At 37.7% G+C, this 576,716-nt stretch overlaps 4 protein-coding genes and 1 pseudogene across 8 annotated transcripts; 1 reads left to right on the top strand and 4 right to left on the bottom strand.

The window, feature by feature from the left end:
* Positions 1–19,894: 19,894 nt before the first annotated feature.
* Positions 19,895–20,895, bottom strand: LOC138385712 (actin-related protein 3 pseudogene; annotated as a pseudogene).
* Positions 20,896–165,693: 144,798 nt separating this feature from the next.
* ABI3BP (ABI family member 3 binding protein) lies at positions 165,694–384,719 on the top strand. Its single transcript, XM_069472549.1, has 68 exons — positions 165,694–165,787; positions 220,140–220,319; positions 239,817–239,885; positions 242,403–242,535; positions 254,129–254,310; positions 254,865–254,908; positions 262,938–262,986; positions 263,969–264,040; positions 264,649–264,741; positions 271,046–271,123; positions 273,055–273,129; positions 273,915–273,989; positions 274,709–274,780; positions 275,265–275,339; positions 284,628–284,693; positions 285,846–285,920; positions 286,464–286,541; positions 287,429–287,509; positions 288,413–288,484; positions 289,286–289,360; positions 293,497–293,538; positions 294,365–294,406; positions 295,045–295,125; positions 295,590–295,637; positions 296,733–296,795; positions 296,912–296,986; positions 297,602–297,649; positions 299,084–299,143; positions 299,964–300,053; positions 301,393–301,425; positions 302,224–302,307; positions 304,064–304,120; positions 304,921–305,004; positions 306,151–306,210; positions 309,001–309,060; positions 309,897–309,980; positions 311,223–311,282; positions 312,071–312,154; positions 313,251–313,310; positions 314,065–314,148; positions 315,492–315,548; positions 316,588–316,647; positions 316,834–316,914; positions 317,645–317,704; positions 319,880–319,954; positions 320,813–320,869; positions 321,537–321,608; positions 322,072–322,119; positions 322,873–322,938; positions 325,100–325,174; positions 328,949–329,023; positions 336,749–336,808; positions 337,377–337,424; positions 338,224–338,304; positions 340,151–340,228; positions 343,473–343,538; positions 345,255–345,329; positions 350,905–350,982; positions 353,601–353,693; positions 356,613–356,741; positions 357,269–357,337; positions 364,042–364,251; positions 369,372–369,480; positions 380,379–380,458; positions 381,252–381,281; positions 381,909–382,070; positions 383,347–383,469; positions 384,418–384,719. The coding sequence occupies exons 1-68, from the start codon at positions 165,709–165,711 to the stop codon at positions 384,531–384,533; spliced, it is 5,355 nt and encodes a 1,784-aa protein (XP_069328650.1). The 5' UTR covers positions 165,694–165,708; the 3' UTR covers positions 384,534–384,719.
* A 1,200-nt stretch (positions 384,720–385,919) lies between these two features.
* Positions 385,920–424,282, bottom strand: TFG (trafficking from ER to golgi regulator). Of its 4 annotated transcripts, none has more exons than XM_069472547.1 (8): positions 424,143–424,282; positions 419,575–419,801; positions 416,433–416,516; positions 408,589–408,735; positions 403,407–403,574; positions 399,196–399,336; positions 390,192–390,290; positions 385,920–386,726 (listed from the first exon to the last, which is right to left on the bottom strand). In XM_069472547.1, the coding sequence occupies exons 2-8, from the start codon at positions 419,756–419,758 to the stop codon at positions 386,344–386,346; spliced, it is 1,206 nt and encodes a 401-aa protein (XP_069328648.1). In that variant the 5' UTR covers positions 419,759–419,801; positions 424,143–424,282; the 3' UTR covers positions 385,920–386,343. The 4 variants fall into 4 exon arrangements, with proteins under 4 accessions (XP_069328648.1, XP_069328647.1, XP_069328646.1 ...); XM_069472546.1 differs by lacking the exon at positions 424,143–424,282 and adding an exon at positions 423,978–424,070; XM_069472545.1 differs by lacking the exon at positions 424,143–424,282 and adding an exon at positions 423,825–424,053.
* A 13,380-nt stretch (positions 424,283–437,662) lies between these two features.
* On the bottom strand, positions 437,663–510,192 carry ADGRG7 (adhesion G protein-coupled receptor G7). 2 transcript variants are annotated; one of them, XM_069472543.1, is made up of 16 exons: positions 510,078–510,192; positions 493,494–493,607; positions 492,399–492,503; positions 486,655–486,767; positions 484,212–484,361; positions 482,827–482,930; positions 478,463–478,602; positions 478,237–478,344; positions 473,751–473,914; positions 473,278–473,433; positions 470,607–470,719; positions 457,019–457,365; positions 456,210–456,306; positions 448,406–448,561; positions 445,743–445,899; positions 437,663–437,905 (listed from the first exon to the last, which is right to left on the bottom strand). In XM_069472543.1, exons 1-16 carry the CDS (start codon positions 510,190–510,192, stop codon positions 437,663–437,665), a joined length of 2,382 nt encoding a protein of 793 aa, XP_069328644.1. The 2 variants fall into 2 exon arrangements, with proteins under 2 accessions (XP_069328644.1, XP_069328645.1); XM_069472544.1 differs by lacking the exons at positions 478,237–478,344; positions 478,463–478,602; positions 484,212–484,361; ... (2 more) ...; positions 493,494–493,607; positions 510,078–510,192 and having other exon boundaries at positions 482,827–482,890.
* A 21,038-nt stretch (positions 510,193–531,230) lies between these two features.
* On the bottom strand, positions 531,231–564,966 carry LOC138385711 (transmembrane protein 45A-like). Its single transcript, XM_069471960.1, has 7 exons — positions 564,825–564,966; positions 563,888–564,510; positions 545,721–545,913; positions 544,258–544,464; positions 542,766–542,950; positions 536,098–536,243; positions 531,231–531,324 (listed from the first exon to the last, which is right to left on the bottom strand). Exons 1-7 carry the CDS (start codon positions 564,964–564,966, stop codon positions 531,231–531,233), a joined length of 1,590 nt encoding a protein of 529 aa, XP_069328061.1.
* Between the last annotated feature and the right edge of the window lie 11,750 nt (positions 564,967–576,716).

Below are 576,716 nucleotides of genomic sequence, written 5' to 3'. Positions count from 1 at the left end.
GAGCTTCACCTATTGTTCATACTCTCACATGTAGCAGGGATGTCTGGAGGATAGCAAACTTTCTGAATTTACAGATTTTATCATCAGGTGGAGCCAAACCCAATGTCCTGGTGCTGTTTCTCTCACACTGTACCTGTACCCCAAGGGGAACATCAAGCCTCAGGATAAATATGTCATCTCTTGTGGGAGTATCAACTTTACTAAGATGTTTGAGAAATAATATAATTTTTATATTAAAACACACCCAGATTTATTGTGGGATAGACTCTACAATCCATATGATTTTTAAACACAGAACACAACTGTATGTGGTTACTCTTTGCAAGATGTAAGCAACATAATGTAATATCTAGAGCGGAATCTCTGGACTCAGGCAAACCACTTAAAACCTCGCTTAACCTTTGGCAGGCTTCTTAACCTCTTTACCCCTTAGTTTCTTCTTTTATAAAATGGGGCTGATGGTCATATGTAACTTAATAGAGTTGACATGAACACTGAAGTACTCAGCTCAAGGTATGGCACATGGTAAACACACAAATGTCAGCTATGCTGCTAATGGCAATATGATCAGAACCTTGAAGGTAAAAATTAATGCTCCTGGGTTACTAGGGGTGGAGATGTTTGCACAGCACTGCTCTGGAGAAATTACGTCCTACCTGTGCCATCTCCCTTTTGGGTCTGGGTATTCAGAACATGGTGAGGAACTGGCCCTAAGCACACTGTGAAGGAGCAATTGTTAAACTTGACCTTGGAGCCAGTGGTTCTTGCTGGCTGTTACATAGTTTCTGGTTCACTAAGAGCCAAACATTATCACCAAAAGGGAAACTTGGGCAGGAAGACTGGATTGGCCGGAGAGTGGGGCAAGGATGAAGAGTCACAGTCTTTGGTTTCAGGGTTTATAGGTGGTTCAGCCCCTTCCTTGGGCCTGAGGTTAAAGGATTAGGTCAGGATGAGGACTAGGAGGCACAGATGCTGCTAATATCTTCTCCCACAGCCTTCCTAATGCATTGCCACGCTTTCTCACAGAGTACAGGTGTGGCTTCCGAATCCTCAGTATGATGCTCCAGGCAGACACTATTAAATGATTATCACTTTGAGAAGTTTCTTTCTGCGTAGCTCTTGAGAAATTCCAGGATCTTTGGACATGATTAGTAAGAAAAGTTAGCAAGAGAAGTGGCTTCAAAGACTCACCTGCTTGAATGAGAAGGCTTCCATGACTCACCATATTTTAATTTCTCAAACTCCTGGCCTCAAGGGATCCTCCACCTTGGCCTCCCAACATGCTGGGTGGGATTACAGTTGTGAGCCACTGTGCTCAGCCCTCTATTTCCCACAAACAACTGTTTTAATCCAGCTTTCAGGATGAAAAGCAGTAAGATAAAACTAATGACCGAAGCTTGAGTGACAGATACCAATACATTAATTTTCCTGGTATTTTGCATTTTAAGAAGAGTTTTTTGATCAAAATGATGGGTGTCATGTTGTAATTTCATCCCATGTGGTTTTGCCTACACTCCTGCCTGATTCCCTAGACTAGTTGGTATTTTCTGTCCTTAGGTGGAGGGGTATGTGCAGGCTGTACCAGTCAATGCACCGTCACTCACAAAGCCAGTGCCAGCAGAGGCGCAGGGAGGGAAGTTTAGGTCGTGGGGAAGAAGCATAAAAGCCACATCCCTGTGGTTGGTGGGTGGAGCACAAACATGAAATTGTTTTACTTTTTGCCAGTCATTGCCACGAGCTTCATTTAGTTGAATCTACCTTCCCCCGCCACGTAGTAAAGAATTTAATTTTGCCTGAAGAGAAGTCTGACCTTTGCCCTGACTCCTGAGAGGTAATTGCTGAACTCTTAGAATATCCTGTCTGATGAAAGTGTCTTTGTCTACCTGGGGGCCTTGGGCCACACCAGATAGTCTAACAGTGTGATTGAAGGTGAGGGCTTTGGGTCATGTGGCATCAGCTCAGTCTCCAGAAAACCTGGAGACTGAGGTCAGCCGTGTGAACAGTCAAGCATGTACAGGTGAGAGCCTCGGGAAAGACTCTGCACACCAAGGCTTGGGTGAGCCTCCTGGGTTGGCAGTACTCAGTGTGCATTTTCCCCCATTGTTGCTGGGAAAGTTAATACTGTCTGCAACTCTACTGGGAGAAGACAACTGGAAGCTCCATGCATGGAATGTTCTTGGACTCTGCGCTATGCCTCTCTTCTCTTGGCTGATTTTAATCTGTATCACGTCACTATAATAAACCACAATCATGTGTATAATAGCTTTCAGTGGGTTCTGGGAGTCCCTCTAGTGAATCAAATCTGAGGATGGTCTTTTAAATGGGATTATTTGGTTCTGTTTTTGTTGCTGAGTTCCTTGTAAATTCTGGATATTAGTCCGCTGTTGGATGAATAGTTTGCACATATTTTCTTTCTTTCAACACTTTAACTCTTCACTCTGTTGATTATTTCTGTTTTTGTGCAGAAGCTTTTTAGTTTAGTTAAGTCCCATTTGTCTATTTTTTGGTGTGTGTTGACTGTGCTTTTGAGGTCTTAGTCATAAATTCTTTACCTCAACCAACGTCCAGAAGTTTCCCCTAGATTTTCTTCTAGTATTTTTATAGTTTTGGGTCTTACATTTAAGTCTTAATCCATCTTGAGTTGATTTTTGTATATGGTGAGAGATGGGGGTCCAGTTTCGTCTTTCCACATATGGAAACCCAATTTTCCTAGCACTGTTTATTGAAAAGAGTGTCCTTTCCCCAATGTATGTTCTTGTCGCCTATGTCCAAGATCAGATCACTATAAATATGTGGCTTTATTTCCTGGTTCTCTATTCTGTTCCATTGATCTATGTGTATATTTTTATACCAGTACCATGCTGTTTTGGTATTTCAGACCCACCATGTTTTATTTCAGACCTGCTGAAATAAAATTGTCTAATGTTTATTATGATCCTTGTGTTGTAATTTGAAGTCAGGTAATGTGATGCCTCCAGCTTTGTTCTTTTTGATTAGAATCGCTTTGGTGATTTAGTCTCTTTTTTGGTTCTATATAAATTTTAGGATTGTTTTCTACTTCTATGAAAAATGACATTGGTATTTTTATAGGGATTATATTGAATCTGTTGATTGCTTTGGGCAGTATGGTCATTTTTACTCTATTAATTCTTCTGATCAATGAGCATGGGATGGTTTTCCATTTGTTTGTGTCATCTACAATTTCTTTCATAAGTATTTTGTAGTCTTCCTTGTAGAAATCTTTTGCCCAAACATGCCTAATCTTATTTGGTTCTGCTTTTAGCATGAGTTAAATATTACTCTGTATTAGTTTGCTAGGGCTGCTATACCAAAATACCACAGACTAGGTACCTTAAACAACAGACATTTATTTTCTTACACTTCTGGAGGCTGGAAGTCCATGATCAAGGTGCTGGCAAATTTGGTTTCTGGTGAGGCCTCCCTCCCTAGCTTGTAGACTGCTGCCTTTTCATTCTTTCTTTATATGACCTTTCCTCTGTGCACTGTTGGGGGGGGAGTGTATTTGGTCTGTTTTCCTCTTTTATAAAGACACCAGTCTTATCAGATTAGGGCTCCCCCCTTATGACCCTATTGAAGCTTAATTATTTGTCTTGAGGTCCCATCTCCAAATACAGCAGCATTGGGATTAGGGCTTCAACATATAAATTTGGGGAGGGGCACAATTCACCCCATAACTTACTCTAAACCATGTTGTTCTATGGGAAAATCTGAATATAACTCAGAAGCAATTTTGAGAATGTTTTCTTATGACCCCTGTTAACTCTGTTCAGAAGGCCAGATGTGCTCCTGAAAAAGTGAAGAAGCAAAGTGGTGCAAGTGAAAAGTACTCTGAGGCCTGAGAACTCCCAGAGCTGCCAGAGAGCAATTGTGGGCCTTCTGTTTAGTTCCTGGTTTTGACCTTCTGCACACAGTGGGTGCCAAACAAGTCACTGACCACTTAATGGAAGGCCTAGAAGAGAAATTGGAGGTATTTGATGGCAGAAAAAGTTTCAAGTAGGAAAAACTAAGCCATTAACTTGCATCCCTCAGGAAGGTAGTAGGGTTATGTGCCTACAGTGTGGGTTTGCATATGACTCTTATACTTTCTAGCTGTGTGATTTTGGACAGTTAACTATAGTCACATTTCAATCTTTTCTGAAATAAAGGTAATAAAATTGTCTAATGTTTATATGAGGATCTAATAATCTATGTATTCTTGATCTCACACTGCTATCCAAATTTTAATTACAATATAATCATTAATTTAGAGGTCTTCCCAAACGAGTGTGAGAGCAGCCTGACAGTGAGGAGCAGCAGGTCACAGGAAGGAGAGTCAGGCTCAAGGGCAGTGATGCCTTGCACCACCTCTGCCTTCCTTGGAACACACCTGCCTTTGTTGTTCCCCATCTGCCTTCCTGGCACCTCATCTGCCTTCCTGGCACCTCATCTGCCTTCCTGGCACCTCATCTGCCTTGTTGCCCGCCACTTGCCTTCCTTGTACCTCACCTGCCTTGCTTGCATTGCACCTGGCTTCCTGGCCCCCCACCTACCTTCTTCAGATCTTACCTGCCTTCCTTGTGCCTCATCTCAGTGCTGAAAGTCTTACCTGACACTTCTGTTCCTGTCTGTGGGATCCCAGGGATGGTTTCATTATATTTTCACAAAGCATTCTGGACACCACTTGCATTAGAGTCACCTGGGATGATTGTTAAATACGCAGGTTTATAAATATCCTGCTGGATGTAGATTCCTGGCCTTCTTCCTCCAGATCTACTGAAAAGAATCTCTGATGCTGGTGTCAAGGGGTTTCAGAAGTATTTTGTAGTCTTCCTTGTAGAGATCTTTCACCCAAAAGTGCCCGATCTTGTTTAGGTTCTGCTTTTGTCCACACATTTCCTAAGTGATTCTGATGCACATTCAAGTTTGAGAAGCACTGTCTTAAGCTCTTTGTGACTCAAGTTCCTCATCTATAAAAGAGCATGTTTTAGGAGATATTGTCAGATCTCCTATATAGGAGAATGATAAATGATAAATGATAAAAATGATACATTTCAATTATATCATAATTTACCCTCAGCCAAAAGTTATGAGGGTCATACTTTTACCCTTAACCAAGAAATCAACTTGCTTATTTATTTATTTACTTATTTATTATTTTTTATTTCTACAGATTTAGGGGGTACAGTGTTTTTTTTGTAATGTAGATGAATTGTACAGTGGTGAAGTCAGGGTTTTTAGTGGACCTGTCACCTGAATAGTGTACACTGTACCTCATAGATAATTTTTGATCCCTCACCCTCACACTCTCCCCGCCTAAGTCTCCACAGTCCGTTATACCACTCTGTATGACCATGTATAGCCATCACCTTATTTATTCTTTATTTTAAAAATTAAATGCATAGGTACCTAGTGGAGAGTCATCAATGAATGGAAATAACATTTATTTTCTGTAATGATTCCCTGCTCTTTAGAAATGGAAATATTCACCATCTTACTCTGGCCAAAATGTTCATCTGCTGATGAATTAATTTGAGATGTAAAGGACAAGATGTAACTAACAGAATCGGCAAAAATGCAGAAAAGGTTGTTCATGGTTAGGTCTGTTGGAAAGAAACCTCCTACATCCATGGAACAGCACAGTGTGCTGAGGACAGAAAGGGGCACATAGGCAACTGCTGACAGCCAATCATGGACTGCGCTAATGCAGTTGAAGGAAATTGGATCCTAGTAAATGCCTTGCTTCAGCCTGTGGAATCGTTCTCTCCTCATTATCATTGCCAGATGACAATTAGGTCTTCATTGGCACACGATGCCGAGCTTGACCTTGCACTCACAGAACAATCAATTTTCCTGGAGCAAATTTCTGTGCTGCCAAAAGCAAGCGACAGCTTCCAGATGACTGCTGCTTCCTCCTCTACAAAGCCCAGTTTTCCTTGTGTGACGACCATATGTCCTGAATTTTCTAGCCTAGACCCAATTTTGTGTAATTTTATTCTTTTCAGTAGAATGAATAAATCTCTAATAAAATCTGACAAAATTGATCCTCATTTATAAGCCTACAAATATGATATAAGTATATTCACAAATCAGAAAAAAAAAATCTCCTTTGTCAGACCAGACATTCCAAATTTTGATTTAGAAATCATGGTCGTCTAAAAAGTCAGAAATACTCAATGGCGCTAAAATGGGTAGGTAATTTCTTGTTGATTTTCTTAAGTTCTATATAGATTCCTGTTATCAGCCCTTTATTGGATGTGTAGAGAGCAAATATTTTCTACCATTCCGTAGGTTGTCTATTCGCTCTAAGGACAGTTTCCTTGGCTTGAGCGAGACAAATGCATTTCATGTAACCAAAATGTTTGTACCCCCATAATATCTTGAATTAAATAAAAAAATACAAAAATTAAAAAATTAAAATGGGTAGGTACAACTACTTAAACAACGAACAGATCAAATGAATACAGGCTAGTCCTGACTATTACGATGGTATCAATTTATATAAGTGTGTTTAAATGTGTCTGCTTTCAATCAATGTTCTTCTGAAAGTGGTTTTGTTAGGACAGTACATTTGTAAAGCTGGGGAGCCACTCACAGTTAAGTAATGTTAGCAGATAGATTTAAGAGAAACAGCAAGACCTGCCCTGCTACCCACCGGAATTCCTTTCGTGGCATCTCTCTTTGCATCTCATTTGTTACTTTCTTCTTTAGTATGGATTTTCGTGGGCAAGACTTGACCAGCCATTGTCAGTTTGAGTTCCTTTCATGGTTTTGTATCCTGAACAGCACACCAAATACTTTTTGTTCGTTCTTCTTTAGATCTGCACTGAGCAGTTGATAAAAGCTAAATTGTAGGTTCCTGCTTCCAGCTGTAATCCAGTTTTAGTTCCTGTCCCTCTTGGTGCTCTTAGAACCATTACATATTTTTCCTTTTCGTTGGATTTTTTTAGATGGCCATGCTGTCTGAACCAAAAATTTGGATGTCTGATCTGAAATAAGGGATGTATTTTTATGATTTGTGCATTTATTTATTTGAAATACCTCATAAGTGGGGACAAACTATGTCAGATTTAGTTCTCAATTTGATGAACCATTTTTTTTGCTTGTGTGTTAAGGGGCCCATCTGGGGGCCCCTCAGTTTTTGTAGATCTCTGTTAAGGTAACCCTTGGCTGTGCACATGGCCCCATGGGCCCTGAAGTCTGTCTGCTGATGCGGTGCCACACTTGGCACAGAGGAGTATCTGTCAGGCCGTCCACAGCCCTTCTGCTGCGGTTATTCCCTCTTTGGCATCGAATGCGCGCACCCCGCCCCCTAGTGGTCCTACTAGGAATCAGAAATCAGCCCCCTCCCCTTCTCCTTCCAGCCCAAGGCTGAAAGAATCCTTCTCACATCTAAAGAATAGAGATAGGATTCTTCCTCCAAATTTTTGCCCAAGACATTGTGTCTACACTACTAATTTTCTCCCCATTCTGGAGCACAACATCCAGAGAGGCTCATTCTCTACTTCTGTTTCCTGCCTTGCCAAAGCTTCTTTTGAGGCAGCCAACTGGCTGGACACTGGTAAAACAACAAGCGTAACATATCTTAATGTCTCAGAAATACTGCACAGCATCGCTATTTAAGTGAGCTATCTCTTAATATCTGAAAATTTCCCTTGTATAATTTTTTTCCTAGTATCTTTCTTCTTTCTTGATACATACTTTGGAAACTAAGAACAAATCTGTAGTCCTTGAAAATAGAGCCCATTCACTACTGACTCTGATATAAACCCTTCCAGACACCAATTTCTTTCTTTTTTTAAAATTTTATTTCAGGATATTATGAGGGTACAAACGTTTTGGTTACATTTTATGTCTGCCTCACCCAAGCGAGGATTAGAGGCATGCCCTTCCCCTCTACAATGCTCACCGCGTTCATTAGTTGTGAGTTTACCACCCCCTCCCAAGCCCCTAATCCCTGGAGGATATTACTACCATATCAGCACCATAGTGTTGATCAGTTAGTGCCAATTTGACAGTGAGTACACGTGGAGGCTATTCCTCCAATCTTGTGATACCTCACTGCGGATAATGGGCTCAAGCTCAATCCAGGAAAAAATAAGAGGTGCTAGATCATTGTTGTTTCTTATTGAGTAACGTTCCATTGTATACATATACCAAATTTTAATAATCCACTCATGAATTCAGGGGCACTTCGGTTGTTTTCACATCCTTGCAATAGTGAATTGTGCTGCCATAAACATTTGGGTGCAGATGTCTTAATATGGAATGTCTTTTGCTCTTTTGGGTAGATGCCTAATAGCAGACACCATTTTCTTGCTTTTGGTTCCTTTCACAGAACTCAAACTTTTGAGAGAAAGTTTATAAACAAGATTGTAAAGTACTAGGAATTGAATTGTGTCCCCCCTCCGCCCCAAATATATGTTGAAGTGCTAACTCCTAGTTCCTCAGAATGTGATCTTATTTGGAAATAGAGTTATTGCAGATGTAATTAGATGAGGTCATACAGGATTGGGCCAGCAGCTAATCCAATCTAACTGGTGCCCTTCTGAGGAGACAGCCATGTGTAGATGGAGGAGTAGAGTGGTGCATCCACAAGCCAAGGATGCCAAACACTGTTGACAAACCACCCAAAGGTAGGAAGAGGCACGAAGGATTCCCCTACAGGTTTCAGAGGGAGTATGGCCCTGCTGACACCTTGATTTTGGACTTGTAGCCTCCAGATGAATTTCTGTTGTTTTAAACCATCCACTGTGAAAGTACTTTGTTATGGCAGCCCTAGGAAACTAGTACTTAAGCCATTTACGCCTTAGACTTTTTTGGTTTAAAAAAAAATGAGGGCCTGGTGCAGTGGCTCACACCTGTAATCCCAGTGTTTTGGGAAGCTGAAGTGAGAGGATCACTTGAGATCAGGAGTTCCAGACCAGCCTGGGCAACATAGCGAGACCCCTTCTCTATGGAAAAAAAGAAAAAGAAAAAAAAAACAGCCAAGCATGGTGGCATGCACCTGTAGCCCTAGCTGCTCAGGAGGCTGAGGCTGGAGGATCGCTTGAGCCCAGGAGTTCAAGGTTACAGTGAATTATGATTGCATCACTGCACTCTAGCCTGGGCAACAGGGATAGACCCTGTCTCTAAAAAAACAATAAATAAATAAAAAATTAAGCTGTAACATACAACAGTAAAGTCCATAAAGTGAAAATACACATATTTTAAATGTATTGTTCAATTTTTTATATATGTACTTCAATAGTTTTTACATATACTATGTAACTGTCATCCAGATCAATAGATAAAATATCTCCAGGACCCCAGAAGGCTCCCTTGGGCTGCTTCCCAGTAAATATCATCTTCTCTTCTCCCAAGAGGTAAACACTATTCTCATTTCTATCTCTCTCTATGAGTTCTGCTTATTCTTGAACTTTACATAAATGGAATCATAAATATGTGCTATTAGTGTCTGGCTTCTTCTGCTCTGCATAATGCCTGAGATATTCATCCATGTTGTTGTGTGTACATGTAGTTGATTGGCTTGAGATTTAAGAATGACAGTTCTCTATACTGCTTTTAACAGAGATTAGCTCCCTCTTGGGTTTGCTATGTAAATTGCTTCCATGAATTGATTTAATTTTGTGATATAATATTTATGAAGTGGGAATGACAGAAGCTATCAGCATGAGACAATTGCGGTGACTCTGATTTTTAAAGAATAATTAAAAATATACATGTGCTTGATATATACTACATGGTAGAATGAAATTAGGTATTGTAAACTAGAGGAGACAGTCATGTAAATTGCATACATCACTGAAAAGGCTGTGTGGAGCTTTTACTTAATTCTAGAAAATTTCAGGAGAAAAACATTTCTTGTTTCTCATTTGGCTTAAAAAGCATAGAAAATTCTCTTTGACCCAGCAATCACACTTCTAGGAATTTATCTAAAGGAAATAACTAAATATGCAAAAAGATTTAGTTAGGAGGATGTTACATTTAGCATAGCTTATGGAATGATGGGAGGTGGGAGAGAGAGGAAGAGAGAGAGAGAAAAGAAGTAGTAGGAGGAGAATTGGTTAAATAAATTAAGTTGGTTAAATTAAATTTAAATTAAATTGGTTAAATAAATTAAATAAATGAATAATATATATTCATAAAACAAAACCAATTTATTGTTCTCATCTGTCCTCAAATTTAGTGCATTTCCACTTAAGGTCAACGATGAAATATTTTATAGTGCTTAAAAATTACCTATATGTTTTAGAAGAATATTTAATGATGTGAAAATGTTGCCTGTATATTGTTTATTGGTAAAGTTGTTACTAAAGAATAACACAGGATGATCTCATCTTTAGATTAACATTATGTAAACATAGTACAAAGACTAGGAGGCTAAATATCAACATGTTAATTAATGGTTACTTCTAAGTGGTAGGATTATGGGTGATGTAAATTTCCTTCTTTGTGCTTTTGGCCTCCCAAAGTTTTTTTTTTTTCAGGAAATTATGGGGGTCAAACATTTTGATCACATATAATGCCGTTGTCTCACCCAAGCCAATGATACAAGCTTGCCCTTCCCCCATACAGTGAGCACTGCATCCGTTAGTTGTGAGTGTACCCATCCCCACCCCCCCCCCCCACCTGACTGGTGCTCAGTGAAAATTACTTCCATGTGAGCACCTTAGTGTTGATCAGTTAATACCAATTTGATGGTGAGTACATGTGGTGCCTGTTTTTCCATTCTTGCGATAACCTCATTTTGAAGGATGGGCTCAAGCTCTTGGATGGGCTCCAGGATAATACAAGAGGTACTAGATCACCATTGTTTTTTGTGGCTGAGTAGAACTCCATGGTATACATATACCACATTTTATTAATCCACTCATGTATCAAAGGGCACTTGGGTTGTTTCCACATTTTTGCAATTGTGAATTGTGCTGCCATAATTGTTTTTAAAATAAGAAAACTATTTCTTAAGAAAATACAGGAAATAACTACCTGTTTTAAAGGCCATATTCACTTTTCAACAGATAATTGATCTGAAAGCACAGCAGCTTTAGGTCATTAAATCATTCCATTGTATCATCCATCTGAGGTCATTTTGAACATGGCCCACCTCTATTGCACTTTATTTTATATAAGCAAAGCTTAACTTTCCTTTTTCTTAATTACATTTTTTAATGTCTCCAGAAAAATCCTACTTTTTCATTGTAAAAAAATGTAATTTATAGTCAAGTCTATAAAAATACACATCCTAGTGCACATATGAGCCTCATGAGCAAAACCTATGTTTTATTTTAAGACAATGTAAAGAACTGGGTGGGAAGATCAACCTGCGTGGACCCCGCTGCTCTGCTTGCTCTTGGAAAGAAGGGGCCATCTCTATCTTGGAACCAGGAATGAATACACTTGGGTTTATTGGGGGAATGGTGGATTGAAGGAGGTAAGGAATTGGAAGGGGGGGTGCTATAGTCTGAGTGTTTGTATTCTCTCCAATTCATATGTTAATACCTAATCCCCACTGCGATAGTGTTAAGAGGTAGGGCCTTTGGGAGGTGGTTAGGGCATGAGGGTGGAGCCCTCATGAATGGGATTAGTGCCCTCATAAAAGAGGCTGAGGCAGTGAGTGTGTTTGTTCCTTCAGCCATGAGGACACATAGTGCCTTCTGTGAGAAATGAGCCCTCACCAAACATGAATCTGCTGCCAGCTTGATCTTGGACTTCCCAGGCTCCAGAACTGTGAGCAATGCATTTCTGTTGTTTATAAATTACCCAGTCTCAGGTATTTTGTTGTAGAAGCCCAAAAAAACTAAGACAGGGGATTTCTAGGCATTTCATTTTTGAATGGCTTAAAGATGGCTCCCAAACCATAATTTCAGATTAGAATTGAACATGAAGCGCTGAGATTAGGGGGTCTTGTGGAAGCACACGGATGGGGGCAGAAGGCTGGGGCGTGAGGAGTGAATGGACAGTGGCCCCCGAAGTGCCTCCTGACTGGAAATCTGGAGCTCTGCTTTTCACTTTGTCATCTCTCATGCTTCTTGTTTTTGGGATTTTTTGAGTATTTTTTATATCTCTCTTGTCTCCTAGAGATGAAAGCAGATGTCTGGTTTAGTAAGACTTTCTTTCAACATCTGGTGTTCACTGCAGCCCTGTGAAAGTTGGTTTTGTTCTCATCCGTCCTCAAATTTGGTTCATTTTCACTGAAGCTCAACAATTTTATGGAACTTTGCAACAGTATAAAATTTCTTTCCTCAATTTCTCTTCTTGTTCATCATATTCTCTCTTAAGCTTTTCTTCCCTCTCCCCCATCTCTCCCTCTCTCTTTCACATACATCCCCCCAATAAGCATACCTAAAGCCAGCCCTACAGAGACATGAAAGGCCCAGATTTGCTATAACCTTATCTAGGAAATTTTTATTATGGCTCTCCTGCTTCCCATTTAATTTCTTCATTAACACTACTGTTCTCACATCAAGACTAAGAAAGCAGCACGCCTGTCTCCTCCCCACTTGTGGTCTGTTTTGTTTCTTGCTGCTGTGAACTTTCCTCTTCCTGGTGGATGTGCTGATTCTCGTCTACTTCCTCAGAGGCAGAAGTAGGGCCTACGTACAGAGACTGGCCCCCAAAACACAGGCACAGGGCTGTGTAACAGTGACACGCCAGAAGACAAACATGCATGCATTTAGACATGCTTCCACCCCACAGAGCTCGTAAGGACCCAAAGCAGACACCACCTCGGCTGTGTGTGACCCCGAGTTCAGGAATGGCTGGCCCTTTTCGATGACTGCAGGGCTTTTTTCTGTCAGTCCCAGGTTCCTTGCCCAAGCAGATGGTTACTAGTGACTGGGGGACTCAGTCTAAGGGGTTCTTCTGCAATCCTGCTCTTTAGAAGTGCTTCTGGCAGTGAACCCTCCATTTGCTATTGTAGAGCATTCTCCATGGATTTTAGTTATTTAGAATTCAGACAGGGAACTTGGCTTGGCCTGTTGTAGTCTTTTTGTGTGTGTGTTTGAGTTGCATTTTTATGTTTTTACCATTGATGTCTGCTCTTGTAATCTTATCTTTTCTTTTTCCAATTGATTTTCCAGTGAGAGTGACAAAGTTTGTGGTCATATTCATGATTTAGGGTTGCCAGATTTAGCAAATAAAAATACAGTATACACAGTTAAATTAGAATTCCAGATAAACAGCAAATAATTTGTAGTATAAGTATATTGCATGCAATATTTGAGACATATTTATACTACAGAATTATCAAAAGTTTATCTAAAATTTATCTTTAATTGGGCATTCTGTATTTTATTTGGCAATCTTACTTTCATCGGACTTTTGCCTTCAGGACCTGTCCCTACTGAATTAACTAACATCTTCTCAAAGAAAAACTCAGGAGATCAAGCTCAATAAGTCACATTGTCCCCTTTGTGGTTACAAGTTGTTGGTGCAGAAAGTTAAAACTTCTGATGAAAGTGAATCTTCTGGGGTTATCTTTGGAGTTTGATGTGCTCTACCTATCTGGGGCTTTGTTCCTGATGTTCTTTATGCGTAGAATTGCCCCTCTACCCACCCTCCCATCCACTCTGTGCCTGGCCTACTTAGCTTTTGATCCTTCTTCAAGTTTCAGTTTAAAGACCATTTCTTTCCTTTGAGAACATTTCCTCAACTACACGAATACGAGGAGGAAGTGTTCAACCTCTGCATGCTCACAGCATCTTCAACTTCCCACTCAGGAATTTGCTCATTGCACTTGGTCTGTGAAGAGAAGATTGTATCTGTCTAGGTCATTGTTGTGTCCTCAGTGTCCAGCATAGTCTCTGAATGAATGAAGTCGTCCAGTGGACTGGTGAACTTGAAGAGTCTCCAATAAAAAATTTCATAAAAGAAAATGAAGACACACATGCTTGATTCTGGGAGAATGAACCAAAACCAGAGGAGAGGGATGATTTGAAATAGAAAAAATGCCTTTCAACCTTTCTCTGGCCCAGACTCCATGGAGCTGCTTAAGTCTCAGGGTAAGGGGACTCCAAGAAAGAGTCAAATGAGGGACAGCCCTTCTGCTATAACCTCCCTGGATGTTGACCGTGTAAGTCATCATCAACTCTGTAATAGCAGCTGACGCAGGAGTGAAGACTGTGCTTTAGGAGTGTGGCCATGGCACTCCTAGAGGGGGCAGCTGTGCCGTCACCTTTAGTGGGTGGTGATGGTGTGGCTCATAACTCTGGATTCCACTGAGACAGGCACCATCACCTCCAGGAGCTTGAGCAGGACAAATGAAAAGGGCAGACATCCATGAAAGATAGAATCATTAGTTCCTGTACCCCCAGAAGCCTCCTTGAATTCTTTGTATGTTATCTAAGAGGGGACTGGAGTTTTGGCAGAGTAGCAGGAGAGCAAAGCCAGCAAATCCTGCTTGTAACATATGGTGACCCTATTTTTACCCCCTGGTTGGTGTGGACTGGGAGACATCGACTGTATTCGTATTTGCCAGCTACTTTGTTTAGAATACTCATAAATAAAGATGATGGCTCATTCTTCCTCCTGCACTCTACAGGGTAGAGTTTATAGTTTCTCTCTGTAATTAAATTGCAGGCTTCGAAGGAGTGGAGAATTTTATGGGACAGAGGAAAATCTGATAAACTGGTCTTGTCCTCACTTGGAGCAGGGTTATGACAATATGTCATGTAAGGGTGTTATTTACTAGTATTTTTAGGAGAAATTATTTGCTTCTTTTTTGTAATAGAATAAGATTTTTTTTCCAGATAATTATCTACACTTTCGTCTAATGAAATAGCCTATGGTTGGACAAAATAGGCAAGGTAGGACCCTTCCTCCTGCTTTGGATTTGGAGGAAAATGAGTGAATGAAGTAAGATTATATAATGAACACATTCTGATGTCCCTTAGGGTGGTATCTTTTTTCTCCTTATTATCTAATGCAATGGCAACATTTACATCTTCCTGCTGAGATGGTAAATGGAAGAAGAAACAATGTTGTTTACCACAAAATTTTTTATATTGTTTTGGGCTGTGATTAAAATGGAAATAGTTGTAATAAGGAGCAGAAACAGGATTAAGATACTTATTGTGAGAGACATTAGTCAACATCTCACTTTTCTCCCAAATCTATTTGTAAATACGAATTTACACAAAGGCTGTGCCATTTGGGAAAGGAGGCTGGAGCTCTGACCCACTTTCTATCACCCCCACTCCCAGGCTTACTTAATCTAGGTCACACATTAGAGCCGCCTGAGAAACTTCTAATCCCCTGATCCCAGAGAACCGTCCCTGGCTAATTAAACCAGAGTCTTAGGTTGAGGCCCAGGCATCAGCTTTTAATAAAACTTCCCAGGTGATTCTAATGTCTCGCTCAGGCTGAGAACTATTCTTCTGGAATGTACAAAACTATTTGCAGATCCAGAGTGTTGACAATAGAGACCAGACTTCAGAAAAAGACTGTAGGTCTTCGAGAGATGGCTCACCGCGAAGCCCTGGAAGCCCCCTGACTGCGCCAGTCAGCTGTCCCGCCACCTCTGCGCGTGAGAGCACCACACGACCCCCAGACCCAGCAACAGGGCCTTGCATATCACAGTCATCTACACACAAAGAGACCAACGCTTTGGTTTATTTCCCTCCACCCCAGTGTATCAGGAAGGTTTTTTGATGCTTGGTAACCTACTGAATAGATGTGAATTATGGAAAAGGTTAAAATGAGCCAAATCTGGTTTCCCAAATGCATGCACGTTGTGTGTGTGTGTGTGTGAGAGAGAGAGATAGAGGGAGAGAGAGAGAGAGAGAGTGTGTGTGTGTCAAGGAAGGAGAAAGAGAAGGAGGGGTAGGAAGGGAAACTGAGGGAGAGAGGGGGAGAATGTGAGAGTCTCTTGAGGCTTCATTTTTCTGACCAAATGTAAAACAGAGAGGGAAAATTCGCACTTTGCAGAAGTGCTGTCACCCAGGCGAATCAGGTGAGGTCACTGTGGCAGTTCTCTCATGCCAGTGGTTGTGGCTGGTGGTGGGGTGGGCAGCGGGAGTGGATGAATGAATTGTAGTGTCCTTTCTGTGGGACATGTGAAGCCTGGGTGTGACATCTTTGCTTAGCTAGTCTTGGTGGTAAGTGAAATAGTATCCCCAGTTACCCTCACCAGGACCTAGTCCTAGTGTCTGTTCTCCTTGGGATCCTGGGATAACGTGGGGAAGGCAGTGGCTTGCTGGCTTGGAGAATTGTAGAAGATTTTATTGACCACATGGATTCCATTCCACCACGGAAGGTTGGCAATGTCCTGGCCCGAGGCTGACTCAGAGAGGGAAACTTCCATGGTGATTTTGTTTCTCAATATGGTGTTTTCGAGAGTGTGTTCCCAATCCCACCCACCTAAACAGTTCACAACTCATATTCTATTAACCAGAGAGGCCAGAGGGAGCAGCGTCTGCTGTGTGTTGTGGCCATTTCTGACAGTTTGTCCATAACGCCATTCCAGCTCAGCTTTGCCCCTGAAAGTCTCAGGCCACCAGCCTTGTACAAGGAGCTGGGTCATGGATGCCTACCTGAGAGTCTTGGAAATATATAGGCAAGAAAGTATGGAAATAACAAGGTTTTCATAAAACCATTGGTTGGAAAGAAAGAAGAAAAGGAAAGAGAGATAATTTGTAAATATCTTTTTAGGGCCATTCCACTCAGAGAAAATGTTTTATTCATGCTTGGGTCACAAAGGAAGATTTGAACATTTCTCTTGAGGTCATTTTCATTCATTTTGTTTTACTGTTAGTTTTCTTTTTAATTCATAATCCAGCCTCAGACCTGTGTGACTGAAATGTATCAATGACCTTCCATATTACTAATTGCTGTAACACTGTTTATGGAGTCTTGCTATCAGAACCTCTGTAGGTCCCCTTTAATCTTACAAAGACAAAGACAGGGTGACAATAATAGCTTTTGTGGTGCAGTTTCAGCCTTGAACAGCACCTCAGGGGGAATGCCATGGGGTCTTGTTCATCCCATTCCAATTGAGCCGTAGTAGGTTTAGTCCAGATGATTCTCTGGGGAGTGAATTTGCAAGAAGATCACTGAGAGCTGGTAATTAACATCAGTGGTGCTGCCGCTGTTATTTATCTGCCTGTGAAGCCCATTTTCTTGTGCTATGCAGTGATGCACAGTAATTACCTACCTGTCTTCATCAAGCACTTACTAGTTTAATAGATGCAGCATAAGAATCAATACTCATGGAACTTTCAATTTCTATAAGGAAACATAAGTAGTAAGGGAAGACAGTAGATGATATATATCAAGATGAATAGTTAAGAACCTAAGTGGTTAGGATTGGCTGAGGAAAACTGCTTGGAATGTGTAGGATTTGAGAGAGTTCCCAACAGCTAAGAAGGTTAAGAGAAAGGTGAAGGATACAGCATTCTGCATGGGGAAATAGTTAAGCAAAGGTAGGGGGATGGGAAAGAGGATGGTATTTCAAGGACAATGATGAGAGCTAGTGCGTTTGTTTCCAAAGACTGCTGTAACAAATTACTATAAACTTGGTGGTAAAACAAGTGAAATTTATCCTCTCACAGTTCTGTGGGCTAGAAGTCACAGAATCAAGATGTCGGCACGGTTAGTTCCTCTCGGAGGCTCCGAGGGAGAAACCGTTCTGTGCGTCTCTCCTAGTTTTGGGTGTTTGTCTGCAATCCTTGGTGTTCCTTGGCTTGTCGAGCATCACTCCAATCTCTGCCTCTGTCTTCACGTGGCCTTCTCCCCTGTGTCTCTGTATCCTTAAAACTTCCTTCCTTTTTCTTCTAGGGACTGATCATTGCATTTATGGCTCACCTTAAATCCAGGATAATCTTACCCAGAGATCCTTAATTACATCTGTAAAGACCCTATTTCCAAATAAGATCACGGTCTTGAATTTTTATCTTGCAGTCAGGATTCCAATATAAATATCTCAGCTATCAGTTAAAAATGAGCATGCTTGGGGGGAAAATCTGGGTGAGCTCATGTGGTGTCATTTTCATTGAGGACTGGGGAGAAATCAGTCTGAAGCAAAGAAGAGTCAAGGCGCGTAAGCATGCTGTGAGGACTGTAGGTCATCGCCAGTAGTAAGGGGTGATTTGCATACAGCATGGGGTGATTTACTTAGATTTGCCTCTAGCTTAATACTCCTTGGCTCCTTCCAGAGCCTTCACTGAGGGCCAATGTGAAATCTGAAAGGAACTGAGGTCTCAAGGCAGCACTATGTTGCATCCTAGCATAATGTAGGTGGAGATGGAGGACACGAGTCGGAGGTATTTGGCACACCCAGTGGAGGAGCACGATGCTTTGAAAGCAGCAGAGACAGAAGATTTCTGTTCAGTCAGCTGAGATTTAGGATCAAGGAGGACCTGGAGTCAATGCAGCTAATATCAGGAGCAAACAAATTCGACTGAGACAAAGATACACAACTGTACAATATGCTAAGTCAGAAACAGCTCACCTTGTTTATCCTGATGCCTACTACTTTCCTGTTTAAAAGTTTTTGGGTGCATATGCTGCCTTTCCAGCTGTGTGACAGTCTTCTTGAGGATGGTGGCCATCTTTTAGGCATATATCCCTTTAGCATAATGCTGGGCACACAGCACATAGTCAATGCTTGCTTGATGGAAACAGGCCACTGATTTGTCATGCCACCTGCAAGCCTCCTTATTCTTTTCAGTACTATAAACAAACAAATGCACAAAATCAATGACAGTGATGAAAGTTTTGCTCTAAAGTGGAAGAATGACTCATATCCACTGTAGGTTTTTTTATGCACCATAAATTTCTGGGCATAGACTACTCACCACACACATTGTGGTTGGCTTGATGGAGTCAGGAGACTGGGTAGGAAGGTGAGACTCAATGAGATGAAGACTCCCTCACTAGAGGGCATCACCCAGCCACACTTCCATTCTCTTCAAAAGCAACTGGAGAATGAAGGGCATACAAATTATGAGAGATGTGACTCTAAATTTATTAGAGCTGAGACTTAACATGAGGTCCCTCAACATTTGCATTTATTTAATGTTTCAGTCTCTTTCTTGGGGAAAAAAGTAGAAATAACAAATTGTTTTGGGAACTAATATTTTCATGAAAGTCCCACCAAAATCTGCATGAATCTTTCTCAAAAAAGATAAATTACATACTCTTGCAACAATGGACCAATGCAAATAATCCTTTCAGAATTATTAGAAAAATATTTGCCCATAAATTGTTCCAGCTTGGTGTTTTATATTACCATTAAAAAGCAGAGGGGAACAAGCCCATTAAAATCCATAGAGGTTTGGTGGGTCTCAGCACTGCCAGTCATTTCTGCCACAGGAGAGATGATAAGAGAGGATAACAACTCCTGCCTTAGAAGCAGACAGCTCTGCACACACAGCCCTGCTCTCTGTGTCTGCCCCTCATGTTTGGGTCTGTGACACCTGCTTAGATGTGTGATCCAGAAGAACTCTCAATATGCAGAGGCTGAAAATCCCATGTGGTAATACCTGCATGTGGTGAACATTGCTTTTTGTTTTTTGTTTTTTTTTAACCGATCCAACAGTCCTGTACTTACTTCCCCCCCCCCCCCAACAAGGAAAAGAATCTGAGTAGACCTTATCCAAGATACTAGTTTCTTAGTTCCAAAAGCATTTGCAACAAAACCAAACTTTTTTGGCGAGGATGATAGTAGCAATTCATAATCACCAGAATCCCACGTCCCATGAATGGGTAATGCTAAGTGTCATGAAGCTACTTTAAAAAACTGTATTTATTTATTTATTTTTGTTGTTGTAACAAATATATTGCATAAAGTTTACCATTTTAACTATTTTTAAATGTACAGTTCAGTGGCATTAAATATATTCACATAGTTGTGTATGAGCTACTTTTAAAAATTTGTCTTTTACTTCGTCACTTTTTCCTACAAAATATAAAAATGATGCTCAAATTCCCTGCATATCCAGTTCAGTGAGGTCAATGTTCTTGTAGCAAGAACTCTGATATTAATAAGGTAATTCTGAATTACTTCCTCTACTACTTCTTAGGTAGGTTGTGTGAAGTCAGGATTAGCAAATTCTGGATGAAAAAATATTTCAGGTCCCAAAGATCTCTCATAACCAACGTCAATGGAAAATTCTTTCTTCGAGATTGCCTTGATTCGAGTATACTGTTTAATCCACTTGGCCCATCTGTGTCATACTTGTTAAATTCTTTTACTAAATCTGGGCAGACATGACTATAGCACTCCTTTACTGCCATAGCTGTTTCCAGGGATTGCTCTGAGGAATTCCTACTTCTCAGCCTCCGCGCAGTTGCTGGATGAAATAAGTGGTAGCTCGTCCTGTGATTGGAATGGGCTTGATGCAGTTGCCGCCACATATCTTTCAGTCCCAGGTGGGACAGGAGTGCCACCATCTTTCCTGTCTGTTCCCGTACCCATCGAGGTCTGTTTTCCTACTTGTTCTGACGCTCAGGTTGCTGCTAATGCAAGAACAGCCTGCATGGCTGTCTACAAGCCTGGAATATTGAAGGACTCCAAATTTTTTCAGCAGCATGTTCTATTTTCTGGAGCATTTAGTGGAGGTTTAGTCAAAAGAAAATAATGACCTTCAGGTTCTGCTTTGAGTATTTACAGATCATTTGCTCTGCAAATGTTTCCATCAACAGTCTTCAGCTAAACCATGGCATGTTGGCCACTTCATGGTACATGTGACTTTTTCTATTACTTCATCCCTGAGTGAAGAAATCTAGGATATTGGCACTTTTCCTCACCCTCTTTTGAGCTTGATTGCCCACTTTTGCTGACTCCTTGATAGAAATACATAAAGGAATAATAAACTGTGGCTCTGTATCTGTGGCATGTTTTGATTCTGTACACCCAGTGCCACAATCTACCATCTAAGGTGGCAGCTGTCCTGCCATCTCCCTTCTCTCCTGTTTCTGCTGCTATCACTGTCTGGTTGGTACTGGCTTGGTCCTGAGATTGATGGCAGGAGATGGGGACTATCTAACCCTGCATGGCTGGGTAACCATCTCCTATCACTTCTTCCTCTGACATCATCTTTCCTTAGGAAGCCAAGATGGTCCATTGGTGCCCATGCCCCAGTTCAGCCCAGGCCAGGTACACATCTTGAGTAATTGTTTTGAATAAGGGTTACGGGGCAGCAGAATAACATTTTGATTTCTAGGTTATTGTTTGCCTCAGTGCTTATTTTTTTTTATTTTTTAATTTTTTTGAGACAGAGTCTCGCTTTGTTGCCCAGGCTAGAGTGAGTGCCGTGGCGTCAGCCTAGCTCACAGCAACCTCAAACTCCTGGGCTTAAGCGATCCTACCGCCTCAGCCTCTCAAGTAGCTGGGACTACAGGTATGTGCCACCATGCCCGGCTAATTTTTTTCTATATATATTTTAGTTGGTCAGATAATTTCTTTCTATTTTTTAGTAGAGATGGGGTCTCGCTCTTGCTCAGGCTGGTCTCGCACTCCTGACCTCAACTGATCCTCCTGCTTTGGCTTCCCACAGTGCTAGGATTACAGGCGTGAGCCACCACGCCCAGCCATCAGTGCTTATTTTAAAAGACCTAAAAATCAAGCCTAGTCTAGACCAGGGTGTTACCTTTAATGTTGGCAAGAATTGAATATAGAGAGATGGGAAACAAAGTATGAAAAGAGCTAAATAGAAGTAGAGCCTAGGCTAAGGTCACTTAGGATTAGAAAAGGGATGGCAATGGGAAGTTCTTGAATGATGCAATCAAATGTGATCACAAATACAAATGTTTAGGGTGATATATGGGTAGAAGGTGACATATCTGGATAGACACTGGGGAAGTGAGCAGTTGGGTGCATGTGAGGGAAAGCTGAATTGTGCTGAGGTCACTGCATTAAGTGTAGTTTAACTGATTAGCTCTCTGGGCAATGCTCACAAACCTGGATATACATCCAAATGGACCCATGTTGTTAAAAAAGAAAAAAAGATGCAGCTGTCTGGGTCCTGCCTGAGACATATTGAATCAGAATCTCTGGGGGTGGCATTTGTACTTTTAGAAAGCTGTGTTGAGGAAGCGATATTTGAGCCAGAGGAATCATTTTGCAATGCTTCAGAAACTAGTTTCTACCTCTGAATAACAGAGAGGTGGCCTGAAGAGTTAATAGTACTACCCACAAAAAGACTGGAATTGCTTTTCACTCATCGATGAAGACAGATTGTGAACTCAAGAAGGTAGTTCTGCATGGCAAGGGATATTTAAGACCATGCAAGTCAAAGAAGCCATGTGATGGAATGGGGCAGGAGAGGAAGGCTTTCAAGACACCAAGCACATCAGAGGTGGCTGGTGGGCACCTGCTACTGGCCCGTTGTGGAGGTAGCTCCTCTGTGGAGGAGAAGAGCTCTCCAGAGCAGGGGAATGGGAATTGGTGAAATGACAGGCAGTTCAAATACAGAGTAAGACTGAATAGAAGAAGCCAAAACAGGCACAGGAATTGGCTCAAGTCTTTGATGTTGTAACTGAAGATGTCATCTTGGCTCAATCTCTAGGAAAGGAGAGTTGGTGACCAAAATGAAGATCACAGCTGTGTCCTGAGTGTTTCTATTGAATTGTAGGTGCACATAGGGTGACTGCTTTATAAATTTGAATATCAGCATATCTCTAGCATTTAATTTTAATAATATTAAAATTATAGCACAGTGAAATCTCCATAAAGTTAGAGGCTTTGCCTATTTTTTTTTTTTTGCTGCTGTATCCCCAGCATCTAGAACAGTGCCTGAAACATAGTAGGTACTTACAAATCGTCGATAAATGTTAGGCAAATGAATGAATACACTGTTTTAAAGATGAAGAAGAACACTAGAGACACCTGAACCCACATGGACCCTACCATCAAACAGGTTGGGACCACACATCATTGTCTCCACAGGGATGCACATAAAATTGATGTTGAAGCTTGGCCTTAAGCTAGTTATTTATTCTCCTGTTTTTTCTTGGGAAGAGTTAGTATCTTTATTCTCTCTTCCTCTTCTTAATTAAAATCAATTTTCAGAACTTCAATTCATATTAAGTATAAATAATGTCATATACTTTATGGTATACTCTTCCAAAGGCATTATCTTTTTTAAATTGAAGGGATGATGTCTTAGTATTGAATTTGAATCATCATTTTCATAATGGGGAAAGATTTCTTTTTCAATGGTAGAATTTTTTACTTTGAGATTCTTACTGATGTTCAAAATTTAGAGAAATATAGTGCAAAATGATTTTTTTTTTTGAGACAGAGCTTCACTCTGTCACCCTGGGTAGAGTGCCATAATGTCAGCCTAGCTCACAGCAACCTCAAACTCTTGGGCTCAAGCAATCCTCCTGCCTCAGCCTCCCAAGTAGCTGGGACTACCGGCGTGTGCCACCACATCCGGCTGATTTTTCTATTTTTAGTAGAGACGGGGTCTCGCTCTTGCTCAGGCTGGTCTTGAACTCCTGAGCTCAAATGATCCTCCTACCTTGGCCTCCCAGAGTGCTAGGATTACAGGCATGAGCCACTGCGCCCAGGCAAAATGATTTAACGTATATTAGAACCCTGAACAGAGAATGACAGTCTCAGCAGTAAAGAGAAGGTATCTTTAGGCGTACACAGGATAGAATCTATGTTTCTCCCTTCCTGTTGTTTTTTTTAAGTGGCAAAGGATGATTTCTTTCTTGTCCTGAATCTGAAGGATATGTTGTATGTGTTGGTGATTCCTTCCCTTGCTCGTGAAGGAGTCATGCTAATAGTAACCAGGATCTCATAGCATCCTCCACGTTTTTGTTTTGTTTTGTTTTGTTTGTTTTTGATTTTTTTTTCACCAGCCAAAGTGAAGCATCCTTCATGTTTGATTTGATTTTGGAGTGACTAAACCAGGTACCACTCCACAATCAGGCAGCCAGCAATAGCATTTGGAATGTTTGCCTGACTGTCTGCGGGAAAGGCCCAGCCATAAATTCCATATATTCCACAGTCCATCCAGAGGAGTCTGATGGGGTACAATACACACAGGAAACCACCACGAAGAGACAACCTCTCAGGATTAGACTAGTGATGGCCACCAGCTGCTGGCAAGCTTTGGCAAAAACATCAGTTGTCATTTCCAACTTTGGGGGTTTGCCTTATGTCCAGAACCCACATCAAATACATTGCTGTAATTCAGTAGATTTCTGCCACAGTAAATTGTGTGGAAATGTTTTCTTGCACTGCTCTGATGTATATAAATGAAATGAAAATCTTATTTTGCTTTCTTCAGAGCCTGAAATATAAAAATTATGAAGAAAGGTTTTCATCATAACATAGCAGCTCTTGAAAACAGTCTGTAATTTAAAACGAATCATTTTCTTCCTGTGAACGAGTTATCTAGCATCTTGAATTTCTGCAAAGCCTGTACAACCAGGCTTATGTCTTCTTATGTTGTTTTTAGATTGGAGATACTGTGACATTTACTTACTATTTTCCTTTCAAATGGGAATGTTGGTGGAAATTCTTTGTAAGCTGTAAAATGCCATTCATATTTAAACTGCCATGTTTTTGAAAGTTTTGAAAATTGCATTTGGCACTATTTACAACGAGGTTTTTTTTCTAAGTGCCTATTTATTATGTTTCTGGCTGTATTTCACTCAGAAGATGTCTCTTGTCCAGGGTACATATCTATAAGAAACAAATTATTCCTTCTGCTTGCATTGCCGCATTGCTTTGAAGAAAGGGCTCTGTAGTTACCAGCAGAAGCCAGGGCTAATTCTGTGATTCAAATAATGCCAAAGGCACTTCTGCTTAAATAATCGTATGCAGCCAGGTGGGATTAATTAGGGACACTGTATACGCACGACTGAGGCACCAGCTTTGGTTCCATTCCCACGGCTCCCTGGCGCCACTGTTAATCTCCAAATGGAGATTAACAGGGCACTTTGAGGAAAGTTTGAAGACACTAGGGCCTAGGTGTCTCCCTATTACTGTTCTTTTGCCCATGTTAGCCAAGACTTCACTTGGGTAGGAGGAACAGGGCAGAGGAACCCTGTCCTCTGGGTGAGTGATGGTGAAAGTGCCAAGTCTTCTGCATGGGGTGGCTCCTAGAGCTGCCACCAGTCCTGGGGATTTGGGGTTCTTTTCCAGCTTTTCCTCCTGGATCTGTGAAGACCTGGCTCTCTGACTTGGCTTCAGGTCTGGAGAGCTGGGATGGGATGGAATTGACTGAGGCCAAACCAAGGATTTGGGGCCAAGAGAAATTTATGTTTCCATCAAAGGCAAGGTTGACCTGGGATCCAATGAACTCTCTGAATCTTGTAGTCCACAAAAGGCGGTAGAGAACAAGAATTCTGATAGGAAAGGTTAGCAACAGAGAATGTGAAAGATGGAGTAAGCTGGGTGGATTCTGGGAAGCCCTTCTAAGGCAATGGTGCATCGATCTCTTCAATTTCCTTTTGGCCTGAAATACTATTGTGAAAGCAATTTTCATTTTACTTTAGGTTTTTATTGCTTATAGTTCCTTACATCTGAGTCGTTTGGATTTGAGACCTTGCTGAGCTATACGAGGACTTGGGGAACCATCCAAAGGGAGCTTTGCCATTTCATCCTTACCTGCACAAGATCATTTTGATGCACTTGTTTGAGGAGTATTACAAGTACGGAGGTCTAGACGTTTAACTTCAGTAGTAGAAAACGCCCATGGAAATATCACAGGTTGTATATTAAATGATTATTTCTTTAAAATTTTTTTTTTTTTAGATTTCAAAATATTAAGGGGGTACAAATGTTTTTGGTTACATGAATTGCTTTGTAATGCTTGAGTCATGGCTACACGTGTGCCCATTACCCCAGTAGTGTTCATTGTACCTGTTAGGTAGGTTTTTGCCCCTCCTCTTCTCCCTCCTCTCTGCTGCTTGATTTCCACTGAGTTTTACTTCCCTCTGTGCACATGTGTGCTCATCAGTTAGTTCTAATTTAATAGTGAGTATATGTAGTGTTTGTTTTTCCACCCTTTAGATACTTCACTTAGGAAAATGGTCTCCAGTTCCATCCAAATTATTGCAAAAGGTATTAATTCATCATTTTTTATGCCTGAGTAGTACTCCATGGTATATATGTGTATATACACATATATATACATACACTACATTTTGTTAATCCACTCACGAATTGATGGGCACTGGGTTGATTCCACATCTTTGCGATTGTGAATTGTGCTGCAATAAATATTTGAGTGCAGATGTCTTTTTGATGAAATGACTTCTATTCTTTTGGGTAGATACCCAGTAGTGGGATTGGTGGATCGAATGGTAGGTCTACTTTTAATTCTTTGAGAAATCTCCATACTGTTTTCCACAGAGGTTGTACTAATTTGCAGTCTCACCAACAGTGCATAAGCATTCCTTTCTCTCCACATCCATGCCATCATCTATTGTCTTTGGATTTTTTTTAATAGAAGCCATTCTAACAGAGGTAAGGTGATATCTCATTGTGGTTTTAATTTGCATTTCCCTGATGATTAGTGACATTGAGCTTTCTTTCATATGTTTATTGGCCATTTGTGTATCTTGTTTTGAAAAACTTCTGTTTATGTCTTTTGCCCATTTTTTAATGGGCTTGTTTAGTTTTTTCTTGCTGCATAAAAGACTTAAATAAAAGACTTAAGGCATGAAACCATAAGAATTCTAGAAGTAAATGATTCCTTCTAAAGACAAGCTCTTATATAGTAGCTTACTTACATAATCAGAATAATTACTCGTTGAGGAGTCAGTTTGAGGTGCTGTAACAAAATATTGTAGACTGAGTGGCTTAAACAGCAGACATTTATTTCTCACAGTTCTGGAGGCAGAGAATTCCATGATCATAGTGCCAGCAAATTCAGTGCTTGGTGAGGGCTTCTTCCCAGCTCACAGATGGATGCCTTCTTGCTGTATCCTCACATCACAGAGAGAGCTCACTGTGTCTCTTCCTCTTCTTATAAGGACATCAATCTCATCCTGGTGGCCCCACCCTCATGACTTCATTTAAACCTAAGTACTTCTCAAAGGCCTTACTTCGAAATACCATCATAGTAGGGGGTAGGGCTTCAACATATGAATTTTGGGAGGACACAAGCATCTAGTCCATAACAAGGAGGAAAGAGTTAATGCAGTTTGACTGTGACTTGGTTTTTCCCTGACTATCAGGAAATGCTGCAAGTGGGCTGAGGGGAAGAAGGCAGGTGCCTTTATCAAACCCCCTAGTCAATATAATCCTGGACCTCAAGGTAAATACACTAATGATATATGCTAGCAGAAGCGTCTTTTCTATGGAATGCTCCTAGCAGGATGTCCTGAAAAACAGGTACTGTGAACACCATTTGGGTGACGGGCACACCTATAGCCAAGACTCAACCATTACAAAAGCAATCTATGTAACCTAAAACATTTGTACCCCCTTAGTATTTTGAAATAAATTAAACAAAAGAAAAATGACATGAAACCTGGTGTATAACACAGAGAATGTTTCATAAACAAAATGTTTCCTTATCGTGTGAGATCACACCATAAAAACTCCATTGGAGACCTCATCTGTCACTCTGGGCCAGAGAGTGTATGTTTGTCATGAACAGAAAGGACCCCAGGAGCTTGCTAAATGTCTCAGACTCTTCTCTGGTTTGTTTGAGTCTCTGGATTACCTGAATCTTTTACATCATTATGAAAGCTTGATATTGGGTAAGATTTTGATTTGTGTCAGTCTGATCCTTTGTATTTTTTCAGCCAATAACCAAATAGAGCAAACAAAACAAACAAACAAAATGGTTCCAAGTACATATGCTTGTCTGGACCTTTCTATTCTTAGTCTTTTTTTTTTTTTTTTTTTTTTGGCAATTGTCCACAATTTATGTATAAGAATAAAAGAGAAAATTTTAATCAGGTCCTTTAAGTATACAATAGATTAATTTTTTATTGTGGTAAAATACATATAACATAACATTTACCATTTTAACCATTTTAAGTGTATAATTCAGTGACACTAAGTACATTCACATTCTTGTGCAATCGTTACCACTATCCATCTACAGAATGTTTTCATCATCCCAGAAAGAAACACAGTACTCGTCATATAATAACTCCCATCTCTCCTCTCCCTAGCCACTGGTAACCACCATTCTATCTTCTATCTTTATGAATTTGCCTATTCTAGGTACCTCACAAAAATAGAATCATACAATATTTGTCCTTTTATAGCTGGCTTTTTTCACTTAGCGTAATGTTTTCAAGGTTCACCCATGTTGTAGCATGTATCAGAATGTCATTTCTTTTAAAGGCTCATTAATATTCCATTATGTGTATATGCCACATTTTGTCTATCCATTTATCTGTTGATAGACATTTGGGTCATTTCTAGGCTTTGGCTATTGTGATAATGCTGCTATGAACATTGGTGTACACATATCTATTTCAGTCCTTGCTTTCAATTCTTTTGGGTATTCAGAAGTGGAATTGCTGGATAATATGATAATTCTATGTTTAACTGTTTCAGGAACCATCATAAAATATACCATTTTATATTCCCACCATAAAAACTCCACAAGGATTTCAATTTCTCCACTTTCTCGCCAACACTTATTATTTTTCATTTTTTTAAAAAAAATTGTCATGCTAATGGAGGTCTATTTTTTAGTGTCTCATTATTAAATAACAAAAAGGTTAATATTTTACTACACACTAGCTTTTCCCTCTGAGCAACTGGTTGCATCTTGCTGGACCAGCTTTGACTCTGAACAATCTTGTGCCTGGGGTGAAACTGCCAAGGCTGAGCTGTAGCTCTTTGGAGAACTTTGCTGATGTCATTTCCCTCTTGTCATCCCTAGCCAAACTTTTTGGGTAACTGATAGGTGTTAACAGAGAAATTGTTGGACAATTTGAAAACACTAGCATAAATTCATTCAACACGAACAGTTAAAGAACAATGATAAGTTTGCATCACCTTTCTTTACATGGCTCTGTCCTAATCAGCTTTGACTAGGAACGCAGGTAAAGAGGGATATGCCATTGCTATGTTAATTATTTTATTCTTTTTGATATGATTTGCCTTCTAGACAGTTGAAAGGTATATTTGTTTAATGAATGTTATTTTTTTATTTGCCAATGTGATTATTGATATTTTCAATACAATCTACAGCAAATATCACTGATGAATTTAAATTACTCACTGCTTATGCTTACACATTCTGGTTGTAACAGCTTGCTTTTCACTTATTTAATTATTTTTGTTGTTGTTGTTAGTAAAAATAATATCTGTTCACTTTAGATTTTTAAGGCCTGCCTGTAGGCCGGGCGCGGTGGCTCACGCCTGTAATCCTAGCACTCTGGGAGGCCGAGGTGGGCGGATCGTTTGAGCTCAGGAGTTCGAGACCAGCCTGAGCAAGAGCGAGACCCCATCTCTACTAAAAATAGAAAGAAATTATATGGACAGCTAAAAATATATATAGAAAAAATTAGCCGGGCATGGTGGTGCATGCCTGTAGTCCCAGCTACTCGGGAGGCTGAGGCAGTAGGATCGCTTGAGCTCAGGAGTTTGAGGTTGCTGTGAGCTAGGCTGACACCACGGCACTCACTCTAGCCTGGGCAACAGAGTGAGACTTTGTCTCAAAAAAAAAAAAAAAAAAAAAAAAAAATTAAGGCCTGCCTGCTTCTGTTTACCATGGAAGCCCGAACATTCAGGCTGCCATTGGCACTACAGGTATGGGAGGGCAGACTGAGGACTGTTCTCTCTCCCGGGTTGTTGATAAAGCTGTCAGCCGGACTGTGAGGGTAGAATTCTGGCATGAATTGTGTTCAGAATTTCTGAAGCTTGGCCAACTGGCAGGGGATACCATCAAAGGGGATGAATATGACACCCGAACTCCCTGCTATGTAAACACACACACACACACACACACACACACACACAATAACATTCATTTTGATTTTTTGGTAATATACTGTGAGCTGTAGAAATCTCTAAATATGTTCAATTAAAACAAGCTGAATAAAATATGTCCTTTGCTTAACTTGTTTATTTTTTTAAAATAGAAAACCCGCTAAAGGTCTTATGTGTGTCTTTCTGCCACTTTATATAAGCAGCCAGTTTTGTAAAAATAAATCTGATGGCATTAGAAATAAAATTTTATATTCCTAAATTACATTCATCGTATCTTAGTTGATGTAGTATTTCCAAGGGCCTACTAAGTTTTTCTATAATTTGCTTTATGTCAGTTGTAACCTTAAAGTGAGTTTTCAGGGGTAAGGACTATTCGTGAAGGTTGGGGTAGATTTCAAATTGGTATTCCTTTTTGGATTGTAACTTGGCAGTACTTATAAAAGGCATTTGGAGTTTGTATAACCATTAACCCAAACATTCTTCCACTGTTTTTTTTTTTTTTTTTTTTTGGTGAGGAAATGATTATATGTGGAAAGATACAGTGACAAAGATATAAGGATGTTCAATGCAGTGTTGTTTCTAGTAATGAAACATGTTAGGCTGGTTAAATAAAGATGATACTGTCTATGTAATGAGATATCATGTAAGTATTTAAAAAGACCATGGAAGAATGTTTGATGGTTAACTTTAGTTGTCAACTTGACTGGATTAAGGAATACCTAGACAACTGGTAAAGCATTACTTTTGGGTGTGTCTGTGCGGGTATTTCCAGGGGAGATTGGTGTGTGAGTTGGTGGACTGAGTGGGGAAGATTTGCCCTCAGTGTGGACAGGCACCATTTAATTGGTTGGGGGCCCAGAGAGAATAAAAAGGCAGAGGAAAGGTGAATTCCTCCTCTCTCTCTCCTGGAGCTGAGATACTCTTATTCTCCTGCCCTTGGACATCAGAACTCCAGGACCTTTGGCCTTGGGACTTCAGGACTTACACCAGCCTACCAGGTTTCTGGTCTTTGGTCTCAGACTAAGAGTTACACCATTAGCTCACTGGTTCTGAGGCTTCAGGACTTGAACTGAGCCATGGGCCATGGTACTGGAATCTCAGAGTCTTCATCTTGTACATGGTGTGTAGTGGGACTTCTCAGCCTCCATAATTGTATGAGACAATTTCCCTAATAGATCTCTTCTCATATGTCTCTGTGTATCTATATATCTCCTATTGGATCTGTCTCTCTGGAGAACCCTGACTAATATAAATATTTAATGATAGAAAAACAGATATTTTAAATTTTTTTAAAGTACGCTTTTAAATAAAAACTATGATATCTACTTAGAAAAAAATAGAAGTTCTTCAAAGTATTGAGATGTATATCTAAACCTTGAGATTATGAATTATTTTTGGTTTTTGGTTATTTGTTCTTTTGAAAACTTATATAATCAAATTACTTAAGCAATACACAAAGTGCCTGTAAACAATCTTTCAAATGTGCCTAGCATATATATAGTTCTTAGTAACCCAAGTTAATTTGCTATTAACCCAACTGTAGCCATCTGTTCATGGATAAAGTTCTTCATAAAAAAGCCTTTATTGGGTGTTTATAACTATGAAATATTTTTACAATCTTGAGATTATCAGGTCTGCAGAAGCAAGGGTAAGAGGAACCAGAGAGGAGTTTGGGAAGGAGAGGGAGAGGAAGAGAGAAAAGCAAATATGAGATGAAATTATTAATAAATTTTGGTTTCATTTTCAAATGACCTATAATGAACTTATGAATAAATTACTCTGAAAAAAGTTCTAAATATTATATTGAACTTGGAATTAGTGTCCTGAGGCATGTTAGAATAGGAATTTAAAAATATGCCTAAAAAGAACTTGGTCTTAAGATTTGTTCCCTTTAGGTGTGCATTTTGCTGATGTCATGAAACACTTTTCAAGGTGGTAAATTATATGAAATGGTCAGACTATCAAGCAACATTCATACATTGTTCAAAGCTCTTATAGGGTCTTTTTTTTTTTTTTTTTTTTTTTTTTAGGGTAGCTTAGTTGTTTCTACAATCGAACCATGACTGGGTGGGGTGAACAAACCACCATGGACGTGATCAGAAGACAGATGGAAAATTGCAATTCCTGGAAGGGATGTTTGTGGCCAGTGGTCCAGCCAGTGCTTGGTCTGATATTTCCACTTAGAGTCCTCCAACCAGCTTGTGCTACTGAGCTTCCCTTTATGGTGAAAAGACACAGTATGGTGTAGAGGATATGAGAAAAGATGAGGATGACAATACCTTTGGTCATGTGGAAATGTTGACTACAGTATAAGTGTACCTGAACAGGTTGTGGACAGACAAGGACAGATGCATAACTACCAATTTGTGGGGGCCAATCTCCATTTCTTGTTGTATAGATGAACATGAAATAACAGTGGTTATTATGGAAAGAGCAGTGAACAGGGTCTCGAGATAGGGTTCTAGTCTTAGCTTTCTTCTGACCAGCCTCTCTGAATGTCAGTGCATTTATATGTTAAATTAACAGTTGAAGTATAAGACTTCTAAAATTCCTTCTAGAATGATGTGCTATTGTTCAGTTACTGGAAGCAGTAATACATTATGGGTTATTACAAAAATTCCTAACTCATTGTTTTCCCTTTATGGGCAGCTAAGTTTCCAACCCAAATCCTCCAGGTATAATGAATCAAGACTGCTCATCCTGAAATCTCTAGCAATTCTAGAGTTATTCCAGATTCTAGACTCCAGAGTTATTCCAGATTCTAATACAGTATCTATTTCTGGTCCTTGGTTTGGAGAACTTTCTCAGACTCCACACTCTGGCTTCCTGGACTTGGTTCTCCCCTGCCTCCTGCCTCTGTGTGTGTCCATGTTTCCTGATTTCAGCTCTTCCACAGCCTTTGTAGGGAGGCTGAGGAAAGTTACAAGACATTTAATAGGTTATTGCAACATCTGCTTTCTTAACTAGTCTAACAAATATAAAGATGCTATGTATTTTTAAGTTTCAGGTTTTATTTTTTTTTTAGGTTTTGTGTTTTAGATTTTATTTATTCATTTATTTATTCACAAAATGTTTATTACAAGGTAGAAGATTTTCTTTTCCTGAAAGATTTTTTTCCCTACTGAAAATATGGTGCCCATTCTAGAAGTATTTTAGAATTCAATACAAATACAATTTGAGTAAAATAAAAAAAATTAGAAAATTCATTGAGGATAGTATATATGTATTTTATTTTTCATCTAATCTATTACTACTCAGTACTTTTGTTTTATAGAGAATTGCTGTATGAAATGATTATACATTAAAGCACACATCATACAAGGAAGTTTTAAGTGTACCTCTTTTAAATTTTGGATGGGATTTGCATTTCTCAATATTTAGAATTTTCGCCATTAGGTACATGTACATGATTCATTGCATATTTAATATGAAAGATGTTTCATTTTCATTCCACAGCTTCAATAAATAGTTCTGACATTAGAACAAAGGTTTAAGTCCATGTGTAAAGTTTGGCAATACAGAGGCTTGACTTTTCCAATTATTTTTCCTACTAGCAGTGTCTAAGGATGTTGAATTATTGAAATACTTTTACTACTTTGCCTTGGAAAGTTTTAGAGTATGCTTTGTAGAGCAATTGCCACATCTTAGAAAGAGATTGTTAGCTCATGAGGGAACTTAAAGTTCTAATACAGAGTCGCTTTGCTGTTTAACCATGTCAATGGTAAAACTAAATACTATGTTCTTGGCCTCATTTTTCTTCTAAATGATCAGTGATGATTTTAGCAAAATTAAGAAATCTCAGACTGTTTCATGTACTGACAGTACTGTGTTGTGGCCCCAAACACATCCATACACATGTGTTCCTAGAAATAGAAGAGAGGATATGAAGTCACTTGTGATGAACATTCTGATCCCAGATTGTTCTGAAGTGTTTGCTGACAAAATTCACAATGACAAGATCATTTGGCCACCATTACAGTTGTGGCTGAGCAGCTTGTTTTTAAGAAAAATATTTACAGATATTAAATTGTTAGTAATTTCAAAATATTTTCCCTTGTTCAATGCAACACAGCAAGTAGAGTCTTTTGTGATAAAGTTTTTGTGTTTATAGAGGGATGGTTCATAAACATTCCCAAGTGGTGTATCATGATTTTATGAGCTCTCACAACCTTTCCTAATATTTTCCTCCAGGAAAAATTAAAGTACCCAGACAAGCATAAATAAATTGCTCAGTTTCATATTGTTTAGGCATTAGAAACTTAGGAAACAAATTAATGAACTTTCAGTTCTCACTGGTTTTAAACTATTTAATGTTAAACATGTTCGAGACTCTGGAATCTGGCTCCTTCTCACACAGTGGGGTCCAGTGTAGGGAGTATGAGGAAGTCCCAAAAATGAGGATGTCAAGCAAGTAGCATCTTTTGCCTGTTTCCAGAAGTAGAAGTCCAGCACCTCTGCCCATTGCACCTTAGTATTGGCGTTGCCAAGGAAAACACAATGCAGTCAAGTACTGGTTGGAACTTGACTCCCATAGAGAAGAGGGAGAGCAAGATCAGTTTTGGGAGTGGGTACTTGTTGCCTGTGGTCAGCAGGTCCCTTCTGTAGCTGGAACAGGGCATTGGCCTACACACACCCCTCTTGTGCTGCAGAATGAATGACCTTGTCTCTGCTGCACAGGGAACAGATACAGCAGTGGGGTTGGCCAGGTGCCATATGACAGGCACTTAAGCAGAACAAAGGAGTGTGAAACAGGGAAAGATATTGCCACACAAGGCAACGGGCCCAGCACACGCTGTGAGGTCTTTTTATCTTTTTTGGTAAGGAGGTGTTCCAGGCCCTAGGCCCATTTTTATGCAGCCAAGCAGGGATCAAAAGACTTTGTGTACAAGACTGCCTTTCCCAACAGAGGAGGCATGGAGAAAATCTACGTCTAGTACATACCTCCATACTTACAAGGATGAAATATAATTAATACCTACTTGAGTAATAATGAAATTATTGAACAAAACTTCCTTTTTTTGATAAGTAGCTTGATGTAATCATTCTATATTGCATACATGTATCAAAACATCACATTGTACCTCACAAATATATACAATTATTATTTGTCAATTAAAGTAAAATACATGGCAAAACTAAACTAACCAAACTGCCACAGAAGCCCAATCATTGAACACAACTTCCTTGACTCTTCCTATTCCTATGGTTTTTGGAGCAGAGGTTATAGAGGCCTGACAGTGCATCAAAAATGAGGCTATCAGCTTTCAAGTGTTCTTCCTGATGAATGTTTATTCCTCTGGCATGTGGATATTATCACCACACTGAATTACTGTATGGCCCCAAACAAGGTTACTTTACTGTTCATGTCACTGCGTAACATGAGTGTGAGACATCTAAAGAATTAATAGGCATTTTCTTGGGTCGGGGTTGGGGGAATGGAGAGAGATTGGTCAACAGGCACAAAGTTACAATTAGACAGGGAGTGTAAGTTCTGGTGTTATTGTACAGTAGGGTGACTATGGTTAACAATATTGTATTGCATATTTCAAAATCACTAGAGAGAGGATTTTGAATGTTCTCACCACAAAGAAATGATAAATGTATGAGGTTATGGATATGCTAAATACCCTTATTTGATTTTTAAGCAATGTATACATGTATCCAAACATCCCAATGAACCCCATAAATATGTACAATTTTTAATGTGCCAATTTAAAAAAATAAAAAACTTTAAAAAATGGTTTTCTTAAGAAGATAAATCTCTGATATGAATTCTAGAAGCGGAAAAACAATAGCTCTGGATGTCAAACATGCAAAGACAATCAATAAAATCTGATAGTTTCTCTTGTCCCTTTAGGAACACTACCACCTTCCCCTCAAGTCCAACTCTTTAAAGTTACTGTAGTTTAGAAGTTAAATTGGGGGAAGGTACTTGATAGGCGGTACTTGATAGTTAAATATATATAATGAAGCAGGAAAAAACCCAAGAAAGACAATCACATTGCTCTATTTCATGGAATAACAGCTGGGATGTTCATTTACTGTCTTTTTCAGGCTAATAAAATTTATTCTAAAACAGCCTTCCAAATACCAATGTGAAAGCCAAGGCTTTTTTTTTTTTTTTTTTGCTAGAAATCAAATGACTTCTTGTAATACTATTTTATAGAATCTGCTGATTATTTTACCATTCAGGCATAGATATATAGTCTCAAGAGCTGTAAGAATTTAACTATTACCGAATTCATATCACCACTTATGTTGTGCTGCTGAAAACATATAATTTTAAATGCATCTTCATTTTGTTGTTCACTAAAATCAATGCATAATTATTCAGAAACTGATTGTTGAGTGACAGCCTCGTGTTTTTGCCTGATTTTGGGTGTTCATCTTCTGCCCATATTCACCACTACTTGTGAGCCCCAATCTTCCCCCTCTGACATTTGCACTTTTCCTGAAAAGACTGTTGGTGGAGGGAGGAGAATGTGCCAGGCCAACAACTGGTGTTATATTAACCCACCTAGAGTTTGATGGAGAAAAGGGTGAAAATACTAGACCAATTAAATTTTAAGAGCTCTCCTTGGGGGTGAGATGAAAAGACACAGGTTAACTTTCATAAATAAAGATATTTGGGGCCGGGCGCGGTGTCTCACGCCTGTAATCCTAGCACTTGGGAGGCCAGGGCAGGCGGATCATTTGAGCTCAGGAGTTCGAAACCAGCCTGAGCAAGAGCGAGACCCCATCTCTACTAAAAAATAGAAAGCAATTAGGTGGACAACTAAAAATATGTATGTAAAAAAATTAGCCGGGCATGATGGCACATGCCTATAGTCCCAGCTACTCGGGAGGATGAGGCTAAAGGATTGCTTGAGCCCAGGAGTTTGAGATTGCTATGGGCTAGGCTGACGCCATGGTACTCTAGCCCAGACAACAGGGCGAGACTCTATTTCAAAAAAATAAAAAATAAAGATATTTGGAACTTTTGCTAGATGAAACTGGTGAGTACAGATTCAGATTTTATTACATTTTTTTTTTGGCCTTTATGATTATGTGTGCAGATGTTACTAATGAAAATATGAGTTATGCCATCTTTTCCTTTATAGTGTTGCTTCTAGCCATACTCTCTTTTATATGTCTCTCCAGTAATTAAAACAATAATAATGATAATAATGAAAACTGATATTTATTGAGTGCTTACTCTGGCCAGTAATGATCATATTTTACATATGTAAATTAGGTCATATACATATGATATTTATAATAGTGGAGAAAGCAAAGGTAGGGACTACTATCATCCTCATTTAAGAGATGAGGAAATTGAGACACAAATTGGTGATGTAATCTTCCTCAGCTAGTGAGAGGCACACAGTAAAGATCTAAATCCAGAACCTGGTCTCTTCACCTGTATGTCATATAGTCATTCACTCATGGGCAGAGCACATGCTATTTCTTATGTCTGCCTGGTGTGGGTATTGTCTGCTATCATACTGGGGTGGTTCACAGTGGGTGTCAGCAGAGGGATATGAATAAATAGAATCAATTTCCTGCATGATATTCTTGGAATGGAGGTGTTATGAAACCATCAATATCATTACATGGTGTCCTCAGCTTCTCCTAACACTTCCCCTGCCACAGTGGGTGGGTCACAGGTAGGGTCTCTGTGGCTAATAGCAAGTGCATGGATAATTCTGGCCAAATACTACCTTGGAGAATGTGCTGAAGATAAAGCATGTGGACAGCATTGCTCAGTTCCAGCCAGTCTTTCAGCTTTTGCTTAGAACTAAGTCCCAGAAGAGGCCGGCGTGGTGGCTCACGCCTGTACTCCTAGCACTCTGGGAGGCCAAGAGTTAAGGATGCTTGAGGTGAGGAGTTTGAGAAAAGTCCCAGAAAACGAGAACAAATGCTTTGAAATAAAAATTATGAAAAGAATAGAATTGGTTTTGTTATGAATCTTTTTGCTTAGAGATTTTTTCCTTTGGCTTAATCAGTTGCTATAGGGTAGACTCTTTGTGGCATAAATGAATTTTTATAGAATTTGTCAAATTAAAAATGAGAACCTTTCATTTCAATAGAATGTCCCCCCCGCCCCCCTGCACACTCCAACTCCCTTTTTTTCCCTGTAGCTTGGTTCTTTTAAGTTCAATTCAGCAAAAGTTTATTGGCCAAAGTTCAACATAAGCAAAGCTCTATGTTATGGAGATGAGGCACAATCCTTGTCCACAGGTGCACAAATGAGGGTACGGTAGGACAGTCTATCATGAGGGTGTGGTAGACATAAAAATGAAGTAGCACAAACATAGGTGTGGGAGAGATTATTTCTTACTTGGGGGGAGGTGTCAAAGTGTCATGGAGAGGGCAGAATTTGAAAACATTGAGGTGAAGAAGAAAGGTATTCTATGTAGAGAAAATGGTGTAAGCAAAGGCAAAACATTGCAGTGTATGTTTAGGTAGTGCAGGGGTGAGGCTAGAGATGAGAAGGAGGAGGAGTTGGAGAGTGAGATGGGAATTGCGACAGGAGATGCTGAGCCTAAATTATGGAGCCTTGCCTATTATGGAGAATTTGAGTTTTATTCTGTGGGCAATAGATGCCATTGTAAGAAGGGAGCTAGGGATAGGTTTTAGTAATCTAACTCTACCCTCAAGACTGGATTTGAAGGCTCTAACTTTGTGTGAAGGATGGCTTGTAGAAGGTAGAGATTAGAGGCAGAGTCTAGTTAAGAGGCTTTTAAGATATTTCAAGGAGGCTGGGTGCGATGGCTCACACTTATAATCCTAGCACTTTGGGAGGCTTAGGTGGGAGGATCACTTGAGGCCATGAGTTTGAGACCAGCCTGGGCAATATAGTGAGACCCTGTCTCTACAAAAAATATAAAAAATTAACCGGGCATTGTGGTACATGGCCATAGTCCCAGCTATTCAAGAGGCTGAGGCAGAAGGATCACTTGAGCCCAGAAGTTCAAGACTGCAGTGAGCTATGATTGTGCCACTGCACTCCAGCCTGGGTGACAGAGCAAGATCTCATCTCAAACAAACAAACAAACAACAAAAAAAAAAAAACAAAAAACTCCCACATGTTTCAAGGGAGAGAAAACAAGGACCTGAAATCTAGAGTACAATGGGAATGGAAAAAACAGCTTGGAGAGGAAGGTTGACTGAATATGAGCAATTGACTGTTCTTCGAAGTGGGAGGAGGGTAAAGGAAGGAGAAAAACCAGTGTCTTTTGCCTCTGAGACTTTCAGTTTAATAAGATTATTTTATGCAGTTAATAGAAATAGAAAGGAAGAGGAACCAACTTATTTTGCCTTTTTAATTATTTTTGGAAGTGGTTGGTCATAGGGAAGGAATTATTTTTTGAAATGATCTGATGATATATTTTCAAGTCTCTATATAATATTTTTTAAAGGACTAAAATGGAAAAGCAATCTGTAAAACATTTATTATTAGAGTAATAAAGCTAGAGGGTATAAAATTGATGAAGAGATTCTTGGATTGTATTTATTTTTCCTCCGAAAGTAAAAAAATCAAGTTCAACTGTGTACTTCAAGTGAATTTATAAAGTTTGGACTTCTTTATCTTCTTGGATTACCTAGGGGTGATATGATATCTCATTGTAGTTTTGATTTGCATTTCTATAGTGACTAATAATGTTGACCATTTTTTCAGACACCTGTTGGCCATTTGTATATCTTCTTTTGAGAAACATCTATTTAGGTCTTTTGCCCATTTTTAAATGAGATTATTTGTTTTTTTGCTATCAAGTTGTTGGAGTTCCTTATATATTCTAGTTATTAATCCCTTGTCAGATTGATAATTTGCAAATATTTTCTCCCTTTTGTGGGTTGTATCTTCACTTTGTTGATTGTTTTCTTTTCTGTGCAGTAGCTTTTTAGCTTGATGTGATCTCATTTGTCCAATTTTGCTTTGGTTGCCTGTGCTTCAGGGGCTATACTCAAGAAGTCCTTGCCCAGACCAATGTCTTGAAGCATTTCTTCAATGTTTTCTTTTAGAAGTTTCATAGTTTCAGGTCTTAGATTTAAGTCTTTAATCCATTTTGGTTTGATGTTTGTATATATTGTGAGAGATAGGGGTCTAGTTTCATTCTTCTGCATATGGATATGCAGTTTTCCCAGCACCATTTATTGAAGAGATGGACCTTTCCCCAGTGTATGTTCTTGGCACCTTTGTAAAAAATGAGTTTATCACAGATGTGTGGATTTATTTCTGGGTTCATAGAGAATTTATTCATCAGTTCTAATAGCATTTGTTCTTTAGGTTTCTCTGAATATAAGATCATATCATATGCAAACAAAGGTAATTTGACTTATTCCTTTCCGATTTGGATGCCATTTATTTCTTTCTCTTGTCTGATTACTATAGCTAGAAATTCCAGTACTATATGCTGAATAACAGTGGTAAAAGTGGACATCCTTGTCTTTCTCCAGATCTTAGAGGAAAGCTTTCAATTTTTCCCCATTCAGTATGATATTTGCTGTGGGTCTGTCATATATGGGTTTTATTGTGTTGAGGTATGTTCCTTCGATACCCATTTTTAAAAAAATTTCAAAGTATTAATATTATGGCGGTACAAATGTTTTTGGTTACAAGGATTGCTTTAATAATGTTTAAGTCAGGGTTATAAGTGTGCTTGTCATCACAATAGTGTTCATTGTGCCTGTTAGGTAGGGTTTCACCCACTCCCTCTTCCCCTCTCCTCCCTGATTGATTTCCATTGAGTTTTACTTCCCTTTATGCACATGAATGCTGATTGGTCACTTCCAATTTAATAGTGAGTACATGTGGTGTTTGTTTTCCACTCTTGTGATACTTCACTTAGGATAATGGTCTCAAGTTCCAACCATATTGTTGCAAAAGGCATTAAGTCATTCTTCTCTGTGGCTGAGTGGTATTCCATGGTATACATATACCACATTTTATTAATCCACTCATGAATTGATGGACATTTGGGTTGATTCTCATTGTAGTCTCTAATGATCCTTTGAATTTCTGTGGTATCAGTTGTAATTTTTCCTTTTTCTCTCTGATTTTATTTATTTAGCTCTTCTCTCTTTTTTTCTTAGTTTGTCTGGCTAAAGGTGTGTCAATTTTATCTTTCCAGAAAAATCAGGTTTTTGTTTTATTGTTATTTTGTATATTTTTGTTTCAATTAATGTATTTCTACTCCTATCTTTATTATGTCTTTTCTTTTACTAAGTTTGTGTTTGGTTTGTTTTTGGTTTTCTAATTCTTTAAGATGCATCATTAGGTTGTTTATTTGAAGTTTTTCTACTTTTTTGATGTAGGCATTTATTGCTATAAACTTTCCTCTTATTACTGCTTTTACTGTATCCTCTAGGTTTTGGTATGTTATATTTCTATTTTCATTTGTTTAGACAAATTTTTAAATTTCCTTCTTAATCTCTTCGTTGACCCACTGATCATTCAGGAGCATATTGTTTAATTTCCATGTGTTTATATAATTCCCAAAGTTCCTCTTGTTATTTATTCCCTTGTGGTCAGAAAAAAATACTTGATATTATTTCAATTTTTTGAATTTTTATAAGACCTGTTTTTTGGCTTAACATTGGTCTATCCTTGAGAATGATCCATGTGCTGAGGAGAAGAATGTTATTTTCCAGCTGTTGGATGAAATGTTCTGTAACTATCTATTAGGTCTATTTGGTGTATAGTGCAGATTAAATCCAATGTTTTCGTTGATTTTTTTGTCTGAATGATCTGTCCAATGCTGAAAGTGGGGTGTTGAGGTCTCAAGATATTATTGTACTGGGGTCTCTCTCTCTCTCTTTAGTTCCAGTAATATTTGCTTTATATTTCTGGGTGTTCCAGTGTTGAGTGCATATATATTTACAATTGTTATAGCCTCTTGCTGAATTGATGTTTTAATCATTATGTAATGACTTTCTTTGTCTCTTTTTACAGTTCTTGTCTTGATCTATTTGATCTAATAGCAGTAGAGCTACTCCTGCCCTTTTTTGGTTTCCATTTGCATGGCATATCTTTTTCTATTCCTTTATTTCAAGTCTGTATGCATCTTTATAGGTGAAATGAGTTTCTTGTAGCCAGCATATCAATAGGTCTTTAAAAAAAAATCCATTCAGCCACTCTGTGTCTTTTGATTGGAGAATGGAGTCCATTTACATTCAATGTTATTATTGACACATAAGGACTTACTATTGTCATGTTGTTATTTGATTTCTGGTTGTTTTGTAGTCCTCTATTTGTTTCTTCTTTCCTTTCTCTCTTCCTTTGTGTAAAAGTGATTTTCTCTGATAGTGTGTTTTAATTTCTTACTTTTTATTTTTTGGGTATCTCTTACAGGTTTTTTGATTTGAGGTTACCATGAGTCTTGCAGAAAACATCTTTTAATCAATTATTTTAAAATGATGATAACTTAACTGTGTTTGCAAAAGACAAACAAACAAGCAAAATAAAAAACAAAAACAAAAACTCTAACTCCATTTCCCCTAATTTTTGGTATATTGTTATTTTCATTCATATCTTTTTATACTATCTCTTAATGAGTTGTTGTAATTATTATTTTTGATAGATTTGTCTTTTATTCTTCCTATTCAAGATATGAGTGGTTCACACACGCCAATTACACACTGCAATTACAGTGTTCTGTATTTGTCTGTGTACTTACTGTTACCAGTGAGTTTTATCCTTTTAGATGATTTCTTATTACTCATTAACGTCTTTTCTTTAAGATTGTAAAACTCCTTTTACCATTTCTAGTAGGACAGGTCTGGTGTTCATGAAATCCCTCAGCTTTTGTTTGTCTGGGAAAGTCTTTATTTCTCCTTTGTGTTTGAGGATATTTTTGCAGGATATGATATACTCAGATTAAAGTTTTTTTTCTTCATCATTTTGAATATATCATGCCACTTACTCCTGGCCTGTAAGGTTTCCACTGGGAAGTAGCTGCTAAATGTATTAGAGTTTCTTTCTATATCATTTGTTTCTTTTTTCTTGCTGCTCTTAGGATTTTTTTCTTTATGTGTGACCTCTGAGAATCTGATTATTAAATGCCTTGAGGTAGTCTTTCTTGGGTTAAATCTGCTTGATGTTCTATAACCTTCTTGTATCTGAATATTGATATCTTTCTCTAGGTTTGGAAAGTTCTTTGTTATTATTTGAATAAACTTTCTACTCCAATCTCTCTCCCTGTCTCCTCTTTAAGGCCAATAACACTTAGATTTGCCCTTTCAAGGTTATTTTCTAGATTTTGGAGGTGTGCTTCATTCTCTTTTATTCTTTTTCTTTTCTCTCTTCATTGTCTTTATTCTTTTTTGTTTCTCTCTTCTTTCTGTGTTGTCATAGCTCATCTTCAAGCTCACTAACTCTTTCTTCTGCTTGATCAGTTCTGCTTTTGAAAGACTCTGACACATTTTTAGTTTGTCAGTTGAATTTTTCAGCTCCAGAATTTCTGCTTGATTTTTAAAAATTGTTTCAATATCTTTGTTAAATTTCTCTGATAAAATTTCAAGTTCTTTCTCTGTATGTCTTAAAGTTCACTGGGCTTCCTCAAAACAGCTATTTTGAATTCTCTGTCTAAAACATCATGTATCTCTATCACTCCAGGATTGATCACTGGTGACTTATTTAGTTTATTTGGTGAGGTCATGTTTTACAAGATGTTTTTGATGCTTGTGGATGTTCATTGATGTCTGGGCATTGAAGGGTCAGGTATTTATTCTAATCTTCAGAGTCTGAGCTTGTTTGTACCCATCCTTCTTGAGAAGGTTTTTCAGGTATTCAAGGGGAATTGAGTGCTGTGATCTAAGTCTTTGGTCACTGCAGCCACATTAGCACTAGGGGGCACCCCAAGTCCAGTAATGCTGTGACTCTTGCAGACTCCTGGTGGTACCACTGTAGTAGACTTGGGTAAGATATGGGAGAATTCCCTGGATTACCAGGCAAAATCTCTCATTCTCTTCCCTCACTTTCCCCGGAATAGAATAGAAGGAGTCTTACTCCTCATGCTCAGCTGCCTAGAGTTGGAAGAGGGGTAATGTGAGTACTCCCATGGCCACCACAGGTGGGACTGTGCTGGGTCACGCTTAAAGCCAGTATAATACTGGATAGATCTCACCCAAGACCTGTGGTGACTACTGCCTGGCTGCTGCTGCTGTTTATCCAAGGCCCAAGGGCTCCTCAGTCAGCAGGTGGTGAATCCTGCCCTGACCAGGTCCTTCCCTTCAGGGTAGCGAGTTCTGTTCTGGACCAGGGTGCATCTAGAAATGCCATCCAGGAGCAAAGGCCTGGAATTAGGGTACTTTCAGGAATGTGCATAGTACTTTATTTTACTGTGGCTGAGCTGGTACCGAAGTTGCAAGACAAGGTCCTTTGTACTCTGACCTTTCCTTTCCCCAAGCAGAAGACTTTTCCTGAGCTGCATTGCCTGGAATTGGGGAAGGAGTGACATAGGTACTGGCTGGGCCAAGACAGCTCATGTGCACCCCAAGTCTGCTGACTCCAAGCCCAGTGCAGCACTGGGACTTGCCCAAGGATTGTAGTCCATGTGGCCTGACTGCGTTTCAAATTTTTATGGGGCCCAAGTGCACTTTAGTCAGCCGGTGGTGCAGTTACCAGAACTCAGGTTCCTACTCCTGGAACAGAGGATTCTCCTGTGGCTGGGGCTAGTCTACATGCTCTCTCCACGGGTACTGGCAGAATTATGCTCTGCGTTGTGTTCTGCTGTGACAGGACAGCACTGAGTTCCAATTCAAAGTCTCATAATCTCTTTGCTCTCTCTTTTCCAAGCACACAGATTCTCTCTCCATGTGGCCCTGCCATGGGATGTGGGAGGGGTGGTGTAGGCAATGCAAGACCATCTTTTCTACCCTCCTTGGTGCCACTTTCCTTGATATGATGTTAAAACTAGATGCTGCCATCACTCACCTGAATTTTGGTTCTTCTGAAGATGCTTTCTTGCCTGGATAGTTGTTTAACTTGGTGTTCCTTCCAGGGGACAATCACTGGAGGGTTCTATTTGGCCATATTGCTCTCTTTGCTGTACATTTTTAAATGAAATAATGTTTTCACTACTTTATACCAAAAATTTATAAGTTATTCACTTATAAATTGAAATGCATGTGTACTGCCCAACACTGATACTTGCCCAAAAGGCATGTTGTAATACTCTCTCAAAGAAGGTAAATGATGAGGGAAGGTAAATGAGGATTTTATGATTCTTAACTATATTGATTACTAGAATAAATGATTACACCAATATCCATTTGTGAGTTATTACATAAATAGGACAAACGTGGAGGAAAGGAGGGTATGGGCTGTGGGTATCGGTAGTTTGCATCTTAGCTCTGCTACTTGCTAGCTCTGTAATCTTGGACAAATGACATTATCTCTAAATCTCAGTTTCCTCCTCTGTAAAATGAGGTTAGTAATACCTATCTTGCTAGATAGTTTATTAAGATCAAAGATGACTTTTTATCAAGAGCAGTATAATTGAGTGAGGACTGCACTCAAAAAGGCTTAAGTTTGAATTTAGCTCTTCATTTAGGAAAACCATATTTAATTTTTATTTTCTTTTTTAAAGAAAATTCCTAAGATTTTCTTAACCTCTCTGTGTTAGGGTGGACTACACTATGCTTTAATGGCAGGCAATCCTCAAATTGGCAGGCAAATCTCAGAAATTTAACATAACAAAGTTTAGTTCTCACTCATATTACAAGCCAGGGAGGGGCGGAGGGGCTGGCTCTCTTCATACAGCCATTCCATCTGATAAAGGCTCCACCCCCTGCGTCTGCAGAGTGGAGGTTCTGCACTTGAGCTACTGGGGAAAAAAGAAACTAGAGAATTGTGTGTGGGCTTTTTGCTGCCTCAGCCTGGAAGTGATGCGTGTCATTTTCACTTATATTTTGTTGTCCAATACTGGTGGTATTAGTTAGTCAAATGATATTCACAGTTAATTATAATAGATAATATGAAATTGTGCTCACCTGGAAACCTGAGGGAAGGGAGCCTGTTGATACAGTTCATACAGGTCAGTGTCCAAGGCCAGAAAGCGGGATGGAGAAAGATGGAGCATGGATCTGAAGGGACAATAAAAGACGTGCAGCACAAGATAGTAGGCAAGGGACTGAATCTGAAGTGGGGATGAAGATGGTTGTTGGCCAGATTAGAGTGATATGGGAAAGGGAGTTATTGTAACAGCTTACCATATTATATTGCAGCATCGCAAACAGCCCCCAAATCTAAGAGCTGTACCACAATGAGCATTTGTTTCACTTACATATCTGGGGGTTTTCTCGGTGGAAGCTGTCTGGCTGGAGCAGATTGCTCCATGTTTGTCTCTTCCTTCTGGGATCATGAGGCTCACCCACAGATGCTATTCTCACAGAAATGGCAGAAGTGAAAGGGAGCAATGCCAGTTGTGCAAGTGATTTTCATGTTTTTGGTCATGTCACACCTGCTAATGATCTATTGGCCAAAACAAGTACCATGGCAAAGTGTGACTTTCTCTGAACAATAAGCTATCATACCCAACAAACATACTCCTGCCTCTTTCCTCTTACTCTGTTTTGACTATTGGTTTAGGGAAATGCTCACAAATGTCAGAGGGTTCTCTGATGGGACTTATGGAATCCTTTCCAGCACTACCCCTCATCAAAGTTATAGTTATCTACCAGAAAAAAAAAAGAATTTGGAATGTAATATTAGCAGCAGATTTTGCTGTTAATTTCTGCACATCCAGCATCTCCAGAGAGCCTAAATTAAAATACAATTCAACACTAGGGAGGGAATGTAATGTTTTTCTAAGATATCCTTGGAAATGTGTCCAGGAAATGTCTATACCACATGATTGCATATAATATTCTATAGCTGGCAAAGAAGTCTACTAGCACTAATGTTAAGGAAAATAAGTATTACTTTTAGTAAGGTACGTAACATTTTTGAGATGCATATATGGCTTGATGTCAAATAAAACTTGGCAAATCCACTGGCTTTCTTATTTTTTCTTTTACTGAGTGGAGCAGTATTAAATTTATGCATCAGTTCAGAAAAACAGATTTTTATTATTTAATTATTACTTTCCTATACTCTGGTTTCTCTTCAGATCGTATAAATCTTTCGCCTTTTAATTATTACTTTCCAGAGACATGGTATATCTTTCTACTGATTTAGATATAGTTTTATGCTCTTTAATAAAATGTAATAGTTATGTTTTCTTTCAAGTTGGTGCTATACCCTTCTTGGTAAGTTTATTCTCAAATATTTTACAATTTTGTAGCTACTGTGAATGAGATTGTTTCCGCCTCATTTCTGACTAGATGTGGCTGGGAAAGAGAAAAGCTGCTACTTATTGTATATTAAACTACATCTATCAGATGGCTTTTAAAAACATGGAAATGAATAACTTTGAATTCCTTGTTGAGAATGAAACACAAAAGTGAAAATATTTGAAGTTTCCTTGCCATTAAAGGCTAGAATATAATGATATAGTAAGTTGGCACGTAAAGATGAATTATTCCATTTATTTATTCATTTACTTTTATCATTCAATCAGTTGACTTTTGTTGAGCAACTACTAAATTCAAAACACCATTACTACATCCATGGAGGTTAAAGAGGTTAGTGAGACATGTTTTCTACCATCAAGAAATGTATCATCTTGCTGGGGAAATAAAAATGTAAACAACAAATATAGGCAAGAATAACATAAAGGCTACAATATGTTTTCTTTATGGCTCACCATAAGCTTTCTGAAAATAGGACCTGTGACTTGGTACTCAACACATAGTATTAGGCATTTAATAACAGTTGGGTATGAACAAGAAATGATTCATTCCAATGGGAAGGCTTGTGGTGAGTTTCAGGGAGGAGATGATATTGGGGATGAACTATAAAAGATGGGTACAATTCCAACACATGAAAAGGATGGGGAAGATAAAGAGTATCCTGGTTGAGGGGAGAGTATATTTCCATGCACAGACTTGTAAAATGTTCCAGCATGTTTGGGGAATGGTGAGTAGTGTGATATGGCAAAGCAGAAGTACCTAACGGGATGTAGAGGAAGGTAGGGGTAAGAGGGGAGTTTTGGAAAGATTGTGTGGGAACATAAAATTGAGACTCAGGAGCTTGGACTTTGATCGGTGAACACTGGGGAGCCACTAAAGGCATTTAAGGAGGGAGTATAAGCTTGTAACTCAGGTGGCTGTTTGAAAGTTGGAGTGGAAATCAGGAGAGTGAAAGCTGAGACCAGTTAGGAAGCTGTAGCAACATACCAAACAAAAGATGGATGTTAAGAGCTGAATTAGAACAGAGGCAAAGACAACAGGGAGGAGGAGACGGATGTGGCAAGTATCCCTGAGGGGCTTTGGCAACCAGACTGGTGTGGCTTGAGGAGAATTTCTTTGACTCCAACAGTTCTAGGGTGGCTGTGAGGATGCTAGTGCCATACTGAGAAAGAGAACTTAGGGGGAAAAACATGTTTGATCTGTCTTCAATTTTGCAATTGTGGAGCTTGAAGTCCAGGGAGCACATTTCTGGCACTCCGGAGAGGGGTGGTATAATGGGTTACAGCCTGAAAATCTTTATTGGCCTAAATTTGGAGTGACCAGATTATTTTCAAGTGGCAAAGTTGTGAACATTACAAAGAGTTTCTAAACAAGTCGTAAAAATTTTACGGTACAATGACACTCGATATTTTTCTTTGATTCTTTTTTGTCACGTCATTTTAATCCTTTCCTTCTCCTCCTTCTACTTCCTGGAGTCCATTACCCAAGGAAGGAATGCTTTTTTTTTCTGAGGCTCCTGCTCAATTTGGAGAGGGCCAAAGGAACAATATGCCAAGTACAATTTGAAGAGTTTTTCTCTGTTCTGAAGTTGGACCTAAAGGTTCAAACCATGTATCTCTGAGGCATGTGCCTCTTCTCTTTAGTGCAGACTAAAGGCCTTTGCTACTGTCTAATATGTTCACCGTGATGGTGCCTCTAACCCAGGGCGTCCAGATGGTATTGCACAATAGCTCCCAAGAAGGGCATATTTTGAAAACATAAAACCCTGATTTTGAAAACAGTCCTGGGCACTGTCTCTTCTCTGTAGCCCCTGCTCCCATCCAACGCCTGCCCTGATTCTGACTTTTGGGGCTTTGATTTCCAATTTTTTCCTCACAAAAGCATTTTTGATCTACCATTATACTTGCCTCTCCTGTTTTTTTTTTTGTTTGTTTTTTAATTGTAGTAAAATATACATAACATAAAATTTATCATCCTACCCATTGTTAAGTGTACAGTTCAGTATTAAGTATATTCACATTGTTGTACAACCAATCTCCAAAACTCTTTTTATCTTGCAAAACTGAAACTCTGTACCCATTAGACAACTCCCCATTCCCCCCTACCTCCAGCTCCTGACAACCACCATTCTACTTTCTGCCTCTACAAATTTGCTACTCTAGGTACCTCATATAAGTGGGGAATCATACAGTATTTGTCTTTTTGTGATACTTTCCTGGTTTCGATCCATTTCTTTGGGTGGAAGTTGAACTCACCTTAGGCTTTGTCACTTTCTGTACCCCTTTGCCTGGGCTCCAGAAGCCCACTGGCATCATGCTGGGTCTGTGCTGCTCCCCCAAAGGCAAATGAGATATCATGAAACAATATTTTCGCTCAGTGTGATTTCCCGTATTTATTCTGCCCTTCTTCAAATCACAGAACTGGAAGGAATCCTGAAGCTCAGAGCATTCAGGCTGCTGTCTTACGGCAAAGTGTGCCACCACCTCCATGCCCACCCTTCCCCTGCCCATCTCTGCATAGAGATTAAATACCAATGGGAAGAATGCAGGATCCTGCAAATCAAAGGACTCTAAGAAGAGCAATTCAAGGAGTTAGAATATAGACAATGAAGAAACAACCACACCAGAAGTTTAGTATTTATATTGTACTCTTCCTCTGAAGACAGTGACATGCTCACCAAATATTATCTGAACAGTGAGGCAAGTCCTTAAGAAAATTGCAGTCTGACAAATTAATGTCCCCTAGGAAATGTCCCACCAGATGGCCTTGTTTGATTTGAAACTGAAGATGTCACCTTTGAAAACTCAAAAACGGGCCTTGGTTGGTGAGATTGATCCATAGTCTGAGAGGAGTCCTTTCAACCAGTGCCATGGTGGATCTGGGAATAGGGGTGAGTGGGCACTTAGAATCATAGAACCAGCAAGAATCTGAAGTACTGCTAGTGAGCTTACGCAGCTCAAGCCCACAGTGAGAGAGGGAGAGCATATTCTGTTTTTAGAACTCTCTAGGTTAAACCTTTCCTATTAACACATGGGCAAACTCATCATATGTCAGACTAGTTCTCTGTTGTACCCCCAGCTCTTAGCACAATGCCTAACACACAGCAGGAATTCAGTAAATATTTGATGAATGATTAAAAGAAAGAATACATACGAGATCCTTGTTATTTTTTAGTCTCCAAATCTCTCATTTCTCAGCCTGTAATTTGAGTTCATATCTGTCATTGTTAATGCTCTGGAAAGCAGCTTAGTACATTTAAATAGCATTTCCAAGATTCCAAGGAGATTAAGGAGGTGCAACAGGGTCTGGGACCTGCATCCCCCACCCAAATAACTCAGGCTACTGGGGCACTGGGATTTTTTTGTGATATCCCACCAATTTAACAGTTTGTTCCTGTTGCTCCATAAGATGTACTATTGGGAAAGCTAGCATAAAGTATTTTACTTGTTAAAAGAAGGGGGAAAAAAAAAAGACTTGGCTTCAAGAGTCTGTTTTTTTCCACTTAATGGAAATACCAGGAACTTAAAATATGCCGGAGCTGAAATTGTACTGGATTCAAGGAACTGGTTAATATGGATAGCGATGCCTTTGCAGGGAGCCAGGGCTCAGTTTCACTTTCAGCTATGATACTCTCAATACAGTCTAATCCCCAACATGTGGGCAAAGCAGTTCCCAATGGAGACTTGGAATGTGGTTAAAAACTCTTAAGGAGAGAGGCAGAAGTTTGAATGCGTTAACCTGTTAACCTGACTCCCTGGACCACTAGCCTGGAGCCAGATGCTCCACTCCTTTCTAAAGATGGAAATGAAGCAGAGTAGAATTCACAAAGAGAAAAAGAATCTTCTGGGTTTTTGTTGCTGTTACTGTTTTTCTTTTGTTGTTGTTGTTGGTTGGTGGCTTTTGGGGAGAAGTAGTGCTGCTAGATATTATCCAAGCAATCATAGATTAAATAATGCAGAATCAATATGCAGGGTTTACAGCAGGCTAACTCTGCTTACCACATATCTAACTAACTTTTTGCCATAGTCAAGTCCCTATCCCTGCAGGGTATTTGGGGCCACTTTCTACATCTATATTATCGGTCTTCATCTTGCCAGTTTTGTGGCATGTTATTCCAAGACATACAAGAGAAAAATCTTCTTGGGGAAGTAGGTGTAGGTAACAAGTAATAATGCTTTTTCAAAAATCGACCTCTTCTTGTTTCAGCTTGATGTTTTTAAATTTGATACTATATTTCTCCACTGTGACTGGTTTTGGATTGTGGGATTTTAAGGAGCTGAACCTTTAAATTCTCAAGATACAGTTCCTAGTACAACGTTAATTATTTATTGAATGCCAACAAGAAAAGAATGCAAAAGGAGAACTGCCATGATCTTTGCCCAGAAGGAGCTTTCAATGTAGTTAGAGAAATAAAACAGGTACTCAGATGTAAGTTAGTGGATATATTTTTATGATGTGAGTGCATTGTTTGGTATTAACAGTAAGTGAAAAAAAAAAAAAACCCAGAAAACCATTTCGGATTGGAACTGCTCTGTGGAGGGAAAAAGTAGCCAGGCCCCAAAAGATATGTAGGTGTGGAGAGAATCTCTGTTGCTGCTCCCAACACTCACTCTCCCTCTTTGTGATAATAGTCTTCTAATTTTGCTCTGGGAAACTAACTGCCCCTTTGTCACTTTCAGCCCAGGTGTTTCAGATGAACCTGACTCCACTCTTGGCTCCATGGCATCATACGGTCAAATGCTAAGCCATCCCATGAATCCATTCCTATGGCCACAGTTGGTTCAGGGTTGCAATCGTGACCCAATTTAGGTCAATCAGAGCTAATAAGGTTCAATATAAGGACTTTTTGAGTTATTCGGGATGAGCCTCTCTTTTAAACTGCAACCATTTGCCTTCATGAGGGGAAGCATGGCTGAAAATGGAGTCAACTCAGTGTTGACTGAGGTGAGAGATGAGAGGGAAGAGGTGAGAGATGGAGAGAAACTGGATCTGGTCATATCATTTGAGCTGCTGGATCCAGCTATGCCTGAAACAGTATTACTCTGTACATTTTCGTTATGTAAGCCAATGCATTCTTGCTTTTACTTAACACATTTGGGTTAGATTTCTGTCACTTGCAATTCAAAGAGTCCCAACTCATGCAATAGGACCAGAAGAGGCAGAGGGGAAAAAGTAGTTTAGTAAAGGGAATGGCTTGAGTGAAGGTGAAGATGAACAGATAACGTAACGTACTTGGACAATAATGGGGAGGCTTTCATGCCTGGGACAGAGGCTGAGGCTAGGAAATAAATAGACATTTAAAGTAGGGTCAGGTCATGGTCTAGGAAGTTGGGCATAGAAATTTAGAGTCAGTGTGAAGGAGTGGGAGTGATGTTTGGGTATAATGTATATAACTACTCTTTAGGTTGAAATAATTTCTTTTTAATGCTGGGAATATCTGAAATATGGTGTGGACACTCATCAAAGATTTATGCTAATAAATATAAATGTGATAAAACCAAATTAATTAGCATTTACACTAACTAAACTCTGCAACTAACAAGGCCACTTGAGTTCCATGGACTTATTTGTTATTTTGTGTGAGTGATAGGCCCAGTTTATAATATATAAATACACAATTTAGATTTCAATAGGGGTTTCTTAATACCAAGGCATGATTTTTCATTCGTACCCTTTGAGTTGAAATGCAAGGATCCAGAAGCATCACTGTAATTTATGGCGATTACAGGGCAATATATACATGTATGTATATGTATATGTGTATATAAATAGAGTATATGTTATAAGGACTTGGCTCACACAATCAAATAGGCTGAAAACTCTCAGGATCTGCTGTCCATAAGCTGGAGACCCAGGAAAGCCAGTGGTGCAGTTCTGAGAATGAGAGGGCTAAGAGTGTAAGTCCCAGTCAAGGGCAGGAGAAGACCAGTGTTCCAGCTCAAGCAGTTGGGCAAAGAGAGTGAATTCCCCCTTCCTCCAGCTCTGCACTATTCAGCCCCTTGATGGATTGGATTATGCCCACTCACACCAGGGAGGGCGATCTGCTTTACTGAGTTCACTGATTCAAATGTTAATCTCACCTGGAAACACCCTCACAGATATATCCGGAAATAATGTTTAATCTGGGCACCCCATGTCCCAGTCAAGTTGACACATAAAATTAACCACCATAATTCTTAAAAGTGAAGTTAATGCCTGTGTTAACTTCAATACATTTCCAGTTAATTGTCATCCAGCAAAATGGCATTGGTTGCACCACACCTTTCCAGAAATGAAGGGGAAGACTGAGGTGGGAGAAGCGAAGGTAGGGTACAGGGTGGACTCTGGTGTGGCCTTCTGGTGTGTGAGACTTTCTCCCCGTCAGAGAGGAGCACCCAGTGGAGGTCGGAAATATGAATGACACAGCAGGCACCACACACATCCTGCTCTTGTCCCACCCATTTTGGAGCTCCGAGTCTCTGCTTATAAGTATTTCAGTTCCCTGCTTCTGGGAAGCACAGACTCCTTCACTCTTCCCTTATTAACTATGCTTGTAGCCCAAGCTCTTTCTACACCGAGAGCTCAATGTAATAGCAATCAATTTTAGCCTTGTGACATCTCTTTCTCTTTCTAGGATTTAACTAAGGAGAGTGGATGGCATCATATTTGTAGAAACATAAGAAACATTTGAAGAGTATAAGTTGGTCTGGGTTCAGTGAGATGTGATCTAGTTGGCCAGAGCCAGAAGTCAACTCTTTTTTTTTTTTTTTGGCTAGCTTTTGCTTTCGAGAGACTTTAATCATCAATCTGGCTTCTCTTAGTGAAAAGAATGAAGCAGTCATTTCTTACACCTGTTCATTAGGGAGTAGATGTCTTTGTTCTAGATGAGTGTTTTGAACAACAGCACCAACCCTTTCAGACACACCTGGGCAGTGTATAAACAAGCACATTGCCCACCCCGGGTCCCACAGAGGCTCTGATTGAGAAGAGCTGGGATGAAGCACTCCAGGTAATTCTTATTACACTCCAGTTTGAGAACCTGTGCCTTTAAGGGATTTCAAAATTTGCTTAGATCAGGTTGGTCTTCACACAGATGAATTAAGCTCTGAAAACGTGTTAGGGAAATGGTGAAGCAGCTCCTAAGGGGAGGCTGACTTGACTGTGCTGCTGTGGGGTGAAGTGTGGGATACTACTGTGCCGGCTACGGTCATCTTATCCCAGTCATTTCCTGAAGTTGAACAGTTTTAATGGCTTTCTGTAAGGGTTCGTGTAGAGGCAGGAAACCATTCCAAACTCACACGTTCCCAACATCGTCTGAGTCATCGCTCTATGTCCTGAGCTTTCCAATAACCTTATTGGCAGAGCAAGTCAAAGCCAGGACACAGGTAAGCAATCTGCCTTCCTAAACTGCGAACACATATATTTTGATAAAGCTATTGGCAGGTTTAATAGAGTGTAATTAACTATTCAAACTCCATTTCATTCACTGGGGCTTAAAAGTTGCTTGTGGAATGGCAAAAAGATTTTGGGGGTTTCTTCTTGCCTTGAGCTTTGTTTGGGGTTGGTTTTAATTAAAGACTTCAAGAGGCCAGGTGCAGTGGCTCACGCCTGTAATCCTAGCACTTTGGGAGGCCAAGGCAGGAGGATTGCTTGAGGTCAGGAGTTTGAGGTTGCAGTGAGCTATCATGACACCACTGCACTCTAGCCCAGGCAAAAGAGTGAGACGCTGTCTCAAAAAAAAAAAAAAAAAAAAAAAGACTTCAGTAGACATCCATTCTAAAAGGAAATCAGTGTTGTCTGGTGCAGGAGCTAATCCGTATTTGCTTAAAAGTGAATTCATCTCATGGGTTTAGATTTAAAATGTGACCATTAATTTAAAGAATATATCTACTGCTTAACATCACAAGGAATTGCATTTCATATAAAACCATGAGATGTGAAAGGTACGTTTTGAAATATAAAAAGCTACAACTCACTAAATGTTAAACATATGGATCCCTCAGGAAGAATTAGTGCCTGGCACATAGTAGGTGCTCATAAATGATTATCTTTGAAGGAGGAGTGGGATTAAAAGTATGAACTGTGTATCTACGGACTGAGAAAGAGCTTTGCACTTAGTGAGAACAATAAAAATGTCCTCTTTATCAGCTGATGTTTGTGATGTAAAATATTTCCTGTTGGTGCTTAGGCAGTAAGTAGTGGGTGTTTATTAGCTGACCCATTTTAAACACTGTATATTTTCTTTTGCTTTAGTAACTGAATATAATAAATAATACTGTTGCCTGGACAGCAGCTGTGATTTTTATTACCAAAAAGGGTGCTTTGCTCAGACTGCTATCTTTTGTAGTATCGGCTGGCACTATTCATAGATAACAAACACAAGCAATACTGCTTTTAATGAGTTGGAAGGTGTTATGGGTTTGGGAATAAAAGTTTAAAGTTGTTGATTAGGCAAATTAAGCTGTCTGCCTACTTTCTAACAGTTGTGTGTAAATGGCTGATTTCCCAAAGGCTAATTTACAACAGAGATCCTGGAAGCTGCTAAAGCTCTTTTATTTAAACAACAACAAAACCAACAAAACCTCCTATGATTTAAAGAAAGTTATGCCTGGGCAGTATGATATTTGTGGTTTTATGAAGTTGAAATGACAGACTTGTAATAAGTTAACTGTAGTTGTTTTCTGTAAAACTTTAAATTGAAGTTTCAACACAGTGAAATCTTTGAATGAGACATTAATATTTTTCTACTTATTTTTTGGAATAATATGATGAGGGGAAATAGGGCTTAACATAATATTATTTTAAGCAAATAAAGTGCATGTGGTTGTTGAAATGCAAAAGGAATCTCTAGGAATTGTGGACAAAATGACCCAGAGTGCATGAAGAAGTCAATGTCAAACTTCCCAGTATTTTAGTCCTTTTAAGCATTGTGGGGGTGAGGGAGAAACTTCCCCTTTACCCCCAAAGTTCACAGAAAGATCAACTCATAATTAAGGCAGATTAATAAGAGGAAGAGGTTTATTTACTGTGCACACGGGGAGAATCAGAGTGATTACCCAATATCACAATGAGGTCCTGAAATTTTTGTACCCTCCTTTTAGAGGGGAGAGGGAGATAAATAATATAGGTAATTCTGTTTAGGGGCAAAAAGTGGTTGTTAGGGAGGATGAATGGATGGGGGAAACAGATCGACTTGTAAATAATTCTCTTTGTAAATTAAATTAACCTGAGAGGCAGGTATTAATCTTAAAATGGTTTGGGCCAGGTCTGGATGCATTCTTGATCTTCTTTCCTGCAATATAGTGAGATTACAGGGAGGGGAAGGGAAGTCAGTTGTTCTTTTGATGGGTCCATCTGGTTATGCAGATAGAGGAAAGCCCTTCCCAATGCCTGTTGATCTCTAAGGGCCTTTAATTCAAAACTCTCTTTATACCAAGGAGCCATATTTTAGGGTGAACTTTCCTGAGCTCTTTCATTCCCCCTGTCTGGAACTTTCCTAGAAGTTTCACCCTTTAGAAACTGAGTTGGTGGCTGTGGAGAGAGAGAGAGAGAGAGAGAGAGCTGGTTGGTAGTCAAGTAACAAGGGATCTGAAAAGGGAGACAAGAACATAGATTAGAGTGAGAATAAATAAGAAGAAAAGAACAGATCTAAGCACATTTCCCCAGATCCCATTAAACCTGTTTCCCTTTCTTGGGAACTTGTCTTCATTAATCTGATGGAGAATATTTAGCTTGTGTTTTAAAAGGTGTAGATCAGTCTCTATTTGCCCTGAGTGGCTTATGTAGAATCAGCATTTTTTTGCCAATGATCACGCAAGCTCCTCTCTGTTGGGCTGTGAGGGCATCCAGAACTTGGTGGTTTGCAAATGCAACAGAGGTGAGGCTGTGGACTTCTGACGGAAGTGCTCCAAATGCTTGCACAGTGAAATTGAACTCTTGTTCTCCTACCATGGAGAGATTCAAAACTGCCTTTTCAATGTAAGATCCAAATGCTGGGAAGAGTCCTGAGCACCAAAAGGAACTTAGAAATTGTGATATACAAGTAGTTCTTTTTTTTTTTTTTAATAATATCACATCTATTATGTTTGCGTGGTACCTCTTTATGTACGAAAGAGCCCAAGTTTGCAGTTTGGCATTCAAAGTAGAGTACCTGGTAACAAAGGGTGTCAGGTCATAATGTCCTGATTATCTAGGTGAGAACCACCTGTATGCTTTATCCCCACACAAGATAAAAAGACCAGTGCAATTTACAGATAGGGTCACGTTGGAACCTGTGACCTCCCAGTCTGGATTAGCTGTCCCTCTTCTTCCTCATTGGCTCCTCCACATCTCCAGTGTCCATGTGTCCCTGCCAGTCTGTGGGAACAGAACAGGTTGGGAAATGTTTGCTATAAAAGGCATTTGGCCTGGTTCTAGCAGTTATAGGGCTTTATCACCTAACCAACTCAGTCCAGACTTTTGGTCTGGCCATGTACAATCTTTAGTGTCTGACAACTTAACAAGGGGAGCAATTGAACTATCCCAAGTTGCACAGGCCTGGCTTGTGAGCTGTTCCTAACATCTGGTGATTTGACAATTATTGACATCATGAGGGTTAATATCAGCACCATCTGTGATCTTTGTAGCAGGTGCAAGAATGGCCTCTGTGGAATCAAACCGTAGAATGTGATCACAATATTGCCCTAGTATGTCACCCAGAAAAGATCCAGTAGCATCCTTGTTTTCAATGCAGAGGGAAAAATTCCTTTCTAGTGACTTTACCTGAACAAAAGGTAGTTTTTCCTTTTTCTTTTGTGCTTGGGAGCCTATTCTCTGGCCCTCAGAGGCATTAGGCTCCTTTAAATCCCTAAAATTAGCATTAAGAAAAATCATTGCCTAAGTTGACCATGGAGATCTGAGAACCAAAGCCAAGATTCAAGGTAAAAATAGCATTCTTCATTTCTGGAGAACTGAGTAGTCTACTTTCTGGCTACACCTACCTATACATGCATAAATACCAGGCCCTGGAAGTGGCAAATCCTTACAGAAATGGCAAAATCTTACTAAAGGCAAATTGTTACCTAGCTAGTAATTGCTTAAAATAATAAAATAGGTAATTAAAAGATTGATAGTCTGAATAAAATAATAATATTTAAGAGCCAGCAAATAATTCTTTATAAGAGTTATTAGGTCTGCTTCTGTCTGTGTCTATGTCTGTGTCTATAGGTGTCATGTATATGTGATATTTTACTACCAAAATATATGCAATAACTCGAATTAGCTTAAAACGTAAGTACTTAAATATTTTCTTAAGAAAATAGAAACTAACTCAAATGCCCTTTAGTTCACATGACTTTGATAACACAGTAATTAACCTCTGCTCAGCTTCCTTTTTAATTCTGTTGCACCCCAATTCACAATTTTGCTTTACATTCACTTTCAGAGGGCTATAGTTAACATAGACCTGCATAAGAGATACTCTGAGTCTCATTCAATAGTCTCTAAAATTCTCAAAGCTGATTTAGACTGTATAACCTTTACCCAAGGATCTACTCTCATTCAGTGCACTGATGATCTTTCGCTCTGTAAACAAGGTGCCTCGTTAGACACCCTCATTCTTTTAAAGGCTCTAGCTGAGAGAGGCCATAAAGCCTCTAGGTCTAGACTCCAGGGGTACAGATAACTCTTACTTAGGACATGAAATATCTCAGGGCATTCAAAAGCTCACCCAGGCACCTTGAGTCAATTTGTCCATCCCTCTTCTTCCCCAAACTAAGAAACAACTATGTAAATTTCTAGGAGCAGCTGGCTACTGCTGCCAAAGGATTTCTAATTTTGCGGCTCTTGCTAAATCATTATATTCCCCCCTCCCAGTCAGCATTCAAGAGCCTATTCTCTGGCCTTCAGAGTCATTAGACTTGTTTAAATCCCCCAAACTAGCATTATCCACACCTCCTGCTCTGGCTTACCTAATTTTGATAAACATTTCCACCTGTATTGCCATGAAAATAATGGGATTGTGGCTGCTATTTTGGGATAGCCCTTTTCCTTTTAGATCCATGCTACGGCATATTTTTCATGCCAGTCGGATCCTGTGGCAGCAGGCGTGCCCCCATGCCTGAGTGCAGTGGCAGCAGCTGCCACCCTGATTGACAAAGCCAGCACCTTACATGAGGTTCCCCTGTTCACCTCTATGGTCCCCATGCTGTGTCTGCTCTCCAAGTCCATAAGACAAGCACCTCTCTAGCAGATGGCAGACCACCTATGGGCAAGCCCAGTTAACCAACCTTTCCATTGTTTTACATCACTGTAACACTTTAAATCCAGCTACCCTGTTACCTCTACCTGATGATGGAGACCCCCACTCCATTTAACATGATTGCCTTACAGCTGTCGGTATGGTTTCAAAACCATGAGAAGATCCCTGGGACATTCCTTTAGACAATGCAGACTTACTCTTCTTTCGTGGCAGCTCTTGTAAATGAGATTTCAAAGGAAGTATAGTATCTGGCTATGCCATAGTCTCCCCACACGAAACCCTTGAGGCACATTCTCTGCCTACCATAAAGTCAGCATAAGCTGCTGAACTTACAGCCCTCACTAGAGCTTGCACATTGGCAAAAGGAAAGGCTGCCACTATTTACACTATTTATAGATTCCAAATATGCCTTTATAGTCTGCCATGCAGTTGGCACAATTTGGAAATCTCATAGTTTCTTAACTTCTGCTGACACTCCTATTGCCAATGGGCCTGTAATTGCTACCCTATTACAAGTTATTCACCTTCCTTATAAGATTGCTATTGTTTGCCTTTCCAAACTAAGTGTTGAATCTTGGCTCTGCAAACTTCCCCCTTACCCATGTATGGTTTGTGTGGTTGGAGAAGGGGGTTGGGGAATCTGGGAGGGGTAGAAAAGATAGACTTAGGGCTTGAGAGCATGAGGAGAAAGCACTCTGGTACATCTCTGGCATTTCCATATGGTCACAACTCAACATGACCATATTGCACCAGCCTGAGGGTACAAATGGAATCACAGTGACAGCAGCAAGCCAGAATTCCTGTTTTGGCCTCCAGTTGCCTATGTAGGACTTTCCATATCCTTTCAAAGAGACCCTCTCCCCTAGTATTCCTGGGTTTCCCTCAAAGGGGGGCCCAGGTGACCACAAATCTCAGTATGACAGCCATAGTTTCCCAAACCTCTTCTCCTTCTGGGGCTGGGGCTTCTTCCTTGGTTGTATTTGCTGCTTCTGGTGCCATCTGATGTCTCTCATGACAATGGAGGATGTTGGAGAATGGAGAAAGCAAGGGAGCTTTCTTCTGATGCTCCCAAAACTAATAAGCTGCCCTTTCTATCACTTCTAGCTGCCCCTCTATTTTCTCCTGTAACTGGGCATCTTAACAGGGCAGATTCCTCTGACAGAGTTTGAGGAGACTGTTATTTAGGTTTATATGCATGTGAGCTCTTGCTTTAGGGAAAAGAAGGAGAAGATTTTAAGCAACTGTTATTCAGTTACTATTTGAGTGCTAATGGGTAGTAGTTGCTATGGGATAAAGATACCAGGGGACATTCCTGGCACTTAAGGGGCTAGTTCAAACTGTCTAGTTTAGGTAGGATAAACATAGCAAAAGCTCAAAGAATTTTGCAAAAATTTAGAAATTGAACAAAACTCTGTAGGATATAAACCCTAGCCCAAGGCGTTTGTTGTGAGGCTTTTGTTGGTGATTAGAGATCACATTCCTAAGTCATTAGAGAAGTAACACTGAAATGGAAGGATGTTTTTCTCTTCAGAGAGAGAGAGTTCTACTAGAGTTTATGTACTCAGTGTGAGATGTTTTTGTGCTTATGTACGAAATGTCTAGGAGCTCATGCTGAAATATTACTGCCTTCCTGGCAGGTTTTTTTTTTTTTTCTTTTGCCTGGCAAACATATTGACTTGGAAAAACAATTCAAGAGCTCTTGTTCCAACGTGAATGTGTGCCATGTGCCCTGTCTGATCTTGTAAGTCCTTTACTTCTGTCTTCAAATATACAAATTTGAAGTTTTTTTCTTTTTCTTTCTTTTTTTTTTTTTTAGCTAATTAGTCATTGCTTTGCCCTCTTTCAAGATAACAATAGTTGTACAATTATAAAGATTAGGTGTGGCGTTGTGGGGAGATAAAGATGTTGAAGTGTAAGAGGCTTCTAGAGTGCAGGGGGATTACAAAGTGTAGCTTTTGAAGTAAGTGCATAACCAGAAACCAGATCTGTCCTGAAGGAAAGTGTTTCTGTCAGGTTTCAGTGTGAAAATGTTGGTTCTTAACACGCTTGTGGCTGAAGAATGACCATACAGGCCAAAGCAAGGCAAGCACGAAAATGAGGTTTCTTGAGGAGAGAAAGATAAGATTATAGAGCAAGAGCAAGAGAAAGATACAGGTTTACAGAGCATGACACATACGCCACAGAAGATGACGGGACCCATTATCGAAGCAAAGAGAGAGCAAACAGAAGGGCGCAAGAAAGGGACTTGGTTATGGTCTGTCTTGTTTTATAGTGCCTGGATTGGACCTCCCGAGTGGCTCAGACATCACCGTGGAGCGACTGTGATTGGACAGTTGGGAGTTGAACCACCTGAGTCTTACCATGCATGCAAGTTGTTCTAGATCCATTTCTGAACTCTGTAGTACCTGTGCTGCTTGGCTTGTGGGCTAGTCCTCTGCATTCTTTTGCAGCTGGTGTGCTAAGTTCTGACTGGCTGATTTGTAGGGTGTTCCCTCCTCCCCCAGGTATGGCAGTTGCTCAGGAGAGGATTAAGGTGGAACAGGACCAAGATGGGAGTCTAGGGCCCACCCTCATTCTTCTCCCCAGGTGGGGCTATTGCACCAAGGCAACAGCACCCACTTTTGTTCCTAGAAGACCCAGAATCCCTCGCTATCTACCTTTCTTCACTTTCAGAATTATTGAGTAGGATTCTTCAGGTTATAAGATTGTGTATCTTTGATGAGAGAATAAATCACCATTATTTTTTTAAAGTTTTCCTATACCACATCTTTGATGCTGCTACGGAATAAATTACATCCCCTTTGTTTTATGATGAAATACAGTTGACCCTTGAGCAACATGAGTTTGAACGGTGCAGGTCCTCTTATGTGTGAGTTTTCTCCCACCTCTGCCACGCTTGAGACAGAGTAAGACCAACGCCTTCTCCTCCTCCTCCTCAGCCTACTCAATATGAAGTTGGTGAGATTGAAAGCCTTTCTAACGATCCACTTCCACTTAGTAAATATTAATAGTAAATATATTTTCTTTTCCTTATGGTTTTGTTAATGTCATTTCTCTAGCTTATTTTATTGTGAGAATACAGTATATAATACATATAACACAAACATATGTGTTAATCAACTGTTTATGTTATCAGTAAGGCCACCAGTCCATAGTAGGCTATTAGTAGTTAAGTTTTTGAAGTCAAAAGTTAGACACAGGGGTATAACTACATGATGAGTGCAATGTGCTCTGTCTGGGGAATGGACACGCTTGAAGTTCTGACTCGGGGGGATGGGGGGGCATGGGCAATATATATAACCTAAACTTTTGTACCCCCATAATAAGCTGGAAAAAAAAGACACGAATTTTTGACTGCACAGGGGGTTGGTGCCCTGAACCCCTGTGTTGTTCAAGGGTCAATTGTATTATATAACCCCAAAACTGAAAAAAAAAAAATTAAGGCTTTGGCCTCACTTTAGGTGAATTGAATCAGAATCTCTGAGGTGGGTTTTTAAAACATACTGATATGGGAACATACTTCCCATATCAGTATGTTTTAAAAGTCTGCCAGGTGATTTTAATGTGCAGCTAGGGTAGATAATCACAGCCCTACCCTAACTACACCATGAGTTGACACTGCATTTACTTAATTATCTTGGAAGTAATTAGGGTATTGTGTTGGCAGCTCTTTATCAGAGCATCTCGTGGTTGTGTAACCTAGACAGTAGTCCCACATCATGGGTGGGTGGTATAGTATAGTCAGGTAGCAAAACATCTGGCCAGGTTCACATGCAGAATTCTGATGGAAGTCCAATCTGAGAAGATCCTTATCACATGAATCTTATTCATTTTCTGAGATTTTTTTAAAAATAAGTAATGATTTTATACATTTTATGATCATTTTGTTTTTCTCCTTTGAATGATGAATTATATATTAATAACACCCTAGTATAATACTCTTCTTACATTTTCGGGATAAAACCAACTATATCATCAGGTATCATTCCTCTAACATGGGGCTAGATTTGATTTTTCTGAAAGAGTTTACATTTTAATGGGATTTTTTTTAAGTTATTTGTCATAAACCACCAATAACTTGTATTGGCAATTTCTATAGAAAATGAGTTTCAAGGCCAAAGGAGTAAGTAGGTAGTAAGGAAGCAGAGGCAGTTGGTTTTAAAAAGTAATGAGGAATAGAAATAAATTTCTAGTTATTCCTTCTCAAGGGTTATAAGTTTAACTTGTATGTCGAAGGAGCAAAAACATTGAAGGTGTAAACAAAATTTCTTTTATTCATGTACCATCTCTCATTCAAATCCATTCTCTGAGGATAATTTTTTCTTTGACCTTGGCTAAAATCTCATCCTCAGGTATTGTCTTCTACTCCTAGTTGAGGAGTCTTGTTTCAGTGAATAAAATGTCAAGAATCATGAAATAGTCAAAACTAAGTTAAAACTTCTCCTCTACCTCAGCTCCAGGCTTCTGCCAAAGGGGTGGCATCTGGTTAGGTTACCCTGCTCTTTTCCATGCCATCTCCTTTTCTTTTCCCTCCTCCTCATTTTCTATCCTAGGCTTTTGATCACTCCAGGCTTGAAATATGGGGAAAAGAGAAAAGGGCAAGAAGCAGAGAGGTTTTTTTCATCTTTTTGTTTGTTTGTTTTGTTTTTTAAATTTCAGAACATTATGGGGGTACAAACATTTTGGTTACATGCCTTTGCCTCACCCAAGTCAGGGCTACAAGCATGCCCTTCCCCCATACAGTGTGCTCCACGTCCATTATTTGTGAGTTTACCCACCCACACCACCCCCCTCCTACTGGACTGGCATCCAACGAATATTATTTCTGTGTGAGCACCTTAGGGTTGATCAGTTAGTACAAGTTTGATGGTGAGTACATTTGGTGCTTGTTTTTCCATTCTCATGATACCTCACTTTGAAGGATGGGCTCAGGCTCCATCCAGGATAACACAAGACGTGGTAGATCACCATTGTTTTTTGTGGCTCAGTAGAACTGCATGGTATACATATGCCACATTTTATTTAATCCACTCATGTATTGATGGGCACTTGGGATGTTTCCACATCTTCACAACTGTAAATTGTGCTGCTATAAACATTCTAGTGCAGATGTCTTTTTTATAGAATGTCTTTTTATCCTTTGGGTAGATGCCCAGCAGTGGATTGCTGGAGCAAATGGTAGTTCTACTTTTAGCTCTTTGAGGTATCTCCATATTGCTTTCCACAGAGGTTGTAGTAGTTTGCAGTCCCACCAGCAGTATATGAGTGTTCCTATCTTTCTGCATCCACATCAGCATTTGTTTTGGGACTTTTTGATAAAAGCCATTCTCACTGGAGTTAAGTGATATCTCATTGTGGTTTTGATTTGCATTTCCGTAATGATTAGAGATGTTGAGTACTTTTTCATATGTTTCTTGGCCATTAGTCTATCTTATTTTGAAAAATTTCTGTTCATGTCCTTTGCCCACTTTTTAATGGGGTTGTTTGAATTTTTTCTTTCTGATTTTCCTGAGTTCTATATAGATTCTAGTTATCACCCCTTTATCGGATATATAACATGTGCATATTTTCTCCCATTCTGTAGGTTGTCTGTTTGCTTTCATGGTAGTTTCTTTGGCTATGCAGAAGCTTTTTAGTTTGATCAGGTCCCATTTATTTATTTTTGTTTATGCTGTGATTGCTTTTGGCATCATCTTCATAAATTCTTTGCCTAGGCCAATGTTTATAAGAGTTTTTCCAATGTTTTCTTCTAGAATTCTTATGGTTTCATGCCTTAGATTTAAGTCTGGTATCCATTGTGAGTTGATTTTTGTGAGAGGTACAGATCCTGTTTCAGTCTTTTACGTGTGGCTATCCAATTCTCCCAGCACCATTTATTGAATAGGGATTCTTTTTCCCAGTGTATATTTTTGTTTGCTTTGTCAAAGATCAGATGGCTATCTGGTTTTATATTTGGGTTCTCAGTTCTGTTTCATTGGTTTAAGTGTCTGTTCTTATGCTAGTACCATGCTGTTTTGGTTACTATAGCCTTGTAGTATAGCTTGAAGTCTGATAGATTCATACATCCCAATTTGTTCTTTTTGCTTAAGGTTGCTTTTGCTATATGAGCTCTTCTCTGGTTCCTTACAAAGCGTAGAATTATTTTTTCTAAATCTGCAAAAAATGATGGAGATAGGAGCAAACTATTGCTCTTTGCTGGCAATATGATCCTGTATCTAGAAAACCCCAAAGATTCTGCCATGAGACTACTGAAATTGATAAACAAATTCAGCAAAGTCTCAGGTTACAAAGTCAATGTACAGAAATCAGTAGCATTCCTATACGCCAACAACAGTCAAACTGAGAATCAAATCAAAGACTCAATACCCTTCACAATAGCAACAAACAAAATAAAATACCTAGGGATATGTTTAAGGAGGTGAAAGACCTCTATAGGGAGAATTACAAAACACTGAGGAAAGAAATAGCAGGGGATACAAACAGATGGAAAACCATGCCATGCTGATGGGTCGGCAGAATCAACATTGTTAAAATGTCTGTACTACCCAAAGTGATCTACAGATTCAATGTAATCCCTATAAAATACCATCATCATTTTTTTTGGATTAGGCTTTGGCACAAAGGCAATGTTGTACGTGGTTTGATCTTCTATTCAACCACTAAAACTTTCTCGGTATCAGCAATAATGCTGTTTAATTTTTTTATCATTCATGTGTTCACTTGAATAGTACTTTTAATTTTCTTCAAGAACTTTTCCTTTGAATTCACAGCTTGGCTGTTTGGTGCAAGAGGCCAAGCTTTTGGCCTATCTCAGCTTTTGACATGCCTTCTTTAACAAGCATAATCATTTCTAGCTTTTGATTTTAAAGTGAGAGATGTATGACTCTTCCTTTGATTTTAACACTTACAGGCCATTGTAGAGTTACTCATTGGCTTAATTTCAATATTGTTGTATCTCAGGGAATAGGGAGGCCTGAGGAGAGAAAGACAGAGACGAGGGAACGGCTGTTGGCAGAGCAGTCAGAACACAGAACATTTATCCATTAAGTGCACTGTCTTATATGGCACAGTTTGTGGTGCCCCAAAACAATTCTAATAGGTCATGATTACATATCACCGTAAAGATATAATAACATGAAAAAGTTGAAATATTGGGACAGTCACTGAAATGTGACACAGAGATGTGAAGTGAGCATATGCAGTTGGAACAATTATGCTGATAGACTTGTTTGACACAGGGTTGCCACATACCTTTAATTTGTGAAGAACACAGTATCTGTGACACGTAATGAAGCAAAGCACAATAAAATGAGGTATATTTCTGTATCTGGAAGGGGTCTGGATTGTGAGTTAATACGTGTTTAATTTTTTGAGGAACTGCCAAACTGCTTTTCCAAAGCTGCTATACCATTTTACATTCTCACCAACAATACACAATAGTTTCAATTTCTCCACATTTTTGCCAACACTGATTTTCTGTTTGGGGGGACTTTTTGTTTGGGTGCATCTCAATGGGTGTGAAATGGTATTTTATAGTGGTTTTGATTTGCATTTGCTTAATGATTAGTATGTTGAGCACCTTTTTATGTGCTTATTGGCCATTAGTTTCTTTGGAGAAATGTCTATTTAATTCCTTTGCCCATTTTTATTTTTTAAATGATACATTTTATTTTATTTTTTATTTCAGCACATTGTGAGGGTACAAATGTTTAGGTTACATATATTGCCTTTGCCCCACCTGAGTCAGAGCTTCAAGAGTGTCCATCCCCCAGATGGTGTGCACTGCACCCATTAGGTGTGAATATACCCAGTCCCTCCCCCCCACCTGCCTGATATGTGATGAATGTTATTACTGTATATGCTCATAAGTGTTGATTAGTTAATACCAATTTGATGGTGAGTACATGTGGTGCTTGTTTTTCCATTCTTGTGATACTTAGTAGGAATGCCTTTGCCCATTTTTAAATTGGGTTGTTTTTTGCTGTAGAGTGTCATTTTTTTTTCAGTGCTATAAGTCATTTTTTAAAAAGTAATACAATTGAACACAAAGTATCTTTGTAGACAAAGCTCCCAGTTTCCACATAAGACTGATTTTCTGGAATTTTCTTGCTATGCCTAAATTGCATTTTTCCCTCTTAGGATTTTGTCACAGGACTTTTATGGTTACTAAGATATTGGGATTTTCTTCTATGCATCTGTGTTATGAAATGCTGATGACTATAGTTTCTGGAATGTATTGTAATTTATTTGCTAGTTGGACAACGCACTTTGGCTAGCTTGGCTAGTCCAAACTATATTTTAAAACATTAACATTTTAGTGTGTAAAATTCATTTCTCTTACCTAATTTTTCAAATTCTTTAAATAGTAATATCCTACAAGTTCTTACAACACAGCAAAACTGTTTCTTACCAAATTGGATGTAAGAAGAGTAATAAAATATTATAACCCATAACTGAGAAATATTTCACAATCACTTCAAGTTTTTATTTTTTGTCTAAGAGCAGATGCCTTAATACAGTAAATTTAATTTATTGCCCAGATACAGTTGAAACTTGACCTATGTATTAGTTTCCTGTGGTTGTTTTAACAAGTTACCACAACCTTAATAGCTTAAAGCCACAAAAATTTATCCTCTTAAAGTTCTCGAACCTGAGATTTCTGAAAACAGTTTCACTGTGCTGAAAGGGAGAATCTGTTCTTGTCTTTTCCAGCTTCCAGAACAGCATTCCTTTCATTCCTTGTTGTGTGGCCCCTTCATCTTCAAAGCTAGCAGCATAGCATCTCTCTTGAGCTGTCACAGTGATTTTTTTTTTTTTTTTATTGCGGGTGTGTGAAACCTCCCTCTGCCTCCCACTTATAAAAATACCTGTGATTGCATTTTAGGACACACCTGGATAATCCAGGCTACACTCCCTATCTCATTTCCCCCACACTCCCAAACTAGGTCCTGGAAACTACCATTCTACTGTCTGCTTCTGTGAGTTTAACTTTTTTCAGTTCTTCATGTAAGTGAGATCATGCAGGGTCGGTTGATACCTGGCTTATTTCACTTAGCACAAAAACCTCTAGGTTCACCCATGTTGTCAGAAATGGCAGAGTTTTGTTCTTTTTTTTTTTTTTTTTAAGGCTGAATAATATTCCATTTTGTGTGTGCATGTGTATACACACACACACACACACACACACACACCCCACATGTTCTTTATCCATCATTCATCCTTTGATAGTCACCAAGGTTGCTTCCACATCTTAGTTATTGTGAATGATGCTATAATGAATATGGGCATGCAGATATCTCTTAAGCATACTGATTTCAATTCCTTTGTATATATACCCAGAAGTGGGATTGCTGGATCATATGGTAGTTCTATTTTTAATTTTTTGAGAAACTTCCATGATGTTTTCCATAATGGTTATATGAATACACATTCCCCCAAACAGTGTACAAGGATTCCCTTTACAGCCTCTTCAATATTGGTTGTCTTTGTCATTTTGATAATTGCCATTCTAACAGGTGTTAGGTGATGTCTCATACTTTTAATTTGTATTTCCTTGATGATTAGTGATGTTGAACATTTTTTCATATACCTGTTGGAAATCCTGTATGTATTCTTTTAAGAAATGTTTATTCAAGTTCTTTGCACATTTTAAAATTAGGCTAGTATTTTTCTTGCTGAGTTGTTTCAATTCCTTACATATTTTAGTTATTAATCTCTTATCAGGTGTATAATTTGCAGATATTTATCCCATTCCTTAGGTTGTCTCTTCACTCTATTATTTCCTTTGTTCTGCAGAAGATTTTGTTTTTTTGGTTTGATATAATCTTATATGTTTATTTTTGCTTTTGTAGCTTGTGATTTTGGGTTCATATCCAAAAAATCATTGACCAAACCAATGTCAAGAAAGCTTTTTCTATGTTTTCTTCTAGTAGTTTTACAATTATAGATCTTACATGTAAGTCTTTGATCGATTTTGAGTTGATTTTTGTATGTTGTGTGAGATAAGGGTCCAATTTCATTCTCCTGCATGTGGATATCAGTTTTCCCAGAATCACTTTTTACTGAACAGACTGCCTTTTCCCCATTGTGTGTGTACTTGGCACTTTTGTTAAAGATTGTTTAGCCATAAATATGGGAATTTATTTCTAGGCTATCTCTTCTGTTCCATTGGTTTACATGACTATTTCTATGCCAGTGTCATACTATTTTGTTTACTGTAACTGTGTAGTATTTTATTATTATTATTTTATTTAAATAGCTTTAGGGGGTTCTACCCTAAATTCTGCATGTAAGTGAGAGCATGCAATGTTTGTCTGGGTACATACTAGGAATTGAAGCCACTTACACGTGTTTTTTAATACATGGATGAATTATACAGTGGTAAAGTCTGGGCTTTTAGTGTACCTGTCACCTGGATAGTATACATTGTACCCAACAGGTAATTTTTGACCCCTCGACACCCTTCCACCCTCCCCCCTTTGGTGTCTCAAAAGTCCCTTATACCACTCTGTATGACCATGTATACCCATCATTTAGCTCCCACTTATAAGTGAAAATTTGCAGTATTTGTATCACCTCATGTATTTGGAGTTCTTTGCATTTCATAGATTTGAATATTTATTTCTCTCTCCAGATTTGGGAGAGTTTTCTGTCACTGTTTCTTTAAATGAGCTTTCTGCCACTTTCCCTTTTTTTTTTTTTCCTGTGACTTGCATAATGCATATATTAGTTTGCTTGTTGATATCTGATAATTCCCATAGACTTTCTTCACTCTTTTCCATTCTTCTTTCTTTTTGTTCCTCTGACTGGGTAATTTTACCAGAGTCCAGAGTGCTCACCATTATACCATGGAACCACCCGACCAGGTAATTTTAAATAACCTCTCTTTAAGCTCACCGATTCTTCCTTCTGCTTGATTGAGTCTGCTATTAAAGCTTTCTGTGACATGTTTTCAGTTCATTCATTGTTTTCTTTAGCTATAGAATTTCTGGGTTTTTTTTTATGGTTTCTATCTTTTTAATAAACTTCATATTTTATTCATGTATTATTTTCCTGATTTTGTTTAGTTATATATCTGTGTTCTCTTATAGTTCACTGGCTTCAAGTTGATTATTTTGAATTATTTGTCAGATAGTTTGTAGATTTCCATTTCTTTAGGGTTAGTTATGTCATGTTTTGCAAATTATTCATGATCATTATGGCTTTGTATTGGCATCTATGTATTTGAGGAAGTACTCACCTCTTCAAGTCTTTATAGACTGGCTTTGTCAGGGAAAGCCTTATATCAGTCAGCCTGTCCAGAGATTCTACATGGGCTTGCTGCTGTAGTCTTTGATAGTCTGTTCGGTTTCTGGGTCAGTGGGCGGGCAAGCCTGGCATCTGGGTCTGTGGGGATTAACCTGGGACCCAAGTCCACAGGGGCAGGGCTGGCACTGGTTCTGTGGGTACTGGCCTGGAAGCTGGGTCTACCTTGGACCTTGGGGCCATGGGAGCCAGCATAATTTGGGGGTTTACTGGGGCTGCCATGGTGCTGAGGTATGTGGCAAAGTTGGGTACTTGCATCATTCTCCTTCCTCACATGGAGGGTATCTTCATGATGTTCTGGGTCCTTGGAGGGCTGCCTAGTGTTTGGGTCAGCCTAGAGCCTAGAGCTGCTGGGGTAGGCCTGGAACTTGGGTAGCCTGAAGACCTAGTCCACCAGGCAGGCCTGGAGCCTGGGGCTGTAGGATCCCACCTGGTGCCTGGGTTGGCCTCCATTCTGGGTTGTGGGGGCCTTCCTGCTGCTGGGTTTTACTGGGACGACCCAGTGTTGGAGTTCAAGGAAAAACCTGGTGCTCACTTCCCTCCCTTTCCCAAATGTAAGGTATCTTTTCTCATGCTGTACTGGGGTTGAGGGAGGGGTGACATGGGTGTTGTAAAACTGTCCTTCCAACCTTCTTGAATCTTTTCTGTGCTCCAGCCAGGTGCTACACTCTTTCACTTGAATTCTTTAGCCCTTATGGAAGTATTTTTGTCTGTAGATGGTGGTTCAGATTAATGTTTCTGTGAGAGGACAAGCTTTGGAAACTCCTATTCCATCATCTTGCTGATGCCACTCCAATTATTTTACTTTATAATTCCTATACTTTCTGTCAATCTTATTTCATATCTTATAACATTATTTTTTCCATATTTTATGCTTCTGAGAAATAGCTTTCCCCCAAAAAAGTTATATATGAATATTCACAATTATGTAGAAACTAGTCTGGAGGTCATGTTTAAAGTAAATAGACATCCAGGATTGATTCATGCACTTCTAGTTTTTTATTTTAAGTGACATGTTGTACCTGTTTTTCCCCCTTCTCTTCTTTTTTTAATGCCTCCAGCTTACTGGGCTTAGTTTCATCAACAGCAAACTTCAAAACAGAAGTCCTGCTCTATCTAGCAAAATTGGTGACAGAGAGGATAGGGAGAGGACTGACATCCAAAAGCTAAATTTAGATTGCAAATCGGAGTGGGAATTTTAGCACTGGACGCATTCTTGAAGTTTGTCATGTATTAGCAGTTCTCTTTTTAAGGAAAATAATTTAAATAAATGTTCATAGGCTTTAGAAAAGAAGTACTATCTCTACTTAGCTTTCTTCATGTAGCTGGAATTCATGGTAGTGGTTTATTTGAGATAATCTCTTTTTCTGTTTTCAACATTAGTTAAGGCCAGGGATACAAGACGGGTGTCCTTTTGTTGGATTACTGGCATTTGGAAAGAATTTAGAAAGATGAGAGTCTACAAATGAACTACACACTTAGTATCTATCCCACCACTCCTGAATATATTGGTTTAACTAAAATTTAGTATTCTATGAGCATTTTTTAAAAAATGAATTGAACATTTGTCAGTGTTGAGATTTGTGCTGGAAATAGATGTAATGATGATTAAGAGGGACCCTTTCATATTGCTCATAGTTTAATGTAGGAGACAGACTAGTAAACAGGCACTTAAAATATAGCCCACATTGATGTAATTGGCCTGAGCCCCCTCTGCTATAAGGATGTCAAACTAATTCTGCCACACACATGTGAGAGGCTGAGCAGTGTAAAGTCTGTCCTCTGAGTGGCATGCTACGATACTCTGGAAGCAATAGCAGCAGAACCATTTGTTTTGGGAAAATGGCAGAGTCAAAAGTCCTGTGAGATTGTTTTAAGGTATAAACCTTATTGACTTACTCTAGTAGAAAAAATAGAAGTAGTGCTCTTATCAAATCATGCCTGTTTAGTTCCCCATGATTGAAAAGTAAATTTAATTTTTTTTTTTTTTTTTTTTAGCAATGTGTCCAAGGTAAGGGAGTTGAAATGGTAGATCAAGGTTTTCATTTGTATGGTAATTTAAGATTCACTCTGAACCAAGAGAAAGATACTGAAGGATGTGCTGAGGTGGCTTACATCTTTGACCATATTTGATTCAAAAGCTATTTAAATTTGTGAACTTTCCTGGAGATTTCTTGATGAATTACACTGATGATTCACTTTTTTTCCCACAAAAGCTGGAAAGGTAACAAGAGCCAAAGAAAATCATATATTCAGAGGTTTCATACCTTAACGCAGTGGTCCCCAACCTTTTTAGCACAAGGGACCGTTTTCATAGAAGACAATTTTTCCACAGATCGGGGGAGGTGGGGGGTGGGTGAGATGGTTTTGGGATGATTCAAGCATATTACATTTATTGTACACTTTATTTGTATTATTATTACATTATAACATATAATGAAATAATTATACAATTCACCATAGGTTGGGGACCTCTGCCTTAATGTATAAAACTGTTGATTTCACAGTTGTCTATTTGGCAACCCATAAAAATTTTGTAGTTTATCCTCCATTTATTACAAAACCATAAATAAGAAAGAAACAAAAGAATGAAGAACAGTAATGAAACAAAACATGATCTAAAGAATACAAAATATTCTTTAAATAGTTCAAAATTGATTTCTCCTTCCTTCTTTCCTTTATCCTTTCTTTCGTATTGTTAAATTGGAAGAGCAAAGATTATCCTTTATAAATTTCTGATAAATATAGCTTGTGTAAGCATTAGTCCACCTTAAATCTTTCTTGGCCATTTACAGGAAAATACAGTATAAGGCCAACTTATATCACATTTTGGCATTAATGCAATTTAATCCAAATGACAGGAATGAGGCCACATGTGTAAAATTATCTCATGTATATATTATTAGAATCACATTTCCAATGTATGTCCCATTGATTTTAGTTATAATATTTATAAACCAATCATTAACATTTCCTTAAGGAACCAATACAGAACACAATGGTAGGCATAGTGTACATGATTGCAAAACATTCTTTCCCTTAAATTTACAGAAATTTTTCTTGAGAAATATAAACTGATATGCAAAACTATGGAGAAGATAAGTTGCTGCCCAAAAGTAGAAACATTAAATGGACAGTCTGCTAAATAAGTACGAAAATGAACAAAGTTATCCTTAATTGTGAAGGCTTAAAAATAGCCCTTTGCTAGTTTGCTCTGCTGAATATCCACTGGATCTGTACAGGTTGGTGGAGTTCCAGACTGATGTTTATATGAAGTTGTGTTTATATGACTTTTAGGAACCATTGGCACATTTCTCTTTGAAGTTTATTGTAAGCAACATAAATCAAACCATGTGAAATGAATAAGTTGTGGCAGCTTTCTACTTCTGCTGAATATTTTCAAAGCTCCACTTGCCTGTCTCAATATAGACCCTCAGGGAATCTGAGGGTGGTGACATCTTAGTTTCATTTCACACTTTCAACTCTATTTAATCTCATTCTCAATCCCACTTCATAACAGTGATCTGTCTTGTCATATCCTCTTGGAATTTTTTCGAGTATATTAATCTTTTGAAGGAAAAGTTAGTTTCTGCTAAGATAGTATTTATATCCTCATTTAACCTTTGTCCCATTATGATAAATCTCATGTCCTCCTTTAATGTTATTTGAAATTTTAAAATATTGTGACAGTCACCATTAGTAAAAACCAAACATTCTTTGCACTTCTCTACATTTCTCAGTCTCTATTGCAGTTAGGTTGGGGCCATGTGACTAGTTCTGGCAAGAAAAAAAAATATATGTATATAAAAAATATATATGTATGTAGTGATGGTTTCTGGGCAATGTCAGTTAAGGGCCAAAATACCTCTACCATTTCTTTCTTTCTTTTATCTGTGTAACTGAAAATGATGAAGTCTAAGTTGAGGGAGTTGCAAGATTGAGGATCCTGGGTCCTGAGTTACTGTTTGGCTACCTGATTTATACTGGATTGATACAAGTGAAAAATAAACCCTTATATTTAAGGCACTGAGACTTCAGGATTTATTTGTTACTAAAAATTACTTAACTAACTCCAATGTCTTAAATAAAATATGAATCAGAGAACACTCATATGCTTATTTCACAACTACTGGATGGGATTTGGATTTAAATCATTGAATTTCTGAGTGGCACTTCAGGAGTTTCTTTAAGCAATGCGATATGTTCTGCCTGGTGATGAAGATTGAAACTGCCTAAGGAAGCTGTTTCCCACATGTTGCTTTTTAAAAAAATATATTGAGATTCCATAATATTTTTTTTATTTCAGCATATTATGGGGGTACAAAAGTTTAGGTTACGTATATTGCCCTTACCCCCCCCCCCCCGAATCAGAGCTTCAAGCGTGTCCATCACCTAGATGGTGCACATTGCACTCATTATGTATGTATAAACCCATTCCCTCCCCCCCCACATCTGCCCGACACCCGATCAGTGTTATTCCTAAATGTGCTCTTAGGTGACGCTCAGTGAAACCAATTTGATGGTGAGTATATGTGGTGCTTATTTTTCCATTCTTGGGATACTTCACCTAATAGAATGGGTTCCAGCTCTATCCAGGAAAATACAAAAGGTGCTATATCACCATTATTTCTTATAGCTGAGTAGTACTCCATGGTATACATATACCACATTTTATTAATCTACTCATGTATTGATGGGCACTTGGGTTGTTTCCACATCTTTGCAATTATGAATTGTGCTGCTATAAACATTCGAGTGCAGATGTCTTTTTTATAGAATGACTTTTGTTCTTTTGGGTAGATGCCCAATAATGGGATTGCTGGATCAAATGGTACGTCTGCTTGTATCTGTTTAAAGTGAGATTCCATAATATTGATGCCAAAAAGACTTTGTTACTAAGATATAATTTCACCTATTGGTTTAAATGACTGAAAGTTATTCTTTCCAAAGTTTGTTTTTCATAATTTTATTTCTGATTATAAAAGCAGCATATGCTCATTGTGGGAGAAAAATTTTAATATATACACAAAATAAACGAAAAAACCAACAATCCCTCATAATCTTATACACCAAGAGATAAATACTAATAATGTTGGATAATGTTTCCTTCCAGTCTTTTTACTTTGTGTATGTAAGTACATGTTATTTTGGTGACTTGCAATATTATAATTTCCTCTTGGTTTTCATTTAATTATTTAATAAGTTCTACTTTGTGTTATTAAATATTCTTTGTAAATATCATTTTAGCTTTTTGCATTTTAACTAGGACTTCCTTTTGATTAAGGTGATAACTTTGAGGAAATTTCAATTTGCTTATTTGTAGGATTGGTTCTGATAGCCACCTTGAACTTCTGAGAAGACACGTGTAGAATTTAAACTGTGTGTGTATGTGTGTGTACACATACATACACCAAATAGGTTGACATTTTTAAAGATTCTACCATCCAATTAAAAAAAGTTGACTTTTATTTTAGGAATAAAGTAATCAGAAGAGGAATACAGAGTCTATTATTTTAACTCAAGAAACATTTATTAATATCAACTTATGCAAGGTACTATTAATTGCTAGAGATAGATGATTATTCCTGCCCTAAGCAAGCATATGCTCTAGATTAATACTTAAAAAAACAGGTTCTAGACTGCCTGTCTGCTGGATTTGAGGAAACACCAGGCACTAACAACACTTGGAGACATGACATGAGATGTACTTATATACTTATTTTTAAACCAAATATGCCATTTATTCATGTGTTAATTCATTCATCAAAAATGTATTGAATACATTATATGCCAGGAGCTTTGTTAGGAGCTAGAGATAAAATAGCAAGAAAAAAAAGATGTGGCTCCTAACATCATGAAGTTTCAGAGTATAGGCAAGAAGGACATTCATAAAATAACCACATAATTGAATGTGATTGAATGTGAACAAAGTGAGTAAGTGCTCTGAAGGAAAGGAGCAGCCTATAGGAGCAGATAACAAAGGAACCTAACTTAGCCTAGGAAGCCATGAAAGGTTTCCCTCTAAAGGTAGTTTTTGAACAAAAGCTGAAGAATCAGTAGGCAACTAGGTGAACAGGGCTGGAGTGGGGCAAGCATGTGCAAAGGCACTGTGGTGATGGGAGAGTGTAGCTTGACCCATTTGAAGAATTAGAATGTCATTGTGGCAGAGTTCAGAAAATGAGAGGAGAGTTCTAAGAAAAGAGCCTGAGGAGTAGGCAGGGACCAGACCATGTAGGACATGATAGACCAGGTTAAGAATTTTTGTCTATAGCCTAAAAACAATGGGAAGACACTGAAGGAGTTTAAGCAAAAGCTTAGAAGAGCTAGGGTTGTTTGCAAGTTCAAATTTATGCTTTGAAAAATATTACTCTGGCTACAATGGAGAGACTAGATTGGAGAGTCCAAGATGAATGTAGAAAGACCTTTTAGGAGGCTAGTGCAGTAGCTCAGGTAAAAGATCGTCGCAGCCTGACTAACAGGTGATAGTGGAGACAGACAGTTGTATGGATTTAAGAGACGTTTAGTTAGCACAGTCAATAATGAGTTGAATAGAGGAGGGGAATGGAGGAGAGTTCAAAGACAATTTCAAGGTTTTTGTCTTGTATACATTGTAGGTCCATTCACTGAAACAGGAAACACAAAGAAAATCAGGTTTAGAGGTCAGTATCATGAGATCAGTTTTGAGATACCCCAGTCCTCCAAGTATAAGTGTTAAGAAGATACTTGTACATATGGATGAGCGCTGTGCTTTATAGTATGGGTGTTACAGATGGGGAATTGAAATCTGGTAGATGAGAATGTTCCTACAAGGGAGACAGTCAGAGTGCCCTATCTTAAAAACAAAGGGAAAAATCGTTTCAAGTATGAGAGACTGATTTAAGGTGTTGAATGTAGCCTACTACATAGGAAGAGCACTGATAACGCTGGTATAGACTCAACTTTTGAGTAAATTATAAATTTTTCTGGTGTTAAAATTTTTTTTCCCTATACTTTGGACTATTTGTTTTTACCAAGGACTTTTGTTATTTTTTGTTTTTTGTTTTTGCTTTTTTTTGGTGGAGAGAGTGTCTTTCACTTTTATAATATTGGCTCTCCTCATATACCTAGTGGCTCTTGGTTGTTCATTTATGATTAAAGAATAGGGTAATTGACATGTGCCTCCTTTATTATTTTATACACAGTTTTATTTTCCTGTTAAATGTCTTCCCTGAATGAAAATTCTTACCGAGATTTTATGTGGAGTGAGTAGTTTTCCTCAATGGGCTTGCTTTACATTAGGGGAGGAGGTAAGGAAATTGCTATAGGACAAAATAGCCTCCACCCCCTAAAATGTGCTAGAAAGAAAACAAGACATGAAAAAATCCTTGGCTTTCATTGAGTATTTATTTCAATTTCTTCAGAAAAGAAGCACTTGCTATTTTGTCTGGGTGGTAAATGCCTACACTGTGAGCTGTGGGTGGACAGTGTTGACTGGTGCAGAAGTCTCATATGTACCCTTTAATGGATCTCCTTGTTTTTAGCCCCATTGTATACCCATGCCCTCTGCTTTATCTGTGGAGTCCAGCCAGAGTCTCTCTTTAAGAGTTTTATTGGACAAAATTGGTGAGCATGTCCTCCATGGCTCAGTTGTAGCTGGGGTTGGGGCAGGGGGTTCTCTACATCTGTTTCGTCTGCCAACTCATTTCATAGTTAACAAAAGTTTGTTGAAATATTTATTTTATTAAATATTAAATTCCATTTTCTTGAACTTTAAAAAAATTATTTATGGGGTTATTTCTTTTTAAACTTAATGCTTTTGTTTCCACGTGTGTAGGAGAAAATGGAGGCAAATGCACATGTTGGCTCACTGCATTAAACCCAAGACCTTTCAGGAATCTTATCAAGTCATTTTGATTGCCCCCCAGTCCCCCCCCCCCCCAGTCTTGTGTTTGTTCCTTCCTTTCCAGTCTCACTTCCACTACCATAGCCACATTTTTTTTGTTTACCATACTCCAGTAGATCCTGCCTATGTTCTATGTGAATCCTGTTCTATGTGAATCAATTTGTGTGCACATTCAGATGAATCTCCTGTAATGCTGCTGCCTCTCCTGTGTTGAAGACTGCTCTCTCAGGACTCACGTTAGCATTCAAGGTCTTCCACCATTGTACTTGACCTGCTCTCCCCTCTCAACAATCTGTCTGCTTCAGCAAGGCTGGCTTACTCATTTTTCCTAAATATACCTTGAATTTTTCTACTTCCCTGATTTTATTTTTGCTGTGTGCCTTACCTGGTATGCTCTTTTCTTAATTTCTGCTTTTTTGAATTGAACCTGTACTTCAAGGTTGGGTTCAAGTTTTTCAGGAAGATTTCTCAGGTTACTCAAGCACAAGGGAAACTTTTATCTCGTCTTGCACATTTAGACACTTTGTAGAGTCAAGTCTTCCTGTCTCTCAGATCTTTAACTGGAATACAAAGTAGCAACCCTGATATATATATATATATATATATATATATATATATGCACACACATATGTATATATTTGACCTCACAGAGTCCTGCTTTGCAGAAGACAATTGCTTCACAAAATTTGTTAATTAACCTGTTTTCAGAAGACTCATTAATTTAAGCAAGCTTCCATTTTTGGCAAGAAAACATGTTTCTAATCTTGGTTAAAATAAAAGGGCTCACTTCCAGTTTGCTCTAAATTATTTTCCTTAGTAGAATCACTCTAATTAGTTTGGAAACTTTCCGTTTCAATACTGAATTTATTTTGTAGCTACAGAGTTTCCTGGGATTTCCAATACAGTCATAGATATTTGTAGGATAATCTGGGAAAAATTTTGAAATGAAGTAGCAGTAGGAGTACATGAGCATCTGCTGAAATTCTCATATTTTTAACTGTACTTAGCCTATTGATGTCCTTTTAATTAGACATTGATTTTAAGAGAAAGTAGAAATTGAAATTTATCAGTAAAAATTAAATTTGAACCTCTATAAAATATATACCCTTGGAAGTCTTAAAATTAGTATCTTGTAAGTTTCTTTATTGTTTCTCTTTGTAAAATTTATTTTGGAAAATTTCAATAATATACAAATGTAGGGAATATTACATTAACTCATATCCATCACCCAGATTTTGTGTTGTCAACAGTTGCCAATTTTGACTCATCTACTTTTTTTCTTATTGAGTATCTTAAATGAAATTTAGTCATCATTTCATTTCTCCTATAACTATTTCAGACAGCATATATAACAAATAAGAACAGGTAAGTGGGGTTTTTTTAATCACTACACCATTATCATACCTAACAAGCTTAAAATTCCTTAATGTCATCTAATAGTACTTAGTACATAATTAAATTTTCATGATATTTCAAAATTCCCCTTTAATAATTGATTTTTAAAAATTAAGACCTATCACCATACAATATGCACAATTATCGAAATTCAATTTGTACCCCCTAAATCTATTAAAATAAGAAATACATAAAATTAGGACCCAAAAGAGACACATTCATTACATTTGGTTATTATATAAAGTTTCTTTTATAATTCTTCTTCCCCCTTTTATTCCTTGCCATGTTGTGTTAGAGAAATAGTTCTCTTTCTTTCTCTCTCTCTCTTTTTTTTGGCCTCAGGACTCCTTACACTCTTAAAAATTATGGAGGACTCTAAAGAGCTTTAATTTATGTGAGTTATTTATTAATTTAATTTGCATTTAATTTATGTGGGTTATATCTATTGCTCTTTACCATATTAGAAAATAAAACAAATTTAAAAAATACTTATTCATTAAAATTATTTTAAAGTAAAAAAATCTATTAATCATTAAAAGTAATAGCAATAAACCCATTACATGTTAACATAAATAAAATATTTTTGTGAAAAATAATTACTTCCCAAAACATAAACAATTTAGTGAGAATTGTGGCATTGTTTTACATTTTTCAAATCTTCAGTGTCTGGCTTAATAGAAGGCAGCTAGATTCTATATATGCTCTTTCAAACTATCAAATTAGGCTACTTCGTTTAAAGAAAATCCAGCTTCATACAGTTATGAAGTCCTGGAGCTTTTGGAAAACTCCTCAGTATACTCATGAAATGATAAAAGTGCAAAAGGCAAGTAACCTTAGAGTTATTCTGAAAATAGTTTGAACCTTGCACATCACGTGAACAGGTCTCAGGGTTCCTCGGTGGCTTCTGCTCCCACACTGGGCCCCCAGATGGCTTCTTGCTGTGCCCCACCAAATGGCTTCAGGACTGAGTTGTCTGTGAATGAGCTGTAACCGGGCAGTATGGAAATCTTGAACTTATATGTACTGAGGTTAGTTTTGGTATTGAGTTAATTTTAAAACGGTTTCATGTGTATTATATGATAGCGTGTATATGTATAAATATTGATATTGGGAATGAGGGTCCTCATTGTAGGAAAAAGGAAAAACAAATATGGAATAGGGAAAGTGAGGAAGACTCTTGTAAATGAATTTGAACTGGAGATATTAGTATGAAGTAATAAATATGAATTTATGATCTGTTAAAAATATATTTCTTAATTCTGTCCACTAGAAGAGCACAGAAGCAACGGCACCACAGCAGCAATGACATAGTTGGTGCCCAGGTCTTACTTCCTTAATTCCTTCTTTGGAGAAATGCCTGATTAGAGTCCTGGGAAAGGAAGGCGCAGGTGGGCCTGGAACACTGTGTGCTGCCAACGATGAAGGATGTGCTCAGTGACTGGTGGGACCAGGACACGGGAGCTGTCTCGTGGGGCTCCCACTGGACTTAAACTATTTTATTTTATTATTACTTAGATATTTTATATTTATACATATTTATCAACTCCCTGTATCTGTAGTTCTTATGCAACTATAAAATTAAAGCAAATTTACAAATAAGCAAATAATACAAAATCAGATACAATTCAAATGAACTGTTCCAATATGCACAATTTGTTGTAACTAAATTACCTTTTGTTAGATGTAACATATTTACTTTGATTCTGTATTTGAACTTCAATTCTAAAAATGCAGAGAATGCCTGCTTGTGTAAGTATGCTGCACATATCATTAATAATTTCAAGGCTTTGTTTGCTGGTTTGCCATAATCAGACTTCATCCTTAACCAAAACTCTGCCAAGGAACAATCCTAGAATGCCATTCTAGGTAAGCTATCATTGTAACTCCAAAGGTTCCATGTCTATTCAGGATATGGTTATCATTGTGTTATTATTGAATTCTAAATTAAAGTGGCACCTAATCTAATTACTGTAGGAAAAAATATCTAAAGTTTTTGATTTTTGCATATGTTGAAACATAGTAATAAATACTTCCCCTGCTCTCAGACTGAGGTCAATATAAATACTGAAGAGATTTTTGCACCCCATTTAAAAATGACATGATTGAAACTCAGATTTCTTTATTCCTTCTCTTCATCTTTAACTAGAAATTTTGAACTATTGAACTCTTGTTTTATATTAATAGTAAACCAGGTATGATTTTCCCTTCACTTGAAGTGAGTATATTTATATATAAAGTCTACATTTATGATATTCTTTATTAAATCATGACAAATAAGTGTATTTCTCTACTGTATCATGTTGTTTTTATCTTCAGTTGGCTTCAATATTAATATCATAAACTGAAGTCTATTTTTTTTAATGAAAGACGGGTCTTTCAACTACAGAGTCTCTTGGCAAAGGGAAATTGTCTTTATAATAGTAAAAATAAATCAATACAAATACGGTACAGAACGATTAGCTTGATTTGAATGGTAGCAACCTAACAGCGGTTAGTCATGCTTATCAACACAAAGTTAAATTCTGTGACATGAGAGCAATATTTGGGGAGGCAGCATTCAGTTTGGAGGTGGTTTTCTAGATGACACAAAATATATTCACATAAATTTCTTAAATTATAAAATGAAAAAAGTTTAAAAACATCCCCGGAGCACTCATAGACAGTCCCCACATCCTTCACTAGCTACACACACACACACACACACACACACACACACACATACACAGAAATAAGACAATTTTGAAGATCCTCAAGTGATGTGGATTTGCTAATATGTTTGGGAAAGGTGTTAATTAGGCCTGTTTTTCTCCTGGCCATAATCCAGTTTCCCCCAATTAGTTTTATAGAAGCACCTTTGTTTATCAACCTTGTGCTGAAATTTTCCTTTCCCTCTTAAGGTCTGTTTCCAATACTCACAGCACGCTAAACCTGTAGTTCACACAGCTGTAAGCTACTTTTTGGCACATCCATGAACACCCGCTAAAACCAGTTAAATTGTTTCAAAATCTGTTGATCCGGTTGTCTTTTATTATAATCTAATACATGTTTATTATAATTATGTCATCTAATTAGGCACTCTATAAATCAATGCAATAAATGTTTGCATGAGAATTATTTCTATAAAAACTAAGGCAAACGCTTCAAGGTGTTGATAAAAGCGTGGCATCATGTTTTGCTGTCTAATTAGGTGTGAATGAGACAACTGAGATTGGAGGGAGGGATCACACTACTTGAGAAAGTGTTTGCACTTAATATACTTGACAAGGGACCCTGTGCTTATTTCTGCTCTGAGACTAATTGGAAATTTGAATGTGATACTGTGAAAATTTGCCCTATCTCTGAAGATTGGTAAATAAATGTATATTTACATATTTTAGTTAAAATGTTTAATGTAGTAATCAATATTTGATTGTCCACATTAACTAACTTTTACTTTAAACAGTCATCTGCTGGTCCTGAGTCTATCATATAAGAGGGAATCAATCTATTATACCTTCAACCTGTCCCATTACCCTTTTAATCCTAGCTGGAAAATAAACAATGTTACTAAGAGAGCTATTCAGTTTTCTCAGATGAGCTTTCATAAAACAAGTCCTAGCGTTTGCTTTTGTGTTTTTTAAAGAAGATAACATTTAACCATTTTAGTCCTCGAGGAAGAAAAGGAAGAAATTAGACTACACAGCAGTTATCCAAATATGTTGTAGATACGTCCTTGTTCTTTACTCACAGTAGATGTACAGTGAAGATTAGATTTGCTCCAAATGATTAGAGCCGAGTCATTTGTTTTAAAATTTGTAAATGTTTGGCAGTTTTTCATATCTCTTTGTGAGGCTGGGTTTTGAATATTTGTATTTCTGTTCCTTCCTATTTTCTGACTTGTGCCAGAGTGACCTGTTGGAATGGAGGATCATCTGTTTACATGCTATTGGCTGCAGAGAGATTGAAGCTGCTCTTGGCTAAGGTCTTGGACTTGAAAGAAATGCTTCTGTGATGTGTAGGATTCCATAATCATGGGGCCATAGAAGAATTCTATAATTCCTCGATAGCACCATGCATTTTTAACACCTGCGATGATATTTAAAGAAGTACTGGCCTGTGACCTGCTTATTAATGAAAAGAAAGTTCTGCAGACTCATAGCTAACACCTTTTAAGAATTTCAAAACAATACTGGAGAGATTTTATTTCTGAAAAAGAAATATGTACATGACTCACCATGTGCAAAAGCAAGGTACTTTCTGCTCATGTTGGAACTTGGTGGAGTTTCTCCAACTCTTTAATTTACTTTTCAAAGGCTATAATATCACAGTTTTGAGAATTTCCAATAACCCAAATTACAGCACAGCTGCACATTTCCGAAAGCAGCTGCCAGAGTAGGGTGGATCTTGTCATGCTTATTTGAAAGGATGTTTGTGGTTATTTGACAAAATAAAGAGCTTAATCAAAGATAAAGCTTTTTATTCTGTCATTCTCTTCTCTGTATGCCATCTAATATTTTTTATTAGATGACTTATCTGATAACTACAAAGACTTGATAAATGTTAAAAATATTTTAGTACTTAGTTGAACAAATCCAATTTTTCTTTTCCACTTCACCCTTCACTCCTTGTAAGTGAATTGAAGCAGCTTGAAATATATCCCTTTGCAATCAACACAGTTATTTTGTTGAATGCATTTTTGTTAAGTCATTATATTCACTTCTGAAAAGAGCTTGAGTTAGAATTTTTAAAGCCCCCTTTGTGTGATATATTTTTTGAAAAAGTAGATTTTATTTTTTTTTTTAGAGCAGTTTTAGCTTCACAGTAAAATTGAGCAGCAAGTAGAGTGCAGAGATTTCCCTCTGCTCCCACACAGGCACAGCCTCCCCCCTATCAGCTGCCTTCCACCCTGCACCAGGATGGTATGGTTGTTACAGTCAATGAACCTGCGTTGACACATCATTATCACCTAAAGTTCCTGGTTTACATTAGGGTTCACTCTTGGTGTTGTATATACTGTAGGCTTTGACAGATGTATAATGACATCTATCTACCATTGGAGTATCACAGAATGGTTTCACTACTTTAATAGGCTCTGCCTATTCCACCCTTCCTCCCTGCAACCACTGGCAGCCACTGATCTTTTTAGAATGTCATGGAGTTGGAATCATACAGTATGTAGCCTTTTCATTGTGGCTTCTTTCACTTAATAATATGCATTTAAGGTTCAGTGGTGCCTTTTAGTGGCATGATAGCTCATTTCTTTTTAGTCCTGTATAATATTCCATTGTCCATAGTCCTGTATCATATTCCGATGTACCACAGATTATTCATTCCCCTACTAAAGAACATCTTGGTTGCTTCAAGTTTTGGCAATTATGAAATCGCTATAAACATCAATATACAGGTTTTTGTGTGGGCATAAGTTTTCAATTCATTTGGGTAAATACCAAAACATGTGATTGATGGATTGCATGGTAAAAGTTGGTAGAGTTTTATGAAAAAGTGCCAAACTGTCTTCCAAAGTGGCTGTACCATTTTACATTCCCACCAGCAAAGAATGAAAGTTCTTGATGTGATGTATTTTAAAATGTATTTACTTTAAATTTTATAACAACCTTATAAAATGGGTACTGATAAAGTTTATATGCAAAAGTGATCAGACTCACTTACCCTGAGACTAAAAAACCAGTCTGAAGTCGATCCTTGGTCAGAAGTTTACACTATTACTTCTGTGCCATGTTGTCTCCCCGAAATATAAACTACAATGGAACAATTGAAACATTTATAAATCTATTACATTGAACCATTTATAAGACAATCTTTCAAAAATTTTTTAATTATTACGGATATGTAATAATTATGTCTCTACATGGGATGTTACAATATGAATTAATCAAATTAGGGTAATTGGGGTATCCATCACCTCAGGCATTTATCATTTCTTTGTGTTAGTAACATTCCAATTCTACTCTGTTAGTTATTTTTAAGTATACCCTAACTTGTTGATTGTGGTCACTTTGTTGTGCTATCAAATGTTGTTCATTTTATCTAACTACATAACTATATTTTTATAGCCATTAACCATTCCCGCTTTATCCTCCCCTTGCTACTACCCTTGCCAGCCTATGGTAACCATCATTCTACTCTCTGTCTCCATGAGATCAATTGTTTTTAATATTTAATGAGTGAGAACATGTGAGATTTATCTTTCTGTATTTGGCTTATTTCACTTAATAATGTTCTCCAGTTCCATCCATGTTGTTGCAAATGGCTCACCTGCTTTTGGGTTCTTCTGAAGGCGCTTGCTTGTGTGGATAGTTGTTGAACTTTGTATTCTTGTGGAGGGACAATTGCTGGAGGTTTCTCTTTGGCCATCGTGCTCTGACTCCTCTAGCAAATTATCTTGAAATATAATCAGAAATACCATGCACTGGCTCTATATGTGTTAAAGCTGAGGTCTTCATTAAATGATATGTTCAAATAACACAGCTAATGATAGAGCCAGTTTTGTCCCAAGGTCTCTCAACTTCAGATTTTAGGAGTGGTAAAATTTAATTTCATATGTTGCTTATGTCTTGCTACATTATATTGGCTTTTATTTCTGAGAAGTTTTATTCAATTTGCGTTTTGTTTTTTAAAAAGTTTTGCTCTATTTGGTCATATATTAATATATTATTAAATTAGCAGACAAATTCAGGCATGAGTAACTTGGAAAACTCGAATGTTTTACAATGAGAACTCACACAGAGAGGTTTTTAGTGTATGTGTCATAAAAATGAAGGGAATTTATTACCGTTGCCACAATAGATCATTCCATTTATCTGGAATTCCTCCAGTGCAACTAGTGCTTAAATAACAACCAAACTCTCATCTTCCCACTTCAACTTTCCTACTGCTCTCTGCTCCTCACATTCAGGTTCAAGAAATGTTTATTGAGCATCTACTTGTGCCAGACTTCATGTGGGTGAAAAATATATGGCACGGGGTATATCTTACTCAGCCTTCATTGTGACACTGCAGAATGGACATTAAACACACAGGAAAATAATGTGGCCTCTCTTTTGTTCCTTCATTGCTAATTATTCCCTGGATGTTTCTTTTCTTGTTACTGGACTTGGCTTCAATGGTTTCTTTAATTTCATGCTTCATATCCTCAACTAAATACAGCATCATTATTCTCCCATAAAATACATCCTACCTTGATGGATCCCTTGGATTACTGAACTTCCAAAATATCCTACATTAACTTTTTTCTCAATCTCTGTGTTTCTCTTAACCTCCAAGCAAGCATACTTCTACCACATAGCATTTGATGAGCACATTAGGATTATGAATTGTGGGAAAACTTTAATAATGATGATGGTCAGCATCACTTAAAAATGACTTTTAGAGAAAAACTGAAAAATAAAACTTGATGATTATAGTTACATATTAAGGAATCTTTAAGTATAAAAGATTGTCTATTGGAAGAATGAGCTGGAAGGGGAAGTTTAATACTCATACCTACTCTTTTCTCAAAGAACAAGATATCCCAAGATAGGTGAGTTCTGCAATAGATTGAGTGCCAGTTAGGAGGCAAGCAGTGGTGCCTGAAGCTCTTGTCTTTTCTAACCTCAGCTCCTTGATCGATGTCCTTGGAAACAAGTTCTTACTGTCCTGTGTCCCTCTCTCCCTTCAGTCCAAGTGTTGCTTGGCTGTTATGCTGTCGAAGTCCAGGGACTTTAGGTTCTCAGCCTGGCCATGAGTACAGTTGAGGCAAACCTGTAATGTGTCTAAACTTGGTGGGGTTGGGGTGGAGGAGACCTATATTTCTTAGACCAGTGGTCTCCCTACAACTTACTTTTTACACTGTTACAAACGAAAGAAGTGTGGCTATTGTTTCACAATCTAAGTAGATGATCCTGAAAGCACAATTACATTTCTATGAGTTAAGTTTTTTAAGTTAGAAAAATGGAAAAAATGATGTGTATTTGTGCACGGATGAATGACAGCATCTGTCCCAACCCTTTGCCTTATCCCAACTAAGGTTGCACTCTTTGTCACCTTGGCCTATGATCTTATTGTCCCTTTTAAGTAGGTGTCTTGTAAGGGGATTTATAGGTCTTGAATCTCCACAGCCTCATACAAAGGTTTGTAAACAACCTCCCAACACTGGTGTCTCCCCCTCTTCCCCATCCTCATACCTTCCTCCAAGAATCAACTCCTTTCTACTACGTATTCTATTAGTTATGTTATATCATGGCTGTTGATTTAGCTGTCCAGCCTAAATGGGCCTCAGAAGAAGAGACCCTCTACCTCCCTATTCCTTCTATCTTCAGTGGTTGGCACAATATCTTACCCAGAAACAGAGTAGTGGCCAAAATGTTAGCATGGAGAATGCTTCCTGTGAGAGCAGAATCCTCACTATCTACAGATGTGTGTGTGTACTCTGAGGGTTTGCTCACATGTGTGTGCACACATGGTTCTTATTAATGCTAATGCCTTCCGTGACCATAGGAAAAATGTTAAATTTCTTCCTAATTATTTGAAATACATAAAACATCACAGCTAATCAAAATCTATACAATCACATCTTACAGGCTCGTTTGTTATGCTTGCTCTTTTGAGGTATAAAAAAAGTGTGGTGCATTGCATTTATAGAGTCTTGAATCAGTAGAATTGAAGCACCAAGTTAATTCAGATTTAGTGCCTATATTTCCATTTTAGAAATAGGAGAGCATCCCAGTAGTATAGCAGAGTGTTCTAGGTTTAAGGGTGATGCAGGAGATCCCATAGTATGTGATTACTGAATTGAAGACAGTATACTAGGTTGATACTGAACATTAAATTAAAACCTGTCATGAAGCCCCTAGTTAACCCATAGACTATTCACTTGGCTCAGTGGCTCACACCATTGGCTCTGGAAACCTCCATATTCTCCCTGTGGGTCACAACACAGAGCCTGAGCACATGAAGCACCTACTCTTGGCAGTGTTTCACAGTGTTCTAGCTGGGTAGCATTTTACAGGGAGTTCTTTGGCTATAACATAATTTGAGAAAAAATTATGGCATAGGAGAGGATTCTTAATATTTATAATCTCAGATTTAATAAATATATTTATTTGTAAATTAATTAGTTGAATTTTCTCAAGTGTCTTGTTTATTCTCAGAAGCAAAGGGAAGAGGCTGGTGACCTTTCTGTATTTTCACATCAACAGCCTTGAGGCATTTTAATTTAAGGGGAAACAAAATCTGTGACCCAGTGTTAAACAACTGAGACTGATTAACCTTTGTTAAAATTCAACTAACTTAGACAATCTGGAAATAAGTTCTTAGATATTTTTTGGTAGGAAGTGAAGAAAGTGGTAGTGTAAAAACACAAAGTGAGAAGGCATGTTAACTGCATAGATGCTGGTATGAATTGTGGGAGAGTTTCATTTAAAAAAATTCTCCTTGGCTTTTTTATATAGAGATCAGATCCTCATTTGTACTGGTTTCAACAATGGATTATTTTTACACATGTTTAAAATAAAAAAGGACATTAGCAAGTGTCTATATGTCACATATGTCTAACTTTACAAGGAAAATATGTATTTGTTCTCTGTGGAACAAGGTAGGGATATGTCTCACTTCCTTCTCCAAAGTATAGTGGATCAGTCACAGTGCTAAATACAGACTAGCTGGGCAGGACTGATCTGAGAATCTGTTAACCTGGACATCCAGGGATCTGAATTCTCTTATAGGAGGTGCAGTTTGGTAGGATGTGGCATTCTTCATAGTGTTCTAGCTTGCACAGTTTCTGGCTATGGTGGTATGTAAAGTGTCCTAGATTAGGAGTCAGCAGGCTTGACCAAGCTATTAACTAGTTGTATGACTTGGGCAAGCTATTTAACCTTTCCTGCCTGTTTCTGTTAGAAAGTAAAGAAAAAACAAACTGCCTTTGGGGCAAAAACTGGATATGAGAAAAACATGTTTTAAGTAATATACTTCTATAAAAGTGAAATTAAGATACCAACATTGAAAAAGTTGGCTTAGTTGATGATACTATTATGAAATTCCATAGCAACACAAACATCCTAAGCTTTATCTTCAAAAACTATAGGTCCCTAAATTGAATGGCCATAAAGAGAAAAGAATTATGCATTTTGTTGATAGAACATACTGCATTTATAATTCTTTGAGAGTCTTTTAATTATTATGTATGTATATTTAGTACTTATCAAAGATCTAATTAATCTATATTATGATTAGAATTTTATATCACTAATATGATTGTTTTTCTATTCCAGTTAAGATTAGTTTCCGTTTGGAAAGAACTGAGACAGTTGTGTATCAACTGTTTTTTTGGTCTTAACTTACACACTCTAATTTTCCTTGGATGAATGTCATTTTAACCAAGGCTTTTCTTTATGACCACTTCAAAATGTAGTTTTTGTTTTAAATCTGTTTGAAAATATCAAAGACTTTTGAAATATAACTCAACAGCATATAATTACTTGTTAGCACTCCTTTATAAGAGAACCAATAATAGATTGATCAAGGAAACCAATAACAGATTGACTTAATTTATTGGAAAAAATGAGGTTTATATAAGAGAGAGTGGAAAAGATGAGAAGAGAACTATAGATCCTTCAGAAACAACAAGTTGTTCTACTTTCCTTGGGAAAGATACACGTGAGCTGGCAGGGAGCAAAGAGGCCTTTCTATCCACTGCTCATGGTGTCTCCAGAAGACCTTGGATATTTCCCTGTAACATCTTGCCCGTATTGGTCTGTTTGTGTCCCTTATTAGTATCGCCATCTTAGCTTTGCTAGGTATGCTCATTCCACTTACCCTTTTTCATGACCACTTTTCTAATGTATCCCCAATATATAACTGTATTAGTTTCCTATTGCTGCTGTAACATATTACCAAAAAATTAATAGCTTAAAACCATACAAATTTATTACTTTATAGTTCTGGAAGTCAGGATCTAAAATAAGTCTGCAGGGCTGTGTTCCTTCTGGAGGCTCTCGGGACAATTCATTTCCTTGTCTCCTCCAGTTTCTAGAGGTTGCCTGCATTCCTTGGCTCAGGGCTACATTACTCTGAACTCCACTTCTGTTGTCACATTGCCTTCTCTGACTCTGACTCTTCGACCTTCTTCTTATAGGGATCCTTGTGATTCCATTGGGCTTACCCAAGGCTATGGTTTGAATGTTTGTGTCTCTTTAAAAATTCACGCTGAAACTTGATCTCCGATGCAATCACATTAAGAAATGGACCTTTAGGATGTGTTTAGGCCATGAGACCTCCTCTCTCACAGATGGAATTAGTGCCTTATAAAACAGCTGGGAGGAAATATAACAGGTAGGCCGGTTTGGCCCTTCTGTTAATATCCCTTCCACTACACGAGGACTCAGCATTTGTCCCCTCTGGATGCAGCAGCAAGATGCCATCTTGAAAGCAGACAGCAGCCCTCATTAGACTCTGTCCTGCCAGCACCTTGATCCTGGACTTCCCAGGCTCTAGAACTGTAAGGTTATAAATTTTTGTTCTTATAAATTGCCCAGTGTCAGGTTTTGTTATAGCAGCAAAATGGACTAAGACACCATAATAATCTAGGTAATTTTCCCATCTAAAAAGCCTTAACTTAATCACATTGCAAAGTCCCTTTACCATGTAGGGTGACATATTTAAAAGTTTCAGAGATTAGGATGTGGACATTTTAGAGCACAGACATTATTGTGCTTGGCACCATAGCATATTACAAGATCTGTAGTAGATACAAGGAGCTATAGTAGTTATAATAATGCTCATAATTAGCCAGGAGTGAAAACAAAAGTGAAAAAATGCTGTTATGACATATCAGTAATTGATGACTATGTCTCTTATGATTCATAGTTTCAGGGCCTCTTGACGATGTAGTCTAAACTTTACATGTAATGTAAACTTTGCATCACAGTTCCAGTGAAATCCATCAATGGGATTTTAATGTGCCTTTACTTTCTGCATGGGGATTAATTTATTCTCACACATATATTTATTGATTAATAATTACAACAAACTATGTGCCAGAGCCTGCTCTCATAGAGGCTTACAATACAAGGTAGAAGATAGATGTTGGTGAAGTTATTGCCTGTGTTGATGGATACGATTACAGATACCAGTGCTAGGAATGAGGGGTCCAGAGAGCGTGGTGAGAGTGTAAACGGAATTCCTAACCTGGTTTGGGGATCAGGGTAGATTTCAGAATGCAGAGAGATAAATGGCCAAAAGTTCCTGGAAAAGAACAAGTTCATCTTTAGGCACCCATGTTCTAGACATTTGTACCATGAGAACAGTAACTATGAAAACTGTGAATAGGTATTTCTCCTTATTCTAACCACCCAGGACATTTTCTATAAAAAACTTTTATTGAAAGAATTTTTCCTGGCTTTCAGAAGTCCACCTGGAATGCCATTTTTAGACAATGGTCTGGTGATCGTAAGAGAAGGAAGAACTCCTATCCTGTCAATGAGGATCAAGTGGTCTAGTGAGAGGAGAAACATAAAGTTGAAACTATGTCGTCATTTTCCAGGTCACTGCCTCAGCGATGCTAGTGACTGCCTGACCATCTTGTTAAGAAAAAAGAAAAGGAAAAAAAAAAAAAAGAGAGAGAAAAAAAAAAAAGAGAGAGGGAAAAAAAGAAAGAAAAAAAAAGAAAAAAAAGAGCTTTCTGTGTGAGTCATATCTACTCTGGAGATGATGTAAGAAATTCTGGGCTTTGGGGGGCAAGATTTTCTAATGGAGCTTTTGCTCTGTTGAAAGCAGCCATTGACTGGCACAAGGGTGCCTGCCTTAATGCCCAGGAACTATTGAATCCTGACCATGGCTACATTTTGAGGAATGCAGACCATTCAGTAATCATTCTCTTTTTCTTTATGATATTTGGACTGTCCTTGGCCATGGAATAGTATTTAGATCTCGGGCAACAATTATAGCACAACATGCCACCTGTAGATTTGCATATAAATTAATGTCATAGTTATTACCTGAAATCTCAGCTATCTGTAGAGCCATGTCTTAAACTGTGCTGATTACAAATTCTTTAAGCATTATTTTTTTTCTTTCAGGGTATACCTATAATTTTATTCTTTCCATTGTACTACAGCTCTTGAAGCTTTTGTTCTAGGCTTCAGTTTTGTGCTGTCACTGGATTATAGATTTGGTGTCACTGCCCCAGCAGTTCCACCATTACAGAATCTATCTAACTACCACTTCGGGTGATTGCATTATTAGGGTTAGTTGTACTAGACTACTGGCTCAAAGAGAAAAATAATAGATGACTAACAAGAAAACTTCCAGAAGAATCTAAGCTTTTATAGACTATAGAGTCTCATAAAAATTATATTTTGTGGGAAACAGTCTTTATAATTCCAAAGGTGACTCCACATTGACCTTAGGTGTTATTTCCATAGGCTTCATTGTTAAATGTCTTTTTTTTCTTTAATCTGTCTTTAGTCTCTGTGGTTGCATAAAAGATTTTGGTTTTGATTATTCCAGAATAGATTTTGTTCTATTAAGGAACTACTGTTAAGGCATACCTATGTTCTGTTTAAGCTTAGCAACCATCTTTATTATAGCCTTTTTTTATTTTGAGAGGAAAACATTGTTTCTTCATTCTTTATTTTTAGCACAGTACTCTTAGATGTATATCTCCATGAAGCTAAAACAAATAATAATTTGGGAGAAGAATTTAGAAGTTTCTAAAAAGGTTATTTAAGGTTTTATAAACTTTCATACAAGTTACTTGCTATTAGATAAACATTCTAGGGGATTATTTTTCTTAGATTATTTTGAGCTCTACCATGCTGCTTTCTGGCAATCTCTTAGTCATTTGAATTTGACATATCAGACTAAGTTATTTGAGTAAGTGGTAAAATTAATAAATCTCTTATTTAAAATGGAAAACATTTTATTCTCTATGGTTTGAAATTTCTTATAATAAAGCAATTGACACATGTAATTTTATCCACAAACTTATTTAGGTTAAACACAGAAAGTTAATTTCTAGCAACCTATGTTATTATTTTTTATAAAACCATTGTTTCATACAGCATAAAAATAAGCAATTATACTATACAGACTTTTTTTTTGTCTTTTAAACAACAATCTGAGTTATAGCCAATTTGGTTATTATTAATACTCTCTCCTGTTTTGTCCTGTTCTCTTTCTCTAATTCTGGAATATTAAATAAAAAGGGATTCTTATCTTGAGGTTTAAAATGAAAGTATTTATGTCCTACTGATATTAAGAAGCAATATTGAGTAGTACTTTGTTTTATCAACTTGGTGGCAGGTCTTAGTGAAACCAAGAATAACAATTCCTTTTAGTCGTGATTTGTTTGTTTGTTTTGTAATGCTTTGTTTAGGATACCTATACATACCAGCATGGAGTAGTGATGGTGGAGATTTTGTCAATAATTTCCAAAATTAAAAGCCACACAGTGAAATTAAATAAGTGAAGTGGATTGGCTGATGACTTTTGCATATGAGAAGATATACCCCATATAATTGTGAGCAATGGGGCCAGATGTTCTAATTCTTTAAGAAGAAGTGAAAAGTCTGGATTTTTTATATGATGTGTATTATTTAATATTATCAACGAATTAAATCAAAACACTGCAGACCAAAGAACTTAAAACTGCAAAATAGGCTGCCAGATTGAGACCTCTGGAGTAAATGACATCTAGGTGCCTTCTAGCTATAAAAAAATGTCTAGTCCATGAATGATGCTTCCTATTCCACTCCCTGTTCTTATTGGATCAATACAGTTCATTAAATAAGATACCAGGGTATGTTATATAAATAACTTGGTTATGTTTTTCTACTGTAGTGACCCCACATTGATAGTTTAGTAGAATGATGCTTATAAATGGCTTTAGATTTTTATCTAAATTATGCTAATTAGAGCAATGGGGTTCCTTTTGATAAGATAATTTATTTCATTATCAGAATAGGTCCAAATATGAACATGAACTTGTACTTTTAAGTATGCTATTGTATCAGGTCAGGGAATCAGACTGACTGTCAGCCATCACAGACTTAACTGATAAAATTAGCCACAAAGCACAGTGACTTTTGTTCCAGACTATTTGGTCAAAGAAAACTTGGTGTCTAACTCTTGTAGGGACTGGTAACTCTTTGGGGAAAGTTGTGGAACAACAACAACAACAAAAAAGATGGCAGACCAGAAGTAGCCCAAGAGCTTGCCTCGCTCAAGGAAAGAAGAGTAAATGGCAAGCAGATGCCTACCTATGGACAGCTCTTCTCAGAAGGAACATTGTGAAATCACAGAGAAACAATGCAAGACACTCAGTGCGGGGGGAAAAAGGGTAATGGGGTGATACATTTGACAAGATCAAAGTACATGTGTGGAAGAATAGGAGGATAGAGAGCATAACTGGGGGAAAAAGTAAATCAGAATTTCAGTATCAGAAATGGCATTATAGATTTACTTCAAAATATCTGGTTTGGTGTTCAACTCTTATATTGAACCCTCTATTAGAAATAAAATAAGTTTTAGAAACTTACTATGAAAAAGGGAACAAAGGGCTCCTTGATCAGTTTTAAATATGCACTGTTGGATGGAAAATACTTTTCAGAGAAGCCCTGAAGCACCTGGGCAGTTTCAAGGACAGATTTCTTTTAGTATCAGTCATTTACATGTTATTGTGATTTGAGTTCCAATGTGATTCTTTTTGGAGAGTGCTAAGGAAGTGGGGGGGGGCCGCTGAGGGGGGGAGCATACTAGATGTGGGAGGAAAGCAGGTGGTTTGGAAGACACTAGGAAGGACTCAGATGTACTTCAACTATTTTCTAGATTTAACCAATGCCATTGCTGCTTACTTTATGAAGTGTTAGACTTTATTTTAGGTGGTTTCTCCTTATTTGGTGACTCTATCTGCATGTAACATCATGGCTATTCAGAAATAGTACTCAAGGAAAGGAAAACTGACTGAGGAAGGAAGACTCAAAGTACACTAGACATGGCTCTTGGGCCATCAAAGGAAGGAAAGAAGAAAATGGTTTCTCACACAGTAGTGAAACCTAGCATATCTTTGTTCTGAGCTAGATTTCAGAATAATTCAGGAGGTTGAGTGTGAAGCGGAGGACATGTCATAGTGGATAGTGTTGTGTGGGAAAAAAATCACCCAGAAAACTATTCTGCCCTTTCAGCCTTGGGTGAGGTAGAAAACTTCCAGAGAGTGACATTTGGGTAACAGGAAGTTTTGACTCCCATATGAAATTAGACATGCTACTTCCTTATGAATGGCCATAAAAATCTGCTTCTGTTAGAGTATCAGGAGGGAGAATATGTCCACAAGACATTTTCTGAAAGAATTACCTGAGAAATTTGTGGAAAAGTGCTTGTTTGTCACTATTTTTAAAAAAAGCTCAAGTGGAGAGCCCGGAGATGGCTGACTAGAGACATCAGTCACCAAATTGTCTCAGAAAGAAGGAAAAATTTTAGTTGAAAAAAAACTTAGTTCAGATATAATTCTGAGGGGAAAATGCCAGAACCTACTGGATCCACTAGAAGAAGTTGCGGAGCGGAACAAGAAGGAACAAGATATTGCTAGAAATTAACCCCTGAGAGGCCTGGAGCCCAGCAGAAAGGCTGCCGCCAGTATCTTGGGGGCTCCAGCCTGTGGGGCGGCTTCAGCTCGGAGCCCACGGTGGAGCCATGAGAGGCTGCCTGTGCCCGAGCCCTGGCCCCAGGGCTGAGCCCCAAGCAAATGCTGTCACCACCGCCTCACGTGGCCGCTTCCAGGACACACTGCCACCACCAGGAAGGCAGCGGGTGCCAAGCAAATCGCCAGCACTCCTCTTCACCAGGGGGCAATCTCCCCAGCGACGGTCGGGCAGGAGTTGGCACAGGTCCCGCCACCACCGCTGGAAGAGTGTACCCTGAAGCCGCCATCAGAAGGAGACCTCAAGAGAAGCTTGGCACCCGTGGGCTCAAAGGGAAAGAGGCCAGTTGAAGGAGAGTTGTTTTAGGTTTACAAAAAAAAAAAAAAAAAAAAATTGATTCAAAAAGTCAATCAGAGGAAGATGGTGGACTAGAATCAGCCTGTGAGCACACCGCTCTCAAGGAAAGCGGCGTAAATCGCAGGCAGACGCCTACCTGTAGGTAGTTTTTCTCAGAAAGAAAACTGTGAAATCACAGAGAACTGACACAGGACACTCGGAGTGAAGTAGAAGGTGACCAGGTGATACATTTGACAAGATTGAAGGTAACTGTGGGGAGGTGTCCGCGTACGGGGAAGAGCGGGCGGAGAGAGCGCTGGGTGCTATGCCCCTGGGAGGGCTCCGTCCTCTGCCACATGCCTCCGCCTGGACAGACCGGGACCTGCCGGGAGCCTGTGCGGAGTGATTGTACCACACGACAGGCACGGCAGGGATTGGCCGGCAGCTGATCCCGGGTTTCTGTAGCTGAAGCCATCCTGTGCTCTCAGGTGCACGGTGCCAGGTCTGCATGAAACTCAGCTTTGCGGTGGCAGCCTGCACGTCACCCCCACTGGGGTGTGGAGGGAGTGGGCTAAGTAGAGGCTCCTCTGAGCCATACTCTGTGACTGGGAGCCAAGCACCCCACCCCTATGGTGTAAAGGGATCTGAGCACAGGCGTTGACTGCAGGATCTGTTCTGGGAAGCTTTGGGCGACTGCTTCAGTGGGTCCTGGCAGGGACAAGGAGAACTCCGCGGTCCATGGGCTGCTGGAATCGACCTCCACCCACATTACCTGGCATCCATGTGGTCCCCGAGCCTGTGGAACAGCCCAGCACCTGCTCCGCCCTGACTCTGCCCTTCAGGTTGGAACAGCCCACTGCCTGCAGGGCCCCACTTCCAGCTCTGAGGACTTGCTCAGAAGCTCAGCTTCTGGCTCCTTCCTAGTCCCAGCTCTGAGGCTCTCTTGCCAAGCCCGAGGCTGTGCCCCTGTGGCTCCAGAGCCTCTGCCAGGTCTGGGACAATGCCCCCGAGATTACAGTGCTGCACCTGGACCCCAAGACCCCACTCCTGAGCCTCCACCACTGCTGCAGGGCCAGAAGAACTGCTCCAAGGTTCAATATCCCACCAGAGACCCCTCCACCTCAAGCCACCAGTACACTGGGACCTGGTTTGAGCAAACGCTCACAGCCCAGGAAGCCACAATTACTGTCTAGATAGCTTTACCCAGCAGCCACTGTCACCTTTGCAGGGAGACCCTGGGCAGAGCAATCCCTACAATGCCAGCCTCTGTAGCGAGGGTCTTGCCCAGATCCCAACCTGAACTTCCTATAACTGGTGAACAACCGAACACCGAGCACAAAGATCATCTAGCACAGGTTTAAATAGTCACAATCACAGGGGAATATGACAAAGCAGAGCAGCTGAATTACAGGCTTCTAGTGCACACACCCCTCTGCCACATCAACATTCCAGAGTAGGAGGAAAATAGTGCCAACTAGGGACCTCCCCTTCTAATTAAGCAGGAGAGTTCCCAACAAAAAACAGTGGCCCTGTGAATCTGTTAGCCCTGAATTGAGAAAAGAGGTTTCAAGTGGAAAGAAATCAACAAAAGAACTCTGGCAACATGAAAAAACGAAACAGTTTGACACCCCCAAAAGATCACAATGGAACTACAGTAGTGAACTCCAACACAAGGAAATTGCCCAAATGGCAGAAATGGAATTCAGCATATGAATGGAAAATAAGATGAATGAAATTGAAGAGAAAGTTGAAAGACAACAACAACAACAAAAAGCCAAAAATTTATTTTAGGAAATTAACAAAAAGTCACTAAAGAACTAGACAATATAAGAAAGGATGTAATAGAACTAAAAGAAATGAAAGAGTCATTTAGGGAATTTCAAAACAGCAGAAAGCTTCAGCAAGAGACTAAATTAGAAGAAAGAATCTCAGAGCTTGAAGACAAGGTTTTCAAGCTAACTTAGTTATTTAAAGAGGCAGGGAAGAGAAGAAGAAAAGTGGAGGAATGACTTAGATATGGGACTATGTGAAGCAAACTAACCTGTGAATTATAGATATCCTCGAGAGAGAAGAAGACAGACCTAGAAGCAGGGAAAATCTATTCATAGGAATTATTGAGGAAAACTTTCCTGGTATCACCAGAGATCCAGACAGCCAGATACAAGATGGTCATCAAACACTGGGAAGATTCATAGCAAATAGGACATCTCCAAGGCACACAGTAATCAGCCTGACCAAAGTCAAAACAAAGGAGAAAGTTCTACAAGCAGTAAGAGAAAAGCAACAGCTAACATACAAAAGAAAACCCATCAGGCTAACAGCAGAATTCTCAGTGGAGACCTTAAAAGCCAGAAGGGATTGGGCCATCATCTTCAGTCTTCTTAAACAGAACAATAGCCAGCCAAGAATCTTGTATCCTGCAAAACTAAGTTTCATAAATCATGGAGAAATAAAGACTGTTCCAGACAAGCAAACACTGAGGGAATTTGTCACAAAAAAATCTGCCCCACAGGAAATAGAACAGCATATTATATGTGGATAGGCACAATAAATACTCACCAGTATACAATCACCCAAAAGCTAAACCTCACAGCTCATATAAAACAGTAGCAAAAAAAGAGAAAACAAAGCAATAAGATATACTGAACATGATGAACAGGACAGCATCCCACATATCAATTCTATCACTCAATGTTGACAGTCTGAATGCTCCACTCAAAAGACAGGCTGAGTGAATGGATGAAAGAATACAACCCAAGTATCTGTAGTCTCCAGGAGACACAGATAACACACTAGATCTCACACAAAGTGAAGGGATGGAAAAAAATATTCCATGCAAATGAAAACCAAAAGAGAGCAGGTGTAGCCATTCTCCTATCAGTCAATTTATGGTAAAGACAGACAAAGATGGTCATTATATAATGGTAAAGGGAGCAATTCAACAAGACATAACAATCCTAAAAATACATGGACGTAATACAGGAGCTCTCAGAGTTTTAAAACAAATTCTACTAGATTTAAGCAAAGAAGTAAACAGTAGCATCATAATTTCCAAGGACTTCAACACCCCACTGACAGAGCTGGACAGATCACCAAAGTAGAAAATAAGTAAAGAAATGCTGGACTTAAATGAGACTCCAGAACAAATGGACCTAACAGACATTTACAGAACACTCTACTCTAAAAATACTGAATACACATTTTTCTCATCAGGACATGGAACATTCTTCAAGGCTGATCATATCTTAGGCCATGAAACAAGTCTCAACAAGTTAAAAGTATCAAAATCATACCATGTATCTTCTCAGACTACAGTGGAATAAAACTAGAAATCAATTTCTATAGTAACAATCAAATCTATACAAAGTCATGGAAATCAAATAACCTGCTGCTGAATGATCCTTGGATCAATGATGAAATTAAGATGGAAACCAAAAGATTCCTTGAACTGAATGACAAAGGCGTCACAAGCTATCAAAATCTGTGGGATTCAGCAAAAGTAGTTGCTGGAGGAAAGTTCATAGCTTTCAATGCCTACATCATAAAGACAGAAAGATAAATAAATCAAAAACCTAATGTCTTATGTTAAAGAACTAGAAAAGGAAAAGCAAACCAAGCCCAAAGCGAGCACGAGAAAAGAAATGACTAAGCTCAGAGCATACCTAAATGAAATGGAAACCAAAAACAAGCAAAAAAACAAAGGATCAACAAAACAAAAAGTTGGTTCTTTGAAAAGATAAACATAATTGATAGACTGCTTGCTGGATTAACCAGAAATAGAAGAGAAAGGACACAAATAAGCTCAATCCGAAATGAAAAGGGAGATATTACAACTGTTACCATAGAAATACAAACTATCATCCATGAATACTATGAAAGTCTGTATGCACAGAAACTACAAAACATAGTGGAAATGGACAAATTCCTGGAAACACACAACCTCCCTAGGCTCAATAAAGAAGAAATAGAAATCCTGAATTGACCAAAAACAAGCAGCAATATTGAAGCAGTAATAAAAATGTCTCCCAACAAAAAAGAGCCATGGACCAGAAGGATTCACAGCAGAACTCTACAAGACCTACAGAGAAGAACTGGTACTCATTCTGCAGAAGTTATTCTATAACGTTGAGAAGGAGGAAATCCTCCCTAACTCATTGTTTGATGCCAATAACACCTTGATACCAAGCCAGGAAAGGACACAAGAAGAAAATAAAACTACAGATCAATAGCCCTTATGAATACAGGTGTAAAAATCCTCAAGAAAATACTAGCAAACCAAATTCAATAGCACATTAAAAAAAATTAATTCACCATGACCAAGTGGGCTTCCTCCCAGGGAGGCAAGGATGGTTCAACATACTTAAATCAATAAATGTGATTCACCGTGTAAACAAAAGAAAAAAGAAAGATTATATGATAATCTCAATAGATGCAGAAAAAGCATTCAGTAAAATCCAGCACCGTTTCATGATAAAAAACTTCAACCACCTAGGTATAGAAGGAACATACTCAAATTTCTAAAAGCCATATATAACAAACCCACAGCCACCAACATACTGAATGGTGAAAAGTTGAAAGCATTCCTCCTGAGAACTGGAACAAGACAAGGGAGCCCACTGTCACCACTTCTATTCGACATAGTACTAGAAATCCTAGCCAGAGCAATCAGGCAAGAGAAAGAAATAAAGGGTATCCAAATCTGGAAAGAGGAGGTCAAACTATCACTTACTGCTGATGTTGTGGTCTCATATCTAGAAAATCCCAAAGACTCCATCAAAAGACTGCTAGAATTGATAAATAAATTCAGTGAAGTCTCAGTTTACAAAATCAATGTACACAAATCAGTAGCATTTCTATATACCAATAATAGTCAAGCTGAGAGTCAAATTAAAGACTCAATAGCATTCACAATAGCTACAAAGAAAATAAAATACTTAGGAATATACTTAACCAAGGAGGTGAAAGATCTCTACAAGGAGAACCATGAAACACTGATTAAAGAAATCACAGATGACACAGACAAATGGAAAAACATCTCATGCTCATGGATTGGTAGAATCAACATTGTTAAAATGTCCACACTGCCCAAAGTGATTTATAGATTCAATGCAAACCCCATCAAAATACCAATGTCTTAGTTCACAGATCTAGAAAAAATAATTCTATGCTTTGCTTGGAACTGAAAAAGAGCCCAACTAGCCAAAGCAACCTTAAGCAAAAAGAACAAATCTGGAGGCATCAGTTACCTGACTTCAAATTATACTACAAGGCTATAGTAACCAAAATAGCATGGTACTGGTATAAAAGTAGACATAGACCAATGGAACAGAACAGAGGACCAAGATATAAAACCATCTACCTACATCCAACTGATCTTTGATAAGGCAGATAACCATCTACACTGAGAAACGGAAGCCCTCTTCAATAAACAGTGCTGGGAAAACTGGATAGTCACATGCAGAAGAATGAATCAGGACCCCTATCTCTTGTCATATACAAAAATTAATTCAAGACGAATAAAATACTTAAATGTAAGGCATGAAACCATAAAAATTCTAGAAGTAAATGTAGGAAAAACTCTTCTAGACATGGGCGTGGACAAAGAATTTATGACTAAGACTCCAAAGATAATTGCAACAACAACAAAAATTAATGAATGGAATTTGATTAAACCAAAAAACTTCTGCACAGCTAAGGAAACAATCAACAGAACAAATAAACAACCTACAGAATGGTAGAAAATATGTGTAAGCTATACTTCTGATAAAGGACTAATAACCAGAATCTACAAAGAACTCAAGCAAATCAGCAAGAAAAAAACCAAACAACCCTATTAAAAAGTAGGCAAAAGACATGAACAGAAGCTTCTCAAAGGAAGAAAGACAAATGACAAACATACGAAGAAATGCTCAATGTCATTAATTATCAGGGAAATTCAAATTAAAACCAGAATGAGATATCACCTTACCTGAGTTAGAATGAATTTCATTAAAAAATCCAAAAGCAATAGATGCTGGCATGGATGTAGAGAGAAAGGTACGCTTATACACTGTTGGTGAGACTGCAAATTAGGACAACCTCTATGGAAGACAGTATGGAGACTCCTCAAAGAAATAAATGGAGACCTACCATGCAATCCAGCAATCCCTCTCTGGGTATCTACCCAAAGTAAAAGAAATGATTTTATCAAAATGACACCTACACTCAAATATTTATTGTACCACAATTCATAATTGCAAAGATGTGGAATCAGCCTCAGTGCTCTTTGATTCATGAGTGTATAAAGAAAATGTGGTATATATATATATATACACACCATGGAGTACTACTCAGCCATAAAAAGGAATGAATTAATGTCTTTTGCAGCAATTTGTATGGGACTGAGACCATTATCCTAAGTGAAATATCTCAGGAATGGAAAAACAACCACCACATGGACTCCCTAGTAATTTGTAACTAATTGATGGGCACACATGGGCACAGAGAGAAGTAGAAGTCATTGGAAATCAAGCGGGGAGGAGGGGAGGAGTGGAAGGGTAAAAACCTACCTAACAGGTACAATGAACACTATTCTCGTGGTGTATACACTAGTAGGCCTGACTTAAACATTATAAAAGCTATCAATGTAATAAAAACATTTGTACCCCCTTAATATTTTGAAATTAAAAAAAAAAAAGGTCTGCAGCATTTTACCTCTTTTCCTATATTTTGGAAATTTCCTACCATAAAGGTCTCGGTGGGAAGCATAGTCTACCCAGAAAATTCCTTTCCACCATAGAAACAGAAAATTCTCAGAAATTGCTTTTCTAGCTTCTGTGGAACCAGGTTAATTGAATATAGTGGCTGGAATTTTCAATCTGGAGTTAGTGAAGTGAAGCCAGAGGCATCGGTAGGCAGGAGCTTCCTGAGGGCAGCAGGAGGAGTGTCCTCGGGTGGTGGGTCCAATGCTAGGTGGGGGCATCAGTAGGGGCAGCATGTCACCAGGAGGTTCTGGTGTAGCTGCGGCTGTGGCTGCAGAACTTTCTTTTGTTCCTGCCTATTTGTGCCCAATGTTCCAGCCTTCCTAATGAATATGAGATTCCAATATCCTTTAATATTAATTTTTCTACTTAAATCAGGTAGAATTTGTTTCCATTCTTTGCAATTAACCAATACACAAGGGAATCACAAAACCTTCTTCAATTCAGGCCCCAAAGAAGAGAATGTGATGGTGGTTAAAGAACTAGAAATTAAATTGAACTTTTAACTATAGAGCTTTTAACACCAAGTAACATGCTGGGAAGGGGAGGAGGAGGGAAAGAGGGAGAACATAATTCTGTGTGATAACTCAGGAGCTCAGGAACAGGGCAAAATGCAATGCAATTTGGATAAATAAGATTGCTTAATGACTTCTTTTTACACATAAAGTCATTTATATCTTCTCTTGTTTACTTTGTGGCTTTATGGTTCATTATGGTAGGTTTTTCCTTCTCTCATATTCACTGTATTGTAAACTCTGATTCTAACTTGGGGCCTGGCAGAGAGTGGTTGCTGTAAGATTTGTTGAATCAATTTTCATGGTTCTGTAGTTTTTTTGACTCTTAGAAATAAGTAGGGAAAATAAAGTTTCAAAGAATGATGTATGCTTTGTTGATTTCTTTCTAAATGCTGTAAAATCACTCCCTAATTAGAAAGTAGACTATGACTTTTCATGGAGCCATAAGGAATTCCTTCATGGGTCTTCTGCTTTGGAGAGAATCCTTTTGCTATTGCAAACTTGTTCCTTGTGGTTTGATTTTTGAGTGATTAACATGGGATAAGGGAGTCTTTTTGAAGGATTTACTTGTGTGTTCAGAATGTAAATGTATCATTGCAAGAATTGTCGCTGTGGGGAGAGTCCTAAAGTAAAATAAAGCTTAGAAACTTGAGAGCAAAATGGCAGGACTTCATTTTATCCAAAGGGGAAAAAAAAAATAGAAAGAAAAGAAAAATTTTATGGCACCATAATTGGAGCTCAGTGTGCTTGGAGCCAGATGGCTTGCCCTTCACTTTAGAGTCCAGAAGGCCAATTTCCAGACTTCACAGCCTAAGATGGCCTTGTAATCAAAAAGGAAAATAACTGAGGAAAACTTTGGAAAACCCCTAGTCTCTGTTTATGTTTTTCCTTTGCCTATCTGGTAAGAAGACTTTTTCCATTCTTTTTCCAGTGTTTAGAATGGTTCTCTGAATCCTTGTCCATGGCCATATTAGATAAACTCTATAACATAAAAAGGATTGCAGGATCAGTTTAGCATTTTGCTTTAGGACTGGAGCAATCTGTAATTATAGGGGAGTTTGGCACTTACCTTCCCTGATGCCAAACTCAAACGTGTGACTCTTGTTTAGCTTCACGTGTAATTAGATTGAAGTTTGAAGCATGGAGTTATATAATAGCCAAAATAAGTATTAAACAATTTCCTTCCTATTTTCTTGACATTACTATCTGAAATGGCCATTTTACATTCCAGCTACTTAGTTCAGGGTATATGCCCACCCTCAAATTTTGTACTTGGTAATAATTATAATGAAGCATAAATGTTTTCTGTGACTAAGAGGGCATTTGAATTAAAAGGTCCTTAGATATTAGATATGATGGAAAATATGTTTACAAATTAATATAAAATAAATTACAAACATAGAGTAAACTTCCCCCTAAATTGGTGATTCTCACTTTGGCTGCACGTTGGAATCGCTTGAGGAGATTGAAATAATGTTGATGCCTGGGTCCCACCCCTAAGTCTGACTTATCTGGTCTTGGGTGTGTCCTAAACATCAGGATTTTAAAAAGCTGCCTTAAATTTAAACTGCTCGACAGACTAAAATGTATCAGAATTTATTGATTTCCCCAGGTGTTTCATAAAGTTAAACAATATCATAATCAAATATAGTAAACAGTTGGTAAGAAGCAGCATAGTGTTTAATCCTGATTCTTCCCTTAAATTCAATTACAGATTGTGTACGTTATTTAATGTCTGTCCTACCCTCCAAGCTGTAAGCTCTCTGAACACAGGGAACATCCCTGTGTTATTCTCTATTGTTTATTCCCAATGCTCTACACAGTGTTGGGCACATGTTAGGCCCTGAAATAGTGTGGAATGAATAAAGAAATATGTATAAAGATATCTGGGTTATAAATACACACTGGAAAGCATCAGTTCATGCCAAAATTTCTTCTGTGGGCATTAATTGTCTTTACTTGTTTTCAATTCAAAGCCCTAATTGTCTATTAACTAAATTTCCTCTTAAGAAAGTGATCTAAGCAATTGATTTTTCACCCTTCACTGCCACGTGAGAATGTAAGCTCCAGGAAAATAAGGGTTTTGCTTGTTCGTTGCTGTATTTTCTATGCCCCTAACAGAAAGGTCTCAAATATTTGAAAAGAGTGAATTATATATCGGTATATTTTAAACTGCATTCCCAGGAGATCCAGGATTCTGTGGATGTGCACCAGACTTGGGCGCTAGGAGTGGTAGATAAGCGGGGGTGGGGGGGGGTGGAAGGCTAAGCAATTGGGGCTAAACTCCGTTCTGTGTTCACTTCAATTAGAATAGTGCTTTAATTCATCAGGTCTCCTTTTGTTTTTAAAACCTTGAAAGTCACTGACGTGTACTATTTCAGAGGATCATTTCTATAAGAAACTATGTCCCTGTAAGTTTCTTTTAAAGAATAAAACAAATATGTTTAAACTTGTAAATTACATAGTATAACACATATGCACAAAAAATGTGCAAAACAAATGTAGTGTATTTATAACAAAAAGCAAATACCAAAATAAACGGCAATTTCAAAAAATAGAAGATTGTCAGCATCCCAGAAGACTCTTTTGTGTCCTCTCTCAAATGTTTTCTCCTTCTCCCAAAGGAAATCATTATCCTGACTTCTAACATTCTGGTTTTCCTGCTTAAAAAATGTTATATGAAAAAAGCCAATACTCTATATGTCCTTTTATATACACTTCTTTTTCTCAATATTGTTTTTGAAATGACTTCACATGGTTTAACTCAACTCATTTTTAGTACTGTGTATTATTCTATCGCATTAAAATACCACAATTTATCCATTCTACTGATTGATCATTTGGATTGCTTCCAGTTTGGGCTATTATGAATAATGTTGCTGTTGTGAATATTTTTATTCCTATTTTTGATGTACATGTGCATGCATTTCATTGGGTTCATAATTAGGAGTGAAACTGGCACTGGCAATTAGGATATGGATATATATATCAATAGGATAGTATAGGATGTGGATATATATATCAATTTTATCTCATACTACCAATTTTCTAAAGTGATTATTCTAATATCCAATCTCATCAGCAGTATGTGAACATTCTCTTCCCATTATCCCTTCTTTACACCAATATTTGGTATTTTCAATCTCCTTAAGTTTATTCATCTTGGTGGATGTGTAATAGTATCTCAATATGGTTTAAACTTCACTTCCTTGGCTACTGAAGAGTAGTCCACTTGGGTATCCGCTTTTTGAAGTGCCCATTCCATCTCTTGTGTATTTTACCATTGGGTTGTCTCTTTACTGATTTGTAGGAGTTCACTGCATATTTTGGAGATAAGCCTTTTGTTGATTATGCATAATATCTGCTTCCATTTGCAGCTTGCTTTTTCATGCTCTTCATGGTGTCTTTTGATGAATAGAACTTCTTGTATTTAATATAGTCCAATTGATCACTCTTTTTCTTTATGGTTAGTTTTTTTGTGTGTGTTCAGTTTAAATAATCTTTCCAGCACTGATATCATAAACACCCCTAGGAACTTTCTATAATGATGGAAATGTTCTGTATCTGTGCTGTCAAATGCTATTTCCAAGTGCTATTGAGCATTTGAAATGTGGCTAGTATGACTAAGAAACTTAAACGTAAATTAAATTTTAAATTAAATTAAAATTATACTTAAACTGTCCTATATGGCTAGTGGCTATTGTGTCAAACAGAGAAATGCTAATTTATTGGTTTGTATTTTACATTTAGATCTATGATCCAGCTGGGATAGATTTGTGTGTGTTTGTATGATATAGATAAGTCAGGTTAACATGTTTTCTCACATGGATATGCAATTGTCCCAGGACAATTTGATGAAAACACTGCTCTGCAGAGCCACTTTTTAAAACTCTTGTCTATTTGCATAGCTTTGTGTTGATTCCACATGATATTAATTATGTAGCTCTATTAAGTCTTCATTTGATAGAGTAAGTCCTTCTACTTTGTTAAGAGCATATAGCCTATTCCTAGCCCTTTGTATTTCTATATGAATTTTAGAATCAGCTAGTTAAGTCACACATACACATATACACACACAATTCTATTGGTTTGCTATTAGAATTTTATTGACTGTATAGGCTTATTTGGAGAGAGTTAACATCTTCACACTATTGAATTTTCTATCTAAGAAGTGGCATACTACTTTCTTTGAAACATGGTGGCATTTTGTTATATCTTTCAAACATGGTGACAATTTTATATATCTTTTGTTAGATTTTATTTTTATTTTCTTTCAAACATGGTGGCAATTTTTTATATCTTTTGTTAGATTTATTCCTGGGGATTTGATATTTTTGATGCTATTACAGATAGCATCTCTAAAAATTTCATTTTCTGTTTGCTGTTGGTATAGGAATGCAATTGATTTTTGTCGTGTTAGCGACACCCTCCTTAGGCATTAGCAAAGAGTTGAAAACTACTAAAAAAAGAAATGAAGGATGTTATTGGAAACTCTGGTATAAGAAATATAAGCAAATTCTATGTGATTTAAATCATATTTTCTTCAATTTCCTTTCACAATTTCTTGGTAGTAACTACTTTTTGAGTCTCTATACAATTTAAGGACACTCAATACTTATTTATTTTAAACAGTTTTTTTCCTGATCATATCCTTATGGTGGAAAATTTCAAAGAAAGCATAAAAAAGGAAATAGCATAACCCACAATCCTGCCACCCAGAAAAAACACCACAGTTACCATTTTAGAATATGTTTTATAGTCTTTTCCATGCACATATATTTAAAAATATATATGGTAGCACCTTTTGTAAACTATTTTCTAAACTATTTTAAACTGTCTTTCCTGATCATTAAATCATAATAGAATTCCATAAACATTTTAATAATTTCATGCTATTTTATTAACTATATACATTGTATATCTAAGATCAGTGGAAGGATTGTTTCTAAGATTTTGCTATTTTAAACAATGTTGACATGAAGATCTTTATAAATCTTTATTTGTTCGAGTAGCCTCAAGAATGGGTCAACATGTTTGAGCACGGATTACATCGATTTATCATTTACCAGCAGTATGTGTGAGGGCTCAACTCATCATAACTCACCAGCATTGGTTCTAACCAATGTGTTGTAAACAGAAATGAGTGTCTCTTATTTGTAAGTTGAGTGTTTAAATACCAGTGTAGGACCCTCCACAGTTCTTTCTCTTTCCCCTGGCACAACAATTAATACTGTTTAGGATGGTGGCTGTTCTGTTAGCTGTGGATCTCTGAGTGACAGCCCTTTTGCTGGGGCGTGAAGGACAAGTGGCATAAACAAGAAAAATAGACACTTTGAGAATTGGGGGTTGTTGGTTATTAATATTTAAGCAAAACTTAGCTTTGCTGACTGAATATTTTTCCCAGTCTTTATTGTCTTAATCATATATTTCTCATATACTATAATCTCTATATTCTCTTCAGTCTGTTCTTAGGTGGCATAATACTATTTATTATATAGTATTATTTATAACATAATAGTATTAAAACAGCATTATTATCAAAGTAGGTCTTTGATTAAAATGTATTCTAATATTTGGCTGGGTTGGTATCCTTTTTTAATATTACTACTTTGTTCAAAATTTCCTTTGTTTTTCTGACTGGTTTTTTCCTCCCAAATGAACTTTTGAATTAGTAATTCAATTTAAAAATCCTCTTGTTTATATTCTAGACATTTGTTTATTTTATAGGATTTTCAGAAGAATGAATTCTTTAGTTTGTCAATTAGATATGCCCATTCTACTTTTTGTTTTGTGTTTCATTGCTTTCTGCCTTTTTTCTCTGTCTTTATAAATTTATGTTTTTAATCTAGTTATAATATTATATTTTAATGCTTAATTCATTTATTCTCATTCTTCAAGGTAAATATTTATTTTTAATTTCAATAGATTTAGAGGGTGTAAGTGTTTTTTGTTACATGGATGAATTATATAATGCTATAGCCCATAAGTTTTGGCATATTGGGATCTGACCTGAATTTTATTTTGTCTAACTAATCTTTTGTATATTTGACTGTAATTATTGATATTTTAACTATATGGGGAGGTTTTTTTTTTTTTTTTTTTTTTTTTTTTTAATATAGCTTCTATTTTATGTCTCAACTGAAAGCCTGAGGTTTTTACTGAGGTCCTCCCCACTCCATCCTCATGAATTCCAATTTCTGTCTCAGGCACTGAGAGACTGCTGAAATCTTGGCTTCACACTTTGGCATCTCAGCTGGGTTTTTTACTTGTTTTTTCTCACTCTGTGTGGGTAAAGTTTAGGAGTGGTAAATGCCTTAGGGCAAATCGCTGTAACAGTTTGGGATAACCTTTCTGTGTTCTCTCCTCCCTGTTATGTTCTGGCCTCTTTGGTCTGTGTCTCCTGAGCCTGGTGAAACTGCTGCCAGCCCCAGTCCACCATTCTCTGCTTAGAAATGATCCAAATCACCAGCACCTCTGGGGGAAAAAACGATGATAAAATTGAGTTCATCTTACTCTACCCCTCTTCTGTATGGGACCTTTGCCCCTCAACTTCTGATAGTCTTGGTTGCTCTCTGATGCCTTCAAACATTTTTTCTTTGTCTTTTATTTAGCATTTTATAATCGTTTTTGGCAAGAGAATTGGTAATGAACAGAGTACAACATTTCCCTCTCAATTTAATGCATTATTTTCTTATATTGGTTAATGTCTTTTTTATTTTATTCTTAGCTTTCATTCTAGTTTATAAAATAAATTCATCCCATGTTTCAAAATAGGCTACATTAATTTATTAAAATACAAGGTAGATAATTTCTAAAAATATCTTCAGTTTCTTAAGGTTAATCATTTTATGTGCATACTCTGTATCCCTAATGCAGTACTTCTCTTTTCTTTGTGTTACTTAATATTGCTTTACTCATCCTTGAAAAAGAGAAAAATCTGCCTAGGTTCTGTGTTTAGAAAAAAAACAAACAATTTAAAATTTCTCTAAGTCTCCTGTTTTGTTCACTAGGGTGTGGAGTAAATCTCTCATCTCTTAAACTGAAAGGAATTATTTTTATTAGACATCTACTAGCCAGATTTCCAAGGTCAATGAATCATTGGTTCAGAATGGCTCTTCTAGATTTTCTCTTGCCTTTCAGCCGAATTTACTGACTCAGAAGGTAGTTTGTTCCTGAATAGTTTGAGAACAACTGCAGTTCTTTCACCAGGACAATACTTAACAGTAACAATCCCAAAGGCATTGATTTCCTTGTCTCTTCCTCTGCTTTTTAAAGACTTCACACGAGAAGGTAGTACCTTATGTGTTTTTATAAGCCCCAGCTACCTTGGGTTATGGAGGGTTATGTTCAATGAGAGTTTGGGAAGGAGAATGCCTTGAAAGTTGTTCTTGTATTGTAGGAGAATGGCTGCCAAGTGTGGGATGAGAAGAGAGCAGGGTTTCTATATCAGGCAGTCCTGAGCTTTAATACTGGTTACCCTACTTTTAAGCTACTCAATAGTGGAAAGATCACTTAAACCTTTCCCAGTGATAAAATTGGTATGATAGAAGTACCCTCCTCAAAGGATTATTGTAAAGCCAGGCGTGGTGGCACGTACCTGTAATCCCAGCTACTTGGGAGGCTAAGGCAAGAGGATCACTTGAGCTCAGGAATTTGAGGCCACAGTGAGCTATGATTATACCACTGAACTCCAGCCTGGGTGACAGAGTGAGATCCTGTCTCTAAAGGAGAAAAATAATTTTTTTTTCAAGTTAGGTCTGTGTTTATTTATGGGACTATTGAATTAGAAGAAAATTGGAATATATATATAATTTTGTTGAATGATTTCTTTCCAATTTTTTTTATTTATATTTCAAGATATCGTAAGGGTACAAACATTTTGGTTACATTTTATGTCTTTGCCTCACCCAAGTGAGGTTTAGAGGCTTGCTCTTCCCCTCTACAATGCTCACCATGTCCATTAGTTGTGAGTTTACCCCCTACAACCCCCTAATCCCTGGAGAATATTACTACCATGTGAGCACCATAGTGTTTATCAGTTAGTGCCAATTTGACGGCGAGTACATGTGGAGGCTAGTCCTCCAATCTTGTGATACCTCACTGTGGATAATGGGCTCAAGCTCAATCCAGGAAAATATAAGAGGTGCTAGATCACTGTCATTTCTTATAATTGAGTAATAATCCATTGTGTACACATACCAAATTTTAGTAATCCACTCATGGATTGACAGGCACTTGGTTTGTTTCTACATCCTTTCAATAGTGAGTTGTGCTGCCATAAACATTCGGGTTCAGATAGATGTCTTTATTATAGAATGTCTTTTGCTCTTTTGAGTAGATGCCTAATAGTGCTATTACTGGATCGAATGGTATTTCTATTTTTAACTCTTTGAGGTATCTCCAAATTCTTTTCCACAGAGGTTGTACCCATTTGCAGTCCCACCAGCAGTGAGAAAAATAATCCAAAAAATTAATTTTTTTGAAAAAGGATTATCATAAGGACAAACAAACATAATGCAATCAGTGTATGTATATATATATATATATATATATATTTTAATTTCAGCTCATTATGGGGGTACAAAAGTTCAGGTTATATATATTGCCTATGCCCTCCCAAACCCTCCAAGTCTGAGCTTCAAGCGTGTCCATTCCCTAGACAGTGCACATCACACTCATCATGTGGGTATGCACCCATCCCCTCCCCCACCCCATCCCCCCCAGTCAGAACTTCAAGCGTGTCCATTCCCCAGGCAGTGCGCATCGCACTCATCAAGTAGGTATACACCCATCCCTTCCCCCCAGCCCCCACCTCTGTCCGATACCCAATTGGTGTTATTCCCAAATGTGCACTTAGGTGATGATCAGGGAAACCAGTTTGCTGGTGAGTACATGTGGTGCTTATTTTTCCATTCTTGGGATACTTCACTTAGTAGAATGGGTTCCAACTCTCTCCAGGAGAACCAAAGAGATGCCATATCGCCATTATTTCTAATAGCTGAGTAATACTCCATGGTATACATATACCACATTTTGCTAATCCATTCATGAATTGATGGGCATTTGGGTTGTTTCCACATCTTTGCAATTGTGAATTGTGCTGCTATAAACATTTGGGCGCAGGTGTCTTTCTTATAGAATGACTTTTGTTCTTTTGGGTAGATGCCCAATAATGGGATTGCTGGATTGAATGGTAGGCCTACTTGAATCTGTTTAAGGTACCTCCATATTGTTTTCCAGAGGGGTTGCACTAGTTTGCAGTCCCACCAGCAGTGTATGAGTGTACCTGTCTCTCCGCATCCACACCAACATGTGTTGTTTTGGGACTTTTTGATAAAGGCCATTCTCACTGGAGTTAAGTGATATCTCATTGTGGTTTTGATTTGCATTTCCCTGATGATTAGAGATGTTGAACACTTTTTCATATGTTTGTTAGCCATTTTTATATCTTCTTTTGAAAAATTTCTATTCATGTCCTTTGCCCACTTTTTGCCTATTAAATTACCAACATCATTTTTCACAGATATAGAAAAAATAATTTTACGCTTTGTATGGAACCAGAGAAGACTCTGTTTAGCAAAAGCAATTTTAAGCAACAAAAACAAAATAGGAGATATTAATTTGCCAGACTTCAAACTATACTACAAGGCTGTGATTATAAAAACTGCTTGGTATTGGCACAAGTGCAGGGACACAGACCAGTGGAACAGAACAGAAAATCCAAATATAAAACCATCCTCATATAGCCATCTAATCTTTGACAAAGCAGACAAAAACATACTCTGGGGAAAAAATTCCTTATTTAATAAATGCTGGGAAAACTGGGTAGCCACATGTAGAAGACTAAAACAGGACACACAGCTTTCACCTCTCACAAAAATCAAATCACGGTAGATAATAGACTTAAACCTTAGGTCGGAAACTGTTAGAATTCTAGAAGAAAACGTAGGAAAGACTCTTACAGACATTGGCCTACGCAAAGAATTTATGAAGAAGACCCCTAAGGCAATCACAGCAACAACAAAAATAAATAAATGGAACCTGATCAAATTAAAAAGCTTCTGCGCAGCCAAAGAAACAGTCACGAGAGTAAACAGATAACCTACAGAATGGGAAAAAATTTCTGCATACTACACATCAGATAAAGGACTGATAACAAGAATCTATTTAGAACTCAGGAAAATCAGTAAGAAAAAATCAAACAACCCCATCAAAAAGTGGGCAAAGGACATGAGTATATTCTTGATATAAATAAAGTGTTCCTAAATATTTATTATTACTTTTACTTTTATCCTCACTTTAAATAAACATTTGTAATGTTCATTCCATTTTGGGGACCAGATTACTTTGGGCATCCAGGTATCTTGTGCATTAAGCAAGGTTTTACAATATTTCTATCTTGGTGAAGTAGGGAACAGGGCCAAGTGGAAACTAGGGTGTAGCAATGAAAAACAGAAGTCAGGTGGGAGGTTCCTTATGAGAGAGGAACCTCCTTAGAGAACCTTAGGAACCTTAGAGAATCACCCTAAAGAGAAAAGCTGCTGTATCAAGTTATGGGAAATGTGAATAATTCCAAGTGAATTAGAATGTTCTTTCCAAAGCCAGTTGATAGCAACGATCAGGGTCAAAACTTAACTATTGAAACAATTGTGTTCTTGTTTGCTTCTTCTTCCTATTATAAATCTGAGGGAAATGTGACACAGTTTATTTTTAATATGCTTACATTAGTTTTTGCAATACAAGTGATCCTGCCCAGTCGGTCAGGGGGTTGGTGAGAGCTTCCACATTAGAGCCTGGGCAAAGCTCTATTTTAATTAACTGTCTTGTTTGCTTTTCTTAACTCTGGATTTAAAATTTCAGTACCATGTTTAAGAGTGTAATGAGAAGAACCCCAGAGGCAAGTTAGGAGACCTCTGCTCTAGTGCTGGGTCAGTTACTATCAAACTGAACAACCCTGGGTGCATCACATCATCTCTCTGTGCTTTGGTTTCCTCATCTGTAAAGTGAGGAGGTTGGACTAGATGCTTGTCCAGTTCTAAAAGATGACAGTTCTAGGGGGAGAGGCTTGTATATTGACTTGAGTGGATCTGCCAATGTAACGTCCTAGGGAAGATTCTTAATTTATTGCTATTCATTTCCGCCTCTTCTTCTGCCTTTATTTCAACCACCCACTCATTCTGATTTAGGGAACGTGATTTCAGAGTGAGACATTAATGGTTCACAGTGTCACAGTTTAGATATGTGATCTTGGAAACACATGAGGTCTTTACTACACACAGCGCACACAAAAAGCCTTTAATTAAACATGCGAAATGTATTAATCACATGCTCTTGAGAAAACTATAAAAAGGACCCATCCCAGGCCCAGATGTGCCCTTGGAAAGAATTGGGCCAGCAAAAGAGGAGGAGTGGGAGGTTTAGCTGTGATTACTCCCATCTGTTGTCCTTTTAAAAAAAATTTCCTAAATGAACACTAGATGTGGGAAAAATTGTAAGAAGCCAATAACAAAGCTGGACCAAATATGTAAAGTTAATAGGTTAATGTCTCTAAAATTTGAAATAGGATTGAAATCTAAAATTCTCACTACTTGTTGCTTTTTTCCCCCTTAACTTCATTCTTCTTCAACTTGGATACTTCTGTCATGAGCCCAGAGCATACCATATATAATGGCAGATAAATCCACTCCATGGGGCTTAACATGATCAAAATTTTCCACACAAATTTTGGACACTTACTGTAGTCATCCAAACATGTTTGGAGAAAAATGATATCAGTTTTCCTAATTCATTTAAAGAGTGGAGGCCATCCCAGTCTGTAAGGGGGAGTAGAACTCAGTTAAAGGTATATTAATCTAACTTTAATATGCCATCTTTTAATTTAACAAAAGGAAACATGCTACAACACAGGATAGATTTTACATATTAGCTGTTCTATTACTTTTTCTAGATGACAGCAGAATTTGATAGCGTTGACCCTTTGTAACTGTTAGTGTTAATAAATAATCAAATGAACTGACTAAAATCTCATAGATATGTTAATGACATATATAGTTGTTGATGTCTAGAGATTGTGAAGGACTGAGGTACTAAGGATATTTTTACTCTTCTATTTAATTTCTACTTTGTTGCTGTCAAATATAACTTGAGATCCTGCTATACATTTATATGTATTAAGATGATAGCTTTATAGTTGTGCTTCATCATTTTAGTGTACTTTCAAGGCAGTTAATGAAAAGTTTTAATTTATTTGTTCTACACAGTTGAAAAAAATCGCTAAATTTAAAAGCAAGTAATAATTCTCCTGAGATACTCTGAACTCTGAGTTAATGAGGAATCTCTGAACACTTTTTACATGTGAAACTTTTAAAGATAAATACTGTTTTTTTTTAATTCATGTGATCAGAAAATAATAAACCAGAGTACAATACGTTTCCTTCTCTGCTATTTTCACTATGCAGTCAAACTTAGAGGCTTCATTCATTACAGCTCTAGAGAATCACCCTAAAGAGAAAAGCTGCTGCATCAAGTTATGGGAAATGTGAATAATTCCAAGTGAATTAGAATGTTCTTTCCAAAGCCAGTTGATAGCAAGGATCAGGGTCAAAACTTAACTATTGAAACAATTGTGTTCTTGTTTATTTCTTCTTCCTATTATAAATCTGAGGGAAATGTGACACAATTTATTTTTAATATGCTTACATGTGTGCCTACTGGGTATCTTAAACCAAGAGAAAAACCCTTGCATTTCTGGAGACAAAAAGTATCATGACAGCTGGTACTCACACAATTTGCTGAGTGAATCAATAAATGAACCAATGATTCCAGTATTTTCTACTGTGCTGGACCAATGATACCTTTCCAAATGCCATCTTAAAGACGTTTGACATCTGACAAACTGAGCTGAGAGGGAAACATGCCTCCCCCAGCTCCCAACCATAGAATATTTGGGAAAAATGGAAACAAAAGCAAGTTGTAAATGAATACTTCAAAAAAACAGAAGGAAGCCCCCAGGGAGCAAATTAAAGGAAAACAACCTCAAATGAGAAAGATGAGCAAAGCTAAACTAAATTGTCCCTGGGTGTAATCTGAGCTGAATGGTCAGATGTGAGAGCTAGAAGGAGACTTAGCTCTGCAGATACCGTGTGTGGGGGAGCTGGAATTGGCTTCCCCATATGAAGCCAGGAACCTAAAGTGGCTGTCTTGCTCCTAAAACTGGTTTTAGAGAAACAGGCTGAGGCAATTAGAATAAGAGTAACCACCATGGTCACTGGCCAGAAAGTGTCATTCTTGTGAATTCAAAATATCAAGCTCATGTTGGGAATCTACCATGGCATAGGGATTGTGATGGTCGATTTTATGTGACAACTTGACTGGGCCAAAGGGTGCCCAGCTATTTGGGTATTCCTGATATGTCTGAATGAAACCAACATTTGAATAGGTAGACCGAGAAAAGTAGATTGCCCTCCCCAATGTAGGTGAACCTCATCTAATCTGTTGAAGGCCTGAATAGAGCAAAAATGGTTGAGTTATAGAAAATTCTCTTTCTATTTCTACCTGTCTGTCTGAACTGGTACATCAGTTTTCTCCTGCCTCTGGACTCAGACTGGAACCATTGGGTCTCCTGGGTCTCCAGCTTGCCAACTGCAGACCTTAGGACTCCTCAGCCTCCATAATCATGTAATTTAATTCCTTATAATAAATTCTCTTCCTCTCTCTCCCTCTTTCTCTCTCTTTCCAGACAGATAGATAGACAGGTAGATATGGATATATAGATATATAAATGGATAGATTTTATTCCTTTGGAGAACCCAGACTAATTCAGGGATGAATCAATGATCTTCTCCATTTTCCTTTCTTTCTTGGAACGGGTCAGAATCAGAGTGACATTAAATTTCTTACCAGCAGCAATGGAAACTAGTAGTAAACAATAGAGGAATGCTTTTGAAGTTGAGGGGAAATACTTTTTAGCCTGGAATTCTATGCCCAGCCAGCTGTCAAATGTGAGGATAGAATAAAAACCTCTGACAGGCAAGCTCTCAAATATTTTGTCCCCGACATCCTCTTTCTCATGAATTTACTGGAGGATGTGTTTCGTCAAATTAGGAAAAAAAGAAGTTAGAAGCCAAAATACCCCCCAAATAGAGAATTCTATAGAGAAGAGAAAGGGAATTCCTAGGATGGTAACAAAGGGAAACTTCAGAGTAATTGCTCTTTCTAGAGAGAAGACAGTCATGTTTTGGAGTAAGGGAACTACAGGATCCTGGCAGGATGTTTCTAAGGAAAACAAAATGCAGTGGGTAGATTACCCAATGAGTTGAGGGAGGTTTCGTGGCTCTGGTGGAATGTTTAGGTCTAAACTTGTAATAACCACTAGAGAACTAAGGGAGAAAAAAAGTCAGGTATCAATATCCCTGAAAAAAAGAATTATACAAAAAAGATGAGTTTTTAAAAAAGTTTCTGCACAGCAATGGAAACAAAAATTAAAAGGCAACCTACAGAATGGAGAAAATATTTGCAAACCATAAATGCAATAAGGTGCTGATATCCAAAATATATAAGAAACTCATATAATGCAATAGCAAAAAACAAATAACTTGATTAAAAAATGGGTAAAGGGCCTGACCAGACATTTTTCCAAAGACAGCATTCAAATGGCCAACAGAATATAAAAGAGTGCCCAATATGACTAATCGTCAGGGAAATGCAAATCAAAACCACAGTGAGATATATCATTGTATTAGTATGACTATTTTATTTTATTTTTTTTTATTTCAGCTTACTATGGGGGTACAAAAGTTCAGGTTACATGCGTTGCCCATGTACCGCCTATCCCCCAGAGTCAGAGCTCCAAGCGTGTCCATTCCCCAGACAGTGCTCATTGCACTCATGATGTAGGTATACACCCATCCCCTCCCCCTACCCCCCACCTCCCCGAGTCAGCACCTTCAAGCGTGACCATTCCCCAGACGGTGTGCAATGCACTCATCATGTAGGCATACACCCATCCCCTCCCCATATTTTTAAACAGACAAATGATAACTAGCATTGGCAAAAATGTGGAGAAAAGAGAATGCTTATGCACTGTTGGTGGGATTGTAAATTGGTATAGCCATTATGGAAAACATTATGGAACTTCCTCAGAAAAACTAAAAATAGAACTATCATGCAAACAAGCAGGCCCACTTCTGGATATATATCTAAAGGAATTAAAATGAGAATCACATGCAGAGAGACAGGAACACTCATACACCGCTGGTGGGACTGCAAACTAGTGCAACCCCTCTGGAAAACAATATGGAGGTACCTTAAACAGATTCAAGTAGACCTACCATTCGATCCAGCAATCCCATTATTGGGCATCTACCCAAAAGAACAAAAGTCATTCTATAAAAAAGACACCTGCACCTGAATGTTTATAGCAGCACAATTCACAATTGCAAAGATGTGGAAACAACCCAAATGCCCATCAATACATGAGTGGATTAGTAAAATGTGATATATGTATACCATGGAGTATTACTCAGCTATAAGAAATAATGGTGATACAGAATCTCTTGTGTTCTCCTGGAGAGAGTTGGAACCCATTCTACTAAGTGAAGTATCCCAAGAATGGAAAAATAAGTACCACATGTATTCACCAGAAAATTGGTTTCCCTGATCATCACCTAAGTGCACATTTGGGAATAACATCAATTGGGTGTTGGGCAGATGTGGGGGGGGGGAGGGGATGGGTGTATACATACATAATGAGTGCTATGCGCACGGTCTGGGGAATGGACACGCTTGAAGCTCTCACTGGGGGGGGGCGGGGCATGGACAATATACATAACCTAAACTTTTGTACCCCCATAATATGCTGAAATAAAAAAAAAGACAAAAAAAAAATCAGAATTATGAAGAGATAACTGCACTTCACGTTCTTTGCAGCATTATTCACAATAGCCAAGATAAGGAAAAAACCTAAGTGTCCATAGAGAGATGAATAAAGAAAATGTGGGGCATCTATAAATGGAATTATTAAGCCATACAAAAGAAGAAAATCTTGCCATTTGTGACACCATGGATGAAACTGGAGAATGTTATGCTGAGTAGAACAAGCCAGACACAGAAAGACAAATACTGCATGATCTCACTCATATGTGGGATCTAAGGAAGCTGAACTCTTAGAAACAGTAGAATGGTGGTTTCCAGGGTCTAGCAGGTGGGAGAAATGGGAAGATTTTGGTCAAACTTTGGTCAAACTTTATACCAAAGATTTTGGTATAAACTTTCAGTTATAAGACGAATAAGTTCTGGAAACCCAATGTATAGCATGGTGATTACAGTTAGTAATAATATATTGTACATTTGAAATTTGCTAAGTGGGTAGACCATCAGTATTTTTACCATACATATAAAATAAGGGTAACCATGTATGTACTAGATCTGTTACTTAGCTTAAGTGTAATCACTTCGCAATGTATATGCATATCAAAATATAACATTGCATATGTTAAATATATATAATTTTTATTTGTTAATTATTTGTCTACAAAACTAGGGGAAAGAAAGAAAGGTGAGTTTTATTAAGTCCTTAAGAATAAATAGCCTCTAACTTGTACCAATTGTTTCAGAAAAAGAAAATATCTCAACTAATTTTAATGCTATTACATTTGTGATGCCCATCATAGGCAAAATAATGGCCTCTCAAATATATCTATGTCCTAATCCCTGGAACCTGTGGATGTGTTATAATATATGTCAAAGGACAATTAAGGTAGTAGCTGGAATTAATTATTGCCTCAAGTGGAAAAGGACAATGCAAAAAAAAGTACAGATTAATCTCATTTATAAACATAAATATAAACATACTAAATCAAATACTGGAATGAAATCCATCCAGCAGTATATGTTAGGGTTTCTCCTAGAAGGTAGAGTTAGCTCTGTTTCAGAGTTTATTTATATAAGGTACTATATCAGCAAATTAAAGGAAATACATAAAAATTATAGGTATAAAATTTATATATCTGAATTATATAAAACAATATAATTGATATATTATCTCAGTAGATACAGAAAAAACATTTGTGATGAATCAATATTCAATGCTTGGTATAAAGTCTTAGAAAACTAAAAATTATTAGGAGCATCCTATTTCTTTCAATGCTCTGAAGAAAATGTCATTATGTGAACATAAATGTAGTAATGTTAGCAGCATTCCAATTAATGTGAGAAAGATAAGGATGCCCACTGTTACTGCTTCTAATCAAAGAAAGGAAATAAGACATGTAAAAATTGGAAAGAAAGAGACAAACGTTTTTGTTATTTTACTAATATGAGTATATATGTAAAATATCAAATCCAAACTACGAAAGTTTTAATGTTTCAGCATGGTAACTAGATCTTTAAATATTAGGATTTCTATACTAGTAATAATCAATTTGAAAATATAAAAAAAATCTCATTTTACAACGTACCTAGCAATAAAGCTACTAAACAATGCAAGAAGATAATTTGTGAAGAAAATTTTTAAATGTTAAAGAAAACTTGAATAAATTAGGAGTTGAACTATGCCACTGTAGGGAAGGACTCACTATTGTAAAAATGTTTATTCTCCCATAAATTAATTTATAAGGATAATACAATTTCACTCAAAAATTCCAGCAGGATTTTTCATGGAATGTGATAATTAGATTCTAAAATTCAAATGGAAAAATAAGTGGCCAACTACAAAGGACATTGTTGACATTATATTCAATGGAATCATTGTTGACATTATATTCAATGGAGTATAGGGTCAAAAAAAATCCAGGACATTTGGAGAACAGCAAGGTAGAGGCATCTGTCTTGCTAGATGTTGTGACTTTTAGAGACATGCTGTAGAATTGGTGTGGAGTATGAAGGAGTAGAATAGAGTGCCTAGGGAAGACCCACACATATGCAAAACACTTATGATAGAGGCAGCATTCGAATCACTGGGGAAATAGTAGATTATCTACTAAATGGATTAGCTCTTCATATTGAGAAATATAAAGTAAGATCTTTATGTTAATGCTGCATATCAGAATGTAAAAAAAGAGAATCTTTAAAACATTTAGAAGTAAAGATAAAGAATATTTTTGTGAACTTGGAATAGGGAAAATTACCTAACAAAGATACAAAATCTTCTTTAAAAGAAGCTGTGAAAATAAAAGACAGATAAATTTTTCTAAATTAAAACAAACTCCTTTTTGAAAAAAAGACATTATAAACAAGTTTGATAGTCAAGAGATTGATGAGAAAAAGATTTGTAACACAAGTAGGAGAGGATTAGGATTCAGAATACTGTGTATGATGAAATACAAGGTGATATGTTTTCCCCTGAAATGATCGCTCAGAAGAAGGGCTCATTAGAGTCTTTCAAGTTTCTGAAACATATAGGTAGTCTGAAACCACCTAATCAGTGTTGCTTCTGCATATTTATAGAAGACCCAAGTTGGAGTCAATAAAACAACAAAAAAACTGTAAAAGGTTGCAAAGAAAGTTGATATAGATTATTTATTCCTGGGATATGACCTTAAATTGCAAGGGTTGTATGGTTTGACAAGCCTTTTAAAGATGACTTTAAAAATATCAGAATGAGTCAGGTTCCCAATGGTAAATTAATGGCATGTTCACAGGATAATTCAAAGAGGGTTTATTAATCAGAACACTAATTATCAGTGTGTGGTTGGGCTGTAGTAGAAGTGCAGGGATAGTGCAAGAACCCAGGGCTAATAGGCTCAGGACCCTGACTACTTCTAGGTCTGCAAGGATAAGGTGAGGGGATGAAGATGTTTCTGGATGTGGCAAGAGAGAGTCATGAAGTGCAGTGACCTTGAGAGCATCAATGACCTTCTGCCTATGATGCAGGCAGATGGAGGTGACCTTCAAGAGTGGGATCCAGAGGAATAAATACCCCAGCTAAATTCTCCTACCTCCCTCTTATCTCCTGGCAGATGGCATTGGCTGACTGTAGCAGGAAGCCAGACTTAAGGGATCCTAGTGATAAAGTCCATGAAGTTCAGCCTTCCAGGGCAGAATGTAGAGTGTAGAAGAAGGGGAGTGGATCTGAAGGTGCCAATGGTAGATAACTGGCACAAAAAGCAATATACTATGTGACCCTATTGTGAAGATTGTGGATAACAAATGGTACTTGGTAGCTTAGAACAAAGTTTGTGAGTGTATCAAGCAGATATTCTACACTTATCTGAGCAGAAATAAAGGTGATCTGCTCTAGAAAAGTGTAAAGTGATGGAAGTGGCACAATCATGACACATCTTGATGTTGGATATGCTCATTAGAAGTTTGAATAAAAGCATTTAATGGAATGTGGGGGGAAAGGCAATGTTTCTAAAATAATTTATTATATAATACATGATTTAAAATGTGCATGTGAAATGATGTTAACATAAAATGTGATCACAAACATTTAATTATTTTATTTTTGTATTCAAGTTATACCAAACTTTTTGTATGTTCTCATTTGGACACTGCGAGATAGCCTTACAGTTGAGGCCAGCTTACATCCAAACACACATAATATAGAAAGAACTCTGTTCTTTTGGGTAGATGCCCAATAATGGGATTGCTGGATCAAATGGTAGGTCTATTTGTATCTGTTTAAATTATCTCCGTATTGCTTTCCACAGAGGTTGCACTAGTTTGCAGTCCCACCAGCAGTGTATGAGTGTTCCTATCTCTCTGCATCGACGGTAACATTTATTGTGTTGGAACTTTTTGATAAAGGCCATTCTCACTGGAAATAAGTGATATCTCATTGTGGTTTTGAGTTGCATTTCCTGGATGATTATAGATGTTGAGCATTTCTTCATATGTTTGTTGGCCATAGTTCTGTCTTCTTTTGAAACATTTCTATTCATGTATTTTGTCCACTTTTTGATAGGGTTGTTTGATTTTTTCTTGCTGATTTTCCTGAGTTCTAAATAGATTCTAGTTATCAGCTCTGTATCGGATGTGTAGCATGCAGAAATTTTTTTCCCATTCTGTAGATTGTCTGTTTGCTCTTGTGACAGTTTCTTTGGCTGTGCAGAAGCCTTTTAATTTAATCAGGGCCCATTTATTTATTTTTGTTGTTGCTGCGATTGTCTTCAGGGTCTTCTTCATAAATTCTTTGCCTAAGCCAATGTCCATAAGAGTTTTTCCCACATTTTCTTCTAGAATTCTAATAGTTTCACACCTTAGGTTTAAGTCTGTTATCCACTGTGATTTGATTTTTGTGAGAGGTGAAAGGTGTGTGTCCTGTTTCAGTCTTCTACATGTGGCTATCCAGTTTTCCTAGTACCATTTATTGAATAAGGAATCTTTTCCCCAGTGTATGTTGTTGTCTGCTTTGTCAAAGATTAGATGGCTATATGAGGATGGTTTTATATCTGGATTCTCGGTTCTGTTCCACTGGTCTGTGTCTCTGTTTTTGTGCCAATATCAAGATGATTTACTAACCACAGCCTTGTAGTAAAGTTTGAAGTCTGGTAAATTAATACCTCCCATTTTGTTCTTATTGCTTAAAATTGCTTTTGCTAAACGGGGTCTTCTCTGGTTCCATACAAAGCGTAAAATTATTTTTTCCATATCTGTGAAAAATTATGTTGGTAATTTAGTAGGGATTGTATTGTATCTGTAGATCACTTTGGGTAGTATAGACATTTTAACAATGTTGATTCTTCCGATCCATGAGCATGGTATGTATGGTTTCACCTGTTTACGTGCTCTGCTATCTCTTTCCTCAGTGTTTCATAGTTCTCCCTGTAGAAGTCTTTTATCTCCTTAGTTAAATATATTCCTAGGTACTTTATTTTCTTTGTTGCTATTGCAAAGGGTATTGAGTCTTTGATTTGGTTCTCAGTTTGACTGTTACTGGCATATATGAATGCCTCTCATTTGTGTGTATTGATTTTGTAACCTGAGACTTTACTGAATTCATTTATCAATTCCAGGGGTCTCTTGGTTGAATCCTTGGGGTTTTCTAGATATAATATCATATCATCTGCAAAGAGTGAGAGTTTGCTCTCTTCTGTCCCCATTTGGACACCCTTGATTCTGCTCTCTTGCCTGATTGCTCTCACAAGGACTTTCAGCACTATGTTGAATAGCAGTACATCTGCACTCGAATGTTTATAGCAGCACAATTCACAATTGCAAAGATGTGGAAACAACCCAAGTGCCCATCAATATATGAATGGATTAATAAAATGTGGTATCTGTATACCATGGAGTACTACTCAGCTATAAGAAACAATGGTGATATAGCACCTCTTGTATTTTTCTGGATAGAGTTGGAACCCATTCTACTAAGTGAAGTATCCCAAGAATGCAAAAATAAGCATCACATGTACTCACCATCAAATTAGTTTCACTGATCATCACCTAAGAGCACGTTTAGGGATGACATTAATCAGGTGTAGGGAAGATGTGGGGGGTGGGAGGGGATGGGTGTATACATACATAATGAGTGCGATGTGCACCATCTGGGGGATGGACAGGCTTGAAGCTCTGATTCGGGGAGGCAGGGGGGGCAAGGGCAATATACGTAACCTAAACTTTTGTATCCCCATAATATGCTGAAATACATAAAAAAAAGAACTCTGGAGAAAATGACAGGTCACTATAAAAATGGATTAATCATACCCATTTTCTATATCTTATTGCTCCACTAGTCCAGTAGCGGGGATTTTTAAGTGGAAGAATTTGATCTCCAGATAATGGAGGGGTAGGAAGACAAATGCAGTCATGCATATGGCCATCTGGGAGCAGATTTTTTTAAATTAATGAGGCTTTTTCTCACCATTTTGAAGGTGACATGCTTCTAAGATGGAAACAATATATGGGGAGAGAATGAAAAACTTGAGCAACTTTCCTTTGAGCTACCTATTCAAAGAAGAGGTAAACAAAACAAACAGTAAACACAAGAAGGACATTTATCTAGTAATCAGGGAAAAAGTTAAAATGAGATACCATTTTGTACCCATTTGACTGACAAACATCAAAAAGTTGGAAGACATTTTCAAGTATGCATGTAAAAAAGATCTTATCCACTGTTGCTAAGAGTGTTGAAGGTTCCCACCATTTGCCGAGACATTTGCCAGTATCTAGTGAAGTATTTAATAACAGCTTAAGACCTGCTTGCTTGCTTTATTCATTTATGAATGAGATAGAGCCTCGCTTTGTCACCCTGGGTAGAGTGCAGAGGCATCATCATAGCTCACTGCAACCTCAAATTCCTGGGTTCGAGTGATCCTTCTTCCTCAGCCTCCCGAGTAGCTGGAACTACAGGCAGTGACACAATACCTGGCTAATTTTTCTATTTTTAGTATAGATGGGGTCTCGCTCTTGCTCAGGGGTCTTACTCTTGCTCCTTGGCCTCCTAGAGTGCTAGGATTACAGGCATGGGCCACCGCACCCAGCCAGGATCCACTTGCTCTAGATCTAGGTTGATGTAAGTTGATCTGTAACCTCTTGCACATGTACACAGGAAGATATGTAAAATGTGTTTCATTGCTGTATTTTTGTAATAGTGAAAAACTCGAAGTAATCTGATATCAATCAATAGGAGAATGGATAAGATGTGGTTTATTCATATGTTGGAAAACTAACAGCAATTAAAACAAATCAAAGCAATATATATCAGGATGGAGAAATGTTAAAGGTAAAAGAAAAAGCAAGCTTCAGAATGGTTCATATTATAGAATAGCATTTACATAAATTAAATCCAAAGCCATACTATATATTGTTTTTGTATTCATAAATGTAGGAAAAGTATAAGAGCTTAACTGGAAGGGACATATCAAATTCCTCTGAGTAGCTGCCTCTGGATTGGAGGGGAGGGGACTGGGACTGGATGAGTGTCGGTAGCATTAACAAGTACAATGCCTTGGCTTGAAATACTTGAGTGTTTGTTTATATTTTGGTTAGATTTAGACTCAGTTCCTTTTATGTCTGAATATATTTCTAAGAATTTCAACTACAGCCAACATAGTTGTTTATTATTTGGGGGGCAAATGGAGATTTGTGTTCTTAGTGTTACGATTTTCAGGGCAAGTTATAAAATGGTTGATTGGATTAAGCATACCCATTTTCTATATCCTATTGCTCCACTAGTCCAGTAGGGGGGATTTTAAGAGGAAGAATTTGATCTCCAGATAATGGAGGGGTAGGAAGACAAATGCAGTCATGCATATGGCCATCTGGGAGCAGATTCTTTTTAAATTAATGAGGTTTTTTCCCCACCAACTTGAAGGTGACATGCTTCTAAGATGGAAACAATATATGGGAAGAGAATGAAAAACTTGAGCAACTTTCCAATTTGTATTATCAGTTTTATTGTGGCATGATTTTTGATTAAATACTGAGCCTATCTGTTTTCCAATATAATCACCACTTATAAGCAGAAACCAAACAAATTAATTTTAAAATTAATGCCCACTGCTCTTAATTATCTGTGTTGCTCACTCTTGTCCCTATTCTTCATAGATTAATTTCTCTGTTATACCTGAGCTACATTGTTCTCTTCTAGTTCAGTTTGGTTCTCTGAGACCTCAGCTTGAATTGAATCCTTTCTATCTCTCCTATTCCTCTCTAATTGCATTGAGCATTCACTGTGTGCAAATTTCTTATGCCCTGTTTCCTCTCTCTTTAGGAAGTTTCATTTCTTATGAAAATTTTACAAATTAACCCCGCCAGTGTTCTTTCTCCATCTGAATACTTCCTGATCTCCTCCCATTTAAACTACTGTTGTAATCATTGCATTGCCTTGTATGTATTCCATTTGTATATACTGCCTTGTCTGCATTAACAAACATTTATAGAAACTTTCCAAGAATACCTTATATTATCAAGGGGACAAAAGTACTAATAGACTATTTACTAATGACCTAACAATTTCTATTCCCCCCATACCTCTCCCCTAAGCTTCTGCCTATTCAATAGGCCATTTGGGTATCTCTGAGCACCTAAAACTCAACATGTTGACGACTTGACTAACATCCCCCCAAACCTGCTCTTCCTTCTGTGTTTTCTATATAGTCAGTGGCACCTCCATCTACCAGGATATGCAAGTTAGAGTGTCATCCTTGAAACTGGATCTACTTTCCTTATTTCTTATACCCCATTTTCTTCCAATGTTTGTCATTTTTGCTTTCTGCACATCCCATACATCTGTCTGGACTCGAGCCACATACCATCATCTATCATCTGGACCACTGCAGCAGACAGCTTACTGGTCTCCTCTGCTTCCTATGGCCATCCTTTAGCATGTTCTATACACTGCAGCCAAGGGGAGCTTTTAAAAATGTGTATGCAGTCATGTCACACAAACACCCAAACCCTCAATCCTTCCCAATTTTAAGGTGAGCTTAAAACCCTATCCTTAAGCTAAACACCAAAATTCCTTACATGGCCTGTAATGCCCTATAAGGTCTGTTCCCTGTTCCCTCTAACACCCTCTCCTTTAGCCACACTAATATTACAAATCATTTCCCCTTTGTTGATGCCTGGATTGCCTTTCGTGACACCCCACTCCATCCAGTTGACTCCTACTCTTCTTTCAGATTTTTCCTCCCTTGCCACTCCCATTATTAATTCTCAAAGCACTCAATACCTAATATCCTTCTTAGTAAAAGCATAGGAATAATATTACATTTATTTGATTCAATTACTTCTCCCTCTATACCTGCACTGTCTAATGTAGTAGCTAGTAGCTACAGGTAGCTATTTAAATTTAATTAAAATTAAAGGAAATAAAAAATTCAATTGTCTAGTCACACCAGATACATTTCAAGTGCTCAAGAGCCACATGTGGCTAGTGGCTACCATACTGGGCATCAGAGAATAAAGAATATTTCCATCATCAAAGGAAGTTCTGTTGGATAGCATGCACCAGAAGATAAGCTCTTCAAGGGCAGATGATCATTCTTTTTTTTTTTTCTGTCATCTTTCTGTCTGTCTTTTTGTCTTTGCCTTGCCATTGTAGTCCCAGTGCCCACCAACATATCTGGCCCAAAGATGATCCTCCAAAACATTTGTTAAACAACAATAACAACAAAAAAAACGAGTTAATGAGTGAGCACCTCAGAACCTTGTGAGGACAATGTAGAACAGTTGAGTGTCCCAAACTGTGGAACTTTCGCCAGGGCTGGTATTTGCAAACCATTACTCCCAGAGGAGTCAGCACTATGTGCTTTTCACAAGCTCAGGTATTGACAGCCCGCACAACGCTTTGTTCTGCTGTCTCAAAACTGTACTTGGCAACACATGGGCTGGAGATCCTTTGTGAACATTTTGTAAGAGAGGGCACTTTGTGGAAATAAAAGTACCTGAAGAAAGCACTATATGTACTAGCAGATATTTATCAGTTTTTGACAGTGAATGATGGTCATGTCTGAGATGTGTTCTTATGCCTAAGGGAATATGCCAAATTATATGAGGGATCATGTTTCTTATTTTACTTTATTTTAGTTTAATTTTATTTTGAATGGAGTGAAGAGTCAATGAACTATAATCCAAGAAATAAGAGAGGCTCTGATTTAATGGAAACCCATGTTAAAGCTAGAAAACTCTACAAAGGGTTCTCCTACTTTAACAGAGGGGCCTACAAATTATGGCCCATGGACCAAATGCAGCCCAAAATGTTTTTGAAAATAAAATTTTATTGGAAAAAGCTACATGCATTTATTTTTTCATCAATGGCTACTTTTACCCCATAATGGCAGAGTTAAATAGCTGGGACAGAGACTGTATAGCCCACAAAGCCTAAAATATTTTCTACCTGGTCCTTTATAGAAGAAGTTTTCCAACCCCTAATGGGTTTAGTGGGTTTAGTACCAATCCACTGAATTATAGTGGCTTCTTTCTCTCTCAACCTCTGAAATGCCCTTGCTCAGAAGATGAGCTACACATGAAAATTGGATATGACCTGAAAAGTTTGATTCATGTAGAAATTCATCTCCAGTGGACTTATGTAAATGCTGTCAAAGAATTTGTGTCCTTTAAATAGATGGCTGTTTAATGTAGTGGAAGAATATCCTTATTTTTAGAATTTTGTTTTTCTTTGAACAGACTGTAAAGTAGAGTAACATGTCTGTGTGGAAGCTTTATGTCACTGATCACAATTCCTGCCTTGCAAAATCACATAATACAATACTGGGCAGGAAAGAAAGTGAAAGGATTGGTAACAGTGAGGAAAATTTAGGCAAGTGTTTTTTTAAATTGTGGTAAAGTATACATAACACAAAATTACCATCTTTTAAAAAAAATTTTTTATACATTTTCTATTTATTCAATAGTTCTGGGGACTATGTCACTCTAGATGATCAATTTTTACAGTGAATGATTAATGTTCATCAAATGCATAGATTCCCCCTTTTAAATCAGTTAGAATGCAAGAGAATAAACCAAAATATACAGGGTGGTTTATAAAATGATTTTGAAAATATAATACATGTCACAGAATCATTTTTATGACTGTCATTAAGATAGTCATGCAATATACAATGGAAAAATTTTATTTGTTAAAACTTTTCAGTTTCTATTGTAGATAAATTACAATTTTATTATATGTTAAGACATCTTAAAAATATCATCAAACCAGGGGGGGGATAAAAGTAATCTTTATTGAGTTTTAAGTTGTGCCAAAATTACCATCTTAATCATTTTTAAATGTGCTGTTCAGTAGTGCTAAGTATATTCGCATCGTTGTGCAACCAATCTCCAGAAGTCCTTTCATCTGGTACAACTGAAATTCTATATCCCTTAGACATTAACGTCCCACTTCCCCCTCCCCCAGCCCCTGGTAAGCACTATTTTAATTTCTGTTTATGATTTTGACTATTCTAGGTACCTCATATAAGTGGAATCATACAATCAATATTTATCATTTTGACTGGTTTATTTTACTTTCTATAGTGTTTTCAAAGTTCATCCATGTTGTAGCATGTGTCAGAATTTTCTTTCTTTTAAAGGCTAATATTCTATTTTATTATTTATTTATATTCTATTTTATATACATGATCCATTTTGTTTATCCATTTATCTGTCAATGAACACGTAAGTTGCTTTCTCCTTTTGGCTTTTGTGAATGTGCTGCTGTGAACATGGGTGTGAAGCAGGCAGGTGTCTACGAAGTTCTTCTGTGACATGCCCTCTTTGCCCCTGTGCTCCCCAGAATAGTAGCATAAGCTTGGGCTCTGGACTAAGTAGACCTGGGTTGCAACTCATGGTTTTTTCCCTTAAGGGCTGTGCAATCTTGCACAAGCTACTCCTCTGAGCTCATTTTATTCTCTGTAATAAAAGAATAGTGATATTTACACCAAGTTATTTTAGGAGTTAAAAGAGACTTCGTGTGAAGCCTTTGCACAGTGTTTGATGATACATAGTAAGAACTCAATAAATTCATGTCCGTGTTTTCCCCTCAAATATATCATCTCTTCTTCTCTGATCACTTACGCATATCTCCTTAATTCTCGATTTATTACAACAAGAGTCTCAAACATATCCATGAGACCTGAAGTTGGCTTGCACTGTTAACACTAAAAAAAATTTCCTCCTAATAGAAGGTCCCAGTAGAATTGATCCAACATTGCTTAACTAAACTAATATTACTTAGAATTTCAGGGTTCTTTTGAAAGAGTAGTGACATATCCAAGAAGTCTTATGATCCTATCTTTCAGTTCCCTTTCTTAAAAGCAAGAAATAGTGTTTTTTTCAAAGCCAGTTTCTAATTTTTGAATTCAATTCAACAAAAACTTTGAGGGAGTGCCAAATTTCACCCAAATATGTTCCCTAATGTATAATTCAATTGGGCCCACTTGCTTGATCTTGATCATAATATGGGAAACAGGACATTTACATGTTCATATTGGCAGCTAACATTTGGTATCATTTCCTTTGAATGGTGTCATTGAGATAAATGCTTCTTTGTGGTCCATTCTAAATATTATAGTATAGTGGCTTTAGTAGTAATAGTCTATTTACTGAAACTCAATTTAGTGGTATAAATATTTTAAATATCAGCAAAATGTATTTTTAAATATTTGGAAAAGTATACAGAAAGACTTTGTAATTTTAGATGTTGGGAAAACACTATAAAGAAAAAAGATGTGGGATTTGGTCTGCTTGAAAAATTAAATTTAATGATTATTTTGAGAAAAAAGAGAATAGTTTGAACTTTGGTTAAGAAAAATAATGTAAAGTAAAAGAAAATTTGGTAGAGATGACATAAAAATTGGACAGATACTATAAATACTTGTTTTTAAAATTCTGCACATCAGCTTGGGGACTGACCCACCCAGTCACTGGCCACAACCACTGCTGCTGCCCATGCATGCTGCTCAGGGGTCTGAGGGTTGGCATACCATGGCTACTGCCACCACCAACATCATGTATGCTCCCCAGGGACCTGAGGATCTGCTCACCTGCCCAGTCTACCACTGCTACTGTTGGCACCTGAGCAAGACACCTGGAAGCCCAACGATTGGCCTTCTCAGACCTGCTATCACCAGTGCCCACATACACCACCTGGAGATCCAAGGACTGGTGCACCTGGCTCACTACTGCCACCATTGGTACTCAAGGACTTCTGTCCCCAACAAAGCCTCACTACAGCCTCTGTAACAACTACAGCTTAAGCCACTTGCACTGATTACAGCTAAAGAAATCATACAAAGACTACACTACTGCGCCCACCCAGAATCAAAGCCAAAATGCCTACCCAACCAATACCATAGGAACATATTTAGGAAAAAGTCTTTCCCTACAAAAACCAATCCATAAAGTTGGTAGAAGTAACTGTTACACCAGATGTGCAAATATCAGCATAATACCAAAAGAATCATTAAAAGCAAGAAAACATGACATCTACCAAAAAGCACAATAATTTTCAAACAACAGATTCTAACAAAGAATCTATAAAATGCCTAAAAAAACTTCAAAATTAATGATATTAAAGAAACTCAGCGAACTACAGGAGAATACAGATATACAATAAAAATAAATCAGGAAAATCATGACCTGAATGAGAAATTCAATGAAGAGGTAGATATAAAAAAAAAACAGAAATTATGGAAGTAAGATTCAATAAATGAAATTAAGAAATACAATCAAGAGCTTCAATAACCTTGATTAAGCAGAAAAAAGAATTTCAGAACTTGAAGGCAGATCTTTTGAAATAATCTAGACAAAAAGGAAAAAAGAAAACAAAGAAAAAAGGCTACATGACATATGGGACACCATAAAGTGACCAAATATTAGAAAATTGGGAGTTCCAGAAGGAAAACAGATGGGGAAAAGCATAGAAAACTATATAACAAAATAATAGCTAAAAACTTCTGAGGACTTGTAGGAAGCAGAGACAGCCAGAAAGAGGAAGCTCAAATATCCCCAAATAGATTCAACCCAAAAAGATATTCTCCAAGGAGCACTATAGTCAAACTTTCAAAAGTCAAAGAAAAATAAAGAATTCTAAAAACAGCAAGAGAAAAATATCAAATCACATAAAAGAGAATTTCCATAAGACTAACAGCAGATTTCTCTGTAGAAACCTTACAAGCCAGGAGAGAATGGATCATGTATATAAAATGCTGAAAGAGAACAAAACTTTCAGACAAGAATATTATACTTAGCAAAGCTATCTATCAAAAGTGAAGAAGAAATAAAGTCTTCCTCATATAAGCAAAAACTGAGGGAATTTGTCACCACTAGACTGGCCCTACAAGAAACGCTAAAGGGAATCCTACATCTGGAAGTGAAGGGACAGTATATACCGCCATGAAAAAAACATGAAAATATAAAACTCACTGGTACAGCAAACACACAAATGGGAAAGGGAAAGGAGTCAAACATTATCACTATAGAAAACCATGAAACTGCAATGTTAAATAATAAGAGAGGAAGAAAAAAACAAAGACTATACAAACAACAAGAAAACAATTTAAAAAATGACAGGAATTAGTCCTCACTGACGAATAACAAGCTTGAATGTAAATGGATTAAATTCCATTAAAAGATAGAAACTAGCTGAATGAATAAAAAAATTATGACCCAACTATATGTTGCGTATAAGAAACTCACTTCACCTGTAAAGACACATATAAACTGGAAGTACAGGAATGGAAAAAGATACTATATGCAAATCAAGCAGCAGGATAGCTATAATTATATCAGATAAAACAGAATTTAAGTCAAAAACAGTGAAAAGAGATGAAGGTCATTATATAATGATAAAGGGATCAATTCAGTAATAGGATATAACAACATATTTGTACCCAACACCAGAGTACCCAGATACATAAAGCAATTATTATTAGATCTAAAGAGAGAGAGATAGACTCCAATACAATGATAATTGTGAACTTCAACAACATACTGTTGTTTTTTATTATTTCAGAAAATTGGTCTGGGATAATTGTTTGAAATGGTTTTTAAACTTATGTGAAATTAAATATGTAGATATGTCTTCATTCTGTGCTTGGGTTTTCTTAAGCTGGAAGTGCATTCCCTTGAAAACCGGTCAAATCCTTGTGCATGTTAGATAGGTTTGGTTTCAAAGGCTGTGGAATTGGTACTTGGGAATACCTCTTGAGAACACTTCTAACCCCTCAAAAAATCCTTAGCCAAACAGTGTTAGTCATGGTCTGATGAGTGAGAAGGGAAAATGACTGATTTTTCCTATGAAAGTGTGAATGTGATGTCTTTGATATAGAAAGAGAATGAATTTTGGCTTCAGATCTGTGTCAGAATCTCAAATCTTTAACTTTGGCTAAGTTTTTTTTTTTTTTTTTAACTACCCCAAGTTTCAGTTTCTTCATGTATGTAATTGAATCTATTTGACCTTCATGTGAAGATTTCCAGAGGTACCATAGATTTACTGAGATAACATTGATCATGCTCTTAGCACAGTGCTTTTTGCTGGTGGAGACTTGATGAATTCTAGTTCTTTTCACTTTTCTTTCTATCAGTATACATAAACTGTTTAGTTGTCTTTGAATTGGGATTCAGGGCCCCAGGCAATTGAAAGTAAATTTTTGACACTCTAAAACTTCCCTTTCCTAGAGCTTATTCTTAGAAATTATTTTGGTAGACTTACTGAATTAAAGATTGTATAATGTTAGTACACATCAATCAGACATACCTTTATGCATCTGGGCAAAATTGATAGCAAGGCAAGAAAAAAAGAGGAAATTTTATATGTAGATGATTACTAGCAATATACTACCTCATTATAAGGAGGGAATGAAGCAAAGCCTGTCCTATCAGGGTTGGATGCAATTTAGTCATGACTTTCCTAGAATATGTCAGTAGATGTGTTCTGAAGAGTAGCTGGGAGAAGGACCAACATTTATTTCCCTGCATTAGAGAATGGTTTATCCATCCCTCAGCCTATTCATGCCACAGATGTTTTAAGTGCTTAGGTAGTGTCAGGCACTGTCATATCTCCCCAAATCCAACAACAAACAAGACACATCTCTGCCCTGGTGGAAGGATTGGGGGTTAGGGAAGCAAGAGATACTGGTTGAGTATCTCTTATCCGAAATGTTTGGGAGCAGAACTGTTTCAAATTTTGGATCTTTTTTGATTTTGGAATATTTGCATTATATTTACTAGTTCATCATTACTCCAAAAAGCCAAAATCCAAAATGCCCCAATGAGCAATTTCTTTGAGCATCATAATGGCACTCAGGAAGTTTCAAATTTTGGATTTTTGGGTAAATCCTGTAATAAGCAAATACATATGATGTCAGGTAGCAAAAAATGCAATAACAAATAAAAACCAGTCAGGAGAAAGAGGGTATGAGTGTGTATGGTACACTCTTTTACATAAGATGGTCTGCACAAGTCTCTAGAAAAGAGATTAGAATAGAAGATTGAATGTTGTGAGGGCACAAGACTTGTGAGTCCCTGAGGAATGGGTTTCCAAGCAGAGGTGACAGAAAGCATGACGGTCCTAAGAAGCATGTTTGGTGCAACTGAGGGATGGCAAGGGGGCTGGTGCGGGCGGAACAGAGTGAGCAAAGGGGAGTCGGGGGAGGGGGGCGGTGAGGTCAGAGACATGGTGGGGCCAGCACACAGGCTGAGCACACTCATGGATGAGATTTTGGCTTTGAATCCAAGAGAAATGGGAAGCCATGGGGGAGTTTTGAACATGATCTTCTTCACCTTCTAACAGGATCACTCTGGCTTGCATCAGAAAATAGTCTTCAGGGGGTGGGGAGGATTGGCGGAAACAGGGAGATAGGTTAGGAGGCCATTACCAAGGCTAGTGAGAAGCATGTTCCCCTCAGTGCTGGCTGTTAAATTGTTAATAAAATATACCTCCATATGGCATTCTTTCTCAAAACCCAAATTCTTTCTAGTGTCTACAGACTATTTCATTAATCCCAGCTTGTTTCTCTTGGTGCACCCTTTTATTTCCCTGTATATACTACCCCTAAAATGTAAAGAACTAGACTAGAATAATATCTTCACTAGTGGTGAAGATAGTTGGATGTTGGATCTACTTCAAAGGTAGAGTGGACAGGATTTGATGTTGGACTAGATGAGGGGTATGAAAGAAAGAGGAAGAAGAGGAGCAAAGGGTGACATGAATTAGGTCTGAACAACTAGGAAGGGTGAAAGGCTGAGAGAGGCAGGTGCTTGGGAATACTGTCAGATCTCTTTCATTCTCTAAGAATCTTCTATTCCAACACAGTTTCTGGATGGAATCCTACCTTAGGCTTATCAGCCCTCTACTTCCTATGATTTAGTTGACTGCTGAAGGTTGACTCTGTGGGATATAAGAGAATTTCCGGGCACGAATGGTATTCTGAAAGAGAAATTGGGAGGAGTGTAAAACACAAATTTCACCTATTTGACTGCTTAGCCAAGGGCTTGCCCTGTTTATTAAGAACTGGTCTTGACTGTCTCCCTAGGGGCCCAAACAGCTGTAGGTGATTCCCAACTTGGCAGAGGTTGCAATGGCCATTAAGCCTCCAAAAATGAATCTTGTACTTTTCCAAGTTTGAGTTAGTTAAAGCGTAGTTGTGCAAGAGGGAAGGACCCAGAGAAGGTCACAGCTGGAAGAGACTTTAGCTAAAACATAGATTGAAACTCAGAGAGAGACATGAGACTTGGAGAGCTTATATGATTTCTGCAAGGGATGTGAAGTATAGCAGAGACAGGACTAGAACCTCGGTCTTTGACTCCCAGTATAGGACTCTTTTGGCTGTACCATGATGGAGGGAATATGAGAGTCCCAAGTTTGCACGGTTTTGGAGCAAATCGTTTACTCTCCGAAGAGTAGATTTCAATGAAGCCTTCATCATATACTACTTTGAGTCCATATTCACAGATCTCTTGCTTTACTCTGAGGAGGAAACTGGTGTTTGGCTGGGTTTTCTGGTCCAAGCAAACAAAGAATGGCAAAAATGTTAATAGTACTTACTTTCCTCTGGGGATAGAATATTACTTTCACATTGAGGAAATGATGGATTGCGAGTATAATGGTTGAAAAAGGACAGTGTTGTAATGAGCAGATGTTACCATCACGAGTGAGGGGATAATTAAAATTCATCTACAGATAACTTCTATGAAATTAAATTTGTGATATTTCCCTTTCCTTGCTTTATCAAGCTGGCAGTTTAAGGCAAAATGGCTTGGCTTGAATTTCAGCCATCTTTTTCAGAATGCTGAGGGAGGTGCTAAGAGGTAGTAAAAGATCCAGCGTAGACTGCTGGAAAGAGAGAGAAAGAAATGTGATGCAAGGAGTCAGCCCTGAAAGATTCAGATTCAGTCGTTTATTTCCATTGAAATATTTTAAAAATGCAGGTGGAAGTTTATGAACAGCCTCACACTGGGACCAGGATCATCTCTGATTACTACATAGTTATCACACTCACATGTCAACAATAGTTACTGTTACACAAACTGTAGTCATGCTCTTAGCTTCTTTCTCTCTCTCTTCACCCCTCCATGTTTTCTCTCACTCTCTCTGTAAAAATCACATAGAACGGAACAGTCCCAACTTTTAGTGAAAGTTGTATTGTCTTAGTTATATGCTTGATATTAAAGCATAATATCCAACTTGATTTCCAAGTTCATTGAATCTAAACCTTATTAAGATTTTAGGACTCGCTCAGTTTTGTACCAGTTGATTAGTAGCAGATGCTTCTTTTTTGTTTTAATAGGGAAAAGTTTTTCATATCTCTGGATTTCTTACCCTTAGGTTTCTCCAGAGAAACAGAACAACTATGTGTGTGTATATATAGATATAGATAGATAGATATGAGAGATTTCTTAAGGGAATTGACTCATGTAATTATGGAGGCTGACAATCTTCCGATTTGCTATTTGCAAGGTAGAGAACCAGGAAAACTGGAAGTGTAATTCAGTCCAAGTCGAAAGGCCTGAGAACCAGGATCATAGATATCTGAGGGCAGGAGAGGTTGGATGAACCAGCTCAAACAAACAAAGCAAATTTGCCCTTTCTCCACCTTTTTGTTCTATCTGGGACTTCAACAAATTGGATATGCTCACTCACCTTGGTGAAACCAATCTTTTTACTCAGTATACTCATTCAAATGCTAATTTCTTCCAAAAACATGCTCACAGACAGACCCAGAAATAATGTTTTGCCAGCTTTCTGGGTATCCTTATCTCAGTCAAGTTGACACATAAAATTAACCATCACAAATCCACCCCTTGTCAACTTAGCATCCGTATGCATCTCCTTAAGTCATACTTAATCTCCAAAAGAAGATGAAAACAAAGCCATAATTTCACCCAATATGATACAAGTATCCTGTGTAAAACCAAAAATGTGCTAATCCCTTCCCTAGGAGAAAAGGTAAAGTCCTTGAGTGATGTTTCTTCTTTTCCTGATATTTTGTAACTTAAATACAATGATGTAAAATTAACAATACTTAAATACTGATATAAAGTTAATACATATTATGTTATATAATAAGGAAATAAGAGAGGAAGGATCAATAACAAAGATATTTGCATAATATATATACACACATGAATGTATTCATAACAAAATAAGAAAATATTCATGACAATTACAGTTCTTGTTTCTATAACATGTGATCATACCTGGTATTTATCTACTACCCATTCTGTATTCTCTTTGCCTTCAGCAAGAAACCACCTCAGCTGGTTGTGGTTCTTTACCTGGTGTAGTGACCCCAACCTTCATTCCTAAAGGGTCTGGGACATTCATAGTCCTGTCTGCATTGGGTTGTTACAGTTTTCCATTGACCTTAATCACAGGGTATGGTAATGCTAAGAAATGCCTGAGGGATCTCCTGTATTCCAGACAGATTCCTCCTTACTTCCATTTTGCAGTAGTAGTCATCCTATTTCCCCTTGGTATTCAGGATCAATCACCTCAGTCAACATTGTTAACTGTCTTGCCTGTTTACTCAGAGACATAAGGAGCCCAAAGTGTCTGGGTGGTAGTCTTTAGTTCAATGGAATCATTGTTGTATCTCCTGGTGGAAGCATTCTTCCTTCTGGGACCAAGACCTCTAAGCCAGCAGAATGTAAAGTCTCAGGAACAGGAAGCAAAAATTGAACTAGAAGGACCCTTGAATCCTGGCTATGAGAGAAACAGCACCATATACTAGGTGCTGATTCTGAGCGTATGTAGCTTCCTGGAGAGCCTTATACCAGCTTTGCAAGGTATTGCAACCTGCTGGTGCTATAACTGGGCCTTCAAAAGGCCATTCCACCATTCTATCAAACCAGCTGCTTCAGGATGGTGGGGAACATACTTAGACCAGTGAATTCCATGAGCCCATTGCCATACTTCTTTTGTGTTCTAGAATGGAATATTTAAAAAATTTAATCCTGGCCCATTGCTCTAGCTCTTCTGTGTAAGGTTTCTAAGATACCAATCCCCAAGGATTCAGCAAGAGTCAATACTTCCTTGGAAGCTGAATGTTAGATTTCTGGTGATTAAAAACACTGAGCTATTTTTGTAGGAAGTGATCTGACTGTTTTTTCCCTCCTTGATCTGGCAGTATCTACGGTGTAAGTTGTATAAAACAACTCACAGTTTAAAATTTCAGTGATTTTCTTCCCTGTTAGGTCTAGCTATACTTTTTTCTTTCTCTTTTCACATTTGTCTATTGTGCTAATTGATTTTGCTCTTACCCTCTGCCGGGGAATATACAAAACTACATATAAGTATGACATATTTTCCCAATGCTTTGGTTTTATCCTGAGATATGGGGGCAGGGGTTTGTTGAAATTTCACATTGCTAAAAAGTTTTGTTACTTATGTGTGGAGGCAAAATCAGAATTCTGCTTTCCTATGGATGTGCTATAGACCAAATAAAAAATTCATTTAGGTTTTTAAGATAAAATAAAAGACTCTAGAAAATGCTGAGTATGTGGCAAGTGCTTCCAGCTAACGGCAGGCTCCCAGCTCATCGTGCTGGGGCTTTGGAGTCCTTCGGTGGAAAAGGAGAGCTTTATCATGTCTCTCGATTGCAGCAACCTGCCATCTGGATGAAGGATACTATAATCCCAAATTTTGGCTGAAGTGTTTCTTGTTTTACTTTGAAGTCTGTTTGCCCTTCTGACCTTGCTCTTGCTCTCCCCCCATTTATAACTAGTTACGTGCATTTGGTTGGGAGTGAAACAAAACATGAATATCAATTTTTAGAGCATTTAGAAAGTTATCCCCTCAATTAATTATCCAAATGGGTGAGCTGTACTGTTTGTTGCATTGTAAAATAATTTCTCCTCTTGTAATTTTAAAATTCTTGGCCAGGTGCAGTGGCTCATGTCTGTAATCCTAGCACTCTGGGAGGCCGAGGTGGGTGGATGGTTTGAGCTCAGGAGTTCGAGTCCAGCCTGAGCAAGACCGAGACCCTGTCTCTACTAAAAATAGAAAGAAATTATCTGGACAACTAAAAATATAAATAGAAAAAATTACCAGGGCATGATGGCGCATGCCTGTAGTCCCAGCTACTTGGGAGCCTGAGGCAGGAGGATTGCTTGAGCCCAGGAGTTTGAGGTTACTGTGAGCTAGGCTGATGCCATGGCACTCTAGCCCAGGCAAAAGAGTGAGACTCTGTCTCAAAAAAAAAAAAAATTCTCTATGTTCTAGAATCAACTATTAATATAGTGACCACAGTGTTCAATAATCACTCAGATTTGGCAGTTCTGTCCCTAGGTGAGATTGATCCTGTGCCAGCTGAATGATTGTTTTAAGAAAGGCAATATTGACATGGTTACAGGGTGTAGAATGTGATGAGATTTAGGGAGCAGCTGATAGCTGAAGCCAACCCTCTCCCCAGATTATTCCATATCAAATCTTTGTTTCCATGGCCATAGCCTCAATATCAGCTAGATAGAGAGAGAGGCTTGCGCAGGTGACAGTTTCCTCTCAGTCAAATAGATATTTTAATGCCCAAACTAACTTCCTTATCTGTACTCAGTCACAGGGAAGTTGTGGAAGGCATTGTGATGGATTATCTACAGATCCTTTTGTCATTATGTGGAATGCATTGCATGCATGGTCTTCATATAGTTTATTGGGCTATGGGGTGTTGGTGTCCAGAGACAGCTGTCTCATGCTGTCAGACTCACACAGGACTGGCTTTTGTTACTCTGCGTGTGTGTATGTGTGTGTGTGTGTGTGTGTGTGTTTTCTGCTAGGCTTAGGTTCTCTGACTTATTTTTCTGAGCTTTCTCCACAACAATCACTTTTGTATTAAAAGATTTATTATATAACATTTTTTACATACAAAACAATATGTAGCATGTAAGTTCTGAAGCAAAATAATAAAAAAAATTCATGAATCTATTATCAAATTTGTGCTAGAACATTAGCAATACAGGTAAATACATGTTGTGTATACATGTGTGTTCTCTTTCTGTTTGTCCCTTTGCCTCCAATAAGTGATGACCACTATCTTTGAAGTTTATGTTTATCAATCCCATCCTTTTTAAAAATTTATTTTAGATTTCTTTATTGATTGATGATAGATGTACATATTTTTGGAGTACATGTAATATTTTGATATATAATGTGTAATGATCAAATTAGAGCAATTGGGTTATCCATAATCTTCAACATTTTATGCTGGGAATGTGAATTATTTTCTTCTACCTATTTTGAAATATATAATAGATTCTTGTCAATTATGGTTACCCCACTGATCTATTGAACACTAGGTCTTATTTCTTCTATCTAAGTGTATTTTTGTACCCATTAATCAATCTCTCTTCATGCCTTCCCCTTCTCTTTCTGGCCTCTGGTAACCACCAATCTATTCTCTGTCTTTGTGAGATCTATGTTTGTTTTTTTTTTTTTTTTTAGCTCCAACATATGAGTGAGAACATGCAACATTTGTCTTTCCATGCCTAGTTTATTTAACTTAACATAATGACTTCCAGTTCTATCCATGTTGCTACAAATGACAAGATTTTATTTTTTAATGGCTGAATAATATTCCATTGTTTATATATTCCACATTTTCTTTACCTATTCATCTATTGATAAACAGGAGATTCTATATCTTGGCTGCTGTGAATAGTGCTGCAATAAACATGGGAGTGCAGCTATCTCTTTGATACATTGATTTTCTTTCTTTTAGGAATATACCTAGTAGTTAGATTGCTAGATCACATGGTAGTTCTATATTTAGTTTTTGAGGAAGATCCATACAGTTTTCCACAGTGGCTATTGTAAGAAGAAAATCACAGCCTCAGGTACCTGTGAGGAGCTGGCCCCACAGATCATTCATTAAGAAAATTTCTTGTTAACCTCCCATAATAAGGACAGGCAATTGTTCCTATGTCTAGCACCTAAAATTAAAGCCTACCCGATTTCACACTATGAATTAATGAATTACAAGTTTATCTTACAGGTAACAGAACTGGAGACAACACAGAATCAGACATTCTGCCACCTACCCAGGGACATCTACATAATTGATGCTTTCTTCATTCCCTTATTTTATGTAAAATGTAGATTTCTTGGGCCTCACAAGAATGTAGCTACTACCTCATCAGCCCCTCCCTTTCCTTCTCTTTATCTGCCTTTAAAATGCTGAAGGTTCCAACTCTCCTTCAGAAAAATAGCCACAGCTTGTCTGCAGTTTGTGTTTTTCCCTGGAATGTCCTCAAAATCTCAGCTTAATAAACCTCCGTTGATTGAGATTTTTGTCCCAGTCATCTATTTGGGTTGGTACTATATGAATTTACATTCCCACCAATAATGTGTGAAGGTTACCCTTTCTCCATCCCTTCCCTAGCATCTGTTATTCTCTGAATTTTTGGTAAAAGCCATTTTAACCTGAGTGAAATGATACCTAATGGTTTAGATTTAGATATCTAGTGGTTTTGATTTGCATTTCTCTGATCATTAGTGAAACTGAGCATTTTTTCATATACCTGTTGGCCATTTGTATGTCTTCTTTGAGAACTGTCTATTCAGATCTTTTGCCCATTTTTAAACCAGATGATTTATTTTTTTTTTGCAATTGAGTTATTTGAGTTCCTTATATATTCTGGTTATTAATCCCTTGTCAGCTGGAGAATTTGCAAATATTTTCTCTCAGTCTGTGAGTTGTCTTTTCACTTTGTTCGTTGTTTCCTTTGTTGTATGGAAGCTTTTAAGTTTGATGTAATCCCAGTTGTCTATTTGTCCTTTCATTGACAGTGCCTCTGAGGTCTTACCCAAATAATTTTTGCCCAGACTAATGTCCTAGAGTGTTTCTCTAATGTTTTCTTCTAGTACTTTCATAGTTTTAGGTCTTAGATCTCATCCTTTTTTTATATTATATATCCCTAAAAATATTTTTTGAGCTTTGTTGTTTTAGCTTTGTTGAGATGCTGTATTCTCAGTATAGCCTTTTTCAACCTGCTTTTGTCATTCAACTTTGAAGTTCCTCTGTGTTGTCGCATGTCATTGTAGTTCATTCACATTCACTGTTGTATAATATTGCTTTGTGAGACTATACAAAAATGTTTCAGTTTCCTGTTGATAAACTTTTGGGTTGTTCCCATTTTTTAAAGCTACAAGCTTAGCTACTCTTATACGTGCCTTTGGGGGTGGATGTGGAATTGCTAGGTCACAGTGTATGCTAATACTTAACATTAAGGGATAAGGCCCAGTTGTTTTCCAAAGTGATTGTTCCAGTTGACATATGTATGAGCACATATGTAATGGCTCCTTTAGATCCACATCCTTGCCAATACTTGTATTGCTTGGTTTCATAGTTTTTGCCAATCTAATGGGTATAGATGGCATTTTATTAGTAACCAAGAAAATGCAAATTAAGATAGCAGTGAGGTTAGGCATTTGTTGTATGTTATTGGTCATTTCTCATTTCTTTTCTGAGAAATAACTAGTCAAATCTGTTGTCATTTTTTTCCTAATGGGTTGTCTTTTCCTTATTGAGTTGTAAGACTTTTTATGTATTTTAGTCACTCTGGCTTTGTCAATTGTATGTGTAACAGTTAACTTCTAGTTGGTGACTTTTTATCTTGTTCATGGTATCTGTTAATGAGCAGACATTCTTAATTTTAACATGGGTGAATGTGTTAATATTTTTCATGATTAGTGCTTTTTATGCCTTAATAAAACCTCTTTTATCCTGAGGTTATAAATTCTCCTATGTTTTCTTCTAAAAGTGTTAAAATTTTGCCATTTATAATGATATCCTAAATCCATCTAGGATTGACTTTTGTATACGGTATGAGGTAAGAGGTTCCAGTTTCCTTTTGTTTTCCATAGAGAGAATTAGTTTTCTCAGCACCATGATCTGCACAGTTAACATTTATGGCATGTCAAATTTCTGTTTGTGTCTGTCTGCCACAGGGCTTTTTTCTGTTTTGAGAAAAATGCTTCATTTCAAACAAAAATCTCATATTTTGAATTGATATTGAATATTATCAAGTGATTTTTCTCCCTGCGAAGTTGAAATCATGTTTTTTCTCCATTAATCTGTTAATATGGTAAAAGACATTTATAGACTATTAAACCACCCTTGAATTCCTGAGATAATCCCAACTCAGTCATGATGTTATCTATATTTTTTGAACTGTTGGGTTTGGCTTACTAATATTTTGTTTAGGGTTTTTCTATATGGGTTTCTCAGTAAACCTTCCCTGTTATTTTCCTTTTTCAACTGTCCTTTTCTGATTTTGGTATCGATATTATATTTGCCTTATAGAAGGCACTGGGAAATATTCCTCTTTTCCTCTTCTCTGGAAAAGCTTGAGATGGTCAGTTCTTTGGGAGTTTCATATAATTCACCTTAAAAGAATTTTTTTTTTTGACTGGAGAAAATTTTAAACTACTGATTGGATTTCCTTCATGGTTATAGTATACTTAGGCTTCCTAATATTATTTGATATAGTGTTGTTTGAGTTGTATTTTTTTTCTTAGAAAAAGCTTCCTTTAGGATTCCCAGATTTGTTTCTAGGCAAAGGCTTCATCTCCTGTTTTCAGGGCTACATCCTTCAAGGAAAACACTTTTTAAAATGATGTGCACAAAGGTATTGCTTGGTGCTTTTGCAGTATATTTGCCTTGTCCTTGTAGATCACACAGCTGATATTGTCATTTAACCTCATCTCTATTTTATCTTAAAATCCTTAGCTCTCTGGCTGCTTATACACATGGTTTTCAGAGATATCTGGGAAGATTCTGATTATGGTTTATATGATTTGTGGATGTCTCAATTATAGGAGCAGCACTCTCCTGTGTTGTATCCCCAGGGGGAAAATGCTCCACTTGGGCAGCTGCAAAAACTCTTCTCCCTCTTGTATAGCTCCTGGATGCCACCCAAATGATAAATATCTCATCTCACTAGTTAAGAAGCACTGTGTGGTATATATGAGTCTGTGGGTATTCAGTAGGTATAAGGAACCCATTTCCTTCACCATAAACATAATAAATTCATGGTTACCATTTTTAAAAAGAACTTATATACTGAATTGGTATGTTGTGCATCTGAAAGATATCTGTGTTGCTCAACTGCTGCATTTGCTAACAGTAACCATGTGGGGAAACCATAGCAGACATTTCCAGTGTCACATATCTGTTGCAGCCTCTGCATGCTTCTCATTTTATTAACAATCTGCTAACATTAGAGGAAGATTCAACAAGAAAGAAAGTTCACATTTTTGAGGAGCTAGAGCTAGGCTGACAAGAGTTTGACTGGTTAGTTATTTCCTTCCTAAAGGCCATTTGCCTGGCTGTCCCTTACGGTCCCTTATTGCAAATTTTAGCAAGTGCCTGAAACTGAGGAATAACAGGATCAGGTTGCCTCGGAAAAGGCATGACAGGCCGTATTCATAATATGTTCAGCAGAAAGACTTCTAGGGAGGAAAGAGTAAGATCTGACTGCTGAGCTTTTCTTATCCCACCCCACCCCTGCCTGCATCTGTTCCTTCCAAGCCCTGAACTCCTTTTTTCATGGTATCTTGCCAGCAAAACTCATTATTTGTTCCCAGGAAATGCTTCTCCTAGAAGACTAAATGGAAAACCCAGAAAACTTCTAAGTTATCCTATATCTTTGTTTTCTGTTCTAAACCAGAAATAGTGTGTCAGTTGGGAAATATACTTTCTTCCCTGTGTAAAAGTCATAACTGTATATATTTTCTGAAATCTTAGGATCAGGGGAATAGTAGGGGTATTTTACAGCAGGATTGACAACTTTTTCTGTAAACAGCCCGATAGAAAATATTTCAGGGCTTATGGGCCAGATGGTGTCTTTTGCAACTACTTATCTGCTGCAAAAGCAGCCATTGACAAAGTGGCAATGCATAAACAAATGAGTATGGCCATATTCCAATACAATTTTATTTACAAAAATAACCAGTGGGCCAGATTTCCTCCTGGGCCATAGTTTGCCAAATTTGTTTTAGAGGCACTGTTTTAAAGGGATTTCCCTCAGGGTTTGCTGCATATAGATTGCTATCATTCATTTATTTAAAGCAAAACTTCTCAACTATAAGACTATTGACACTTGGGCTAATTAATTCTTTGATATGAGGGGTACCCTGTGTATTATAGGATGTTTAGCAGCATCCAGCCTCTACCTACTAGATGCCAGTAGCATCTTCTGAGTTATGATAACCAAAAATGTCTCTAGACATTGCCAAATATCTTCTGGGGGGAAAATTGCTCACCGTGGAGAATCATTGATCTAAAGTGATGGGGATGACAGAGCACATATCACAACTGGGAACTGTAAATTGTTCAGTGTCTAAACATAGACCAAAGGAAGGGATATCAGGGATTGAGGTGAAGAGGTAGTTAAGGAGAAGATCATTCTGGGCAATTTAGACTTTCTTCTGAAGGCACTTGGATGACACCAAAGGGTCTTACGGAGTGGGATGTGGGGGCATGTTTCATTTTGTGTTTTAGAATGGTCATTCTTGCATTTGAGAAAAAAATGGGCCAGGCAGAACAAGAGTAGAGGCAGAGAGTCAAATAAGAAGACCCAGATTCCAACATTTTGACTGTTAAATCTTGAACAATGCTGGTCTGGTTGCTGGTTATTAATAAATACTTCATGTAATGCTGGCCAAATCTACAAATGACTGATTAGTGCCATACAGACAATCTACAAATTATTAAAGATATACATGACCTTAAAATCAAACTCAATTACTTTAGAACACTTATTTCCTTCTTGCTGGAAATACCACCTTAGAAAACAAAACCCATCAAGGATACTTCTCAGGTGTGACTATAGAGCCAGGGCAAGGATGCTGTCACTATGGGATGTGTTCAACAAGCTATCATACATAGCCAAATAAATAAGCAAACTTTGTTTTAGAGACGAACTGACTCTTGAATTGAACATTGGACTGTAGGTTCAGTTGAAGAGTCAGTTCTTCCCTAAAACATTGGACTGTAGGTCCAATGTTCATTTAATACATTTACAATATCATATACAATTTATTATGTCACCCCTGCTTGAAAAACTCTGTCACTTAGCTACCAAGAAAACTCATGATATTTTTCAGGCTGTAATCATTCTATAGCTCTTTTGTTTCTTTTCTTTTCTTTTTTTTTTTTTTTTTAATTCTGCAAGATATTAGCTATTTGATCATTCTTTCCAAAGACCTGGAATAGTTGCATTGAATCAATGCTTTCTTCCCTGAATGGTCTTGAGATTGTGGACAAATTCTCATCATCATGTTCCTTTGTTACATTTTGCCCTTAATTTCAATAATTCTTATGATTGTGATGTCCATACTATTTATCAAAGGTCTCTGCTCTCCAAGCACTATGGTAGGAAGTTGGGGATACAAGGATGAGTGTTTCTGCCCACAAGGGGCTCACAGTTCCATGGAAGATGGGGGAGGGAATTTGGACATTAAAATAACAAGTACAGTTGATATAATTCATATAATGTGATGTATTCTTTGTTAGTATTGAGGGAGGAATATGAAATCACTGTGTCAAATTGAACTTTTCTTGAAGCAAATTATCTAATGGTGCCTTTTAATGAGTATCTTTTGGGTCTTCTATTCCTCCTTCTGGCTGAAAATTGGTTCCAACTCTATTGCTTTAATCAACTCCTTATTGATTTCAATTCTACTTCCTTAATAGCCATTCTCTTGGGTAAGTTTATCTCTTATTGGCCAGAGTCCAAATTTGGACAAAATGGGCAAGGAACAGCAGTGCTCAAGGTGTTTATAGGGAGAGGTGGTCACTCCAGCCATCAGCCACCACCAGAGCAACATCATTTTCCTGATCACTTAAACTCATGAAAACCCTAAGTAGGGGAAACCTCAGGGCTGAAGGATTCCAGAATATATGATTCCCACTTTAGCAAAGTGGGAGATGAGCTTAAAAATTAAACAATGGCCTTAATTTTATATGTAATACAATCTGAAATCTGAAATGCCTAAAAATCCGAAACTTTTTGAGTGCTAAGAAGACACTCAAAGGAAATGCTCATTGGAGCATCTTGGATTTCATATTTATGGATAGGGAATGCTCGACTGGTATAATGCAAATATTAAAAAAGCCAAAAAATAAAAAACCACTTCTGATCCTAATAACTTCAGATAAGAGATATTCAATCTGTAGTTTAATTCCTTTTTGTATGTGCTCGAAATCATGCCCACCTTCTCATCCCCCATATTTTGATAATCCAATGAAGTAACAGAAACAGCCTCCTTTAGGAATACATTACACATTTAGGAATTTATTCAGTGCACATTTGCCTAAGCACTGAAGCACGCTGCTGTGCATCTTCCACTAAGAACAATAAGTAGAGTACTGTAAACTGGAAGACAGATAAGATTTGTGAGATTTTTTAAAATTTATTCCCCCCCCACCATCTCCCACATATCTTACCGATAGTGTAATGCTTTGGATAAAATTCACTGAATTTGGTAAACTTAAGGGAAACCAAGGTAATAATTTTCTCTTTTAAACCACTATATTTTTTCAGCAGTGTAGAACTATTATAACCAGGATTTAATAGAGGCATACCTTTGCTTCTAACGGCACATAAATATCATAAAATTTAGTTTTGGAAACTTAAGTACTCTAGATTTTTTTGAGTCTGAAAGAGTAGCAATTCGTATGCTAGAAGGCGTTTTGTTTGACCTTAATAAAACAGAAGGAATGGTATAAATAGGAAAAATCACTTAATTTCACACATATAAACATGCTCTTCATCTCTAAACTGAAAAATGGTATTTGTTGCACTAAGGAAAAAAACTGCATTTCTTTTTCTAGTAAGAATTCCAGGAAAAGCAAAAAAAAAAAAAATCGTTAAAATATTTAATCCTTCTTTTCTACGTGACTCACGGTTTCCTTTTTGCTTCTGACAAACATAAGTATCTTTGTACATGTGTATCAGCCTGCCTGAGGCTTCGCTCCCTCCATCTCCCAAAGACAGAGCCATGGGGACACTTTCAAGAGTCAGTTAAGGAGAAGGCAAACACTTAAAACCCACACCTGTTAATCCCCTATCTTTTCCAAAAGAGTTTCTTATTCAGTTTTAGACTGAGAGCCTTTGTGTAGGAGTCCAGAATATTTTAACATTTCCTGCTTCATCTGCAACTCAGAGCCAAAAGCATAGCCCCAGTTTCTTCCAAGATGTTTTATGAGCAAAGAATCATGTGCTCTGCAATTGTTCTTAGTTAAAGATGCTTCAGGTTTCACACTTTTGGGACAGAGAAGGAAAGTGCATTTTCTCCTGACACTTCAGTTCATGTAATATATATTCTGGAATGCTCATTTCTTGGGCTGGATTGTGCTTTTCTGAACAAGTTGAAAGGGCATGTTAAAATGCCCACGTCTTTATTTGGCAAATGACTGTGGACATAAGTATGTCTAAGAACAGTTACAAGCACAACAGTGTCGTCAGTTACATGTACCGTCATTGCCTCTGGTTCTGTTCCCTGTGCCATTTCCTATCTTGACGTGGCCTCCCCAGGCTTCAAAATGTCATCCTTACATACATTTCTTGGTTTTTCCCTCCTTTCAAAATGAATTACAAAGAAAGTATTTGTAGTCCACTCACACTGACTAAAAATAGCTAAAAACTCCCCCTTCCCAAGTAAATTAACATTTAAACAAGGCCTTAAACTAAATGCCTGTGTTTTTCAGTAGATTGAGGAGATGGAGGCCAGAACTCTTTGCTGTGTGGTTCTACTTCGATCCTAATTAGACCTTTTATGGTCATCACCAGGCTGATTCCACATTAAACATATTTCTCTCTTTTGATCCCAGCCTTCCTTTAGTGCATGAAGTAGAAGGGGAAAAAAATAATCTAAGGAAAATTCCTCTTTATTACTCCAAAAGTCATAACTGGTTACTTAAATATCTACATGCCTATTATGCAAAACAAATATTCAAAAATTAATAACGAATACTTAGAGTGACAAGATAAACTGGAAGAAAAACAGCAGGTACTAAATGCTAGTGAGTGGAGCAGACACCAAGACCTTGATCAGGGGAAGGAAACAGCAGATTAGGGCTTGGGGGTTAGGAAATTTTTATTAGATTGGAGATGGTAAAGTCCAGGTAATTGACAACAATTTAGAACATTGCTGTGGTGGTCCACGAGTGAGGGGGGCTACACACACACACAAACACACATGTGCATACACACACACACACACACACACACTCCAGAAGTAACTCTACAGATGACAGTGACTTTTTCCTCTCTCTGCTGCTTTTGCACATGACAGTTTGAAGTTGGTGACCACTGAGTCCCATTTCCCTGCAGTTGTTTTGTGGGTGCTGGAACATAACAAAGAGGAAGGGATGGTAGCTTCTCATTCAGCAGATAATTATTGAGCATCTGCAATGGACTGGATACTGGGCTTTTCTAGAACGGCTACTATCAACCTGTCTGTTCCAGTGAGGCCTGCTTGGGCACCCCTCTCACAATAGTGTCAGAAGCAGGTCCCTCTCACCTAAACCTGGGACAGCACATCAATTGTGCCTCAGCACATGTGATTGATGCAGACACCATTACTGGCTGGTGCTTTCTTTTATCTCGTTGTGTTGCACGTGTGAGCTTCCACTGTAGGTTGTGCTGTGGCCCACTTGGGATGTGAATAAGTCACTTGGGTGAGAAGAACTGGGGACTTGATTATCTACTGTGTTTATATCTAACCTTTCCTGGATCCACCTACTGCTGCCAGCTATTTATTAAGATAGTTAGGAATAAGAAAAAATTACTTCTAGAACACTTTTCTCTTGCACAAGAAGTACTCGCCTATCATAAATATTTGAAACTATAGAAAAATAGAAGAAAAAGCATCTTCATAGTTCTATCACATAGAGACAACTGGTTTTGCTTTATAACCTCTCAGTCTTTTAAATCTATATACATATATTTTAATATAATTATGCCTATACAATGTTTAATATTTTATCAATTGTATTGTTTTCTCTTAGCATTCTAGGATTTCTTACGTAGCCAATTTTGTGTGGCTTTTAGTGATAATATTATGCTTGCTTATTAGATTGTACTTCAGTTTGTATTACCAATCTCTTTTTAAAATGCTCTATTCTCTCCTGTGCTGTTGAGAATTTTTTATTTTTCATAAAACATATTTATATGACATTTATATTTTGAATTATTACTTTGGCATATATTTTCCAGTATGAATTATTGAGTCAAATGGTATGAATATTTCAAATGCTCTGATAGTTATTGGTAGAGGAGCATTAAGAATTATTTTTTAGTATGGATGAGTTGGTTCCATTGGTATAGGTGGAACCCAGTGACAATGACATGAGAGAAGCCATACATTCAAAACAGTATGTCTAACCCAGTAGTGAGGTCTTAACACACTCCATCCATTGATAATGCCCATATGTTACCTGATTCTTCCTGAGGTAGAATCAATGAGTAATGGGTTTGAAAATGGTTCAACAAAAACTCCATCATTTGTTTATCTTTACCACTGTCTCTTTTTAATCTTTCCCAGTCTAAAATATTTTTATTTAATATCCAAATACTCCTTAAGTTCTTTGAACTATCTTGTCATGGTGATTTTGGAGAAACTTCACATCTCTGGGGAAATTTTACAAAGATGGTAACATCCTAATCCTCCCTACCTTGAACATTAGGTTACATGGCAAAAGGGAATTAAAGTTGCAGATGGAATTAAGTTTGCTAATCAACTGACCATAGAAAAGAGAGAGTATCTTGATTATCCAGGTGGACCCAATGTAATCACAAGGTTCCTTAAAAATAGAAGAGAGAGCAGAAGAAAAGTCAGAGAGCCATGACGATGAAAGCCATGTTGGAGAGACACTATGTTGTTGACTTGGAAGGTGGAGGAAGGGTCCAAAGCCAGAATGCAGGCTCTAGAAGCTGAAAAAAAGGCAAGGAAATAGATTCTCTCCTAGAGCCTCCAGAAAGGCATGCAGCCTAGCTAATACCTTGATTTTAGTAAAGTGAGACTTGGGCTAGACTTCTGAACTGCAGAATTGCCAGATATTAAGTTTGTGTCATTTATATTAAATTTGTGTTTGTTTATATCTTCCAAGGAATGATAATATGGATAATATGATTGAGTGTCTAACTTATGGTGCCCTAGGTCAGAGGCTGGTGACCAGATTGGCTTAAGGGGCTTGGTTGATGCAATGCACCCTGTGTTGGCAGATGGGCTAAGTCATTTGGAATGAGAAATGGAAGTCTTCGGGGAGGAATTCGGAACCCTATCAGCATCACCTTATGTGGTTGGCATTCTTTGACCCAATTTAATGTCTTCCCTGAGCACTGGTGTTGAGAACAAGGCATTTCATAAGTCCAAGGCCACCAATTTTCAGTTCAGCCTGTGACAGCTGGTGATACATTGAGTGTGGAGTTGCCACATCTCATCTCATGGACTCCCTATTGCTTTCTACACATTTTTGTATTTTAAGCCTTGTTCCTGGAATTAATGTCAGATGTTTCTGGTGAATCATATAATTTCAAGGAAGGCTGTTCAGTTTCACTTTAGCATGGAGAAGTAGAGAAAAGTTTTTCCCAGCATTTGCCTGGGATAGTAATTGAGAAGAAATTCTCTGGAGGTTCTCATCCCTTCTTCCACTAGGTCTGAGATCCTGCTTGGTGATGAGGCCGTGTGGCCTCAGGGGAACATATTTCCTTCTGTAGAGTAGGACCAGGGCAAGTTGAGGAATCTCAGAAGCTTGTTTTGGTCCATAGGTGGTCATAAATTGGAGATAATTCAGGTGTGCTTAGGTGGTTTCTTGTTCCCTTAAGTTCTTATGGTTGTCAGGGTTGAGGCTAGAAGAATAAGGGACTGAAAACAAGCCATAAAGAATGGATAGTTAGATGAATGGATGGATTTTAAAAGAGAAGGGGGTGGGAAAGTAAAGCCCTCCATAGACTCTAAAGTCCATTAGAGTAAGCCCAGGCCTGGATTCCACTAAAGTCCTTAGGATGATCCTAGTTTCAGCTTCCTACATACCATTCCATCTTCTTCCCACTCCTCTCAAGAACCCAGTCTTCTCTTGCTCTATCTTCCAATCTGTCCTGAATGTCTTTACGAAGTTTAAGGTGTAATAATGGCTGGTTTATATACTTACTCACGATGTTACCCTTCTAAGGGATCTTTGCATTTTATCCACCAGAAAAAAGAGTTCTCTAAAATATAATTTCAAATATAAGATAGTGAATTAGGGGAGAAATTTTGTGCTTTAAGCCCTCAGGAGATTATGATGCACACTGTAGTTTGTGAGCTACACCATTGACTAACTGTAATCCTTGGACAAGTTTCTTAAATTGTCTGAGTCATGCCTTCTCCATCTGAAAACTTTCACAGGGTTGTTAATGAGGATCAGACAATGTGAAACGTATGGTTTGGGAAACAATTAAAAAATTGAGTACTACCAGGGGAATGCTAGAAGAAGAATAAATCATTTGGAATTTTTTTTCCTGAGTGGGTTTTGCAAGTATTGAAGAGAGGCAGACCAGCTCTTCTGGAAAAAACTGAAAAGAAAGGTTTTGGAAAAAAAGAAGAGAAAAAAAGGCAGATTTGAAAGTTGTTGTGAGGAAATGGAGTTTATATCTTCTTTTTAAAGTGGATATTTGGATGCTTTGCTCTGTGATTAGCTCCTCTTCTGCCCCAGGATGAAATCTTTGATACAATCCATGTTATCAGTGATTTTGAACTCAGAGTTGAGAGCAGGGAAGAGAGAATTAGATAGCAGACACTAGGCGAGAGCAAAGTTAGCTAAGGAGGCTCAGTTACATTTACATTACTTACAAAGCATCTAGTCAACTTGTGCATCATAAATCATTATGAGCCAGAGCCCTTAATTCACAGTCAGACCTACCTGTTTGACCTGGAGTAAAGTTACTTAGTTTATTGAGCTTCAGTATTTTTATCTGTTAAAAATAATAGTAGCTCTTTTATTAGATTATTTAAGGATTAAGTGAGATAATATATATGGTGTTTATAAGTGTTGGACGTTATACAGTATAAAAAATAGCTGCTATTTACCAAAATCACTACCATCATCAACACCATCACCATCATAATTCTAACTAGATAGCTGATAAATTCTTTGATCTCATTCTGTCCAATATTTTGCTACTAATTTCTGACTCTCATTATACCAGAAATCCTAATTATAGAGCACACCACTCAACAACAGCAGAATATATGTTCTTTCCAAGGGCATATGGAATATTTATTAAGATAGATTATATTTTGGATAAGTCTCAATAAATATAAAGGGATTAGAGTCACAAAAAGTACATTCCTCAACCATGATGGAATTAAATTAAAGTTAAAAACAGGAATATCTCTGGAAAATCACCCAAATATTTAGAAACAAAATAACACACTTATATATAACCCCTGGGCAAAGAAGAAATCAAAAGAATTATTAGATTTTGAACTGAATGAAACCAAATTACACTATATCTAAATCTGAGGTTCCTACTAATCGATATTTAAAGTGAAAGAGCACTAATCATATGTATTAGAAAAGAGAAAGGTCTTAGCTTTCCGTTGAAGTAACTAAAATAAGAAGAGCAACTTAAACCCAAATTAAGTATTAATAGAAGAAAGGAAATAGTAAAGATTGTAGCAGAGATCAGTGTAATAGAAAACAGAAAAATAGAGAAAATCAAGAAAACCAAAGTTGGATCTTTGAGAAGATAAATAACATGTTTATTTCAATAGATTTAGGGGGTACAAGTGGTCTTTTGATACATGGATGAATTGTATAGCAGTGAAGTCAGGGCTTTCAATGCATCTGTTACCTGAGTAGCATACAGTATATGCTATAGGTAATTTTTGATCCCTCATTCCCCTACAATCCCCTTCTGGGTCTCCAAAGTCCATTATACCACTCTGTATGACTGTGTGTACCCAACATTTATATCCCACTTACGAGTAAATACACACAGTATTTTTTTTCCATTCCAGAGATACTTCACTTAGGATCATGGCTTCCAGTTCCATCTAAGTTGCTGCAAAAGACATTATTTCATTATTTTTTATGTCTGAGTAGTATTGCATGGTGTGTGTGTATATATATACACACACCACATTTTTCTTTATCCACTCATCAGTTGATAGGCACTGAGGTTGATGCCATATCTTTGCAATTGTGAATTGTGTTGTGATAAACATACAAGCACGTGCATCTTTTTGATATAATGACTTCTTTTCCACTACCCAGTAGTGGGATTGCTGGATCGAATATTAGGGCTACTTTTAGTTCTTTGAGGAATCTCCATACTGTTTTCCATAGAGGTTATACTAATTTCACATGAAGATGAGTAAATTTGATAAACCTCTAGCCAGTCCAAATAGGAGAAAAGAGACACAAATCAATATTAGGAATGAGAGAGATGACATCACTGCAGATTCTACAGATAAGGGAATATTATGAAGAGCTTTATGTCAGCACTTTCGACCATGTATATGAAATGGTCAAATTCCTTAAAAAATACGAACTAACAAATCTCACTTAAGAAGAAATAATCTGAATATCCCAATATATATTAAAGGAATTAAATTTTTAGTAAAGACAAAAACAAAAATTTCCCCTAGAGAAAACTTCAGGCCCAGATGGCAAATTCTACCAAACATTTAGGGAAGAAATAGCACTAATTCAAGACACTCTTCCAGAATATTGACAAGGAGGTAATACTTCCAAATGCATTCTGTGAGGGCAGCATTGCATTAACATCAAAACTTGACAAAGACGTCACAAAAAAGAAAACTACAGATCATTATTGTTCATGAACATAGACACAAATATTCTAAACAAAATTTTAGCAAGTTGAATCTAACAATATATAAAAAGAATAACAAGTCATAACCAAATGGGATATAGCCCAAGAATGTAAGGTTGGTTTAACATTCAAATATTGATCGATATGTTTTATTAACAAACTGAAAAAGAAAAACCATCTGATCATTTCAATATAGCAGAAAAAAATTTGAAAAAATCCAACATCCATTTCTGATGAAAATTCTCAGCAAACTAGACTTAGATGGGAACTTTTTTAAATTATAAAGAGCATCTGCAAAAAACCTACAGCTAATGTGAGACTTAGTATTGAAAAACTGAATGCTTTCTTTCCTAAGATCAGGCACAAGACAAGAATCTCTGCTTTCACAATTTCTATTCAACATTGTACTGGAGATTCTGGCCAGTTCAATACAGCAAGAAAAATAAAAGGCATCCAGTTGGAAAGAAAAAGGTAAAACTGCCTTTATTTAAAGATGACATGATTGTTTTTCTAGAAAAATCTGGATGAAATGTATGAAAAAGCTATTAGAAGTAATAAGTGAGGTTAGCAAGGTTGCAGAATGTAAGCTCAATAAACAAAAATCATTGTACTTCTGTGTTCTAGTGGTCAAAAGCTGGCAAATGAAATTAGAAAAATACTATGTACAAATAGCTTTAAAATATAAGAAATAGTAGGAGATAAATCTGATAAGATACGTACAAGTTCTCAACATCATTTTGTTTAACGTGGTTTAATTATAACATTGATGAGGAAAAAACTGATTCCTACTGGGGGCCACTGTCTGTGTGGAGGTTGCATGTTCACTCCATGTCGGTGTGGGTTTTCTCTGGGTATTCCAGTTCCATCCCTTGTTCCAAAGATGTGCATGTTAGGTGAATTTGTGTGTCTGAACCGTCCCTGACTGAGGGTGGGTGTGTGTGTGAGCACATTCTGTGACAGAATGGCATCCTGACTAGGATCAGTTTCTGCCTGGTGCTCTGAGCTGCATGATACACTCCAGCCACCCATGATCCTGAACTGGAATAACTGGATAAATAATGATCTTATCTGTATTTATTCCTCTTTCTTAAATGTATGTATGACTCACATTTATTTCAATATTTAATATTAGAAGTGTTTTGGTCTTTATTTAGAAGTTTAGGTGTGGGGCAAGATAGCTGACTAGAGACATGGCTTACCAGACCATCCCAGAGGAAGGAAAGGTTTCAGATTAAGGAGTGGGGAGAAAGGGCACAGCTCAGGTAGAGGTTGGAGAAAGAAGCACTGGAGTCTACCAGGGAGAGCAGTTTGAGCCAAGAATTTGGCAAGTAACCACCTCTTTCCAGGAGGCACGTCGTCCTCAAGTCTGAGGTTTCCACAGAGAGTGGGGCCCACTTCTTTCCCCTTGAAGACCTGCGGGGGGCCCAGGGTGCCTCATCTGGAAGCTTCCTGCCCACTGGCATTAGCTGGAGATGCAAGCCAGCAGGTCAGACATGGAGGCTGGATCCTGTGACCCCAGGACTAGAGTGGGTTGCTAAGGGGACACAGGGGAGATTTGGGAGCTGGACTCAGCAGGTGAGGGAGCCCACGTGGGTGGAACAGACAGGAGACTACTGTGGGGGTCCAAGATGTGGTGATCTGGGGGAGCACCCATCTCCCCCACCCCCTGCAGGAAAGCCACGCTGTCAGACTAGAGAGGGTTCCCCAGCAGGGAAGATCCCAGCCTGTGGCATCATAGCAACTGAGTGCAGCACATTCAGGTGCCCGCTTGCAACCAGACACCAGAGGGCAGGGGTATGGCAAGAGGAGTGGAGCTTATTCCCAACAGCCAGTGTGAGAATTACCACCCCTTCCTGACCAGCAGTCATTCCGGTTTGGAGAGCCTGCCTTGACCATCCTCCCAGTGGCGCTCTCTCTCGCTGGTGGCTGGGAAAACAACCTTTGATTCCTGCTGGGGTTTTGCAAAGCCTTCCAGGCTCTCCCACCCTAACCATGTGCAGCCTCGCTCCTCCACCCACCTCTGCTGTGGTGGAGAATAAGCAACCTCTGGGAGCTACAGGGCCCCTCCAAATGCCTGGGGCATTCAAGTGCTCCTCCTAAGGGACTATAGCTTATTACATGTCCAAAAGAACATCTCTGTAGTTGACTCTTTCTCGCAAGCGTAAACCACTGACAGGGAGAACAACTCTATAGCTCATTACAGCATCTACCAACTCAATCAAATAGGGCATGGCTGATTCTTACTCACAAGCATCACCCACCATCTCAGAGGTTAAACTGGGGATCCCAATGCAGTCCACACTGCTGGGAAGTGGCGAAGACAGCGGGATAGAAGCAACCTGAGGGGACGATGCTTTTTAGGAAAGAAACAAAAGTTACAGGCAGCTTGATCTCTGAGGAGTCTCCCTCTTCTACTGCAGACCTCTGGGCTGACTGGGGTTGTGCTTAGAGTCAGCAGTGTAAAGGCCCTGGGTGAACTTTTTTTGCTGTTTTGGAGTTCTTTCGCTCATGGCCACAAGATGGCTACCATACCTCTAAGCATTCCTTACTCATACAATAATATTGAAAGCAGGAAAAGGGGGTGGGAAGGTGCTATCTTCTTATAAGTTTCTTTTTCATCAGAGAAATAAATCTTTGCTAGAAGCATGTCAGCAAATTCCCCTTAAATTTCATGGGTAGACCTGAGTCACATGGTCTTCTCAATGTATCCTCTGCCTTGGGAGGCAAATTATCTCAGAGAGGAGGAAGGACGGAGAGAATTGCTGTTCAGCTGGTAACTGACAATGGCCGGGCCACTTTGATATATCCTGCCAGCAACCTTAGATGCCTTTCCTAATGATGGCTGCCTGACACTTCATGAGCTGGAAATTTATAGGTGAAATTCCTTTATTCTCCTTCATTATTTTTTCAATTTGAGAACTTCCTATATCTATTGAAGTTTAACCAAGAAATATAATAACATTTATTTTGAAAGGAGTGAATGAGCCAAAAGAGGGTAATTCATGTATTCAATTTTCCATTCATTAATCAAATCATCATTCAAAATATCAATATTGGTCACTCTCCATTAGTGGAGCTTGATGTTAATTGGCACGGTCAAGATCAAAATCAACACTGTACAACAAAACTGAAATAATGGAAACGTTTTACATCTGTGCTCTCCAATATGGTAGCCACTCACTGCATATGACTATTGAGCACTTGAAATGTGGCTACTGTGATTGAAGAACTATATTTTTAATTTTAATTCATTTAAATTTAAATAGCCACAAGTGGCTAATGGCTATTATATTGGACAGAACAAGTGTTAATCAAGAAAATATTTTCTTTTCATTTTCTCATTTCTGCTTATTCTTCCAGTAGAGGCATTATTACACAACATAATTCTCAACCTCAGTTTTGCATTATCTTTAAAGCATTTAATTATATCAAATTATTATTTCTTCCTTATCTTCAAAACACAATTATTTTTAAGCTGTAGTAGAGACAGAGATTATAATAGAAAGTAGAGCATCACAAGGTCAAAACACAGAACATTACAAATTAAAATTTTCTGCACTTTTGTTCTTGTCAGTGGTTCTTCCTTAAAATTTTCAAATTATTCAACTATTGTAAACTGTCACTTTCTAAGGATTATTTATTCTTCTCAGTTTAGACCCATTTACTACATCTTTCCCCCTTGTATCAGGGTATATTTTTCAACTGGATTTAGAATGTGTCTTTCCCTTTGGAATCCCATTCCGTACTTATTTCAGTGGGTAACTATAGCCAAAAGGGCCCAAGATGCCTATCTTATCAGGAAGACATTCCCTCACTTTTGCTTGAAAGAGGTCCTTCCATTCCTAGAACTCTGCTTGGAGTCCTGGTTGTCACACTTGGCTCTGTAGTTTGGAAGGGCATGATCATGGCTATTCCATCTCAGCCTTTAAATGCATCAGCCGCCCCCCACCCCAAGCCCCCACACACCACAGTAGTAATGTGTAACAGTCAGTCTGCCGGCAAACACTTCTTCCAGGGGCTGTTCCCAGGACCACCATCCTCCTACATGCCCAGCCTGCTGCTGCCTACTTGCATTCCTCATGCCCTCAGACTCCCTGATGCTGTCGTCTATCTTTCAAGGTCCTTCTCTGACACATTCTCCTGTTCAGAGGCCCTTCTCTGGTTGACTAACTTATATTTCCCACTCAGCTCTTGACTCCATCCATTTTTACATCATTTGAAGCCTAGGTAAGAAATATTCCCTCCACTTGTACAAGTTCAGCTAGGTACTCAGCTCCTCCATGAAGAAAGCAAAATGTAGACAAAACAAGGAAGGCAAACTTCACAGCTTAGGTTGTAAAGAAGCTTGTGTCTAGACTAATAGAAAGGATTTTTACACTTTTTATAAGCACAAAGGTGTTATAAAGCCAAAAAATCTGGAGGTCAAGATGCCTTTAGATAGACTGAAGAATGACCTGCAAACATCAGGCATTTAAGGAGCAGACTTGCCTATGCTATTAATATAAAAGTATCGTGGAAGAGAACTTTGTGCCCTGGCCAAATGTATCCCCACTGGAGAAGGGTACTTATCCGGTTGGATCATGGCTCTAGTTGAGGACTGTAACTATAGAAACAAGATTTGGCCTGAAAACGTGGAACAGTGGGTTTCTCATTTCTAATGAGTTATATTAAAAATTATTTTACTATTAATAGCATCCCCTAAAAACCACAGCATGCCTTTGAATATTTTTAATTGCATACATATAAGCGTGTAGAAAAAAAATCTTAGCATGGTACCTTACATATGAGAGATTGAAAAATGTGAGCTGATAGGTAAAATGACTGCACAGAATTTACTTCCAAGATTTGAGAGATTTTGAGTTTTAATGGAAGTCTCATTTGAAATAATGGAATTAATGTTGTACCCTTAAAAAATCACATATGAAATGACTAAAAAATATGACCCTTAGAGCAGTGTTCTAGATGTCTTCTAATCTTATAGATTTCACCTACTTTCCCAAGGAGAAAATGGATATAAAGAAATGATGTCATGCAATCACTGAACCAAAATTCCATCAGGGTCTACTGTTGTGCAGAGAAGGAAAGCAGAGAACAGATTCCCAGATTCCCACTTCACATATTTTTTTTTTTTTTTTTTTTTGAGACAGAGTCTCACTCTGTTGCCCAGGCTAGAGTGCCGTGGCGTCAGCCTAGCTCACAGCAACCTCAAACTCCTGGGCTCAAGCAATTCTCCTGCCTCAGCCTCCCGAGTAGCTGGGACTACAGGCATGTGCCACCATGCCCAGCTAATTTTTCTATATATATTTTTAGTTGTCCATATAATTTCTTTCTATTTTTTTAGTAGAGACGGGGTCTTGCTCTTGCTCGGGCTGGTCTTGAACTCCTGAGCTCAAACGATCCACCCACCTCGGCCTCCCAGAGTGCTAGGATTACAGGCGTGAGCCACCGTGCCCGGCCTCACTTCACATATTTTGACACATGTTTTTGACACAACTTCTGTGTGTGGGGTTTGTTTGTTTTACCTCACCTTATTCCAGAAACAAATTAAGGCAACTTACAAAATAACATAAATTAGGGCTCCAAGTAAAATAAGCAAGAAATAAGGGCGGGTATGAAAAATAAAGCCAAGAATGATGTCAAAAAATGCACATCACAAAGACCTATACACTTAGCATGCGTGGGGAGTGCATTTGGCTCTGGTTTTCTAGCCGTCAACACAGAAATAGAAACCTGGTTACAATGTCACAAAATAAATAAAGAGGCTCAGAAAAAAGTCACAACTTTTTCTTGGCACAGAAAACAGAGGTTTTCTCCAAGTTTTTTTTTTAAGAAGATACTATATAATTTAGTTAGAAATGTCTAGCAGGACTCTTGCTATGCACAATAAAGGGTTTCTTGACTGATTCTTACAGTGGACCTCAATGTAGGTATTATAGCAAATGCATTAGAACATGATGTAATAAAATATTTTACAGTGGGCCAATACTATTGTCAAGAACTGTGAAAGGTCTGTAATTTTACCCTATGTGCAAGATAACATGCATGGTTAATGGACGTTGGCAGGCGACACAAAACTCCTGGGTCAAAGACAAAGGATGGTTTTTTACTCACAGAAATAGCAGTAGCCTGAATATCAGCGTTTGTACCAGTCCAAGAAGCTCCAGTTCTCACAGCACAACACAAAAAGGTACAGGTGATACCTGCCCATGCCATGTGTTGTATTACAGGAGAGGAATGACAAATTTAGGGGACTTGATCACTTCCTATTATAAAAGATTCATGCATTCCCTTTGCCTCAGAGGGAGACATTACTTTTATTATTAGGGAGAACAAATAAACTTCTATCTTCTAGGGCTGCTTGCTATACAAATATTTTTAAAAAGATAGTCTGGAGTTTAGGGAATTAGAGCCTTGCACATAAGACATGCAGAAACATAGAGACCCTTGGAGAATTGTTTCTTAATAACTGTTTATTGTGGGTCATACTCAAGCGTTCTCTGGTATAATCCAGAACTAACCTTTAGACTATTTGGAGGAATTGATGAATTGTGTTTCATTTGACACTTATTCATCATATACTTGTTGCATTCTTATATTCTAGGCACTAGGGAGAGTGACAAGCAAAAGAGACATGGTCCCTTTCCTTAGGCCATAACTCTTCCTCCCTGGTGTGGGGAGAACTCTAATACTTTCGCCATCTTCGCTGAGTGCTCTCGTTTGTCATACTAGCTAAAGTAATGCAAGCATCTTTTTCTGACAAAATAATCAGAGATTGACCTTTATTTAATTAGCCTCCAGTCAGTTCCAAATTGCAAATAACAACTGCTAATGCAAATTGGATTTTGCTTGCTGGCCAAGCACAGGCTGATTCCTGAATTCCATTACCTAACTCTTGCACCAGCCCCTCATACTGTTTTGAAGAACCAGCCTCCTTTTTGATATTTCTGCTAGGTTTGTTCCCCTCAGAAAACCTGTCATTTCCTACTAACACAGTGGCCTCACTGGCTTAATGTGATGGCAATGGCATATAGAGGCAGAACCGGCAGTGCCAGCTGGATAAATGTCATCACTCGGGATTGAGGGAGCTGCCTATTCAAGTGAAAAATCAGAGATGAAAAAGACCTGTTAAATAACCCAGTCCCTCCCATAGCCAGTGCCAGCGCATTCCGATGGTGGGAGCTTAGACCAAGCAGGCTCTAAATGACTTTAACAATGTGACTTCTCATGCTTTATTTGGAAGATGGGGCTGTCTCTTCAATTTTTTTTTTCTTTTGGTAAGTTTTCTAACTAGAATTTCATGTGGCTAGCATTCTTATTACATTTCTCTTTTACTGTTTTTGGTTCAGCTACAGCACCCCAATGAAAGAATCTATTTTCAAAGAGTTGGTATAAATAGACAAACAATATTTAAAGTACTTTATTAACACAGCCATTCCAGCAATGTGCCTATACATTTTGAGCAACGTGATATAGGAGACAGAGGGCGCACATGTGGACTTTAGAGATAAATACACTCAGGTTAGAATTATAGTTCTACTTAGTTGGGGATGATATTATTATTATTGTCATTATTGTTTGTAGCGACTGCCATTTAGTAAATGCTTCCTGTGTTTCAGGCACTATGGTAGGTACTTTCTAAAACTCCTGCCAGCAAACTGATGAAATTGGTACTGTCATCTCTGCTTTAGAATTTAGAGTTTAATAATTAAGAGTGGAACCATTGTGGTTAAATGGCTTGCTTAAAATATCAGCCCTGTGACCTTGGGTCTTCGCTTTACCTCTCTGTGTCCAGTTTCCCTATCTGTAAAATGGAGATGCTAGCAATGCCTGCCTCATTGCTTGTTTTGAAGAATAAATGTCTCAGTATGTGTAAATTGATTAGATCAGTGCCTGGCATGGGGTAAGTACTTAAATGTCAATATTGATAACATATAGATGAAGTTTGTCCAAGGACATCTCACTAATAAGTGGCATCCTAATTTAAACCCTGGTCAGTTCTATTCCAAAGCTCATCCAAATTATTAACCATTAGAATATACCAACTTAGTCAGAACATTTAACCTGTCTGAGCCCTTCACTGGTTTTTCTCGCTGGTAAAATGAGGATATCACCATATTTCCTATACAACCACTGTGGGGATTAAAATGCAATAAAGTAGTTAAAGAACCCAGAGCCACGGATCAAATAGTAATAGTGTTCTCTCCGTTTTTCTACACCTACATCCATAGAATAGATATATGCATATTTCTGAATGTGCATACATGTACATACCCATATACACATATGTATCCTACACAGCATATAGCTGCGTAGCCAAGGAATTACTCGTAAATGTTTCTCATAATATTAGAACTGCAGAATGGCTCAAAGTGTATTTTTATGTGTTTGTTTCCTTCAATTTAAAAAAATTGGGTTTACTCCCATTTCAAAGAACTGGATAATTAAAAACAGTTTCCTTCCTAATAAGGTTTTATTTTATATTTTTAACATTTTGATAGTTTTAAGTATGTCTTTTCTAGATTCCTTAAAGTAGTTCATCAAATGTTTCAAACTTGCCTAAATGCTTTTTCTTTCACAAATATAGATTGGCCATAATTTCAATGTTTAAATCACAGAGGGAAGGGAAGAGACAGACAGTTACAACCTAGCAGAGGGAAATGTGATGATATGTTTTTGCTCTTGTGCTTTTTTTTCCCCTTGGTGTGTGTGGGAAAGGGTGTGATGTCATCTTGTCTCCACCCCCTGTGAGTAAGCCCACAGCACAGCTAAGCGCAGCGCCCGCCTCTGTCACTGGGAGACAGTCCACTTAAATGCAGCTCCAGGGCTGCGAGGCACCCACCAGTATCATTCCCCGTGCGAGGTGGCAAATGCAACATGCTCTCCAGCCTGGGGTGTCTACTTCTCTGTGGAAGTATTGCACTAGTCCTGGGAAATGCACAGAAATTGCCAAAAGGCAAGTAGCCCTGATGTTTTATGTTTTAAAAATAATTTTAAGATATACTCGTTTTTAAATGTTGATATTAAATATGATCTGTTTTACCATATGGGGGGAATAGAGTTATTCTACAGAAAGTCAAAGTTTAAATGTGTGAAGGGGTCGCTTAAACTTTTATTTCCCCTTCTCTGTTATTTGCTTTTCAGCTGCAGCTCTTGATTGCAAAAATGACAACCAACTTCTTAGTAAGTTAAGCAGATGTTCACAGAAACTTGAATGGTATAGTTTCAAAGTATAGTTTTTGTATATTGAATCATAATATATAAATAGTTATTGTAGTCTGTCAAAAAGAGTTGTTTGGTGTTTTTATCACCCTCCCAGTACTAGCTTAAAGTTCAAAAGAAGCTAATTCTGAAGCCTTGAAGTTTTGGTGTAAACCTCAGACGTACCTGTTAGCTGTGAGGCTGAGGGAGTCTAGGCGGGTCAGCCCAAAGTGCAGTCATGTGCTAACTCGTAGACACTTCCTTCCAATGGAGTTTGGAAGAGGGTTTGATCTGCTGGACAAGACACTCCCCCTTTTCCTGGCTAAATTGTTCTCATTTTAGTGTTGGTATTTTGTTTACAAATGTTATCAAAAGAAAATTAAAATTTCTAAATTTAGACCCTGAAAAAAAAAAAAAATAAAAAAACCTTTGAGCCTACTGGAGCCCAAACAAGAGGCTCCTGCCCCTGTCTTCCGTCTTTGAACATAAATGTTGCATGTACTTTTGTTCCTTTGCAGAGGCACTTTTCTAAGCCAACTCTAGGTCTGGGAAGGCTTTTTATGGTTGCAGACTGCTGTAGTCAGCAGGATTATGAAAAACAGGCTGGAATTTACCGTACAGTTATGATGGAAAATATTGGAGATAGCGCTGAGCCACATGCTTGTCAAAAACCTGGTCTGCCTAGAGTCTGAAAGAAAGGTTGTTAGTGTCAGAATATCCAAAATATCATTCTTAGGTCCTCTTTCTGAATAATTTGGTCTAGGATCATCTTGACCCAAGTAAAAACTGTTCTTTCCTCAGTGGGTAAAGTGAAACTTGAATCCAGAATGTGAAGGCTGAGACATTTTGCTAGTTAATATTTCACATGATATGAAAAGCAATAAAAAATACTAAGTAAACTTTCTCAACTCTGATTGAATAATTATGCGAAAAAAAATAAAAACAGCACTATTAGATTTTTTTTCTTCTACCAAGGATTTTGTTGTTTGATCACAGTAAATCTGAGATTTAAATAAATCAATTATGAGCCACAAACATTCAGAATTAATTGTTCCTACTGATGAAATATTTAATTATGATACACCATTTGAGAAGATTCTGGGTTTTTTTCTCAGGGTCAGTGCCTACAGATGGCCTTATGTTACTTTATATTCACTGTGTAGAGATGATAGCCTTAATTTTGTTACTGCAAACTTCTGCAAATTCCAAGTGCTTTAATTATCGTGTTGCAATCATTGGATACAAATCTCTTGACATAATTTTCCTTTATTTGTAATGGCAAAGAAAAAAAAAACCTCACATAGTTGTAAAAAATGGCCACAAAACTTTTGTCCAGTGCATTGCACATTAATCTGAAGTGTTTTCATGCAGGTTTCTTTTGTAAATTTAAAAAACATTCATGGTTGTGGTAATTTGAAAATAAAACCCATTAAATTATAACTATAAAATAAATGGTAAACTCCCTTGATTTTAATGCTGTTTTTTTATTATGGAATCTATTGAGGAACTTTCTTGTTGCTAAAGTCACCTTTCTCAAACTGTGTTCCAGGCATGGGTGCACTGTCCTACAGTGGGTGGGGGTAGGGAGGAAAGGCAGCTGCTTCCTGTCAGTAACTTGGGGAGCCTTTGCTGCTTTGTCTTTTTGAGGGGAGTTACAATAGATGTTAGCATTTCACAAGTGCTCAGGGAAGAAACCTGTCCAACTTTTTTAACCCATTGTTTCTCTAATTCATTTAACAAAGTATCCTCTTTTTAGTAGAACAGCTATAATACCTTACCAGGGGCTTATCTGTCACATTTGAGGAAATGATGGGCTAAAAAAGAAAAAAAGGGATAAAAGGTTTTTTCTTTTCTTCTTCTTTCCTGCTTTAGAGTTAGTTAAATACTATTTGTGATTTAAGAAGAGATTGGAATTTTGGAGCCAGAAAGGACATTTATGATTACGTAGTCTAATCTAGACCTTTGGATTTATGGACCAGTAAAAATGCATACATATTTTAATATCAGGGTTCCATTGTAGAGAACATACTTGAATTTTGCTATATGAGATGCTCAGAGTTGGGGGGATCCTCATTGTTCATAAAAGCAAGCCATTTTAATAGATATAAAATAAATGAATTTAACTTCATGAATAAGTCCATTGTGCTTATTTTTCTCATTTCACCACAGACTGATGAAAACTTTATCACAGGCCAATATTTAGAAACCACTGAACTAGATAAACTATTTATTTTACAAATGAAGAAACCCAAGGGCAGGGAAGATTTAGTAACTTTCCCATGTTAATGGCAGAGCCAGGACTTGATATGGAGCTTCTGATTCAAAATCCATGTTCTATCCTGGTTACTGCCAGGTAGGCCGACCCCCTGACCCACACCTTAGGAATCATGTTCTGCAGTGCACATGTGAACACCGCCCATCCCTCAAATAAAATAGCTTCTTGTAAAGTTCTTAAACATCGTCTTAATTTTTATATTTTCTTAAGAACATATCCACATTTTATATACATATGATATATATACATATATATTTGATTACTTATAGGAAATCAGTTGTTACATGTCATATGCCTATTTGCATACCTAGCCAGGTACCTTGTTATTAAAAATAAGTTACTAGAAAATTCTTGCTCTTTAAAACCTTGAAGTTAGACACTATTAATGGACTTGTTCTCCTTTCTACCACTTAATGACTATATTTTTTGACAAGTTATTTACCTTTGTTAAGCCTCAGTTTCCTCATCTGTAAAATGGGACTAGTGATAACGGTCTTGTAGTATTTTATGATTAAATGAGATAAGAGATGCAAAACTTTCGGTAATGAGTCTGACACATAACAGGTATTCAATGAATGTTTATTGTATCATAGAAAATGGGATCAATATTGAAAAAAACATGCACACCAAATAGCATACGGTCTTGTGTTCAAACAGAGAAATCTCTTGTAGGGTAGCAAATGAGGTGGCATGTTCTTGGTGGAAAGGTGGGATACGGGAATGAAGTGTGGTTCTAGGTGACAACGAAGGAAGGGCTCTACTGCACTCTAGCCCGACCATTGTCTGCCCACATGGCCAAACGGTACTCCATGGAAAGCTGCACCTTTGCCTTAGGATCAGCTTTTCCATGGCGATTGGCAAGACCTCATGGACCCTGCAGGTGAGATCCCATTAAACTTCTTTTTCAGGAGGAGAATTAGACCGTAACACACAGGCGCTAGAGAAGAATCATCACATTGTTTTATACCTTTGGAAGCCCCTGTGCTCTAGCTACCTCTCAGAATATTTATTCTTGGCACCACAGGCTTTTTTTTCCCCCTGGCAAACAGACTGAAATAAAAACCACAGAGAAGAGTACGTAATGAAGGGGGCCAGCACAATCCTCTAATGGGACATCAGGGCCTTGACACGCCTCTGCGCTAAAACTCCCGTGTACTGAAGAGTGTAATTAGCCTGAAGGCAGAAGGCTACTATTGCTAGGCAGGTCTATCATACCTCCTGAGGTACGTGTGAGGAAAACTGCAGAGGGGTATCCAAGTGTAACTAGGTGGCCAGAGGACACGAGGATCCTGGGCGAGACTCGGCACATGGCAGAGGGAAGAGGCAGCTGGCTCTTTGCCTTGTGTCTTTGCCTGACAGGATAGAAATCTCTGGCTCCAGGAACACAAGACACAAGGGCAGATGGTAATCATACAGTAACCATCATAGTTAGTAAGAACGATTACCATTATTGCTATCATAGATAACATTATTTGAGCGTATGCTACATGTGATAATTTAGTGCTACGTACCTTTTAATGTAGAAAATCTAATTAAATTCTTGAAGCTCCCCTATCGTCTCAGTCCATTTTGTGCTGCCATAACAAAATACCCAAGACTGGGTAATGTACAAAGAACAGACATTTATTTCTCACAGTTCTGGAGGCTGGGAAGTCCAAGATCAAGGTGCCAGCATCTGGTGGGGGCCTTCTTACTGCCCGGTGGAAGGCAGAAGGCCAAGAGAGAGCCAACTCCCTCTGTCAAGCCCCTTCTGTAAGGGCACCTACTCCCATTCATGGGGGAAGAGCCCTTATGTCCTAACACCTTTTAAAGGTTCCACCTCCTAATATCACATTGGCAGCACCTGAAGTTTGGAGAGGGCTACATTCAAACTGTAGCGTCTATAAAGTAGGTATCTTATTATTCCTACTTTACAGAGCAGAAAATTGTGCCTCAGGGTGTTTAAATAATTTACCCCAAGGCACATAGCCAGCAAGCAGCAAAAGACCATACCTTCAATTTTGCAATATTAGTTCCCTGCTCTATGTAAAGATACATGAATTTGTTCAAGTCACAAATTATATTCCACGTTTATGCGGAGCACTGAGGCTTGGAGGACAAAGCTTGGCACTTGTCTGCAGGGAGCTGAACAGTTAATGGAGGAGATGGGTGGAAAGAAATAATGACAATAGAGTGAGGTCATCCTAAAATTTGGTTGAAGCACAAAGAGTTTTGAGAACAACCAGAAGGATCCAATCCAGACCAGAGGTGTCAAGAATTACGAGAGAATGGGGCACCCACGTAGAGGTCTGGAGTACAAACACACGTTGGGGCAAGGAGGCGGGTGGCCGAGAGGTGAGGGGCCTTCCCAGCAAAGGTAGCTGCTGGGCCAGAGCCCAGTGAGTGTTGCCAAGACTGAGAAATCACTCAGGATGCCACTGTGCTTTGTCTCTGTCTTCCCAGACTGCTCAAGATTGATTACAAAGAGGAAATAGAGAGCTGTCTTTGGAGAGGCAGACTCTTAGATCTGCTCTGTAAACTTTCCAGCCACTCACCTAGGGGCTGGCTCTCACTCTGCACAGAACCCTCCTAACCACACTGTGACAAAACAAGTGTGTGTCACTCCAAAAACTCCGTCCATTTCTCCAAAAGGTGGTTGATACTTGTGGGAGGATCTCTTTTGTCTGCGGGCTGGGAAGTTGGGAGGATAATAGTGGGGAGTGCAAAGCCCAGTGAGTGGGGTTCTGCTTATCAGTAATACATATTTATGTGTTGCTGGGATAGTATTAAAGAGTATATTAGAAAAAGTGGTTCTGCTGCTAGAAAAAAAGTTTGAAAACCACAGGAGAATTATTTTAGAATCTTTTACAGCTCTAAAGTTTCTTGGCAGTTTTATTGATGTGTTTTCTACTGAATATTAAGGATTAATAATAATTATTAACAATACTTATTAATCCTTAATAATTCTTAAAAATATAGCAACCATATTGCTATATATCAGGTATGATGTTTAATGCTAAGTGCTTATATACATTATTTCATTTTATCCTCACATTTGTGAACTATTTTCTCCATTTCACAAATGAGGAACTAAGCTTAAAGAGCATGTTAGTGATCTGTTGCTGCATAACAAATTTCCACAATAATCTAAATTTAGAATCCAAGGTTTACAAATATAGTTTCCCTGTGTTAATTATACATTCACTAGTTTAGTTTTATAGAGTACTATATTGGGCTATGAGATACTAAACATTAAGGGATTTTAGTCTCTCTTTCTTCAAGTTAATGGGGCAGGGAGGAACACTTGCAAATAGAATTCATCAATATTATAGGCAAAGACAGTTAAAATATTTTTATAGGTTAATGTGAGTTAACAGAAGGTTTGTCTAAGACAAAAGTGAGGTGTCTAACTAAGGGAGGGCCATTCAGGAGATGTGACCAACCATTCTATCTGTGTCACCATCCTTAGAATGATTTCCTTTTGCCTGTTCCCTCATTGCAATTTTTAAAAGTGGGTATAAAAGAGCGAGAGAATATTGAAAGTAAATAGGTGAACTTAATAAAAGTGATATCTAGGAATAAACAAAATTAAAAAATAAATAGGATAATCTAATGTGAGAGATTATTAGAATAGTAAAATAAAAATATATTTGTTAGTATAACCAAAAAAAGGTAAAAATAAATAGTATCAGCTAAAGAAGGAATATGCTAAACATAAAATACAAATGGTTTATATACTTTTATTCTATCAAAGTAATATTTAAAAATGTAACCATATTATTACATATCAGGCATGGTGTTTGATGATGTGTTTATAAATGTGAAATATATATACATAATCATCTCCATTTCACAAATGAGGAACTAACCTTAAAGAGTATGTATGTTATGTGTTGCTGCATTAGATATTTCCACAAAATTAATCAGCTTAAAATAACACACATTTACTATTTCACAGTTGCTGTGGGTTAGGAGTCTGAGCCTGGCTTAACTGTCCAGGCTCTCCTCTCCTTCAAGATTTCTCATGAGGCTGCAATGAAGGTATTGGCCAGAGTAGGGGGTCTCATCTGAAGGTTTGAATGGGGAGGACTCACTTCCAAGCTCATGTGGTTATTGGTAGAATTCAATACCTTGAGGATTGTTGGTCAAAGGGCCTCATTTCCTCAGTGGCTAACAGGAGGTCCTCAGCCAGAGGAATGACTGAGGTCACCTCAGTTCTTTGACACATGGGCCTTTTTATTATGGCCATTGGCTTCATCAAAGTGTATAAGCCCCAGAGAGTCTGCAGACAAGATGGAAATCACAATCTTGCATAGCCTAGTCCCAGAAGTAACAACCCATCACTTTTGCCATATTCTATTAGTTAGAAGCAACTCACAGGTCTACCATACAAGTTGATTACACACCTTAGGTATCTTAGAGTCTATCCACCACAAAATGCTCAATGGCTGCTTAAAGTCACACAGCTAGTAAGTGCTAGTGGAACTATAAACACAGGAAATCTAACTCCAGGGAATATACTCATTTGAGCATCAACAGTCCTTCAGCTTCCCACAGAATTCAGCTTTTTGTGGCAGATGCTTGTAGGCAAACTGATAATTTGTCTCCCTCCATGATTGAAGTTAATTCTAAGAAATCCCTGAGAATTGAGATAAATATCTTAAGAGTCCCAAGGTAAATATTCAGCACCCAATGCGGGCCTTGTTTTCCATATACAAGAGCCCAGTTGAGGTCTAGATTCCTTTGCTAATTTTCTCTGTGGTCCATGAAATGTGTTGATCCCATGTAGAGGGAGACACAAAGCAAATTCCTCCCAAATAGAAAAACTGCTTTCATTAATGCCAGCGTCTCTCAAAGGAAAAGAGAAAACATAAGGAAAAAAAGAGCAAATATTAAGCTGTTGACACTTAGGAATTTGATAATACAGTCCCCCAAAACATCAGGGCAGTGGCTTATAGAGTAAATGGAGGAGTTACTGTAAGTTCTAATTAAATTGTATTTGGAGAAAGAAAATATACTTTTATAGTGGATGTGATGGAGGCAACTAGAAAAACCAAAGGAGCTTTTCTCAGATCCTGTTTAGTGTTAATAAAACTATTCTTCCATATGCTCTCAGGAAACAAAATGAAATTAGGTTATACAAAGAAAATATTCTAAACATGACACCCAGAACTTCATAGAATGTTCTATACTAGAATACCCTTCAGGTCTTTTCTCTAGCCTACAGTCTCTTCTTGGGATGGTCCCCAAGGTGCAGGAGGCACACGGTAGGAAAGGTTGACTTTTCTGTATTTTCTTCTTTTAATATGTTTACATATGAGTTTAAATACTATAACATTTATCCCAATAGTGTTAATTCTGGCTGCATATGAGAATGACTGAAAGTTTTAAAAAATACTGACAATGTTCTGCCTCCCTATTCAATTATGATTTAAATTGATCTAGGGGCCAGGCGCAGTGGCTCAAGCCTGTAATCTTAGCACTTGGGGAGGGTCACTTGGGTCCAGGAGTTCAAGACCAGCCTGGGCAATAGTGAGACCCCATTTCTACAAAAAATAAAATATTTAGCAGGATATGGTGGTACGCTTGTGTAGTCCCAGCTACTCCAGAGACCGAGAAGGGAAGATCACTTGAACTAGGAGTTTGTGGTTGCAGTGAGCTATGATGATGCCACTGCACTCTAGCCAGACAACAAAGCAAGACCCTGGCTCAATGGTAAATAAGGCTAGGGTAAGATAGTTTAAAAAACTCCTCAGGTGATTCCAATATGGCAAGGGTGGAGAACTGATCTACAACTTTTGAACATTTGTATGTGTGAGTGCTGGATAAATCTTTCTGGACAAGTACAGAGTGAAATTTAAAAGTTGCAAATAAATTATTTTGATATCTAAATTTAATGTCTATCAATTTAAAAGTGATTTTAATTTTTTTTTTTTGCTGCTTCGTTCCAGGATTTTAAAACAATATTTGGAAAAGTTTTCAGACTACCTTCTGAAGCTACATAAAAAGAAAATGCTTAAGATTGACATGAACATTTGTTTTTAGTGTTAGAACATAAGTGCTACCCTCTACCTTTATAAAATATCAGAAGCTAGATCTGATCAGAAGCTATGATTGTGCTTTTCAAGACTAGACTTACATTTACACATTTTCTCATTCAATTAATATTTTTTAAGATTATCATATTAGAATTACAAAGAGGAGTAAGACATTTCTTGCCTCCAAGGAGTTTGAAATCAGTTCTATTTAAAAATATTTGGCCACACAAAAGTAATTTTCTTTTATATGAAACCATTGGTGTCTTAATTCTTTATCCTCACTTAACAACCAACATTTTTAGGAGTTAAGCTACCACACTATGTTGCCATGTACTGGCTTTAAGTGACATACATAAAGAAGAAAAAAATGAATTCCTATAATTCATTTAATATGTTGAGAAAAACAAAGCACTTCATGATCCCAGTCAGTGTGAAATACAGGAGTTAAGAAAATGTGTAATAAATTTTCCTACCCAGAAAGCCCAGGTTATGTGAATTCTGGAAACTTTGGAAACGGTTTCTTCAATTGTGCACATTACCATATACATTCCAGCTCATCTTTGTGTTTTCTGTTAAGAATAATTTTTCAGCATATAGCATGTCTTATCATCTGAAACATCTTTGAAATGCATTTCACTGTGTCTTCAATAAAATGAGGGTTCCCTCCTCTCTGAATGGTGAATGAACTCTTGCTAGGATGTCGAACAGTGGCGCTTTGCTTATGACATGATGCCAAGGTGGTTTCAGGTTTCCTTTCTCCTTAAATCCAATGCTTTGATTTTTCCATTCTATTAGCAGATAGGAAAACACTCTGGTTTTCCAAGGGTCCTGCTGAGAGGCCACTGTGCACATGTGTGTGTGGGTGTGCAGGGTCTAACGGGCCTTCCTTCTCTGAGAGCAGCGGATTCTGTCATTAAGGAGGGGTTGGGGTGGCTGCCAAAGTCACGCTGGCAGAGAGCACTGGAATCCAGTCCTGTTCCAGATATGCCGGCAGGAGGTGGAGGGCAGTTTCCTTCTCCTTTCCCTTTCCCAGAGGGACTTAAGGCATCTCTAGCCAGTTAGTTTGGAATAAAGTATCGGGTGACCTGGAGAACCGCCCTCCCTTCCTCTCCTGGCCCATCCTCTTCAAACGCTCCTAATGATCCTGCTGTCATGGAATTCTTCCCTAACTGCTCATATTTTTGGTAGAATTAAAAGGAAAATGATGCTGGGCATGCTCTCCCATTGAGGTTTACCCTAATCTGTAGTTTCATTATAAACTGGAAAGATAAATATTGAGAATGAGCAGTATGTGCTGGTGGGCGAAGTGCAGCGGTACACGTGAGCCCGGGCAAGCTGCTTAAACTTCCTGAACATCAGATTTCTTCCTTTGAAAAACAAGGATAATAAAAATATCAGTCCTCTGTTTAGCTTCCACTAATACTATCAGGGTGACTTTAATGGAGTTTTTGATAGTAGCTTTCCTAACCTAAGTAAAAGGAGATGTGAAGACCAGGTATGTTTTTGAAAACTCTTTACCTGCCGTGGCAGCGAGAGGGAGATCTCTTCCACACTCCAGTGGCCCGGACACTTCTCCAAAAGATGCTGAGTGTAAAGAATACTCTCTTGCTGGGTGTCAAAGTCCAGTGTGTCTGGGCCTGCGGTGTGGCAGCCACACAGTGGAACAGTACCTGAGGAGAGATGCTGAGGTGCTGTGGATGTTTTAAACATGACTGTTGCCATCAGCATCCCACTCCTGCTCCCTTGTCCCTCTCTCCCTGCAGGGGTTTGGGAGGTCCTGCTCAGAGCAGATTTATCTTTCACTGTGAAAGATTTGGAAGCACAAGTCATGATCCTTGGTCATTTTTTCCCCCCTCCTCTCCTTGGGATGCAGTTCTGTGTGACTTGGCCTTCCCTGCAGTCTCTCTGGTCGATTCTCAAGTACCGGGTTGGTTGGGTCAGGTGACTGATCACTCACCTGATAGGACTTTTTCTGCCCTCCTTCTCCCACGTCTCCTCTTCTCCCTCCTCTCACCACCCATAAGAGTCCTCAGAACATTCTGCTGGCTCCCACCCTCACCACTCCTGCTGTCCACTTTGGCCCGCGTTCTTGCCGCACAGCTGACACTTCATCTGTTTGGCTGCAGAAGGAATCATCCCTTTGGAAGACAATGCACACTTTATATTTTTCTCAAGGCAGGAGTGTTGTCTCTATGTTATGCTAAGTGTTCTACTTAGTTGGAAAATATCATGATTTCTTGCTCATTTATCTTGGTATCAGTAAGCTTGCAAAAAGCACACATTTACAAATCATCTGATAGGCTCCATGCATATCGGATTGGACAAACCATAACTATATATTCACACCACAGTTCATTCTTAAATGGCTTTGAATATAGACAGCATAAGTCACTATGTCCCTTGCAGGATGGCAACAACATATGCATGATCAAAGCCAGCTATTATAGTGTTGTTTTGTAAGGTTGGTTTTCTATTTGTTCCTGGATGTTTGACTCATTGTAGTTGTTGGAGTTTGATGTTTTGAAGAACTTGCAGACAATTTTGCTGTTTTCCGGTAACTCAAAGAGTCAGATCTTAAGTTCAAATCCCGTGTTTCTCTTTATTTGACTTGTAGCTGACATTTCCATGAAACCGGGTTTCTGTGTAAAGTATCCCTAGGAAATGTGATCCTCTAATTGACAACTATATCACGGTTGCAGGCATTTAATACCATTTTAACATACCAGTCTCTCTGTTTGATCTCCATTTCTCTGGTTCACCATTTTCTTTCTTACTCAACAGATGACTGCCAAATTTTCCTCTCTGTTTACAGCCCTGCTCTTCCCTGCTTCCATGTCTTTCAAGTTCTAATTCTTGTGCTTGGAAAACCCTCACCATCTCTGCCATAGTAACTTTATATATTCTATTGACTTTTAGAATTTTTAACCATAACCTATATTAATAATGAAAAAATGGGAAGTGGAAAAAATGTATACATAGATTAGCTTTTCAGATCCCAGGTGTGTGCCTTCTTGCACATGTGTGTGCCATGCTGCATTGTTTTGCTTGTTCTCCTTGTGATATAAATAAAAACCAAAGAAGAAATAGATGAAAGTCCTAGAAACTAAAATTCAGTGTGATGCACTATTGATTTTTTTGATTGATCAACATATTGGTAGTACTGTGGTTTATGATTTTGAGCTGATATACATCAATCTAGTTGCAAAATTCTTTATGAAAGAGTCTTTCACCAAAGCAAGTAATTTTTTTATTATCCTGTTTTGTGAACAACTCAAATTTTTAATATTGATATTATAACTGAATCACCAAAATGCCTAAGAAATATAATTGAATCACTTAGAGAATTAACAATACTTCATACTATAGGTTAGTCAAAATTCCTTCTCCACATATTCTTGACAAATCCCATTTTCACAAATTTTCATCAACATGTCACTGCCTTTTCAAATCCTTTCAGGTGCCTTTCTCAGCTGTTTATAAGGAACATGCATTTAGTCCTATAAGCCCCTGAATTTGTCAGCTGAATCGCATTATATAACACTTGTTCTTAACCGCCCATTCAATCCAAGCATCTGTTTTCACTTATGTCAGAAAATTAAGACAACAAGTATTTACTGTGGTGTTTTCCAAAGTCGTCACAACCCATAGCTCAAATGTCATCTGTAAGGTTTTTGTGGTGTCCCAGAAGCATCCATTCAAACATTCCTTTATATGGTTGGAGGTTGACAGGCCACAAAGGGACCACAGATGTTAACACTAAATAAACTTCCTGTAAATTATTAAATAATTTAAAAGACATTAAACCATAAGCATTAGCCGAGTAAAGATCCTTTTTGGAATATCTCTTTCCAGAGACTTTCCTATTTTGTGAGAGTGATTCTTTTTTCTTTTTCTTTTTCTTTTTCTTTTCTTTTCTTTTCTTTTCTTTTTTCTTTCAAAAAACGGGGAAGACACATTTACCTCTGTTTATCTTCTCTGACTCTAAAATCTCGCTCCCACCTGCCCTTTCTCCTTTATGGTACTGGCATCCTACATCCACAAGTCCTGGTTGTGGAAGACAATTTGATGGGAATAAGAAATGAAATCTTATAACTTTTGTTTTTATTGAAATACAGCTGTTTAACCAATGAGGAGATAATGATTCTCACACTATGCTGAGGAGCAAGGAATCACTGAGCGCCGTGGTCCTCCAGCTTGAGCAAGTATCAGGATCTCCCGGGGGGCTTGTTAAAACTCAGAACAGTGGGCTCCGTTTCCCCACAGTTTTGGATTCAGTAGATCTGAGGTGGGTGGTTCAGAGAATTTGCATTTCTCCAAGTTCGTATTGACTTTCAGACTTTTTCAGCTGAACCCATATTAATAATGAAGAGTGCATCTGGTCCTGGGACCACACCTGGAAAACCAGAGACTTAGTGAATCTGTTAAGTACACAGAGTCCTGCCTCCCCTGCCCTCACTGCACTCACCCCAGATTCTGCTTCAGTTGTCCTGGTAGCCCGCGTGTTAAACAGTTACCACTGATGATGCTGATGAGACACTCTGTACTGGGAAGCAATGCTGATGTTTTTATATAATCAGCACTAAGCACTGGGGTACCACTTTGAAGAAAGTGGTTGATATGAACTTGGCTAACTTACCATAGTTCTATAAATTTGGAGAATCTGTGCTTTCTGTTGTTTAATGTGTGATACGTGTCTATAGGAAAAAGTTTAGCTAGAGACAGTGAGACCCCCTAGTTCTTGTGATGAACTTGCTGGCTGCCTTTTATACTTAGAAACTGTCTTATACCATAGCTAGCTGGAGCTCTGGGCAGCATTCATTTAACATAACCTTCTTTGGTGGTGAGTAATGTTTAAAACTGAAGCTGAAAGGTTTTGGTGACATTATGAGCTATTAGTGGGAGCTACTTGTGTATATATGTTAAAGTTATTGCCTAATATTAGCTGGTGGCATGTGTTGTGCAACCCAAACTCAAGAAAACCTACCATAAAGTATGAGCAGTTTATTTAACCAGGTCTATGAAGAAAAATACAATTGTGACACTGAAGATGAATTCGGTACTTCACGTAAATGTTTTCTGTCATTCTGACTTACATAGACTCAGCCAGCCCTTCAGCTAACATTGGACATCAGCCTGTTGTTGAGCATTAGCTATGACATTTGTACTTGGCAGCCAGCTAAAAACATTGTGTGTGTAGCTTGCAGGTTAGGGTTTCTTTTCTTAGCTCAGGGGATCCATAAAACCCTTGAAGTTGTATGTAAAGTAGTGTGCTTGTGGGTCTGTGCATTTTTCAGGAGTGTTGGTCTTTGGATATTGAGCTTCTTAAAGACGTCTAAGAGCCAATAAAAGTTAAGGACTGTCTGGACAGATGCCTTTTGCTAGGATGGGTCAAGCGAATGGGTAGAAGAATTACTGCTTTATGCACAGGCCATGCAGAGAAGGCTTTGAGATGGCCCATGAAAACTCTTAATTTATCAACACTTAAGTGCACATATAGTAGTAACATTCATTGGGTGTCGGGCAGATGGGAGGGGAGAGGAGGGGATGGGTATATTCACACCTAATGGGTGCAGTGTGCACTGTCTGGGAGATGGACACGCTTATAGCTCTGACTCGGGCAGGGCAAAGGCAATATATGTAACTTAAACATTTGTACCCCTGTAATATGCTGAAATTTAAAAAAAAAACCTTAAACTTCATAAGATGTGAACACACAGTCTATTTTATGTAATTGATTTTGATGTGTTGCAAAAATTTTAAGTGTGGAAGTATAGTATCCAAGTTGACCCTCAATTCTTCTCACCTCCTTTTATTCGTGCTCTTGTATAGTCCCCTTGCACACTGAATCAAGGCTGGCCTGTGTACCCATTAGTATACAGAAGAAGTGAAGTAAAGATGTGTCACTTCTGAGGCGAGGTCATAAAGGACATTGCAGTTTATGTCTTGCTCATTCTCTTGGATCACCCAGTCTGAAGAAAGCCAGCTGCCATGTCATGAGACACCCAAGCAGTCCTGTGGAGAGGTCCACGTGGTGAGGGACTGAGACTTCCTGCCTATGTCCAGCACAAACTTGCCAGCCATAGGAGTGAACTATCTTGGAGTCATATCCTTCAAGCCCAGTCAAGCCTTCAGATGACTGCAACCCTGGCCAACATCTTAACAGCAACCTTATGAGAGATTCCAAGCCAGCACTGCCAAGCCCAGCTGCTCCCAAGTAACTGATCCACAAACTGTGTGTATAATGAATTCTTATTGTTATGTAGGCCACTAAGCTTTGGGTTAATTTATTATATAGCAATAGATAACTAATACAGGGAGTGTATTTGCTGCTTTTTTTTTTTTTAATCTTTTTTTTTTGTTGTTGTTGTTGTTGTTGTTGAGACAGAGTCTCACTTTGTTGCCTGGGCTAGAGTGAGTGCCGTGGCATCAGCTTAGCTCACAGTAACCTCAGACTCTTCGGCTTAAGCGATCCTACTGCCTCAGCCTCCCGAGTAGCTGGGACTACAGGCATGTGCCACTATGCCTGGCTAATTTTTTCTATATAGATTTTTAGTTGTCCATATAATGTCTTTCTATTTTTAGTAGAGACGGGGTCTCGCTCTTGCTCAGGCTGGTCTCGAACTCGTGACCTCGAGCGATCCACCCGCCTCGGCCTCCCAGAGTGCTAGGATTACAGGCGTGAGCCACCGTGCCCGGCCTTTTTTTTTAATCTTAAAGGACTATTTAAGTTGAGTAAAAACAGAATGAGAACTATAGATAATCTTATTTATTGGCATATGGCTTTGGAAATGTAGTTTTGTCTATGGACAAAAGACAGGTTGAAATAAATTCTGGAGGAATATTTTTGGATCAGTTACTTTTTCCAGGACCACAAAAAACTGGGCACAAATGCTAATTAAGAGTGATTGGAAAAATACATGAATAAATATCCATTTAATGAAAACACATAGAAGATGTTTGATAGTTTAGAGCAGCTTAAGATCATGTCCTTGTCCTTCATTCCAGAGGCATCTCAGAACTGGCCATAAGCCCAGGGCATGTGGCTTTATATTGGTCCTGCTATCCTTTGGGAGAGTTGACCTGTGCCCAAGGTAGCTTAAAGAAAGCCAGATCCAAAATCCACCCTGTAGCTGACCTACATCCCTGTATTCCCTGGAGGAACAAGTGGGCCTCCTGAAACAAACTTGGATCAGGCCAGGCTCTCAGCTCCTTGGCCTCAGCTTTGGCCCCATGGCGAAGTCTGTGCCATGGCATTCTAGTGTCATTTTGGCCTCGGCTTTGACCCCATGGCGAAGTCTGTGCCATGGCATTCTAGTGTCATTACATCTCCAAGGTAGGCATTGTGACATTTCTTATTTCGTATAAAAAATCATTTTGTCAGCACCTAACATTATAATAGGAAGAATAAAGAAGAAAAACATTTCTTGTCCCAGTGGAATTTATATCCTAAAAAAAGCATAGACAAACTAAACAGGATAATGCAATGCTATAATACAAGGGTATAACTGAGGAATGAATAAAGCTGAATTGGGCACAGAGAAAAAGAGGATTTGTTTTGCTTGTGAGAGTTGGGAAGGCTTCGAACAGGGCCTCCTCTGACATTCTGCAAATTTTTATGGCATTTCCATAAGTGTTTTATTTAAAAACATAAGCTTCATGTAGGGAATTTCTTTATATGTGTTATCTGTGGAGGGTAAGCAAATTTCTCTAACCCCAAACTGGAACCTATGGTAAATGTAAACATGAATATATTTTTGAAGACACAGGCAGTGTGTTTATAAACTAGGGCTCTCTCAAAACATTAAAGACACTCTAACTCTACACTTTACCTATAGTTTAACTTCATTAACAGATGTCATTATTGCTTTAAGCTGAACATATTTGCTCTCTTCGAAAATACCATTGCTTATAAAATGATTACAAAGAAAAATCGCAGATCCTTAACATCAGTTACTAAAACCTTATTAATAAAGCATATAATAAAACATAAAATTGGGTAAACAATTTCCATCCAATTGGCCAGTCCCTTGGCCAGTCAAGATCTGGGTCACTTGGATGACACAGGTCACAAGGGACAAGAAGTCTTCCTGCTTAGCTCCTCTTCCCAGACCAAATCTCAGTTTGGATCCTGAGTCTTTTTTAACAGTGTGTATCATCATTCAGGGAATCCAAGGCCCCATGTGGTCTCTTGCTCAGATTCAAGGCACTTTGGACTTGACTATCCCAGAGCGTCTTATCATGGTTGCCAGGGAAGAGCTGTTTTCTCAGTAAAAACAGCTCATTTCTTACCACTCCTTTTTTCACCCTCGATAAACACACATAATCAAGCAAGCAAAACACTCAGGCTTTTGAAGCAGACACTATTTATGAAGGATGCCATTGACAAAGAAAAAAGTCAGAGAAGGCAAAAAAAAAATCGAGTCAGGTCTGAAAACATCAGCCACACAGACAGAGTGCCACTAGAAAAGTCACAAATGTGACGAGATCAATTACTGCATCATCCTTTTCTCCTCCTGACCTTGGAAACAGTGGACCCCTTTGTCCTCGCCAGTCCTTCTCCCCCAAGGCAGCTAGATCACAGAGGGGCTCCCTCCTAAGTGATCTATATCCTCCTAGGACTCACTCATTAGAAGTGGGGACCTATTGCTTTCAGGTTCAATTTTGTTATTTAAAGTTGAATTGTAGTTTAAGAAAATGAGAAGATATCTTCCAAAGATTAAGAGCTTTTTATCTACATTCCAATGTAAACATTTTCAGCTTTTGTAATACAGCTTTTGTAATACTCTGTAATACTTTCATAAGACAAGGGAATTATAACAATGTTCTTTTAAAAATTCCCTATACTGTTATTATTATAATATATGGAATTATTAATTAATCTTCAGGTAAATATATTAAAAATGATTAACTTCTTATCAAACAGGAGAACTCTTTTGCCTAGACTGTCTATAAACAACTTGCCTCGTTTCTCTCAGAGAAGATCTCAAACAACATCTCAGGCAGGTTTGACTTTCTAGAGTGCCCCTCTCTTGGGCTACCTGTTACTCCCTGCTGTCTTCTACAGCTAAACTGATTTATTTTAACATTTCTTTCAGTTAATTAACAAATATTCTTCTGTAGTTGTAGCTTAAGCTAGGGAATAAACAACAAATGTCTTTTTAAATCTTTCTTTCTAATTGCACTGTTAAAGATACCTTCTCTATTTCCCATTTGTCTACCTGGTTGCTTCGTCTAATCCAGTAAATTTTTTTTTTTTTTTTTTGAGATAGGATCCCACTCTGTTGCCCTGGGTAGAGTGCAGCGGTGTCATCATAGCTCACTGCAACCTCAAACTCCTGGGCTCAAGCGATCCTCCTGCCTCAGCCTCCTGAGTATCTGGGACTACAGGTGTGTGCCACCATGTGCACCACCACGCCCAGCTAATTTTTTGATAGAGATGGGGTCTCGCTCTTGCCCAGGCTGGTTTTGAACTCCTGGCCTCAAGCGATACTCCTGCCTCGGCCTCCCAGATTGCTAGGATTACAGGTGTGAACCACTGCACCTGGCCTCAATCCAGTAAATTTTTACATTTTGTCAGTGTTAAGCAAAATGTGAAACATTTCCATCGACCTAGAACATTCCATCGTGCTTTGTAGTCAATCCCTTCACCAGTAGGATTCCATTACCTGGCTGTGCCATAATCTATACCCACTCACCAACTGATGGACATATGGGTTGTTTCTTATTTGGGGCAATTGTGAATAAAACTGCTATAAACATTTGCTTACAGGTCTTTGTGTGAGCACATATATTTATTTTTCTTGGGTAAATACCTAGGAGTGGGATTCTTTGTCATATATTAAGTATATGTTTTACTTTATAAGAAATGCCAAACTGGTTTGCCAAGTGGCTATATCATATTTCTATAGCAAAGTATGAAGGTTGCTCCACATCCTTGCCGCAACTTGATACTGTTGGGTTTTTTTTTTATTTTGTTTTTAATTTTAGCTGTGCTAAAAGAATTAAGTCAGATAAGTTTTGAATTCTTATGTCTATTTCTTAGAGATTTGCCTACACTTGTTAGGCACCTTAAAAAAAAATTATGAGATCCCCTTTCTTAGAAACCACATTTTTCCCTAAAAGGTAATAGGCAAACAAATTTGCTGAAACCCACACTGATTATCAGATGAGATAAAAATATGGACATTGGTACATTTGTCTGGCATAGAGGGAACATTCAAAAAAGTTTACTCTTATCTTCTTCTCTGCCTGTATCTTGCATTCATGAGTCATCATAACCCAAACATTAAAATTCTATAGCCTAAATTGAACTGTCATATAGTTTTTACCTCTTTTGGCTTTAACACTCTACTTAAGCCTGCTTTAAAAACTTTGAAAGATGGTGCTCTAGAGAGGAAAATGCTGGCTAAATCTGGGCATCTCATGTTATGCAGAAATTAAAACCCTTCTCTTTATCTATAAGATAAAGATGTTTGTTGAAAGGAGGCATGAGACAGAAAAGTGATCACTGGATTGGGAGAAAAATGCCTCTATTTTAATCTTTATTCTGCTTCAAACTGGATGGACAACCTTAGAAGAAATAATTTAATCCCCCGGTGTCTTAGTTTTCTCATTGAAAAAAGACAGAACATGATATGGTCAATTCTCATTATTCACAGTAGTAATGTTATATTGAAGTTGCTGCAAATACCAAATTAGCCAAACCATTTTTTCTAGGGGAAATACAAAGTTAGGTTCCTGTGAGCTTCTGGTCACAACATTTTCATCAGTGGATCAGTATATAACCTTGTTCTATGTGTTTCTGTTTAAAGACACCATGTTTAACGTATGTGGTTGATTCATTAACACAGAATTCATGGCTGATGGCACTGTAGCGCACACCTGAATGAAGCTTACCTAACTCACGTTTTTTTCCTCCACAAGGCCCATCATAGCCTTTTTGTGCATGAAAACACTAGACAGCCCTTCTGCACTCCACTTTAGGGACTGTGTTAAACAAAAAGCATAAAAATGGGAAAAGCATGGCACTAAATATTTCATGAAAAGGATACTTGTTTACAGTATGAGAGCTGAAAGAGAAGGCAGAGTGTCACTTTGTCCAACGTCAGCTGGGAACAGGCCCATTGGGTGACTGAGGTTTTTCTCCACTCTGTGCATCATGTCCACAGATAACTGTGAAAGTGCTTTGTGCATTGATCTTGGGGTTAAAAATAAATTTTAGCGAGTAGAAGAATTCTCCAATATGTAATCCGCTAATAATGAGGCTAGACTCTATTTGCTACTCCTGTTCCATGGGGTGAATCACACCTGTTGTTGATGTGAAAGGACATGGTGGTGCTGCTGTTATTGTTTAGCTTGGGCGTTTTCTCCAGCCAGGGGCTAAGAAATCTAGAATGTTCATAGGGCAAACAAAGAAATGTTATTACTTAAATATCTCATTCACTGAGCCTCTAACACCATAGGCAAATCAGGAAAACTGGAAGTGCCTAATGGAAGTGCTTATGTACCTTTAAAAATATGCATAAACATACAAAGATAACATCATGATGAAGAACCTGGCAAAAATAATAACTCCATTGTTTGATTTCTTTAAGGTGGGTAAGGGCTTGTTGGAACCTGGTTGTTTTTGTGCACCTTTGCAGATGCCTGTGGGACCATTTTTAAGCTAAATGGTCACCCATCACTTCTCTTCTTGGCCCAGAAAGTAATTTTCACATCTTAAAAGGTGTTCTATAAATATTTGCTGTTACAGGTTTGTTTGTAGATTCCTTTCAGTACACATAGTTTTTTCACATAAAGATATGATTTTGCTTTTCAGTTTAAAAAGCACTTTCACGTAACTGTCTCACTTACTTTAATTTCCATGGTGTAAGTTTTATTTTCTAAACTATAATCCAGATGTTGTTTTAATGGCAATGCTAGCTTTATTCAATTAAGGAGGCTCTAAATACATCTGTGCATTGAGCTATTGCGGTGAAGTTACCAGGTGGCAGAAATGTTTTTGTCAGACTCCAGTGCTTAAGGGAGGGATGAAATTCCATTCCCAGTTACCGGTTTCTGCCCCTTCTTTGGAAGGCACACCCTTCTCAGTCCGCATTTCTGTCATTCTTCCGCTGACAAAGTGCATGTTGATTTGGCTGGCAAGAACTCTCACACCTCCTTTCTGTTTTAATTTCCATTTTAAAGTCTATTTTTAATGACATTATTCCTGATCCATTTATTTCAAAAAGCTGTGTTTTGGTTGGGACAAGGAGGAAAGAACCCTGATAAGCGGATGAATGAAATTCAACTTTCATCAACATCTTTTGAACACCTACCACGTATCAAGCTCTGTACTGGCAGCTTCTGTCATTTCTGTTGTGTGATTTAATCCCGTGTAAGGCAGGTTTGATAATTAGGGAGAGATGTCCAGAACAAGTGGTAGGTATGAATGTAGAAGCACATTTTGCTTTTGTGGCCCACCTACCTTCTCAATGTTCTTCTGGAGCCGGTGTGCCTAATACCCAAAGCCCCATACTGCCACCTTCCAGACCTGCCTTCTCCTTGTAATGCTGTTGGGTCCAGACTGTCTCATTGCCATGCTTGGTCAAAATGTCCCTAGTCAGTGCCTCATTCCTGCTAGCCTACTCTTGAAAATAATCTTATACTTTCATTCATAGTGAGGCATTAATAGCTGATCACAGTTAAATGTCTTATTTCTTTAAGACACTTTTCTGGATAAGCCTTAATGCTAGAGAATCAGATCTACCTTCTCTAAGGGGAAAATTTCAACCACCAGGTAGCATTATAGGGGAAGAATTTGTTAAAGCATAAGATCCCCTCTTATGTTTCTTAAAAGTTACATCAAATAAGTGGTCGCCTATTCTGTTTACATGTCAGGTGTGTTCTGGCAAAGGTACCAAGCAATGTCTGCATTGCAGAAAGTCCTGACTGAAATACAAATGTTTGCCTGGCTTTTGGGAGGCATGTTGGGGTAAGGCTGAATATTTAATCTGGAAAGCGGTGTCAGCAGCTGACAAAATTTCTTGAAGTAGCTATAATTACCAAGAAAGCAGTTTTAAGATCTCTTTGCTAGATAGATGTCTTGGAATAATTCAGTTTTAGTTAGGATTTAAAGAAAAAACTCTTGGCAGGGAGCATGTGATGTGGGCCCCTGGGAGAGCCATTTCCAAATCATTTCATTTTGATACTGAGATGGAGTAACAGTTACTAACAGGTGGGAGCTCTCCCATTCCCCTTGGGCCACTTGAATGCTTCCACCTCCCCTGCCCTCTCAGGAGAGGGAGAACAGACACTGCAGATACAGAGGAGAGCTTTCTGCACAAACTCAAGAGCTGCTCTCCTGGGAACTGCCGTGGGAGGGGGAGGTAATGAGCCAGGAGCCCGTGGGCTCTGTGTCTTGAGGAGGAGAAGTGGGGGTTAGGTAGCAGCACCTGGATGGCGCAGGTGAGCAGGTCTAGTCATGTCACAGTCTGAGAACTCTCTCTAGGGTGGGTGAGAGCAAATAGATTTAATACAAGTTGGTGGGTTCCAAGTTCTTGGGTTCTTTTGAATATTTGAGCAGGGCGAGCGTAAGATCCGAAATCCTAGTCTGGTCTACGTGTCTCTAAATGTCACGTTGCTCTGCACCTGTATACCTAGGAGTTGGGCTTCATGTAAACTGTCATATCTTTTAGTGTGTTCCTTTTGGAAGGAACTATATAGTAAGTATCACTTCTTTCCCAGATGTCCAATTATGCATTCTGCTTTCTACAGAAGCAAAAATCAATACATTTCAAAGCCAGATGGATGCTTCTGATTTTACTGCTGAGTGTCCTTGTGGAATAAGAAGCCTAATTTCTGCTTCCAATCAAAATCAAAAGTCAGTAATTCATCCAACAAATATTTGTTAATTGCTTACTGTAGCTCAGGCCCTGTAGGAATATGTGTATGGATAAGAGTGCTCCTCTTTTTTTATTTTTATTTTTATTTTTTAATAACATAGACCTGAACAGCTACAGAGGCAGTTGGCCATCAGGCATGTGGCTGTAGTGGAGTCTGGGCTGCAGCAAGACTTTAGAGGAATGGCCAAGATTCGGCTAGATCTGTACATTTGAGAATACCCCCATGGAAATATCCTGTTGAAGGAAATGCTGTAACTCCTTATGTAATATGAAATGTTGTAAATAATGGCCATTTCATAATGATTTCCTTTGAAGAATGCTTATAATATAGCTTGTTGATTAAGGCTAACTTTATATGAACAGGAAAAAAGATATAGAATGTATTTTCCCCTAATCTTAAAAAAACGAAAGGAAAAAAAAAAAGAAAAACAACATTTCTCTGCTGAGATTATTGGGGATTTCCTCTGACTCTTGGCAGATGATTTACAAAAAATGAGTTAACACCCTCAGATGTGGACTCTTCCTACTCCACCCTGACTCTGTTCCAGCAAAATCCATTCTTCCTTTTCAAAAAAGCATGATTTTTTTTTTCTTCTTGATGACATAGATCTGCTTTTCCATCTGTTCAGAGCTATGCCTTGAGATTTGATTATCCTAGAGTTATTCTCCCCTTCTTTTCAAATGCCTTTTTGGGACAAGATGCTGTTCTGAGTATAGCATTTATTATTTATGTTTGCGATTGATGGAGAATTTTTTCAAGTTTATAATAAAATCCAGAGTCAAAGACCCGCTGCTGGCCGTGTTTATTGGGTGAGCCCATCCCTTTAGTACTTGGCTCTTGCTCTCTCTGCATGAGGCAGCAGGGGGTGCCTGGTATGGGGCTAGGTTGGTGGGCTGGAGTCCAGGGTTCCAATTCTGGCAATGCCACTAGTTAGCTCTAGCGTCCTATATAAGTCACCTAGCCTCACTTGGTCTCGGCTATCTCAGCTTTAAAATGAAGAGCTTGGTCTGTAATCTCCAAACTCCCCTCTGTCTCTAAAATTCAGGGTGGTACCCTCTATAAATAAGATCACTTTGGGAATTGCCTTGTGGCTCACTGCAGGCTGCGTGTGTGGACGCCTTGGCTCTGATTTGAGTCTGCAACTTTATTGCTTCATAGTTTGCATCACTTAGACCATGTCTGTGCCTCCCCACCCTTTTTGTCAAACAATGGATCTGCGTAAGATGACACAACAGTGACCCTATTGGTGAAGTGAGAATAGATTACTCGTCCTACAGGTTTGAAAAAGCTCAGCAAATCCCAAAGGCCCACGTTTGCAGGAGAAAGAGTCAAAGGATAATCTATTTTTTAGGACAGCAAATTATATTTGAGATATCTGAAATAGATCATTCAGGATTTATTTTTCTTAACAGGATTTGGGCTTTAAAACTGTATATAAGACTGGAAGTAACTTTAATCATAAACAGAACATGGGTCAGATGTGATCAGATTGTTCTATTAGAATTCCCCGAGCTCGCCCATGGCAGTCCTTGAGTGTGTCCTCTGTCACCACAGAGCCCCTATTTTGATGCCAGTCCCAACCATTGGATACTTAGCCCCTTCCGAATCTCATTCACTTTAGTCAGTTTTAAAAAGCTATGTAGCTACTGACCTAAAGAGCTACAGTTTTTTTCACATGTGAGTGTATATTTTTATGAAGATTAGGCTAAAATGAAAACTGTTGACTTTTTGCAGATTAAAATTTTACCTCTTATACAATTTCATTGAGGTATCTCTATTCCTAGACTAATACAGTAAAATTTAAATTTCAAGCTAGTTGCAATCATTCTACCCTATTGAACTGTTTTTACATTGATTGAAATTGGAAAATTACAAAGAAATGGGGGTAAATCATCATAAAATTGGAAGGATTTTTATTGCATATTCACAGGTTAAGTTGTTCTTTTTGATATTGGTACTCCTAGAGGTTGAGAGGCTCAACATGTCTGAAGCATCGTTAATCTCAAATAATTTTTGATTTTAACAAAATTTTAATACAACAAAACCTTGACCTGTCCCTTGAAATTGATGGGAATCACATGAGATTTACCTTTATTAATCAGAGTTCAGAGACAAAAACCCCAGAGAGTATACAGTTCAAGACTTTCCTTTCACAGATGAGAAAATTATGGTTTAGGAACAATGAGCTAATTAACCAGGATCATGCTGCTAATCAAGAACAGAACTGGATCTACCAAAATAAGTCTCTCATACCTGAGTAATATTCACTTTGTTAAGAAAAAAAAAAAACCTTACAAATTCTAGAGCTTTAAAATTTATTGTACATGTAATAACATTTGAATTAGTTAGTGCAAGGCTCATCATGGTGGGGATACAGAGATATAGCATATAGTCTCCTAGGGACATAATCATGATTACAAAGCCACTAAGCCTGACATCTAAAATAATACCTTATGTCTTGGAAGAAAAAGAACAGCATTCTCAGATCAATCTTTTTTATGTATGATGGACTAGGGGAGGTATATTTGAGTCATTACATTCATAAAATTCCTATAGCTTAATCCTATAACTACAGCACAGGCTGTACAGTTCATGGATTTAACTAAGTAAGAAACTGTATTTTAAAAATCATCTCAACTTCTCATTTGCAACACAACCTTGTGACAATGAATAATCTGCTTACATTTTTGTTATTGTTTAATTATTTTACTTTCAAGCAGGGGTCAGCAAATTTTTTTTCTGTAAAAGAGTGGATAATAAATACATTAGGCTTTGCGGGGCATATGGTATGTGTCATACTCAACTCTGCTGTTTTCACAAAAACAGGTGGTGAACTGGATTTGGCCCATGGGCCATAGTTTGCCCTTTAGAGCATGAAATTAAGAGACAGCATTGCCTCACTTGCTCCACTTCACCAGAAAAAAGTTGGCAAAAGCTAAGGTAACAATAGATAAAGGTCTTACCCAGCTTTCTAGATAATCGAGTTAGAGAGACTGGGTTTATTGATAACAGATCTCTTGCCTGCACTCATAGTCCACACATGAAGTCATGGTTCTCTATTTTCAACATAACAGCTGTGCACTATGGAAACAATTAGTATTGTGAGTCCAATATGAACATTTCAGGTTGGAGAACAGAGGCAATCTCAGGATTATGAAGTCGATCGTGCTTTCACGTAGCTCTCCTAGGATTAAATTAGAAGGAAAGCTAAGCTAGTCACAAAACTGGACCTGATTCATGGACTTTTTTCAGCACATCTTTGTCCTTGGTTGAAGTCCTCCCTTAACTTAGGGCCAGGACAGATGCATACACATTCATGCTTTTCAGATACCTCTACAATAATGATAGTGTTTATCATTTGTAAAAATCATCTAAGACACAAAATTGAGCATGCTGAGGACAGGGATTTTGTTTTATTTCCAGGTGGGGCATTTTGGCAAAGTCACTTCACCAAATTGGGCTATGGTCCATAAGGCTCTTCTACCACTAACACACCATGATTCCATTCTTCAGACACCCAGAATAATGCCCAGAAGTTTCTCAATATACCTTTTAAAAAAATTAATTATTTATAAACTCAGTCCTTGCCTCACTAAAACCTCTTTTTCTGATGGTGAATTGAGCACTTCCTCTGCTATTTTGTTTTATTTCATTCAGAGTAAAAGCTTCCCATGTTTTCATGCCGTTGCTGTAGCAACTCTAATAGGATGTACTTTGGTCCAGCAATAATTGCCCATTTTGAAGGACGTTTGCTAAAACTGCAGAGTGGAGTTTCTTTTATGAACCCTGCTGTTTAAATAAATTGGAATGTTTAATGGTTTGAATGACCCAGAATTCTGTCATAATATCCATAAGCTATCTGAATTTTCTTAGACCTTGAAGTAGATGGGACTTGAGAAGGATGGCACTTGAAGGAAATTAGGGTCACAAACCCCTCGGGTGGATTTTCCTTAGATTCACAATTCTTCTAGTTCTGGTGTCCAAGGTTTGGCTTTATATTCTTACTGAAAAGAGTTGGCTTATGTGTAGAAAGGGAGTCGGGCATGGAAAGAGAGTGGAAGCGACCACCAATAACCTCTGATCACTGCATATACACTGTTGGAACATAGATAATGCAGTTTGGTTTCCCTTAATGATATGAAATTAACCATGAGATAAGAGACTCCTTAATTCTTTATCAGTCTTTACACATGAATATGAATTGGCTCTTTTCCAGTGTGACAATTAACAAACCAAAGCTTTAAAGAAGAGAGGCTGGCACAACCAGTGAGGGCAGAGAGAAGCCAGGAGTTTCCCGGGCAGGGGAAAATGTGCAGAAATTAGAGACAGGAGGATGATGAAGTTTTTTGTTTATAGAATTCTTCCCCCAGGACCAACTTGTGGAAGCTTGCTGCAAACTATTGTTCTTTTACAATGGTTTAGATGTCTCAAGTTCTTTCTCATTAAAAATAAAGCAAATGGAAGGAAGAGAAAGGAGGGAGAGAGAAAGAAAGGAAGGAAGGAAGGAAGGAAGGATGGAAGGAAGGTTGGTTGGTTGGTTGGTTGATTCAGAGCCAGAAAGTTCTAGGGGATGGTATTTGGTTAATTGAGATTTCTGAGCTATTGAGTGCTTCTTGTGTAACAGGACTCATGCATTAGGAATACTAAAGTAAACAAAAACAGACAGTTGTGCCTTCATGTAGCTTACATTCTAGTGTGCCAAAAAGATGTTAATCATACAACAGTGTACTAAATGCATAATACAAACTAAGATGAATGTGTTTCATGAAGGTGAACCCAAAACAGAGAAACCAACTCTAGGCTGGGGTGTCAGGGGAGGCTTCCATAAGAAAGAGACTCTTGAGTCAAGTCTGAAGGATGAGTAGGCATTACCCAGGTGAGGAATGTGGGGGCTGGGTAGCGAATGGCTTTGTGGGAGAGGAAGCTCAGCACCTCCCTGGGAGAGGGACGAGCTTTGAGCAGACACCCTGCTGTGGATGGGGCAGGTGAGTGGGGGGAAATAAGAGCTGGCCAGTGTGACTGGAGCGCAGCAAGAAAGTGGAGAGGACTGAGAGGTGAAGCCGGAGATAGGCGGGGTCTCTTTTATCATGGGTTCAACTACATTGAAATTCTTGGTCATAATCCTGCAAGCAATGGAGACCGTTGAAATGTTCTAAGCATGAGTGATGTAATCAGAATTATATGTTTAAAAGATGTCTCTGATCACCCTTGTGGAGTCTATTACAGTAGTTGAAGTAAGAGATGATAGTAGTTTGGACTAGTAATGATTACTAGTGCTAATTTAGTGGTGTGAAAATATATAGATTTGATAATCAGGCATTTAGGGAGAAAAGAAGAAAGCACAAAGATGACTCCTAGGTTTCTAGCCTACACATATAATAAGCATCAGAAAAATATAGCAATTGAGAATGTGTACCATAACCTTGCCTTTGCTTAAATCCCAACTCTGTCACTTACTAATGGTGTGGTCTTGGGCTGATCACTTAACTACTCTCTGCCTCTCTTTCTCATTTGTGAAATTGAAGTGATGCTAGTAGCCTCAAGTTGCAAGGAAGATTAAATTATATTTAAACAGTGCCTGACCCAAAATCTGTGTTATCAGTAGGTAGTTATCAACATCAGAGTGTGGGTGATGGTTATTCCCTGAGTAAGGAAGTACTGGAAAAGAGTCAGGTGTAGGGCTAAAGAACATGGGTCCAGTATTAGACTTGTGGCTGCTGAGGTGACTTTGAGACTTCTTAGTGAACAGTCTTGAGTAGGCTGGTTAATAATACATATAAGAGCGTAGAACTCAGGGATGAGGTCTGCACTAGAGTTATAAAAATTTAGGAATCATCGGTGTGTAAATGATAGTTCAAGTCATGGAAATGAATACAATAACCATGAAAAGGTTTCAGAATGAGCCCCAGGGGCCTCCAGAATTTAATGACCAGGTAGAGGAGTTTGTGCTCACAGGGAGACGAAGAGGACCAGCCAGAAATGGAGGAGAACATTTGAAGAAGGAGGGTGTGGCCAACAGTGTGGGATGCTAAAGTTCAAGCAAGATGAAGGGTCTACTGGATCTGGTGAAATCACTGCTGACCTTACAGAGTGCCAGTCAATTTGTGTAATTGACACACAAGCTGTTTCACAGTGGGCTGAGGGGAGAGAGAAATAGAAATGGTGAGTAAGGACAATGTTGACAAGTTTGGCTATGAAGGACAGGAGCGGAAGCAGGAACTGGAAGAGAATGTGAGGTCAGCTGAGGACAATATTCTGTTACTGTTGTTTTAAGGATGAGAGAGATTTGGGTACTTGAACTTTCAAAGATAAGGATCAAGTTGAAAGAAACTGAATAGGGCAATTTCCCTAAAAAAAAAAGAAAAGAAAAGAAAAGAAAAATATGATGCAGAATAATAGATAATTATGTTTAGATAAGAGTAAAGACAATGCCTATGATGCATAAAAATAGAGGAAAGGGATGGGTGCTGATGTAGTCAGGTTTATAAGTTTAGAAGTGGGGATTTGAGAGAGTTCCTGTCCAATGGTTTCAATTTTCCTGCAGAGAGAGTCTACTGAGCGAGGAGACAGAGGTCAGAGGAAGGGAAGAAGGGAGACTAACCTGGCCAAAGGAATTAGGACCCTCTTGAGATTAGTGACTATGAATTTATAGTGATGCCAGCTACCCTGCTATGTAATGTTCTCTAGAAGAGTTTTTCACTTGGAGGCAGGTGCCATGAGAACAGATTGTTGAGTTCATCTGGAGCCGAGTTATCCCCAGAGGGATATGATGGGAGAAAAAGTGAGCTAGGTGGTCTGAGTTTGGCAAGAATATTGTTGCGGCGATTAACCATGGAATCTAATGATGCACCATGGAAGAGGCTGCTAGTTTGGGAAGAAGTAAAAAAGTCCATGAAGGCTATTTTCAAACAATGCTTAAGAATGACTACAGTGGGAGTAGTTTAGCAAGCAAGGATAAGAGGTTGTGATTATAGACTAGGCTCCTTGAATTAGTGATTTTGAAGGTGGAATAGATTAATTGATGGCGATTTTAAGGCTGACTTATATGGGAATGTCTTAAACAGAAAGCCCTATTTTTGGTTAACACTTGGAATTTTGCAAAACAAGAGTTTGACCTTTTGCCTCATAATAGTGGTAATAATATCTGGATCTGGGCTTTTGATTTGCTATACCCTTAATTGTGAATTAGAGTAAGTTTCTCCTTCTAGGCTCATTTTATGCTCAGCCTGATATCCCATCAACTGTTGTATCCAAGCATCCCCCTCACGCTACCATTTCTCTTCTCCTCTCAATACCTTGAATAGTGTTTATTGCTATCAACCTCACCCCATCCTACAATGAACTTTCACTTCCTATAATATGTGTAATTTATACTTAAGCCTTGGGAGAGAGCAGGTCTTGTTCATCTTATGTTTGTTATTAACATGGGTAACTTCTGTCTCTAAGATTGATTTCTGTGATTCAAAACTGGCAATTCAGGTGTGATGGTGAACATCTGGGTGAGGTCTATTTGATTGGGGATAACCTTGCAGTATCTGCAATCAGGACCTTGTAGAGTCCTCCTTTCACTTCACTGGTACTAGGGCTGCCTTTGCAGAGCCTTGCTATTTACAAAGCGTGACTTTGAGTACCCGATGTAAAGACACCATATTCATTTTGTATTGTGCCATGACAAATTACCACAAACTTAGTTTAAAACAACACAAATTTATCATCTTACAGTTCTGTAGGTCAAAAGTCTGCTCCAGGTCTTATAGAGCTAAAATACAAGTCCTGGCTGGTGTGGCTCTTATCTGGAGGCTGGGGGGAGAGTGGGGAGAAGCCACTCACAGAATCATTCAGGTTCTTTGCAGATTACATTTCATGTGATTGTTCAACTGAGGACCTCCCTTCTGCCTTGTATCTCCTCCGAGCCAGAGAAAGTTCTCTGCTTCTAAGGAGTTCCATGATTACATTGGGCCCACACAGATAATCCATGAGAATCTCCCTGTTTTCAGTCTCTAAACTTAATTACATTTGCAAAGTTCCTTTTACCATTTAACGTATCTTTTTCTTCCATTTGTAATGTGCCTTTTTGCCCTGGTTGCCTTCCAGTTTTTATCTTTTGTTGTACAGCAGTTTGAAGGTGACATGTTTAGCTGCTGTGTTGCTTGTATGTATTTATTGCTCTTAGTGTTCTCCTGCCAGTAGGCAGCTGTTCCTCACCATTCAATGCTTACTTGTCTGTTGGTAGGGAGCAGAGAAGGATCACTCAGTTACTCTGATTCAGCTTCAGTATTAAGCAGGCACCCTGTTCTGGGTCTTAGGAGTGGGGTCTGCTTGGTGATCCTCGGCCCCAGCGGAAGATCTCTAAGGGCTTGGCCCTAGGAGGTATTCTTGCCCTTCCCCCAAGGGTAGAGCACATCTTCCTGTTCCCTTCTCCCAGGGGTAATGAATCTTCACCTGTGCCCTGGGACAAGATAGTTGTCCTTTTTCTTCTGTGGGGTTAGGCTTGTGTTCCATAGAAAGGGTAGGAGAAAAGGGGAGAGAAGGATCTGGGTAGTGCTTTATGACTTTGCCCTCTCCAGGCTTGCACCCCAAGGGAGGCTTTCTCAGGACTTTCTTGCTGCTTCCCGTCTTCCCTGTAAGTAATCATGAGGTTCATGGAGCAGAGCCTGCAAGAAGGTGAAAACTCACCTTATGTCCTTGGCTCCCAGGGCTTTTATATTCTCATGATATTCTATACTAGGCCTTTAGAAACTCATTAAAAATTTTAACCAAATTCCTTGTACTAGCTTCTATGGCATCCAGTAGCATCTCCTTGGATATGCTTGTCTTTTCTTAGATTTTTCAGGTGTCCCTGAAATATTAACGCTTTGATCAGTTTTAGAAATTTGCAAATTTGAAGATTGCTTGGTGAGTTGGTTTTTCTGGGGGTGGATGTTGTAAGGGTTAAAATGATTTTCTTCCTACTTTTTACATTTTAAGTAGAAAGCAGAAGATCAATGTTTTAGAGAAGTTTTGGAACACTCTCACATTATATTCCTGTTTTAGAACTGCAGGTATGCATTACTCTTTTCATTAGTTTCCCCAGCATATACATTAGAGGATATCTATCAAATGGTAAAATTATCCTGGATACAAACACTGCATTGCTTGGCCCTCTGATTAAGTATATTCTCAAAGTACATTCTCTCTAATGAAGCAAGGCTGCAAAAGAAATGATTGTTTCAACTGTTGCTTTGTCTCTTTCTCTCTCTCTCTCATATTATCTCTCCTTTGTTCTCTTTTTCATTTCGTACTCCATTTATTGTTTGTAGCGTCAGCCATATGTATCTGTATTTGGACTATTTTTATGAGAGATTCCACAAATAATAATAAGCAGTTATGCTGAGTCCCCGCACAAATTCCCTGCGTCAGGAGATGAGCTGTGAGCAGGGGAGCCCAGGGTCAGAGTTAAGGTTTGACTTTCCCTTGGCAAGAAGCGTAACATCTCTGGGCTCCAGTTTCCTCATTTGTCTGCTTTTCCCTCTTCTCACTGGCTGCTCTTTAGTCTCCTTTGCTGATTCATTCTCTTCTCTTGCAGTGGAGTGACCCGAGACTGAGCTTGGATCTCTCCTCTCTTCTATCTCCTTTCACTATCTTGGTGATCTCATTTAGTCTTATGACTTTAAATACTATCTAAACACTCACAAGTGGAAAATTTATATCTCCAGCCCTGACTATTCCCCATAACTTCAGACCCATTTATCCAACTCCCGACTTAATTTCTCTACTTGGTTTTCTAATGGACACTTAAGATTTAGTATAAAACCAAGATCCTCAATGCCTTCTGCCCCGAATTTCCTCTCCTGTAGTCTTTGTCAGTTCAGTTAAAGACAGGTCCATCTTTCTATTAGCTCAGGTCAAAAGAGCTGGAGAAAATAACTTTTTATTCGTTTGAGGACTGTTGGGAGGAAACAGTGAAGCTCAAAATTTAATAATTATGTGTATATCCATGTACTTACATGTGAAAAATGAGTTTTTCTCAGAGCAAAAGTCCCAGCTCTGCCCAGCATCCTGTAAGAAAGGCCCTATCCGTCTGGCCTGGTTACCTCTGGCTTCACCTCTTACTACCTCCTCTTTGCACATTTTCCTACACCCTCTGGAATCAGGCATGTTCTTTCCCTGGGCCTTCATACTTGATGTTCCTTCAGCCTAGAATGTTCTTCCCCCAAATATCTGAACGACTCTCCTCCTCCCTTTCTTTGGGCCTTTGTCCTAATGTGAAGCCTCCTCTGTCCTCTCTGTCAGATTGTCCCCTTCTCAGCCTGATCCTTCTGATTGCTTCCCTGCTTTACTTTGCTCCACAGCATTTATTGCCATATGTATTAGTCAGGTTAGAGTTGATTATGCCTCAGTAGCAAACAATCACCAAATCTCAATGGATTAAAGTTAACAAAAGTATACTTTTTGCTCAATCACATGTTTATTGAATATGACCGGGCCTCTGTTCTTGGGAGTCACTCAGGACCTAGGCTCCATCTGGTCAGTTTCCTCCTTGCAAGAGGGAAAGAATAGAGTTGGAGGGTCTTGCCCCGATAATTGATTGCATTGGCCTGGAAATGCCATATGTCCATCCCTTGTGTACACCTAATAGTAAGAAGTACTTGCATGATCATAACTAATTTCTAGGAGACAGACATGTACACTCCTTTCATGTGTCCAGAATATGAGGGGAAACAGACACCAAGAGACTACAGTGGAATCTGCCCCCTAATCTCATATATCACATGTCTTACTTATTATTTCTTTTTCCATCTCCTCTTACTGGAAGGTAAGTTCAATAAAAGCATGGCTTTCTGTCTGTTTTGTTCCAGCTTGTAGAAGAGAGCTTGGCATATTCTAGATGCTCAATAAAAATTTGTTGAATGAATGTGTGATTGAGTTTCCGTAATGATTTTAAGGAAATAAAAACCTACCTTCTCTATGGATTTTGTCCAGAGATGCAAAAGATTCCACATACAAAGTATTGTTGTTAACTATTATTTATTGTTGTTGTATAATTCTAATTAGAAGATGTCTTTAAATTGGGAAATATAAAAATATCCAAGTAATGTAGAATTTAAGCAGAGAACAGTCTAATTTAAAAATCTTTTGAGGAAGAGAAACATATAGGTCATACATATAATATGGTTGCGGATATAGTTGCTAAATGTATGAAAACCTGCCAATATCATTTACGGGGGGAAAAAGTCACACAATGAACATGTTGCCTTTGCATGAAACTGGGTCAGCACATTTATTTGTGATGGTAAAGTTCATCTTTGTTTTTTTTAAAGTCCACCCATCTTAAGGAAAGAGAGTGTCTGGCCAGCCCTGTGCCCTGCCCTGCTCTGACGATGCTCTTGTAACACCCATCTGACATATGTGGGGTATCGTACTTGGACCTCTGTCAGGGACACCACTGTCTTTCTTTCTTGTGCCAGATCTGTGTTTTACTGGGCAGACAGCAGGCCCCTCGTGCTAGAAATATGCAGCTGGTATTCTCAACATCAAAACCACCACTTCTGCCTAATGACATACATGTTTATTGCTCTTTGTGTGATTATGGAGAGCTTATGTTGATTTTATGAGGGGAGACATGTCTTAACTATCCCTGCCCACTCCCTTGCAAACTGAGTGTTATGATTCTGTAAAAAAAAATAAATAAATAAAAGTTAAAAAATGAAAGGAATGACAAACACATTTACTTTTGCCCTGGGCTTGGTGGAAACATGCCATGTCTGATAATGATGAGGGCCGAAAGGCATTTTCCACATGTGCGCTTTTGGTCTTGTAGATTTGACCATTTAACTGTCACTTCAACTGGGGCCCAGGATTGTGGAGGAAAAGGGTTTTCCACCCCACGAGTACTCATACAGGGGGACTAATCAATCCCTTGCCACTCAAATTGATGAGATTTTCACGAATATCTGTCATGCACGTGTGATGTAAATGTCTGTGAAACCGTTTGGATCTTGTTTGGTCTCATCCCACATGCTTTTGAAGGGAGTGGCTGAAACAGATTGTAGAGTACCTGAGATTCCTTAATATAGTCAGTTTCTTGCTACTTCATCTATTTAAATGAATTATAACAGTGAATTACAGAGGAAAGGGATAAGGAAAGAGAAGAGGTGGCCAAGGAATAGCCATTTTAAAAATAAATGTAATAAAGGCAATTTAGGGCGAGCACGTAAGTGAAAACAATCCTTCAATGATTAGAAGTGGTTCCGTGACTAACGGCTAGTCAGTGAAATTCCATCCAAAGGGCAATTCCAAGATTGCATGATTCCCAGCCCTCTTCATCCTTTTTATAATTTTGCCAGAAAAAAAACAGAGTTTGTTGCCTTTTTGGTCTGAAGTTAATGCTTCCTGTTTGTAATGCTGATTCCAAGTTTTGGTTTGTTATGCCACATTAGAAAATAACAGTAAGTCTTTCAGATGACTACTGAATTATTTCTGAAAGACAAGTATCTCATGTGTCTTTCTAAATGCCTGTGTTTGAGAGGAAAATGTTCTGATGAACACCAGAAATGTGGTACCTAGGATCACTGTATCTGGGCCTTTGTTAAATGAACTAGTGTTTTGGAGGGAGAAAGACCATTCTGGGAGTAATTGACAGTCTGGGCCCAGTGTATCTGCCTAGTGTCACCATGAGAGGGAGGGAGAACAGACACAATTACTCTTAAGTCCCTCCCAACTCTGAGGTTCCCAGTATCTATGGATATGATAGATCCCAAGGATCTATGAATATGATCCTTCTATTTTAAACTAGTCTATTTGTTTTTTGTAATTATGTACAGAGTTTGCAGTTTAACAGGCTTCTGCTTCTACCATTTTTCACCTAAAATGCTCTTCTAAGGCCTGCCTTTCATTTGAATCTTATTTTCAAAGCGAAGCTAAAGTCCCACCTTCCCCATGAACATTTCCCAGAGAATAATCTCCGCGCCCTCTAAATTCAGTAAATGTCAAACATTGCTTTGTACAGCAATGGGCTGTCCAACTGTCTGATAATCTCCTTGAGGGCAAAAATAGTATTACTTCTCTGAGAAGCGTTCCTAAAAGTATCTTCTTCCATGCTTCAGAAAAATCTTTTCCTTCCTTTGCAAATGTAACTTTTTGCTTATGGCCCTTATTGTGTGTTAGAGTTAACTCTTAGAGATCAGTTTCCTGACTACTGATGGGTGACGGTAAGAAGTGTTTTACTCAGCTGTCCATACATGCTATTTAGCCTGCACCATTATTTTGTGATAGTCTATTTTTTCCCATTTATGGGCATAGCCTTATTTTAACCTTTATCCTGTGAGCAATAGAGAGTTATCTACTTTTTTTTTTTCCACCCTGGAAGGGGTAAGAGGTAACATAACAAATTAGCAGTGTACAATAATTAACTTGGAAATAGTGGGAAGGATGGATTGGAAAGGTGATGAGTTTGCTAAGTATAAAAATGGGTAAGATTGGCTTGTCTTTTCAGGCCAAGCCTTTGGTTAATATTCAGGCACAGAAGACACTTGGCCCAGAGTTTGGGGCCCTGAGATGCATTTCCCCCAAAGGGCATGATGCCACTATATATGGGGCTTGGGAGGAGAAGTATGTTTGGGGAGTGAAAAGAATCACAGATGACACTAAGTGGATGCAGGATGACATTTGAGAAATTGGAAATGGAGAGATGAAGCAGGGAAAAAAATAGAGCAAATAAGCAGCTGAGGGAAGCTAGGTGGAATTTTACAGAAATAAAAGGAAAAATAGTATAGAAAATTTATCTAGATTGCCTAAAGGAGAAGCCATAAATTCAAAGTACAGATGGCTTTGTCTTTACATCCTGGTGTCTTGAGCAGTGCCTTGCTCATGGACCTTTCCCTAAAAATAATTTTCTTCATTTATAAAATGCTTGTTTCTTTTAATTTTTAAGAATCTAAATAATATATGTACATAGTAACAGATCAAATAGCATATTCTACAGTATTTTTATACCAAATTATAATCAGGGTTTTTAATTTTTTTTCTAGCACAAAAGATTCAGTATATAGTACATGTATGTATACAAACATCTTTTTTCTTATTTATTTTTAATTGACAAAATTTGTGTATATTATTTATGGTATAAAAAATAAAGTTTTGAAATATGTATACATTGTAGAATGGCTAAATAAAGTTAATTAACCAAGCTAATCACCTCAGATACCATTTTTTGTGGCGAGAACACTTACAGTCTGCCCAGTAATTTTCAAGTTTGTGATACGTTGTTATTAACTACAGTCACCATGTTGGATAATAATAGATCTCTTGAACTTTGGAGACAATTTTTTTTTAGATGAATTGAATCAGAAGGAAGGCAGTTTTGACCAAAATTTAAGGAATGATTTATAGACAAGAGGTAAAATGCCTTTTCCCTTAAAGACAAGGATGCCAAAAGGAAGATCTGGAATTTTATTCCATCATATACAAATGGAGTAAACTAGAAATAATAAGCAGTGGTCTTACTGGAGGGGGCTAAGAAAGAAGGTGAAATAGGAATTGCTGGAAACATTGATTCATCTACAACTCATGGTAAGTTATTTGAATGATATGAAACCATAATCTATATATGGATTGTACCTAAAAGTGTATTCTGTTATAACAAAATTACAGAGCTCTGAAATGACCTGCACTGCAATGGGCAAGGCTAAGTAGAGAGAAGTAAAAGAGAGAAAGTCCTGGTGTTCTCAGTTTAGCCTTTCAGAAGAGAGGCACTGCTTCACTCAGCATGACAGTGAGGCAAAGTCATGGGCATCTTTGCATTTAGACTTCTCTCTGTTTGATGCCAGTTTCATAGCAGGTATGAAAGCTGACTCTGCAAGTGTGACTCATGTGCCTAGGACTGTGGCGGATCAGAGAATGTAGAGAAGTAAACTATTTTTTGAGTACGATGGTGATGGTTGGGGTTTGACACCATCTATGAAAGTGTCAGTGTTTCACGATGCCTGGAGGACTGGACCTGAATGAGTATTCAGCAATGGAGCTGCAGATATCAGTCAGCTAAGCTACTTACTAGTTAAGCAACTAAATGACGACTGGAGCTTTGTTCTAAAGGAGTTCTCTGAAGGAGCAAAAGATGGAACCTTAGTGAATTGTCAAGTAATGAGGGCCAGAGGAGGAAGAGAAGAGAGAGAGATAGAGAGTTCATAGAAAACTGAGAGCTAGGATATCACTACGTATGTGTATTAGGGGTGCACACACGTGTACACAGGAGAGCACATGCATTAAGGCAGTCAAAGGTTTGCAATGCTATCTAGAAATTATAAGGAATGGAAACTTCAAATAAATATCTGAAATGTAGGATTCTTCAATCTGCACTTGTCTCAGATGTTTTTTATATTTCAGCATATTATGATGGGAGTACAAATGTTTAGTTCTAATGCTATTGTGGGAAATAATAGATTTTTAGCTACTCTCCTGTGAACAGTTCCGTGGTAGATAAATAAGAATTTGTCCACCATTGCTCTTTAGAGAGGACTTGGGTACAGCTTCACATCCTCAGTTGAATTTGGTATGGTGAGATTAGTGCCATTTTTCCCGACCACTTCCCATTTTTCCCTGCCTCAGCTCCGTGAAACTGGACATCATGTTTCCATGAATAATTAGTATGAGATGCCTATACTGGGATGGACACCACAGAGATAAAGAACATGTATTTTTTTGATAGTTACAGCCCCTAGAAATAACTCCCCACTCAGAATAAAGATTTCCTTGTGAGAATGATATGAAAGGGCATCATATGTTTATGATCTTATATTAATTTTGACTTAGAGAGTGGATGAAAAGAGCGTTTTGACCAACAAGAGATTGTGATAGCTCATGGCTTACATAATGTCTTGTAGAAGGAATGATCACAGATATCAACACCTCAACACATCTTTACTTTTCCTCAGTCTGAAATTCCCTTCCTCCTGTTCTCTGGACAAGTCCCTCTTGACATTCAAGACCCAAATCAGATGCCACTTCTTCTATGACACCATTCCTGACCCACCCATTTCTAATTAGTCTGTGTTGCTCTGAATTACCTCAGCATGTGGCTCACTCCTCTATGTAAAATTTATTGAGTCTATTGAGTAATAACTCTTACAAGTCTATATCCTCCAATACAATCCAATTTCTTTGAGGAGAAGCATTTATTTATCTTAGTATTAATTGCTATCAAGCACAATAGTTTCCACTTTAAAAAAGCATTGTGTTTATCCTTTCAAAACATGCTTATTGAATGTCCTCTCTGTGCCAGGCACTGTGCCAGGGACAGTGTCCTTGTGTAGTTTTACAGTCTACATATAAACTACGTGTATATTTATAGAATGAAGTTTTGGTTGAAATACAAGGAACTTTAAAAATCCAAAGTGCACTAAAATCATAAAGCACTCATGCATAAGGTCAGATCAGTAACAACTATCACAGAGCCACACAGTTCAGAAACTGCTTGTCACAAACTATTTCATTTAATCTTCCCAGCAACTCTGAGAGGGTAGTTATGGAAAATGAATTACTCATATAACAAAGGCAATTGTGGGTTTAACTTGGGACTTGTTTTCTGGCCCCTGTGGCCTATTACCTTCCCCTGCACAGTCCTCCCTCTTTAAAGCATCACTGCTTATAGGACCAGACAAAGAATCTCAAGGACATGGAAATATCAGCACTCCCAGAGACAAAAATTGTCAGCAATAATCTCACAAATGGTGTAATGAACTCATCCCATCGTCATATGGACTCAATAGGACAGATCTACACTGTGATGCAAAACTGGGCTCAAACTTTATAAGATCAATATCTTGTCCCTAAAATGAATACCAAATTTTATAAAGATCAATTCAATTGTGAATTTATTGAGATAATTATTACACTCTGTTAACTCACGGAGATGATATGGGAATACTTATCTACCATCAGAGGAAGATCCCTATAAATTAATTGAAAGACAGTATAGTCATTTTATCAGTTTCCCTGTTTTTTTTTTTTTTTTTTTTTTTTTTTTTTTTTGTGTGTGTGTGTGTGTGTGTGTGTGTGGAAACAGAGTGTTACTCGGTGTCCCTGGGTAGAGTGCAGTGAGGGTGGGTCACTGCAAGCTCCAGGTCCTGGCTTGTGAGCGATCCTTCTGCCTCAGCCTCCCGGGTAGCTGGGACTACAGGCGCTTGCTAGAGCGCCCGACTGGGTTTTGTTGGTTTTTGAGTATTTTTTTTGTCTTTTTTCTATTTTTTTTTTTTTTAGAGATGGGAGACAAGGTCTCACTGTGCTCAGGCTGGTGTCGAACCGCTGAGCTGCAGCTATCCTCCCGCCTCAGCTTCCCAGGAAACTAGGACTACAGGCATGAGCCACCGCACCCAGACAGTATAGTCATTCCAAATAAAGATAAGGAGCTGTATGTATGTTAGAAAAATGTGAGTTATAAAATAGCACTTAGAATATAACCCTATTTTTGTAAACTGTTGTATATATTATCCAGGAAAAAATATCTGGAAGGGCATATTAAAAAATCTTTCCAGATGATCTGTCTGCATAGTAGCTATATGCAGAGAATCCATACAGATAATGGATTTTTTTAAAAAAATTCTCTTTTGAAACTCTTAAATTTTTGGTTAAAATAAATTTTTATAGGTTGAGCATCTGAAATCTGAAATGCTCTAAAATGTGAAACCTTTTGAGCACTGACATGACACCCAAAGGACATGCCGTCAGAGCATGTCAGATTTTCGGTTTTTGGATTTGGGATGCCAAACCAGTTAAATGGGAATATTCCAAAATTAGAAAAAATCCAGAATTTGAAACACTTCTGGTCCCAAGTATTTTGGTTAAGGGATACTGAACCAGTATTATTTGTGTAATTTTTTAAGATAAAAAGTTAATGCAGGAATTAGTATTGGAGTGGAGGAGAGGAAGATGAAAATGTGCTACCAGCCTGGGACGGACAGTGAAGTGAAGAAGTGATTTGAGAAACACAGAAACACACAGTAAGTTGTAAGCAACATAATTCTCTGGCTGTCCCTGCCAATATAGGCACCAATTGCTTTATTTTCATTTAGTTTAGGTTAAGAATAGAATTAATAACAACTGATTTTAGTAACACATTCTGTTTGCAGGAGGGACCTGTATTGATTTAATTCCATTTAAACTACAATCTATTGTAAAATATCTTTGTTGTTTTTCACTAAAAAAAAAACAGCAAACTTTTTCCTTCTTAAATCAAATCTTTCCCCAAGCATTTGAGTTGCTCGTTGCTAAGAGATTATGAGGCAACATTTCTACCATGTATGTATTTTTTAACCATCTAAGAATTGAATTTTGTATTATTCATTTCTCAGAAATTTAGGATATGTGTGTTTGTGTGCAGCTTAGTGGGGGAAAATAATTTAAGTTTGCCTCTAACACAGTGATACACCTTTTACTGCAGTCTATGGGGGCCCTGTATGATCTGATCCCTGTGTCCTCCGTCTGCTACAGCTCCATTGCACACCCCTGAACCCCTTAGCCCTCACCACACTGACCTTCTGCAGGAGCTTTTAACTCCCCAACTACTTCTTCCCTCAGTGCCTCTGCTCATGCTATTCCTTATGCCTGAGAACGTTGCTCCTGCCCTCCCTCCCCACCCCACGGGCACACTTACAATGTGGCTAACTCCTACCCATCCATTAAATCTGTTTCGTCCTGGGGTCATAGCGGTTGTGGAGCTGTGGAGGTGTGGGCACCTCAACCGAGCAATCTTGGATTTTTACTCCAGTGTTCCCATGTGTCAATTTCCAGCTACCGATAAGCTGCCTTGTGTACTATTATCTTTTTTCTCAGCTTCATAGCTTCTGCTACCTAACAGTTTTTGCTATCTCAACTACAGCCTTTTTCAGTCTCTTATTATGTCTCCTGGCTTCTCTTCCTTAATTTAAATTAATTCATCCCACATTGTGGTATAGAGTTACCAGTGGGAATTAAAGTATTCACATTTTCAGTGTCTAAGGAACAATTACCTGTGGATAGCACTTGGAATACTCAAAGGACAATCTCATTTCTTCTTTTCCAAGTTTAGAGTTTTCAGTGGAGTAGGAAAATTCATTGCAGCTCCTATGGTCTAAATATAAGAAAAAAAGAAAAAAACAACTTTGTCACATGAAAAAAGAGTGATGAGGCAGATTTCTTTCTTATTGCTACGATTTAAAGTCAGGAGGACTTATTTTCAAATGGGTTCATTCAGCAAGATTATGCTAACACTTTGTAAATGTCATAAAATTCTATTTTAAGCACCTAGTCTTAAGCTTGGGCCACATCCACTATGCAAGATGGGGAAATTTTAATAATGTCGGACCAGTAGGCGATGATGTCAAGCTCTTTTGGCTTTCTTTTTCTCACCTACAGAAGTTCAAACACTACATTAATCATATACCATCAGAGATGTCAATAATGAAGCATATACATATTATATATATATAATCAGAAATTTCAATATTTTATTAATATTGAAAAATATTTTAGGCATTCAAAATGTTTTAATTCTAACTATGAAAAAGAAACAATGACAAATATTATCAAAATAGCAATATATTTGAAGTCACTATAGATAGCTATTTATTTCCATAGTCAGAAGAACCCAACTGAAGTATTTGGTTCACGCAGTCAAAATTTACATCAAATTTCACCTTAGTTTTAAGTGTAAATAATAATAAAGTTAATTTCTCCAGAATTCAGTAATTTTATGTTGGACAAATATTCACATAAGTAGTATAGGCTAAAATATTCTTAAAACTGCAATGACTGGAAATTGAGAAGACAGCTCAGCAATTTACCCTGGTCATTTTACTTTTTTACAAAAAACTTATTTCTTGCATTCTGGATAGAGTTACCATATTTTAAAATAATTATTATAATGAAATAAGTGATCTCATCTTCATTAATGACTAAAGACAGAAGTCCCAGGGTTTAAAATAATTAATTTTATCATATATTTAGTGATAGTTATAAAAAATATAGCTCATTTTCTGGATGATCACAATTTCAAGTTGTCTTCAAGCAAGAGAAATATTCACAATCTTAACAATTAATATAAAATGGGAAAAGTTTGGCAGTTTCTTGTTAAGTTATGCATAAACTTACCATATGACTCAGAAATTTTATACCTAGGTATTTGGCCCCCAAAATAAAACATACGTTCACACAAAGACTTGTACATGAATTTTTATAGCAGCACTATTCATAATAACCAAAAACTGGAAACAGTCCAAATATTTATCAGCTGAGGAATGGATAAATAAAATGTAGCATATCCATAAAATGAAATGCTATCTAACAATAAAAAGGAACGAACTAGTGATACAAGGATGGATGAATCTTATAAAAATTGTGCTGAGTGAAAGAAGCCAGACACAAAAGACTACATGTTGTATAAATCCATTTATATTAAATTTCCAGAAAAGTAGAAAGTAGACCAGCGGTTTGTTGCCTGGAGCTAAGAGTGGGAGCAAAGGTTGGCTATGAACAGGTACAAGGGAATGTTTTAGAGTAATGGAAATGTTCTCAAAATGGATTGTGGTGGATTTAGTAAATTCAAAAAATTTAGTAACTTTTATAAGTTTACTAAAAATCATTGAACTGTATACTTATGATGGGAGAATTTAATGGAATATAAATTATATCTTATCAAAGCTGTTAAAAATTGTATGTGACAGTCACATGCATTCCTTCCACGTGCCTATGAAAATATTTGTTCTTTTTATCATATTTGAAGTGCAATTTGGAAACCTTATGAAAAATAAATATTATGTGGAAATTATTAGGATAGTGTTCCCATTAAAAATTTATTTTCTGATTTATTTGGGTTTTTCTTACATTTTAATGGGAATATTTTATCTAGATCAGATGTTAGAGATATTCTTGGATATTAGATTGAGAATGGATTTGGGATTCTTGACTTCATTTTACAGAGGAGAAAAATGAGCCTTAGATAGAACAGGTGACCTAAGATCTCCTGTTTCTTACACAATGTATTATTAAAAAGGGATGCCCCACCGTGGGGTTGATAGCAAATGGCCTTTCTTAGAGCTTCCTTAAGTCTCACTGCTCACTCTGCCTAAGAACATGAGACCACCTGGCCACACTCTCATGATGGTTTAGCCATTTTCCTCTAGCCCATGTAACACTTTTGATGCTGTGAAATCTCAAAATAAACAGCTGCATACCATCAGCACTGGGTATTTATGAACTAAAAAAATTACAAACAATTCACGAAGATTTCAAATGTCTAAGCAACGACAGTGGATGAAACCATTGATTCCAACTTCATCTCATGTTTTCATTTGTGAGACTTTGAAAAAAATTTAAAAAGGAGACAGATGTGGTAGCTTGCACCTATAATCCCAGCTATCTGGGGTACTAAGGTGGGAGGATCACTTGAAGCTAGGAGTTTTAGACCAGCCTGAGCAATTTAGTCTCAAAAAACAACAGCAACAACAACAACAAAAACAGATTTATTTAAGAAAGTTTTTTTTGACTGTTTGACAGTTTTTTTTTACAAGATGGCGCAATTTTAATCTTTATCAAGAGTATTTCCAATTTGCTCCCTAGAGCAATGTTTACACAGTGGAAATATTTGATCTTGTATGTGTAGGGTATCTTACAGTATTGGGAAAAGTTAAGCATTTTCTTTCTCTTTGTCAAAGAAGCACTTTGATTAAATTTGACTTTCATCTGGTCAACAGAATTTATTGTGTGTCCAAACTGGAGTTATTGGAAGAAGAAAAGAAAAAGGAAAATTACCTTCTGGAAAATTACCCAAATAGAGTGATATTAATTAGAATGATATATTTTCTGTGTGTGGGAGTTGTTTGTTTGTTTGGTTTTTTATACCTGATCGTTCTGAAAAATTGTAAGGACAAGCAAATTTTTCTTATGAAACATGGTTAAACTTTTCCATTTTCACCTTGGTGAAAATCATTCTTAGACATAAGAACGTCCATATTACACTTATCAAAAGAAGTTTACTCATATCAACTGGGAATAAGTGGGAAAGATATCAGAGACCTTGAGTATCAGTGTCCAGTACTTACCTTTTCAGTGGAATGAAATCATTATGTGGTTTTGTGGGCATTTATCATTAAGCACATATTTAAGTGATCATTAAGTGTCTATTGTCAATAGACAAGTTATAATTTTGTTTTCCTGGTAAATAATAGCATTATGTAAATAAATATATGGAAAGAAAAATATGCATATATAATTTTCCCTTCTTAGAAAAATTTTATTATAATATAATCAATATTTTAAAAAATTAGTACCTTCAAGAGAGGTTGATTCTTTGTGAAGACAACTGAAAGATATAAAAATGCTGGTTTTAATAACTGAATACTATTCAGTGACAACAAAAACTTACTGACGCATGTAAGAAAACTGATAAATCTTCAAAACATTATTCTGAGTGCAAGAAACCTTACATAAAAGACTATATATTGTGTGATTCTATTTAATTTGAATTCTAGAATAGGCAAAGCTAATCTGTGGTAGTAAAAATAAGAACAATGATTGTTTCTGGGAGGATGGGGTGGGAGTGAACTAGGAAGGGGCATGAGGAAGTTTTCTGGGCTGATGGTGGTATTACAAATCTTTGTAAAGGTTTGGGATACATAGCTGTATGGCATTTGGAAAAAACCAGCAATGCATAGTTAAGATTTATTATTTCATTGTATGTAAATTTTATCTCAAAAGAAAAATATAAATAAATATTAAACTCTAGTTAATGATACGCACACCAAAGTGTTTGACAGTGAAGAGTGCTGACATGCAACTTACTTTGAAATTCATTAAAAAGGAAGCTGGATTGAATGATGGCTAGAAGGATGGAGAGATGAAAAAATATATCATAAAAACAAGTAAAATAGAAATCATTGACTTTTGGTAGTGATATATAGACATGTACTATACAATTCAACTTTTCTGTATGTTGAAGTTTTTTATAATAAAATGTTGGAAAAATAACTCATCTTTGCTTCTAACTCCCTAAATAGATTGATTAGGTTTAAAGACACATAACCGATATTCAAAAGTCACAGTGTTATTCCAAACATAACATTTTACCTTATGTGTCTCCAGAAATTGCAATTTTTCAAAACCCTTATTTACAGAATTTGTTCAAAGACCAAAATATATGTAAAAATCTCCTGATAGGAAACTTAACAGAGTTGTGGATGAGGTCTTTTTCTGCATACTGTATTGCATATCTGTAAATGTCTTTCTAAAGGCATTGGGCCCATTAATTTTATTTTCAATGCACTGAATGTACAAAGCATAATGGTTCTCAAACGTCAGTATGCATCAGATTTTCAACAGCTTGTTGAAATACGGATTGTTGCCCCCACCCATGAATTTCTGATTCAATAGGTCTTGGATGGGGTCTGAGAATTTGAACTTCCGGCAGGTTCCCAGGTGATGCTGATTCTCTAATTAGGGGACCACACTTTCAGAGCTCTGGCACCCAGCCTATTCCACCTTCCATCAGAAGCACCCTTTGCCATTATTTCTTATTTTAAATAGCAGGAGAATGTAAGCAAATCATCTCCATGGATTCTCATGAAAATCAAGCAAAGAACCAAAAGAAGGGAAATGAATTTTGTTATATTCCTTAGCCTATTGTGTTTCTTATTTTTCTTTTATATGCACTAAAAGATAATAATTACTAATTTACTACCAATTTCCCAAATTGGTACAGCAAGAGAATTACAAAATAGACTTTGACATCTTGGTATTTCCCCCTTTGCTTTCTTATCTGCCTTAGGCACATCCTCATGGAATAAAAACTATTTTCATGACTGGTTAAAACTAAAAGGACATCTTTTTTATAAATATCTTCTTGCTACTCCTTCTATCAGGTTTAGAGCCACATTGTGCTAATTGTACTAATCATGCTACACTGAAACAATTGACTTGTTCATCTGCATAATTTACTAGAATGTGCAGTCTTTGCTCTCAGACACGTCATATTTGAATTTGTCTCACTAATGCCTGCTCCCTAATAGCTAATCAATGGATAAAATGAAAAACAGGTAAGTAAAAATACATATTCCCCAAGTCAACTATAAATTTTACTTAGTGTTTTTTTTGTCATTTGAAGTTAACCATGTCACTGCCCTGCTTTCCTTATAGCAAATACCTGTATATGGTCATTGATTGCATGTGGTTGCCCCTCCCCCCACCAAAAACAAAATCACCCCAGCATGCCTCAAACTTTAAAGAGTAACTTTAGCAAAATGACATCAAGGGAATGTATGCAAGTAACATCTGTATATGTCTCAGAATGAAATGTCTTCCTAAGAATGAGAGACTGTTGACTTCGAAGGTAGTCTACGAAAGTAATTTTCCTACTTGGCTGTTGGCTGGGTTACAAAATAGGTAATGAAGTTATTGCTCCTTTGGTAAAACTATTAGCCTTGCCAAGTGGTGCTAAAATGTCAACATTGGCAGCTTCAGTCTGTCTCATTCAGTCTTCCAAAGTCACCAGACGGTGAAGTATTGGCCTGAGGAATCAGGACACTGGGAATTCTGACCAAGGTGGAAACTGTGGTTATTTTAGCTGAAATGGAACTTACTTATACAAACAGCTGGGCAAACAGATATAAAGTGCCCCATTAAGAAGAAAAGATTTCCCCCCTCAAACTTTTGGTAAAATGACATTTCTTTCTAAATTCAATAGCAAACATCTTCTGGGTATTTGGTGACCATGATGTCCTAATAAAAAGCTAACAAGTTGACTCCTAGAGGTTGCAGATCTATGGGAATTGTCTGGGTGTGGCTTTATAAGGGGAGCTCTTCAGGTGAGCTGGGACTTTCTATTTCCTGAATTCTGAGAGCACATGTTGCACGTGGGAACATGTCTTCCAGCTGGCAGACTCACAACAAAGCAACTTGGAGAGGGAACATGCTATTCTGCTTGCCCTGGAGAAGACATCACGGAATGCAATAGTTTGAGCTCGTTGCTAACATATGATCATGTATGAGTAAAGTCAAGTTCTGACTTTTTTTAAAGGCCCCCATTCCCTGGCACTGAGGCAGCTGTCCATCTGGCTTATGGAACTTTAACCACAACTTTTCTTGTACAATTTTTTAAATGTAATTTTTCTTTAGATTTGTAAAAATCTTGCTTTGTTTAATGATTTTTATCAGGATTTTTTACTTGTATTTTCAGATTTGTGTTTATGGAACACAAATAGGGATGCTTTCTATCTACCTCTAAAGCTGTGTGCTGTTAAGTCACCATTTTCTGAATGCCCAGAATCTCTTTTCCTCTATTGTTCTTATTTATTCATCATCTGGGGTTTTATTTATACAAGGTGAAGTAATTTCACTTGTAAATTAGGGATCACAATGTCCAAAGCGTTTGTAGTTGAGTTCCTATCCAGCCTACACTGGGTATTCTACTATCAATATCCCTCATTACTAGTGACAGCAGAATTAAGAGACAGGGAAGATAAAAATCAAAGGTATGTATTAAAAAGCGCAAGCTGAGTGGGGCAGCTTGAGACCTATGAGGAGAGGTTAGGGAATGACAGGTTGGCTATCCTTATCAAATCACCCATTTGTGTAAGCAGCAGTTATTTTTGCATGGCCTTTGTGAATGTGGCTAATGTATATATAGCCACAGATAAAGATGGTTTGAATGATGCCACTTAAGAGTTTTGCAGTGCACAACCTGAACAACTGTCAGTGACATCCCTCTTTTTGTAATACATGTTGTAGAAGAGCTACATGTTTATTGCACACTAGTTCTTTGCAAGCTCTCAGAAATTCTTTATCAGGCCTCCACTCCCAAAGAGTTTGGAAGAGAGTAACAGAGAATCTGTGAGATTTTGAGAAAGGATTCCAGTCTGGAGATCCAGGGAATCAGGATACCATGAGATACATGAAATTGATAGCTAGAATGTAAGAACTTGAAATTTAGAAAGGATTGACCTGGCAATTACTCCATGAGTGTTTTTAATTATAATTCTGCATCCACACACATACACGTACACACCCCACACGACCCCACCCCACCCACCACCACAGCAATTAAATTCCTTCTACTTACTTTGTTCTGGCATGCTGTCAAGTCTCTGAAGAATGGGCTATGACATTCAAGAAAAAGTCATGCTAAAAATCATGTAGTATCTGACTTTTTCTTCCCAACAACCTGAAAGCCAGTGATTCTAGTGGAAATTTTCCATAATAAAAAAAAAACAACATGGCAGCTTTAGTTAAATACTTTAAGGCGAATGAAGATTAAATGTTATTTATATTAGGCATTATTAAAACTGCTTTCACAGTGCTGAAATGACAAGATGCTTGAATGAACTTCCATCAAAAGGAGAGTCTAAGTTGGTTGTGGAGATGAGGAATGTCATGCAAATATTCATGCAAACCTTGCATACAAAGTTTTGCACAGACTTATGTTTTCATTTCTCCTGGGTAAATACCTAGAAATGAAATTGATATTTTATTTTCTAACTGCCCAACAGTTTTCCCAAGTGGTTATACCATTTAACATTCACACTCCAAATGTACAGAGAGTTCCACTTGTTCTTGACAGTCTCTATAATTTTAGTCATTCTTATGCATGTGGTATCTCACTGTGGTTTTAATTTGCATTTCCCTGATGACTAGTGATGTTGACCAGGAGCTGGTAAACAATGACCTACAGGCCAAATCCAGCCCACTGCCTATTTTTATAAATATAGTTTTATTGGGGCACAGCCATGTCCATTTGTTTGCATGATGTCTATAGCTGCTTTTGTGCTACAATGGCAGAGTTGAATAGTTGCTGTAGAGAACATCTGTCCTACCAGCCTAAAATATTTATACTCTGACCCTTTACAGAAAACATCTGACAACCCCTACCCCTGATGTTGAGCATCTTTTCATGTGCTTCTTGGCTATAATATATTTCCTTTACTAAGGAATCTATTCAAAACTTTTGCCCTTTTTCTTAAGTTTTTTTTTCTTCTTATTGAATAGAAATAATTATTTTGTTTATTGTGAATACAAGTCCTTTAATAGGTATAGGTATTGCAAATATTTTCTCCCAATGTAGCTTGCCTTTTCTTTTTCTTGTCAGTTCTTTTAAAATTCAAAACTTTAAAAATTTGATCCAGTCCAATTTATTAATTTTTCAAATCTGTTTCTTATGCCATATCTCAATTGATGGGAATTATTTCATTATTTTGATATCTTAGAAAATTTGATTTTCTATAGCAAAATAAGTGGCTGAGCAAGTATAGAGATTGGCATTGTAAGTGGAAAGTATGCAAAAAAAGAAGAACATGTTATGGGTAAGAAGAGGGTTATGCTTTTAATCCTGAACAATGTCATTATTTTAATGACATCAGTATCATAACTATTTTACTTAGTATCTTATAGAAATTAATACTGTACCTGGTATGGTTTAAGCCCAAAGTTGCTATTTAGGATATTTCTGATTTCATTATTGTTTTTAAAAATTGAAAGCATATAAGCTAATTATTATTGCTACACTAATAAGTATGCTTTACTTTTAGAAGAGAGCTTTAATATTTTGAAGTTTCTCCGTTCAAGTACTTTTGTCATCTTGACCAACTTGATAGCGACAATTTAGACTACATTCTGAAATATTTTGGAAAATATAAGATAACCTTATGAGAGATTAGATATAAAAGAATTCCTCCTACTGAACGGATTGGAGTGGTGATTCCTTTCTCACAGGTCCACGGAGATGTCCATGATAGCTTATCTGGTCTAAGTACCATGTGTTCAGACTATGTTTATTTGCAGAGTTTGAATAAAACTGACCACAGCTACTCAGAATTTTGGGGTCAAAATTAAATGTCTGCCCAGCACCTGTGCCTATAGCAACAATAGCAACCTACTTTTTCTTGTTGATCTAGAGAGTTCTTTGAACTTACAGTGCTCTAACTTTTGTTTGATTTTCTAGTCTCACCACCTTGCCACTGTTTTTAATGCTGAAGGGCAAGTATTTACTTTTAAAAATTAAAAGTAAATTAGCTCTAATTTTGTTTTGAAAGATCTTATTTTTTTTTTTTTTTTTTGCCCAGGCTCTGTTGCCCAGGCTAGAGTGAGTGCCGTGGCGTCAGCCTAGCTCACAGCAACCTCAAACTCCTGAACTCAAGCGATCCTCCTGTCTCAGCCTCCCGAGTAGCTGGGACTACAGGCATGCACCACCATGCCCGGCTAATTTTTTCTCTATATATTTTTAGCTGTCCATATAATTTCTTTCTATTTTTAGTAGAGATGGGGTCTCGCTCTTGCTCAGGCTGGTCTCGAACTCCTGAGCTCAAACGATCCGCCCACCTCGGCCTCCCAGAGTGCTAGGATTACAGGCGTGAGCCACCGCGCCCGGCCAAAAGATCTTATTTTTTTTAGAATTTCACAACACCCTTTATAATATTTAGATATGCCTTAAGGTGTTGCAATCAGAGGATTAGAAACCATTGTCATAGATCCAAGTTTCTACTTTGCCAATATGCAATCTTTTTTCTAAGGCCTACTGGTGTGGTTTCCCCAAAACATTCACATTCATTTTTTATTTTCTTTCACTCCTGTTGACATACGCTTTGTTTCTCATATAAGATGCAATAAAGCATATTCTTCCAGTACCCTTATTTCTCTATACTCCTGGGGTTTTCTGGGTGACATATATACCATTTTACTTATAGATGTCATACTAGTTAAATTTGTATCCTGTTGTATAATATTATTTTTTATTATCTCCACCTTAAGTCACTCGCCAGAGATCTTCATACTAACTGCTGAAAGATAACTGTCATTACATGGCTAGTATTCAAACCATTACAAGAATTACTCACTGAAAATAAACTAATTAATCAAAGATTAAAAATTAATATATAATGTATATAGAGATACCCCCAAAATATTGGAGAAATAAGAGTATAAAATGTCATTAAATATTCATTTAAAGGAACAGCTGACAAATTTATTTAGACTGAAGGGGAAAAACTTGCTTAAACATTTTGATGACTATTGAAATGATCAATGAGGTCATAACTGGGTGAGTGAAGGGATATAGAGAAGGCAAAACACAGATAGGGGGAATCCACACCAGGTGGACGATCTGAACAAAGGTGAAGGGCCAGGGCCTCACATGTATTGCAGAATTTGAGATTATACTGGCCAAACCAACGAGATATGTTGAAAAGTAATAAGAGAAGAAGTGATACATGGTAAAATAATGAAGAGATTTGTGTTACCAGCTCTACATAAAGAACTGGGATGATGGTCTTAAAATATTAAGTTTTTGATGCTATATTAAGGTGAGATTTGTCCATGTATATATTTTTTCAGAACATTTTAAGTTAGCTCTAGAGAGTAGTAGAAACTGAAATTTCAGGGAAAGTAGGACAGCTAAATGCTAACACATTTGAAAAGTTGTATGATGTTGATGTATTTGTTGACATAAATTGTTTGCCAAAAAAGAGAAAGACTGAAGTCATGAAAAGTCTTATGCATAAGAGGTGTGATCACTTCTACTTTGGTTGGTTAATAGCTCCTTTCATAGCCTTCCTTTTTCTTAAAAAAGCTGCCCTTTCCACTTTCCCAGGGGAGGAATAATGTGGTACGTCAGACCAGAGTCCATGAGCGAAAGTCTAAAGTGATGATGATGATGTGACTCTTGGCTCTTGGTCAAATATGAGTGCAGCCTAAGCTCATCAAGATTCCTTAAACTCTTCTTCCCAACTAAGTGTTGGAAACAGGCTGGCTGTGTTTTGATTCATTTGTGAGACCTGATAACCTCCTAAAGTAGCAGAGTATGTGCTTGACTTACATTAGTTCCATTCTATTGAGAAGGATGGAGTAAATCTAGAGTTAATCTAGGTGCATTATTAAAGAGAGAAAACATTGGCTTGGAAAAAAAATCTGTGTTTTACATGAAGTATAAATCACCTTATCAAAATCTGGTGACATTAGCACAAAGCATCAGTGATTGGCATCAACTCGAGCATTCTGGTCTGTGGCTTAGCCACTCCTGACTCTGTTGGATGATGACAAAGTTCTCAATGAAAAGAGAGCAGGGAAGTCAAGATCCAGTTTTGACCCTACATTTAACGTACAGGATGACTTAATGTACGGGCTACCTCAATTTCTTCATTTGGGGGAATTGTTTTAGATGAGCTAGAAGATCCTTTTCTCGGACTTTATATTAGATAAGCCACCCAATATCTCTGAGTTTCAATTTTTCCACAGATGTAACTATAGAAATATGAGATTCAAGAAGTTTATAAAAATTTTATCAGGTTCTTGGAAAATACAAAGTACTATTCACATACATGAAAACTATAGTCCTAGCTGCTGAGGTATGAATAATTCCCAAAACCTAATATCCAAGAAAGGTTGTTTTATTTTTCCAAAGGCCTAATTGAATATTTTTATGTAGCTATGTTGAAGCTGTCCAAGCTGAATTTGGCTGGAGTATAATAAATTCAGTGTGATGGTCTTGGGGAACCCCTGCTATACAGATGTGATGATTGGTACTTATACAATATAAGTTTTTGATTAACAAGAAATAGAATGTGAATTATTAAGTTGGTAAATGAAGGCTTGTCAATAGGCAAAATACCTTAAATGTATTAAATCTTTAAGAATAAAGAAAAAATAATTCAGGTTCACAATCTCTTATCTAAACTCCTTGAGGCCTGACACATTTTGGAATTTAGAAATGTGGGGGATTAGAAAAGACCAGGATGTTTAGACCACATATTACATACCTTCTTCAGTGGGATCTTGATCAGAACCATTGAACTGAACACCTTTCTTCAACGAAACATGTGAATAGTCACACTAGTGGGATTAAAGAAAGACTAAGTGGCCTCATGATGGTTCTGACTGGGGGTTGTTACCAAATGAGTTTGAGATGAACTCACAAAAAAATACAAAGTTTTTCAGATTTTTGAATCATGGCTAAAGGATTGTGGACTTGTATTCGTAAGCCCTTTTTGAACAATTACTCCATGCCAGCTTTAAGGTTGTGCTATTTGCACTAGCTAATCTTTGTGAACAACCCAGCAAGAAGGCAGATGTTATTCACCATTTATAAATCAAGAAGCTAAGGTTCAAGCATATTCAGTAAGTTGCCAGGGGCCACAATAACAAATAAGTCACAGCACTGGGGTTTGAACCAGGTTCCTTCTGGCCCCAAAGGCAAGAGAAAACTACTTGGCCAAGACCTTTGGCTACTATGATTATTTGCACGGTTGCCTTCATAGTTAAAAAGTCTTGAGAACGTGGGTAGGGGCTCTCCTTTCAGTTTCCAGTCTCTCTGGGAAAGTTCATCCAGTCATTACTTACAAGCTAATGACACCTGGATAGATCTGCACTCCAGTCCTGAGTATCACACTTGGGTCATTTGACTCACTGTTGGGCATCTCCATGGAGTTGTCTCACTGACCCAGAAAGCTCCCAATGGAACCCTCAACCCTTCTCTGCCTTCCAGCATTCCCTGTTCTACCATCTCAGTTACCCCTAAGCCAGAAACCTTCTCTTCCCTCCCTTCTGACACTATCAAATAGTAGCATAGAAGAGGCTCGGGGGGTTCAAGCTGTGGTAATTCAATATTACCAATAAGAAAATCCAGGTCCTTTCACTGTACTCAGACAGTGTGTATAAAGTGAAGGTTCTGACCAACTGTGCATATCCAAAATAGCCCAAATTCCACCTACCAAGTATTGAACCCCTAAGGTTTTACTTTCTATTCCAGGCTTCTTTGTGTAATTAAGCGCACTTTCTTTGCTGTCAAATAAAATGACTACATTTTAGGCATTTGGATGTGCGTGATACTGAGGGACAAAGCTGATAATATTTGTTCCGAGAACAATGCCATCCTTGCTGGGAATTTGCATGGAATACTAACGAGGTGAAGTAATAGCCACGTATTGTTTTGTTCCCTTTGCTAGGTAAAAGGCCAAGCCTAAAAGTCCATGTCAATACCACAAGTGACTCCATCCTCTTGAAGTTCCTGCGTCCAAGCCCAAACGTAAAGCTTGAAGGTTTTCTTCTGGGATACGGCAGCAACACATCACCAAACCAGTACTTCCCTCTTCCCGCAGAAGGGAAATATGCAGAGGCCGTAGTTGGTAAGGTGTCTGGGTATCAGGCACGGAAAGATGGGAGGTGAGAGGTAATGGGTGTAACATGACATACAAATCTTGATGGCAACAACCACTTCTTTTACATCCTTAGCTGACCTGAATGCTAAAATTACAAATCCTCTTCATGATTGTTGCAACCTGTAACACAATTATTTTCATTAAAAAAAATTTATTGCATGCAGAAATAGTCATCTTTGCTATCATTGTAGTTACAGTCCCTGACCACAGAACTTAAAAATGCATAAGGAAAATATTAGCTGAACTTCATGGACTTAAACCTCTGTAACATAGTTTGTTTATGTGGACTAATTTTCCTTCCTGCTGTGTCTTTACTTCCTTCTGGTAGAATATAACAACTAGAGCTTTTTGGGATCTTTTCATGAGAAGCTACCCTTAAAAAGAAAAGAAAGTGTATTACATTTTTAAAAATTTAGAGTATTTCAGACAAAAAGATTGAAGTTTTCCTACGTATTATAATATAATTTTATATTTCTTTGGAAATGTTCTTATATTAAAATGTAATTTGAGGATACCAGTCACCTTCAAGTCTTCTCCAGAAAAAAATTATTTGCAAATAAAACTCTTTTAGAGAATAATATTTTAAAAAGGGCAGGGATCCTCTACTGTGAGTGCTTTCAAAGGCTTTCTGAGTAGTCTAAGATGAGATTTATGTTTTGTTCCACTGGTGGGATTATTGCTAAGAGACTTTCTATGAACTTCAGAAGTTTAATCCTGTAAATTAAACCACTTTATGTCATTTATAGTGTTTGTGCATACATGCAGGCAATGTTCAAGATAAATCTATTTTGTCCTGCAGCTTTTTGTTTCTCAGAGAGGTCTCTGTTGGACTTTAAAACTAGGCAAGAGTGTAATACTGTTAATTAAATGTCTTGACTAGATTTTACATAAGACAATCACTTTAAAGCAAACCTCATTGTTTGTTACCAAAAAACGGAGAATTAGGCACCTTCATCGAATGTAATTAACATTAACCTTGACCACATAAATCATAAAGAATTTGAAATTTTCTCCATTATATTCACTCTTTATTATAAAAAGTGACTGGAAGCTGTATGCTTACCTTTACACAAAGAGAAACATAGCTACTGTCTCTTTTTTCATTGAGCATTAGAAGTAGTATTTTAGACTGGGCGCAGTGGCCCACGCCTGTAATCCTAGCACTCTGGGAGGCCGAGGAGGGTGGATCGCTAGAGGTCAGGAGTTCGAGACCAGCCTGAGCAGCCGTCTCTACTAAAAATAGAAAGAAATTATCTGGCCAATAAAATATATATAGAAAAAATTAGCCGGGCATGGTGGCACATGCCTGTAGTCCCAGCTACCCGGGAGGCTGAGGCAGTAGGATCGCTTAAAAAAAAAAGCCCAGGAGTTTGAGGTTGCTGTGAGCTAGGCTGATGCCACGGCACTCACTCTAGCCTGGGCAACAAAGTGAGACTCTGTCTCAAAAAAAAAATAAAAAAGGAAGTAGTATTTTATTTATGATATATTTTTTGGTTATGTAAATTGAGAATTTGGTCAGTTGTAAATTTTTTTCCATATAAAGTGAAAGACATTCAATTTTAAAGTGATAGAAGTCAAATTACTAAGGAGAAATATGTGCAGAAAGCTAAAGAAAATTTCTAGCACAAATACTCTAACTTTGCACTCTCTCAATGATGAAGGTTGATTAAATGGATTAGGAACACTTTTATTTATTATTATGTTCATCCTTTCATATTTTTTATTGTAGAAAATTTCAAACATACAAGGGGGAAGAATATTGTAATGAATCCTCATGTCTCATCACACAATTTGGATATATGTCACTGTTTTGCTAATCTTAATCTATGTATTCTTTCATACATACTATAGTTTTTGCTTGCGTATTTTAAAGCATAACCAGATTTCATACTTTTTATCTGAAAATGTTTCAGTATGCATCTCTAACAGATAAATGTTTTTTTAAGAACACCATGCCTTTATCACATTATGACAATAATTCCATAATATCATTTGATACCTACTCCATATTTAAATTTTTCTTTTTAGGGTTGGTTTGTTTGAATCGGAATCAAAACAAGGTCTATATGTTACATTCGATTATGTCTCCCAAGTCTCTTTTATTCTGTAACAATCCTTTCTTCTTCCCCCTTTTAAATGCCATTGGTGTCTAAAAAAACTGGATCATTATTCTGTCTTTAACTAGTTGCTTCCATTCTGTATTTTTTGAGCTGGGTCCTCCATCCTCTGAATTTCCTATGAAAAGATAATTAGATTTGGAAGCTGTACTAGATTTGGATTCAGCTTTTTGGAGGGATGTAATACTTTATAGGTAGTACTATGTGTTTCCTGATGACCCACATAAAGAAGTACATAGTGGCTGTCTTTTGGTGTGTTTAGGTGGTTTCAGCCCGATCCCTCTGTTATGAAATTCCCCCTCAAATTTTCACCCAATGGTTTTAGCATCTGTTGATGATCATTTCAAGATCTATTATTTTATTCAGGGGTTATAAAATGGCAGTTCTCTAATTCTATCATTTCTTCTGCTTTTTTTAGCCAAGGATAAAGAAGAATTTCTTCTCATCTGCCTTTTCATTTCCCTTATATAAAAGTACACTTATGAAAGGCAGGATATAAGGATATGGTTATAAGTTGGTGCCCTGATAACCTCCAATAATGACCAGGTGATATTGTTTTAGGATCAATAAAAACGTATTGTTTTTTGTTTGATGGGTTTTTATCAATATGACACTTATCTATCCCTTATGATTCTTCTCCTTGTCTAGCTTGAATATGGTTGTTTGCCTTTGCTATTAAATAAATATTATATTGTAAACTTAAACTCAAGGTTTATGTTTTAATCTTTGGCTATTCATGTCAGAATAATTTACAGTGAGTAGAGAGGCAATAAATATTTGTGGCATGGAATTGAATAGACTCAAGTCTAAATAAAATATTCAGGCTGGAGGAGGCCATGAAAGATTGTTTAATCTAAGCTCTGTCATGAGGCAAATAAATATCTAAGCCATTTGAGATACATAAAATAGATAGGTCACTGTGCATCTTAACGAATCCTAGGGACAAGAATTCCAGAACTCCTAGAAGCGTATTTCCAACTAGTATTTAAAAACCTCTTACCTCATCGTTGAGATCAATATGTTCTTTTTATTAATCCCATTTTTCTTCTAGTATTCTGGTGGAAGCGAAAAAACATTTCTCTTATATTTCCTTTCCATATTTTTTTAAGCCAAGGAATCTGTGTGCTGCTTTTATTACTTCAAAAATGGACTTGTGTTCCAAGTTAAATGTTATTTTTTGGTTGCTTAAATTGATTATTTATAGTCTTCTGTGATTGCATTTGCATTAATTGGTCCTAATTGATTAAGCAGCTGTATATAAATTTCCTGTTGCTGCTGTAACAAATTACCTCAAACTTGGTGGCTTAAAATACTACAAATTTATTGTCTTGCAGTTGTAGGTCAGAAGTCCAACCCGGGTCTCACTGAGCTAAAATCAAGGTGTGGGCAAGGCTGCATTTGCTATTGGAGGCTCTGAGGGGAGAATCTGGTTTTTTGCCTTTTCTACTTTTAGAGGCTGTTGCATTCCTCTCCTACCTCAAAGTCAACAACACTAGGTCAAGCTCACATCACCTCCACGTCACGTCACGTCACTCTCACCCTGGCCTTCTCGTCTGCCTCACTCTTCTGCTTTTAACGATCCTTGTGATTATATTCAGCCCACCTGGATGATCCAGGTTACTCTCCCTATCTTAAGATCAGTGAATTAGCAACCTTAATTCCATCTGCAACCTTATTTCTCTTTTGTCGTGCAACCTCACGTCTTCACAGGTTCTGGGGATTAGGACGTGGGCAATCTTTGGGGGGCATTATCCTGCTTGCCAGAAGATGTATGTGTGAAATTTGTGGCTCTATTCCCTTTCTGCCACCAGCTTACTGTGTGATCATTCTCTGTTCTATTCATCTGCACTAGGTGTATTTTTCCACCGATATGCTGTGGGTGGGTTAGTGAATTCATGATCATAAAGTGATGAATTAAATCCCTTGAGTGCAAGGTGCTATAACAAAAGAAAAGAATTTTTATTTCTTTATGGAAAAAAAAGCATCACTTATGAGTTCCTCTTTCTTTTGTGATAGGATAGTCACATTTTTTTCCCATTGCACTGAGCCATATCCAAACACAGTAAATTACTTTCATTTTCAAAACAAATATTAAGTACTACTTTGACACATTTTACTTGTTTAATGATGTGTTTACCATTATTTTTCATTTTACCATTGAAATAAGAAGCTGTTGATTATTCAGAAATATTCAACATTTAGTGATCTGTGGACTAATACTCCCACTGAATAATCATTTATAAGCATTTTTGTGTTTATTTTAATTTCTATCTACTAAGTAGTGACAGAGGTGTTTCCAAGCCACTTATTGGTCTTCCATGCAAAAGGAAGAAACATAGAATCCTCCTTTTGCCACTTTATAAATTAATAGCCATATAAAATTTCTGTAAAAATTGATCGAAGATTATAGTAGATTAATTACAGCAGTAGAAACATCTTAGTATTTTCCCAGGTGGCTATTAACAATATTAATGGCCACCAGAGCCCTGCAATGATGTGATAAAATGTGATTCACATTTAATAGAGTCATGGATTCTCTACGTTTCTATATCCTTTTTTTTTTTTTAACTCACATAATAAATATTCTCACTTCTGGTTTACATTTTAAGCTTTTGCTTCTTACTGTTATGTTCAACTGCTGATAATTTTGCATGTGCCTAATAAAGTAAAAAATGAGAACTTTCTCAACATTAAACTTTAAAGATTCAAACTTTTTCATGTTCTGTTGACATTTGAAAATACTTTAATCAATGTCAAGAGTTATAGTTCATCAATTGTGTAATGCAAGTTGAAGGTTATTTTAGTATCCTTACTGCAGAAAAGGCTTAAATTAAAAAATATATAGTTTATATGTATATCATGTATATTCACCACTACCACAAATTCTGACTGAAAAATTTTGCCCTCCACCCAGGTGTTAGGATTCCAAAGGGATTGCTGAGGGTGAATGTTTTAATTATCACATTCTCACAGCTGCTCATCCTTACACTCCTTTCCCTAAGAGAGCATATTTCTCACACTCAGCTGTGGCCTCTCAGTTGCCATCTTGCCTGTAACTCCTCAGAGTGAGGCCAGCAGTGGTGAGGAGGAGGCCACAATGCTTGTACCCTGGAGCTACTCTGACCTGGAAAAAGCCCTGGACCAGAACGCTAACATCTGTCTTCTAGGAAAGATAGGCTTCTACCTGCAAGTCAGCATGATGTGGGGAAAGAATATCTACGTATTAATACTTTTCAGTCAGATAGACCTCGGTTCAAATTCTGCACAACTTATTGTGGAGTAGTTTTAGGTAAGTCATTTAACTCCTCTGAGTTTTATTTTTCTCATATATAAAATAGAGAATAATCTTTCAGAAGCATTGTGAAGACTATAGTTAAATCATATAAAGCAGCTCATGTAGCTCGAGTAGGCATGTTTTATAAATTTTGTCAGTTGCTGTTATATGTAACAAGCCGAGTGGTCTTGGATGATTGACCTAACCTTTCTGAGATTTGTCTTCATTGCTAATAATGATTAGATTAAATCATAAAGTTTTGGTCAGCTCTAAGAGTTTAGTGCCTAGGTTGAAAAACCTTGGTCTAAGTGGTAGTTCTGTGGTTTTGTTCTGTTTTGTATTTCAGGGTGGGGTGGTAGCGTCAATAAAATTATAAGGGTAGATTGTTTTAAGCAGAGCTGTCAGTTATTGAAAAAAAAAAAAAAGCCATACTCATTCCTCTGTCATACCTAAGTATGTTTTCTTGGTGGGGACAACTCTCAAAACGAGATTAAGAAATAAAAGAAGCAGCAAAATCTAAGATTGTGACCCAGCACCGTTGGTGCACGTTCTCCCATGCTCATTATTATTCCCTAATTGTCAAGGGGGGATACCTGTGTTGAAGCTGCTTGTTTGGTGCCCTTAGCGAATGGAGTTGTCAGGTGCCCCTTAATGTTCCATAGGTGTGGCCTCCAAAGGAGAATATGCTGATTCCTCAAAAATACGTATCTGAAAGTGTTTGTCATCTCCAGATTTCATTTTTACAATCTCTCTTTTTCTAATAAGGCAATTTTGAATAAGAAGATAGCAAGAATTTTGACCTGCCCTACTAAACATAGATCAAAATAAGAGCATGACACTGTTTTGTTTACTTAACTGATAAGAATTTTATCTCAGTAAGTTCAGGCAAGAATTTAATCATTTGAAGTTTCTTACTTTTTATATCACAAGGGAAATTTAATTTGTAAAAATTTTTAACAAAGTTTATTTGCAACTATTGACCCAGAAATGAATAAATGTAAATTATATACTTATACATTTTAATGAAATTCATATTCTTATAGACTGTTAATACCCCTTACAAGTTTTACCTTTGCTTTTTATACTTGTGTAGAAAGCAGGAGGAAATATTTTTTTTTAATCATGGTAACCCATAGAATTTCAGCTGTCTTTTTCTTTTTCATAAAAATGTTTAAACATGCTTTACTCATTTTTATGGAAGTGGGATGAAATATAAAATAATGGAGATTGCTACTATCATACTGAAGGATGAATGTCATGAGAGGTGGTTGTGGATTCACTGAAGAAAAATAGCTACAAGTAGAGATTAAAACTAACTGAAGGAACTATTCCCAAATAGAAAACTCCCAGGAGCGAAAGACTGTAGGGGCCTTAGAGTTCTTTTTACCCTCAATATTATCGTGAATTTAGAAACAATGAATAAATGAATGAATAGCAGAGAGGAAGGAGAGAGACCCAGGAAATCTGAAATAGCTATGGGTACCATTTAACATGGATTTTTCCCTCATTTAAAAGTATTTTCAAATGTCATCTAATTCTTAGTTATTTCTCTGGAAATAGATTTACCATTTGGGAAGTATTTGTATTTAAATCTTCACATGAGTCCAGACTTATAATCAAAAAAATTAGGAATCCTAGAATCATTTGATTTTCCTCCAAGGTATAAAACTTAGCAGAACTTGAGCTTCAAAAAGGATTTTTTTAAAAATTGGCCTAGTGGATATCAATTTCTTAATAAATGTATGCCATCTCTTTAACAATTCACCATGAGTTTATACCAGAAAGGTCTTGTTTGATAAGAGATGACCATTTCATCATGTTTTGGTAAAGAGAACATCTTTTCAAAGTCCTATTTTTTCCTACTGGATTCAGCTACAATGTTTTCATGTTCTGCCTGACCTCACCAAATGATAAACTGTCTCCAAGTCTATCTTTTCTTGGAAATACAATTAAAAAATTCACAATATTTCAATATAAAGCACGACAATTTTTTTTTCAAATGTATTACACAATGTACTGAGACCAAAATCTAACTTTTATGAGCCATTCTCTGTGATGTCTTAAAGGGTACCCCAAATTGACTAACGGCCCTTTCTGTTACGGGCCAAAAAGATGTACTGTTCCAGCTTCATCTCAAGAGTCTTGCTATTGAGAAAGAGTCAAATGGAAAGACAGCTGCCAATAGGAGGATAATTTAGAGAGTTATCTGGAACAGATATGTACGAAAATATTTAGGATTCAGAATTTGTATTTAGGGAAAAATCAAGGAATATAGTCACATCAACTTTCCTAATTATTCATATACTATTTCCCTTTAAACATTTACTTTCCTTGGGCACTCGGTGTGCTCTCTGGCACACGTGGATAATACCAAGTGCTATGCTGTGAAGACCAACATTTGGTTTTATTCTGTTTTGTCCACTAATTGTTTATATTCTGTTTTGTGTTGTTCCCTGATTGTTTTGGGATATGTGTGTGTTTCATGTGTGTCATGTGACGGTGAGCTCCTCAGGGCCGGGGCTGAGTCTCGCCTTCCCTCGTGGACTCCACAGCCAGGGTCAGTGTATCTGTAGCTGTACAGGGTATGCACTATACGCACAGTATCCATACTGCAGCTGTAGATAGAGGTATAGCTGCAGTAGCTGACTACCCAGAGTTTACGAGGAAGGCTCTCTGTCAAAATAAGAAGTCTCTACTTGCCTATAATGGAAATATCTGGGAGAAAAAACTTATTCAACTGGGTTAAGGGGTTGACTCTACCCTATTAGTAAAGCAACTATATAGCCTCGTTTATCCAGCACAGTCATGGTTAACATCTGTTGTTCTGGTGCAATTATTAATTGTACTCCCTTCTTTCACTAGTATCCCAGTTCAGTTGAAAAACCTATAGGCTTAATCTACATCTGGGAGAAAGCCTAGAATTCCTAGCATGGTCCCCAGTACTTCACAGTCTGATCCCAAGGTGGTAACCTAGCCTTTTCTCCTGCCACTGGGGATGCTCCCCATCAAGAAAGGACGGACAAAATCACGGGGAGGTTGCCACAGGTTTGCCTCTGCTGTGTGTGTCCATTCTCCAGACTGGGCACATAGTCGCTGGTCCACAAATGCTGGAGTGGATGTTCTCATCCACCTATTAGCTGATGATCTACAAGTTTTTGAGCACCCACAAAATGTGTGGGCCCAAGGGCTTTACAGAATGGGTCATTAAATCTTTGTAGCAACCTCGTGAAGCGGGTACTATCATCATCCTCTTCATCCCCATGGAGATAGTAAAGCCCCAAGAGATTAAGAAATGCACAAGCAGCAGGCTGGCCCCAGAGCCTGTGTATTTGACCACTGTGCCAAAGTGCTTTTCCCCATGGCGTACAGGGAAAAAACTCATCCTGTGAAACTTATTCCTGATGCCTCATCCCTGTGTGGCAAAGCTGTCTAGAACATTCAAAAAGAAACACAAAATCTTGCTGATTTGAAGGCTTTGACTTTGGATACCGTGTGAGAGCTAATGTGACCTAGCTTTATTACTTGAAAGAAAAATATTCAAATGAAGTCCTGATTTTTCAATAGCACTTCCTGTAGAGATAACATTAACAAAGTGATGAATTTGCTGGAAAATGTGTGTGCGCGCGTGTACAGGCTCCACTTCAAAAGCAAGCCCTTGCCAAGCCTAAACCGGCTAACAGACAACACCCTACACCGAACTTCTCTGCGGGGTGCACACATAAAACAGGCAAGGAAAAAGCTACAGGCATTAAAGCCAATAATTTTAATGGCTAACAGGTCTGCTAAACTAGGAAAGGCTGTGCACTGGCTGTTGGGACAAGTGGGTAAGAGAAATAGGCTATTAAATACTTGCTAGCATTGCCAGGGAGAGAATTTGTCAGAGCGTGAGAGGAAATCAGGGTTAGTTTGGGACAGTGGCTGAAGGAGATGCCCCCGTCTCTGTGCCAGGACCACAGGAAATCAGATGGCCTGGAACCTCGGAGTTGTGGTCATTGTGCAGGGACTGGGAGTGGAACGGCTGGCTTCACCAGCTGGCGACCAGTGCACTCAGAGGACCCTGCGTTTGAAGTTTAATGCTCTGCTGTGGCTGTTAAGAATTCTTAATTTTATCTTGCTTTTATTATCTTTGTATTTCAAGATATTAAGGGGGTACAAACGTTTTTGTTACCTGGATAGCTTTTGTAATACTTGAGTCAAAATGAGGTCCTATGGGACAGTGGAGCAGGTGCCAAGGGCCTGGAGCCTGGGCTCTTGTGCCTTGGTCTCCTGCCCCCTTCTCTAGTTTGGTTCTCAACTGTCTTGTCCCCCAGCCCTGGCACCCCTAGCTGGCCTGCCACTTCCCATCCCTCTTCAGTGACGTCGGCTGCCTTCCACCCCCAGCAGGACCTGGGGTGTGCGCACCTGCATGGTGGTGTCTGATAGTATGTGGTGGCAGCAGTCCTAGCACAAGCTGGCAGTGCCACCATGTATTCGGTGAGGGATTTGGCATGGGCAAGCCTCCCTCCCACTCCTATTCAGATACACGGTATGTCGCAGTGCAGAGGTTGTCATCTCTTGGGGTCCGTGGGTTGGGGTGGCAGACCTCTGGGAAGGGGAGGTTGGCTGTTCTACCCTGGGGGGTGAGTTGGGGGGAAGATATTTTAATCCTAGGTCAAAGTACCATCCACTGGTGGGAGACAGTAAGGTATGGGGGGTGGGGTTCAGGGTCTGTACCCACCTGCAGGGTGCGACACTAAATAGCAAATAAACAGCATGACAGGCCATGACAGAGATGGTGAATGAAAGGAAAATTTGTTGTTGTGCTTTTAATGATACTCATTTGATGGTCCCGCCTTTTGATTTTGTATCGGCCCCTGCGAATGTTTACCGTCAGCCCTGAGAGAAGTGCGTGTTTTCAATAGCGTTGCCTCCGCAGCTTTCCCAAAATGAAAGTAAAACTCAGAAAAACTCCAATAATGTGTTCCTCAGTGAACTGTGTCTTTGATACGAGCCTCTGTTTGGAAAAGGAGTGCATGCGTCTTTCCTCTCGGACAACTGTAGTGAGCTGTGCGCAGCGAAGGAATATAGCAGAGCTGTTAGGGGTACACATTATTGCACCCCTAACAACACAACCTCCTCTTCCTTCCATCCCCCTTCCTCCCCATGCTCTCTTCCAATCAAAGCTGAGTTCGCAAGTCAAATTTAGAGGCTCCACTCACTCTACAGTGCCGAGTGGGGGTGTTGCTTGTCACTGCTGCCATGGATTCCAAACAGTTCAGAGCAGCTCCTCTTGTAACATACGTACCAGTGTAAGCTGTGAGCTCCCTTCAGAACAGGCCTGTGAACATTCTGGAATCCCAGCAGTGGCTGCTGTTCTTAGTCATTTTTGCATTAGTGGTTCTCTCTGTGGTATGGCTGGCTGCTCTTCTGTGGGTGGTTTAACCTTCAGTATTGGCCCAGCCTGCCTGAGGCCCAGGCCTGCGGTCTGTATTTTGAAGGCTAGGAGAAGCCCGGGTTCTCTCTGAGCTGTGGGGCATAACAGAGTGTTCTGTCAAACTGGGTGTGGGTTCTTTATTCAACAGATCTTGTAATGTTTAATGGAAATAATTACTGAATAGTGTAGGATTTGCTTTAAAAATTGCTTTGTAATTATTTTTCAGGCAAAGAAGGAAAACATCTATTGTTCACACAAAAACACATACTTTCTACAAGGAAAAAAACCGGTTTTGCAAATAGGCTAATCAAAGACTAATTCTCTGATTAAAGTTTACAAGCTTTTCGAAAAGATGATTTGCTTTTGGTGCCAATGCTATTTTCCAGCCCCCTTATCATTTTTGCCTTTCTCCCTGCAAAGTCTCAGGCCTCATCCATCTTTATTCTAGTCCCAGGCTTTAAAAAGATAGAATAGCAGATTCATTTATTATTTCAGAACATGTTTATTGAGCAATTACTATGTTCCCATTTTAAAGGTACATAAATGAACAACGCATGAACCGAGAGTCTGGCCCAGGTCCACAGTAATCTTTAGCCTACCATGTCCTTCTCCAGGGACTTAGAAGTACTTTAAAAGGTGGAGGACTTATTACTTTGTGATGACTCGTAATTCTATAGACTTTTTTTTATGTACAACTAAGTGGAATATGCTAGTAATCCACTAAGTGATATATTAAAATTTATATATTCATAAACTTAGTAAGCACAGTAAAGTTAGTGCAGTCTTGATATTGCTTATACTACTGTGTATTCTACTTGGACTTCTAGCTACCATGAAACTTTGCATAGCTATGAGCACATGCCCAAGCATATTGCAGAATTTCCCCAATTTTCTAGAAAAATACCCCATCAGTGTTTTTACAGAAGGGACACCCTCCTTCCTGAAAGGACATTAGGGATGTTCTTGAGTTGGTCAAGATTATCAGTTGCTGCTGTTCTAGCCTTTTCAAATGTAATTACTTTAGGGTCACTTAATTATTATATTTTCTGATGGGTTTTCAGTGGTTGTTATTGATTGTATCCTCTGGAGTGGTGCGTCTTTCGCAGCAGCAATATCGGGAGTCTGTCATTTTCTAGTCACTGGCTTCAGGGTGGATGTGGATTGCAGTTCAAATATGAATCATTTTTATACTCCATTGCTGAAACCAATTTGCTGTCGTGGTGTCAACTTGTTATTCTTACTCAGTTCTTTGTCACTGGAATGTAAGAATGGGCGGGGTGGGCGGGGAGCAAGGTTGGTTAACCTACTGAAATTTAGAACCACTGGTAAAGTGGCCTTTCAAGAAATGAGTAGACAAGTTGCATTTTGCCTTTGTTTTACGTTCCAGCTCTGCCTAGATTGACTTTCTCAGGCTTCCTTCTCCCCTCCCCTCTGCGTGGACCCACAGGTCAGGGGACCTGCCTGCAGCAGGGGCAAAGGCAGCTCACACGGGACAGCAGAGCCAAGGGCCCTGGCCGAGCTGTTTGCTTACCCACTCTCTGGTCACAGTTAGGAGGTTCCTTTTTGCAGAAGTGACCAGTCAGTGAGTGGAACTCCCTGCCTAAGGTTAAAAGCAGGGAGACTTTCAAGAGTGTTTTTCCAACAGACATTACTCAGTGTTTTATTGGTAAGTGAGGCACAGAAGCTGTCTGCCTAATGTCAAGAGCTAAGGAGAATGCTTAAATTTGGGTTATACCTGCTCAGGTCAGAATACAACCAAGTGAGATCTGTGGACACCTACAGGTACAAATAAGAATTGATAATATTTCTGTTTTGAAGATTTTCATGGGCAGCATATTTTTTTCAAGTTCTGTGGGTGATTTTATTCTTATTAGGGGGTCTTGTGATGTGCCACACTGGCTTCTAATAAAAATAGTTGTCTTATTTCATCAAATTCTAAAGCACCTTTCACTGTAAATAATTCTATTATTTTATATAAAACTAAGAAAAAATAAAGTTGCTAATCAATGGCACTGCTTTTGTATCTGTTAGGGCTTTTATATTATGCTATTGAAAGAGCTTCCTTTGACTCATTTACACATAAATTTTATATTCTTTTTGCAAAAGAGATTTTCTTTTTTAAAATTTATTTTGGAAGAGTTTTAACAGAAAAGTTGTAATGATATTAAAGAGAATTCTTGTATACTTTACACCCAAATTTTTTTATCATTAACATCTTCCATTAGTATGGTACCTTCGTCACAACTAATGATACATTATTAACTTAAGTCTATACTTTGATTTCCTTAGTTTTTACCTAAGGCCTCTTTTTTCTATTCCAGGATCCTATCCAGGCCACCACATTACATTTAATAGTCGTGTCTCCTTAAGGTCCTGTAGACAGTGTCAGTTTCTCAGACTCTCCTTGTTCTTGGTGACCGTGACAGTTTGAGGTGTCTTGGTCAGGTATTCTGCAGAATACTCTTCAGTTTAATTTTGTCCGATCTCTTTCTCATCATGGTCAAACTGTGGTGTGCAGTTGTGGGGAGGAAAATATCTATTACTTTTAAGAAACATTAGAAGTAAAATATAAGCCAAAGAGAGGTTAAATTACTGCTAAATTTCTTCACCTTGAGAACCCAACTCTTCTGCTTCGTCTTTCCAGGCAGCGTTATCAAGAGCCTTTTTCCCCACACAGCATCATTCTCTATGCCAGCAAGAACACTGGGGATGCAGTGTTTTCAGACAATTCTCCACTGGATTTTCTTCCAAATCACTGACCCTCTTCTGCCAGCTTTGAAGCTGTTACTTTCTTGACCTTACTAGGAGGTGTCAGGCAAGGACAGCAAGATCACACTGCTCCTGGACAACTGCAACTGTCAGATACTGTCGGTTGTAAAACACATTTGGGACATATGCAAAGATGGAGGGAAAGAGTGTATCTTAGAATCAATGAAACATGGAATTCTGAGCTTTGAATATCCCATAAAATAGTTTTGTGTTTAATATTGCTAAATTACCATTTGAAGTTTAGACATGACTATGTTGCTTTTTATGTCTCCAAATCAAATTAAAACCAGTAAATCCCCACTGACCAGAATAGCAAGAAATCAAATTTCCCTTTATTAGGATTCCATTTCTCTCAAAATCTCAAGGAGCTGGTGCAGCCCAGATGGAGCTCTGTCTGATTTTCACATGGGTTGGAGGAGCCACAGAGTCAACTCCTTTCACAGCCACCTCTGCACTGAGCCCCGGGAGTGTTGGTCCTTTCCCATCTGACCAGGCGCCTGCTGGCTGGGATCCCAGCAGCGGCTGGCACAGCTCTAGAGAGGAGGCCCAATCTACGAGCAGCCATTGGCTCAGTCCGGTGTTCTTGCTACGCTTCTAGGGTGGCAGCCCAAGGTGCCAACTCTCTGCATCCCAAAGCAGTCATTTCTGAAGTTCCAACCACCCAAGGAGAGCAGTGTAGGAGGTGATTCCAGCCTCTTCCGCTAGGAACCCATAGGGGGCCATCTCTTCTCCCTCTTTGGAGATGCACCAGGAATTAAGCCTCAGTGTTCTTTTTTAAACCTCCTAATAATGATAGGGGTAATCCCATTCCTTTCTCTTTTTTTAACATAAAAATAAACCTAATTATTGGCAAAGGTATTTATAGACTAACTTTAAGAGGCTCAAAGCCCCTCACATTTTGATCTTGAAACCTCTCTGGGCCTTCAAGAGTGATCCTGATTGGGTCCAAAGAGACCTAGACCTTGAAAAGCAAAATACTGCGAGCAGAGGGTGCCTCTTCTGCCTTCTCCCAGAGTAAAACCTACCTGCCCCCCACAGATCTGGTTTCTAACAGGACATTTGCAAGCCAGGCTCTCCTTAGTTGATGGAGGGAGGTCGCTTTCTACATCTTATGACTTCAGTGACTGAGGAAAGGAATTAGGAAGAGCACTAGATCAAAAGTTTGTTCCAAACTCTTGTTTGATACTCTGTGTGTATTTATTGAAGGACTTGTGTTTTCCTTATGTAGTTAAAATTAAACAGACCATGAGTAGGAGTACTGTATTAACTTGAATCCACTCTCGCCACATTGCCAATTGCTGATTTTGTGATCCTCTCTGAGAACAAATGAAAATAAAGTTGAAGATAATCATACTCTGTCAAACAAGGAGGTACCTCAAAGAGGAGGTTGGATGTAATATGGTTGGCTGAATATTTTGTTGTTTTTTTTTGTTGTTTTGTTTTTTTTTTTGCTGAGATTGAGTCTAAGCTACTCAATCAAAAATCTGAAGTAGGTTACAAAAGTAGAGTCATAGTATAACATTTTAAAAAATAGAGTAATAAAAGAGGAAATAAATGAGAGTGAGCATTCTGATAAAGGCAAGGAGAATTATTCAATAGAAATGTATATATATAGGGTCCTCAAGATTTAGTAAAAGAGGATCATACATTTAGCTTAGATGTTTTAAAATGTTTTATAATATTAAGGAAGTATTCCATTGGATTCTTTAATTATTAATGAAGAATTGGCTTTGAATTTTTGTCAAATGCCTTTTCAGCACCTGTGGAAATAAGTTTACTTTTTCCCCTTATGTTACATTCCTGGAATAAACTATCTTGGGTCACAATGTGTTTTTATATTATGTGTTGCCAAATTCTGCTTGTCAGTCATTTTTTAGGATTTTTTTGGATTGATATATTTATGAATGAGTTTGGTCTGTAATTTTCTTCTTTTTGAAATTTCCACACTTTGGAGCCTGTGATGCTTGCTTAAAAATTTTTTTGAACAATTTCCTCTATTGTAACACGTCCTTAGACCTCTCAGGGTACAAACTTATGCTTTCTAGAAATCATCAACATCGTCATCCTTATGATAGCTAGCATTTAATCAGCACTTTCTGTATTAGGCACACCTATACCTTTAATCATTGTTAAGGACACTATATGACTAGGTACTATATTTTTTCCTCATTTTGCCAGTAAGGAAACTGAGATGCACAAAGTAAGTGTTTTACCTTGTGCTGGTAAGTAGCTGAGTGGGATTTAATACCAGGCTCCAGAGCCTTGGCTGTTATAACCAGAAATTTAGCTTGACATGAAACCAAATTGTTAAAATGATGGCAAAGGTAAATAAGTATTTTGTGTTTTTTCAGGCCCCATTATCTGGTTTCTTTTAGGGTCATCCTGACTTATTTTAAGTTTCTTTTATGGACACTGTCATGGCAGAAATAAGCTTCACCGTGACAGCGTTCTGAAGCGGGAGGCTTGCAATGCAGGTGTCCGCTAAGGGGAGCAGCCCCAGAATGTGAGAATTGGGATTTATCAAACCACAATCATGGGAGGATTATTTGCACTACCAAAAAAAAAAAAAAAATCCAGGTTTTTTTTTTTTTTTACAAAATAAGTCAATAGATTTCCTTAAACAGTAACCTGTCCCCATCATCCGCCACAGAAGATTTAAAATATTAAGCAAATTAGATTGAATGAGTCTGCAACATTGCATAGGCTTAACTATTAGGAACGGAAAGTCTGTTAAGGTAACTGCATTCTATAAAAATATTCTTAAATTGAATTTTAATTATGTATCTTCTCTAAATGAAGAAGTAATATATTTTGGCAGAATTTTTGATCAGGCTGCAATGTATGTATTTCCAGGATGCTACCAATCCACACAGAATTTCATTGTACAGAACAGAAATAAAAACCTAGTATTATGTTCCGTGCCTGTGATTCCAGTGAGCACAAAGGCTGTGGAAATACGTGTATATTGGAAGTATTTAATGAGCAGTCAGAGCCAACACATGCACCCAGGTCCTAACATCTGTTCCAATTTGTAATTGGCTGTCACAGCCTATACTTTATGCTGTGATCATAAAAAAAAGTATTTTTAAATTGCTCGTACAACCGTATGCCTTGAATCATGGCACTATCTTTGACTTCTGTATATGTTATTTTCCGAGGTCTTTTTTTTAAAAAAAAAACCACTGGGCATAATTGAATTAATTAGTATCAAGAAAGGAACTAAATGAGAACAATTTAGGAAAACTAAGGTTTTACCTTTTGTTTTCTAGAAGTGAATTCCTGAGATTTATTACAAGGGCATTTTGTGAACTTGATTAAGACAGTTACATAATTTGCAGGGCCAAGTAAAAAATGCAGGGCCCCTGGTTTGAAAAACAAGGAAACAATTGTCATTAAAGATACTTTTTAGTATAAAGCTTTTTCCTTTCTCCCATGGTCTCTCCTCTTAACTTGTCATGATGTTATTTTATTTGCTTTTTAATGTCATTCTAAGTAAAGAAAAATTAAAATTTAAAATTATCAGCATGAAGTTTACCTTTCATGTTACACAATGCCTGTTTTAAACACAAATGTGAAAGCCTTTAACTCCTAAGTGGAATTGCTGAAATTGTACAATTTGTACTTTGTAGTTCATCCATACATATGTATTTTGTTCTTACCAGAACAGTGGAAATGCTGCACAAAACTCCACTTTTTATTTCACTTCTTGATATGTGCATATTTTAACCAACACTCTTTTTTTGACTTATAAATGAGGAGAACTAAAAAGGAAAGATATTATGGGATGCCCTATCTTTCCCTTTCCTTCCATGCCATCCTTTCAGCATAAGTGGTTAGCTAATGCCGGGTGGTATCAGTGTAAGTGGTTGGCTAATGTAAAGTAGTGCATGGAAAAAAAAGATATGCTAGGGTTCCTTGGTTATTCATATTCCTTAAAAGGCCATTCATTGCCTTCTTTCTGAATTTGAAGCAAGTTCTGGTTGGAATGGAAAGTGGCCTCTCAGAGCTCTTAGTCCCTCCTCCCTGCCCCCTTACTCAGCTGTAGATGTGACGTGCCTACCTTGTTCTGCCTTTGAGTCTTGCTGAGCTCCCACCCATATGGGTTCCTTTGGAATATGATGCTAATGGAGCACTTCAAATGCCCTGTGTGAACGGGGAGGCAAGAACTGCAGACGTGCCTGTTGTTCCTGTCTCCTCTGCTCACGTGCGTGCTCCATTGTCCCCTCAGACTTCCCTTTCCAAACATGAGTTCAAAGATAAAAGTAGTAAGAATCTCAAGATGGTGACAGCAGGGCATCAATCCAAACATGGGACCCTTCTGAGCATGGGGCCCTGTGCGAATGTATATGTCGTGTGCCTGTGAAGATGATGCTGCCCCAGTGATCCCATCTACAAAATGGGGTGATAATAGCAGGCTCCAGGTAGGATTGCCATGAGGAGTAATTAAGTTATGAATGTAAAGTTCTTACCACAGTAGCCTGCACATAGAAAGCAACGCTCAGTACGTGGCAGTTTGTTGCTCTGTATTCCCCAAAAGATCAGGAAATGGTTACTGAATTCCTACTGGGGAATTTGTTTATTTGATTTGGGTCAGGCATTCCCTATATGAGCCCCACTCAGCAATATGGGCTTTCGAACACACATACTCTGGAATGGAATGAGCGTTCCTTGTTCTGTGTGGTGGCCGTGAGGCAACTGTACCGTCATCAGCAAGGCTCTGAGGTGAGTTCAAGAGGCTGCCTGGGCATCTTTATTCAGTGGTGATCACTGAGGCAGTTCATAGCAAATAGCGCTGTGTGGAGTGTCCAGAAGAAAACAAAGGCACAAGTCATTACAAGCAGTTGAGTTGCCAGGTTGTCTCCCTCTGAAAATGCAGTCAGCTCTGCAAAGCCTCAGGAGAGAAAAACCTCTGTTCCAAATTCACGCAGGGGAGATATTTGAACCCAGAATGAAAACAAAACAAAGATAGGATGTCTGCCTGAGTGAGTAGAGGTGAGCTCCGGTTGACTACAGCATCCAAATGAAATCTGGTATAACATGAGTTTCAGGGTCCAAAGTTCTTCAAGAAATATTGTAAATAATACTCCTCAACTGGTTAATCCAGTAAAGCTGCTTATAAAAAGGCTATTTTGTATGCCTAAGATACATTTGGTTTACTTACAATGTTTAACCAACCATTCATCTTGGTAATAACAATTTTTAAAAAAATTTGGTAAGTTATAGCCCCTTATTGAGTTAGTACACATTGGTTGCATTAACATAATGTTATTTAAAACCTAAATATTTTTAAGAATTTTGATATATTTCACTGATGTGTTTAAGTGAAAACAATATTAACCTATAAATTGTTCATTAAAATATACTAGATATGAAGACAGGCAGAGAGATTACACAAACAGGATGAAATCTAGGTAGGGCATTGTAAATATTCATGTTCCCAGGAAAGTGAGCCACATCACATCATGCAATAGGTAAGACTTACGTGTCTTGTGTATGATTTTTCTCCTTTCATTTTGGAGCATCAGGCTTGACCCTCTGAGGAGCAGGCTAACAGAATGGACATAATCTTATTTTTAAAAAATCTCTTTGCAGAGAAAAGCATTGATGAAATGTGGCATAACATCTGTGTCTAGCAGGATTCTTTTAAGACTTTTCCCTCACCCTTGCCCAATTGGTTTTGAAAATCTGGTCTTAATTTTCATTTAAAAAACTTAATAGCCTCAATGGGCTTCTCAGGAAGCATTAACTTTTGGGATTCCTGGGTCCTCTCACAGGCACTATGGTTACAGAGCGTGACTAACTCCAGGAAATGCTGAGTCAGGGCATGGGTGTGCTGCCTCCAATGCTGGTTCTCAAAGGATTTTTCTGATAAATACCATTATTATTTCCAGATGCAGAGCCGAAATATCTGATAGTTGTGCGACCCGCTCCCCCTCCAAGTCAAAAGAAGTCATGCTCAGGTACAGTCATTTTTCATTGACCTTTTTATTTATTTTTTTTTCCTTTTATTGACTTTAAACCATGACTTTTCATTTTTTTTTCTATCCATGGAGACCAGATGCCTTAGGATGCCTTAGGAATGCAGAGTGGGAGATTTAGGCTCTTGGTCAACAGTTTACCCTGCTGGGGAAGTTGCACCGCCTGGGAGTAGAGACTGTTTGGGGTCTTCTCCTGGCACCACCACCTGCAAACTGGAGGGATTGATGCAAGTTATTGGACCTCTCTCCTCTTGGGTGCTTCTGTGTAATCCGGTTGTTGTGAGGATTAAATGAGTCGATGACAGTGCCTGGCCCACTGTGGGTGCTCATTTGGGGTCAGCTCCTGTTAGCCTATTCTATTCTGCAGTGTGGACTCGTGCCCAGATTGTGCCTTTCAGACGTTAAGGGCAGAGTTTTATGTCTAAACTTGCTTAAGGAGACTGTTTACATCTCAAAAGGATAACTCATTTTAGTGTGTTAAATGGATTGGAACTTAGGGATTATTTACTCCTTATTTCTCCCTTCTAAACCTCTTCTACATACCACTCAAACATAGAGGGAAGGACTCCTTTCATAAAATAACAATAACAACAGCAACATCCGTCTTCCCAGGCCTAGGAAGACTTGAAATAGGAAAGTAGATAACATGTGAATAAATAAGTAGAAACTTTCTACATGACTAAAGGAAGATTAAAATCCTACATCTGATTTTACTACTAAATCTTCTCAGATCAAATAAGCTGACCATTGCTATAAGGAAGAATCAATAGAAGCTGTGAATATGCTTTTCCATCTGATATTGCATCTTCCTAACTCTGTAGATAAGAGTTGATCACGTTTTGCTTTTCTTTTTCTAGTCTTAACTGATTTACAAATAATTATCTTCTAATCATGTTTCTCTTTTATGGTATACTGGATATCACACACAAAAAAGGATTTTTTTTGTTTGCTATATTTTTCTATAGGGATAAAATGGGAGGGAGAGCATTCAGCTATTCAATTATACTGAACAAAGGGGCCCTTTGTAGCTGTGTACTTGGGCTCCCAGATGTATCCAGCCCAAACCTGGTTGCCAGCAATCAGTTCCACAGTCCCCTCTCCTCCTGTTGATTTCCACTTCTTTTAAAAGCACCATTGAGTGGTTAAGCATTTAGAAAAATACACATTTCTTTTTCCTGGCCTCTTATCCCAAAGCAAAAGGGAAATTTCAATCACTCCTTATGACTTGTTAGTGAGAGTTGTCCAGGCAGTTTTCCACACACTTTAAAATAAATATTCTCTCAATATTTTAAGACTGTATTCCAAAATATTGAATAATAAAATCAAGCATAAATATGGTTCCATGGGTTCTGTTTCATATGAATAGCAATTGAACTGTTTCTGGAAGCAAGTATGATTATAACATAAATATATAAAAATATATAAGAAAAGTCAAGAGCATGATCACATCTTAGTAGCACTTTATGATTTCATTTCAAATGCTCTTGAAAATTGTGCCCAGCGTGTTGCTTCTATCAGATATAAATTCTGTAAGTTGTTATTCCAGTAAGAAACCTTCAGAACCCAGAATACACATAATCTAGTGGTGGCAAATTATCTCATTGTAGGACAGATGACTTTTTAAAGATGTTTAAAATAATTTTCAAGAATAATTATTGTTCACTTGGTTGCGAACATATGTTTAACCTTCTCTGTGAATTATTCCAGATCCACCTGTAGTAGTGCCTCATATGATGGTGACTCGAATGGTCTATGTTTGGCCTCCAAGGAGGGCAAATTAGCACCTGGAGGGAAGCTAGGGGGCACAGATAGTTTGAACAAGCCCCGAGGTGATTCTGATATTTTTTTAAGCCCTGAGTTAATTTTCACTAATGTAATGCAGTGATCTCCTTCATTTTACAGATGAAAAATAAGGCCCTGAGAAGTTTCAAGGGTGTCCAAAGTCACACTAAGAGCAAAGTCACAACTCAAATCCAGGCCTCCTCAATCATAAGCTAGTGTTATTTTTACTACATTACTGGCTTAGCTCACAATGTATGAAGATAACACCATTTGGAAATGAAATACATACTTTTCTTTTCCTAGGGAACCTAAGGCTTGTATGACCAAATAATTATTTTACTAAGTTTGAATCTTCAAAATGATTAAATAATTAAAATTTATGTGGCAGATACAAGTATAAAATGGAAGCTATAAATAATCCATTAGTCATTATATTATTCCCAGATACAGATTTCAAAAACAAAAATTATATCTGTTGCCTGAAAGGAAAGGTGGGGTATTATATCCTGAGCAAGATGAAACAATTTCCTGAGCTGGTCATAACACACTGAAAAATAATTTCTAAGGCCAGTGTCATAAAATCCTCAAAATGAAATGAAAAGGAACTTGATGTTTTCACATGTTTCATCATCTTACCGAGTCATCTTTATGCATTTTGCTCAAATTATGACAAAATACCAAATACTTCCAGAATTAACCTGTATGCTGCCTCCATAGGTAAATCTCGTTCTCGCAAACCTCTCCAGCTGGTGGTTGGCACTCTGACACCAAGCTCTGTCTTCCTGTCCTGGGGTTTCCTCATCAATCCACACCATGATTGGACTTTGCCAAGTCACTGTCCCAATGACAGGTAATTCGCCATAATGGAAAATTTTGGTTTTCATCTGAAAATTAGCAATTGTTTTTGATAGTATCTGTACATGCTTTAGAAGAATGTATAAATATCAGGACTGTTACCATTTCCTTACCATCCAGTCGCTGTGCAGCCCATTCTAGGTGTGAGGTGAACAAAGGTACACAAGTCAGGGGCCCTATCCGGGAGAAAGTTATCATCCACCTGAAGAGAAAATACAAGTATTTTTTCCCAAAATAATAAACCGCAAGAGTGAAGGAGTCAAATAGCAAGTTGGCAGTATCAATAATGAGCGTAATAAAAGCTCAGAGAAGGGGGCTGAAGGCAGTCAGAAAAGACTGTTAAAATGTGGAAACGTGATTGGAAAAGAATGAATCTTCAATATGATGATTGAAGAACTGCTTAAAGCAGTTCTCAAAGTGTGGTCCTCAAACCAAGCAGCATCATTATCACTTGGCAATGAAAATTCAAAATGTCAAAAATTCAAAAAGTCAAAAATGAAAATTTTTTTTTTTTTTTTTTTTTTTTTTTAAAGACCAGGGTCTCACTCTGTCACCCAGGCTGGAAATATAGTGGAGTGATCATAGCTCACTTCAGCCTCAAACTGCTGGGCTCAAGTCATCTCTCCCACCTCAGCTTCCCAAGTAGCGGGGCTACAGGCTTGAGCCACTATGTCCAGCAGGGCAAATTCTCTGGCCCCCTCCCGACTTACTGAAGCAGGAACTCTAGGGTAGGGCCGGCCGGTTGTGTTTTAAAAAGACTTCCAGGTGATTCTGCTACCGCTGACATTTGAGAATCACTGGCTTCAAAAACTGGAGAGACTCACAGGGAAAGACATAGGCAGAGAAAATGCACAGAGTTGAAAATGAAGCTATCATTGTCTGTGGCAGAACAAATGAGAAAAATCTAAGTAATTTTTTAAAATTACTGCCATCGATCCATCCATTCAATGCACGCATTTGGCACTATGTTCTTGGCACTATGCTAAATGCTGAACCATGATTCTAAATTGGTTATAAAATGGTATTTATTTATCAAAATATTTACTATTCAAAATTCAGAAATTTTCATCTGGACAACCATTCAAAATTTTCAAGCTTCAATCAAGACATTTTTAAAGTTTAAATATATTCAAAGTGATATATGTTTTAAATATATTCAAAGTGATTTTTAAATTTTATAAGTTTTTTTAATAAAATTTTATTGAGGTTTGATTTAAACATAGTATACTACACAGATTTTAGTGTACAGTTTGAGTCAGGACAATGCATATAACCATGTATCCTATACCTATCAAGAAATAGAACATTTTTATCATCCTGAAAATTGCCTTCCTCCAGAAACAACCACTGTTTTGATTTCCATTACCATAGATTAATTTTGCCTAGTCTAGAATTCCATATACATGGAATCGTATAGTATAGGCTTTTTTTGTATGTATCTTCTTTCATTCATCATGTTTTTGAGATTCATTCATGACATTTCAATAGTTCATTCCTCTTTTATTCCTGAGTAATATTCTATTATTTGAAATATTCTAAAGTTTGTTTATTCATTCTCCTGCTGATGGACACTCGAATTGTGTTGAATTTTGATTTTTATGAATACAAACTTTATAAACATCTCTGTATAAGATTTTGTGGACATACACTTTAATTTCTCTTAGATAAATACCTAGAAGTGGAATTGCTGGGTTACAGAAAGATGTATATTTAACTGTTAATATGTTTTGCCTAACTTTTCTATCTCCATTCTCACAAGAAATAGATGAGAGTTCTGGTTGTTCTTCATCCTAACCAGCATTTTGTGTCACCAGCATTTCTCATTTTAGCTATTCTAATATAATAGTATCTCATTAGTTTTAATACATATTTCCCTTGTACTAAGGATATTGAGCACTTTTTCATGTATTTGTTGGCTATGTGTATATTTTTTGTAGTGTTTTATTTATTTTTGTCTAAATTGAACTAAAAAGAAAGACCTTTAAAAGTGTTTATATGTTCTCAAAAGTACCTTTCATATGACTTTGATTAGGAAATCTAGACTTAAAAAAATCGATTTTTTCTTCCTATGTCCATGTTTCTGAAGGGATAAATACTTTGAAAAGGGCATGTAGAAGATATTTCCAAAACCCAATTTTTGGAAAAATAATTTTAAATGTTTCAAAGAATCTGAAATATTCCTTATTTCACCCACCACCGATCCCATGATTTATTTTGTTTGGAAAATGGACTCTTGAAAGAACATGCTTTATTACGATAATTCCAGTTTCTAGTGGATTAGTCCAAGGTGCCAATGCTAAGAAAATAAACATTTATGGATTGCTTTTTTTCTTTTCATTTTAAGAAAATTCTCTTATAAAAAAGAAGAAAAAGAGGGAGGGGAGAGAGTAAGGGAGGGAGAAGAAAGGAAATCAATCTGGTATTCTTACAGGAAAATGCAACCTGATTTTTGGAGTTATTCAACTTGTTTGGTAAGTCTTTGAGTCTGCTTGGTTTTGGGATATAATGTCCTCCCCTGCCCTCAAGCCTTTCCTTTAGTTTCACTTAGTTCTACTGACCCTTCCGTGAAAGAATTTATCTGATTGATTCATTGATAGGTGTTGCCATGGTTTAGTAACACAGAGGATAATGAATACAGAGAAAGGAAGGACAGATGACCTAACGGAGCTAGGATTTTAACCCAGGCAATCAACTCTGAGGCCCAAGCTATTCAGATCACACCACATCTCACCCTCGCCCCCTTGCACACACATCCAGGCTCTGTTCTCATCAAATAGATGGCATCATGCGTGCCAAATCTCAATATTCAAAATCAATAATTCCATTTTGAACAAAGTTTTTTGAAAGATAGAATAACCGCAGATCAGTGCAAGATGCTTGCATACTTTCAAACCTGAGTTGAGTAGGCAAATCAAGGTATTTTTGACTGAAATAGGGAACTGTTAGGACATGACTTAAAGGGAAGAATTAAGCAGTAATGACTAAAAAGTAGCATTTGGAGTACTTGTACATTTCATTTACCCATGCCTCCTTTCTTTCTAGTTAGCACAGCTAATAAAGAGCTGATGTGTAAAGTCTTTGTGGTGTTCGAGGAAAAAACAATAGTCTTTTTATTTAAAAGCTTTGGAAATACTGCACACATTATGAGCACCCGAATAAATCTACCAAAACTGCAAATGTATGTAATTAAAAGCAGACTTGGAGAAATCTACCTTCATAGGTTCATGCAGATTTTTTAGAGAGTTTAGACTAATCCAGTAGGATAGAATCGGCAATAATAGCTACAGGGGATGATTACTACTTAAACATTGAAAGATTAATACAGCTGAAGTATTCCCTCAGGAATATCTTCTTGCAAAACCATTGGGATCTGAATGCTCTTGGCTTGCTACAGGAACACCAACTGGTGTGATTTTAATCCATTGATACTTGGCACCCTCTATACAGTCTCTGATGTTTAAAAATCATTTTACATTTGTACAGTCTCATATGCTATGCAAATAATGTATCGAAGTTTTTTCTTTACACCTTGACTTTGGACTTTCTCTATCAAAGCTCTTGGGTAATAAGTTTCCAGGGAGAAAAATCTTGTCATTTGTTTTGCTTTAAGCTTGGAAGTATTAGTGAAATGTCACTTTATTCTTTGTGGCATGTTTCTATACATATTTGTATATGGTCTGCATGGGCCTCCCGTGTTTTTAAATCCTTTTCTAAGTTCATATTGGAAAGCAGATGTCCTTCATTTGCAGTTTTTATTTTTAATGGGCTTTGAATGGAAGAGTGTACATACATTTGTCCTCAATATAGCCTCAATTTGAAAGAAAGTTTTCAAATTGGCCCTGATGAAGGGTAAAACATGTTTTAAACCAAAATTTATTTCACAATTAATAGCAAAGTTTTTCCTTCCCAAGTTTCCAACTTGTTAAAGCTTTCAAGATTGCTTTAGTTCTTACTCCTTTGCCAACTTATGAAAGCTTTGATTCGTTTAGAAATCATTTTCACATTTTCTACCACTCATATTGTGTTTATTTGCTCTTAATGTAGAATGAGGGCTCTCCTTTTTGGCTAGTCCGGAGCAGGCTCTTGCCTTTTATTTTTTCCCCACAAGTTTTTAGGAAGTGGTTAGTGGGTATTTTCAGTGTCTGTGAATTTTCACTGGGTTGAGCCCACTACCTTGTTACCCATTGGTCTTGCGATGTAAGTTTTAAGCTCGGTGAGGGCCGGGGCCATGTGCATCTTGCCCACCATTATTGCCCAGCCCCTAGGCCAGCATCTGGCACATAGTGGCCCCAAGTGAATGTGTGCTGAATGAATACATAGAGAAATTGTTAACATTGTCACTGTGTCACCATTACCTCAAACTCAACATGACAAAATTGAATTCATACTTTTTCTCTTGAAATAGCACCTCATTTGTATCTTTATTACTTTCTAAAGTACCATCATTGTGCCATTCTCCCTAATTTGAAACTTTATTCACTTTTATTTTTTATCTCCTATAGCTTGTGAAGGCCCCAAGTTATATTGATTTGCTTTTGAAAAGTACGTGTATCTGCATCTTCTATGTCTCCATTTCCATGTTGATTCCAATTCACATACTTCTCTTCTTGCCATGGATCCTGGCAACAGCATCTTGGCTACATTCTTTGGCTCTTTCCTTTACTCCAGTCCTTTCTGACGTCCACAGTACTGAGGAACTCTAGACTTTCCACCATCATCTTACTCTTTCTTCATCCCTAATTTATCTTTCTCTCTCCCTCTCTCCTCTTCTTTCCAGGAACACATTTCTGATTTCAGACAGTGCTGGTGACCCCATCCTTCCCCAGTGATCTCCTCTCTCTGACATTGCCCCTTCACTGCCATTGGTGTCCGACCTGCTCAAGATTCTCTGACCCCCAAACAAAACCTCCTGTCAATCCTGTTATGATCTTGTAAACTACTTTTCAATCTCTTCTCTTAATTCCCAATCTTCTTGGAGTTTTCTGCTCCTGTGCTTTTGATTTCTACACCACCCACACAGTCGTGCTCCTTCACACTGGCTTCCATCCCCTTCCTACTATTCCACTGAAACATCTCTTGGTGGTCACCAGCGATCAGTTAATTCCAAAGCCAGTAGGTTTCCTCAGTTCTTTTTCTTCTTAACCTATCTGTGGAATTGTTGGCCGTCCCCTTATTCTTGAACTCTTTCTTTCCTTGACATTTGTCTGTAGGTTTTCCTCTTGTCCCTCTAACCATTCCTTCTCTTCTTTGCTTGCTACTTATCCCACCTCCTCAATGTGGCACAGTGGATCTCTCATCTGTGGTCCCCTCCTCATCTCATCTGTGCCTTGTCTCTAATATCACCTCTATGTAGAACAGTGTTTCTCAATGTTTATGCAGACAGGGCTTCTCAAACTCATGCAGTGGACCTTGTTAAAATGTAGATTCTGATTCAGTAGACCTGGGGGAGAGCCTGAGAGTCTGAATTTTTTTTTAAAAAAAAGCTCCGAGAAATTGCTTTTGTTGCTGTTCTACAGAGAACAGGAGAGGTGGCTGGTACGTAAATAACTTTCAAGGCTGAAACTTTGACCTGGACCCATTTCCAAAGTTCCAAGACTGTGTTTCAGTTGTCCATGGAATATTTTCATTAGAGTGACCAGGTAATAGTGATCACCTCACACTCTAACTAAATCCATATTCTCTACACTATTGAGAAAATTCTTTTTCATTCATTTTAATTGCCCTATTCTTACATTTAAAAACTTAGTCTTGATTTTTATTTTCACAGTCTTTGGCAGACATATTCCATAAGGGGTCTGATCTCATAAATTCTTTCCTAGAAATAAAACTTTTATCTGTTCCTATCTTTTTCTTTGTTCCGTTCCTTCTGTGAGTCCTTTCCTTGTTATCTCATACCTGGGCTACACCTTGTTGAGAGGCCTTCCCTCCAGTTTCTCTAATGTGACTAATTTTTCCAGAGCTGATAAATCTGGCTTCCCGCATCACCGCCCAACTCACCTGATGAGGCATCACCACCAGCTCCCCACTGCCTGGTAAAACGAGTCATACAATCTCTCAAAGCATAGATCTCACAGGGTATCTGAGTCATGCTCCTGAAGTGAGGTATAAATCTGGCTTACTCTGCTTTCCCTGGGCCTGGGTAGGATGTTCTGATTTAAATCACACTGCTGGGATGGGATTTTTAATAAAACGTAACCTGTTAGTTTGTCAAGTTCAGGTTGGAGAATGCCTCACCCAGCCCACCCTCCGCACTCTGCTCTCTGTCTGTCTTCTTTAGTCACACGCAGTGCGTGTCTGCCTCCCTCTCTGTATGAGCTCGTTTTTGAAGTTCTGCAGTGTCCCACTCACTCATCTTCTACCTCACAGACCTAGCATTATGTTTTACAGTAGTAGGTCTCAATAAATATATAAGTGACTAAGCATGTGGAATGTCAAGAAGAGGCCTTAAAAATCACTAAGCCAGGCCATTCAGCCCTTGAATCTCCTGTGTGACATCTCCCATCCAGAGTTCCACAGTGAGCATCTCCAATGATGGCAATATAGCATGAATGTTGAAGATACAAATTCTGGTCACACCAACCTAAGCTCAAAACTCTGCTCTATTACTATCTCAGTGGCCTTGAATGGGTTACTTAAATGCGTTTAGCCTTGGTTTTCTTATCTGTAAAATGGGGGTAATGATAGCAATAGGGTTATCAGAATGAGATGACACATGTGTAGCAGTCAATACAGTGTCTGGCATGTAGTAAGCACTCGATAAATGAGTGTTTGTTTGTGCTTGTTGCTAGTCTGCTTGTTGCTTTTTATATTATTTATATTATTTTATAATTGCCATCTCAGGCAAGCCATTGCATTTCAGATGGCACTAAAATTACTAGAAACTTCTTTCTTTCACTGAATTTAAACCAGCCAGCAATGGATGATATTAAATGAAGAAAGGCTATCTTGGAAATAGTTGACCAGTTTGAAAATTATCACAGGAGTCCAAAGATAAGGACCTAAATTTCCCCTTAAGTGCTACTTAGGAATAGAGAAGGGACAAATGCAAGGGAAATCATGTAGGAAAATGTACCGAGACTTGACACTTGCTTGGCCATGGGGAAGAAGGGACTCTGAAGCCAACAGAAATGGGGATCACAAGAAAATGGATTTGAGAAGGAAGATGAAGAGTAGATTTTTAAGGTAGTTATGAAATTCAGGGAGGATTAAGTCATTTGATCAGAAAAAGATTTTACTGTACTAAAGAAGTCAGACACCAGATTGCAAAGAGATTTAGACATTTTGGATGGTAATAAAGTGTGAGAAAGAAGATTATTCTGAAGAAATTGTGTTAAAAAATGAAAACTAAAAATAGTGGTAGGGTTAAGAGAAGAATATTAGTTTCATTTTTGCTTTGGTAGAATGAAAAGTATTTAAACAACTTTTAGACTGAAGGGAAGGCCCTTGAAGTATCAAGAGAAAGGTTGGAGAGCTGATGGAATAAGGAAGTAGAATAAAACTACTAGGATGCTTATTTTTGAGAAGAGATATATAGTACATCCCCTGAAATCAGAGAGTGAAAGGAGAAGAGAGACTTTGAGAGAAAGGGGATGAGGGCAGAATTTATCAGTGGTTACAGTCTCAGTAAAGCATGAAGCAACAATGCTGAAGGGGGTGTCAGGAAGTGTTTTTGACATGAAGAGAATAAAAAAATGTGTGAAATAGATGTTTTAGGAAATGTAATAGTAGTTAACCACATCAAAATCACTGCTGGAAAAAAAAAGTATAAAAAGCCCAAAAGATAGTCAACCATGTACATTATGCTGGGATAGTTCGTAGAAGGAGGACTAAATTTATTCTGCTGTTCAGTCTCTCCACTTGGTGTAATTCACTACCGGTTACATCATAAATTCAGTTCATGGAGTTGCTACCTCTGTCGCAGGTACTTTATTAGAATAGAATGTTTGAAATACTGCTAGAATGAATTTCTAGAAAAAAGATCTCAAATGTCCAGTCTAATCCCCCTTCTGAGAAATTGATGCATGAGTGGGTGTAGAGACTCCCCCCATGGCCATGCTACTAGTTTTCAGCTGACTAGTATCCAAGCCAAGCCACTATCTGCCTTCCCACTACGTCTTGAGGAGCTATGGATTTTCTAAAGCTCTAATAACAATTATTGTCAGCATTGAGACTACTGAGGAGTTCCAAGCACAGAATAATGCCAGTGGAACCAAATACTACCTTCAACAGTTTTGTACCCCTCAAGTAGAATATGAGATGCTCCTGTTCTTAAAATCCAAATTTCTGGAGGCAGGCTTTCCAGAGGTCTGGTCTGATGGCCATTCACAGGCTGTTGCCTGTATTTTTAACAGACTCGTTGCCTCTCTGTACACTAGTGCCCAGCTTTAATCATTCACAGAAAAAGGTGTAACCAACATGTGATCCTGGATGTCCTCAGACAATGATGAGAAGCCTCTATCTGTTACAGTAAATACACAATAAAACCAAAAAAGCCTTAAATAATGCCAAATGCTGATTCCTTTTACTTCCATTCTGGGTCATTTTATCTGTCTCTTTCCATTTCTTTTTGCCAAGCCCTAGAGTAGAAAGAGAGTCCAATGCAGTGCGAAAGGTATTAGATTATGAGTCAGCAGCGTTTGCCTGGCTCTGTCACTGATTGTCAGAACTCAGGTAATTCGTGGCCTCTTTTTCTTCTATGATAATTCTTGCTCTGCTCAGAGTTTATTGTATGGATAAACCTGAAGTAAATAATCTTAAGCCTTCCGGAAATGTACAATGTAGACATTTATTGTATTTTGCTTTGGTTTGCATTGGTTCTACAGGAATGCTGCATTTGGTAAGTGAAGCCTTATACAATGATAGGTTGCAAAATACAAGTGAAGACCTAATGGCTTAAATCAGTATGTTTTAGTGATTGAACTATTGGTCATTTAGAGCAATTATATTCTAATTTTTAAATGACCCTGCAAGCACCTACATATTCATTCCATAAATATTTGTGGAGCACCTATCGTGTGCTAGATTATAAAGCAGTGTTTATTATCATAAGGCCTAGATTTTGTTTAAAAATCAAGGAGAATTTACTACATTCAGTGTAGTGGTGTCATTTGTTCTCTCCTTGAAAAAAATATAGTGCTATGAAATAAATAAAGTTGAGAACTTGCCTACATTGTATCAACTGAGACAAGGTTGACAAGGACAAAAAAAACTATGAGGAGAAGAGATAGCTGCCTAAACATTTATTTTCCCTGACAAACTTAGTACAAGAGAGGGTATTTCAAATGCTTTGTGATCAAAATTAAAATATATATATATATGGGCAGGATTTTTTTTAAAAACACATGGTTAAATTTAGGTTTTTACAAAAGGACAGAACATTTCTGTTCCATTTTACTCATGGGGAGATGATATGAGATCAAGTTGATTGGAAAGCCTTGAATCTGGCCTTTGGTAGTTCTGTTAGCAATGGGGGGGTCTGGATCATGTAAGCAATTAAGTCCTCAGAAATGTATCTGCACTAGGGATACATAATTGTGGAAGCCCATCTGGTCTGATTTTAGCTTCTCAGCATTTCTCTAAGGTCCTGTAAAAACCGTGGCAGGGAAAAAACAACAAAAATTCCATGCACTACACTTGTCAAGAAATATATTTCATAAATTACTGTTGATATTTTGACTCACAGATCACAAAGGAGTTCTATTACATTTTATTACAATTCTATAACATTTGTTTCCAGTAGCAGTTAGCGGTTTGGCTGGAACAGCCTCCACTCATCTGTCTTCTACTACTTTGGAATGGGGGATTGGAGCCCTGAAAGCAGCTTTCACTAGAAAGACGCAAGCTAATGAATGAGTCCAAGCTTTTCAGTGGTTTGTACCTAGTAAGAAATTAGGCTGAATATACAAATACATCTCCTCCTCTCTGTACTTACTAAACTATAAACCCCTTGCTGACTTCATGGGCACACTTCCTGTGCACAAGGTCCCCCACTTAGAAGGGCCAAAGTTTGGTTTAATGCTCTGCTGTTGCTGTCTTAAAATTCTTAACTTTTGAAAAAGGAGCCATGTTTTCATTTTGCATTGAGCCCCATAAATTAGGTAGCCAGTCCTGGGTCCTCATTTCCAGAGATGTTGGGTAGTTGTTTTCATATCACCGAGAACTTGGACCTGACACTTAGGGGGTACCCAATAGATGTTTTTAGCATCAGTACATGGGTGACTTTTTAAAGCTTTAAATAAAAGCAATTAACCTGAATCTTAATCCATTTAATTTTGCTGGTGCGAGGAGGGGAGAGAGGTACTCAATTTTTGAGAAAAAATTTAAAATATAAGAAGGAACCTAAAATAGTATACCCAATACCTGTTCCCATCATAACATGGCAGCTAGTATTTTATTTATTTAAAATGCTTATTTAAAAATAAAAAGCCAATAAAGTTTAACAATCTATTGACCCCACCTCTAATCCTATTCGTCTCCCCACCTGCTCACTGGAAGACAAAGCACTAGTATAAATGGTATATCCTTCCAGTATTACCCCTTTACAATGCCAGGAATAATTTATGACAACATGTTTTGTGTGCATGTCTTAATATTTATGTAAATGATATGAAACTATATATTCATCGTTCTGCAATTTGCTGTTTTCATTCAATATTTTGTTAGTAAAATCTACATTGATACCTGTAGCTCTAGTTCATTCATTCTCGTTACTGTATACAGTAGCAATGAAACTCCCTTCTTGATCTGCTGCCACACTTACTGAGGCTGTTTAGAGTAGAGCCAGAGGAGTCTTTGTAATCTGGTACTGCCATTGGTAAAAGTCATTAGATCGGTGATACTGGGCAAGTTAAGTGAATGTTCTAAAACTCAGTTTTCACATTTGTAAAATGAGATGAATAATTTATACCACTTAAGATTTTTTTTTGTGATAATTAAATGAGATATATAAAACCCAGCATGTCGTAAAGGTTCAAAAAATAATGTGGGAATTATCTTACTTTGACATATATACATCTAAGTATTGTGAAGCCCTAAGTGCAAATAATGTAATAGTTAGTGATCTTAAATTTGTATTAAGTTTTCTTATTGTACTCTTAGCTTTGCTATTGGTCTTAATTCTTTTTTATAACAATAAGAACATTTCATTTTTAAAATGCAGTGCTGGACACATCTTAGAGTGTGGTGTATGTGTTATTTTTTTTCTTTTTTTACAAAATTGAATAAATATTGCCTGCAACGTACTTCCGTGGGATGAAAAGGCTTAAACTTATATAATTATGAAGCTACAATATTAAGTACTTACAGAATTAAACCTATGTTATACTCTATGTATAATTGGAAAAGAATGGCTATCTAGTATTTTCCAACTTTCATTTCAAAAATAGCAAATAATGAAACAGAATTCTGGAACTCTGTCAAACCATAAGTATGCTGCTTTGCAGACCCCATGTTCCTCGCAAATTTTTTAAAAATATTAACATTAAGTATAGTCTTCTGAGTAGATTGAAGTCTTTGATGTATTAAGAAACTTGACATACATTCTGAGTTTCCCTGGGATTTTAGAGCATTATATTTTGGTTGTTCAACAGATTTTATACAATTCGCTATAGAGAAAAGGATAAGGAAAAGAAATGGATTTTTCAACTTTGTCCAGCCACTGAAACAATTGTGGAAAATCTAAAGCCCGACACTGTTTATGAATTTGGAGTGAAAGACAACGTGGAAGGTGGAATTTGGAGTAAGATTTTCAATCACAAGACTATTGTTGGAAGTAAGTACCTGGAACTGTTTGTTTCAGTAAACTTTTTGTAATTTTTTCTTAGTTTTCCTAATTTTCCAATTTTTCATTATTTTATTCATTGTATAATATGAAATAAGTTAATTTCTATGCCCTAGTATTTAAGAAGATATAAAAGAAGACATTTAATAAGAGAATTTATTGAGTGATATTTCAGAATCTTTTTTATATAAGTGATCAAACAATATTTGATGCCTCTGTTGACAATCATTGGCCATTATAGTATTTTGAAATCAATTCCTGACCTATGAACACCAGCTGTACCAAAAAAACAATAGTATATGCAAATGATCCGAATAGAAACTGGAGCAGTAGAAGTGGATGTAAAAGGACTTTAAGGAACCTTGAGCTTTTTTCTGGTTATCTTTTCATTAAAACTTCATTGAGGTCAGTGTTTGAAATTATAGTAATTAAAATAATATGCCCAAGTTAGAACACAGGTTGTAGCTGCCTTCATAATGATTAGCTAGAATTGACTTAGGAGCAAGAAGAATGAAAATAATGGCATTTTCCCTTGTTTTTATCAGGTAAAAAAGTAAATGGGAAAATCCAAAGTACCTACGACCAAGTGGTATGTACCAGTGCACCAGTTTATTTTCAATAATTTTTTTAAAAAAATGTAACTGCATTGTATTTTTATTTAAATAAGGAAATACTCATGAGATACTGAAACTGGATTAACTGACTAGCTAAGTGGCATTGGGTAAAGTACATAATGTTTTAGGAATCAGTTCCTTTTTCTGAAAACTGAGGTGGAAGCATGATTTGAGATCATCTCTAATCTGTTCGAAACTCTAAAATTCTGAGATTCAATATAACTATTTTAGTATCTCAGTACTCCGGGTATTTTCAGGTTATGCTTATTATTATCTTCTGTCCTATAGGTTGTTTTTTAATATAACGTTTCAAGTGTGAAGTGGTACATGCTCTTGGTACATTGCTACAGTTCAAATCTTTCCTTTCTGTTTTCTATCACTTCCTATTTAAAAGAGCCAACCCTTTGCACGATGATGAAGCCACTGGTTTAATTTGGTAATGTGCCCAGGCTCTATTCAGTTAATGTTTGTGTATTTTATGAGCCAGGCATTCCCCTACCCCCAGCCCCCACCAATCTAAACACTCTTTTCTCCCTCACTTCAGCAATTTGGTCCCTCGTGTTCTTTTACCTTCCACTTTTTGAAATCTGTTCTTAGCATCGTGTTAGTTCCGTACTACGTGGTATAACTGTAAGTCATTGTTGGAGCCATCACAGAAATGTTTGCATTTCAAATCACATACCTGATTATAAAATGAAGGACATTATATTGCCAAACAGATAGGGGGGAGGCACTTTGATGAGATGAAGGGAGCTAGGTGCTGGCTTTGGTCCCTCTGTGTTGGAAGTATCCAGCCAGGGGATTATCCTAGAGTCAAGTGAACGTGCAGATTCTATTTATGGATGCAAATCTGCTCTCCTTGGTGTGTGCATGATATATGTGGATGAGTCTCTTTTTATGTTAAATAGTCCACAGAATACCCCATTGATTATGTAGCCCAGACTGGGGGGGATGGGGAAGTAGTATATACTTCATTAGAATTAAGCACACACACAAAAAGGATGATTATTTTCAGTGACAGAAAATAGTCTTGGGTAAAATGGAACTGAGTGAAAATTAATCCTCATAAGGCAAATGTTGTTCATGTGGTTTGAATTGGCAGGAAAGTGTGTTCATTGTGAAATTATTATCAAATCATAATTATTAGATTATTATGATTGCCAAGTAAGTATTTTGATGTATTTCAAATCTTAACACAAGAGAGGAGATTGCAGGTAAAACCAGGCCTGGATTTTTTTCTTTTCTTTTTATTTGTTTTATTTTATTTTATTTTATTTTATGGTTGGTTGGTTGGTCAGTTTTTTGTTTTTAGGTTTTTCTGTTTTCCTAAATATTTAAAATATTTCCTAAATACTTAAAAATTTAGAAATTAAAAATGGGAAAAGAAGCATTAACAAGGTTACCTATAACAAAGCTACCTATTAGAGCAATATAAAACCATTCATAGTCTACTGTTAAAGCTTTAGAACATTTTATTTTTCTGTTTTCTAAACATGTTTTCATTATAAAATCCATACTATATGTGAAATTTTGTATCTTGCTGTTTTCACTTAGTCAAAATATGGCACAAACATATATCATTAAATGCTCTTCATAAACATCGTTTTAATTGTTTATTACATCATCTAAATACACTATCATTTACTTGATCAGTTTCCAATTCATAGGCATTTAAGTTAATTCTAATTGTTTTTTAATTGTGAATGATGTTATAGTGAACACTTATAAAGCTTTGTTTGCATTCCTGACTGTTTCCTTAAAATTAGAAGGGAAATTAACAGTTTAGATTTTTAACATTTTTAAGGCTTTCTAATATGTATGGTCAAATTTCTTTCCAAAAAGCTTGTACTGATTTACAATCTTACCAGCAATGTATCAGAGTTTGTCTTACTATAGAACCCTGCTTGTCAACATTATGTATTTCCATCACTACGTTTTTGGCTAATAGTTTAAAATGGTTACTTTAATTTCCATTTCCCTAATTACTGATAAGACAGTACTTTCTTCACTTGTTTATTAGCCATTTGTATTTTCCATTTAATGACATTTAGTTGCAGTTCTTTTTTTATTGGGTGGTTTATAGTATTTTTGTTGAAAGAATTTATAGATTAAAGAAACAGAAACTCATTGGTGATACCATCTACGAACATTTGTCTCACATTTGTTATCACTTAATTTTGTTTTTGCAAATTTTTGAAATAGTCAAGTCTTGAAATTTGGTTAATCAATTATCAGACTTTTCCATTGTTGTATCTTCAATTGCATTTTATTTTAGGAAGCTCTTCTCTATCCAGAGAGCAGATAAATATTTTTTTTTTTAGTTTTATAAAAGGTTTGATTTTGTAATAATTAAACTTTAAACTATGTGGATTTTATTTTACTATGTTTTATAGTAAGGTTCTATATTGATTAGGCTATGTATGTTTTCCAAATAATTAACTAACTGGCTGGGTACCATGTATTCAATGTGCCACTCCCTTAGGTCCCTTTGCCTTTGTCTCTTAATTCCATCAACATTGTGTAGGAAAGGTAAACATGCTGTACCTCACAGGCAGAACAGTGGAATAGAGTTGATCTTTCAATCTTCTAGAACAATCCTTATTCTTTGTTGTGAATGGTTTCCTAGGAGGCGTATCTTGTATCCTACCCTCATGGCTGGCATGCACAATCTTTCATGTGACTCAATGATGTCATTTCTTTCATTCCTTCTTTTCAGCTATCCTATCTCAATAATTCGTATTTCTTTTGGCAGCATATTTCATTTAGGGTGAGTTACTCAGCAAGATTGGGAAAGATGATTGATGCTTTACTCCTAGGGAATTTAATTTCTTTTTACTCATCATAAACAGCCATGATAGGAAGGGGCTAGGAAGCAACTTCCTGCGTCTGTGACACGGAGCCAGACATTTTATCACTTCAAGCTGTGAGGCGGAGAACTCCCAATTCCAGCCAGCTCTGATGAGTTGTAGTTTAAAACTTCTTGGTTATTTCCAAAGGAAAACCCAAATTCATTGAAAATATATTTTAAGGCTTTTTTGTGAAGCTTTATTATTTCCTTCTGGACAGCAAAAAAAAAAACCAAAACCCACAAAGTCTTGTGAACTGACCTCTGAGCTTTCAGGTAGCCCTGGGACATGGAAAGTTGAAAGGAAACCAGCTGGGATAACTTTTGACCGTCCGTGTAACCGCACAGAATTGATTCTGAAAATTGATACGTTAGTCCAAATAAAGTCTATATCCAAATATTCACCAATCTCTTCTTTGAGACTGATCTTAGAAGGCAGTATTTCAAAAGATATGAAACTAATTCCAGATGTTTTGCTTTTAGGATTTCAAGCAAAAGACACATTGAAAAATGCTTTCATTCACATAGACATGGTTACACCCTGACCCTTGTAAGCAAAAACTCTTTAACACCTTCCAAAAAGAGGTAAAAATGTACTGGAAAAACAATTTGAACTTTAGGCTGTCCTTTTTTAAAGGTAAATAATATTTAGGTTAAAATTTTGAATATCAAATGCGGCCCCAACTTATCCTTCTGGTTGCGTTATATATTGTAACTCATGTGTCCAGGAATGTGTTCTGCTGGCAAGTCCCAGTACAGCTGTGTCAGGGACATGTGGCAGGGGTCTCCTCTGATTGGTTAGGGCCTTTGTTCTGTGAGTTATTAAATACTTTCAATATCACTCCTGCCTATACTAGAAAAATCAGAGAAAGGGTGTGTACATAAACAAAACCATGATTCTTTCTGCATAACATAAATTATATCACTTGAAATCCATGTAATATAGGAACAAATATGCCTATCATGATACTTGTGCTGGTTTTTTCCATTTTGAGAATCTATTAATACTCTATTAACTTAATCTATTATACTCTATTAACTATTAATCTATTAAGACTTTATTAACTATTAATCTATTAGCTCCTTTTGTGAAGGTAAAACTTAGTGTTTATGATTAGATTTTGTTATTGAATAAAACAAGAATGATAGCTAAAATTTTCATGCATTACTTCTATATTTTGAAAAATGTATTTAATTCACTAAACAAAATCAATGTTTGAAGTATATAGCACTTATTAACAGATTTTAAAATGCAAATTTACTTCTTTAACCCAAATCTCCCTAGAATCAGTGTTGTCCTAAAATATGACATCGATTTTTGTCCTTTTTTTTTCCCCATCAGAGATCCACCCATATTTTAAGAGGGCCACATCTATTATCAGCAAAAAGAGAAATGGTGCCAATTTTTAAAGTGTAACAGTTGTCAGATAATGGATGTGAATAGAGAGAATTACCTTTATACTCCCTACCCACACTTTAAAATTGTGTACTGTAAATGTATCAGGCATCCTTCCATTCTTAGCAATACTTGTCTTTAAGCAAAAACTTGAAAAATAGGCCAACTATATCGTCAAAGATATATGTCTGATTCCTCACCAGCTGACCAAAAATTTGGAGGCTTTCAAAAGTAGGACGTTCAATTCACTTTTAGATTGAATCACTGTTTTGTAACTTTCATTAGAACATCCTCAAAATGAATTAAAACCAGAATCTAACATGCCCAAGTTCTCTTGAGTCACTGAAATGTGATTTTGAGCAATCCCAAACGGATAGCTCCTCTTTATCTCAGGGCCTGGAAATAAAGTTAAATCCACAATGAATGTTCTGACACCACAAAAATGTCAAGTGGACAAACCTACAAAAAAATAACGTTCTTTATATTATCATTAATTTTTTTAAAGCTAATTTTCAAAATAATTTCAGGAAGAAGTTAGTATCATACAGGCTAAATCCCAAGTCCCTCATTCTGTGTGGCTGCTGCTGCTTGGTATTTCTAAATAAGTATAGGCTTTCCCTACCCCATCACCAAAACATGCCAGATTTGACTCCAGGGCATTGCCCTTAGCACGTTAGCATTCTCTCCCCGCTGAGTACCATCAACTGCGTACTTGGCCACAATGTCCCAGAAAAATGGTAAAAGTGGATTCTCTTAACACATCTGCTCAAGGTATAGTCCATCCTCCATTTCAGGAGAGGATATCTCAAAATGAAGAAAAAATAATGTATCTCTTATAGGGCAGGAGGGAAATATGCTTATTTCTGGTATCTAGCAAACATTTAAAAAATACTTGCCAAATCAAGGGAGGGACAAGAACTGTGGAAGGAAGAAGCAATGGAGTTTTGCAGCAAAAAGCAGTGTTAGCAAGGTGCAGAGAAAAAGGAGCCAGCAGGAAAATGACTGAGAAAGAAAATCACTGCCAGGGTGGGGTCCAAGGACCAGCCAGAACTGCGGCACCATCTCGGACAACTTCCCCACTCCAGGCCCTGTGACTCCAGTACACATTAATAGATATGCATAATGGCAAGTCTAGGAAAGCAAGGAAAGGTCAGTGGTATCTTTTTAAAACATTGCACATAAAACAGTTCAATCAAAATTGGGTTTTAATTGGTTAAATACTACATTTGAGTAATTATCAGAATATTTCATTTTGCAGTGAGTCCACATAACAGACTTTTATTTTAGAAGAAGACCCAGGGAAAGGGTTCCCATTATGGATTTCTGGATGGGAATTTTAGAGTTTTTGGCAGAGACATGTTGAGTAGCAGGGCTTTTCTGATGCCCTTTAAAAACCTACCTGTAGAGAAGCAGCTATTTGCTCATTAGTCCAATCTGGGTGCATCTTTGGATTGTGGATTAGGCAAAAGAGCAATTATAGGTCTAGAAAGAATTATGCAGCTAAACGATTTCCTTATTTTTGGCAGCACATATTGTACATATATTTTTGTCATCATCTTAACAGAACATTGGTCTGTACTTGAGTAAGAACTCAGAAGAGAAACTTTGCTCCGTTCATGTGGAGGGTAGAATATTTCCCATTTTTCCTTGTTGAAAAATTGTTCAAAACAAATTATTATAGCAAAAAAATTGATATAATGCAATTCAAAGGCAGTCAACACAGCAATAGGTAGGCTTTCTGCTCTGATGTGTCAAGTATCTTGAAAAACTTTTTATTTTGCAAAACATGCACTGAGCAACAGGACTCAAAGTAAATAGAGGACAGGCTGTTCAAAAACCTTTGCAACTGTAGCCGAAGCCCTAACAGAAACAATTATTGGCACCTGGAAAGATAATGTGGCTCCCCCACCAGAGACTCCCACGTGGCTGGAGGTTGCCACGGCAGGTATTTAAAATTCTCCGAAATGCCAAACTCGTGGAAGTAGCGAGTAGGATTTTGGTTACCAGGGGGTAGGGGATGGAGAGGAAATGAAATGTTGTCCACAGGGTATGGAGTTTCAGTTAGGCAGGAGGAATTAGTTTTTGAGATTATTGCACGGTGGGGTGACCACAGTTACAAATGATATGTAGTTCAAAATTGCTGAAAATAAATTTCAAATGTCTCACTACAAAAAATGATGGATAAGGGAGGTGATGGATATGTTAATTAGCTTGATGTAATCATTCTGCATTGTATATCTATAGCAAAACATCACATTGTACCCCATAAATATATCCAATTTATGAAATAAATAATAAAAAATAATGAATGACTGAATGGCAAAAAATAAGATACTGTTTTAACATAAAATTCTCAGAAGTGGTAGAGGTTGTATGCAGGCAATGCTTTTGCTGGAGCAGGACAGGTGGGAACTTAGTGCAGGTGGAGTGGGGCTGCTCTTAAGGTGGGAGTCCAGCTCTGCCATGTGAGGGAGCGCAGTGTACCAAGGGTGGACCTAACTGTCTCCTCTAGGGCAAGATCTGTGTCCAAGTGTTCATCTTTAATTTTCTTATGATAAAGCTGAAAGGCATCCTCCTGCCAATACAATCTCAAAGCTGAGAGGTTCCCCCTTCCCACCGAAGGTTATACTTCTGTTCCCCTCTTCTTGCCTGGGAAAAATCACGTCTAAATTCCATTTCATATCGTTCTCCTGTTTATCAATACTATATGAGCTAAGTTACAGCACAGAAGCACATGTGGCTGAACAGACTATAGATTAAAACAACTTTTCCCAATTATAAACATAATTTTCCCTTGTAAGGAATTTGGCAAATATGGAAAGGTACACAAAATAAAACTGATACCAGCTTGTAAGAAATAACTACCATTAAAAGAAACTATGATGTGTCTCCTTTTGGTCTTTTGTCTATACATATTTGATATAAAATTGGGTTATACTGGATGCAAAATTTTATCCTTTTTGTTTATCTATATTTTACATATTTTTCCATTTTATTATATAGAAGTCAAACATTTGAACTATAACTTATTTAACAAAACCTTTACATTTGAATAATGAGGTTGTTTTAAATTGTGGTAATGAACACCCTGTATCTTTAATTCCTTAGGCTGGGTTGCTAAAGAGGAAATTACTGGGTCAATGTGTACAGTTATTGTTTTTAAAAAATAATTGGATGATGGAAAACTTTTATTTTGTGTGGTTTCTAAACATAAGGACTTTAATAAAAGAAGAAAAATAGCCAACAGTAACCTTGGTGTTGTGGCTCTTCTTTACTATGGGCATTTCATTCATTAAAATTATAGTGTGTTAACAATGGTGTCTGTAGTAACAGCAGCAGCAATTGGGTAAGTTCAGTTGATCTTGATTGGTTTTAAAGGTTAGAATGTAACTTAGCATATTTTTGAGAGGGAAAGTAAAGACAGAATTTAGCTGGGTCACATCTCAAATGTAATGAAAATAAACTAATATTCAATACAGAGGATTTCTTTTCTTTTCATTGTAGTTTCTAAGGAAACTGAACTAATGGGAGTTCTGAAGAAATTGCTTCTGTCTAACTTTTGGATATTTGTGGGGAAAACCAAGGGAGTCTAATAAAATAGAGGCAGATGTATGTACTAAAGTTCTATCCAGTAACTATTAAACTAGTGTCATGGGAAGAGACTTCATTGAAGACAAGAAAGGGCTACTTCCAGTTCTATGATTTTTTTTTAATGTTATTAAAAAAACTGACTCAGAAGCTGACTTTGTCCCTCTCTTTTCAGCCGGCGTACATCCCAAAGAAGCTAATCCCGATAACAATCATCAAACAAGGTAATTTGCTCTGGATATATGCTTAGAATTATTTTTATTATACTTTTTAACCAATATAAATAAACATGGCACATATTTATCAAATTTTCAGACTTTTTCAGAAAAAGTTATTTCTAATTGTTTTTCAGAAAAAGGAAATATTATGGTCTAGTGCATTAGATGTCAATAGGTAATTTTGAGTCTTGTACCAATATGCCAAATTTGGGGCAAGTCACACTGGTCAGACAACTAGGGTCAAAGCAACCACAAGTATCAAATTTTAACAAGTCAGCAAAATATGTGGAGCTTTGCTCAGGATTAAGTTATATGTGAAGTAAGCCAGTAATAGGATATTTGCAATAATGAAAATGAAAACTGTGATTTAGTGGTCACTTTAGGGAAAGTGAAGATGTCCTTCCAGGTTTCAATAATTATAATGTCTTATTTCAGTATCCAGTTGTTTTTGTTTTGGCTTCCAGCTTTTTAAATTATTATAATATCTCCATCATTTCCAGAAAGTTTTTTTGGTGGAAGAGATGAGGCCCTTAAAATAGTTCTTAATTTTAAGAGACTATAATGTCCCATTTTATACTCTCAAAACAGGGTCAGGTAGTATTAAAAATTACTCAAACATTCTTTGCTTTGAGAATATGTTTTCTAATTTTTTATTACTGGGTTCTTGTCTCATTTTATGCTAGTTCTGATTAATTTGGGGAAAGGGTAGGCTGCAGGGAATGGAGAGAGGAAGGAAACTTTTTGATAATTGTAATGGGACACTTTACAACAGTAGCCTTTCATTACTTAAAGGCATAGGTACTAAGGTAAGATGCGTCTTCTAGTCCTTCTGTTGGCTGCATAGCGAACCTACAGAGCTGCTTTTTATTAATTGATAAAGTTAAATCAGGACCCTCCTAGTGCAGATGGCTTCACATTATTAGCTTTTTACTGCTTCCTATTTCTTTTTTCTTATCACCCTGTTTTGTTTTGTTTTTTATTTCAACAGTGATTCAGAATGTTACTCACAAGGCTTCAACTAAATCCCCAGATAAGACTCCCTTTGGAGGAGCAATACTAGGTGAGTCAATCTTGAAATCTATGTCTAGATTAAGCGATTCAGGCTGTTTTTTGATGATAGGGCCTTTGTGGAGTTTTACACTGTTAGCAGGTCTGTTAAATTGATGTTGTTCATTTCCTTTCACTGTTTAGTATCTGGCTTGTGTCCATGCCAGGCAAGAAGCCAAGCAATGCGACATTTATCAGAGTGTGTTAAAGAAATAGCTGTAGCCCACGCCCCGTGGGGATGATGGCACCCGTCCTACCTGCCCACAGGGTTGTCTGCAGTAATGAGAGTCTTTCTCATATTGAACCACTCTTTTAAAAATCATTATTATTGGTAATGATGTTCTTTGTTCAGCACACAGCTTAAGCAGCCATTTTACAAATTTTGAGTCTATGGATTAAAAGCCAGAAGATTTAGTAGTTCAGTTCTAAATATAAAAAAAAAAAAATACTCTATTTTGAAAATACGGTCATATATTTTCCAACATTTTAAAGTCTGGGTTAAAACTGACCAAGCGAAATAAGAGTGAGCTTCATAGTTTCTAGTAGCTGATGCTCCAAGCTTCATTTTATTTCATGATGCATTTTCTTCCCCTTATCTTATTTCCATCTATTTCCTTGCAGTCCACCTTATTGTTCCAGGTCTTAACGAAACCACTGTAAAACTTCCTACGTCAATAATGTTTGAGATTTCAGATGCACTCAAGGCACAGTTAGGTAAGCAGAAAAGTTCTACATTTGGACTTTGAAAGACTGAGCACTGATGTTCTTAGCATGTCCAAGGAATCTTTCAAATGAGCTGTTTGAGGATATGAAAGTAAAAAAGTAGAGGCAAGGAGGGGTTGGAGGTTCGGAGATATCCATATAAATCACATTCTATAGGGCAATAGTTATATTTGCATAAAATATATTTTATATTTATAGAAAATATATGAAAATATATTTACATGTATAAAAGAAGCATGAACCTTTATCATCCAAACAATAGACATATGTAGGTAGAATTTTCAAATAGAGTTATTGTTCTAAATTATACTTGTTATACTATTAAGAGGTCACTAGATATTTTCAATGAAAATTGACGTGAAGGTCAGGTCCATTAGAGTTATTTATTTGAGACTGATACTGCTTCCTGCTTCTAGAAAGAACTGGGTATGATTTCAGTGTTTAAAAAACCTAAAACACAACAATAATATTAATAAAGCAAAATCCACATGAAAGAGGCCCAGGGAGTAATTGGTGGTGGTCACTGGGCTGAGTTAACCGCTGCATCTCTCTCTCAAATTAGGCTCTGAATTGTCTCTGTCCCAGAGGGTCTCCAACTTGATCAGGTGTCCTTTCCACCTGGAGAGCTTGTATACACACAGATTGCCAGGACCCACCCTCAGAGTCGCTGATTCAGTTGGCCTGGGGTGGGGCTTGACCATTTGCATTTCTGACAAGTTCCTAGGTGACACTGACACTGCTGGTCCAGGGACCACCACACTTTGAGAACCACCTGTCTAATGTCTCTGGAGAATGTCTCGGATTGTTGCTAAATATAGAAGGAAACAGCATGGTGTGGTAGAAATTGAACAAGACTTTAAAATGCAGAAAGTTTTCCCTGAGCTAGGCACTGGTTAGGAATGTTAGCATCTAATATGTGATTGAATCGTCACATTGTGTGGATGAAGTAAGAGAGCCCCAAGCTCCTGTTTGGCAACATGCATTCAACAAACACTTACTAAGCATCACTCCATGCCAGAGCTGCTAGTTGCTGGGGGCCGTCACGGTGACTTACACAGACATAGTACAAGACAATTAATTCTTCCTCCCTTATTGGAGGCCCGACCTGACCCCTTAGGAGTTATTACTTCCTCTTTTTTGGTTGAGAGAGAGAGAAAGAAGAAATGACAAGTAAGATGTATCACAAAGATTTTTTTAATTCAATAAAATACTGTAAAAGATGACAACAGGCGGGGGTCCTAAGTAGACAGACCCTGCCTTGAGCTCCCTGCTGTAAAGAGCTGCGTGCGCTGGCGGTCCCACTGATGTCGTGACAAATGGCTGCTGGTAAAGCACAGATCCAGTAACCCGTTTCCACTGTCCCCTTCCTGTCAGCAGGGATTTATTGAAAGAAAAAAGCATCAAATCTAATAAGTTATCAAACTTTAATGTGTCTTTATTTTCTTTTTTCCAATTTTTTTTTGGGGGGAGTAGGGCCATGTGGACAAGTTCAGAAGTTCTGTCCACATAATGTCAAGTTACTTAATTTTTAAAAAACTGAAAAGAAATTGCTGTCTTTCCATGTGTTTTTCAAATATTCAGACACTTAGCTTTGCATAAACAGGGATATCTGGATTTGTAAGTGTTTTCATTTTTTTGCTTGTTTGATGTGAGGCAATCACATTGCAAATGTTTTGAATGGTGAACTCTCAAGTTCTCCTTAGGTGTTAATTTTGAGAACCTCCTGGAAGAAGGAAGAGGAAAGCTTTATTAATAGGTAGAAGGACACTTAATTGGGGACTATGATTGGACTTACAATTTAGAAAAATTTTCAAAACTTGTGGGATATCATCTTACTAAGATGTGAAAATATTTGCCAATACATCTTTGTGACTTTGTGCAATCCTCATATTTTTACTTTAAAACATTTATACCTGTTAGTCCTGGAGTGAGTTACCTCCAAGAAAATAGATAAGTTGACTCTGGACTTCATTTTTTTAATTTGTAAATCAGACTTGATCCACCTCCCTTTTAGTTATAAAACCTTGTGATTCAACACTACCTGTGTACATATGGTGTTGCCAGAAAGCTCCCAAATTTCTTCAGGGAAACTGTGGTGTTGGAAGAGTCAAAGCTCAGAACTCTTGTGCTCACCTAGAGTTTGGGAAGAAGATTGACAATTAGTAGAGATGTTTCCCAGACCACTGCTGTCAGTTTTGAACTGGAAAATGTGATGTTCTCTATTCTTTAGTCCTTAGCCGTAAGTGATATTTCATAATCTTTTAAAATTTTTTTTTCAAAATTCCACATGCTACCTGAATACCAATTCAGCCTTTTTGCTTTCTTTAATTTAGGGAATTATTGTGGGTTTTTGTTTTGTTGGGTTTTGCTTTTGCTTTTGTTTTTCTCATATGATTCACTGAAGCTTCAGGATTGAGTATGATTTCAATAAGGAAAAAATAAATGCAAATGATAAATACACAAATAGTAAAAACTATGCACATAGTAAATATGTTTGATAATTTGGCTTTATGGGGAAACAGCTATCTTAAATTTAACACATGGAAGTTTCTTGCACACTGAAGAGACTGATAACCCAGTATGTTTGAAAATGTCTAGTAAATCCAAGGAAAACCCTACCTATCAAATATGTCATCTTAACAGACCATGTTTCCAAAAAACTACATTTAAAATTTTTTTGAAATTTTTTATTGCACATACTTAAGATATACAGCATGTTTTGATATACATAGTGAAATAGTTACTGTAGTCAAGCAAATTAACATATCCATTCTCTCATATAGTTACCCTTTGTATGTGATAACAACAAAAATCTCTCAACAAATTTCCAATATACAATACAATATACAATATTATAACTGATGTTGTACCTTAGATTTCTAGATTTATTCATCTTTCACCTATGCAACTTTGTACCCTTTTTCCTACATTTCCCTTTTTCCTACCTCCACCCCTCTCCCCCACCCCATAACCACTGTTTTATTCTCTATGTATTTGACTTTTTTTTTTTTAGATTTCACATATAAATGAGATAACTCAGTATTTTTCTTTCTGTGCCTAGCTTATTTCACTTAGCATAATGTCCTCTAGGTTCATGTAAATGGCAGAATCTTTTTTAAGGCTGTGTGTATGTTCCACAACTTCTTTATTCATTCATCCACACTTAGTTTGTTTCTATATCTTAGTTATTGTGAATAATGCCACAATGAATGTGGGAGTTAATATACTCTATGAGTTGCTGATTTCATTTCCTTTTGATATATATCCAAGAGAGGGATTGCTGGGTCTTATTGTGGTTCTACTTTTAAGTTTTTGAGAAACCTCCATACTGTTTCCCATAATGGTTGCACTAATTTACATTCCCACCAATAGTGTATAAGAATTCCCTTTTCTCCATGCCCTTACCAATACTCGTTACCTCTTGCATTTTTGATAATAGCCATCCTAACAGAAGTGAGGTGGTATCTCATTGTGGTTTTAATTTTGCATTTCCCTGATAATTAGTGATGTTGAGCACCTTGTCATATACCTGTTAACCATATCATCTTTGCAGAAATGTCTATTCAGGTCCTTTGCTCATTTTTTATTCAGGTTATTTGGGTTAGGGGATTGGGGTTTTTTGGTCTTTTTTTTATTTTCTATTGATTGTATGAGTTCCTTATATATTTTGAATATTAAGCCCTTATAAGATATATGGTTTGCCAATACTTTTTGTCAATCCTTAGGCTGTCTTTTCATTTTTTTGATTGTTTCCTATGCTGTGCAAAAGCACTATTTGTCACGAAAAGACTGTGGGCGTAAGTAGTCCTTTATACTATCAAGGGAAAAATAAACTACAATTCAGAAAAGTATTTTTTGAGGTAATAACTCCTAAAAATAACATCCCCATTCCAGCAAAGCCCATCACGGGGCATCAAGAAATGTTAATAGCTTTTGTTCTAAGAACACATGATGTAAATAATGGAGAAATAAACAAGAAAGTTAGTATTACACACACGTCTCCAAGGGACATACAAAGGGTTTGCCAAAGCCAAGACCTAGCGTGCCAGAAATTAAAGGAAACAACTGTGTTGAAAAAAGGTACAGAAGATTAAAGAGGAAAAGGAATTTCTTGGATTTTAGGCCATGTTCTGATGGCATTTTACTTTCCTATTGCCAAGACTGGAGTTGTGCAGATAGTGTAGATGAGTGCTCATTAGTTGATACAAAGTATCAAGAGTCCCCCATTCAAATATCTTTTCCATCTGTCAATTTCTTTGATGTCTAAAAAATGTCATACTTTTAGAAATATAACATGCCTTTATTAAAAAAATTAGTGATATATAAATAATACAAATATCCCTTAGGAAGGTAGTTTGCTGCTTTTCATGAACAGCCTAAAATAGGTTAATGTGATTGCTGACTAAAAGCATGTTTTGGATATAAGAAGCTGAAGATTTTCAGAGCATTGCCTGTGAAAGTCTAGGATCTGGAGGTGTAAAAAAAAAAGTCCTAGATCAGTCAGGGATCACTGAGAACATAGATTATTAACAGAAAGGAACCCTGGAAGAAGAGGACATTGAATAAAGAAGTAATTAAAGAAAACATTATCATTTTATATATATATTTTTTAAAAGTACCTATAGTACATGCTAAAAATAACAGGGCCAGAGCTCATAAGAAATTCATAATCTGAATTTTTTTTTTTTTTACCATGCTAACAATCAGAATAGTTCTAAACAAAAGATGTCAGGAAAAAATATTGATAAAATGTAGAAATTTTAAAAATATAATTTATCATAAAATTATGCTGGACCTATTTTTTATGCCTCTTTATACCTCATTAAATTTTAACGACGACATTAAATGTTTGTTGTGCAAACATGCTTGCAACTTCTGAAACACACACTTGACAATTGGTGGCAAGTTACGCTAGCGTTTGTGACACCTATTTCCAGCATTTTAAATCACTCCTGCAAATAATTAGCTCTTTGTAGGAATCTGTTGGTCACCTTCATTAAGCAGAGATTGAAAATTGACTTGCTTTTATAAACATTGTGGAAGAGATGATTTTAAGTTCATCTGAAGTAAATATTTTGTGCCCATGTTAACTGAAAAGAAGAAAATGGTCTTTACAAGAGTAAAGTGAACTACAGAAGATTATAAAATTTGCATGTTCAAAGAACTTTGAGAGAGACAATTATATCAGTAGTTCTCAACAGGGGGCAATTTTGCCCCCGAGGAAATATTTGGCAATGTCTGGAAACATTTTTGTTTGTCCCAGCTATGGAATACAAGCAGAGGACAGGAATGTTGCTAAACACTCCACAGTAGATAGGACAGCCCCCTACAAAAAATTATCCAGCTTTAAGTGTCAATTGTGTCGAAGTTGAGAAATTCAAGTTCGTGTGTAGCCTTAAAATTCTAAAAAATCCTATCCGATTACAGAATCAGCTCAAATGGCATGATCAGGATATCTCAAAAGTACATGAATTCTTTCATGACACTAGACTATTTCAAAACATTACAAGAAGGTCACTGATTCAGTGTGCTAACTAACTAGAGTTAATCCTAAGTCTACATTTTTTTTAATGGGGAATATCATCACTGGAAAACTCTAGTTTAAAAATATACTTTGAAAAAGAATATCTAAATTTTAGAATGAAGTTTCCCAAACACTTCCAAAAAGAGAAAAAAAAATGAAAAAAAAAAAAAAGATTCCATTCTTTACACTGAATTCCCAGAGAGACCGAAAGAGAAGAGCTATATTAACACGTGGCTCAAATAAGATTTACTAATTGTTGTTAATTTTTTTGCCACAAATATTTTCAGATAACTTAGTTTTCTATATGTGTTCTTTGTGTTTTTCTAATATTTCTGTGTCATAACCTATTGCATTTTTTACCACATATAATAATGAAAATTTTCTATTCATTGATTTTAAAAAAAATAGTGGTACTTGAATATAAAATGCCAGAGAGCATTTGCAGTACAACCTGTGCCTTCCAGAAATTCTATTTATGAATCAAAATGACTTGAGATTTATCCAAGTATTGGGTTATAATTTTTTCTTCATTCCAGTGCCAATTTAGATCTTAAAAAATTAGCTAAGGTTAATAAAGACTTTTGAAGACTGTCATATGCTAGTCCCTGCTATTAACAGAAATGCACAATCAAGTTGTTGATAGGCTGATGGGAAGGGATGTGAGTAGATTAGATTTTTTTAGTCTATTAGTTGATTATGTTTTGAATGAGGTATTTTTGGACACTGTATTAGGATGAAGTGAGGTAAATTGTTTGTTCTCTGACTTTCTAGCTAAGAATGAAACCTTGGCATTACCTGCTGAATCAAAAACACCAGAGGTTGAAAAAATCCCAGCACGGCCCATAACAGGTAATGAGATCACTATGTTGTTGACTTTGGGGAAAGAAAGAACATATTTTTTCAAATAGCAAATGATTTATAGCCTATATGTTTTTTCAGTGAAGAGCCAGCAGAAAATTCATTTTGATCATAAGTACAAAACAGTAGGAGGTTCTCTACATCTTTAATGTTTAGGAAAACAACAGATGCAAAATGAGCTATTGAATCATATAGCTGATGTGTAATCATAGCTGTGAATCATATAGCTGTATCTTTCACTCTAAATGATATCATTTCACTCTAAATGATCTCAACACTCTGAAATATTTTTATACTAGAACATAATGCCATGATTTTGGTGCTTTTCCTGTATATGAAGACATGAGACCATTTTTCACTTCTTCACTTTCACAAGTGGTCAATGCAGCAAAATGCTATATATCCCTCACAAATGCATAGCTTGATATCTATGAAAATAACTTGGAATCATTTAGAAATAAATGTCTCTGGAACACTAAGAATCCTAATATAGAGAATATATGATAAGTTCAGTAAAAATGCTTTAAAGAATACAGTAAGCATTTTCCCCACAGTTTATCACCATTACTAACATTCAGCATGTCTTCTCTCAATGAACTACCCAAGTGCAGTCCACAGGGGGATACATTAATCTCTGAGCTACAGAGTTTCTGCCAGAGCAATACCAGTTTATCTAGGACTTGATGAAACAAATATCTGGCAAAAATTCCCCACAATCCACATTTAGCAAAGTAACTCTAATCTAAAGTGATTTTTTTTAATTTATAAAATTGCCATAACTTGAAATGTTGGTGATATTTACTTTGTACTAAACTTTGGGCTTGTAGCTGGTCCAGAGAAGGTAAAAATTTGGGAATAGTGAAACAATGTCAAGAAACCCATTCCAGTAGGAACATTTCCAACAGAGTAAGATGAGTGTAGTCTTGTCTGAAAAACAGGGTGAGAACCTTTCATCCCCACCTTCGTGCAAGTGTGGGCAGAGGTAGCTACTAAAATAATCCATTTGCATGAAATCCCTAGGTGGTTCTGATTTCAATATACTTGATCAATATCAAGAAAAGGATAGACGTGACCCAATGGGTAACTCCAAGTCCTTTTCTGCCTCAAAGAATCTACCCATTTTTCCCAATTATACTTTCTTCTCTAGGCACAGGGTCTGATGGGAGAGACTACGGATTTCTTAGTTCTCTGTCAAACCCTCCTCTGAATTTTCCACTTCAGAAACACTTAGGCAAACACCACAACTTATTATTCAGGTTATTGTGTTTATTGCATGGCCTTACCCTGCAAACTTCTGGGGTTTTCCAGCTCACAATTCATTCTAGATCTCAGTGACCCTGGTTCTTATTTCTCCAAAACTATTTCCTTGAGGTTTTCATTGGCTTGAATCTAGCACTTAGGACAACCCTGTGGCTGAGCACTTGAATTCTGATCATAATTTCAACTTAAATTCAAGCTTTGCATATTGAGTGCAGTTTGAGAGAGAAATCTTAACATGTGATGTTCTAAGTAAACCTTTCAGCCCTGGATCATTCTTTTATTTGCCCATTTATTAATTCATTTAATCAACTATCATCAGGTACTTGGTTATTCTACCGCAGGCATTGTGCTAAGCCCTGGAGATAAATATAAAGGAAAACAAAGAATTATGATTAACCTGATAAGTGTCTTAATGGCAGTTGGACCAGTGTGCTTTTTTGGAGCCTGTAAAAAGTGGACCAGACCCAGAAAGGAAGGATTGGGGAGGAATGTCAGCTCAGGCACCTGGGACAAGCTAGGGAGTCCTTAACATTAGTAACTTGAAAAGAAGTGGGCTATAAAAATACCAGTTACTAATTCTAAAGGGCAACAAAATGTGTCTCAGTCTTTGGTTGCTTCATAATTTTATGTTAATTTGCAAAGTTGTCTGTTTTACCTTTCAGTGACTCCTGAAACAGTTCCAAGAACCACTAAACCCACTGTGGCTAGTGCACTAGATGTTTCAGAAACAACACTGGGTAATTCTAAGAACTTTTCTTTTCTTTAAAAAAAAAAAAAGCAACAAAAAACTCCCATCTCCCATAGAAAATAAAAGTAATCCTAATGCCTTAGCTTCTGTCTCCTTCCCTCTCCCTCCTCCCCCTCCCTTTCTCCTTTTCCTTCCTTCCTGACAGTGGTTAACCTTCCTATTTCTTGGACCAGTTCCTCTGGAGAGTTAACAACATGCCTGATCCTGGTGACTCATCTCCCAGGCACATCTGAATGCTGGATGCTAACTGCATGCCCTTTTTAATCAGTCTCCTGAGTTGTGTATACAGAATACTAGCCTTGTAAACCTCAAATCTTGGAGGTGTGGAGGAAACCTGGAAGTCTTGATTCTGTCTTTGCTTTCTGCTCAGATTGGCTTTTGGAAGTCTTGTACTTACTAAACTTGGGGAAAATCCCCCCAAATGTCATGCTTTTAAATAAGAATTGCATATTGCTCATGTTAGCTGTTTCTTGGTGCAAAAGAATCTAACTTGCTTAGTTGTTCTCTTCCCCTGAAGAAAAGCAGCAGCATGTATTTTGGTCTGTACTTTGATGTTGATCTTCCTTGCCACACCACAGCCCCTTGAATGTATACCTTTGAATTTTAACAGCTGTGTAACTTTTCCAGGGAAAGCCAGCTATTTCCGTGAAAGGCATCCATTGCTTGGTGCACACACGAGTCTCTGTTAGGAAGCATGCCGTGCATGATCCTGGTTAAGCCGTAACATCAAATCCTGAGTCAAGGAGATGCTAACCACATTCTTCTTTATTGTAGTTCTCAGCAAAAGGATCCCGGAAATATCACAAACTGTTCTAATACCTCAGTTTGAATTGCCACTGAGCACTCTAGGTAAAAATTATTAAACACTATGGATTTATTATTACCTTGGAAATTTTATGCATGCTTCAAAGAAGTCCTTAGACTACTTCATTCAAATTCATCTCCTCATTGAAGAAAAAGGGACAAATGGCTTATAGAACAATAAGATTCCAAATAACCAACCCCGTAAATGTGAACAGTCTTTAAATTTAGGATGCTAAAGAGGCTATCTCTGTGACAAATCTTTGGTGGTTTTTCTTTTTAGAAAATTGATATAGTCTATATTTTTTTCTAAATGATTTTTACTCAGTTGTCTCCACAGAGAAGATATATTTATATTTCTGAAGACTGCTTCTTAGAATTCTTAGAATTTCTTTGAGTGCAATATCAAAAAAATAGAGGGAGGAGCTTATATATAAAGCCATGGTCTGAATTTAAATGAAATATATCTAAGAGCACACATAAATATAGCTGAAGAAATCAGGAAACTAGTTTAATGTGAGTAAAAAGAAAAGCTCAAATACAGTAACTTAAATTTAGTGTCTTAATTATAAATAATTGCAAAAGAAATTTTATTTATATTATCCGGCATTGAAACACAGAAGTAAGACATATTAACAGTCATGCTTAAAATGAAATCATTTGCCTTTTTGTGTTTGTTTTCTGTTTTTGCAAGCTTGAGATTTTTAAAATCTTTTCTCTGTTACTTGCATCTCAGGTCATGACTTTCCTTGTGTGTTTCATTACAGCTCCAAAAAGGCTTCCAGACTTTCCTGAGGCAAAAACACCCTTTCCTTTTGAGAAACCTGAGGGCATCTTGGGTAATAAGAGTACCTTTAATTTGATATTAAGAATGTGTGTGCTGATTGCTTAATTTTGTAGGACATACTTACTGAGTCCTATCTCTGCAAACCTCAATGAATTGATGAATTCAGTTAAATCAGGCAAACAAGTGGTTAATTTGTTTTAAAAAAAAAAAAAAAAGGACCCGTTTGATTGGATTTTCTACAAATTCAATAAAAATCATGAGTCTTAATTCCACGTAACTCATTTATTTAGTAGTTTTCTGTCCTTAAAAATGTTGACAGTATGATACCAAACTCTGGTGTCTCTCACGACTAATCAAATGCTCTCTGCATTGGTACATAATGATTTCTTCTCATTATGTAATGACTTTTGATTGTATCTGCATGTGCTTTTGATTTGCAGGCTTCTGGTAGCCACTTAACCATACCAACAACCTATTTCGGTCCCTTTCTCCTCTAAAAAGAAAATTTCAGCAAATTCCATTTCTTTTCAATATAGTTTCAAGTGAAAAGCCGTGGATTGTTCCTACAGCTAAAACATCTGAAGATTCTAGAGTTCTGCAGCCTCAAACTGGTAATTGCATTCTTTTTTTTAAAAAAAAAAATAGATTTTAACAAGAGTACCGAGTAACTTCTGGTTTTTATTTTTATAGGTTCCTTAATTGATTATCAATATACTTCGTAGTAAATGGAAAACGTAGAATACATTTTTGGTGCTTAGATGAACTTCATTTTTTTCCCACTACAAAAGCAAAATGGTCTTGCATTTGTTTTACATATATGTTTTTAATTTCTGGATATATTATTAGAAGTCTAACTAGAACATGAACTATGAAGTGGCTCACTGATTTTCTAGAGATCTCTTTAGTGACATGAGAGCAACAAGAAAAATAAGGAGTACTATGGGCTGGATTTAACAGTGTGAGCTTAATATTTCCCTTGCAGGGAGATATTTGCTTTTTCTTCAGCAAAATAATTCAGTAAACATTTGAGAGCTTACTAGGTGCAATATAGTATACCAAGTTCTAAAATTTGTAAGTATATCGTGATATAGAGGACAGAACATAGGTCTCTGAAGTTAATAATAGACCTTGGTTCCATTCCTGTCTCTCCTGCTAACCACGACAGCTGTTTTTCTCTACTTTTCTGGGCCTTGGTATCTTTTGTAAAATGTGGCAATTGGCTTTTCTTCCTCTTGAGAATTCTTGTGTTCTACCAGTAAAACTGATTGAGACATCTTCTCTTTTTCAAAAAATAGATTTTTATCCACTAAAAATTTTTCTCCTATGTATCTTCTCTTTGATGCCTAGCAGTAAATTAAAGAGCATGTTCAGCATATGAATTATAAGAAAACCTCAGAAACCATCATTTGCCATTGCTTCCATGATTTTCTCCTTTCATTTGTTTGTATTTTAATTTTTATGAACCTTCTGGTTGCTGTGACTTTATTTGGGGTACATATCACATAGTATATAATGTAGAAGTTCAGGTAATGAAGTTAAATACACCAACATTTTCTGGTATTCTCCAGAGGGAGTCCAGTGGAGGATTGGGTTTGAGAAAGGATGAAAATGAGCCCTCAGACTCATAGATATTAGTTAAAATATCCTTTATCTACTAAGTATAATGGGCTCAGATCTCAGCAAAAGATAGAGGATGACATTAACTTAAGTGAGCATGTCTATTATATTCTCCCCTAGTTTCCTTAAGCAGGAACGCACTTGAAAGTTGGCCATTGTTGTCAGCTTATCCAGAGAAGCCTCAAATTGTGTCTTCCTAAGCCTTAGTTTCTAGTCACTAACCCTAAAATTCTAGTGCAATTAACTAAAGTGGGTGCAAAAACCCCTTTAGCAATCTGGGTTCTGGGTAGAGTTTCGTACTGATGTCCTCGGCCATCACACAGATGCAGCTGCATTGTAATTACGAAACAACCACTACTCTGGGGGCACATGTGATGGTTTATCGGCTGTGCCTCCTGCAATGCTCAACAGAACCCAAACCAAACATTTTTGGGACTAGATAAACTTTCAAGTCCCTTTCATCTCTTAGCTTTTGGGTTACAACACAGTGGACACAGGGTTCCCTGGGTTTCCCTTAAGCAGCATCTCATTTTTAGTTTCTATGATTATTCATGATCATACTGATCAAAACCTCAAGGAAACCATTTTTGGAATGTGAATGCCTAGAATATGGATTATATATAAAGCCTCGGTTGAACCAAGCATCGGGGAGAACATGTTGCGGAGTGTAGGTTGCAGAGTTACAATGAGACAAAAATAGATGATATGGAAAATCCCAATAAAGGAAAGATTCCTTTTGTCTTTAATCCCAGAAAAGGAATATTCTGAGCTTGCCCTGATGAATAATGGCTAATGAAGCAGGAAACGGATTCATTACTCAGCTGCTTTGCTACGGCCAGGGCAATTTTGGGTTGCCAGAGGACTTCCAACTCAGAACTCCCAACCCTCTCTGGAAAAAGTTGAGACTTGTCATGAGCTGTAGCAACAGTGCAGAAGGTGATGATGCAGGCATGAACTTGAGCCCCAGAAACTTCCCAGACTGCCTTACAACATTTGATTTTTATATCCCTGCTACTTAGTATGATCATTGGGCCAGCAGCATTGACATCACCTGGAAACTTGTTGAAAAGTTAGCACCTTGAGCTCCACTCTAGATCTGTTGAAACGAGCTGCTTGCCATCAAGATCCCCAGGTGATCTGTGTGAATATTAAGGTCTGAGCAGTACTTTATCAATATAGTCTTATCAATGGTGTAGGTAAGAATTATCAGGTGTGGTCAGTTATAGGCCAGTAGACCTCAAATCAATATAAGATTGATTTCTCAGAGTGGGCAATGAACATTTCTTATTTCTGCTAATGTGCAATTCTTCCATCTGTAGTGTAAGTGTTGTATGGCATCATCTTATATCAAATTTCAAATTAAAATTTAACAGCATGCATTATTTGTGATTTAAAGACTTGTATATTCACATAAGCCTTTCATTTCAGCCTTTGTTTCTTTTGTTTGATTTTGTGCAACTTTATACATGTACTAAAGTTCTCTATTTGCTATTTAGTTTCAACATTATAATTGTTTATTTTCCAATAACTCAAATAGCTTCGTGATGCAACTGTTTTGAGAATTAAGAAAAGAGATAGGCAGACATATTGCTTGCATACTGGTCCACAAAACCAGAAGTCTCATTTTTGGTTGTTATATCCTTTGAATAAACAATATATTTTAGCTGGAATTAATGACATTATTATAGCAAACACAGTGAATTTTGTTTTCTCTGTTGGGATATGATCCATCTCTGTTTATCATGTCAAGTTCCTTCAGCCAAAGGCCAGCAGAAACACACTTGTAGTTGAACAAAGTTAGATTTATTTACTTATTGCAACAATGGAGAACACAGACTATGAGGAACAGGGGAATCTCCTAGGGGATGTTAGAAAAGACTTGTAAGATTTTGTCTGCATTAAATGATTGAGGGAAGGGTCCAGGGAAGTGGAGCTTTGCTCTAGATTGGATGCAGTCAGAAAATGGAAGTAATTCTGTGATTGAATGTCTTCATAATTCTTAACGAGAAAGCTAGATGAGCAGAGTGAAACTAAAAAAGTGACTGATAAAAGAAGCGGCTCTTACGCATATTAGCCAGAATGTGAGGAGGGTCGTGTTGTGGCTTGGAGGATGTTCATGTGTTTGTGTTTCACGTGATTACAAATTGGTCTTGTTTTTGTCTTGATCCATCACAATCACAAAGTAGTCTTGTCTGATATTGGTGTTCTTTGGAATTATTAATGGTCAATGGGAGAACGCCACAGCCTACCTGTGTGTGGGTGCCAGGCCAGCACCTGGATTTCAGGGGCTGCTCTTCTCTTTATCAACCATTAAACACAATTTACCAGGACCTTTAAAAATTTTTTTTCTGCTTTGACATTTGTTTTTCACATATTCTGTATTAAAAAATCAGAATGCCTGTTCTCAAAAAGATTTCTGTACCACTTTTGGATATAAAAGACTTTATGGAAATCCTAAGTTGCATGCTGAATATTGAAATCCCTGGGTCATTTCAATAGTTTCGGCAACAGTGAGACAGGATAATTTGGAGTTTGGAATATCCCAGGAAATATGAGATGTGTAGTCATCAAACATATTCTTCCCTGCTTTCAGTATATTCGCCCCAGTCTTTCAATAGTGCTGTATTTTGTGATTTCATTAGTTGGAATTGTGTTTGTATTAAACCTTCTGTGAAGTGTGTTTAAGTAGGGTTGATTGATTTTGATTCTCTTGGCAAATTTAATTTTCCTTAAAATATATAAAGGAAATCATAAAAATCTGCTGTATAATTGTATACCAGAACGTAAAGTTATTATAAGTTTTGTGTTAAAAGGAAGTTGGCCACACTTTAGAAATATTTAAGTGCTTGTGACAAGCTTTCAGAAAAAGTCAGTCTTTCTGGTGATGCAGTTCAATTGGTCTTATGTTCTACTGGAAGGCGGCCAGGTAACTATGATGTCAGCATTGTTTTAGAGTGAGTTCTAGAAAAGCCCTCAATATCTTCCACTCTCAGATGAATTGTGCATTTGTATGCATATGCACATGCTTGTTGGATCATTTCTCCGCTGGAATAACACAATTTGATTTGTGTGGCAGTTTTCTTCTAGAAGATTCAAGAGACTATGTATATACCATCATATGGATCCCTCCAAAGCCTCTGGAAGCTGACAGAGTTACTTTCTTTTATATTAAGGAGATACATGAGGAAGTTAACTTGGAATGGGTAGAGGAACAAAATTAGACTCTTTCATTGCTTTCCTAATCTCTTCAATAAACTACTCCATGTTAAAAGTGAAACAATGCTCTATAGCTTGCTGTGAAAAATTAAGAACTGCTTTTACAACCGAAAGAATTAATTGTTCCTATGGGGCCATGGTCCATCCAGATATGCTATATAAGAAATTTTACGTGATCTGTGAGAGGCTGGCCAGTCCCTGAAGTTTATTCTCACTGTGAATGTGATTGCTAACTTGCGAGCTATAGGGTGAGACAGCTGAGTTAATAACCAGCTCAACTATTTACCAGTTAAATAGCTTGTCTTAAGTTATTTAACCTCTCAGAACTTCAGTTTCCCCATCTATAAAATGGAAATAATAGATAAATGTTTCATCAGTTGTTATGTCTTAGAAATAATGTATAAATCACTTAATAGAATGCACAGTACATAAGGAGTACCCTGCTATCATTTCCTTGATGCAATAGAATCTTGCATTGACTGCATCCCCTATATAGCACACTGCCCATCCCAAACTTCCTGAATCGCTGCATGCAGTCAATCATAATAACAACACCAATTATGTTTTAAAAATTATTTAATAAAAGAAAAAGAAAGAATAGAGATGAAAATCTCTAAGCTCATATATATATGGTCATACCAAATGATCCATGGGTCTTCATGTCACTTGTATGAAAATGTTTAAGGAGAGTGGAGAAAGGACATGTGCAAAGTTATTCACAGAGGTCCTGCAACTCCTTGGGAATAGCCTGGTGACCTGTTAGCCCTTGGAAGGGGATGGTGCATCGTATCACACAGACTCCCTGTTCCCTTACAGTGGCAGCCTGAGTCACTCTGTAAACTGGGCTCTGAGGCCCTACCTAGGTTCAGTGAGGAAAACGGTGCCACGATCAACTAGCTGTGCTTTCTGTGGGCACCAGGGGCAGCAGAAGCAGCAAAGGTGCCATTATTTGTCATCCCACAGAAAGGTGTGTGCATGACCTCTAAAGACCCTGTGTGGTTTGGGGGTAGGGATGGGTTTGAGCTTTCTGTTTCTGGCTTAATAATGCCATCAGGGTTAAGCCTCCTTAATTTACTTGATCATTGCCTTAAGAGACCATCAGTTAGTACAAGGAAGGTTTCAAAAGCAAATGAAAACAAAAGTTACAAACCCAAGATGATTCTATGTTTGTTTTCTGCCTTAGAAAATCCTCCTGCCTGTTCTCCCTGAAAGTGTCCAGATAAATCAAATTTTCTTCCAAATCTACTGTGACGTTACTAAGACAATGACTTTTTCTGGTATAATTATTTCCCCTTGAACCATAAACAGTTATGTCTTAGAGACTTCCCTTGACTAGAGGGTCAGAATCAAGGAGGATTGGCCTTGGTTCATTAGAATTTTCATTAGAATCTACTTTGGGAGCTTCCTTCCGGAGGTCATCACTGATTATTTTCAGTGTTAAATCCTTTCAGTGCTCTCTAGAACTGTAGTAAATTGCAGTATGCCCTTAAGCTCTATAAACCATTTAAAGGCTTGAAAGCAGAAGTGATTGGCACGCACAGGGAGTGGTGTATCGGTTAGAAAGTTTTGGCAGCAGGTCGTTTGCTCAAAGTGGTTGAAAAAAGGTAAACTCTCCATTTGGACCTTACTGCCTGCCCTGTAAGGTGTTGATTAGCACAGATCTGGCCCACCCAACTGGATTAAGCCCTAGAGAGGAGAAAAAGTAGGAATGAGTGGTGGTGTTGATGCTGTGAGAGCAGGAAAATAGAATTCAAGCATAGCAGATGGTTTACAGATTTACTGTGGCCTCTGAGAGATTTATAGCCTCAGCCTTTGATTTTATTTCACAAACATTTTCTTGCAGCCAAGATTTTCACAGATTTCAAGGCCAACTAGAAAGGTATTTGTTTTTCCATTAGCTGAAAAAGCATTATTACTTAACAATATATTTAAATGATACTGAGAGCTCTGTGTGCGGTATTGTGTTTTTCTCTTCTAGCTCCTTTTTGATGTATTTTTTCATTGCTTCTTTATATATATTTTTAGAATTCTATTTCCATGGCAGGGTATGGCCCCGCAAGCATATTACAGGTATTTGTGTAATAGAGCAAGAGATTTCTGTATCATAAAATAATTATAGGACATGTTCATTTATTCTCCAAACTAAGCCAGAAAGTCGTTTATTCTAAGAACTTAAACTACCCAGCTGTCAAACTCACTGCTGTCTGTTTGTTATAATGGACATCTTGCAGATTAATTCCATTGAGTACCCATCATGCACCAGGCTCTGGAGTAAATAAGCCTTGAAGTGTATAATGAGCAAGATAGACACAATTTCTGAATTAATGAGGTCTTTGGTCCAAGAATTGGTGTTTGAAAAAGAAAATTTTTCACAGTTATCAATATGCAGAGAATTTGAATGAAATGAAATGATAAAGTCTTGATGATTTGAAATACTTTGGGTGCCATCAGATGTTTCCAGAGCAATATCAGGGCATTTTTTTTTTTTTTTTTTGCAGATTTTCTATTTAATCAGTTTTTCAAAGCAAAAATGTACAATTAACAAAACATAATTTTAACAAATGTGGCTTCAGGAAGTGATAAAGCAAATGGTACTATAGATTATTTCATATTTTTTCTTTGGAAAATCTGAAAGTAAAATTTAGTTATCATAGAATTTAGTTACTGTTTTTTGAAAGAAACTAATATTGCTTTTTATAACCTTTAAATTGAACTGCTTATTTTACTTGTTGGATTCAATTCCTCTGATAACTTTTGGTCCCATATATGTTCTGTGAATTCAAGATCAAGGTACTGCTTAATGTCAAATAGCTATAGCATTTCATCTACTAAAGGAAACATAGGTGATAGAAGTTTGGCTCTAAACAATAATGTATAGCAGCATGTAGACTGTCTAAAAACAGAAGGGTTCACCCCTAACTCTTGGCTACTCATCAATTTTATAGCCTTTTAGAACCTGGGTCTAACCATTGCATGAATTTTACTCTGGTATAGATATACATATACAGGGTTTTATAAAGAAATCAAGTGCTGTTGACTTTTAGAGAAGTTTTCAGAGAACTGCATGTCAACACTGTCTTCTCCCCAGACATCTCTTACTTCTGAGTTGAAAGATCTTATTTAAATCTTGAATGAATGAGATGGTGATATGCTTCTCAACACTGCCCAAACAATGTAAAACTTAGAGTGAGTGGTATTTGTGGGGTGTTAGCACTCATTTTCTTTACTTTTCAACTCTCAGAAACTACAGAAGTAGAAATATCAAGGACCAAGTCTGCTGGCAGATGTGTTATTTTATTCTTGAGTATGTTTGAGAATGTGTTTGGGAGTTAAGAGAGCCCTGACAATTGGGAACTTCCAGACATGAACCACCATTGCCAGGGGATGATGAAAGGAGGGCTTCTTTCCCCAATAAATGCCTTGGGGGGATAACTTGAGGGAAGACAGCAGGCTGGCTTGGAACCTCCAGAATGAAAAGGAATTGTAAATATGAAAAATAAGTAAAAAGGGGAATAAATATCATCTCTTGGAACAAAAATACAGGCTATAGGATAATTGGTCCAATATCACAGATTTGGGAGTTAGGATAACACAAAGACATATTTAGTAGTAGATAATGCTGATTTTGCTGGATCCATGACTTGAAATTGGCATAATGCAACCTAAGATCAGAAACTGCCAGCATTTTTTTGTCCTTTAAGAGATCAGTCATTCTTATCTGACTATTAAAATTGCAGCAAGGTTAAAGAAGACTTTACAATGTAATAGATGTATTCTCAGAAAGTATGCATATTTTAACTCACAATATTCTTTCTGTTTTTGAAGATTTTGTAAAGCAGGAGATTCGCCTTCACAAACTGCAATATATTTACTGCCTCTTTGGCATGTGGTACAATATAAAATGCTCTCTATTTTCAGAGTATGTCACAGGGTCTGATATTATCTTTCTTACAGTTTCAACCAGCAATGGTTCAAAATCATTCAGTTGTCACTAAATTACAAGTAACTCCAATGAGTAAATATTCCTGTGAGCTCCCTCCTGTTTGATTTCTATATAGCTATTTTGAATGGGCAAGGAAAGTAAACTCTACCTCGTAACAGTTCATGCTTTCTGTCTACCTCTCAGGCCATAGTGACAGCTCTTTTTGATGCCATTTTTGCTTACGGGTTCAACTTGTATGTGAACATGAAAATTATCCCTGCGTTAAAATCATTAAATCCTTCTTTACCCTCATCCTACTTTCTTCATTTCATGTAGAATAGAAAATTTATCTTGAAATCCACCTAGATTATAGAAGGGCTCGTGGCTCCATGAAGGAACACAGACAGCTGCCTCTAGGTACATGTCAGGAAGGATGGTGCCAAGAGTCCTGGTCTCAGCCCTGTTGTCCTTGGTCCTGCTGATACAGTGGCAAACTCACCGAGCTTGACAATTTCAGCGAGTGACTGCTGGCAAATGTCTTCACTGCTGTAAATCTCAACTTTATCTAGAAAGTGGGGACAACATCCCATTATCTATAAAATGGGAGAAATGCCTACCTCACCTATTTCTCGGGGATGTTGAGAGGGTTAAATAGGCTAATGTACGAGGAAGTGCTGTGCAAACTGTACAGTGCTGTTTAAACATAAGATACCATGACGTAAATTTTACTAAGCTGAAAGACTAAGCAGTAGACTTTGGGCAAAGAGCCTCAGTGTGACTGCTGTTTCCTTCTTTAGAAATCTCTCCCCAGACTGCCATCTGACTTTATTTATGTTTGTACTCTTGAAGCTCTTTGATTTGGAGCTGGCATGACTTCACTGTAAATATATAGCACTATGTTCACATCATCCCAAAGGCCAGTCTCAGGGCTTGCTATATAGTAATCCTGCAGTTTAGAGCAAGAAGGACCAAAGGCAAGTCTTGGTGATTGCTTACATGTTAGTGACAAAGCCAGTAGCACAGGGCCAAAATCCACTAGCACCTACATAAAACTGTCCTTCAGCCAGCATTAGAACATGTCATGAAATCTTTCAAAATTAATCAAAATCTAACATCTCTTTTGTTTTATCTTTTTATTTTAAAGCAACTTATGACGTTTTCTCAAGCCCTACAGCATCAGATGAACCTGAAATATCAGAGTCCCACACAGGTATACCCGGCCTCTCAATTCTGTCATTGGATCCCAGGTGTTCTGACAACATTTGGTGGTTCTCCTTTAGTATTTTCAGAGTGGAAAAAAGTGTGCTCTCTAGAGATCCGCAGGGGAGAAATAGCCATCTGTGTCAGGGAGATGAGTTCTACTCACTCCTCCCATGCAGTGATTAGATCTTTATATCCATTAGTAAATAAGCTGTTACATGAGAGAGATGCAGATAGACTCGGTTGCCACGGAGGACAAGCAATGTAATGGCCTATCATTCTGTTTTCAGAATCACTGTAAAAAGGTCTTAAGAGTCTTAGAGGATTTTCTCTAGAGTAATGTTAATAGTTCTCAAATTGGGATAATTTTGCCTTCCTCCCACCCAAGGACATTTGGTAGTGTCTAGAGGCATTTTTGGCTTTCACAACTGGGGGAGGAGCTACTAGCGTCTAGTGGATAGACATCAAGGAAGATGCTAAAACCCCTGTGATGCACAGAGTGGCCTTCCATAACAGAACTATCCAACCCTAGATGTAAACAGTGCTGAGGTAAGAAATTCTGTTCTGGAACAATCACATCATCCTCTATGGAGTTCAATTGGGTCTAGTCTTTGTCATTCATTTGCCGACCCATCTATAGCGAGTTACCTGAGTCTGACAGGTCCTTTGAGCAAGTGTTTCTTAAGTACCTATGAACCTAGGTACTGTGGGAGAGTCAAAGAGAGTAAGACTGGTCCCTGCCAGGCATAGATATATGTCTGATATTTTTTAGACATGTAGCTTTATCTCAGTATCATTTGTGTCATGATAAATAAAGGTGAATAATTTTAAACAGCAGCAGAAAACAAGACAAAGGAATGCCAATAGTGGGTTCAGTTAACAATTATGCAACAGAAGGGAAGAAATCAGAAAAACCAGTTGAAACTAAGTTGAAGGTATGAAACACTGTTTTATCATGGTTTCTAGTATTTAAAGTATGGATATTTTTTTAAACTGAGCTCATCTTCAACTCCTAATAAATCATTTTAAAATGTTGGTTAGCAATTCCTCAAATGTCCTTGATATTTTTCCCCATATGAGATATAATTTATTACTCATGAATTTGTATTTTATTCCTGGGGCCTTCTACTACTTTTATAAATGTTGACATTTATTCCAACAGCAACAAGTGATTCTATTCTGGATTCTGTCCCACCTAAAACTTCTAGAACTCTTGAACAGCCAAGGGCAACACTGGGTAATGTTTTTAACAGAAAAATCACACTTTATTTTCCATCAAAAAAAAAAAATCCATGTGAATGCCTTTCTTCCAAATGACCATTTCATTCCATCACATCTAATCATTTCTTTCCTTTTTCTTAATATACATGTATAAATATTTTAAATGCAGGCATCTTTTCTATTCCATTTGGGGCTCGCTCTTTTTTTTTTTTTTTGGAACTGTAATGATATTTTCCCCATTCTTAAAGCTGTGAAAAGCTTTGAAAACTGCATGGACATCATCTGCACCATCTCATGCCGTGTGTTCGTGGCCCCTGTATCACCTCACTTCCATGCATTGAATCTGCCTGGAGTCAGCTACTGAATGATTGTCATTCTAGCCTTTTCGCCATTTTAAATCATCATTTCATTCACCAGCTTTCAAGACTACTTGCGTTTTTCATCCTTCATCATGTACTTCTAGCATGTGCTTTATACCATCTAAAAGCATGTTAAAATTTTTAAAATATTTCATTTTAATGGGGATTATTTGGTGGGATGGGGTGTTTTGTGCTTTCAGCTCCAAGTGATATAACACCACTTGTTCCTCAAAAACTGGAAATCTTTACCAGTCCTGAAATGCAACCCACAACGCCTGGTAACTAATGACATTTGTATAGTTGTGTAGTTTGAAGAAACAGGTAATATGACAAAAGAGTCGTGTTGGCTTTTTCAGAATATTTTTAGTACTAAACATTTCTCGTTATTCTCTACCATGAAATTTTTCAAAGAACTGAGTTACCTATCATAACTAACTTTATGATGATCCTCAAAGAATTTCCATAATCTTGATGTCTATATATTTTGAAGAATGGTTTCCTTCCAATACTTCTTTCAATGTTGCCTGCCAGAAAATAGCAGGAGAATTATAGCTGATAATTACTTTAAAATATGTTGCCTTTTATTTAGCACATTCAGATACCATTTGATCATAGTATTTCACCTGCAGTGTAGTCTAAATATAAGGAGCACCAAGTAGGCTCTGTAGTCTTGGACTGCAGATGGGAAAAGGGAGGTAACACGACCTTCATTTTATAATAGAAAATTATTGGAATAGCAAAGTTCATTAACTTTTGGTGAGGGTAGTAATGAGCTACAGAATCAAAAATGTTCTGAACTATCCATTCTCTAAGTCCTAAATATTTTATTTTTGCTTCTCTTCTGCTATTCAATGTCATCCTTTTGGGTTCTTAACTGTAACTTGTGTTCTGAAATGCCTCCAGGGTGCTCATTTTCTGGTACATTTAATCGAACAGTGTATCTTCAATTCTCATGTAGAAATGTAATATCTTTGGCCCAGTCAACCCTTATTTATTCAATGAGTGCCTACCATGTATTTTATAAAGCAGGGTGCTGAGCATTCTAGAGATACAAAGAAATGTAAAGCAGTTCTTGCACCCAGAAGTTCACAAGTTTACAGGGACCACGTGATTGGCCCCTGAGAAATATCATTTATCAAAGCTCTGTTAAATCTTCTTCTTTCAGCTCCCCTGCAAACTACATCTATCCCTTCTACAACTAAACGACGCCAGAGGCCCAAAAAGCCAAGACCCAAACCCAAACCTGGTAAATAAATGTCTCTTTAACCTTTCAGGATATTTAATCCCAAACTGGTAATGTCATCTCCTTATCATAAAAAGAAGAGAGGTGATTCTATAGGTTAATTTTTTTTATGAAATTTGAAATTCACTAAAATTGAATTATTAATAATACAAAATGACAAAAATCAAATGTCTCCAATAGGAGCTTACTGAAAATTATGTGATTTTTTTTTTTTTTACTTGAGAACTGTTATAAATCTAGAAACAAGTCCTACTGTCACGGCATTATAGAGTAACATATATAGTGTAACTCATTTTTATATGCATCTATATTTAAGTGTTTTGGGGGTTGTTGGTCCTTATGTTAATATTTGGTGCCTACTATGTTTTCAGTTTTGCACCAGGGCAATGGCTAAGATGGAGAAGACATGACTCTGGCTTTCAAATAGCTTATAATCTTGAGAAGATAAGACAAAACCATGAGAGCATGAGATTATGTAACCTATTTCCGAGACTTCAATATTTGTGTAAAAGAAAGAGTTGAAGATGCAGACATCAAAATATATGTGGGCTTGGGACAGAGAAAAAGGAGAGGGAACAACATATATTACAGCGCAGAGTTGGGGTGGGAAAGATATAATATCAACCTAAACGTGATATTCTTCATCATCGAATACTATACTCAGAATCATGCTCCACACACTAGGTTTTGCTTATTCCCTTGTAATATAAATACAATTTTGTATGACCCATACTGTTATGACAGTTTAAAAATTCTTTCCCCAAACTTTTACTCATTGTATACTTTGTTAACTCTGAGTACTAAATATGGCAGGATTTTAAACAGGTCCTTCAGTTCCTCTTTGGAGGGTATCTTTTGATCATCTCTAGGATATCTCAATATTTCTTTTTTCCTTTCCATCACCAGAAAGAACCACAAGTGCTGGAACAATTACATCTAAAATTTCTAAAAGCCCTGAACTTACATGGACAACACTGGGTAATAATATATTCTTAGTAGATGTGTTACTTCATTCTACCATGGGAAATCCTCTACCCTAGATTTATGTAATGTCTCGATAGCTATTTAAAATGACTTATTTGAATGATAGGGAAAATCTGATAGAGTACACCAACTCCATGGCTGTTGTGGTTGTGGGTAGCTGGCCTACAATTAGTAGATCTGAACTCAGCCTTCAGATAACATCTGTGCCAGCTGCTTCCTTATCTTCTATCCAATTATTGCATTTGAAGTTGAATCTTATTTATAGTTTCCCTTTTTTTTTTTTTTTTTTTTTGAGTAAGGCCCTCAAGTTCAACTTCAGACTTCATTTGGAAAAACAACTTTTAATATTGGTGTTAGTAGAATTTCTTTATGCTTCAGATCATAGCATTATACCTATCAGTGAATACTAATTGTAAAACATGATGGGTTTTTCCCTTGTACTTAAAGACTCAGATGCAGCTGAGAAATAGGAAGAGTACAAAATGATTTGACTGATTTTTTTTAAAATCATGGATTAATATCACTGTCTTTAAGGAGTTATTGTGATTATCTAGTAGCAATGCTATATCTGTTAGGTTAAATATAATCTTGAATGTTTTCCAAACCAGATAAAAATTTCGTGTATTTCCATTAAATACTTCTCTATGAATGTACCATGGAATATTTCCAAAATCTTCCACGATAAGTTCATTCCACTTAATGTATGGTTTATTTTTAGGTTTTTCTTCTGTGGTTTTAGACACTGAAATGCCTAAATATTGATCTGTTGATTATTTTGTGTCTTTATTTTTCCAGCTCCCAGTAAAACACAATTTATTTCTTTGAAACCTAAAATCCCTCTCAGCCCAGAAGTGATACACACCAAACCTGGTAATTACCCTAAACTTTTTTTAATATTCCTAAAGAAGGGTTGAAAAATTGTTTCATGCAACTCTTTGGAGCAAGAATTTCTGATGTGTATTTTGATATTTGTTACATTTTTCCATGGAAAATGCAAATGTGCAATGACATGATCTCATCATAAACAGCTACTGTGATATCACAGCCTTGCTGTGAGCTGTGTGGTGGATCATTATGTTCAGGACCATGGCAGAAAAAACACAGAAATGTAACGATGTAAATGATTGAGGACTCCCTTGTCTAGGACTGCAAAATAGTTTCCAATACCAAAGTTGACTGGAATTCTAATCACACTGAACGATAGCCTTTTAGCTGGAAAGGGGAGAAGTGTTTCCATCCTCTAAGAACTCTGTCTTAGTTTGGGGCCTCTCAGTTCTCAGGCTGCAAAGCCAGAAAGGCCTGTATTTTCCTAATGCTCTAAGACTTCTAAGTTGGGACTGATTTCTGAACACTGACTTCTGTTTACCCCTCAGTGGACTTTAACGGCGTTTTGCAAAGAAAAAAAAAAAAAGTCTTTTTCAGTAAAGGATTGTTCTATATATGTAATTAAAAGCACAATTCCCTGCATAAGGATTGTGAAACGTACTGAATGACCAAATCTTCGCATTTTCTATCGAGAATCTACACAACCGTCTTAAATGTTGATTGATAAGATTGGTTATGGGGAACTTTGTTGCTATTCATTGTCATTGTTATATAAATTTTAAACCCTTAGCTCTGGAAAGAATGTATTTCTCACTATGGTTAATGGATTTTGAGCTTGTATTTCCATTAATGGCATATTTACAAAGTAGGATTATTAAAGCAAGAGATGTTCTGCTAAAGTGGGCATGATTTATATTTGCAATGAAATGGGTAAGGAAGAAAAATGTAATTTCTCAAAAAAGGAATTCTCATACCTTCCTTTAAAGAAGCAGTGAGATTTCCAGGTGTAATTGAGGACTGAAGGAAATTAGGGATTAGGCAAAGAGAGTATAGATGCTGTGACCATGGGTGGGGCCTCCAAGTCAGAGAAATGGAATGAAAAGCTCCCAATCAGAGAGGGCTTTTTGAGAAAGAAGCATAGCTAATAAAACTCAAAAGTCCTAACAGTTTAAATCAAAGAACTCTGACAATTAGCTGTATAAGAGAAGGGTTAAATGTACATTTATTTAAAAAATCACGTTTAGAGGGCTTTGGAATAAGGCATAGCAACTATTTATGCTGTATTTTTGAATAGAGGGTTACTACCAAGCAGATCAAGAAATAGTACTGTGTGTTTGGGTCACGAAATTTTAATAAATGTTTCTTTAATGTAATTATGCCTGTTATTATAAGATAAAATTTGAAAGTATCAAAAAAATCCCCAAATGTTGGTTATAGTTTATATATAAGTAACATTATTAATTTCACTGGTTTCTAAGAAAAGATTTCCCAGAGGAAATTTATTCATTAATATAGATAAGGGTGGGGAGGACGTGTTCTTATCATTCTAAGGTGTTTGAGAAAGAGATTTCTCAATTTGACATTTCCTTTTCAAGTGGGAAAAACTACTTGGAAGCTAATGTGTTTATACTCCTTTGATTTCTAAACCTTCTAATCACCTAAGAGAATTCACCCTTTTGGCTCAGCAGCAAGTATAACCGCTTCAGAACCCAAGCCTGATCTCATGCCAACTCAGGTTGGCCTTAGGTGGTCCCAGGCAACACAGAGTAATGACTGCATCTCTGCATACCATTGCTTTGGTTTTAGCTTCTTAAATTTCATTGCTTTATTTTTATTTAGGGCAGACAATCTTTCTAGCTCCAGTAAAGATTTCTGTTCAAAAGAGCAAATAAACCACCAAAAGCTTTTTGATTTGAGTAATTCACTGCCTGTCCCAGCCTTCTGCTCACACTCTCCTGTTTTTCCATTTCACTTTCCACACAGGCTGCTTTTCCTGCGGCTTTCCTGGGTGGTTACGTTAATGAATTGAAATCTACCTTGGTTTGAGCTTTGTTTATATACAATTCAGCGCATTTCTCACACACCACAGCCACCTACCAAGTCCCAGCTTGTCTACCTCATCCAATGAGAATCTTTCCCTTCCAGGTTTAATCTTTGAGGTGGTAATGGCATTCAGCTCTTTAAGCTTCTAACAGACTGGGAAAAAGGGAGAGCCCCCAGTTACAGGTGTTTGCTTTGCACAGCTCTGTGCCATGGTGAATAGAATTGCAAATTGTTCTCATTATTAGCCACACATCTATGAGCTTTGTTTTGTGCTGAAGTGAGTGGCTTAATCATTTCCAGGCCACTCAGCTTTGTGACAGAATATTTTATACCTTTATCCCTAACACCTTAAGATTGTCAGACATAGGAAGTCTTGTCAGAAGATGTATTTGTTTTTACTAAACACCAACTTTACTATTTTTATTATGCAGTCAATTTTGAAGCTTAATTGATGGGGTTCCATCCCTATTTTGTATCAGTCTTGTCAGGAATTCAAAAATGCAGATTTTTGTTTACAAAATTTAAAAAAATAGCATTTTTAAGTATTTGTGAAGGCTGAAAGATGTTATGAGTAGCAAATCTGATTGACTTTTTCACACTTTTAGAAGGCAATTTTGCAGAAAAGATGAATTACAACCTCAAAGTTTCAAAATAATTTTTTGTTTGTTATTTTCAGGTGTGGATGCTTTCTCAATGTTTATTATATTTTACATATTGATGCTTATCTTCTTCTTTTCCTGTAGAATCTGAGACACCCAGACGTTTTCTCTCTCTCACTCACACACACGGAATTTTTACTTTGTTACGTGGACTTCACTGTGATACATCACCATTGTTTGCTATTCTTCTGTATAATCTGTTTCTGGACAGATTCTTGAGAAATCAGAATTGGGTTTTTTTTTTTTTTAAATAACTGTCTTTTAACTTTATTTTTTCAGGCCTAATTTGTACTATTCTATAGTCTCACATAAAGATTTTTTTGGCCACAGACATGCTAATGAATGATGATGTCTTTCTGGTATTATTCATTGCTTTCAGAATACATGAAAATTCTCTACCTACATTATTTGTTATATTTTTTGTAGTTGCTATATAGAAACTATTGTGGTTAATTGCTATGTAGAAACTATTATTGTTATAGTTTCTTTTTCAATCACTGCTTGCATCCCCCAAACCTGCCATATTCGCTTTATCCAGTAAAATCGGAGATAATTCCCGATAAATGTAATATTAGAAATGTATAAGTGAAGAATCTTTAAGTTCTGTTAAGATGGTCAGTGAATGCCCTATTAATTAATTTCTATAAGAAAAAAAGTCAAAGAATCTTCACTTTATCTTCTATTTCAAAAATAAGTGAATTACTTTTTTATTTTCTTCTTAAAAAATAATTATTTTTGTTCATAGAATAACAAAACCTATTGGATGATCTTTTTAAAAACTCATATAAATATTATAACCAAGCTACATTCACCATGAAGTATAATTTGCTTACTGCCAGTTTGAATGGACATCAGACGGTTTGTTGTCTATCAGAACATTTACATAATGTTCAGTTCAGCCTTTCATGAAATCTGAGACTGCTTTCAGACAATAGATGCTGGTAAATACAGGAGCACCAAATGAATACTTGTGGTCCCTTCTAAACCATAAGTTTAATTCCTATCTTTTGTGGAGGAAAGTTGGGTCCAGCCAAGCTGGAGATCATTTTAAACTAACAGAGCCACAGACATGGTAACAGGTCTGGTGGGTCTCTTGCCTTTTCCAGCTCCTTTGGGTGAACCTGGCTGTCCTATAAGGAACAAAATGGCATTTGACAAGACACTCATAGCAACCTCAGGCCACCTAGAACTCCCTTTCAGTTAGTATTTCCTCAGCCACCAGGGGCAGTCTTCAGAATATTGGGCAGAGACGGCAATAGCTCAAGATCAACAACAAAAATGAGAATCCTCAATTCTTTTATTGTGGTTTGTGCAGAAAATATGGGGTGATGAACTTCACTGTCATAAGCTAGGAGAACCTATTCATTCACTAAGGAGGGAACACTGTTTATGGTAAACAAACAAACAAAAAACATGTAATTTCTCTCTTAAATGGTGCTCCTCAGCATTGCTTTTGAATATTACTTGCTTTTATTGCAGCCCCAGAACCTCAGACTCTACCACCATCACAGTCAACAATAGGTAATGAAGCTTTCTTTAATGAGTGAGAAAAATACATGTCTTTAACACACTTCATGTTCAACTTTGTCCTTAGCTTTGGGTTATATATTTTTTTAAATATTAGTTGTCCTTCAGATATTTTTCTAGCCATTTTTCCCAGAAGATATACTCTCTGCCTGTGCTTGACTAAGCAGAGGCTCTGAGACAGCTGTAATGATTTTGATTTGATGCATTCTCTTATATTTGAGGAACATGCCCTGAGCTTGTTCTGTCTAACCTGGTTTTTGCCAGTAGAGGACCTTGGCTTCCCTAGGACTAGGACATGTTTGTGCTTTCACTTTCAGAGGTGTTTTTCTTACTTTCAAAACTCTAACATTTGCAGATTTTCTTGAAAAGCACTATGGTCTTTCCAGATCTAAATATACTGATATGTCACTAGGAAATCCAAGGGAAAAATAGAAAAACCAACCCCAACCTTTATAGCTTCTTTTTCTTCAAAAGAGAAAAAAGTATGTTCTGGTGCCATCTTAGCCAATTACCCATATTTTCCTTCATAGCATGTGCTGCTGGTTACTTCATTAAAGTCACATATTCCAAATGAGGATTGTGCCTTTTTTTTGTTTTTTTCCGTTTCTCTTTCCAAACTTAACTGGCCACATTTTTGTTCACTTTGTCTAAAAACACAGGAATCTATTGAAATAGAGAAAGAACTTCTTATGTGAATAAAAGTTTCACCATTTATATTTGCTCAACCTAGTAATTAAAAATTAAGCATATTCCATATTTAAATAGAATTCATCATTTTTCCTTTTATCCTGATTCTTTCTTGATGATTTTTCAGTCTTAGGACCTGGAACAAAGAGACCCAAACCTTCAACAAGAACATTAGGTAATAAAGTTATTGAGTGAGTGATTTCGTTTCTTCTTTTCCTAACTGCTGATATCTCTGTTAGCAGAGATTATTCATTAACATTAATGAATTACTATATTACCTTCCATTTGTGTGTGTATTCTTCCCAAAAAGAATTTAAAGACTTTAGATATAGTTTATAAACAAATATATCTCATTTTTTAAAAGTTGGGTGCTCGGGAATTTCTGAATTCAAAGCCTTTTTGCATGTATTGTTAATCTGTAGATTTTTTTTATGCTAACTGAAAAACTTCTTTTTGAATCTTAGATCAAATTTTAATTTTTATCCCAAATGACTTCTTAAAAGCAACCTTTCTTGTGTTTCTCTTGTACATATACCTTTAATATTTTTATATGACTGTCTAACTTGTATAAAGTTTTGAGAATTTGCATCTCAAAATGGAAAAATAAGGAAATCTCTTGAATAGTTTATTAATCTTTAACAAAAATTATTTAAGACCACATTTAACTAGGTAAACAGTGATAGAAATTTACAAAGCAGATGGATATGTGTCCACAATAAATCAAAGGGCTTAAATGTGCTTCTAAGATAGATATTCATTATCCATTTGTAGAGCCACCCTTCCTGTATTAACTCGATAATTTTCTTTCTTCAGCTCCACCAAAGACCAAACGACCAGGTCGTCGCCCTCGCCCTAAAACCACACCTAGTCCAGAAGTGCCCAAGCTCAAACCTGGTAAATGTGATGTTCAGGGTGCCACTTAACACCGAAAGTAGAATATGGCAGCTTCTGATTTAATAGTCATCAGCTACTTAAGTAGTTGGGCTTAGGAACCAGTGGAGTCGATTTTTATATTGGAGAATCTGTACTCATTTTCTATATTCATATTATACAAATATTTTATAATAAATTCATATTTCTAGTTGTAGTTACTAGGTACACACAGCAGAAAGCTGACCTGTTAAGTGGATTATTAAAGGAAGGCACCTTAAAATCTTACATGTGATACATATTCAAGGCAGATGAGTATGGGAAAGCAATAAGGAGAAAAGGGGGTAAATGGGAAAAATGAAAGGGAAAATCACATTGAGAAAAAGTACGTAGTTTAGGTAGAACATCCTAGCATGAGGCATAATGTTTCCTTCCACAAGGTGCCACTTCTTGATATAATTAGTGCTTTTGGTTTTTTGCTTCTATAGTTTCGGAACCTGCCACAGTACAACCGGAGCTCTTGGTGCCCACGATCGGTAACTCTACCCCCTTCAGTTGTTTTCACAGATTGTCACGCTTGCTTTTCCTACTCTCCACCCCAGGCGTACTGTGGTTCTGCCACCCTTCACAATTTCATCCCACGCTTCCCCTCACATTTCCTATCTGGGTCTGAAGATCCTAAAGATAGGAAAATGCTTCTAGAAGAATCCAGTATGCTCCTTCAGGGAAGGTCTGTGGTCTTGGACAGAACTTCCTGGTTCTCTGTTGACCTTCTGTCTGTCTATCACATGTGTCCTGTTGCATGTTGAGAAAGCCACGGACTCTTCCTCAGACAGGGACGTCTGCACTCATCCTGGAATGAACAAATGGCAAAGTTTTATTCCAGTACCTTGGTTAACATTTCATTGCTTCACTCATTCAACTTGTCAGACTTTCTCCTTTTAAAAACCTGCATAACATAATGGCTTCTTCAGTTGTTTTGTTTCTTTGAAAAATATTTTTGAATATGTTTGGATAACTAGAAGTGCAAAGACTGTTCTTCGTCTGGGGTCCAATACAAAACTAGTTATGGTCTTTGTAACTTGAGAACATTAAAAATCCCAAGCTGGTTTTATTGTTTTTAGTACAAATACTGTTTGATTATAATAATTTCACTATAATTTCTCAGCATTCATCATCAATCTGTCTTTGGAACATTCCAGAAATCAGTAGCCATGTAACAATTTTTCATGCGTGATTTCAAGTGTTTATGGATTATATTACAGTTTTCCTCCTAAACAAGTCTCAAATTTCTACCTTACTGTTTTTATACAGGAAAAAACCTATCAAAGAAATAGAACTAATATACTTTGTACTTTTTGAACTTATATAGGAAAAAAAGTCCTATGACAGTTCTCATTACTTTTGCTCAAAGACACATTTTGAACATTTCCTAAAGATTCTTCCTTTCAGGAAAAACTAATGATGCAAGGGTATAGTTAAAATGGACATTTTTTAATCCTTTCCACACCATATGAAATAATTTTTAATATTTGTTGAATTTATATAGTGTCTTTGCTTGGCATATATGTCCTTAATTTTGAAAATCATAGCCATGCACATTATGCTAATTTTAATACCTTTTTCTTTAGTACCAAAACCATCCAAGAGACCTAAAACTACGCACAGACCAGATGTACCTCAAATCCAGCCTGGTAAACACTACTTTCAATGCCTTGATCTATAAATAGGAAAACAGTATGTAAGTAACAGTAATCTTCACATTCGCAGCTCAGCTATGACACTAATTTTGGTACTCTCTTTTCTTAAGATTCAAAACCGCCAAAGCAATTACTTCCTAAACCCAAAACCACAGCAAAACCAGACATGCCACCAACTAAATCCGGTAAACATAATTTTCAATGTTTTAGCTTAACAGGATTTTCTTTGGAAACATTGCTGAAAATGTTTCCAATCTGTCATATCATATAAAGCATAGAAATCCAAATACCATGATTTTGTTCATTATCTTCTCAAAGTAGCCACACTGATGTTTCATGTGCTAAATAAAGAAATCAATGTGTGGGAAATTAGTACATTTTATACCTGATTGACAGATTCCATTTTCTTAAAGCATTTTTAAACCTTATTTTCTCAACTTACAATAAATAGAAGTCTGATTTCTCTGTATCTGGAACATTTTTGAAAGTGATTTTAGTAACCACTAGTAGATAGTTCACACGGTAGGCTGATGCTATTCTTTCTTTATAGGCACAACTTATAAGTATATAAGAAGATACTTGTATAACAGTTCTGAAAATTCACTCTTTGCAATTGAAATTGTCTCGTAAGATTCCAATTAGTATAAAATTCTGATTTGTGTAAGCCTATCAAAAAGGGAATTTATATAAACTTGGAATAAACTAGGTTCTCTATCCTCTAAGTTAAACATCAGTGAGTACCTAAAAGTGTAGACTTTCTTACTTTTATTACTTATATCTGTTTATTTTTTATGATGCAGTCTTTGACCCTGTTCCATTTGAAACGGAAGCTCCCTTGATCACCATAGGTAATGATGTTTTCTTTCTTCTAGGCTGATGTTTCTCTGAGCTTGCCCCTCTAGTCTCTTTTGTCATCATCTGTATTCTCTTGTATGCATAACTGTTACTCACATTTTTTTCATTCATTTCCAAAAATCGTTCACTGTTGTCAGCAGGGATCTTTTTAACATCAAGTTAGGTGTTCATACGTCTGCTGCCCAGCTCATAACACCTGAATGTTGTTCTTTCTTCAGTCACCTTTGGAGACATTCAGATTGCTTGCAGCACATGATTCTGTCGAGAGTCACAGGGCCTCTGTCCATCTACCCTTCAAACCAGAAAACTTTTTAAATCTCCGCTTGTGTGTGTGTACAATTTGTGGATGTGAGAGGGAAACAATGAAAAAGCTGGTTGGATCTTGTGACAGTACATAATAGTCTCTTTCTGTCAAAAGTCCTTTCTTCTTGATTCCGTACTATTCCAATGCAACCAGAATGCCAAATTTATCTTGCAGTGCTAATTTCCAAACAAAGTAGGAATTCCCTGTTTTGTTTGAAGGCAATTGCTTTTAAATATTGTTTTTATCCTGTTGTCCCGGCTTCCTCTATCTCTTCTGTGTGCCATTGGTTCAGAAGATGCTCTCAGATGTGGCTTAAACCAACTTTGTGCTATGATGTCTTGTGCAATCAGGGAAAGTCAGTCTCTGTACAAATGCTGAAAGGGATTTTGGTGATGAGATGTTTGAGAGTTACATTTAGTCTTCTGGATTTAATTAAAAATAAATGGAGACCAACTTAATAGCAAAAAGTTAAAATTCTTAATTTCATATCCATGCATAATCATTTCAGAATATTATAGAAATCCTATTTCTCCAGGCAAAAAGTTGAATTATCATCTTTCAGACTTTTTTCTGATCATCTTTGTTCCTTACGTGAATCATTACCTCCTAATTATCCGTTTGAAATAAATGAATAAATAGAGTAAGAAGCAATATCACAGTTATTAAGAAAAGGCACAAGTTTATCTTTGCATAACTGCCCCAGAGCTCCAGTAAATAGACTGATTAAGAACATTTTTCTAACTCCCCTTGCAACCACCACCTTCAAAACTAATAGTGGTGGTGAAAACCTTTCAAATACCAACAGAAGCTTTTGTAATAAATTTTTCAGAGTAATTTAAAATCATATATCAGACAACTAATACATTTTCTTGGACCCAAGTCTTTGAGACTGTTAGATAAGCAAACACAGAAAAACACTTTTTGTTGCCCTCAAAGGGAGGCACACTGCAAAGGGTATGGCTATCTTGTGGGATAAAGGGATATGGGAGTATGGCTAGTTATTGGGGAAAAAATACTATTTTCCCAGAGTTCAGAAATGCTTTTCAGGCATTACAGGATTAAGAAGAATCATTTTCAAGATAATTTTCTATATTAATCTCCATTATTTATTGTTTTTGGTTAGTTCCTACCACAGACATTGAACCTATAACTCTGAGAACTGAGGCTCCAGTGACAACATTAGGTAATGACATTTTATGTCTTTAAGTACGTGCTTTTTCTGCTCTTCATCTAGTTTATTCCATCACTAACTCGGTCAAGGGGTTTTCTCTTTCATAAGATTTTTTTCATCCTCTTGTCATTCAACTATGTTCTTCATTTTGAATGTATTGCAAGTGCTTAAAATAAGTTACTTGGTTATAAGCCTATATACAGCTAGTGAAGAACATCCATCTCCCATTTTTCCCATTATCCAGCTTTATTAATTTTTTACAGAGCCTGTGATTCTGCTCGAGTAGTGTTCTATGTTAAAGCTGAATTTCAAATACAATTAGAAATATCTGCCCCATGGATATCAGTTACAATTCTATAGGCATCTTGCTTTCTGTTGTTTTAAGATATGTGGGCATTTTTATTATCTACCAACTATTGTGAGAGATGAAATGTGCTTGTTCTAATAATTTTTAATGGAATGTGTGTCTAAGCCAACTAAGTTCTAAATACACTCTCCCAGAAGCAGGTAAGCCTGGATCCCTCTCTGATGTAATGTCTGCATACTTCCTCTTGGGTCTAGGCTCTCTTTGAAAATCTGATACCAGCAGCTAATAATAAAGTTTTCAGATTATTAAAAAAGTGATATATATTCTGTTTCAGAAGAACTGTCAGTAGACCAAAACAAAAATGTTTTTGCATATAGATGACCAGAAGAAAATTCTAAACCAAAGAGGCAAATTTCTCAAGACTCAAGAAAATCTAGGAAAATTTTAGAAAACCTAAGGTCATGTGTAATCTTTTCTTCAGTTTCTGGAGTCATCAGACTACAATAACCAGTTTCTTTTCTTTAGCTCCAAAAACATCACAAAGAACAAGAACACGTCGTCCCCGTCCCAAACATAAAACCACGCCACGCCCAGAGACACCTCAGACCAAACTAGGTAAATAATATGTGGTTCTTGGTCCCTGTGGAACCTTGTTGGATATGACATGGCAGTGGCAGTTTAACATGCCACCTAATAACCCCTGTGACCCTTGAGAATAAAGATTCAAGTCATGGAAAGCAGCTGCTGCCAACACAGTGCTCTGGCCAATACCTGTGATTTCCCCGAGCTGTTTGCCTGAGGATCTCTTTGGTGCCTGGGTATTTTATTTACATCTCTGACTTTCAATTACATTTTTCCCTTTGATTCTGGCTCAGCATAAACTTATCTAGTTAGGTATCTAGTCATCGTATTTAGTTCAACTCATCATGCATTTTATTAAATGCCACATTTGTATCTGTGGGGAATATTTTAGAAATAACAGATGACTTAGTTGAAGAAGGAAGATGCTCTTGTATGAAATGGTTCATAAATAGATATAAAGGAATGTAGAGAAAACCAAATATTAAGTTTAACCAACTTGGGCACATAGTTAATTCTTAGAGAAGCAAAAACTCTGTAGGCTGAGAAGTATAATATGCACCTTGAAATTTGTAGAGTTTGTAGATTGGTTGGTGGCTGGGCAGGAATCTTACAGAGGTAGGAAGGTGTCTTACGGGTGACAGCAGAAGGATAGGAATTAGAAGGGCAACCTGATTTGGAGAAAGGCAACATTCCCTTAGCTTGATGGTGATGCTACTTTTGTATGGGTCCACAAAGAGCACCGCAAATGTCTGCCTTCAATGATTGGATTGGAGCCAACTGTCTGCAGTATGCTCTCCTATCCTAAGGGTCAGACCTTTTCTGTCATGATAACAGAGAAATGCACTAACAAATTCAATGGACTAAATAACCCTCTCTGTCTAGCTCTTTGTACGCCTTTGGACAAAGGTCTTGGCCTTTTTCCAAAGTGGACTCTCAACAAAGAAAAGCATTGTCTATTTGGGTTATTCATCATTGTATCTGCTTAAATGTATCAGTGACTGCATCTATTATGATTTAGTGCTTTATTTTATAGTCTATAGTGTTATCAATTATACTTTCATTCTTTTCTCATAATTATTAAATATAATGTTATTAGAAGATGCCTAAAGATTTTTCTAAGCAGGGTTTTCTACTGCATTATCAAATAATATGAAAAGAAAAACTGGTGCAAACCATGTGGAGGTGCTAAGGATATATCCATTTTATTAGAACAAATATCTGTGTACCCTCACTTGAGAACTTTAAAATGTTTGCTTTTTGGCTGTGGAGCAAATGCTACACTGGTGAGGTTCATTTTTAAGAGAATTTGATGGATTTTCTCATTTGTTTAACATTTCTTTTTTTAATTGTTTTTGACCATTTTTTGCAACAGACTTTGGACCTGTTACTCCTGAGACTTCTTTAGGTAATGACTCTTGATGTCCTTCATGAAGTGTTTTTCTTATTCATTGTGAAACTTCGCTATGGTGTTGTATAGATGATTTTCATCTCCTCCATTGTTATCCTCTCAGAGTATTCATCTTAAGATATTGAAGGCTTTCTTTTTAACAGAAATGTGCATGGACTTAATTCAAGACAGCTATCCACTCTGTATCTCAGCCTAAAATTGCACGGTCAACCTGAGTCTCTGAACAGTAATGTTTGTTAGAGCCAAGATTCAACTGTGATTCCTCTTATAGCCCTTACTTAGACTGCCAATGCAAGATCAATAATGATACCTTCAAATTTCTTTAAGCATCTTACTTCATATATTTCAAGTTCTATGTAACCTTTTTTTGTGTTTTGTTGATGTTTCAGTGAATTTTTTTAACTTATTTTAGTAAATTAGCAAGTGGAAAATTTGCCCAAGCCTAATCGTGTTAAATTATAAGTGAATACTGTAGTGTGGATTTTGAACCTCTCTCACACCATCAGAGTTGAGCAGTGATGTGTAACCAGTTTTAGATTCAGGACACTTTCAAGAAAATAATAGTCCCTAATCTTCATTGCTTAAATGTAATTGTAGATATAATTTTGGTCTCTGGAGAACTTTCACTTATCAGAGAAAACCTACAAATATACTAAAGGAGAAAATTCCAAACCAAAGAGACAAAGTCCCTTCAACTCTAACAAGTTTTTAAAAACTTAGGGCCATGTTATATCATCCTATTCACAGTTTGTGGAGCCATCAGCACCATATTAATGCTAAATTTTCTTCCTTTAGCTCCAGCAACAACAAAAAGAACCCGTCGTCCACATCCCAAACCTAAAACCACACCCCAGCCAGAAGTACCTCACACCAAACTGGGTAAATATGTGGTTTTTGGGTTAAAGAATCTGAGTGGTCTTCCCCCAGTTGGAACTCTAAATTCTATGCACATCTAATACATCGGGACATGCCCTATCTCTCTCTTAAGAGTAAAAGCTACTTGTTAGGAGAATATGAGATAGCTGAGCACCTCCTGCTTCCTTCATGGAAATCTTCTCAATTAATGATCATTTTACTTACTTTTCTTGTTATTTGATTCCATGTGTGTCTTAAAGCTGTAAAATAATGAGCCAGCACAATCAGTTCAAATCAACTACTTTTATTAAGTTCCTTCCAATTCCCCAAAGCCATATGGGCCTATATATCAGAAGTAGGAGGTATGTTTTATAGTATTTCCCAACCCATTTGCACGATAATTGTAAACAAAAGCTGTTCCCTCATAACCAGATAGAAAGTACCATAAGACAGCGTGTTTATGCAAACATAAGATGATTTCTTGCATAGTACACAAGCTATATGCCAGGAGCAAGGTAAATATTTAGAGGATGAAAGATTCAGGATAATTAGGGAGAAATCAGTGTAGAAGCTGGATGCGCGGAGGGCTGAGGAAACAAAGGCTGATAAGCAGGGGGTGTGTTGGAGCTGGCTCCCCAGGCACAGGGTAACTTGTTGACACGCTCCTGTTCAGTGGGTTCACAGGATGAATTAAAGAGGGCTGGGATGTCTCCTCAAGAGCTTAAATTTGATCCAGTGGGCTTTAGTGATTCCTACTTCTGCACGGGATCCTGCTTTTGCTGTTCTTAGAAGGGAAGATAACCGGCCTAATGATAGAAAAAACTGAGAGGTGGTTCTTCATCTCATTAAGTACTGTTGTATTCACGAAAGACTTAGTCTCTTAATGACTACAGTCTCAGCTTCCTTTTGGTGATCTGTTAGTATGCATGGTGGGCAAACTCTAGCATGACCCCCAACAATTCCCCTCTCCTGGTGTTAACACCTTTGTATAATCCATCCTCCCCCTCTCCTTCTCACCCTCCCTCCCTCCTTCCCTATCTCTCTCTCCCCCTGTGCTATCATGGCAGACACATGTGCACATGCACAGATATACCTAATGCACATGCGTGTGCATTAGGTATACCTGTGCAAAGTGACATCCCATCATTTTTGGCTCATTTTGTCGGTTAGAAGCAAGTCAGAGGTCCAGTGCCCACACAAGAGGATGGGATTACACAAACATTAATACAAGGAGACAGAAATTCCTGGGGATCACCAAAGGGTCTGCCACACTGCATTTACACTCAAACATATGAACTGTTTATTGTATCTGTCATTATCAATTACTGCTTATAACTGATGCTCTTTTGTTTTTGACTTCCACAAAAGCACTAGTTCCTTCTAATTCCCCAAAGCCATATGAGCCCATATATCAGAAGTAGGAGGTATGTTTTATAATGCCACGTATTTTTCTAAGAAAACGACTAACCAGGTTTTCTAGCATATAAGTATTCATGTTAGTTCACATCAGGTAATTAAGCAACAGTGAGATCTTACTGTTGACCTCAGTGAGATGTTCAGTAGAGTTCAAAGGCTATGACTGACTAACTTCTGAAATGAGTGCCTGGTTAAAGTTTGGAGAAATATTCAAAGAAAAAAACACATCTACTTTCTCTTGAGTTAAGAACATTAAAAATTAACTTTGCAGCCTTAGAAACCTTATTTTTACCGGTAAGATTAATTTTCTGACATTTTGTATATTCACAAAATCTCTTTGGTTTCTTTCATTACCTTTGATCAGTTCCTGACACAATCCTCAAACCAATTCTTGGAACTGAGGCTCCAGAGACGACCCTAGGTAATGTCACGTTACCTCCATCAGCATGTGCTTTTCTTGTTCATTTCCATCCCATTTCATCACCATCATAACCACAGCTTCTCACACTTCACAAGACTGCTGTGTCATCCTGTCATTCAATTACTTCTTAATATATTGAAGAGTATTAAAACATTTTCTTGTTTTTTAAGAGAGTCAAGCATGAACTTAGTTCAGTTTATACATCTGCAATGTAACACCTTTGAATTTGTGATGACTTGCTCACATGTACCATTTTAATCACACTCTTTGTTACTGAGTTTCATAATCAGTATGGGGGTGGGAATGAAGGTGTCTATCCCTGATGTAGGCTCAGCAAATTGGCACAGCTATTACGGTGTAACATAGTTATTTTGCAGATCTAAATTTCTACATTTTCTGCATGATTTTGTTTTTGTTTTGCCATCTTAGGTAATGATGTGGTCTTGTTTTAGTAAGGAGTGAAGTAGAAAATAAGCCGAGGTGGACAAATTTAAATTATAAGCACTACCATGAGTATGAAATCACCCTGCATCTCCCCCTTCCACCATAACTCAGCAAGGTTTTTGGAACTTTTTTCATTCAAGAAACCCTGTGAGAAGCTCCTTGGTATATCCATTCATGTTTTTGTATGATTTTTGTTCTTTAGAGAAACATAAATGATAGAAAGAGGCACATTATCAAAATAGGAGTGAATATTTTAAATTCAATTTCCTGAAACTCAAGAAATTATAATAAATACAATCCTGTCCACAGCTTCTGGAACTCAAACATCATATTAACCTGAGATTTTCTTCCTTCAGCTCCCAAAGTGCGTGAACGAACTCGTCGTCCACATCCCAAACCTAAAACCACACCGAGGCCTGAAGCACCTCAGACTGAACTGGGTAAATGTGTAGGTCCTGCTCAAGGACTCCTAGGAGCCCACCCCAGAGGGGCCCAAAGAAAGCAAAGTGGCAAGTCAGAGTCAGCAGCTGACACCACATCAGACCAGGCGGTGGGGAGCAGGACTGGGGAGATGCCGTGGTAGCCAAATTCCTCCGCTTTGTCAGTTAGGATCTTCTCTCTCAATGTCGTTTAATTTACTTATCATTCAGTTCTATTCATCCTTTCCATACTGAATGTATGTGATAAATCGAAACAGCTAGAGAGTGTACGTTCATGCAAATGGGCGATTATTTTTTAGTAACTGTAAAAGTCATATAAGTCATAATAAGGATCTAGGGTAGGAGTTGGCAAACATTTTCTAGAAAGGGTCAGATGGTAAATATTATAGGCTTTGTGTGCCATATAGTCTCTGTAGCATATATTTTTTTTCTGTTTTGGTTTTTTTTTTTTTTTTTTTAAATCACTTAAAAATCACTCTGGGGAAAGGATAATGGAGAATTTTAGAAAGGTTAGAGAATGTGTGGAAGCCGGTCAGAGGGGGCAGAGTTTCTCCAACTGATGGAGGCTGTCAGGCTTCTAGGTGTTGCTCAGAACATTTCACTGAGGCTGCTGCAGCTAAGTGGCCCCAGAGGACCAGCTGAGAAGAGGTTCAGAGTGCTGGACTGAGGAGTGTGGATTTCATCTAGGAATCATTAGCATCCATACAGAGTCAGGCTTTCTCTGGGTGCTGGACGGATGGATGCCCGATATACCGTAGACTGAGTGGCTGTCTTTTATCCTGCTCTCCTAAGTACCCAGATTGGACAAAACTCGTGTTCCTGTTTCCAAAGATGAGTTTTCAGCAAATGGGTGTGGTTTACTATGGTATCTTAGGTAGGCTCAGATCCCCAAAGAATGAGAAAAACTTCTGGGGCGCTTCACATGGGCTGTTATCTGAATACAAGGTCGATGGCACTCTCTCCTAAGAGTTAAACTGGTGCCCAAGGGCAGAGGCACCATATCCCCTCAGCTCAGAAGGTTAATCGTGTTGGCTTTGTGCTCTGGACACATCATGATCCTGGTAAAATTCTTTTTGAAGTGAATGTTCTGTGTTTTTACAAATATTTAATGTTTCAATTAGTTTTCTTTTTAATTATTTTTGCCAGTTCCTGCTACAGTCTTTGAACCAGTTTCTCCTACAAAAGAGACTTCAGAGACAGCACTTGGTAATGCTACTTTCTGACCTTCAGAAAGTGCTTTTTCTCCTCATTGTCAAGCTCATTCCACTCCATGTTGCCATCCAGTTACAGTTTTCATTTTATGAGGGTTGAACATGCATAAAACAAGTTGCTTCTTGTTTGTAAGAGAGCCAGGCCTGACTCTAGTGTGGGATCTCCTCCTGCCCTGTAACTGACCGAAAATTTGTTGTGTGTCACTTTATGTTTTTGGCTTAATCAGAGTTCTCTGTTAGTGTAAATTTCATATATCCTTGGTAGTGGATACTAATTAGTGTATACTAATCAGACTGTAACACAGAAGTTCCTTTATATACACTTTGTACATCTACCTTTTTATCTGCCTTTTATTTTTGTTGACATTTGGTTAATATGTTTTTAGTGAATTATCTAACAGAAAATGTGATCAAGGTTTATAAGTATAAATATAAGCCTCATTCTTAGTGTGAGTCTGATTCCCCTTAGTCTCCATCATAGTTTAAATGATTCATTTTTTTTTCTTTGAGATAGGGTTTTGCTCTGTCCCCTGGGATAGAGTACAATTGCATCATTGTCACTCACTGCAGCCTCAAACTCCTGGGCTGGGCTCAAATAATCCTCTTGCCTCAGCCTCCTAAGTACCTGGGACTACAGGCATGTGTCACCATGCCCAGCTGACTTTTCTATTTTTTGTAGAGACAGGGTGTCACTATTGTTGCTTGGGCTGGTCTTGAACTCCTGGCCTCAAACAATCCTCCTGCCTCAGCCTCCAAAAGTTCTGTAATTATAGGCATGCATGAGCCACCACTCCTGGACTAGTTGATTTTTAACCTTTTAAATCCAGGCAAAGAACTTTAGGAGAATGTAATTTAAAAATATCAATTCTGATGCTCTGAATTAATAACTTCATTTAAAATGTCAATTTTGCACTCAAACTATCTTCAATAACAAAAGCATAGTAGAAGCAAAAAATCTGCATTAGAAAGATATATTTTCTGAAGCTCAAGAAAATCTTATCAAGCTTTGGAAAATTTGAAGATTTTTTTAAAAGCCTATGATTTACAGAACCATAAGCCTTGAAATAACTAAAGGTTATCTTTTTCTTACCTCCAAAACCTCCCAATGGACATGTTATTCACAGCATAAACTTGAAATCACTCCAAGTCCAGCTACACCTGAGACTACACCAAATAAATACAGAGTCCTTGGTTTAAGAAGCCTAGAAGCCTGTTACTATTTGAAATGGAAACCCACACACTCCCTAGTGAGAGCACCCTGTGAGGGTCTTTTTATACTCCAGGGTTGGCAAAGAGTATATTTTTAGAAGACACTGTGGGATCTTCCCTCTAACTGCCTAATAGGAGACATGTTTTACTTCTCAGTCTGCAGGCTAGTTGAACACAAAACCGTTTTGTGCATGAAAAGCCTAGAAAATGAGAATAAGGCAGGGTATTTTTGCAAACTCAAGATTTTTCTTGGGTGTATAAATGTTAAGTGTTAGACTCATTATAAGACCTTGAAGTAAAATATCCATGTGGGTTTCAGTAGAGCAGGAAGAAAGTTTGGGCCTCGAAGTCACATCAAAATGTGTACAAATGGGGAGATGAGAATGAGCAAAGATAAAAAAAAAAAAAATAGGATATGTGTAGAGGCAACCAGAGAGGGCAGAGATCCTGCTGTTTCTAGGGTCAGTCAAAGCATTTCTGTTGGTGATGCTGCCTTTGGATGGCACCATGAAAAGTGTCTTACTCATTGAGTCTGACCTTGCTCCATGAGCATCAGAAACCTCTTCTTTCCGCACTGGACAATGTTTTTGCTCTGCATAGAATAGGCAGGTGATTTACTGGATGCCACAGACCGAGTGGCTGCCCCTTACCCAGTTATCTTGAAAGCCTTTTTTTGAACAGAAGTAACAAACTCTTTCCAAAGCTGAGTTCTCGGTGAGATCATCATAGTTCATCATAGTCATTTTTAGTTATTTGTGTAGTGATTGCTTGGATGTTGTGAACTTTTTTTGCAACCATAATTTGATAAACATAGTCGATGTTCTCTTTATTCAGCATCTTCTGGTGCAAATTAGGTTTTCACCTGCTTGAGAATGGTTAGAAACGTATTTAAGTAAATACCTGCAAATGTCCTGAGGTCTTCTGTATTGTATTCAGACAGTCGAGCAGTATAACCAGAGAAATTGTTTGCCTCACATGGTGCTACACAGAGAGGTATGAGATGGCATAGCTGGCTACAGCTTGGCCAAGACTGGCAAAATGATTGATTTCCCTTTGAATTAGTTTGCTAGGGCTGCCATAACAAAACAGTACAGGTTAGGTGGTTTAAACAATAGAAATGTATTTCTCAGAGCTCTGGAGGTCGACAGTTCAAGATCAAGGTGTCCACAGGTTTGGTTTCTCCTGAGGCCTCTCTCCCTGACTTACAGATGGCTGCCTTCTCTCTGTGTCCCCACATGGCCTTTCTTTGGTAAACACACATCCCTGATGTCTCTTCCTTCTTGTATAAGGCCATCAGTCTTACTGGATTAGGGGCTCACTCTTATGACCTTATTTAACCTTAATTGACTCTTCAAAGTTCCTATCTCCAAATATAGTTACTATGGGGGTTAAAGCTTCAACATATGAATTTGGGGGAAAATACAATTCAGTCCATAATGCCTGTCATCCAGAAATTTCTTAAAAATTATACTAGGGGCAATGTTATACTAGCAAGATTCATTTTGAAGTAAATTATTATAGCTCTTTGTACATTGTTTTTTTTTTTTTTTAAAAACTCTCTATTTTATTACTTCAGTTCCTATTACCGACTCTGAACCTGCTAATATTATAACTGAGACCCCTGGGACAACCTTAGGTAATGACCCTGCCGTTACGAGGCTATTTGCCAAGTGCTTTTGCTGTTCATTGTGCAATCCATTCAGTATCCATCCCTGTAACATGGCTTTTCTCCTCTGTGAGATGGTGAACGTTGTCCCCTTTTGCCATTCGATCATTTCAATCATCTGAAGAATACCAAAGCCACTTAAAAACAAGTTTCCTGTTGTTTTTATGAGAGCTAGGCATGCGCTTTGTTCAAACTGTTACCTGCCATGTGATGCCTTTGAAACTGTCATGTCATCTTATGATTCGTTTAACAGTGTTCTGTGTTGACGCTGAATTTAAAACAAATTGGCATTTATTTCTTATCTAGGCTGATCAGCAATAATGACTACTCCTATGCTCCTTTGCACATCTAAGTTTCTACATTTAAAAAGCTATTTGCATGATATGTTTGTTTCTTTGTTGGTGTTTTCAGTAATGATATGTGTTATTACTAATTTGACAAATAGGAAATTACCCAAATCTGAAATTTTAAATTATAAGCCTCTTCCTTAGTGAGACCCCAACTTCCCCTCTCCTTTCAATGAACACTGTCTCAATCATTGCTCTCCCAGTGAGGAATTCCATGAGATTCTCAATACAAGTGCTGATCTTCATGCCTTGGGTGAGCAACTCAGCTGTATACATGAGTTTGCCCCCAAAGTACTATCAACGATAAAAAGAAAACACGTTGGCATAAAAGAAGTAAGAGAGTAAAACTAAAAAGACAATTTCTTGGAACTTTAGAAAATCTGACAGATTTTGGGAAAACCTCTCCTCAGTATGCAGTACCATAAGGCCTAGAGTAACACAAGGCTTTTCTTTCTTCAGCTACAAAAACGTCACAAAGAACCCGTCGTCCGCGTCCCAGACCTAAAACCACACCAAGCCCTCAGGCACCTCTGACCAAACTGGGTAAATGTGTGATTCCTTGGTTTAAGGGTGAGCCCTGGCAGCCTGTCTTGGGGGGACCCAAAGCAAAGCCCATGGTGGGCAGTAGCGGCTGCTCCTCTGCCCGGCTTTCAAGGAGTGAGACCTCACTGGCGCCAGAATATCTTATGCTGTCTATGTGAGACTGTTCTTTGAAACTATATATTTAGTATATTTCTTACCATCAAATTCCATTCAAATCTTAAAGGTAAAACTTTAGCAGAGCCAACATGTTCAGTTTAAGTAAAAAAAGTCTAAGTCCCTTGTGTATTCCTATTCCCATATTGGTGACCGTGGGTGATGCTACAGCTGTAGGAGACTTATTCTGCTTCTAAAATAGTAGAGTTGAGGATATGCTTGCTGAATACAACCATGAAGGAATGATCTAGCAAAGGAAAAGATCAAGGGGCTGGACTTGGACATTGGACCCACTACAGGATTTGGATGAATGGAAGGAAGAATGAACCAAGACAGAAGGACTGGACGTGTGTGAGGGTCAGCCAGGTGGCAGTGCAGTCTAGATGGACTACTTCTAGATGGCCGAAATATGGTGTTGATGATGCTGCATTTGGAAGGGTACATCAAGCCAGTTGAAGGAGGATTTTGAGGACCTGATTCAGGAGCTTAGATATGATACAGAGACATCAAAAGTCTTTGATGTCCACTTTTTCTGGGCTGAGGGCAGACAGCTGTTCTGCTGGGTATTACAGACAGTGACCATCTTTATCCTCTCTTATATACCATGGTTTGGACAGAGGTCTCAGACCATAGATGACCAGTGATCTCCTGGCGAGAGCAACATAGTTCACTTTGATTAATTTTTATATCTATTTCAAACTTATAAACTATTGTACCCAAGTTTACTTATACATAGTACTTAAGTTCAGAAGTACAGGGTAATCACGTTTTTTAACATAATGTATAAGTGTATATTAGGTATATGCATTAAAATATTTTCCATTGAAGAGTTTTCCATATTAGTTAATATTCATTAGTTAAAACCTAGGAGAATTTCATGTGAGATTCTTTAAGCTGCTCAAGATACTTCAAAAGCTAAGCCTGAGACTGACCATGACTATAGATTGGCCAAATCCCATCAGTGAAGAAGCTAATTTTTTTCTTTATTTCTCTAGAAAAATCAGTATACTACTAAGATTTATTGGCATGTGAGTTCTCTAACTTTTCATACATTTTAAAATCTCTTTGACTTACTGTGTTTTTGATCAGTTCCTGCTACAGTCCTAGAACCTGTGACTCTTAAACCTGCGGCCCCAGGAACAAAATTAGGTAATGTCAACACACTGTACTTTCAACAAGTCTTCTGCTTATCGTCAAACCGGGAGTTTCAGTTTGTCTCGTGTGACAGCATTGTCATTCTTTGTGGCCATTCAATTATATTCTTCTTAAAATTATGAAGACTTTTAAGTTATCTTTTGTTTTTAAGAAAACCAGTCATGCATGAACCTACCTGAGGACAATCATTTGCCATATAACCTACTTGAAATTGTCATGTCAGTCCGTATTTTGTTTAAGCAAGCAGTGTTTGTGATAAAGCTGTGTTTCAAACGTGTCACAGGTCTCTCTCTCTTATCTAGACAAAGTCATTAACAGCTCTCATAGGGCCAAGAGGATTCATTGTGCATCTAGATTTGTGCTGTATTTTTCTACTTGTGTAGTGTTTTATTTCTATTAAGCTAGTAATATGCTCTTAATAGTTATATAGAAAACATGCCAAAGATAAAAAGATTAAATTATAAATTCCAGATTTGGTGGGGCTGTCCTTCATGATCTGTTCAAATTAAGCAATGGTTCTTAACCTTTTCAGTGCCTACTCAAGCTGCCCTATGAGGCTTTGATTATAATTACTAATCTTTATTTCTTGAATTATAAAGTGATTTTGGTCTTCAAAGAATTTTCTGTGATAAAAGATCTGTAAGGATACTTTGTTTATCTTAAACTAAAAAGTCAAACATCTGATAAACTGTAGAAAGTCTGGAGTCATGTCGTCACCTCCCATCGCTTCCAGAACCATAGATAATGTAGTTCTGTGGTAACCCGAGAATTTCTTCCTGCAGCTTCCAAAACGTCACAACGGACGCGTCGTCCACGTCCCAGACAAAAAACCACACCAAGTCCTGAAGCACCTGAGTCCAAACCAGGTAAACCATGTGTTCCTGGTTTAAAGAGTCCCAGCAGGGTCTCAGGAGTAATGTCAGTGGTTGGGAGTAACCGATAGGCCCCTATGGGAGTGAAGATACAACTCAGGGTCGGCGACAGGTCCCACTGCCTCGTTCTTCCCGTGTGCAATCTTCCCTATCACTGTGTATTTTATTAACTTCTGTTTAGCTCTTGAAAATCAAACTTCTTTAGAAAATTTAGGCATATTTAGTTCAAATCAACATTTATTAAGTGCCTTCTGTGTCCTCCAAATCCTATTAGCACCTTTTAGGTTAGTTGTATGCGTCAGATGTGAGAGACATGTGTAAGTTCTCAAACCTGCAAGATAGTTGAGAGCAGAAGGCTTGCCTTAATAAATAAAGTAGAAAATGGCATTAGGCAGTCTCTGTACAAATACAAGATTGGTTTTTGGGTGTTACCAACAAGATGGGCTAGATATGTAAATATTTAGAGCAGGGAAGCATAGATTAAGAGGGAGCTGGAGTCTTGAAATCACATGGATTAGTAGAAGAGTAGGAGGAATAAAATCAGAAAGAAGACACATAAGTGGAGACCAACCAGGGGAGAGAGTCTAACTGGAAAATTTATGCAGAGATGTCTGTCTTCGAGACAGTAGTCAAAACCTTTCTGAATCTTATTGGGTCCATGGATACCCATGGTGGAGAGGCCTAGGTGCCTTAGGGGGCAGTTGAGATTTGATCTGGAGGACATCAGCAGGCTCTTCTTCCCCTCAAGGCATGCTCCCTCTTTGCTTGGAATAGAGGGATACCCTACTTGATCCACCATGCTGAGGCCTCAGTCTCTTCCCAAAGATGAGTTCTTAGCAATACCCGTACGGTCCACTTTGGATTATTAATTAAGTAATTGAAGAATGAGGAATAAGAAAATTGGTACCTGACTTAAGTATGGCCAAATTTTAGGAAATCAACTGTCTGATTTTTTAGTTTAACAGTTTTTAAAAGTTGCTATATAATTCTATAAACCATGTTTATATTAGTAAGATCAATTTTGAAGAAAAAGTTTTCAGTTTTATTCATTTAAAACAATCATTTGGTTTATTTTAATGCTTTTGGTCAGTTCCTACTGCAGAGTTTGAACCTGTTACACTCAGAACTGAGACTTGGGTGACAACACAAGGTAATAATACATTGTGATCCTCAGTGTTCTTCCTTCTCATTGTCAAACCCATTCCATCAACGTCATAGCCACAGATTCTTCCATTTTGTAAGACTACATCGTCATCATCTATTGTCATTCCATTATATTCTTCATCCTAAAAGTATTAAAAATTCTGACTCTTAAAACAAGTCACCACTTGTTTTTAAGAGAGCCATGCATGAACCTAACTCAGGTTATCTTTCGGGCATGTGACCATCCAAAATTGTTTTTTCACCTTGTGTGTTTTTTAACCAATGTTTTATTGAAGGTAACTTTAAAAAGCAATTTTTTATACTAACAATTATTGTGGTGCCAGGGAGTTTCTTTGTGGATCTAAAGTTCTATTTATTTATGCTATCTATGTAATATTCTTTGATAGATATTGTAGTTAATTGTGTGGTTTTATTTTAGTGAACTGTCAAATAGCTTGTAACTGACCACTACCACCAGCAGCATAGTATTTTAGCAGCTTTTTATTTGATGAGTCCTATTGACTGTTCTTCTCTTCTTAAATTAATCATTTTATATATGACACATCCTCCTAATGAACTTTCAATTGTAAAAGAAGTCATACTATTATAATAAGGGTGCTAGTTTCTAAGTAAATAGGTAAGATAAATTTCCTGAAACATGAGAAAATCTAGTAAGTTTTGGAAATCTAGAGTCGTGTGTCATGCTACCCTTAGCTTCTGAGCTGTAGACTCTGTAATAACTAAAGGTTTTCTTCCTTCAGCTCCTAAAACATCAAAGCGAACTCGTCGTCCACGTCCCAAACCTAAAACCACACCGAGTCCTGAGGCTCCTCAAACCAGACCGGGTAAATGTGGGTTTCTGGTTAAGGAGCGCATCCCAGCAGCTCCTGGGAATCCATGACCGAGGCGCACGGTGGGAGTGACGGCCCATGTGAGCCTGGTGTGGGCGAAGGCATGAAATGGTCTGCTGCTCCCACTACTGAGTCAGCGAAGGAAAACACAGTTGGGGCTATGGCAGCGGCACTCCTTGTGCTTTCTACACAAGGGTCTTCTCTTTTACTGTGTATCTTGTTTACTACTTACTTCATTCAATTCTTCTTTGAAAGACAAGGTAGAACCAAGCATTTTTATTTCTAGAAACAAATATTAAGTCCCTTCCATCCTCCCACAGCCACAAGAGCTGTGAGGATATCACAGGAGGAAGGGGTGGCTTATTTGCAACTTCTTGCTCTGTAGCATAGTCAGGGTCAAAGCCTGCCCCAGTAGGAAACATTCAAAGATGGAACCAAGGCAGTGTGTCTGCACAAATCAAACTTACGGGGGTGCTTATGAACATCTGTGAGCTTAGAGAAGTTTGTGAAGAACAGAAATAAAGAGTTGGAAGGAAGTTGGCTCTTAAAATCTTGGAGCTGAAAGGAGACAGAAAGAAAGGAGGTGTAGAGGCCAGTCAGAGGGAACAGGCTTCCTGAAATAAGCAGGATTCTGCTTCCAAGTGGCAATGCCAGTGCTGCATTTGGAAGAGTCCGTAACAGCAGTTGAAGAAAGCCCTTGACACTGAGTCAGAATTTTGCATCTGACCCAAAAGCATCAGCAATCTCTCCAATCTAGGATACTGCATTTTTGCTGTTAGAGCAGAGAGCTACTCTACCGGGTACCACACACTGATTGTCCCGTATCCTGATTTGTTGAGTGCCTTTGCCTCCAGTAAGATCTCAGCCTATTTCTAAATATGAGTTCTCAACAAGATGAGCACGGTTCACTTTGCTTTATTCTTTGCTATGTTTCCTCTCAAACAGAAAGGCTGTTAATTGTATCTATGCTCACTTAGACATGCTATTTTCTTAAAGCTTCCACAGAAAAGCCAGGGGTTGCCAGGATAGTTAGATAAGTATATATTTGGTAAAATATCTAAACAAGTTTCTAGGCCAGTCTTCTACAGTAGCTAGAATTAGATACTTAGATACCTAGACGACTAGTGAGTTGGCTTTGAGATGCTTACCAGATTGTGTAAGTTATGACTGTTGGTGCCTCTTAAAAGATTGTTTACCTGGCTATAAGGTGACCAAATCTTCAAATAATATTTCATAAAATTTCTTAAAATTGGTGTACATATATTGAAGCAATATCATGCTGGTCAGATTTAATTACCTGATTTTTCACAAGTGTTTATTTCATTGCTTTTAATTAGTTCCTGTTACAGATCTTGAACCTGGTACTCTTAGAACTGAAGCTCCAGAAACCACGGGTAAATGAGAATGTGTGTCCTTCAGATAGAGCTTTTCCTGCTCATCGTCATACCATTGTAGTTACAGTTGTTTCTGCATCCCAAGACCATCCCATCATCCTTTGTTGTCATCCATTATAGTCTTTATCTTGAAATTGTGGTAGGCTCTGTGTCAAGTTATCAGCTGAACTTAAGAGAATAGCATGAACTAATTTCAGGACATCACACTGCTATGTAACTGCTCAACTTTGTCTCATGTGATCATGTGCATCTGTTTAAACAACATTAATTAACTATTTTAAACTCAATCTCCATCTACCCCTTATTTACACTGCCTATCCCCCATCAGTTGTGGAAATACAATATTTCTTTGATCATATTATTTTTGTTGTATTAGGATCTGTGTGATATATTGGTGGATTTGTTGTTTCAAGGAATGTTGTTTTTAGTAAATTGTCAAATTTTAAAATGTGCCCAAGTTTAGAAAATACATATGATAGGTTTCTATGGTAGTGTAGACTGACTCTTTCTCCTCCTTGAACAGGGCTTAACAGTATTTCTTAACTTTTATTTAATCAAGAACTACTACTTAAGAGATTTTGATGTGCACAGTTCAATAATTATGTTACTCTTTATGCTTCCAAACATATGAAATCTTTGTTGTACCCACAATGATTTAGATAGTAAGCAAAAACAGTAGACATTTATCTTAACTTTTACAGAAGTGCAAGCAGACTGCTAAATGCTTTTTCCGTAGAGTTAGAAAAGCATATGTTATGTAAATGTGTAAAAAGCTTGTCCAGCAGTCATCTACATTAGTAGGGGTCAGGTAATCAAACATCCAGGGGAACATCTTGTTGACCACATAGTGATATTTAGCTGGGTGCAATGCTGTCCTGCAAGTTTGTCTTATGAGATTAATGGGTACCTGGCCACAGTTTGGCCAAATGTGCAAAGAACAAGTGTCACTTTTGTCTTAGTTCTGAAACTTGAATTGTGAAATTAATCTTCAAGTGAATTTGTTAAATCTCTTTGGTTTATTTTATTGTTTTTTGGCCAGTTCTTGCTACAGTCCTTGAACCTGTCACTTTTAGAACTGAGGCTCCAGAAACAACATTAGGTAATGATATTCTGTGTTCCTCAACAATTTTTCTCTGCTTATTTCCAAACCCATTCCATCATCATCATCATCATCATCATGTTGTCATCAGCCTTATAAGACTATTTTGTCACCCTCTTCTGTCTTTTAGCTTTATATTGCTCCAAAGCCATTTGCACTAGAGTAATCCAAAGTTTCTTCCTTCAGCTCCTAAAACACAACGCACACATCGTCCGCGTCCCAGACCTAAAACCACACGAATTCCTGAAGTACCTCAGACCAAATCGGGTAAATGTGTGATTCTGTGGTTTGAGGGCTGAGCCCGGCAGCCTGTCCCAGTGGGACCTAAAGCAGTGCCTTTAAAGGGAGGTAACTGGCGTCATGTTCTCTAAGAATCAAGCTATGCCATATGGTTAGCAGCTGCTTCTCCTACAGAGCTGTCCAGGAGAACGCGGCTTGAGGAAACTTGTGTGCCTGATCTCTTAAATGACTTGGTTTCAATGAAGTTATTGGTCTCTTTTTAAAGATGTGTTTGTAGCAAGATTGGCAGAGTCACTCATGATTATTTATTGCTATATCTGCATTGAAACATATGATCTATTTGTTGTAGCCATGATTATATAAGCAGGTATTTTTTCAACTTCCAAGAAATGCAACAAGTTGTTTTCATATATGTTTTATATATATATTCATCTATATATATATGTCCATTTATATATATTGCCTAAATAGATTTCCAAAGCAAATTTGCATATTAGTTACAATCAGAAAGATAAATACTAGGAAAACCTCGTGTGAACAATACTGAAACATGTTAGCAGAGTTCAAGTCTTGCGACTGCCTTCTGCGATGAATTGTTCTTGTTAGTGTGGCAAAATCCCAAAAAGCAACTATTTGCTTCCTAATTGCAAAGTTTTAAAAAAAAAATTATCATTTGAAACTCATGTTTTAAGAGAAAAACTAATAGTTTTCATGTTTATATAAGCTTTCTTGTGTTCATGTTGTTGCTTTTGGTCAGTTCCCGTTCCAGGCTTCGAACCTGTTATTCTTAGTACTGAGCCTCCAGGAATAACGTTAGGTAATGGTTTTTGAGACTTTTGTTGAATGCTTTGTCTTGCTGATTAAAAACCCACTCCATGACTATCATGACTGAGCTGCTCCTGCTTTCTGAGACTGCTGTTCATTCCATTTTACACTTCATCTTATAAGTAATCAGGAGTCTTAATTCAAGTGTTACCTGTTGTTTTTAACAGATATCCCTGGATCCAGTGAAGGGCATCCCTCTGCCGTGAAACCCTCATTAAAATTGCACCATTCGATTCAGTGTTAAATCTGAAGTCCAAATTGTTCCCCTTCTATTTGATATTTAGATTTATAAAGCAACAATTAAGTACCATGAACTCCCTCTGAGTAACTTACTTTCTACAAGATCTTATGTGCTATTCTCATTATTCTCTTCTTATTTTAAAGAGCCAGGTGTCCCCAACAACAACAACAAAAAGTTTTTCCCTGAAAGTTCCAAGCTCCTCAATCGTCAATGAACTAGAGTACTCCTCTTCTCCACCACAGTTTAGCAGTTGCTCTTAATCTTTACTAAGTAGGGATCCTTCTGAGTATCTATGCATATTAATATTTAGTCCTTTAATTAACAAATGAACTTTGTATGTGATTTTGGTCTCTAAAGGAACCCTGAGTGATAAGAAACGAAATCGTATTTTTTAATTTAGGAAATAAATTCAAGAAAATTTTAATATATTTTAGAAAACACAGATCCATATAAAATGCTGTCCATGGTTTCTAGACCTATACACACTATAGTAACCCAAGATCATCTTCCTTTAGTTTCAAAAACACAAAGGTCAATGGGGAGGGAAGCCCCATCCACCTCCTCCCAACTTTAAACTTCCTGAAACTTCTCAGTTGAAATAAGGAAAATCTATGGTTTCTGGATTAAGGAGTCATTCTTGCATATTGCATTTGGGTCCCAGGAGTGACAATAAGGTGGACTGAACTTCCCACCTCTATGCTTTCTGAGAGACAAGGCACTAATAATGAACAACAGTTTGACAATTGAAGGGTTCATCATTAGGTTCATTGTTGAGGGAGATCTATGTTGCAGCTAAATTCATATTGTATACCCTACATAAAGATTGTCTCTGACAAAGGATGCCTCTTACTCAGTTCTCTTGTACCATTTCATTCATCTCTTTTTAGACACTGCTGCTGCTTTGGCTTAAGTAAACAATCTTTTCCTTGCTCTCTGTGTCCCCAGCACCATATTAGCAATGGAGTAGGGTGGGGTAAAGAGAGAAGTGGAGATGAAAAGTAAAGGCATATTTCACCTCTTAACCACAGTGCCATGTGATTGTAAAGAACACCTAAGGCTTTCTTAGATACAGTTTTCTAGATGTAGAACAATTTGCCTGTACAAGAGCAACCTAACAGAGTGATAAAAATAGAAATTATTCAAAGGAGTCAAGAATAATTGTGGGCCAACAGTAGTTGGCCTTTGAAATAATTATAGGGTTTAGATTAGTGGGTGGGAGGGCGAGAATAGCAAAAATAAAACAAAAAGTCTCGATACCTGTTGTGAAGGTAGCCAAGGGGGTAGTGAAGCTGGAATATAGAACAAAACACTCCTAGATAATATTCAATATTTTGTTAATGCTACTGTCATGAGATCAGCTATAGAAAGCCCCCATGGGAATTAAGGTTCAGATATAATAGTGCATGAGAACCTAATTTTGCCAAATAGGCTCTTGCTTTTCCAGAAGGATTCTTTAAGTCAGGGATAGGCAATTTTTTTGTGGGAAGGGTTAGACAGTAAATGTTTTAGACTTTGTAGGCCATTCGGTCTCTGTCACAACTACTCAATTTGCTACTGTAGCTTAAAGGCAACCAAAGCTGATAAGATAAATTTGACCTGAATCATTTTATTTTCTGATATGACTTTGTTCAAATAAAACTTTATTTGAATTTCATACCATTTTCACATGTCGTGAAATACTCTTCACTTTTTCCTATCATTCAAAAAATGTAAAAACTATTCTTAAATCACAGGCCAGGCAGAGGACTGAAGTTGGGAAGGACGTAGTTTGCTGACCTCTGCTTTAAATAGTGCACACTCTGCATGGTTTTCCATTACATTGTGATTTTCAGGGTCTATGTTTTTCAGTTCGTTGCTACCTCTGTCTAAAACATGTGAAATAGATTATTCATAATTGCTTTTACAACTTAAACCCTGTTCTTTCAGCTCCCACTGAACTGCAAACCCTTATTTTGAAACCAGTGACATCACCAAGCCTAGAAATGACACGAAGTCAACCTGGTAAATAGATGTTTTGTCTGTTTAGGTACACTGTGAGCTTCAGGGAACACACTGTGATCTTCTAAGCATTGTATTTATAAATATAAAAAATCATATTTGGAAATTATGTAATAGACATTTAATAGTTTTATGTAAATATTATATAATGCTCTTTCCATGATTGTATATTGGTGTTAAATTAGTAATGCATTATGTTATTCAACTGTCTAAAAATACTTTATTAAGTTTGCTCTGTATCATTTTAGAAAATCACGTATCTGATTAAGTGGTCAACCACTCAGAAGAACTGAATTTGTACTTTATTCTTCATCAACAAGCACAAATTTGTGGTTTTCTTTAGTAGTAAACTAAATTTATGCTCTCCTGTCTGAAACGAATGATAGTTTAGTTGTGACCATCAAGAAAGGAGAAAGTTCTCACTTCAGTACAGATAAAGTCTTCTGTAAAGACTGCCCCTCAAAATTGGAAAAAAATTGTTTAAATTGGTATTAACAATGCTGTTGCTACTTCCTGGCATTTATTTTGAAACATTGGATCCAATTTTTTTCTAGCATAGGATTGTAATCTATTTTCATCCCTTTCCAGTATCTTCTAATTAGATAAATGACATTTTGGTACTCATGTTGAAGGTACAAAGTATGGCTGTTACTGGTAACCTATAACAGTTAAAATATTGTGAGTTCAATTCAGTTATTAGAGCTCCCCTTAGTGTTATTGATAATGTTGTTATCATAGCAGTTAACGTTGAGTACTTACTAGGTGCAAGGCATTTTTCTAAATACTTAGTTTGTATTAATTCATTCAATGCTCACAACAACCCATCCTTGATCAATTGTACTGTTTTGTGTTTTTTGCTAGCTTCTGACGTTCTGGGATCGGTTACCTTTAGCACTGAGTCATCAAAGGAGACTATAGGTAAAAATGTCTCCCAGTGGGAAGTCAGGCATATGTGCTTTTCCATCTCATTGCAAAGGTCATCTTTGGATGTCCTCATGCTTTGTGACATTTCATAGCCACCTCCCCGTGCTCATCCAGTGGGTCTTAAAAGTCAAGATATATAGCACATCATGCTATAGTGTCTGCTGCATTGCTTCATGAGTTTCAGAATTTCCTTATTTACTTTCTTCTCACTCTGAATGCCAAATTTAATTTTTTAATACTCTGGCCACTCTTTCAATATGAATATGTATATCTTATTTTTCATTTTCATATCATTTTTAGGATTCATCCCCCAGGCTTTCGAGGGACTCAATCTATGTCTTTTTCTTACCAGAATCCTTATACCAAATATGCAAGGAAGTGAAATTATATGTTTTGCTAGAAATTGCTGTAGACTCTGCCAGTTATCGTGTGTGTGTGTGTGTGTGTGTGTGTGTTTCCAACACAGCATACTGCCGCCTTTTCCCGCCTTCGTTTCTGCCGTCCTAAATCGTAGTCATCTTTATAATCTACCAATATGTTACTCTCAAGAAGGTATCTGCTTAAAACAGCTAACCTCTGTTTTCAGATTACACACAGGATTCCATTACAGTGTACTTGGGGCTGCCCACCACTGACCAGCCATTCCCTGTTTCTTCCCTAGCACCTGCCGAAACAGATTATGTATACCCCACTGCCAAAGCACCACTCAGGCCAGAGGAGTCAAAGACTGAAGGTGATAAAGGTTTACATGCTTTAATTCATTTATTCAGCACATGTTTACTTGGCTTATGCTACATCCATGGAACATGAAAGTTCAAACTGTAGTACTTGACCTACAATTGAACAGATATAAAGAGCCATAGCTTCTGACATTCTTGAATTCTTAAAGTGGTAATTAACTCTCTCTGAATACAGAAACAAATTCCTGTTTCTCTGCTGGTATCTAAAGATTGAGGCATAATAATGTTGAAAGCCAATGAATGACAGTTAAAACATAAGTGTTAGCTGGAGGATTGGTATTATAGAATAGGAGTTTCCTCCTGAGTGCCTTTTATTTTCCTAAATCCATTGTGCTATCTGTAAAATTATGATGAAAATTCTTTACAGAACAAGGTGCTTACATTCTAGAAAGAAATACTTGTCTATGGCTTAATCTCTTACAGTTTTTAAAATTGTTCTCCTTTGTTTTGATACAGTTGTGGAATCTATTACGTATGTGTCTGAACCACCTGAGACCACATTAGGTAATAACCTCACCAGCCCGACCCTGTGTGCTTTCTGTCCTCGTTGCCACCATCACCAGAGAACCGCAGGGTCTCTGTCATTGTGAATTCATGTCACACCATCATTCTTTGCCATGGCAGTTACTTTTCTTTCTAGGTGCTCCTATTCATAGCCATTGCCCCAAAATGGCTCTCCTCTCATTCGGTTCTGTATCAAGACCTCGCTCTCTTTTTCTACTTAAGTCAGTGAAACTATTGAATCTATAGCATCTTTTTTCCTACCATTGAACATGCTGCCAGCTTGGTATTGTGTTGAATGTTTTAGATCATACCTTTTTTGTGCAATGATCCATTTATACTTTGACCTAGCAACATGCTTTCCATTAACATTCATTCCATCACCTTCATTTCCATGCTTGATTTTTGTTCTCCATTGTTTAATTGAAATTCAGTGTTTCTTAACTAGCTCATGCTATAACATTATTAAATTACTTTTTCCCTCCATAATTCTTATTGAATATATCTTTAGAAAGATTCATTGTTGAAAGAGGGTCCTAATGGGGTGTGAGGATTTCAAAAGTACTTTGTAACCTGGCATCTCTAAGTTTTTATAAACCAAACGCATTATAAAGAAGTCAATCTGCAGGTGTTTTGCTGCAGATTTACAATTTTCTTTATTTTTAAAAGTCTATTTGTCACCATCCTGTCTGTTGTGTATACTCAAGCTATGTCAAGCACTATAGTAACCTAAGTACTTTCCTTCAGTTACCATAGAAGCATCACCTCTGCCTTCTCAACCTATAATCCTACCCCGCCCAGATGAGCCTCAGACTGAACCCGGTAAATACGTTATTTTGTATTTCGTGTGTGAGGTGAGTGTTTGCAAAATGACAATAAGGTCACTTCTAGATGTCAAAGGCCCTGACTTCATCACTCTACTCACAGTCTTTGATGGATGATTCTACCTGTCTGATGTCTATCTTCAATAAGCACTCAACTGGCAGTGTTGTGAATTTTCTTTAGGATATGACAGAAAACACCTCTCAGCAACTCTACAAGTGTTTAATTCAAGAAATAGGAATGTTTCCGAGGAAGAACATTTATATTCTATTTACATATATTCTAGTTTTAATTACTTTATCATCTTGAGTAGTTTTACAACTTCTGTGGTCATGTAAAAAGTATTTTAAGATATCTAATTTGTGTTTGAAATTAAGAGAAACCTCCAGAAACAGGCTTAACTATTCAATCCAGGTAAAAGAGTATTACTGGCCAGACACCTCGTAATTATTTAGGTACCATACTTTTTTCCACTCCTTCCTACAATGGTTTGGCCATTTCACTGTATACAAATAAGAGAAACTGAAATCAAACCAATTACTTTTGCTGGCCATAAAGGTATGAGGTAGTGGAGTTTGAAATGAATGAAAACAAATCATCCACATGGACAACTAAATGTGCCTCTTCTTACAAGAAAAAATTCTCTCAATAGCTATAGTTTTCCATGAAACAGAAGTTTATCTTAAACCCAAACTTCTGTTTTGATTGTCATTATACTATTTTATATGGCTCTATTTCCAAGGGAGATGTGGATATTAATTTTACTCATTGTCCTCTGGAATGTCCTGCTAACCATTGCCCATAAACTCTACAGTTTAAATTTAATCAAAATTCTACCTTGACTACATTAATGCAATCTGTATCAGTTGTATCTAACTTTTCTAGTTTTGTTTTTAATAGCTATAGTAATTAATATTATCAAAATGTCTAATTGCAAATATTGCTACTAGTGACTCTTACCACATTCTCTATCAATTTTCATGGAATTGCTTCACGACATGCCTTTACCTTCAGGAGATCTTTCTTATACCCTGAGGGAAGCACATAGCATATCAGAACTTCAGTAAGCAAAGAAGTTGAGAGTCAGAAAATCACAAGACCATAAGAAACTCTAGAATCATAGAATTTTGGGATTGTAGGGTTCTTAAAAACTGTGTAACTTTCGATGGAAAACCTGAGACTATCGACCCAGTCATTAGGAGAGGGAGCTCTAAACCCCCAAATTCCAGGTTTCTAAGCCAGTGAACATTTCTTGCTGTTCATCTCTTTGCAAACAAGAAGATTCCATTGAAACCACTGCATATCTTGTATATTTTGATTTAGTATCAGGAAGAACCCTCTGCAGTCCTTCAGAAATTTCTGGTGTCTAAAAACTCTTATTTTCAGCAATCTTTTGTTAAGGTGTCTGAAACTGCATGACATTAACACCATTTTGTTCCTTTTTTTAAATCCCAAAATCTAGTTCAACCAAATCAGATGTTTCTACAACCTGCAACCTTGCATCTGATAATTTCTTTCCTTCAACAGAATATGCTTTTAATTTTCTTGATGAAGAAACAATTGGCTTTTACACTGACTGTCCTAGAACTTCTTTAGGAATTGTCCAGGAAAGGAATAACTCTCCATTGAAAAGTATCCATGGTGTTCAATTTCTCTTCCCCAATATAACCAACAAAAATTGTGTTTTGTTTGGTAGATTTCTTTTTTCCATTAGCACTTGCTGTGAAAATACATTCTATATTTGGACTATAACATGGTAATTTTGTTTTTTATTTAGAAAACATTGTATATATATTGTTTTAAAATAATGTACCTGGATATTCTGATAAAATGATGTGAACTTATAATAAAGATGAATTCTTATGAAATTTATTTCCAACCTATTTAAAAGGTATTTAAAGAAGATATTTCTGAGGTTCCAGCAGTTGCATTTTGCCAACTGAATATCTTGGATGTCATTTAATGTGCTTTTTTGTTTTGTTTTCCATTATATAGAAAAATTATCTTCCTATAGTTTGCAGATCTTTGGGAGCTTTAATTGCATTAATTGCTGTGTATTTAGATCCTCAGTCACTCAACAAACATCTCTGAGCTCTTCGAGGCTTAGGTATTGTCATTCTTGAAGGCCTCAAGAGCTCCGAACCTATATCCTTTCTTTTAGCTCCCAAGCAGACATCGCGTGCTCCTCCCAAGCCAAAAACATCACCACGCCCAAGAGTGCCACAGACACAACCAGGTAAATATGTATTTTATATTTTAGCTTGAAAAGTTTAAGGTTAATGGGCTTATTCTAGTGAGTGACAGCAGATTAAGTTTAACCCTTATAAAACAAGTCATCCTCTGTAACCTAGTAAATATTTAAATTTATTTTTAGACATGATCAAAAAGCTCCTCATTGGAAGAGCTGATTCCACAGAGCTTCCCTAATGTTATGTTATTTAATATGGGATAGACAGGAATGGCATTTCTTCTCCCAGCCTGAGACTGTACTCTTATGCCTCCCTGTCTATGCCGGTATGTGATTCCTCCTGACAATCATATAATTTGAAATTTTCATCGATACTTGGCCTGCCTACAAAAAATATCTGAGGTATGCCCACCCAGCACACCAGGAAAGGAATCTTTCTACCACTAATGATCTGGGGAATGGAAAATGTTTGAATCATCAAAATTATACATGATCCAGGTAGTGATTCTGGATTCTGCCACAAATACTTTAGTCATATCTCAGAATTTGTGCTGAGAAAGACAAAAAAAAACAAAAAAAAAATCTATAGTTTAGGTATGGTGTCTAATGTCTGATCCTGAGAGAAATTTTACCCATCATTAATTTTTTTCTTTAAAGGAAAATTCCCTAAAAGACTATTCTGTGTTCCATATCCAGCTAATGAGTTTAAATCTGCCTTATTTCACATATTTTAACACATTGACTGCCACTTTAAAAAGTCAGAAACTTTTCATTGGGGCCACAACGTTTTATTATAAAAATAGAATAAAAACTTTGAGTGTTATTTAAACATAAACATAAATAGAAAAATGAAATTGACTTCTATTCATTGAATCCACATTTTTAGAATTAAATTGTCAATATTAATTACAATGATAAGAACATTAACAAGTAAGATTTTATATATGCTTCATGCAGACCTGGGGTCAAAACTAGGGTGAATTAAATACAACTTTCATGGCAGTTAATGTGTTAAATCTGTTCTAATTAATTACCAAAACTTAGCTATGAAAATAATATATCCTGATACATATAACTATATGAAGGTACCAAGGCAGCATTCCCCCAAAGAATAAGAAATTTTAAATAATAACAATAAATATATTTGAAACATTAACATAGAAGAAGTACTCATAAAAATGAGGAATAATTAGTGAATAATGATTAATGAATAGAATAGGAATAAAATATATCAAAATTAAAAAAAAACAAGTTATTAAATAAATAAAACAAGTATATTAAATTTATTGATAGGAAACCAAAGTCTAACTTTAAAAATTGATAGATAAAATTACATGAGAAGCTCTCAACTTTTTATATGAATATAAAGCACAGAACAAGAGTAGAAGAGAAATAAGCAGTGGAAATAAAAAGCATGAAAACTTGATGAATGTCAAAATCTAAAAGATGAAAAATAAGAAATACCACGAGTTAACACATTCAGGCTATAACTGAACTTATAGAAAAAATTTATTTGTAATTATCTCATGAAGCTGTGCTTTGGTACTTATTAAAATGCAGTATAGTAAACCAGGAACTTGCTCTAATTTCCATTATACTATATCCTAAGTTTCAAATTTGTTTAAGTTTGAATTAGACCTTTAACCAACCTTTCTTGACAAGCTATGAAACTTCAGAATAGATAGATTCATATGCTCAGAGCATTCCACTCTCTAACCTGAAACCCTGGAGTGGCTGCCAAACTGCAACAAGAGAGCCTCCTGGCATTGTCCCAATTGAGGTCACTTCCAGTCCATCAGCATCTCCTATGGAAAGCAGCTACAACCCAAATACTCTGGCTTTGTCAGTGCCACTTAATGTAAGGAAATAATTTGGAAAACTGATTATGAAAAACAGAATGCATTCTAATTATTCTTTCTAAAAGTGGGTAGAATTGGGATCTCCCCCTCCCATAATAAGAATATGAATCTTACTTACCAGGTAGCAGCAATATACTAGATTTTTATAGACTTCCACATATGTATGTGTATGTACACATATGTATCACAAAAAATTTTTTTTGAGACAGTGTCTCTTCTGTGTTGTTCAGGATAGGGTGCAGTGGCATCTTCATAGCTCACGCACCCTCAAACTCCTGGGCTCAAACGATCGTCCTGCCTCAGCCTCTCAAGTAGCTGGGACTATAGGTGCACAGTACTATGCTTGGCTAGTTCTTCTATTTTTTGTAGAGACAGGGTCTCTCTCTTGCTCAGGCTGGGTATCTCAAAACATTTTAAACACAAATATTCCAATCCTAGTATTTCATCCCTCACCTTTGGCTAGCTCTTATAAATTTCAAAAGGTCATTTAGGGGGGAGAATGTTCTGTTTATATGTATAGTACTAATGCAAATTATTATTATTGAGCTGTAATAAGAATATCACCTAGTAATATTGTATATAACTTAAAGTGCAATAAAATTTTGTTCCTCCACCACTTTTTTTTCCAGAATAAAATTCTGTAATTGGACATGTTACCTTTCTTGTTAGTTTTACTTAAAATATGTTTATAAGTTAAATAGAAACATTTATATCTTTGCATTTGAGGGGAAAGTATCCAAAATTTGGAACAAATCATCAGGAATATTTTATAAGTCAATAAATATTTGATTTTTAGATTCCTTTGTTCATAGATAATAGTCAACAATCCCATTGTTAATTTTGTACCTATAATTTGATCTCATAAATCATCAAAGTTATGGATACTCCTAGTTTTTATATGGACAAACAATGTGAAAATCAGGATTCTTTAGTGCCAAATTTTTAAAGATCCTTGAGAAGTGAAAAAACTTTATAGTAGTGTAATTTTCACATCATTTTGACCTTTCACACTTGATTCTTATGGTGACATTTTGTTAGGACAGGTATATTATTTCCACCTAAAAAATAAGAAGCAAGTTAAAATTTGAGCTACAGAACTGGGATATAGAGAGCCCAAGTATCTGGACCTATTGATAATGTGTGATCTTCAGCATTTAGTTCAAGTCTTGACTCTGGCACTTAATAACCATGCAACCTCAGGCAGCTAATGTCACCTACCCACCGTTCTGTTTCCTCACCTTTAAAGTGTAGCTAATAATTCCTTCCTTCCAGCATTATGGAAAGAATCAAAGGACATAAACTTTATAAAAGCCTTTTTGAAACTGTAGAATATGCTATAAATAAGTTAAGGTTTTCTTTTTCCTGGTGTCTATTACATCAGCACCTTGTTACTCCAAAGGAACAGTGGTGGAAAGCCAATTTTAGTTTGAGAACAAGTTCATTTGAAGGTTCCTTTGGGGCCCGAGAAATGCAGAGGGAGTAAATGTGAACCATTGCCTCCATTACCACTGTCCACTTACTTTCTGCTTTTGCCCCAGATGACTTAAAGCTTATCCGTGCTTCACAGCATTCTCCCCTGACTTCCCTGTCTTTACCTGCTTCACCTGCAAGGGAAGACATGAGGGTGGGCTTCAGGAGAAGTCAAGCAAACATATGCAGAAAAGAAGAGCATGCTTGCATTCATTTAACTGCTATCTCCTCTGAAGTAAATATTTCAAAACAGTTCTTCATCCTACCCTGATGCTTTGTCAGATTTTGCATTGTCTCAGACTTCATTTTTCTAAAAGTAACTGGAATTCTAACTGATCTATTTCTAGAGCTTAAGGTTTAGCTTTCTAACTCCCAGAGTGAGTAATACTTTGTTTTATCCATGTTCAGGCTACGTGTTGTCATGCTTTATGGGTTCAGCACGACTGGGAGGTGCTGAAACCAAATGACTCATCATCTGAGTTCTCTCTTTCAGTTCCTAAGAGACCCCAGCGTGTTACTTCAAAACCAAAAACGTCACCAAGTCCAGAAGTGTTGTACCCCTCACCTGGTAAATGTTTTATTTCATGTTTAAGCCAAATGCATTCTACCAGCATACTCTGCTGTAGTGAAGCATGAGAGTTGATGGATGTGAGGTCAATATTTCACTTATGTTCAAATACCATGTTGTGTCATAGGTGGCATTATTTAGAGGTTTTGTAAGAATGCCCCTTTGCTCATGTAATAAAGCCATTATTATAATCAAAAGGCACAGAATTATGCCAAGGGAAGAATGTCTTTCCTAGAACTAAACTTCTCTCACAAAAAAAATAACCTGCCAATTCTAACTATGCTGTGCTCAAATGTTTCTCCAAACAAGAAGATAAAGAATTTGATTTTCCCACAAAAATGATCAAAGGATGTTTTTACAAATAGAAGAAATGATGTTTAGCCATTTACTTAGGTTCATAAATTTTACTATATCCGATATTTAGGTTTTTTCCCTATCACATTCTATTTTACAAGTTTATGGGACAATAGCTTGGGTTAAGAAATTTGTTTCACAAACAGCAGTAAAAAAAAAAATTTTTCCTTTGTTGTAAATCTGTTTCTGTCTATCATCTAAGAATGTCTTTTGTTCACTTATGAGGAAAGTAATCTCATATTTACAGGAATGCCCAGGGTTGGAACTGCAAGGACCCAGACACTTCATTGGTCTTATCATGACTGTTATTTACATGAAGTTTTAAAGTGGCCTTAGGGAAGACACTGTTAGCTGAACATGAGAGTTCTCTCATAAACCAAACCAAGCTCATTTTTAACTGGAGAATCTGGGAAATACTTTAACTTCTTTCCTTCCCTTTTAAAGGTACAATTATTATAAATTCCTAGATGCTCCTAACAGCATATAGAAGTTCCCAGAACCAAAGGATTTCTAAACTATAGTTTGAAATGATGGCATTTTGGAAGCAAGCCTGAATTCTCTTGCTATAATGTTTTCCAGATTGTGTAAGTGAAGGATATTATTGTTGCTGCGGTGTAGTCGGGTTGCTATTGGTGATGGTGGTAGGTTAGAGAGAGGCTCCTTTGCCCTGAAGTCTAGAATTTAAGTTTGTACCACTAAGCAGAGCAGCCAATATTACAAATATGGAGTAAAAAAAAAAAAAGCTGATATTCCACTTGCAAAAGGTCAACTTACATTCATTTGTGGGGAAAAAAATGTAATAGAATTAATTTACTAAAGATAACAGTAGACTTGAGTGATTTTATTTTCTTTTTAATAATATAAAGTAATATTGGTGCAATCTCATTACGCCAACATATCTAATCATTAAGCTCTTTTCTTCTTTTCTAACATTTAATATTTGCCTTAATCTCATCAACACTTTGTTTTTCACAGAAAATAACCCATAAACTTGAGCACTGAAATAACAGCACAAACGCTCTCCCTAGTTAGTCATTTTCTACCAGCACGCTGGCCCTACGTGTTCAGAGTCAGAATTCTATCTCTAAGCCTAGTGTTGGCCTTGCCATTGTGATCAGGGTCCCCTCATTGCTCCTGTGATGCCCACAGGAATTTCAGTTTTCTTAGAAGTGTTCAAATGCTGGATTCTATTGTGTGCAAACAGTTTTTAGATTGTATCTAGGCTCAGGTTTGCATCCTAATGAACCCAAGGCCTCATTTACCAGAGCCTGTAGGTTTTACCTTAGAAAACAAAAGGGTAGGTTACATGTATATTTAATAGGTATTGGTATTTTGGAGAAATAGACTCTTCTGTAAAAAGTCTAAAAATGCTGGAATTTCTGTAGTGCTGAAATCAGGACAGAGTTATGTTTTATCATGATGTTTATCTCAAAATGTATTCTAAGAGAGATCAGAAGTAACAGACTTGGATTTCCAGACCTGTATCAACTAGAAAGTCAGGCTAGGGTTCACTGCCCAGTTCTTCCATTCTATGGATCTCTAGACATAACTTCATGCAGCGAGGCTTTAGAGAAAATCTTCCAGCCACTCAGTCAAATTATCTCCTACACTTAATGAGGAATCTTGACACACTGAGCCCATCCCCCAGAACTGGCTTTCCTCAACATCTGCCTTGGAGGAATGATTTAGAATTCGGAACAAAGGAATTGTCCTGATCGCAAACAACTGCTATTTAGCTTGGGGTCCAAACACGAGGTACCTGGCTCCACAGTGCTCTGCCTGCCTTGTAGATTCATTTCTATACCAAGAGCTGTGTTGGCTTGTCATCCTTCTGGCCCCAGGCAGTTGGATAGATTTCAGTCATTGGAAGCAAACCAGAAAGAAAATCTCGATTTCAGCAAGCTATCCAAGTCCTCATGAATGTTCCTTCTGTGTATCTACTCCCTTATTCTCATTTGTGTAGTCACCCTTCAGCATTTTTGTAGTTAGTTTCAAGTTTTAGTTAAATGGGGTTGGTTTTTTTTTTTTTTTGTGAGCTAATTAAGAATGAGTGTTTAAATTTAAATATTTCCTAAAAGTTGAGCCATATTGTTTAAAATGATAAGTGAACTACAGTTATTAACACAATCATTTGCTTGGATTACATAATTTAAAATGTTGCCAGACTTAGGAAGAAGCTAATGAATGTGTTTTATTTTTCTGATGTAGTCTTAGAAGACAATATATTTAGAATTGAGCAAACCAAGATAATAATAATTAATAATTTCCCCCATTTTTATCAAAATAGAAGTTGGAATGATCAGAGTAGAGAATTACCTCCCTAAGATCATACTGTTATGATTACCATTCTACAATGCTTCCCAATTATCATCATAATCTTCTAGACATTTTTGCCATTTCTTTCTAAAGCTTCTAGTTTTTCCCGTAAGGATGCATTATATAGTTTTATTGTTAAAATTTTTCTTATTGATTTTCCTAGAGGCAAGATGTCTTCTCACATATGAGAATTAAAATTAGAAGTTATCAGCAGTTTGCTGATGTAACTGATGGCAAGTTAAATATCAGTATGCTTTTCTCCCCCAAGCTTTAGTGACTTAGCACCTTCCTCTTTTCCTCTAAACTTCTTTAAGCTCATATGTGCCATGATATGACAAATTATTTCTTCAAATTTTTATATAGAATGTGTTCATTATAATAATGGCATAATGAGGCAGATTTTAATACTGCTTTACATCTCCCTGGAAAAGAATTAGAGACTTTTGGGAGAGGCCCATGTGGGTCTTTCAAATGCTGCTTAGCAAAGCAGAATGCTGGTTCATGGGAAGTGCCCATCTTTTCCAGATTTGTGCTCAAAAAATACACCAATGCAGTTCAATTCAGCAAATATTGATTGCCTTTTTTATGCCTGGTTCTGTGCTTAGTGCTACAAGGCTAAAAAGAGGGATTAGATATAATCTCTACCATCCCACACAGTGCAGTGGAGGAAGCAGGAATTCATACAAATTATTACAAAACAAGGCAAATCTCAGTGAATAGTGAGATAGTAATATAAACAAAATACAATCAAATAACAGATGGGGAAGTAATAAATTGTATGAATTCAAGAAGGCATCACCAAGGAAAAGAGCTTTAAAATAGATTTTAAAAGATAAGCAGGCATGTAGCTATTGCTGATTTGTAAGGAAGCAAAGATACAGGGGTATGAAAAGTGGTCAGTGTAGCTGAGAAGCAGCCTGAGTTCAGAATGATTGCATTGTGAGCCATGTGGGTGAGATTACCGGGAGATGACTTAAAGTTAGTTGGACTCATGTGGTTGAGGGCTTTTACCACCATGCCAAGGACTTCAGACTTTTTTCTACAGGCAATTAGGAGACATTAAAATTGTGCATGTCTTTTTCTAATCATGGGGGTGATGTGATGTAATTAAATCTGTATTTTAGAAAGATGTCATTTAAAAAAACATGGAATATTAGCTGGCAAGAAGAGATTGGTGGCAAGGAATCACTTAGGAAGTTTCTCAATAGTCTATTATAGAAGGGCACACACGAGAATTTGAACTAATAATGGTAGGAAGGTAAACAAAGGAATAATGCTGAAATTGCTTTTGGAGATGGAATTGCTAAGTCCTGGAGAATGACTGAATGGTGTTACGGAGGAAGGATGACACTGTCATTCCTAGCTTAGGCCAGTGGTGGATGATGATGCCATTGGCTATGACAGGGAACACAGGGAAGAATAAAGACGTGGGTTGTACATACTAGGTTTGCAGAGCCAGCAGAACTTTCAGGTGGCAATAGCTTAAGTGATGGTTGAACACGCTCTTCTGGATTTCTAAGCAGAAGTCAGGATTTGAGACAGACTTTGGGAGTCACCTGTCTACTATAGATGGTTCTTAAATCTTAGATGACATTATCCAAGAAAAAGTATAGCCTAAGAAAATTAGTCAGAAATCAAATATTTTGGGTGGCACAGTTACATTAAAGGAGTAGGCAGAGGGAAAAAAAGCCAACAGAGATTGCTGTCAAAAATTATCAGAGGGGCCAGGCACAGTGGCTCATGCCCGTAATCCTAGCACTTTGGGAGGCCTAGGTGGGAGAATCGTTTGAGGCCAGGAGTTCAAAACCAGCCTGGGCCATAGCAAGACCCCGTTTCTACAAAAAATTTAAAAATTAGCTAGGTGTGGTGGCATGTGCCTGTAGTCCCAGTTACTCAGGCGGCTGAGGCAGGAGGATCACTTGAGCCCAGGAGTTTGAGGTTGCAGTGAGCTATGATGACACCACTGCACTCTAAGCCAGGCAACACAGCTGAGATTCTGTCTCAGGAGGAAGAAAAAAGAACAGAAAAGAATCTGAAAGGTGGAGTTACGCGGTGAGGCAGGAAATGGTCTCAAGAAAGGAAAGGTGGCCAACAGGGGCACTGAGGTGGAGGAGTCAGAAGAGGCTGCTAATGTCACTGTGCACGTCTAGAATCCCTTTATCTGAAAACCTTGGGCTGGTGGCTTCAGAATTCAGCAATTACCAGATTTTAGAAAATTGAAAGAGTACTTATATCATTGATTACAAATGTTAATATGTCTGCAGTGAGAATTATGAATAGTCTTACAAATCAGGATAAACAAAAACACTAAAATCAATGCTAGTTATGTTTTGCTGTTGAATAAGTTAAGGGAAAACTCAATTTTGAGGGTCTTTTGTAATTCAGAACTTTGGATAAGACATCGTTGCAGGAGATCGGTGAAGCGGAAGCCAGACCACAGTGGGGGGAGAAGACACAACTGAAAGCCCGGGAAGCAGAGGCAGACATAAACTTTTTTTCTTTAAAGAAATGAGAGCAAGAGAGGGGATGGTTTGAAAGAGCAGCCATGTCCAGGGAATGATTTTTTTTTTTTTTTTTTTTTTTTGAAGTTGGAGCATTTGAGTTGTTTTATAGGTGGATGGGAAGGAACTCATGGAGAAATGGAAATATGGACTAATGGATAAAAATATAAGATAAAAGAAATAATGGAAAGTAAAAGGTGTCAGAGGAAGTGGAAGGTAGGGTGGCCCACGAGCACAGGGCAAGCCTGGAAAGTGGCCTCCAAAAGGAAGGGAGACCAGAGCTTCCTTTTAGACTAGACCTAAGGGTACAAAGTTAGAATAAAGGACTCGAGGATCTTGAAGTGAAAAGGCCTTGTAGTCTATGTATGTTACTTTTCTGAGAGAATCAATTTCTTTTAGCCTATTTCCAGGGTAAACCTTATTGCAGACTTCATATTGCACCAATTTCAACAGGGAGTAACATGTTAATTATCTTCTAACTCTATCAAAACATTCATGCACATTCATTTACATTTGTCTGTGTTAGACATCGTCCACTCATAATAGTCCTGTGTTAGTTGTTCAATTTAATATTACAGAGGAATGCCACATAGAGGGGAAAAAAGAGAAAAAGAAAAAACAACTTGAATTTCTTGGATCTGTAGCTGACCAAGTAGGAGAATGATTCATATTCCTTTCCTGTAAATATTTCTATTTCTTTCCTTTCCACTGATTTCACCTGCTTTAGGAAGTCTGCTATGGCAGTTTATTAAATCATCGCTTCATAGTTAAAAAAAGAAAAGTGCCAGTTACAGCAGCTGGAATGCACATTACCCTGGCCTAAATTCCTCGGTAAACTAGAGCAGCAGCAAGTGAGGCATTTACAGTATGGTGTCTTTATTAGTAGCGTATCTCTTCTCGGCTTCTCCTTTCCTTAATCCCAGCTTCTTTTTGTGTAGTCTAGTACCATAACCAATTAGGGCATTTATAAACTACAGGCTGCTCTGAATGGTCATGACCTCTGCAGAGCCAAATTAAAGTGCCTTCTCCTTCAACCTCCAGATAAACATTTAGTTTGATTTACAACTGGAAATATCTCATATTTCACCATTTGAATTCCTCCCAAAAAAACGGGCTTGGCAAGGTGAAATGTTCACTGTTGTAGTGGGCTTTCTCTAACTTTGTCAACTACTGTTCTTTCTGAAGTTTCCTTTTTTCTTAAAAAAAAATTCCAGATTTTCAAATTCCCCTGGATGTCACCTATTAGCTCGTAGAAGTTCTAATTGAGTCAAGTTTCTGTTCATTGCCAATTTCTGCAACTATAATTTAGTTGGTAATTACTTAGTGGCTTAAACTAAGAATGTATATGGCATGCAAGTTAAAATATAATCCTCCAAAACAATAAAAAGTCCATTTTATATAACTTATTTCTACATTAATGGTAAAGTGGTACTTGGCACACCTCATGATACAAAAGTTTTCTTCATCTTTCTTCAGAGGAAGAGTTCTAGCCTGAATCCTAATTTTTTCCCCAGCATCATACAAGACTCAAGAAAATTACTCTGCCTACCAAAAGACATTGGTATTTATGAAATCTTTAGTGTGGTAGGAAAACTTTTCAGTGAGGGAATAGGCCTGAGGAGGGCCTCCTTATGGGGAAACTGAGTCATAGAAGTACTTTATACTGCTCTGGGAATGAGATTTTTGTCATAGAAATCTGGCAGTAACAATAGGCAAATCATCCTAATAATTCCCCAAATGAGAAATAAGGTACCAAGTTTCCAATCTACTGTTTATTTTGCTAAAATAGAACACAAGCATTAAAAATATACTAGATATCAGGGACTGGATATGAGTAGGCCTATTCTTTAGCTGACATTTTTGTCTTTTGTTTTCATATTCTCATACGTCAAGCATGCTTGACACCTAATATATTAAAAGCCACATCACTAAGGAAGACAAAAATAGCAACAGCTCGCATTCAACTAGCATTTATCAAGTACTGTCACACACTGTACAGGTGGCATCTTCTAATGACTAGCTGATTCTTTTTGCTTTATTTCCTCCCCATGGCAACTGTCAGTGCCATTTAGAATGAAACTTTGTCCTCCTTTTAAATATTGAGCATTTTTGCCTTTCTTGTTTCCTTCAATTTGCAGGCATTTTTGCATTTTATCTAAGATAATGTATTTTCTATTGCTATTAGCAGACTTTTAGCATGAATATCAAATGGCAGCTAACTACTTTAGGAAAAAGCTGACTTTCTATTTTGAGGGAGACCTACTTTCTTATGTTTAATTATATTAGCTATTTCCTCATTTTTTTTTTTCCTCAAGGAAGACTTCAAAATGAACTGTGACAGACTTTGTTTCTGTTTTACTGCCACCAGAATCTTCCCTACACAGTGACATTTTTCCATTTTGAAAAGAGTGGTCATCTTCTCAGCTTTGGTCTTCAACTCTTGTGAAAATACTTTTGCTTCATTCCTTCTTTCTGAGATTTTATATCTGTAGGTTAAGTTCACCCCAAGTATGACATTTAGAGTCCACAGTGTTTTATAATCTTTTTCTTTCAGTTCCAAAGGATGTGCTCCTTCCCCATAAACCAGACCCCGAGTTCTCTCAGAGTGAACCTGGTAAATGAATTATTTAATTTTCCCAGTTAAGAAGTGTATTTTTCAAAAAATATTCTTGATATAAATACATTTTAATGGTAGTGATATAGAAGAAATATGGGGAAAAATATGGATATAAAAGGTAAATTTCTTTGGGGGAAGTTTAATCATATATCTGGTTGAAAATTTTTTGCTCTGGTTAAATGAAGGAATGGTACATAATTAGTTTATTTTCCCTGAAAGTGTTTTCATTGAATAGGAGATCATGATAAAATTATAAAACAAAATTTATTAACAGCACCAACTCTTTTATATCCTTTCAAAATGTAAATGCAATTACATTATAACTGTAAGTGTACTTGTAAGTAAAAAATATGGTGCATACTCAAAGTTACAATGAATGAGACCTTCAAAGTTTTAGTTAAACTAAATTCCCTGAGTGGCATCTAATAAATTTTTTTGTATTTATTATAGTTCTTAGAAAATGTTTAAATGATTAAATTGATGCATCTAGAAAATATAGAAACTATTTGACTTCACCAGGTAGTAATTCTCATGAATGTGTTTCTTTGGTTTGTTTTTGGCATAGTTCTGCAACCTGTTACCTTTAGAATTGAGCCACCAAAGACAACAATAGGTAATGATTTTCTAATGTTGACCAACTCTATTTTTCTTTGCTGCCATAAGATTGCAGATCTTTCTCAAAAGATCCTATGAAAACATCATCTCTTCTCAATCCATTTCATCATTCATTCTCATTGTTGTTCTTTCCAAAATAGAAAAGCTGTGGTTTCACTGTTGTAAAGGATTTGCTCTAAAGACCAACTTAAGACAGCTCATTACTGAGTCCATCCTCATCTACCTCACCTACCTCCATGTTCACAATGAGTCCACCTTACTGGTGCCATCTATTAATAGTTAATAACAATTTCTGCTGGTTTAGTGGTTCTCAGCTATACTGTTACAACATACCAGCATGTGACAAATTTGCAAGGTGCTGCAAGTAATCATTATTAATATTGGTCAAAATACTGAAAATTTGCCGGTGACGTATTTGTAAAATTTAACTTGAGCAGACTCAAGAAGATTACCCCACCAAAGACAATATTCTCACTCATTGTGTAATCTTATATGATCTCTTTGGTGGGGGGAGAGGGACAGAGCTACAGCTAACTGTCCAGGACTAGTTCTAACCCATACCTCGTCTTAACCAGGCGTTCTCATGGATTGGGTCATTTATTATGTGTCCTGGTGGAAAAACAGCTGAGAACCATTATTCTAATAGTCCACAGTCACTTTCCAGAAAGTTCTGTGCAACACTTAACTTTCTTCTTTCCTTTTTCTATTTCAAATGAAGGAATCTCATGTAATACCAATCTGGTCTTATGCTGGCTTTAAATCTAAAAATTTACAACCTTGGTACTTTTCTTTTGCAGCTCCTTTAGAGACACGAGACATTCCTTTTATACCTATGATTTCCCCAAGTCCTAGTCAAGAGGAACTACCAACTACGCTGGGTAAATTTTGTTTTGATATCTCAGTTCGTTGATGACCTACATTTTAGGAATTTCCCTTTCCCAACATAAGTACATTATGTTGGTGGGTTGTTTCCAAATAATAGAAGGTCACTTTTTACCATTATAAAAAATCTCTGCTTCACTTGATACTTTTCCATTAATTGTATATTTGTCCTTTTAATATTATGCTGATTTTCAATATAAAATGAGAATGTTTTTAACACATCTTGACAAAATTTAAAGTATTCTAAAAAGAAAACATTCTCAAATCAATGCTGTTCATTTTTGTTGCTTTTTTTGTATTTGAAATTGCATTTATTTAAAACAAGTTGTCTAGTATTTATTGAGCTTTTTCTGGGTGCTAAGTGGAATGCTAAGTGATATGAGTTCAAAAAACACTATTTTAAAGGTGAGTCTTACCTTAAGGAGCTCACCCTCTAATATGAAGATGGGATTTAGTAGCAATACTACCTCTGTGCCACCCAATGCACCACAGGTATACTGGGTCTTCAGGTTGGAATGAGAGTTGACCAGTCAAAGATGCAGATGGTCCTTTCAAGTTAAAGACAGATGGGAGAGAGGCACAGGGCAGGACAGCTAGACTAACTTGCCGAGTGTGAGTGGGTGGGCTGCCTGGAGAAGCAAGGATGGACAAGTCAGGAGAGTTGGGTGGGATGAGCTGGACGGGCTTTTGAGGAGTTCAGCACAAATGTATTCACTACATGGGAAAATCAGTTTACTTGCCTCTTGGCTGAAAATGAACTCGAAAGCAAGAGTTCCAGGCTTGTGTGCATTGGCCCCTCTGTCCTGTCCACGCTGCATCCCCCATAGCTGGGTTTAAATCAGTGGCCTTATTTTCCTCCCTTTATCCCTTTTCAAATAAATCCATCCTTTGTGAGTGCCTGCTGAAATCAAGTTACTGATCACATTTTAACATGAAATCCTTTGCGAAGAAAAAAATTAAAGTTGAATGAGCAAATACACCCTAGTTACAAAATACTCATCTATTCTAACCTGGGTCTGCAGAGTCAGTGTCACCCATGATGGCAAAGTTAAAAGTATTTTTTAAAAATCGCTGCTAAATATGCTCATTATTTAACTTTCACTCCCTATTTATTTGTTGTGTCTTGGTTTATTGAAGCAAGAACCATTATCTACCAGTTATCACAAGTATCTTTCTTGTGAGCAGAATCAAGAGAATAAAGCAGAGGGGAGAAAGAGATGGCAGTGTTTTGTTTACACCAAGTGTTTCCTTGGATCCAGTATGTGGCAAAGTGAACCATAAAATCCACTATGTCTGTACAATGGATATGGGGCTGGAAGTGTTGCCATGAGTAATCTTTTTTGTCAGGAGGAATGTGTCCACGTGTCAATGAATATACACTCTGATTTTCACATGAGGAAACTAGAAGAATATCTGTTCTCATGTGGTGTAAATACACATCTTTTCATAGGCTATATTTACTTTCCAGCTCACCTAAATGATTTGTGGCATTTAGGGTGTAGGGAGGAGACATGGCAGAGATTATACATCAAGACAGGGGACTTTCATACCTGAGCCACATCCAAGAATAGCCACAACCAATCATGAAATGATGATCCTAGGCTAAAAGCTCTCAGAAATTCTTATAATAATCATTAAAATAATAGCACAAGACAGTAAATATAACATATGAGAGTTATTAAAATGTACCACTAAGTTTGAGTTGTTATGATTGCTAGGCATGTTTTTAAATGCAATTTATCCTTTTATCATCGCATGGGGCAGAAAAGAGCATAGGTTTTTTTGGTCATGCTCATAATGACAATTATTTAAGGCAAGCTATTTTACTGTGTTTTTCTTCAGAAGAAACAGACCAATCCACCCAAGAACTCTTCACAACTAAGATTCCACGAACAACTGAATTGGCAAAGACGACTCAGGGTAATAGTATTTCCCCATCTCTAGATAGTAACTTTTCCCTATTAACTTTTAATCGGGAAATAAAATTCTTTTTAGAATGTCATTTCTCATCACAGTGAATTGATTTTTCTCATTTCATAGGTGAAGGATATTAGCCAAATCTGAATACTTCTGTGAATATTCGTTGAATGTACAGAAGACAAGTTCTTTAGTCAGAGATTTGCATTTGAATGTATTATTGACGGCTTGACGCTGATAACTAAGAAAGAAAACTTTTATTTTTCCCCCGTGTTTGACCTTAGTTTGCCTCATTTTCAACATATGATAAATAAGAACCTTTATTATCGTCCTCTTCCCTTTTCTTTTTCTTCTTTCTCTCATGTTCCCCACTTGATGAAACATTGATATTGTGGGCTGAGAAACCCAATAACAAGAAAAAATCATTTTTAAAATTATAATATTTAAACATCGAGGGAGGTGTTCTCTGTGATTTCTTTTATTCTTTGTGATTTCCTACTTTGGGGGAGGTGAACTCACCTATACAAAGCTCTAGCTCATCTTCATGTTCTCTCAGAAGTCTTTTCCTTTTTATGTTTTTCTATCCTTCGAGGGTTATAACCGCTTGTGGATTTCCAATACTTTAGTGGGATTTTGTAATGACCCCTTTTGCCCATCTCTACCTCTATTAGATGGTAGGACTCCAAAAATAAGAAAAAAAACACAGCAAACTTTTTTTTAAGGAGCTAGAAGACAAATAATTTCATGTTACCCATTATCAGTTCTAATTTGAGAGAAGTTGGAAATAATAAGAGGAAGTGATAATAAAAGAAATCAAATTTTAAGGTCCCTATTTTGTCAATGGGGTACTATTGGTTCTAAAGAAACATGACTAAGAAAGACTCTCTACGGTATAGGACAGTTCCTTTAAATCTTCTGAATCTTTTTTTTTTTTTATTTGTTTGGTTTAACTTTTTATTATATTTTAAATTTTAATTTTACTAAATTTTTATTCACTATTTATTTATAAATATATGTGGAAGTCAGAGGCATGGCATGCCAACAGCCCTCCCACATCCCCCTTTCCAGCTTCAACAATTAACAGCAGCTGGTCAGTTGTGTTATATCCCTGGCCCACCCTGATTTGTGTATGTTTATTATTTTGTGTTTTTGCAAATCTCTTTAATATCTTGCTTAATAGGAGATAGCTGGGTTCTCATCACCAAACACAGTGTTTTTATAGCAAAATATATAAATATTTACAGTAAGGATAAAGACTCTCATCCATCTCAGGGTGTGTTGCCAAATGAAAAAAAAAAATGATTTCAGCTTTTTAGAGCTTTATGGATTTCAGAATTGAGGATAAAAGATCATAGGCCCACTCTTTCCTTGTCTTGCTTTTTCTTACCTTAATGGGAACGTCAATATTGTGTCACCATGACTAGTATATGTGGAATTTTTATCAAATTCCTACTGAAACATTTTTATTACATATAAATTTCATAGTAATTATGTTTATGTGCAAGATCACTTATTATATGAATTGTCTTAACATATTTGTATAATGTATTTTAATTTTTTTCTTATATTCTTAGCTCTTTTTTTATGTTTAAAACTGAAACCCTGGACCAGTTTTCTCAAGGCCATGTGTTGTTGGTTGGTGAGGAGCTATATGAGTAACTCACGACCTAAACTTAAATTATATTTCAACTTTTTATAAAAAGTTCTTTTCAGATTTAAGACCATGGAAAAACTAAAACAAAAATTCTGATCCTGGGGCTCTGAAATAATGAATGATTATTTCTGAGTATTTCTGTGCTCTCCTCTGAGTCTCTTTCCTGTCTAAAGTTTTAACATTTGTGTATATCTAGAATGAGACAAGAACCATGAGCCCTGTATTTTTTTTTATTAAGCAAAAGCAATATAACATGCAAAGGTATTTACATGAAAAGCTAAAATAGGTTAAATTGACAGGGACTCCTGCCACTTTCAAAGAAAATTGGAGAACAATATTTGCAAATCATCATCAGGCATTTTACAGTCTGTGAGAATTAATATTTATAGCAACAGTACCTCTGTTCACTCTGCTTATTACACTTGGGAAGGCCCAGGCTAAACCTATAGAGAATTTCAGTACCTATCTGCTGTTGGCCTGCAGCATAGCAAAATTCTGCTCATCACAGTCTTTATATTGGAATTTTATAAATGAGCTACATTATAACCTATTTCACAGGCATTTTTTTTTAACTTGATGGGCAAGGCATTGCTGATTTATGGTAATATAAACACCCACTCAGGATGTGAACAAAATCGTCGAAATGGTGTAATCTACTTACACAGTTTGCAAGAAAAATTTTTTCCAGTCTTGGCTAAAGAAGCCTTACCAAGAAAGTTGGTAGCAAGAGCCAGTGTCTGGTTATGGGGGGAGGGGTGGGAAGAACAAATTCCAGGATGAATGCACACTTTAAAACCTTAGGAAGCAAAAATAGGTCAGCAGATTTTCACAAAATTGTCCACATATAGTGGTCGCCCACTCATTCATTCATTCGGCAAGTCTTCATTAGGAGTCCTGCCCGTGCAGGCCCTGGATGGCAGGGCCAGAAAGCAACAAGGCAGTCCTGGGGTTTAACTGAGTTCTTGCTCCTTGCTTGTGCTTTCTTGATGGACAGGGCCCCAGATGTCATTTGTTCTCATTTCTACTGCATTATGGATTGCACTGAGTATATATTCATTTCAGGCTTCATGAGCAAAGACAATTTGATAGAGATCATATGTTCCTATTCTTTTCTTCTTACCTACCTTAACATTTATTTCTCTTTTTACCTTTAATACTGCTTGTTTGTCTTCTCCGGCAAAATAATGTCCCAGAGTGACTCCTTACTGAGAGACATGGATGGATAGGTAGATGGATGAACGGACGGATGGACAGGCATATGGATGAATGGCTTGCATGTTTATAATGTTAAGCAACCATGTGGTAAAATGAATGCTCCTGCAAAACATGGGCTGCATAATGATAATCCTTAACACACATTACAAACGACCTACCTCATTCAGACTATGTGTATCTTTAATTTTCGGTCATGAACATTTTCACTTGTTTTATTTTCCTTTAGCATGAAGTCTGTAATGCACAATTGGGGATTTCAGAGCACTCTTTCTACTTCCAAGCAAAGTGTACGAGTTGTTGGTACCTAGGGTGCTAGATCTCCATTCGGTGGACTTTGGAGTGTTGGTTATTAAATATGAAGTGTTTCCTTCATTTCAGCCCCACACAGATTGTACACTACTCCTGTGAGGCCCAGAACACCAGAGAAACCACACATCAGACCCGGTAAGTGGTTTCTCATTCTCTGATGTGCTAAATAATCAGCAGGCTGGGAAAGATATGAAATGGATTGAAACAGCCAAATATACCAAAGGGGGGACTATATTCTTAACTTGCAATAAAGGACACAAGAAATGCTGATCCTTGTGGATAGGTGGAGACTGATGCCACTTCCACTTGTCCATGGAAGTGATGAGACTTGACTGAGGTTTCTAAGCATGATCAAAATCAGAGACCATTATGAAACTTTAGCAACATAAAAGTATTTTTAAAGTAGTGTTTGTGTATACATCACACATACTCCTTTAATTTTCCATGACACAAAGATGGCATAGTGTTAGCTATGACTTGATACTACTTGCTTTCAAACATTATTTCTCTCTTAAGAAAAGATGGTCCTTCTCAATATAAAAAGGCTCTGGGAAAATATTTTTATTGATTCCTTTAGAGGATAAAAAATTTTTCACAGGTTCTATACAGCAAAAATAAAGTTATAATTATATATTGGGAAATAATTTAAATTTACTAAATTCTCCAAAGGTCCTAGAATCTCCCTCACTGAAGGTTGTTTAGGGAAAAATTAACTTGAAGGGGTTGATTTGGCTCATGTAAATCACTCCTATACTAAAGCACAAGTCAGACCAAAGACTCTGGTGTTTTCTGTCCTTTTTCTCTGTGATTTTAAGGACTCTCCTTAAAGTTCTAAATGATGAAACTCATTTACAAATGAATGTTGAATGTTATCTCCAGGCACATGAAAGAACAAATGATTTTTTTAATATTCTTTGGTTTATGGAGAGCCCATATATTTTGTTATAATCCTCCAACTTCTAAAGGAAATTAGGCACAGAAATCTTTTATAAATAATGTATCCCCATGTGACTTTTGTGTCATAATAGCTGTTGAGAGCTCAATGCATGCATGGCTAGCGACAGTAAACACTTCTACAAAATAACAAAACAGTAACAATAACAGCTAACAGTGACTGTTTGCCGTGTGAGGTACAGCTGAGGAAGCAAAGGCCCTGAGAGCAACTAGAAAGTGGATTCAAAGGCACAGGCAATGTGACTCCAGGGTTTGCTCACTTAGGGACAATACACTTAGAGCTCCTCTTTAAAGAGTCTTCTAAATGGACTACAAAATAGGTGACCTCTTAAAATTTTGGTGATGCTATGGCTTTCTACAAAGCAGGCGAGAAATTTAAGTGGTCTCATCAAGTTCTGTATTTGACAATGGACTTGTGCAAGGACTATTATAATGAAACATCTGTTCCTAGAGACTCCTACAAAAGGACTGCCAATTCATGAGTTATGAATTGAGGTTTTGACAAATAAATATACTTCAAGTTTGGTTTTTGGTTTTTCATTAGACAAAGGTAGTCCTGATCTTTCTTCAGATCCCTTTAGAAGTATATCTAATGCTTATAAACGAAGCAAGATATTTCCCACTTATATAAATTCCCTTGTTAGTTATTTTTTCAAGTCAAGTATTGAAGCCCAGTGGTCACCTCTGAGTACAAATGCAGGTCACTATTCCCAAATTCAAGTCTATGATTTTTGTACCAGAATGTGGTTTCTATTTTTTGAACCACATTTTTTGGTAAGCCATCATTTTTTATTACACAGTTAAATGACTTTCAATTCTCTAGGAAGTTTTGTTTTCCTGGGCTAAAAATGTTGAGTAAGAAAATGTCTGAACTATTTATTTCTCATTTTATTATAGTTCTGAATAGGACAACTACAAGACCCACCAGACCCAAACCCAGTGGGATGCCCAGTGGGAATGGAGTGAGAACAGGTAATGATCATAAGCATATTTCCTTTTGATCTCGTCAAAACTACAAATGTTATTATTCAGCTTTTACAATTTTGTTGAATTCACATTTCAATTTCCTTTTTACAAGTTTTAGAAGCTTTTAGTAAAACTATTATTGAAAAATATAACTCATTCCAAAACCAAAACTTCAAGTGTCTCTGAAAATATTAAAGAAAAATTTTTCACTTTTCTAAACTTTGTCCACTAAATTAGTTATACTGTATACAGTTTTGCTTCCTAAAAAATCCTGATTAAATATGAATTGTTGAATGAAAATAATAAAAATAGCTGTTTTTCCTACTTTCAAAATATTTTCCATACACAAGCTGGTCTTTGAACTGTAATCACTTGGTTTTTAAGTTTATAATTTTACAAGTACCATTATAATTTTTTTAAAGGTCTGCATCTGTTAGCAATCTGGAATATGAAATTTAAATAAGAAGAAACAGATTTAACCACAGCAATTAACAATTGGTTACCCTGGTCATAGTCATATTAATGTTTTCAAAACATTCCGCTAAATGACATAGCCTGAATCCAGTCAGATCTATGGGAGTAGGTATCATTGTAGAAAAACTAGAACACTGATATGATAAAAGTTCAAACACTCAATTTATTCCATGGTTAAATGGTAGTGAATAGATGCCTTAACATAGGATTGTATTATTCTCCTGAAATATTTTTAATAGTATAAATTTTGTGCTTATTTACATTAAAAAGCATGAAAATGAAAATTTATTTAGCACATATATATTTGGTCAACGTATGATGATTCTCTAATGAGAAGGGGATATAAATAATACCTAAAGATATTTAGTCTAGATTTGTTTTAGAGTGTGTTTTTTTGTACTGGTATCTGAAATTCTAGGAATTCTCTTGAAACCAAATAATGAGGCCATACTATAAATTCCTGACTCATGAAAAGCAAGGAAGCATTCCAGTATCTCAGATGGTCCTTTTATTCATCCCAACTGTGGCATTAGAAATAATTTCTCAGATCGACATAAACAATCTGGCTATAAACAAAGCCACCTTCTCTCAGATCCTTTTGGGAGTAAGGCAGGGCAAATTGTTTAATTTCAAATAATTCGTGGAAGTTGCAAATAAGTAAAAATAGAAGAAAGCACTTAGAAGTCAACAAAGCAAATGAAAGAATAAGTACAGAAGCTCCAAAGCCATTAACCTTCAGTATAATCAGACATTGATTCTCATTAGGAACATGCTCTTGTCAGAGGGGAAACAAAGTATTATTATATTTTATCTTATCAACAATACAAACATTTTTCCAAAGCCACTAGTGTCACAAATGGATCTCTATTACCTCTGTGTACATATAGTCAACTTTGTAATAATACTTATCCAACTTAGCTTTGGAAGAATGATATCTTGTATCAGGGCTTCTTCAATTTAATCAGTCAATTGCTGGTAGAAATTGGGCTGGTGAACACAGGTAGACAAAACTGAACTCACTGTTTCCCCTTTCTTTACTCCACCTCCCTCCCAGCCAGACTTTGTTATACCTGGTCTGTATTCCATTGTCTATCTATTGGGTTCCCCTGTCAGGGAAGGACTTACTGCCCACCTGCAGGGAGTGTGGTCACCACACAGCATCCAGTTGTCATCTCCTTCAGGGTAAGCCTCAGCTGAAATAGCCTTGAATGGAGATCTAGGTGGTACATATCCGTGTCTAATAAATGCATAACAACCAAATGGAATTTACCCCAAGAATGCAAGGTTGGCTTAACATTCAAACAAATTAGTGCAATTCACCACATTAACAGAATAAAGGAGAAAAATCACATGATCATCCAAGTAGATGACAAAAACAACCATTAGACAAAGTTTTAAATTCATTCATAAATGAAAACTCTCAGGAAATTAGGAATAGAAGGAAGTTTCCTCAATCTAATAAAGGGTATCTGTGAAAAGCCTACAACTAACATTCTACTTAATGGTGAGAGAATGAATTCTTTTCTCCTAACATCAAGAATACAGCAAGGATTCCTACTTTCACCACTTCTGATAAATATAATGACTGTTTAGCCAATGCAATAGTAAGAAAATGAAGTACATGGCATAAAAATCAGAAATTACAGATAACATGGTTATCTATCTAATCAGTTGCTTTCACAGTACAATGGCAGTGTTGAGTACTTGTGACAGAAACCATATGGCTCATAAAGTTGAAAATATTTACTGTCTGGCCCTTTAGAACAAAAGTTTGCCAACCCCTGTGCTAAACAATCTCTCTCACTCTCTCCCTGAAGAAGGAAGCTGCGGAGCTGTGCAGCTATTCTTTCATTCAAACAATGAACATTTATTGATGGCCCATTGTGTGCCAGGCCAAGTGTAATTCTGAAACCACGTTGGTACGTGTGCTTTGGAAGATATTGTTAAATACCTGAGCTGCAAACTCCTTCCTCTACATCCTAATGAGGAGACCACAGTTTACTGCCCTCGTGTGCATGTGCTTCACAATGAGAACTCAGACTCCTTGGGCTGAAAAATGTGTTTTTCTGGGCTGTGACTAAATCTTCCCGTCTGCTGGCTCATCGCCCCTGGCTTTTTAGCCAGGTGCTAAGATTTGGGGACAAGGCTGAGGAAACCAATCATCCATAAATATCATCCCTTTTTGATCACAGGGAATGGAGTCGCTGATAGATTTAAAAATCGATTCCCAGTTTACTGTGTGTGTTTGCAAAATTTTTGTTACCATGGTTAAAAATACCCAAACCGTTACTTCATTTTGGATAACAAACTGCTAACGGGTGAACTGTATAAATCCAAAGATTTTTGGAGAACTCCCCTAGGGCAGTTGGAGGCTCACACTGAGGCTCACATCTTCATGCTTACAGGGCTGACTCTGTGCTTCAGAAGATGTGTCCATTAATCCTGCCTGAAGGAAAAAGAATTCAGATCACAGCCGGGGCCAGACTGTTAGACTGGGTGCCAATTCCCGAGGATTCCTTCTCTGCAGTGTTGCTCTTCCTGGTTCCTGCTCTCTCTCCCCATTGCCTCTCTGCTACCTTTGGCCTTTATTTGCTCCCCTCTGACTCAGGGCAACAGATGCTCACCGGCCTCTCCAGTTCTGGCCCAGACAATGTCCCCGAAATGTAGCTGGTGCTGGAGAGGCAAGGCCAGAGCTCTAGAGCTCAGTCTCCTGTCCACAGGTCTTTCCACTGAGCCCCTGGCTGCCTTCGGTGGGGCCCTTCCCAATGCTTTCCTACACCACCGCCTTCTGTCCACTTCTAAATGGTGGAGAAAGTCTAGTGCAGCAGCTGGTTATCAATTTGGGTACTTACAGCTGAGAATCATAGCAGTATAATGTTCTATTTCCATCTATACAGAAAATGGCTAGTTTCTTCCAGTTTCTCCCTTGATTAGAAAAGAGGTCAGGGGAATTTGTATCCTTGGTCTTATGCATAAAGTAACTCTGTAGAATTTCAGATTCTCTCTAGGGCTTCGAGATCTCTAATTCACCAGCCCTTTTAGGCACTTACGCTGTGGCTTGGTGGATCTCCATGTGCCTGCTTGGGGACTGATGTCAGCCTTGGACTATTTCCTGAGTCCCACACACTGGTGGCATGGCTGGAGGACACATGCTCGCCAGCCATAGCTCTGTAGCCCTCACAAAGTGCTGGCAGCTCAGCCCACCCAGGGGACAGAGTAGAGGGCTCTAAGGCTGTAGTCACGTGGTCATTGGGAGTAATGAAAGGAAGAAGGAGACAGTAAGTACTCTGTGCTATGCCACTTAGTGCTTAAGAGATAGGCTTTGGAGCCAGGCGTAACCCAACACGGAATCCCAATGGCTGTGAGACCTTGGGCAAGCTGCTAATTCTCCCCTTGCTTTGGGCTTCCTCATCTGTGGGACATGGATGGCATCTCCCACACAGAAGGGCTGTAAGGGTCAAATCAGGTCATGAATATGTCAGTGCTTGTGCACAGTATTGGATCAAAATACTTTGTTTTTCAAGGGGCAGAAAGATTTGGAGAAAAGGCTGTGAAGAAGGATCTACTCGAGGCACACATAGCCTGTTAGCCTATGGACTAATATGCATTCTTTTTACCCTCAAAAAATAGTGGTAAATCAAACCTCACCAAGCCAAGTTATCCCAGTGACACAAATGGAAGTATATTCCATTTGCTTTCCCATTCTCAGAGTAACCACTCATATGAGCCATTTCCCTGGCCCCATTACCTCCAACAGTGGGACACAGGAAGAAGACTAATGAGCCATTTGTTTGTGCCATACCTGTGGGATTAGTCACAAAATAGTCATTGTACCCAGAATCAATTTTTTTTTCTACCAAAATAAGCAACCTTTAATTCCTGATTCCATATAACCATTCTCCATGGTTTTATATCTTATCTTTTATTCAAGCAGCAAGTGGTATGGGATTGCAATATAGGGTTCATCCTGCAAATTTTATAAATTAATGCGAAAACATCATCTAATTTTTGGCAAGCAAAGCTTCTGTGGTATATTCAATCAATGTATCTGCCCACACATTAAATGAGATTGAGTATGTAATGTCCCTACACAGGCCCTGGACCATGGTGCACCCTCGAAACAGGGTTGTTGTCATTATCTTTGTCACGTGATTGTCATTGTTAATGTACTAACTAGTATATTAATTAAATGTTTCATTCTTAATTTTAATACGTAAATTGTAGTCAGGTCCTCAAAGTAGTGTGGATTCTTTTTTAGGACAAGCCATTATATCTAAAGCTATTTTTACTATTTAGATTCTAAAAATGTCTGTTTCTATTCTTTTATAATGAAGACTATCAGCCATATAAGGGAAGATTATTTTATAAAAGAATGATTTTTTAAAATAGGATGAAACCAAACTGGTTCCCTTTACGCTAGAATAGCTACCCAAAATCCAAGCCTGGGTATCTAGGTGAATGGCTGAGTGATAACCATTGGATTGTTGGGAGGATTTAGGAGGCAAAATGCCACACAAAGTAATTTTCAGATCAGTTTCTTCCAAACAATATTTGGAGTTCTAAGCCTGCCCAGGACTAATTTACAGATCCCAAAGGTAAAGATCATTTGTGGCCTGATAGCCAGTGCCTCTCCAGGAATATTTTTAAAGTCAATTCAGTAAGTATAAACCCAAACGCATTGGAATTCTAAGGGGTGTTTGTTTTTTTTTAATGGGAATGGAGGGCTTGGAAGAAATTGTTTTTAAAACTACAAAATTTACCCACGAATATTGGCAAAAGGTGGCCAGTCAACACAGATAAAATTCTGTTTGGTGAGGCAATGGCACCCAGGAAAGGCAGTGCAGGATGTGTGCTGTGGAAAACCACAATGCACAATCAAATGCTAAGTCTGCAGAGAAAATATCACAACCAGAGAATGCAGGGTTTTGAATTTTTTCTGTAGCCAGATAGTAGAAGCCAATTAAAGTGTCTGGGCACAAGAATATCAATGCCCCTGCTCTGCAAAGAATGCACATTATTACTGACAACTCTACCAAGTCTCCATGGAGAAGAACGTTTAGCACATTTTTGCCGTATATTTATTCCCTCTCATTATCTCTGCTCACAGGGATCAAACAAGCACCTCAGCCATCAGGTTCTGATAGAGATGTGTCAGTGGACTTGTACCACTCCACAAAAAGACCAGGTAAGGGACAAGATGCTGAATCCCTTATGGCAACTCAGCTCTGAAAATTGGGCAGTAACTGCAATGTCATTTGTTGCAACAAAAACAGCAACATCTGCACAGCCCCCAAAGTGTCAGAACCGTGAAAACAGTGCATGAGTATTGCTAGAAAACCATTTGAAATATTATCTTTAGGGGAATGAACAGATCCCTGTACAGAAATCAAATGTTAATAAGAACCAAATGGGATACTATTTTAATAATTACTCTCTATAATGTTCTAAGGGGTCATAATGAACAAATTCTGCAGAATCACTATGGGTTCTAGTTTTTAATCATGTTTAAGCTTTACTCTTCTGTGATTCATTGCAATATCCTTTTGCCTGAAAGAATTATATATGTTCCTGATTTAAGAGTATGCTCTATGTAATAGGCCAAAAGTATGAAGCTGGTGACTTGGAAACCTTTGCATTGAATAAGGTCTTTGTTTGTTTGAGACAGAGTCTTGCTGTGTCACCCTGGGTACAGTGCAGTGGCATCATCATAGCTCACTGCAACCTCAAACTCCTGGGCTCAAGCGAGCATCCTGCCTCAGCTTCCCAAATAGCTGGGACTATAGGCATGTGCTACCACGCCCAGCTAATTTTTCTATTTGTAGTAGAGATGAGGTCTCACTCTTGCTCAGACTGGTCTCAAACTCCTGTGCTCAAGCCATCCTGCTGCCTTGGCCTCCCAGAGTGCTAGGATTACAGGCATGAACCACCCACCCAGCCTAAGCTCTCTCTGGTTGAATACTGTGAGACCTACTCTGGTATATTACTGTCCCAAACGTCACCACTCCCCTGAACACACACGCTCTTTCTCTTCTCTCTTTTTCTCTTGCTAGTATTACAGACAGTACTATATGTTACAGGGCATTTTCGTGGATTGATAATTTTATTTGAAGATTTTTAAAACCAACATATATTATGCAAAGAAAGAGATAAATTTTTAAGCTATAATACAAGACAAGGAATTTGGGTTACAATGGACTGCTCCAAGTACCTTTAGCCTTGCCAACCTTTGTGCAAAATAGACACTGGTTGTGCAAATTATAAAAAGGTGCCTCTCGATCCCACCCTTTAGGCAGACCAGCTAGAAAAACATGTCCTCCCTCAGGGCTGGAGCTGGAGCTCATGGGTGAGTGAGTAGAGTGGCTCCCACTCGTACAGCCCTGGCCAGGTGCAATAAACAACCACAGCCATTCATAGTGACCCTGCTCTGCACAGACAAAAGTTTATTGTTTCTGCCATCAGAGTTACTTCTACGTAATCACTGGAGAAGTTCTGAAGGTGCTTGTTTGATTATAATTACATAATAGAGCTGGAGATGGGGTGGAATATCCACAAAAGGAGAAATTATAAACTTTAACAATGTAAGCTAAAATGTTATGTCAACCTAAAATAATCAAAAGAGTCAGAATCTTTTTTTGTCAAAGTTTGAGGCTGAGCTGCCCAGGAAGCACAGATTCCAAAGAACGTGAGTTCCAAAATGCAGAAGTTTGGAATCAGTCATACAGACGAAGCTTGGGGAAGTTTAATAGAATTTCAACATCATAGTTATAACTATTCATTAGTCAAGGTGGTCTTTTTCTTTTGGGAAAGATATATTTAACATTCCACTGAAGATGTAACTGTCATGGGCACCATCTGATCTGAGTTAGGCACAGGACAATAAATAAGGCAGTTAATCCATAACAAAGATCAGTGATTAGAAGGGGAGAAGTCTGATTTCTGGTCTTTCTGAGTCATTTACAGAACAAGAACAATGAGGGAAGGGAGTTAATCCATAATCTACAAAGCGGAATTGCGAACATGCTACGTGACTCAGTTTCCAGGGCTTAACTTCTTCCTTGGCATAATAAATTTAAAGTGTGCTAAAATTGCATTTTCTTTAACAGGTATAAGAAATTGCAATCTCAAAATCAAAGGCAACTGGGGATAAATGAAGTTCAGAAATGCTACTGTTAAATCTATGTAAAAAACAAAAGTGGTTAAATTCTGCGTATCTATACAGCCTTTCAAAAGGCAGACATACCGCTATGCAGATGTCCCTCGGTGTCTGGAGGGAATTGGTTCCAGGACTCCCCTCAGATAACAAAATCTGAGGATGCTCAATATGCTTAAATAACCTATGCCCATCCTCCCATATGCTTTAAATCATCTCTGATTACTCATAATACCTAACACAATGTAAATACTGTGTGAATAGTTGTTATACCGTTTTTTTTTGTTATTTTTATGGGTATATTGTTATTTTTATTGCGTTTTTTCTCAATATTTTTCATCCACCATTGGCTGAATCAATGGATAGGGAACCCACAGGATACAGAGGGTCACCTGTATCAACTGTGTTTTCATGTATAATTAGAAGATAACGTTTTCCATATTAATGTGCTTTGTTATCCCTGGGTACATTACCAACATTAGTCTATGGGAATATCAATATATTATTGACATGTGCTTTTCTATAGAATCTACTCTCTGTCATCCAACTGCTACTTATCAAACATTTTTTTGTTAAAAAAAAACTGTGATTTTTGTGTAGTGAATTATTATGATGGCTTTATCTGTAATATAATTTCTTATCCACAACCCCAGGCACTCGCCGCCCACCCCTGCCACCCAGACCTACACCGCCACGAAGAAAACCGTTACCACCAAATAACGTCACCGGAAAGCCAGGAAGTGCAGGTACGTTTGTTATATACCTTCCTTGTCCCTCCATGATTTCAGTTTTACGAGTCAACCACAAGCCCTTCTTGGTGTGCCAGCTCAGGCAGGGGGCAAGTCACTGGAGTGTGTGACACATGCTTGTGTTGGCCCCGAAGACCAGGCACTGTAAATGACAGCTTTGAGGACTCATAACCTGACTCTTGAATGGTGGAGTGAAAGAAACCATCCCTCTGCATCTACACCAGTTTGCTTCTTAGAAGGCTGTGTGCTTGGACCCTGGATTGAAGCCAACACAGGCCCATCAACAAGTGGCTTATTCTGGATAGGATGCTGTAACTGCCAAGCCCCAGGGGCAATGGAAAATGTGATGCCCTGTCATCAACTTATCATTCTGTCTCCTGAAATGAAACCCTGTACATCTCACTGAAAGCTCCCCTGTCCAACAACCTTCCTGCCAGCCCCAGGATTACAGTGCTCTGGGGAAGATTTGGTACTCAAATATATGTGAGCAGACCTACCCTGTGCAACCAGGCAGGGGTGTTTAGGAGGCTAGCTGCCTCTCACCTGCAGGACTCCCATATGTTGCTCCCCCACAGAGAATGACTCCTCCTAGGCCTGGGATACACACACTTCATCCTTTTCTTGAAAAAATCTTCCCTAACTCCGTAAGGTAGTCTTAGCATTGCTTCTCTGTTCTACGTGTCCTTGATATACACCTCTGTTAGAGCAAAGAGCAAATTGTTTTAGACCTGTTTGTTTGCATACTTGTCTTCCCCTACCAGACTGAGCTCTGTGATGACAGAGTCCTTGGTATATTTTCTCTGACTTCCCAGAACCAAATCCAGTGCTTAGCACATAGAAAATATTCGATAGGTAATAACTGAGTGAATAAATGGATAAAAGTAAGAGTCAGTGAAAACTGACCCAAGTAAGAAGAAAGCTTGACCTCATTTCTATTAAGGGCTGCTCCCCCAGGACCTGCCAGCAAACTACAGCCTGTTCCCCATCTTTCCTCCCTCTCCCCAAATCTCTACTTCCTACATATTTTGTAGGTGGAATCAAGATATGCATAAAAGTGTTAAAGACAGCTGTGAATGATGAAACTGATGAGGATTTACGTGAAAGAGAGTGGCTGTCACTCTTCACAGGGTGAAAGGAGGATATTGTGATGCAGCTTTTATGATGTCTCTTATGCACAGTGAATTCTGTCTAGATGGTTTTCCCCATGGGCTGGAGGAGAAATCAGCCCCACAGCCATGCTTCTGAGTCAAGGCCCAGCGACTTGGCCTCCTCCCCAACAATTGTCACCTGGGGCAACTGTTATTTGAGCTCCAATGGCCTTTGAGTCAGACTGGGCGCATCACAGACCGATGCCTGAGTGTGCCCATGGAAAACTTGGGGGGCCACTCCACAGAGCTCCCCTGTAAGCCTGTGTGTCTTCAACTGCAGTTTGGTGGCCTTGGTCAGTTAGTGTAGCTTTGGTACAGCCCAGTCAGCCTGAAGAAGAACCATAAACACTTTCCACTTCCCATCCTCCACCCCTATCCCCCACTCCCCACCGCTAACTCAAAGGAACTCACTCATTGCAGAGACAAATGGCAAACAAGGGCAACTGTAGGAATCTGGCCTGATTCACATCACAGAAGGCATACCCTGAATTCCAGCTACACATCTGGGAGTCCTCCAAGAGGCTCTCACATGTGCCTGTGAGCGCATCTGCCTCTGGTTCCCTATCTCCAGATCTGCCAAGGCCTCCAAATTCCGCTGTCCCTGTGGGGTGAAAATGCTCTGCCAGCATTTCCTGCTGCCCCTGGCAGCTCGCAAGAGCTTGTCAGGCCGCAGTGCAACTTTTTTTGGTTTTTGCTCCCCGTCTTATCATGGCCCACTCCCTCTAAGACCAGGAGCACGAGCCCCCTGGGACTGGACTCGAGGCCCTTCTGGCTGACTCACCCGCAGTGCCACGCTGGGCCACAGTCCTCGATCGGGCTTGTCTCCCTTGACTTCTGTTGCCCGAGAATGACTTTCTTCCAGGAGGAATACCAAATCCAATCTAGCCTCCTTTCTACTCAAAACGCCCAGACTTGCCTGGACCTTGGGTTGGATCCAGTTTTCGAGACTTATAAATGTTTCTAGAGTAGAGGAGTCGCTGTTAATGTAACAAGTCAGGGAGCACCATAGTGGCCACCAGGCCAGAATCACGGACGTTGTGCCAAGGATCTTTTTCCTCCTCCTCTGGCCATCTCCCGTACCAGCCAGTGGGTCACCTTGACAGCTCTCGTGTCCATCCCGTCCACCCAGTCCCACTGCTTCTGCTGAGTTCACCTCCCCTTCCCTTGCTCACACGGTTCCCTGGGCTCCGGACATCTCCCTCTCACCATCCTTGTGCCCTAACCATCCATCTTATCATCTTATCATGTTATTTCCCTGTTGAAAATCAGTGGATCCTTATTGCCTAAAAATAACATCCAAATCCACATGCAGTACACAAGTTCTTTCGTGATATAACCTGCCCTTCCGCTCTCAGCCCTGACTGCGTTTCTGGGCCCTCTCCACCCTCACCGCTTCAAATTAAGCACACCTAGCTATTGCATGCTTCTTGTTCCACCTCTCATCCCTACCTACCGACCACTTCTGTTTATTACACACCCTCCGTGAAGGCACTCCCACCCACCCCACCCAGCAACCCTCCATCCTTCCTCATACACAGAACCACTCCCGCTTCTTGCCCCCTCTGTGACCTTACCTAGTTCTTTCACAATAAACACAAGCCTTCGCTATACTTGGCTCACACATCTATCTCCATCAAGGACTGCATCTTGTTTTCCCTCCAAGCCTGGCCTATGGTGCCAAGCCACTTAGTAAACATTCATTGCATAAATAAATGGGAGGCTTGGCAGTGTTCCTAGAAAGCCTGACTACTTTGGCTCTACATTACAGGAATCGTCTCATCAGGCCCAATCACTTCCCCACCCCTGAGGGCAACACTCAGACCTACTGGAGCCCCCTTGGAGAGGACAGAGACAGAGATAAAGCAACCAACAGTCCCTGCCTCCGGAGAAGAACTGGGTTAGTATGGCAGTCAGTTCTCACTGGATGCTTAGCTACGAGGTACTAAAAAATTTCAAATGGGAGGGGAGAACCTCAGTTCTATTTTACTCAATTTTATAATTAATATGGGTCTCTTTAATTTTAAAATTATACTTCCTTTCAATGCTTCCTTACAGAGGACACTCTTTGTCTTAGCAGACATAGAAGAAAGTGCCTAAATTTGGCTCCTAAACAGGTCTAGATTACCCAATGGTTACTACTAAATCACATGTTATTACTAACTACACATATTTTAACTTGTTAATGAGTATTAACCACTTGGTTGTAATGTTGAATTCATCATTTATTCCAGAATACCTTGCAGCAAGACACAATTAAAGGCCATTTATTATAGATGAATACATATAATAATAATAAAGGAAATCTAAGCTGCAAGCCATTAACTGGGGGGAATATTGAATATCTTTAGTCTTTACTAATTTTTCATTGTATTGTGATGCTTTTTTTTTATCTTGCCAAAATTATTTATTATCTTCTATTCTCAGATAATATAACTGACTTTAGCTCAAGTCCAACAAGAGAAACTGATCCTCTTGGGAAGCCCAGATTCAAAGGTATGTATGATGGCTCCAAATCTCAATTTTGACAAGGCTATTTTTTTTTATTTCAGCTTATTATGGGGGTACAAAAGTTCAGGTTATATATATTGCCCATGTTCTGCCCATCCCCCCGAGTCAGAACTTCAAGCGTGTCCATTCCCCAGACAGTGCGCATCGCTCTCATCATACACCCATCCCCTCCCCCCACCCCCCACCTCCCACCTCAGTCCGAAACCCAGTTGGTATTATTCCCAAATGTGCACTTAGGTGATGATCAGGGAAACCAATTTGCTGGTGAGTACATGTGGTGTTTATTTTTCCATTCTTGAGATACTTCACTTAATAGAATGGGTTCCAACTCTCTCCAGGAGAACAAAAGGGATTCTATATCACCGTTATTTCTTATAGCTGAGTAATACTCCATGGTATACATACACCACATTTTACTAATCCACTCGTGATAAGGCTATTTTTGTAGGTGTATCAGTCTGCTGTTACTGTATAACAACCAACCACAAAATCTTAGTAGCCTACTATAATAAGGATTTATTTTTCACGTGTCTGCAAGTCAGCTGAGGGTCAGCTGATCTAGGACATGCTTGATTAGGTGGTTCTGCTTCTAGCAGCGGGTACAACTGGGCCTCTTATGGGTTGGGCTCTGGCCAATGCTACATGTGTTCATTCTGATGCCCAAGATAAAGGACCAACAGTGACCCAGGAGAAGCCATGAAGCCATTCTCATGACAATAAAAAATAAAGAGAGAGTGCATCCAAATGCACAACCACATTTCAAGCTCCTTTCTGTGTCGTATCTGCCAATGTGCATTAACCAAAAAAATGTCACATAGCCAAGTTCAAATCAAGAATTGGGGAGGTATACTCCTCCCATAGACATAAAGAATATTTTTGAACAATAATCCACAATAGTAGGAGAGATATAATATATAGAGCCCAGTATTTACTTTAACAATATTTTTTCTTAAGTGTAACATTTGATAAATTTTTAACACGTGTACACTGATGAGACCATCATCACAATCAAGATAATGAACACATGCATTACTTCCAAAAGTTTCATGTACCTTTGCAATCTCTCCCTCTACTCTTCTCTCATAACCCCCAGTTCCTAGGTAACTGCAGATCTGCTATACTATAAATTAGTATGCACTTTATGGAATTTTATATAAGTGAAAACAGATAGTATGAATTCTTTTTGGTTGTGTTTCTTTTACCAACATAATCATTTGGAGATCTGTCCATGTTGCTATATGTACCAACAGTTCATTCCTTTTTATTGCTGGCTGGTATTCTATTATATGGATATATGTTAATAATAATTTATTTCTTTATTAAACCTGTTCATGTCATTTAGGTATTTTTTTTAAATTACCAATAAAGGTAATTTTTTTACATTACCAATAAAGCTTATGTAACTATTCATGTAAAAGTCTTCCTATAGCCATATACTTTCATTCCTTTTGGACAAATAGGAGAAGATGGCTATATGATATACAAGTGTTTGTTTAACATTTTAAGAGACTGTCAAACTCCTTTCCAAAATGGTTATACTGTTTTATTTTTCCGTCAGTGTTGAGGGTTCTGGTTCCTCCACATCCTCACTGTTTAGTGTGGTCAGTCTTTTTAATTTTAGCCATTTTAATAGTTTCATAGTGGTATCTGATTGTGATTTTACTTCGCATCTCTCTGATAACTAAGGATGTTGAATATGTTTTCATGTGCTTATTTGCCATCTATATATCTTTTTAGTATGTCCACATTTTTTGTCCATTTTGTAAAATGGGGTTGCTTGTTTACTTAATGTTGAATTTTGAGAATCATTTTGTTTTCTTGGCATAAGACATTTTTTAGTACATACTTTACAAATATTTTTCCCAGTGTGTATCTTTTTAATTTTAATGAACCCCAGTGTATCAATATTTTTCATAGAACTCACTTTCTTTAACTGGTACAGGGCTATTCAGCACATTTTGTCTTCCTTAGTGAGCCTATAAAGTATTAGTCCATTTTATCTAAGTTGTCAAATTTATTTGCATAAAATTATTCATAATATTCTTTACTTTAATATCTGTATTTTTGGTGCCACATCTAAGAAATCATTCACTAATCAGAGGTCACAAAACTTTTCTCCTATTGTTTCCTTCTAGAAGTTTTATACTTTTACATTTAAGTCTGTGATCCATATTGTGCAAAATTTTGTATGTCATACAAGGTATAAGTACATGTTTTTTTGCTAAGGATATCCAACTGGTCTAGCATCATTTGTTGAAAAACCTATCCTTTCTCCACTGAATTGTATTTGTACCTTTGTCAAAAATCAATTGTTCATATATATGTGGATTTATTTTGGGGCTCTCTAGGCCGTTCTGTTGATCTTTTTATCTACCTTTACACCAACACCACACTTTCTGGATTCCTGTGGTATCTTGCAATCAGGTTGTGTTAGTCTTCCAACGTTGTTCTTACTTTTCAAAGTTGTTTAGGTGATTCTGAGTCCTTTTCATTTCCATATAAATTTTAGAATCAGCTTGTCACTATCTAAAAAATAGCTTGCTGAGATTTTGACTGGAATTTTATTGAATCTACAGGTCAATTGGGAATAATTCACAGCTAAACAGTGTTGTCGTCCCACTTATGAACATGATATATCTCACCATTTATTAATATTTAGGTTTTAAAATTTCACTGTTTTATAGTTTTCAGTATATGAAAAACCATAGAAGTAGTATTTTTATTTCAATTTCCAATTGTTCATTGCTAGTATGTAGGAAAAAAATTTGCACAGTGATCTTGTATCCTGCAACCTTACAAAACTCATTAATTCTAGTAGCTTTTTTGTAGACACATTGGATTTTCTACATAATTATGTCATCTGAGACTAGTTTTACTTCTTCCTTTCTGACTTGGGCACCTTATTTTTTCTTGCCTTATTGTACTGCTGGAGCCTCTAGTAAAATATTGTATAGAAATTGTAACAAAAAACATCATTTTCTTATTTCTGATCTTATGGATAAAGAATTCAGTCTTTCACCATTAAGTATAGTATTACTTGTAGATTTTTCATATATTCATTTATTGGGATAAGGAAGTTCCATTCCATTCCTAGTTTGGTGATAATTTTTGTCAGAAATTGATGCTAGATTATGCTTGATTTATCTGCTTTTATTGAGATGATTATATGGTTTTTCTTTGTTAGTTTGTTAATATGATAAAGTACTTGATTTTTTTAATTTTAAACTAACCTTGCATTCCAGGGACAAACTCTACCTGGTCATAATATATTCTCATTTTATATATTGTTGGATTTAATTTGCCAAAATTTTTTGTAGAGATGTATTCATGAAGGATATTGATCTGTAGTTCAAGTTTTATTTTATTTATTTATTTTTTTTTTTGAGACAGAGTCTCACTTTGTTGCCCAGGCTAGAGTGAGTGCCGTGGCGTCAGCCTAGCTCACAGCAACCTCAAACTCCTGGGCTCAAGCGATCCTCCTGCCTCAGCCTCCCGAGTAGCTGGGACTACAGGCATGCGCCACCATGCCCGGCTAATTTATATATATATATATATATATATATTTTTAGTTGTCCATATAATTTCTTTCTATTTTTAGTAGAGACGGGGTCTCGCTCTTGCTCAGGCTGGTGTAGTTCAAGTTTTAATGTCAGAATAATGCTGAACTCTCCTCTTCAATTTTCTGGAAGAGTTTGTTTAAATTGGTATTGCTTCTTCCCTAAATGTTTAGTATATCTACTAGTGAAGCCATCTGAACCTCACAGTCTCTTTGTGGGAAGGTTTTTACATATAAATTCACTTTCTTTTATAGATACAGGGCTATTCAGAATATTAATATTTTTTCCTTCCTTAATGAGGTTTGGTAGTTTGTGTCTTTCAAGATATAGTCTATCTCATCTATGTTGTCAAATTTATTGGCATCCAGTTGTTCATAATATTCCTTTATTTTAATACCTGTAGAATCTATATTGATGTCACCTCTCTCATCCCTGATTTTACTTGTGTCTTTTTTTTCTCCGTTGCTTAATCAGTCTGTCTGTAAGTTTATCAGTTCCTTGGATCTGAAAAGGCCAACTTTTTTTTTCACTGATTTTTCTCTTGCTATATTTTCTGTATTCTATTTCATTTATTTTTACTTGGATCTTACTTCCTTCTGCTTAATTTAGGTTTAATTTGCTCTTCTAATTTTAGTCTCTTAAGGTAGAAGATGAGGTCTTTGATTTGAGACTTCTCTTTTTAAAAGAAACTCTGGCACCAAAGTTCTCAATCCCTGGGTGGGCTCAAACCACCAACCTTTTTATTAACACAGCAGACTTACTGATAGCACCATGGAGACAAAGGTCTGTCTTTTTTAATATGACATTTAGTGCTATGGATTTCCCCTAGTTATTACTTAATCAGCACCCCAAATTTTTTAATATGTTATGTCTTCATTTTTATTCTGTTTAACATACTTTTAAATTTCCCTTTTAATTTCTGCATTGACCCATTGATTACTTAGAAGTGTATTATTTATGAATAAATAAATATTTAATTTCTAAATATTTGAAGATTTCTCAGAGATCAATCTCTTGTTGATTTTTAATTTGACTCCATCGTGGCCTGATACTCTGTATGACTTGAATCCTTTTAAATTTGCTGAGACTCTTTTATGGTCTAGTACGTGGTCTATCTTGGTACATGTTCGGTGTGTACTTGAACAAGTATATTCTCCTACTCTTAAATGAAGAGTTGAATTAACTTGCTAGGGCTGCCATGAGAAAATACCACAGACTTGGTGGCTTAAAAAGTAGAAATTTATTTTCTCACAGTTCTGGAAGCAAGAAGTCTGAGATCGGCAGGTTTGGTTTTTCCTGAGGCCTCAGCCCGCCACCTTCTCGCTGTGTCCTCTGTGCCTTTTTCTCTGTGTCCGCACATCTCTGTTGTCTTCCTCTTCTTTTAAGGACACAGTCAGACTGGGTTAGGAATCTACCCTTAGGACCTCATTTAGCCTCGATAACTTCTTTAAATCCCTGTCTCCAAATACAGTCACACTGGACGTTAGGGCTTCAACACATGGATTTTAGAGGAACACAAATCAATCCATAACAATTAGGTCTAGTTGCTGTCTGTATTGTGGAGTTCTTCTGTATCCCTACTGACATTATGTCTACTCAATCTATCAATTATTGAGAAAGTAGTATTGAAATCTCTGACTATAATTGTGGATGTATTTCTACTTGCAGTTCTGTCAGTTTTTGCTTCATGTACTTTAAAGGTCTGTATTCTGGTACAGACCTAAATTACTTAGAATTGTAATAAATTCCTCATTGATACTTGTTATTGGCATCATATAGTTGGGTGCTACTTTTTTATCCAATCTAACAATTTCTGCATTTTATTTTGGGTGTATGGAACCTTATATTTAATATGGTTATTGATTGGTTTAAATCTTCATCTTGCTCTTTGTTTTCTGTTTGTCCCATCTAGTCTTTTTCCCTCTTTTCTCCTTTTCCAGCCTTTTCTGGGTTGAGTACTTTATGATTCCATTTTACCTTTGTTGTTGTCTTATTAGCTATAGCTCTTTATTATTTTAAAGATTGCTTTGGAGTTACAGTATGTATCTTTAACTTATCACAGTCTACCTTCCAGTGATGATATATAACTTCGCCTACAGTATGTGAGAACCTTACACTAGCAGAGCTGCTTTTCTCTCGGCCTCTGGGCTATTGTTATCATACATTTTACTTTTACATGTTATTTTTATTTTAAACAGTAAAATATTACTTAGAAATAATAAAGAAAATACTGTGTACATTTACCTATATTCCAATGCTTTTCATCCCTTTGTGTGGACCCGTATTTCCATCTGGTATCATTTTCCTTCTACTTAAAAGACTTCCTTTGGTATTTGTTATAGTGAGGGTCTGCTGGTAATGAATTCTTGCAGGTTTTGTATACCTAAAAAATAATATTTTGCTTTTGTTTTTTAAAAAGATATTCTTACTACTCATTGAATTGTAAATGATGCTTTTTCTTTCCGTATTCGAAGATGTTCCTCCACTGCCTCTTATTTGCATTCTGTCCAGTGAGAAATCTCCCACGATCTTTACCGCTGTTGGTCTGTACGTTGTCTTTTTTTCTCTGTCTCCTTTAAGGATTTTCTCTTTATCACTGGTTTTGAGAAACTTGATTATGATTAACATCATTTTCTTCCTGTTTGTTGTGCTTAGATTTCTCTGAGCTTTTTGGATCTCAGAGAGAGCCAAAAAATATATTTTTCATTTTTAAAATATTGTTAAATTTTGTTCTGGGGTGTGCAGTAAAATTACTTGAAACCACTTGGTCCTTTTGAGTCTGGCTTTTAAGGTTTATTAGGTAGGACCAGAATTGTGTTTAGCAAAGGACTAACTATTCCCCACCTGTGAGGTAAGACCCACTGCCCCATAAATTATGAGATTTAAAAAGGGACCAAATTACTTTTGATTATTAGCATAAGCTAAACCTATTTAGTAAGTAAATCAACATCATCCTTGTCATGTTATCTCAGAGGCAAGATTTTGGATTTTCCAGGTTTGAACCATTCACAACACTGCCTTCAACTACCTGCTTATATGAGACCAGGTGTCCTTAAGCAAATAATTATATTTATGAGCTCACTTCCATCTTCTTCACAAAATTGTTAAACGTCAGAGTCCTGTCTCTCGTAGGTCCTCATGTGCGATACATCCAAAAGCCTGACGACAGTCCCTGCTCCATTACTGACTCCGTCAAGCGGTTCCCCAAAGAGGAGGCCACAGATGGGAATGCCACCAGCCCACCACAGAACCCACCCACCAACCTCACTGTGGTCACCGTGGAAGGGTGCCCCTCGTTTGTCATCTTGGACTGGGAAAAGCCGCTAAATGACACTGTCACTGGTAAGATCATGGCACAAGGACTGTTAATACTGTGGGAAGCATTGATAACGTGATGCATTGGGAATAGGGTACCTTGTGTCAGCTGTGACACGTGAAGCATATCTGAGGAGGAGCAAGTCCCAGCAGAGTTCTGCTGTCCTTGTAGCACATTACTGTCCAAAATGTCATAATATGGGGAAAAAACATCTTTGCCCTTGTTATGGGCTCACACTTAATTTAGCGTATCTCTTTAAGCTGCATTTCTTACATCTCCTCTCAGAATTCTCTTTCACAATATGAAGACATAGCTAGACTTTTCATTACCAAGAAAAATTACAGAAAATCCATAAGGAATTGCCATTGCTAACGATATTTAAACTAGTTTTCCTTTTACCAACCCAATTTCCAAATTGACCTAGAACTTTGAAGCGGGTTAAAGTTATTTCAACTGTTTTAGGAGAAATAAAAACAAAAATTCTATTCCTGGTCATCTCAAAAAATTTTGATTCTGCCACCATCTACCCAATTCCTCTAAAAATGACCATGAAAAATAAGAAACCCTGAGTCACTCTTTGAATTTGTTAGGACAATTTGGTTCTCCATAGTGAACAGGATAGTCAGACAAGAGGGGTCGGGGAAAGACTAACCTAAATCAGCTAGAAGATACAGCACATGGTCAATGTGAGTACATGAGGTTCCTGACAGTCAGGTCTCTGCCATGGAGCTGGTACAGGGAGACAAGGAATAGAGGGGCTGACTGACTAAAAGGCTGGCAGGAGTAGAGAGAAGCCGCACACAGGGCCAGGTGGGGAGTGGTGGGACTCGGGATCTGCCAAAATGTTTTCTGCTAAAAAAAAAAACAAAAAAACAAAAAACAAACAGCAGCAGCTATTTGTCCTCAGATGGAATCATTTGATCTGGGTAACTTCCAGTATAAGCAGTCTTTGTTTGCTTAGCTTGCTTTGTTTACCATTTTTTTCTTATGAATTTCCCTTTTTCATGCAAAGATAGCCCTTTTGTTTTGGTTTTTTTTATTTTAATTACAGTATCTCCCTCTGTCACCAAGGCTATAGCAAGGTGGTATGGTACTACTACAGCCTCAAACTCTTAGACTCTAGCAATCCTCCTGCCTCAGCCTTCTAAGTCACTGGGATTACAGCATGTGTCATTGCACCAGCCTAGTCTTTGTTTTGAGAAAGAAGCAACCCACTTCCCTATGGTTCCTGGGGATTTGCCTAGTCCTGCTTTTTATGTGGGACTACCGTCTCAGTATCTAAAAATCAATCTCCAAGTATCAATTATCTACATGTATTAAAACATCCAAAACTCTCCATCCACATACTATGTTAATAAGGAGTTCCTGTGATAGTTTGAGGCTTAGTTCTCATAAAATCAAATGTTCTATAAAATTTCATTTGCCTTAAATGTGGGACATCAAGTTAGAATTGGTTCATCTAATACATATCCAGTTGGATATGTCAATAATATTTGATTTAACTTTCCAAAGCTGAAGGGTTTTCCTTTTTGATTTTATAAATTTTTAATTTCAAAGAATCGTGGATAAGAGTATACTTTAACCAATTGATTTTGTAATGTTGTTACTAAATGTTAATGGTTTGCATAGGATCTTTCACAAGATACAGGGGACTTACAATAACAATTTTTATGGATGAGGATCATATCTCTTTAGCTATAATGTTTCCTAAATAGAAGTAAGTTCATATTTAACCATTGCTCATATCCATATTTAAACATTGGATGATTTGCCCTAATATTCTGTTTCAATTTTTTTTTCCATTTCGTTTTAGTGTTTCATTATGTATCACTTGATTTCAAATGTCATTGTTTATAAACTAGCACCTCAGATAATACAGGGATTAATTCTCATATCACTGGAACTGGTTTTGCAAGAAGGTATTGAGAAATAACAAAAAGAGTGAATCGTATTCTTCATTTCCCCTGAGTTAGCTGGTGTGAGTAATCTTTCTTTGAGTTGATGGGCACATATGCAGCTCCAGTGAATACATCCAAATTCAGCTGCTTTTACATGTCCCTTGTACACTGAAGTTGAAATAGGTGCACCTGAAAATTGGCCATAGCCTGGGTCCTTGGACAACTTTAAGTTAGTTATAAGTCATTGCAGTGAGATAGTCCAAGAGCCTCCTGGCACAGATTTAAATCCCAGGCCTGCTTTGTTCTAGATGTGCAACTTGGATATATAATTGGCCTTGTTGAGCCTTAGTTTCCTGATCTGTAATAATAATTCCCATTGTTATCAATTTATCCTGAGGATAAAAGTATTTGAATATGCAGCATAAATTAGAAATTGTTAAATTAATGTTTGTCAGTAGCAGCAATGATAGAAGTAATTTTTATAATGTGGTGAATTTATGAAAAGGCATTATTAACACTTCAAAGCATCAAAAATGAAAGATACATTTACAAAGCATAAGACAAACATATTTGCAAAAGCTAGAATTCAGAGAGAAATTCTAAATGTCTTTTTTTTTTTTTTTTTTTTTTGAGACAGAGTCTCACTCTGTTGCCCAGGCTAGAGTGAGTGCCGTGGCGTCAGCCTAGCTCACAGCAACCTCAAACTCCTGAGCTGAAGCGATCCTCCTGCCTCAGCCTCCCGAGTAGCTGGGACTACAGGCATGCACCACCATGCCCGGCTAATTTTTTTCTATATATTTTTAGCTGTCCATATAATTTCTTTCTATTTTTAGTAGAGATGGGGTCTCGCTTTTGCTCAGGCTGGTCTCGAACTCCTGAGCTCAAACGATCCGCCCACCTCGGCCTCCCAGAGTGCTAGGATTACAGGCGTGAGCCACCGCGCCCGGCCTAAATGTCTTTTTAATTATGAAGGAAGCTTCTAGATCCATTTTGAAAACTCTGATCTTTCAGGAAAAAAATATTATTAAATCAACTATTAAAACTTGAATCAAATGAAAAAGAAAACGTACAATAGAATTTTTAAGTACTAAAAGTCTGGCTTAGTATCAAATAGGATATCATTACAGTCGATGAGGAATGTACCAAGCCAAAGATGGTTTTTGAATGTGGTTGCTTTAGTCCATAACCAATTAGAGTGTCATATAAACTGTTTTTTTGGTGACTCAGCTGCACTTGAATCTTTCCAATTGGAATCTTAAAATTTTTGTGATGCTATTTTCAGAATACAACTAAGGGATGATAAAGGATTATAAAAGCAACAGTAATAATAGGTACCACCTGTTGAGCAAAATACATTATTAGGAACTTCCCATGTGTTCCTAATTTAACCCCCACAAGAAAAACACTATGAGGATATATTATTGGCATTTTACAAATGGGAAGAATTGAGACCAAGTTCTAGGCAAGTGGCTTGTTTTGTCTCTTTGTTATACCATGCAGTTTCCATTTTTTAAAAAATCAGTTTTACTTACATTTTAATTACTTCCACTTTTTTTTTTTTTTTTTTTTTTTTTTGAACAAACATCCCTTTACAGCAGAGGAAAAGATCCAAAATGGACACATTTGAATTTAGGGTCCTCTCACTGTACCTCCCTCCCTTTCCACCCCGTTAGAATAGACAGCCAGTGGAGAGATGGGTTGGGATCAAAAAAGCCTGAATGAGGGTACAAAATATCAGTCATTAGTCCTTTAATAGCTGCACTGGGTATGCAGATATAATGGCCACTGTCTTCCAGCTTAATTTTGAATTTTTGGAAAGATAACCATATAAAATTATTCAGAAAAAGTCATCTTCTTTTTGGAGTTTTAAAATATATTATTAAGAATCCTCCCTAGGCCAGGTGCAGTGGGTCACGCCTGTAATCCGAGCACTTTGGGAGGCTAAGGCAGGAAGACTGCTTGAGGCCAGAAGTTTAAGACCAGCCTGAGCAATATAGTGAGACCCTGACTCTACCAAAAACAGAAAAATAAGCCAGGCATGGTGGCATGCGCCTGTAGTCCCAGATACTCAGGAGACTGAGGCAGGAGGATCACTTGAGCCCAGGAGTTTGAGGTTGCAGTGAGCTATGATGATGCCACTGCATTCTAGCCCAGGCAACAGAACGAGATCCTGTTGAAAAAAAAAAAAACCTCCTAAATATAAATTGGTGATTTTTAGGTCTACCCGAGTTATTCTACTTTTAGTTTTATTGCAGATATTTAGCTTTATACCTTTGGTCTCAGTGCTCATCTCAGAAATCCCCAGTATAACTTGCCAGCTCTTTTGCAGCCTTTCTACCTTATCTGATGCCCAGAATTTGTGTGTTTCTTCATATTAATGGAGCTGATTTTGAGTGGGACTTTGTCATTGCTTGTCTGTTTTTTGTTTGTTTTTTTAGTCCTCTATATTGTCTTGTCACATGCATTAAGCTAAATCCCAACTGAGAGCAGGGAAAACCATTTAACAAATGTATAAATTGTATTCTCTTCTTCTGCATGTCCTCTTTTGACGAGCCCTGCAAGTTCATAAAACATGCCTTTGAGTGAAATTCACGCAGACCTCTATGCAAACTTTAAGGACATGACTTTTTTAATACAAAGAAAATGATCAAGGGAGCATAACTTATATAAGCTGTAGGTATAAAACCCCACTAATTTTATAGTTTAAAATAATGAACCACAGTTGAGTATAGTTTATATGATTAACTCTTATTTGCTGCTATGATTTTGAACTCAAAGAAGTTTTTGCAACAGTACCGCATGTTCAGTGGCCTTTTCCCCAACTCTACTGTAAAGCTTGTAAAGTAGAAAACATGGCTTCTCAAGCACCACCCCTCATACAGTGCTTTCCCCAGACTGGGCTTTCCCACCGTGGCCGGCTACCTGACCTACCTAACAAAATCAAAGGTCACGCACCCAGAGCAACCACAGGAGCGTCATTGGTCTTTACCAGTTACCAGGCCTTCCTCCGCTCTGGTAAAAGGAAAGCAGAAATTGTCAATGAGCAAATCCCAAAATGCTTCTGGGACCTTCGTCATCTGCTGACCATCCCTATCTGGAAATTGCTAGTGTATAATATTAATATGCCTCAAGAACTGCAACCTCAATTGCTCACTTTTATAAGAATGGTTTTATTATGCTATTAGCTTCAAGAGCAATTACATCAGAGAGAGAAAGACAAGTATCTATTGGCTTTTTTCGTTTTTCAGAATATGAAGTTATATCCAGAGAAAATGGGTCATTCAGTGGGAAGAACAAGTCCATTCAAATTACAAATCAAACCTTCTCCACGGTAGAAAATCTGAAACCAAACACAAGGTAAGCCACCAGTGCTATTCCTGGTACACTCGGAGTGTGCAAAAGACATAACCACAACAAAGAAATGAAATTATTTCATCTTCTCTGTCTTGAAGGGGGGTATAGCCTGCATCTCACTCTGGCTTTCTGTATGTGGCAGTAGATACCTATGGAGTCAGGTTTAGCAAATATGCATGTTACTGAAAGGGGGAAAAAAAGGGCGACAAGATGGTTTTGTAAGTTAACAGTATAGCAACATAAAAAAAATAGAGGGCCATTGATACCAAATGTTTATGTTAAACACCAAAATTTAGAGAAGGAAAAGTCTGTTGACCAGAGACAACTAGAGTGTACATGATGTAAACTAGATTTGAAGCACCGAAAAATTTGGCTGTCATGCAAAGTGGAGGACAAGGACATGAAAGTCACATGACAAAATGTCAGTGAAAGTTTTTAATAGTTAATACTTAAAATAACTACGAGTCCAAGTCATGCAATTCTTTGCTTTTGGAACCCTTTATTACAAATGACAAAGGAGTTTGACAATAGAGCTACATATTTTTAACATTACTCTATAATAAACAACTTTTCCAAGTATCCCTTATTACACACTGACACCAGGTTGCTCATATTGCTGTACAGTTTCATAATTCCTTTCTAAATCTAAAGTACACAATATTTTATCAGTTCATTATATTACTGATATAAAAATGAGGGCTTAGATATTTCTAGAAATGTAGTAGGAAAGTTCCAAAAAGAGAATGCCTTTTTCTCATCAGTTTCACATTGTCATAATTGATTGAATGGAATTGGGTTATTGATAGTGACACTCAAAAGAGCCTATTTTGGCTCTGACAGTAGGGAGACTTTTCTAATCTTTTTATGGAAAAGGAAGCATCTAATTCATTATAGATGGTTTGCTATATATAAACTTTAGTCTTATACTGCAAAAACAACACTTCTTCCACAAGTGGTTTTTATTTTCTTTAAACATATAACATGGAAAATTTTACAACTCCTAATTTTCTTAATATATTCAAAGTAGCCAAAATAAGCACGAATTTCCATAAAAGCCCGTTTGATGATCTTTGTTCTGTTTCCTTAGCAAGATTGAGAGGGAAATAAAGCCGATTTTTACCATAAAATATTTTAAGGAAAAGAGAAAAGGTCATTTAATTTAGACTTTTTAATAGGGGGATTCGTGCTTATAAAACTTTGTTTTTCTCTTCAGTTTCCTGCTTTTTATTTAATAAATAATTCCATTTAATAAAAAGTGACCTGTGTAGTATAAATACATTGATTGAAAGGCATCCAATTTCTAAATGTTCATTGTGTTCCTTTGCTGAATTGATCTGTCCTCAGATCTGAATGTAGAACCCAGTTATTTCAGTGACATTTTAAACCCAATTTCTTTGTAAAAGGTTTGCATTTTCATTCAGCTAACATCTATCAAGTGCCAACAATGTGCTCAGTGGTATTCTTGGTGGTGTGGCATGAATAAATGTTTATTTGTCTGTGAGCTTGGGGCTAGAGGGGAAGCAGTTAATAACCAGGTACTCTACACAAAGTGACCAGGCTCTGACAGAAGTATGCCTAAGGTGCCATGGGAGCCCAGAGTGTGTGACACTCCAAGTTTGGGGAAATGAGGAAAATCTTCCTGGAGAAGGTGACACCTGGGCTGAGGATGGGTAGGAAGGAGCTATCCAGATGGTTGAGGTAGAGGGAGGGAATGTCAGGGAGAATAGCACATGTCAGGTGCCATGGTTGTGTGCCATGAACAATAGGCTATTTCCCCCAGTGCAAGTGGTGACAAGTGACTGGAGGCAGAAGCAGCAAAGAAAGGGAGAAGCCAGGTTGAAAAGGGCCTTGTAAGCCAGATCAGGAGATGGATAGACCCTGAAGGGTGGTCACCGGGGAGTGACTTGCTCTAATTTTCATTATAGTTTTCATTGTGACTTTCATTTAGTTTTTGTTAATGTCTTGGCAAGAGTGCCATTGGGCATCTGACCTAATTGGTAAAGTAGGTGGGGAAGAGAAAAGGACCATTGGACTGAGCTGCATTTCATTCTGTAATCACAGGTCATGGGGTTTATATGTAGCTTCTAGTTGTAATCATTTTAGGACTTACCTTGACTATTTCTGGAGTTTGCCTCAGACTAGAAGACAGTATGACTGTCCTTATCCCATCCTGTGTGTGTGTCTTGCTTTTCTCTCCTGTCCTCCATCAGTGGGCCTTCCACTGGAGGACCCCTAAATCCTATCCTTACCTCATGACTAGCAAAGCCTAAAGGAGGCCCTTTGGGGAAAAGCAATATTACATCAAGTTTAGGGACCCCTGAAATCAGGATCACATGCCAGGTTTTACCACTGGCACTAGTTTGAGGCCATTCAATTTGTCTATGCGTGGCTTATTTAATGTTATTTTTAGAGTTTGGTATGATCTAATGAAAAATCCATTAGGATATCAAAATCATTGATTTTCACATATATGATTTAGCCAGAATTATACGGGTAGTCACTAATGGCTCATGATTTAGAAGTTGTCAATCAGTAGTTTGAAGTAAAGAACATGTTTCCATTTGGGAAAAAAATAATAATATACATGGGTGTAAAGGTGTCTGGTGAAAACTGTTTAGTCTTCAGTATGTGAAACCTTGTGCTGGTCAAGTAGTTCAGCAGATCCTGGTCCTCACTCAGCCTGTGACTGCATCCCACATCTCTCTTAACAGGGGTATGTCAGAAATGAATGTGTCTATTTAATGGGCAAAAAATGTTTTGAGCTGAAATATTAAAATTATATGTTGAAACTCCCATTAGACAAAATAATGAGTTAAGGAAGAATAAGGTGAAGTAAATTATTTCAATTAATTTGATATTTCTGAAGCCTGAAAGTATCTGGGAAAACAGAAGTAACACCCATGAAGTAATTGTAGAGCACAAAAGAGCATACTCAGCATAGGACTTATACCCAAGTTCTGTGAGTTAGAAGGAGGGGAAGCTTCATGGAATATTTGAGACTAGAACTTGATGGTAAAGAATAAGATGGAAGGGGCAAGCTGGCAAGAAAAGGAAAAGCAACCACAGTATTGTTCTTTCTAAACAAATCCATGTGCATGATTTAGGTGAAATATAGTACGAGTAGTCTTCAAAGTTACTACTGACAGCAATGCTACAGCCAGAATAATAAAGTTACAAGTTCCCCAATTTAGGTTTGTTGGCTTTTTCGATGCAAGCTTTTTTCATACTATCTTAAGTTGTCAAGGCATTGTACTTCCATTGTATCTCTTCTACCCCAACCATGATTCAAGATTAATGCTAATAAAAGACGTACTATAAAATAAAGAGGAAGTATATTCAGGAGGCAGCCACCAAGTGTCTTTTATTAGCTTAAAGAATAACCCTAGTTATATTTCAATGCTTGGGGGAAATTTTGAATCAAGATATATGGTAAAACTGAATTTCTAAAATAGGCAAACTTTGAATTATAGCTGTTAAAATTCCCCCATGAGGTTCAGAATTTCATACTTGAATAACTAGAAGAATATTACCTTCTGAAAGAATTACTGTAGCTGTGTTCCACTATGAGGAGATACATGTAAATCATTTATTTTAGTAGCATTTTCCATCACTTGTCCTGACTAAAAATCATGGTGTCTGAAATCAGATGAGAATTACTGGAAAATCTTTACATACGGACACAGGTGGAGTAGAGCTTGGTGTTAGAACATTTAACCCAGGAGAAACAAGGCAGAGATTAGAGATCTATAGAGCAGTTTTGGTTAGAAATTCTAAATGGTCTCACACTATTCCAGAAATAAAATGACAGCAGACGATGCTTCCCTTTCACAATGTATGCCAAACTTCTGCCTGTTTTTATGACTTAGCCAGGTTTTTATCTACTCTCCAGAAGCTCAAAAAATCGCCCACAGTAATGGACCATCCAGAAGCTATTTTGCCAATGGGAGAGTCTGGCTCCACACCTGGGTCAGATGTTCCTGTCTATAGGGAGCCACCGGGTTGCCCTGGGCCACCTGGGTGCAGCTCCAAAGGTGGCACGGGGTGGCCCTCACCCTGGGCAGCAGCTGCAGCGGGACTGTGGTCATATATATGGACAGGGAAGAGTCATATATGTGCCCAGGGAAGGCTCCCATTTGTGGGGAGCCATAACTGTCCAGTGAAGCAACAGAGATCTGTTAACACAAACTTCATCTCTTTCTTTAGAGGATCCCTCTCTCATGCCCTACTCCAAAAATAAAAAGAAAATGTAGCGATGTTGGTATCCACCTGAATCAGTACACACCTAAAGCCCATTTCACAAACATAATCTCCATTTATTTCTTATCTATGAAACATCTCCTGCCCTACAATTACTCAAGAACACCAATCCTCTATCTCTTTAGGCAATGTGTGGCTCTTACTGAGCTAAAGGAAAAATATTAAGAACAGCCTTTCCTATCTGGAGCAAAACACTTTGCAAAGACCACCATGATTACCTTTAGTTCTGTGAATAGAGGAACACATAAAGTATGTCTTAAACAATAAGTCTTATACCATAGCTTATAGGGACAGGAAGCATGAATTATCAATCTCTCAGTCTCTTCCAACTCTAAAATGATATTATAATCCTATGACAGCCAGAGCTATACTATACATGGAGTCAGTGAGAGAACTGGAACTGAAAATAAAACTAAAACCTAGGTCAGTTCCCTAACAAGTAGAATTGTCCTAGTAAACCACTTTTCTTTGAATCTCTGTCTGCATTGTGTAATTTCTTTTCAGATGAACTATTTTTGGCACACGTTTTGATAATCCTTTGATGGTCTGGGTTCTTCATCATGAATTGGTTGGGCAATGTGGATGGATATATAATCTGCACATAATAAAACCCCTTTAATTACCACTCCTCTCTTCTAATGAGCCCATTTCTCTCCTCACTTTACTGAAAAATGGAAGAAAAATGGAAGAATCCACTGTGTCTGCCAGACCTACATGTGGTCTAACAATTTCCTATGGAAAGTGTACTCTGGTAATTAAGATAAATCCAATTCACTTAATCTGCTTAAGTACTTTTACTGAACTCTGTGGTTTGGGACGATTTTAGAGAATGGTTCTTCCTCTAAGACTAAAACGTACTAAAGTGTCCCATAGCTCTGAGGTTTCTAACCCATAGGTGGCTGACTGGTACCGTTTGTGGCCTGTTAAAAACCAGGCTGCACAGCAGGAGGTGAGTGGCAGGCAGGCAAGCAAAGCTTCATCTGTATTTACAGCCACCCCCCATTGCTGGCATCACCACATAAGCTCTGCCTCCTGTCAGATCAGTGGTGGTGTTAGATTCTCAAAGGAGCGTGAACCCTACTGTAAACTGCGCACGTGAGGGATCTAGGTTGCACACTCCTTATGAGAATCTAATGCCTGATGATCTGAGGGGGAGCTGAGGCGGTGATGCTAGTGCTGGGGAGCAGCCACAAATACACATTATCGTTCATTAGCAGAGAGGTTTGACTGCACAATAAATGTAATGCACTTGAATCATCCCAAAACCAGCACCCCCACCCTGGTCCATGGAAAAGTTGTCTTCCATGAAACCATCCCTGGAGCCAAAAAGGTTGGGGACCGCTGTTACACATGTGCCAACAATGATAGTTTGGGACTGTTGTTTATGATGTTTGATTCAATAAAATGTTGGCACTGATGGATAGTTGGAATAAAGGCAGTAACTGCTTGTAAACTGTAAATCTGGCCAAAGCAGGCATGTGGAATATATACCCTTTTCATAGTGTTTCTGTGAAATTCTGGTCTCTGCAGATTCTGTGTTAGCTTTTCAACATCTCTTCTCGTGGGCTTTGTAGAAAAGAGTAAAATAAGCTGCCAAAGCATCAGGCATTTTATTTAGTTTTATTGTAGGTGTGAACAGCAGAAGAGCAATTTCTTCCTTGTTAAAGAAGTTGATTGCTCAGTTTAGCAATTTTTTCATTGGGCAAAAGAATGGCACTCTTCTAACTCCGCTTGTCTATGAAGAGAACAAATCTTCCTCTAACATCACCACATACTTTTTATTACATTTTCTTTGAGTTTCTTGTTATCTAAGGAGGAAGTAGGAGAAAGTCATAGCAGAACTACAAAATTAGAGGTGTAGCCCAACTCCAGAATTTCTGTGTCCCCGACAAAAACGGGACAAAAGAAACATCACGTAGGACAACATGGACTGCTAGTTCATGATCCCCTGACTGCTGATTCCCTGACCTTCTCTTTTCTGTCCCTGATTTAAGTTTGTTGTGTCCTCTAAGTGTCCCTTCTGTTCTGCCCTCTCGTTCCTTTCCTTGTCTTTATTCCCAGAGCTGCACAGTAACTTTGCATGTGGCAGGTATCTAGAAATGTTTACCATGACCCTTCAATGTCCTTGGAGGTGAGCTCACCCAAATTGATTGATGAGATTTCCCTTTCCTTCTTTGAGTGGCCAACTTTTTTCTTATTCCACTTTTTCATTTCTCTTCCTCTGACGGATACCCCATCTGAATGGGACTCAAATATTTCAAGACTACTCTAGGGATAAAAATCAGCTAGCCAAACAACTCAAACCTGTAGCTACAGGGTGGCCTTCTATATAAAAAGGAGTTTGCTTGGCATTTATTGGTTTTTTGTTAGAGTGAAAACCATTTATTTTAACCAGTAGGGAGCATGTAACTAAAAAGTCTACCAAATTGTGAAAGTGATGATTTAGCTCTATATTATAGGCTGAAACAGAGGGAAAAAAAGGTAACAGAGAACAACAAAAGCGGGAGGGAAGGACAGGAAGAAGTGTCAGCCCTAACCAGACCTAAAGGTTAACCTTGAAGGTATTACCACCTCTCCCACTGTGGAAGAAATCAGTCCCAGGCTAGATCCTGCAGGTGGGTTGGAGGATCCCATTCTCTGACTCAAGCAATCCTCTTGCCTCAGCCTCCTGAGTGGCTGGGACAACGGGTGTGTGCCACCATGCCTGGCTAATTTTTAATTTTTTTTTTTTTTTTTTTTTTTTTTTGCGTGCTGGGTTCTCACTTTCATGCCCAGGCTGATCTTGAACTCCTGGCCTCAAGTTATCTTCTCTTCTAGGCCTCCCAAAGTGCTAGGATTATAGGCATGAACCACTGTGCCTGGCCAATCCTTAACTCTATTATGCCACTCCTCTGGGATAATGCTTTAGAGCTTCCTAGACTCTTCAATGAAATCTTATGTAATTTTTTTTTTCTTAGCCTCTGGAACTAAGATGATAGGTAGAAAGATTTACTTATTAAGGTTTCAATCCCCCCAGTAACCCATTGGATATGCCCTTATAACCTTCACAAGCAAAAAGCAAGTATGTGGACATGAAAGAGTTCTGCTTTGAGAGTTCTACAGCAGTTTTTGTCAAATTCCACAATAAGAGAAATTCCTCTTTAAAAAAATTGTCTAGAGATATAATACTAGTGAATATTTATAATCCTTATGTGTCAGGCACCTTGCTTTTACATGTTATCTCCTTTAATCCTTGCAAAAACCCCACAAGCACTTTTATATCCTTGTGAGGTTATAATTACTGTAATTAATAGTATCCTTACAAATAACATTATCCTCATTTTTATACATGAGGAAATTGAGGCTCAGAGAGGTTAAGTAACTTACCTTACAGTCACACATTAGTGAGTTGTCAACACATCTTTCTGGTTCTAGAACTCATGTTCTTTTTTTTTTTTTTTTTTTTTTGAGACAGAGTCTCGCTTTGTTGCCTGGGCTAGAGTGAGTGCCGTGGCGTCAGCCTAGCTCACAGCAACCTCAAACTCCTGGGTTTAAACGATCCTACTGCCTCAGCCTCCCGAGTAGGTGGGACTACAGGCATGTGCCACCATGCCCAGCTAATTTTTTCTATATATTTTTTTAGTTGTTTGGCTAATTTCTATTTTTAGTAGAGATGGGGTCTCGCTCTTGCTCAGGCTGGTCTCGAACTCCTGACCTCGAGCAATCCACCCGCCTCGGCCTCCCAGAAGTGCTAGGATTACAGGCGTGAGCCACCACACCCAGCCTTAGAACCTAGGTTCTTAACCACTAGATCATGCTGCCTCCTGGTAGGCACGTGCGGGAAAGATTGCTTTTGTTGGGATCCACACCTATCCCTGGTAGAACCAGGCACAACGTGCTGCAGGGGGTGTTACTTACCTTGTTCTAGATGGGGCCAAAAGGCCTGGCTGAAGTTGTCTCCTGGACTGTACTCATTTAGATACAGTTTTGATGTAATAGGTCTTATAAATGGCTTTTTAAATTTAATTTTCAACAGAAATATATGTACATGGTTTTAAAACTGAAATACCACAAAAGCAGCTCCTCCCTATTCCTAAATTTGGTTTCCCAGAGGCAAACTTTTTAAAAATTATTTTAGCTATTTCTCTGTCAATCAATTCCCTATTTCCAGGCTGTCCATTTCTCAAAATGGTCAAATACTCCAGTCATCTCTTTGTTCTCTGTATTTTTTTTTTTTTTTCATGGCAACAATTCCGCTTCTGGAATTCCTTACCACAGTCTTTTGCCTCTCTGTTGAATCTCCTAATTCCTGCATCCCGTGTCGTCGTCTTTCTTTCTTTATTCCCTCGCTTTGTGGCATTTCGTAAGAAATACATCTTGAGAAAAAGTTATGGAACACAGTATTTTCGAGTCGTTACATGTTTTAAAGTGTCTTTTGATACTGTTGTTTAGCTGAATATAGATTTTTGGGTAAGATGAAGACTTCTGAAGGCACTGTACCATTGTTTTCTAACTTTCAGTGTCATTGTTAGGTATCATTCTGATTCTAGATCCTTTGAATGGGACCTATTATTTTCTTCCCAAAAGTTTTTTGGACTTGCCTTTATACCCCAGTACTCTGAAATTTTGCAATTCATGTACTTAGTCCTTTTCCTCTTTTTTCATTTTGCTGGGCACAGAGTAGGTCTTTCCAATCTGGTAACTCATGTCTTTCAGTTCTGGGACATTTTTCACACAATTTCTGGTATAATTTTCTATCCTCCTTTCCCCCTGCTCTGTCTTCTAGAATTCCTACTAGCTTGGGTACTATGTTCTCTGGAATAATCCTCCAGTTTTCTTATTTTCTCTCATTTTTCATCTCTTTGACTTTGTTCTAGTGACTTGTGAAATGTTCTCAACTGTATCTTCCAAAATTTGCATTTGCCTCTTAGCACGAATTTAGTCTCTGGAAAATATTCCATGTGAAAACACCCCATGTATTTGTGATTTATTTAAATGACACAGGTGTTTTTATATTGACAATCTCTTATTGCAAATGATAATGGCACCTTTTATCAGTTCTGTTTAAAAAACGCTTTCATTTGTACTCTCTCATTAAAAATCCAATGAGGAAGGGTACATTAATCCCCATTTGCACAAAGTTTTGAAGTTTGGAAACACAAATACATAGTACAAGGGTTATGAGCCTCATTGTTCTCATCTGAAAGTTAGAATGATACTTAAGTCATTGGTTTATGTGTGTCATATCACTTTATATATGTAGAACGACTAATGCATCTGATACATACTAAGCACTCAAAAAGTGATTGCTATTGTTTTAACACCAGAACCTTCCTTATACTAGATTCTACCAGTGTTTTAATGCAATGCCTCAGTGATCAAGAAACTGACTCCTTGAGCTCTATAAAGTTTGTTTTTTTTCTCGCTCACTTGGTACCATCTCTGCCAAACTGATAACTGTCATCCTTTTGCTTTTCACTTGTTTATAAAGTATCTTTTGTGTGTTCTGCATTCTTAATTACAAACTTCTCAAAGGCGGAAATTATCTTCCAAAAGCCTTGTATAAATCTGGGACCCGTAATACTATCAGACAACAGGTTGGTTTTAAATTCAACTTTCACTGCTAAGCCTGCTGCTAAAAGGAAATCTTAACTTTAGGCAAACAGCAGCTTGCTTTACTGTTTGAATTTCTTAAAAGGATTTGCTCTGCTTACATGTTTTATGAATAAAATTTATCAAATACTATACAACAATTTCATAAATAATTCTTAAGGATAGAATCAAAGGTACTTATAATTCCAAGAGATCTGTTTTTTTTTTTTTTTAATAAAGGGTTAAAGGACTAGCTAATATGAATCTGGTTTATGGAGGGGGAGAAAAGTCACAGTATTTGTGTTCAGGCTCTTGAGGAAACACCTCCTTTTCTGAAGACATCATGCGTTGTCTGTGGATCACAGGAACCTAAGTTCCAGAAATAGGAATTATAACTAGGAAGTCCTTGCAAAGAACATTTTTATGTTTATCTGTTCCCATAGCTTAGTTTAGTAGTTCTCAAGTTTCAGTGGGCACGGAATTCACTTCAGAAACTTGTTATAAACTCTTTCCTGAACTCCCTCAAAAATTGATTCAATAGCTATGGTGGGGCAAGAAATCTGCATTTTAAATAAACTGCCACCCTATCATGTGATTCTGATATAGGCAGTTCAAACCCCACAATGAGGAAGATGGCCAAGTGCAAGGCTATACTCAGAGTTGGGATAATAGGGAATAAAAAGGAATCTTTCCAATTCTTGGCCCCAGGGAGTAGCTCAGACATTTGAAGGAAACTGAGGCTCCTTATTGCTGGAATTAGCCTGAATCCACCACATATTTTTTTTATGTCCATTCACAAAGAGCCCAGTTATCTGTACTAATATGGAGTTTCTGAAAGACAACCATCTTTTTTGTCAACTTGATGCTTATACAAAACATTAGACAAGCTGTTTAGAAAGTAACAGTAAGCGTTTTTCTTTCCTCAACCTGCTTTTATTAATAGAACATGTTATCATTCACTGTCATCATGATTTCAAAATAGAATCAGGAGGGATGTCAGTATAACAAGGGAAATGTTACTTCCTACCCCTCAAAAATATATTACAATTATTATTTTATTTCCTCCTACACAGCTATGAATTCCAGGTGAAACCCAAAAACCCACTTGGTGAAGGCCCGGTGAGCAACACAGTGGCATTTAGCACTGAATCAGGTAATCACATCAACAGTAATTCCCGACAAAGACGTGTAAAGAGCCACAATGGAGCAATGTTTTGCACATGGAGCTTTTTTGAAATGCAGCTAAACAGTGTACTCAAAGAGTTTCTGGAATTTCTAAAAAAAAAAAAAAAAAATCATGGGAAAAAAGCAAATTGAAGATATCCTTAAGGAAGCACTACTTACTTTTCCTCACTTACCTTGATGTCAGAAAAGTTAGACATATCAGCTAAAAAGAAAAAAACATAATCTATAGTCTTTCAAAAATCTAGTGAATGAATGCTCCCCTCTATGCCTAGAATCAAAATATCAGTGAGTACAGCCAGAAAGGGAACTCATATGACAGTTCTTTTATGATAGGCAGCTGTGAAATTTTCTAATTACATCTTGCAAGTGCCAATTTAACAAGATACATCCATACATACAGCATTATTATTTGCATTTTTATGCAAACTGCTGTTCATGGCATCTTAGTGATTTTATCATGAATAGTTTTTGTATGAAACTAAAAGGAGAAGCTTTTGAAATTGAAGTGAAGGCCGGAACACCATTAGAGGCTCCTAACTACTCAAACCACATCTAACAGATACAGCTGAATACCTACCTGGCAAGAGATTATTCAATCGAGAAAAATTTCCAAAACAAAACTTTCAAAGGCAGTCTTTAGGAAAAGTATACCATTTTATAAATAAGATTTCTTAACAGTCACAAGCACCCATCTTCACCATGCCACAGGAATGTTGGGACTTTACCTAATGATGTCTGACTTTTGTGTTATTTCTTCTCAGCGGACCCAAGAGTGAGCGAGCCAGTTTCTGGTAAGTACCTGTCTCAATAGGAACACAACTACATGCTTCTCTAAAGTGATTCAACTCAACAGGCATGGAAGAATTTGAACCATGATTTCACTTTTTTCCATTTAGTCTTTTTAGAATATCAATCAGGTGTGAATATTTACCTAATACACTGAATAATACTGAGAGTCTCTGATGTTCTGAAAAGAAATTAGACATTTTGAAACTTGCTTTTACTCGTGTACCAGGCCAGCTCAAATGTTCTGTTTAGTAAGTCAAGATATAACAACCTCATTTCCATCTTTAATAACAAGTCACATTAAAGCAGATGCTTAAATTTTGTAATATGCTGCAAAAAGAAACCTAAATTTGCTCTGAAGGACACTATCAACATCTAGCACTGCAGAAGCTACTCAACACCCTAAACCTACTGCTCCGTGATTTATCTCACTATTGACAGAAACTTATTCGGGGGTTTACTTGTTTAAACCTTCGCAGTATTTTTGGCTCCGATATTTAGCACTGGAAAAGGCCAAGTATCAGCAAGTTGACAATAAACTTTGCAAAACTGCCTTTTTAAAGCTTTTAGGACACCTCTTCAGTACCCAAGAATCAGATACTAAACTCAAACCATATGTTTTCCTTATGCAGCAGGAAGAGATGCCATCTGGACTGAAAGACCCTTTAATTCAGACTCTTACTCAGAATGTAAGGGCAAACAATATGTCAAAAGGACGTGGTATAAAAAATTTGTAGGAGTGCAGCTGTGCAACTCTCTCAGATACAAAATTTATTTGAGCGACTCCCTCACAGGTAAGCAGGCTACCTTCCAGCCCTGTTCTGAGCCTTTGACTTCAGGGTATGTTCTGCAGCATTCTCCTTTCCTATGGAGAGTTCCGGGCACTAAAGGGTGATATAAATACAAGTTTGCCCCTGAGCAACATGTTATTGAAACACTTATCCTAGAAAGCAAGGATTTAAGACATGCTATTAGAAGGTAAATAATAAAAATGCAATTTGAAACAGTGCCGCCATGGCAAACTTGAATGTACAGGTACTAAGCATGTTCAAGCTCAACTTTGTTACAATCACCCAAGGATAAAAAGCCTACTGATAATAAAAGGAGTGTATATAACAATAATCATGGAAGGAATATGTCATCTTTAAGATGTCAGAAGGGCTATAATCCCTTGCTCCATACCCAATACATTATAACTTTCTATATTCATTTATGCAGTAATAATTTTTAAAAATATTAAGTCTAGCCCCAACAGGTAGATATCTGTTTGGTCATTCAACAAATATTTTTATCTACTTTATGACAGACACTGTTCTAGGTGCTGGAGACAAAGCAGCAAAAAAGACACATTTCCTACTTTCATATAGCTTACTTCTCTTTCCTCTCCTCAGTAGGAAGAGATAGACAACAAATACATAAACAGAAATTTCATATAGGTACTTTGAAGAAACTTTTTAAAACAGTGAGAGAGAATGGCTGAACAGGGAAGCTCCTTTAGTTAGATGGTTAGGGAAGCCCCCTCTGAAAAGGTAACACTTATGCTAAGAAAAAAATTATGATAAGGAACCAATTGTACAAAGGTCTAGGGATAAAGCAGTTAGTGCCAGGGAGAAAGTGCAAAGGCCTGAGGCAGAACACACCTGGCCAGTTTCATTAGATTCATTACTTGGCTGACAGTAAGGGGAGGAATAGGCAGGCAGGTAAGGACTTTGGCTTTTATTCTGAGTATAATGTGAGACTGTTGGAAAGATTTATGGAAGTAACATCATCTGACTTACATTTTTAAAACATCACTAATCTCTGAGAAGAGGAGGAGAGGAAGACTATAGGGAGGTAAGAGTAAAAAGCAGAGACACCAGTTGGGAGACTATCCCATAGTTCAGTCCAGAGACATTGACTGGCTTGAACTAGGATAAGGAATAGGTGAAAAAAATGTGTAAGAACAGGCAAGATGATTATTTGAAACAATTTGATTATTTCAGAACTATCATATCAAAGAAAGTAAGATAAGATAGTATTAGAAAGTAACACTGTTCTATCCTTTTTATCCTTTCAATTTCTGTTCTTCAGGAAAATTTTATAACATAGGCGATCAGAGGGGCCACGGAGAAGATCACTGCCAATTTGTGGATTCATTCTTAGATGGACGTACAGGACAGCAACTCAGTTCTGACCAGTTACCCACCAAAGAAGGTATGTTTTCTGATCCTCCTCCGAAGTAACAGAGTTTTACAGATTAACCCAGAAAGAAATCAAGCTGAGGAAAGCAATCAATTTAAAAAGAATTCTGTGGTACTACTGCTCTACTTAGCTGGCTAGGAGAAAATGAAGACTTCAATGTAAGTTTCTCAAATTAGAAACTTAGAGCCAAGGGAAATTACACAGACATGTATAAGTGAATTCTACTTCAAGAAAATCTGAATTTGCAAAAGCAGCTATAAAAACAAAACGGTGTTCTCCAAACTTACATCACTCATGTATTACCTTTATGGATTTTATCATATTGAGCACACTGTGTTTTTTATTCCCTTAAAATTTTTAACAAAAACTTTATTATTACCATAAATGGAAAAAACACTATTATTTGCCTTATAAATAACTATATAAATATAATTAAAATAGAAAAATTCTACTGAGAAATAACCTCTGCAAGATCCATCAGCACCACGCTGTGTAATGAGGACTGAAAAAGAATGAACATTCTTGTCTAACCAGTGTAGAACAGGGTACCCTGTCCATATTACTCGGGAATCACCAGTTTCTTAAATACTTTGAAGAAGTACTTGATCAGATTTTTCAGTACAGTAACACATTTTGTTCACTGGCACTTAAAAACCCAACCACACTAAATGATGACTTAATAAGATCTGTGAACATTTTAATGTCAATTGAAACTGCTCTCACACTATCAACCATCCCATCCTAACTTGTTATGGCAAATGTCAACAAGTTTTTGGGTGTGCATGATTTTAGCCAGCCATTACTACTTCATGAAATGCATCAGGGCCTATGTTGCTATCAGTTTTCTAAATTACCTTCCCTCGCCCAGAGTAACCTAGCCATTCAATGACATCCTTCTGTCTATGAGCAATGAGAGCAAAAATACAGCAGCTCTTAAAACTAAACTATTTTCCCTCTTAGGCTATTTCAGAGCTGTTCGCCAGGAACCTGTCCAATTTGGAGAAATAGGTGGTCACACCCAAATCAATTATGTTCAATGGTACGAATGTGGGACTACAATCCCTGGAAAATGGTAGATGCTGCACTTGGTGCTCAAAAGTACCTTCTGTTTCACCATGGCAAAAAGATCATTGGAAACACTACGGTATTTGTCACATTCATTTAAAGCTATTTTGTTTACTATGTATAAAAGTCTACAATCTAATTAATAGCACTATTAGATGTTTATTATTAGAAAAGATTGCTGAGAGTATTTATCAGGTTTTACAAAATCATTTTAAGAAACAAGATATTGACATTAACAGAATAACATTTTTGGGGAAGCTGGCTCCCTACTCATGGTATTTTAAGAGATCATTTGTATATTATTTATCACATTGTTGTAATGATGTTTTGAGATACTTTTATAACAAAATTAACATCAAAAACTTATACTTTTAAAAAAATACTTACTTTGATGTGTACTCTTCCTATGGGTGAATTAATTCCATAAATCTCAACTTAGTTTTTAACTTATTGGATCAAATTATCTTTAGCATATATATCTCTCTCTCTTAGGGGAAAAGGTCCTAATAGTCATGTTTATTTAAACTTCAATTTTTTAGCAACAGCTCAGTAGCTTTTCTGAGGAGTTTAAGTAGTTATACATTCATATTAATATTCATTTCCTTAAAATATCTGCAGATTAAAAAGATTGAATCAGAAAATTTCACTTCAGCTAAAAAAATGAAGAATCTGCTATATTCAGTTTCAAAAGATATATTACTTCTCTATCTGCAATTATGTTACAATGTCTGAATATACTTTGTCAAACTATACCTTTAAGTAATTATCTTCATATTGTTTTTGTATTCTGATCAAGCTGTATGTAGAGATTGAATGTGAAGTCTGAGCACAAAAAGATAATGCATGATGAGATCCTTAACATTTTACAGGATATTTACTATATATATTTATACATAAGACCTCTATGAATGAATGTATCAGAGAATGTTTTTGTAACTCTTTCAATCAATCTGTAATGAAAACCTGACTCATTTTCATTAAAAAAGGTAGTTTCCTTCAGCTGGGGAGGGATATAGGCATGTGTGCTGCCCTCATCCTGAAAGGACCTTTCCCTGTGCTTGCCTTTCAACATGCTTTGATTTTATCAATGCTACATTTTGTATTTTTCAAACAAGTACAAATTCTGCAATAAAGAGATGTAGTTTTTTGTTTTGTTTTTTTTTTTTAAGACTGAGTATTTTATTTCTGAATGGTTCTTTTTTATCTCTGTAGGAAGGAAAAGCACAAAGTTATTCAGGATCCTTCTTACGAAGTCTAAAGTTTGTTTTAAATCAATATTTCCCCCAAAATCAGGATGGATAAAAACCAAATGGCACTGTGTTTCTCTGAAAGGAAATGTCTATACTTCATTTTTAAGACCAAAATATACAATGTTAATGACTAAATTTCAGGACAACTAATGGATTCAATCATCTTTATTAACCTATCGATGTTAACATTTTATACATAATATCTAGTTGTCTTCTCAAACGGCTCTATTTTAGTACATCATGTTAATAGTAAAAAGCCAAGTAAGAAGGCTAGACCTCAATTTTAATATCCTCTGGACCAAGGAAGCTAGAAAGTCAATCACTTTACACACATGTAAGAGTAGTGTTTCAAAATAACTAGGAAGCTGCTACATTTTTAAGCAGGGAGGAAAAAAACTTTCATTTTGGTCTATGTTCCAGCAAATTATACTTTCAATTAACAGCAACAATGATATCATAAAAATGCTATGCTTTTTAAATTTCTGAACTTCAATACAAATTAAAATAGTATTGGAGTCTTTTGGGAGGGGAAATAGCTAGCAGCTACATTAATCACCGTAGCTGAGCCTCCTTATCGATACCCAGGTCCAGGTTGGGTATAGCCCTGACCAAAGGGAGGACGGTTACGTGCATAAGGGTTAGGCCCACTTGGAGGAGGGGTCATGGTACTTCCAGGAAGTGGACTAAAACCTGGTCTTGGTTGATAGGCCCCAGGTTGGCTTGGAGCCATTCCAGGTTGAGAGGCAGGGGCCACAGTATAATTAGTAGGCTGAGAAGTTTGGGTGGTATAAGTTTGTGCAGGATAGTTGCTCGCCTGGTACTGCTGTGGTGGCTGAGCAGGCAGTTGTTGAGGCTGACCGGAAAAGGCAGGAGCCGGTGCCTGGGAAGTTGGTTGCTGGCCATATCCCTGGAACTGCTGAGGTTGTTGGGGTCCACTCTGCTGACTATAGCTTGCTGAAAAGGCAAAATAAATAACATCTTATTTATCTTTGGGTGAAACTTCTTTTCCAGAGAATTAGTCTTACTGGTATGGACCAAAAATGATGAGAAATTTAACAAATATGTATGTAACAAGCAGAGTAGTAGATTCCATCACATAATATTACTTCAAGACCAAATAGTTATTCAAGAGGCATTTTCTACAATTTTTTAAACCCTCTAATCTTAAACTGAAACACATATATATATATATATATATAATCACCACTATCTATATATGTATCTTCATTACAATTGCTTCAATACTATATAATCCCTGGGAGCAAATTCCTGCTCTAGCATAATTCCTAGAACAGAGGAGATGCTCAAATAATAAAGAAATTATTGTACTTTCTAGGACGATGAAAAATGCCAAAGCTAAACAGTAACTAGGTTTTGAGAGACCTAATTAACAATAGTACCAAATAAAAATACATTGCGAAGAATGAAAATTTTAAAATGAAACAATACTACAAGTATATTTATTATAATAATGAGATGTTTTAAAGTTTATAAAAACAAAGCCATTTAAGAATAAATACTATTATGAATACCATTTTCATAATCTTTTCATTTCTTTTAGATTTGGTATCTGATATTTTTGCCTTTACAACTCAAAATTTTGACTTAGCAGTACAGCATGACACATAAAAAGCACACCATATTGCCCCACAAAATCAACATCTATATTATTTACTAGGATGTAATGTTTTTTTTTTAAAAGAAAAGTCTGCTTCACTGAAAACTTTTATCTCTACCATGAAACACACCTGCAGCTACTTGCAATGAAACCTCTCCATTGACTGGAATCCTGTCAGCATTAAATACCAGATACATAAGAAAATTATTAAAATATGTACAACCCTGCATTTAACAAAAAAAAGGATTGAATGAATTTGAGTATATTCTGAACTCACCTTGAACCTGGGTTCAAAATTTACTCATGAAAGAAACCTTTATGACACAGTCCATGAACAAAACTGGAAAAGGTCACAGAGGGAAACTGGCAAACCAACAGTGTCAAAGATGGTCCAATGTTAACACCATCACCACCACCGCCACTTACAGTCTCCAAGTAGAGTATTTAGTTGACTATTTCCATATCTCTCAATCAAATTCAAGTTAATAGGACTAGTAGGATCAGAAATACAAAGATAATAACTTGAAAAAAACCTAAACTTTACTCAGCGTGAAGTCCCTGACTAAAATTATTAAGAGCAAGCTTGGTTATTAATAAGTAAATCAAATATCTAAAGCATTTTACTCATGAGAGCATCTGATACTGAAATCAATTCATGAAAAAGTTTGAATGTCAAAATTTCTCCTTTCCTCTGTATAAAACATTTTAACTTAAATTTTTACTGTAAATTTTTAGAGAAACAGATGGATTCAATTTTTACACTGAAAATGTCTATTCAATTAAAACTGTGAGCAAAAAAAGACAAGAAAAATAGCTGCCTTTTCATCCTAGCAACTGAAATCTAAATTTTTTTAAAGGACTCTAGAAGCAAACACACCGTTAATTACTGCTCAGGAGAGAGAATAACCCTAAGAGCTGAAGATGCCATTTCACCAGCAGCCCAGTAGTGGCAATGCTTCTACTATGTGTATAGTCTCCCTTCCACACATACTCTCCAAAATAATAACTTTTGGTGAGCACCACTGGAAATTGCATGAAATGGAAATTATGTGGTTTTTTTCAATAAATAGTCTAGGAAAAAAGTCATATGGTCTACAAAGCCTAAAATATTTACTACTTATCCTTTTATGAAAAAAGCCTTGGTCTAGGTTGGAGAACATAGAGTGATACAGAGAATTACTTAACCACAAAGACATGAGTACTAGATTATGGTCCAGCTCCCCCACTGAATGGGCTTGAACAAATCACAACCTCTTTGAACCCAAGTTGCCTTATTTATATAAAATGAGTAGGTGGGACAAGATCAGTGGTCCCCAACCATGGGTGCTCATTATAATGATCTGTGATGCTTTCAAAATATCAAAGCCCGAGTCCCATACCCCTAACCAAATGAAACAAAATCTCTGGGAGTGGGACCCAAGCACCAAAAAGCACCCCAGGGATTCTGAAGCACCACAAGGGCTAAAATCTCCCAAGGTTAAATGATTACTAGATCTAGTCTGCTCTGATAGTCTATTATTTCTACAAATCATATGACTTGTAACACTATTTTTTAAAGAACTACACCCTAAAAATAACCTTCCCCTTAATACCATAATCCGAGCTTAAGTTCATTGTATTTTATACAATTAAAACCCAGCAGGTACAGGTTAAATCACTCTACAGCAAATATAATCTAAATAAAATTGCTGTATGTGTTAAAATATGTCAAACTTCAATTAGTTTGACCTAATTTTATGGTCTAGGTTAGGAGTCAGCAAACTTTTTACTGTAAAGGGCCAAACGGTAATATTTTATGCATTGTGGGCCACACAATCTCTGTGGCAACTACTCCATTCTGCCATGATAGTGCCAGGGTAGCAACAGATGATATAAAAATGAATGGGGTATATAAGTGTTTAAATAAAACTTTATTCACAAAAACAGGCCAACAGGCCAGACTGGTCCTCTGGCTATAGTATGCTGACCCCTGTGCTCTAGTTGATGCTACAAAACTCTATAAGATAGAATTTAGACAAGATTCAACTTACATAAATTATTTTTAATTACAGCTAAAATTTTGATAATTAAAAATCTTCAGCTGTAAGAGCTGAACATAAACTCTCACATAAATGTAAAAAATATCAGAATTATAATCAAAGCTCTTTTAAAATATGATAAAGAGGTTTATCATATTTAAATACATATAATATATATTCTTCAGTGGACAAATGGTAAAACAAAATACCCAGGATGCTTATTTACAACTAAACTTAATATTCTTAGTTGCCTGAATTACATTTTATATAATTTTCTTTTTATGAATGTTTTTGGTATTCCTACATACTTTCAAGAGACTTAAAAACCTAAGTAGCTTAATTTAGTTCTTATTTAATAAGATCACCTTTACATGTATGAGGCAACTGTTACTATTTGGACGAGTACTAAGAGTATACTGGAATTATGTGTTACATATAAATGGGGGAGGGGAAATACTGCATTTTTTTTGCAGTTCCAAAAGAGGCAAGTTGACCATGTTAGTAAGAGAGAGTTTTGTATTAAAAACTTTTTTACACTACAAGTTACTATAGAATCATCTACTATGATTATAAATTTTATTTGCCCACCAGAAAATAGAAATGTTGATTTACAATAAAATATTAAGGTAAAATATTTAAAAATAAGTAAAACAATTGTTTTCCCAATAAATACTTAATACCTCCTATGATGTCTTACAAATCAAAAGATGAAGAGGAAGGGCTTGAAGTTTAATAGAAACAGATCAAACACCATAAGCCAACTCCCTTTCAACACTTGCTCACCTGAATACTGAATACCATACTGTTGAGGTGGCTGAGGCGGAGCCTGTGGCTGCTGAGCACCATAGCCAGCCTGTTGTTGGTACTGTTGGTACATCTGACCTAAAAAGAAAAAAGAAAAAAGAACAAGGGGCAGGTTTAACTTGGCAGAGAGAAGTATTTTAAAGGCATATTTATTTACACTCTCTCCCCATCCAAACACATGAACACACTGAGCAACAATATACAAGAATGTGTTTGTTTCCCTTTAAATGTCTATGAAGAAGAGAAGAATGAACAATTTAAGAAGTGTGATTGCTCTGCTGTGGATTAGTTGCAGAGAACTAACTACTAACAAACATTATATAACATTAGCAGTGACCACTTCATAAAGTTCAGAAAAATAAATGCTTTCAAACCCAACTGCCAAAAGGCAAGTACCACTAATGCTCAATAAAATCAAGTGAGTTGAACATCAAAAAACAAAAATCTGAGGAAAGGGACAATTACCATTAATTAATAGCATCTAAATCTTTCCCAATGCAGCACTATATTTGCTTTCTAAAAGTTTGGATCTCTGTTACCATATGAATGGACCCTTTGCTAGCAAGGAACCACATGATATCTTTTGCTCCAGAACTCAAAAACATCTTTGGAATTTGTCAACAGTTTGATTTTCCACAAGTATCTAACATCTGAATATCCTAACCAATCTTGTGGAATCTGACAAAGCCTAAATGGTTCTTCATTGCGCTTTTTAATAACGGCAGACCTGTTTAACACTGGGGATGTGTTCTTGGACACAGGAGTCCTATTTGTCCTATGTGGGGTCAGTAGACCACAGATCCTATTGAGAAAACTTTTAGATGCTTAATACCTGTGATTTTCAAACAAGGATTTATTGGTTTATGTCTTTATCATCTCTACTTTTTCTCAGTTATTTTAACGGTAGACTTAAATAGATTTAATGTCTAGACTACCAATAAAACTTGCATTTTAATATCTAGCAAGTATTTAAATCTTTAATGTTGGCTTGTTCTTTAAAAAATATTCAAACTACCTGCTATTAATCAAAAGACAATGGGTAAACTGGATACTTATGGCAAAAAGTGAGATAAGTATGGAAAAAAAGTAAAGAAAAGTTAAATACATTATCAAATGCCACTCAAATTGAGGTGCAGTAGGCAGCTAGCACTCACAGGCTCAAATCAAGATATGGACCCCACGCTACTGTATTTGGCTGCTCAGCCCTAAAGGTGTCTTGGGCAGCACTAAGTAAGATATGTATTTATATCCAGCTTATTTCTTAGCAAGCAGTTATGTTTTTTATAATAAAAATAAAATCTGCTCAACTATTTTTAAGCTATCAATCCTCTTCCCAAATGTGACCAAAACAACAACAACAAAAAAAAAAAACACCTTACAAAAGTTTCTTAAATGCTTTCAACTAATAGATAGCATAAAAGGTAGAGCACAGAAGTTAACCAAATTTAAATACCACCTTAATCCTGGACTGTATTTCATAACTAACTATTCGAATGGAAGTGGCCAAAATCTAAAATAAAAAGTTACGTACAGAAATATAATAAAGGGTAAGAAAGATGTACAGCATATGATAAAGGACTCTAAATTTTGGAAATCAGAATGATTAACTCCATAGTACAAAAATAAGCAGGAAACAGGCAATAAACACATGATAAAAAGTTCAACCTCATTAGTAATCCCTATTGCAGATACAGAAAGATTAAGCCACTTTCCTGAGGTCAATAGCTAATAAAAAAATGATCAACAGCTAAGAACCATCACTGGAACCCACGCATAACCTTCAGAGCTTTAGTTTACCAAAGTAGTTTTGCCCATATTATCCTATGTGCAAAATAATATAAACTTTGGCATCACCAAAAGAGGCTGAGATCAAGGCTCCACGTAGTAGACTACTGTCACCAATGACTAAGGAACTCATGCCCAAACAGCATAGTTGTTCTCCTTGATAAAAATTCACAGGGTGTAACTCTTCTCAATGTTTTCTTTTTATTTTTATATGTCTTCTTAAACTGCTACAAACCCATTTTGAAAATACCACTCCTAGTGTTAAAAATATCAGAGGTTTATTACTACCTCTACAAAGTATTCCTTTTACAGCAGGTCCTCAAATAACAGTTTTGTTCAACATCAGTTCATTATAACGTTGATGGGGAGGGGGGAAGAGTTTCCAGCAGAGGCTGGTGTCTGTGTGGAGGTTGTCACATGGTCTCCCCATGTCTGTGTGGGTTTTCTCCAAGTACTCCAGTTTCCTCCCACATCCCAAAGATGTACATGTTAGGTTACTTAGCATATCTAAATGGTACCAGTTAGAGAGAGAGAGAGCGAGCGAGCGCGCGCGCGCGCACACACACACACACACACACACACACGTGAGCAAGCCTTGTAATGAAATAGCATCCTGTCCAGGGCTGGTGCCCATCTTGCATGAGCTGCTGGGACAGGCTCCAGCCACTCATGACCCTGAACTGGAATAACTGGGTAAATAACTATCTTGTTTCTATGAATCTTTCTTAAAAATGTATCTGTAGCTCTCATTTGTCTTGGGTCTTTATTTAGAAGTCTGGTGACCAGAAATATGCTGTAGGAACTTAATTCATTTTTATCAATTAGCCTATGGTAAAACTGGTTTCCTTATACACTGTTTCACTTAAAGTCAGTTTCCAAGAACCTATCAAATTTTTTTATTTTTAACTTAATTTTTTGCTTTTCATTTTGAAATAATTTCAAACAAAAAATTGCAAAAATAGTAAAAAAAAAATCTCTCATATACCAACATTTTACATTTGCTTTATCATTTTTTCTGTGTGTTTATACACATTTTTTGCACTTTTAAGATAGTTTGCATACATTCCCCTGTACCTCAAAATATTTCAGTATATTTCTCTTAAGTACAAGAATACTTTTTTACATATCTGCAGTTCAATTCTCAGAAATTTCTCACTGATACAAATAATATTTTAATCCACAATGGACATTTCAATTTCATGAATTGTTCTAATGTCATTTTTTTTTAAAAAAAGGATCCAGTCCAAGATCATTTATTACACTGAGTCATTTTGTCTCTTTAATCTCTAGTCTGGATATTTAATTTCAGCCTTTCTTTCTCTTTCATAACATTGACATTTCAATAAAACACAGGCTTGTCATTTATAAAATGTCCCTCAGGTTGGTTTCTCTGATGTTTCCTCATGGTTAGCTTTTGTGTATCCACTTTGGGCTGCAACACAATATTAGTCATGTATGTATGCGTCTCGATATTGTATCTGGAGATTGATATATATTTGTCCATTTCTGGTGATATTAATTTTGATCACTTGGTTAATATTGTTTTTAATTTCCCCATTGTAATGTTTTCCTTTTTAAATTAGTAAGTAATTTTTCTCATTACATTTTTAGTTCCTAGCTAGCAGTAAGCATTCTGTGCTCCCAGTTAACTTCCAGTGCCAAGCATGGAAGTTGGCAATAGTGGGTGATGAATATTTGTTCACAAGAAAAAAAAAAAAAAAAAACCACAACAAATATTCATCACCCATTATCACCATTAAGTGACGACTGACTGTGCTTATTTTAAACCCACTTCATTCAAGTCCAAATGGGACTCTGTCACAGTATTCTGATATAAGCAATCTATGTTTAACTGTTAAAAAAAAAAGGACGAATATCTTTACATACTTGAAAGATGAGATCTACAAGATACATTAAGTGAAGAAAGCAAAGCACATTCTTTATAGTGATGTTTTGGTAATATAAAAACATAAAGTCATGCATTGCTTACTGATGGGGGTATGTTCTGAGAAATGTGCCACTGTGCAAACATCACAGAGTGTACTTACACAAACGTAGATGGTATATCCTACTGCACCTAGGCTATAACCTGTACAGCATGTTACTGTACTGAATGCTATAGACAACTGTAACACAATGCTAACTATCTAAACATAGAAAAGGTACAGTAAAAATATGGAAAAAAGATAAAAAATGGTACACCTATATAGGGCACTTACCATGAAGCTTGCAGGACTAGCAGTTGCTCTGGGTGAGGCAGCGACCGAGTGGTGAATGAATGTGAAGGCCTAAGACTTAACTGTGCACTACTGTAGACTTTACAAACACTGTACACTTAGACTACACTAAATTTATTAAAAAAATCTTATTTCTTCAGTAAGTTAACCTTAGCTTACTGGAACATTTTTACTTTATCAACTTAATTTTTTAACTTTTTGATTCTTCTATAACATTTAGTTTAAACATAAACATTATATAGCATTACAAAATTTTTTTTTTTTTTTTTTTTTTTGAGATAGAGTCTCATTCTGTTGCCCCGGCCAGAGTGCAGTGGTGTCATCATCATAGCTCACTGTAACCTCAAACTCCCAGGATCAAGCGATCCTTCGGCCTCAGCCTCTCGAGTACCTGGGACTATAAGCGCGTGCCACTACACCCAGTTAATTTTTCTATTTTTAGTAGAGATGGGGTCTTGCTCTCGCTCAGGCTGGTCTCGAACTCCTGAGCTCAAGCAATCCACCTGGCCTTGTCCTCCCAGAGTGCTAGGATTACAGGTGTGAGCCACTGTGCCCAGCCCAGTATTTTTCTTTATATATTCTATAAGCTTTTTTCTATTTTTAAAAATTTTACTTTTTTTTTTTTTTTTTTACTTCTTAAAGTTTTTTCTAAAAAATACAACACAAACACACACATTAACCTAGGCCTACACAGGGTCAGGACCACCAATATCACTGTCTTCCACCTCCATATCTCGTCCCACTGGAAGGTCTTCAGAGACAGTAACATACATGGAGCTGTCACCTCCTATAACAATGCCACCTTCTTCTGGAATACGTTCTGAAAGGCTGGTTCTACAGTCAACTATTTTTTTTTAATAAGTAGAAGGTGTACACTCTAAAATAACGATAAAATATGGTATAGGAAATAAACCAGTAACAGTCATTTATTATCAACTATTATGAACTGTACATAATTGAATGTGCTATACTTTTATGCAACTGGTAACACAGGTTTGTTTATACCAGCATCACCACAAACACACACTGTAACTTACCGCTAAGTTACAATGGCTAACAACATCACTAGGCAACAAGAATGTTTCAGCTCCATTATAATTGTATAAGACCACGTCATATATATACTGTCCATTGTTGACAGAAATGTCCTTACTTAGTGCATGACTATATATATAAGCTATGTTTTATGTACGTTTTCAAAAAAGAACCAGTGATAGAAATACCTAAGTGGGAAAATGGAACAGGATGAAGCAAAGAATAATCGTAAAACTTCTGGAAATGTACTTTATTACAAAGAGTGGTAGCTGGCATCCATGATGATCCCCAATGACTTCTACTCATGTGTAGCATGTGACATGGGTTAGTATCCTTTTATAGTCTTAGAAACTAGAAAGATCTATTAACTCCTCAATACAAAAATGACCAAAGAACAAGCAATAAGCACATGAGTATCTGCTCCCTTGTGTAGTCCCTCCCACACTGAATAGGGCTAACATGTATACCAAGATAATACTGCACAACAGCAGTGACATTTCTGAGGACAGGTCGTGAAAGACAGCCATCTTCTACTCTGATCACTCACTCTGGTGGAAGCAGCCATATCATGAAGCCACCCAAGCAGCCCTATGGAGAGGTCCACGTGGTGAGGAATTGAGTCCTCCAGCTCTGGTTAAGCTTCAGATGACTATAGCTCCACCAATCATCTCAACTGCAACCTCATAAGAAGACCCTGAGCCAAAAATCCTCCATTCTCAGATACCAGACTCTCTAAAACTATATGAGATAATGTTTCATCTAGGTTTTGGAGTAATAGTTACATAGCTTTAGATGATTAATATACATAGTTTGGCTTTGGAAACATGTAAGGGATGACAGCTATTAAAAAAAAAGACTTAAGACATGTTAATCAAATGCAAAGTATAAGCCTTGTTAGGCTCCTGATTTGAACAAGTCAATTGTAATAAAGTGATTTTGAAACAATTAGGGAAATTCAGATATAAACTAATATGTGTTGACATTAAAAATCACTGTTAAATCTGTTAGGTGTGACAATGGCATGGTGGTTATATCAAAAAGTTATCAGTTAGACATGCATAGTGAAATAGCTGAGTAAAAGAACATGTTCAGAATTTGATTTAAAATACTCCAGCAAATTCAAGGCAGGGTGGGAACAGATTAAAAAATAATGCCAAAATATTGATAAGTGTTCAAGCCATATGATGGGTACATGAAGAGCTGATTATTCTTTATGTATGTTTCAAAATTTACATAACAAAAAGTTATTTTAAAAGTCTACTCAGCTTTTCATTATTCTGGCATGTGATTTTACAGATTTTACTTATTAAATATATCCTTTTTACCTTTTTAGTTTGTCTAACAGCAATATCTCCTGATCTCTGATGATTTTTAGTGCTCATCTCTTCACCACTTATTTATGTTTTTGGCAACTACCCAACCACACATAGTTTTCCAGTAACAGGCACTGGGTTTATCTGAAGAAGGGTAACATTATCCATTTTGTTTTTTTTAAATAATGCTCAATATTTTGTGATCCTTTTAACTGAGTAACATATTAAGACTTTACTAGTTGGGGAAAAAAATATACAATTCCAAGGTCTCTTTTATGGGTTTTAAGTAACAACTCAGAATTCTTAATTTTATTTTATTTTGAATTATTACACATTATAAAACATTGCTATGTTAATCAATTATAAGTTATGCATTTTTATGTTGCTAATTCTGCTCAAATTATAACCAGCAGTTAATCTTAACAACTGGCAATGTCAGGGACTCATTATATATCAAGAAGTATTTATTAAAGTAGCCTACAGTTCACATCTTGGGAATCTATAAATAATAGATATATTTACCTAAACTGTGCTATCTTATATAATAGCCACTAGCCACATGTTGCTACTAAGCACCTGAAACATAGCTATTTTGAATTGTGATATGCTATATGTTGTCTGAAATGTTTCAAATCAGTGTCACATCCCAGATTCCAATACACAGCACAAAAAAAATTAATTTTTTAATAGTGATTACATGTTGATATACTGAATATACTGGGCTAAAATGTATTAAAATTAATTTTACCTTTTTAAAAACTTTTTAACGTAGCTAATGGAAAATTTTATATTATATGTGGCTTCCACTGTAATCCTTTTGGACAGCACCGATCTAGAATTAGATTAGTTACTAATCTTTTGAATAATGTCACATATTAACTGCACAATTTTATACTGTATGTTTTAATGTAAGCCAAAAGCGACAGTTGAAGCAAGGCATACACGTATAACTAATATCACTCCAAAGTAATTAAATGCATATCAAATGGTGTGGATCTGATGCCTATGGAAAAGGAACTTGGTTGCTGGAGAACCGAGATGGGAGAGACAACTTTTCACAGTAAATCCTATTTTTAAAATTTTACCTATTTGAAAATTTTCAATTAAAAAATAAATCCTCATAAAATAATTTTAGATATTGCTAATGAAGTTTTAAATCTCATTCCTTTACACGTGAACAGCAAACATTATTTGGTACAATTAGCCTTCCAACTGCCATTTTACAACAGTATGTATTTTAAAAATGGGTTTAAAAAAAACAAATAGTTTTAGTTCACCTGATGCGGGCATTACACTCTCATTATACCCAAACTCTGCTTTTGCCCCTCTGTTTCAGCCCACATCTGCTTTAGTTCTAGTTTGTTCCAGTTCTGGCAGTTGGATTTTGGTGCAGAGGAAGACTCTAACTAAAGTTGGTTGAGAAAAGGCTTACGTAATAAGAAATTCTTCCCAAACCACTCATTCATCAGCAAATTGTCACCTGCTATTCCCTAATGCCTAGTATTCATTCATTGAACAACTGTGAAAGTATCACCACAGGATGATAGGATTCTATTCCAAAAGTGGTCACTATACTGCATTACATATACATTTACATACTTCAGGCTATGACTTTCTTTAATTGATAACCTCAATCACTTGCTTCTGATGCTGTAAAAACATCATACCACCATTTGATCCTTTTATACAAAGTTAGAGCACCACCTGGTGTTTGTTTCAAAACAGAATGTGTGGTTTTAAAGTCCTAACATGCATAGGAAATTCACAGAAATATCAGTTTTACTTTATCTGAAAGGTACCCTAGAGATCAGTCAATACTTAGTCATGTACTGCAGAGACCCAGATTTCAATGAGGCACTTCAGTCAGTGCCTGCTGTCCTAAGTTTGCGAACCCTTAATCCTCTTCAACCAAAGCAATGATTCCTTTATCTGTTTCAAAAACTGAGCTTTCAAGTTATATTTCATTCAGGACCAAACACATTCTTTTCAAACCAATTGCTTAGTCCAACTTTCACATTTTACAGTGAGAATACCAAAACCCAGTGAAACTAAATTACTCATCCAAGGACACATTTAGAGAAAAAAGTATGACTTAAAATACACTGTTTTCCATTAAAGACATACTAATAACTGTACAAAAATATAAACAGCTATTAATCTTTTCAAAAAAAAAACTACACTTAAGTTACGCTCTACTTGTATTTTAAAAATCTTTTAAATTATAAAAATAATGCACAGTTGCTGAGGGACAGGGAGAGGGAGATAAAATATAGCACCAAAGCATTATGCAAAATAAAGTGTGAAGTCCCCCTTCCAAATTTCACTCTCCTCCCCAAGGGTCACCACTGACCAGTGACTGGTAGAAATCCTTCCTGATCTTTCCCTCTGTATTTATATTCATTTAAGTACTTTTTTTCTTTTCAATAATCAGAAGTATACCTGACATATTGTCTATTTGTTTTTTAACACCAAGTCATGTTAGTAAATCAAAATTTTTCACAGCTGCATTCATGGCATGACTGCATATGTGAGTTGTTTACCATTGCCAACAATAGTAATAAACATTTCTGCACGTGTACCTTTCCCCCACATGTTCTCTAAACTCTATTTTACCTTCAATCTGACCTGCTTGTGTCTGAGCTCCTGTATATGGTGGCTGCTGTGGCTGAACTCCTGGTGGGTGAGCTGCTGAGGAGGAGGAAGCAATGCTATCAGGCGTTCCTGAACGGTCTTCTGCAGGAGCACTGGGTGGCCCTAGATGGTCATGAAAAATCAGTTTAGTACCCAATACAAGGCTTTTCCTTAGCAAGCTCTATTAAGAAATTTGGTTAAAAGAGACCAAAAATAAAAGTACTATAGAATAAGTATTTCACCATAAATGCAGTCTTTTACAATAAATGTACTTCCTTTTTTCCTTTGTTCCAGTCTCTTAAGAATTCAAAGCTACAACTAGAAATTCTTCTCTATGAAGTGTGGAGTATATTGCTAAGTCCTAACTTCCCTCTGTAAAAACCAACTCATGTCTGCAATACCAATATTCCCCCTGCCATGCAATGTATTTTATAGAAAGTACCACTTTACTCTTCAATGAGGATAAAATTGCCCATAAATTAAGTTCAACCCCCTAGTTTGGTATTCAAGGGTCCAGACATTTTTTCTCACAATTCTTCTCACATGCCCCACTTTCAGCTAAACTTATCTACTCTCTATTCCCACAATATATCTAAATTTGTTTGATCTCTATTTCATTTATCACCATCCTCTCCACTGTGTCCCACAGATTTAAATATAACATTTTTAAAAACCCATTTGTAATTCCACACTTCTAGTAAGCCTTCTTGACCCATAAATACTTTCTTCCACTAGTGAACTATATAGTTTACTTTTATTATGATCAATGTCAGTTTTTTTCTATTTCTGAACAGCTCCCATCCTTTCCTTTTAGACTGTGAGCTCTTTTGGCCTGGCTCCTGACTCTTGATTCTTTTTGTCAACTCACAAAGCCTAGGCCTCTACCTTATACATAGCAACACTCAAATTCTTCCAAAATAATGAACATGGAAGTGAATGGAGAGAATATACTACAGTTCCAAAGGTGTGACAGTCAAAAAAGATGTTCTAAAGATAACTACAGATATGTCTTATTCCTTTAAGTTCTCTTTGTTTCAGCAACATGGAAGAGTGGTTAAAGGCACTGGTTGTGGAGCCAGACTACCTAGGTGCAAATCCCAGCACTGCTACTTAACTAGCTATGTAATTTTGGGAATGTTACTTAATCTGTTTTAATGCCTTAGTTTCCTCATATGTACAAAAAGATACACTAATTCCTACTTCATAAGGTTACTGTATTATGAGCTAATGAAAGCTTTTGGCAAGTACTTATGGAAGTAATTATACAGCAAAAGATTATAACCATTATTACCAGTCAGAAAGTTCCATGTAAGTACTTGCTATCATTAGCAGACTAATTTCCCCGAGGGCAAACCTCTGTCTTATACTCTGGTGTATCCCCAGAACTTTCCACTGTATTAGGCATAGTTGGCAGCAGAGCATCCAGGTAGTAATGAGAACCTAAATAAACTAGATTATAATACTGGTAATGCAAGAAAGAACGATGACTACCAGAAAAAAATGGATGACTACTTCTGTCTACCACCATTTTATGTATATTTATATATGCGTAGATAAATACCTACATTCTTCCTACAAAAGACACTGTACTGTTATCCTAAAAATATAAACCACTTTGACTCCTCTTGTCTCCCTTGTATGTAATTTCTTACAGTTAATGTTGCTCATCGTATCTTTGTTATAATTCATCCCTCCTTCCCATTTCCACAATGGGATAGCCAAATTTTTTATACCACATCACAACTGAAGAACTAGAAAAGTATCCTGGATGTTGTCTATGTATACAATTTTTCCTATTCCAGTTCAACATACAAAAGCTATCAGAAAAATGGTCTTAAAATAATGTGAATCATATTAATCATATTATTCAGGTCTGGCATATACTATATTTAAATCAAAACTTAAGTCTGACCTCATATATAACTATTCACTCCTCTATTTGGCATTTCCTGAAGTATGAAATAATAAGTAGTTGAAATGTTAACTCATATTTCAGTTGTTCTAAAAATGTGTTTTTCAGATGTGTCACTTGTCTGATGTCTTCTTTTGCCAAGAACGAGCATCGTATACAAATATATGTCTCTTATTTTCAGAATTTCAAACAATTCTCTTTAGTGAATAATCCTATAAAAGCATCAAAGAAATATAAAATGAACAGACTGAATGCTGTATTTCCAACTAATGATAATGACAAAGTATTAATAAATTAGTTGGTTAAACTCTCCGACAGGTACCAACTAAAACCTGAACAAAATAGAAGGAAACAACTATTTGCAATAACTGGAAATCAATCAAATGTTGGCAGAAACCAGAAGAGTTTACCCCAGTGGAATTACAGTAGATAAGAATTGCAAGCCCTGAGCCCTGCAGCTCTGATGGTAAAAAAAAAAAAAAAAAAAAAACCCACAGTATTAACAACTTCTTGGGTGGACAAGCAGCTGAATATTTAGGGGCAAAATCCCTGGAGTCAGAGGGCCATAAAGGGGTAGGGTAAGATCCAAAATCTAAGTATAAACTATGCCCAAATCCCTAGCTGACTATAGGGTTGGGACAGGGGAAAAGGATACCCCCAAAAGGGCGCAGAAAAAAAAGCAGGACCTAGAGCTCAAAGGACTGAGCAGAGTTATCAGCTGCCATATACCACGGGAAGAAAGAGAGTAGTTCTGAGTTATGTGAAAATTATCAAAATCAAAATGGAGTCACTATTAAAAAAAAAAAAAAAAAAAAACTCTGACAAATAGAGCCTGAAAAGGTCATGAAATGACACTTGCATGACTGATAAAAACTATCACAGAAGACTGCAAAAACCACAACCTTGCACAAAGGACACTGCAACCTTACACAAAAAATACTTCTGCAAGGACGTCTGCCCAGCAATGCCTGTCCAACCTCAAACTGGTATCACCCTTCTTGATGATCTTTGTAGCCACGAGTAATTATTTCAAAACAATTATGTAATCCTCCTCATTTTTTCTTTAAAAACCTTTATCTTCCTTTATCTTCCTGAATACACACATAGTTTACTATGGCACATGTATTCCCACTGCAATGCCCTATTCTCAAATAATTATAGTTTTCTTTCAGAAAGCCCCTCTCTGTTTGTTACACAGCTTGACACGTTCATACAAATTCCCTGCTAGAGTAACAATAACAAAAAATCCTCAAAAGAACATAAAAAATCCCATTACAAAATATTAACTACTATGTCCACTTCTCAACCAAAAACTATGTGCAAAGCAACAGGGAATTGTGACCCATACTGGGGATTACAGGGGGAGGCAGTCAATAGAAACTGATGCCAAATAGGCTGAAATGTTGGATGTTGCAGACAAACATTTCAAAATAGCTATTATAAACATTTGTAAAGAATCAAACAAAAATACACTCAAAGAATTAAAGGAAAATATAGTCTTAATGAATGTGGAAATTCCAGAGCTAAATTAGAAAGGTTAAATAGCACATTGGAAATCACAGTGACCTTGAAGATATTTCAATAGAAATCATCCATTCTAAAGAACAGAGAGAAAAAAGACTCAAGAAAAAAGAACCTCAGAGACCCAAGTGACACTATCATGCTCTCTAATGTATGTGTAATTAGAATCCTGAGAGAGAGAAAGAAGTAGAAAAAATGTTGAATGACAGCCAAAAATTAAAAAGAATAAGTTACAGTATAAATGCTGTTTTAAGGTTAAAAGCTTATTCATATAAAAGCACTTTCTACATTAAAGCAATTTAACCAGAAATCTACATTTTCAGCTTCTCTTTCAATTTCTCTAACTTAAGGTCAGAAGACATAACAAGACCTATCAAAAGCAATTTAAATCCTGCAACAAATCTGAAATAAGATTACAAAATAGTTCAGATTTAAAAAAAAAAAAACCTTTCTAAATTTTACTTTCAATAAAATTTACTTGAAACAAATAGTGTTATTCTTTAAGGGGAGGGAGGTGCTACTGACTGGGAGAGGGCACAAGAAAGCTTTCTGGGGTGCTGGAAATCACCTACACCTTGATATGATGCAGTTAGTGTTTTACATAGGTGTATACATATGTAAATATTTACTGAATGGAACCCTTAAGACTTGTACACTTCACCATATCCAAGTTATTCTTCCATTAAAAGAAGGAAGGAAGGAAGGAAGGAGGGAGAGAGGTCTGGGATGAAGGATGGAAAGGAAGTAGGAACTAACTTACCTGAAACCTGATCATCTGTTAAGCCAAATGCTGACATAACATTTTTGTTGATTTCATCTTGGTTTTTTAAAGGATCAAAAGCTGACATACTTGCTGCCATAACCTGAGTAGACTGTTTTCCAGAAGAATCAGAAGAAGCAGGTTTTTCTTCCCTACCATCCACGGTATCTACAAGAAGAACAGAGGAATAAACAAAATCTCGTTTCCATTTTATCTATACTCAACAAGGCCTAAAAATACAAGATAGAGAAATATACATGTGCACAATAATAGTCTGGAATGTTAAAAGTACCTCTGAACACAGGATTATAGATCATTTTACTTTTCTTCTTTACACTTGTTTATATTTTTACTTTTAAAATCAGGGGAAAAAGGACAAAAAGAAACACAAGGTAAATAACAGCTTTCCCAAATACATTATTATCTACCCCCTTCTCTAAGAATTATTAGATGGAAGAAAAGTACAAACTCCTTAACAGAGAGAAATATTTTCCTTTCTATTTTTTTTTTTTTTTGGGGAGCCCTATGACCTATATCCCAGTATTAGATAAATACTAGGCACTCAGGAAGAAACAGCTATAGGAACCAATGCTTTATTTTTTAAAAGAAGAAGCACCTTAGCTGAGGTTATAATCTCAACTTTTATGTTTTATTTCTATTATTTCTTGGTCCACTATTAAATTACATGGAAATCAAGCCAACAAGAATTCATGCTTAATCTTCTGTAAACAGCACATTAAAAACATATTTTGAATCTGCTACCTCTTATATTAACATACTTATTACTTATTAAATTACTTGCTAAAATCCTTACAGATGAAATCAGGTGTACAGGATCTGCTTCAAAATAATATGGGAGGGCTGGAAGTGTGTGGGAGTATAGATGACACGATACTGACTATGAGTTGATAACTGATGAAGTTGGATATGGGTTTATGGTATTCATTATAATGTCTACTTTTGTATATATTTAAGTTTTTCCATAATAAGATATTTTAAAAAACAGAAAACTGTTAAAATATTATGAGTAGGTTAAATTTAAAACCTTTTAAGAATACTTTTCTTTTTTTTTATATTTATTTATTTATTTTGAGACAGAGTCTCACTTTGTTGCCCGGGCTAGAGTGAGGGCCGCGGCGTCAGCCTAGCTCACAGCAACCTCAAACTCCTGGGCTCAAGCAATCCTCTTGGCTCAGCCTCCCGAGTAGCTGGGACTATAGGCATGCGCCACCATGCCCGGCTAATTTTTTTCTATATATATTTTAGTTGGTCAGATAATTTCTTTCTATTTTTAGTAGAGACAGGGTCTCACTCTTGTTCAGGCTGGTCTCGAACTCCTGAGCTCAAATAATCCGCCCGCCTCGGCCTCCCAGAGTGCTAGGATTACAGGGGTGAGCCACCGCACCCGGCCAAGAATACTTTTCTTAAAGTATTCTTTTCTTTTAAGAATACTAGTATCAACAGGCATTTATACTACTACCTTGGGAAAGAAAAGGGGTTCAAGAATAACCTATATTTTAGAAATAGGAATCCAAGACCAAGATACAAGTAAATAAGAAGAATATTGCTAAGCATTTACTCAATGAAGAGGCAATGATTATCAATCTTTTTCTGTTATCAAACAAGTAAATGCACATCAGTTATTAGATCACCCCTGCCATCAATAAAAAATTTATCTTGTGGAAACAATGTAAGTACTAAGTGATAAGCATCCCCTCAGCACACACTGGCTGGCAGCTCTCATTCATTCCTAACTTGCCATTCCAGGTTACCCAAATATTTCCTAAATTTTCTTGCAAATCAACAGTCTTGTAAGTACTCCTTTAAAATACGTCTATCAGTTATCTACCTTCCTCACCAACTTCCACGCAAGACGACATCCCAAAAGCATACCATTCCAATCTTATAAATGATTTCCCCTTGCAACACTACTACCTCTTCACTACCTATGTCTCTTTTCACTTATGGTAAACCAAATCCATCAGGAAACATGCTATATGTCCATTAGTCTACTACTTGCTCCATTAGCTGCCAGAGATACTGGAACAGGTCACTCCAATATGTAATGCAGCTTACACTTCATTTGCCTCGCAGAGCAAAACAAGTGTCCAAGAACCACTGCAGAGGTAGAGCACTGAAGACCATAGGTGACCACATGTTTCTTGGTAAGGGTAATCTCCAGGTTCTAAATAGTACTGATAGCTGACTGGCAGTTTTGTTTTGTGGACTAGACTTCACTGTCTGATGTAGAGTTTTTTGGTTGGTTTATTTATGTTATTTTCATTTATTTATTTTATTATTTTTGAGACAGAGTCTCACTCTGTTGCCTAGGCTAGAGTGCCGTGGCGTCAGCCTCGCTCACAGCAACCTCAAACTCCTGGGCTCAAGCAATCCTCCTGCCTCAGCCTCCTGAGTAGCTGGGACTACAAGCCTGCACCACCATGCCCAGCTAATTTTTTTATATATATATTTTTAGCTGTCCATATAATTTCTTTCTATTTTTAGTAGAAACGGGGTCTCGCTCTTGCTCAGGCTGGTCTCGAACTCCTAAACTCAAACAATCCGCCTGCCTCGCCCTCCCAGAGTGCTAGGATTATAGGCGTGAGCCACTGCGCCCAGCCTATTTATGCTATTTTTCTTGAGAAGGAGATTATTAAACCACGATATGTGGTTAAACAGAAGCTTAAAATATTTCACAGAAGCCAGGTGGCCAAGAGGTAAATTATCTTGTAAGTGCAGGAGAGAAAACAAAAAATAAATTACAGACCTTCCCCACTCTGGGAAGGCCGAGGCAGGCGGATTGTTTGAGCTCAGGAGTTCAAGACCAGCCTGAGCAAGAGAGAGACCCTCGTCTCTACTAAAAATAGAAAGAAATTGGCTGGACAACTAAAAATATATAGAAAAAATTAGCTGGGCATGACAGCGCATGCCTGTAGTCCCAGCTACTTGGGAGGCTGAGGCAGGAGGATTGCTTGAGTCCAGGAGTTTGAGGTTGCTATAAGCTAGGCTGACGCCACGGGACTCTAGCCTGGGCAACAGAGTGAGACTCTGCCTCAAAAAAAAAAAAAAAAAAAAAAAATTTAGAAAACAAGAGAGGTAGCTTTCAACTCTTGTGTGGGGAGGGCACTGCTGTTGAGTCTTTTTACTGGAGGGGGTGGGGGCAGAGTGAGACTCTGTCTCAAATAAATAAATAAATAAATTACAGCTATCTCTAAAAATAAAACGCAGAATATATTATTCTTACATCATCTTATCATAAGCTATGCCAAACAGAACACAATGACAAGAAGATGGCCATACAGAGAAACAATATGTGGCATAATTTCCAAGATGCAGAGAAGAAATGAATTTTAATATCTTTTTTATATTAACACAGGTGAGAAACTAACATTAAAATATATAAAATTATAGAAACAAACGACTGATAAAAAAAAAAAAAATCAGTGGCTATAGTAGCAAGAAACACGTAAGAAAAGTTTCACCTAAACCAAAAAGCTTGTAATTCTATTCTTTAGATCAGAATGTGGGCCACTGTAGCTAGTTTCTGCACAGTACTGGCTACACTGGTTAAATTCTAATCTCCATTTCATAATTTTCTACAGATGTTTAAACTCCCTGAAATTATATGCAAATATTGTTATCATCTATGACTTCTTCCAGAAAAATGGTCTAAAGTTTTCATCAGATTCTTGATTGAAAATCAGAGTTTTTTGTTTGGATTGGTAGGATTCACAATAGGCAACCTGCTTTAACCTGAAATATAAAAGGTTTCATCATAAAGTGACCAAGAGGATCTCATTGTAGTATTTCAGCAAATCTCCATTACATTACGAAATAGAGGTAGAACTAGAAATTACTAATCAATCACCAAATATTTATTGAGCATCTACCATTAACACAATTCCACATGACTGGAGAAGAGAGGAAGAGGAAATGATGGAAAATGCATCTTTATTTAAACTATAACTAAATTAAAGGCAGAAAACAAAAACTTCAAAATTATTTAGTGGCCAAAAATAGAATAATACCTCAGAATCTAAAAGTTGCAAGGGGCACAGCTGCTCACACCTGTAATCCATCCAGCACTTTGGGAGGCTGAGGCAGGAGGATTGCTTGAGGCCAGGAGTTCAAGACCAGCCTGGGCAACACACTAAAACCCAAAATAAAAAAAAAAAAATTGCCAGGCATGGTGGCACACACCTGTCATCCCTAACTACTCAGGAGGCTGAGACAGGATTACTTGAGCTCAGGAGTTTAAAGTTACAGTGAGCTATGATCAGGCCACAGCACTTCAGCCTGGGCAATACAGTAAGACAGTCTCAAAAAAAAAAAAAAGATTGCAAGGGATTATGTGCAGTCACCCACACCTGACTAAAAAAAAAATGACTATTTCACAATATGGACAGTTTTGAACATTTGAAAATTAAAAGCAAACAAAAATATTTTTTTAAAAAATCAGTTTTCTTAGTGCAATATCTAAGAATCTTAAAAGTTGAGGAAAAGTTTTTTTAATCCACTTTGAAGCCATAACACATACTTAAATTTCAGTCCACATTTTAAAATACATTTGGTCCCAAAACTACGTCATTTCTAATTTTGTCAATAAACCTTGCTTTATCTTAACAAAGAGTACGTTATCTGTAAAATGGAAAAAAAATTAGTTCTTTGAATATTATGTTTAAAAATTGTGTTTAAAATAAACTTTACAACATACCATTTTAATGTATAGTACTAATCTATAAGTTTCTTTTTTACTTGAAACTACTTCATATTCTACATAAAATTCATGAAATGATTTTCAGTTCCTAAAAATCATTAATTATCTATTACACTGAAAAGGGTTCATGAATCAAAACAGTTTAAAAACTGACCTATGTCATAAACCCAGAAGTCCAAGACTAGTTGTATAAGAATCACCCAGAGACCATTTTAAAAATGGGATTCCCAGGCTCTACCCTCCAGTAGGTCTATGATGAGATCCAGGAATTGGGATAATGAAACCTCCCAGTAATCTTCATGTACCAGTGTTCATGTTTGGGAACACAGACATGAACACTAGTAGAGGCAGGAACAAGAAAGAGCGTGACATTGTAAGTGCCATCCTACTCCTGCCAAAAAAGAGTTTTTAAAAGCCTGCAAAAGATGTAAGAATAAATCAGAAGGAGAAGGATTCATGATTTACCATTTTCAGGAATGTTGGTGGAAGGTCCTGGTTCTCCAGGGGGTTCCAAGCTATCCAATAAGCGATTTACTTTGTTTCGCAGTTCTATCAGTTCTCGACGGAGATACTTCACCTGACTTGATTCAAGGGGTCTTGGTTGGCCATTAACTGAAATAAAAGCATTAATCTGCTTAAAATTAGGAGATGTTCTTGAATAAATATATCACCAGAATAATATGCAATAAGGAAAAATATATATAATTCCTTTAAAAAAACAAAAACAAACAAGATACTAAATAACTCTTTTTAAGGAAAGGATTCTTTACTGCAAATAACTCATTTTAGAAAAAAAGAAACATTCATCATCATTCCCGATGGCACACCTATGGCGTATGACCATATAGGTAAGAAGGTTTATTAGAAAAATTCAACTACAATAAATTAGAACCTATAGAAAGCTATATTTTTTAACAGAAATTAAATTTAATAAAAATTACATAACTTCAAAAGCTTATGTTATTTCACATTATTTAATTTTCTTAAAATAAGACAAAAACACCTTATTCTAAACATAAATGTTAGAAGATACAACATGACTGATAGGTCTGTTATCCCTCCTACCTACTTTTGCCTTGAGAAAAAGAACAGCTAACTAACACAGCTGATCTAAAACGTAACCCATTAAAAAAATAAACACAGAACTTTTTAATCTACATCACCACTGTCCTTCAAAGCAGTTACTTCCACAGGCAGTTTATAAGCCACAAAAAGTCAGAGATAACTCAATAATCACAGTTGGGTTTTTTTTTTTTTTTGAAGGCAACATTACCTCATTTAAGTACCCATTTTGTCAATGACTTTCATTTCGGGTGACTGAAAAAAATGAAATCTTTCATTCACCACTGAGGTTATTTTAAAAAAAAGAAAAGAAAAAAAAATGTGACACAAGGCTCTGAATGAAAACCCCAAGATAGGAGTTCAAAAATTAAACTAAAATGCTTCATGCACTACCAGTAAACATCTATTTGAAAATAAAGGTTCAGGAAGATTGTTTGCTAAATATGTTTCAAACATCAAATCATCAATATAAGCTCTTAGAAGAAAATCCACCAGTAATTCACATACTCCCTCAATAGTTATGGGGAAGTTCACTATAATCTCCTACCTATATCAATTAGTTATTGGTTTTCACTTGGTATTACTGGTTTCCCTCCAATATCCAAGAAGGAGAAAAGTAGCTCCTGATAGCCAGGAACTGGTCTGCTATCCTAAGATAGGCCTTGGTGTTGCTATAAGCTGGCCTGGCACCCACAGGCGGCCTATGGGGTTCTTCTGTTGAACACGAATATTTTCAAAGAACACCAACATTAGAGAAGACCACCCTGTGACTAGGATAGATCAAAAGTCTATAATCATGTCAAAACTCAAGACAAAAACAAGAACACTGACAAAACCATAAGAATGATCAAACATCCCCCTCATCCTATCTAATATGAGTGACTGCTACTGCTTTATCCTCAGTTCATTCTTCCCATCTCTACATAAGATTTAGTAAGATTCACTCCTCTCACCTTCTAGATAAAAATTATTTAAGAATCACCTCCACTTTCTGACACCATCCAATCCAGAGCAAAGCCCCACTTCCTTGATCCTTATCCAAAAAACACCTAACACAAACCCAACCCCTACAAAAAATTCTTTTCTAATATCCTGTTACAGAGACACCCTATGCCATAGTGTTCATTCTCTCTTGTTGCAGTAAGGCAATAAACTCAACTTTGTTTCACTCCAGGTGTGTTCCTGGTGGTCTCTATCTGGAGCACATTGATATATCTTACCAGAACTTTTAAGAACTCTACATTTGGCTGGGCATGGTGGGTCATGACTGTAACCCTAGCACTCTGGGAGGCCACGAAGGGAGGATTGCTTGAGCCCAGGAGTTTGAAGTTGCCGTGAGCTAGGCTGACACCATGGCACTCCAGCCTGGGCAACAGAGTGAGACTCTGTCTCAAAAACAAAAATAAAAACACCCTACATTCATACTCCTAGTTTGGCCTATAATCTGTTATGTTCTACTCAGTGGGTTTAGGAGCATCATGCTTCAAATTATACTCAATTAAAACTTCAAATTCCCTATTCTATAATAATGTATTTTTATTAATGACTATAACTGTAGGACTTCAATGAAAACACACAAAAAGATAAACTTATTTATTACCCATCTTTGTTAAATCTTAACATTTTTTCATCTTTGCTCCTGATCATTAAGAAATGAAGCAAGGCCTGGCACAGTGGCTCATGCCTGTAATCCTAGCACACGGGGAAGCCGAGGCGGGAGGATCGTTTGAACTCAGGAGTTCAAGACCAGCCTGAGCAAGAGAGAGACCCCCGTCTCTACTAAAAATAGAAAGAAATTAGCTGGACAACTAAAAATATGTAGAAAAAATTAGCCGGGCATGGTGGCGCATGCCTGTAGTCCTAGCTACTCGGGAGGCTGAGGCAGAATTGCTTGAGCCCAGGAGTCTGAGGTTGCCGTGAGCTAGGCTGACACCACGGCACTCTACCCCTGGCAACAGAGTGAGACTCTGTCTCAAAAAAAAATAAAAAATAATGATACAATACATAATTAAGTCTCCTGGGTACTTCTCCTCAAAACCCATTCCCCAACTTCATGATTTTAAATAAAGTTTTATATTTTGTCCATGACAATCGTGCCATGTTCGATTTATTCAAAGAACCTTTTTGCTGTATGCAATCATAATTGGTATTTTAGTTACCTTTTATAATTCCTTTATATTGGGCACACAGCAATTGTTCTATGTGATATATGCCCTACATGAGGTTAAAGAATTCCCTTTTATTCCTGATGTGCTATGACTTCTTAACATGATTGAGATATGAATGCTTTTTCTTTCTCTACAAAGACGGTTCAGTTTTTCTCCTTTAACCTGTCATATGGAAAGTAGTATTAGATTTTCTAATTTAAATGAATCTTATACTGCCTGGGTGAGCAATCTTGTCAATGGTGTGTTTCCATATGCACTGCTGAATTTCATTAGTTAATATTATTTAGTATTTTGTATCCATGTTCATAAGTGACACTGGTCTGCATTTTCCTTGGCTGATTTTCAAGTTTAAGGTTATATTAACCCCATAAAATGAGTTAGCGTATACTCCCTCTTTGCCTATTCTCTGGAACAGTTTGTATAATTTGAGATCATCTGTTCCTTCAGTATTTGGTAAAATAGTTGGTTCAATTTCTTTAATGTTATAATAATCGAGGCAATCAAATTATTTATTGAAATAGATTAAATTTACCTAGGAAATTGTCCCTGTCATCTGAGTTTTCAAATTTAAATTATTCACAGTATTTATAATGTTTTAAGTTTCCACTATATTTGTAGTTTGTTCCCTTTTCATTTATTTGTTGTGCCTTCCTTTTTCTTAACTAATTTTCATAGAGGTTTGCCAATTGCATCCTTTCAAAATTGTTGATCCTATCAATTCCCTGATTTCTAGTTCATTTCTGCTTTTTATTATTTCCTTTCTTCTAAGTTATTTGGGCTTATTTTGTCCTTTTTGTAACTTTCTACGTTTAATACTGAGTTCATTACTTTCCAGTTAAGGCTATAAATATCCCTCCAAGTATAGCTTTGGTGTACTCCAAAAATCTGGTTATGTAGAAGTCATTATCTCATTATTTATTCATTCATTTTTTAGAAATAAGAGTCTCACTAGCCCAGGCCAGATTTCAATGGTGTGATCACAGCTCACTGTAACCTCAAACTCCTGGGCTCAAGCAATCCTCTTGGCTCAGCCTCCCAAGTAGCTGGGACTATAGGCATGAGCCAGCATGCCCAACTAATTTTTTTAAAGTATTTTTTATAGAGATGGGGTCTCACTGTGTTGCCCAGATGACTGGTCTCGAACTCCTGGCCTCAAGAGATCTTTCCACCTCAGCCTTCCAAAGTGTGGGGATTGGAGGCCTGAGCCACTGCACCCGGCCTCTAATTATTTCTAATTCCCATTATAATTTCTTCTTTGACTTATGTTATTTAAAAGTATACTCTGTCTCCTAAAGTAGAGGAATTTAGGTTTTATTTTTTTGTCCTGTGGTTTCTAATGAGGCCAGAGAATATGATCTTTAGGATATCTCTTCTGTTATTTTCTTGAGATTTGTTGGAAGACTTAGATATGATCAACTTTTATAAATGTCCCATATGTACTCAAAAAAAAAAAAAAACTAATTCTTCCTAACTGCTAGATGTACAAGATCAAGCCTGTTATCTAATATGTTCAAATTTCCTCTATCTTTAGTAATTCTGAGCCTGCTTGATCTTTCAGTTTCTAAGAGAACAGCTCTCCCGTGATTATGAATTTATTGATTTCTCCTTGTTCTGTCAATTTTTCCTTAGGAAAAAAATCTAAAGCTATGATGCATAAATGCTCAGATTGTCATACAGTACTAGTGAATTATTCTTTTTATCATTATAAAGTGACTGCTACTAAGTTTTTATGTAAGTCTATTCTGTTAATATTAACAAGCTTTCTTTGCATTTGTCTACTATATCTTTTTCTAGTCATTTACTTTCAAACTGCGTAATAATCTTTTAGTATATCTCTTAGAAATGGCATGTAACTAGATTTTTTTTATTTTTAATTTAAGTAAGAGATTATATTAACTGGTACATGTAGTCAGTGTATGTATTGTGATTAGTATTCTGTGCTATTTATCAAGCTTTCCCTCTTCTTTTCTTCCCTCCTTTCCTACTTTCTAGTGAAATGAGTTGTCTCCTTTTTTCCCCTATTCTTATTTCTAATCTTTCAAAAATCACTCTTTCATTTTACAAATGCATAATACTTCGATTTAAACATTCTAAAGTTAATCACAACCCTCCTCCCAAACAAGTCCTTAAAATATTTTAATTCCTACCATCCCCTCCTGTCTTACATATAATTATTGCTCAGTATTTTTGTCCCAACCTGTTTTTATTACTATATTCCTAAAACTATTATTTTTTGTAATCAGTGTTCACTTAAATTTATATATGTCAACCAGTTTATTTGATCACAAGTGCTTCTTGCATCATCTTTGACCATCTTTTGGACTCAATTTCCTTCTTGCTGAAGACCACTGTTCAAAATTCTTTTAACAACAGTCCGTGAGTGGTAAATTCTCAGTCTTCATTTGAAAATGTTTTTATTTCCCTTCATTCCTGAAGTTTAGTGGACTACAGAATGCTACTTTTCTAGTTATTTTTAATAACATTTGAAGATGAGATTCTATTGTTTTCTAGGTTCTATTATTACTATGAAGTCTACTAACAGTCTAATCGCTTCATAGGTGATCAGTCTTATTCTCTCTACTTTTAAGATGGTCTCTTTGTCTTATATATTTTCCAGTTTCATGACAGTATGTCTAGTGAAGATTTACACTTTAACTTACCCTGGCCAGACTGTGCCTTCTGAATCTGAAGGTTTATATCTTTTATATAATTCTAAAAACTCCTTTAGCCATTACCTCTTAACATATTTCTACTCCTCCATTCTTTCCTTCTCAAACTCTCAATGGAAATATGCTGGACTTTCTCATTCTCAACTTCCCTTTCATATTCTCCACATCTGTGGTTTTGTGCTTTATTCTGTAATTTCTCTGGACTTCCTTTTCAGTTCACTAATTTTCTTTTTAGCTGTGGCTAATCTGATGTTTAACCTACCCACCTAGTAATTTCAGTGATTATATTTTTAATTTCCAAAGTTAACTAAGTTCTTTTTTAAATGTTTCTTCTTTTTCCATAGTGCCTTGCTCTTATATTTTTATTCCTTCAAGTCTTTAATAAGTTTTAACATTTTATAGATTATCACTTCTAATACCTGAAGTTGTTGGAAACCTAATCCTGTTATTATTGCGTCCACTGTTTCTTGCTTACATTGACTGTTTCATGTGGCTTATTGTTCTGAACCCTTAAGTTCCTCAACAGGATTTTATCTATGAGAAATTGGAGTGACCTGCATTGACAATATACTCCTCCAGAAAGATTTTTGCCTTTCCTTCTGCTATTTTTTTATGGTAATATCTGGGCTTGGGAGTTTCCAAACTATATACAGTTTATATTTAAACCCAACTCACCTAAGGACCATGGTATGAATCCTTAAGGGAAACTTCTCAAACCCCTCACACCCCAGGGTGTAACAGTCAAGCTTCCCTGACTCTTTCTGTATCAAGACAGAGACCTGTTTCCTACAATATTCTTTTTGAGAGTATAGCCCACTGAGTGTCTAGGGCCAAGAGTCTATACCATGTAAATACAAAATGACAAGTCCTTAAATTATGCAGTCTAAAACCTCACTATTACCATCATGAGCACCCCAAGTCCCAGCTTCTGGTACTTCAGGCCTTAAGTTTTTAGTTCCATTAATTTTTTTGGTCTCTGGATATTTCCCTTACTTTCCTGGACAAGCTGAGTTGCATCATTCAAAAAATATATTTGTAATAGTTTACCTAGCAAGTCCTCAGTAATTTCTGGAGACAGGATTTTCAGGTTATCTAATCTTCCTTATACCTAGCTAGTAGTTAAGTATTTTAAATTCAATATTATAAAAAGATAACTTTTATTAAAAATTTTTAAATAGTTTTTGTTATTGGGCCGGGCGCGGTGGCTCACGCCTGTAATCCTAGCACTCTGGGAGGCCGAGGCGGGTGGATTGCTGAAGGTCAGGAGTTCGAGACCAGCCTGAGCGAGACCCCGTCTCTACTAAAAATAGAAAGACATTATATGGACAACTAAAAATCTATATAGAAAAAATTAGCCGGGCATGGTGGCTCATGCCTGTAGTCCCAGCTACTCGGGAGGCTGAGGCAGTAGGATCGCTTGAGCCCAGGAGTTTGAGGTTGCTGTGAGCTAGGCTGACGCCACAGCACTCACTCTAGCCTGGGCAACAAAGTGAGACTCTGTCTCAACAAAAAAAAAAAAAAAAAAAAAAAAAAAAATAGTTTTTGTTATTAACATTTAAAAATCTGATTCATATTCATTGTTCCTAGATGGTAATGAAATAGATACAAATTAAATCAATAGCCATGATCATATTTCATGGAACACTAAGGTTTAGCACAACATAATTTTAAAAAATAAAACAAATGCTAAATAAAACATCAAGAAAAAAATGTGTACATTTTTCACATAATCATGCAACCACTTAACTCTGTAATCATGTCTATTTTATCCCTTAAGAGCTCTGCCTTGCAAATCTATTAAACTCTAAAGGAAAAATTCTAAATGATTAAAAATCAGTCTTTTATTTGCTTTTATCAGAACTATTTTTAATCTTTAAGTACTACCTGGAAAATATTATCTAAACTATCTAAGCCCTGAAAACAAGTAAAAACATAGTATAATATACAGGAAGATAATTATAAATTCTTAAAGAAATGAGGAGTAGTTTTAACCCTGAAATTATTTTTAATCCCTGATACAAGTGGCACACAATTTAGGGTAACAAAGCAGATGTGGAATTTAAAACATGCCTACTTTCTATTCATCTTTCCAAAAAACCAAATAGTCTAACAATTCAAAAATTCTAATACAGCTAAATTAAAGCTATAATATTGTATGAGAGATATCTAAGTTATATGATTTCAAAAATAAAATAATCTTAACACACTTTGCTCTTAATTAAACTTCCATCATTTTCTTAAAACATATATAGTCAGAAACTTCAACCACTCCTTCAATGCAAATTAATTTAAGCACCTTTTGAATAAGTTATCTTTTAATTCTGAGTCTTTAAAAGGAAAAAAGCCAAAAAGTCTTTAATAAAAATACAATGAATAAAATGCTAAATTTATTAGAAAGTTTACCACTCACCAAATAATGTCAGTTTCAGTATTCTACTACATTGAATTGCGAAGGAAAGGTCAGAACTATCAAAAATTGTTATAAGATCTCCATCTGGAATTTAAAAAAAAAGAAATGAGTTTCAGATTTGTATCAGCAGTAAACTAGGACACATGTAAAATTAAGATTCAAAATGTAGATTGCACAGCATCATTAGACTCTCCTATAAAACGTTAAATCTTAAAGGATCATCTAACAAAGATATATTTTGTTTCAAAAAAACACTAAATCAATTTTGCTTCCTATTTCTATGGCAAAGTATTTATCATATCTTCATGAGAAAATGTAGCTAAGGTTAATGCATTAACAGCATTAACTTATACTAGTCACCAGGAAGAGATTCATGGTAACAATACCACCAGTTATTGGTTTAGACTGAAACTTTTCCATTCCAAAAAATTTAAATATATTTATAAAAATTTAAAATAATACAGATTCTCAAGGTTCAAATCTTAATCCTAATTACCACAGAACACCATTGACACAAAGGGAAGGGAAGCATATATATTAGTAATACAACAATAACTCTAAGGGTTGCATAAAAGAGGTTTCTGCAAAACTGCTTGGGGAAACTGTGGCCTAAAAGTGACATGTGGCCCTCCAGATCCCAAAGTGTGGCCCCCTCGACCAAATCCACACTTCGCAGAACAAATCCTGTGATTTGTTCTATAAATTTGGATTCAGTCAAAAGGCCGCACTCAAGGATCCAGAAGGCCATATGGAGCCCCAAGGCCACAGGTTCCCCACCCTCAGGTCACTGACTGTTTTGATACTAAGATGAAAACTATCATACTTCCCTATAAAAACATTTATATGCACAAAATAATGCATATTTAAGACTGAAATCCCCCACATCCCAAGAATAAAGAATATTACAATTAGCATATCAATTGTATGTTTGAAAAGCTTCCAAAGGGCTAGCAGAAAAAATGTTCTATAGAGAGAACAAGAACAGAAAAGGAGCCATAGACAAGGAGTTGGTCAGGGACCTCTGCAGGGTATCTCTGCAGACACAGCTGGGTGGGGAGCAGTTTTGTCCGGGCAAGGCCAAGAGGCTAGATGCTCTGCTACAGCAATTTTAACACTAATTAGGAAAATTTACTTTGGACAAGGATGGCAATAACTGAGGATTTTCTATTAGTTTTTAGCTCTTCATAATCAGACTCATTTCACACACATCTAAAGTTCAACCTTCAAGGATTCTACTCATAAACACATTTTTAAGAAAATAAAGTATATATGTAAAAGAAAAAACCTCATATAACTGCCCTTTTTTCTTTTCTGAATTCCACAACAGAAACAGAGTATCTCTGATGGTAGGAACTTTACCTGAGCTATCTCTCTACTCTGGTGTCCAACAGTCTAGGGAAAATAAATCTAAATAATTCAGAACACTTTTTAAAACACCATGAAAAATAAATACAATGTTGTAACTAAATGTATTGGACAAATTCCAACAATGAGGATATCCCAAGCTAAGGGACCACAAACTTTGACCAATGGACAAATCCGTTTTTATAGGACTATGAGCTAAGAATGGTTTACATTTTTCAAAGATTACAAAAAAAAGATAATGACACAAAGGCCTTATGCAACCCACCAACCTAAAATATTTATTACCTAATCTTTTATAGAAAAAGTTTGCTGACCCTTTCCCTAAACAAAAATAAGTTAAGTTAAGAGAAAGCCAGTCAGTAAGGTCAGTTTAAGATATACTGCTAAGTTTTAGGTAAGAGCAAAGCATCTCAGGTTAAAAAAAGACACTTAAAAATTTGAATCGTAAAGTTTGGAAGTCACAGAAGTGAAAGTCAATGTATTATAGGCAGATGAGATTACTAGGGAAGTGAACAGGAAGAAAATTGCTTTCCTTTATTGTTCTTTAACATGGGTGGCTCTTAAATGCATGCTCTTAGATCATACATCACACCTGCAGCTAGATGGCCAACTTAGCTGATCACCAGTGATTTACACTCCCCTCCCACAGTGTAAACTGTGCAATGTGGCTGCCCATAAAAGGAGGGCATTTCCCAACCCTATGCATCTCAGCAGAGCCATGTGACTGGGTTCTGGCCAGTATGTTGTGGACAAAAATGATATACATCACCTCGATGCCTAGTGAGTAAAATCTCCCATATGATTCTTCATACTCTGTCATCACCTATCTGCCTGCTGAATGTCAATGCCTAAGGTAAGCTGGTAAACCAAGTGTTAAAGATGACAAAGCTTCTGTCCGCCTGGATCCCTGAAATGATCTGAGTGCTAACCCACTCAGACTGTAAGATTTCTATTCACAGCACCTGGCATTACTTTAAGCCAGCACTCAGAGAGACAAACTATTAGCAATAAGAAGAAAACCAGTATAAGCGCAGTGTCAGAGATGTTAAGGGATACGGGTATTTCAACAAGGATAGTGTGAGTAGCGGTGCCAAATACCGAGATCAAGATCAAAAAGACTACAAATAAATTCAATAGTAGAAAAGATACAGGTAACCACCTAAAGAGCAAATTTCAGTAAAGATGTTAACAAATGTAAGTTGAAGAACAAAAAATACAATCTACTTCTATAATTCCACTGTCTATTTAATGAAACATTTGTCATGCAAAACCCATCTCCATAAAAAGTTTTGTGGTCAAGTGAGTCTGGGAACACCGCATACTATAAACTGACAATGTATATCAGCATATTACACTCTGAAAATTCTTTCAATAAAGCAACACATTTGTCTTTGTTTAAACCAGCTTTCCCCTACTTAGTTGACCATGAAATCCTTTTTCATTCAATATATACTGATATCCTTTACACATGGGGAAAAAAAGAGTGGGGATTTTTAAAGCAAAAAGGAAACCTGAATTGTATGAGCAGAAAAAGGAAAAAAATGCTTGTAAAAATGTGAAAGTGTTCTAACACTTAAAACTCCCTTCTAGTAATAAACCACTTAGCTATTTTTAACTTATAAGAGAACTGTACTAACTATATGAATAACCCATTACATAAAGTAGGCACTCAACTACCATAAAAAGAGAGAAAAAGAAATAGTCCAATAACAATGGATGAAATATTAATAACATATACAATACTTAGACTTTTAACTAGCTTTCAAAACACTCTTACCTTCATCTTTATACTTTATTGTTACTTCATCATTACTCAGAAGTTTTCCTCTGAAAACTCGTTGCATCATTAGCACTAATTCATCATAGGTAATATCTTCATTATGAATAGGAATTCGTCGAATATCCTCCCCAAGTTGAGCTTTGATGATCAGCTTCCCACTTAGGTCCAACTGTCCATTCATGGTGGACTCCAGGATGTTCTATATATACAACTCTAAGGAAAAACTGATAAAAATGGTTTTGATGATTAAATGACAACATATCTTAAAAGTTGAAAACAGAGCTACTACTAGTATCTAAGAAATTCTGACCTTCAAAAGAGATTCATTGTTTCAGTGTTACCATAACGGTCTAGAGGTAACTTTATTTTACGTGCATAAGATTTTTTTACTGCTTTAAACTACTTATCTAACATTACCATTTAGATTTCTCATTTAACATGTTTAAAAACAAATTCCTGATCCTCCACCCAAAACCTGCCTCTCCTATAGTCTTTCCCACCTCAGTTAGTGACAACTCTTTCCTTCTAGTTGTTCAAGACAAAAATAATCTTGTTTCCTCTCTTTTTCTCAAATCTTACACCCAAACTGCAGACAAAATCTGGATGCCACTGCCTTTAAAATAACTCTAGAATCCAACCACCTCAGTACCTTCACTGCTATAACTCGATCCCAGCCACCACATCTCTTGCCTAAATTATAACAAAAGACTCCTAACTGGTCTGCCTGGTTTTTACCTTTGCCCACTTTTATTGTATTCTGAACACATCAGAGTTATCCTATTAAGTAAAATCTAATGTCACTCTGCTCAAAACCTTCCAAAGGACTTTCATCTAAAAAGCAAGACCTACAAGGTCATAATCTGGTCTGTGGCCCCTGGCCAATTATTTAATCTCATTTCCTACTTTTCTCCTTCCCTCACCTCTGCTACACCCATACTTTAAGTTCTTCCTCCCTACTCAAGCCTTTGTACCTGATACTCTCTTAGTCTTTGAACCCTTTTGGCACTCCTCATATGATTCAGATCCCTTCAAACATCAATTTCTCAGAATTCTTCCCTAACTATCTAATTTAAAATTGTTCCCGTCACTATCTTCTGGACCCTGCTTTATTTTTCTTCAAAGCACTTAACACTAACAAACATTAAAAATTTGTTAACATTTTATTGTCTTTTCCACTGGAAGGTAGGAAGTAAACAATTTTGTTTGCTGTATTCCAGAGCCCAGAAGAGTGCCTAGCACATGGTAGTCATTTAATAGTTGCTACACAAAGGGAGAAATAAATGATGGCTTCAAAATTCTATTAGCCTATAACTCTAAATGCTAACCCTGAAGAGAAAAGCATGTGTGAACACTAAAATAGAGCCTCAAATTTTTCTCTCTAAAATAAGAAAGATCTCATGAGTATTTTCTCTAATTTCCTATTTTTGGGAACTTGAAGAGAGAGAACAAATGTGTGATACTCTCCGAGCTTTGTAAAAAACTGTCCAGTACTGTGCTACATACTCCATAACCACCCAGGCCCCACCTTGTTGGGTGTTGATTAGACTGCATACTTTAAGAAAGAAGATAGACAGTATCAGAGTCACTAAATACTAATCTGCCACAGAATTTTCCCTTCTTGGGTTTTAGTTTAATCCTTAATCTTATTCAGTATGATTATCCTGTAATGACTTTGTAATCTTAAATTCAAAATAATGTCTAAGGCCTCTAGTAATTTAAATGGCTGCTATATAATGGAGAATATACTTATGATCAAATAATGGGCTAATATCTCTCGTTCTCAAGGCCAAGATATCCCTGAATACGTTTATCTGTAAGTGCTGAGCATTTCCTTAGCATCAACTCCTTCCTCCTCCCGCCCCAAGCAAATGCTCTCTCAAGACTGTTTAAGGTGTCCTACAATCTCCTACTGGCCACATTCTGGTTTCAACCTCATGCTTTACTACTGGCAGGTTTCTGTTTTCTTCTCTTAAATCTGTTACTTCATTAATATCATTACACTTCTCTACAATTATTTTCTGTCCTTTTTGCAAGTGAGAGCATTCACCTGCTCCCACAACACACAACTCTTCAAATACTTATAAAAAGTTTTCATGAATCCTAATTCATTTCAAGCATATTACCTCTCAGTACCCTAATATTCCTTATATAAACGTCCCAAGCCCTTTCCTCTAACTATGCCTTAAATGAATGTCTCTAGACTTCCTCACCATTCTCTGGACAGATTATTTTATTATGTTAATAAATCTTTAATAAAATGGAGCATTAAAACTAAATATAACACTCTAAGGTCAATGCAGAACACAGTGGACTGTGTTCCATGATCTGGATGCCATGCTTATCTTAATGCAAAATAAGAACACTGTTAGATTTTTATCTGCCAAGTCTCACAATGGACTTCTCATGAAGACTGTAACTAACTGAAACCTCCACACAACCAGCTCTCCACCTTCTGCAATGCCTTCTGCATTCAGGAAACATTTACTAAATACCTACTATGTGCCAAGCTCGTAAGTATAATTACTTCAACAAAATGGTAAATATTTCATCTTATTTGTACCAGCAGCCTGAGAGAAATAATGACCTTTCAATAAATCGATGTACTTGTTACATTCTCCTACCCGCAGGATGTGTAAACCAGCAATAATGTAGATAGGGACTAGTGCTTAGCTTTAGTAAGATGGTGCTATCTATTCCCCAGAAGCACCTAGAATAGTGTCTGACATATAGTAGGTACTTAAAGAACTGTTTTTGTTCCTTGCATGAAAGATAAAATAGGGAATAATAAAGTTCTGATAAAGGGACTGGAGAAGAAAGCTGTAATATCAGATCAGTTCTTAAGTCAGACCCTCAGACTGTACCTTTTTTATGTAGCTAGAAGTGACACCCCACATCATACTCCTAATTATGAGAAAATTCCAACATCAAATATAATTGATGGTATGTCCTTTTGACTGTGGAGGGGGTCGTTGCTCAGATATAAAAACTTGAGTCACATATACTGTATCTGCCATGTTTGCCTGCAAATTCACTTTTGGTGTTTCCCATTGATTGTAAACTCTCCGTGGCCAGGAACTAGTACTTCTTTCCTAAAGCTGTCCCCATTTGTACAGTTATCTTCTCAGGGTAAACACACAAGTAGCACAAAACTAAGTGTGCAAAAAAATTTTCCTTTCAAGTGAAATCTCATCCCCTTCATATAAGAGAATTCTGCTTCTCATTTTCTATAACAAGGTAGAGACTGGTATGAATAACTAGTTCCTAGAAATGCTGGTGAGATTCCTACAGCAATTTCTTCTCCTACCTTGTTCTTGCCCCATCCCCTCCGAAGTTAAGAAATGAATCGGCCACTAATTTATATAACCCTCCAACAGGAACGCTTTTCTCCACACTGGGAATAAACCGACCTGCCCAAGGTCACGTAAAAAGCCTGCCCTCCTGAACCAGGTTCTACGTTCGGTAGCCAAACTTCCGGCTCCATTAACCCTGAAGGGAAGATCCTGCTCAAAATCAGAGAGGCTGTGGCTTAGGTATCTCCTGAGGGTGGCAGTTCCCTTCAAGACATCCTAAGCTGAGTCAACCCTTGATTATTCCAAAGAATGCAAGAGGCCTCAAATCCTGCCTGACCAGAGGCAGTGAAGCAAGATGGTAAAGATTCGCACTACTATGTGACCTTAAGTCCTTCTTGAAGGTTCATTTTCATTATATTCAAAATGGGAATAATATCTGAATTTGGATAGGTCCTTGTGATGATTGAGATCATACATCTAAAATACTTAGTATACTACCCAGCAATGCAAACTCTTAAAAAGTTAACTAGAATCATCACCATAAAACCGGGTTGGGCCTCCAAACGGCACTTGATTAAGCACTCTCCACCCTTCTCACTCTTTCACGCCCCTTTGGGGGCCGACCACCCCAAGCCCCCTCCCCTTTCTCGGTCGACCCCCTGGGCCAAGCAGACCTGTACACGGGCCCTAGCGGGCCCAAACGCCTCCCAGAGCCCCCGCGACCCGTCTCTCTGCCACAGTGGCCAGCGGCCGCTCCCTGTCTCCCCTCCCCCTCCGCGGTCTCCCCTCCCCCACGCGAAGCCCCACCGGCCTTCCCCCTCTCTCTCCTCCTCCTCAGCCAACCCCCTACCACAGCGCCTCCGACCCCACCCGCCCGGCGCCTGTCTGTTCCAGCTTCCTGGTCTCCCGGCCTTCTCTCAGAAAGAGCAGCCGCGCCCCCGTCTCCAGCGGCCGTACCGGCTAGCCAAGGCCGCCGCCACCGCCGCCGCCGCCGCCCCTCTGCGGGTCTCCACCGACCAAGCCGATACGAAGCAGCCGCTGCCGGCCTCTGGGGCGTCCCGGGGAGGCTACGGTCACGGCCTGCTCTATTGCCCTCCGCGGCCGCCGCACCTCGCTCGCAGGCTCGCGCGGGCCCGGACCAATCGCACGGACCCAACAAGCCGAGCGAGAGCTGAGGCCCAGTACGTGGCAGGCGAGGGAAGAGAGGCGGGAGCAAAGAAAAAAAAAAAAAAAAAAATCGGTCTTTTCGCCCCGCCTCACTGAGCGCGAGCCAACCCACAACGCATGCGCGGAGGCATGGGGCGCGGGGCTAGCGCGCGCCGGGCTACGCGGCCGCTCAGTCCTGCTTTCTCACTGGATGACCGGATGTAGAAAGTGCGAGGTGAACCAGTGCACGCATGCGCGGGGCGGGACCAGGACTTCCCGTTTTCCTGAAAGCGTGTTGTTTCGGTCTCTCGCCTGTGGGCGGGGCATAGTGTGCTGTGCTAGACCTTTTTGAGAGCTGGTTGAGAATAAGTCTGTCCAAGTTAAAGTGGGTGTTGTTCTCATTTTGTGACCATTGTAGTTCTTTTCCCGCTTTCCTTCTACAAATCCATTCATTCATTATCACGTGCGTACGCTTTGCCAAGCACTATGCCTGGTGTGGGAATGAATCAGTTTGTGAGCACGGAGTTTCCAAGCGAACATACGACCGACAGCATCTTTGAGACAGGACAAATCTGCAACTGTATTAAGGGCTGGGAAATTAGGCTAAGGACTCCAGAAATGTTTTTTGGAGGATAAGGCATTTGAGCTTGCCCTGAATACTCTTCTTCTCCATTACCTGCTGAGATCCCAATACAGTATGGGCAAGTGGGAATTTATAACCAAGGAACGGGGTTGGTCAGTGGTTGATAAATCACTAAGAGGAAGCGTAAGGGGCAAGAGGGATTCTGGCCAAACTGAGCCAACAGAATTCTAGCTGAAGATAGGCCTGGGTGATCAGAAGTCACCTAGGCAGGGGTCCCCAACCTATGGTGAGTTGTATAATTATTTCATTTTATATATTACAATATATTACAATGTACTAATAATAGAAATAAAGTGCACAATAAATGTAATGTGCTTGAATTATCCCCAAACCATTCCCCCCCCCCCCCCAGGGCTGTGGAAAAAATTGTCTTCATGAAAATGGTCCCTGTTGCCAAAAAGTTTGGGGACCGCTGAAGACGGGGGAGGATGAGGAACCTGATCAGATATGGAGGACGGGGTTTTTTTTGTTGTTGTTTTGTTTTGTTTTGTTTTATGCTAAAACTGGATTTTGCAAGGAAGTGCACAAATGGGCTAGGAGAGAAGGTTCAGGAGCCTGACTAAAGTTTGGCCAAGCAATGAATCTTTGTCACTTCTAGGGTGGAGACTAAGCAGATAGGTAAAGTGTAAGGCTGGTGGCGGGCACCCTCTCCCCTCCCTAATTGAAAAAGAAGAGGCCTAGGAGACCGACCTGACCTGCGGAGAACGACGCCTGCAAGGCCCAGCTAAGTTAAAGAATAGCCACACCTGGATGGTTACCCTGATAAGGGTTTGGGTTCCTGGAGTCCACACATACCACCAGCCCCTCCTATTTCTCAATACCTGCCTAAAACTGCAACAAAGAAATTTCTCTTCGCACCAAAATCTTCCCGCCAAAGAGAACCCCAGCCCCCAGCCCCCAGCCCTAAAAACATGTAAAAACCCACTCAGACTTCTGGGCAATGCAACTTCTCAGGCCCCTCTCTCTCCTGGGATCTGAGAACCTTGCCCGGGCCCCCCTCTCTTGGGACCTGTAACCCTCACTCGGGAGCACTCCAATAAAGCCTCTTTACCTATCCCTTTCAACTCTGCTCGTCTGTCTTTCTCTGGCGCCGGCCAATCCGAAAAAACTTACATAAAGCATTTTGATCCTACCTGGTCCCCAAGTGGTTCACTGAAGTGAAGGACCTGGAGTAAAGTAAATTCAAGTTTTTTAGGAAGAGAAGTCATTTTTTTTAGTACTTAAATAGTGTGATCTTTTCAGTTAGAAGTCTCTGAAAATTCTGTTTTAGAGTGAAAATATGTGAGTTTAGAATGCTATTTGCCTCTGATTTGTGTTTTCCAACCGCTGTATTGCCCTTTGAGTAATTGTTTGCAGGGATTGGGGAGCACAGGACTACAGAAGTTACGAAGAAGAGTTCCTCGTTTTTCTCTAGAGAATGTGGTTCATTGCTTGTTGTTTAAAACTGAGTAATATAGTTTGGGGAAATGCACTGCTGTCTGATAGTATTCCAATGCCTTTGAGATGGTTTGGGATTGGGTAAAACCACACCCATATGGGCAGAAGTAAAATATTCCCTGAAGGCAGTGAATATACCAATGTTAATGTTCCTAAAAAGAGGTTAAACCCTGAGGCCAGAGGTAAGGAGCCTTGGCCTGGAATAGGATGAATGTCCCCTTTCTAGACCCCCAGTGAGGGGGAACCCAAGAGTCCTTCCATTTAGGAGAAATAAACTGGCCCCTGTTACATTGTGGTCAGCTGCAAGCTAGGAAGAGAGGCACCCATAGGCTGGCCTGTGGAGGGGCTGGGGCTCATGGACTCTGAAAGCAACTTGAGGTTCTTTATGTTGTAATTCCCTCATCCTTCACCCCCAAGCAATCAAAAGTCTTGTTTAATATTAAAACTTGTTCCCAGCTACCACAGGTTGTGGTGATTCCTCAAGTCAAAGCTGACACACATCTCTGTACTTAATCTCCCAATAAATGTAGGTGATAACTGGCCACAGAGCCATAACCGGAATTGAACCACTTACCTGCCTTACCAAAAACATAATTTCTTCCACTGTGTGTGCAGACACTGATTTTAGTTACTGCTGCCTTTTGTTAGTGAAGCCAAAAGGCTAAGTTATCATATGATTATCACTAAGCATTTATAGGCATACTTCTTGGAAATAAGCACCAAACATGCCATTAAGAAGATTGTTATAGGTATTCTATAAGTAATCACACCTGTAAAGTGCTGCTAGTCAGCAAACATCTTACTCTCTTTTCTGTATGGAGCTTACAAAGGTACTAAACCAGTAAATTGAAATTCATGCTCACCTGAACTTCTGTCCTACATCCAGGTATTTGAGGTTTAAATGAACGCTGAGAATAGTCTTGAATCAGAAAATACCACTTAATGGTAGTACAGAATATGAAAGTTGGAAATATGTGAAGGAGGGAGAAGCAGTGGAATACCTTTGACACAGCCTGTAGCAAGGGGAGATAAGAGGCTCTGCAGTTTGAAGTTTACTTCCCATGATTCATCTGAAGAAGGCTTAAGTTAAACTGTGGTTTTAAGAGAGGTAGTCAACCCACTTACCACCTGCTCTTTCTCCCCAAAGGTCTGTGTGGCTAAAACTCCTCAAAAGGAGAAGGGAGAGAACCCTAAGATTGAAAATGGGGGATTTGCAGACTGCGTGGGAAACAGGACAGAGACTATGAGTCCTGTAAACAAGTTAGATAAAATCTGTTTCATCATGTTCTCCTTTAGCAGTTAGTATAAAAATAATTCTCAAATTATTTTGAAAATTTCAGTCATCTCATCTACCCTCAGAGGAACCAAAGAAAGTATGGGCATATCTCCTAGGGTGAAAATTTCAAGTAAGTTATGTACCGCCCTCAGAATCCCCTCTGTTGTGGCAGCAGTCAGCTAAGTAAGAGAATTACAAACAGAAGGGAAATCGTGAGGACCAAACGGGTCAGCTGGTCAGCTCAGCCTCACCTCCACTAGCCAAACATAAAGATCTGCTTGTGTGAACAAAGCAAGCTGCCACCCCATGCAAAGATAATGGAGAAGGAGAAAGGAATGATATTCCTACTGTGTACCTCTGAGTGAGGGATTGTTAGCACCAGCTAAGCAAAATACTTCAACCTGTTACAGCAGCTGCACGGCATGAAGACCCTAAAATGTTTTTGCCTTACCCTGGGGCTCTACATTCAACCTTTCTTTAGGGTAATTGCTCCTGAAGGCAGTTCTCCTAGATTTTGTATCCTTGGAGGCCGGTACCTCCTAGGTATTCAATACATATTTATTGAATAAAAGAATGAAAACTAAGTTTCCTGCCACTTTATAGGGCAAGCTTCCAGAAAAAGGAAGCAGCTCTCTGGTGAGTTCCTAGCTCCCTAGCAGTGTAAGATTTTATCTGAGTAATTTGAAATCACTCACTTTTCTTCATTTATGTCCCCTGGAGACAGTGCTAAGTCACCACTGTGCTGAGTTACCTGTCAGAGTTTAGGTTGAAAAAGGACTGCTGTTATGGGCTGAATTGTACCCTGTCCCCTAAAATTCATATCTTGAATTCCCAAACCCCAGTACATCAGAATGTGACTTATTTAGAGATAAGGCCTCTCAAGAGGTCATTAAGTCGAGGCCGTTAGGGTGGGTTTTTACTCACTATGACTGGTGTCCTTAGAAGAAGAAAAGACAGGACACACAGAGGTACCAGGAATGAGTGTACACAGAGGAGAGACAATGTGAGGACACAAGCAGGCAGCCATCTGCAAGCCAAGGAGAGAGCCCTCAAAAGACATTTTGGTCTTAGACTTCCAGCCACCACAACTATGGGAAAATAAATTTCTGGTGTTTAAGCCACCCAGTCTGGTATTTTGTTATGGCTAGTAGACTAATACAAATGGCACAAGATGTGCAAAGAGGTATTACAACTTTTCATGTGATCAAGAGTGGCTTTGCGCAGCTCTTTTAAGAAGCCTAATTGCCAGACTCTAGGAATCATGCACGTCAGAGATAAAATCAAATTCTGGGTATTTGGAAGCACTCACATCACTAATCTAATATTTATGCCAATGATCCTGTGTTTAGTGCCTCAATATAAATGCATAATTAAACAGAGCATTCTCAAAAAGCTTTTGCAATAAAGTCACACACCTAATAAAAGATGCAAAGTAAAACCACACAGAGATGCCATTTCTCACATATGTTTGATAAAAAGAAAAAAGTTTCATAACACTTTGTGGAAAAGGGTGTGGCAAAATAGACATTTATACTTTGCTATGGGGGCTTCAATTGATACAAACTATTTAAAGGGTGATGTAGCAGTACCCACCAACATCTAAAATGCCTTATGACCCAACAATTCCATTTCTAGTGTACCAGAGAAACCCTTGGACATGAGAACATTCCCATTGTTTTATTTTCAAGTGAAAGACTATAGAGCAATTACAAGAAACACATCCATACAGTTAGATCTCAAAAACATTTTGTTGACTACCAAAAACAAGTTTTAGAAAATTACTGTTCAGAAAAGAGTTAACATAGCAGCCTAGGACTGCTAGAAATCCACAGAAAGACCTGCTTGCAAGTTTGGCCCTTGGCTGGTATCTGGGAAACTGGATTTCGGGAGTGTTCTCACCATTCTTTGATGAGAATTGTGCACTGTGTCTAAACTGTTTGTACAAACAATGTGGTTTATGCTGAACAATGTGCTTTATGGTTTCCGGGAGTCTGGAATTTTGGTACATGCCAAGCAGTTGGTACCTGTGCAAGCAGCTCCCCAGCAAAAAAAAAAAACAAACACCTCAGTACTGAAGCTCCTATGAGCTTTCCTGGTAGCCAATATTAGACACGTTGTCACAGTTTGTTGCTGGAGGAATTAAGTGCATCCTGTGTGATTCCACAGAAGTCTTGGCAGCTTGCTCTGGTTTCCTCTGCACTTCTCCCCACACCACTTTTCCCTTTGCTTGTTTTGTTTACGATTGATCCTTTTGTAATAAATCACAGCTATGAATATGGCTCTGTGCTGAGTCTTATGAATGCTCCTAGTGAATAACCAAATCAGGGTGGTCTTAGGGACCACTGGCACCGTTCCTTATAGCATTTATGTAAAGAAAAACGTACACAGACAAGACTATGAGTTTCTATGGGTGTATAATTTCATACATGCATATTTGTCAAAGTCTGGAGGGATACACACAAAGCTCATTACAGTGGTTAACCCTGAAGAGAAGTGGGGCCTAGATTTGGTAGTAATGGTCAAAGAGGACTTGAGCTCTATCTGGAACGTTCTAATGTATTGTTTTGTTTGTTTTTAAGGAAAATATACTCATGCATTACTTAGGTGGAAAAACTATTTTAAGTTAATTTAAGAATAATTTCAGCTGGCAGTTAGAGTCACAAAATTTTAGAGATGGTAGGGAATTTAGAGTTCACCTAGTCTTGCCAGTTCCTTTGCAGAGATAGGGCCTTAGGTTATTAGGCCCAGAGAGGCAAACGTCTTGCCCTGAGTCACATAACTTGTGGCTAACACCACAACTCCCCATCCAGAATGTTTCCCTACTCTGCTATTGCCTAATGAGTATGGGGCCAGAAAAAAAAATATTTTTTGTTATTACAAAGGTCCAAAAGTCTTCATTATTATGTCATGGTTTCATAGTAGCTTATATCAAAGTTCAGCAAATTATAAAGGTCATACTTCCACGTGTACCAAAGCTCCACTGGAAGAAAAATACAGATAATAATTGAACTATAGTTCTATGAGAAATAATTTGTAAGAGATAGAAGCATTAGATCATACCACTGTTTTGCTTTTTGCTTTTTTGTTAAAATAAAGGGCTAATATTTTCACCAATGAAATTTTTCAGAAATATGATCAATACCTTATAAAGAAGACATAACTTATTTTCACTTTCTGAAATAATTCACAAATCAAGACTTTAAAAATTAACTCCAAACTTTCATATATTTTGGGGATTATAAAATGGCACAATCACTTTAGAAAACTGTTTGGCAGTTTCTTATAAAGTTAAATATATACTTACTCTATGACCCAATAATTTCACTACATATTTCTAGAGAAAAGAAATCACAAGTCCGCAAAAAGACCTATACATGAATGTTGGGCCAGGCGCGGTGGCTCACGCCTGTAATCCTAGCACTCTGGGAGGCCGAGGCGGGTGGATTGTTTGAGCTCAGGAGTTCGAGACCAGCCTGAGCAAGAACGAGACCCCTGTCTCTACTAAAAATAGAAAGAAATTATCTAGCCAACTAAAAACTACATATAGAAAAAATTAGCTGGGCATGGTGGCGCATGCCTGTAGTCCCAACTACTCGGGAGGCTGAGGCAGTAGGATTGCATAAGCCCGGGAGTTTGAGGTTGCTGTGAGCTAGGCTGACGCCACGGCACTCACTCTAGCCCGAGCAACAAAGCAAGACTCTGTCTCAAAAAAAAAAAAAAAAGAACGTTCATAGTAATTTTATTCATAATAGTCAAAACCTGGAAACCAAAGGCCTATCAACTGGCACATGCATAAATAAATTATGCACGTAGTATAGCCAAATAAACGAATACTACTCAGCAATAAAAAGAAACTAACAGCCGAGACACACAATATATATGAACCTCAAAAACAGCCTGAGTGAGATAAACCACACTCAAAAGAGGACTTACTGTATGATTCCATTCATATGATATTCTGGAACAGGCAGAACTAATAGCTGGTGAGAGAAAACACATCAGTGGTTGCCTAGGGCTAGGAATAGGGGAATTGTTTAACTGGGAAGGCCCACAAAGGCATGTTATGGGGTGATGGAAATATTCTTAATCTTCTTTGGGGCAGTGTTTCACAGGTGTAAATATTTGTTAAAACTTATCTAATTGTACACTTTAAATGAGTGTATTTTATTGTGTATGAATTTTACATCAATAAAGTTAATTTAAAAATAAGAAAAAAAAGACAAGCCTCTATCTAAGCAAACGAACAAAATGAAATTAATTCTAACAGCCAAAATTAAGGAAAACCAGTATTAGAAGAATAAAACAAAAAACATTCTTCAGCGATCCACTTGTGATACTGAAGGTTCCTGTGGTGTATTAAATTTGTGTCTTTGTGTACACATAATATTGTGTAACTTCGGAGTAACATTGATTACACATGCCTTTCTAGCATATGCACTTAGCAAAGTGACAGGCATGGATGTGAACACGCTGAGTTTTCAAATGTAATAAGATCCCACCTTGGTCTCTGTTCATTCAGTTTGCCATCTGATTTGCTAATATACACAATGGACATTTTCAAAGAAATTTAATGCCAACTTCACATATTGTTGGAATAATTGTGTTTTCGCAAAGAAATTTTTGTTTAACTGTTAAGAGATACATGTGTGATCATGTTTCCCTATTCATGTTGGCTGGTAGGAAGCTTATGGTCTCAGGTGTGGCCCACTTCTAGCAAAAATACAAGACTATTTTTCTTGGGTCGTATTCTCATCCCTGGCTCCTAGCCTTATTTTCCCTTCCTCCTTTACTTAATCAGTTCTTCAGCAACTTTTATCTTTTTTTTCAAGTGCACATTATATAAGTAACATATATAAATAAAGTAATGTAAATGATACGTATATAACATTACTTTGAACCTCTCCAAATTTTGGTGGGGTTTTTTTCTTGCTAAATAATAATTGCTAATAAAACTTCTCCAAGATTTAGTGTTTTCTTTTTAAGAAAAGGTAAGTGGACACAAAGAGACAAAACACATTTGAAAGAAAAAATAACTTGGTCATGGAACCCCACCCAACCACTGTATGATATAATAAGGGGTTAGAGATGTTATGTGTCATACATAATTCATTTGACCTCACTTGGCATATTTATGCCACTGTTCTGCATTTTAGAAGTTTCCACGTAGTGCTTAACATGTTTCTTGATACAAAATAAAAATTATTCTTCCTGTGTAAGGACATATAACTCAGAAAATGCTAAATGTTCTATAAGTCTTTTGAACATTTCCAATCAGATCCAGAGTGAACACTCATTATTCTAAAAAGAGAAGAAAACAATAAACAGGGGGAAATATTTTCACCAGATATAGTAAAGTGCCAAGATCTATAATACGTAAGGAATTCACACGAATTTATGAGGAAAAGATAGCAATAGCTCAATTGAAAAATGGACAAAGGATATAAATAACAACAAAATACTAAGATAAACAAGAACATATAAAAATTTTTATAATATTCCAAATGTTATTGACATTATACATTATTGCAATGTTTTCAAAACAATATGCTAATATGTACCAGGAACCTAAACAAATGTTCATATCCTTTGACACATTTATCTAAGTCCTGAGAATTTCCTTAAGGAAATAATTAAAAACAAAGGAAACGATATATGGACCAGTTTATTCTTCACAGTGTTATGACAATGTTAAATGTTGAAATGATATAAATTTACAATAATAGGGAAACAACTTAGTAAATTATATCATATTATACAATCATTATTATTATGAGGACTGAATAACTAATAGTGAAAATCAGAATAAAATTTCATTTACTGTAATTACAGTTATGTAAAATTCTTATGTATTCAAAGAGTATAGGGAATATGGAGAAATAGACAAGAGTGACAGGTTAGGGATTATGGATTTGGCTTTTGTAAAAATTATGTCTTGTGAATATCATTTTTACCCAGCTTTATTGAGGTATGATTGACAAATAAAAATTATATATATTTAAGGTATACCATGTGATGTTTTGATACACATATACACTGTGAAATGATTACCACAATCAAGCTAACATATCTATCACCTCACAAAGTTATCTTTTTGTGTGTATGTGGTGAGAATACTTACCTACTCTCAGCAAATTTCAAGAATACATTAGCATTAACTATAGTTACTATGCTATACATTATGTTTCCAGAACTTATTCATCTTATAACTGAAAGTTTGTAACTCTTGACCAACATCTCCCCTTTTCTCGTATGTCCCAGCCCCTGGGAACGTCATTCTACTCTCTGTTACTATGAATTTGATTTTTCTTTTGGATTCCACATATAAGTGAGATCATGCAGTTATATGTCTTTCTGTATCTGGCTTATTTTACTTAGCACAAGGTCCTTTAGGTTCATCCATGTTGTTCCAAATGGCAGTACTTCCTTCTTTTTTAAGGCTGAATAATATTCCATTACATATATATGTGCGTGTGTGTATACACACACACATATACACACATCACAATTCCTTTATCCAGTCATCAATAAATGGACACTTGGGTTATTTCCTTATCTTGGATATTGTGAATAATGCCACAACAAATATGGGAGTAGAGATAGCTCTATGAGGTGCTGATTTCATTTTCTTTGGGTATATACCCCACATATACCCCACAGAGAGATTGCTGGGTCATGGAAATTACATTTGTAATTTTTTGAGGAACATCCATACTGTTTTATATAATGGCTGCACCAATTTACATTCCTACCAACAGTACAAGGGTTCCCTTTTCTCCACATCCTCACCAAAACTTGTTGTCTTTTGACTTTCTGATGATAGTCATTCTAACAGGTGTGAGGTGACATCTCACCGTGGTTTTGATTTGCATTTCCCTGATGATTAACAATGTTGAACATCTCTTCATATACCTGTTGGCCACTTATATTTATATACATATATGTTTCCTTTGGAAAAATGTCTATTTAGGTACTTTGCTCATTTTTTAATTGGGTTATTTGTATTTTTGCTATTCGGTTACATGTGAATCTCTTTTAAAATTGAAATTGTTATAGCAGTTTCCTCTCTTGGTAACCAGCTCCCCACCATTCCCCCAGGGAACTTAATCCTGGTGACTCTGTCTGGGACCTCATCTGAGGAGCCACAGGAAATGAAGGGCCCAGGGTCACATTAAGGGGGCTCCACAGAGCCAGAGAGCTTCAGTGGTTGACAAATGGGTATAATCCAGTTGTCACTATTGGCTTAGGTTTTCTAAACATTTACTAAGGATGCCAAGTTGTTCTGATTGAGACAATGATAAGCTGATAGCAGTGAGCTTGAGAATGGTCTCCCTTTATCGGTGACAGGGGGAAAAAAAAGAGGGACATTAAACTTTAAGATGGGAAACATAAGAGAAAAAGCAATCCAGACTGTGACAATTGAACAGCTAACTCTGAACTATCAGTTAAGATCCAGGAAAAGAAATCCAAAAGTCAGGATGGTTTGTTCCCCAAAGAAACTGCACATGTTACCACAGCCAGAAAATGGCTGTACAGCACTGTTGTCACACACAAAAAAATCAGAAAACACAGAAAGTCAGAGCTGGCCATATACAATATCATGAAAACCGATTAGTTCTGCAGTGCCCTGAGTCTCCTTTTCCTGCAATTTTCTTTTCTTTTCTTTTCTTTTTAAGTAAGCTGCCCTTCCATTCCTCTATTCCCTTTCTGCTCCTCAACTTTTAAGGCATGAAATAATTTCTTGCTCTCTATTCGGACCCCATTCAAACCCTGCTCAGACAAGGGAAATGACTGATGAGCCTTAAAGTGGTTCTTTACTCAGGGCATACTTGTATTTTGTCAAAGGTTGTAATAGAGCCTCCTTAACATTTTGCTGCCAGCATCCCTTCCTTGGTGTAATTGTCCGTTCTCTACCCCATCATGTCCTGTCAGCCAAGTCATCCCCCTTGCCTCCACTTCACCATGAATATGTGACCCAAGCTGGACCAATATTCCCTGAATACAATGCCTGTGGGCGCACGACCCAAGCAAGATGTGCCAGTTCTGCACCTGTTCGCCCTCGGGTCCTTTCCTCTCCCTGCCCCTGTTGTGCTCTGTATCACAGGGGGACTGAGCCCCATGGGCTCCTGGCTCAGCTGGCTTCCAGCGCTGCAGCCAAGGGAGACACTGACGGGAGCTGCAGGGCACAAGGAAGGGGGAGGCCAGGGTTCTTTTCCACTTTCTTTTCCTGGGTGTGGCAGGCTGCCTCTCCTTGGCTCCAGCTCCCACGCCTGGCCCACCCTGGTTTCAGACCCAGCCCCTGGCTCTGGCAATTTTTCTTACTGTGTCTCTCTGGGTTAAAAGAGGTTTCAACTTTCTCCTTATGCTAATCTCTAGGTTTCTGCAGCATTCCCCATTTTGTCTGTGAGCTTTTTAAACACCATAGAACCAACTGCCTGCCTCAAATTCCTTCTATTTTAAATACTTAATGTGATTTCTGTTTTCCTGCAGGAACAATAACTAGAATTAGAGTCAATCCATGAAATTTGACTTGTGGAAGCTAAGAGAAAAGAGATCTCTTCCTGTTAGATCATAAGACCCAAGATTGGAGATGCCAGTAGCCAATTTCCAGTCACCTAAACCCAGTTTGAGCATGACATCAAACACAGAAGCACACAGAGCCAGGAAAAGCGAGAAAAAAAGAATCCCGACACATTTTTAGCACTCCTTGCTCTAAGTAGACCTAAAGTTAGCATTATCATATATTTTATGCTCCAAACCAGGACACTTGAAAGTAAAAGGGGCTGCTGGTAAAACGTAAGTCAGGGGAGCAGGAGCAAATTGGGACTGGCCCAAACAAACTAGAACATACAGTCATTCTACCTAAAACCAACTTTGTCCTTGGACTTTCCATTAATTGAGCCATTGATTTCTATCACTAAACTAAAAGATTGCTGAGCAGTGCATAACAGAAAGGTGTAAATCAAAGAGATTCTTTCCTAGTGGTAGAATTTCAGGATAGATAGGGGAATATCCTTGTCTACCTGAATTAGTCTCCACAATTGCATGCGGAGCTTGCACAGTTATGAAACAACTGTTTCAAGAACATTATATGGAATTTTAGTTGCTATACCCCAACAGTGCTGAAAAAAAGTGCAAAGAAAGCAACTGTAATTACCAAGAGAAGCGCATACCCATACCACAAACACATACCATCAGGCTAAATATGGTTCTTTGTTGATTTTTTTTTTTTCTTTTTAAAAACCCATTAAGGAAGGAGTATTTTTTTCACATTTAAAGTGGCCCTTACTTAAGGTTTATTTTCATCTGAATACAAATTTTGAGTCAACCACATCGTGTAATATTCTCTGTGTCCAGCCTCTATGTAGGTTCAGCACTATAACACCACTAAGAACTGCTTTTCTTCTGGATTCTCTTCCCTTTACTTTTTTCTGTTCTTCTGTAAGGTCTCACTTACACTACAGATTACATAGGCTCTTGCTAGCTTGCCTCTAAATCCAACAGTCATTTATAACTCTTTCTATAAAAACATATCCTTTAGGGAGTGGTGAGAAGGGTATGCCAAGCCCACATGACATTTGTTAATCTCTTAGTTGAGTGCAGTCACAGCAGCTGCCTAGTTCATGGCAAAACAGAAAACAGCAATTCAAAGACTATATCTCTTAAGTCCAGTGGGAATGCACCCCACCCCAACTAACAGGACTCACTGCCCATTTCTTACAGAGCCAATTCCTCTGATCACAAAACATGCTTTAAAAAAAAAAAACCAACAAAAAAATATCCCTTTCCAGAGGTTAAACTGATGCCAAATTCTTCACTGGAAATAAAAGCATAAGCACATACAACTGTAAAATATTCAGAGATCGATAGTATGATACATGCAAGCAAATCCCTATACACTGTTCATCAGGAATCATTTTGTTCTGGAAGGTAAACTTTTCTCCTCAAGACTTCTTTAGTGAATTGTGAAAGAATTGGCTGTGGGTTCTACATTTTTGTCAAAGTGTGTCACAGGCTTAACGATATAAGAAACAATGGTAATCTTGAATGCTCTATGGAATTCTCACCTCATTTGAGTAAGAATCCATTAACTACTACAAAAACCACAAAGTCCATTAACCCTAATGATAATAAACAATAGGTTTTACCCAATTCTTAACCCTGAGCAAAATATATTGAGGAAGACTTTCTGGGAGGACCGGGGAAATGAAAGAGGGAAACAGGTACAACTCAACACGAGTTGAATAAGAACTCCACAAAAGTTATCAGTTTCATGGCCTAGATGCTTGCTTTTGCTTAGTCACTTTGGGAAAGTGTCACATCCTCCTCACTTAAAGATGGCTCCAGCAGCCTAAAGTGTTCATGTAGGGCTTGAAATGACCGGACCAGGTTATACATCCTTACACGCAGCCTCGGCGCGGCCGTTACAGACAGTGACTTCACTCTCCCTGTGTACGACGACAGTGACTTCAACACTTCAGAAGCTTTTTTCTGGAAGATTTTTGTTCTAAGAGTGTAGAGAATAAAAATTTGCAATCCCTGCAGATAGAATAAAAGTTTAACGTTAGGTAAGCGCTGAGATACAGTATCAAGGGAGAGATTTTATTTCACCCTGGCACCCATCCTTCCTAGTGCACACAGCACCTCCCCAAGTTGTGTTTGCCAGTCTGCAGCTGCCATGCACTTTGTAGTCTAAGACAGCGAGTCAAAGTGCTTCCAATATACAAAGCCCTACATGTGACAGTACAGTAGTAGATTTAGAAGACCTGAATTCAGATCCCAGCCTGCCACTTGCAAGCTGGCTGTATAATTTTGCTCAAGTCCTAATCTCTACAATCTTTAATTTCCTGAAAGAGGCATATTAACTATGGAATACCTAATTCTTCTTCTAGTGCTATCATTCCGTGATTCCACATTTCTTGGAGTTTTTGTAACACAACTGGAAATTTGGTGCACTTAAGGACAAAAAAAAGTTTTAAAGCCCTCTAATTGACTGTTTTGTGTACTTTACCTATGAAGACCAGATGTGCATGAAGAATTGAGCCATAAAGGCTGAGTAATATTTTCTTTATGCTTTAAATAAAAACTGCCATTTATTGAAATCATATTGGTACCAGACACTTGCTTTTCATTTAATTCTCATTTCATCCTTATCATTTAATCCTCACATCAACGCTATACAATAAGCTTTACCAATTCACATAAGGAAACTAAAGTTCAGATAAATTAACTAACTTGCCCAAGATTATTCAACCAATAATCAGTAGAGTTTAGAATTGAACTCTTAAATCTTTGATTCCAAAACTCCTCCTTTATCCAATATAGGATGCTGCTTATTGCTTGTGACTGTAATAGAAAGATATTGTAAAGTGTATCACAGCTTCTAAAATACCTCTGTTAATTCTTCACTAATATCCGTTGTGGAAATAATAGATTAAATATTTTCTGTAGCTAAGTTGATAATATTGTACCAATGTCAATTTCTTAATTTTGACAATGTACTATGGGTTATACAAGATATTATCATTGGGGAAAGCTAGACAAAGAATATGTGGGAATGGTATTATTTTTCCAAATTTTTAAACTATTTCAAAATAAAAAGTTATTTAAAAAATATCCATGATGTTTCCCAGATTGGCATCTACAGAATCATATCCTGTGAATGCTCTTATAGGATACTTCTGGTGCTATGGTAAGATAGCCCAAAGACTCTGATAATGTGACTAATAAAATCAATACATATTGGTAAGAGATAGAGTAATTCTCTGGTCAAAAGTAGAAAGACTAACTTGATGGTTACCCAGTAGATAGTATCAAACTCATCAGAAGAAAGGCCCTATGACACAGGGAATATGCTTGAGAACATAGGTTTCAGGACAGAAGTGGTCACTAGCCATCCTGATTATTCAAGGGAGAGAAATTTATCAGAGCACATGAGAAATCTGGTCTCTAGAAAAGCATCATTTTCTGTGGGGTATACTATTTTATGTGGGTTTTCCAGAATTTAAATTCTAAGGAAAAAACAAGATTGGATCAAATTTCTGGTTGTACAATAATTAGGAAAATATCCTAGACCATGGAGAATTCATAATGATACCATCCTGTGGGGCCCTGTCTGTGTGGACTCTCAATATTTCTGTGCTCCCTAAAATCCCAAAGATGTTGTTTTAAAAAAATATGTGGATCAAACTGATTACCACTAACATAAAGATAAAATTGTGCCTTTTAAGTAATATCTTTAGCAGTTAGTAAATGTTTATTAGAATTATAGCATTCCAAATCTAGAAGGAGCCTTACCTGTGAGCTAACATAGTTATTCCTATACTTTAGTGTACATAAAAATCAGCTGGAGTCTTTGTTTAAAGTGGGGATTCCCAGCTCTTACTATGCATTATTAGATTCTGATTGAGTAGGTAAGGAATGAGTCCCAGGGAATGAGTCCCAGGAATCAACATTTTCACATACTATGTAAGTTATTTGATATAGGCAATATTCAGATCCATTTTGAGAAACAATGTGTTGATTTTAACACACAACCCCCCCATACACACACACACACACACACACACACACATACACACACACTTTATATTTACATGCCTCATCCAGAGAGGCTGTGTGACTTTCCTAAAAAAATCACAGGAATTGTTAACGGTGAGGCTGGAAGATAGCCTAAGTTTCCTTTTAGTCCAATACTCTTGCCGTATAGCCACCCTCAATTTTACCATGTGGTATCAACATTTTGTAACAAACCTCTCTTTTGTAATGTGCCTCTCATTTGCACGAAGGGGAGAATACCCTTGACTATGCTTCCTTTCAGACTCTTCCCTAAATCCTGCTTACTCAAGGCATACAAGCCATTGGATCAATTGGCAATCCCAAAATAAGTTTTCATTATTTATTGCCTTTATAGACAGTTCCCATTGGGTGTTGACAACAGGAAAGAACTGCCTTATATCCACTCAAATTTAGTGGTAGGCATGCACCCATTATCTAAGGGAGTTAGTCCTAAAAGGCTCTGGAGAGGGCTACCTGGGATAAAGGATGAGGTTCTTAGAGACATTGAACCTGGTGGAAGCAATTCAGACAGCCAAGCAGCTCCTCATACTGTGCTATATAGAGTCTGATCCAGTTCTCTTTCCAATGATTCTATTTTGTATCAAAGACTTCCCTTCCTCAATGACATTTGACCATAGCCAGAAACACAACATGACGCTATCTTCACACAGTAGTTACTATTCTCAGCAATTTAATGGAATAATTATCAAACACTGCAGTTTCTTCGTGGAATATTAGAGAACTATATAAGCCATCCTGATATTGAGCAAGGTGTTATCTACTGTGAAAGATATGTCTCTTGCACTCAGAGAACTGATATTCTAGAGGAGGAGACTAGTATGCATAAAAAGTTAATCTTAGAGTACAAAAAGAAAAGGAACAAATAATTTTATAAAATTACTATAATTATATTTATTTGATAATAGATTATATTTATTTATTAATTCATAGTTAAATTAATAAAGCTAGGACAAAGTCATCACTTTAAGGGAGTAAAGCCCATCAATAAATAATCTATATGGATTGTACCATGCCAATTTCCTGTGTTTGATAATGTGTTACAGTTATATAAGATATGATCATTGGAAAATTTGGGTGAAAGGTATACAGGAACTCTCTATATAATTTTGCAACTTCTTATGTTTCTAAAAACTATTTCTAAATAATTTGTTTTTAAAAAGGTTTGGCATAAGAATGGGGAAAAAAATCAAAGAGTAATTTTGACCTCATCTCAGACTATTTTCCACAACATAAAATTTCAGTAAGTCTACAGAATTTCAATGATAAAAGATTATTGCCAAGAATTAAATGGCAAGCAATTTATATGTCACAGTACCTAAAGAAAAATTAGCAACAAGGAAAGTCCTCATTAATGTTTACCAACTATATACTAAATAACTACTCAAAAGTATTACTACTAATGAAAGATTCATTAAAATAAAGAAGTCAAAATAATAGGACATTCCAATATAAAAGTACTGGCAAAAGCATTGAAACCTTTTAAACATAGAGGTAAGTATAAGAAAATGCAGTTAATACAATTATCAAACATAATCTAAGTATTATGAATATTTCTTAAAAGAAAATAATGTAGTCAGCATAATTTAACAACTACATGATACGTTTTAAATTGTACCAATAAAACCAAGAGGCAAAAAGCAGTTAAATTGTGTTAGTAATATCATCTTAAAAAGGGATGAATCAGTACATACATCCTATTTTAGTTTGGAGGTTGAAAGTTATATTCTATAAATTGTAGTAATAGTTGATAAACACAGATTATAATAATAGAATTTAAGATAAAATGAAAATGTTTCAAATAACTAGAGAAATTGGAACTAATCAATCAAGCACTGATGTGCACATATGGAAGTAAAATTCAACAGAAATCAAGCAGGTGAGAGCGGGAAGGAGGGGATGGGTAGTGTTGCCTCTTAATCCTATCCCAGGCAACTGCTACACCTGGGGAAGAAGAGAATGCCTTACCAATCTGGGAGTTCCCCAGCCTAGGCATAATAGGATTTGGAAAGTGACCTGGAGTAACCTAAGGCAAATTATTATGTCATTCGCTTAAATCTACATCATGGTTCACCTCCCAGCTGGGCTTTCAGGGAAAGAGCTCACATACACAAATGCAACCTTGAGAATACATGTCAATCATTTGGTAACATCCCACATCTCCCAAAAGCTCTTCCCCAGACCAGGCCAATAAAAGGAAATAATCCGAGAATTCCCAGAGAGAGAGTCAGTCAGTCAATCAGTCAGTGAGGCAGTCTGTCTCACTTCTTGTGGAGATAGACCCATTTCATTTCACAATAAAAAACTACTTGTGTGAAATTGCTTCCTGCTTGTGGTCACTTCCATTGCAGCGCTCTGCTTGTGATTGTTTTTTCCAAGCAAGAAGCCAAAGAACTAGGATAACAGTCTGCCAAGAGGCTGGACTTGACACTTAGGTGTGTCTGGTCATTCTTCAGCCAAGAGCACACCAAGAACTGAGAGCAGACTTCCACCCTGAAAAGACCCAGCAGGCAGCATGGGTGAGAAACTGTGGAAAATGCTGTCCACTCAAGTCTCAGTCTCAACAGCAGCCCACAGTGGGGTGGTGGGGACCTTCTCAGGCTGCATGGGAGTGCCTGGGCTCATCTATTCCTCCCTCCTCAGAGCCTGCAGGTGCACCTGTGGTTCCCCAGTATCTAGGCTCTTGGGAAGGCACCAGGCTAGAGCTGCTCTAGGCTCAGATGTCTGTGGGATTCCGTGTGAGCTCCCTTTCTAGAACAACATCCCTGCATTTTCCAAGCAGCTCCCCACGTTAGGCCTGAGACCTGTGTTCAGGGGGCTCTCTTATAGTCTTGATTATCAAAGCTCATCTCAACAAGTGGAGCCCTGGGGGCTTCTCTCTTACTGTTTCCCCACATTCAGGAGCTTCTCCCAGTTCTTAACTAGTTCCCAGCTGAGCAAGTTACCCTCTCCTTACCCACTTTCAGTACTTCCCATTACTCTCTGGTAAATCCTAGTGTTTGCTCCTAAATTATCTGTTCAAAATTTGAGAATCTGCTTACTATTCTGGTTCCTCTCTGTGGAGAAGGCACATACTACCTATGTCTAGTCAGCCATCTTGATCCTTTCTCTTCCTTGTTATATTTCAAAGTTTTGGTATTCTCCATACATAATACATACAACAAAGGTTAAAAACCCAAAATTCTCTGGAGTAAAACATACTTATTTTTATTTTTATCTACCATTTTAGTTTATCTTTATCAGTATTTTTATGATGATGAAAATCAGAAGGTGACCATAATCCTCAGTCTACATGTTCTGCTTTGTAGGACTTCCAAATGAAAACAAACAAAAAAGTATATATTTATATATAAAATTTCTTTTCAGATTTTCAAACAAAGTGCAAATGGAATTTTTAAAAAGGTTTATGGTTACCTATAACCTTGAGATAAAACTCAAGGAATAAAAACATTTTCAGTCCTATAAAAAATTATGCCACAAAAACAACTTCAGGAAAATTTGCCACTATCAAATCAACTCTCTTGCAGATAACAGCTATAAATTCTGTATACAATATTTTTAAAAACCTACCTAAATAGATTGGAGGACAACCAAAAACAGTCTAAACTTGAAGGGGAGTCTACACTTGGAAAAGGGGACCATCACTCAGTAGGTTTCCTGTTTTGTTTCATTTTGTTTTTAATCTCTTTTTGCCTGAAGGCAGACCCTGTTCAGCCACACTCAGGTTGACTAACCCTCGAGCTGAAATATTCAATCTTATTAGGTTGAAGAACCAGAGGACAGGGTTTAGGGCAACCACAGCAGCTGGAGAGTAAGGCAAAATATCCAAGAAAGGAGAAGGCAGAGTGGGGGAGCTTCAGAGTCTGTTTATAATCTCTGCCCAAATGTACTATTGACCCCAAAACTATATATGAATAGGGCAGACTCTAAGAAACCCAGCTAAGGCTAAAAGGACTAAACAGAGATGGCATCTGTCCACTAAGGGGAGACAGAGCTTCCAACTAAGTTAATTGCCTGATAGCCCACTCTTTGTGAGAATATAACAGAATGCAGAGTTGCTACATTAGTTATAATGTCCAGAAAATAATCAAAATTACTAAGTATGATGAATATATGACTCATACTATAGAAAAAAGACAATCAATAGAAATTGACTGAAATTATCCACATATTATATTTAGCAGACAAAGATTTTAAAATGTTATTATAACGTGCTTAAGAATGTGAAGGAAAATATACTTGTAACAAGTAAAAAGTTTGGAAATCTCAGCAGAATTAAAACCTCTAAAAATAAGATAATTCTTAAACTTAAAATGTATAATATCTGAAATAAAAATCACTGGATAAGCTTTACAGCATATTGGAGATAATTGAAGAAAAAAGCAAATTACTTTGAAGATAGATCACTAGAATGATCCAGTCTACTAAATAGCAAGAAGAAAGAACAAGAAAAATGTGCAGAGCTCAAGAACATGCAGAGCAATATCAAATGGTCTAACATACATGTAATCAGATTCCAAGAAAGAAAGAAGAAGAGAGAATTGAGGCAGAAAAACTATTTGAAAAACTAATGGTAAAAAAATTCTCAAATTTGGTGAATGGCATAAATTAATAGATTTGACATAAATTAATAGTGTTTCTCTAATCAAAAGACAGAGACTAGAAGAATGGATTACAAGGTATGGTTCATGTATTTGCTGTCTACATGATACATATTTTAAATATAAAGGCAGGGTAGATTGAAAGTAAATGGATGAAAAATACACATCATGCAACCAATATTCGTGAGAAGGGTGGATATCAGATAAAGTACATTTTATGACAAAAAGTATTATTGGAGATAAATAGACTTTGTTATCTAAATGATAAAAGCATCAATTCAGCCAGAAGACATAACAATCATAAATGTATATGCATCTAATAGCAGAACCTCAAAATAAGTGAAGCAAAAATTGATAGAATTCAGGAAAGAAATACACAAATTCATAATCATAGGTGGAGATTTTAACACTTCTCATTCAGGAATTGAGAGAACCAGACAAATAGAAAAGAATAGAAAATCTGTACAACACTCACAAGCACTTTGACTTTACTTACTCTTTTAGAACACCACATCTAACTACAGAATATATTTTTTTCCCAAGGGTAAATGTTTTGTTCACCAACATAGACCAAATGTTAGGCCATAAAACTAGTCTCAATAAATTAAAAAGAATTGAAAGAAAAAATTCAGCCAACCCCACAGGGATTCAAGCAATAACCTACAACATTGTCTAACTATACCAACTATGAACCTGTTGCATGGGAGAAAAGGAAAATAGCTGTTCCCCAAGCCAGCTGCTTGACAAAATCTCTCCTACTCAGAGAAGAGGGTCATGTGGCTCAATCCTATTGCAGTTATTTTCTATGATCTCCATCCCATGAAAAATCATAGTAGATAAGTCAGAAAGAGCTTTCCTCTCTCTTCCCACAATGTGTGTTAAAAATAGAATCTCTCTAGGCACAGTGGCAGGTGCCTGTAATACCAGCTACTCAGGAGGCTGAGGTGGGAGGATTTCTGGAGCCTAGGAGTTCAAATCTAGCCTAGGCAACATAGTTAGACCCTATCTTTCAAAAAAAAAAAAAATAAATAAAAGAAAAGAAAAGGAAAGGAAAGAAAGAAAAATAAAAGAAAAAGAGCTTCCCAAAGGTAACTAAGCAATGACCTTCAGAGAGTTTTTAAAGGAGGAAACTTTGGTCCAGGGTGATGTCACCCCCACTGCTGTATGATTTACTACTTTCAGACTAATTCACATCATACCTGAGTAGTGTTGAAAATGCAGAATATGTAGCTGAAGACCACCCTGATGTCATCATCATTAATTAACATAAAGTATGCCAGAATCCAGGTAATTCCAAAAACAACTGCAACAGATAATGTGCTAACAACCTTCTTTAGGGATGAAACCTTTTTTGTGCTAGGTAAGAGAAAGCAAGAAAGAAAATATGGTTCATTATTTTTTACCTATTAATATCATTATTACTCTCCTATATAGACTGCATACTGATCTGACCATATACATTGTTTACTTAGCAATATTATACCTCAGGTGGAAAAACAATGCTAGACTTTATGTTACTTTAGTGAAAATCTGATTTAGAAGCTTTATTTTAAAATACATTATCTATGGGGTACAATATATGCCATTCAGGCAATGGGTACACCAAATGCCCAGACTTCACCGCTATGCAATATACACATGTAATGGAATTCAATTTGTACCCCCTAAATCTATTGAAATTTAAAAAAATACATTGATACCTTTTTAAAAGCTCAGGCAAAAACAGTTCCTTAATACTACTGCAGGCAAATTTCACTAAGAATCAACTTTTTCATTGGAATGGAATTTTAATTTAATGAGCATTACTACAGATCAGCCAGTGAGGAATTTCTTTTTATTGACATCTAGGATCTTCCTATGCCTTGGGTGGATATGGGAGACAAAGATTATTTAGATGCAGAGTGATTATCTTCCCGCTCGTGGAAAGTCTATACCCCTGGAATCTGGTCTTGGTCATGTGACTTACTTTGACCGGTGGGATATTAGCAAATGTCGCAAGCAGAGACTTGAAAGGCTTGAAACTCATTAGAGTTTGCCTTCTCTCACTGCTCTTTAGAACCCTGAGAAACCTGGGCTGGCCCAGTGGGGATAACAGGCTGCATGGAACAGAGATGAACTTTCTCAGCTGAGCAGGTGCTACTAAGACCAACCGTCAACTACCAGACATGAAAGTGAGTCATCCTAGATCATCCATCAGCATTATTCAAGTCAGCTGGTATCAAACAACTACCCAACCAAGACTCAAACTCATGACATTAGGGTGATGTGTTATACAGCTAACTGATACATGGAAGGCCATTTGTTAAACAATTAAATTATAGCACACTTTTCATCATAATTAGGCCAATTTAAGAAGCATGGCCTATCCACCAATATTTCAAAATACAAATTTGGTTGGTGTCTGTGGCTAAAAATGGTTCTGTTTTATATAAAGGAAATATAACCTAATTGGCAATTAGGCTAAGAAGCCTTCACCAATTTCTTTCTGCATTGCTGCTAAAACATAGATTTTAACATTTATCAGTGATAGTATTTTCTCCATATTTCCCCTTAATATGAACTATCATTCATATAGAAAAAAATGATATTTACACTTGATCTGTAAAGCATATATTTAAGATTAAATTCCCCCTAATGATAATGGTTTTCACTCATCTGTTCATGCTAAGTGGAACCATTTGTGAGCTTACTATAAGCTCAAAGATGTGCCTGCTTATAGTAAGTCTACTTAAAATATGAGCAGAGTCTTGTAAAATTAAATATGAACTCATATCCTCATTAGCATTGTGTTCTAACCAATTTGTGTTATGCAGATGGGGTCAGGAGGGACAGAGTTCACGTGTTTAATAGTTTCTGTTCTTTAGTCTGTCCAAGTAAAAAGCTCTTGTAATATCAAGTATGATAATGAAGATGAGTTTGGGGGCCAGAAGGGTTATAGAAAGGAGAGAAGCAGTCTAAATGGGAACCGGGAAACCAGGGAGCACATGCCCCATCTACAGGGAATGTGGGCTCAGTGTTGCCAGATGTTCCATTTTTTTCAAGAGAAGATTCAATTTTTAAGTGACATTTCCAAATTTTTGTATGTTTTACACTAATTAAAAAAATGTTAAACCTGCTATATAATTCAACCAGTACATGTAAAATATAGCCTACAGATACTGGTTTGTAAAATGAAAATACAGGTACCAGCATCTCCTCACAGCCTCCTCATTTCTTTAATTATTCAAATATGATTTCTTGAATATTTGGAGTCAGGGAGAAAATTTTTTCTTGAAGTCTTTGGGTTGAGTTTTTAGCTGGGCTCATATAACACAAAATGTGTTATGTAACGTAGTATACCCACATTGTAGTACAGTAATCCCTCAGCATCCAAGGTGGGGATTGGTTCCAGGATCCCTGTGGATACCAAAATCTGAGGATGCTCAAGTCCCTTATATAAAATGGCTTAGTATTTGCATATAACCTATGCACATCCTCCCATATACTTTAAATCATATCTATATCACTTATAATACCTAATACAACATAAATGCTATGTAAATAGTTGTTATATTGTATTTTATTGGTATTATTTTTATTGTCATAGTATTTTTATTATTTTTTTATGAATATTTTGATCCCCTGTTGGTTGAATCTACAGATGTAGAGACCAAATATACAGAGGGCCGACTGTACTGATGTTAGAAGATGAAAAGATCTACTTTCTGAGTCAAAGTTTAAGAGAAAATCTCTTCTGCAAAACACATACCCCTACCATTGTCTCAGTTTGAAAATAATTCTAGGAACTATAGATGTATTATGGTCCTGTATTATGTGCTGAATGAGTCTTGCCTGGAAGCTTCTCATCCACTGGGAATCTTACCTTGTCAGATTCTGATTATTCTTCCACAGCACTTTGACTGTGATTATAATAAATACAGCAACATTGCCGATGAGGATAATAGTTATAGGTACAAAGAATGACCACAATGATGGACTTCTTATAAAATCATTGCTTTCTGGAATTGCCAGCCAGCAGCTATGGAGAAAAAAGAAATTATTTCAGCAGACCAAGAAAGGTATACATACTGATTCCTCGTACTATTAACATTATTGACATTCACTCCACTGAAAAATCTGCTCAAAATCAATATCCCTTTGCATCTTATACATTTGAGATGATTTTCAAAAATTCAGCCCACTAGCAAAGTGAAATGAGTTCGTTCTGCCATATTCTCTATGAGTCAGTATGTAGAAAGAAAATGAGATTTTAAGTCAGGCAGTCTGACTTTAGGCAAGTTATTGTTTTTAGTTTATTTTTGAATAAGTGGCATATCCAGAAGGTTCAAAATGTGAAAGGTACAAATAGTCATAGAGGGATAAGACTCCTTTCTACATCTTATACATTTGAGCCACCCAGTTTCAATGTTTCTTGTGTCTCCCTCCAGATTTAAGCTATGCACACACTAGCAAATGCACATTTTTTCCTTGATTTTTAAACAAATGGTAACATATGATACATCTTCTGTACCTCAGTTAACAATATATCTTGGAGATCATTCCTTATCAGAATATAAAAAAGTTCTCATTTTTCTTTATAGGTACATATTATTCCATCATTTTGATATATCATAGCTTTTTTAAACATCATTTTGATATATCATAGCTTTTTTAAACAGTCTCGTATCGGGGACATTTTAAAAATGTTAATGTTTAAAAAGAGTTTGAGAAAGTTATTTAACCTCATTGTGCCTATGTTTTGTTTGTTTCTTTCTAGTGGTGGTAGTTGTGATGGCAGTTTTTTCTCTCATCTGAAGTAAGAATAATAGTAACCACCTCCCATTGAAAGAATTAATTTATTCATTTAATAAGTATTTACAGAGTACATAATGTATGCCAGACAGTCTTTTAGACACCAAGGTATTAGCAGTGAGCAAAACAGAAATCCCTTCTTTAGTGGGTTTATATTCCAGTGCAGAGAAATAGATAAAGTGAACAAAATATATGTCAGATGGTGACAAGTGCTGTGAAGAAAAAGTAAAACAGATAATGGGAGTAGAAATTACTTTGTGTTTGTATATTTGTATGGGTGGGAGGGGTTCATTTTGTCATAGAAAAAAGCGATATTTGAGCAAAGACCTGAAGTAGATGAGGGGGAAGGGTGTTCAAGGCAGAAGTTACATCAAGTGCAAAGGCCCTGAGGTGTGAGCTTAAGAAATAATAAAGAGCCTAGTGTGGCTGAATCAGAGTGAGCAGATGAGGTTTGTGGAAAGATGCAAATCTTGTAGGAGCTCTGTAGGTGATTGCTTGTACTCTGGGCAAGAAGAAGAGACATGTCATGACCTGTCTTTAGTTTTAAAAGAATTTCTCCAGGTGCAATGAACAGACAAGGGCATGAGCAAAAGTAGGAAATAGCTATTAGACTACTGCAATAATCCAGATAGCTTGGACTAGAACAGGAGATGTTAAAAAAATAGTCTGATTCCAGATATATTCAAAAGTAAAGCAAAAGGATTTACTGATGGGTTGGATGTGAGATATAGGGGCATTAAGGATGACTCCAAAATCTGAGCTCATGAAATGGTGTAATTACCATTAACTGAGATGAGGAAGACAATGAGATGAGTAGATTTGAACGGAAAGATAAGGAGATGTCTATTAGACAGCTGAGTGGTGGTGTCAGGTAGGCAGTTGGGTATTAACAAAATAATGTGAGAAGCCCTGGCACATGTTTGGCATTCAATTAATGTTTGTCTTCTTTTCCCTGGAGGTAAAACACCATTATTATACATACCAAAGTATTTCTAAATTGTTTTGCATTGGACGTTGTTATCATTTAAATTACTAGAAACCATATTTCTTTTTTTTTTCCTTTTAGTTAATTGAAATGTTTGGCAATGAAACATACTTCCATTATCACCATACCCACTTGCTGTGTGTACCCACTAGGAAACCATATGTCTAATCTGAATGACGTAGGAGGAAACTGAGATGATGTCCAAGTCTACAATGAATTTAAAAATGAAAAGGCATGCCTGCCTCTAACAGATAGAATAGATCCACCCCTAAATCAAATGGTGAGAACAAGCAAAGTTTATCTTTGAGACTTCCAGCCTCCCTTTCCTTTCATCTGTGATTAGAGGACAAGTTGTTGCTATCTCCCACCTCAAATTCCCATGCACAGAAGAAATTGGAGTGCACTTGGCTAAGAATTTAATGAAATCCTGCTAAGAACTACTTTCAAGTTTTTAGAAACCTCTTTGGAGACTAAGCAAGTGGCCAACAAAAATTTTCAGTAAAAAAGATGGACCCATTTCTTATCCAGATCGCCTTGAGAAACAGTTTAAAAGGGAATGAACTTATTAGAGTCCTTTCCTTTCTACTTCTGGTCAATCTAGCCCTCTAGCAAGAGGGCTGTCAATTTTGTTTATATTTTCAAAAAACCAAATTTTGGTTTTATTAATCTTCTATATAGTTCTTTTTTTTTATCAATTTTATTTAGTTCTGCTCTGATCTAAGTTATTTTTTTTTTCTTCTGCTTGGTTTAGGATTGGTTTTCTCTTCCTTTTCCAGTTCCTTGAATAAGGAAGTAGAATTAGAAATGAAAAAGGAGAGGTCACAACAGATATCACGGAAATACAAAACATCATCTTTGAATACTATAAAAATCTCTATGCCCAAAGACTTGAAAATATGGAGGAAATGGACAAATTCCTAGAAACACACAACCTCCCTAGGTTCAATCAGGAAGAAATAGAATTCCTGAACAGGCCAATATCAAACACTGAATTTGAAGCAGCAATAAAAAAAATCTTTCAATAAAAATGTCCCAGACCAGATGGGTTCATGCCTGAATTTTACCAAACGTACAAAGAACTGGTACCTATACTGCAGAAATTATTCTACAACATTGAGAAGGATGGAATCCTCCCCAACTCATTCTACAAAGCCAATATCACCTTGATACCAAAGCCAAGAAAGGAAACAACAAAAAAAGAAAACTACAGACCAATATCCCTTATGAATATAGATGCAAAAATTCTCAATGAAATCTTAGCAAATCAAATTCAACTGCTCATCAAAAAAATAATTCATCATGACCAGGTGGGCTTCATCCTAGAGATGCAAGAATGGTTCAACATACACAAATCTATAAATGTAATTCACCATATAAATAAAAGCAAGAACAAAGACCATATGATCCTCTCAATAGACACAGAAAAAGCATCTGACAAAATTCAGCATACTTTTACAATAAAGACTCTTAAGAAAATAGGTGTAGATGGGTCTTACCTCAACATTATTAAAGCCATATATGATAGACCCACAGCCAACATCATACTGAATGGGTAAAAATTGAAAGCATTCCTGCTTAAAATTGGAACCAGACAAGGTTGCCCACTATCTCCACTTCTATTCAAAACAGTGCTAGAAATCCTTGCCAGAGCAATCAGACAAAAGCAGGACATCAAGGGTATCCAAATGAGGGCAAAAAAGGTCAAACTTTTACTCTTTGCTGACGATATGATATTATATCTAGAAAACCCTAAAGATTCAACCAAGAGACACCTGGAATTGATAAATGAATTCAGCAAAGTCTCAGGGTACAAAATCAATGCACAGAAATCAGTAGCTTTCATATATGCCAATAACAGTCAAGCCAAAAATCAAATCAAAGATGCAACACCTTTCACAATGGCATCAAAGAAAATTAAATATGTAGGAATATATTTAACTAAGGAAATGAGAGATCTATATAGGAAGAACTACAAAACCCTGAGAAAAGAAACTCCAGAGGATGTAAGCAGTTGGAAAACCCTACCATGCTCATGGATCAGCAAAATCAATATTGTTAAAATGTCTATACTACATGATCTACAGAATCAATGCAACCCCTATCAAAATACCAACATCATTTTTCACAGATCTAGAAATAATAATTCTACGCTTTGTATGGAATCAGAGAAGACCCCATATAGCCAAAGCAATCTTAAGCAAAAAGAACAAATTGGGAGGCATCAGACTTCAAGCTATACTACAAGGCTACAATAACCAAAACAGCATGGTAACGGCACAAGAACAGAGATATAGACCTTTGGAACAGGACTGAGAACCCAGACATAAAACTATCCTCATATTGTCATCTAATCTTTGACAAAGCAGACAAAAATATACATTGGGGAAAGGAATTCCCATTCAAAAAATGGTGCTGGGGGGAAAATTTCATAGCCACATGTAGAAGATTGAAACTGGATCTGCAGCTCTCACCTCTCACAAAAATCAACTCACAATGTATAACAGACTTAAACCTAAGACATGAAACCATAAGAATTCTAGAAGAAAATATTGGGAAAACTCTTACAGACATCAGCCTAGGCAAAGAATTTATGAAGAAGACCCCCAAGGGAATCACAGCAGCAACAACAATCAATAACTGAGACCCGATCAAGTTTAAAATCTTCTGCACAGCCAAGGAAACTATCATCAGAGCGAATAGACAACCTACTGAATGGGACAAAATATTTGCATGCTACACATCTGATAAAGGGCTGATAACTAGAATCTATATAGAACTTAAGAAAATTAACAAGAAAAAAATCAAACAACCCTGTCAAAAAGTGGGCAAAGGACATGAAGAGAAACTGTGCAAAAGAAGACAGAATAATGGCTTGCAAACATATAAAAAATTGCTCAACATCTCTAATCATCGGGGAAATGCAAATCAAAAAACCCAATGAAATATCACCTAGCTCCAGTGAGAATGGCTTTTATCAAAAAGTCCCAAAACAACAAATGCTGGAATGGATGCAGAGAGATAGGAACACTCTTACATTGCTGGTGGGACTGCAAATTAGTACAACCTCTATGGAAGGTAATATGAAGATACTTCAAAGAACTAAAAATAGAACTACCATTTGATCCAGCAATCCCACTACTAGGCATCTACCCAAAGGAAAAAAAGTCATTTTATAATAAAGACATCTTCACTTGAATGTTTATGGTGGCACAATTCACAATTGCAAAGATGTGGAAGCAACTGAAGTGCCCATCAATACATGAGTGGATTAATAAAATGTGGTATATGTATACCATGGAGTACTATTCAGCTATAAGAAACAATGGTGAACTAGCACCTCTTATATTATCCTGGATAGAGCTGGAGCCCATTCTATTAAGTGCAGTATCACAAAAATGGAAAACCAAGCACCACATGTGCTCACAATCAAATTGGTACTAACTGATCAACACTTATGTGCACACATGGAAGTAATATTTATTGGGGGCTGGGCAGGTAGGAGGGGGGTGGAGGAGATGGATAAATTCATAACTAATGGGTGCAGAGCACACTGTCTGGGAGATGGGCATGCTTGTAGCTCTGGCTTGGGTGATGCAAAGGCAATATATGTAACCAAAATGTTGGTACCCCTGTAATATTCTGAAATTTAAAATAAATAAATAAATTTTAAAAGGGAATGACAAGCTAGAAGGAAAAAATTGAAAATTCAACCTATTGGATAAAAGCTGACTTGCAAATTATGAAACAATTAGACAAATATCTACGTGAGTCTTGAGCTATTTAAACTTTAGAAAATACAGTTTCTGGTAATCACGGTTTGTACCATGGATGGATGTGTGGGTGTGTGTATTCACAGGTACAAATGTCTGTAAGATTCCTCAGTTACCTCACACCAATGGGGAGATCTGGAAGGGAGACACACGTGGGTGCCCATGCCCATCAGGTATACACCAGGAGGGAACCTCACTGCCTCTGTCCTTTGCACCACTTGGAGCCACAGGTAGTTGTGCTGGATTTGTTCTCACGACATCCCCTCTCTTTGTAATTCTGAATCAAATAATTCATATTTTGAGAAGTTGACTGCTAAGGAGAGGGATAGATCCTATGGTGAGAAATAACCCTTGTTGTTAAGAAGTGGGATTTCTAGAAATGAGATTGTGGAGTCACATGGTGGAAGAAGCTAACCTGACAAACAGCTATGGGTCTGAGGTCTGGAGAGCATCATAGGTTAACACAGATGAAGTGTTTAACTCAGTGAGTTTGTCATGGAACATTGGAAAAGATAGCTTCAGCATATAAACATACACTTGAAAAATCTCCCCCCAATATATTATAATTTCCCATGGTTACCTCAATCCCTCAGGAACATCCAAAACAGCCCATATGGTGGTGGCACAGAGAATCAGGGGGCAGAGCACTAAAGAGTGTGGCCCACCCTGGCTGGTACCTGGGTCCATGCAGAGACAAGATTACAAAAGGGAGCCAGGTCAGGGGTTTCAAGTATGACCCACAGAGCTAGGACCAGTGAGGGAGAGCACAGGATCTTGAGGAGCAACTGCTGGGAGGATAACTCAGGAAAACCAAAAATAATCCCTCCTCGTTCTCAATATATTCTGAAGAAACATGACCCTTGATGGCATGCATATAGGGGAAGGTGCAGGGGAGCCAAGGGGTCTGAGATGAAGTGGATACTTATGTTATGCATCCTTTCCTCTCTTCCCAACTTCTCTTAGTGTCTTCTCCAACATCTAGCACTGTACTCAAGAAAGGATCTGGTCTTAATTATTTTATAGTTCAGTGTGAATAAATTTAAGTCAATTGGCTTCTTTCTTTTGAAGGCTTTTATAGGAGTGAGTCTATTGAGTCTAGTGAGTCTGGGTTAGGGAAGGAAATTAATAATGTGATTTGAAGTGAACTCCTGCCCCCATCAGATATTTGCATCTTAGATATCTCTAATGGTGAGATGATTAAAATCTTAAAACTCAAAAAGATATTTAATAATAATGAAACAGAGAGAAAATAGTGTCTGGGAATATGAAATCAAGCCAGGCAGTCAGCCCCCTCACCCACAGTTGGGCATGGTCATCCCTAGGACCAAGGTAAGTCCCCTGACCCCACAGCCTTCCCTTGGGTATTCCTGCCCATTTCTAGGAGTATTGCTTTTATTTGGGTTGGCTTGGGACTTAAGGTGGAATCTGGGGATAAGAATGGTTAGATTTATAAAACAAGAAGGGAAGATAAACTAAAGGGCAGTTGCGTTTTGAGAGTAGAAATACATGGAAAGAGTTCAGTCCCAGTTAGCTCAGCTATCTTCTCTCCCGCCCCATGTAAAAAGCAAACACCATACAGTCAGGTACTTCCATTATTACCAGTTAACTATTCACACTACAGTCACTAGGAGAATTTATTATGTGTGATAAATCATCATAAAATACTCCTTATACATATATCAACTTAGAATTGGTTCATACGAACAAGACATAGGGATAGTGCTCTTCAAGTTATTACATGTTTTCACACTTGCTTGACCCCACACAGTAACCCCAGAACAGGTATTTCCATTATTGTTCCCATTTTCCAGATAAGCAAACCAAGATACAGGGTTACCAGAGATCATATTGTGTCACGGTTCTCAGACTTAGTGAAAGAAGACAAATTTAATATAAGAAAATTCAGAATGTGACTACTTGTTTTACAAAAGGATTTATCATAGGAAATTTCTATGTCCCCACATTTAAAATATAATGTGTTCTTTGAGAATTCAAATTACCAATAAATATGACAATTTTAAAGTGAAATGCATATATACAATGACACTTGGAGTCAACATCACTGAATAGTTATACTCTTGTGTCAAAGAAATAGATATTTTTTACAGATATAAACTCACATTGCCTCTTGCCGGTAGTTTAACTCCCATTGTGAATCACTCCCATTCTGAGCATAAACAACTCCCACTGTTATACCCACTATTATAGCCGGGACTCCTATATGATACAGAGAGGCACAGAATTAATGATTTATCTAAGACTGGGATTAATTATAAAAGACCATTAGTGAATTATACATCGGACCTATTTCAGGATATATTGTTCTTTCCACCCTGCACAGTACACTAAATGATCGCATAGATATAGATCAACAGTAGACATAATTTTTCTCTAGGTGTCTTCTTTTCCCTTTTGGTGTTGCCTCTACACACAAATCCTATACTATTTCTGATTTCTTTGTAACTCTTACCACAATTTCCATTCTTAAACGGCATAGTTCCTCTTTCACTTAAATAAATTTAAACTTAGATAGCCCTAAAACAATTCTTCGTTTGCTAGAAACCCAATAAATTTTTCAAATAATTTGTTGTAGAGAGCCACTCTGATTGTCTTTCTTGAAACATTTGTTTCAAAGCAGCTTGAAGTTAATTATTTGTGGTCTAAATCTCAAATCAAATTAATAAAAGGAGATGTTAAAGGACATTAATCTAAGTTAGCTTATCATGTATCTAATATACCTGCCTTGATCAATTCTGCCTCCTTCACTGGAGTATAAGGTACTAGACAGAAAGTTTTCTTAGTAATCACTGTATTTTCTATCTTCCCTATCACAAAGCCTTGTATTATTTGGCCCTCAGTGGGTGTTTGTTTAAATTAAATGATGTCAATGAAATTAAATTCCTGAGTAAATGGAGATGCAAACACTTACCCCATCCAATTAATGAGATGAAAAGAATGAAATATCGAGGAAAAGGCTTCATGGTCCTAATTAGAAGGAAATAGAGCTGCACAGCACTGAGTCCATTCCAGGTAAACGTCACTAACAGAAAATAGTGCAGTAAGGCAGCCATCGCAGTGCACGTGGGATTTTGAATGCCAATGATGTCTTCTGTGAGCATTTCATTATTATCAATGTCAATATTATTAATGTCACCACCACTTGTCTTCAAGTTCTTATTGGAATTTTCAATTCCAAACAGAAAGAGGAGGTTGAAAATCAACATTGATGTGCATAGACTCACTAACACCCAGGTCACTGAGGTTTTTCTGAGTTTCCTGAAAATAAAACAGTAAATATAAAAAACTAAATATAAATGGAACAACTGCAAAAATTAAACTCCAGTGAAATTGTAAAGAAACAAAGAAATATTATCACCCAATGTAAATCTAGCTCATAGCACAGTGGGGCCAGCTGATAAATCTGACTTGTCAATTACATCAGAAATTCACACTCTTATCTCATTTCCACAAATAAGTGAGTTACAGGAAACAGGTTGATGCATCCTTTCTTGAAACTGTATTATGATCAAAAATTATAGCTAATCTCCAAAGATGGCCCCTAGTGAACTCTACTTCCTGGTATTTATGCCCTGTGTAGTCTTCTCTGGGGGCCTGTGCCTTGATTTAACTCATGGGATGAAACAGAAGGCCTGGCCGCCAGGGCTGACTCACCCCTTAGACACAATAGTGCTTAGGGCCCCCGATATTTTTATGGCCCACAACAATGTTTTCACTTGTTTTAAAAGTAGAAGGAAGAATAGGGTCGCTATGATTGCAGAGTGGAGGTGACCTCCTGGATTCGTGCTCCCAGAGAGGAAGGCGTGGATCTCGGCCTGCCACAACACTAGAGGATCACCACCCCCTACACACACACACAAGAACAGCGGTGTGAATCCACAGAGAATCAACATGGGACACAGAGAGCAATAAAAGACTGAGGTGAATGGGATATAGGATCGCAAAAATCTGGAGTGCCGGACGGACAATAGACAGCGGAGTGTGGGACGGCTGTACCCGCCTCACCAAGGAGTGAGGCGGGTTCAGCCCCACAAGAAAGCGGCTTGTTCTCCCCACTGACCTCCACATCCACTTAATTAGGGACCTGCCTGAAGTCGTTGCAGAATCACCGCGGGAGAGGCGGGGCTCTGCGGATAGGAGACATCAACGGGAAACAGCTTAGACTCTAGGGGATCTCCGCGGAGAGAGCTCTTAGAGGGGGAGGGGCAGAACTGCGCTAAGACGAAAAGCAGCGAAGGGTTGCCGAACTACAGATTTTTTTTTCCTCTTTCTTTCTTTTCAGCGGTCCTCTAGCCGGGGAGCTACTGTGAGCTTCTGTGCTCACCAGGCTCCCGGCTCTGGTGCCTGCCGGACCCTGAACCTTCACCCCAAACACCGGTGATCTGTGGGCATGCGGTTGCCATCTTGGGGTCCACAGCCTAGCCACTGAGGAGCCATAGGGTGCCGGGCGGCTCCCTGGGCGGCTCCCTCCCCAAGTCCGTGGACCCTCTCTAGGAGCCCTGCCCTTGTGTGAACACTGAGTACTTCCCCAGATGTGAGAGTGTGGAGCCTGGTCCTTGGGGACCTGGGCTAGGGCAGACCTTTGCCCATGGGAGCTGCAGCAGCTGGTGTGCTGAGCAAGCGAGGGCACCACCCACTCCCCCTAGCCAGTGTCTTTCCTGAGGAAAGAGGCAGAAACCACCCCTCTAGAGGAAGAACCAAAAAAAAAAAAAAAAAAAAACAGAGAGACTTTCTGCCTGCAACTAGTATGGATCCTGCCTGCTAACTGAAAGCCCGCAACACAGTGACTTAACTCGCTAAACCAGTCTTAGGTCATTCCAATCCTCTGGCGTGGACCCATCAGAAGCAGCCCCCAACTGAGGTAGAAAAAACTCTAAACAACACACAACAGTCTCCCCCTCTTGACAAAGGAAGCAACATACCTAGATTGCTTCACAGTCTAAGAACAGAGTACAAGGTGTGCTGCTAACCAGACTAAAGCTGTAAGAAAAGATCTAACGATAGATCCAGATGGGAAGGGCTCAGCGAAAAAAACACGGGGAGCACAAAGAATCAAACGGAAATCTCACCCCCAAAGAGAAATACCAGCTCTCAACCAATTGACACAAACGAGATTCAAAATACCAACATGTTACAGGAAGAATTTCAATTATGGATTATAAACAAGCTGAATAATATACAAGAAAAAAATGGATAACCAACACAAAGAAACCACAAAAAAAATCCAGGATTTGGAAGAAAAATTCACTAAAGAAATTGAAATATTGAAGAAAAACCAAACTGAACTCCTAGGAATGAAGAACTCACTCAGAGAGCTACAAAACACAGTGGAAAGTCTCAAGAGCAGGGTAGATCAAACAGAGGAAAGAATCTCAGGGATTGAAGATAACTCTTTCCAATTAAATAAGTCAGTCACAGAGATAGAACAAAGAAATAAGAGAAAAGATCAGAGTCTACAAGAAATGTGGGATTATGTGAAGAAGCCTAACGTGAGAGTTATTGGCATTCCTGAGGGTGAAGAAGATAATAAGCAAGGGTTGGATAAGCTTTTTGAAGACATAATTGAGGAAAATTTTCCAGGCCTTGCTAAAACTCTAGATATACAGGTTCAACATGCTCAAAAAACCCCTGGGAGATTCATAGAAAATAGAAAAACACCACGCCACATAGTCATCAGACTGACCAAAATATCCACTAAAGAGACCCTTCTTCGAGCTGTAAGGAGAAAGAAACAAGTAACATACAAAGGAAAGCCCATTGGAATTATGCCAGATTACTCAACTGAAACCTTACAAGCAAGAAGAGGTTGGGGCCCCATTCTCACTCTTCCAAAACAGAATAATGCCCAGCCTAGAATCTTGTACCCAGCTAAGCTAAGTTTTCTATATGAAGGAGAAATTAAGACATTCTCAGATAAACAAGGACTGAGGGAATTCACCAAGACAAGACCAGCCCTCCAAGAAGTACTCAAAAGAGAGTTACACACGGACCAGCACAAGAAAGACCAACGAATGTAAAACTACTCAAGAGCTAAAGATCAAATTCCAACTATCACAGTGGCTCAAGAGAGAAAACATAGCAATGAAGTTCTACCCAACAAGCTGAACAGAAATCTGTCCCACTTATCAGTTCTCTCAATAAATGTGAATGGCTTGAATTCCCCACTCAAGAGACATAGACTGGCCCAATGGATAAAAAAAAACACAAACCAAGTATCTGCTGTCTTCAGGAAACTCACCTAACCTGCAAAGATGCATTTAGACTAAAAATAAAATGATGGAAATCGATATTTCAAGCAAATGGCAGCCAAAAGAAAGCTGGTGTGGCAGTCTTAATTTCCAATAACTTAGTTTTTAAACCAATAAAAGTAATAAAAGACAAAGATGGTTACTATATACTGGTGAAAGGCACAATTCAACAAGAAGACATAACTATACTTAATATATATGCACCCAACTTAGGTGCACCCAGATTCATAAAGCAAACCCTACTTGATCTGAACCAAATGATAGATAACAATACTGTAATAGCTGGAGACTTTAACACCCCACTGACAGTACAGGACAGATCCTCCAAACAGAAAATAAACAAAGAAATAATGGACTTAAATAGAATGCTAGAACAAATGGGCCTGACTGACATCTACATGACATTCTACCCAAAGTCCACTGAAAATACATTCTTCTCATCAGCTCACAGGACATTCTCTAAGATTGACCATATCCTAGGTCATAAAGCATGTCTTAAAACATTTTTAAAAATAGAAATTATACCATGCATCTTCTCAGATCACAACGGAATAAAAGTAATAATGAATCCTAACAGAAACTCTCATTCCTACTCAAAGTCATGGAAGCTAAACAACCTTCTCCTGAATGATTAGTTTATAAAGGAAGAAATCAAGACAGAAATCAAAAGATTCTTTGAATTAAACGACAAAGGAGACACAACTTATCAAAATCTATGGGACACAGCTAAAGCAGTCCAGAGAGGAAAATTGATATCCATAAATGCCTATATCAAAAAGACAGAAAACTTGCAAATAGACAACCTAATGAATAGACTCAAAGAGCTGGAGAAAGAAGAACAGACCGACCCCAAACCCACCAGAAGGTGAGAAATTACTAAGATCCAATCAGAACTAAATGAAAAGCACAACCAAAAACCCATAAGGGAAATTAATAAAACAAAAAGTTGGTTCTTTGAAAAGATAAACAAAATAGACACACCTCTGGCTAGACTAACCAAGAGCAGAAAAGAAAAATCTCTAATAACCTCCATTAGGAACATGAAAGGAGAAATCACAACCGATGCCACAGAGATACACAATATCATCTATGAATTCTACAAAAATCTTTATGCACACAAACTGGAAAATGTGGAGGAAATAGACAAATTTTTAGAAACACATAGCCTTCCCAGGCTCAACCAGTAAGAAATAGAATTCCTGAATAGACCAATATCAAGAACTGAAATCGAAACACCAATAAAAAACCTTTCCAAAAAGAAAAGCCCTGGTCCAGATGGGTTCACACCTGAATTTTACCACACATACAAAGAAGAACTGGTGCCCATCCTACATAAACTATTCTCCAATATCAAGAAGGATGGAATTCTCCCCAACACGTTTTACCAAGCCAACATAACATTGATACCAAAACCAGGAAACGATGCAACAAACAAAAAGAACTACAGACCAATTTCTCTTATGAATATAGATGCAAAAATTCTCAATAAAATCCTAGCAAATCGTATCCAAGTGCTTATCAAAAAAATAATCCATCACAACCAAGTGGGCTTCATCCCAGAGATACAGGGGTGGTTCAACATATGTAAATCTATCAATGTAATTCACCACATAAATAGAAGCAAAAATAAAAACCATATGATCCTCTCAACAGATGCAAAAAAAGCATTTGACAAAATTCAACACCCTTTTATGATAAGAACGCTTAACAAAATAGGCATAGATGGAACCTACCTAAAAATGATACAAACCATATATGACAAACCCACAGCCAACATCATACTTAATGGGGAAAAATTGAAAGCATGCCCACTTAGAACTGGAACCAGACAAGGCTGCCCACTGTCCCCATTACTTTTCCACATAGTACTGGAAGTCCTTGCGAGAGCTATTAGGCAAGAGAGCAGACTCAAGGGAGTCCAAATAGGGAAAGAAGAGATCAAACTCTCACTCTTTGCTGATGATATGATGTTATATCTGGAAAACCCCAAGGATTCAACCAAGAGACTCCTGGAATTGATTAATGAATACAGTAAAGTCTCAGATTACAAAATCAATACACACAAATCAGAGGCATTCATATATGCGAATAACAGTCAATCAGAGAACCAAATTAAAGACTCAATACCCTTCAAAATAGCAACAAAGAAAATAAAATATCTATGAACATATTTAACTAAAGAGGTAAAGGACCTCTATAGGGAGAACTATGAAACACCGAGGAAGGAAATAGCAGAACATGTAAATAGGTGGAAAACCATACCATGCTCGTGGATCGGAAGAATCAACATTGTTAAAATGTCTATAGTACCCAAAGTGATCTACAGATTCAATGCAATCCCTATTAAATTACCAACATCATTTTTCACAGATATAGAAAAAATAATTACACACTTTGTATGGAATCAGAGAAGACCCCATATAGCAAAAGAAATTTTAAGCAATAAAAACAAAATGGGAGGTATTAATTTGCCAGACTTCAAACTATACTACAAGGCTGTGGTTCTTAAAACTGCCTGGTATTGGCACAAGTGCAGGGACACAGACCAGTGGAACACAACAGAAAATCCAAATATAAAACCATCCTTATGTAGACATCTAATCTTTGACAAAGCAGACAAAAACATACTCTGGGGACAAGAATCCCTATTTAATAAATGGTGCTGGGAAAATTGGATAGCCACATGTAGAAGACTGAAACAGGACCCACAGCTTTCACCTCTCACAAAAATCAAATCACGGTGGATAACAGACTTAAACCTTAGGTGTGAAACGATTAGAATTCTAGAAGAAAATGTGGGAAAAACTCTTATAGACATTGGCCTAGGCAAAGAATTTATGAAGAAGACCCTGAAGACAATCACAGCAACAACAAAAATAAATAAATGGGCCCTGATTAAATTAAAAGGCTTATGCACAGCCAAAGAAACTGTCACAAGAGCAAACAGACAACCTACAGAATGGGAAAAAATTTCTGGCATACTACACATCAGATAAAGGACTGATAACAAGAATCTATTTAGAACTCAGGAAAATCAGCAAGAAAAAATCAAACAACCCTATCAAAAAGTGGGCAAATGACATGAATAGAAATTTTTCAAAAGAAGATATAACAGTGGCTAACAAACATATGAAAAAATGCTCAACATCCCTAATCATCAGGGAAATGCAAATCAAAACCACAATGAGATATCACTTAACTCCAGTGAGAATGGCCTTTATCAAAAAGTCCCAAAACAACACATGTTGGCGTGGATGTGGAGAGACAGGAACACTCATACACTGCTGGTGGGACTGCAAACTAGTGCAACCCCTGTGGAAAGCATTATGGAGATACCTTAAACAGATTCAGGTAGACCTACCATTCGATCCAGCAATCCCACTATTGGGCATCTACCCAAAGGAACAAAAGTCATTCTATGACAAAGACACCTGTACCCGAATGTTTATAGCAGCACAATTCACAATCACAAGGATGTGGAAACAACCCAAATGCCCATCAATTCATGAATGGATTAGTAAACTGTGGTATATGTATACCATGGAGTATTACTCAGCTATAATAAATAACGGTGATATAGAATCCCTTTTGTTCTCCTGGAGAGAGTTGGAACCCATTCTATTAAGTGAAGTATCCAAGGAATGGAAAAACAAGCACCACTTGTACTCACCAGAAAATTGGTTTCCCTGATCATCACTTAAATGCACATTTGGGAATGACACCAATTGGGTATCAGACTGAGGTGGGGGGTGGGGGGAGGGGATGGGTGTATGCCTACATGAGGAGTGCGTTGCGCACCGTCTGGGGAATGGGCACGCTTGGAGCTCTGACTCAGGGGGGATAGGTGGTACATGGGCAACGTATGTAACCTGAAATTTTATACTCCCATAATAAGCTGAAATTAAAAAAACAAAAAACAAAACCAGAAACAAAACAAAACAAAAAGAATATGCCTAATATTGTCACTGTGCTATCCCAAATAAAAAGATAAAGTGTGTCTTCCCATTGCAAAATAAATAAATAAATAAATAAAATAAAATAAAATTAGAAGGAAAAAAAAAGAACTTTTAGGTCAAAGAATATTAACATATTCATCTTTATATTAATGCAGTCATAAAATATAATTTTCAATCTTACTTATGGATGAAAGGTCCCACAAAGATAAAAGCGCCAAAGGACCACGAAGGTCATAGCACAGCCCTCCTGGCAGCTTTCTCTTTCATGCTCTTGGGAGTTCTGAACCACCGTGTAAAAGTCCAGCCACCCTGCTGAAAAGACCACCTGGAAATGCTCTGAATCTACATGGAGGGAGAGAAAGATGCAGCTGCCCCAGCATCCTAGGTGAGCCTCCTAATGACTCCGGCTCCAGCCACCATCTGACTGCAGTCTCATGGGAGGCCCCAGGAAAACCAGTGGAAGAATCTGGCTGAGCCTAGTCAAGCCACAAAATCATTACAAATAATAAATTGTGGCTTTAAGCCACTAAGTTTTAGGGCAGTTTTTTATAAAGTACTAGATAATAATTTCTACTGTAGATTTGCAAGCATATACAAAGGCCATCTGTAGATAAGGCCTTAAATGGAATTTTCAAAATTTCAAAATAGAAAACTGCACATTAGTAGATAAACTCATGTTGTTGTTTTTTCTTTTTGTTTGTTTGGTTTTGCTTTTTTATTTCAGCTTATTATGGGGGTACAAAAGTTCAGGTTATATATATTGCCCATGTATCGCCCATCCCCCCGAGTCAGAGCTTCAAGTGTGTCCATTCCCCAGACAGTGCACATCACACTCATCATGTAGTTATACCCCATCCCCTCCCCCCACCCCCATCCCCCCAAGTCAGCACATTCAAGTGTGACCATTCCCCAGATGATGCGCAACGCACTCCTCATGTAGGCATACACCCGTCCCCTCCCCCCACCCCCCACCTCAGTCTGATACCCAATTGGTGTCATTCCCAAATGTGCATTTAGGTGATGATCAGGGAAACCAATTTTCTGGTGAGTACAAGTGGTGCTTGTTTTTCCATTCCTTGGATACTTCACTTAATAGAATGGGTTCCAACTCTCTCCAGGAGAACAAAAGGGATTCTATATCACCGTTATTTATTATAGCTGAGTAATACTCCATGGTATACATATACCACAGTTTACTAATCCATTCATGAATTGATGGGCATTTGGGTTGTTTCCACATCCTTGTGATTGTGAATTGTGCTGCTATAAACATTCGGGTACAGGTGTCTTTGTCATAGAATGACTTTTGTTCCTTTGGGTAGATGCCCAATAGTGGGATTGCTGGATCGAATGGTAGGTCTACCTGAATCTGTTTAAGGTATCTCCATAATGCTTTCCACAGGGGTTGCACTAGTTTGCAGTCCCACCAGCAGTGTATGAGTGTTCCTGTCTCTCCACATCCACGCCAACATGTGTTGTTTTGGGACTTTTTGATAAAGGCCATTCTCACTGGAGTTAAGTGATATCTCATTGTGGTTTTGATTTGCATTTCCCTGATGATTAGGGATGTTGAGCATTTTTTCATATGTTTGTTAGCCACTGTTATATCTTCTTTTGAAAAATTTCTATTCATGTCATTTGCCCACTTTTTGATAGGGTTGTTTGATTTTTTCTTGCTGATTTTCCTGAGTTCTAAATAGATTCTTGTTATCAGTCCTTTATCTGATGTGTAGTATGCCAGAAATTTTTTCCCATTCTGTAGGTTGTCTGTTTATTCTTGTGACTGTTTCTTTGTTTGAAATGTGTTATATTGTTATGTAAAATTGTTTTAAAATTATATTTGGCCTTATTTTAAAATTTGTAAGTGCATTTTAAAAATAATTTACATTTAAAAACTCAACAGTCTTTTTCTCTGCATTCAAACATGAGTTATCCAAACTTTAAAGTTATTCAAATTTTAAAATAAGGCCAAATATAATTTTAAAACAATTTTACATAACAATATAACACATTTCAAACAAAATTATATAATTTTTAGCTCACATTACATTTAAAGAGTGAGGCTTCCACAAACACTTTAGGTAAAAATATTTTAGATTTGTTCTACAACCTATTGCTATTGTGCTATTCTTTGCATAGACTGATGATTACTACCTCTTCAAGTAGCTGAATTTCACATGTGTATTTTCAGCAAGATTTGTCAGAATCCTATTTCCACATGCATCTCCCAAGGACTAATGTTCCAAGGACCACACTTAGGGAAATGCTAGCTGATTGCCAGCTGGTCAAGATATTCTGAACAGTCCTTTTAATGTAAAACATGCCCAAGGAGTATTTCTTCATTTAAAGATATAATTTTTGGGTATACAACCAAGTATTCTTTAAAACTGCTTTTTCCCCCCTTCTCTTATTTAATTAATATATTTGCTCTAAAAGAACAGCTTTTTCTCTGATTTTGTCTGAATGCTGGCCTTGTTACCAGTAAGGCGATATGTGTGTGTGTGTGTGTGTGTGTGTGTGGTGCATGTATATGTTCTGTGCTGGCCCACGTGCATATCTTCAGATTGGCAGAGAAAACAAGGTTTCCCTTAACAAAGTTGATTTCTAAAGTGAGGCGTGATATCCTCCTTTTTGTATATGTATTGTTTTCCTCATTGTTTAAAGGCAGATAAAACCTTATATCCCTTCTAATGACATATTACAGTTCTGTGTATACTATGCATTCAGTTCTATCCTAATGAAAGTTATAAAATCTTTACTCACTACCATCTAAAGCCTTTTCAGACAGCACTATCTCTTGGAATAACCATTTCCCTAGGTTTACTACTGTGCTTAAAGTTCTAACATCTTCAAATAGCTCTCTATTCTTTTTTTTTTTTTTTTTTTGTTGAGACAGAGTCTCACTTTGTTGCCCAGGCTAGAGTGAGTGCCGTGGCGTCAGCTTAGCTCACAGCAACCTCAAACTCCTGGGCTTAAGCGATCCTACTGCCTCAGCCTCCCAAGTAGCTGGGACTACAGGCATGCGCCACCATGCCCGGCTAATTTTTTCTGTATAGATTTTTAGTTGTCCATATAATGTCTTTCTATTTTTAGTAGAGACGGGGTCTCACTCTTGCTCAGGCTGGTCTCGAACTCCTGACTTCGAGCGATCCACCCGCCTCGGCTTCCCAGAGTGCTAGGATTACAGGCGTGAGCCACCGCTCCCGGCCTCTGCTCTCTATTCTTAATAACCCAGAATCAAATGAATAAATCTGTTTGCCCATTATTCTTTTATTATTTTATGACATTCCATCATGACCTCTCTCAGTCTTTGGATTTCTACACTGAATAAAACAGCTTACATTCAAACAGAACTCAGTCCATCCTCTTGATATTTTAGTTGAGATTTCCTGGACAATTCAAAATTTCATTGTCTACCGAAAGGTTTAAAGACCAGAACTGCAAAAAGTACTCAAAAGGACCTTTTAATATAAAAGTAAGATTAGTTTCTAATTTTTATCTAAATTTGAATGTAAATTAAAATTCCCAGTGAGAAGAGATTATTTTCAAATAGCTGGTCCTTCTTACAGAAAATTACTATATAGATGCTCCCCTACTTACAATAGGGTTATGTCCAGATAAATCCATTGTAGGTTGACAATATCTTTAAGTTGAAAGTACATTTTCAACGTATGATGGGCTTATCTGGATGAGACCCAGAGGGTAAGTTGGGGACCAACTGTATTCCATGCATATTTATCATTCAAGAACTTGCCTATGAACAAAGAAAACCTATATAATTCAAGACTTAAAAGTCAATAAAATTTTGTCTTTGTTTTTGTTTTTGTTTCTTAATGAATTTTAGTGGCATTTATGGTTGCAGAATTGTGCTAGGAAACATGTTGATAAAGGAAGGGGAAAAAAACTGATGACAAAGAGAAGGAGTGAGATTTTAGGCAAAAAAATCCACAAAAAACAAACAAACAAAACAAAACTAGTTATGCAGCAACTGCAACTCATCCCCCTGGGACCAAATAATTGTCAGTGCAACTGTGGTGATGGTAGAAATACAAACCAAGAGATAAATATGAGAAGCATGTAATTTTTCATGGCCAGCTTGTAATTATAGCATTTTCCTTCAAGACACTTACCACAGTTTATAATTATATATTTGTTTGTGCATATATTTGTATAATGTATGTCTTCCCCGAGAATGGAAATTTTGTGACAAATGGGAGCTTATCTGTTGTGTTGATAGTTTTGTGCTCAGCTCCTCATATAGCAAGCACTTGATATAAAATTTTTAATTGAATGGCAAGAGACTCATTTAGTGTGAAAGGAAAAGAAAAATCGCAAACAATTCTGGCTCTTTGGAGAAATGTCTGATTCAGGTTCTGGGCAGAGAAAGTGAAAGATGAACCCAACACCTTGCTGTGATTGAAATAAGGAAGTGCTTAAAGACTGAGACATGACAAAACAATATGAAGGGGCTTTCTCTGACTACATTGGGAAGTACGCTTTTTACAAAAGAATATAGCAAATAAATATAAAAAGAATGATAGACTAGAAAAGCATCATTTTTCAACCACTATGTAATAATTTGTTCTGGTAAGGATCATCAGTGGATACCAAAATTGTTGAGTAAAAGATTACTGGGAGACTGGATACCACACAGTCTGAAAGTAGCATCCCATATTTTTGACATAGAAAAAAAATGAACCATTAAAAAATGCAGAAATCTGGCAGACACCACTTTAAACAAGGACTCAAACTCACAATGAATAATGGGACAAACTAATTTGTCCTTCTTGTGTCACACTAAAAAAAAATTCAGTGATGTAGTATTTCCATCAAAAATAGTTAACTGCATCTATCTAATCATGAGGAAAATTTCCGACAAATCTTAAACTGTAGAACATTCTTCAAAATAACTAGCCTGAACACTTCAAAAATTTCAATGTCATAAGAGACTTAAACAAACAAACAAAAAAGACAGAGAAATTCTTCTAAGCCAAAGGAGACTAAAGAGACATGACAGCTAAACGAATTGAGGGAAAAAATAGCTATAATGGACATTACTGGGACAAGTGCAGAAATTTATGTATGGATTTTACATTAACATGATAATATTTTATTAATGTTAAATTTCTTGAGTGGAGAGATGGTATTATGCTAATGCCCTTGTTCTTAGGAGATAGATGCTTGAAAAATTTAGAGATGACAGTCATGATGTGTGCAATTTACTTTCAAAATTTCAGGAAAAAAATAGAAAAAGAGATAAACCAAAACAATAATTAATGAATCAAGGTGAAGAGGATATGGATGTTCAGCATTCTCTTTCAACTCTTCTGTGAGTTTTAACTTTTTAAAATAAAACATTAGAAAAAAAATTTAAATAGCAATACTTCCAAGATAAAAAATTCTGATTTTACACAACTGAGAAAATAGTTGTGAAGAAATTTAGGAGACTCTGAAGGAAAGATGAATTCATCTTGAGGCATCTTGAGTATGAAAGAAGAACCACATAGGAAAATGTTCAACAGACCCATTTACTCTATACGTATTCCTTTACTACGGGCCCGGTACCGAGCCCAGCCCTGAGGATATATGATGAAAGCAAAACAAAACAAATCCCAGCAACAAAATCAGGAAAGTTCACTGCCCTCATAAAATTTCATGCTGATGGGGAAAACAGATAGTAAACAAGCAAACTAATAAACGAACAAGCTTCTAAAAGATTATAGACCATTAAAAATGTGGCGTGTGACAAAAAGTAACAATTGGGATACAAAATTGGACCCTGAATGAAGGAGTCAAGGTGGAGAGAGATATGTTTATAGGTGATCATTTAAAATTATATATTTTTTTAAAAAACTATGGAATTCAAAAACTTTCACCATTTGAAAAATTTTTCAAAAAATTTTCACCATCTGAAAACATTTATATTTTAAAAATTATTTTCAAAAATGTGCTGTTCAGCAATGTTTCTTTCACAAATGCAAATTGGTAGGCATGGTTCTATTCAAAACTAAGGAATTATAGAGTAGATGAGCTGTGGGACCACATTAATCTTACATGACAAACTGGTAATTACATGGCATGTAGTTTTCTTTCAAGGCATTTGTAATTATATATTTGTGTATATTTCTTAGCCTTTGCAGGCCTGAGTGTCCTTCTCTGTAAAATGAGCACATTAAACTAAATCTCTGAGTTCCCTTCCAGTTCAAAGAGATTGTATTCTGATGAGAAAATGCTAAGAGTAGATTATATCAGGATAGCAGCTTCTCTTGTGAAAAGAGCCTGCTTCTCCTCTTACCTGGTGACAATCTGAAATATAATTGTAAGAGCCAGACCAATAATGGACAGGGCACATCCAGCGTTGGATAAAGCATCTAGTGATTCAGGATACTGATAATCCCTTGTGAAAGTCTGAAAAATAAGACTCATATTTTTAAATAACCACTCCTGAAATGTCAATGAAGGTCAACATCATGAAGAGTTACATTGGTCAAAATAACCAGATAGCTGTCAGATATGTCTTTTTTATAAAGCTTTCGCTATATTTAAAAATGAAATAAATTAGGCTCTTATCTCTAAGCAGTTTACTAATGCAGTTAGGGAAAATATACAGATACGAAAATCTACACATACTCAATCAAGTTCCACAGTCGGTCCTTAGGGACCTGCAGATACAAAAGGCAGCCTGCACATATGGGTTTCCCATCCTGCAAACGTTGTATTTCAATCTGTGTTTGGTTGTGGATGCAGCACCTGCCATACAGAGGGCTTGCCATTTATCTGTGTATAAGTGGATCCATGCAGTTCAAACCCTTGTTGTTCAAGGGTCAATCGTATATACTGTACCTTGATAGTTAAAATCAAAGTTGTTTGAATTAGATCTAAATTGGCTAGAGTACTTCATTTATCAATTACATTATTTTTATGTGTAACTATAATCCAAGCATATATAAGTTTATACACTAAAAATAAAGTTGCAGAAATTATTTTCATGGATATGGAAAGATATTCATACGATCCTCTTAATTTTTTAAAAAGGAGACCTCATTTTTGTGTAATATAGCTATATCCCAGTATGTTTGTGTATATGCATAGAAAAGCATGTTTCATATGAATATGTATTCTTAGAAATCTGTTCAGGTAGTAATGGGGTATTCATGGGGTAGTCATGGGGTGGGTACAATATATATAGTGCAAAGGTAGTCATGGGGTGGGTAAAATATATATAATTCTCTTTGCTTGTCTGTACTTTCTGATTTTTTAAATTGTTAAAATTAGAAAAGCAATGTATGCTTATTTGTAAAACATGAAAGTAATATAGAAGCATAATAAAAAGTATATGTTCCTCTATACTACCAGCTACTCCACACTTTATTCTATGTCTTAAAATCTTTTTTTCCAGAGTTGACTGTCTTTTATTGCCTAAAATTATTATCCATGTCTCTTACACAAATCCTATTTGTTAACATAATAGAATTATGCTTGAATTGCCATTGTAATTTTTCATAGATATTTTCCACATAAGTATATTAATTGTTTAATAGGTAAAGTTTCATACTTTATGCAATATGTATGTACTGCTTTTATAGAAATAGAATAAAAATAAACATTTTTTAAAAAACAAAAATATGTTATTTCTTGTGTGTAATACACCAGTTGCACAAAGAATCATAGAATGCATAGATCTTCAGATTTTAAAAATAATCTATTCACTCAGAGCCTATGAGCTCTTACTTTACATACAACTTTAATCAGCCTTTTAAAAAAATATTGCAACCCCAAACTAATTACAATGTGGGTAGGCAGGCATTGAGGCAGACTCAGATATGAGTGAGAAGACACAGCTGAAAGCCTGACCTCAAAAAAGGGGAAAGATAACTGTGACAAAGTAGTCTATATCATTTAACATGCATAGCAGGCTGGGCTTTACACAGCTAATCAATGATATTATGACTTTAAGATATCAAAAAAGTTAAAATTTTATCTTTAGTATCTTCTGATTGAGAAAGCAGCTCTCTTTGTAAGTTGAAAAGAAATAATTTAAATCAATTAAAATAAGAGACGTTTGATAATTAAAAAGAAAACTATAGTTTCTTTTTCAGAAAAAAAAAATTTAAAATGCAAAGTTCTATACTTTGATAATCCAGGCTGTACCAGTGTATTCTACTGATCTCCACTGGCTCCCCAAATATGGCTACATCATAGCTACTGAGGAATGAAAACATCTGCTTCTCTCTTATAGCATTAATAGCTCCTTAGTAAGGGGGAAGACACTCTACATAACTCCTCATTCCATTGCATATAAAAACATTCCATCAAATATATAAACTGACATTTTTGGTTTCACCAGAATAATAGGTTTCTGGAATTGGAACATACAGAAGCCCCTCTTCTTGAAAGAGTCAGCCCAAGAACTTTAAAAGATACACCTACAGCTGCACACCAGAGCTAAGTGCTATCAGTTACTTGCACAGCATAGCCTTGGAGATAAAAGAAGTAATGAATACATAGAGGAACTATGGGACAAATGGAATGAATTCAAGAGCTCTTCCTTTATATCTTCTAGCAAAAATGAATGATTTCAATGTAAAAAGCTTTATATCACCAATTTAAGCTGTTCACATGTAGCTAAATTTGTATTAGACCTGTCTCTAACACACAGCTATACAGCTTCATGTCTGCCTATAACAACGTTATGCTTTAGAACATGTGAGTTAGTTGAATGGGTTCCCTTCCCATTATTAAATATGTGGTGCTGACCTCTCCATCCTAAGACCACATTGCAAAAACTCTATTCTGCTTGCCTTTACCAGCATTTTAGTCCTATCACTCCATGCCCTATTTTTCTCTTTAATCTGTGTTGAGAGTCCATGTAAACTAAACCCCAAAGTTACTTCCAATGAGCACCTACTAGAGTTGTGAATAAGGAAAATTCTTGTCTGGAAAGAGATTGCTATGCACTTCCTTACCATTAATACAGCAAAATTAGTAGTGTGGTTGCAGCGGCACTGCAGGAATCCATCAGGACCCTTGTCTTTCTGACAGCCGTATGTGTCCCAGTCCTTTGTCAAAAAATTCCAGTAGACACAGGCATAGGAATGGAGTTGGAATTCTTCTTGGTTGTACTGTGAATTGATAAGACAATTATAATTACTGATTTTTTAATGCTCAATTGGGTAAAAAAAATCAAATAGGGTAAGATAGTAATATGAGAAATCAGTTAAACATGTACTAAGCATTAGCATCTTCATTATAAATCAAGGAAGGGGAAAGGATATAAGATTCAAATTAGTTAACTTTGCATTCAGTTAGTTTGACAAAAGATGTGAATAGGAAGAACATTTAAATGAGTACTTCAAAGAACCTTTCAAAGAGTTTTTAATATGTATTTCTTTTGCCCAAACTATCCCTGCTTTTTATTTCTGTTCATGGAAAAACTCACCTTTGGACTAAAGACTATTTCAGCAGAAACACTCTGAACTTGCTCGTTTTCATCAGTTTTGCCTGCGATAATTTTTTGACTAAAATTTGATTTAGTTGTAAAAGTTTTTGATTGGAAAAACTTGTTGTTTTGATACACCACAAAGCCACATGCCTTGGCGCTACCTGTGTGTGGAGGGAAGACATTAACATCAATAAATGAACCTGAGGGTAAACAAGAAACGAAGTCCCATGTCATTGCTGCTTAATATTCAAGTAAAGTACAGTAAAAAATGTTTTGCTTTACTTACTTGCAATATGTAACTAACATATATGGCTGGCAATTCTACCCACATTAATTTTTTTTCCCAAGGTTGAGTTTCCTTACCTTCTATATGAAACAATAATTTCTGCTTAATCCACCTCCAGGAGGTATTGCAAAGATCTCATGTATAAAGTGAGCATCTTACTTTCTACACAGTGAGACAGAGTGAGCATGATACCCAGGTAGCCCCAGCCTCAGCCCATGTTGTCTTCCTCACTGATAGGACATAGAACTGGAAACAGCACAGGGTGAATATCAGGATGTCTGTGCCTACAGAAGTGCCCTGTGAGGTCTGTCTCCTGTGCCAAGGGACTGAGCGGGGACCAGTCATGGTAAGTGACAGAGCAAGGAGCTCAAGTGATTCCTTCAGTGGAATTTTGAAGCCAGGCACTCGTCACCATCTCTTGAACTCTTGATCTCTGCTATGTCATGACAATCATGGCCTTTACCCAAGGCTGGAAGGCTATTGTGAAATACTCTTCTGGACATTGGAAAAAGGGGTCAGCTGTTCATTGAAGATCCTGGAAGACCAGGGCTGCTGCAGATGGTTTTGCAACAGACTTGGCCGTGGCAGTGGTCAAACAGAACCACCAAAGGAATGCCTCCTAACGTGTTACTCAACTGTTGGCCATATTTAAAATAGCAGAAGAAACAGCAATAAGTATACATTTCAACCAAATTCATTCCCTACACTATACTCTCTTTTCTAAGTGATCTAAGGAAAACCCTGGCAGTGAGACCAGCCTATTTAGTCATGTGATTTGAAAGAGAGGTAGGCAAGGCCCTGACAGTCCCTAAATTGTCCTGCATGCCGGGGACACTGCCGGCTATGTTCCTGGAGAGAAAGGCATGGGCTGATGGCTTTTGTTCATGGCACACACCCTCACCAAATTGTTCCTCCTGGATGCTAGATGACAAAGTTAATCCTGAAAATGCAGTAAGGCTTTTTTAAATTCTTTTTTTTTAAAGAAAAGAATGATGTAAAATTCAAATCCATGGAAATATGAAGATTTTATAAAATGAGAGTCCTGCTCACCCTTTCCTCAATCCTATAGTATTACAGTATTTTGGTCATTTATTTTTAAAAATCATCATTTTCATAGATATTAAGATCCATTAGAAGAAATTATATTTACTATTATCTTTAAATTTTAAAAAATCTTCATAATCCTAAATATATCTCCTTAATGTTTCTTTAATTATGTTCTATTCCTCTCTTCCCTTGATCAAATTTGTCAGAAGCTTATTTATTTCACTAGTCTTTTCATGGAATCAATTCTTCATTTTGTTGATCATGTCTAGCATTTGTTTTTTTTTTTTGTTGTTGTTGAGACAGAGTCTCACTTTGTTGCCCAGGCTAGAGTGAGTGCCGTGGCGTCAGCTTAGCTCACAGCAACCTCAGACTCCTCGGCTTAAGCGATCCTACTGCCTCAACCTCCCGAGTAGCTGGGACTACAGGCATGCGCCACTATGCCCGGCTAATTTTTTCTATATAGATTTTTAGTTGTCCATATAATTTCTTTCTATTTTTAGTAGAGACGGGGTCTCGCTCTTGCTCAGGCTGGTCTCGAACTCCTGACCTCAAGCGATCCACCCGCCTCGGCCTCCCAGAGAGCTAGGATTACAGGCGTGAGCCACCGCGCCCGGCCTCTAGCATTTGTTAATTTCTATTTTTCTTCATTTCTACCATTATATTAATTTCTTCCTTCTAGTTTCTTTACATTTATTTTATTTTTTTTCCCACATTTATTTTATTTTTATGCTTCTTTAGCTGAACGCTTACACTTTTAAAGCAATTTATTTTATTTTCTAATAAATTTATTAAAGGATATACATTTTCCTTTAAATGCTTTTTTGTCCACATTCCATAGGTTTTGATATGTGGCGTTCTCATTGCCATTAATTTTCAAATAATTTGTAATCTGCACTTTAATTTCTTCTCTACCAATGGTGTTTTTAAAATTTCTAATTGGATAGAGTTTTGGCTACTCTTTCATGGTGCATTTCTAGTTTTACTACATTGTGGTCAGGAACTATATTCTGTATAAGTTTTATTTTAAAAAATTTATAAGCTTTTCTTTGTGGCCTAATAAATGGTCAGTGTTACATTCTCCATGGATATTTTAAAAGAAGTTTTATTATCTGTTTCCCCTCTACCAACAAAATTACACACACATGCAAATATATATAAAGGTCAAGTTTATTAGTTATTTTTGTCAACTTAATCTTCAATTCCTGGGATAGTTGCACTAAAATATCTCCCTATGGCAGAGTTTTAATCAATTCCTCATGTTAATTCCAATAATTTTTGCTTATATATTTCAATGATGTCTTTTTAGAGGAACAATTAAAATATAGATATTTTTGGAGATTAATATTTTGTCAATATAAAAAATGTACCCCTTTCAGTCCAATCAGGGTCTCTGTCTCTTAATAGTGTTTTAAACCTATTTGACTATATTGATTATTTATATAGAATTAAAAAATTAGCTCAATACCTTTCACCAAACACAAAAATAAATTCCAAGTACACTGAAGACCTAAAAATGAATATAAACACTAAAAATGTTCAGAAGAAAGCATAATAGACAATCATGATGACTTTAGGATGAGGAAGGATTTCTTTTAAAAAGACAAATATCAATTATAAAGGAAAAGACTGATATACTGGGAACATTGTCATACTATAAATTAAAATTTTGGTATGACAAAAGACTTCAAAAAAATAGGAACAGACTGGAAGAAAGACATTTGCAATTTACATAACCAACAAAGAATTGGTATTCAGAATTTACAGAGAATTTCTAATAACCAACAAGAAAAAGACAAACATCCGATACAAAAATGATCACAGTGTTTGAACAGGCAAGTCACAGTGTGGGAAATCTGAATGGAAAGATGCTCAAATCAAGAGAGAGAGAAACTGAACAACAATGTCATACCACTGAGCTTCCCAGCTGCAAAAGGAAAATAACACTATACTTATCAAATAGGTAAAAGTTAGCACATGGATAAACGTCCAAAATGGGATGTTAAGTATAAAAAAACAGTTCTAAAGAGCATGATACCATTTATGTAAATATTTAAAACACCACAAACAATAGGATATTTTGTTTATGGATACATAAATATGCAGCAAAAGTTTAAGGACAACCATGAAAATGACCCACATCAACTTCAGAAAGATGTAATTTCTGGGGAGGAGGGATGGGAAAGAATAAGCAGAGGGCTTCAGATACAGTTGTAACATCTTCTCCCTCTTTTTTTTTAGGATGTCTGAAGCAAATATAGCCAAAATTTAACATGTTATCTTACGTAGGTACCTAGGTGCTGCTTACATATTTTCTATACTTTTCTATATGCATGAAATATTTTAAAATTAAAAGAAAAAATACAAAAGACCACAAGTGACTTAGATTTAGTCTGTACCTTCACAGAGCATATGGCCAAAGCAAATGCAAGCAAACTTCCACAGAATGCCAGACCCACGAATAATACGTCTCTTCTTTTTCAGTGCTATTATGTATTTATTCTTTCTAAAATATTTACTTTCTGGCACTAAATTTTTTATTTGGGGAGAGAAGGTAAATGCATATGTGTTTGATTTGCTTTTCTTTTTTTTAGACTCTGAAATATACAACCATTTCAAGTTACACATAAGAATTTCTGAAAGGTCTTATGCAAGATGATAGGGAGCCCATGTGAGCACCATATAAAAGGGATAACCTAAAATTGATATCATACTACTAAATGATGACAGTGCCAATTATTTGAACTGTTCCAAGGGTAGCCCTGCAGGAGGTATTTGAGCCTGTGAGTGTCATGCCACTGGTAAATATGGGCAGAGCCTGTGACTGAATATTTATTAAATGTGTAAGTGCGAGACAGAACCACTTTAGCAAGACTTTTGTGGAAAAACAGATTTGTGTGCAGGGCCTAAACCTTTCAATTGTGCTATCCTTCAAAGGGTTTTTGAAAAGAAAAGGAAAAAAAAAAACGAAATCATCTCTACCTATTACCTAGAATAGTAGAGTTGAGATTACCATAGTATGTCAGATATACTCAAATGCAAATTATTCAGGATAAAACTAAGTAGATGCTATTTCTCATTCAGTGGATTTTAAGTTATAAATTCCATGAATTTGAGTTTGTACTTTTTAACATAACACAGTTTGAGACCTACTATTCGTGGTGTTAAGCAAGATCTGAAGTTCAGTCTGTTCATCTGGATCAAGACTGTCCACATTCATTTGTATTAATGTTGAACCAGAAACTAGAGAATCACTAGTTCCTACAAGAAGAAAAAAAGGCAGAATTTTAAAAGTCTACATTTTCATGAATGGAGCATTACTCATAACTGGTAGTGGAGTGCTCTTTGGTATTACAAGTGCACAAGACAAACAGCTTACCTTTCCGCACAGAGAAGCGAATACTTGCAGGCCCCCCAGTGCCTTCTGAAGAAAAATTAGCTGACTGTATTGCTATATTAGGTTCCACCACTGAGTCATTGCCCAAAGACAAGGAATAAGTCTCCATTTGCTCAATAAGCCTGCATACAATAAAACATAACAACTTAACATGTGAGAGATTTTGTCATAAAATCAGAGGTGTGTGTTCTCCCTCACATTACAATATAAAGGCATAAACACAGAACTCATGTGATCAAGACAACATTGACAATAACCTAGAAATAATTGGTTTTCTTGCTTTGTTATATATACTTTCAAAAAAAAATTCTCACAGACCATCTTCACCCAAGGCTGCCTTGGACATAGATGACAGAAAGCTGGAATTCAAGAATGACAGATTTCCCAATATAAATAGTCTGTATTATCAATATGATGCTCTTCACACAGCAGGATGGTGTTGCCACCCACCATCAGCCAGGCATGTACTTCTACTTGTTTCTACAATGGTGAGAATCAATTTCCATTTATTCAACTCCCTCCTCCAGTCACATCCCTTGGGGTCCAAAGTGTGTCTGGTGAGTTGTTGGTTCCTGAAGTGACAGTTCAGAGGGAACCACAGAAGAGCAGAGCTCGGAGCTCATTGCCTCAGCTGTGAACTAAGCACCACAGGTTTTCACAGTGCTGTTTTCTACTTGGGCTAAGTTCAAAGATAGATTAGATGGAGGGTGGGGTGGGGGGGTGCAACCTGTCAATTTGATGTTCTCCAAAGAAAACTCATAAGACCTTTACCTTTTTTTGTTTCCTGTAGATATTTGAACAACTTCTGTACTTAACAAAACCTCTATATCTAAGTTAATCAGTCTAGTTTTCCCAGAAAATGAAAGGATTTCATCAACATGTAGTTGTTCTGTATTCCAAATGTTTATTTCTGCCACTAAAATATCCTTTTACTTTCTCCAAGTGAGATAAAAGAGGGAAAGTTTAAACTAATTGAGGATTACTTTATAAAGAGAATATAATCATCATCTGTACAGAAACATTCAAGTCAGCTCTTCTGTTTCAAATGTTTTCCTTTCATAAACCATTTTCTGAGTTTTCAGCAATTCACACTGTGTATTTCCCACGTAGTGAATAACAATCATACCCTAGAGCTGCTTTCAGTGGGATGAATGCCTAACAAAACTCCAATCTGCTGAGAGCATGATTCACCAAATAATATTTGTTGAGTGCCTAGGAAGAGGTCAGCACCCTGTGAAACACGGAGGATACCAGCAGCCGCTCCCTCAGGCGTTCACAGGCGAAAAGGAAAGATGTACTAGATTTATGGGGATGTTTTCCATGTTCACAGGCACTTTTAAAGGGTTGCTCTACCCACAGATAGTTCTAAGGCCATATTTTCTTCCATATGATTCTTCCCTCCTCTTGCCATGACTGATGAGATTAGAGATGGTGCCTTCCCCAGAGTAGCCAATGCAGAAGCTAGCCATCAACCTAGTACAAATGACTAAAAGGTGTTATCAGATTCTTTCAGGGCTCTCTAAATTTATTATGCCAAGGAAGAAGTTAAACCCTGGAGACGGAGACTGAGTCACATAGTATGTTTGCAATTTCTGCTTCTTAGATTATAGATTAACTCTCTTCTTCATTGTTCTTGTTCTGTAAATGACTAGGAGAGACCAGACCTCCCCACTTCTAATCACTTATCTTTGTTATAGATTAACTGCCTCCTTTATTGTCCTGTATCTAACACAGTCCAGATTATGCAAAATACCCCATGACTCTTACGTCTTCAATGTGTAATGTTAAATATACCGTTTCCAAAAGAAAAAGAGCACCTCGACTAATCAGAGCATTGTAACTATGTGTTAAGCCTTATATAGAAAAATGTTGAAATTCTGTTAAGTTTCCCTAAACTTTGTTTATGTAACCAATCCCAAAATTCTACACTTTGAAACACTGACTTCCATTTTTTGGAATCTGTGGTTCCCAGGCAACCATTCTCAAACTTTGTGCTTCAATAAACTCTCTTCAAACTACATTCTGACTCTTTTGATTATTTTAGGTTGACAAGGCCCAGCTATATTATGATCCTATTCTTGAAGCTAATGTGGAGTCTTTCTTCCCTGTCACTCTTCTTTCTCCCCTTTATCATCACTCTCTCCACTTCTCCTTGTAAAGGTAGAAGGAATTCAGTAGGTGAGGGACACAAAGAGGAAACTGTGAATGAAAGAGTCAAAGTGAGATGGATGACTAGGGCCTGGTGGCTGTCAGGAGACCATGCTCCTAGCCTTAGTTCGAAGGATGGAGTTTGGAAAATGTGGGTTGCCCTGAACAACAATTAATTTATTTCCCTGTAGAGAAAGGAGTGTAGGAGGTGACCTCTGCTGGAAGCTCATCAAGAGTATCCTACCAAGGAGAGCTAAGGGGTTGGTGACCCGACTTGGGGGCTAGAGGCAGGTGAAAGCCCTGTCTAAAGGAGTAAAGAAAAGATCTGAGTCCACAAGAGCTTACGCAAAAGATCACATGGTTGAGGGTAAACTGATAGACCATGGAAAATATATATGTGGGCTAGAAACTCAGAGTGGGAGGAAGGAGGGATAGAATGTGCTTATAGCCTTTCATAATTCAATGTGTTCTATATTTTAAATTTTTATTTATCCTTTAACCACCTCCTTTCAAGCCATTTGTATCATATAATGCATATGAATCACACAGAATTGTTTTTTCCTCTATATCTTAAGCCATTAAAATTCTTAATTGTTTATTGTGAGGACAGTGTTCCCACCTGCACTGTGACCTGTGATGCTCTCAGCCAAATTCTACAACTTCTCTTCCCTCAGCTTTCTCACTGAAAACATGCACTCCGCCCCTTTTCCTCTAGCTACTCTCTGCAAACACGAAGCTTCCAGCTCTAAAGGAAGCCCACTCTGGCTCTCGGCCTCCGTGTTCACAGATGAAGTGCCGTATGTTGCTTCCTGGCTCCAGGGGTGGCCGTGGCCTGGGAGATAGAGAGTGACTGGGATGATTTAGATTACAGCTTGTTTCCTAGCCTTAGTTGTCATGGCCAAGAGGCAGCCTCCATGCAGGGCCCATGGCCACTTGCTTCTCCTACTTCAGGAAAAATGAGAAGCGTCTACATTCCCCATGAGAAGGGCCCAGACTCCTGTTGAAAATCTGAAGTCACAAAATATACCAGTAAAGTGTTCACACAACTTCCACCACCACCTCTCAGAATTACAGTCTTTTGAGTGCTCTATTTTGTGCCTTTGTGCTTTTTCTACTTTGAGGATTCAACACTAAAGAGGTGCTGGTTATAATCATTAGAAAACTGAGAACTACTTCTAGGAATTTCTCCTAAGGAAATAAGGGGTCATGCAAACAAAGATGATGTATAAGAATATTGATTGCTCATAATATTAAAAGACTTTCAGCAATCTACATGTCTGGCAGCAGAGAATTGGTTAAATAAATGTTTATTCATACTGTGCAGTAACCTAAAATTATGGTGTAGTTGTATAAGTATTTATATAATAAATGTTTGTATAAAAAAGATTTTTTTAAGGTATTAAGTGACAAAAGTGAGTTATGAATAAATGCAGTATGTTTTATATATATGTGTGTATATATATACATACACACACTCATACATACACACACACAGAAAAAATTTGGAAGACATACCAACAGGTTACTAAAGTTAAAATAAATTTAAAAGTTTTGCTAATCTACATATATTCTTATTTCTCTACAATGAATACACATGTTTACTTAAATTTAAAAACCACATAAGGTAAAAATATAGTGAATCCTAGTAAGAAGCCTCTATGAATAAAAAGTACATGAGTTTTAGTTCAAATGTACAACCCAAAGTAATCCAGAACATAAGAGTCAAAAAGAGAGAAAGTGGATAGAGTTGGATTATTGTTTTTTTTTTTTTTCAATGTAGCGTTGGGAAAGCTAAAGAAAGCTTAATCAAAATACACCATGGTCTTGGGAAGAGAACGCTGAGGTGTGGTTTACAGGCTGGCAGTGTGTCCTGCCCAGTGCGCTGTTCTCTGCAGCTGTGTGCATTGAGAAGGGAATTGGAAGAGGTCTTGCTCTGCACAGAGGTTGCCTCTTGGCCATGATGAACTAAGGCTGGGAAAACAAATTCTACTCTAATCCCAGTTACCCTCTATCTCCCAGGCCACGACCACCCTTGGAGCCAGGAGACAACACATACCACTTCATCTGTCTGCATTCTAGAGGAATGAGCCAGTTACTGCATCCATGAGAGAAATAAAAGGCACCCCCATTAATTCTTTAACCAAGGAAAGTAAACAGCACTTTGTCGAGTTTTCTTTCCAAATTAAAATCGTGCTTACATTGTAAAAGTATCATCAGCATCATCAGCGGCAGCAGCTCTTTGAAAAACATCTTCTCCGACATCTAGAAGTTGACTCACTGTTGTTACAGCAACTTTTTTTGCCTGCCAAGGAGAAGGCACCAATCATCACAGAAGACACATACACATTACCATCATCATCATCATCATAAATTATTATAGTAGCAAGTGGCACCACCGGTATGATAGTCTAGAAGCAAGTATTTTACAAAATTAAAGGTTTAGTTTTTGATCTACATAAGATGGCAGAGAGAACCAAGATAAGGCAAAATGAAAATATAAATCCAGGTAGTGAATTAGGAGGCTTAGGTCCCTGAATTCAACCACATAGCAAGACCTTTTACAGAACCCTCACCACACTCCCAAAAACACAAAGGCAAATGCTTGAATATGGAAGCAGTAGCAAAATAAGAGTGCAATGCTCTTGTTAATACTTAGCATGACTTAGTTAGACTTAGTATAACTATTAGACTTAGTAAAATTATTTTTCATTTTCTTACAATGAAAAAACTCAGGAGTATGTCAGAGAGATGATCTCTTGGCATTTGATCACTATTTAACTGCCCTCTTTGGGGATATTGAGCCCTTCTGTCTTTCCTGGCTAACCTTTCCATACATTCTACATTTGATGGTCAATATTTTTCTCTTTCTATCCCATTTTTATTAACTTATGACTTGAATCCCACCCACTTTCACAAAGGACCTAGGGGAACATAAAATATATATTTTTAAATAAGACATTTAAAGGGAATGAAAGAAAGGAGTAGCTATTTTCAGGACACACTGATATTCAACTTGTAGACACTGGGTCAGTCCATATTTGGTGGTTTATAGCCCTTCTTGACCATACCCAGGCTATACCAATTGGTAAATGTTGCGTATACTTCCTTGTATTCAGGTACCAGAGTTTAGCAGGTTATAATATCAGAAATGTAAACTGGGCTTAAAGTTTTCAGAAAGCCAAGACCAAAATGCAAATATGCTTAACTGAAAGGGATCACAGTTTAAAATAGCATGTTCCAAAGTAAGTTCCTTGAAACACTATTTACTTACAATGGAATAGGGATGATGAGGACAAATGCACTTGGTAAGCATATTAATAAGGTGATATAGATTTATTCATTCCAGGACTTCCCAGATTTAATATAATAATGATCATCATGAATATCCTGAAAGAAAATATTTGGACAAGAAGCCCTTTTGTATTTCTTTGAGCATGTCTCAGAAGGGCTGCTCGGCAAAATGGTTTGAAGCCATCTAAACCATGCCCAAATCCATATCATGGAATAAGGAGTTGTGTTCAGGATGTCTTTATTTGTTTCCTAAATGCCCTCTTTAAAAAAAAAAAAAGTCTGTGAGTTTTACCTCAGGTGAAGCATTTCTAGATGTGTTGAAAATCTGTCCAACCACTCTAGTAGCAGTAGTGATGTTCTCAGCGGTTAATATATTGGCATTAGATGTTAAAATCTGGGCTTCGGTAGAAATATTATCAAAATCTGCCGTGATACTATCTACCTGTTTAAAAATTAAAAAAAAAAATAAAACTAGGTTTATATCTAAACATGTTGCAAGTGACTGCAGGCGAATAAGCTAGAATTAGCCGAGTTTCAATCTCCTGAACATCACACATCTCCCCAGTTTTCCATGTCTGCTTCTTTCCATGCCTAAAGGACAAAGTATATGCAGGCCAGTGGTTTCCCCAGCCTTTACTGTCTTCCAGGACGGATTAACTATTATGGGCTGCCCTAGCTAGATTGGAGCTACTCAAAGTGTGTCCATGGACCAGTGTTAGTTCACTGCTTGTCACAAAGTCCATGGGGTGATAAGCACAGAAACTGGAAGTCAGTGGTCAGATAGTTACATAGGAATTTTATGCTGTTGAATCTAATAATTTTAAAAATTTGGTTTGTATTTTATATATCTTTTTCATTTCATTTTTCAAGTAATTTATTTTTATTATATTATATTTTACAAAATTATTGGTCTACAATGGGTTGGAAATTGTTTTAACTGGTCTTTCAGCACAAATAATTTGGAAAGCACTAGCCAGGACAACCTCACCAGGTGCCAGGTGGTCCCTGGGCTCTGAGTTGTGAGGCTAACATTGTGAGTAGTGAAGCTGGGTTTCAACGTGTGTGTGTGTGTGGGAGCGGGAGGCTTAGTTTTTCACTAGATGGCAGCATCATTTCAAGAATCAAACCAATGTCACAGGCTATTCACACTTGGCGAAGAGTCAGAAACAATATCCAAACAGTAGACAGAAACAAATAACTCTCCTATTTAATAGCCAAGTCCTTGCTATGTGCTAGGCACTTTGCTAGATGTTTACAGATGTTATCACATTTAATAGGCAAAACAACATTACAGGGTGGACACAATGGCTCACACCTGTAATACCAGCACTTTGGGAGGCCAAGGTAGGAGGATTACTTGAAGCCAGGAGTTCGAGACTGGCCTAGGCAACATAGCAAGACCCTTCTCTGCAAAAATAAAAAATCAGCCAGGTGTGATGGCATTCACCTGTGGTCCCAGCTACTCAGGAGGCTGAGGTGGGAAAATCACTTGAGCCCAGGAGTTTGAGGCTACAGTGAGCTATAATTGGGCCACCGCTCTCCAGCCTGGGCAACAGAGTGAGACCCTGTCTCAAAAAATCAAAAAAGACAAAACAAAAACCAAAAAAAACCAAAAAAACAACATCGTGAGTTGAGCACCCTCAGCCCCATTTAAAGTCTCAAGAGAAGTGAAGTTTCACACAGCTTGGAAGTAGCAGAGGTAAGAGTCAAACACTGGTTTGTCAGACTCCAGAATCTGCAGTCTTTCCTCCAGTCTGTGTGGTTGGCAGCCACCTCCACACCCCAACTCCCACCTTCGCCTCACCCCCACCCTGCCCATCCGTGATTAGAGAACCAGGGTATACGGTGTAGGCTTTATAACCAAGATAAGCTCCAAATCACTTTTAGGCTGTAGTCACTGGGCAAAACACTTCACTTCTCAGATCCACATTTTCCTCATCTATAAAATGAGTACATTAATATCTATCTATGGTGTTACAAGAATTAAATATGATGAACCAATAACATAAGTAAAATGTCTAGCACAGCACTTGGCATGTAAGTGCTTAGCAATTACTAATAGTGTTTTTTAGCCATAATTATAATATGGGAATAAAATCCAACTCACAGAAGCTTTATAAGGATTAAATGAGACAACATATGTCACATGCCTGGCACATTAAAGGACCTACATAAAGGTATATTGCCTCTTCCTCCCCTGGCTCGGCCCATAGCGTTAGCTCTTCCATGCATACACATTTGGGTATGTGCTTAGTCAAAATAATTTAATCTTCATGAAAAAATATCTAGTCAGATGTACTTTTCATTTCACCTGCTCATGGATACAGCCCTGAGGCCAGCATCAGGTGTGGAGTTTCCTCCTGTCTCAAAGGGTCTTTGGTTATAGTTTTTTCTTTTCATTCTGATCTGGGAGACCATCAAAAGACCTTCCTTTGGTTTCAAATGTCAGGGATCTATTTTCAGTCAAAATTTCACTGGTCTACGAAGATGAGGCCATTTAAGATGTGCTATAGATTTTCACTTGCTGAAATTTGCTGAACCAACATATTCAACTGTCCTTTTTCATAAACAGATGTCAACTTAAAAATAATAATAGTTTTAGTCACTAGTTTTTGTTATTTCTAGTTTGAGAGTTTTAAAAGCATTGATTTGACTGTCAGGTATCTGAAGAACAGAGACTTTACACAGAGTCAGAACTTCTCCCAGTTGCCCACCATGTGGACCATATGGCATACCTGCTTTTCCAGGGTTTCCAGATTTTGATTGCAATTTCCTAATGTCACATTTTGTAATTCTACCTCTCCATATTCAGAGAGACTGCACTGCCGGGTTGCCATTGGACTGCCCGCTTTAATAAAAAGAAAATTAAAAAGATAACAGTGTTTGCAAATGACCACAGCAACCACCTGCACCTGTACACATGGCCTTTTACAATGTGACTCTGCTGCCCCTCCCATCAAGAGGTAAGGTCTATTCCTCTACTCCCTGAGTCTGTGCTGGCCTCGTGACTCACTTTGACCAACAGAATATGGTAGAAATGTGTAAGTTCCAGAGCCTACACCTCAAGAACCCTTGGAGTTTCAGCCTTCACCCTTTTGGAAAGCTGTCCTGAGACTCTCATGCAAAGAGGCAGGTCTAACCCATTGGAAAATGAGAGGCCACATGGGGGAGAACAGAGACCTCCAGCCAACAGCCAGCACCCATGCCGCAGAAATGTGAGTGAGATTGTTTTGGATCTTCCAGCACAATCAAGCTGGCCAACCACAGAACTGAGAGAAATCTAAATCGTTATTCTTTTAGGCCAACAAGTTTAGGATGGTCTGATACACAGGAACAGAGAAGCAGATCAGACAATTACTACAAGAATATTTTAGGCAGATACCTAAAATATTGATTTTTAAATCTGGAATTCAGAAGACCATTTATTTATCTATTTCCTTCTTTTGATGTCTGTAAGCAAGTTTACCTTCTAACAGTTAGGGATATGATAGCTTTGAATTGGATATGATGGGGAAATACTAAGCTGAGAAATCAGAACCACATGAAAAATTTCTACTAGATATTAAATTATATGTTGTTCTTTCCTTCCTTATGCAAATCTGGGTAACACCTGAAAGGCAATGAGTTCTATTGTATTGTAGCACCTATTAGATATTTGGTTGGTTCTCAATAAATGCTTGCTGGGTCATTTGGTTTATTTCATAGGATTATCACTTGAGCCTCCCTCCCTCACTGTCCTCTTATAGCTAATACTTAAGTAGCTTCTATAGATAAAATCATAATTAGCGGGAGAGCAGGCCAGAAGGTGAATTTTTCTTCAAGATCAGCTTTGAGCAGCTGCTCCTTGGGGCAACAAATAGAAACGATAAAATTAGAGATTACTTCAGCAACACCGAAAGTAGAAGACTGGAGTCACCCTGAATTGATATGATGAATCCCACCTCTACTCCATGTCATAATGAAAATTTCTAACATATATAGGATATAAATAACTTGTAAGTGGCTATATGTTAAGTTCAGCAGTTCATCTTTTCCTCAATGTTACCTATAAGTATAAATATCCCTACTTAAAAATAACTGAAAAGCACTGTGATCATTTGCTATATAAAATTGAGTAATTAGAAGTAATTCTTAAAATAAAACTGAAAGTTAATTTGCCAACAGTCAGATCTGTAAAATTATATTATGGGCTCAGTATGAAATTCAAAGGCAAATATATAAATATGCTTTAATAATCGTTGTTCAGAAAAGAAAAATAAATAATCAAAGGAAAGATGGTGATTCTCTCATTCCCCAAAAGTAATATATATCAATCAAGTATAATGACCCTTCATGGGTATATTACTGACACTTTTACTCTTCCCTATTCTGTAGCATATAGTTATGTTTTGTAAGTTGTATCTGTTTTATAAATCATTATGAAATATATAAGACATATAAAATTAAGATAATAGGTACTCACTACATACCACATAGTACAGTATGGTATTTATGATACGTATACTAAGTACCCATATGACTGAACCTTCCCACTTATCCTCTAAACTCTTAATCAAAATGCTGGAAAACCCTATGTAAAGACCAGTAGTATCATGAATACTTGAGTAAGCATGATATATGTGGGTAGAAGCAATTTAGATTCTACAAATGGAAGGCAGGTCTACATAATCTCTCAGAATAAAGAAGCATATAAGAAAGCATTTCATGTAATTTATTCAGTGTTTCAAAGAGCTCTTGACATATACAAAAATATCTAAATAAAATGTGACATTCTCCCCAGGATCATTACTGACATAGTTCTTTCATTTTTGTAAATGATCTAAAATTGGCTATATTCTTGAGGCATCCAGTACTGCAGGAAATGGAAATTACCTACAGAAAGATGTGAGAGGCAGCATTGATCAGATAAAAGTCAATGCAAACAAGGGACAGCTAAAACTTTTAGGGAAAATTATATTGCGTAAGTGGCACTAGCTATAAGGAAAGGGATCCTTGAATTTCTAAGGCCATTTCTCGAAGATATTACCTAATGTGCCACTGAAATAAGTCATCGAAATCCTACATATTATCAGGGAACATACTAAAAATAGAAAATATTATTTGCTCCTTTATGTTTGGAATAGCTCTATGCAAGAAAGGTAGTCATCCATACATGCAAAGAAGAACTGGTGCCCATCCTACATAAACTATTCTCCAATATTGAGAAGGATGGAGTTCTCCCCAACACGTTCTACCAAGCCAATATAACATTAATACCAAAACCTGGAAAGGACACAACAAAAATAGAGAACTACAGACCAATTTCCCTCATGAATATAGATGCAAAAATTTTCAATAAAATACTAGCAAATCGAATCCAAGTACTTATCAAAAAAGTAATCCACCACGACCAAGTGGGCTTCATCCCCGAGATGCAGGGGTGGTTCAACATACGTAAATCTATAAATGTAATTCACCACATAAATAGAAGCAAAAACAAAAACCATATGATACTCTCATTAGATGCAGAAAAAGCATTTGACGAAATTCAACACCCTTTTATGATAAAAACGCTTAACAAAATAGGCATTGATGGAACCTACCTAAAAATGATACAAGCCATATATGACAAACCCACAGCCAACATCATACTGAATGGGGAAAAACTGAAAGCACTCCCACTTAGAACTGGAACCAGACAGGGCTGCCCATTGTCTCCATTACTTTTCAACATAGTATTGGAAGTCCTTGCGAGAGCTATCAGGCAAGAGAGCAGAATCAAGGGAGTCCAAATAGGGAAGGAAGAGATCAAACTCTCACTTTTTGCTGATGATATGATGTTATATCTGGAAAACCCCCAGGATTCAACCAAGAGACTCCTGGAATTGATTAACGAATACAGCAAAGTCTCAGGCTACAAAATTAATATACACAAATCAGAGGCATTTATATATGCCAATAACAGTCAATCGGAAAACCAAATTAAAGACTCAATACCCTTCAAAATAGCAACAAAGAAAATAAAATATCTAGGTATATATCTAACTAAAGAGGTAAAGGACCTCTATAAGGAAAACTATGAAACACTGAGAAAAGAAATAGCAGAACTTGCAAATAGATGGAAAAATATACCATGCTCGTGGATCGGAAGAATCAACATTGTTAAAATGTCTATACTACCCAAAGTGATCTACAGATTCAATGCAATCCCTATTAAATTACCAACATCATTCTTTACAGACATAGAGAAAATAATTATACACTTTGTATGGAATCAAAGAAGACCCCGTATAGCAAAAGCAATTTTAAGCAACAAAAACAAAATGGGAGGTATTAATTTGCCAGACCTCAAACAATACTACAAGGCCGTGGTTCTTAAAACAGCCTGGTATTGGCACAAGTGCAGGGACACAGACCAGTGGAACACAACAGAAAATCCAAATATAGAACCATCCTCATATAGGCACCTAATTTTTGACAAAGCGGGAAAGAATATACCCTGGGGACAAGAATCCCTATTCAACAAATGGTGCTGGGAGAATTGGTTAGCCACTTGTAGAAGACTGAAACAGGACCCACAGCTTTCACCTCTCACAAAAATCAAATCACGGTGGATAACAGACTTAAACCTTAGGCGTGATACAATCAGAATTCTAGAAGAAAATGTAGGAAAGACTCTTACAGACATTGGCCTAGGCAAAGAATTTATGAAGAAGACCCCCAAGGCAATCACAGCAGCAACAAAAATAAATGAATGGGACATGATTAAATTAAAAAGCTTCTGCACAGCCAAAGAAACAGTCCAGAGAATAAACAGACCACCTACAGAATGGGAAAAAATTTTTGCATACTACACATCAGATAAAGGACTGATAACAAGAATCTATTTAGAACTCAGGAAAATCAGCAAGAAAAAATCAAGCAACCCTATCAAAAAGTGGGCAAAGGACATGAATAGAAATTTTTCAAAAGAAGATATAAAAATCAAACAAATAATATATAAAAAAACAAATAATATATAAAAAAACAAATAATATATAAAAAAAACAAACATATTAAAAAGTGTTCAACATCTCTAATCATCAGGGAAATGCAAATCAAAACCACAATGAGATATCACTTAACCCCAGTGAGAATGGCCTTTATCAAAAAAACCCAAAACAACACATGTTGGCGTGGGTGTGGAGAGACAGGAACACTAATACACTGCTGGTGGGACTGCAAACTAGTGCAACCCCTGTGGAAAGCATTATGGAGGTATCTTAAACAGATTCAAGTAGACCTGCCATTTGACCCAGCAATCCCACTACTGGGCATATACCCAAAGGAAAAAAGGTCATTCTGTAACAAAGGCACATGTACCCAAATGTTTATAGCAGCACAATTCACAATAGCAAAGATGTGGAAACAACCCAAATGCCCATCAATACATGATTGGATTAGTAAACTGTGGTATATGTATACCATGGAATATTACTCAGCTATAAGGAATGATGAAGATACGACATCTCTATGGTTCTCCTGGAGAGAGTTGGAACCCATTCTATTAAGTGAAGTATCCCAAGAATGGAAAAACAAGCATCACATGTACTCACCAGAAAATTGGTTTCCCTGATCATCACCTAAATACAAATCTGGGAACGACACCAATTGGACATCAGACTGAGGTGGGGGGTGGGGGAGGGGATGGGGGTATGCCTACACAATGAGTGCATTGTGCACCGTTTGGGGAGTGGTAACACTTGAAGGTGTTGACTCGGGAAAGGGGGGGTGGGGAAAAAATATGAAACTATTGTTTTTAACTTGCACTGTTCACTTAATAATTTATCATGAATATTTCCCATATTATTTCATATCATTGTACAAGAAAGAATGTATACATTATGAGGACATATTGTATCTAACAAGATATACTGTTAGACTCTTTGATTCTGTAAAATTAAATTAAAAAAAAAAGAAAAAAATAAAATAAAATAAAATATCACCCTGAAAAAAAAAAAAAAAAAAAGAAAGGTGGTCATGTTCAAGAAAGGTAGAATGAAGCTAGAAAATTTTCCAAGATGGATAACTAAAATGACCAAAAACAAGATGCAGGACTACCAACTGCAGATAGACTTCACAGTGCATCTCTACCTGGAAAGATGAAGTCTGACGGTATAAGTCTATAATCTAGGCTAATTGTAAAAGTTGAAACAAATTATATAACTGAAAGAGCAAATGTTAACCTGATCAAACTCCAGGAGACAGAGTAAACTGGAAAAATAAAATAATTAAGAAAAAATTAAGAAGAATTCACAAACAAATGATCCATACTGAGGTTTGCAGGAAAATTAGGATTAGATAAAGTACCATCCTAAACTTTAAACATTGGCATCATGAAAGGGAGCCAAGTCCTTGATGCCTCTTCCAGGGGTCTCACACTACTTGGAGCAATGATAGGTATGACACAGCATGACGATTTTTATGCCTAAATAGAAAAGATGTTTGTAAAAACACATACCATTTGGTGTATCCTTGCCACATGTTTGCAAGGAAGATCCATATCTGCCCAAAGCAATTCTGGAAAAATTCAAACCCATATAGGTACTATTTTCACAGAAATTAGCTGTAATGAAAAGAAAAATATATTTTTTTCATTATAAATTATACTTTTCTTTTTCAAATTGAAATCAGATAAAAGTCAAAGTTCAGAACCTCTGCAGTGTAATTGGAAGGGTAATAGAAGGCTAATAGAACACACTGGCCTGTGAGGAACTTCAATACTTTCCTCTCTGCTTAAGTTACTGCCATTAGAATAACTAGTATGTTAGATAACAGATTCCAGTTAAGATGTGCACAATATATATCTTGGTAGAGGTGGAATGTGAGCACTATCACATCAGCAAGGAGAGTGTATCCAGACTAGCTGGACTCTTGAGAATTAAAAATATAGAGCCTATGGTGGTATCACGAGAATATGGGTCAAAGCAAAAGGGCCAACGTCATGGGGTGTGGGGGGTATACTGGCTGGTAGGAGTCTAGGAAATGACAGGAGTGGGCTTCCAGGGCTCTGGATCCTAAGGGGATGGCATGAAGTAGGCAGAGTGTTGTGAAGCCACTTCAGATCAAGAAATGTCCTTCAACTTTGGTTCTGAGACAGCACTGATTGATATCAAATGACTAATTTAGTAACAATTTCTCAAGGAAAAGGAAGAAAAAACAAAAACTTAATATAAGTATATACTTGGATAGGAAGATGCATCTTAATTTCAGAAAATTTAAATAGTGATATTTGAAATAGGGTAATATGGCATATCACCAATTGAAAGAACCTGGGAGAATATCACCCAGTGCCCTGCATTAGACATTGCAGCCAGAAGGAAATACAACTGTGAGTTTGCAGAGAAACTTGATAGTCAGAAAACAGACAAGGAATACTGAATATATAGGTAAATAGCCCAAGAAGAAAACTCAGCTTTTACTGTTGAACGGATAAACACATCTTAAACCATCATTATTATGCCTACTGTTTCTGTAATCATTAACTGAAGCTTCCAGAAGCCTTGCTGCTCTTATTAACGAAAGAGTCACCTAAACCTCACCCCCTGTAACTTACCAATTGTACATCTCCGTCCTTTCCACTCTTCTGTACAGACACATTTGCCATTTTCCAAGGTTCCACCGTTCCTGCAGAACTCTGTAGGGGTGCTTGATGGGGGAGCAAATGTTCCTAAGGAAACAATAAATAACAGAATAGTATGTGAACTAGCTAACTAGTTCCTCCTTTCATACCTGTGGCCATTTAATTTCTATATGTAAAACCACTGTTTTCAGTATCATTGCTGAGAAATATCATTTTTAATACCATCGTCAAGAAACATATACAATGAGAATCTACACAGGATGTACAATACTTACTAGATATTATGGACACCAAAAAAGATATATCTGAAAGACATAACACTTTGACCAAGGACATTAAAGCCCCCTGAGAAAGAGGAGATGATACACATAGTAGATAGGTGACAGATAGATAAATAGAGATAGACAGATTGATAAAGTCAACATAAAGACTTGTAAGTACTATAAGAACACCAGGGCAGGATATTGAAGACAGAGGTAGCCCAGTCAGGGAAGACTTTCCAGAGAGGTCATATTTGAATTGGATTCTAAGATTAAATCTACAAAAGACAGATGAAAATGGGTGACCCAAGTAGGTAGGATATAAAGTGCACAAATCACAAAAACATGGAAAGTTCTTATGTGTCCCAGGAGCAGAGAAGAGTTTAACATATAGCATAGGTTCTATGGAACAACAGCAGGACACAGATTGGATTGTGAGGGGCTTTCTAGACCAAGCCAAGGAGATTTAATCCTGAGGAACCACACAGGGGTCTTAAAACAAGAGAGTGGCATAATAAGCAATGTTTTTAAGGAAGATACCTCAAGAAGTATGGGAAGTGACTGAGGCTAGGAGGCCAGGAGCACCAGTTGAATGAGGAACAGGACTAAAGCAGTGACTCTGAGGAAGTTAGGTGTCCATAGAGGTAGGACCCATACTTGAGAAAGGATTGTTAGAGTCTAATGACTGGTTATTTTGAGTCAGGGACAGTGGAGTCTCTAAATTGGAAAACAGAGTGGATGGTGAACAAATTAACTAAGCTCAAGAATGTAGAAGGCAGAGTTCCAGTTCCAACAATGATGGAGCAAATTATATTAACCTTTCCACAGATAATCATTTTAATTTCTGCAGAAAAGATATTTAAAAAAAAAAAAAAAAGCTACATGAAGGCACTGGACAGCAATGTAAGACAGAAATTAAATGATATTCCAAGATTATACAGTCTTTCCTCTAAGGGCACTACCCAGTCTGTATGACAGAAGTGGCTGAAAGCCATAGTCTCAATGCATGAAGATACGAGAGGAATATGTTGGGGCAACCAGAGCAACTGGGAATTAAAGGAGGATACCCCAGAAAGGCAGGAACCATGTAGAAAGGAAGCTCAAAGTCTGTGTGTAAATTACCCTCAAATCTGGAGATAAAAAGATGGAAACAAAATAAACAGAGCTTCACAGATCTATAGGACAATATTACATAATCTAACATATAAGCAATTGGAGTCCCAGAAGGGGAGAAGAGAAGGAATAGGGAATATATCTTTAATAGGGAAAATATCTTTAAAAATAGTGATTAAAATTCTTCAAATTTGATTAGGAACTTTAGGTTATACATTCAAGCTGCTAAGAAAATCACAAGAAAAATAAATATTTAATATAAGGAAAGGCACACATAGATACATCATGGTCAAACTGCTGAAACTCAAACATAAGAAGAAAATCCTGAAAGCAACCAACTATCAGCCCAGATAGTTTTATGGGTGAATTAGCAAAGAAATAGTATCAATCTTACACAAATGCTTTCAGAAAAGAGAGAAAGGAAGAAACTTTCTAAATTATTTCATAGTGCCAAGATAACCCTGATACCAAATCTGATAAAGACAGTATAAGAAAAGAAAATTACAGGCCAATAAACCTTATTTACATAATGCAAAAATCCTTCAAAAATAGTGGCAAATCAAATCCCACTATATACATTGACCAAGTGAGATTTATCCCAGGAATGCAAAGAATAGAAAATAAATTAATTTAACATACCCTGTGACAGAATAAAGGGGAAAAATTATGTGATCATCTCAATAAATGGGGAGGACAAAAAGCATCTGAATTAAAAAAAAAACTCTCAGCAAACAAGGAATAAAAGGGAATTTATTCAAACTGATAAAAATCATCTGTGAAGCACCTACCACTAACATCATGCTTAATAGTTTAATATTGACTGCTTTCTCCCCTAAGGTTGACCAAAAAAGAGTTCAGTGTAATTGCTCTAACCACTTCTACTCACATTGTACTGAAGAGGCTATCCAGTGCAATACACAGGAGAAAGAAATAAAAAGCATAAAGCCAAGTAAGAAGAAAATAAAACTATGTTTTGTTGCAGATGACATCATCAAATATATTGAAAATCCTAACATGTCACAAAAACCTGCTAGAATTAATAAGTCAATTTAGCCAGACTGCATGATACAAAATAAATACCTTAGCAGAAAATAATTGGAACGTAAAAGTATAAAATTATTTCCATTTAAATTAGCATCAAAAATAATAAGATTTTTGGAAATAAACTTTACAAAATATGTGCAAGACCTCATTGTTGAGAGAAATTTTAATAGATCTAAATAAATGGAAATATATATCATGAATGGATATAAGTCTCAAAGTTGTTAAGGTATCTATTCTGCCCAAATTGATACAGCCAAAATACAAAAAGATGGTTTTTTTTTTAGAAATTAACAAGCTGATTTAAAATTTTTATAGAAATTCAAAAGACTTAGAAAAGCCAAAACAAACTTTTAAAAGAACACAGTTGGATGGCTCACATTGCTAATTTTATAACTTACTATAAAGCCATAGCAATCAAGACAGGATAGAATCAGCATAAAGATAGACAAATATATCAGTGGAAAAGAATAAAGAGTTTAGAAATAGACAAAACATATATGGTCAGTTGATCTTGTTAAAATGCACGTAGGCTGTTATTAAAAAGACAAAAAATAATGGATGTTGGTGAGGATGTGGAGAAAAGAAAACTCTAATAAACTGTTGATGGGAATGTAAATTAGTACAGCCTCTATGCAAAACAATATGGAGATTTCTGAAAGAACTAAAAATAGAACTACCATTTGATCCAGCAATCCCACTACTGGATATCTACGCAAAGGAAAAGAAATCAATATAGCAAAAAGATACCTGCACTCATATGTTTATTACAGCACTATTCACAATAGCAAAGACATGGAATCAACCTAAGTGTCCATCAATGAATGCATGGATAAAGAAAATGTGGTATATTTATACAATAGAGTATTATTCCACCATAAAAAATAATGAAATCATTTCTTTTCGGCAACATGGATGGACCTGGAAGCCATTATCCTAAGTGAAACAAGCCAGGCACAGAAAGTCAAATATCTCATATTCTTACTCATAAGCGGATGCTAAAAAATGTGTACATATGAACATAGAAAGTGGAATGATAGTGCAGACTTGGAAGGGTGAGGGGGTGGAGGGAGTGGATGATGAAGAATTAGTTAATGAGTACAATGTGCATTATTCGGGTAACATATACTCTAAAAGCCCTGACCTGACCATTATGCAATCTATGCATGTAACAAAATATCACATGTACCCCATAAATTTGTACAAATAAAAAATAATAAATGAAAATGTGCCAATGCAATTCAATTGAGAAAGAAAATTTTTTTCAACAAGTGGTGCTACACTAACCACATACACACATCACACTCAAGACTCAATTTGAGATGGACTATAGACCTAAAATCAAAAAGCTAAAACTATAATGCTTATCAAAGAAAACACAGAAGAAGGTTGGGCATGGTGGTCATGCATGTAATCCCAGCACTTTGGGAGGCCAAGGCAGGGACATCACTTAAGGCCAGGAGTTCGATACCAGCCTGGGCAACATAGTGAGACCCCCAACTCTACAAAAAATAGAAAAATAAGGCAGATATGGTGGCACATGCCTGTAGTCCCAGCTGCTCAAGAGGGTGAGGCAGGAGGATAGCATGAGCCCAGGAATTCAAGGCTGCAGTGAGCTATGATTGTGCCACTGTGCTCCAGTCTAGGCAACAGAGCAAGACCCTGTCTCAAGAAAGAGCAAGAGAGAGAAAGAAAGAAAAAATATATAGAATACATTTGCAACTTTAAGGCAAAGATTTTTTTAGAGTATCCAAAAAGCACTAAACACAAGAGAAAAAATTAATAACTTGGCCATAATCAAAATTAAAAACTGCTGCTTATCAAAAGGCACCGTTAAGAAAATAAAAAATGGAAGCCATAGACTGGGAGAAAATATTTGTAAAACATGTATCTGACAAAGGAATTGTACTGTAAACTAAAATTGTAAATTTAGCTGTAAATTATTAATAGAATTGCAATTTGTAAATTGTTAAGAATATGAACAGCATGTTTTTTCAAATGGGCAAGACTTGAACTGACACTTCATTAAAAAGATATATGATATATGGACAGACAATAAGCATATGAAAATGCTCAGATCTTAGTCATCAGAGAAATGCAAATTAAAGCCACAGTGAAATGCCATTTCACACCCCACTAGAATAGATTCAAATAGATCAATAGAACAGAATAGAGAATCCATAAATAGACCCATACAAGTATAGTCAACTGATCTTTAACAAAGAAGCAAATTGAATAGAGAAAAGATCATCTTTTCAACAAATGTTGCTAGAACATTTGGACAACCACATGCCAAAAAAAAAATGAATTTAGGGACAGAATTACATCTTTCATAAAAATTATCTCAAAATGGATTATAAACTTAATGGAAAATTCAAAACTACAAAACTCCTAGAAGATAACAGAAGAAAATCTAAGTGATGTTAAGTGTGGCCATGAATTTTTAGATGCAAATATTAAGAAAGTCCAATGCATGGAAGAAAAATGTGTAGTTAGACTTCATCAACACTATTCTGAATTTGTTGTTTATACTTCCCATCATATTTTATACTATTGTCATATCTAAGACAATCAGTATGAGTATTTACATGTAGGATGTTTTTACTACTTTTTTACTATTTAATGATTATAGTTCTATTTAGGTATTTTTTCTTTCTTTTGGTGTAATTTTGGTCATTTATATGTATTTAGAAAATTGCCATTTGACCTGTTTTTATATTACTGGGACAAAGTTTTCCATGGTATTTGTTAATGCTACTTGTTGTGACCTTTTGATTTTTGTGCATATTGCTTACTTGCCCAGATCTCTATGGCACCTATAGACTTAAAAAATCTATTTCTTAAATAATAAGACTTGAAAGTCAAAATTACTCCTTGATCCATGGGCTATACAGAATGGATGTGGTGTTAGCAGGCATGAAAACATTAACCTTCATGTATGTCTCCATCAGTCCTCTTGGGTGACCGGGTGCATTGTCAGCGAGCAGTAATATTTGGAAAGGAATCCTTTTTTAGTAGGTCCCAATAGTGAGCTTAAAATATTCAGTAACCATGCTGTGAAAAGATGTGCTATCATCCCGGCTTTGTTGTTCCATTTATAAGGCACAGGCAGAGCAGATTTAGCCTAATTCTTAAGAGCCATAGGATTTTCAGAACAGTAAATGAACACTGACTTCAACTTAAGCTGCATTCGCTCCTAACAAGAGACCCTGTCCTTTAAAGCTTTGAAGCCAGGCATTGACTTCTTTCTGTACCTACGAAAGTCCCAGATGGCATTTTACTCCAGTTGAAGGCTATTTCATCTACATTGAAAATATGTTGTTTAGTGTAGACACCTTCAGCAGTTCTCTTAGCTAGATCTTCTGGATAACTTGCTGTAGCTTCTACATCAGCACTTGTTGCTTCACCTTGCAATTTTATGTTATAAAGATGACTTCTTTATAACCATGAACCAACTTCTGCTAGCTTCCAATTTTTCTTCTGCACCTTCCTAAACTTTCTCAGCCTTTATAAAATTGAAGAGAGTTGGAGCCTTCATCTGAATTAGGCTTTGGCTTAAGGGAATGTTGTGGCTGGTTTAATCTTCTGTTCAGACCAGTAAAACTTTCTCCCCATCAGCAGTAAGGCTGTTTTGCTTTCTTATCATTTGTGTGCTCACTGGAGTAACACTTTTAATTTCCTTCAATAATTTTTCCTTTGCATTTACAACTTGGGTAACTGGTTGGTGTAAGAGGCCCAGCTTTTGGCCTATCTTGGCTTTCAACATTCCTTTTTCACTAAGCTTAATCATTTCTAGCTCTTGATTTAAAAGTGAGAGACACTCGGCCGGGCGCGGTGGCTCACGCCTGTAATCCTAGCACTCTGGGAGGCCGAGGCGGGTGGATTGCTCAAGGTCAGGAGTTCGAGACCAGCCTGAGCGAGACCCCGTCTCTACTAAAAATAGAAAGACATTATATGGACACCTAAAAATCTATATAGAAAAAATTAGCCGGGCATAGTGGCGCATGCCTGTAGTCCCAGCTACTCGGGAGGCTGAGGCAGTAGGATCGCTTGAGCCCAGGAGTTTGAGGTTGCTGTGAGCTAAGCTGACGCCACGGCACTCACTCTAGCCTGGGCAACAAAGTGAGACTCTGTCTCAACAAAAAAAAAAAAAAAAAAAAAAAAAAAAAAAAAGTGAGAGACACTCAACTCTTCCTTTCACTTGAACACTTTAGAGGCCATTTTAGTGCTATTAATTGGCCTATTTCAATATTGTTGTATCTCAAAGAATAGGGTGTCCTGAGGACAGGGAGAGAGATGGGAAATGGCCGGCCAGTGGAGCAGTCAGAACATATACATTTATCAATTAAGTTTGCTGTCTTCCATGGGTGTGGTTTGTGGTGCCTCAAAACAATTGCAATACTAACATCAAAGATCACTGATCACAGATCACCATAACACATATGCTAATAATGACAAAACTTGAAATATTGCAAGAATTACCAAAAAAAATGTGACACAGAGACATGAAGTGGGCAGAAGATGGGATAGATAGAACTGCTTGTCATAGGGTTGCCACAAACCTTCAATTTGTAAAAAACACAGTATCTGTGAAGTGCAATAAAACTGAAGCACAATAACATAAAGTATGCCTGTACTGTATTCTTTCCTTCTGGGCTCAATTTCTTGCTTTATGATGAAATAATTCTTTCATCTAGGGTCTATGAGTGACAGATTCTCCAGTGTTTATCTGAAAATGCTTTGTAATTTTTCCCTCACTTTTGGTTGTCAGTTTAATAAGGTATGGAATTCTGGGTTAACAGCACTTTGAAGATATTTTTCCACTGTTTGCTAGAATGTGTTGTTGTGATAAAAAGCTTTTTCCTTGTCTAATTGTTATTCCTGTTGAAGGAATCTTTCTTCTATAGATATATTTTAAATATTCTTTACCTGCTGTTATGCAATTTTACCATGATGTGGTTTGTTTTTGTTTTTCTTGCTCAAGACTCAGTCATTCTTCAATCCAAAAAAAATTTCAGTCATTATTTCTTCAGTTATTGCCTCTGCCATAGTGTCTATTCTATTCTGAAATTTCTAGTGCACCCTGTTGGGATCCAGCCTTCTACTTCAAGTTTCCTAATCTTATTGTCATAGTTAGCATCTCTTTATATGCTCTGCTGAATGATGGGTAATTTCTTCCGCTGTCTTTTCCATTTCTCTAGTTTTCTCTTTAATGATTTCTAATCTCATTAATTTTTGTTACTATATTTTTCATTTAAAAAGTACTATTTTATACTTTTTCAAATTCTTTCTAAAAATACTATCTTTTGTTGTAATTTTCCCCTATATTTTAAACTTTTTAATCATTTTAAACATACTTTATGTTCCCTTTCAGATTATTTTGTTATATCCAGTTCTGAGAGGATTAATCCTTTTGATCAGATCTGATGTCTCCCCAACATCATGGTTCACATGTAATTTTGGATTATAAACTCATCTTTGCCTTATTTATTATTCTTCCATTAGACTTGTATGGATCCTGTTTGTGAAATGGTTTCTATAGGAAATTTCATGATTACTTCTTTCATCATCCTGGAGCACCATCAGTAGTAGTTTTAGGATAATTTCTCACTGGGTGTACACATAGGGCAGATTCAGATTTTATGGCCTGGGGTTTCAATTATTTATAGTGACTTTTTCTTTTTCTTTTACTTGTGGGCCTGAACAGATGATAGCATTATTTATCGCTTCTTTGGGCTGGTGAGAAGAATTTTGCTAATCTTCTTTTTCATGGTTGAACCTACTCCTGAAGGCTTCCGGTGTTATGCTGGTGGCTCAGGTCCAATTTCCCTGATTCACACAGGATGATAATTATGCCTCCTGTCCTGATGGATGCATTGAAGCTACAACTTCTAGGGCTGACACTAATGTCTACTCACCATTATAGTATTGCACTTTCTCTTTGCTTCTGCCCTCTGGAATTTCCCTTCAAGAAAGAAAGCTGGCTTATATATTTGAATTATTGTCTTATTTTATTCATAACGTCTATATATTTGTAAGCAACAAAGAGACCTATCCATGTCTACTCATTCTGGCTTTTTGCTGTAAGTCAAGAGTCATTTCTTCCATTTAAGAAGTATTTTGACAACCTTTAGAACAAAGACTCTGGCTTGTATTTCCAGATCCTAACATAATGCTGCAGTTGAATAGAAGGTACCCAACAGACTGGCTGACTGGCTTCCTCGCCACTTGCATTTTGATTGAGGATATCTAGTCTAAGCTGAACTATCCACTCCCGTCACAATCACATATTTAATACCTTGTGCTACCACTTCAAGACACCAGCCTCTGAAATATCTAAATTATACACAAAATATAGCAAAAGTAGTTTTGGTATCTTTAAGACTGTATTTTACATAAAGAATGTAAGATCCAGAAAGATTAAGTGCCTTATTCATATCATGTAACTAGTTTTAGAATTACGAACTCAAGAAAAGTGACATTAGCTATTTGTTAACCCAACCTCCCCATTCTACATAAAGGCTGAGTGGTTTGTTCCAGATCAGTAATTAATTGAGAGCTGAGCAGCTTCTGGACTCAGATCTCCTCGGTACTCATCAGTGCTCCTGTTCCCTCCTCTCAGTGCCTGCCTTAACCACAGGGACAGTGAGCACCAGCTTTGTTTTATTGGAGGATCCATACACTGGAACATACTTAATAGCAGTATTTTTCTTTTATTACACCTGTAGGATAACAATATTTCCTACATTCCTTTCAATTGTAATAAGTAACATTTCCAGAAATATTAGCCCTATTTTCAGTGCTTTTACTACACATCTTGGAAGATCAAGTGCAGAACATATGTGACACATGCTCATACTGCTTGAGAAAGTAGCATAAAATAATATTAAAGATTCCAAAACAGAAAAAATTAGAATCTGCTTTGAAGAGTTTAGTTTGAATAAGTAGGAAAATAAAAACATATTTCCTTTGCCAAAGAAATTCCATCCAAAGAACTTTTTAGTATCTGGCTCAGTTTTGGGGGGTTTAAAATTCAAGCATCTGTCAGTTGTCCCAGATCAGGAATTTGAAATATTTGGGTGAAGATAAAGTTAACTCTTAAACCAGATGACAAGGTTGTAAGAAAAAAAAAAAAAAACCCTGAAAAATGTATACAAATAAAATACACATAGTCTTTATTTAAGGTAAAGTTTATCCAGTATTAATTACTTGGTTAAATATTTCAATAAACTGATTTAAACATTTTAATAAACTTTTCCACTGATGGTGAAGTGTAGTATAAATATTGAAAATCAAATGCAGGAAGACAAGAATTCTTACAACTGTTTCTGTTTTGGTTTGGAGCGAGTCAATTGAACTTAATGATTAAACCTATTGTAAATCTTTGCTTTGGTAATTGAGTCCCAATCCAAAGGTCCAATGTAGGTCAATGGTATCTACTCAATGTATAATTCATGGAGTGGGGATAACTATGCTATACACCAAATTATCTAAAAATTCATAAATTAGAGAATAGGAGCCAACATTTATTATTTACAATGTAATAAAAATCATCTTAAAACTTTCAATGTATTAACTTATTTAATCCTACCTGTGAGGTAGGGTATATTATTATTCCCACAATAGATAGGAAAACTGAGACACAGGAATATTGAATAACTTGCTCACAGGGACTGATCTAGAAGCAGCAGCACTGGGGTTTAAACCCTGGCAGTCTGGCTCCGGAGCTTTCTTTCCCCAACTCATGTACCTTTCTCTCCTACTCTCAAGTCCCTACTCTTAAGCATTATGTTCTATAATGGTTGAAATTCTGCAGATTTTCAACACATGTGTCATCAAGGACCTACAGGTAGTGGTACACATTTTAAGTAAAAATATCTACTACCTGGAATTCAGGAATAATCCTCTCAGCCAAGATTCCAGCCTCTTAGTTCAATCAAGTGACATTTAAAATGAGACCAACAATTTAAACATCACTGATTCTGATGTTATAGTAACCCATGTTCTAGTACATAACAAAACTTATTTCTCAACAAATAATCCCTTCGCCCTCATAGACATTTTTTAATTTAGAGGGTGGTTATATGGAGAAGCAAGTAGGGAGACTGGTAAAGGAGCTGAAGAGAGATGTACAGCACCAGGGTTGAGACTACAGAACACTACAGCTGCCTAAAACCCAACTTTTTCCATCCAGAAAACACTTCTCTGCAGCTACGCTCTAGGATCAGTCACATGAGTTAGATTTACTAACAAATTTGCCTCTTTACTTGAGTGAAATGAAAGCCAAATATCAGTGGACAGATTATTTTCTGAGAGACAATAAACTCTCATTGACCTTTCCCAACAACCTTCATTTTCTACTGTGCAAGAATTACCAATGCTATGAAATCTGATGTTGGAGGTTAGGAATATTTCAGCCTCTTAAGTCTCCTGTCAGGCTGAGGAATATGTGTGTCTGGTGATAGGGACTGAAATATAGAATATCTGGAGAGTGGTGGGAAAAATAGTCCTGATGACAGAAAGCAGAAAATTCTATAAGTCAGGAGAGGTGTAGCATGTGATTGGCTAGGGTGTAATAACATGGCTCATGTGTTTGAGGTTAAGACACTCTCCCATTCATAGGAGGTAAAGAAAACATTTCCTACCACTGTGACTATGGAGATCTGTCAAGGATTATATCAGGCCTAGAGCAAGCTGGGAAATGTCAATGGAAAAAAAATATAATAAATGTTAAGCTAATTATGTTGTCATTTTACTTTCATCATCAAGTGTGATGAAACCCAAAAGCCATACTGCTTCTTGTGGTACAAACTTCTTGCCATCAGGAGCACGAAGCCAACAGAGATGGAGCACCTTACGTCTGTCCATTCTGAAAATACATCAGACAAGTTGGATGGTTTTCTGTGAAGAACGCCCAATGTGAAAGACTGGAGGTCCAGCAAAACTTAGATTTGCTCCAACATAAAAGCACCCTATAAGATTGCTGATCTTACAAAAAAGGCTACACACAATTGCAGAGGTCTTAATGAAGCTAAGAGTCCTAGAAATTGTTATGCATCACATGGCCTGGAGCAGAGGAAGAAAACTAAAATGATGTATTTCTTAACTGAAAGAGTCTAAACTCTTCTAAAATGGTGTTTTCTTAACAAATCCAGAATTACAATTCTTTGAATGTTTTGAACAAGGTCACAAGGAACTGGTAGCTAGGATATTTCATTTATGAATATAACTATTTGACAACTCCTAGTTCATGCTACAGAATGAATGTGTCCTCCCGAAATTTATCTGTTGAAACTTAATCCCCAGTATGATGGTGTTAGGAGATCAGGATTTCAAGAGGTGATTAGGTCATGAGGGTAGATCCCTCATGAATGGGATTAGTGCCCTTAAGGGGCCAAAGAGACCAGTTTTCCCCTTTTGCCACATAAGGATGCAGCAAGAAGATGCCTTCTCTAAACCAGGAAGCAGCCCCTTACCAGACACTGAATCTGTCAGTGCCTTGATCTCAAACTTCCCAGCCACCTTTACTATGAGAAATCAATTTCTGTTGTTTATAAGGTACCCAGTTTATTGTAGCAGTCCAAGTGAACTAGGACAGTCCAGTTTCTGGTTTTCACATGATTCTTTCATTTACTCATCAACTGTGTGTTGGCAAATATATTCCAAGGTCTATTCTAGGTGCAGGGAACACAGGAAGAGCATATGGTGAGAAACAGAAAGTATATAAAAGTCAAAGGCTTAGGAGGAGTTACTTCCAATAAATACAAAACATATCCCTGAACTTCCTGAGGGCTCAGAACCAAAAAGAAGAATAATAAGTAACAAATATCCCATTTCTAACAGAAGAAGCATACCAGCTCCTCAGAAAAGATGAACTTTCCCCTTGCTCTTAATTTTCCAATTGACTCTTTATATAAGGAATATTCCTCAGCTTTTGGGTAAACCCAGTGGCAAAGGAGAAGGTTACTGGTATAATTTAAAGCAAAAGATTGAAAGACCAGCAATGTTTGCTGCTACTGTTTTGCCTTGTACATTTCATTCAGAGTGTGTTTTAGTTGATAAATTCTGTTTCATTTTACTTCACTCCCTTCCACTCACTCCACTCTACTCTGCCTGTTCCGTCCCATCTCATGTCACCGTTAACAATAAGGCAAGTCTCTGTTCTCTTGGAGCTTTCATTCTAGAAATGAGGAGACAGCCAGCCAGCCAATAAACAAATAAATAAGAAATTGTCAGTGGTGAAAGCCATGAAAAAATACATGTAAAAGAGAGTAAGGGAGAAAATAACTTAGATGGGGTGGACAGGAAAGGTCTCTTTGAGGTAACATGTTACCTAAGACCTAAATCATCAAAGGAGACAGTCATGTGAAACTCTGGATGAAGATTGTTCTACATAAACTGACATCACTGGAAAAGAACTTCAAGTCTTGAGCTCCTTTTGGAAATTGAAAATGTCATCAATAGTTCTGAAAATTTTCATTACCAAGCAAAATTTCAAATGAATAGGAAATCCTGTTCCTGGGAAAATAGATGGAGAAAGTATTTCACTTGGCAATACATTTCCCTGTGCTACTTTGGTGAAAAAAGATCATTATTATTTAATATTTTCATCATCAGCATATAAAAAATGCCAAAGACTATTCCAGAAATCCTGAAGTCTTGTCTAATCCCATGAAATGCTGTTACCTCTATCAAGATAAGAGCCTTAAACTGTGACCTTTTAAAAAGAAAAGTTACTAAAAAATAGGAACAGAATTAAAAATCTTTTCTATACTACACAGAAGATCACTGACAATCTAGGGGCCGTGTCTTGAAATGCTTGTTTAATATTAAAGCAATGATTAATTTTAAAAGTTAAAAGAAGAACTCAGAATAATTAGAGTTGAATTCATTCATGGCTTGTTTGATGGCTATAAGATGTTTGGGGCAACATGAATTTGAGAAATCTTTCCATTAAAGGCTGTCACCAGGATGAATGCTACTAGAAAATGCTGTCTCTTGCTCTTGAGTGCTAGAAGACTAAAGGCAGACAACCACATAGCTGCAAAGCTGTAGGAGGACTTTTGCACAACTAGTAGAAAGTGGCAAAACCATGGCAGTTACTCCATAGCCAAAATCTACACACACCATTTCAAGACTCCGAAAACCTTAAAGTTTAAGCATGAATACTAATCTGCACTCTATAAACAGCATCGACAATACAGAGCTTCTTGACTTGAAGACAACATGACTCCCAGAGTCTAACTTTGCCTAGCAAAACAACAGAATGCTCTGATTCTGCTGCTTACTGCATATCCTTGTGAATTATGGTTTTTAGCCATTGTTTCCTCAAACATAAAAGATGAATTAATTGATTTGTGTTACCATTGTCTTCCCTCTAGGAAGGCAGAATAGGGTGGGAGTTACACCACAAATACTGAAGTCAGAATGATCAAGGTTCAAACCCAGATCCAATACTTTCTAGCTATATAATCACAAAAAATGTTCCCTGAGAGTACATTCCCGATTTATAACATAGATACAACAATATCTGCCTCAAAAGTGCCTGTCAGGGCCGGGCGCGGTGGCTCACGCCTGTAATCCTAGCACTCTGGGAGGCCGAGGCGGGTGGATTGCTCAAGGTCAGGAGTTCGAGACCAGCCTGAACAAGAGCGAGACCCCGTCTCTACTAAAAATAGAAAAAAATTATATGGACAACTAAAAATATATATACAGAAAAATTAGCCGGGCATAGTGGCGCATGCGTGTAGTCCCAGCTACTCGGGAGGCTGAGGCAGGAGGATCGCTTGAGCCCAGGAGTTTGAGGTTGCTGTGAGCTAGGCTGACGCCACGGCACTCACTCTAGCCTGGGCAACAAAGTGAGACTCTGTCTCAAAAAAAAAAAAAAAAGTGCCTGTCAGGATTAAATGAGATAAGGCATGTGAACTTTTTAGCATAGTACCTAGAACATAATAAGGATTTTTGACATTGTAGGTATTATAATAATTAAATGCATATATAGCATAAATATTGTTACATCAATATTCACTCTACAGCCAAATAACAGTACCTTCTCATTAAGGCAGAATTTGGATTTTTTTTTTTAATTTTTCACAAAGAGGCCATTATTTTTGCATGAATAATAAAAGTGAGACATAATTTTTATATTCTCTTTATAAATTTTGAATGCAATAAAATTAGTTTATCCAAAATTGTGTGTTTGTGTATATTTTTTTCCTAATAAGACATTCATAGTTTTCTTCAGTTTCTCAGAGATATGAGTGACTTTTCTCTCCCTTAAAAAAATAAATTAAAAAAAAATTCATCTCCATACCCAAAGAAAGGGACCAAAGCAAAAACATTGAAAGACTACATAGGACAAGATGGGATGGGAGAGGTGGAGTACGGTGGAGTGGAGTGAGTGGAAGAGAGGAAAGTGGAACAAAACAGAATTTCCCAGCTAAAACACACTCAATCGAATGCACGAGGCAAAATACTAGCACGGAACAGTGCCAGTGTTTCCGTCTTTTTCTTTAAATGATAGTGATAATCCTCTCCTTTGCCATTGGGATTACCCAAAGCCTGAGCGGTGTCCCTTATATAAATAACCAGTTGAAAAATTCTGCTCAGAACATGGGAAAAGTTCATCTTTTTGAGGAGCTGCTATGCTTCTACTGATAGACATGGGATCTTTATTTTTTATCATACTTCCTTTTGTAAGGCATCCAGGAAGGTCAAGGATATGTCTTATATTTATTTTAAACACCTCCCCCAAGACTTTGACTTTCATGTACTTTCTATCCCTTGCCCTGCACTTCTTCCTATGCTATGTTTGTACTTTGGCCCTGGTTTTAATGGTTCTGTTGTAACTATGTCTTTCATAAGTCCCCACAAATTTCCCTTTAAAAGCAGATATCATGTAAATAAGGGAAGGGAAGAAGGAACAAAGACATCTTAGAATTATCCCTTTAAATGAGGTCTTATAAATTTGGCAGCCTTAACAGGGTAAAATTTTTTAAAACTTGAATTAAACTATTTTACAAATCTTAAACACACAAACAAAAACACATTTTCCCCAAGTTTAAATTGTTCTGTGTGGTTTTTTTTTTTTTTTTTTTTTTTTTCCTGGTATATTTTCTCATCCCAGTTCCCTAAGTACTATTAATATAGTATTCTCTAAACACTGTTCAGGGCAGAGGGGGAGACGACACGTCCATTTCCGGCTGCCACCACCTCAGCAGCCAATAAATTGGACCCCTCCGGTCTTTAGCAGCGGCTCTCCGTGCTCCGTGCTTCGTGCTCCGGCTGGCTGCCCTCTCTTCAATCCTCAGCAGTTACCTGCTTGGAGGCACACTACCTCTCTTGACTAGCATTATTTACCCTTATTTACTGTGTTTCATTAGAAAATTTCTCTGTTTTCTACAAAAGGTAGTACTCAGCACATCCAACTTTGAATCCCTTTATAGAGAACCTCTGCAGCCCTGGGCAACCAGCATTAGGATTACTGAAAGTTTCTGTTGTGAGCTCCCAGAGGGCTTTTCTTTAACATCATTGTTTTACACACTACTGCCCCTCTCCCACCCTCCTTTCTCAGGTCAGCTCTGGCATACAGTAGGGGACTAACAAATATTAATTGAATAACCAGGAAAGTCATTTTTTAACTGATCTTAATTTTTTTTAGTAGTTTTCTACACCTGGAAAGTGGGAAATTTGTGTGCAAACCATGAGATCATTTTATTTACAATCTTAATGATAACATTCTTAAACTTCCTTCTTGAAATGAAATTCTGTTCTGTGCATGTTTGGGGGTGGGGGCGCTAAATCCAAGAAGTCCACCTTTCTTGGGTTTAGACAAACAAACCCAAACATGTGTTACTAGTGATTTTAATTATTATTCTGCTATCAACTCAGTCTGGAGTTAAAAGTGCAAAAAGAGGCCAATATGTCACTCTTCACCCTGCCCACTCACACTCACACACATATTCGTTTATATACAACCATCTGCTGGCCATCAATTGACCAGTCTTTTATACTCCATAAATGCCACCTTGGTGGGCAGCCTCAGCCTGGACAAGGCACTTCCCAGTACTGGTGTGCCAGGTGACAAGGACAAAGGCTCAATTCCCTTTTTTGCTCTGAGTTAAACATATCAGAATAGCATTACCTGCCTGGATCCTGATCACGATCCTCCAGATGCCCAGTCCCAGGACAACGGTCGTCAGCAGCCCACACACAACGGCCACCAACACCCTGAGGTTACAGGCACGGCAGGAAGCCATGGTGAAACCAAACCACAAATCCACTCCTGGGTGAAAGACAACTAGCTTCTTTTCTCCTTGTGCTAATAAGTTTAATCAGAAGCTATCCTAAAGCATAAAGATAATTCCTCCTTTCAGTGCTCTACCAGGCGCATGTCTTCATATTTTAGGATTTTTCAGGTTAATCCAGCAGGATGCATTTTGTGTCACCTCATAAAAGGTGCAGGCTCTGCTTGCAATTTCCTCACCCTTCACCGAAGGAGAACATGAAGAAAGTGATTAGAGTTCTGGAGAAAGGGAGATAACTCGTGGCAATAAAGAAGGAGGAGGGACTAGCAGAGAGGGTCAAAGGGTGAATGTGCAGACAAGCCACAGAGAGAAGGAAGGGAACAAAATAGAAGAAACCAGAGAGGAAATCACAAAGGCGCTGGGTCCTGGTGGCCACCTATGTCTCAGCTTCCCATGTGTTTGTGTTGGGAGGGTCCAGCAGAGGCAGACTAGCAGGTACCTCAGGCCACACAGACACCCTCTTGGGGAAATGAGCCCGGTTGTCAACAAGAGGATAAACAGCAAGAGCCACACATGACTCTGGTGTTGGCATTTCTTTAAAGAGCCTATGTTTTGACAGCTGCAGTGGGCGGGTGGGCACACTGGCACTGGCACAGGGTGAGTCTTAAAGCACTAAAGCCCAGCCTTACAACCCATCTGTTATGGGCTAAATTGTGTCCCCCCAAAATTCATATGTTAGAGTCCTACCCTCCAATATCTCAGAATGTGACCTTATTTGGAGATAAGGTTGTTACAGAATAATTAAATTAAAATGATTAACACCAAAGAAGAGGTTTATTGCCATCATCAGGATAGACCCGAATTCAATATGACTAGTGTCCTTCTAGGAAGAGGAAATTTGGATGCAGATATGCACAGAGGGAACATGATGTGCAGAGACCCGGGGAGAAGGTGGCCATCTACAAGCCAAGGAGAGAGGCCTGGAACAGACTCTTCCCTCAGAGTCCTCAGAAGGAAATAACCCTGCTGATAGCTTGATTTTGGACTTCCAGTCCCCAGAACAGTGAGATGATAAGTTTCTGTTGTTTAAGCCACCCTGTCTGTGGAACTTCCTTATAGCAGTCCTGGGAAGTTAATACACCGTCTGAGTCACTGCCGCCATCTGAGTCACTGCCACTGTCTGAGTCACTGCCACCATCTGAGTCACTGCCAATGATGTCTCTCTGCAGCTGCCTCTCTGCGCCTCTCCTGCACAGGATCACGTGCTCTTCGTCCCTCTCCCTTCTCCACCCTCAACTGAAAGGAGGAATGAACGAATGCTCACCTCGTCGAAATCAGGGCTCTGTTTGTGCTGGGGAGAGCAGGTTCTCTGGTCTGCTCTGGAAGCTCCCTCAAGTCATCATACCCATACTAAATGCCTTCAGTGTGTCAGAATTGGTACAAAACATGGATGGGGTCCTTAAAGAACTCCTATTTTCTCAGGGATGAGATACCTGGATATAGCTACCTAGAAAACAAGTAGTAACTGTTAAAAATAAAGGATAATAAATTTTAATTATTACGGAGCACAGACGCTCCTTGACTTATGTTGGGTTGCATCCCAATAAATCCAGCATAAGTTGGCAATAGCCTAAATCAAAAATGCATTTAATACACCTAACCTACTAAACATCATAGCCTAGCCTACCTTAGACATGCTCAGAATACTTACATTAGTTTGCAATTGGGCAAAATCATCTAACACAAAGCCTATTTTATAATAAATTATTGAATATCTCATGTAATTTGTTGAATACCATCCTGAAAGTGAAAACAGAACCCTTGTATGGGTCAATGTATGGGTTTCCCACTGAAGGCGTATCACTCTCATACGACCATAAAATCGAAAAATCTAAGTCAAATCACCAAAAGTCAAGGACTTCTGCATTAGGCCAGTAATTCCTTCAGGGAGAAGTAAGCAAAGTTTTACAAAAAAAAGGTTTTACATTTAAGCAGACTTTTTGTAAACCCCTAAACAACTATGTATTTTTTCCCAGCTCTCTGCAATACTCACTTTATCAAAGTTTAGCTTTGGGGGCATGAACACAAAGCCCTAACTTTACCCAATTCAGGAGTTTCAGGAAAAACACACTAACGTACCACAAAATGGAAGAACTTAGAAATACTGCTGCAGACGTGCAAAATCAATGAATGTGATTCCACTATCTCATTTACCATGAATGTGTAAAAAATATCTGTTTCTAATACGTGTGCATGTATATGCACAGAAAATGTCCGGAGGAGCACAAAAAAAAGTCCTCTTAGAAGTGTGAGGGATCTGAGGTGGGAGAAAATTTTTTTTTAATTTTATCCTCCCTTTTATGGTTTGAAGTCTTAGCCTTGTGTATTTATTTTTTCAATTATTACAAACATAAATATGTATTACTTGTTGATACTTTTTTACTTTTCAGTAAACAATCAATCAAAGAAAAGGAATTAGCACTTAACAAATGCCTAGGGTATGCCAAGCACTGTGCTGTGTACTTTACATATCTTTAGCTCATTCATTCTGTGTAAAAGCCTCAAGTAACACATGAAGTTTTTGCCCATTGCGTGAATGAGGAAATGAGGTTGAGATAGGTATAACTCTCAGCAGGAGTTCTGTGGTTTAGTAAATTTGAAAGATACCAGGTTACACAAAATTAAAACAGTTTTCTCCATTCCAGGATTTCCTAGAGCTTTCAATATGCTCATGTGCATTATGAATGTCCAAGTTCTCAATGTTATTTGACCACAGAATCCTCAAGAAGAAACTCCCAGAGACGCTGTTCTTTGGAATATGCCTTGGAAAAAAGGCCCTGCATGCTCATCTGCAGAAGGGAATTCGTTAAACAATGTGGCTAAAGAAACTGATCGTGGGACCTGAGTTTGCCATCTGGGGACGATGTTTTTCTCCTGTAGGCTTCCAGATGTTTTGCAGGGAGTGTAGTCTAATGATTAGAAAGCTTACTTCATGCCAGGCGTGGTGGCTCATGCCTATAATCCCAGCATTTTGGGAGGCCGAGGTGAGAGGATCGCTTGAGGTCAGGAGTTGGAGACCAGCCTCAACAAGAGCAAGACCTCGTCTTTACTAAAAATAGGAAGAAATTAGCTAGACAACTAAAACCAGAAAAAATTAGCTGGGCATGGTGGTGCATGCCTGTAGTCCCAGGTCCTGGGGAGGCTGAGACAAGTGGATTGCTTGAGCCCAGGAGTTTGAGGTTGCTGTGAGCTAGGCTGATGCCACGGCAGTTTAGCCTGGGCAACAGAGAGAGACTCTGTCTCAAAGAAAAAGAAAAAGAAAGCAAGCAAGCAAGCAAGCAAGCTTACTTCAGTGCTACTCAGACATTCTCTCTTCCACACTCGGTAGAAGTGCTGAGATCCTGGGATGCTGCAATAGCTGTTGATTCTTAAGGCTTCAACGTTCTCAGTGATATGACAAGGTTTGTAAGGCCTGCCACCTACCCAGCTAGGAACTCTGGAAATTCATGGAATAGAAGAAACTCCTAGGCACAGAAATTAAGATGTTGACATTTATGTGAAGGCATGAATTACTGTTGATTGTAGACATGTGTAAATGGTTACCAATGTTTACACACACAGCACACACATAACCGGATGACAGAAGAATAGGGAAAAAACTAAATAGGAAATATTTCATTTATCCTTCCATTCTACTCAATGCAGGCATTGTGCTAGGCACAGGGGATGAAATAGTAAACAGAAGGGACAAGGTCCCTGTCCCTACCCAGCTTACACTTAGGAATATCTGGATTTATACTAAGGCTGCCACTAATTTTCTCTGGGACCCTGGGTGAACCAGTGGGCCTCCATTTCTTCATATTTTAATCAACCTAGCAGAGGTCTTCTCATCTTGAACTTTTGAGTACTAAAGTCATCAGCTGAGGAAGAACAAGGCAGGTGTCTGTGGTGGGGGTAGAGAGGGACAGTGGCCCAGAGTAGGTGTCAGAGCCCAGGTGGGATAAGGAGAGCATCTACAATGGGGAGACCTAGCCTGAGATGTCAGACCCCAAGCAGGATGAAGAGGGCATCCATATGAAGGGGAGAGTGGCCAGGCATGGGCTGTCAGAGCCCAAGTGGGACAGGAGAGCATCCAGGTGAGGGCCACCCAGTGTGGGAAATCTAAGCCGTAGCAGGGAAGAGTGGCATCCTTCAGAGACCAAGAGTGGTCGAGAGGGCATCTACACAGGTAGGCAACTCTGCGTGGGAGGTCAGTGCCAGAGTTGAGTGAGGAGGGTGTCCACACGGAGGGGCAGCCTGGAATACGAAGCTGGAGCCCAAGCCGGGAGAGAAGGGAGAGAAGGGTGTCCACGCGTCGGTGGGGAGTGGTGCTGAAGGTCAGAGATGGTAACATACAGGATGATGGATCAAACAGATGAGCATATAAGCATAATGGGAGCCAAGTTTCTCACTCCAGGAGAAGGAAGTTACAAACATGGAAAGGGGAGAACTTGGATTCCATAAGAATTTCAAAACAAGTAATCAGAAACAAGGAGAAAGAAAATCTACATGCTGTTAATTCTGAAGGACGCAATACCCCCAGGGAAGATGTCTGTCAGACAAATGTGTGAATGAAGTCAGCAACTTCTCATCCAAAAGAGGAAACCTGTTAGGACTACTACAGCAAAGCCAAGATTTCAAATGAAGCGATGTGATATTAGCTCTTATTTCTAATACGTGAACTGAATAATTTCCATCGTGCCTTTAGAAAGAAAGCAAGCCTACAGTGTTGGATTGGAGTTGGATGTCTCACATGAACTCACAATTCTTATATATTAATATATATCTACGCAATATATAAATATGTATATATATTATCTATGTAATATATATGTATATAATATATGTTGTTTATATAATACTATATTATATATTTCAACATATATTCAATAAATATCTATTTATATATAAATATAGAAATAAATGTAGATGCAAAAGTGTGTGTACATAAACACACAAATGTGTATTGGTGCATGTTTATGATATATATCACACATTTACATACATATATTCTCTAACTTTGGCCCATTACCAAGTCTGGATGTAGTGACACCCCATTAACAATGAGCACACTATACTCTGGTTTCTCTTCAGGTCACATAAATCTTTTGCCTTCAGCAATGAGCACACATAAAGACCAGACCTTGATTTATAAATACAATTTTCAACTTAACGGAATAAGCATCCTTGGGAAAATGGCTAATTCCAGGACAGCATCAGAGAAAGTCCAGGGTGAGCCAGGAATATCTTGTGCAGAAGGCAAGATATGATGGGTGTATATTATTACATGGATACAGAATCCAGCTGGAATAGACTCCCTATTATCCAATGAGGGACAATTTGAGCATCAAAATGATGTTTATAAATAAGCATGATTATAAATAATAAATGTTTATAATCAATAACATTAATTTATTAAATAATTAGGTACATAAATATTATCAATAATAAATACTACATATAACAGATTATAATCCATTAGATAAAATAAGAAACACACTGAATCTGAAATCCTCGAGGTAGTGCCTAGCAATCTGCATTTTAACAAGTCCTCCAGGTGATTTGATGCCCACTGAAGTTTGGTAACCACTAATCTGGGGTAATTCTCCCAAAAGAAGTAAATCAAGTTTATAGCAAAGTAGCAAATGCAAGGGATTAAATGGCATTTTGTTTACTAGGACATTCCTTTGTTAATTTATGGGAATTGTCATGGCTTTAAAGATTGCCAGATTATCAGATAAACCTGCTAAAATTCATTAGAGCCTGTATTTCTGTCATCTGTGAAACCACTCTTCTGTGTTTTATTTTATTTATTTTATTTTTTGTCTTTTTATTTTTTGGAGACAAGGTCTCACTCTGTTGCTGGACTAGAGTGCAATGGCCTCATCATAGCTCACTGCACACTTACACTCCTGGACTCCAGGGATCCTCCTGCCTCAGCCTCGCAAGCAGCTGGGACTACAGGCATGTGCTACTTGGCACAGCTAATTTTCATATTTTATGTAGAGATGGGGCCTTGTTCTTGCTTAGGCTGGTCTCAAACTCCTGACCTCAGGCTATCCTGCCTTGGCCTCCCAAAGTGCTACTATATAGGCGTGAGCCACCACACCCGCCTATTCATTATCTTTTGATAGGTTTTTAATGACCCTTATCCCCGGAAGTGTCAAGACATTCTGAAATCCCCTTTATTTCCTGACCATCTGTACTGTGACCCCAGGGGAGAGTTAAGAACATAGAAAACTACTTGCTGTACATTCCACAGCATTAATGAAGAAGGATAATCTCAACTTACCCACTGGTGACACCTGAGAGCTGAGCCTCTGTGTTTCTCCTTTGGGAAACCGTCAGTGGCATTTGCTGCCCCTTCCCTGGTGAAGACTCTAAGCTACTGCTAACAGAGAAATCCTTAAATTCACCTGCTTGTACAGCCATACAACCCAGCACATCTGTTTCTACTTGGTAGTTAAAGAAGGGCAAGGGAGAAAAGGATCAAAAAGGCTTTTTCAGACCAAAAGGAACTTACCTTGCTTTGTCTCCTCACTTTGTTCAGTAGCCCCTGGTTCTGCAGGTGCCTCCTGCTCTCCCAGAGCCAGGTGTTGCAGATAGGATCTCGAGGGCTGAGTGCTTCATGGAAGGAAAACCAGCATCATTTTAGGGAAAGTAATTTATATGCCACGAGTAAAAGTTGGCTATGAAACTAAAATATGTGTCCATGGAAGACACTGAATTCTGATTCATGTAACCCTGAATCAACCTCTCTGTGCTCCAGAAGATGAGAAAAGGAACCCTCAAATTGTTTCGTTTTAATTTCCTTCTGCATTTTTCTCCAGAGAACCTCAATACTCTCTCTTTGTTCTGACTTGATTCTTTCATCTTTCTTTTTCCCTATATTCTCCTCTTTTATTTCTTCCCTTTTACATCCCCAAAGTCTGAGCTGGCTGGCACAGGTGTATAGTCAAGAGTGAAAGAGCAGAGAAATGGTCAGCCATGGTTAGGTTGAGGGGCATGGTTTGAGTTCCTTCTTTTCCTTCTAGAAAGCTCAAAACAGGTGAAGGCAAACCCAAAATTTATAGTAACTATTCAAGAGCATCAGCTGAGAAATACTCTCCTGCAAACACTAATCCTAAGTTGATCCCAGGCAAGATGAGTTGACATTTTCAACGTCCTGTGTATTTAACACTATCATTTATACTTTGACAAAATAATATTCTAGATCCTAAATCTTTCCATTTAGCACAGCATAATTATTTTAATGAAAACCTTGGTGTGTAAGTGTCAGTTATCTATTGCTGCATAACAAATTACCCCAAAACTTAGTGACTTAAAATACAACCACCATTTTTTTGGTTTTTTTTTTTTTTTGCTTGTGATCATGTACTTTGGGCAGGACCTAGCAGAGATGCTTTGCTCCACATGTTTATTTAGTTGAATCATCTGGAAGCTCATCCAGGGCTGAAGGATCCAAAATGGCCTTTCTCACATGTCTGGGGTCTTAGCTAGATGATTAGAAAGGCCACATTGGCTGGACCTGTCTCTACCTCATGGTCTTTTCTTCTCCAAGGCCTCTTCTTCCTTGAAACCTTCCCAACAGAATGGCTTTGCCAGACTTACACAGTGTCTGGATTCCAGGACAATAGCAGTGGAAAACAAGACCTCTTAAGATCTAGGACCAGAACTTGTTCAATGTGACTTCTACCACATTCTATGGGTCAAAGAAAGTCACCTGTGTTTATTGCAGCACTATTCACAATAGCCAAGATAGGAATCAACCTAAGTGTCCATCAATGAATGAATGAATAAGGAAAATGTGGTACATATACACAATGGAATACTATTCAGCCATAAAAAGAAGAAAATCCTGTCATTTGCAGCACCATGGATGTAATGGGAGGTCATTATGTTAAGTAAAATAAGCCAGACACAGAAAGATAAATTTTGCATGTTCTCATTCATACATGGAAACAAACAAACAAACAAACAAACGATCTCATGGAGAGAGACAATAGAATGTTGGTTACCAGAGACTAGGAATGGTAATAGGGAGGGGAGCATAAAAGGGGCTGGCTAGTGGGTACAAAAATAGTTAGAGGGAATAAGATCTAGTGTTTGGTGTACAATGGGATGACGATAGTTAACAATCATTTATTGTATATTTCAAAATAACCAGAAGAGTTGTTTTGGAATGTTCCCAACACAAAGAAATGATGAATACTTGAGGTGATTGGTTGTCCCAATTACTCAGATGTGATCATTATACACTGTTTTCCTGTATCAAAATATCACATGTACCCCATAAATATGTACAAGTATTATGTATCCATAAAGTTTAAGTTGAAAGTTGAAAAAAAAGTCACAAGGCTAGTCTGGATCCAATGTTGGAGAGACTACAAAAAGCATGAATTCATGGGCAGGATTCACTGGGAGCTGTGATGATTAATCTTAGGTGTTCACTTGGCTTCAGATATTGGTCAACATTATTCTAGATGTTTCTGTGAAGGTACTTTTTAGACGAGAGTTAATATTTAACATTTAAATCAATAGACTTTGAGTGAAGCAGACAACGCTCCATAATGAGGGTTGGCCTCATCCAATCAGGTGAAGACATTAATAGAAAAAACTAACCTTTTCTCAAAGAAGGAGTTCTTCTAGCAGACTGCCTTTGAAACTGAACTTCAGCATCAACTTTTCCCAGCCTCCTGCCCTAACCCTGCAGATTTTGGACTTGCCAGCCTTCACAATTATGTGTGCCAATTCCTTAATATCTCCTCCATGTACATATACTTACATTTATATATAATAAATACATATATTTGCAAGTGTTTATATATATAAATATATATATTTTCTGTTTCTCTGGAGAACCAATATAGTGGCCATTTTGCAACAAGCACTGTGCATTTTACAGGATAGGAAGACCCCTAATCCCCAAAAAGCTTAACAATAGTGTATGATATTTGAGGATATTCAAGAAGTTTATGATCTAGTTAGAAAACAGGTACACAAAACATTAGAGGATGCCAAAAATAACAGTACCGAAGTCACTTGTCAGTAAATGATTTACTGTACAAGTATAAACATGACCTACCAGAGGAATGTTAGAATGATCAAAAGACTAGTGAAGGAAACTTGCCAATCTAGTGGGGCTGTAAAACAGTATAAATGTATAACCAGGGCAGATCGTCAGCAAGTTCCCCAACAAAAATAACACATTTTACAGTTGGTAATAAAACTTGGGAGACATAATATCTTTATCCCTGGCATGTGCCATACTGCCTTCAGCATGCCATTTGCAAGCTCAAATATGTGCCTTATTCTGAAGTCTAAAACATTATGTTTAAAACTAAAGTTAAAGTAATGGGACTGTATTGGTTTGCTAAGGCTGCTATAACAAAGTGCCACAAGCTGAGCAGTTGAAAAACAAGAAATTTATTGTCTCACGGTTCTGGAGGCCAGAAATTCAAGATCAAGGTACTGGCAGAGCCTCCCCATGAAGGTGCTGGGGAAGGCTCTCATGCCTCTCTCCTGGCTTCTGATGGTTTCCTGCCAATCTTTGGTGTTCCTTGACTTGCAAATGCATCCTCCTGATCTCTGCCTTTATGTTGATACGGTGATTTGCCTGTTTATATGTCTGTGTCCAAATTTCCAAGATACGTCATATTAAATTGTGACCTACCCTACTCCAGTATGGCCTCATCTTAACTAATTACATCTGGAACAATCCTATTTCCAAGTAAGTTTACATTCATATGAATTTGGTGGGGAGAGGTACACAATTCTACCCATAACAGTGGATTACAGTACTAGTGAATTAAAGGCTAAGGTATTTGTTAAATAACCCAAACTCTATCTGTAACTATTCTTGTGGTCTTACTTGCTATTTGAGTTAAGGAAAATTCTGTTAGGCTGTGAGCTTGGTATGTTTGCTTGAGAGTTGCATTTCTATGCTCTGCCACTAGAGAGCAGCAGCATCATTATTGTCTTTTCTGTTGTTAAACCTGTTCTAAAATATCTCCACTCCTCAGCGGATCATCCCTAATGTAGGCACATCAGATATGGAATAAATTTTAGGCATATTTCTTGAGGGGTGGGAAGTGGGGAAGGTATCATATGCTGGGAAGACCCATGTGTCTTCACCATCTCGATCCCCGCGATCTCTCTCCTTAATTTCTGATCAGAATCAAGTCACCAGAGAGATTTGAACAGAAGCTGGCACCCTTTCCTCTGAATGGGACATGGCAGATGGGGGTGGGAGGTTGGAGACGGATGGCCTTTAGAGTAAGGCAGGTCCATCTAAGAAGGAACTGAGTCATTCGCTATGCAGTAGCGTAAGCTCCGAAGTGGAAAGAGCCCTCACTTCTTTGTCTGGAGACTTAGATCTATCTCATCATGGGCTCGACCACTAACTGACTGCATGATCTTCGACAAGTCACTAACTTTCTGGTCTCAGTGTCTTCACCTACAGACCTCACGGGACCTATTTTCTCTAAACAATATTTTCCTTGGATTTTCACTTTTCTTTCTGCATCGATAGCTCACTCTCCAATGCTACAAGTTAAGGAAGATTCCTTAGGTGCTACAATACAGACAAAAGGTATGTGATCCTCTTTAGGGAATTGTACTATAGTGAGAAGGAAGAACTTATGTATAGAGATAATTAGAGGACTGAACAGCATATTGATAAGGAAGACCCTCATCAACCTAATACTGACCTATTACCTGACTTCTGGAATCACACTTACCTATTGCATCAGCCACCTGAGACCCCACCCCTCGGACCACCCCAACCTAATAAAAGTGGGAAAAACCCAGTAGACAGGGCTCAGAATTTGGTGGTGAGACCCCTCTGAGCCCACTGGTGAATAAACTTTGATTCTCAGACTCTCCGTGTGCCCCTCGGTTTGTTCTCGGAACCACCCGCTGTAGCACTTACTGTAACAGTATGATCCAATGCAACCCGAGCCTCTGTGCTATAGGAATTTATAGACAGAAGAGAACAGTATGAAAGAGTAAGAGAGAAAGGTTTGGAACTTGACCTTAAAGAATCTTTGGAATTAAGCTGAAAGGTGGAGGGAAGAGTGGTTAATACAACATAAATATGGAAATTTAAACACCATGTTTTGGAGAACAGAGAACAAGTCAGTCTGATTGGTGGTACAGTGGGTGTATTGAAAGCCCACTATGACAGCAGAACTATGCATTGAATTATATTAAACTCAAGCAACTTGATTTGATTTGATACTCAAAGAGTGTAAGCGTTGAGTATGATGTTAATCAATTTAGACTTGATCCAGAGGCAAAGGAAACTTTGGTCAGTTTCTAAGCAGATGAGACAGGGTTGTTTCATCCTAAATTGCTAAGCCCCTTGATTACTTGGGTGAGCTTATTCCTGTGTGTTTTAAAGGCTATATGTATTTGGACTTCAGCAAGTGGGGGGTTATTTAGGCTACACTTCCAGATTTTCACTTAAAATCTTTAATCCTCCCTTCAGGACATTTGAAAACAGGCAGAACAACCCAAGACCATGAGAGGACCCAGAGAAGAGGCACTTTCTCTCCTCCATTTTAATATTTCCTTAATCATAGTCATTCCTCCCACAACTCATGCATGCACTCAATAAATATATGTGGTCCCTGCTTTAAGGCATTAAAGGTTAAGAAATACTGACACCCTGTCTCAGAGCCGGGCGTTGAATTACCTTTAAAAGAGCGTGACCTAGAATTCATTAGGCTACCACATTAATATCTGTAAAAATTAAGTAGTCCTACCTGTTAGGGTGGAAAAGCCTAGTAGGTGCTCGTGGTGTGGGTGGAGAAAGTTTTCTCATGCAGAGGTTAGGATATATAAAAGTAAAATTTATTTTATGTTCTTAGAAGAAAGAGAGAGAAAGATAGAGGGGAAGAGGGTCGGGGGAAGAGAGCAGGGAGATGGTGTGGTATTCCAAAGAAAGAGAAGGGGGTGCCAGCAGTGAAGCCAAGAGGCTTGCTGATTTTAAGGGGAAAGAAAATATAAAAAAATAGTGATGGCTGTCGGTCGATAACAAAAGCAGCAGCAGTATGTCAAAGTCCAAGACTTGATTTCCTGCCTTTCTTTGGAGGAGGGATTATCACAGGAGATGTGACTCTATGGCTGAGGCTGTAGCTTGTCTCTTCTGCTATTTACTCAGGACCTCTGTAAAAGCAGATTCTCAAAAAAACAATTTTGAAAGAGAGATTTTCATATCTCTTTTCTGTCCATGCAGCTCCTTTCAGAAGCTGAACAGCACTCCTGCAGAGTTCCTGTTAGTGAGAGAACTCATAGGACTGATCTTTAACTGTTGCTGGGGAAATTGAGAGATTAGGTATTTTCCTGTTATTTTTGCAAGGCTACCCCTTTCACTGCCAGATACGTGGCACATGGAAAAATTACAAGATTACATCAAGTTCACAAGTCTTTATACATATAAGGAAATCTATTTAAATGTCTAAAGAGCTAAAGAGTAAAGAAATCTCATCAAGTGGCACGACATCCTGGGTGGGAGTTGCAGATTTTCACGAGTAGGCAAAAAGGACAGGTAATTATGACTCAACTCAAGAAGGTGCACTCCCTGTGCATGGACGCCTGGGACCCAACCCGTGTGTAGGGTTTGATATGTGACTATAAATAGGATTCAGGTGTGTCATTAGAGTCACTGTCAAGAATCCTGTCCAATTTGACGTCCCTGGGTTTAATACCTCATCAGCTGACTAGGTATTCACCAACATTGCCTGCCAGAAACAAATTACCTCCTTAATAACAAGCCTATTTTAAAGTGGAAAGATTTAGAATTAAGTACAGAATCATTTAAGGGAATCAAGACCATAATACTGATATTTTTTTGTTAAGGAATTGTGCATGTTTAATTTGTTAGGTATTTGTACTTTTCAAAATTATTTTGTCTATTCAAATTATAACAGAGGGAAGGGCCCTAATCAAAAAACTCAATTTGGCCAGGGGACATTCTGTAATCAGAAGGGGACAAATTATGTACAGTTAATGTGACTTTTGTAAAAGGAAACAACATTAGAAACGACCTTGCCCCAAAGTTACAAAGGCCTCCAGAGAGTAAGAAACCCCCAGGAGAGAATAAGTTTTTTTTAAGTCCAGGACTCAAGATGGCAAAGGAGGGGGCTGGAAGCCCTTGCTCCATGTATACCCACAGGAGCTCTGGGAGAAATTGAGAGTGGGGATCCAATTGGTGCCCACCTGCATGGACAGAAGCGGTCCAGTGGGGGACACATCCCCAGCACAGTCCCCAGCACCAGCCTCGCCTGGCACTCAGCGAGCCACGCAGAGAGCAGCGGGGGAGGGGCCAGACAGCAGTGAGGCAGCTACACGCAAGCTGCAGCTGCAGTGATATTTAAATGACAGGGTCCTAGGACTGCAGTGGCTTTACAGTGCTGTTAGACTGTGTTAGGAGTTTTTAAAAGGGCTCTCCTGTCCTGTTTGGTGAAAGCTTAGCAGGGGATTTGTGAACCTGCAATCAGACAGACTTGTAAACTTACATTAACTTATCTGGGATTCCTAGAATTGGTGTCTGGATCCCACACTTTGGCCTGATGGTAAAGCCCTTGTACGTGGCCCTGAAGGGAACAGCTTATGACTGCCCCCTCTGGGTTTGCCTGACTTGTGAATAATATGAACAACAAGGAATGAGCCTTAGAGTCTTAGTATGGATGCTGAAAGACATCCCACAGCCAGTGACGCGTTAAAGTCACTGAACAATATTGTGCGATGGCCACCTTGATAAATTATTATTAAAGACTGTGTCTATTCTCAATCCTGCCATGCTTTTGCCTTTACAACATGACTGTTTAAAGGTTCTGGGGACAGTATTTTAGGCAGGATGGATCTGTCAGATCAGCCAATGCTAGAACAAGATTGGGATTTTCTCATTGGTGTAACAGCTTAATGGACAATGAGAAACTAGATATACGCTGAGCACAGCGGTGGCACTGCCACCTGGGACTTCAGCCCAGGAAGCTTATCTGTAGTTAATGTTAAGTGTTCCACTGAAGTAATAGCCTTGATATAGCCTGTGGCTGAGCCCAAGCAGGTAGCTGACAAAAAAAAAAAAAAAAGGTCAGGCCACTGGTAGAGCTGCTAAGAAAGCCACTGGACGTGATCTGTTTTCTGGGGCCTTGATCCCCCAGCTAGATTTAGGTCCTCTTTAAGAATGGGACTCTATGCCATTTGGGATGGCACAACTAAGTGGAAACAAATTTGTCATGGACTTGCTCTACTTGAAACTTTGGTCTGGCCTCTTTTGAGGCACCTACACACATTAGAGGCGTGATGCCTTAATGTATTTGGGAAACCTGATTTGGGCCTTAATGGATTTGGTGAGACTTCATTTGGAAAGATCCTGTGTGCAACAAACTGTTTATATGCTCGAGGTGGTCCAAGGACAGAAAGGTGACCCACTCACTGTACAGGGAGCCCAACATGTAGGGAGCCAACCCTTTCGATGATTGACAGTTTCACTTGGTATTAGCAGATATCCTTTCAGGCTGCGAATGGAGAGAGCATCTAAAGCTCCAAGATGGGCTCCTAAAAAGCTTTGACTTGGGGGGATAGGCGGTACATGGGCAATGTATGTAACCTGAACTTTTGTATCCCCCATAATAAGCTGAAATTAAAAAAAAAAAAAAAAAAAAAAAGATGGGCTCCTATCAGGAGCTGCTGGCCCAGAATAGGGCCTTTGCTGAGTTTCTGTGCACGTACACCAGAGAAGCAGGAACAGGCCTTGGAGGATGACAGGATGATGGGCATCAGCAATCCAGGGAAAGAGGCTGAGCAGGTGGGAAATGGCATGCTGGTGATGGCAACAAGCACCACAAGCAGCATGGCTGAGCTACAGAAATCTGAGGCCAAGAAGGAAGGGACCTGGAAACTGACAGAGGCAGAGGAGGCTCAGACAGCCCCATTGTTGACAGGATCCAGGAGCCCAGGAATCCCTGGGCATTTCACAAGGTGACTATTCCATTGTGGTGTTGCTTCCTGTGGTCTACACCTGGATCTACTGCACAATGTCCTGTGGTCACCCATGAACGTCAAGTGCATCCTCGGTGGGAACCTGGTGAGCCTTTTCTACACCGTGAACTCAATGATCCCACAGGTTTTCAAGATGTTGATAGGCTCCCATCCTCCATACAAAGCAATTATGGACACGCTTTAGAATCAGAGATAACCCAGCAAGTCAGAAACATAGAATAGGGTACTGCTGTTTGTCCCCCTCTGGATTAGGATATCCCTCAGAAGCAGGCTTAAGTTAAGCCCCTAAGAAATAGTTTATGAGAGACCCTTCTTAGCACCCTGAGGTAAGTATGATAATATAACCATGAGTAAAAAAAAAAAAAAAAAAAAAAAAAAAAGCAGGGTAAAGCAATATGCCAAATGAGTGGGTCAGGTACTAACCACTATGTATGAGTGTGCCTCTTTCAGGTCTCCACCCCAGTTGGAAACGAAGTAGAAGAGACCCTGTTAAGTGCCTCTAATAGCTCACACCTCCTTGAAGTTGTCAGAAATGAAACCTTGGGTCCATCATACCAGAGTAAAGAGGTGTCCCATGGAAGAAGAGAACCAAGCTCCCAGTGGAGGGGCCAACCTTTATCTGATCTAAAGTAATTATTTAAGGAAGGGGGAAAATGAAAATGTTAATTTTTTTTTTTTTTTTTTTTTTTTTTGCTAATCTTTCATTGATTATTTGTTCCATCTAATAGGACAGAAAGACAACTCCTTAGTGAGGCTCTCCCTAGGCTGTTGCCTCTTCTATTGACCTGTATTTGTCATCTGTATCTTATTTCTGAATTTGCAGAAGCTGGTCTCTCAGATCACCCATAGGGTGCTTTCCTGCTCAGCCCTGTATCCAACATTGTCTACAAGGCAACAGTCCATTTTTGCATTGCCAGTCCTCACTGTTGTAGTTATTGTTTATTCCTCTGTTGTTGTAAATATACTTCCAAAGCTTCACAATGACACACATAAGTATAAACTTTCCATCTATAATGTTGCCCCCATTTCAGCAGGAAGTAGCCTGATGACTACGTTGCCCCTCCTACCATAGATATGGAAGCCTAAAATTGACACTGGGGAATATGTAACAGAGGGAAGGTCCTGAAGAAGAGGGGAAAAAAAAAACATTTTCTGTCTCTTTAAAATTTCCCCCAATCTTTTTGGGAATGCAACTCTGAGGCAGGTTAAGTCTTTTGTTAAATAACTCTCAGGTGGTGCCAGCCCCCAAGGTGGGTGGCTGGTGGAGTTCACAGGCTTTGTCTCTGGCAGAGATGGAATGATTACAGTAATTAACCGCAATATCCTAGAACTGAGGGGCCCTCCCTTTAAAAGCCCTGTATTTCTATGTTCAGGAAATTTGGATTTTGAGATGAGAAATTCTGCCATTTTTCTTCCTTTGCCAGCAAAGTAATCTCTTTCCTTCTCCCCAAACACTTATCCTCGTTCTTCCGATTTGGCCTCATGGACAAGTGCCTAGTTTTCGGTAATAAGATTAGTCTTGGAAGCCAAATTTATAAATGTGCAATTGAGTAACAAATCTAGGCTTATGATTTTATTTTATTTTCACTAAGTTTATATACAGTATTGGAATATGTAAGAAAACTTAAGTTTCAACACATTTATAAGTTTAATAAATTAATGTACTTATAAGTTTAATAAATGAGATTTGTAAGAATAACTTCAGAACTTGGGAAGGTTCATGAGTTAATTGAAGTACTTAAGAAGGATATTAAAAATAATTAATTCATAAATACAATTTAAAGTGTGTTGGTGATATAGTGGTGAGCATAGCTACCTTCCATAAATATAATTTAAAATGTTTGCTTAATCTAATTACTTAAGAGTGTGCCCAAACATTAAAGACTCCTTAAAATTGGGTGGTCACATGTACTCTGTAATAACTCAGAACTAATCAATGGGCACACATGGGCACAGAAAGATATGATGCTCACTGGAAATCAAGAAGAGGGGGGTGATGGAAGGGAGGGGTAAAAACCTACTTATTGGGTACAATGAACACTATTCGGGTGATGGACACACCAAAAACCCTGACTTGAGCATTATACAAGGTATCCATATAACAAAAACATTTGTACCCCCTTAATATTTTGAAATTTTAAACTTGGGTGTTAAAATTTGCTAGGCTTAAAAATAGAATTAAAATATTCATAAATTGAAAGTAAAAGTATAATAAAGAACTAAGTTTTTGAATTTTTACTGATTTAGTACAGAAATCTACTCACTCTATCCACTCCACATCTCTTGAAACCACCCTTCAAGCTTAGGGAAAAATCTCCCTCCGTTGCCATTTATTTAGGGAAATCATTTTATATTATTTCATGCCTGTCCTCTATTCTATGAATTTTCTCTCTCTGGAATTCACATGAGACAGAATGTAGAATTTCTGGATATCTTCTTCATGGGTATTAATTTTTCTTTCATACCTTTTAAAAAAATTTTGTAGAGACGGGGTCTCAGAGGCAAAATCACATCCCTGCAATAAGCCTGACTATATTTCAGAGATAACCAAGTCTCCAGGAACAGAGAAAACAAGAAAGACAGACGACTTCTTACAACCGCCTGCTAATTACTCCACAGCCACTTCTGTTTCAACTGACAACAATCACTATTCTTTTTTTTTCTTTGTCCTCAAAAAATCAGCAAGCCACTTGGCCTCCCTGCTGGCACTCCCTTCTATTTCTTTAGGATGCCATGCCATCTCCCTGCTCTCCCTCTCTTTCTTCTCTCACTCTCTCATTCTCTCTCTCGTCTAAGAAGATAAACATTTTTAACTTTCATGTATCGTAATCTCTGCATGAGAAATCTTTCTCCACCCATGCCATGAGCACCTACTAGGCTTTCTACCCTAACACTCCCAAAGTGCTAGGATTATAGGCGTGAGCAACTGCACCTGACTTTTCATTATTTTTAATCTATTGTTTCCTTGTATTGTGGAAGAATTCCCCACTTCTCAAGTTTTATTTTCATTGTTCTCCTACTTCACCTTATTAATCCACATCCAAGATATTAATATGATCAATAGAGCCTTAACTAATGAGCTCCTATAGTGAAGAAATGATGAGAAAGGGCACACCAATGTGGTCATGGCCTAGCCTCCCATTTCAACAATGTGCTGGAAGTTTGTGCAATCAGAAATTGCAGTTTCCCAAGCAAAGGAGATTGGAGATTATAGAAATCACTGAAGAGTTGTCACAACCACACCCATAATTGATACTGTCTAATAATCAGTTCCCACTCCTCATGTTCATAAGTATGTGACCACAGAGCCTTTTAATACACAGGCTTTGTCTGCATTGTAAAATGTCCCTCAGTCCTTCCTATGTTGGCACGCACTGACTTATTTAAAGGGTTTCTCCACTTTGGCTATGACAAATGAAGCATGGGGTACTCACAAAGAAACTTTGGCAAAAGTTCAAGAATTGAGACCTCAGGTGTTTAGATGAGTTCAGACAAAATCAAATATAAAGTAAGGGAGTAAACCCCCATCCTCATTCCTTCTTTAAAAAAGGTTTCCCCTTCAATGCTAAAGGCTTTGGAAACAAGTAAACATTGTAATTTCAAATAATGAGAGAAAGGGTTGGGCAGTGGGCCTATTTTCCCAAGGTGGTCAGAGAGGCACCTCCAGGAAAGAACCACCCCAGGAAAAGTGGCCCTACCCCACCCCACCGTTCTTTATTCTCCTTCCCAGCTTTCTTTTTCTTCATATCACCTATTACTGCTTCAAATCATAGAACTTACCTGTTGACTTTGTTACTGTCTGTTTCTCCAGTGGGAATGTAAGTTTGATGAGGACAAACTTTGGCTTGGGTAACACTGTATTCCCAGGTACGTGGTAACTTCTGAATCAACAGTCATTAAATGAAACATTCCATTGATTCTGACAGATTGACAAGCATAGCCTGGAACTAGTTTTCCTCATCCCATGTTCTAGACTTGAAAACTTTTTATATTTTTGTTATAAAATGTATTTCATGGCTTAAGAAAATTTACTGAGATATAATTATTTGTAAATCAAAACACTTGAAAATTCAACATATTGCCTTAAGATTTCCCAGCACAATGTAAAGAAAATACAAGACTCTTCCATTTTGCCTCAAGCTCACAATTTGCAAATTTTCATGTCATTCCATAAAACTGGTAGTCATCAAACATAAATCCAATAACATAACCATGAAGTTACAATAATGATGTTCAAATTTATTGCTCATTTCAGGAACTAGAGGCAGTTAGCCCCAGACTGTGGACTTAGACCTAAACCAAACGGTCCTCCTCTGAGACCTCACCAGGTTGCATCTCACTTGCAGAAGCAGAGACTAGAAGAGTGGACACTTATTCTCTCTCATAAACAGTGTAGAATATTTGTACTTATCAGTTTTCAAAATTCCAGGCTTAATCCAGTTCGTGCTAATTATCTGATGCTGCGAGTGCCTGCTCAGGCCTCCATACCAGTAATGCCAGTTTCAAGTAACAGCAGCTGACCACTTGCTCACACCTTTGAAACCCAAACTTGCCGAAGTCATAGAATCTTGCAGGTGTAGAAAAGAGCCCTGAGAAACAGGACACACGTGGGACAGAATGCCATGGTGCCCTGAGGACTGTGGCATGTGGGCTTTTTCATATGCTAGGAATGTTCTAAAGTTAATTGCATTATTCAAGACAAACCTTTAGGCACCCCCATCTGCTCTTTTTATATTTCTGTAACAAGATCAATGTGTCTAGTTCTGGGGCCTGAGGAATTCACTCACCTGACTCTTCAGTGTCACTGTGACATGCATCAGACTGGGCAGTCTTCTGGACTTGTCAGTGCTTCTGGAATGCCAGGAGCCTCCAGGATGTGGTTGTCCATGTCTGAGCTCTAGCTGCCCATGAGGCTGCCTCCTTTCCTCCATATCTGGGTCATCCCTCAAGGATTCCTGCAGTCCTCCTTCCTTTTCTCTCGCAGCAGAGACTGGCCTTTCTGACTAACATTGTACTACATTAGCTGTCTACATGCTTCCATTTCTAGGTTCATATAATATGACAGCCAACAGGGACCCATGATTCATTCAATTCAATTTCTTTACTTTAGAGAGAAGGACATGGCGAATACCAGAGACCTAAGACTGGTTAATGGTGGAGCCAGAATTAGAAACAAGAGTTTTTAACTCTCCACTAGGGGCTGCCTAGCCCACGGACTAGGTAAGGGTCCTGAATTCTTACCCAGCTACTCCATAAAAGGCTTTTCTCCTCATTTTACCTCTTGAGCTGTTTTAACAGAGTGGATGGCATGGTGGCCATGTTATGGTGTGTGGTGACTTTTTACTCTTACAGGTAACACTACAACTCTCCTTTCCAGGCCTCAGATGGCTTTGCAACTACATGTCCTGGGGATCATCCTTTTATCTTCTCTGAAAGATCACACACCTTAGGAGGACTCTCCTGGCCTACTTTTCCCAGGGAGCACTCAGGTGCTACAGAGAGAAATGTCTCACAAAAAGGATTTTCTGTGTCTGCACGATGTAAGAGTGGAATGTAGTTAAATAACAAAAACAAAGATTTGCGGTGTCTGCACCAAGGTGCATGTATTCATTTATTTCTCATTGTAGCAACAAGACAAACAGGTGTAATTCCATGTTCAACAAGTTATAGAGGGTAGCAAGCCCCAAACCTTGAGTGTATCTATAAGGCAAATAAAACAAATTTTTTTTTATAGTGTGGGCATCAAACTGTAGATGACCTGGAAAAAGTCACTCTAGCCCCTGAATACTATGATGTGCATCTTGTGCAAAATGAACTTATCACCCAACATATTTTCAGAGCTAAAAATAAAACATTTAAATTCAAATACTTCAATAAAATTGGAAATACAGTACACTCAGAGTCATCCTTAGCCAGTTCTCCAAACAAAAGGTCAAAAAACAAAACCATGAAAAATACAAAAAAGAAAAGGTTTATCTAGGAAGACTGGATGCCTGTCCAAATCACATCTCTTCTTCTGATTCTTGTTCTAGTTCAACATTTTTCAGGAGTCCAACTTCTGAGGGGCAGGGCTTCTTAAATTTAGATTTAACCAACCTGAGGAGAAAGAAGAGCATCCCTACTTAGATGGTGTTTAAAATAGAAACCCAGAGCAATATGCATCTGTAATACAACAAATTCCAGATTATTCAGATTGTTTGGGCAAATGAGGGGGGCAACTCTAAAAGGAAAATCACTTGTATTTGGCTTTGGAGCCACCTGAAATTTTTGTAGATGAAAGAAGAATATAAATAAACAGATACATGGTGGCTTTTGCATACATTGCATGATCATTTAATTGGGCATCAGAAAATAACTGTAATCATTTCTAAAACAAAATCAAGTCCAGATGAAACCAAGCTCAGTCGATCTTCTCCATCAAAGCCACCCCTGGCTGTGTATTGCAAAAAGGTGCCCTTGCCCATAAAGGAAGTACATGAAGTCCTCTCCTTCCCTAGGGTTGGCAGTCCAAGTCAAGCCCCATGTCAAGTCTGGGCTAAACTTCAGCACCCTACTGGCCTCTTCAGAGGGGGGCTTTTGTACAGAGCCCAGGATGTTCCACTGCATGTGATTGGCCCTGTCCCTGATAAATTAAGAAGCTAAAAGAAGTGAACTCCACCCTGTGACTGGTTTCGTAGCTTCAAAGAATGTGTAGGTTGGAGGGAAAGCAGCAATTATAATTTTTGAAATTGGAAGGTATAATGCTTCTTAGCAGCAGAAGCTCAGCTGGTGCTCTACTTCTCTGATGTGAGAAAAAGAGTGTGTCATAAGAACTGGGCAAAGATTTTCCTATAAATGAAGACATTATATTATAAAGACATTATTATTATTAGACATTATTATAAAGACATTATACTGTGATCGTGTCAAGAAAACATAGTTAACTTCCAGAAATACATAGGAATCTGCAAACAAACTTGATAAACCAAATCACCAATATCACATTTCCTTTTATGAAAAACTTCATCAGCCACCTGCATCTTTACCCTTATTTTCTAACATCCTTCTTCTTCTGATAAAGTACTAGCCTGTCACAATCAATATGTAATGGCATTACTTGTGCTCTGGATCTCACTAGAATATAAGCTTTATAAGTTTATATTCTATATAAGCAGGGACCTCATCTTATTGACCGCCTTGACCCCAGCCAGAGTCTGGAACAATGTCTGGAAATAACAGTAGCTCAATACACATTTGACAAATAAATGACCTTTGGAGCAATCTGCCAGGAGTTCACATCACTCACCTATTCATAGAGGCTAATTCTTCAGTCACTTCCAACTCAGCATTAAATCCTCCAGTAAACAATAACTGAGCAGTATCAGTAGCATCTGTTGACTCAAGAGCCAAGGAAAACTACTGGAAATCATTTCCCTTGATTATCTTAGTTGACTCTTGGTCAACTTGGTTCCCAATGTCCTCAACCCTGCCAGCCACTGTTCTCGTGAAAGGCTAATATACTCTTAAGCAAATTAAAAGTTGGACAGTGTTTGGGTCATTTTTTAAAACCACACATTATTTCCACATTGCACAACTTTAATACATGCTCAATGAAATGGATTAATTGATTGATCAGTTTCATTCCTCATGATTTTTGTGGAAAATAAAACAAAGACATGGCTGCTTATTACAAATGAGTTGTTAATGTAGATGCTAGTGACTACCCCTGTTCCCCATTTCTCCTCTCTGGGTTGTATGTGCTGTTGCTACAAGCCACCAGTCTGGGACATGTTCAAACATGTCCCTTAACCAGGCTTTTTCTGCCACCTATAGCTATAGGTATGTACACATGCAGAAATGACCACATGGGGCAGATGGACCAATGGGGTAATAAAGAAGATGTGCAAATAATTGCCAGTTACTGGAATGGCAAAAATCCAGGAAACTAGTGTCAGAGTATGCCTATGCTTTTACTCCCATATGTTGTCTTCAATCTATATGGGAAAATGCATAACTGAGATAATAGGTGTACTTCCATGAAATTATCACATGCCTGAAGTTTGGGCACCTCTGTTTTGTTCTTCAAAATGATTCACATGAATTATTGCTTGGAAAAATCAACCTGCACTTGGGCAATATTTCCCTACTCATAGAGAGAGGTTTTTGAAATGGTTCTGTGCAACGGTGGGGTTTACATGAGAGATATGGTAAAATATGCAATAAGATTTCCAAACAGTTCTCATCTACGAGCTATCATAATCAAGGCTGCAGGCATGGAATTGGATGAGGCAATCTTTAAACCATTATTCTGGAAGGCTGGGAAGTACAGCTTCATTTTTCAGAGTTCCTTAGCCCAGTTGTGCTTCTAGGGTGATCTCTGTACTATGTCCAACAAATTCTAATACAATGTTCTGACAATACATCACTTGTGGATAAGTTGCAAACCACTCTGCAGTGAAATCCTAACCAACAGATTCTTCAAGGCTCTTTATGATTACAGGACTGGATTAGCCTGCCATGTGATCTCATTGAAAGGCAGTGATGAATCTCCATGATATTTTTAGGTTTTTGCTTAAGTTTGTATTAAAATATGTCAGAAAAATTGAACTCTTGGTCTTATCTTTCAAAGAGCAATATGAGAGCAAAACAGAAAAGCGTATGAAACATGATTTCAAAAAAAATGAAGCTTATATTATGTAGGCTACATAGGTCTATTAAAACAGCAAACAAGAGTTTATTTATTGAGAACCTACTATATGTTTGGCAGTGTTCCAAAAGGTGTGGGACATAAGAAAAGGGTCTTTTTCTCAAAAAGACACAATCTAGCCACCAGATAAGACTAAGACACATGAGCTAATAGCAAACATCACGAAAGAGATCACAATTGTTAAAATGTAAGGTGGAGACTAAATCTATAAAATGTCTTGAAAGGAGATTAGCAAGGGCTACAAGAATCCCAGAAGGTTTCATAGAAATGTGCATTTAATGTTGATATGTCATGTAGAGGGGACTACATGGTCAAAAATATTAGAATAACACATGGGGGGTAGGGAGGATGAAAAATAAAAACGGAGCTTCCAGTATCTAGAGAACTATAAGTGGATAAGAGGTTCATTAGGGGTCAGAAGGCTTTTGAAACAGGAAGAGACAGTAGTCTTCTTTGGGCCCTGGAGGGGAGCTGACATGAAGGAGAGCATTTCCTTGAATGCTGGCACTGTTCTCAGAGGCTGCACAAACCCTAAGGAGATGACGCTGAGATGTCAACCTAGAACAACAGGGGAAGAAGCCAAGTTTCACACAATGGAAGAGCCAAACTTGACAATGAGGTCATGCACATGCTTTCAGGGAATGGAATAGGACTAATAGAAATCAGTCAGTGAGAAGGTAGAATTTCCTACAACCCAAAGCACTTGTACCTCTAGAAGGAAGCAATTACAAATCAAAGTGGGCTGACCTGAAGCCAGAAAGAGACAAGGAAATAGTTTCTTCACTCAGAGCCTCAGCACCAGAGTTGCTTTAGCAGGTAAGCACAAAGATGCACGGGCAGGAGGGGTGACCTGAGGCCCATGTCTGGAGAGAAGAGTGGAAAGTTGGTACCCACAGAGGCTGAGACTCCACTGGGCCTAGAGGCAGGTACTGCATTTCAGGAATCTAAAGAACCTGCCGGTGGGTGGTATCCAATATGGTAGTCAGTACTCACATATGGATATTTAAATTAATTAAAATTAATGTGGCACTAGCCACATTTTAATTGCTCAATAGCTAGTGGCTACCATATTGAACACAGTAAATAGAGAACATGCAGGCATAGAACATATTGATCAACACTGAAGTCTGAAGGATTAGGCACTAGAGCCTTTCTGCCTACTAATTGGAATCAGCCAAGCCCATTGTGGTTTACCATTAATCACCTTAGGGAGAGGAACTGTGACCAACCCTTTGTATTCCTGCTCATTCTTCAAACTGCAGCTTCATTCTCAGTTGTGGGGACACCTCCCCCCCAATAGTGCCTTTATATTCCTACTATTTCCATTTACTGGACTATATTTTGAGTGTCTATCTCTGTAATAGGACTAAAAATTACTCATGGGGAGAGTCTATACTTCATTCATTTTTTGATACCAAAAAGGAAGGAGGAGGAGGAAAATAAGAACAAGAGCAACAAGAACAACAAAAAGACAATAACATTTATTGAGCTCTCATTATGTCCTAAGCAGTTTAAGTACATGATCTCCTTTCGGTAATATTATTATCTCCATTACTTAAAAATAAACCTGAAATTTAATGTGGTTAAGTAAATGGTCCAAAGTCATTCAGCTGATAGACAGTGGAGCTAGGAACATGTGTTCTTATCAATCTATTATACTGCTCCTCACTCACTCATGAAACATTATATTGGGATCCTTGTAAAAAAATGTATTATTCAACTGAATGTTACTTTTAAACATATTAGAGTCAATGCCAGATTAATCAGGCACTCAAATCAGTGAGACACACACATGTTGGTCAAAAACTGACTCCAAGCTTAAGAAGTGCTGTAATTGCCACACGTACACCTGGGTAACTGGAAGCCTCATTGCAAGCGGTGGGTGGAGAGACCATTCAGGAGAGCAAGTAGCATATACAAAGACAGAGAGACATAGAAGAGTGTGTTGACAAGTAATGCATGGGTCAAAAGAACAGCATACATACTGTTGAGCTATTCCAATGTTATAAAAGCATTTATTCCTTTTACTGTGAATTTCTGTGTTTACAGATAATTTTCTGTTATGCTACCCTGTCTTGTGGGATGGTGAGGAATGAAATCCCCACTTGAAATGCAGTGTTACTGAGTCTTGATGGTCATATACCAAGAAACAGAACTTCCGTGAATAGAAATCGTGAACTTACCAGGTGACAAAAGCACAATTCGCTCCAATGATGATTAAGCTTACTGCATAATGCCAACAAAAGCATATGGTGAGAAACATAATGTTTTCATGATCCGTCAGATTCCATGAAGGAGCTCCACTGGGGGGAAACAGCACAAAACCAATCTGTAATTTAAAACAAAAAGCCCATATTAAAATAACCAATCACATTCCCAAAAATGGTACCTTTCAAAATGCTTCATTCTAAGTTGAATAATAACTAAGATAATTCTCATTATCCAAGATGTAACAGATAAAGCATCACGTTTTGTTGCCTGTTTTATTAATAAAGACAGTATCTACTAGGTCATATTTTGAAAAAAAGTTTTAAAGGACATTTAATGATAAATTTGCAAAATATAAACAGTGATCATCTCTGAGGCTGGATGTACTTCTAGAGAATGTTGTAGGTGTCTACATGTGAAGTTGCACTCTTTTATTTCAAATTTAGAGAACAAAAAGATTTTAAAATAAATAAATGCCCACAATTAACATTATGTTCAATAGCAAAAGACTGAACGCTTTCCCCCTAAGATAAAGAATAAGACACGGATGTCTGCTTTCACCACTTCTATTCAACATTATACTGGAAATATTAGCTATAGCAATTAAGCTAGAAAAATAAATAAAAGGCAACCATATTGAAAAGAAAGAAGTAAAACTACCTATATTCACAGATGACCTGATCTTATATATAGAAATTCCTAAAGAATCCACCAAAAAAAGTATTACAGCTAATAAATGAGTTCAGCAAAGTTGAAGGATACAAAATTAACACATAAAGAGCAGTTGTATTTCTACAAGCAAGCAATGAACAACCAACCCCCGCCCCCTGCAATATTAAGAAAACAATTCCACTTACAATAACATTGAAAAGAATAAAATACTTAGGATTAAATTTAATCAAGTAGGTTCAAGACTTTTGCGCCAAAATCTGCACATCATTGTTGAAAGACATTGAAGAAAAACTCAATAAATAGAAAGTGATCTCATTTTCATAGACTGGAAGGCTTAACATTGTCGTGATGGCAATACCACCCAGAGCAATCTACAAATTCAATGCAATCCCTATCAAAATCCCAACGCCCTTTTTTGCAGAAATGGAAAGAGCTGATTATAAAATTCACATGGAATTTCAAGGGATACAGAATGATCAAAATAAACTTGAAAAAGAAAAACAAAGTTAGAGGACTCAGACCTCCTGATCACAATACTTACTACAAAACTATAGTAATCAAATCAGTGTGGTATTGGCAAAATGACAAACATATAGATCAATGAAATAAAATTAAGAGTCCAGATATAAACCCATATATCTATGGTAAACTGGTTTTTGACAAGGGTGCCAAAGCCATTCAATAGGAAAAAGAGTAGTCTCTTCAACAAATGGTGCTGGCAGTTTCTTAGACATGTGTCTACTGACTACTGACTGTTTACTACTACTCACTGGTCATCCTGTTAAAAGAAATGGAAAAATAAAGCATGACAAAAAATTGTTTAAAAAAAAACCACAAATGGTGCTGGGATAACTGGATATTCACATGTGAAAAAATGAATTTAGACCCCTACCTCATGTTCTATATAAAACTAACTCAAAATGGATCAAAGACCTAATATGAAAGCTAAAATCATAAAAACTCCTAGAAAAGATAGCGAGAAAGCTTCAGGACCTGGGAATTGGTGATGGTTTCTTAGCTATAACACCAAAAGCACAATCAACCAAAGAAAAAATAGATAAATTGGACTTCATCGAAATTAAAACCTTTGGAGTTTCAAAGTACAATATCAAGAAAATGATAAGACAAGTCATAGCAAGTGAGAAAAATATTTGCAAATCATATATCTCATAAGGGATTAATATCTAGAATATTTATACAGAATTCCTAGAACTCAAAAAAAATTGTTAAATGGGAAAGGCACTTCAAAAAGTATACACATGGTCAATAAGCACATGCAAAGATGATGAGCATCATTAGCCATTAGGGAAATGCAAATCAAAACTACAATGATACCACTTTGTATCCACTAAAATAGCAATATAATAATAACAAAAAATAGCAAATGTTGGCAAGGATATGGAGAAATTGGAATCCTTGTACATTGCTGATGGTGTAAAATGGTGCAGCCACTGTGGAAAACAATTTGGTGATTTCTAAGAAAGTTAAATATAGAATCACCATATGACCTACCAATTCTACTCCTAGGTATACAACCAAAAGAAGTGAAAACAGGCATTCAAACAAAAAATTGTACACAAATGTTTATAGCAGCACTATTCTTAACAACCAAAAGATGAAAACAACCCAAATATCCATCAGCAGATGATAGATAAGCAAAATGTGGCATATCCATACCATGGAATATTATTCAATTATGAAAAGGAAGGAAGTCCCAACCATGAAAAGGAATGTACGAAACTTGAAAATACACTAAGTGAAAGAAGCCAGACACAAAAGTTCACATATGGTATGACTCTGTTTACATAAAATATGCAGAATAAATAAATATTCAGAGACAAGAAACAGATTAGTGGTTGCCAGGGGCTGGGAAGAGAGATGAAAGGAGAGTGACTGCTTAATGAGTCCAAGGTTTCCCTTTGTGGGTGATGAAAGTATTCTGGAACTAGACAGAGGTTTTGGGTACACAACACTGAAAATACTAAATACCACTAAATTGTAACTTTAAAATGGTTAATTTTACATTATGTAAATGCTACCCCAATAAAAAATAATTAAATTATATATAGATAGATAAATGTATTTATTTCAGGTCTCTAGAACTAAATGAGATTTAAAACCAAGATTTTATTATGGATAATTGTACAAATGTCTACCATATATTGGTTGACTATGGCAGTTACAGTGCTTAGAAGTTTCCTAACAAAGGCCCATCAGGGATGCATTGTTACCCTCATTATAATGTATTATTATCCTCATTATCCAGATAAGAAAACTGAGTACTTTAGTGACTTGTCCATGATCACACATCTAATGAATGAAATCTTACAGGAAATAAAGCACTTAATCTATAGTATTGAATGAAACATTAATTCCATTTCTGTTTTGAAATTTCAAATCTGAAAAAATCAGGGAAAACTAAGTAAGATTTGTGCCTTAATTATGTGTTCCCATGTCTGGATTCCCTTTAGTTGGAAAGAGAATTACCATTTGTACCATCTGACAGATGTACCACCATGTGTCAGGCACTTTATCCTCACTCATACACATAGACTTCACAATATTCCTTAGTCCTCAAAGCAACCTCAAGAAGAAGACATCATTATCCCTTATTACAGAGTGGAAGACTGGAACTCACAGACATCAGTAACTTCCCCAATATCACAAAATGTCAGGATGAATAAAGTCAGATTCTAAACCAGGAGTGTCTGGCTCCAAAAACTTTTTGTTCTTTCTTCTACAGTCTCTTTCACCATACAGCCTTTCCATATGGGGCACTATGAAGACAGTGTCCTGGATAACAAGGTCGGTTTGAGTCATCTCAGCAGCTCTGATGTGGTTTGAACAATCTGTTACTGAGATAGAAGTTGTTCCCATGAAGACAGGGTACTATGCTACCCTTGAAACACACATTACAGACTGGCAGCCCCTGAGCCACCTCTAATTCACAGACATGTCTTGTCTGGCCTGCACATATTTAAGAATAATTTAAATTAGTTGCCAACACTTAAAAAAATATGGAACATCACACAAAATTTTCATTCTTGGCTTTTTTGTCAAAATAGAACTATCTGGCAAGAGTAGGCCTGTTTTCCCAGGTGGCAGACATGAGTGGAAGCACGCACTCTACGTTGATTCTCCATTCACGTTACCTTCCTGACCAAGTGGAGCAATGTAGACCAGGGTTTTCTACTTTTGTGCTGGCCTTGTGTATTTTATTTGTCAACCAATGTCAGAATCATAATTTTCCCTAAAATATCATATTAGTTGAACTAATATGGTATTTTATAATAAATAAAATATTGCCCTTCTCTATATCCCAAGAGACAGAATGTATTTGTCATCTATTTTAGAGATAGGAAAATTAAATAATGCATGGCCCTGTCCCTCCATCCCCAAACACTTGCAAAGATGTTTGCATAACTGCTGCTGTGCCTCACCCACCAAGGGCTGGGGCCTCTGCCTTAGAACAGGGCTACATTCTAAAGGGATGAGGTGTCAACACCTGTGGCAGAAGACACATCTGTCATTAAGTGAAAGAGTCTGCTCAGAAACTGCAGGTAGAGAATGCCACCCAGCTGGTTTGCCTGCTGCTTTGGATATGTAAGTGTTTTGCAATATGCCTTTGTATACTGCTAGGAAAGCTCAATGTGGGGGCAACTGGTCAGAGCCCAGGTCCCTGAAGCCCCAGAAGGAAACAAAAATTTCTAGGAACTCTGCACTCACTGTTTGGAATGACAAGAAGGCAACTCAAGTCACATAATCAACTCCAAGTTCAAGGCCTTGGCTGTTTCAGCTGTGGTGTCAGGACCACAAGATTGTTCTCATGTCCTCTTCTCACAGCAAATTCAAGGAAGTTGACAAAGAAATTCTGTGTCAAGAAAGGGCCCTTCAAGGTGGGGGTGAGTGTAAAAAACTATGGACAGCTCCCCCATTCCCATCTATCAGTGCTGCCATGTTCCGCCAATGCCATCCACACTGTCCATCCACCGCTGCTTGGGACGTCATGTGCTCCAGCTGCCAGAGGTAGGGGTTAGCAGTTGTAGGGGGGGTAAATTGGGTCCTCCCACATGTTGCAGTCCTAACTCTCAGTGCCTCTAAATGTGACCTTATTTCGAAATAGGGTCTTTGCAGATGTGATCAAGTGAAGGTGAGGTCCTACTGGGTTAGAGCTGGCTTTAAATCCAATGAGTAGTGTCCTTATAGGAAGGCCATGTGAAGACAAAGGAGCACAAAGACACACAGGGAGAACATCATGTGACAGCAGAGGCTGAGACTGCCCTTAGCTGCCACAGCAGGAATGCCCAGGATTGCCGGCAACCATGTAGGAGAGCAGCGTGGGACAGATTCTCCCTCTGGACCCCTGAGAAGAAGTCAACACTGTCAACACCTTGAGTTTGGATTTTTGTCCTTCAGGAGAGTAAAAGAATAAATTTCTGTTGTTTAAGTCATCCAATTTGTTATTACAGCCCAAGAAACTAATGTAACGGTGAAGACCAAAATTAGCAAAATAACATCGCTCACCCACCCTAAACCTCAAGCCTAGGCACATCCCACGGCCTTCTGATTTTAAGATTGTTTCTTTTAAGCACCAGAGGAGGAAAGAAAAGCTTCATCTTTCTCTGCTGTATTCCTTTTAATAACAGGATTTGTTCTGTAAAATTTGCATTCAGTCAAAAGGCTGCAGGCTCCTCGCCCATCTTTCAAATCCCAACTTGACTTCACCTTTTCCTGGAAGCTTTCTTTGCCCTCTTCCTCTAGGTTAAGCAACCAGCTCCTCAGGGCACTATGTGCTTTCAAAACTGCCCAACAGTGAAAATTACTACATATCAGATCTTATGGGAGGCAGCTACAGTAGTGTATAGATATATGTATATAATTATATGTATTTATTTTAAAACAAGAAAGATTGCAAATAAATGAGGTCAGCAACCAACTCAAAAAACTAGCAAAAGAGAGGCAGAGATTAGCCTTACAGTGAAACAGAAACTGAAAGTAAAGAGAAATTGATAAGTCCATAATATAAAACTTTAAAAGGCTTCTATTAGAAAGTGAGAGATCAGATGAAAACCAATTAGGAATATAAAATATATTTCTTAAAACACACACACACACACACACAATGAAAGAGTTCCAAGTTAACATTTTGGTATCTTTCATCCAACCATCCACATCAAATGTTCTCATTCAGTCATTACCCAGCGTCATCGTTTACAATCAGAAACTCTGGTCCTTATGCCTAGTGGCACTTACCGCCCTTTATGCCATGATATTGCAGCAGTATTGAGAGAGCATTCAATGGGAAATTGGGACAGACTCCATGATCACAACCAAATAAATAAAAAGCAACTACCCTGCCTTACAAGTTTTGAAAAGGTTATTATTATACTTTTTAACAGTCTTTCCCCCAACCAGGGATTTTCTAGGAGTATGAAAAGCAGTATTCAAATGCTTTATTCTAAATAGATTCATATTAACCAACATAATATTTTAGATTCTTTAAAGAGTTAGTCTGAATTCCTAAGTCAGCCTCTACTTCTGTTACATCTCCCTTACATATGAATGTAAAAGTTCAGTACATGGCCGACATATACATGTTTCTCAATAAATAATAATTTCTTGTCTTCTCCGCCTTCCATGTACTTCTCCAATTTATCACCCATTAGGCTGTAAGCTGCGTTAGCAACAGGAACTGCTTCTAACTAAAAGCATCAACTCAGAGTTCCTATGTAATGGCTATACAGGCGTGAGATGAAAATGTGCACATTCCACTTCCTTCCCAGCTGCTCTGATAATGCTCCCACCAGGGCCACCAGGCTACTCTATGAAACATCACCTCTCAGAGGCCCACATTCCCACCACAGGCAGCACATAGGAGGGAAGTCTCTGGTGTCCAGAGCAAAATGCTCCATCAGATAAAGAGCAATTACAGGCAGAGACACCAGGTGCATTTATGGAGGATCCAACTCACCTGAAAGAACCAGCTCGCCTGAACCAGGATGAGGCTTGAACGCAGAAGTTCCAGAAGTACATTGTTCTGTAGGAGGAACTCCAAAAAGGTGACCAGGCCTGTCAAAAAGATGACCAAAACCAGCAGCTGGTGCACAAAGATCTCCAGCATTTCCCGGCCATGAGTGTGGTTGTAGAAGATAAAAGCTGATAGAGGGGGAAAAAACAGTTTGTCTTTTTCAACGAAACAAAGGCCCCCACTATTTCTCTGTCTCCCTCTCTCTTCCCACAGAACTGTACACACACAAAGCACAGGTGTCTCTGATTCCCACAGAACTGCAACTCTGCAGCGTTGCTGAAGTCACCACTGCCTCTTTGGATGGATCGTTGAAATATAACCCTTCTTTTCTCTTCCCCAACCTTTATTCTCTCCTCTAACACATCTTGACATTTCCAACTAACTCTATTGCAAAGCATCTTCTATGCAAGATGAGGAATAATAAGCACAAAGAAGCAGGGGAGCAAGAATTAAGATGATACACAGATGGATAAGCTTAAGCCTCGCCTTAAGGAATCAGTCCACTCATAAATCATAAGGGCAGACTGTGACGGTAGGTATGAAAAGATGCTCTGAGAAGCTGCCAAGAAATAGAAACTAACTGCATTTTTCATCCACTGGATAGATGCCACCTTCATCTTAATCTTTTTCATTTGTATAAAAAGAAAAGGATGTTCATTCAAAATATAGCAACACCCTGAGATAACAAGAATTCAGGCTATTAGCTGTTGGGACACATCTTTTATCTAGCCCTTGTTCCCAGGAATGGCCAACAGTTTTATTTTCAGATGCCAGAAGCAACATGAGTAGGGAGTGACTCCCTTCTGATTAATTTGGGCCTTATTTAATTTCATGATCTATTTCTTTTACCTGTAATAAATGAAAACAAATCATTAAACACTTGTTTGCTTTTTCCCTCCCACAGGAACTGGGAATTGAACTAAAAATATTGTTTTAATTAACCTCTCAAAATTATGACCTCACATTTTCATGTGGCTTAATTTTTTGAACCCTACTTATTACATAATGACAGGGTTTTGCTATATCTGTATGAAAAGGGCTAGTTAGTAGAGGGTGGAAGCTGTTCTGTTGTGAGTGGTTGCCTCATTTCAGGATATTTATGCTTTATTAACTGAGTTCAGTTTTCAGTTGTTAAAAGTGGAAAGAATGTTAATCTTCAGGACAACGTAGACATAAGTAACTATCGAAAGTGGTTCTTTAATACATATGTGAAGTGTGAATAAAGCACTTTGAATGAGTGTGCTTGCCCAATTCTACTAAATGAATCAGTAGGGAGGGAAATCTTTGTCATCCTGCCTAGGATATCCATTATGGCCCAGAAAAATGGTGCTATCAATCAAGGCTGCACCTAGACACCAAAAGTATATTATTATAAAGGCCTACACAAATGCCCACTAATAAAGAAAGGTACAAGAAAATACTCACTTATACTTACCCTCTACAAATAAGGCATTTGACAACATTAACTTGGGTAACGAGGAGGGAAGTGAACGGATGGTGAAACATAAGATGTCTGCCACGCCCACCAGACCAAAGAAGAAATACATAGTGAAATGATGCCAATTAAGGAGGTGGTTCCACTGGCCCTCTTTGTATAAGATCAGGTGGGGCCCTCCAGGAATAAACTGCTCCCCAGCCATGCCTGTACAAGAACATGTCACAGTATTAGCAACCCTTTCCATAACTTTACCTAGAATGCAAGAAGGTGCAGGAAGATCAGCTCATTGCTCATTTCAATCTACTGTCGTCTTGGGACATCAATTCCTCTATCTAGGCTGTTCCCCAACAGCTGAGCACTGGTGCTTTAGGGTTGTTTTAGAGGTTCAGATGCTGGTTCAAATAACCACTTTTAGTAAAAGGTAACCAATTGAGTCAAAAAGCTCTTTCAGATCTTCAATGCTGATGATCTTAGTTCCACTGACTAGTCCAATCTAATGACTAAGATAAATCCTGAATAATTTGGGGGTATGGATTTGCGATATTAGTCCTATGGAGGCTGATTACTTCCTTCGTAGGTACTATTATGCATGTCTGGGTAGCTGCCATGAAATAGGGGGTTGTGCTTGATCCCAGACAAAAACGCTAAAGAGATCAGCTTTTCCTCAGTTAAGGATAACTGAGAAAACCCAGATGGATAAGCATATGATCTAATCAGTTATGCAAACAGTTAAACTTTCTTAGTGATGCTGCCTTCTTTGTTACTCTACAGAATTTGGCAAGGAAATTTCTCTCTTTGGAAACACTACTCTATAATTTGATAATCGTAGCAAAGACATATTGCCATGAATAAAGCATAAAGAAATCCAATGGGAAAATGGGAAGTTTTACCTTTTATAAAGGAGAGGCTGCAGTGGAACTCTTAAAAACACAGCACATTTTCATAGAATCTTCATAGTCAGTGGAAAGGCATTAGTAAGTCATGTAGCCTAACCTCTTTCTCCAATTTAGGAACCAAGGAAGGATGAATACAGGAGTCAAGATCTTCTATGGCCTATCAGCAATGATTTCTTATTGAAGCGTTTCCATAATCACTTCATTATTTTGCTGTTGTTTGCGAAATGGTTTTTGATTTTGAATGGGGTTGTTGTTTCGGGGATCACGACAATAGATATAAAATGATTTCAGAAGCTCCAACCAATTCTATAAAGGAAATTGACCTTAACTGCGTAGGCAAGTTAACTACTATGACTAATTCCTAAATAAACCTTTGTATAAACATGAGTATCACCTTCCTAACAAATTATTAATATATCAGAGAGAAATTATAATTAAAATGTGTTAAGAGATTTTTTGATTAAAAAATTCATTTTAGCAATTTCTTGACTTTATATTGGATCTTTTCTTTATATATGAAAATACTCAAAAGGAGAAAACAGAACACAGAAATGTTCCACTCACCGGTTAAAGCCATGCCAACTAATGCAGTTCCTTCCAAAATTTCTAATAGATGGAATAATGCTTTGGAATCAAGGCAGAAGGTTTGCTTTTGGTTTTTGCAGACATATTTCAGAATACTCCTTGTACTCCACCAGAGACCCATAATAAAAAAGAAGATTCCAGGGAGGGCATGGCCTCTGAAATTCCCTGTGGCCTACAAGAACATACAGAAGATAAAAACATTTTATTACCAGAACCTGGACAAAACATCACTTGTCCCCTAAAGTATACTATCTTCCAATGGTTATGGATTTATCACTGATTCAGAGGATCCTGTATTACTGTGGATAATAGTAGATCCACTACAATATCAAAAATACTAATAAAAAGAAAAATTCACATTTAATAATAAACACTTAACCATGCTCTGGTCACTATGTGAAGTGTTTTACATACGATCTCCACTCTAATTTTTGCAACTTACCCTTGAATGAGGGATTATTATGCCATTTTGTATAGGGATACAGGTTTAAAAAAGTTAAATGCTTACCCAAATCTCACAACTATTAAGCAAAGGTTCTGTTGTTTTTAATATAGAGATCAAAAGGATTTCTTTAAATGACAGTATGCACTTCACCATACAGTTGCCCTTCGAGCATATTAAAAGGAAAGTGATAAGAAAATATTACCTTTATGTTTAAAACTTGAAATGATGTGAAATGGCCTACAAAATTTTTAAAGTAGATAATTTCAAAGTATCAAGCATCAAGTGCATGGAGGTGCCCAGTAGTGTTCATCCAATATCTGTGAGCTGTTCCCCACTTTTCCCAGCCTCTCCTCCAGCTGGATTGGAACCATGTTTTAATTCTGGCTAATGGACTGTGAACAGAAGTGGCACATGTCACTTTCAGGCTGGGTCAGTTAAGAGTCTACATGACTCCTTTATCTCTCTCTCTCCCTGCCTGGGCAACTGTGGTATGGCATACCTATAACACAGAGGATGACCAACCAGCTTCCTTCCCATTTTGCAAGAAAGAACATTTATTGCACTACCCCACTGAAACTTTCTGGCTTATTGAGAAAACAGCTTAACCCCACCTTGCCAGAGACCAAGCCAAAACAAATTGCAAATTTTGTTTATACAAAACAAATGGTGGATTCACCTCTGGCTAATAAACAGAAATACTCTCCATTTTTGGTCAGTGTTATGAAAAATTAGCCTTGAATTATGTGAGTTTTTAATTATATGAGCAGCCCTTTGTTCAACGTTTCATACTATCAACAGAATAATGAAGAGAGAATCCAGATCATCCTTGTGGATCTGACACCGGGCCAGATCTAAGAAAACTCATAAGAGGGGATTTCAGAATTGCCCCTGGCCCAGCAGACGTCTTTATCTCTGTGGGTGAATATGGGGCCTCTCAGTTCAGGACAGACCCCTTTGGATTACTTCCCTACCCCTCTGACACAAACTGTGAAGCTTAGGGGGAAACTGTGACGCTAACCCAAACACTAAATCTCTTAAATCTCCACTCAAGACCCCAGACAGACATTTCAGGACACCCTCAAATCATCCAAACTGTCCAAGAGATTCAGACTCAATATATCACATAGTGCTAAGCTCAGGTTCTTGTCCTAACTGACTTTAGCAGCATAGTTTGAGGCATGTCCACTAAGCTCTCTAACCTTAGTTCTTACTTAATAAAAGGAGGAGTTGGGCATAGTTGGTACCTGGAGCTCCTTCCTCCTCTGACAGCCTCTGAGTTATTATTCTAACCACCACCTGACCAGTGTTATTGAGTTCTCTTGTTTGTTTTGGTTTAAGCAACTATATAGGATTGAAAAACACTTCTACATGAGATTGAAAAATACATCCAAATTGTAAAATTGTTTAGCTTTCCTAGAAAAGAATCTTATATGATTTAAGGAATCTTAAATATTTTTTATTTCTTAGTACAGGAAGCCCACTTGCATGATTTACCCTGAAGACATAATTACAAATATAGGCATTAGGAGAATGATTAAAGAATTATGCAACCACTATAAATAAGGTTTTCAAATAACTTAAATGATAGGGAATATATTTAGTGACAAGAATAGGATAACAAAATGAGGGGATGGGTCTTTGGATTCAGATCCACTAGGTCTAAATACCAACTTTATCTTTTATTGTTTATATGACTCTAGGAAAGTTATTTAACCTCTTGCTGCCACAGTTTCCTCTTCTGTAAAATGGGAAAAATAACAGTCCCTACCTCATGAGATTAAAATGAGTACTCCAAAGCAGTTATTAATAACTCACAGTGCTACTAAATAAGCTCATGCCATCCTCAACCCATCTCAAACTATCAGAGTAAAACAAGTAAAACCAAATGAACAATTCTACTCGGACAGTAACTACGGAAAAGCAAGACACATTTGTACAATTCATTTGGCAATCGTTCATGTACTGCCTGTGACATTTCTCTTGCTGATGTCTGGGGGGTTAATGGGATCTTCTGTGGTTATCAATAGCTCGACTCCAGTTAGACAATAAACTTGAAATGAGAAGCCATAAAATCTATTCTTCTGTCTATTCCCTATTGGGCCTGGGTAGTGCCTTATATACCATGAGGTTCTAAACTGACAAGAGTAATTAAATGTTTCTTATAATACAAGATCATATATTTACAAAACATCTCTACTCTGATGTCTCAAAGGCCATTCATACTCGACATGTCCCCAAATCAAATTCATCATCTTATCTACCCACCCACTGTTAGAAAATAAATTTTCCCAGTTACCTATTTTGGTTGACAACACTGCCATTCACCAATTGCACAACCTTAAAATATGAAAATCATCCTAGAGTTTGACTACTTCCCTAACAACTAGTTGGTTATTAAGACATATCATGTCTGCTGCCTAACATCAATCCTGCCGACCCCCTTCTCCCCTAGGAGAAGGGGCTGATCTCCCCAGCCCCTTCAATTTCACCTGCTTGGGAGGGCCCTGTTACGCCTTCTCAAGGCATTCAGTCCTCACTTTGGTGAATTCTTCTTATTTTTAGTTATTGAGGTCTGTCCTCCTCGTTAGCCTCTATGACCATTACTGTATTGTGAGAGCCTTTGTAGCAAGCAATTAGGGCCTCGCAGAAGTTAGGGGCCTGGGCCATTTCCATTTTTTTTCAAGGATCCTGGCATATTATAAATGGGAGAAAATGCCAAAGCAGACTATGCAAAATTGTGTTTGCTTTTAAATGTTTAGAATTACCTAATAAATACTTTTACTATACATGCCAATATATTGCCTATGTCGTAGACAACATGAAATTTTAAAATCTGGGCCCTCCCTGAATGTTCAGGTCTGGGCCAAATAGTCCTTCTGCCCCACCCCCACGACCAGCAAAGAGGCTCCTGCTGCCCCAAAAGCTGAAAGGATCAGTATCTCTCTGCACTGGGATGTAATAAGGCGGCAACGGGGAGTAGCTGAAGAAGGATATCAGTTGATCAGAGTGGGGGAAGAAATGAGTCCTTCCTCCTTCAGTTATTGAACTTCTGTGTCTTCAACCTTTAATCAGAAACAATCTGATGGTTCCAATCTTTCTGTGCTTAAAGATCCAAACAACACAAAGTCAAAGCAGGCTTGCTATATTTATCTGTGTAAGGGAGCAAACAGACCCAGTTATCCCTGGTAATGAAAATGGCAGTCATTTTACCTCACTTTCGTTGTCAGAGAAAAAAACTGCCCACCTCCTCAAACATCACTTCACTCTTGTCTCCTAGAGCCATTACCCATACATCTACCTTCATTTCCCTGCTTTACTATTGCCTGCTGGGGCAGCTCACTGCTTGGAAAAGACAACAACAGTAGCACGGAGTCTACCCAAAGAGCAGACACATTCTCCTCTGAGGGAGAACACAGGGCTTTTCTCACCCACAACGTAGAACATACTTGTGGGCAGTCCATAGAAACCCCAGGGAAAGCACCAAGGTAGGAAAGGAGAAGGCCCTTCCTGAGCACCCTCCCTGCCTGATGCATCACTTGAAACCTCCTGGGGAAAGTGACTCACCCAGACCTAACATGATTGACTACAAGATTGAATCACTGGCTTCTAGATGTGGTTCATCCTCAAAATTCTTACTCTGACTCCATCCAAAGAAGCCCTCCACTCATAATGACACCAAACTCCTGCAATTAGAGATAATATTGGGCAAAGACCAAGTTCTAACTCAGGTTAGATTAATTAGTTACATTAATTCCCAGGTGTTACAGCCACACAAATGACAGACCAGGTCTATATACCGAAAGAGAAGAGAATTCAAAGTACCCCAGAAAAAGAGATGCAATAATTTCCTTGGTGGAATCGCGACCAACTAGCTAACTTCAACATAAAATGAGTACCATTCTGATAAAAAACCTAAACTAAAATTTCATCTAGAGCCACCACCAAAATAAAGTAGTCCTAAGTCTGAATTAGTGACTCATATTTTAAGACATATGTGTAAATTATAATACACTAAACAAATTTGAAATATTTCTTGAGCTTCACTTTACAATTTGCCTTAACACTCAAAGCAAAGCTACACAAGCATGTATATGTAGCCTTCATATTTCTTGGTTCTCCATCATTCTGTACCAGCACTTTCTCTCCCCAAATTCAACTGTTTTGAATCGGTTTTCTTAAATTATCCTTACCTTCATACTTGCCTCAATGTGAAGTCCAATGCAATTGTCTTCTCTCAAAAATTTATAATGTTCCAGACTCCAGAGGGAAAAGCAGATGCTGACTGGCCCTAGGTCTAAAACTTCCTACTCTTCCTCCTTTCAGACTAAACCACCTAGCTCATATTTCCAGCATGAGCAGATAAACCCTCAGACTATGTCACAATGCATTTAAATCCAGGGTACACACCCTTTTAACCTCCTGCCTCCCTGTCCAAACATTGTGTCACAGAGAAGTTCCAGGTTAGATCCCATCTACCAAGCCACTATCCTCAGTCATGTGCCACCTGCTCTGAGAACCAAAGCCAGAGAAGCATATTACCTCTTCTGTCCATGAGGACAGAAGACAAATGGAATGATTCCAGCAGCAGTAATATAATAGGTCATGTTCTATAGTCAAAATATTAGCAAGCTTTCTGTGTACCACTCTCCACTCATATAACTCTCTGCATTTTAACTCATTTAATCCTCACAAAAAACCTCTGAAATAGATAATAGTATCACCCCCATTTTACAGATGAAGAGACTGAGATGCAGTCAGAGATTAAGTAAAATATCCAAGGTCATGCTGGTGATAAGTATTGGAACTGAGCTTCATACCCATTCTTGAGCCTAATACCTCTCCCACAATGGTACCATAGAGTTAAAAAACACGTGACAGACAGAAATGGTATTTGAAATAAATATAACTGACAAAGGATGAGTGGCCAGAATGTAATTTTTTAATTAGGAATCCTTTAGAAAAGAACAACTAGGATTAGGATCACAATGACCAACTAGACACAGGTAGCATGTGCCTCCTCCACAGACAGGAAGCAGAATAGTAAGCAGACTCTCACATTTCAAACAGATTGTCAAGGAGAGGATGCTAGGATTCATCAGGGAAGCAATGGGAAGCACCAAAAGTGGGTAAGGAGAGGGATCAGGGCAACTTGCCCAGCTGGGGCCGGCTAACAGCTGGGAGAAGCTCCTGGATGCTGTGAAATAGAAAGAGAGGAGACACCAGGACTGCACTTTCCAAGAGGAGCTTTTACAATCTTGGCAATAAGAGAACCCCTGACCCACACAGGTCTCGGACTTACACAGGGAGATGCTTGGAGATTATACAGAGACATTGTTCCCTAAAGGGAAGTCACGAGGAATTCCACAGGCATCTGAGCCTAGAGCAGCTTGAGCCAGGTGCCGTTCTGAGAGCTAGACACCAGGGAACCAGGGGCATGCCTATAGCCACTGCAAGGCTCTGAGGAGGGATAGAGGAGCCCAGGTGCTCCCATACACCCCTGGGAAGGTCTCCACTGCCCCACTGTGGGCTGCAGTCAAGACTGAGACACGAGTGGGCAGCATTCTCCACAGTTTCTCACCCATTCTGCCTGTCTGGGTGGGGCCTCAGCCATTCTGGTTGCAGGTCCCAGGTGCCATTTTGTGAGTTTGACACTGGACAGTGTCCTGCCCTTTGGCTGAGTTTGGGCTTGACAAGGCTGCTGCCCCTGCCTGTGTAGGGGCAAGGAAACGAAGCTTTCCAGCACATATCTTGGATGGTGCTCACCGTCCTGCTGCTGGCTGCTCTGGGACCCAGCTTTGAACAAACTACTCTCCCCATTGCTTCCTGTCCAGGCAACCTGCCTGAGAAGGGACCTGCCCTCTCTGGCCACAGGATGCTATTTTGGGAGTTTTGAAGCCAGGCAGTGATCTGCTCTTGAATGAATTTGGGCTGATAAAGCCCTGCCCAGCTGAGGACTGACAAGGGAGCCCAAGCTATCCTACACATACACAGGACAATTCCCACCACCCTGCTACAAGCTGCAATAAGACCAAGACACAGGTGGCTCACACCTGTAATCCTAGCACTCTGGGAGGCTGAAGCCGGAGGATTGCTTGAACTCAGGAGTTTGAGACCAGCCTAAGAAAGAGCAAGACCCATTCTCTACAACAAATAGAAAAAATTAGCCGGGCATGGTGGCACGTGCCTGTAGTTTCAGCCATCTCGGAAACTGAGGCACGAGGATCACTTGAGCCAGGAGTTTGAGGTTGCAGTGAGCTACTATGATGCCACTGTACTCTAGCCAGGGTGACAGAGTGAGACTCTGTCTCAAAAAAAAAAAAAAAATACCAAGACAAAGTGGACAGTATCCCCCAGCATCTCACCCACACTGTTTACCTAGAAGGGGCCCCACCCTCTCTGGTCACAGACTCAAGGAGCCAGTTTGGGAGTTTAAAGCTGGGCAACACCTCACCCTCAGGCTGAGTTCAGGCTGATGCAATGGCAGCCTTGCCCAGCTGAAGAGGAACAGGGGAGCTCAAGCTCTCCTACCTATTCCTGGGACAATTCCCACCACCCTGCTACAAGCTGCAGTGAGACTGAGATGCGAGCTGATGACACTCCACTCAGCATCTTTCCTGCATGCTGTTTGCCTGGAAGAGGCTCCACCCTCTCCAGTCACAGGCCTAAGATGCCATTTTGGGAGTTTAAAGCTGGGCATCCCAGGAAGGAACCTGGGGACAGGGACCTCCCTTCCTCACACCACCCAATGCTACAGACATAGCCACCTCTACTCCCAGGCTACAAACTATTGGTGCAGGCATGATGCAGGATGGCCAGATCTAGGCTTGCATGGGGGTACACTCCCACTAGTACTCTGATCACTGTGCCCAGCTCCTGCACAGAGGCTGTGGCTCATTTCCATTCCTTCGTGGATAGAAAGTGTTTCTGCAGCTGTCCCAAAATGGGAATCTCAGCCCCTGAGTCTCTATATTACTGGATCCACAGCCAATGCTCCTCAGCACCCACTCAGACCACCACAGTCTTGGAGGACCAGTGGGTCCCAGGAGAACTGTGGGCATCCTGAAGCTTGGGCATTCAGGGTGGGCCACTTCCAGCTCAGAGGAGAGTATGATATGCAAGAGGGCTCCTTAGGAGAAAGGGGACCAGGGTACAAGTCCCCAACTATTTTGGAACACCTCCCCTTCCTCCCCTTCCCCACCCAAGTTCTGCTAGGGTTCCACAGGGGACAATTAAGCCAGGGGACTTAGGAGGAGCTGCCCTGCCTCTAACAGAGCACCTATCATACCCACAGAGCTTGAGGTGCACTCCCTTCCCTCCAAAAAGCCACAGCAAGCACTTTGGCATTCCCCAAGGACTAAACCTACCAGCTCCCCTGGGGGAGGTCAGGGCTAGCAGTCCTCTCTCCAAGCTGCCTGTCTCTTTTAGAAGGAGCCTACCCTATACCTGGAGGCAAGTGCCTGCCACCACCACACCTCCCCTGCATGAACATTTCAGCTACAGCCCACAGCTAGTCTGAGTCTGGTAGCTTTGCACACAGTGGATTGAGCTGTCCCCACCACCTCTGCTGCAGCTGGGTCAGGGTGGGTGCTGGGAATATAGACACTTCTGTGCCTCTGAAGGATAGAGACCACTATCATGGCTGACAGAGGGAAGTGTGAACATTGTGTGCATCCCACAGCTGCCTGCCTCTAATTTCATCATGAGGGGCCCTCCTGTTGTAGGCTCACAGTGTATACACCCTTCTCCTGCCTAAACATCCTTCCAGAGCAGGAAGTCACCCCACCCATCACTACCACAGCCAGCCCCTGATCTCAGGGAAGCTTGAGGGCAAGTTTTCCAGCTTGGTTTCCATCTGGTCCCCTCCAGGACACAAGGCAATCCAGGGGCCTGGGATCTGGGGACTACCTAACACAGTCCACCACCGCTGGCACCTGAACACCTTCCCAGGGGTCTGAGGTCCAAATGACCGAAATCACCAGCAACACCACAGTGGGCACCTACCTACACAAGCTGAAAGGCAGTGTACCTATCTATCCCCCTCTACACTAACCAGCAGAGTTCCCAACAGAGAACAGGTGAACCACAACACTATCTGTTTTGAGCTGAGGGAAGAGGTTTCAGATGATAAGGAATCAGCATAAGATCTCTAGCAATATGAAAAATCAGGCTCTCTCGACACCCCCAAAGGCTCACTCTAACTCTTTAGCTATAGACTTCAACCAAAAGGAAATGTCAGATTTGACATTTTGAATTGTCAGATACGGAATTCAAAATATGGATCACAAGTAAGTTCAATGGGATCAAGCTTGGTTGAAAACCAAGACAAACAAAAAACAAAAATTAAGGATATGAATGAAAAATGCAGTAAAAAGATAATTTTTTTTAAAAAAACCAAGCTAAGAATCAAATCGAGAACTTAATCCTATTTACAATAGCTGCAAAAAGAAAAGGAAAGAAAAAAAAGAAATACCTTGGAATATACTTAACCGAGGGGTTGAAAGATCTCTACAAGGAGAACTAGAAAACACTGATTAAAGAAATTGTAGATGACACAAACAAATGTAAAGCATTCCATGTTCATGGATTGGAAGAATCAATGTTGTTAAAATGCCCACCCTGCCCAAAGTAATCTACAGATTCAATATAATTCCTACCAAAATACCAATGTCATTTTGCACAGAATTAGAAAAAAAAAAAATTCATATGGAACCAAAAAAGAGCATGAATAGAATCCTAAGCAAAAAGAACAAATCTCGAGGCATCACATTGCCTGACTTCAAATTATACTACCAGGCGATAGTAACTAAAGAAGCATGGTCCTGGTATAAAAGTAGACACACACACCAATAGAATAGAATAGAGAACCCAGAGATAAGACCAAATACCTAAACAGGCAAAAGCATACGCTGGGGAAAGGACACTCTATTCAATAAATGGTGGTGAGAGAATTGCATAGCCTCATGCAGAAGAATGAAACTGGATCCCTATCTCTCACTATATACAAAAATTAACTCAAGATGAATTAAAGACTTAAATGTAAGACCTGAAACTATAAAAATATTAGAAGAAAATATAGAAAAAACTATCCTTGACATTGGCCTAGGAAAAGAATTTATGACTAAGAACCCAAAAGCAAATACAACAAAAACAAAAATAAATAAATGGGGCTTAATTACACTAAAAAGCTTCCGCACAGCAAAAGAAATAATCAACAGAGTAAATAGACAACCTGCAGAATGGTAGGAAATATTCACAAGCTATACATTTGACAAAGGCCTAATATACAGAATCTAAAAGGAACTGAAACAAATCAACAAGGAAAAAATAAATAATCCCATCATAAAGTGGGAAAAGAAATGAACAGAGATTTTTCAAATGAAGAGAAACAAATGGCCAACAAACATGAAAAAAATGATGAACCTCACTAATCATTAGGGGAAAGCAAATTAAAACCACCATGAGATATCACCTTACCCCTTTCAGAATAGCCATTATAAAAAAGTCAAATAACAATAGATGCTGGCCTGGATGCAGAGAGAAAGGAACACTTATACACTGTTGGTGGGAATGTAAATTATTACAACCTCTATGGGAAACAGTATGTAGACATCTCAAAGAACTAAAAGCATATCTACTATTTGATCCAGCAATCCCACTACTGGAAATCTACCCAAAGGAAAAGAAGTCATTTTATAAAAAGACACCTCCACCCATATGCTTATCATAGCAGAATTCACAATTGCAAAGATATGGAACCAGCATAAGTGCCCACCCACTGAGGAGTGGATAAAGGCAATGTGGTATACATATACCATGGACTACTACTAAGCCATCAAAAAGAATGAAATAATGTCTTTTGCAGCAACAAGGATAGAATTGGAGGCCATTATTCTAAGTGAAGTAACCCAGGAACACAAAACCAATTACCACATGTTCTCACTTAGAAGTGGGAGCTACGCAATGGGTATGCGTGGTCATACAGAGTGATTTAGTGGACACCGGAGACTCAGAGGAGGAGGTTGGGGGTGCAGGATGAAAAATTACCTATTGGGTACAATGTACACTATTCAGGTGACAGGCATATTAAAAGCACATACTTCTCCACTATGCAATTCAGCCATGGCACAAAAAACCACTTGTACCTCCTAAATCTATTTAAATAAAAAGAAAAATAAAGAAAAAGGAAAAAGGAAGAGCAAAATTGTTCCCTCTATTGGAAAAGAATAAGAATACACAATTCAACACAAGACAAAACCCTAATGATCAATAATTATATGAAAAGATGCTCAATTCACTAGAAATAAAAAAACTAAGTAAAAACAGATATTTTTCACCTGTTTGATTGGAAAAATTAAAAAGATCTATTATATCAAGTGTTGGTCAGGTATAAGGAAACAGGAACATTCATACATTCCTACAAGTTTAAATTGGCATTGCTACTTTGCCAAGAATTTGGCAGTAGCTAGGATAGTTGAAAGTGCATTTACTCCATAATCCAGGAATTCAGTTTGTACTATGTACCCCAGAAAAACTCTTACATACATCCTCTAGTACATGTTAAAAAAAAAAAAAGTTCATTTCTACATTGGCTGTAGTAGCATAAAATTGGAAATAATCTGAACATCTACTAATAGAGATATGAGTAAATAACACAATGTAACATACATACAGCAGAACATGACACTACAATTAAGAGATTTTTTTTAAATAAAAGAGGTAGATCTATATTTCACAACATGGATAGATTTTTTAAGCATTAGGTTGAGTCAAAAATGCACATTGCAAAGTGCTGATAAACTTTGATGCAATTTATGTACTGTTTTTAAATACCTAAAAAATAATACTATTCATTGCTCATGCACATACTTCGATATAAAAGTATAAAAGAGACACTTCAAGGATAAACACTAACAATAGTAGTTTTCTGCAGAAGATGAGGGGGAACAGAAGTGAGGGATGTCAAGGGATACTTAGACTGTAATATTCTCTTTCATTTAAAAGAAAGAAAAACTTGAAGCAAATGATACAAAATATCAGCTCAGCATAGTTTGAATACAATATTATTTTTGTGCTTTTCACTATTTTTAAAAAGCAATAGACTTTATTTTTGAGAGTAGTTTTAAATTAACAGAAAATTGAGCATAAATTTCAGAGTTCCATGTGTCATCTCTGTCCACCCCGCACAGTGTCCCAATTATTAATATCTTGCATTAGTATGGTACATTTGTTTTAATTGATGAACCAATATTTATATTCATAGATTTTTTTTTTTTTTTTTTTTTTTTTTTTTTTGAGACAGAGTCTCACTCTGTTGCCCGGGCTAGAGTGAGTGCCGTGGCTTCAGCCTAGCTCACAGCAACCTCAAACTCCTGGGCTCAAGCGATCCTCCTGCCTCAGCCTCCCGAGTAGCTGGGACTACAGGCATGCGCCACCATGCCCGGCTAATTTTTTGTATATATATATTTTAGTTGTCCATATAATTTCTTTCTATTTTTAGTAGAGACGGGGTCTCGCTCTTGCTCAGGCTGGTCTCGAACTCCTGACCTCGAGCAATCCACCCGCCTCGGCCTCCCAGAGTGCTAGGATTACAGGCGTGAGCCACCGCGCCCGGCCTATATTCATAGATTATTAACTAAAGATCATAATTTATATCAGAGTTAACTTTAGTGTTTAATAGTTCTGTGGGTTTTAACAAATGCATAATGTCATTTATCCATAATTACACTATATCATACAGAATATGCCATCAAAATCAGTGTTCCATCTACCCCTCCTCCCTCCCCTGAGCTCCTGGCAACCACTCATCTTTTTACTATCTCAATAGTTTTGCCTCTTCCAAAATGTTATGTAGTTGGAATCATACAGTATGTAGCTTTTGCACACTGACTCCTGTCACTTAGCAATATGCTTTTAAGTTTCATCCATGTCTTTTTGTAACTTGAGAGCTCATTTCTTTTTATCACTGAATAATATTCCACCGTATTGATGTACCACAGGGTTTCTTAATCTAGTCACCTATTGAAAGACATCTTGGTTGCTTCCATGTTTTGGAATTATGAATAAAGCTGCTATTAATATTCCTGTACAGACTTTTAGTGGACATAAGTTCTCAGTTCATTTGAGTAAATATCCAGGAGCACAATTCTGAATCGTAGGGTAATACTATGTTCACCTTTGTAAGACACTGCCACACTGTCTTCCAAACTAGCTGTATCATGTTACATTCCCACCAGCAATGAATGAGAGTTCTTGGTGCTCCACATCCTCACCAGTATTTTGCACTGTCAGTATTTTAACTTTGGCATTGCTAATTGGCGTATACTGTTATCTCATTATTTTTTTAATTTGCAATTCCCTGATGACATATGAAGTTGAACATCCTTTTATATGCTTATTCATCTTCTGTATACATTCTTTGGTAAGGTGTCTGTTCAGATCTTTTGTTTACTTTTTAATTCAGTAGTTTTCTTATTGAGTTTTAAGAGTTCTGTACATATTAATTTTTTAGATAAAAGTGTTTTATCAGATTTAGGTTTTGCAAATATTTCCCCCAGTCTGTGGTTTGTCTTTTCATTCCCTTAAAGTTATCTTTTGAAGAAAAGAAGCTTTAAATTTTAATGAAGTCTAACTTATACATTTATTCTTTCATGAATTATGCTCTTGGTACCGTATTTTAAAACTCTTTGCCTGCCATAGCCAAGGTTGCCTAGATTTTCTTCTGTTATCTTCTAGAAGTTTGATAGTTTTGTGTCTTACATTTAAGTCTATATCCATTTTGAGTTAATTTTTATACAAGATGTGAGGCCTATATCTAGATTAATTTTTTTGCATGAGAATGTGATGGTTAATTTTATGCATTGGCTTGACTAGGTTAAGGGATACGCAGATAGCAAGCAAAACATTATTTCTGGGTGTGTCTGTGAGGGCATTTCCAGACGAGATTGGCATTTGAATTGGTAGACTAAGTAAAGAAGATTGGATTGGTGGGCATCATTTAATCCATTGAGAGTCCAGATAGAACAAAAAAGGGGAGAAAGGGCAAATTTGCTCTTTCTTCTTGAGCTGGGACATCCAATTTCTCCTGCCCTCAGAATTTAAAGCTCTTCCATGTTCTTGGGCCTTTGGACTGTAAGGCTTATCCCAGCAGGGCTCCCAGTTCTCAGGCCTTCAGACTTGGACTGAATTACATCGCCAGCTTTCCTGGGAAGAACTGACATCTTAACAATGTTGATTGTTCCTATGTATAAACATTCAATAGTTCTCCATTTATTTAGATGGTAGATTTCTTGCATAAGAGATTTATAGTTTTCCTCATGTAGATTTTGTACTATTTTGTTAGATTTATAATGAAGAATTACTTTTATTTATTTTTTTTTTTTTGGTGCTAATATCAATAAGGTTGTGTTTTTAATTTCAAACTCCAGTTGTTCATCATTAGTACATGGAAAAGCAGTTGACTTTTATATATTCATCTTGTACCTTGCAGCTTTGTTATTATCGTTTATTAGTTCCAGGAGGGGTTTTCTGTTGTTGTTGTTGATTCTTTGGGATTTCCTACATAATTAATTATGTAATCTGTGAACAAAGACAGTTTTATTTCTTCCTTCCCAGTCTGTATATTTTTTCTTTTCTTTTCTTGACTTTCTGCATTAGCTAAGACATGCAGTGTGATGTTGAACAGGAATGATGACGGGGGCATCCTTGCCTTATTCCCAGTCTTAAGAGGAAGGCACCTAGGTTCTCACCATTAAAGTATGATGTTAGCTGCAGGTTGTGTGTAGTTATTATCAAGTTGAGGGCATTCTCTATTCCTACTTTCTTGCTTTTCATTGGTTTTGGTTTAATTTCTCTAAAAAAAAAAAAAATACCTGGAAGGTGGTTTAGAGCCAAGATAATAAATGACCTTGAATGCCAGGTTAAGAACTTTACATTTTATTCTATGGACAATAAGAAGCAACTCGATGTTTGCAACTGGATGTTTTTGAGCAAAGAAGGGATGTGACAGACATGTGCATCAGGCCATTAAGCCATCCTTTAACACAAGAATCTAGTTTCTGTTTGAAGACATCCAGAAAGAGAAATTCCACCAAGTGCCTCAATAACCCATTCTGGTGACAAACAAATTTCACTTTCTGTTAACCTTGCCTTATAGCCAACCTGAATCCCTTGTAGGACCCAGTAAAGATGCAGAACTTTCATCAGTCTTGAAAAACTGCTTCCATTAAGACATGACTCCCAAACCCAGTATTGCTCTACCCACTCCCAATCCAGAAGAGAAAGCTACTTCACCCTGGTTCAGGGCAGACTCACAGGCACCCAGTGGCCCAGACTAGCTTACTAAGCAATATACAACGAAAATGCAGTGACCACACCCGAATCAACAACGCTGACACATCTGTTGGCATCACAACTGCTAAGGGAGAGTGGCTGTTCAAAAGAGCTCTGTGACAATGACACCTGGATGAACCCTTGGTTATCCCTGGGCTATTCACAGACAACACCCTGTATCCCTGTTCTCATGGCCTCACTTTCATTGCCTCTTCCTCACTCACCTTCCTGTCATCCTGCTCTTTCCTTCTCTCTTCTGCCCACTACAACCAATTCTCAGAAGGGCGGCAGGGAGGACTTGGGATTCTAAGCAAATTGCCTACAAGAGCACAGGCACCACCTTGAGAAGGAAAGCCACTCCTAGATCACATTCCAAACTTTGTCTTGGTTTGGATGTCCATGTATAAAGACAGGTGGAAGACAGGGGGCAATAAATGGGAGCCCAGAGAGCCAAGAATAAGAAGGACATGACTTGCCAGCTGGAGCTAATAAATCTCTGAGTTCCTGAAGCTCACAGTTGTACAAAATACACAAGCACCCAATTCTCCCCACCCCTCAGTTTCTTGTTGCTCAACAGAGGATGTCTTTTCCCCATGGGGCTGCACCATGAAATTCATTCTAACCTGATTATCCTTTAAAAAATTATTCTGGTTCCCCACTTCCTCCTCACCCCGCCCACACCAGCTGCCAAAACACACATAAATACGATTTGATCTAGGCCCTTTTGCCTCCCGGCAGACTCCGGTGTGGGGCCAAAGTTTGGGCCTCTGTTTTTTTCCCACTATTATCAGTCCAGCTCACATCTAGTGCTGGCAAAGCCCAGCATAATTAACCACAGGCCCTCACCTGGCCTCAGAAGGGACAGTGGGAGACATCAGAGAAAGGGGGTCATTTTTAGCCTAAGGAAGGTTGGCATGCCCTGGGAGAGGCTCTTGGCAAATTTCTGGCTTTGTTGAGGGGAAATTCAGTTTTCCTTAGAATAAATGCCTCTAAGAGATATGCATGGAAGTAACTAGTGCTATTGCCTGTCTGCTTGTTCATTCATTCCCTCTTTCCTCCATCAATCCATCCATGCTTTCAATAAATATCGGCTAAACAACTATGATGTGCCAGGTATAGTCCTAGCCACCAGGGACATGAGACAGACAATTGCCTGGTCTCATGGAATTTATCTTTTAGAGTAAGAAACAGACCACAAACAAGAATTCTAGCATGCTTCACAGCATCCCTGGCTTCTATCCACTAGATGCTGGCAGTACCTTTCCCCAGCTGTGACGACAGAAAATATCTACAGATATTGATAAATGTCCCCTGTGGGGCACAGCCACACTCCCTTCCCCAATTAAGAAATATTGGTCTAGGAGATCCTTGGTCAAATTCCCTTGACATCAAAACATTTTTTTCTTTTCTCTTAAGAAAAAGAAAACTATAACAAATTCAGCTATTAACTATTGTATCAAAGTGAGTCCAGGCAAAATTATTTGCACTTTTTAAAGAAAGATCAAGCACATATTATAGCAACTAATAAAACAAACAAAGCACCATTTGGTAAAAAATAATGTTTGCACAATTCCCATGAAAAACCTTTCACACAAAGTTCATTCAAGTTTCCTATTTAATATTCCTACGAAGGATAAAGGGACCTGGCATTAAATATGCAGACATGAGATCACTTATGAATGGATGTCATCGCAGCCAATTATATTTTCCCTAGGTACAATCATAAAAATCTAAACACCTCCCCCTTTTGACATAATGCTCTGTGCCCACACTCAAATATAAGTGGGGTTGGTTGGGGGAAGGTGAGGATCATGTTCAAATCCAGCTTGTGAAAAATAAATAAATCACATAAGAGAGTCTGACACCAGTGTGGTGATAGTTGAACATCATGCAATTCTGACTGGGGTAGAAGAAGAAAAGTTGGCAGAATAGCTTTGGTCCCTCAGTCTCTTGGTGTCAGGAATTTTATGTTTCATTGTTTATTTTTAATGAATTTTTTAAAAAATAGACTCAACCTAGGAAATTGTGACTCCTGATTCTGGCAAGTGCCTATGATAAGTAAACAAACAAGATAATTTCATCTAGTGACAAAATGACCCAGCACAACATGGAAGAGAGCTCGGGCTCAGCTTGAGGGAGCAGGACAGTGGTTCCACCTTGAAAGTGCTGAGCTGAGCTGAGCAGAAGGATCGAGGCTGTGGCAGCAAGTGCATCTGTGAGGTGAGTCACTGGCCACGTGTTGCCCTCCAGGACAGCTGGTTGTATTGGCTTTAATTCCCAGAAGAGGTAGCTGAGCTTAGAGACATTTGGTGACTTGCTAGAACAGTCCCAGCCAGTAAGTGACAGAGGGCAGAACAGAAACCCAGCTCTCTGTACTGGAGACCAGTATATTTTCTACAATACCAAATACCCCTGGTTTAGTTTCCTATTGCTGGTCTAACAAATTACCACTAATTACAACTCAAACTTATTGTCTTACAGTTCTGGAGGTCAGAAGTATGAAATGGGTCTCACTGAGGTGAAATAGAGGTGTTGGCAGGGCCAGCTCCTTCTAGGGGATACAGGGGATGATCCCTGTCATTGTCTTTTCCAGCTTCTAGAAGCTTCTTGTGTCCTGGGCTCCAGACCCAGCAGCACAGCATCTCCAAGTCTCTCCCTCTGGCTCCAAGCCCCATTCTCCCAAGTCTGATCTTCCTGCCTCGCTCTTATGAGGACCCTTGGGATTACCCTGGGCCTCTCTGAACAATCCAGGTCAATCTCCATGTCCCCAAACCCAGAACGTAATCATGCCTGCAAAATCCTTTTGACCACATAAGGTAACATATTCTCGGTTTCCGGAAATTAGGGCATGGACATCCTTTAGGGCCATTATTCAGCTTACCACAACCCCCTTAGGAATACCACTCAGAAGCAGGACCTCTGACAATCATAAAAATATGAAATCTAAAAATTGCAAACAGATAGTGGGGAAGAGGGGAACAGGAACAAACCAAGCCTCTATAGACTCTCGGGTTCCGAGTCAGCGTGGGAGACAGAAGAGCATAGCGCCGTCCAGTTCTCAAGCCTGGCTGCACATCAGATTCCCTCCAAGACCCCATAACAACTACCAGTGTCTGGGCCTGACCCCTCCAGATCCTGCTGCAATTAGTATGCCTGGGCCGGGCATCATTTTTAGATTCCTCCCAGGGGATTGTTAAGAGCCCAGATTCTAGAATCAGACAACTCAAATACAAAGACCATTATGGGTTTCACCTGGGGCATTTTATTTCACTTTGCCTCAGTTTCTTCTAAAAATGGGAAAGATGGCATTATTAATAATAAAACTACCTTATAGAGGCAAAGAAAGCAGACATAATACAAATAAAGTTCTTGCCACATAGTAGGCATTGCCTAATGTCACAGATTGTCTTTGGTTCAAATGCCACAAAGGTCCCCAGAGAGGTGTCTTATTCTTCCCCAGGCGGGACCCAAAGGAGTCCTGTGTCCAGGGCGTGAAGGGAGGGAGTGGAGCTGCGCTGAGCTTCGCCTCCCCGCCCCGCCCTGCTGTGACGGGCCCGGAGGTGCTCACTGCAACATGCCCAGAGAAGGGTAGCAATCCAGTCAGAGTCGCACGTCTCCTCGTGCTGGAGTGTACAGAACAGAGCAGGGTGTGAGAGGAAATGATCAGAAAGGCTGGAGCTGGGGGTGGAAAAGGTGTGGTGTGCCATGCGGACGTGAGGAACGCTAAGAGCCATCTGGTAGTGATCAAGCCTTTGCTGTCTCTAGACCAGCCATTCTCAGCCCGGCTGCCTATGTGAAACTTCTGGGGAAGCATGAAATACAACTGTGCTGTCTGCTCCCCAGACCTGTCAAATCGGGATCTCTGGGTGTGAGGCCTGGGAATATTTCTGTGTCTCTGGTAAGCCCTCCAGGTGATTCTAGTCAACTGGAACTGAGAGCTCTGGGCCCCTTCTCGCAGCTGGTGTCTGAGCGTGGCTGGCCTTGCCAACTGCACCACTAAGAGAAGGGAGGGAGGGGAGACAGGGCCCATAATGACCTGGTTCCTAGTATGTGCCAAGACATTTTACATGCACCAATTAATTTCATCCTCATAATTATTATCCCCATTTCAAATATAATAATAAAGAGCTGCATTTCACAGGGATTATAATGAGACTTGCGATAGTGTTGTGATGGAACCAAGATTCAACCCTAACTCTACATCCAAAAGGGACAAGGGAGGAAAAATGACATTTATTGAGCACCCAGTTCTCTAAGAGCTGTCTAGAATGCTCTCAATTCCATGAGGAGTGTTTTTCTCCTCATTTTACATTTGAAAGGATCCAGAGACTTAGAAAGTTTAAAAGCCTTGCCCAGGTCAAATAGCTTATAATCGGCAAAGCTGGGTCCAAACTTAGGCCTGTCCATCTCCAAAGCCTCGTCTTCTTTCTTGTCATTTCCACCCTTATCCATGCCCCAAAAACTAACAGTAAGAACCCTAACAAGAACAATGAACAATTACCAAATCCGGACTTTGTATCAAACACTGTACTGAGAGCTTTCTATGCATTATCCAAGGAAAAATCAAGAGAAAGGATTGTGGCATAAAGACAAAACAGTGAGTTGTTTAGACACAGGTTACTCAGCGTACGGTGTCCGGGTCAGCAGCGTCACCTGGGAGGGTTAGATCTCAGAATCTGTATTTTAAAAGATCCCCAGGTAACTCCTAAGCACCCTAAAGTTGGAGAAGCCTGCTGCCGATGATGTTTGGTTTGCTTTTAATCTTTCCAAAGAGTTGTTTTGGTAATGTGTAGGGATGGCCTAAGAGTCTCCACTCACCAGACCTTACAAGGCACCAGTAAAAGATACAGAAGGAGGCAACTGCCTCTGTTCTGTCGTTTGAGATGATGTCAGGGAGGGGAGGAGGCCCCCAAATACCCTTTCATGAATACTCTTTTTCTTTGAATGTTCCAGGGTGTTGGTCTCTAGGCACAAGTTTTAGACTCTAAATACACTGAGTGGGGGGTCACTCCTTAACAAGATGACTTATGCTAAACGTGAGACTAGCTAATAGCCCTATGAAAACAAGCATGAGATAAGCAATATTTCCCAAATTCGAGCAACATGCAGAACTTTTAAAGAGGAAAAAAGAATTCTTTCAGAGCCAGTATGTTGACTTAAATTGCTTCTGTTATAAACTTTCTTAAACAGTAAAAATATTTACTTAGACAACTATAAAAAAGAAACAAATGTACAAATTAATTATAAGCAAAACTACAAACCAACACAAATCAAATAAACTAATGCAAATCAAATATAATATCAGTAGAAGATGATTTTTGCTAAAATAAATTGCCTTTCACAGCATGACTATGGCACTGAAGGTTACAGTGTATTTTCTGTTTGTCCGAAATATGTATATTGTTGTGTGACCCAAATTGATTAAATTCTCTGTTCAAACTAAAATCCACTGAAAGGTTGTTTGGCATATTAAGACCATCCTGTTTATTTATTAACCCTTGATAATTATTAATAAAGCAATGCTACTGGCCACCATCATGATCCTAAATACAAATGGAAACTCCAGCCCTGAGATCATTGGTTGAACCTTGATATAAGATACTCATCTAAACTTAAACAGATACAAGTAGACCTACCATTTGATCCGGCAATCCCATTATTGGGCATCTACCCAAAAGAACAAAAGACATTCTATAAAAAAGACATCTGCACTCGAATGTTTATAGCAGCACAATTCACAATTGCAAAGATGTAGAAACAACCCAAGTGCCCATCAATACATGAGTGTATTAATGAAATGTTGTATATGTATACCATGGAGTTCTACTGAGCTATAAGAAACAATGATGATTTAGCACCTCTTATATTTTCCTGGATAGAGCTGGAACCCATTCTACTAAGTGAAGTATCCCAAGAATGGAAAAATAAGCACCACATGTACTCACCATCAAATTGGTTTCACTGATCATCACCTAAGAGCACATTTAGGAATAACATTAATCAGGTGTCACAGATGTGTGTGGGGGGAGGGGATGGGTGTATACACATATAATGAGTGCAATGCGCACTGTCTAGGAGATGGACACACTTGAAGCTCTGATTAAGGAGGGAGAGGGGGCAAGGGCAATATACATAATGTAAACTTTTGTACTCCCATAATATGCTGAAATAAAAAAAAAAAGATGCTCATCTAGATGATCCAGACATGCTTATAATATTTCTCAATCATTGTCCAGGTAAATGCAGAGTTAGACTATTAGAAAGCTTACAGACCTCTCCCTGTCTCTCCCTTTCTGTCTAGTCCATAGCACTTATGATTTGTGCACTAAGCACTTATGAAATGCTTTATATACAATGGCTCATCTTATCTACCCAACTCCCAGGGGTACAAATTACTACTAGCCTCCTGGTATTAACTGATTAGGAAACTAAAGCTTAGAAAAGGTAAATAACTTATGGAAAAGGTTCCCATGGCTAGTTTAATGGCAGAGCTGGGATTTGAAGTTGGGGTCAGACTGACTCCAGAACCTATGCTCCTGCTAATGTGCTCTCACCCTTCCCTGGGAGACAGCGCCCTCAGTGTTTGAAGAGCAATGAGAACTCAAGCATGCCCGGCCCAGAGGGTGATGCAGGAAAGGAGTAGAGATACAGGGAGATGGCTGGAGGGGAGGCTTTAGAGGGTCTCAGCGAAAGAGGTTGGCTGTAGGTCGTGCTCCTCTGAGAACTGTCTCATTACCTGTAGAAGGAAAAGGTGAGCGTGAAAAGTGAGAGAGGTGCAACAGCTCCCAGCAGAGTGCTCCTCTGCAAGCAGCAGGTGCTAGTAAAAGCCTTGGAGCAAGGAAGTTACATGGGCTAAATGGTATTTCAGAAAGATCAATTTGGCAGCCATGCACAGAATATATGAAAGGGAGAAAGAGGCTGGGGGCAAGGAAACTAGTTAAAAGGCTATTGCAGGTGCTCATTTCTGAGATGATGAGTGTGAGTCAGAGCAGGGTGGTGGGAACAGGGAATAAAGGGACAAATGTGAGTGTTACTCACTACCCACCATGAAGGAACAACAGATCTGCCCTGGGGACCTGCATGGTCAAGGCTGTGGTCAATAATGTTTCTGAGACAGGAAGAAGAAAGGAGGAAGGTACTTCTGGATCCAGCACTTGTCACATCCCTGCACCCACAGGTCCTGCCTGTCTCCCTACACCACAACCTCCACGAAGTTAGGGACCCTTCTTGGGTCTGTCAGACCCACAGTTTTCCCCACAGCTTTCCAACAGACTTTGTTTTGGGGAGACTCATTAAATATTCACCGACAGGCTGTTTCCTCTGCCTGGAATGCTCTGTCCCCACCTTTGGCTAGAAACTCTGTGTAGGAAGAGCCTTCCTCAGGGCTCAGCACAAATGTCTCTTCTTCAGAGAGGCCTTCCTTGGCCAGCTGATCTAATTAGGCCTTCTTGTTGTCTGCATAGAAATCTGTCTTCATGATATGTATTATAATGAGTAATTTTATATTTGTTGTTTTTAAATGTTTTTTTAAATTGCATAAGCCATCTTAAATGTTTAGTAGTCACAGTTTTGAGAGTAAGAAGAAAATGGAGTAAGCTTAATAATATATCTTATTTAACCAAATATACCAAAATATTATTTAAACATGTGCTCAATGGCAAAAAATTATTAATGAAACAGTTTATGTTCCTTTTTTTTTTTTTTCCTTTTGGTACTGAGTCAATATCTCCAAAGTGCTGTGGAAAATAAGACCACAGACTAGGAATTTCAAAGCAAGACTTCATCATTTACAAGATATTGCAGGAAGGGAGGAGAGCTCACCAGTCAGCAAGTGAAGACCACCTCAGAAACCCATCAAAGACTGGCTCTTTATAAGAAAAGCCTCCACAGACTCAAAAAGCCTCTAACCTCCTATATCATGCCCTGGAATGGTATGGGAACAAGGCAGAGTGTTAACTACCCCAACTTCTATGTGTATCTTACACTCATAACACACCTCAGTTAGTACTAGCCACGTTTCAAGCATTCAATGGCCACAAGTGGTTGGTGGCTACCACATTGGACAAGCGAGATCTTTCAGGATGCCTGACATATATTACTTACCTAATAAAGAGCTCATGAAAGAAAAAGAGATGGGGGAAGGATTGAAATAAGCAAAAGAGAAAGTTAGAAAAAAGATAGATGGGAAAGAAAGAGAAACTAATATCTGTTTAGTACTGACTATGTTAGAGTCTTTCATCTATCAACACATTATGTAATCTAATTCTCATATCAACCCTGGGAAAGTAGGTATTCTTAGAACCACCTTTATAAATGAGGGCACTGGTTAGAAGATTTCATGTCACTTTCCCAGGATCATGCTATCTTCCAAATGGAGGATTCAGAATGCGATCTCCCCCACCATCCTCCTGCACTCACAGAAGCCATGCATAACAAGCTTAGTCAAGCCAGAATGCCATCAAGATTCGCTCTCCTCCAAGTGAAACTTTCCAGGGCTCCTATAATAAATTGTTTTGAATCCCACAGACACTCTCCTTCCAAAAGTATGCTCTGACCACTATAGGCTACTGTGAGAGTCTCCTCTCCTCCAGTGATCCTCATCTCATCTGCTTCTGCTGCCCAATAGGACTCTGCTATGACCAAACCAAATGGAGACCCTTGAAGTTCCCCTAACATGCCAAGCTCTCTAACATGCCTCCCTAGCTCTTTACAGTTTTTCTGCTGCCTGGAACCCTTCCCTCCTTCATCCAATTAATACAGATCCCACATAACTCAGTTTAAAAACAAACAAAAAAAGAAGGAATAAAAAGAATGAAAAAAACATAATCCAAGAGTCATCTCATCTCAGCCAGGGAACCTCCTCTGATCCACTCTCCAAGTGTGAGAATCTCCCCTTTTCCATGTTCCCAAGGCACCGTCCTGGAATTTCTCATGCATACCATCATTGTTTACTTCTAGAGTCTCCCTCAATGGACTGTGAGTTCCCAGAAGGAAAGGACTATGCCTTTTATCTTTGTATTCCTTTTACACAACATTTATTGAATAGGGTTATTGAACAGTTAAACAAGTAAATTAATGAATGGATAGACTGATGAGCCCATAGCCCTGTTTAAAGGTAAGAAGCACCACCTGGTCCCACACAGTCAAAAGGGTTAAAAGAGGACCAGAGTGTCCTCTGTAATGGCTTCATTCCACCCAGACCAGGTATGAAGGTGTGGATCATGGCACCATGAGCACATTGCCTCCAATGACTACGTAACAGGTGATGTTCTAAGCCATGCAAAGGATGCAGCAAAGCAGGTAAATCAGGAATACGTAGAAGTCATGTGAAATACCTCAGAATATGGTAGGGTAGAGGGAAGCAGGGCTAAGAATTAGGATTGGCTGCAGAGCCAAGGAGCCTGGTCATGCTGGCCTGGAAGGGACAGGGGATATGCAGTGTTGATAACATCCTTCTTCCCCCCTTTCCAGGACAGCTGGGACCAGATTGCACCAAGTGATGGACACAACCACAGGAACTTACATCTCCCAAATACAACATTCTGGGCAAGAATTTCCACCATCTGGGTACACTTTGAAAGATATTTATGGGTGGAACTCTTTGTTGCACTTGAGATTGTGGTCTGTGCTACATCTTGGGCCAGAGCTTCTAACCTTTGCTGCAGCACATTTGTGCACTCCTGGTGAGTACAGGTGTGCCAGAGGGAAACAGACCCCCTAAGCCCCAGGAATAGCCAGATGAGGATGAGGCTGGCACTGACTGTAGTAGCCAGCCCCCACTGGCCTGTTGCCCTGGGAATGAGCCCTCCTGTCTACAGCAATAGTATCATGTCTATGTATACTGTGACATGAAAAAGGTTGGAAGCACTGAGTTAAACTACAGGGGCCGAGTGAGCAGCACCAGGGAGTTAGGACTTTTAAGAAGGATTTGATTTGGACAGGGCCAAGTAGATAGAGGGTGGTAGATGTGACAGCAGCCAGGATTGGGTGACGCAAGCCTCGCAGGATTGAGGTCTCTCAAATGTAGGCACAAGCCAAGGCTAGGCTATGTGTGTGGGTGTTTCTGATGTTTCAGATGGAAGATGGAATGTTAGGGCCTTGCACCATCAAAAATAAATAAATAACAACACATCGTAAGGAGGCTCTGGCCACCCAAACAGGTGCCAGACCAGCCCTACCTGTCACTGCAGCTCTGGCTGGCATCACTGTCTTCCTATCCCTGAGTGGGCAGGAGAAGGCCCACCCAGTTGGCCCAGAGAGGCATGTTGTGGACATGTGTGGACACGTTGAAGCTGGTGTGGCACTCCCACAGTCCTTGCCAAGGAGAAGCTGTCTCTCAGATCCAAATCCAGAAAGCTAATGCCCACCAGACCCTGCCTCAGCCAGAGATTCAGCCTGGGCCCCGTCCATCACATTGCCAGCACGGAGCTCAGCACATGGCAAAAGGAACTTAAGCTCTACTACATGCCAATTAAAAGGCATCCAAGGCCTCTGCAGAGCTGCACTCACTGAACTTTACTAACAGCAAAGTTCTTTAACTGGTTCTTTAACATTCTGAAAATGACCAGAAAGCAGATATCACCCTTCATGAAAGCTAACAAAACGTTCACCCACTCATCATCACTACGGGCCAAGGGAGACTAGGTATCTCCTGGATGTGGATCTCATCCTGATACTGCAAAGGCTGCTTCCAGGTCCCAGCCTGGCTGGAACATCATGGTGTCCTTGACTTGCTTCCTCCTCTTCCCATAGCTCCTGGACCAAGACAGAGAAATTGAGAGGCTTTTCTTGATGATGAGACACTCTGCTCCCACTATCTTGGGACAGAAATGGTGAAGGCAGGGGCTGCTGTTGTCCAAAGGGGTGAAGTTAGGTTGGCAGCCTGTGCCCACTTGTTCCTCCAAGGGAGCAGGAAAAGACCAGAAGCAGAGGCCCAGCTCCACAAGGGACTGTATCTAGCTGAAGAGGCAGAGGTCCCTGTGGGCTGTGCAGGGCAGGGCTAGAGATGTTATGCAAAAAAGCTCTGGAGGTAGAAGCCCAATGTGTAAGGCCACACAGCTAATAGAGCAGAAGGTATCACTCTCCCGAACCCAGTAGGGGCAGCAAAGTGGGGGCCCACCAATATATCCTTCATCTGGTATCTACTAGCATATTAACACAGTCCTAAAGGAAAACCCTAAGGTCATATTCTGTGCCCCCCAAAATTTATTGTTTTCATGAGTCAAAAATGCTGAGGCCTCAGTGAATAAACACGAGGGAGGACAAGGGAGCAACAGGCACTGCTAGTTGGTAGTAACAAGAAGACACTGCCTGCCACTTGTATTCGAAACACTTCAGGGGAGCTCGTTCTCAATAAGACTTCCATTGCCTATTTAAAACTGTCTCAATACCCCACCCCGTTTTCCTGCTTCATTTTTCCTTATAATATACCCTCTTTTAATATACTTCATGATTTACTGACTTATTTTGTTTATTGCACTTCCTCCTTTCACTAGAATGAAAATTCCGTAAATGCAAGAATTTTTTTTTCTATTTTTCTTCACTGCTTAATCCTTAGCTCTTAGAACTGTATCTTGTATATAGTAAGTGGTACAGTACCTAACTGATGGATGGATAGATGGATGCATGGATGGATAGATGGACAGATGGATGGTTAGATGGAAAGGATGGATGGATGGAGGGAGGGAGGGAAAGGATGAATAGAAAGAGTAGATGGCAGACTTTATGCTTTAGTTTCCATATTTCTGAAGGTCCCAGAGAGGGAAATGCTACAGAAATCAAGTAAAGCTTTTAGGACACATACCTTCAACATCTACTCTGCCTATCCAACCACAATGCTAGATCCTAACACAAAATGAAATGAAATTTCCAAAGACTAATTAGAATTAGGCTAGACTTGGCTTTGCCTCAATCAGCTACAACCCACAATAAGTTACTTGCACAATGTCACAAATACACAGTAGAGTCAGGATTCAAATTAGGTCTGTATGAACCAAAAGTTCTTGTAATGTTATTCTACATTATCATATCAAAGGTTACTTCAGAAATGGGTAAACTAACCTTTGGCTGTTTCAGTCCCATTCTCCCTTCTGAGCCATTCATCATCCTTGGTCTCAGTAGAACAAGCACCTTCGAATTGTGGCAGAAGGAATAAGAAAGCAGCAGCCAAAATTGGGTCTTTGTTTCTTAGATAATGCTGAAAAATTCTGGAATAAAAAAATCAAAAGGCTGAAACTTGTCATCTTATAGTCAGTTTCAACACAAACACAGACACACATGTGCACACATCCATACTCACGCCAAAATCAACTAGTAAGAAAACACGATATGAAACTTAACACACTTTTACCGTTGCCCAAGTTCCCCAAGGATTGTGAGTACTTAAGAGCTAACAATCCTAGCAGACGCTGCTTAAAGCTAGAGGAAGACAAGTATATTTCACCAGCATCAGCCTTGGAACAGCTCCAAAGCAATCTCTATTCTTCCTCCCACTCACACGCTTCTCCCTGGGCGTTGTACTCACTGCCAGTGGCTTTCACCTCCACCCAACTTACAGAAACCTGGCCCATAGACCATAAAATGACCAAAAAGAAGATGAAGGACCACCAACTATGGACAGATTTACTGTGCATCTCTACCTGGAAAGATGGAGTCTGAAAGTGTATATGGTCTTAGTCTATAATCTAGGCTAATTATAAAAATCAAAACAAATTATATAACTCAAAGAGCAAATGTTAACCTGATCAAACTCTAGGAGACAGAGTAATCTGAAAAAATAAAACAATTGAGAAAAAAATTAAGAATTCACAAACAACTGATCCATACTGAAGTTTTTAGGATTATGGAAAGTACCACCCTAAATCTTAAACACTGGCATCATGAAAGAGAGCCAAGTCCCTGATGGCTCTTCCAGGGATCTCACACTAGTTAGAGAGACAATAGGTATGACACAGCATAGCGATTCTTATGCCTAAATTTAAAAGATGTTAAAATGTAGGAAAGGCTCTTACAGACATTGGCCTAGGCAAAGAATTTATGAAGAAGACCCCTAAGGCAATCACAGCAACAACAAAAATAAATAAATGGGACCTGATCAAATTAAAAAGCTTCTGCACAGCCAAAGAAACAGTCACGAGAGTAAACAGACAACCTACAGAATGGGAAAAAATTTTCGCATACTACACATCAGATATAGGACTGATAACAAGAATCTATTTAGAATTCAGGAAAATCAGTAAGAAAAAAATCTAACAACCCTATCAAAAAGTAGGCAAAGGACATGAATAGAAATTTTTCAAAAGAAGATATAAAAATGGCTAACAAACATATGAAAAAGTGTTCAACATCTCTAATCATCAGGGAAATGCAAATCAAAACCACAATGAGATATCACTTAACTCCAGTGAGAATGGTCTTTTTTTTTTTTTTTATTTCATCTTATTGTTATGGGGGATACAGAATTGCAGGTTACATACATTGCCCATGTACCGCCTTTCCCCCCAAGTCAGAGCTCCAGGCGTGTCTCTTCCCCAGATAGTGCGCGTTGCACCCATCATGTAGGTATATATCCCTCCCTTCCCCAACCCCCCTTCTCAAGTAAGTACCTTCAAGCATTACCATTCCCCAAAGGGTGCGCAATGCACTCATTGTGTAGGCATACACCCATCCCCTCCCCCACCCTCCACCTCAGTCTGATATCCGATTGGTGTCATTCCCAGATGTGTATTTAGGTGATGATCAGGGAAACCAATTTTCTGGTGAGTACATGTGATGCTTGTTTTTCCATTCTTGGGATACTTCACTTAATATAATGGGTTCCAACTCTCTCCAGCAGAACCATAGAGATGTCGTATCTTCATTATTTCTTAAAGCTGAGTAATATTCCATGGTATACATATACCACAGCTTACTAATCCAATCATGTATTGATGGGCATTTGGGTTGTTTCCACATCTTTGCTATTATGAATTGTGCTGCTATAAATATTCGGGTACATGTGTCTTTGTTACAGAATGTCCTTTTTCCTTTGGGTATATGCCCAATAATGGGATTGCTGAATCGAATGGCAGGTCTACTTGAATCTGTTTAAGATACCTCCATAATGCTTTCCACAGGGGTTGCACTAGTTTGCAGTCCCACCAGCAGTGTATGAGTGTTCCTGTCTCTCCACATCCACGCCAACATGTGTTGTTTTGGGATTTTTTGATAAAGGCCATTCTCACTGGGGTTAAGTGATATCTCATTGTGGTTTTGATTTGCATTTCTCTGATGACTAGGGATGTTGAGCATTTTTTCATATGTTTGTTAGCCATTCTTATATCTTCTTTTGAGAAGTTTCTATTCATGTCATTTGCCCACTTTTTGATAGGGTTGTTTGATTTTTTCTTGCTGATTTTCCTGAGTTCTAAATAGATTCTTGTTATCAGTCCTTTATCTGATGTGTAGTATGCAAAAATTTTTTCTCATTCTGTAGGTGGTCTGTTTATTCTCTTGACTGTTTCTTTGGCTGTGCAGAAGCTTTTTAATTTAATCATGTCCCATTCATTAATTTTTGTTGCTGCTGTGATTGCCTTAGGGGTCTTCTTCATAAATTCTTTACCTAGGCCAATGTCTGTAAGAGTCTTTCCTACATTTTCTTCTAGAATTCTGATTGTATCACGCCTAAGGTTTAAGTCTGTTATCCACCGTGATTTGATTTTGGTCAGAGGTGAAAGCTGTGGGTCCTGTTTCAGTCTTCTACAAGTGGCTAACCAATTCTCCCAGCACCATTTATTGAATAGGGATTCTTGTCCCCAGAGTATATTCTTTCCTGCTTTGTCAAAAATTAGGTGACTATATGAGGATGGTTCTATATTTGGATTTTCTGTTGCGTTCCACTGGTCTGTGTCCCTGTACTTGTGCCAGTACCAGGCTGTTTTAAGAACCACAGCCTTGCAGTATAGTTTGAGGTCTGGCAAATTAATACCTCCCATTTTGTTTTTGTTGCTTAAAATTGCTTTTGCTATACGGGGTCTTCTCTGGTTCCATACAAAGTGTATAATTATTTTCTCTACATCTGTAAAGAATGATGTTGGTAATTTAATAGGGATTGCATTGAATCTGTAGATCACTTTGCGTAGTATAGACATTTTAACAATGTTGATTCTTCCGATCCACGAGCATGGTATATTTTTCCATCTATTTGCAAGTTCTGCTATTTCTTTTCTCAGTGTTTCATAGTTTTCCTTATAGAGGTCCTTTACCTCTTTAGTTAGGTATATACCTAGATATTTTATTTTCTTTGTTGCTATTTTGAAGGGTATTGAGTCTTTAATTTGGTTTTCCGATTGACTGTTATTGGCATATATAAATGCCTCTGATTTGTGTATATTAATTTTGTAGCCTGAGACTTTGCTATATTCGTTAATCAATTCCAGGAGTCTCATGGTTGAATCCTGGGGGTTTTCCAGATATAGCATCATATCATCAGCAAAAAGTGAGAGTTTGATCTCTTCCTTCTCTATTTGGACTCCCTTGATTCTGCTCTCTTGCCTGATAGCTCTCGCAAGGACTTCCAATACTATGTTGAAAAGTAGTGGGGACAGTGGGCAGCCCTGTCTGGTTCCAGTTCTAAGTGGGAGTGCTTTCAATTTTTCCCCGTTCAGAATGATGTTGGCTGTGGATTTGTCATATATGGCTTGTATCATTTTTAGGTAGGTTCCATCAATGCCTATTTTGTTAAGCGTTTTTATCATAAAAGGGTGTTGAATTTTGTCAAATGCTTTTTCTGCATCTAATGAGAGTATCATATGGTTTTTGTTTTTGCTTCTATTTATGTGGTGAATTACATTTATAGATTTATGTATGTTGAACCACCCCTGCATCTCGGGGATGAAGCCCACTTGGTCGTGGTGGATTATTTTTTTGATAAGCACTTGGATTCGATTTGCTAGTATTTTATTGAAAATTTTTGCATCTATATTCATGAGAGAAATTGGTCTGTAGTTCTCTATTTTTGTTGTGTCCTTTCCTGGTTTTGGTATCAATGTTATATTGGCTTGGTAGAACGTGTTGGGGAGAATTCCATCCTTCTCAATATTGGAGAATAGTTTATGTAGGATGGGCACCAGTTCTTCTTTGTATGTATGGTAAAATTCAGGTGTGAACCCATCTGGACCAGGGAGAATGGTCTTTATCAAAAAGTCCCAAAACAATACATGTTG

Source organism: Eulemur rufifrons, chromosome 7 (genome assembly GCF_041146395.1).
Source record: "Eulemur rufifrons isolate Redbay chromosome 7, OSU_ERuf_1, whole genome shotgun sequence".
NCBI lineage: Eukaryota > Metazoa > Chordata > Mammalia > Primates > Lemuridae > Eulemur > Eulemur rufifrons.
Note: the sequence above shows the minus strand (reverse complement) of the source record. Positions and strands in the feature narration are given on the sequence as shown.

What these genes read in the sequence shown, in the direction of transcription:
- ABI3BP (XM_069472549.1), top strand. Translation starts at nt 165,709, where the DNA reads ATGCTCTCCAGCCTGGGGTGTCTACTTCTCTGTGGAAGTATTGCACTA. An exon ending in TCAAAAGAAGTCATGCTCAG is followed by an intron (nt 239,886 to 242,402) that starts GTACAGTCATTT and finishes CTGCCTCCATAG; the next exon opens with GTAAATCTCGTTCTCGCAAA. An exon ending in AAAGTACCTACGACCAAGTG is followed by an intron (nt 254,909 to 262,937) that starts GTATGTACCAGT and finishes CTCTCTTTTCAG; the next exon opens with CCGGCGTACATCCCAAAGAA.
- TFG (XM_069472547.1), bottom strand. Translation starts at nt 419,758, where the DNA reads ATGAATGGACAGTTGGACCTAAGTGGGAAGCTGATCATCAAAGCTCAA. An exon ending in AATAAAGTATAAAGATGAAG is followed by an intron (nt 416,517 to 419,574) that starts GTAAGAGTGTTT and finishes TTTAAATTCCAG; the next exon opens with ATGGAGATCTTATAACAATT. An exon ending in ACAAGCAGGTCAGATTGAAG is followed by an intron (nt 390,291 to 399,195) that starts GTAAAATAGAGT and finishes TTTTCTTTTTAG; the next exon opens with GTCAGATGTACCAACAGTAC.
- ADGRG7 (XM_069472543.1), bottom strand. Translation starts at nt 510,192, where the DNA reads ATGGCTTCCTGCCGTGCCTGTAACCTCAGGGTGTTGGTGGCCGTTGTG. An exon ending in AGGACGGAGATGTACAATTG is followed by an intron (nt 492,504 to 493,493) that starts GTAAGTTACAGG and finishes TTTTCATTACAG; the next exon opens with CTAATTTCTGTGAAAATAGT. An exon ending in TGGCAAGGATACACCAAATG is followed by an intron (nt 486,768 to 492,398) that starts GTATGTGTTTTT and finishes TTTTTATTAAAG; the next exon opens with CGGGCAGTCCAATGGCAACC.
- LOC138385711 (XM_069471960.1), bottom strand. Translation starts at nt 564,966, where the DNA reads ATGGATAAGGGTGGAAATGACAAGAAAGAAGACGAGGCTTTGGAGATG. An exon ending in AGTTGGCATGGCTTTAACCG is followed by an intron (nt 544,465 to 545,720) that starts GTGAGTGGAACA and finishes GTTCTTGTACAG; the next exon opens with GCATGGCTGGGGAGCAGTTT. An exon ending in AATTGTGCTTTTGTCACCTG is followed by an intron (nt 531,325 to 536,097) that starts GTAAGTTCACGA and finishes CTTTCTCCTCAG; the next exon opens with GTTGGTTAAATCTAAATTTA.